Source organism: Pseudopipra pipra, chromosome 1, assembly GCF_036250125.1.
Source record: "Pseudopipra pipra isolate bDixPip1 chromosome 1, bDixPip1.hap1, whole genome shotgun sequence".
Taxonomy (NCBI): Eukaryota; Metazoa; Chordata; class Aves; order Passeriformes; family Pipridae; genus Pseudopipra; species Pseudopipra pipra.
In genome coordinates, this window is record NC_087549.1 from 119,861,925 (window position 1) to 120,326,252 (window position 464,328).

The following is a 464,328-nucleotide window of genomic DNA, read 5'->3' on the forward strand; positions in this document are numbered from 1 at the left end:
GATGAAACTTTTAAGCTAATTCTTAAAAATCCAATATTCAATAAACAATTAGCTAGTGCATCAGAGTGGGAACTGAGCTGCAAAGCAACAAGCATGCTGTAAATGTTCGGCAACTCTGAGAAGCCTGAGGAAGCTGTTCCACAGAAGAGTGGCAGCAACCACAGCACAGCCATGAGCATGCAGGGTCTGCTCTGAGGTGTTTCAGAGCACAGCCTCTCCGTGGGACCTTGGACATGTACTAGGTGTTGCTCTTGGTGTTTGCTTGCAAATACCAGAGGGAAAGGCTAACCTCCAAGAGTGCGTTTTCCTCGCTTGTCCCACTGCTCAGTGTCAGCAGTAGACAGAGAGGAGGTAGTGGGATGACACAGCTATGCAAGACAAGTGGTGTCACTGAAGCAACGTGCTGAAGGGATCACTGAGCCCTCCCAGGAAATCTGAGACTGGTACCTACTCAAGGGTGGCCAATAGACCAATTTACACAGATGTTATGGACATTCATTATCACTACTGCAGTTTTTCTGCCCCAGGCACTAGCTCAGCTCCTGATTGCCACAATTAAGGGTGGCCTACAAAGCTCTCTGTCTCCACAACCACTAGTAATGGCCCACCAATGTTCAATTGGCTAAAATTTATGTGGCAAGGATGGTGGCATGCTGGTAGTCTTTGGTAGCCAAGCACATTGTGTATTTTACAGTTCATTTAGAGTCTCCAAGGTAACTAATGTTAATTTGTGTCCTTCCACTGTGAAATCCTAGTCTTCTGGTGTCAAAATGGCAGGTCTGCTCCCAGAATGCTAATGGAACCAGACATAAGCACAGTCAACTTGCCACAATGCATGTCTCTCCCTTGCCTTTACAATATCCCTACAGGGCAAAAAATAGAGCTTATTAATAGCCTCAGCCTCAAACCTTTTAAATCCTTGTTAACAGAGGCAATGTGGCAAGAAAAGCAGTGAGTGTAGGAACAACATCAACAGGCTGTCGGACTCTGAGTTGTAAAGTCCAGCTTCTCTCATATCCGTGGTCAGCAGAAATCAGAGTATGATGTCAAGTCTGGTGGCCTTTTTAGAAGAGAAGCCTCTTGAGAGCAAGATGGACCCTATTCACTCATGCTGCCCATAAGGATTCTTCTCTCTGTCCTTGGAGCCACTTGGTCAGCAGCCACTCCAGATGACCAAGGCTGGGGAACTTGGATGAGGGGTTTCTGGGACCATTTTTGGTTGCTTTGTATGCTGTATTCCCAATGCAGCACAGCCATGAGTATTTGGGCAGCATCATGCTTGAAGAAATTCTTAATCCAGTCCAGCTCATATAAATCTCTGAGGCTTTCCCCCTTGACAGATAGTATTGCTGTGTGAATAGGTGATTAAGAAAACATAAAAGCATCAAACAAGCCGTAGGAGCTGCCATGGTAGGTCAGAAGCAAGTCCTTTTGTTGCAAGCAAAGCAAAGATACTGAGAGGCATGTGGCAGCATTTCTTGTGGAATGTGCTTCCAGCTTCCTGACCACTGTCTGCTCAGGAACGTTCTGTTCCAGTCACACTCAAGTCTGCACCTCCTGGCACTGCTTTGGTCGCACATAACATTGTCATTACAGTGACTCCTGGGATTGCAAGAATGGATGGACGCTTTTCTGTGTTTATCAGCAGAAAGACAGTTGAAGGCAGTTTTGTTTGTGAGCTTGGCATGCAGGTTTCATTCCCTGTAATAGGGAAAAGATGGGAGGAGTCAGAGTTTACCAAAAAAACAGAAAAGTCATAGTGAAAGAACCAGAAAAAATGTATCTGATTAATTTGCATCTGTTCTTACTTACGGACTATGTTCTTGTGTTGACTGGTTGCCTCAGATTCAACATTCAAATGTAATGCATGAATTATTTTTAACTCAAGCCTGGTAAATATCAACTATCTGCTGCTCAAGCTGCCTTAGCAGGTAAGTTGCCAAGCTTAAGTGAATTCATTAACCAGCAACAGTAAAAACATTTACAGGACAGGAATCATCATCAGAGGAGGGAATTAAGACATCCTGAAGTGCAAGCAAACACACCCTGACATTTCCTCAATAGAAAAATTAGTCAACAGGACTGTGAACTCCTGAACTGATCTGTGTCCCCTCAGCTTGGCCTCCCTGATTGTAAGCTGGAAGAAGCCTCCACTCAAGCAGGCTAAAAACATCTGCTACACAACAGAAGCTTTCCCCTGCACATCCACCCACCTCCATTTTCCCAGTTGCTGGGTTCGTATGAGAGAGCTGTCACTGCAACTCCCTTTCAGGCAGTCTCTGCCCATCAATATGGCTCTATTGACAAAGCTTCTGCGTGTCCTATGTGCCCAGCTATTTTAGTGAAGGTCACATGATCAGTGTGACACTAAGTCACTGAGTCTTTTGTCTGTAATACATCCTTCACACTCAAGAGCATCCTGCAAGTCAAAATAGACAGTCTCAGAGACATGGCCCTTTTCATAGCCTAAATGTTCTGCAGCATGCTTTTTTAATTAGATGGTAAAGAAAAATAAATTGTTTTTTCCTTCTCATTCATATGGTTCTCCTTAGAGCCACCTCCTTTCCACTATCTCTACTCCTCCTCCTCTTCACTCAAAACAAAGAAACATTCCTTATTTTGCTCATGACACCTTTTTCGGGAGTACTGCCAGCTTCTAGAAAGAAGCACTGCCTCTCTATTCCCATATTTCAACTCAAGAGATGGACTAGCTTGGTGAGACCTTTCAAGCAGAAATTTTTTTCAGTACAAAGACCTGTATTTGAGTTATTCCTTGTACTTGCTGCTGCCAGCAGGTTTTGCAAGGCCCCCAAGAGGTGTGACAGCAGGTCAGGGTACCTCAAAGAGCCAGTGGTTTTATTTGCATCTTGCTTCAAGTGTGGTAGTACCCATTCTGAGTTGCTTCCTTTGCCCACCCTGCCATCTCAGCGGTGCTTGATAGGGACATTATCAAGATTTTTTCTGCCCACTACACAAAGTTGACATAATTTGGTTTTTTTATAGGGTAAAAAATTACTGCGGAAGATCCTAGCAGAGAAATATATCTCTTAATTATCTTAGATGGGGCCAGTGGTTCAGAGTTGGTTCCCCAGCTGATGTTTTTCTCAAAATTAGATTTGTTTAAAAATGAAGGGTTTAAGATCAGTTACCTAAAGCCCTTGGGGGACTCCACTCCTGTAATCAATGAGAAAGATGGGCCAGAATTAAAAACAGAAGTGGAACTGTGCATGTAAGAGAAGGAAGGACAGGTGGAAAACAGAACATAAACACCTCTTGCTAAAAGCCAGAATTTCTCCTTCCCCCAGAAAACCCTGAGAGCTGGGATAGATGTGCTTGGGCTCAGCCTCACACAGATGGTTACGTAACCTCTGGCGAAGCTGGGAGTGGGGCAGGATAGCAGCACTGTCCTTGCACTTCTCCAAGGATGCTGCTCTATATAGCTGGGTAGGAGGAAAATCTCACCAAAAGATGGGGGGACCTCTGCCTGGCCAGAGGTGTCCCTCCTGACTTGGCTTACTTGGATCTGGAGCCTACAGTCCAAAAGCAGATTGAAAGATGTTTAGATCTGTGAGTAGATTGGTCCAGGGCTTCCTGTGGGTAAGAAATAAGGTCTTGAATATGCTTTTACATAGAGGGGGTTAGAGGGGGTTACTCTGATGAAGTCTCAGTCCAAGTCCATTTCTCCTTCTGCCTTGAATAGCCAAGATCCTGAATTTCAGCTGGTGGGATCAAAAGGGATAAATCCAGTCACAGTGTTGCAGATGAGGGTTGAGTCATGTGAAGACACATTATTAGAGACTTAGATGATGAAGTAGTCTCCTTCTATAACTTCGAAAACTGCTATAATCTGCTATACATTGGTATTATTTCTACCCTCAGGTCTGGACATCTTGTCAGGAGCTGGTGTTCTTCTTTAAGCAGAAATGTTCCTCTACTACAGGATTTTTTGACAGGTTTTTACTGCTAACAGGTCAGAAGTTAAGGAAACTTGGTTAAGTGCTAGTATTTCACATAGAAGGTCTGTTCCTACAAAAAAAATACTTGATTTGTACATAATAAAATATATTGAAATAAATGGGTATGGTGATGGTGCAGGGAAATTCTTTGAGCCAGAAAAAGCAATTATCCATTACATTTTCAAGTGATCTATATGAAGATACAGTCTTTTCTGGAGACAAAGTGGTACTATGGAGGGTTCATTCAAAATGAAAGCAGCTAACTTGCGAAAAGATTTTGATTAGCCAAAATTTCATGCTTGGAAATTTACATCATTTCTTAATCTTGTTCCATAAAAATATACTGCCATACATAAGTGTTTAGCATTACTTTGGTAGGAATTTGATCCAGTTTAACACATAGTAAATTAGTTATGTGAAGGTTGATCACTTTACGCTACTCTGTCTGTTCCTAATACTCTGCCTGTCTGACATTCCACTCTGCCCACATGTTCCATCCCTGACATATAAAAATATAAATTCAAGATGAGAAGATTAGGACCACCCTGGAATTTCTGCCTTTTTATTTTTTTAACAAGAATACTGTATTTTGGCTTCCAAATAAGTTAAGAAAAAAGAAAGATTATAAGAATTTATTTGCGGATGATATGGAATATGTACCTGTATGGATTTGCAGCAAGAGTCTCTCTGTTTGTGTGGAGTTACAAGGCTCATGTCGTGTTTTCAGGGTCAGGTTGAACAGAAGAGCAATGGGTTTGTTTTTAAGACAGCAATCCTATCAGTAAGAAGTAGAGAAAAGTTTCCCAGGTGATCAAAGTACATTTTTAACCAGCTGATTTAGGGAGCTAATATTAATTTGGGGGAGATTTGGGTCAGATATGAAAAGATTTAATCCCCACATAGTTAATCCTCCCAAGATCTAATTTAAATGGAGATTGATCTATCAATTACAGCATCACTTCACTACACAGCAGAATTTCTGAATTACTGAGATTTAATTTAGCTTGAAAATTTGTTAAAGTACTCTGTTACTAGTTCAAATAAAATGGAAGCAAATTACTGAATTGAGAAAGAAGTCTGATTCTTTTTTTCCACACTCACTGTGGATGGATTCTTTTGACTTAAATTGTATTTGGGGAGCTTGCTCAAGGTTGGTGATGAGTTTGTATTTTCTGGTCAAAAATGCAGATTCAAGGCAAAGGAAATTAGCTTTGAATTTGCCAATTTATAGAACCTGCTTTTTAAGCTGACAGAAAAAGAAATCTAGATGTCTAGTGTCAGTATTTTTCTCCTAAAATCAATATGTTCCTTTGAAACAAAATTTAGCTTTTATACCTGAAGAAAATTTTGAAGAGCCTACGACTTCCTGCACTCCCAAATTAAACATATCGTATCACACTGACCAAAACAGTTGGTTTGACCACCAACAAAACATTTTCCTATTCATTTCTGTGTCAAAACTTCATGTGTTTCATTTCAGGTTACTCTAAAACAACACCTTTGACTTGAGGGTTCACATATCAGCTCCAAGTGTCTGTTATTTGTGTTACTGTCCTCTGGGAGTCTGGCCTCTGAGAAGAGACCTTGGTCAAAGCTGACTTGTGGAACCGGCCCCACCGATCACAGAAAACATTAAATTATGAAAAATGCCCTCCTTATGTCCAAATTTAGTTAAAATTCATGTCTTTTGAATCTCGTTCCACACAACAAATGTTTGCCAGACTCCATAGTGATAATGTAGCAGTGTTTTAATAGCATTAGAGAAGACAATGACATAGGCAGCTGCCTTAAAATGCCAGAAGTTTTGCATTCTCTAATAAATACAGCTCAGTCTTGGCTGATTAAATGTGGAAGTAATTTATCCAGTCGAAATGCTGGGTCTTTTGCCAAGATTTTCATGTCTATGTGTGCTGGATTGATCAAGATTATAAGGCATGCTAAGATGGGAATCTTTGCTAGATTTGGGATGTTTCTCATTTGTGACCCCTACTTGTTCCTAGATTGCTGCCACTCAGTGTAAGGACATTTCCAAAAGAGAAGAGTAGGGTGCAGTTGTCTTGTAAGCTACTGGTGTATTCAGCCTTCTGAGGCTTTATTGTCTTCTGCTTCTGCATAACACTTTGCAGCATTCATTTCCTCTGAAAAAAAAACCTGGCTGCCACACTTCATTTCTCCTTGGTCAGCTTCCCATTGGGCATTTATCAAATTCCCCTTCAAAGCAGTGTTAAGGTTCCTGTTAATTTCAGTAAGCACTGGAGCAGATTTTTGTGCTCTACTACCCCATTTGTTTTATGGTGGCAGGTTGGTCTGGATCCCTGCACTTTTCAGTCTCTGAAGGCTTTTCAAAGATGCCTACCTCTCTCTCGGTGCCTGTTCTCCCCTTCCCTCCCCATGCTCCTTTGACACTGAAAGGGCTCAAAAATGTACCCAAACCATTGCTCAGTGACAGGGGGCATTTGCTCCCCCGCCTGTCTGGCTGTGTAGCAGAGAAAGGACTGGGGGGCACAAGGGACACTGAGCTCTTTGGTGAGAAATTGCTGGAGGCACCAGGAAATTTTTGCTTGCTTATATGAAGCAGCAGCTTGGCCACAAACAGGCCAGAAGAGAGATCAGCTATGAGAGACCAGCTGCCTTAGGATCCCAGTGAACAAGATTACCAGGGAAAGTGAATGAAATTTTCTCTACAACCTGTGCTAGCTGAACACCATGCTCTCCACTAAGCAGATCAGAGCTTGACTATGGGATGAGGGCACAGCATCCCTTCTTTGACAAATTGGGGCACTCGGTCATTGCTCATAGCCTTGCAGGGCAGTGCTCACCTTGGGGCACAATGTGACTCTCCTTAGGGCCATCAGGAATTTGACGGATAGAGCAGGCGTTACTCAAATTTGTTCTGTATGTCCTCATCTGAATACACCTTTCCAGCCCAGTTCTTGCTATTCGTGTGCAAGAATGTGAAATTTGCTATGTAAGTCCTTTTTTTCCCCCTTTTCCTCCTCCACATTTATTTGTCTTTTCTGAAGTTTAATGCATTGTAGTCAGTTTAATAAAATATGACAGTAAAGATCCAGGCTTGTCTATATTATAATTCATTGCTTTTACTTTGTACTAGAAACTTCCTGTGGCTGCTAGACAGATAAAGGACAGAGCAGCTCCAGAGCCAAAGGCGTAACTCTGTATTATCCAGTTATTTTTTAAACCTTTTTGCTAGGAATAATTGCCGAAAACAGCACTGCTGGAAAAAGCAACATTAATGTTTATACCAATGTAAAACACTGCTAATAAGGCACTTTGTTATATAGAAACAAGCAAAGTTGGTTCTCTTTATTTTGTTCCACTTCCTTCAAGAGCCTTTAGATAATTTGGAGATGGAGAATAAGAAAAGCTTGGAACATTGCTTTCCCTTTAATCCTTAGATCTCTCAGCTGACTCTACATTTTGTTTTCATGTTGAAAGGGAAAAAAATATTTTCCTGGCAGGTTGAGAATGATTTTTCCATTAATCTTTTCTTTTGGACCCAAGATACATTTTTTCACAGAGATCTGATGTGACATAATACTGTACCTGGAATTTCACACTAAAGAGAGTGGAAAAACATTCTCAGTTCTCACCACAGCAAGCACTCGCAACTGGGCTACAAACCCTCCAGCAAATCTGAGAAGCCAAAAGAGCAATTTAAAAAGGGTACAGGAAGGGAATATGAAATGTCATGTTATTTATTAAGGTCTTTCAAAGATAAACTGATAGAACATGGTATGTAGTGGCACAGGCCAACAATTATCTTACTTGAAAATTATTTCAGCAATTTGAAATCCTATTAATTAAAAAAAAAAAGCACATCAGGGCAGAATCTCAAAGTGTAAATGTGAAGAGCAATAGAAATGTTTCAGATTAATGCAATTCAAAGCAGAACAGAAACTGTTTCTGCAATTAAATACATATGTACATGATCTTGGCTTTATGAAAGTTGATAGAACCCACCCATCTCCCTATTTTTGGCTTATCAATGTTTTCTTTCAACATTTAAAATGTTTTCTTCAAAGCCCAGAGCTGGAGCATTTCCAGGCCGTTTAATTGTCCAGATGTGGAGTGGATTTCCTAAGTACTTGCAGCATGGGGAAGACATGATGGTTTTGCTTGGAAGCCAATGAAAAAAAGAGAAATATTTTCAAATTCTGACTTGATTTTTAAAAAGGACTTGCTGGAATGTGTCTTGAAAATTCTCAGGCCTCAACAGACAAATACATCTGTCTTGATATACGTCTCATCATGTTTCTGCACTGAATTTGTCTGTGGCTGCCTGTGCATTCACAGGACACAGCCATTCTGAGTTCGTTTTGCACCCATGGTAAGGCACAAACTCTTCAAAGGACTTTCATCAGAGTACCAGGTGGCTGCACTTCCCCTTGAGGCTGGTGCAGCTCTATGCTGTGTTTCTTGGTACTGGAAATCCCCAAACAATACTGGAGTGGAAGACAGATTCAACAAAAAATGTTATTCTATCAAATACTTTTCCAACACAAGGAGATTTCTTGGTTACAATACACCACAGCTAGTGCTTACCTGAAGTTGCCCAAACCCTCCTGTGTTCTTCGTGTCAGTCAAATTTGCCATCTCCCCAAAGCAACCTGCATTCCATGCTCTCATGCCGCACTGTGATTGCAGTACCCCTGCAGTATCACACCCATGTAGGAAGGCACCAGGAAAGGCTGGTATTTCTTATCTTTTTGACACTGCTCTGGTGGTATCCATCCTACTAGCAAGACTTATTTTGTGGAGAGCAATATTGAGCAAAACGAAATTCCAAAAATCCTCTAATCACAGGATCTGTTTTTTTTAATTGGTTTGAATTTTCAGCTTTACTTGTTCAGCTACCAAGGAAAGACTAGATAGCTCTAAATGTCTTCCTTTTAGCCCCCACACATACACAGTATCTGTTCAATCTGCCGTCACACATTGCTTCATTTAACGTTTCATTTAATACGTTTTCAGGCCACAGGGCAGAACCAGCCTTGGTGTAAGTGAACATCACCCTCTAAAACTCTATTTCTGCCTGCATATAGCATGCCTGAGCTTGGTCTGACATTTCCAGTGATTGTAGCCCATTTCCAGAGGTTCAGTCCACTGAGGAAGCCAGGAGGGTGCTGGTGACTTCTCAGTGGGATGGCACCTTGATTAGACAGGGCTGGCATGAGATTGTTTAGTCATGTCACTGACAGCTGCCAAAGGAGGCACCTGGAAGAGTGGTTACATGGGACACTCTATCATAACAAAATTTTTTTAGCTAGTCAGCCTTGAGTATACTGCAGAAATACAGAAATTATTGGTTTGTGCTCCATTGCCACCTGTACAGGCAGTATTTTATAGTGACAGTGTAGAGAAAAGCTATGAGCCATAATAGCTGCCCTACTTTCAAAATACCCACTGCTGGGTGAGTCATTTCAGGTGTTGAAGGGCTGTGAGCTGTGTAACTGCAAGCAAACATGGCTGTTGTGTGCAGTGCCTTTGCATGAAGCTAGCCTGTAGAGAATATGCATTGAGTTATATTCTGCATCTTGTGCTGAAGTCCTACACGCTACTTCGTTCTCCTGAGAAACTCATGCTCACAGCAGGGAAGCTGCTGTGAATGCTCCATCTGTATCACTCAAGGCAGAGCCCAGCTAAGCTCCCCCACCCACCCCAGCTGAGAGAAGCAGCCACTTCCCGTATATGAGTAATGAAAATGTTTTTCATACATTAAAAATTCTAACAAATGTCAGCCCCTTTGCCGTATGTCCTGGGCTCCATGTAGGCTTACTGTGCTGTATTTATACAACTTTTTGCTGAACTGTTTCTGAGAATTGAAAGTGTGAAAATAAATAGAAAAGTTATATGTAAGAGAAAACCTACTGCCTGTGTCTGAAATCAGTTCCCAAGTCTGTGGCTGGCTAAGTCTCACCCTGATGTTATTGTGTGGTTATGGATTTTGGATGTTCTCTTTGCTGGAATCAGTGACGCCAAAATGTACCCGTTCTGCAGATCTGCTAAGGGAAAAAACAACTGTGTACCACTGCTGAATGCAAAAGTCAAAACAGGGACCCTCTTTCTGGCAAAATCCATCAGGCTCCGTCAGTGTTATAGCCAGTAGGAAAAGGCCAGGGAACTTGTGTAACATTGCAGCCCAAAATAGAGCCATAACACACAAAAATAGTAGAAAGTGAGACAAATATTCCTCAGTAGTCATTTTTCTCTCCCCTTCTGTCTGTCCTCTCTCCTTAAACCTTGCAATTTTCCTTTTTCCTTTTATCTTTATACCTCTTTCATGCTAATTTAATTTTCCATCTGGGAAGAAGGCAAGTGATTTTGCTTTGTTCACTGAAAGAGCTGGCACTCTGCTGGGAGTGATCAGGGAGCAGTCTGAGCAACACGCATGCATTGCTAGGTGTTGTTATAAAGTTAATTATAAGCCCTTTGGTTTCATAAGGATTTTTTAGCTAAGCTATAAACCAGAGGCTGTGTCTATTTATGGTTCTTAAAAATCTTTCACCATGACCCACTACCCTGATCAAATGTCAATACTTATTTTCCAGGATCTCATTTTAAATCATTGCATATGGCTAATATGAGAGTGTTACAAGCTACATTTGGCTTTAGGAAAGGTGAAAAATACCCACTACATCAAATATTTCTGCTAAAAGAATAGTGCTATGCCATCCTTGTCTGCATCAGCAGCCCTCTAGCAAATGTACTTCTGTTGTAGGCAGATGTAGTGGCCAGCAACAGGCACATATGAAGAACTTTTCCTCCCATTTGCATCTACAGCCCAGCTTCATAAAGGGGCTTTGGGACCATGCTTTTGCTAGGTGCCTCCCTTTCAGTATTATGTCTGCTTCCAGATCCGTTTTTTATTCCTTCATGTTGACTGGCACTTCAGTACCTGTGCCCTGCCTTACAATTCTGTAAATTCTCTGTGAGCATAAGTTGGATTTATCCAGCTGTGACAAACTGATTTTGTCCTCAGGAGCTGAGTGATGTCTTCTCACACCCCTGCAAGACCTTCATGCAGGTGTTGGGTGCTGCAGACGCGGACCATCTTCCCTCTCCTTCTGCAGGAAGGCTGAAACACGTCTTGCAGGTCTGTGCCTGACTTTCCCTGGGCTGAGGGACCCCCACTGGAGTCCTGGACAGGGCACAGGAATTTTGTATTTTCTTGCTTTCTCTGGTAGCAGAGACAGATGTCTTAGAACCATTTCCACAACTGAATCCCTCCCTGTAGGGGAGTAGCTGTACAAGAATCACTCCCTGTAGAAGTCGTAACTATTGTAAGTGCTTTTGGACATCTTTTTGCCTGGTGTTCGTGCCCACCACAGTTTGGCCATCAGTGTTTCCTCTTCTTTCTTCCCTCTTCCTAGTTCTGACCATGTCCCCTGGCAGCTTCTATACATTTATCTCTCTGACACAAATTAATACAGATAGTTACTATGGGGAAAATAGGCAGAGAGCAATTAATTTAGTGGATCATTTCTTTGCTCTGTTCAATTTGTTTGGTTGATGCAATCTGCTTTGGCTCTCCCTTTCCACAACAAAAGCAACATCCTTAGTGCTCTGGCAGTTTGCACTGCCCTTATTTCATAGCAACTACTAGCAGGTCTGATGCTTTTAGTATTTGCTGACTTGACACTTCACTGTTTTAAGAAGAATTTGTTTCTTCCAGAGTTCACAAGTGTATTTTGAAATCATGAATATAAAGTTTTTAGTCTACATTATTATTGTTATTGTGCAGGAAGTCAGGTCAGCAGAGGAAATGTGGGAATTCTTGAATGCAAGAAATCAGGCTGGAATTTTGGTGTAGAGATACCGGTTATACAAATTATCTCACAGTTTGGTAAGAAAATGAAGACCAGTGCAATTTGTCTATTACTTGCTTGTTTGTTTTTTGATTTTTATTTTTATCTGCCTTATTTTTTAATAAAATGTTGTGCCATTGTTGCCAGAATAGCATGTTTGAAGAAGTTGAAATATTGAACGGTCATTTTGGGTAAGATGACCCTTCCTGTAATGTCTGCATTTGAATTCACAGACTCACTGCAGAGATGAGACCTTCTACAGTTTCATAACCCAAAGAAACTTTAAGGTCATCATCTCAGCTTCTAGTTGAGCTAGATAAACAAATACCTACACATGTGTGCAGATGTACACACACACATGCACGTGTGCAGATGTTGTCTGGAAATGCCTGTGACTTGCCCCTCACATCTCTTTGCCTATCCCTGACACCAGTTCATCTAGTGGGTTATGTCTTTCTGGGAGACTCAAAACAGCCTTTTCAGCTACTGAAAAGTTCCGTAGACTTCCAAATATGCTCTACTTTCAGGAACACAGTTTAACTTCAGAAGGACAACTATGAGATCCTGGATTTCCCTGTTGTTCCAGGAAAAGCCATTCACCAGCTATACTCAGCTCTGTCTGTTCAAATTTAGGCTTTTGATTTACGGTCTTCTGCAAAGGCATATCTGCTCTTACATCTGCAGGGTCTTTGAATAGTTTCCCACACAAAATTCAGAGCAGGGATGGCTTTCTTTAGGCATGTGTCACCTGTATTCCTGCTCAATACTTGTGTCTGGAGGAGTCCACTTCTTTGAAGCAACGCTCTGTGATAGTGCTGGCACCATGGCTGTGGCCATGACTCCCTGAACTTACAGGCTGTACTGTAAATCTGGGTGTACCATGATGCACAGTGGATGTGATCACATGGCAAACCCTGCATTGGTCATAGTGTACCCCACTTCTGGGGTAGCCTGCAAGGCTGCCAGACTATCTGCTTACAAATCATACATAGCTTGGTATCATGCCAAAGCTGCTTCTCAGGCAGCTAAAAGATCTATGTGCTGGTCCATGTGAAGATCAGGTGGCTTTCAAGGCAACCTCTTTTCTAGGCTTTTCTTATAACCTAGGAGGCAGCTAATATATGCAGTCTTCAACCTTCTTGGCCTCCCCGTCCTTTCTTCCATGAATTTAAGCCCTTGCCATGAGCTTTTTCCAGGCTTAGTGCTTCCTAATGCCCTGCATGCACAGCTCACAACCCCAACATGAGCCAGTTCCAATGGCTTCTGCTCTATTTTAGTGAGTCAGCTCCCACATCTCCTGGCACCAGCTCTATGAAATAGATAGATACTATAGGAACAGCAAAGTGTGAATGCTTAGGTAATGGTACTACATATTTTTCTCAATCTGAACTTATTTCCAGGGTGTCTCATATGCCAGCTTGGATTTGACTTAATATATCTGGCTGTGTCATTTGCACATGCGTTTTATAGGGAAATACCAGCTGGTACACGTTCAAAGGGCTGTGGAGACCACTCCAAACCTGTGGGAGTCAGGCACTAGACATCTCTGCTGATCTGGACCATTAAGGGGTGTAATACAGCGTTAATAGTGAGAAATACCTATAGCCCACTTTTGAAGACGTGTGCTCTGTAGCCAAAGAGGTTCATTCATCTCACAGCCATTTAGGAGTTATATTTAATGCTACATTTCGGAGCATGAGAAGATTTAGGGTCTCCACAATATTGGGAAGCCAGTGGTACTGGGGCCGTCTCCAGTGCTGGTCGTGGCAGCCCTTGTGCAGCCGGACAGACGCCGTTCTGCTGCTCCCCTCTGCTGTTCAGCGCGGAAACAGCACGTTCCTAGCCGGGCATCCTCCCCCAGACTCCAGAATAATTTCCCTTTAGCTGGTTTTCCTCTTTCTTGGACCAGGTGTGGGAGGGGCATGGGAGGGGAAGAGAGCCGAGCTGACACTGGATGTGTTTATTGTGCCTGGCAGCTGGCTGCAAATGCAAAAGGAAATAGTGCTGATTTCCTACACACTGTAATTCTCCTTTCTGACCTTTCTTGTAGATAGGGAAGAAGAAAAATATTTTGCTGGAAAAGCAAAATAAATGAGACACAGAACCAGAATTGTGGCAGGAGAGATACTGGCTAAATGTGCAGTGTATGGCAATGGGCTGAGGCAAAGAAGTTTTAATGTTTAGAGTCAAGGTCAAATGAAGGCTGTGGTTCAAGTTCAGATTTAAAATATTAACACATTAACATGTCTTGCTTTCTCAGGATGTAAGTTCCTTTTAAATGGGAATCTCTGAATGGAGCCTTTGTCATATCGATTGGACTGTAAATAAAAAAAAAAAATCAGATGCAACTCTTCTTCCCTCTCCTCCTAAAGATCCCTTTCAAATTATTTAGCTTTGAGATGCTGGATACCAGTTTAATTCAAATGGCAAGCAGAGTCAAGGGAAAGGCACTGCAACATTAGATAGAAATGACAAAATGACACCCTCAGAATTTTTAAGCCTGGCAGTTTAAGTAATCATTGCTTATAATAGAATTAATCATCTAGATTGTATTGACATGCATTTCTTTCTTCAAATCAAACCCTGCTGCCAAATCATTCTTTATGCGTAAAAAAGAAACAAACAAACAAAATCTCCACCCATTTTGCTCTGTGGTCCTCATGTGAGTAAACAAAACACACAGCTTGGAGAGAAGACAGACATTGCTTGCTATCTTCTGGGTTTTTTCCTCTTTTTGCTGGATCAGCCATAACTTACATTTTTCTAAAGCTGGCATTTGCAAGTTCTTCACAATGGGCCAACATTTCTGCAATTCCAGGCTACTTCCAGTCCTCCTTTCATTTTGTCCTGTTTTGTCAGTGCTGACGCCAATGAACTCGAGGGGACTCAGATGTAAAAAGTTGGTGCATCCTCTGGATTAACACCCTTCAGGAGGGGTGGAAATGGTGTGATGGCATTTGGACTCTGCCCACCTGTAAACACCCAAGACAGAGAGGGTTACAAAAGGCCTGGGCAGTCTGACATTCCTTCATGAAAAGCAGCACATTCCAGTCTTGAACAAATAAATACAGTGAAATGAAAGGTCTCCTTCTTCAGCTGCTGAGTCAGACAGCAATGTGCAGGCAGACGAGATGTTAATTAATTTTTTGTGTTCAAGTGCTATGTTTTTTGTGGCCACTTGGTCCATTTACTATTTTTCCAGGATGGAGGGAAAAAAGGTACACTGAGATTGTGGAAAGAGCTGTGGAAGGACATGGATTTCTGTGTGGATTGTCACACTGAAGGCCATGCTTCACAGAGAGAAAGAGGTTGACTTGAGCCTGCTCTAATCCCTGCATTAGACTACCATTCTAAACAAAAGTGGCTGCACTATGACTTTATTTAACTCCTCCAAAAAGAAAGTGAACTTGGTTAAGTTGAACTAGTTTAACTTCAGACAGGAGCATCCCTATGAGAGTTTAATGTGGTTAAACCTTAACCAAATTTATGTGTAGATGTGGCACATAGAGACATGGTTTTGTGGTGGACTTGGCAGTGTTGAGTTAACAACTGGACTTGATGATCTTTCCCAACCTAAAAGATTCTATGATTCTATAAATGAATTGTCTGCAGCTTCACCTCTTTGATAAATTTGGGTGGATTTTCCCATATAGTCTGACGTCCAAAAACCCTATTGCAGATCTAGGGTACATTTTGCTTCTTGAGGGCCCAGAAAGACTTTCCAATACATTTAGTAGAAGAGAAGTTTAATGTGAACAATCAGCAAAGCAGAGAATTAATAACAATATGGCCACAGGCTGTAAGAAACGGAGTAATGTATTTTATACTCCCAGGTTTCAGGTATTCCATGATTCGTTACTCAGAGCAAAGATCAGACTCAGATCTGTTGTTTGAAAATATAGATCGCTGGAAGCTGTGTGAATAGAGATTGCCAGACCTCTGTTAATTAACGTAGGCTGCATCTTGTCTTTGTGACAAGTTGCAGTCAGCATAATGTCAAAACCCGTGCCTGCTGACTGCATGTAGTGAAAATGGGGGGTGCAGCCTCCCCTTCCTTCTCAAATCATAGCACTGCCTTAAAGTGAATGTAACAGGGGTTGCTTTCATTTGTTTTCGAGCTTCTGAGTTTCCTATGTTCAAGCTTTTCTGAATTGCAGATAAAAAGAGAGATATTCCCATGATTTCAAAAGCAGAAGCTTTAAGTAAATCCCAAAATTTGTGAAAATGTGAAAATGGTAATTCTGTAGCTGCCTGCATTCCAAACAAGCCTGCCCAAAGGATTTAATTTAGATAGGTTATCATTCCTTATTATCTACCACTGACAGCAGCTGTAAAGCCCCTAGAAATGGTGGCATTTCCATTTATTTCCATGTTCAGCTCACAGAACATACTCATGACATGAAAATACTATAGAAATGCAAGGTAATTACCATCATTATGTAACTCCTTAGCATCCAGAAGCAGAATTAACAGTTTGAGTGGTGCCTATAAGAAAACCAGAATACATTTCAGTAAGCCTGTCATTTTTTATCTCTTAAGTAACCTTAAATAAAATTGAACTGGCTTAGTCAGTGTGGGTGGAAAAAAAAAATTGCAAGTTCTTATAATCTTCACTGTGATGATAATACATGTATTAGTTCATTTAAATAAAATCTCTGAACAGCACCTGGAGTTTTACAGAGAAATCCTGCACTGGGGATTTGTATGCAGCACACTTGCATATGAAATGTCAGAATTGCATGGACAAGGACAGCAGTGAAATTTAAAAGGTGATGGATAAGACAGATGGCTGAGCAGAAGTGGTCTGCATTGCCATGGAGAAAAGCCTGGTGCCATTCTCAGCAATCAGTGCTTGAGCTTGCAAGAGTCTGGCTGCTATGGAAGCATCTCAGCCAACTCCGGGTGTTGCAATATGCCAGTTTTCCAAGAAACAGATTGATGTACAGTGTGTACTATTTTTTATTTTCCTAAGGGAGGAGGGGAGAACTATCTATGGATTAGGGGTTGTCATTTGGCTTTAAATTTCATCTTATCAATGCATTTATTGACACCTAGGAAGATTTCTTTGAAATAGAGATGATACTGTGAATACTGACATAACCTCCTTGAAATTACTTCTTCCTCCCCTCTCGGGAGAGCAGAAAATCACTATTTGTACAGAATGTACTTGTTTCTACTCACTGATACGTATTTAATCTGTGTGAAAGGTCCCATGTTCCTTCCTTGAGACTGATAACAGTGTTGATCTCTGATTTTCAAGGATTTTTTTTTGTAGACTTACCTTTTTGAGGGGACTGCACTCCCGAGAGGTCCATGCAAGAGTCAGTTAGAGCCGATGCCCACACTGTGAAGAGATTCCCCTGGGATCAGGCTTGAGGCTGCATCTGATTATAACCAGGACTGGGAGGGAAGCAGTCTGGGAGCCCAGACTTCATTGTTTGGAGTAATTGCTGAGCAATACAGGGAAAAAGAATTGAAAGAAAGTGAGAATAGTCCCTGAAAGGAAGCATGAAAGCTTTCTGCCTTCCAGGGATGAAATCCTCTGGAAATATGGAGATCTACCAGAGAGAATTTAAAGAATGACTCAGTCTGTATCTGCAAGCAATGGGTGCCAAAATAAAGATAGTTAAGTCAAACTAGTGTAATTTCTGACCATTGTTTTTTCTAAAGCATTTGAAGATTGTGAAAGTTTCCACTTAATTTAAGAAAATGCAGCTAGATGTGAAACTGTATTGTGGGCATTTGAGTGGCAATGGCAGCACGTGAAACAATGTGGTTTTAGGTGGCAAACCAAATGGATGATGAAAGCACAGACAACTAAGTGATTGGCCCAATAAGCCAACATTGTAATTTTGGGAAAATGCTGAACTCCTGGTAGAAGACTAGGCTGATTTTGTAGAGCAAAACACTCAGTAAAGGCTAAATCCTTGACAAGGCAATCAAAACACAGCCTGAGTGGAACGTACCCAGCTGTGGTAAAGCCCACAGCTAATGGCCAGTTCTCTGAGACCTCACGCCTGGTAGCAGACCCAAGGCAGAAAGTGGTGTGAATCTCTGACAGACTATATAAAAAACATGAGCTGCTCAGACTGTGCAAACTCCCACCCCAGCCAATACCATGCATCTGGGGACCAGTACTTCCATGGCTTGTGGTCCCTAGGAAGAGATGGCAAGTTCAAGGGGGTGATAGCAGTGCCATGGGTGACAAAGGGGTCCCAGCACAGCAGTGTGTGGAGCAAATGCCAGCAGATGGGATGTGGATTCATTTTCAGTTGGGTGGGAGCATGCAAGCTATTGTGGTTGCAGAAGCAGGGATCTTATAGTACTGGATGAGCAACTATATGGGGGAAAACTCAAATGGTATAGTGGTAGGGAAAGCCCCTCTGAGAGTCAAATATAGCCTGTATCAGTTCTGATGGCAGAAAGGAGAGAAAAAGACCATATGCTAGAGAGATGGGGGTGGAAATGACATAAACAGCAGCTCAGCAGTACTCCCTTATGTTGCTTGGGTCTAGACCATTATAGCTGAGGTCACTCCTGTTCAATTTCTGGACTGCAGGATGTTAAATCTCTCCCTAACCCTGAATCTTAGCATTTTTCCAGGGAGCAGATTCTGCAAAGGGAAGACACTGGGTTAAAGGATGTCCCTCTTTCCTTTTTTTTGACAGAGGAGATAAGACTTTGCCTAAGAGCAGCCCTTGGTTGTGGATCTTGTCTTCAGGAGACCCTTATATCAAAAAGAGATGAGGAGAAGGGTGTCCTCTTTCCTTTTCAGTCTCCTCTCTCTGGACAAATCCAGTTCAGGGTCTGGGAGAAAGACAGAAGAAACAGGAGAAAGTGATACGTCCTTTGGAGAAAAGGGGAATCCTGGCTCAGAGAGGCTGTCAAGGCCCAAATCTGGCCATTGTCTGCATTTCTCCCATTGGGACCTTTAGAAAACATGCAGTTCAACAGGGCAGTTAATGCTTCAGATGAAAGTGTGGAAAAGAGAGTTGAGAGAAAAATTAATTACAAATGGGATGCAATCATGCAATAGTAAAACTTCAGTGTCATTTAACTTCTGTGTAAACAGAACATGGTTTTGTTCTCATGGTTAGCAGGGGATGGACTCAGGAAGCCGAATTAAGTTCTTGGCACTGTTTCTGATTCACTTAGTGGCCTTCAGGAAATTACTTAATTGTGGGGTCTTGCGAATGCTGAGCACATGCTGAAAAGCATTTGTTTCCTCTAAAGCAAAGGGGAGTTTTTGGAGCAGAACATGAGCTCAGCACCTCAGAGGATCAGGATGTGCTCATTGAAAAAATACTTACCCCTTATCTTTGTAGCTTGCATAAGGATAGAGTTCAAGAATCCAGGGCGCTAGTATCTTTATCATCCACAAAGTAAAGAGGATGGTTTTCTGGGGATCTGTGAGGAAGCCAGCTATAAAGGGCTGTAATTGAATTAAAGGATGGACTGGCTTTGTTGAAAGAAAGGGGAACAGAACCACTCAGGCATATGGGCTTACATCGTGAAACAAATTACAGGCTGACACATCCGCTAATAATCTGTGCTCCGGGGCAATAGACAGGAATAACTCAAAACCTCTGTGGCTGGCAAAGGGGAACCAAGAGTAATGGGGGAAGCTTGTTTCCGCTGAATCCCATCCCACACCCGCTGACAAGGTCATCTGATCTCAGCTAAGGCTGGGTGGAGGGGGATATGCCAGTGAAAGTGCTGTGCTTGTGAGGCAGGTCCCAAAGGGGACATCTGAGTGCAGGGAACTGAGGGTTTTCTGGCTGGAGGTGAGGCAGATGCTGACTGTTGGCAGGACAGAATTAAGATACCTGCCTGTGGCTAGTAAATTGTGTGTGAAATCCAGCACACATTGAATATTTCCTGGGCAGAAGTGTATTCTCCCCAGAAGCATTTTCTCCCAGTAGTTCCATTCCACTGAAAATGGAGAACGCTTTTTCTGTTCGGGATGGTTAGTTCTTCCCACCATGCTGCAGGGACACACAATTCCCACCAGCACTGCCTTGGCATGATCCTGTGAGCCTTCATGCTGAAGCTCCCAGTATGAGGTGCCCAGGACACAGTGTTGGCCATCCTACAAAATGTGAGAGCTTTCCATAGTGGAAGGTTGAAGACTGATCCTATGGACATCATGGAACGTTTCCAGTATTTTCACTGCAACTGGTTGCTTTTTTTTCGTGGTTTTGTTTTGCACCCTAGGAAGCCACCTACCCTATGTGCCCACATAAATCCCTCTGGGCAGTATCCATCTGTGTTACACACACACTGGAAGTCCTGTCTGGCACAGCTGGGCTGCACTGAAGCCTCGTGATGTACATGTAGGCTTGGTAATGTGTGTTTTTTCAGGCCAGAACAGTAGATATCCTCAGTCAAGCAGATTTTCCTGGTTTCTCTCTGCCAAGCCTCTAAAATCCTTTATGTTCCTCCTCTGACCCCATGCTTTCGCTTTCCCCCAGGCACCCCGTCCTCAGATACCGACAAGCCTTAAACAGCCTACAGTGAACATGAACATCAAGAAAATAAGTCTGTCCAGCTGTGTGCAGGTCATGTGTTCAGAAGACCAGCCACATAAACATTGATAGAACAAATGCATTTGTTTCAAGACATTTAGTCATGAAGCGAAATTTATGTTAAAACCTCAGTTACATTTTTAAGATGTGATGCTAATTTCGCACATATGTAGATACACTACATACACACACACACATTGGTAGAAATTCTGTGTTCATATGAAAAAGGTAAAAGAACCTGCTCGCTAATTAAAACTAGAACATACATTCAAGTTGAACAAGAAGTGTTCCTTGTCTGCACTCTGTGATATTTCTGCTTCTTTTTGGTGGGTCTCTGTGGCTGCTTTCTTTTTTGCTGGTGCTTTTCTGTGCACTACCATTACCCTCTGATTTATTTACTGCATTTCCCTGGTTTTTTTTACATTATCCCATCTTCACAGTGTGCTGGTGCTAACATGTTTTGAATGACACCACCATATACTTCCTGAATAGTTCCATTTTACTTATTGTTTAACCAAAGACATTTGAAAATGTTTGTTTGCCTTTTTTTGCTATTGAGTTGTGATGTTCCAGGAGCTTCAGAAGGAGATGTCTCTTATAACTGTGCTAGGAACTGCTATCATTGAAATAAATTGACTTAGGCTGATGCAAATGTGAGCAAAATTTGGCCCCATCTGTTCTACATAATCTAGTTCCTAAATCAGGAAAAACAGTCAGTAAGAAATGACAGCCAGTATTTTATTTTTGTGGGAATTTGTTGAAGCTTATAATGGAGACTAACATGCTAAAGATATTGGTTTCATCTAGGATGATGTTGGAGACTTTTCTTAGTTAATTTTTTGGGTAAGAATGTATCTAAAGTATTAAAATGGATGTTAGTTTTATTTATTGGCAAAAAAGAGACTGAGAAGAAGTGGTCTTCAACACTGTGGGTTTTAGGCAGGATAATTAAATGTGAGCAAAAAAAGAGACAACAGATGTAGTGCTTAAGCACTGAAGAACGTCACACTGTCTTAAAAAAAGGAAAAGAAACATATTATACCTGAGAAAACTACTTGAATAGCCCCAGCTCTACTGGCCTTAAGAAGGCCACCTCCTATTTGTGGGTGGCTGTTCCTCCCCAGTTCCAGAATTGGCTCCTTGTCAAGGTCTACTCTGTCCTGCTGTGCCAGACCTCTCTACTTTGCAGTGAACAGGCTTCACCTGGTGGTGACATGGAGCTCACATAATTCTCTCACTTTTGGAGGGGTGCTAGAGTTGCCAGGGATAAGTTTGCTAAAAGACTCTGGGGCAGAAATGTCCATACATGTGAAATTGCTCTAGGAACCAAGGGACATGTTAGTGTATTGAACTACAGCAGTGGACAAGCAGGTGCTGTTATGGACAGCGTTTCAAACACTGTTGTCTGAGAGGAAGGAACCCTCTTAAATATGACAGATCATTGGTAGTTTAAAAAACCCCACAGATGGTATTAAGATGGCTCTCTGAGAGTGGTGGAATGCAGGTGTTTCCTCCTGTGGTTGCAGGTGTTTCCTCCTTCCTCACGGCACAGTCTTACCGGTTGCATGCGATCAGGTGCAGGTGAATAAAATAAAGTCAATCACTCTGACCAAAATTTCCAAATCTATATATATGCTTTGGATATGAGCAGCCTGATTTTGCAGAAGATCCTCCATATTTCCAGCTCCCCTTGAAGTAAATGGAACTGCTGCAGTTTTCTTTGGCAGCAGGAGAATGAGCTCAGCTTTTGTGTGGACAAGGCACCTCATAGTGACTGAGGTGCCTGGTTACCAAAGACCAAGCATGGGCCTCTCCAGTCTTACTGTTTACCAAATGCCATGGTAAAGATAACAACCAGTACATCAAAGTTAGGAGGGGGTTAGGAGGTTTTTTGGAATGAAGATCTGAAGAGTTATGTTGTCACTCATCACCAAATGTCCTTAGGTTGGGGAAGAGCTCTATTAACTATAAAAAGGGGCTTAGAAATTAGACTTTGAATTATTTGCTGTGCAAGGGATAGATTCCTTATCCTTTTGAATAACAGAGCAAATTGAGGACCACTGCATTTGGATTCCAGATAATTCTACTATAATGAAAGGCTCAGTTTTGTAGTATCAGCATATGGCTATTTACACTACTCCTCAAAGAGAAGATCTTCTCAAAAGTGCTTGTTTTTCTGGAAATTATACTTTATGAAATGTCAAACATGTAAGTGGAATTATTTAAAAATAATTTATGTTTATAATACAAGAATGTGTTAAACTTCACAGATTACGAAGCATATTTTTATATAAGAAGTACATGGATTATCCATCACATCCCAGCACCTCTGCAGTTTACCTTTAATAATATTATTGGAATACATTTATTTCAATGCAAAATTAAAATGGAAGGACTGGCTCATTTCCTAACATTATGCTATGATATCCACTGGTCCATTTAAATTATGAAAATCTGAATTTGGTTAAATCCCTCCACATTTAGGGACTGAATTGTTGAAAATTTGTAAAATCCAGCAGCTTCTAAAATGTGAAAAGGGCCCCAGAAAAGTTCTGGGTTATATGTCATTAGGGGATAATTCTATTATTTTAAATATTATATTTTAAAACAGTCTTTGACAAATGCCCATCTGGAGCAGGAAGACCATTCTGACCTTGATCTTCCACACTCCTACCTAATTTACCAGCATGAATGAGAGAACACTATACAAGGAGACTGAAACGGACCTTTGTATATCACAGAAAGAGAATGAAGGATATTTAAAAAAAAAAAAAGCCTTATTTTGTTCCTCCACTTTTGTAATCATTAAAAACCTTTCTGATATAATTAGTACTCTATCAATTTTTCCAGGAGCTCTCATTGCTCTTAAGCACCCCAAGTAATTACTGTGCTGGGGACCTGCCATGTCCATGAGCTCACCTTGAAATCACATTACTAATAGTGGGACTGATGCTCACTTGAGGCAGTCTTTAGAAATCTGTGACTGATTGCTCCGAAAGCTACTAATAAAAGAAAACCTACACGCATCATCCTGCCTTCTTGCAGTAACCAGAGTATCAGTTACACAAAGATGTGTTACTGCTGACCAGGTGTGAGAAGAAAACATATAGGAACTGCAGTACCCGCGTAGAACCCAGGAGAGCCTGCAGACACAAAGACTACAGATATAACAGGAAAATAGTTTACATTACAGCTGTGTGCCTTCCTCTGACTAAGCCCTCTCAGCCGTGCTGTGTAATATGTGCAATCTTAATTTGCCACCACCTCTTACCTACCTGAATTATCTTAAGGGCAAGCTTCAGCTCCTCAGCCAGGCAGAAAGGAAATATAACCCTTTCCCTGTGAAGAGCATTGCATCTGAATACCAGCATGTAAACTTCCTGGACTTCGTTGTGATGAGCAGTGTTGCAAGTGCTGGGCAATGTTGCAAGTGGAGAAGAGGGTGGTCACTAATTCCACAAACTAAAGGCCCCAGTATTTGGACACTTTAGAGCAGAGAGAAGAATGTTTGGCCAAACGCAATGGAAAAAGCCTCTACATCTGTAAACAATTCTGTAGGGTCTTCAGTGAGCTCAGAGGCATCAGGTACTTGGTTCCCTGGACCGTCTCCTGACCACCTCTAAATGGGGTGACTCAAAGAAGCCACTTTGCTTGTCCTGGAAAGATGGTAGGCAGAAACACTCCTGCAGAAAACTTCAAATACCTCTAGATTCAAATGCACCTGGAGTCAGAAGGTTGATAGAAACCTGCAACAGCGTGATACAGATGCCTCCAGCTGACAAAAGCATGGGTCTGTTTCAGTGCTCAACTTAACAGTTTATGTCTTGACTGAACCTGTAGAAACTTAAGACACTTTACTTTCTGTTTCACAGATGCACGATGCCTACTTTATCAAGCAAAATATTAGCCACAAACCAATGGGCGTGATTTGTCTCATTTGGGAATCAGACATACTTGGGGATATATGATGTGTTACATACACATCCCTGAAGGCCTATTAAATTGATTTCACAGTTTAGGTACTGAATAGATCCAAGCAAATGATCAGGGCATATTTTCCACAGAATTAATAAAACAAACAGCCTTTGGCAACTGGATCACTGAATAAGATGCATTAACTGGAAACCTACCATTAAACATGATTGTTAGTATGCTGTCGGCACAGCGTCAGAGAATCAAAGATAACTTCTGGGAAACCCTCTAAATTCTGGATGTAAAATGAGTGTGAAAAGAGCAGGCCAAAACTGTGGACAATACTATACAGGCCACCTGCCAACAAAGTTTGCAGATCACCCAGCAAACCAAAGCTGGACATGTTCTGGCAGACAGAAAGAAAAGTAGAGCTGATGCCAATTTTCCTCAGTATTTATCAACACTATTATAGCACTGCAGCAAGAAAAAAATCCAGTCAGATGAGTGACAGGGTTTTTTTACAGCTTTCTTCCCCTAAAATATATGCCAGGGAAGTGTCAACTGAGACATCTGGGAACTTCTGAGGGACAAACTGTGCAAAAAGTTTAGCCACAATCCATGAAAGCTAGATAATCCTGGTTTGATTGATATCAGAACCCCAGCAAATAAAGCTGTATCTGGACCAACAGGCTCCAGTGAGCTGGACTTTTTATTTCAGGCTTGAGTGACCTAAAAAGACCAAACCACTGAGAGGGGGAGTGAGGAGAGCACTTTCATAAAATCATACAGTCATTTGGGTTGATGCTGTTCCCTTGGCATAAAAATGCCCTTGGAGGAGCTGGGAGACCCTGCACAGCCAGACAACAGCAGGCGCTGTTGGTAAGAGTGAAAACAGCCTTCTGTGACCTGACGCGTGTTTTGTTTCTGGTGAGGGGATGAAAGCATTTGTGATGCGCTATGACATTTCTGTCAGTCCTCAAAATGCACTTGACATTCTCACAGAGAACATCATGTTTGTGCCTTGCAGGGGGATGGGAGGGTCCATCCCCTTCTCTCTGCGATGCCGCTGCAGCAGAGCTGCAGCAGATTCACATCCTTCAAGGGTCCCTGGCAGGTGCCAGTGGCTGAGGTGGCACAGGGGGCAAATTCTGCTGCTGCTATTCCTCAGTGTCAGAGTCCCTTCACTTGAAGAGAGAAGGGTTGGGATGCAGCCTTCCATGTAATAGAAATTCAGTATTCTTGAGAACCTTTTACAGCTTTTTCTAATCTTAGTGAGAAACGTTCATTACAGGGGTGATTTTGCAACCCCACAAGAGCCAAAAATGCATTCACAGAGGCCAGACCTGCCCAGCATCAGCATCCAGCAGACAGCATGGGAAACAGCACAACTGGTGAAAAGGGAGCAAAAAGCTTACGCTTCTTTTGATTCCAGTAATCCCTTCTCCAGCATTGTTCAAACCCCAGATACACACTGTTTTTCCTAGACAGACGGGGTCAGATCCTCAGCTCCTATCAGCTGGCACTGCTCCACCAACTGCAGTGCAGCTGACACAGCTGGGCTAATTTGCTCTCACCAAGGATTTGACCTGCCGTTTTCTTCTTGACAGCATCCCTTAAAAGATACATGATGTTCTGCAGGGCCAGGCTAATCTACTTGTGGAGGAGCATCCATTGTTCAGTCTGCTGCCCTTATCACCCGCTCTCTCCAGAAAAGAAGCCCAGGCTGGATGCTGGTGACAGCCCTCTTCAGGCGTGGGTCTTGCTGAGACTGTGAGAAGCCTCATGCTGCAGAAAGCCCCCAGGAAGACGGGAAGCAGCCGTGGCTATGAATCACCCTAGAAACAAATGATTCGCTATGGGTAAATTTGTGGAAATGGCATGGTACTGTAAAGTGTGACTAAGGCTATTATCCCAGAGCAATGGAAAGTTTCACAGCACCCCCACCTCCTCTTTCCATGCCATCTTGGAAGTATGTTAATTATTGCTCTGGGTGTGAATGCTCCATGTCTGTAATAAGTCACTCTAAACAAGCAAGTCCACTGCTCTTTCCATGCAAAACAATGCTGGATCTTTTAGAAAAGACAGTTGAAAACATCTGACAAAACATCATTTTAGTGGTAAAAAAGCTGTGATTCAGCAATAACTGATGGATTTGAGAGTGGTTGATTATTTAATTAAAGGTGTTTCCCTGTTGTGCTCACTGCAGCAGGGATTAATACGATGAAGATGGGTAGTCCTGCAGAGCTCTTAGACTCCTCTAGCAATGTGTTAGGACAGGAGACATTTGAATTCTGCTGCTCCAAAATTCCTCACTCCATCAACTGTGAAAAACGATTCCTTGGCTCACTGTCAAAAGGCAACAAGATTGGTACACACTTTATCCCTACCATCATCCACGAGCTATGTGGACACTTTGGCGCTGGGAGTTAGCATAGAACTTAAAGCAAACCATTTAGGGCCAACTGATAGGCAATGTTATTGGTGGAAATTCCTTGTGATGATCCAGTGGTGCTCGGTAGCATTCCCAGTTCCTTCTATATCCCCTCATATTTCACAGAGGAAAAAATTCTCTCTGCAAAGTTGAACTGGATAGTTAGGAACATGGTGGGAGTTTCACTCTCCTCTGAACTGTGTGTTTCTGAGTGATGCCATGGGTTTCCCAGACTTTACTTAACATTGGATCACAATGCTCTTCCAAAGGATGGAAAAGTCTGACATAAGCAAATGAGTCCAGAACTGGACTGCTTCTGATCATGCTGTTTTTTCTGTTCCCATTTCATGGCCCTGAATATTCAAGGGCACCTTTGAATGAATCTTTTCATTTGTTTTAAGGCCTGCCTGAATTTTCCTAATGGGCTGAAAATTTATATAGAGAAGGCAGGGTGATAACTTCAGAGGGAAAAGTAACACATGATATTATTGTGCAGGAAGCACAGAGGTATGCAGAGTTTTTCTTTACAAAGATTAGACAGCTTTTTATATAACCAACCTTGAAGCAAGAGCATTACTATAGTAAGAGCTTCACCAACAACTCCTTAAATGCCTTTTAGCAGACTGTATATGTGATATGAACTACAACAACCTTACTACAATTCTACTTACCTATTCCCAAAGAGAATTCAGGCTAGGACTAACAATTATACTAATGCACTATGTTGGTTAATTGAATGAATTTATGACATAAGATAAATGTCAGAGTTCAAAGCCAAGTATATGTGTGTGTGAGAGAGAGAGAGAGAGAATGTATGCAGATAGGGTTGTTGTCAGCTGGAGCACTAAGTATAAGCCTTTGTTACTTTTCATCTGGGAAAGTATCCAAAAATCCTTTCTAAGCAATAAATTATATGTTTGTGGGACAGCAATGATATACAAGCAAAGCAGCACCTGTAATGAGCCTGCAACCATCACTGAGACGTGGGAACATTAATGCCCATTAATCTGGGAAGGAAGAGTAAGAATGTGCCAATGACGGTAGAAAGTCTCATAACATACCCAAGCTTGCCTTCTACCTGAATAAGAGCACAGAGTATTAATGAGAACATTTTTTTTTCCCTACCAGCTTCCTGGAAAGTATTTGTTTGTCAAAAGTATTTCACAATAATTTTCACTGGTCGTTACTGCTTCTGTCAGCTCAGTGACAACAACTGTATTGTGAACTTGGAACTGCATTTAAAAAAATAATTATGAAAGTATGTCTTGATCAATGTTGACTCATCAGTTGCTTAGTATATGCAAAAAATATTATCATCCTTAATTGTCTCTGTGATACTGTGCTCTGAGAGGAATATCCCTCAAAGGAAGCCCTTGGGAGAAAATGCTCCTCTCAGCTTTTATGAGACTAATGTGGCTTGGACTGAATTGATCAAACTCACATTCCAGGGAGTAGCTTAAAGTACCCATTTAGCATTATTCCCAGCTGGCAACCTTCTCTGTCTAGTTTATAGATTAGTAAATTTTTTCCTTGTTTTGGTTTATCCTGCATTTTAGCTTATATTAATATTTAAATTGACTTGGAACAAACAACTTCCCTTTGATGACAACAAAGAAGTTTTGATGAAATAAAAGCAAGGTAAAGACCAACTTTGGGGTTTATTCTTCTATCTTCTACTTGATACATATGACTTTCTCATTACATTTCCTAATGAGAAACTGACTGTACAGGTTGGTGTAAAGTTCCACATGAGACAATGGCACTGTACTATTTGGTGAAGAAGTCTCTCATCCAAGGGCTTTGATCCAGCTAAGCACTTCAGTAAGTACCTAACTTTCAGCACCAAGAATAGTCTCCAGGTCCTTTAGTGCTCTGTGCCTGTGCTGCATTTACATCTCCCAGGGTGGCTGGGTGGATCAGAAGAGCACATAACCTCACTCATGGTCAACAAGGCAAGTCTTTATGGCAGAGAGTGCCTGGCAAACCCCTCTCTCTCAGGTCACCTAGAAGGTGCCCTTTGTCAAGGCCCTTCAAAGAGGGCTCTGTATTCACAGTGCATGCAGAGCTCAGTTTAAAAGCCTCTGGCATGTGAACTCCATGACTTGGATTGTTTGGACAAACGTGGCAATCGATGCAGGTTTATGTGATGGATATGTGTCCATGAGGTCAATCAGCCAGTTCATTCCTGTATGTGCTTCTTGAATGCTCTGAGAGTGGCACAAGGAATACATCTGGTAGTGGAGCTCTGTTGGTATAGAGCGGAGGGCTGGTCTTGGTGACAATACCTGACTGAAAGGCTTCTCCAACAGTGAAACAGCTCAGATAGCTCAGAGAGAAGCAAAAGCCCCAGTCCTGCACTCCAAAAGTGAGAGGTCCTAGCACCTTCATGGAGTCTGGGGTGCAAGCAGACAGGAACTCTGCTTGAAAGATTCCATGGGTAAGGAGAGCAGGAACTCTGATGTCAAAACATGGAAAAGAAGCTATGCTAGCCATTACTAGGGTCAGTGCATAAACAGCATGTATTGCTTTCACTCCTACACTAGATGTGTCCATTAGATGCTGCACCAACTAGCAGAGGGTATATAACTTAATGGCTCCAATGCACATTCCATACATAGGATGCTATTTTATACAGACTATAGCTATGGAAATAGCTTTCAATATAAAAGGGTTTTGCTAGAACCTGAGACATTTCTAGTTAGCTTTCAGTTCACAAATTTCTTCTTATTGAGGGCAGGAGAGTTTGCTTTAGAGTAATCAACAACTTAGGCCGGAAGGGACTAGTCTGGTCTTGCACATAACACAGACCAAAGAATGCCCTTCTCTTAATTCCTATGCAAAACTCATTAGCTGTGTTTAGTGCTGGAAAAACAACTACTTATAATGTTAAGCTTTCCAATTGTGGAAAATCCACTACAGCCCTCGTTAATGTTTACTTACCTTCACCAATAAGAAAAAATGCCTTAGCTAATTCACAGTCTGAACTCGTTGGTTTCAACCTGCATCCACTGAGTCTTATTATACCTTTCTGTTCCAGAGGTGCCCTTATATATGAAACTGCAACATTAGCTAGAAAGAAAAAAGCACAGGGGTGATATTCCTTGGGAAATTAAGGTTCAGGCAGATAATGATGATGCTCCTTCGGTGAATACACGTAGCAATGCATGTCACCTTGCAGAACAGAGCCTGGAGCTGCATTTTTGGGCTAATATATGTCAATCTCCTGGGACAAGAATTACATTTTCTAACCAATGTCTAACGTCAATTACAGTCACTGTCTTTTAAGATATTGAAACTACAAAAAGGGTCAACATATGAAATATTCATGCTGACATTTCCTTATAGCACATCCTTTCCTGGCTCAGCCAATTCCTTAGCAATAGCTCTGTATCATACCGTGCTCCCCTGCTGGCCCTCTTCCCCTAAGCCCTGTCAATTCAGCCACCCTTGAGACTCCTTTGGTCCCTTTCCAGGAGAAAATCTATGATGTTTCTTACTCTCCTGCTCTGCCTGGATTGCTCTCAGCCCACGCAGTCTGTAACCTGCCTGTGTTTCTAAACCCGTGTGACTTTTTCGGTCAGCCTCTGCCGCCCAGCACTATCCTGACCCTCGTTCTTGATACAGTTCCATACTTCATTGCATCACGTGATCAAAAAAAATCTAGCAATAATCAGTTTATAGAATATGCTGTGCACCAAAGCAGAGTGAAAAACAAAGACCCTTACAGTTTACAGTAAGAGAAATTATCACAAAGCTTAGACTAATTTTGCATTCAGATGTTTTCATTTTGAGATGTCTAAAGCATTTCCTTGTACAAATGTTTTCTTTCAACAAAGTTGTACAGGGAATTCATTTATGTAAATCTTTCTCTGCAAATCTTTCCCTTTTAATAAATTGGCCTTCTGCAAAAAATATAACACAGCACAACAAAAATAGTTGACAAAGTATCTTCCAATCTGATTATGTCTAATTATGATCAGCAAAATCATGCTGTAGGGTTTTTATTTTTTCCTTTGTCTGCTAACCATCATGTGTGCTTCTGGTGATAAATAGCATCATGCTGATTAAGATGTCATTGGTAGTTCACATGGTGGTTCCTCATTTTAAAGCAGTTAATTTTCTAATATAACCTTGAGTATCTTATAATGCTGTATGTCACCCTGGTATTTTGAGCACTTCCTTTAAAAATAACAATGTAAGGAGTATTTTCTGAGCATCTGTCACTTCTCCCTTTTGAGGTTGAAACTTTGCGGAAGAGAGTGGCAGGGTATTGCTAGTGATAGTTGTCTGCACCACACATTTCCTCTTCTCTCCCACTGGTTTTGCTGTAGAAGGAAATTTTCACTGCAGAGTTATCCCAAATTCTTCTGAACGTATAGCAGTCTTCTTTTTAGTTTTGTTCAGTCAAGTCTGGGATTTGTAGGGGTTGTAAATCAAGGTTTTTTTATCTGGGGAGGGTTATGGAGCCAAACCCGGCTTAAAGTTGCTCCATCTCTTTGATGGTTGTTCTGGACTAGCTCTTATATGAATGTTTGTGAGGTGATATCCTGACAGCAAGAAGGGCTGATGTGATGTGTTTAGAAAAGCAGTACTTGGGCAGCCTGCCTAGACACACAGGTTTGCTGTGGGCAAGAGGACAAATTCCACATTAATCCAAATGTGTGGATGTGATGTTTGGGGTGCCTAGAAAAGTGGGTGCATGCCACAGTGGCAAAAAACCCGGCCTCCAGTCTCCACTTGACCATTAAAGTGATGGATGCCTGTGAGCAAGAGCCTTGCTGCATCAAACCTTTGCTCTATTGCATCCTCCCTTTAGCCTCCAAGACATACTGAGATCACCACCTGTTTGGAGAAGGCACTGTTTTATATTCTGTGTTGCTATGCCCTGGTTCTGGTAGTGTCTTTGAGGTGATGCTGAAATAAGAATAATTAAAAACAAAACAACAGCCTCAAGCACACTGAAGTGATAAAGCAAGTTTGTTCAGAACAAGTTGTCTCACAGAGGGATACAGGTATTTTTTGTATTACCCCCAGGTAAAGCACTGAGCACTTGCATCCTCTGGACAGAAAAACAAACTGACCCAAATTCTTTAAAATTCCTTTCATTCAAGCAATCCCGATTGAAAGCAAAACCTTGTGCCAGTACTGAAGAAAGCAGCATTAGCAGTCCCTTCTCCAGTTTGTAGATCAGTCCCAGACCTGTTGCTTGCTCCCTTCCAAGCACCATAGGGCTCTTGGCAGGAGAGCTGACGTGGACCAGGGAGGCAGAGAGCACTGGCCAGGCTCTCTGCTCAGAGCTCTGCTATAGCTCAGGCACTTGCCAGTGCTCTGATCAAGGTTCTGTGAGTGTCAAGTTTCAGTTTTCCTCCTGAACTGCTCTCCCTCAGTAAAACTTAGGCATGAACTTGATACCTGAAGACATCATTGCCCAGCTTACTTCTTTTAGTTAGCTCTAGCAACACCCGATGAGTCACCTGAGCCTGCTGTTTGCTCTTGCACACATCTGTGCAGAGCAAAGGCACATCACATATGTATATCAGGTATTTTGTATACAAAAGGTACACTGGAAAACACAGCCAAATGCCCTATCACCAACATAGCAAGGGGAAGCCAAGCAGCCTGCATGAGTCATTCTCTCTCAGGAAACAGATTTACTTTCCCCTCCTAGGTACTCACTGGAGTAAAAAAGGAAAGCTGCTGCCTGCTAGCTAGCCCTCTGGGAAAGCCTCTGAACTGGTGGCACTTGGGTGGCTTTAGAAACAGTGTGGGGCTCTTTCCATAGGTGTGGAGGCTCCCTCCTCCCCAGAGGAAGAAATGTGTTAATTAAGCTGGCAAAGATGTGCAAACTGGGCTGTCAGGCTCTTACAAACTGTGTCTTCTGATCCTCCCAACAAAGGGATCATCTCAACACTGTCAGACTTTAGTCAGTTAACAATGAACAAAGTGCTCCTTTCCACTCAGGATGGGCTCATCTCCACAGTTTTGCTTGTTCAGTAAACAGGTTTCTAGTATTCCTGCCTGAATTTGTCTCAGTAATACAAACAAGTCTGTATGTCTGGGTTTATTTATGTATCAGCTCAGGTTTTTAACTAGAAGCAACTCTCAAAATTTTCAGATCTCAAGATCAGAAAACAGAAACTGAAAACCAGAGAAACTACTTCTAGTGAATGACCCTGAATGACCTTCCAGCTTACCAAAAATTAACAGGTGTTTCTTTTAAAATCTTCTCTGGTCCTTTCTCTTTTGTCGCCATTGATGTGTAATCAACAGCTCTGTTGTACAGGCTTTTAAGTTAGAGACACCTTTGAAATTTCATCTTTGCTTTCTTGGCACATCTGAGAACTTCCTGGAAGTATTTAATGCTTGTAAATACAGCCTTATAACACAGAAAATTAAAATACCATAAGGTGATCAGGCGGAGATCCAGCTGACTCAGTGTCTTGTTTCTGACTGCAAACCATAGAGCAATGCTTCCCTGAAACACTTGCATAGGCACCAGCAATGTGCTGCACAGGGATTTCTTGACTGATGGACAGTGTCTTTGCAAAGACTAGCTCTTTGTGGCTATTTTCTGCATTCATTCAATTCCTTGTGTATTTACTGAACAAATGTTAGTGTTTCATTGTCATGTGACAGAGAATTTAGTCTTGTTTGTGGCATATATCTGTGAAAGCCATTTTTTTATTCAGTTATATCTTTAAAGGGGACTCTTCCAGTTTATTAACACTGGCAGCAGGACCAAAAAGGATTGTATAGGAGACCTGAATCCTTGAAAGGTAGCCATCTGATTGTGGTGCCGCCTCCAAGCAGCATGTGATGAGGAGTTAGATACAAGTAAAAAGGTATGTGAGTATGGGACTTGGGGTTCAGGAAGGCACTAGTGTATCGACACCTGACAGCAACCACATGTCAAAAGTTGTATGGCAACAGTTGAAAGCCAGTCAAGAAGGAGAACTTGAGAGACTTCTGGAGTGATTTTTAATGAATATTGGGTCTTTGGTACACAAAGGTGGGAAAAACAGGTAGGCACAAGGTGAAATCTTGGGACTCATTCACCTGACACGGTGAGAAATTTGGCAATCTGCAGAAAAGGGATGATGCATAAAATGAATTTGTGGTGGTGGAACTGGATTTGCTTTCTTGGAACTGTTGAACTGTTGATTTACTGAAACATTGAATTATCAGAGGCCACTGTACTTGAATAATACACTGCTGCTTGCAATGTAGAGCTGCAGATACTGGTATTGCAGGTGGCCTTGCGGAAGGAAAATGTATGAAGACGTAAGTGGCATTACAGAAATGGCAGGAGGAAATAGAGCAGAGAAGCTGTGGTGGTGTCTGTCTAGCCTGCAGATAGAGTAACAGAGGTAACGGTATGGTTTTCCAGGGGTGGAGAAACCAAGGAATAAAGTCTCAGCAAAGTAAAGTGGCCTGGAGGCACTTACTGATGTGTTTGAAAAGACTGCCTTGCATCAAGAACAAGAAAGGTTTTGGTTATGATGACACAGGTGACACCCAGGACCCTGGATATCTGTATGTGTTTGGGCTACTCTGGAGGAAACAATCCCAAAAATATTTGGAGGTGGCAGGAGGACAGGCTGGATGGAAAACCAGCAGTACTGGCTAAAAAGTTGTGAAACTGTGAAACAGCTAATGTTAGATAAAGCCTTTGAGATGAGAAGGTACTTGAACAGCATGGATCAGGAGTGACTGAGAAAGAAAGAAGGGGATAAGGCAGCTGTGGTATGAAAGTGTACTAGAGAATCAGAGACACAGTGTCAAAATGGGCACCAACTTTGGGAAAGAGGTTTCATCTTAGAGGAACCAAATTCATTATGAGGTGCTTCCTTGGATGTTTGGCAGAAGATCCTCAAACAAGGGTAAAGGCAGAAGCAAAGTGGCAGGTGTGAAGGGTCAGAATAAGTGCCCTGTTGTGGTTGCTATCATCCAGCTTCCTCCGCAAGAGGAAGGAACAACCTTGAAGTACATTTCCCCCCAAATACATTTCTCTTAGATAATAGGATTTAGAGAATGGGGAAATGGGAAGAACCATGGTCCAGGCAGGAGGGGGAGAGCTGAGGGAGTATGGGGCAGGGAGAGCTGGGGGAGAGTGCCTACCACAACTCAAGCAGGAGGTAGGTTCCAGCTTCTGGCAACTGCCCTGTATAGATGAATTAAAATAAGACATAAGCTGAGATCAGAGGTTGGCAGGGGAACATCTATGTGTGGTAAACAGTCATATGGTCAAGCACATACGAGTCTAGCAAATTCCTGATAGAAGAACTTGCTGTATACCTTACAGAGATCTGTTTAGACAGGGGACAAAAAAATCAGGCTGAAACTGGCCTCCTCTAGGATACAGATAAAATCAAGACTTCTTGTTTCTTTGGGAAGCAGCTTTGCTAGTGGCTCTCCCAAAATGACTTATCTCACACCTTCATTGCTGTCATAATCAGGTTCTGAAGCTGTTTGCTCTACCTCCATTAATTTTCTCTGAGTTAGTCTATCAAATGTTTTATATGCAAGTTCAAAGATTCAACAACGCTAGCAGCACGCAATTCACATCAAGTATAGTCTTGCTTGTTTTTATTGCAACTGATAACAATCTCATTCCAGAGAGTGGAAACACCATTTCTGACTAATCAGGTCACACGAGATAACTTGCATGCTTCGTGCAATATACAATGATTACTATTAAGCATTACCCCATATGGAGAATATACTCAGCAAACTCATTCAATCCTTTTAATTGTGCCTATAAAAGTATGTAATGTTCTCATATAGTTGATGCATTGTCATGACCATGGTGGTCTGAAGGAGAGAGATTCTATTCTTGCACACTGCTAATTGCCACAATATACCATGGATGTTGCCATAAGTAATAAATTCCTGAAATTGGCTCATTGGGATTTGGTCTTCTGTATGTTGCACTGTAAAAAATCAGCTGAATGGCACTATATATATTTGGGGAAAGAGGCATGCTAAATGAATCACTTATACAAAAAAAATTGCAGAAAATAGTGCATAACTCTGCAATACTGTCTCGATACTGTCACCATCACTTATGTAATATATTTTTTCAGATAAACAGGAGTCTTTTTAGCAGAGTTTCAGCATTTCTGGACATGCACTGGAAGGATGAATCAAAAAGGCTGAGTCTTTCTAAAGTTGCTAGGTCACTTCCACTATACTCTGCTTCTGTGATTACTTTACTTCTTTGGTGCCAAATAAAAGTCACAATTCTTTTAAAACTTTCTGCCAGTTTTGTTTTTTGTTCTTGCAACTCCAAATTGATATAATAAATATTTTCCTTCATTTCTGCATAGAAAGAAAAAAAATGTTTAATACCTTCCTTATACTCAAAAAGGCAATTAGTTATACTCTGCCAGACATGCACACCAATTGGGTGGAAAGAGAAAAGTACAGTCAGAAATAACTGACATACAATGTAACAGCTTTCTCTTTGTGGAGATGGGTACAACAACCCCTCACAGTTTCAAAACTCCCCACTAAATACTTGACTCTTCCAAGCAGCTTGCACTGAATATCTTTGTTTTGCTTATTCAGTGAGTGAACTTGTGATTCTGGCATGTTGAAAACCCTTTATTGACCCACTGGGAATGCAATTTATTCCTGATAAGACACCATAAACCTGGACGGAGTTTAGTGACTGGGAAGGTCTTCTAACACTTGGTAGGAACGTGATTTCTTACCTGGCTGTGGTAGAAAAAAGCTGCATATCAACATTAAATTCTCGATCTATTTTTTTTTTAAGGGAGATTTTGTTAGAGGGCATACAGTCAGTTTTAATAGATAATTTTTTTTATATTCCCTTTTCGTCACCTGATTTTCCTGCAGGTAGACACACACATAAACCAAAACAGGAGAACACATGACAAATTCATTGCATGACGACAGATTTATCTCTCATTGGTTGCTTGTAATGATGCGAATGTCATCTTAATGAGAAAGAAAACACATCCAGCCACACCTTGCATTTTGCATAATCACACGTTGGAGTTTTCATAAATAGGTGTGCTCACACTTTTTGCCCCTCTTCATATTGCTTTCCTCAGCATTTGCACGCTGGTGAAGACACACATGGCACTGGCTGCTGGACTCTTTCAGACTCCAGAGGCCCCCTCAGTCAGGGGGTCCAAGCCTTCCTGCAGCATCCCCACGCACTGGCAGCACTGCCGCTCACCTGCCTTGTAGCTGTTACCTCCACCTGCCAGGTCTACACACGTGTTTGTATCTTTGCTGCCAAAATCCTTCCAAGCATGGATCACTTCCATTCCTTAATCATGGTTGTGGTTTGCTGAGCAGGAGTTATTAATGGGGCAGTGTGTTAGCCCTGAAGATTGCTGAATACACACCCAGGGTGAAACCCCACTAGGTTGCCAAGCAGTAACTGACATGCAGAGGAGGATATTGTGAGGATATTGTAAGGGGATAATTGTACTCTGCTTTGCCTCCCAGTAGAAGCCCTCCAGTTCTCTTATATTGCAGAGAAGTGGCATAAAGTAGAACAAACAGGTTTGGTAAAAAGCCTGAGACAATGCTTTAAAATGCCAGTGGAGATGTGGGAGAAAAGGCAGAGATATCTTCTCCAAGCAGAAACTGCCTGCAAGATTTTTGTGACCATTCCTATTCAAGGAGACAGGAAAGATGCAAATTTTACAAGAATACATGAGTGTGCATTCCCAGTTGCTGAATTTTATTGCTTCTGCTGTGCTAAGCATCCAATTCTCCACCAAGAAAGGGTATGAGGGTCATAAGCTTTAAACTACACTTGAGCATGGAAGCAAACACTAGACAGTAAGATGCAGCCCCTGAAGATTTTATTTTCCCCAGTGCCTGAAACTAAGGATCTAATAAAGTAAAACCGTTTTTAGAATAAAAGTGCTTTTTCTTTACGATGTCATGAAATCCAAGAGTGCTGGTTCTGCTCAGTTTGTATCAGTGTTAAGCATTAACAAGTTATTCCAGTGCTGGCAAGGAACCAAGTGTGAATGAGGCATCCTTGTACAAAAAAAAGGTCATAGGCAGTAACTGTACTGTGTACACAGCTTGAAGTAGAGGTAGATCAGACATAAATGGGGTAGGGAAAGAGGTATAAAGCATAAGCAATGAGATTCACTGGAATTATGTCAAAAAATTAATATGTTTGCTTCACAGGTGTTCTTCCCCTCTTTTGTGAATTAGAAGGAAATCAGATAAAGAAAAAGAAAATTGTGAAATGAGGATGACTGAATAGAAAAGGTGAAAGAAGAGAAAAGAATAGATCAATGAATGAGTGATACAGAGGTAAAGCAATCACAACAGAGGCAGCACACAGAAGTGAAAGAGTCATACAAAAGTAAAATATTTTCCAAGAATCCATAAAGCCTTGCTTTGGCTCTTCTCATCAGCTGGAGTCTCAGGCTGGCTTCTTCTGGCAGTTTTCTTTTGAGACTCAATGGTAAAGAGGGAAGAGACACAACCCAGGCTTTTCTGGCCTAAAAATTGTGTCTATACATGGTGAGGAAAGGCAGATAGTAGACTGAAGCGCCTCAGTTTTGGGTGAGGGTTTATAGACCTATAAATCATATAAAAGTTTCAATCAATTTGCTCTATGAAGTTGTGCATAAAAGACAGTAAAGTTAAAAATAAATAAAACTTTAGTTTGTACTACACAAAGGATGGTGGTAACATTATGGCTTTTAAATAAGAAAGAGCATTGGATATTAATCAATTGACTAAAATTTCTTTGTTGGAAAGTAGGTAATAGACCTTTGGGGAGGTTAATAGCCTGACACAGAGGCTGGGAGAACAAGCAGCCTGGGAAGCTTTCGAGCTCTATTAGCTCCTCAGCCTCAGAATACCCATGACTTTGAGCCCAGGGTACCCAGTTAAGCCAAACAAATAACTTGACCAGTTATTAGAGATGGGAACCAAGAAGGAACCCAGCTGGCAAAATCACATTTCTGCCTCTTCATCCATTTTTACTTTTGCTTCCTGCTCCTTTTCTGTTCTCCTCATTTTGTATGTGCTTCTTAATAGAAGTGTTTAGCCTTGCTATCCAAGATTACATCTTTTTCCAACAGAGCTGTGAACCCATGAGAAGAAATGACCTAAAAAATATATAAATCTTTGCTTCATCTGGATTAGTATATATTATGCAACGGTTCATCTGATGGTGCTATGTCTTTGCTTTTCTTGAGCATTTCACTGCAGGTAAATGCTAAATCTTTGAAAACTTGAAATACTGTCTTTGGAAATATTTGAAATCTCTGGTAGCAGACCAGTCAGGCTGTACAGGTTACAGCCTTCTTTAGACAGGTTACACTGTGCAATGTCAGAATCAAGGAATGGGTCAGGTTGGAAGAAATAACAGTGAGTCATAATGTGGTTCAGAATTCATCAGCTCAAAGAAAAGATCCTTTTGCTACTTGCACTTCCCTTTTCTTTGCCTCTTTTCTAAGTGTTTTATCTCCTCTCCTTGTCAAAATCAAACACTAAAAACCTGAGTATGAAGAGACACTTGCCATTCCCAAAACAAATCTTTTACCACCTTCATCATTATCTATGAACTACTGCACATCCATTACTATACAGAAAAAAATCCCTTAAGGTGGTAAGAAAAAGAGAGGTGTTGTTTAAGTGAAAGCTCATCTCATAGTTCTTTCTTCAGTGACTTTGGCTCCTGTATCTTCATTAAAAGATTCAGGGAATTTGTAGTGGTGGTTGCTGACAATATGACTAAGCAGCTCCCTCCAGCCTGACTGGAGAGCATTGTGCCCAACACATACACAAGTCATGCTGTCAAGCAGCCATCTGGACTGCACTACCATCCTGACACCTGAGAAACGCCCCAAAATCCAGTCTCTTTGCATCATATCTCGATGTCTGGCATGTCTGCCCACAAGAGAGGGGAGCCTGTAATGTTTCAGGCATTCACAATCGTGCTGTTGTTGGACTGGGGCCCAGTGCTAGGATTTGTGCTGTCTTCTGTTGGCATGGATCAACATTTGAATCCAACCCTTAATATTTAAATAAGAACGGTATTTGGAGCATCTGTTTGCAAAAGCAGTCAGAGTATATTCGGATACCAAATAATAAGTACTTTGTAGCATGTTGTGAGGCCATGCATTTTATTATTTAGAGTTTTCTTGGAACTAAATTCCTTGCAAATATACACAGGATTAATTGGAAAGAGTCTAAATGTTCTTCCTTCTTCTGACTCCAACACAGCAATGCTGTACAGAAACTGGCACTGCTGAATCACACAAAGAAGATGTCTTGTAGGCCACAGGATAAACCTAATATTAGAGTACTAGTTTATCTAAAGAATTGGCTTAGGAAGTCAAATCACTTAAGCTGAACAGAAAAAAGTAGAAGAAGGGATACCAGGGTAGTAAGAAACAAAAAGCATAGCTTGAATTATCCTTTCTTATTCATTATCATAGCTTTGATTTGGTGTTTTTGTTTTTTTTTCTGGGAAGTGGATGATTCCTCTTTAAGCTGTAAGAACATAATTACTAATCTATTGAGTGAATATAATGTTTTACCCTATTAAAGTCCTATAGAAAGGAAATGAGAGTTATTTCAAAGTGCAGGACATTAAACTCACACACTATAGAATAATACAAATTGCTTCATCCAGATTTTGTTTCTGGTTATAGCTTTTGCTGAGCAACAGGACCTGATGGACTTGTCATTAACCCAAGAATCAGAAAATGCTGGTTAGTAGCTGAATAAACCCTACTTACTCCCTTAAATAGTTATTAGTGAATGGACTTTGACATGTAACTTTGATTTTTACCCTCATTCTTTGGGAGATTTTGACTGGGACCTTTTTGTTGTGCTACAATGCATAACAGAAATGAATAGCTGGTGAAAAAAGGTAAAAAAAGTCTCAGAGATGAGGTGCTTTCAGACCTTTAAATGCTTTCAGACAGGTCTTTCAAGAGGAGGGCTTGATGACAAACAACGGATGCAGTAACATTTCTATTAATGATAGAGGACAACCCATAATGGAAGTTTAATGGACTTCATAATGCATTTTATCAGGTGTTCTTATGTTCCGAGCTGGTCTCTTCCACCAGCCTATCAGCTCTTTCAACATGCTGAGGGAAAAGCAATCTGCAAATACCAGCCATTTACAGAAAAGAGCGTTGATAAGGCACAGAATCAAAAAAATGCAGAAAGACAGGCTATAAGGATTCCAGCTCCTGGGTAGATAGGAGAAGAGAGGGGCAACCAGTATCCAAATATAGTTCATGCCAAGAGACAGAATGAAGGTAGAGGGTCAGACCTCTTGGGAAGGACAACCCAGGAAGGTATCACCAGGCATGGGAGTACGGGGCTGGGAAGTTTTTGGGAACATTGAGAAGGGCTCTTTGTGCACTGATGTCTGAGCATTGCCAGTGCCTGTTCTCTATTGGGATGGTATGCAGTAACAGCAAGGGACTGCTCAGTTGGCTGTGTTACATCTTCAGCCTTTCCCTGGAGCAGCAGGGAGGCTGATAAACTATGTTAGCAGCCTTTCTTTCTGTCAGTAAATTACGGGCTGGGATGTGGCATTTAAAGTGCTCTGTAGGAAGAAAGATGAGAGATATTTATTTTCAGTTACATGGAAATGCACACAGTAGTATTCTTATTTAAACTGGCATCTATTCACGGAGGTGAGGCAGAGAAACTGAACTCCCATTGAGAGTGGCGGAGTACTTCTCTTCAAGGAAAACACATGAAGATGACAATTCAAGTAAAGTAGCTTATTCTTGGAGTTCAGGGGAATATCAGCAACATGGAGAGCAGCTCTTCCTAGGACAAGGTTTCATCTCAGGTTCTTGTCTTCCTGTAGCTGAGAGACCAAAGAGAGCCCCAGATCAATACGTGCATGTGTAGACATTCCCGTTTGGATGCCACTGGTTTATATCTGTGCTTTGATGCTGAGGAAAAGCTCCTTTGCACAGAAGGCACCATTTTCCAAAATAACATAGATATCTGGAAATAAAACTTCATGCGCCTATCTCCTCTGGATGACTTGAAAGCTGTATTCACTGTCAAGGTTGAACTGCTTTTCTTTAAGCAAATCATCATTTGTGCTTCTAAAAATTAGCTTTATTATGATGCAATGTCAGTATTAGACCTATTTACTGCTATTAAAGTTATTTGATTATCATTTGTATTTTACTTACATGGACAATTAAACCATATCAGGTACATAATTTGTTTCTACTTGGTTTAATTTTATGATGTGACTAGCATAATGGCATGTTATTTAAGAGTACACATTGTGAAATTATGGAGAAAAGTTCATACATTATTTAAAGATTTATAAAAAACCAGCTCTCTTAATGTAATAAACCCCTTTTTTTTTTTGCATAATCAAACCTCTCTGTGACCCTTTGGGTTACAGAAATGAAACTACTGCTGAGTATCTAGCCTCTAAACTTTGAAACATTGAAATAAAACAGATGCTTCCTACTAACAGGGCTCTTGATAACTCCTAAATTTCTTGTTAGACCACAGCACTGTGTTATAATTCAGAAACAAATTATAATAAAATGGTGGATGCAGTGCTCCACTCCTCAGAAAACTTCTATCCCCATGTGTTCATGTCTCCCATGAATAAAATGGCTTTGAGAGGGGAACTCATGTTGCTGGACAAAATCATCACAGAAAGGCTTTCCAGCATGATATATCTCAGAATCACAGCAATGAGGGCCAGAAGGGAGTCCAAGAGCTCATCTAGTTCATCCTCTTGCCTTGTGGCAGAGCCAGCCAGACCTTTCCCACATCTGGCAGATACAATGCTCTGGTGGTAAGTGCACAGCTCCTCCAGGCCTCCTAGTCCTGTCTCCAACTAGCCCTCACAGTTAAACATTTTATCTCCTAATATATAACCTAAGTCTTCCTTGCTGCACTTGTAGCCCTCCAGGTCTAATCCTCCTCGCAGGGGATATTCCAATAAGTAGTATTTCATACCACTTTTCTAACCACTTACACATATCAATCAAGAGGTATCACATTCCCCCTTTAGTTCTTCTCCTTGCTTGAAAAGATAATTCCAGTTCTTTTAACCCTGTGCATGTAAAACACAGTATCTGATAACGTAGCATTATATGTTCCTCTCATCCCAGCTTTCCCCACCAGATCTGTACTCTCCTTGGCCTGGCCTTGCACTATTCAAGAGTAAGTTTGACTTTCCACACCTTTATGAAATTGTCGATTTTTATTCAATTAATGAGATATTTAAATTAGAAATGGTGCATGTTAATTAGTGGATTGCAATGTTTAGAATGAAATTATGATATGCAAACAATGGAATAGGATTGTACACAATAGACTTCCGTTTTTGGTTGAATTTCTAGTAGGACTTACCCCTTGCTGTCCAGTTTTTACTATTTAAACAATAAGAATTTGTTGTTACTTCAATACCTGACTTCCTGGAGCTTCTAATGCTTGTAAGTTTTTGTTTTCTGTCCTCTTATCAGGGTGCCATCATCTTCTGAGTGTAATATCACAGTGAAGGTCTGCTGTAAAAGATCTGAAGATTCAAAACCTATTCAAATTTATAATTCTTCTAATGTCAAAAAACATTCTGTCTCATTCATAAAAACCGAGATGAGAAAAAAAATACTCAAAGTAAACTAGCCTGTAATATACTTGCTTCAAAGAATTCCCCCTGTGTATTCTCACAGAATCAATCATTTATGTTGGTTTTGCTGTATTGTATCTTATTGCTATCATTTAGGGTAAGAGAAAAGCAGACAATTTTTTTCAGTAGATGTCTAAAAATAAAATGTGTTTGGGTTCTTATGTTAAAAGAATCTGAGTCTTTTTACAATTGCTTAGATATGTTAAGGAATCTGGACCCCAGTGGGATTTTTCCAAGCGCTGAGCTGCCTAATTTCATGAGAATCAAGGGGAGTTTGGTAGCTAAATACTTAGGCGCTTTGGAAAGCCTTTTTAGCACCTGTCAGTGGTCAGGGCAGATGTCCAATGCCATTCTTTGAGCAATTACACTGTTTTGGTTCTGCTCAGTGAGATGAAAGGGCAAAGCACTGAAAGATTTTTCTTATTCATTTCCTATGCCTTGAAGGAGCATTTGGCCCAGTACTGCCTTTTTTCCAGAACTCAGCAATACACTGTACCTTACTTGGCAGATTACAGAGAATTACTAAAAAATTCATCATCCAGAAACATAAAAATGTAAACAGTAATGCCAGATGCTGTAGTATGTATGAAAATAATTTATGCCAATTCTAAATGTATAATGCTAATCAACATAACTAGATTTGTAGACACTAAAATGACATCTTTGTCTTTCATCAAGGGAAAATGAAACAACGAGAGGCAAAAACATCTCACAGCAGAAAACAAATTCAGTGTTGAAATCGGTCAGTAGTGCTTTCAACAGTTGCTTGCTTAATTATTTCTTGCTTTCCTTGTGCTGCTGCCAAGAACAAAGGTCATATTTAATGACTGCCTAAATCATTTGCAATATTTTTTAGAGTTGCCCTAGAGGTGCCTGATGCGGATCCTTTTGTACTTGGTAGGAAAGTCTCATATGGATCACCCTGTTAAAGAAACATTATCCTTCTAAACTGATTCGAATCCCTTCATGTCCTTCAAAATACCCACTTTTCTTTTTCTTTTCTGTTTTATGTCAAATACTGTGGTGACAGGTCCAACAAGGCAACACTGTTTGTTTCAAGATTATAGAGCACTCAGGACAGCCACATCATCTTTGAAGTAAATTAGTGGAGCCACAGTTCTCTGCCAAACACAAAAGAATATATGTCATCATAGCATCATTGTAATGATGTGACCTTAACCAGGAGTCAGAGACAATAGTAAAAACTGAGGACCTAAGTCTTCTCTTTCTCAAGTAGAATATGTCATGGCTCCATCAGTTGGAAGGAGTGGTTTACTGTCACTGTTCTAGAAAATGAAATCAGATACAATCCCATTTTTAATGATGGGACACTCTTGGTGTTTGCATTCACTTCTTTTCTTGCTTCACTAAGGGCTTCACTAAACAATAGGAAAGTATATTGTAACAAAGCAATTCATGACTAGGTGGAAACAGAACAAAATAGAAGAAAATGGAATATTCATTTCAGAATATCATGGACAGCTTGAAATAGACTGTTATGTGTCTGCCATCAGGCCCAAAACTGGGGCATTTATGCTAAGTCAAAGAGGGTTGGTAGTAAAAAGCACTGGGGCTCAAAATAATTAGCTTCAGTCCATACGAGGGACCTAGGTTACAGAAGTGACCCTGTACTTTCTGTATTTTTGAAAACATCTCAGTAAGACACAGGGTGATCACAGAGGTGCTGTCTATACCAGCATTATGCTGACACCAAATCAGTTCAGTTCCCTTCTTTTCTCTCCCATCAATAAAGGTGTTCCTACCCCATAGAATAAATTGGATTCCCTAATTTTTTAATGTTTCTTTGAAAACTGATCCTTGAAAACACAGATTAACAGCTTCAATCTCTCTTGTTCATTAAAATACAGGCTTTAATGTTTAGTGCATGGTGGTTACTTTTCAACACTGCTGAAGTCTGCTCTTGCTGTCACTTAAGTCCATAGCATCAGAGCACCATGGGATAACCCAAGTGAAAAGGGACCTCTGGAAGGCTCCTGTCCAATCTCCTCACAAGGCAGGGTCAACTATGAGACCAGAGTCCTCAGAGCTTTAAACAGTCAGGTCTTGAAAAAATTCAAGGATACACACTGTACAACCTCTCTGGGCAACGCCTTCCCATGCTCAATTTTTCCTATGATGTTTCTGTATATACAGTCAGAGCATCTCCTCTTCCAAGCTACATCTGTTTTCTCATGTGCCCTTGCCATGCATTTCTGTGAAAACCCTGGTTCTGTTTCCTCAAAAACCTCCTTATAGGCACTGGAATTAAATGATGTGCAAAAGCAGAAGTAATTCCTAAGTAGCCTACAATTCATCCAAAGCAAGATCAGACCTTCATATATGTCTCTTTTCTATTTCTTCTCCTTCTCATCAAGATCCTTCGCATCATTCTTGGTTTGGAGCTAGGATTATCCATCCATTATCTCTCAGTCACAAAAGTTGGAAACTAAATTTGGATTTATGTTTTAAATGCAAACTGATATTCTGAAATCATTCCTTGGCCCGGGAGCATGTGCTGGTAGCACATTAACCACAGTGAGAACTGGTAACACTGCATCTATACCTAGACATGTGCTGTCAGACCTTGCCAGACAGAGGGAAGAGAGAACAGCTAAGCCGTGCATATGCTCCCTGTTTCCCTCAACAAGACCATAAACCAGCAAATTGTTACAGTAACCTTAACTTGCGTATCAAGACATTCCATTGAAATAATATGCTGTAGGCTTGTGATTAGCTATCAACAGATTGTCACTTAAATGTCATCCTTAGCGAGTTATTTAAGATGAAATAAATTTAGCAGAGAACCAAGACGCACTGGGGGAAGTTCAGCTCGTAGGAATTTGCTGTCCTACTAGCTCTGAGGCATGCCAGTTTTTGATATAATGTGTAATGACATGGGTAAAACTTAGCTACATTTTGTATCATGGAGACACAGCAAATGTTAATAATGATTTAATTAGACATTTGTACTGACAGTAAAAATATCCACAATTACTCTTATTAAGCCCAAACTGTAAGACTGCCTTTCATTTCTGAGGGAACAGGCATGCTACCAGATCATGGGAATTAGGAAGAAATTTCTGCTTTCCTGAGTGCATTCACCTTTTGTTCATTATTAATGCATTTGTCATCCCCAAAAAGCATGACAAAAGATTCAAGTGCAAGAGGAAGGCGTGGGAGGGAGAGAGACTGCCAGTGTATGTACTTGCACTTTCTTGGACTAGCCTGGCACTTGCTAACACAAACTCTTATTACCATAAACTCTAGTGGTAATAAATACCATGAATCCTCAGTTCAGAATTTGAAGATTTTGCTTATATGGGGCTTTTCTGAAGTTTGAGCAACACCTAGTCTTGCAAGGAATGGCTTGCCAATTTCTCATTTTTTCTTTTGGGTCCTCCTCACCCACAGGAGAACACACATTTCTATTTCAAGGGGCATTACTATTTCAGAAAAAAACCAAAATTGTGGTAACACATGGTGGCAGCAGTGAGTAGTAAGGAAAGAATGATGAAATCGATACTCAAGCTTCAAATAGCATAAGGTATGGGCAAATTCTATACGACTTTTGAGTTCTTCATGTGCCCATCTGTATATTTCTGCATTCTTTTCATGTGTCTTTGCAACTCCAGGTCTGAATATGAGGTTTTCCTGAGGGCATTTATCCACTGTGTGTATCTCAATGTTTCTAACAAGCAGTTCAGGCCAAAGATCAGAACAATATGATCCCCAGAAACACAGGAGAATGTAACACTTCTCAGCTGCTTGGTGCTCGGCATGCTCCTCAAGCCCAGGCTGCAGCAACCTCTCATGTAAGGTCTAACGCCAGTTCTGGGCTGAGGATGTGACACTGAAGCCAAGAGTGAAATGCAGAGGGAAGCATCTGCCTTGCTATGCTGGGATATCATGTCCTTGCTCTTCTTCTTCAAATGGAGACATTTCCTTCTAAGCACTCCCTTGGGTACTCACAGCTCTTTGTCTGGTTGCTCTGGGGACAAAGGCAATGCTACCTGTGATAGAGAAGGTAGCTCTTTTTGTTAAGCAAATCCTTTATAAAGTAAAAATAGAGCTGTACATCAGAAATAAATAATAATATAGAACCAGTTAAGAAAATAATCAATACGTTTAATATTTTCATAAAATTTTAAAAAAATTAAATATTAGTTTTCTGAACATTGTCAGCACATTGTGGCAATGTCAGTGACAGGAAATTTAATTTTGGAAATTACATTGTGTTTGGGACATCTGAGCAGTCTAATGATCAAATATGATAGCACATCTCTGAGCTAAGACTCAAGAAAAGGCACAGTAAACATCAGGAAACTGACAAGATTAGTATTTCTATTTCATTTTGGAACTTGTGAAGATACATTTTCAAATGACGGGCTGTAAATGGCAAGGGTTTAGGAACTGCTTCATGAACTGCTCTGCATTCTGTGGAAAGTGGGCAGAACAGGTGACGTGGGGACTCCCAAGCATAGGCTGCCTTTGGTCTTCAACCAGTGCCCTGTGAAGTAAGGGAGGAACATTAGCAGAGATTTGCAGGCATGACAAAGAATGAAGTCAATCCCCAGAAAAGCTGCCAGCCATTAACTACAGCAGTATTTCCAAGCATCCATCGTTTCCTATCATGGAATTAGCATCATTAGTGAGATGTCCCTTCAAGAGCAGCTGAGAGGATGGGAAAACATGATAGCACATTATTGTTGTATAAACTAAGAAGAAGGTCAACATTTGTAGGTTTTCACTGATTTTACAAAACAAATTGCGGACTGCAATTGTCACAGTCTACAAAGTGATGACAGAATTCAAGGCAGATGCACTTGCAGCAACAGTGATTTCAAAGCTGTTTCCCTGAGACTGTAGAATTTGTAATAAGTGTGCATGAAGAAGGGATGAAGCACTGTCGAAATATAGTAGTCCTGGAACTGTAAGGGTGCTGATAGGATTTAATGTGGAAAAAAACTAGTAAGGCAGGACTTTCCACTGATGCTAGAAGTAATAGCCCTATAACGTAGACCGGTCAACCTTGCATTGCCATTGTCTTTTCTCCTGACTAATCATGCAGGAAAGCTATTATTCCTGATGAATCCATATTCCTGTCTGTGTCTTCTCATGATCTATATTAACTACTCCCACCACACCCTATCAGTGTCCTCCGTAGTATTTTATATTAGCCTTACTGCTGTGTTTCACATAGGCTGATTGGTGCCTTGGCCTGCACTGTATTGCAGAGGTAATTATAACATTGCCAGGCTGTAAAGACACTTCTGTAGGGTTGATGGAGAAACTCTGAACTCTGAGCATGCACAGGTGTGCACGTTGTTTATGCAAAAACATATACTGTCCATTTAATATGCAAATCTGTATTGAAATTACAGCCAGAGGTGATGCGCTGAGACTACGCGATACTACCCTCAGTTGAAATTTAAGTGTTCAGATTAAGTGTCTTGGCTGTCTTGGCCTCCTGATTGAGGCATTTATTTTGAAGTATGTGCAGCTTCTAGTCAAAAGGCATTTTAAGGGTGGGGGAGGGGATGTACACATTTTGACATGTAGACTCTGAAAGTCCCACTTTTTGTCTGGAAAGAAGAGTTCTCTGTGCCACAGCAGGGCTGTGTGAGAGAAGGCAAGTGAGGAAAAGAGAAACAACACGTGACTGGTCCTGCCTGAGCCCAAAGAAATGCCTAGCCAAGGCATGAATGAGTGTTTCTGGATGAGATCTTATCAGCCCGAAAGAGGAAATGGAGACAAGATGTTAAGGATGAGTCTTGGTTTTTCTCAGGGACATCTTGAACTTTTGCCTACTGTGGTTTCCCAGTGCCTTCTCCTCAGGATGGAGCATTGCCTTGGAGGGAAACAAGGAGCAAGAAAGAAGGACAATACAAATACTTTTTTCATTAGCCTTATATCTTCTGGAAATGTGAATATAGGACAAGTAGTAAACTGAACACAGAAAAAAGAAATCCCAGATTTTTCTAGAGTTACCTGTTGCTTGCTTCATGTTTTTAGCAGGATTACTTTAGGGGAACAATGTGGCATCACCTCCACTACGCAGCAAATTTCAGTACTCTGTGTGGTCATATGCTACAAAAATTCAGTTGCCAAGCATGACAATAGTTTCACAGCACTGTTAGAGGATGGTAAGAACCATGAGCCCATTGCAGTTTCATTAGCATAATTGGCATCCGCACTTATATGGTTTCAGCATTACTGAAGCAGTTTCAAGGGGACTGATTATGTGCTGTATTCCTTGGAGCAGTATTTCAGGCGGAAATCCCACTGGGATGGAGCAGACATTTAAAAAAGCCCTAAATTATATAGTGCTGTGTCAGTATTACTACAAGAAAATTGTAGTAACTAAAATAAGTTTATCACACACAGGCAATTACCAGCTTAAAGGATTTACACTATTCTTTTAGATCTATCTTGATCAGTTCTCTGTTATAGCTTCCCTTGATCATCTAATAGGTTTGTTCTTTCCCTAGAAACTGAACTTCAGTGTTTTCTGTTACTTGCATGCAAAATGTACTCACTCAGTTTGAGATCTTGGAAATAAGGCATAGCAGCACTCTGATCTACATGGTTCTGCTAACAGTAGAGTGCTTGGAGATTTTTTCTCTTCCTTTTTGAAGCAAATGCCCAAATGTAACTGTACAGCCAGCACGGCAAAACCACCAAGCAGTCTACAAACTCATGCACTTATTTGTCCCCATATCTGAGGATATAGACTAGAACAGTTAAATAGTTTCTGACAATGGCAACAGCTACTGAGAGCTCCAACCTGTACTTGGATATTGATGAAGTTTCAAAGATGTCCAAGCTTTCTTGCAGCTCTTATTCCAGCAGGCTTGCACTTCAACATAAAGCCATCAGGACTCCATACTTTCTTTTTCTTTCCCATATATACATCAAAAAGTTGGTGTACTCCTTCAGGATAATTTTGCACTGGAAGGCTAGTGCAAGGATGCTGTAGAGGGTTGCAAAACTGACTTGTACTTCCATTTTTTTAGAAGCAATTTCAGTTGTTAGAAAAATATAACTTTTTTAAATCTATATAAATTTATCTATATTCATTATATATATTTATATATGTGCTATGCAGATTTAACATCATATAAATGTGTGTGTATTATGCAATAAGGAATAGTGAAATTATGAAACATTATGGTTTTGCTAGTGTTACAATATGTGTACATGCAGTTGTGCACAACCCGTGAGACCTGATGGCTGCTCAGGTTCCCTGCCCACATAGGGACACTGATGACCTGCTGGCAGTTTACAAGGATGGAAGCTAATCCAGTGCTGGCATTTGCTGCCATAGGTAGAAACCTAGGTGCACATTCTGGAGGGCAGCCATGACATTCTCCTGGAGAAAGGTGTCCAAGAGCAGGTCCCTGCCAAGCATTGCAGGGATCTCTCCCCAAGTCACAGAGCTTAGTGGCTACAGTATCCCATCCAGATTTGTCATGTGCTACAAATTAAGAAAGAGATATGATAGTAATGGAGAGCTAGTAGTTTTTTAGCTAGTCCTTTGTCCCTTGCCATCCCAAGATAATTTACCCCTTCCCATACCATGACCATGCAATTAAATGATTTGAATATAATCCATGTTTTCAAATTAATGGTTTTGTGTTTTTTCTTAACCCAAAAGGGACTAGAACATTGAGTGTATTCAATATAATCACAGAAAAGATCACAGGGTCCCTTAAACTGTCTTTGGGACACATATTAGAGGAGAAAATTGGTTTCTCCATTTTCTTGATTAGACCACTGTGGGAGACAGCAAAGAAAGCATCAAATATGTCTTCTGATATATCATAGAGAGTAAGCTGTGGGGTATGGTTAAGTTAAAACACCATTAAATGCAAATCTATTTTGGGAAGGATGATTAGACTTAATAAAGGTTTTTAAAGACAGCACTAAATATGTCAGTGTGAATAAAAATAGAATATATCTGTTATTTTTAAAATAAACTGATAGAAGAAAAAGTATTTACTTTTTAATTTTTTTTTTCTTTTTGGAAGAAAGGAAAGAAAATCTAGGTTTACATTACAAAAGGGATAGTGAGGATTTCCTTGTTTGTTCTCCAGAGTTTTCTTAAGCCTGATGTTTTGAATCAGTGAGTCAAACAGAAGCAGGATAGCTGCAGATCACAGATGAGGAACCATATACACATAGAATTGATGAGGTAATTAATATCACTTTCCTCTACATTTCAAGGGAATGTGTTGTGTCTTGCACAAAAGTGTCTGTTTTGAAGCTAACAGTCACCACCTATCTCACAGCTTCTTTAGAGGGTTTCAGTAGGGAAAAAAATTAGCGTCTGTCTACAGTAGTCATTAAAAAGCATATTTAACAAGGACTGAAGGGCTCTAGGTCAAGCTGTGAGTGTCCAGAGACATCCCAGCCTTGCTAACAGGAGGTACTTTCACATGCACATGTGGCAGCAGCCAGTGGCAGCAGTTCCCATGGCTCCCACCCCTCCCTCCCAGCCCCATGCTGTCCTTGACCATGCCTGGTAGGATTATTTCTGTGGCTGTGCAATGAGGTGGCTCAGTGGACAAGTCTTAGTTAAAGATCACTCGTAAAAATAATAGAAAAAAAAAAGGTATTTTTCATCCTGGTTGTCCAGGTAGCAGAAGTGGGTGCTTGGCAGTGCATCTGGGGATGCTCACATCCCCAGCAGGGAGGGGCGGCAGCAGTGGGGGCTGCTTGCTCCAGCTCCTGTGAAACGCCTCACTGCAAGACTCCTCTGCTGAGGAATGGGAAAGTGAGGGGAGAGCTGATAGCTCACTTTATCCACCCTGGTGTATCTTTACATGGAAGAGCACAATGCTGGCTCAGGGGAGCTGGAAAAAGGGGCTGTGTGATAATGGAATTGAGGGTAGGGCCAGCCCTAAGCGTTCAGAAATCCTGAGTCAGGCCAGCAGAAGCCATGAAGTCTTTAAAAATAAGAGAGGTGGTATTCCTTTTAATTCTTGCTGCAGTCTTAAACTTTAGGGTACATAAAATACTGAATGTACACCTTCCTACACTTTTCAAATGCAGGGACTATATTCTTTCTTTGACACAACCATAAACTGAGATTTTCATACTGTTCAGAAAATATACCCAGCCTTATTTTGGTGGCTATTTATCTACCTAGCACACCTGACACTTGTGTATCAGAAAACTGAATCTGGGCATCATAACTCGATGAGACCTTTCCAGGCTGCAGTTGTGGGCACCTGCTGCCTGGGGCTGGCCATGATTCCTTGCTGCCAGCCCCAGGCAAGCAGCGAGGTCCCTGAGTTGCAGGCCCCTGCAGGCACCCAGCGCTGGCAGGTTTGCTCCCAGGCCACTGATCTGCTGATGTGCCCCACACAGGATTTTGGATCATGTCACGCTCTGGAGCCTGCCAAGTCAGCCATCCTCAGGAAATACTTTTTCCCCCCACTTCGCTGATTTAATTTGGCAAATCCTCTGAAGATCAAAACCTTCCATAAAAGTTTCAGATTATGTATATCTCCTCTTGGGTTTATGGTTGATCAGAGAATGCCCATATGCATTATTTATTATGCAGTTGAAGTGTTTTGACAGAGCTGGAAAATTCACTGCCAGGAGACAGCACTGCTGAGGGTCCAAGAGAAATCGCAGGAATTATTGCATTGGGCGAGAATCTGTAGCTCAGCACATGCAGACCTGCCAATATATACATGCAGATCTATATCCTGCATTAAGATATGTAGTTTTTTACTACCATAACTTAAGTGCCAACTTTTTTCTTCCACCCGCTCCTCCCCAGTGTGTCCTCACAGCACTCAGCCTCATGCAGGTCTGTCAAAAAGCCTGCTAAAAGAAAACAAACACTGATTTCAGGTGGATGAATATGTGGTTCCCAGCCAAAATCACTGTGCCTTGCACAAATACTTTTCTTTTGCCTCATGAGTAATTATATGTACCTATGAACAATGGGCTAAGCAACCACAGCCCCTTTTATGCAGGATCCAGACACGCCAGTGCAGGGGGCATTGCTGGGTTTCCACGCTGAGAGAGCAGTGTCCTCAGCCCCGAAGATGTAAATGTCTACCAGATGTGAGGTGAAGGGGTTTGTGTTGGACTTCTCCATGGGGAAGAAGCAAGGGTATCAGCCACCAAAATGACTTTTGAGCTACATTTTATTTCAATTTGTTTGGCAGAAGGAGAAGCCCAACTCTAGCTGGTCTCCACAAGTGAAACTATTAAGTCTCTCACACCAGATAAGATCAAGCAGTAGGGCTGATCCATTGCTCTGACCAGATGAAGTGCAAGACTGGCACTCGCTGTTCTGGGCGGCCGGGGAAGTTGCACCACAGGCTGAGGCACCATGCAGTGAACCGGCTTCTTTTCCTCACCAAAAAACTGCCAGGGAACTGTGGATTTTTTTTTTTTTGTCCTATGATGGACATATTATTTTTCTGTCAATGTTAAAAGCATGGCCAGATTCATGCACCTCGACCTCACTGGTTTGTCCCCAACACAAATGTCTCAGATCCCTGTGGTCAGCAGCTCTGACCTTTGGCTGGGCAGTGCCATTGCTGCAACCTCTCCCATACAACCCCCCAGCAGGAGGGTCCCTCACAAGCTTCCTCTGCCACCATTCAGGCACTCCTGCCCTGTGCCGCAGGTGTTGGCAGTTGTGCAGCCTTGCCTGTGGCACAAGTCCACTGAAAGCTAATCCAACACCGATCCTGCCTGCAAATGCTGGATGCTGCTCAGGTTACCTGTTAGCTGACACCAGCAACCACTGCTGCCTTGTCTCCACATCCTGCAGTGCTGCCGCCTGCCTTAGGCTTGCAGGGCATGATCTCCAGGAGAGAAACAGCCTTTTTCTTCCGTGCTGGTACAGTGGCTTCTACTGAAATGGACTCTTTTCAGCTGACAGGGCGTTGCTTTGATGCTTACTGGAATTTGCAAAAGAAACGAATGGCAGGAAATCTTAGCTGGAATGCTAATGCAAATAATACTACCAATAAAATGAAAACTTCCACATACAGCCAAATGTCTGCTGTAAATGACAGCAGTAAGGAAATATATATATTTATATGTGTATAACATATAGTTATGCGTGGGTGGGTGTGTCTGAGTCATAATTCAAATGCAAGAAGTGTGCAACTTAGCATTGGATCGATGGCAGGTCTAAAGGTGATTCTCTTCCAAGATTTGTATTTTGGAGGGTGTTCAACTTAAAACTAACTGTGATAACACAAGGTGTTTTAAATCCCACACTATGACTGCAGGACATAATTCTTGGAAACATAATAAATAAATTTTGATTATTTTATGTAATTGGAAAACGTGCAGCTTAGAAACAAAAATCTACGGTGTGTACAGCATTTTCAATACAGGTTCACATTCTGGTTCACTTACTAATGGGCATGTGTGCAAATGCAAAGTCTTTCCCTAATTCAACACTATGTTGCACAGACCAGTTGCCTGTACTGAACCATTGCCAAATATGTTATATGGAACTTTTCCAGCATTTCTGCTAAATTATGCTATTCCAGTGTATGTAAATTTAAATTTAGCAAATTCACCTCATGGCAATGTAGAACTCTACAGTCAGTACTTTAGGGAATATTTGGTGTTAATGTCTTCAGCAAAAGAGCTTTAATTACCTTCATCCCAGTGCTGGCTGATCTGGAGGTTATTCTCTCCACTTATCCACAGAAAGTATAATACCTTGCTATTTAGAAAATGAAAATACAGATGACGCAGCATGTCCTACAAGTTAAGAAACTCAGGCTGTGGTGAGTGAGAAGGGAGAGCATGTTCATCAGTACAGATCCTGAGCAGAAAACACACTGTCTGCAGCTTGCTGGAGTTCAGGGGCTCAATCTTTGCACCTACTAAAGGAAAGCAAACACTGATTTCAGTGCTGTAGTGGCAGGCCCAGCTACTAAAGAACTGAAACGCCTTTTTGATTTCGTTTGTTGCAGCATGTGTTCTAGGGGAGGCAGGGGGAGCAAGTTATCAAATCCTAATTAAGAATAAAGTTGTAGGTATTTTAATGCATTTTCTCTGTGCATGTCAACTGTCAGGTCCAAAGCAGCTCTAGAATCAGTACTAATGAAAAACCTCAGACTAAAATATCCATGTATTAGTTTCTCTAACTGCTGTGACTGACAACAGTACTAACCTGTACCTGCACGACTCCATTTCTTCTAAATATTTTATACAAATGTAAATCCTTTAGCATGAGAATGAAGACAACATCATGAAAACAGGAATAAAGTTGTCTATTAAGATGCAAAGATAAATGCAAACTGTTTGCTTCATTTTCTCTTCTTTGAGTTACAAATTTCTTGCTGTCGTGAAAAACCTTTTCATCTTCCCTGAAATTCATCACTGTGGCACTCGGTTGACAAATGTATTCATCACAGTAGTGTATTTCCCAGAGATTCCTGTCTTCTGCCTCAAGCACTTTATTCCTTTAGATGATAAAAGTATTTATCTGAGAAGAGTTTACATACATATCTGTGGGCTGTAGGCTCACGTATGCCATCAAAGTATTAAAAAAAACGTACTTCCCAGGAAAAAAAAAAAGTTTAAAGATAGATATTCTTTATGGTGGAATCTTTATTCCACAATGGCTGGCACAGTGATCTCCTCCAACTCTGTTTGGACAGTGAAATGCTCCCTGTTGTAGCAATTAAGGAGTCTGCAAGTGTACTTTACAAATTTAAAAGTTTAATCGGAGGTTTTTAATGTGTGGCAGTGCAGCTGCATTACTACATCTGGATGTGTATATTTATATAAAATGGCATCAGGTGACACATTATTACTAGGTGAGAATACATGTGTATAGCTACTGCATTTTGGTTTATATTGCAGTCTTGAGGGGAACAAGACCTGAGAAAGTTGGCCATTACTGCAGCAACTGTGGTATTGGTAAAATAATCTTTCCTTGATCTTCACTTTTCCTTATATTATACACTGTCCCCATTTTAATGGCACCTACTCCTGCAGTATTGAGTGTGAAAAGGGAACTTGTGAAAGCAGAATCCCAATTTGTCCTCCTTTCTGAGTTCACATTGTGTCACACGTAGCTAATTTTCAGAGGTCTCATTTCAGCTGAAATTTGGCCAGTTGAAAAAATACCTTTTCCCTCATTTCCCCACCCTAGTGACCACTTCAGTGCTTTATAACCAAATATGTAAAATTTACACTGGAATCACTTTCCCTCAATAGAAACGAAGCCATTGGGAAAGAAAAAAACAGAGGACACAGTCAATAAGGGATCTCTAGCTCATCAGAAAAGGACATTTATGTATGCAGAAACCCTCTTCTCTAGAGCACCTGGCTGGGATATTACAATTATATCATACATCATCAGAAAGTAGGTTTCAGATGCTCAGAAACTTCTGATTTAGAAGTCAGAATCTCTATTTTGCTTCTCACATGAAGATCAGCATTTCCACTTTAATACTTTTACTACTTCCACTTAATACATTGCTAGAGCACTGATGAAATGCATTTTAACAAAATATCCCTGTGTAGCAGGTTGAGTAAAACCTCCCAGTAAGATTTTTACGGTGCATTAAGCTTTCGGCTCAACAAGGTGACTGACCAAAACTCATTCCCTCTTGTGCTTCACTTTAGGTGTTACTCTTTGAAGAACTGGTCAAGCCTGAAAAAATAATTTGCAAGATCACATCCCACTGGAGTTTCCAGTTAGTCAATACTCTCCATTCTGAGGTACAATGAGCTTGGAAAAAAAAGACATTTTGAGGCATTTGGTTATTTATATAAACAAAACAGAGTATTTTGTTAAATAAATAAAAGTAAAATACTCTGGTTTGTTTATATAAAGAAATATGTAACAAAACAGTCTAATCTATAAACACTAATTCAAGGTAAGTTCATGTGAGAATGTTAAGGGTGCGAATACTCACAGTGTTTTAAGAAGGAGTCATGTTGGGATGTGCTAATACCAGGAAATATGCTAACTGAGTCTTTTGTTTCTCTTTCCTCATTTCAGGTAAGTTTAAATCTACAATTTATTTCCTTAATTTTTAATAGATTGGAGTTTACAGCTACTCAGAATTAATAGTCTTTTATGATCGTATTTCCAAAGGCATACAAATTTGTTTCACCAATGCTTGGACAGTTTTGAAAGATTAAAAAAAGAAATCAAGAAGATTTTGGATAAAATTCTCCTCTGTGTCAGCCCAGATCCCAGGGTCCTTTATACTTTTCTTAGGCCTCTTTGAGAGTCTAACCTGCTGAAGAAGATAGACTTAATTTAGGGGGAAAAAAAGTTGCATGTTATTCAAACTAGAAGAAATGTGAACAAGATTTTTAATATGCAATTCAAGACAAAATTGCTACCTTTACAGAAGCCCATTGTTTAATATATATTTTTACCAGTAATACTGGCAAATAGGTAGCATAAGGACACACCAAACATCTTGTAAACTCCCCACAACATTTTTCTCATCAAAATGCAAGAGATGTAATTTCTTACCACTGTTGCCTTACTTTATATATTCTTAATTTTCTTTTTTTTCTTGCACTTTTACTTCAATTTTCCTTAGAATATATGACTGACAGGAACTTAGAGCTGCTTGGCTGGCCCCTGTCTCTTGCTGATTGTACGAAGGACATTTATATTTGCCCTACCTTCCTCCAGATATTGAACTTGTTCTTTGAATAAGGAGGGCACACTAGTTCTCTCTCCTCCTGTCTGCACCAGACAGGGACAAAATTGGTCAGATGAGCATCCATAAGCATAATGGCGCTTTAGAAATGCCAATCGATGATATTTGATTGATGATGCCATTATGATATTTAATATGTTTCCACTACAATCAGTAACTGTGAACAGCCAACAATTGAAAATGTAATCTCTGGGACAGAATTAAAAACCCTTGACTGTTTTAGATTTTGATGGATAAAATGTGTCACAGCACGTGTAAAAATCTTTATGATGATGCTCCCAGCATACCATTATAAAATGAGTGTGATTTCTATTGGAAAAGTAGGTCCCCAGTAATGCTGATTCAGGGTCATAAAGAGAAATGCATCCCTCTGTAGGAAACTATAACATTATATTGATTTCAGACACCTTGTATTCTGTGCAAAAATAAAATTAGCCCTGCTTTACTTTAGGAGTACAGGACAGCATTTGGAGGAGGGCAGTGGCAATGAGGACTCCTGGATTCTATTCCTAGCCACAGCAGTGACTCATGCCATGACCTTGTGTAAGCCTGTTGACCTCTGTGCCTGTTTACCCATGCTGAAGAATGAAAAAGGAATAAATACCTACTTGGCCAGGGTTGAAACCCTTGGTTAGAAAGAGCTAAGTATACAGGCATTCTTGGCAAAATAAATAAATCATGAGGACATTTCAGATGAGATCAAAAAACATCTCCAGTATGAGGTTTCTACAGTTTCTTCAATTTGATCCCATTATGTATTTCAGTGCAGCACATATGGTCCTATCTTTAAAACACTGGGTAGTGTTACGCACTGTGGGATAAGTTACACAGTGAAGATTTTAAATTAACATTAATGGGAGCCGTGCATTTAAAGCCTGTTGCTCTCTGCTGAAAGTGTGCCCTCAGGAGAGCTGTGCTGCTAATAATTTACAAACTGTCCAACTAAAAAGTGTTGTGGAAATTTCTAACTTCTGCAGATGTATATTCTGAACATTATCAGAAATGCTGTGGCTTTAGGTATGTTTGTATGTCAACACTCAGACTTCTGTGAAACATTCTGTGAATGTTCCTAAGGGATGCTTGGGCACTTACTTACCCTTTAACACAACATTTAATTGTTTAACACATCTATATTTGATTTAAAATCAACATATGTGAAGTTACCCTCAAATATATTTTAATAAACAAAAAAGAAGTGCTCATTTCTTTGCAGCAGTTACATTTAACTTTTGAGGTTTCATTTCTGTTCTACTTCTATCGCTCTGCAGTCAAATACTGTATTTGTGGAACACTAGCAGATCAGACAATATTATTGGCAATATTCTCATATTTTTGTTCCAGTTGTAATATTCATTTGGACTGTCTGTTGCAGCATAAGAATAGGACAGTAATTTATACTGTCACTTGAGAAAAAATATCCACATGCAACTGACCGGTTTCAGAGAAACAACGCTCAGAAAATTCCCTACTTCCATGTTATCCACCTTCAGGTATATAAGCCACTTGTGCCTAAATTGAAACAGACAGGTGTCTCCAGGATCTGTATTGTTACTTCCATACTTTGCCTCTTAAACTTTTTCACACTATATTGTCTTATAATCCACAAAAAAAAAAGAATATCTGTGGTCAGAGTTCAGTTGGTTGATGCCATATTTAAATGCATATAGTAAAACCTACAGGCCTGTCCCTAGCCATAGCCTGAGTATTGGAGCAAGGAAAAATTGAGAAATGAATGAAATAAAGATGTGCCTTCCCCCACTGAACCAGTACCTGGCCCCAAGCTGCAAGAGATACTAATGCTTCCAGGTGCTAAATTTTCATGTGGGATGACTTTTCTACATACAGAAATTACTCTAAATAGTGGGTGAACTGAAAGTAGATGTTTTTCTGAGTAACTCCTTAAACTGATAAGCTTCACAGGAGGAAGCAGAACTTTATCAGCTCCCAGACATTCTTTTCACTTTGAAAAGGAGCAGTCTAATTTGGAGACAGACAAAGGCAATGTTTCCTGATGTCATTTTCTCCTTCGCTGACTGCATTGATAAAATTATCTTTAATTTCCACAACCATTGGTCTCTTTACCACGTTGTTATCACAGTTCTGAACCAGTTTGCATAGTGTCAAAATCTACCTGTTTTGTATTTTCACACAATACACTTCTATTCACAATCAAACAAAAAGAACAGGTACGATACACAAATAATAATTTAGGGGGCTATTTGAAATAAATTAAAATGTTTACTCATCATAATCAGCATTTCTGGACATATCTAGATGTCAACAAAATTGATTTAGAAAGTGTGACAATGTTGAGGTTTTTTTCCTTTGCCTAGTAAAATAGGACTGCAATCTTAACTAGTTGAAATAAAATAACACAGACAAGCATACCCCATTGGACCACTGGTATTCCAAGCTAATGAAAGATCTGCCTCAGCTAGCACCTATAGAAAACCCTTCTGTTCTCATGTTGCCAAGTCACCAAATGAATGTGTTCACATCCCAGCCTCCTACTGGAATAAACAGTAAGCAATAGCAAAGGGCAACAACACACAAACAAGTCTTCACACAAAATATACTTAGTTCCTTTATTAAACTTTCATTTTTCTTAAGTTATTAAAGTCTAAGTAGATGTAACTGTACATGGAGTGTTAAGAAGTCACAGTCTATTCCAAAGTACAAGAAAATCCAGAAACTTGTGACCTTCATATCAGCATTGTCTGTAGCAGTATGCAACTCCAAAAAGCCTCAGTCCCTTCAGCCTGTTATTTTTTCTGAGGGGAAATCAAAATTCAGGAGAAAATAACCCTTCCAAATCATAGTTACCATGCTGGGCTGGCTGGGCGCAGCATTATTTTGTGGAAGAGCAACACAATCCAATGCCAGTGTTAAGTATGCCACTTGTTGTTCCTTTCACAAGATTTTGAAATCCTACCTATGAAGATGTAATTTGTGTTTGATGCACACCGTCCTACAAATAAGCCTGTAAATTACGTGTCAAAATACAGCAAGAGAGTTATGCAGGTAACATCTCCACTGATCCTCTGCCAAAAAATGATGAACATTTAACACATAGCAAAACAATCTTTCTCTTTTTCTCTTTTTTGAATTAACTATTTATCTGTACATGTCTGCTCCATCTGGTAATTCGTCAGAGCATTTCTTAGTGTCTTGATTTGGCCTGTTGCCACTACCCAGTGTGATGACTGTTCAGCTGCTGTTCCTCCTTCCTCCCATGGCAATGGGCTCTTGAGGGTCTGAGATGGGTACCCAAGACACGAGGGAGGTTCGGTGCAACCCCACACCTGCACCAGCACCCAAGCCGGGCATGGGTGGCCCCAGGGCTTGAGGCATCCCCCCACTAGTGGAGCTCCAAGCAGAGGAGACCGTGATTGGAACACATGGTAGAGTCCCCGAGGAGTGTTTGTAATAACAGGCTGTGGGAAAGAACAAGATGTGGCTGGAGGTGGGAGCCATGAGGACACAGGGCAGCACTTCGGCTGGACCAGTGCTGGAACCAGGACTGGTGATCAATCTTGCTTCCTGCCTCCCTCTCTACACAAAACCCACTGTTGTGCTCAAATACAGTAGGTCAAGGACTAATACCAATTTTGATGCCAAGCACATATTTTACTAATAAACCTTAGTGATTTTTTGGAGGACTTTTGCCTTCCCTTTTGACCACGAGCATGTACAAATTCCCGGTGTTCCCTTCCCCTTCAGGGTGGGATGTCGTGCACATTCCTGACAAAAGCAAGCGGGAAAGGGGCGACGCCTTCTCTCCCGGACAGGACAGGGGCTCGCACCAGCGCTTGGATGGCGGGTGACGGGACCCTTCCCAGGCGACCAGGGGCTGGGAATCACCTTTGCCGGAGGAATCTCGCCTCGGGCCAAGCCGCCTGTGCCGGTAATCCCCGGCTCGGGGCTTATCGCGCCAGGTGGCCGAAACCACGCCTGGGAAACCACGGCGATTCCTAAGGGAAGAGCGGCGGCCCCCCAGCCGTGCCGATTCCCGATGTCTCCCGGTGTCTCTCGCCGCCACTGCCCCCACGTGCCCGTCCCGCGCTATCCGCCCGCGCCGGACCCGCGCCGCCAATCAGCGTTACCCTTACTCTGCCCCGCCTCCCGCGGGCCAATCAGCGCTACCCTTGGTGGCGCGGGCGGTCGGGCTCGTTCAGGAAACCTCTCGGGAGGGCGAGCGCGGGGCGGGGCGGGGCGTGAGCAGGCCCCGCCTCCGAGGGCGCCGAGCGCGGTCCGTGTGCGGGGCGGTGGCGGGCGAGGGGGCGTGGCCAGGGGCGTGGCCGGCGCGCGGGCCGTGGTGGCGGGGGGGCGTGGCCGCGCGGCGCGCGGAGCCGGGAGTCGTTGGCGGCGGGCGGAGGCGGTGGCGCGCGCTCGCCATGGTGTTCCTGAAACTCCGCGAGCAGGTGGGCATTCCCGACCTTCCCTTCTCCTTCTCCTCCCCTCCCAGGGCCGCCGGGCGCGCCCTCCCCCGCCGCGGTGTGCTGGCGCGCGCGCGGGTGACAGGCGGCGGGCAGCGGGCGGCAGCGGGAGGCAGCAGGAGGCAGCATGGCTGCGGTGCCGCCGCCGGGGACCGGGCTGGGCGGGAGGCGCCATGTGCTCCCGCTGCGGGCGGGCCCGCCCTCCCGGGCAGGTACCGCGCCGAACAGGTGGCCGCGGGAGCCCTTGCCCGCCGGCCGGTCGCCTCCGAGCCCACGCCCCGGGAGCGCAAGGGAAGCCCGGGAAGGGTGATGGGGGTGGGTCTGCGGGCTGCCCTTGGGCCAGCCCTGTCCCGTGCCTGTTTTGGGGAGGGAAGGGTTTCTGGACCGGGGTACCTGGGCCTCAGGGACTGCGCGGTGTAAACGGATTGACCTGGAGACACCCGTCGGGGGGCGACGTGCCCGGGAGCGGGAGCAGGAGCTGGCGCCGCTCCCCCGGAGCCGGCCCTGCGCAATTTCACGTGCCCGGGAGCCGCCTGCCCGTCCCTCCACCTTTCCCTTCCAGGCCTTTACAATCTTTTGTTCGGCCGCCGTGCCTTTCTCCTCCCGCGGTCTTGACAAACCTTCCCCGAGCCCGCGCTCCCCTCCCGAAGGCAAAGGAGGTTCTTCATGCCTTTAGTGGTTTGTTGCTCTCGTCGTATCACACCCTTCTTTGTCTGCCAGGCTCTTCTGTTTCCATTCTAGCTGGTGAAAAATACTTGTCTTGGCTGCTCTGTCCTTTCCTTGTGTCTCCCCTGTCCTACCTATTGTCTCCTGTGTGGTATCAGGATACAAAGGTGGGAGGGTCTGCGCTGCCAATTTGCCGCCCGTGAAAAGATGCTTCCTAGGAATGGTTTTTTCTCTTGTTTTCATGTGTGTGAGGCCAAATTCCGTGTAAAAACTCATACAGCCTGCTGTGGGTCTCCTTACTACTCTTCCTTGAAGATAACCGACTGTAACACCACCCTCTCCCAAAAAGAAAAGCCCCACAGGAAAAAAACACCTAGAAACTTGGTAGTGGTTAGGTAGCTGGTATGCTATGTGTGTTATGCTGATCAGTATCAGCCCATCCTTACCTTCGAGTCCTTTCATCAGGTACGTATACATCTGTGTTTGCACACTTAGGTTGCCATGGTCCCTTGGGATTTTGTTCTAAAAAAATGTTTGGTGATATGAGGCTGTGTCCTGCTGTATTGTATGTAAACTTTGTGAAGTCTCATGGTTTTTTAAAAGCTCATCTATGAATGAGCAACAGTTGTGGACCCAAAATGCATTTAGTGTCCCATGAGTAAGGTTGCCTTTTAGGCTTCATTACTGTTCTTCCATGGGAGGCTCTCCACAGAAATCAGCGCTTGTTCATCTTTTCTGTTAAATAAGCCCTTCTGTTAAAACCAAGAAATACAACCCTTCTGCAAGTAACCATTATGAAATAATTTTCAAAAGCCCCGTTATCAATATGTTAACATGGAAGTAGTGTACTTCAGAACTTTTCTTCTGGGAAGGATCCTGTTATTGACAGATGCTGAGGTGAAATATTGGACTGTGTGGGACCATTGGTTTGACAGAGTAATGCATGTGAGGTTTTCGTCTTCTATTGTGATGCAAGTTTTAATCCAGAAGGAGTACAAGGTGGATTTTTTTAGAGGTTTCACGGATCTGTAAAGGTGAATTGATATACTGGGAACTGAAGTATTCTTTCACTTCAAAGGAGCAGGCAAAGGAAGGAGGGAAGAGAGTGCTGGTTTTGAAAAGTCTCTTGTAGAGAGAGTGATTTTTAGCAGCAGCTGCATTTCTGCTGCTTAAGTGTCAGTTGCTTGACAAATCAGTTATTTCAAACTAAATTCTGTTAAAAACTGTTTTCTTTAAGAATGCCAAAAAGTCACGAGGAATCATATTAACATGAAATCTCTCAGCTTTGCTAGCTACAGAGAATTCCTCCAGGCCAGTGTTCTTCTGCAGTATGCTGCAAGAAGTCTTGACTTGAGGACAGGATGCTGTGCTGATATTGTAACACCACCTGCTCTTTAAAAAAAACAGCCCGTGGTACTATGTGCAAGTGGAGGTGTTTCTCTTCAGTGTTACGTGAAACATGCTTCTTGTTTGCTTGAACCATATACTTTGCTTCATAGTGGTGTGTTCATTTAGAATACAGTAAATTGTCACATATGTTTGTGGTCCCTGTAGTGAGTCTGTCTTTCTTTAGTGGTGGCTGTGCTTCACAGGGGAGCCCAAAGGCTGCTCTGTTTTGTACTGTTGAGCAAATATGAAGGGGGGGAAGTGATTTGCTGGTTTCCTTCTGCAACAGTCAGATAAATAACTTTCTGAAACAAAAATTCTACTAAATAAAGTATTACTTTAATTCTTAAGATTATTTTTCCAAATTCTAAATAAACCTATTGATTTTGCTCTTTGATAATGTAGAAGGGCTTTGTGTTACTTATATGTCAGAATTATGCTGGAAAGAAGAGGCAGACTTGCTGCATACAAGAAGCTTGGTATTTTCTTACACTTGTTTTGGTTGAGTTTGTCAAGTTACTGCAAGCTAGTGTAAATGCCGTGCTCGGAAACTACAGTGAGGTGAGAAATTCTGCTCCGAGGCTCTTAGTTGAGTTCAGAGGGTGAAATCCCAGTTCCGCTTGCTTGATTTAATTTACTTAGTACCTGATAAACAAAACTTTGATCCTACAGATGCTTAATATGTTTGTGAAGCTCAAATATTTGTTTTTGTCTGTGGAACCTGATTTGACACGTTTAACCTTCAGAATAAAGGTTTTTCATGCACTGAGAAGACTAGGCCTTTTCTTGGGTTCAACAACCAGCCAGCAGGTGCATTATCTATAAATTTGTGTTACTACTTGAGCTTTATTGCTTTGCCAACCTATGAGGTAGGAATATATTTCAAAGTTTTGACATAATTGAGGGTGTACAATACACTTTCAGAAGTGACTTATGTGTTTGCTTTCAAAGTATATTAGGTATCTAAAAAACTCATAAGCATGTTAACAAAAATTACATTTGAAGCTAAATCGAACTATATTAAGCAAGGTTGATACCTGTAATGCTCAATAGCAAACTTTAACTCAGGTATACAAAAGCAGTCATTCAAGTGTCAAGTCAGAAGTTGTAGATTGTTCTCGTTGCTCTTGGTTTGTTGTGCAGTGTTGGACAGACGTATTTAATAATAGAGGAAGCAAATCTGCAGTTTCTGAGGCTTGAACCATTCAAGGTAGAAATGAAAAATATGGTAAGCGTACCTTATGATTAAGGTATTTGTTCTTAAGTTTGCCTTCCTACTGTCTTCATATATTGGTGCTTGTATACTAGGTTCTTCTAGATGAGAAGCTGCTTTAACTACTAAAATGCCAAGTGAGAGGAAGCCTATAAAAGTTTGTTTCTTCCTGAAACTGCTCCAAGAAATGGCACTGAAAACCAAGTTTAGGTCAAGAGTTACTTATGTCTTATCAGAATTTATTGGGAGGGGAGGGCAGGGAACTGAGGGGTGTGGGGTAGGGAAAGAAAAAAGGTGTGACTTGCTGGTGGGCATCCACAGTGGTATGCCTTGGTCTCATGTATCAAAGCCCTCAACTCTCCATAGTTAACTGTGAAAGGCTAAGTGTCATCTTCGGTTTTTTTGCTATTCAGTCGTAGTTTCTAGGTACATTAACTGTTTCCTAGAACAGGCAAATCCTTGCTTTAAAGGGTTGCAAGGTAGTCTCTTGTACACCTAAGGAGTAACTGACGGCCTAGTTTTTCTTAATGTGCAGGTGAAATTTGGATTGTTTAACAGCCCAGGGATTCGTTGCTTTTTGGTTACAAGCCTTACCTGTGTATGTGCTTACGGGTCATCTTTTAGGCTCGCATAAGCCTGCATCTCAGCGTAGTTTTGTTGAAATGTATGAAACTGGTCTAAACTGGAGGATTTTTTTTTTTTCTTCAGTTTTGCAGCTATATAAGTACTTGTGGCAAAACTTGTTGGATGCAGCATCGTTACAGTTGGTAAAGCTTTATTTTTTTCTTTCAGTGCATTATAGTTTTAGTTATACGTTTTCTGTTTTTTCTGAATCTTAAATGTGTAATAGGAGGATATCTTGGGGCTAATAATGGTGGGCATTTGAAAGGATTTTGTGTGGATTTTTCTGTATGACTACTAGACTGTTCTTGAGGCAATACATTTATTTCCAGAAGTCAGATGTGAGTGGTAAGGATCTGAGTAGGAACAACTGCATGAAGATATTAGAGTGACCACTTATCTTTAAAGTCCTTGAACAGTGAGAGCACTGACTTCTTTATTGCCCATTTATATCTTTCTCTTAGCTAAGATGGATCTTGTTCAATTGGCAGTTAAACAAATGTTTGCAGTGTCATAGTGAACACTCTGAATGCCTCTATGGTTGCTATTTTCATTACTGCCAGCGTTAGACTTCATTCTTTTAGAATTCATGCCAAGAATAAATGTCCCAACTAGTTCCTTGTTACTCTAAGAGGAGGAATGGTCTCCTGTGGTGATGAAAAGGAACTGCTGCTGTTCAGTGAAGGAGGGATATGGTGGGAATGGAGTTATGTGTTACAAATGAGTGAGTTATGTGTTACAAATGGGTGAGTTATGTGTTACAAATGAGTGAGTTACAAATTCTGTTCAGCTGTAGCCTAATGAGATGTGTGTTTTCGTTTTTTTTTTTTTTTTTTTAGTAGAAGTTACTTTAAAGTTACCGTTCTTTTACAAAACCCAAACATTTCTTTTGGGAATCGTGTAGAAGTTTAGAACCCTTCTTTGTGCTCTGTTCTCCATCATATGTTCTTCCTAAAATTTGCACCTAATCTTTTTAAACTGTATACAAGATAATTAAATTAAGAAGCTGTAATACTTACCAAGACACCTGAAGTCTTACTGTTAGTTCTCCTGCTCCCAGGCTAAGAACTTACATGTATTGAAAAGATAAGTTTCTTTAATTGATGGACAACTTGGAGTAACTTGAACTCCATTTATCTTGTTATAGGCAGTAATTACCAGCCTTTCCATTAGAATGTGCTGAGAGAACCTGGTTCTACCACGTGTTCGTTTGGGGGGATCAGATTGCCCGATGATAACTCGGGAACTTTTGACTTGCGAACAAGCAGTTCTTCTCAGTCAAGAAAATACACTTTTTAAAAGAAGAAGGAAAAAAAAAAGGTGGGGGAGAAACAAAGCAAGCCTTGATTCTGCAGTCAGATCCTTATGGCAGATCCTGTTAACTCAGCAGCCTTCTGTGAGGGTATAAAGGTCTATTCATGTAGATAGCATCGAAGTTTCTGACCATTACTTGGAGCAAATATCAGGGGAAAAATGAGGCCAATGTACACTTGTCTATGAAGAGGTGACTTCCTTAGCACTCACAAAGATGATTCCTTCAGGAAACTAGTAGCTGTTGACTCTGAACTAGCAATGTGCTATCTGATGTGGATTATTACTTTCCCAGATTTCTGTGGTTGTTTCCATTCACTTAAATGGGTTGTGGAATAAGATCATTGAAATTAGGTGTATTTGGTATTATGTACTTCATGTCCTCCACTTCTTCTTTTGTCAGCTGGTTTGTTTCTCAGGTGCTGCATTTTTCTGTACTCACCTGGGCCTTCCGGAGGTTAAACTAATATCTGATCATTTGTTTTTTTTGCTCCTGCCAACTTTTTTTATTTTGTTCTTACCTCTATTCCTCTACTCCTATTTCTGGAAATTGAGTGGGAGACTCGTTGCCTTAGTTACAGTGACTAACTGTTTCAAAGTTATTTATAATGTTTGTGTTTAAGTAACCTGTATCATAATACCAATCACAGAACATTTCACATCAATAAAAAAATAAAGCCATTCATCACTCAATGCTGGGAGCATGCTTACAGTACTGATTCTTGGGGGTTTTGTTTTCCTTCATTGTTGGGGGTGGAGGACAAATTCTAGTCTGGTATTTGAAGATTAATCTGAAATGAGGTGTCTTGGTGTTATCCTTTGTGCAAATGAGGAGAGAATCTTAATATTTATGCTCTGAAATATCAGGGAATGTTATTCTTCCTCTGCTTAGGAGAGTGACACTGGCACTCTCCCCAAGGGGTGGCAATATACCAGTTCAACTATGTTAATTCAGTTGTGATTCGGGTGTTGATGAATTATACAGCACTGACCCATTTCAGCACAAAAAACAGAGCTAATGCAAGAGTGGTGGGACTCAGTAGCTGGAAGAGAAGGGAAGATGAGACTTGTAGGCAGCTGTGTGGGTGCATAGAGTTAAAGAGGAAGCACCAGCAGTAATATGCAAATAAAAGAGCGACAAAATAGTTGATGTGTAGCATCCTTGAAGACTGAGGAACTACTTGTTAGCTGAAGCACCTGATGACTTCTGTCCTAAAATAATGAGATGCTCTTTACTGTGAATGGAATATAATCTTAGAATTTTTGTTTATTTCTACAGTAATGTTATGTATGTGAACTGAGTGAACAGTACTCTGTAAGTAGAGTTTTTACATGACTAAAATCTACCTATTTAGGGCAGCCTGAGCACAAGTATTTTTCCCACTGTAAGTACTGAAACTGTATGTAAATTTGAGATGTTTAAAGCAAAGGTCTGCCTATTCTAACACTGAGGGCTTGGGGAAAAATAAAAGGAAAAAAGCAAAACCATTTTGCTTAAGCTTATCTTAAACTTCAGAACTACATTTTCAGCAATGGAGGTGAAAAAGTTTTCCTGCCCCCGAGTAATTGTAACTGACTCATATTAGAACTTAGTGAATGTCCAGGTTTTATACGTAACTTCGCCTGTTTACATGGGTTAGGCTAATTCTGACTGTGTCCTGAACTGTTGTAGTCATCCTAAGTATTTAATGTTTCCATACTCTCAAACAATGAACTTCACTTAATGGCCTTCCTAATTCCAGATGATGAACATTGACTTGTAAGTTCTTCTTGGTCATTTTGCAGTCATGCAATCATACTTAAGGCTCACTCTCACTTTGTGCTGAAATCCTGTACTCGTTTCCATCTGGTGTGGAGAAGAAAGCATGGATACATCTGGATTTTTTGCTATTTTTTTTACTTTGACAAAGTGAAGATAGTACAGTGCCTTAATGAAGAAGGAAGAGAAGGGAGCACAAGCAAAGACTTTCAGCATGGCAAAATAAGAACAAAATTACAGTAGTTAAAGCACTGAGACCAAAATGAGCCTATTTAGAGCTTACAGAATTTCTAGAAGCCATGAAGAATTCATGTTTTCTTTCAAGATTTTGCTGTTTGTCCTCCTTTTTGATTTTATTTTGATAGCTCCATCTATGCTGGTCCCCCTGACATGGAAGAAGTTGAGCCTTCCATCAGGAACCTGGTCATCGAGCAGCAGGCAGCATAAGAGACCAAGGATCTACCTAGCTCATAGCTGGAGGACCTACTTGAGTCATAGACACCCGAACTGGAGGGAGAAAAAAACACATTCAGGAAGTTCTATAGTCCTTTATGTACTAACAATCTATAACTAATGCATAATCTAGTCATTTAAATCTGTTCCTGCAGACTGCGTTTCCTACAGTGTTGGGGTAATTGATATTCTCTTCTTCCCTGTCCTATCTTCAAGTCATCTGCTTCTTCTGTCAGTTGCTCATGGGACTGGGCAGGTAATCCATGCAAAGTCCTTTCCATCCTGAGCACTTGATGTCTCTCTCCTGCCTCAGATCTCTATGTAGTGTCTGCTAACACTTCATTCACTCACCAGTGTCTCCCCACAAACTATTGTTGGTAGATTAAAATGAAGGACATGAAATCAGAAAATGAAGAAAACCAAAATGCTAACATTATTTTTCTGGTTATGTTATTAGTTATTGTTTTGAATTAGTGAAATGTCCCAAGTTATAGTACAAGGATGCTTCAAAAATAACATATTAATGGAATTCCTTACCCCTCTCCTCCATCACTTTGTAACTGCAGTTTTGTTCAGTTCTTGCTACATTTGTAAAACAGGAGCATCGATAGAAAGAGGTTTTATGCTTAATACTCTGTTGTTGTGCTGTCTCTGCTAAATTAGAGCCCTATATTGGTACTGCCTGCTAACCTTTATTTCCTTTGCTTCTGTCTCAGTTCCAGGAGCAGTATTTTGCTTTATAGCTCTGCTCTATCCATTGCTTTTTTCTTTTTTAACAGTACTTTCATTCTAGGGGATAACTTTCAGTATTAGGGAGGACTTGTAGAAGAACACTTTCTCTTCTTGTTTCTGTCACCTGCAAGATTGCAAATGCCATTACTAACCTGCATCATTACCAATGCTGTAGTAATCATTCAGCTCATCATTTATTTCTTCCACTCCTACCTCATGATGTTTGCTGTTTCCTTCCATCCACCAGCACACAGCCGTTTGTTTATTATCTAACACTACTCAGATAACAGAATGAGAAATCTATTAAAATAGAACGTTTGAAGTAAAGAATAAGTAACATTTTATGACTTGTCCATAAACATTTCTCCATTCTTTTTACCATAAGTTTAGCAAATTATGCTTACTGCAATCAGGGATGTAAATAGTCAAGTTAATCTACTCCATAAGAAACAGAGCTCAAGAGAGGAGTTCTTTGAAAGTCTTCATAATGAGAGTAAAAAAAGAAAAGTGAGGAGAGGATTTGTAAAACACTAGAGTGAAAACCGAAAGGACAGAAATGGTTAGGATATCACAGATTGTCAGTGTCAGTGAACAGCAATGCTGTTCAGGGTTTTGTAGTCAAGGATCATCCAAAAACCAACAGGTATCCAGCTACCCTGTGGATCTTTGTTTACAATGACTTCAAGACATTGATTTCTTTTTCTGCCTACTGCACCTTTCTACAGCACAGGAAAGGGACTCTCCCAGCATCTCTAATCTAAAACTAACATTGTGAATAATATACAGAAGAGGATGTCTCCTGCTGTTTTTCTACACCCAAAGATGTAAAAAATGTTTTTTTGATCAAGTATATCAAATTTATCATCTTGGAAGGGCAAATATAGCTGCATGCAGCCACATTTTTTTATTTTTGAAAGGGCTTTGCACATTGTGAATTGGTTTCCTGGTGTTTTTTTTAACTCTCAACATTTAACAGGCCATAATTGTTTAAAAAATGTGATGTTTTTCATAGTTTGCATTTGAACAAGTTAGTTGTGAGGTTTTCACATCTGAAGGTTGATAAAATTTCTGTAATGCTCTGCATATATGTTGAAACTGCTTTAGTAATCATTAAAGTATTAAACTTACTGCATGCATAAGTCTAGAACAACTGCTAGAAATACTGTGGTTCATGACTCTAGGCCCAAAAGTAGTAGAAGAATTTCACAGAAAAATTAGTACGACTGTTAAAAAGCTGCTGATTACATCTTTGTCTTTCAACCTAATTGTCACCCGGAAGGTTCTCTCTTGCTCTTGCAGTGACTATAGAAAACACCCTATGCATTTAGGGTATCACACTGATTTCCTGTCTCGACTTCCAATCCCTTACATGGGGAAGCACGATGTGTTTCCTTCTATAAAGCTCCCTACTGGAACTTACATAAGCCAAAGAAATAGTATCTGTTTGAATGGCAGGAGGAATAGCAATGCCAGGGGTGTCTGTGGAGACTATCAGAGGAGAAGTCCAGCTCCCGTTCCCTGGAAGCTTGTCATACCGGTATTAGCAGGGCTCTCTTCCATGTTGATTGGAGATGTTGCAAAGTTGTTTTGGAACTGTCATTCTGGAGTGAGTTCTTTAGAAAATTGGCTCTGAATGACCACAAGCAGAAATAAACCTTGTAGACCTGAAGCTCAGTCTGGTGGCAGCAGTCAGGCACAGTTAACTGAATCCAAAGACAGAATGAATGTGCCTGCAGAAAAGAATGAATGCGTCTGCTGGAGCTCAGCCTTCCACGTTACGGGAGCTCTTATTACCTCTACTAGCATACATTACATGTGTCCTCAAAAGCTTTTTTTTTACTTATTTATTATTTCATGACTGTAGTGCCCATTAGTGCTTCCTTAATGTTGCCTGACACCCCTTGTTTTCAGAAAAAGTAACCTGTAAAAAGTAGGAAGGATAATTGAAGAAAAGAGGAGGAAGTGTTGGAATGATGCCATTTGACCTGATGGTTTCATGACCTGCTCTTATGTGGAGTTTGGAGACATGTAGCCTGGCTGTGATGTGTTGTCACAGGATGCCTGGTCAGAATGCCAAGTTCTTACTTTTCATGCTGTATGGCATGGCTGCAGAAGTGAGGTGGCAGCAGCTTTGGTGTATTTGCACTGTCTTGATTTTTTTTCACTAGATAAGAAACAATGAAAATGACCTGTAACAAGCAAGGTTAAATACAGGCAGGAACAGTAGGATATGTTTTTCTAGTTACTCTGTTTTTCCTTTAAGAGATTAATTAACAGCCAAAGCTATGCTAATTATATGACTTGGAAATTATCTACCACAGTGAAGGCTAGCATTTTCAGCTGACAGATAGGAGAAGGAAATACAGATACATGAACTACTGAATGCAAATATATTTCTGGTGTAGGGTAGGACTGTGCATGTAAGAAATGGAGTACATTGCTTGAATAAACCCTGGTCTTTAAAGTCAGAAGAGTAAGTAAATTGTCATGAAAGGGTAGGAGTTCAATAATTTTAGGATGGAGTTTGATGATGTGCTTCTCCTTGAGTTGTTTTTTTTCATTTGCAAGGTTTCTAACAGTAATGATTGAAACTCAGTGGCTTCTGATCTCCTGCAAAGGCCATGGTTTGATATTAGTTTGTAGCTGAGCTTAAGCAGTCTTTCATTTTGTTTTTCTGCAAAGTGGTGAAACGGGAGGGGGAGAGGCAAATTATTTAGGTTAGCATATGACTGTGAAGTTGTTCCTTGAAAGTTTTCCTTAGTAGGAATTAGAAAGGAGTGTTTTGGCTCAGATAAACCTACTCTAATCTCTTGCCTTGTGTCAGAAATCCTGTAATCAAAGATGATGTGTCTTGTGTGAGTGTCCTTTGGTGTGGGGGCTGGTGAATGGAGAAACTTGAGTGTGGTCTGCCTTGGACCTCTCTCTCTGGGAAAGTAACTTTATTGCTGTTGGACCTGCAAGTTCTTACAATGTGTTTTGAAACTCAGCAACAGGCCTAATTTTCTTGTCTGATTCCTGATTGTTTTGGGGCTTGAGTGTGGTTGTGAATTGCTCTTTAATTGTGAGAGAACTAGGGTCTTAAGGAGTCTGCTTCTATTTATAACACACCCTGTTGACTTATATTGACTACAAAAACACTGAAAGAAGAAAAGTTCCTCTGTGACATACTTATTTACCACATGTGCTGCCTTTCAGGACTCTCAGCTTTTTCCCTGTCTCCTATACAACATGTCAGTAACATGTCAGTTTTCTTGCAGCATTTTAAAGTTGTTTTTTTCCCCTCTTAGGCTGATCACATGCTCTACTACTCAGTTTTACAACTGGAGCTCTGCAAATGACATCCAAAAGACTTTGTCTCGCCTTCCATCTCTTCTCAAGAGGTTACAGTGAAGGTATAAGACCATGTTGAGGTAGTCCAGTTACCTGAAAACTATGTGCCAAAAGTAGTTTGAATTTGCTGCAGCCTTTTTCCTCATAGAATTATGTATGGACAGAAGGCCCTTCAACTTCTTATGCTTCTTGTGTGTGCAGTTTTAATTCTTGGACACCATCCAGTAACGGCTTGGAGTCATGCCTGTTGTGACTAGTGATCCCTCTATCTCCCTGCACAGATATATGCTTGGGGTAGGGAAATATCTAGTAAGAAAATATGGTCGTAGAAAAATGCCTAAGTGAAATAAACTCTACAAATAGTAATTAACGAAGCATGTCAGTCTAAGAATAAACTGCGGTCTTCTGTAATAGAATTTTTTTCATCTCAGCTCTATAGGAAATGGAAATAAAAAATAGTACTTAAACTTCCTGTTATATATTGCACATATCACGTAGTATGGTTGTATGGATACCACAATATAAGCACACTGGTTGTGCAAATATTTTTATCATCAGCTAAAGAAGGTAGTGTTTTGAATCGCCATCAGTGAAAGCCTTATCAAGGTGGACTGTTCCTTACTTTGTTCTGTTTCTCAGTTTGATCGTGCTGCAAAGCTGTTTAATTCAGTGGGTTATGGATGAGGTTATGCATGCATCTGCTGGTTTTGTTTTCTGGAATAAGCAATGATAAAACTACAAAGCTTGGTTTAAAAAAAGAAATCAAACAGAACTGGGCATGTCTTTTGACTGTAAGAAAGCACTGGGAATAATTACCTTGGCAAATAAGGGTATAATAAAATTGCACTTAACAGTCTCCACACAAATACATATCACCTACATATCACCTGTATGTTTGTGAGGACCCAGTGAAGGTCAGGTTACAGCCTCTATTTCATGGTTTTTCTTGAAAATGCTCATCACCATTTAATTTATTTTTTTTTTCATTTTAGCCTAAAAACCTGGGGCAGTCATTCAGGGGCTGCTTTATGAGTAGGTCAGCTGTCTGCTGTGGCTAGAGGATGATATTAGTGCTGCTTCTAGTAGGTGTCAAAACGCACGTGGGTGACATAAAAATGTAAAACATAAACAAACGAACACTGGAATGTGGGAAGGGGGGGTTGGAACAAGAATGACAAACATTAAATAAAGTGCACAGTGTTAATAAGAAAGTAGTTGATATTTAAGAAAGCTTACCTCAATATGAGATTTTAGATTTGCTTTGTAACATGAAAGAATATGAGAGGAGAGCAGAATCTTCTTTGTTATGCTGAAATAAATGAAGTTATTAAAAGTATGCAAAGTTTTGAGAATACCTGTATTATGTAGCTGTTAGTGTTTAAAAATGAGGGTCAGTGTTGCGAATTAAATTACATTTATGGTGATATTCTCGCTATTCTGTACTTAATGTTCCTTGTCTTATAGCAGATACGGAGTACTTTTTGTTGTGCTTTGTGTATTATGTTGTACAAAGGTTCTCAGTGATAAGACTAGACAAAAGGTTAATCTATTTTCAGTGTGGTTTATTGGCATGGATTGTGGGAACTTTGAGGGAATGTTCAAGCTTGAGTACATAGAGAACAGGGCAGGGAAATTTTTAATTTAAAAATTACATTAGGGAAAGATATGAATATTAACTTTTTAAGACTTAAGTATACCATCTACTTACATTCTTTCATTCCAAGAATTATAAAAAAGTAACACTTAAGTAGTGTATATCTGTTGCCAGAGGATTGAATTCAAGCTGCTTCATGGACGGAAGTCATGAGCTAAGCACTTGGAACGAGTTTGTGAAAGTTCACTGTTTGAAAGCGGCATTAGACAACAGTAGCCTCTTCTGGAACAAATGGTATTTTTCTTTAAAATTACTCCTCTTAGTTGGTCTGTTCAGTGGGGAAAAGAAAAGCTTCTCTTATGAAGTGACTAATCCTCCAAGTCATTGATTCAGCTTATTAAGTGTTGTATGAAGGAAATACTATGGACTGCTTAACTTGAGACATTTTGGGAAGATTTTAATTAGTGGCACGTAATTAAAACACCTTAATATTTTTTTATTTTCTGGTTTTATTAAATGCTCGGATAAAATCATAAATTAAAAATACAGCAAACGTAATAAAAGCAAAGTAATTAACACATTAAAGTAACAAAAGTGAAGTAATTAACGCACTGTAAAAGTTGTCATGTGCTATTTAAATGCATCCAAAAAGCAAAAACAGAAACCAAGATAGTTCACTTTGATTTACTGGGTGTGCCCTTCTTCTAAACACAGGTAGAAATTAGTTTAAAAAGTGTTAGTAAAGCAATCAGCTGTCTCTTCTGTGAGGCTTATTTAGTGGTAGCTTGCTTGTCGTCTCCCTGTGGAGAGACTGAAGCAGTCTAGGACTGAGGAGGAGAAATTGCTGCAACACTGCTTTACTGCTGTGGAGAGATGATGGAATATTCGTTTTTTAGAGCAGTTCTTTCGTCTCTGGATTTGGTTGTGCTGGATCACACCCTGTTTAGTACATGTCCCTTTGCTGCTCTGTGTTTGAAAGGTTGTCTTCACATCGTTAGGATTGGAAGGGACCTCTGGAGATCTTCTAGTCCAACCCCCCTGCCAAGGCAGAGTCACCTAGGGTGGGTTACACGGGAACATGTCCAGGTGGGTTTTGAGTGCCTCCAGAGAGGGAGACTCCGTGACCTCCCTGGGCAGCCTGTTCCAGTGCTCTGCCACTCTCAATGTAAAGTTCTTCCTCATGTTGAGATGGAGCTTCTTTTGGTTCAATTTATGGCCACCGCTCCTCGTCCTGTCACAGGGCACCACTGAAAAGAGTTTGACAACATCCTCTTGACTCCTGCCTTTGAGATATTTGTATGCATTAATGAGATCCCCTCTTAGTCTTCTCTTCTCTAGACTAAACAGGCCCAGCTCCCACAGTCTTTCCTCATAAGAGGAGATGTCTTCTCCCAGTCTTTTCCCATCTGGCCCCCCCTATCTTACCCCTGAAGAAGTGAAAAACTTTAAATTTTCCTGTGGCACAACTCTTCTTGGGTCCCTGTCTGTCAAGAAAAAAATCTGACTTGTTTTATTTGTTTTTAAGAGCATTGCACCTAGATACTTGGAGGTAGCCAAATGTACTTTGGAAGTGAATTCTGTGTAGTCAGTGTAGTGGTACTTTAACTGTAAATGAGTAAGGCCTCAGTTTGGTTTAAGTGATCTACTTCAGATTGATAGCATTAATTTCTTGGGATTAATTTTCCTGGGTATGTCTGTGTCCATAATGCAAGTGGACTTAGCTGTAGCTGTTAATCTGTCTTTTTCTCATCCCTTTAAATGTTCCACTGTCTGTGAAATGTAATAATAGTTTTTTAAAAAATTTTTTACTCCTTTTTTCCCATTAATGACCACATCCTGCTGAACTTAAAGATTGTGCTTTTATGCACAGCAGTCCTCAGATGAGATAGAGAAGGTGACTGACTTCTGGCAGTCAGAGGAATCCTATTTTTTTCCCTTTGCAGGCTGTATTGATGTAATGGAGTCTGCTATGGCACTTGTGCATGGCAGGTAGGAATGCCAGTTTTCCTCTTATGTTTCTGTGAAAGTGGCAGTCATGATTTAAGCTTTAAGCAATTGGCAGAGTGCAGATAAAGGAGGTGTCCTGTCCAAGCAACTGAGTTCTTCCCTGGAGAAAGTAAGTCCTGAAGTGTGTGGTAGTATCCTCTGTGTTTCCCATGGAACTGGAAAAAAATGAAAAATCATGTTTTGACTCAAATATTTGACCTGTCATTGTTTGATTTGGGCCTCTTGTAAGGTGAAGTGCTGCTACATCCATATGCTGAAAATGTGTCTCTAAGTCTGCTGGCCAGTTCTCTTTTAGAGTTTGCATTTTGGGGAAATAAAAGCTCTATGTCACTGAGCTTATATGGACACACCTATGTGGAACACCTCTGTTCCAAGTGAATTCTGACCCTTCTCATGTCCCATCTTAAAGCTATGTTTTTGTCCTCTACCAATAGCTTCAAGGCTGGTAAGACAACAGAAACCCATGTGCATTAGCAGTGCTGGAAATGTTTATGTGAAATTGCAGGCTCTTGAATCCATTCAAAGAGCTGCTTATTCCATATCTTTTGCTGGGTATTCCGTTTTTTTTTTTTTTTTGAAACACATAGTCAGTAGGAATAAGAAGACAACTGCTGATTGCATTGCTGGCCCTGGGAATAGAGAAATGACTGCATGCATTGTTGGTACCTATGAATTATGGCACTTCCTCTTTAAAGATCCAGTCAGGTCATTTTGATGTACTTCTATTTTTGCTTTTGAAAATTACTCTAAAGACATTCTTCTAAAAGGTATTGCTTTCCTTTCGGGGAGGGAGAAACAACTCCAAGGAAGTTCTTACCTCTGATGATTTGTTCCTGTTGGTGCATGAGCTGAATGTTTCCAGTAGACATTCTTTTTTATGCCTATCACTTAATTTCACAAATGCACACTTTTTTGTTTGAAACAGTATTTGTTTTACCATTCTCTTTGATGGATGTGTAGTTTTTCACTATTTTCTAAAATGCTCCTAAACCCTTCTTCCTATTTTTTCTACCCTCATATTAGGTAGACTGGAAATGTTAAAATTCAGACACATGAAAATTAAATTTGATGATTAAAACTCATGAATTAAGAAACAATTTCTTAAAAGTGATGTGCTGGTAAAAGATTACCTCACAAACAGCCACCCTGCTATCCTACAAATTCTATTGATCAAGTCTAATCTCTGTGCCTTGGCAGATACATAAAGCATGCAATGCTTTCCTCCATCTACCCAATATCCATTTTTAACAGTTGTCTTCCTGTAGATGTTCTGAAATATGTCACAGCTGTGTACCAGAAAGCCTCTGTTCCACAGTAATAATCTGAGGGGTTTTAACTCTTCAGTCCTCTTGTGTTTTTCAAGCACTAAAGTTTCTGTGAAGCCAAACTGTAGCCTTTGAGAGGTAACCTGCTATGGACAAAATAGACTCAAATAGCTCTGAACTTGTGTTTTCTTCTTTGATTTTAATGTGTATGAACACCACTTCTTGTAGTCTGTTCTTTGAATGTGACAAGCATCTGTTCAGATTGAAAGCATTACTCTTTTCTGGCTTTGTTAAAGTACAGTGTTTTCGAAAAGTAGCTGTAAGTTCTAAAAAACTATCCTGGTTGTGAACTTTCTTGATGGGTTGATTTAGATATGAATGTCTATGACTCATAGCACAGCACGCTACTGTATTTTTATCCAGATAATTACCTTGCTAAAAGATGTGTGAAATAGCATTTAAAGATTTGTTCCCTCAGCTTAAGGTGCAATGCTATTGTGTAGCATTTTGTCTGTTCTTTTGATGTTATGTCCCATCAGTATTCATCTTTTGCTTGCTTTGCTTTCTTCCCAAATTTTTAAATGGAAATTACCTCTGAGGTAGCTAATGAAAAGGATTGTAAAAACTGAAGACTGTGGAAGTGGAATCTGAACTGCAGTAGTTTGTGGGGGTTTTTTTAAGTGTGTCATTCTCAGGTATACCTTAAGAATTTTCAGTGTTGATATGGCTTTTTGTATATGTAGTTATTATTTGAAGTTACATGTGTGGACACACTGAAATAACATGTAGGTAGAGGTTTCTGGAATCACTATAGGATCTTTCTCCTCTTCTGCCTTGGTCGTTTTTCATTTTTAATAGTGGTATGAACATCAGAGGATCAACACATGTTTTCACTTATATCATTTAGGATGCTTCATAGGTTCTCTATTCTCCAGGCTTGTCAGTTCATTATTTTACCTCTTGTTTTAGCCGGGGAACTGTTCAAGCTCAAAGACTTTTTCTGAATAGCAAATCAATAAGTAGGATTCAACAGCAGGACTGCTCTTCAATCTATTTTTGAATTTACTTTTATTTAGAAATGGTCTAATACTTTTGACATGATCTCTGACAGTTCTGCTGATTCATAATGAAACAGCTTGAGTTACTGCTTCATTTGCCTGTGAAGCTTCTCTGAGTGGTTGCCCTGGTAAATAGTAGTCACTGAGGAAATAGCATGGCATAGCATCTTCCTACCCCTTTATGTCCTCTCCTCCCCTCAAATCAGCTCGGCTCACAGCTGGACATACATGTTAATGATATTGATTTTATGTTAGTGTACCTACTTGTGAACTGTGATTATTGGGTGCAGACATCCTTGTGAATATCTGCTGCTGCTAAACTTACTGGGAATTGTAAATGCTGTTACTATAACCTTTAGAATGCTCTGAAATAATATACTTGATCTTAACCAACCAAAAAGTTTAAGGATCAAGTAAACGAACACAAGTACCTCAAGTTTCTTTTTATTTTAAGATCATAAACAGTTTTCTCACTTAACTAAAAGATGAAGGCATGAAAACTAGGAGAAAGTGAGATACCATTTTAAATTAACTGTACATTTGATGCTCCTTGAAGCTTGGTATAAAATATAAACAAATCATCACAAGGATTTTGGAACAGCAGATGGATGTCTATTCTCCCCCTTCCAGCCCTCGAGATACCCAGGAATATCTTTGGAAGAACTTCTTGTCCTTCCTGATAGTACTCTAGTTTAAATGTAACTATCATAAATAAGCTGTGTGTTTGTGTTACATTGAAACGGTCTGTAGCATGATGTGCTACTACCACCTCTCATCTGATGTAAAAGATGAAGCGTTAGGTGTTGCATATGTTAACTTACATATCCTAGGATCCAAAGTAAGCTTAGTTTTGTATTTTAAAATATATTGCTTTTATTACAACTAAAATAATGTTGGTAAGCCCAGCCTTCCACATAGTTTGACTGTCTAGGACCTTTTAAAAGAGAACTGAAGAAAACTGAAGTGGCACATTTTTCAATTACAATTAGTAATTTGTTTCATGATAAGCCTTTACACCTTGGTTCTGACTTCCCTGAATTTGGGTACCCCACCCACACAGCTATGTTGAGAATAGCAGCTTTCTGTGGCATGTTCCTTCAGATGCTGGTGATGGCTTTGCCCTTGCTCAGATACTGCCAGGAGTCGTCTTTTTGGATGGAACTTCTCCCACTTTTGCTGAGATTAGTCTCACACTGTGTCTTTGTGAGATACTTGTTGTTTCTTCCAATGTGGTTATTGCTTTTACTCTTCTCAACACAACTTGGTTCAGAAGGCTGCTTGCCTGTGTTGATTCTGTTGTGTTGGGTTTTTTTTCTTAGTCAGTGCATTTTGTCTTGTCTCTGTAACAAATGGTTATCTTAAATAGCTTCTCTCTGAATTATTGATGTTCCACAATGACTTCATTCTCCAATCTATTTACTTTCTACTCTGAGCATCTGTGCATTATTCTGTGAGAGAGAAATATTCATGTGAAATACAGCATTAATAACAGTACTCTGCAGTACTGTTGTATGTGTCTCTAAGTACTACAGCTTTCTGTGTAGAATTCTACAAATAATTATAAATTCAGAGAATAAGGTGTTCAGTGTCTTTGCTGTAGGTAGTTCTTATTTTAACTGCTAAATCTTCCTCTATTCCCAGCTTAACTGCTTCTATAACAATAAGAGCAGAACATCATATTTGCTTTGTGTTCTCCTGCTATCTTGCCAGACTATCCTCTGAATGTGAGTACAGATGGTATGACTCATTTACACTTGTCCTAAGCAGGCGAGGTACTTAACACCAAGTATGTGTCTCCAGCTTTTGATTCCTGTGAAAAAGAGTGTTTTCCTCTCCCCACCCCAACTAGAATTCTTTTGCTATGATTCAATCAGATTTTAGTTCACCTTCCTTTTAAAATTGGGCAAGCAATCTCCTTTTTTTTTTTGTAACCCCTGACAGAAATGCAATTGACTTTATTTTTAAAAGATGCCAGACTTCTGCTGATTTTGCTGAAGCCACCTTTAAATAGGAAAAATGAAGATAACCTAAGGAAATGGCTCCATCATTTGAGTGTAGAAAATACCCTGAGGTACTATAGACCACTCTAGTACTTTTTCAGTACCTTTAGAATAGAGGTAACTGTTTTTTCTAAGTGTAGTAGGAAGTTAGTGTGTTCTGCAACACGAGTAAATGGGCAAACATTTTTCTTCCTGAAACAGCCTGCGTCTAATAGACCTCATCTGGTAGGTCTTGGATGTGCTGAAAAATGGTTTCTCCTCCCTCTTTAGGAGAAGGGATAGAAAAGAAGACTTAGGAATTTGTGTGTTTGGTGGGCGTATAACGTTATTTTCTTTTCTAATAGGATAATTCTCCCCTATTTTATCCATGCCTCAGCTGAGGATCTGCTGTTACAGGTAATTTTGAGGAGCATGCAGTGTGCTGAAGGCACACTTGGCACTGAACAGCACCAGTGAAACTGAGAGAAGGCTGATGTATAGTCAAGTGTCTTATTTGTTAAGCTTGTCCCTTTTCACTTGTCAGACCCCAAATGAAGCTCCATATTGCAATCCTTTTTTCTTTTTTGAGGCAGTAAGTTTACTGAGAAAAATGATCAGGAGCACCTTTTTCCGAACTTTTATTTAATATTGGTAATTTAAATGGGCAAAACTTGAAAGCTGTTTTTCATTGTACCATGGCTATGCCTGTCTACATATAAAAATAGTGTAGTAGCTCTGTTTTTCAACAGAAACTTACTTTGTTTTCTTGCAGCTGTTTCCCATATATGCTGTTTCTCAACAAAAATTTGGAGGACCAGCCTTCCCTTAAACCTGTGTAGTTGTTTATAATCTGCTCCGGAGCTGCAAGTCTGTTCCCACCTGGAAGCTGAGCACTCTTGTTTAAGGCTCGTACTCCCTCTGATGGCAAACTGCTGCGCTCCTCTTGCTTTCTATGTTTGCTTTCATCTCTCTCCCTTGGTCTCCATTTTATCTTTTTGCTGCCATGCTGGATTAGGCTAAGTCATTTCATGTGTGTGTGTGTGTCCCACTGAAAGCGTAGTTTTAATAAAGCTGATAAAAATTGAAGGGCCCTACCAGACTGCATATATAGTAGATAATAATAAGCTTTTTTGTTAGATAGGGGAAAGGGAGAGTTTATCTTCTCTACTTGAATTTATTTAACATTTTTAACTATCACAGTCATTCCTGTGTGATACAAGTGATACATATTTCCTAATGCTTGGCTTAAACTGATGACTCAATCTCCCTAAAGCTTGAATAAAAGTACTTTTCTCTTTTAAACTCAAATTCTTTGTCCCAGAATTCAAGTATTTGGATAATATCAGCTTGTGTTTGGTACAAAAAAAAAAAAGTACTATGAAGACTTTATAAGTTGCTTTTGTGTGGGATCATTATTAAGAAATTATACTAGTAAAGATCTAATACACAGAAAACAGATATAAAAGAACTGTCATGGCAACTTGTGTGTTAATAATGTGATAGCATATAGTAATCTTTTATTAGTCATTGATAAGTTTGACATGTAGATTACAAATAGTGCAAAATCAAGCTGTTTATCATGTGGTTACAGAAATAAGACATTATATAGTTTGTATGTCTGTGTGTAAAATATCAGCTTGAGAGAAAAGACAGTGATCCTGTTACCCCATGTGATAAATGAGCCTTTGCTACAGCATTGCTCAGAGGAGGAGACCAGCAGATCTTTTTGTTCTTATTGCATCTCCTTTCTGCTTCAGTAGTAGTAGTTTCAAACATTTCCTGCATGCGTTTGTTAAATTATTTAATTATTATTAAATATTACTAATTTAATTAAATCTAGTCTTTACTTAACATCAATTATTTAAATGGGTGAAGACTATCGGTTCTGGTTCGTTGCCACTGACTACAATAGCACTGTCAAGTACTTACTGCCTGCGGTGCTGCCTGTCATATGTAATGCTGGCAAGAGTTTCAGGTGGCAGAAGAGATGCTGGTAGAAGTTTAAAATATTTTAATGAGTTTTCTGGTGTGTTGGCAGGCGTTTTCTGACGACACCAAATTCATGCTTTATCTGAATCAGTCCCCTATTTAGTTCCGTTTGTAGGAACAGTTAGTGCTGTTGGGATGTCAGGCTTTCAAATATTGTTTCTGTTTGCTTGCTCACCCTTGCACCTGTTTGAGAATCCTATTTAGGATGCATTTGGCAGTTTTAGTGGAAGTAGGTGAACCTGTAAACATGTTGGAAAGGCTGAAGGCTCTTTTAGTTTTCAGCCTTTAATGTCTCCTTGAATGTGAAGTCAATAGTCTTAAAAATTTGGGTGCCTATCTTAAATTTGTGAAGTAACTACAGCCTTCCAGGAATTTTGGCACTTTTAGGAGAGATGTAGAGGAATATGAGCTAGGAAGAAATTTTGTGGTCTTGCTCGAGTGTTTTGGTTTTCTTTGGTGTGCTGCCACCAAGTGACAGAACTTGATATTGCTGCTCCTTTTTTATTTTTTTTTAGAGTGATTTCCAATAATCATTCTTTCTTTTCCTTCTTTCAAACTGAATTAGACTATAACTTTGCACTGCTGGTACATTCACATATAATATTGCAAATTATTATTTGGAGTAACATGACTTCTTGGAAAGTCTGACTGAAAATTTCTAGGATAGAAAAATCATCAAAATTAAGGTTTTTTTCATCATTCTGCTGTTCAGTTTAGATATTCTGGATTTCTCTAAGTTATTGTGGAGTCTGCCTCACTGGAGACATTCAAGAACTGTCTGGATGCAATGCTGTGCACTGTGCACTAGGATGACCCTGCTTGAGCAGTTTGGACCAGATGACCCACTGTGGTCCCTTCCAACCTCACCCATTCTGTGACTGGAAATAATCTTCAATCCAAAACAATAATAATGTAGGCACAAATCTGAACATTAAGATCAAGTATAAAAATGCTGAGGTCAAAAACCAATATTTGGCAGATAAGAATGTATTTAGCAGCAGTGTTTGAATCCTACACTTAGACATTTCAGGGTATCTTTTGATGAACGCTCTTATAAAAATTATATATGAAACCAATGAACAATATTCCAAGTGTTCAAAATGCCTTGTTGTGCTAATCTGTGCAAAAATTGTATGGTGAGATGAAGGATATTGATTGTCCAAGGGGAGGGTGTTCCAGGTGGAGTGGGGTAGTCATGGGATGCTGAGGGTGACCTCACATCTGTGCAGCTCACACATCTGAGGGGTGCTGTCTACCTGACCTTCTGCTGCACACTGTGTGTGTGTGGACAGGAATGATGGGGGTTGTGTGCAGAAGTTAGAGAAAAGATGATACATTGCCACTGATTATGTTTACACTATTTATCATCTGGTTCTTATACGCTTCAGATCTATAAAAGTGGCTGAGCTGTGATTATGCTTTCTTTTAAGAAGATTAAGGAAGTTAAGACTTTAGTTACTGCATTGTTTGGAAATATGATTAAAGGTCTGATTTGTAGATGACACCAGTAGCCAAGGTGCATCTGCACAGATTATCAAAACTACTTTAAGTGCTGTTTAAAAAGAGAGTAGCTTCAAGCCCTTGTTAGAAAAGGTAGTCTCCCTTCATATCCCTCCCTTGGGAGTTTCCTCGCTGTTCTCTTGCACTGGTTCAGCTGATCTTATTGTAGGCCAATTTAGGGGCTAAATTAGCAAAAAACAGTTTTAGCTTTCTGACAGTTGGTCTCTGTAGGTCAGCATATGGGACAGTAAGGTAACTGCAGTGGCAGCACAAAGAAAACACAGGGGACATGTAACTACAACAGTAGTCCCTCTTTGTCCTTGGCTGTGCTGGGGCTGAATACACCATGTGCTACTCTGCTCAGCTTGAAAAGGTGACTGAGAATTGTTTTTTGACCTGAGTGATTGATTTATAGTTAAGACTCATCTAAACAATGTTGTAATCATGCAGTTATTTTTGATGATTCTGTACCTGCTCACCACAGCTGTTTTTGGTCCACAAAGAAGAAATCTGTCAGTAAAACCCACTAGCAGTAAAGACTGCAACTGTTTATATAAATACATTGAAACTTCCAGAGATCTCCTTTCTGGCACGGGATGTCTCACATGTTACTCAGTACACTGCCAGTTCTGTCCCAGGAGGTACTGGCCTATTAATATGCCAGTTGAGATTCTTATTTTGCAAATGAAAAAATTAATAATTACTCACAGTATGGTTTTGTTTGCCTCAGTAAACAATTGCAACTTCCTTTCTTCCTCCTAGCATGGGAAAATAGATTGAGACTGTTTGCACTTGAAAGTAGTTCTAAGATTACAAAAAGAGCATTAGTGTAAAGCCCTCCCCTAGGGAAGATTACCCCATGCTACTATTGCTAGTGTGGTATCTATGGATTCTCTGAACAAAGTAGTCCCTCTTGACAAAAGTCTCCTTTATTTGCTTACATAACTAATGATATAAAGCCACTGTCCTTCCCAACTTGCACAGTTTTTCTGGAAACTTTTTAGTATAGGTCTCAGTCAAAGAGCTAGTTGCTTTGCTGTTGAGGAGAGCAAAATACTCTTAAGCTGTTATGCTCTTTTTTGTTTTTTTCCTCTCAGTAAGCTGAAACCCTTGTAAAGGGAAAGATATGTAAACCTGGCAGAGTGAAAAAAATCATAAGAGCTTAGAAGAAAAATTTCATCTTGTCCATGTCTACTTTTTGAGGAAGAACTGGTTATATGTATACTATTCTTGATTTTTAGAAAAGTGTTGAAGTTTCTGATGCTTGACTTCAAGAGTAAGTTTGCCTGAGAAGCTAGTGTGCATCACTTCAGGCTCTTAACTATTACTGTTGAATAAAAGCTGAAAAGGCCTGTTTTAATCAACAGGCTGCATGTCCATGAGTTGTAATTACTTATTTTTATACTTAATTGTGCGGTTTCCATACTGAAGTAGACTTCTACTTTAAAAGAAGTAGCACCTGCATGGGGTTTTTTTGTATGTTGCTACCACCAGGTTAGAAAATTGGAGTCTGTTCTCACTCAGCATGGTCTCACCCTGTTCCTCATACCTTCATAATGCAGTCTGTGACATAGAAACAAAGAGCAGTAATACTTCTTGCCAATAATAAAAAGATACATTGCTTATATTATTTCTGTTTGAAATAATATAACCAGAATTATATATATATATATATATATATATATAACCACCAGGTTTTGGGAGCAGTAACAATGATATAGGACAATTTTGGTAGAACTTTTGCATTCTAAAATTTCATGATAGTCTCTTTCCAGTCAAAAACTTCCTCTTCCTGGATGAGGAAGATTGTCATGAACTGGTAGTTTCAGTTGCTAGAAATCTTTGCTTCAGTGGTGTGGGATGTGAACCTTGGTTCATTAAGACCTTTCATGCTTGTACTGTAATCCATCTTTCTCCATGCATTTCCACCCCCTAAGCACATGACTTTCAAAATCAAAAACAAAAGCTTGGAGCTCCATATGAGTAAGTCTATTTATAAAATTGAAGCAAGCTGTAGTCATTTGTTTTTCACAGCCCATCCAGAGTTGATCTCACCCTGTTGGGACTTTGGACAGCCCGGCTGCCCATGCCTCTAGCATCTGTGATACTTGTAGTGCAGGACCATGGACAGGGCCTGGGTTTGGCTGCTGGGGGGTCCCCAGCTGGGGTGCATTGGAAGCCATCTTCATGGTGAGTGGTGTTCAGCAAGACCCTCAGTGACAGAGCTTAACAGTGTCTTTGTGTGGTAAGTGTTGCTTGTGGCCATTCCTGACTATATACTTGCAGCATTTGCAGCAAAATTGTTAAATCTGGTAGTATTTGATTAGACACTTCTTTTCAAGACAGGTATTCCTATTGAGATTAGTAGGGATTTTAGATAGTTCCACTATACTCCTTTTGTTTTGTCTGAGTGTTTCTGTAGTTGCTATGATTTACACAGAGGTGTTCCGTTTCTGATAGTTACCTTATGGTTAGGGTAATTATGTCTTTCCAGGGTTTCAAGGTAAATTTGTTCAGAATTTCATCTGAATAGATAGCCAAACTCATGGTCAGCAACAGGAGAGAAATAGCAGACAGAACTCTTTCAGATCTTGATTTGAAAAACCTCCCCAAACTGTGCAGTTTGTGTACCTATTTGTTATGGGCTGTGGCTTATATTTTCAAAAGCCTTCTCTGCAAGGAATTTTTTGTTATAACTTTCTCTGCTACCACAAGAAGGTGTATCTTTTTGCATCTTCTTGCTCCAGAAAGTTGCTAACTTTTGATATAAAATTGTGTTGAGTAGCCTAATAATTAGGAAGCATAAGGATTTGCATTGGTGCTGGGTTTGGTTGTTTTGGGTTTTTTTGTTTTTTGTTGTTGTCTGCCCTCCCCCCAGCCTTGCCCCCATATCCCTTAATTTTCACTGAGCAGCTCTGCAACTGCTACAACTGATATATACTTGAATACAGGTGAAGTTTCTGCAGTTAGCTTGATTAATTTGGGTTTTTTTTCTTTTCAAATCTGAACCATTTTGTTGATACTTAATAAAAACCCACAACTGGTACTTACCTTAAAAAAAAAACAACCAACCAATAAAAAAACCACACAAAAACCCCCCAGAACCAACAAAAACTCCAAAACCCAAAGATGCTCCAGTTTATTGATATGGGAGTGTAATTAGATTAAAAATAGGTGTCCCTTAGTAGGGAACTTGCTGAGGTTTGCAGAACCTCTGCCTGCTCCCATCAGTCTGTGCAGTCAACCTTTGCATCCTGATTCGGTACTGTGTGGTGAAGCCCAGTAGGGGCCTGTGACATTCTGTACCTTTCTGAGGGGTGTGCTTTAAGTTAGTCCTTGCAGGGAGAAAGGTGGATATATTTTCACTGTTTTCCAGTAGTAAAACTGTTCATAGCATTGTTGCAGTGCTTCAGAGAGCCTGACTTTGTCTCATTTTCCCCAAGGAGTTCCACTCGTCTCTTTCCATGTATAGAATGGTTTAGGTTGGAAGGGACCTTCAAGATCATCTAGTTCCAACCCCACTGCCATGGGCAGGGAACCTCCCACTAGACCAGGTTGCTCAGAGCCCCAGCCAGCCAGATTTTGAACCTCCAAGGATGGGGAGTCCACAACCTCTCTGGGAAACATGTTCCAGTGCCTCACCACCCTTATCGTAATGGATTTTTTCCTAATATCTAATCTAAACCTACCCTCCTTTAGTTTAAGGCCATTCCTCTTTGTTCTATCACTCCATGCCTTTGTAAAAAATTCCTCTCCAGCTTTCTTGCAGAGCCCCTTTAGGTACTGGAAGGTGCTCTAAAGTCTTCCTGAAGCCTTCTCCAGGCCGAACAACCTCAACTCTCTCAGCCTGTCTTCATAGGAGAGGTGCTTCTGCACTGTGATCAACTTAACGGCTCTCCTCAGGCCCCAAAGCTGGATGCAGCACTCCAGGTGGGATCTCACTAGAGCTGAGTAGAGGGGGAGAATCACCTTCCTTGACCTCTGGTCGCGCCTCTTTTAATGCAGCCCAGGATGCAGTTGACCTTCTGGGCTGCAAAGCACATTGCTGGGTCACGTTGAGCTTACTGTCCACCTATACCCCCAAGTCCTTCTCACCAGGGCCACTCTCAATCCATTCTCAGACCAGTCTGTACTTGTGTTTGGGATTGCCCTAACCCTCATGCAGGACTTTGCACTTGGCCTTGTTCAACTTCATGAGGTTCACATGGGCCCACCTCTCAAGCCTGTGAAGATCCCTCTGGATGGCATTTCTTTCTTCCAGTGTGTCAACCACACCACACGTGGTGTTGTTGGCAAACTTGCTGAGGGTGCACTCCATCCCACTGTCCATGTCACTGACAAAGATGGTAAAAAGGGCCAGTCCCAATACCAACTGCCGAGGGATGCCACTTGTCACTGGTCTCCACTTGGACATTGAGCCACCAACCACAACTCTTTACGGGCAACCATCAGCTAATTTTTTACCCACTGAGTGGTCCATTCATCAAATCCATGTCTCTCCAGGTTGGAGATGTCATGCGGGACAGTGTCAAATGCTTTGCACGAGTCCAGGTAGATGATGTCTGTTGCCCTTCCCCCATCCACTACTCTATCCTCAGAGAAGGCCAGCAGATTTGTCAGGCATGATTTGCCTTTAGTGAAGCCATGTTGGCTGTCACTAATCACCTCCTTATTTTCCATGTGCTTTAGTGTAATTTTCAAAAGGGTCTGCTCCATTGTCTTGGCGGGCACTGAGGTGAGACTGACTGGCTTGCAGTTACTTGGATCTTCCTTATTTCCCTTTTTGAAAATGGGGGTTATGTTTCCCCTTTTCCAATCAGTAAGAACTTTACTAGACAGCCATGATTTCTCAAATATGATGGATTAGCTTAGCCACTTCCTTGTGCAGTTGCCCCAGGACCCATGGATGTATCTCAACAGGTTCCATGGACTTGTGCCCCTTCAGGTTCCTTAGATGGTCTCAAACCCAGTCTTCTCCTACAATAGGAGGTTCTTTGTTCTCCCGGTTCATGCTTTCACCTTCTGCAACTTGGGCAGTGTGGCTGCAGCACTTGCTGGTGAAGACCAAGAGAAAAAAGTCATTGAGTACCTCCATCTTCTCTATGTCTTGAGTAACCAGCTCTCCTGTATCCTTCCTGAGAGGACTGACATTTTCCCTAGTCTTTCTTACATTGCCGATGCCCCTGAAGAAGCTTTTATTTTTTACCTTGTTGTCCTTGGCCAGATTTACCTCTACCAGTGCATTAGCTTTCCTAGCTAGATCCCTGGCTGTTTGGACAATTTGTCTATATTCCTCCCAGGCTATGTGTCCTTGCTTCCACCCTCTGTAATGTACCTGTTCATATTTGTTTGTTCAGGAGCTCCTTGTTCATCCATGCAGGCCTCTTGGCATTTTTCCCTTATTTCCTGGGATGCATTGCACTTGAGCCTGGAGGAGACAATTCTTGAATATCATGCAGCTCTCTTGAGACTCTGCTCCCTCCAGGGCTCTATCCCATGGTACTCTGCCAACAAGATCCTTGAAGAGACCAGTCTGCTCTCCTGATGTCCAGGGTTGTGAACTTGCTGCACACCCTACTGCTTTGTGTAATGGGTACCAGAATGGTGTATGTGGCTTTCTTTGACCTTTTAAAATTTCAGGTAGCAGCTACAAAATGTTCCGGTGTTTTAATTTAAATTGCTATAAATGTGGATTAAACTAAGAAAGCTAAAAATTGTTTTTCTCCTGATCTTAGTAGTACTGGGTGGGTGGAATTTTGGTTTGGTTTTTGGTTTGCTTTTTTTTTCCACTTATTTATTTTATTTTTTCACTGTATTTTTTAACTGATTCTGGCACCTGATACAGAAAAGATGAGTTTGAAGTTTGGCTGAGTTAAAAAGCTGTGGCAGTTAGTATGTATGGTCTACCATTTGTGCAAATGGTGCTAGTAGCTTTTTAGTACAAATATGTGGAGCAGAATAAGTTTTATTTTTAAGTGTGTTACCTCAGATTCTTTCTCCAGTGTGTACTTCAAGATGACCTGATTTTAATCTTCTATAAATGTGAATAGGTATGATATTTCCCTTGCTGTTGACCAGAAAGTGATAGGTGATAGTAATGACTGAAAAATAAGCTCTTTTCTGTGATGAATGGAATTTATCAGCTGCTGCTTTTTGGCACAGGTGGAAAGGAATGTGTTGTAAAAATATGCTGATTGGCAGTTTGCTTGTTCCATCTCTGTTAAAGCCAGGAGTTCTGTGGGACAAAAAGTTGATTGGATGTTTCTCTGGGATGGAAAGTAAATCTTTTTGTGCTTCTCGATTAGGTTTTAATGTTACAGGAATGCCACTTCAAAAGTTATAAAACAAAACTTGTATGGACTAAATGCTTGAGAATCTTCTTCTCTTCCCTTAGGCATGGGAAAGAGATAAAGGTTTATTTTTACATTTGTTTTTAATAATTTTATTTTTTAAAATGGAAAGCTTCACAGACTTTGCCATAATGTTTAAATATTGGATTCATGAATGTTATAAATACTTTAGAGAACAAAATTCAAGTGTTATTTTTTAGAAGATCAAGAAATTTTTCTAAAGAAATGATATAATGGAGCTGCTTTTCATTTTTAAGAACTAACAATAACCTCTAAATGACTTTGTCTTGGATATGTAGGTAAAGACAAATATTTCAAAAAAATGAGTATTTTTTCTCTAGGTATTAATATTTCTTGGATAATGATAATCAAATTAGCTCTATGGTATTTTAGAAGAGCCTGGTAATACCCCTAGCAAATAACATTACAGGCCTATTACATGTATATTACTCTTATATTTTTCACTGTTGAGGACTTTATAATTTTATTTAGCAAGGAGTAGTTTGTCAGCTTATCAATGCAGAGATGTGTAGTGTGTGACTTCACTATTAATATAGATACGCTACAGAGTTTTTCCTTGGTCTGTGGTGTTGTTTTTTTTTGTTTTCTGCCTCAAGCAAGAAAGAAGAAATGGCAGAGGTTTGAGTTTTTTCATACATGTTAGACAGCCTGTTGGGAAAACTGAAATGTAACACACTTCTACTCTAGAATGAGAATCTGGAAGGAACCTTGCCTTTTGCATTTGTTTTCTGTGGTACAACATTACTAGATAAAGCTTGTTGCTACTCTGCCGTAAATTGAACTGAAAGTGGTGAATTTTGTTAATGTTCTCAGGTAATCTTGTGTATCTAAGAAGGTTTTCATGGACTTCAAGAGTAATGGGCTTTTGTGTAGCACCAGAAAATTATCCAGAACTAGTTTCTGATGTTTGGGGAAGAACATTTCCTGTTTCATTCTTCATATAACAGTAGTCCTATTTATCTTCCTGCTTTCTGCTCTATGAGGAGTTATAGTGTCTGTGGTTGCTTTTCTACATTTTGGAGGTACTGAAGCTGGAGAGGAGAGGTACTTTCTGTGTTCCATGAGTCAGTGTTTGTAGGAGGCAGAGACCCCCACTGCTCATAAAAAATTAATGCTAAGTAGTTTCTTATTAATGGAAAATGAGCAATAGACAAAATAATGTCCTGTACATTTCTAAAGAGGACAACAATTCATTAAAAGAAAAAAATAAGTACTTGGAGGTTTTGAAGAAGAGAAGAAACACAGAACTAAGAGAGAGTAGACCTTAATTTTTTTTTAAATCGCCATGAGGTGTCAGTGTACATCCAAGAAGAAACTTGGGAGATCAACACTTCCTTCTGAAAAAATAGTTGGTTACCTTTATTTTCTAGAGCCTGAAATAATTTCCTGTAGAAAAGGTTACAACAGCTGAGTCAAGACTCCAAAAATTTATATCTGCATGACTTAAAAGTTCCATTTTCATAGTTTTGTGGTTCTTTTTAAACAGGATTGGTAAGTTTATTGATGTATTTCTAGATTCTGGTTTAGTTTGCAAACCAGTTCATGAGTTGTTTGTTTGTTCTCTTCATTGCCATACATTATGAGTAGGCTGGTTGCATGAGGTGTTTTCTGGGGAAGACACTCCACAGCTTGGTATGTAAGGCATAAACAAATAGGACTATTCTAAACCATATTAGTGACTTTTTGTTACCAAATGTTAAAGTGCTCCTAACATATTCTTCATTATTGATAGTATTATTATTAGTAGTAATAATAAAAATAAAAATTATCTATTAATAAATGATTATATTTTTTAGAAACCTGTTTTTTGTTTTTCATAATGATTTTATAAATTAAAAGTTGCCTTGCCAAGAAGTGGTAGAAGACAACTGGATACAAGATGTCCCATGGGCTTATTTCTGCAAAAACTTGACCAAATACTTTCCCTTTTCATAACCACTTGTTTCCTGAATGGGATTTGGTTAATTTGTAAATTCTTAGATACCTAATTCTATGGATTTTTAGAGGTGAGGGTGTATGGAACTTAATATTATTAATGTTTTAAGTAAGTAATATGCAGCTTATGTATTGTGCTTTATGTATTCTGTTTTGATACCATTTTTCTGATTCTATATTATAAGTATTCCTTTATAAAGCATTTTGTTGGCTTTTAGGAATACCAAAATTTACTTTTCAAGTTCTCCTCTAGGTGTCGTCTTAATTGAATAAATCACTGATTGAAGTCAGTGTTAGAAACATTTTTGAAAAAATAAAGACCAAAATAAACCTAATAGAAAAAAAACCCCACAGAAACCCCAAACCCACACATTTTAACTTTTAACTCTTGTGTGGATAATTGTGTAAAGTTGTAACTTCCTTATTGTGGTTGTAGTTAGTACATAAATTGCTCATGTGTGGATTCTGGATACATAATTGGTTTTGTCTGGTTTTTTTTTTTTTTGTTTTGTTTTTTTTTTTTTTTTTTTTGTTTTTTTTTTTTTTGTTTGTTTTTTGTTTTTTTTTTTTTTTGTTTGGTTTGGTTTGGGTTTTTTTGTTTTGTTTTTTTTTTTGTGTGTGTGGGGGTTGTGGTTTTTTTTGTTGTTTTGTTTTTGTTTTTGTTTTTTTTGGTTTTTTTTGTGGTTTTTTTGTTTTTTTTAGTGTCCAGACCCTATAATTCTCTAGTGTTTTCTTATTGTCATATGCTTTATAAATACTGTTAGTACTGTAGGGACAGTTTGGTTAACATAAGCTGTGAAATTTCTATGTTGCAAAATATTTTCTTTTTTTTTGAGGAAACTTACTGGGAGCTATTTATATATTGAATTATGGGAGGAGAAACTTGAATTCTTTGCATAAGTAAGGTTTTGTGTAATTGGGAAGAGTTTAAGGAGTTATATACTTGTTTGTAATAGTGTCCAAGTTTGGAATAGTTCAGGTGTCATGAAAGCTGTTTTGAGATATTTTAAGGAAAATACCAAGAATGGAGTAGTAGATACATGGTTGATGAAGGGAGCTCAGATGATGGGTGTGGATTTGCAAAGCCATTGCATTACTGTCTGTTGCAGTGAGCAGTTCGAATGCTCCCACTGCTTCTGTGTCAGCTGCTGGCACACAGTGAGCTGGCTCAAACAATTCACCAGCAAAAAAAAAAAGAATAGAGGCAAGTGGATCACACAAGTTGGCTATGCTGGCTCAGGAAAGGGATGTGAATGTGCAAGGATCATGTGGGGAAGGGAGGAAGAGTCTGTCTGGTGACTAATAATTAAAATCAGACTCATCCACTTTCTCAGCTGTCACTTTAAAAAAAAGAAGCAACCCACAAACAAACAAATTTCTAGGCTGGTAAAAATTTAATTAGCATTCTAAAGTAATACTCTGTTATATTTTATGAAATTTCATTTGGTAATGGACTGCTCAGCTTTTTAAGCAAAGTGCTTTTTAATCTTCTAAATACAGAATTGAAAAAATTGATAGGAAAAGTAACTTACGAGTGAATGTTGTGTACTTGCTCCTAACCTGTAGCAATGTGTAAGAGCTCCCGAGAGCTGCTTCCCTGGTAGCCATTGAGGGGAGGATTCCTTAGAAGGTTTGAGGCAGGCAGGTAAGATTCTTATCTGCAGCTGTGTTTCTCCTTTCTCAGTTTTGGGAAAAGGCACATCCATTTTGGCAGCTGTGGAAGTTTCAGATGAGCTCTCTCGTCCAGTAGTTGTGTGTCTGCGTGTGTGTGTGTATATGACTGTGAGGATTTTATTCAGCTGTGTTTTCTACACTGGTTCCAGTTACCAGAAAGGAGCTTTTCTTGGACAAGAGGGAGATGCAAGGGGTTCCTAAAAACTTCCAGGAAATTTAGTTTTCCCCAAGCAGCAAATCCTGACATATAAGGCAGCTATTGACCCACACTATTTTAAAGAGAATTAGAATAATTCATATACAGTGACACTGACTGTTTACATACTGAAGAAAGAAAAGAAAAATGTGGTGGTATCCATAGCAACTAGATTAATTTTGTTTACTTGCATATAGTATTTTGAATCCCTGGTATGTATGGAAACAAAAGTCCCTCCTGTGAGCAAGCCAGCTGAACTGTGGCTTCTGTGGTCGCAGTCTATTCATATCTGCCCAAAACTGAATTAAAAGTATTGCACTAGTAGGAATGTTACATGCATTTTTAGTATTATAGTTGTTAAATATTTATCATTTTGTTTCAACTCTTCTCAGAGAGAAACTGATTTCAAAATTGTTTAAAAGAAAACGTCTACATCTTTTAAGGAAAATCAATGTGCTCAGGACCCTTACCTCCCAAACCCCATTCTGGAACAAAAGCCCTCACCACAGAACTCCCCTGCTTTTCCCTCCTCTTTCCCTGCAGCAACACTCATTCCTGGGTGGGACAGGGAGGGGGAGACTGGGTTGTAGACAGATTGTACTGTCACATGACTAATGGGAAGGAAAATCTGAACAAAAACTTTTAAAGGCCACATTTTTTTGTTGTTTTCTTTCTTCTGGTTGAGAATTTTGGAGCTATGAAATATTTCAGCCACTTCCTCACCCCAGTATTACTGACTTCCAAAACTTTCTACTATGAGAATTTCACCAATGACAAAAATGTAGAATAGGTGTTTTTAAGGAGTAGATTTTGTTGTTCTGTTCTTTTTGACAAAATCAGAGCTTTGTTTTGAATAGTAGAAATTGTGTGGTCCTCTGAGAGAATACATGCTACAATCTCTGTCATTCTGAGTAGAGTTTCCTCTTGATAATGCATTTTAGTTCTTTTATTTATTAGACTGCTACGGTTCTGAGCGAATAGCAGACAGACATTCAAAGCTAAATTAACTTTCCTTTCCTAAGGTGGACAGATTTGGGATGTGTTCTCTTTCCAGTGCCCTTCTAGTAGAGGAAAAGCAGTCTGCACTATATAGTTGCTCCTACTTCGCTTTATTTTCCTTCCTCAGTCCAACCTGTGTTACTTCCCTACATAGTTATTTTATCACTGGAGGCCAATGAGTGCTGCATAACACTTCTTTGAATGCATTGCCCTGCTCTATTCTCAGCTTTTCACAGGCTGTTCATTATTCCTCACTCTTATTTGGTTATATGTTCTTGCTCCTGTGACTGGATTAACGTTTTGTTAGTATTTGCTGCTGAAATAACACAGCTGCGAGTCCAAGCAAAACATGGGCTAAGATGAAACGCTGCTAATGTGACTGAAATAAGACAGGTAACAGACTGTTTGCTGTAGCAAGATTTCCAAGCTCATTTTTGCAACTAGAGCTAAAATCAAATTGAAATAGGCATAATTATCGGTTGGGAGTCAGTGGTTTCTGACCTTGGCTAACAGAGCTTCTTGGGTTTCGTGCTTTGTTTGGGGAAGGTGGGGGGGAGAGGGGAGGCAAAAAAAAATATTCCTTTTTTTATTTGTTCTTTAATAGCTGAATGGTTCTGTTGAAAGCGAGTCGATCTTGTTGATTTTTTTATATAGGCAACTGTAATTTGTTACTTGAGAAAAGCAGCTGATTCTGGAAATGTCCTAAACTGATGTGAGTCATCACTGAAAGTTTTAAATAGTTGAATGTGATGTTTGTTTCCTCCCTTCCATGGCTCAAAATGGTATGAATCATTTTTTTAGTGTTTCCCAGATAACAGTCTGAGCAGAAGCGGTATATGTTTCTGACTCAAGTTGCTAAATGTTGGTGGAGCACTCCCAACCACTGCTGGTTTTGATCATGTGGGAATTCCATAGCAGTTTCAGACAAATGTATAAAAGCAAACATTTTGTAACCATGGCAACTTACCCATGAGGATTGATGTGGTTGGTGACATAAAACTGGGAAAGCCCTCTACTGACTGGCATAAGGGACTTGACTTTTCTGCCTAAATTGTGTGAAGTGGTACAGGATAAAAATTCAGTCATCAGAATCTTTTTAAGTGTGTAGAATGTCTTGTAGAACACTAGAATTTGTGTTACATTTTTACGTGGCTGCCTGCTACTGTCCTTATCTGCTAAAATGAAGATGTCTTTTATGAACCCACATCTCCTCCGTAGTTTCATATCCTCTTAGTCAAATTCAGGTCTCCTTGTTCTTTCTATGTAACTTGGACTGTAACTCAAAAGTGATGCATACTCCATTGTAACTGAAATGGTGCTGAAAAAGAAATGAGTTAGCTAATGAATTTTACTGGGGAAAGAGAAGGGGAAAAGGAAAAGAATGGGCTCATCTGGGTTATAGAACAATATTGGGAAGAATAACTTTTATGTGACCTGGAGAGGACTAACTGATTTGTCTGTCAGCCCAAGCTCATCCAATGTGCTGCAATGATAGCTTTTGTATGTCATCAGTTAGAGTGGAGGTTGGGATTGAATCAGTGGTCATTCACCATAGGCAGCAGAGCAATTCTCATTTCTAGAAATCTGCCTAACATTTTCTTCTTCAGAAGCTCAGCAGTATGGCAATCCAGCAGAGTTTTAACGAGGAAATGATAAACTTTATTCCAGGTTTCTTGACTCCAGCTAGAACTTCCTCATTTTCAGTTTCAACACCAGCACTGTCCAGTGCTGAATCTGGGTGTGTTGCATTGTGCTGCCTTTACTTTAAAGGGGTTTCCAGCCTTCAGCTAAAGAACCAAAGTGAGGATAAAGGTTATTTAGCCCATACAGCTAAATAAGCCTCAGTGGGGAAGCTGACTGGCCCTACAAACCGAATGTAATATGTTCCTAATCATCTGCTGGATAAACAGCAATTTGTTAAAAACCAAACCAGAAAAGTATCTGAATCCAGGGAAGTTGGGACTTGTTCTTTTCCCCTGTAACAGTGAAAGATCACACTCAGGGTTTTATTTGAGTAAGCAGCTGGCAGGTGAGAATTGCTTCTCTTCCTTGGGATGCAGACATAGGGAATTGATTTCAGTGCATCAGAGCAAGATGTTAAGCCTGCTATGCCATACATTAGAAAACCCCAAGGAGTTTCTGGCATTCCAGAATGCAGTTTCTGAGAGGCCTGTGCTGATCTCGTGCATTATAGTGTCTGTCCTTGAAGCCTAGACCATGCACCATTTGCAAGCCCCTTAATTCCTACTGAAGAGGGAAAAGCAAGCCTATTGTATAGTGAAAAATAAGACAATGTTATGTTGACCTTTTGTGATATGGGCTAGGTTTTTTTGTAATAAATTATGAGTTTGATTCTTTTTTTTCTCTGCAGAAGCAGTATTGCAGGAAGAAATTTTCAAAGAGGAAATATGTAAAATCAGCACTTCCTCTGTTCATCTTCAGAGCGTGACTATAGATCAGTAGAAAAGTAGATCAAAGGAGATGTACTAATTCTTCTCAGTATATGCGTGTGCCCACATGCCCAAAGGGAATTCTCTGAGTTGTTTTACCAGCTGCCCTAATATAATTTAGTAGGATCATGTTTTGGTTAATTTATAAGAATGCATACACTATTGGTATAAACGCTTTAAAGGCAATGTGATAGATGATATAAAACTATGATTAGGAATTCTGCAGTCATTCATTTACTCCAACTGAGCTACCTGTTTCTTCTCCTTGGGAAAATGTAATAGCATTGCTTCCTGAAACATCAGGCTGTCAGTGCCAGCTGTGACAGTGGGTTAATGTCTTCCAGTGTGTCTGGGTTGTTATTTTTGCTCTGCTATTGTTGCGTTCCTGTCGGTCTCACCTCCCAGCAACTGGCTGGGTGTGCTGGGAGAGGACGCTTGACATGCGAAAGAGCAAACGGAGTGCTGAGACTGACCCTTTGATTTTTGTTTTGTTTGTTTTCATCAACTCTGCTTTTAGAGCTGGTGTGCACAGCTGAAATTGCTGCCCTCAGTAATTATTCCTGGAAGGATATTGTGATTATTGTTGTAACTGATGCCATTTTCAGTGCCAGAAAACAAAACTGGCTGGTGACATGGTCTCAGCTGGAAGGTGCTAAGGAGGACAGAAGTAATGCTCCTAATCTGTGCCTTTCCTGCGTTTGCTCTGCCAACAGGTGGAAATACTTGTAACCAATCTGTGGGCCTTGCTTTTTGTATTATGAACACATTTTCTAAAAGCTGTCATACTTGCAAAAAGCCTTAAGTGTACAGCTAATAATTGTGTGTTTGTGTGGGTTTAACAAATGCTGAAGTGTTTTGCCTGCTTCTCTCTTTGACTGAACTGATATTTTAAGATATCTTCTCCATTTTCCAACAGAAGTAATCTTCTGTCACTTACCTTCTCCCAAAAAGAGAAATTGCTTTAAAAAACAACCTGTCTCCTGTCCAAAATCCACACCATACTACCTTGTTTGTCAACATTTATTTGTCTGTCTTCATGGATGCAAACTTACCTTAACTATTTATAATCAATATATTTGGATTGGCACATCTTTTTGTGGTCTCTCTTCCCTGAAACAGGAATTGTTTTGACTTCTAGTCAGTTTTATAAGACTGACAATACCAATGTCAGACTTCTATGGTTGTTATTTAGAAAAGCTATTGGGTGTAATAGCTGCCTTCTGTTTCCGTCAGAAGACAGGGAGGTGGCTCCTGTTGTATGCAGCTGATAATCTGATTAATAGGAGCCCCCAGACAGAGCACATGTGCTTTTTCTACAAAATGCCTTGAGTGTCTGAAGTCAGACAGACTGGAGGACATCTTTTATGTGCTGTTTGTTAATGTAAGAACGCACTGATGATTTTGATTACAGGATTGTACACTAAAAGTGCACAAAATCCCCTCCTGCCAGTAAATTTAAATCTGGCCTTAAAGGGAGGTGTTGTGGATGACATCCTAGCTAGAAAATAGTGACGAAGATTCAGTACCCCTCATATTTTCACCTTCTTTAAAGAGAAATAGGACTTGTATTTGCTTTTCTGGTTTTTGGTTTGTGCACAGCTCTCAGTTTTTTTTCAGATTGATAGACTTCATATTTTGGATATCAGAGATAAATTGTTTTAAAGGTATTAATTTATCTTGTACTATGGTGGCTGTAAGGTTCTTCAGCCAAGAGTTTCTCTGCAGGTATATTGTTCAGATATATAAAATGCACAAGAAGCCTTAAACAGAAAATTACTTACAGACTTCTATCACTTTTAAGATATTTTATTGCTTTTTGATCAGATAATATTTCTGAAGTATTTTTCAAAAGTTACAGTTTGCTTAAGTATACAAATTAAGTTTGTCTGAATCACAGACATTTTACATTATTAATTTTTCTTATGCTGCTCCAATTGAGAAAAGTTAGAATGAATGCTGGATTATTTTTCTTCTTTGTTGTATTTGTGCCTCAGTTTTTGCTGAGACGGCTGTTCAGATACTGGATTTTATTAATTGCAAAGTCTTAATTCAAAGATAATATATGACTACATAAAATAGTTCTCTAGATTAACAGAGGCTATATACTTGCATGAGAAAAAGAAATAGGAACTGCCTATGGTATCTGGAGGCGCAAGCAGAGCTATTTTGCTTGTCCTTGGAAGCAGAAATGTGGAGTCCAAAGGTTAAAACCATTCTCCTTTTCCTGCATCCCAGCTGTGCATAAGCTCTGGAATAAACATAGCAAAATTGGGAAGAAAGGTAGTAATTTCTTGCTTTAGACTGTTCTCTTTCCTGACTCCACCTCATTCCCTCAGGAGTGGGGAGGAAACAGCAGAGAAGTTCAGGGGAGTGACTCATGAGAAGTATTCTAGAAGTATTGTAACTTAGATTCATGGTGATGCTAAACACTCATCTCTGTCTATGTGTGATAAAAATCTGCTAATACTGGGACATGGCTATTTACTTAGAGCTGTAGCTATCTTTGTCATCTGAAGAAATCCACAGATTAGGTATTTGCCTTGCAGAGCTGATACTTAAGACTCACTTGGTTCTGAATTTTTTCATTTTTACTAGAACCTGACAGAACAATTTCCTTCCTTTCCTAGATCCTTAATTATACAAAATATTAAATGAAACCAGTTGGATTAATCTCAGCCCAGAAAAAACTTGATAAATGCTGATTGGCAAGGGAGAAATCTTTATTTGGGTAGGTTTTTTAATATTGAATATGCTTCAGCGAGGTTTTCAGTGTCATCAGCAGTGCTGCTACAGTTTCTGCTCATCCATTTCTAGAGAAGAGGACAGATCTATAGAAAAGGTTGCTATTTTTAGCTGATTCAGAATTCATGTTTTTTCTGTCTGATGTAGACATGGCTGACATCTGTGTTTTAACCTGTAGGTTGCATTCTCATATGTTTTCTTTATATGCACCCATGAAAGACTGTTGGAACTTGATTTACTTAAGGGCAAGTGTAGTTTGAAAATTGCAACACTTTTATTTTTTATTTGCATACAGCTATCATGTCAACATAAAAGCTTTCTTTTCTTTTTTCTTTTTTTTTTTCAAAAATGCATATCCTTATTGCACTCTTTGAAATTTGAGAGTTAAGTATGGAGATCTTACTTTGCAAACAGATATTGTGGAGGCTATCAGGTAGATCACCACTCAAGCCCCAGTAGACATGGCATTCTTTTTTTAAGTTAGGCCATTTTTGGGTCTTCTTTCCTACTACTACTAATTTAATAAATTTTCTTATTGGAAATATATGACATTTGGAGAAGATGGATGGTGATGACCTGCTGTCTTCAGTTTAAGTTTTATTAATATAAACTGAAGAGGGTTTTTTTCAGATGCGATATTCTTCATAACTTGGAGAGATCTGTTATGATTCCTAAATTAGTTTGAGGAGAGGAGACTTAAATTAATCCTCTTTAATCTACTCTGCTTTTGTTCTGTGTTACTATTACTTTTTCCCCCACACTAAAAGTTGTTAGTCTATATAATCTGCTGAAAAATTGAAACCTTGGTTTAGTTTCTTTCAGTAGAATTGTGAACAGCTTTCAGTTTTCAGAATACCTGTTAGGTAGCATTAGAAACTGTACTTTGCACACCAGAGGATACCTTGGATGGTTTTTTGAAGTTGAAAGAAGAGATGATTAGGGAAGGTGTTTGCATTGAGGTGAAGGCACAACTTTTGGTTGAAGGGAATGGGAGGGAGAAATGCAAGTTCATTGTGAGCAAAAACTAAATGTTTCTAGAACTGGGTTTTCCTTTGGTTATGGAAGTAACTGCACACATACAGCCCTAGCGTGAGAAGGTTTTTTTTTGTCTGCTTATTTACATGGTTTAAATTACTGTAGACATCAATATAGTATTGACTCAGTTGTGTTGGTTCTCTTTCTAATGCAAACTGTGACATATTGGCTTTTAACTCTTTGACTGTAGTAATGTCACCATTCAAAAATGTATTATGTTAGGCAAGATACAATATGTTAACTTGCTTTTGGAAATAGTTTATATTAATTTTATTTTAATAATATTTAAGATCTCTAGAATACTTATCAGAGTGGATTAAAATATTCTGGTTTTTTGCAATTAACTGAGTGTGAAGACTTTCAGTCTTTCTCAGAATTTCTAGGTGACTTTGGACCATTAATTGCAAAGCTCAAAAATGGACAATGTTCAGTTAATTTGAACTAAATTGGGCATTATCTCTACCTAGAAATATGTCCAGTTGGTAATTCCAACAAAAAGGATATGGAACGCTTGGCCTTTGCTTACTGTATAAATGTACTGACTCTTCATTTACACTAAACATACGGGCTTAGCTGGAAAACCATTATCTAGCCAGTATGTGTGTATTGTATGAAACTCAAGTATGGGTTTTGTCAGTATTTTGCTTGTAGCCTTAAAATCTGATTTTTAATTTTTTTTAAAAAATGAAGCTTTAGTTATGGAAATAAGCTACCATGTCTGTTCCATAGGATATTTGTCACAAAGAGAAAGCAAACTGTCTTCTATGTTGGGGTTGCTGTGTTGTGTAGCAGACATTAGGGTGTTGCAGTAGCTGAGCCTTGAGGATGTCCATGTTTTTATTAAAACTGGTTCTGCTGTGGCCAAGAAGAACATGTCATATGTATTCATGTGAATCTGTGTTATTTCTTTTTAATAAATGGTTGGAATGCTAGAACAAAGCAGTGTAGAGTACAAATAATTGTTTTTTTGTAATGAAGACCAGAAGTATGAAATTTCAAAACAACTGGACTCTATGTAATGAACAGAATATCTTTATGAAGATGTTTGTGAGACTTGGGAAATTTTAATATGAAATTTCATGGTGAATCAGAAACTGATGCTATATTCTGCCAGGCCAGGAGTCTTGAGCTCAGGGAGCCCTTAGCCAAAGTGCTCTTTTGCACTTAAAAAACCTTCACCTGCATGAAGTATTGGGGGGACCAGGGGGGCATTTAAGCAATATATTATGTTGCAGTGAAGCTGTTGAAAACATTATTGCAGAAGACAGCTAATGTAAGCTTTTCCTGCCTGTGACCCCCAAAGGTGGGAATTCAATATGTCTATTTATATCCAAACCATTTAACACACCATTTAAACCTGTCTTTCTCTCTGCCTGGCTTCATATGTGAAACCTGAGTGCAAATACTTTATTGAAGAGCTATAAACTTGCTCTCCATTGACAAATTCTGATCCTAGCAGCCACTGAAGGACATCAGAATTGCCTTTATGCTGCACAGCAGGAGCAAAAACCCTCCCTCTGTTCCTGTAACACTGAAGCTTATCCAGCAACTTTTGACAGAAGCCATTTACATAATACACCCACAAGCCAGCACCATTTAAGCAGATACAAGCTGAAGTATTTATTCAGCAAGTTGTAGGGCTTTATATTTTACTTTATTTTTATGGTATATTTTAATAATATTATTATATTCAAATGATAATTGATGTAATTTTTTTCAAGGATATCTTTGTCCTAGTTGCAAAAAAACATGGGTTTGGTCATTAATATCTGTCTTTTTAATAGTCAACCTATTGCTTTAAGATTTTACTTTTCATTTATTTTCAGAGGATTTATATGGGGAGATTTTTGTCTTCAATGAGTTAAGTGAGGACTGTTTTGCTGCTCTGACCGGTTCCATATGAAAGCAGTTAAAGTGCTGGAATTGTTTACTGCCTAAACGGTAGTTAGTCAGCAGAGCCAGTACACCACATTTCTTTGCGGCTTTCAGTGGAAAATATTAAAACAGTCGCTCTTTCTTCAGTTATAGGATTTTTACGTTTTCAGCTGCATTAGTCACCAAACTGGCACAGCCATAACTGCAAAGACTGCCCCCAAAAAAAGAAAAAGGCGCTTTTTTTTTTTTTTTTCGTGCCAGAGGAAGTTGCACTGGGAGCGGTGACTGGGTTCTCTGGTAAGTGTGACATGTGAGCATTACTAGGCATTTCACCCTGCCAGGCTGCAGTCGCTGCTCTCCAGGCTGCTGCTCAGGGGGAACGCTGCCGTGCCAGTGGCTTCTGCTCTGCTCCTACGGACTCGGACAACCAGGTTATTTTTTGAGCTTTGCAAGGCTATCTGCTGATTGTGTAATTCAGTTTGTCAAGGAAAAAAACCTGATAAGCAGAAGCTCTTGCTGAAGAGGAGAATCAGGTTGGCGCAGTGACAGATGTTCGAATAAAGAAGTTGGCTCAGAGAAGACGTACGGGGTCTGATTTTTTTTTCTTTTTTTTTTTCCTCCCCCTCAATCTGAATGAAGACTATCATGGGAACTGCATTCACATGGTGATCAAAAGAAACACTTGAGTGATGAACTGCTTTTGCAGAAGTCGTCTAAGGCAGTAATTTGAGCTTTTGTGTGCGGTAGCTAGCTTGTTTTGTTGAAGCATTCCTCCTCAACAGTGTTTCTGCCTTGCGAATTCCCCGATGGAGAAGCCACAGCTACTGCCCGGTAAAGGAAAAATGAACGCTCCGCATCGCTTGTGTCCCTGATGGAGTAACACCGGCTGCGTCGCTATCGTTTGGGGAGGCTGGATTCCACCGGCAACATTATTCAAGGAGTTCATTGTCCCTGTGCTCTGACTCATCGCATGTAAATGTGCTGCAGCCGTGCTGCACGTTGCAGCTATTTTTCTTGCATGGGAAAGAATTATTTTCCTCTGAGCAGGTCCTGAATAGCTGCTGGAACCGAGATGCGTTTTTGGGGCCGGGCTGTTTGTGGCATTGAGAGAGGAAGCTGTAGAACGGCAGGATGATCAGGGGGCGCGTTTATTTTCAGTCACCAGAAGGGCTGCGACGGTTGGTTTAAAACTGACCTTGCAGGAGCGGGGAATAGCTGCGGCCGCCTCTTTCGGGGCAATTGTTCCTTGTTCTGTCCTCGGTACGACCGAGTCGTGTCTTCTGCAACAATGATTTCACTGTGGGGGTAGAAGGACGCTGTGGAAGTTGTGACATTAACAAAGACAAATTTACTCGTGAAAGGACAGCTGTGTGCGACAGTGAGTGCTGTTCGAATGGAATTGGATCTTGGGATATTTTTATCAGCTGTTCCACAGTTTCGTTATTGTGGTTTCGATACCTAGGGAATTTTTATTTTTAAAAGAACAACTTTTTTTCAGCAGTGTCTTGAACGTCTCAGGGTGCTTAAATCTGAAAAATGAAGTTTGAGGGGGGATTGGAATGTCCCTTTTTAAATGCAAATACAACAGCGGTAGCACTCGCAAGTTTGTGAGGGCATGTGAAACAGGTGAAGGTATTTCCTCTATGGTCCCTACTGCTATACCTGCCGTCTGGTTCCAAAAATACCACTTCTAGCATTTTTTTGTTTGTTTTTTCTTACTCAAACGGTTCGAATGAGTCGAGTCTGTATTGTTGTTTTGGAGGAGGAGGAAGATGATTCTCCCACATTTATTTCCAATTTGCCTCAGGAAAATTTATCTTTACGTCCATCGCCCTCTGGAAATGTGCTGGTAAGGCATGTTGTTTGTTGGCATATTTCCTGCTTATGATGCTGTCGCAAATACCAATAGTTATTTTCCTAAGATTAGGATGAATACATACAATGTTGAAACGAGACAAGGTGGTAAAATCTGCCTTACTAAGAATGGAAAAAGCTGAAACTTAGTGGTAGACTTTATATTTGCAAGGGGTCTGTTCTTTTTCATACACTTTATCTGTGGTGCAGCAATAACAGGTCTCAACTCTTGTGTAATAGCAAAGGGTTTTTAGAAGGGTTGGCGAAATGTATTTGAAAGAAATGGGTTTTCCCTGCTCCACTCCTCAATTCAATGGTACATTTATGCAGTACCACTTTAGGAACAGATGTGATCACTGTATTATAATAATATACTGTGTTTATTTTGAGAACTGATAGAGTATATAGTTAAGCAAGAGAAATTCTAAGCTAAAATAAAAATTAACATAAGTCACAATCTTGATATAACTGTTAGATTCAAGGTACCACTTTCTAGAAATTATCAACACTGGGGGTTATGCTTTTATTGCTTCAAATCATTTTATTTTTTCAACTGACTGGCTTAAATCTTGCTAGTATACCTCAGCAGCTTTTCTTACTTACTAAGAAATCCTGCTATATTTAGTAATAGATATGCCTGTGTGAATTTGTTACCATGCTTAGCTGATGCACTTTGCTTTCCCACTCTGTCTAAACAGGTGAAAGACTTGCAGTAACTTCAGTCACTTGCTAATGCAAAAGGACATTGTTTGTTTATGCTATATAGAATTTGCAGCAGTAAGAACAACCCTCATGTTATTATGAGGTGTTCCCTTTTCAGCTTTTTTCAGCTGTTATAAGCTTGTCCTCTGGACTCTTTTTTTTTTTTTCCTATCTTTTATATATTGTCAGTGGCTTAGATTATGTCTGTGTGTTTGAAGTTTTTAGAACTTGGAATTTCTTTGATTTTGAATACTCTTGCTGGTTTCTTTATTTCACTGCCTGGGATGTTGTTTTATCATTGATACAGTTGTATCAAAAAACTGTATGTGTATCACTAAAACCTAAAATGGGGGTTTATTCTGTGTTTTTGCTTTGTTTCAGCCACCATTGGTTCAAGCTATATTTAATGGAGATCCTGATGAAGTTCGAGCACTAATATTCAAGAAAGAAGATGTTAATTTTCAGGTAAAACCAAAAATCATTATCTTTGAATATGTTTTAATTTTGTTTTGGTATAGCTTTTAGCTGTACTAATCACTTTTAAACTGCTAATTCTTGAGCTGTAAATTTATGTACTGAGTAAAGCCTATACATACACTTAATACTGGAAGCAGGAGTATAGCTTTGTGGGTTTGTGTTGATAGTAAAGACCTAATTCTGTATTCTTTTCAAATATTAGTAAATGTTAGTTCTGCAGTGCTTAGGTAACTGAAAAGTTTGTTTATACAGTTGCATCAGCCTAACTTACAGAAAGTTAGACTGGTTAAGTGTGATGCTGTGTAGACTTCTCTTTAAATTGAATACAGCATATAGTATACATTAGACAATTATAAGAAAATAGTAAACTTGTGGTTTCAGTAGTTTGGTTTGATAATGGATTTTAAAAAGGGAAGCCTAATGATTATATTAGTATAAATGAGAAATTGGATTTATATGTCCTATTAGTGGTGCTGCAAACTCAAGCACTGCAGGTGTCAAAATTGTACTGAAATGAAACTGAGTTTGTTCCATTGGGTGAAATTCAAGATTTGAACAGCTGTATTGCTATTAAAATTCTAGTTCTAATGTTTGACACCATGCCAGATAATATAGCATAAACTCTTTACATGCATTAGAAATTGCTTTGATTATTATAGCAGACTGACACAAACCATTTAGGGCTTAACGCTACAGGAATATATGTACTCTGTATGACCCCTATGTTTCTCTTCCAAATGCATCAGAACAAGAGTGATGTTTAAAGACAAAGGCTAACATCTAGATGCTACCTAGTGGCCCATTTAAGACTGTGATAATTGTTTACACTTTCTTCTGGAGAGATGTAAACCAAAATCCAATATTTGGTTTGGTATCTCTATTTTGACATGTAAAAGCATTCTGCAGAATTTGTAGCTGAGAAATGCCAGCTGAAAAATCCCAGTATAAGGGAGTCTTGAAGAGCTTCAGTAGGACCCTATGCAAGCAAACTTACTGTCCAATCTAAAGTTTTGTTTGATAAGGTTAGACTTTTTTTTCCTCTTTCAATATTTTTGTATGTCCTTAAGCAAGATTGTATGATGAATTATATAATACAAAAATACTTAATGTTCTCTTTAGTTATGAGAGCATTAGCTATGTATCCTTCTACATGTGTATGCTCTGCTCACACTGCCACTTTTATTTTTAAAAGGTGGTTAGTCAGTATTGTTTCTTTATATTATCCATGTGTTGAAGTCAGTTTTAGCATTCATAGCTATGGAGCTTGTAAACAAAGTTAAGTTTAGTATCTTTCTGTGTTTTTTTTAGTTATCTATTACAAAAACCTCTGCTGGATTTCAGTATGTATGTGGTAGTGGTTTTGGGTTTTGTTCTTTCTCAAATTTTGTCGAACAGTTGCAAATAAATTGAAAGTCAGCAGATGTGCTTAAATAGGAAAGCTTGTAATTGGTTACTGCCTTTCAAGAGAGATACTTCATGCTGCCAGGTAGTTATATTGTAGGTGGAATAGTCCAAATCTGGAGGGTTTTATGTTATACTTATTTTTCATTAATTCCATTCTGTTTATACACCTTCCTTTAACAAAATACATGCACTGTAGCGTAGGAACACCCAAGGTGTAGTTAGAATCCATGCATGACAAATATGTAATTTTTTCACAGCCACCTTCTTCAGCATTGGCAGATGCTTATCATGCATGAGCACTGGTTCACACCATGGCAATCCTAGTCTACTACAGTATTTAATATTATATTTACATTTATCCCTTAAATGCTGTTTGTTGGAACTAAGCAAGCATATGAATTTTCCCATTATCTGACAGAAATGAAGTAGACTGCCTGGTGGATTTTTCTTTGTGTCTGTCTGTGTGTGTATTTTGTTCTTTTCCTGGGTTTTTCATTGGCTATATGTACTTGGCTGGAGATAATATATCTCTGCATAGTCTAGATCCAAAGTTTTTCCCATAGTTATGTGTTACAAATTGTTGTAGACAGAAGGAGGGGAAAAGTGAAGAAAATGAAGTTATTCCTAGTTATTTATATTTACTAAAAAAGAGAAGGATTATGATATGCTGTTTTGACCATTGTGGATTGTATTAGACCAGTGTATATGTTGGATTTTTTTCCACTTTGCTATCCAAGTGCTTCAGTACAGTTGTTTGAATTCCAGACTCATTTCCTCCAATGCCTCTGAAGAGTCATTTCCCCCTCTCAGGAGCAACTAATTATTTTGCAGTTTGTATTCTAATAGTTGAGATTCCTTCCATCCTCCCTTCCCCTGTGCATGGGCTGGACTCTGTAACTGGAGACCTAGCAGTATTCTGTGAATTAATTTTGCCCAGAAGTGAACTGAAGATAGAGCTGTTGTACATTTTTGTTGTGACAGTGACATGCATCTAGGAAAGTTGTTAGTGATGAAATATGGGTAATTTTTTCCTTTTTATTATCATCCAACTTAATTTACCTCCTTGCTTTTATGATATTTTCTCTTTAACATTAATCACAATTGGCTTAATTCACTTTTAAAGCTAAGTGAATTGAATCTGTGTATTTGGCTTCCCAAAGCTAGGCTGTGGTAACTACTTGATGTTATGGTAGTATCTAAATATTGCATCCAGTTTGGACTGTATTAGAGCATTACTCTTAAAACAGATGATGTCTTCTACCATAGTGTTATATTTAGAGACATTCTGAAATGGGTGGTCTCTCATAGCATGAGTTGCTGTGTGTAACTGTAAGTTGTACAGATGGCAAATGGACTATTTCAGGAAGAAGATTGTTGATGCCACACCAGCCTCTTGAGTCACAGGCTCAGTTTAGTTTTAGAAAGTATGTATTGTATTCTGTCTGGTGTTGTAATCTTTCGTGAAGAAAGAGCAAATTGAGTGTATCCCTGTCTGCTTAAACTGTGGTTCAAAAAGCCTTACCCTCTCTGCAAAATGGAAATGTGCAGCTTTTTATAGATAAAACTGATTTGTAGGAACTTTGTTCAAATGGATTGTTTGGAAGGTGAACTCTCCTGAGGCTCTAATTAATGGAAAAAACAGAAGGGAAGGGATTGCTTCTCCCTCCTCTTTCCCCAAGAAAGCTTGAGTAACTGTAGCTGCTTGTTTCATGAATGAGGCTTAAATCACACACATCCCATATGTCAGACTGGTTATGCATGGCTTTTATATGCATGGCTTTTGCTATGCTCTGTATGTATATGTGTGTGTATATATGTATGTTTAAAAAAAGTTATTATTTCTTGGTACCATCCTGAGCTTTTGAGACTTGACAGAAAGGAAAATCTTGCATTATAATGGACACATTTAATATTTCTATTAGTTAATGGGGATCCTCAACGTTTCCTGCTCTTGCTGATTAGATTAGTGGGGCTGGTTTGAATTTTATGTACTTCTCAGCAGTTAGTTTTAGCTAACTAAATTATTTCAGCATTGCATTTTATAAATCAGTGTTCGTTTGAGCTTTTTTTTTTAAAGATTTGGAGGCCTGTTACTGTTGTAAACTGTGCCATTTCTGTTTGTAGTCAAAGCTCCTACGATGTATGTTCAGTTTAAAAGATCGTGAAAATGGAATATTTCTTCTCAGCTATTATTTAAGAATATAATTCTGTGGAGGGAAGACCAGTGCATTGTCAAAAACTGATTTAAAGGTTGCAAATCTGACTATTGAAGTGATTGTTCAAAATCAGAACAATTTTTCCTTATCTTAGACCTGAGACCTATTAGGATACTATTTTTTGCTAGGAAAATTGATAGTTTGGGTAATCCAATATGCAGTTTTTAAAACCCCATTGCACTTGATCTTAGCTGAGGGGATAAACATCTGATCCTCTCTGGGACTGCTGTCAGTGTGTCCCTTGCTCTTCTCATCCTAAAGCCAAACAAGCACTTTTTTTGAAGGAATCCCAAAATCATGCCAATCTCTCTCTGTTCAAAAGTGCTCACTGTTCCTATTTAAAATAGTAATACTGACATATGTGACAAGTGATTTAAACATTAAACACCTGTATCTTACTTTATATTGTGCTTTGTGAGACTAAAATAGATTTAAACTATGACACATTCTAAAGCTGCTTTATATGTGAGTTGGTGTGTTTTTTCCAACATAAAATGTAATAATGGAAAGTGAAATTCCTCATATTGTACCGTTACAGCCATTGGTACTCTGGAGCCATCAGGGTTATCTGTATGATTTCTATTCTGAATTATTGGCCATCCAGCACAGCTCTTAATTTAATGTCTGTTTCCTGTAGTAAGTAACCACAAAGTAAATAAAAATTCACCTGTGTTACTATTTTGTGAAGAAGAGGAAAAAAACCCCAATTGAATGAAATGATCTTCTGTGTGCCCTCCATAACCCCCACCTGTATTAGACAGCAATGAAGTGTTGCCCATAAAGCCCGTGTTTTGTTGGTGGGATTGACAAGGTGGATGATCCTGTAGCACCAAAGTGCTAGGTACAAACAGGAGAGCTAAGTTTATGTGTCTGACTGGTATTTTGAGCAGTAGGGTTGCTGCGTGGATGACTGTTGTGGTTGAGATGTGGGCTCCATTCCCAGTCCTGCCAAATGTGGGTTTGTGGAACTTCTTTGTGTTATTTGCATAGTAGGACAATGCTGCTGGATGTTGTTCTAGGGTAAAATATTAATCTTATTTGATTTCCTCTTTTTTTTTTTTTGTTTGTTTGTTTGTTTGTTTGTTTGTTTCTCTTACTCTACAGGTCATTGCATATACTGAAAGAGTAAGAAAATTGGTTTGTTAAGTCTAGTGAAAAGTCTAGGACTCCTCATACAGCATCAGATCTGGGTACCAGGAGAATTAGATTATTGAGGGTGTCAAATATACTAGTAATTTAAAAATGAATAATGAAAATTAAAGTTTAAAAAGCAGTAAAGATTCTTTGCGACGATAGTATTGGTCACCAAAGTCCTAAAAGAGGTTAAACTGAAAAAATAGGTAATAAATGTATGGTCACCTGGCTTTCATCTTTATACTTAACAGTATAAAGTTGAAGTACTGGAGTAACAGGTGTTTTTGTGCATACTTGAGAGAGTAGTGTAGAACAGGAAAGCCTGAATTACCTGGCTACAATATGGAACATTCTACAGAATTTAATACGGTTCAACGTTCTGGTCATACAAACGAATCCTATACCTATTTGATACATTAAAAGAATTTTCTTATATGTCTTTCTGTGGAAAACTGTAATTGCTCTCTAATTCAGCAGTTATGTTGAAATATCTCTCAGTGTAAGAACCTTATGTAAATAAGTATCATGAACTTGCTTGAAAACAGATAAAATGAAAACCATAATGCATAGCGAGGTAAAAATAATCATTAGGTATTTTCTTACCTTTGTGTTCATTATCTTTCTGTAAGTTATTTTACCAATTAATAATGTGAATTTTTTGTTTGTTTGTTTTTATAAAAAGTGTATATGCTTACAACTACAAGTATAAATTCACTTCCGTTTGACTTAACTATGCTTCTAAAAACCTCTTTCTGCATTAATTGCCATGTGTAAAGTGTTTAAGCTATGCCTTTTGTTTTCAGTGCCTTGTTGTTAAGTGAAAGAATTTGCTGGTTGGGGCAACTGGAAGAAGTCCCTCAAAGGAGGTCAATACAGGATGCTTTTCAAATAGTGGTAGTTGATCTGCAGTACCTTGTTTCTGTGCTTTTGATGAGGGAGAGGTTCAGAGAGGGTGTTTTAAACAAGGAGTGAAAATAGTTTGGAGAACAGGGGAGCAAAATGACAGTTTTGCTCAGAGATCTGCATGGACCAGGTAAAGGCAATGGGAAGACAGGCATGTCTGAATGGTACTCCTTTCCACTTCAGGAATGCTGTGACCATTGATCAGAGAAGAGTTTATTCATAATGGTTTGAGATTTGGTCCTCTCAGAGTGTGTTTGCAGGGAAATAATTTTCCAGGCCAATTCATACCTCTTGTTACTCGATAAAGCTTCTGGCAGTCAGAGCAAAGCCACCCTCTGGTTTTTGTACCTAAACTGTTGAGAATAAGTAGTAGTTAAAAACTAGTGTAATGTAGCAGAGGCTAAGCAGGAACTGTGCACAGTTTTTAGCTCTTCAGGCTGTGTTTCTGAAGAGGTGAGATTATGGGTTTGCTAATCAGTCTGTTTGTCCCAGACATGCCTCACATCCAGTGTTGGTAACTATTTTGTCGGGTTCCTGCAGGCAACGTAGACTATTTACATGAAGGACTTTGTCATTGGCAACTGAAGTTGGCAACAAGAGCTCACACTAACATATTTGTTACTGTGGAGCAGCATCTTATTGTATTCCCTGGCAGGACAGACATACTGTTTGGTTTGCTGATTTGAATGTGAGGGAAGAATTAAAAAGACACACAGAAAATAGTAAAATATTCTGACAAGCCCAGGGTTTTTTTATTTTTTTTAGTTCCTATTTTAATAGATCAGGTTATGAACTTTTCTTAACTGTGACCATTGCTAGAGTTTCGATCTAGCGTGTTTGTTTTTTTTTCTAAAACTATTGGTTACTTTTTTTAATTGAGTCTTTTGCTGATTTAATTAATTGCAGACAATCATTTAATAAAGAGACGCTATAGTTATTGTAACTTGAACTATCTAGACTGACACTGTGAAAATGTAGCTGCAGTAAAATTTTGGAGGAGTGCACAATTTAGACCTATTAAAATGAATTTTAAATTTAAGGTCTTCTTTCCAAAAGTGTTGTAATAGCCTGAGTCTCTAATCATAGCAAAGAAGTATTTAGGGAAAAATGGTGAGTTTTGAAGTGTTAATAAAGTGCATAGAAATATTTGTAAGTTTTCTTCTATATTGAGAATGCTTTTTTTCCTCAGAGATAATTAGAATAACGGCAAATTTAGTTTCCCATCTTTTATAGAGTGTTTGTTATAGCTCATGTGATTCTTAATATTTATCTCTTCACGTTTCAGCAATCAAATCTAGAAGAAAAATTATTTTTAGACAGCTTGCAAATTTTCTATATTATTTATCTATTTGAAATTCTGTTCAACTTTGAAACTGTTTCTTTTTCCACTAGAAAGGTTTCTGCTTGGATGAATATAGTTTGTAATCTGTTTTTATTTTTAATTTGGAGTGTAGCAGAATTTAGGGGATAAAATTACAGGTACTTGTGAGTTGGAAAGACTTTAACATGATGAGAGCATAGGATGTGTTATAACTTAGAGTTTGATACTAGTTATTTTAATTCAGTTTCATCCTTTGGATTATTAAACACAGGGATTCCCTGTAAGTTTTCCTACAAATAAGAACTCTGTATTGAAAGAAGACATATATACTTGCAAATAAGAACTGTATATTGAAAGAACACATATATACGTGTGTATGCCTATATATAAGTGCATACCAGTTAAATAAAAAATGTGAGCTTATATTTTTTTTTTTTATAAGTATGGTTGCTTATCTGGTGTCAACAACAGAAGGCATATAAAGAAAGGACAGAGAGAACAAGTCCTTTGAAGTAACTGCAGGAGGTCAGAGAGGAAATAAAACATTCCTGTATAAACAAACACTAATAAAGAGAATTCCTCCAGTAAAATAGACTGCTGAGAAACACAGACCTTTACTCAGGGCAGCAGCTGCTGCCTGGCAGCCTCTGCCTGGAACCCAGCTTCAGATGCTGGAGCAGAGGCCAAGAATTCTCATATTGGGCAAAGGGAGGCCTGTGAGACCTCAGAAAGAGGAGGTGAACTCACGATGGGCATAAATCACAAACTAAGCTCTGTGTACCTTCGTACCCTTCTGCTAACTTCTTACTGAAGGATTTTTATTATTATCTAAATAACAATAATTATACCTATCTCTTGCTCAGAACAGATCTCTATTAAGAACTGAGAGAGCATCTGTAATTAGATAGAGGCATTTAAAATAGTTGATGGCTTTATTTAATTTGATATGTTTTCATTTTGGGTGAGGTAAATGTAAATATATTTTGCAAATGTTTGGGAGAGAAGAAAACAGTATATAATCTCAGAGACTAATGGTGGTGCTCATCTTCTCTATCCTGCTTGCCCACAGACTTCTAGTAAAATAAAGCTCTAGAGCAAAAGCAAGATATTTCTTTCTCCTTAAACTTTTGCTTGGACTTTTTTCCAACGTGTATGTCAATGCTTCCTGCTTCTAGACAGTCTCTGTACTAAACTTTCTAAATGTTTCCACCACAATCAGGAACCCCCATTTCCTATGTGATCAGCCTGAAGAAATGATGAGTCATATGAGACTCTCCTGCTTTATAACATGTCCACTTAATTGAAATTTCTTTGTATCTGAAAAATCGAAGGAAGATTCTGTGAAGAATTCTGGTTTTAGAGTGAGTGTTTGTGGCCTTGTGCAGACAGGAGCAGGTTGTGGCTGCTCAGAACTTGCAGCCATGCATCAGGTTTTAATGTGGAGCTGAACTCCACATTGAGTCTAGGAAGTCTAAGGGAATTGGTTTTAAACTTTAAAAAGTCTAGGAATTGGTTTTAGAAGGGCATTTTGTGAATAGCACAGGCCAGTGTGTGTGGTGTTCTATTAAGAAGACGCAAAGCTTGTAAAACACCTTGCCACTAAACATACTCAAGTTTTAATGAGGTATTTTTGAAGTAGGAGGTGGAGTTCTGGACTACCATATGGGAGTGTCCAGGGTTTATTTTGTTAAAGAATTAAGTGAGTTCTTAATAACATGAATATTCGTGTTATGTATCTGAAGAGATAAGAAGAAATTTTGCTGCAGGGAATGTAGGGAAGCTTTTTCTACAGGAAAGCTGCTTCTGCTTCTGAAGGATTGGATATTAGGCTGTTTGATCCATTGACCTGAAACCTGACTGATTTCAGAAATGGAGAACTTAGGAGGCTAATTCTTCCAAGTGTAGTGGGAACTTGCTGCCACTTGTATATTGTAAACAGTATCCACCAGCTACTCAAAGCAGATTTAAATTCATAATATAGAAGTTATTTACTGTAACTTAACTTTAAAGTTGTGGATTTCCTGTTCATTAGTGTGGAATGTTTTTCAAGCCTGTCATCTGTAATGATTAATCAGATATCTTACTTTCTTTATAGTGGTTTATACTGAATCATCTTTTTCAGCCTCAATATTAAGTGCATCCAAATGGTGTTGAGTTCCTCTTCTGGTGTAGAAATAGATTCAAGATGTTTTAAATACAAATGTATAATTAGGCATTTTTCTTCAGAATTGAAATGCTTAATGAGAGAAACCTTCCAGTTCCAAGAGGAATAATTCCTTGCTTCATGTCAATAACACTCTAATTAGCCTCTGCAAATGAGATTTTCAGATGTATTGAGTTATCACTCCTATTAGAGTGATACAAACAAACCTTCAACAGAGCTATGGGATAATCTGACTGACATCAGCAAATTGCTACTCAGTACAGCGGGTTTTGTGGACAGTAGCTCTCAAAAAGTTACCATTGCAAAGGATGGGACTCTCTGAAAAGTATATTGTGCTTACACATGTCATGGTGCTGCCTTGTGCAGGTAATGAGAATTATTTTTTAGAGACTTCAGTATGAATTAATATTAGGGTGGTGTGCTACTCAGGCTAACATATCCTCCTTCTCATCAGGTCTAGTAAGCTTGCCTAGTTCTATGCTAATGTGGTTTTACTGTTTGCTAAACTGGGCAAAAGAGCTTGGATGTCTGCATGGCAATGTTTTACTGTATTGGCTGAAGACTGAATTTCTTTTACAGTAATTGGGGATTTGAGAGACAGGTTTTGTTTCAGTCGCTGTTATTTCTTCAACATTGAAAAATTGTCATTGATGTAGAGCACCATGAATAATTAGTTAAAATTTAAAAGTGTTTCAAGAATTTTGTGTTTGAGTCTCCAGTATGATTATTAGTGATAATGATTTTGTAGATCATGTCTAATTTGCCATTTTACTTTTAGTGATTACTGCTTAAGATTGTAACCTTCAAAGCATAATAAAAGTTCTACATTTCCTGCTGCTTTTACAAAACAAGCTAGAGGCAAGGTCTTGAATAGTTAGAGCTTACTGGAGTTACTCCTGCCAGTTGCTGTGCCTGACATGCAAAGGATTGGTATTTGAGAACAGAACATCCCCACAGAAAGAGCAGAGAAAAGAAAAAAAGTTCAATAGACTTAATGTGCATTAGCTTCCAACATGGACACAGTCATTAAAGAATGCCTTACTGGTAAAAGCAAGATAGGATTTGAATTTCCTGATTATTTGTAGTAATTTTCTGGGAAAAAACTCTTTGTGTGTATGCAACATACCTTTGAAGAAGACAATTTTCTCCACTTTGCAAACAGTTGAATCTATCTTACATATCTGCTGTGGAATATCTAATATGCTCTCAGTAAACATAATTTCCTTTGTCCAGTTTGGCCCTTCATGACTCTACATGAGGTAGATAGGCATTTTAAGTTCCTTACATCTACTTCAATAAAGGATGGATGTATATCAAAAATGGTGAAAAGAAAGTGTTTCTCATTTGTTTCTATGTGATGTAGGGAGGGCTATCCCATAAATGCCTGAGGAGGAGGACTCTTGTTCGCTGTTGGTAGGACCTGAAAAGGCTCGTACTGGTGTCAGGTGAAATGAACTGGAAGGTCACTGCAATGAGATCTTGCTGAAGAGTATGCCCCAAAAGTTCAGATACAATACCTGTCTGGATTATGAAGTTTGAGGGGGCATTTTCTCAGGCCTATGATATCAGCCTGTGCCTTTCTGTCTCTAAAACCTGTGATATTCTGTTCTCTTTTCAATCTTTTAAAATCCTACTTTATTATTATCCTTCCTGATCATTAACTTAATTTCAGTTTTTATTTGCATGAAATACGAGTTATATACATGTGTGTATATGTAATTATGGTAACTTATAAATTATATGATGCTGACTTCTTATCTCAAAGGAGTGCAAATGTCCTGCCTTAGTCGCTGCAAGCTCTTCTTATATGACAGTGATCTTCTAAGCTTATCCTGTGTCCACTTAGCTTAAGAAATAGTCCAGGTAAGATACTATGATCCTGAGGTAGCCAGCAGTTTTAGAGGAGTTTTGATCCTCACTAGCAGAGGCTTTCTGTTGGGTTTCTTTTGTGATCAGTGTGGGGACTTTTCGTTTTCTGTTGTAGACCCTTACTGGGTGGAAGTTTTTCTTACTCTCATTTTACTCTCCTTCTTCAGAATAGATGTATTCTGCAATATTTTTCTTGCCTCTGTATTAGCACAGGTTGTGTTATATGCTATTTTGAGTTCCTTCCTTAACAGAAGGACTTTGCGTATGGCAACTAGATGACCTTACTTTATGAAGCTGTTTAACGTAACACACACCAAGAAAATGTTTTTGCTTGCTCCAAGAAGAGGTGCCAAGACTATAGACCTGAAAACCACATCTTTTCCTGTCAGCAAGACAATGCAGTTAGTGAGACAATTATCTGTTTTACATGGGACGATGTCATTCAAGCACTTGCCTTTGCAATGAAAAGGGCAGAACCCCCAGCTTTTCTGAACAAAAGTGTCAGTGGCCTGAACGTAATGTGCTGGATTTAAACTGTGTTGGAGATGTGCATACCTTACCTAGTGTGGTGTGTGATCTTTCACTGGAGCATAAACAGAGCCTGTATTGTACTGTTTTCTCTCTTGGCATATTTTCTTATTTGTGTCCTCACACATTACTGATAGATGACACTGTAAGACGAGGCAGTCAGTGTCCCTCATGCAGCCCACTCTGCAAGCACAGGCTGGGTTATGTAATGTGCTCCACATCACTGTGCTCTCATGGAAAATCCGTTGTTTTTTCAGAAATAGTTTCACAGTTAATCGTTCTTCTTCCCAGCAGCTACATTCTGATTTAAAGCTGGGGTTTTCTTCTGCTATATATACCAGGTAAATGTTTACAAATCATATACTTGGCATTTGGGAAGGGTAAAGCCAAGGTAAATAAAGTATTTTTAATGATATATTATTGGTTTGGTTTTTTGGGGGTGTTTTTATGGTTTTGGGTTTGTTTTTTGTGGGTTTGTTTTTGTTGAGGGTTTTTATATATAGCTGAGTTCTGAACATTGTAGAGGTTTATGGGTGGGTATTTTTTTATTTCAATTAATTTTTTTTGTTCTCTTCCTCACAGTGATCTAATATATCAGTGAATAGTCTTGGTCCTAAAGATTGCTCTATTTTTATTCCTGAGTTAAAGTAAGGAAAATACATCCAAAATGTTTCAGCTGCACTGTGAGATCAAGTTGCTCTTACCAAAGAGTACAGAATAGCTCTTTATTCATTCCGTGTATTGGGCAAGAATTCAGTAACCTTTAGTAGTAATAAATGGGACCAAATTCTTGATGTTGGAACTTTCAGTGAAAAGGAGCAGCTCACAAAACCTGCTCAGTTATTCAGATCCTTATCCAATACCCAAATGAATGCTTGAATTCACCCACAGGAATCCTAGCCTTTATAATTTAGCCAAAAACATTTATATGTTATGTAAAAACATCTACATAGCATGTAAAACTGTTATGTAGCTATCTTTATAGAACAAGCACCTAGGTCCAGCTTTTCTTACAAGCTGTGCTTGTTCAGTGTATGGGTTCAAAAACCTGACCAGCAGTATTTTAATGGCAACATTACAAAACCTGCAGGGAACATAAAGTTAAAGGGTATGTGAAGACATCTATTTCCAAAAAGCACCCCCCCTTAGTATTTTCAAAAAAAGAAAAATTGAAGATAGGTGTTTTTGAGGTGAATTACTTGGAAGTGGAAAAATACAGAGATGTTTAGTTGTTTCAAAATCTGCTTCTTGAAATACTTGACTACAAGTCAAAAAATCTTCTTGCTGTGTATCTTTCTAGTTGTGAGAAACAAGGATAAAATGTCTACCAAAACATCTCAAAATAACTTGTATTTTTTTTAAGTGTACATGTTTAAATGAGAAATTTTTACTCTCATTTTCTGATTAAGAGTTTAGCTGGCTGTGAGGCCTAGCAGTCATAATCTTAGATGGAGTTTGAAGCTCAATAGCTGTTCCTTGCTCTAGATGTGACTCACTTTTCTTCATTTTTGTGTGTTTTTTCTTTGGGGCCACTGTTTGAAGAGGACAGAGCTTCAAACAGTTACACCTGAATGATGTTTTGTGCCTAATTCTTGTGATGTAAGACAGCTAGCATTTGAAGTTAACTCTTCTATTAAAAGATGTCTGGAATAGTGTTATTTAACAACATGAATGGTTCTTAACTTCTGGTTCCTTTTTTACCAATCTTTTTTGGAGTGTAGTGTCAAATTATATTTAAAATTGCACTTCCCTGAGTTGCTATGGACATGAAAGTTTGGGATTCAATAACAGTTAGAACAGCAAACTTTCTCCTGTCCTCTTCCTCTCAAGTTGTTCTGCTGAATGCCAGTATTAAAGACTAGATTGTCTTTTGGACAAGGGCAGTTTGAGGTCTGATGTTTGCTCGTGTAACTTGGACTTTTGATATTCTTTATGCAATTTTTATAAAAGGTGTTTTCAAGTGTCACTGTTGTTATAGACTCTAAAACTCCAGTCTGTGATAGTTATTTTTTTTCCCCCGAAGACTTTCACCATGGCAGATACCCTATTGTCCCCGGGAAAGAGGTTTACTGACCAAGGTCCATTTTGTTGTTCTTATTTGTTCACTTTTCATGGTGGAAATGTGAGTATGGCTTGATAGTTTTTATAGCCAAATTTCTTAGCCTTTTATCACCACCATAAGTAATTAAATCAGAATAGATCAGATTTTTTAATTTCTGTATTTTTTAATGCCACTCAACATGAGCTTCCCTCTTCTGCCCATTCACCCAGACAAGTTAAACTTCTATCCAGTTTCTGAAATATGCCCATATGCAAAATCTGTCCATTTGCAGTTGCTGAGTGTTTGATTTTTGATATTTGGAAAATCAGATTTTGGAGAGGAGAGTTAGTGTCTCCTTTGCAATTATACAGCTAATAGTCTTTTCTTCTAACATGCTAGAAGTACAGTGCTTTCTGGTTGCTTTATGTGTCACTGTAGATCCACTAAAAATGATCTTGTTATGAGATTTTATTTTTTTATTTTTGTTCCTTGTGGCAATTTAGAAAGTTGTGAGTTTGTGCTCTTCAGAAACATGCGTGCTTAGAATGGGTTACGTTCAGGTAAACTTTTGGTCTTTCCCAAAGCAGTGCTTTTATGACCTTTTTCTAGGTGCTTTGTAGTTCTCTTCTGACTTACATTTTATTTTCTATTGTATACCTACCTCTGCCATCCGCTTTTTTTAAGGTCTCCACAAGCTCACAGTGCCACAAATGGCACTCATGAAATTTAGTGGTTTAGTCCACGGTGTGATGGTTTTTTATTATTGTTGTTGTTATTATTATGTAGAATCAAGTCAAAGAGCATGCACTATTAAATTGGTACTGAAGATCTTAACTAGAAACAACACTAGGGTTTGGCAGATTACAGCTGATGTGACCCCTGTTGCTGAAGCCACTGTGTTTTCTTGTTCTTTACAAGAAAGGCCTATTGAGTCACTGGTCACTGCTGTCTTAATGAGCAAGAGGGCAGAGGTTCCTCCCCAGTTTTTTTGGAGGTCTAGATTTGCTCTGCCCCAAGAGATGGCCTGTAGAAGATATGCCTTGAAATGTAATGTGTAATGATAAAGTCTTACTAGTGAAAGTTTAATACTGGGCTTTCAAAAAAAGTTTCTTTCAAATGCAGTACAAGTGTTCATACAAATAGTCACATGAGCATTAGTTCAAGAAATTAATGAAGTCAGCATGACAAATCTAATCCTTTCAACTATGATGTATCTTACTTGCCTTCGAAGGATACACTGTGGTTAGCTATGTAGTACCTGTTTTTACTGGCATGCTTTCTTCCCCTTTTTAAGCATGCAGAAGACCGTTTGTGTAATTTGTTAGCTTGCTCTCTATATTGAGTATACATCTTAAATTTGAAATATGGTGGGAAAATAGAGGTCTGCTTCCAAAAAATATGTTAAATAAAATTAGTTAGAAATGTGTTAAATTTTGACAATGCAAAGTTCTGTGAATTGACTTAAGAAATATTGGGGGAAAATCCAAAGAAATAGCAGATGAATTACACTCAAGGTAGCGTAGGGATACAAAATTAATTTGTCATAGAATTACAAGCCTAGTACTTAATCTTTTTCTTCTTATTTAAGTTCATTAATTTTCAGATTCTGGTTATGTGTTTTTAAGACACTACTGTGATTGAACATACTTCCAAAGAGTTAGTGACCTGGTTTAGAGAATTAAGTACCTAAAGTAAACTTTTGAGAAGTTTAAAGTTGAAATGTAAAAGCCAAATATTTAAATGTGTTCTTTTTTGTGTGAAGGAACAAAGAAATTCAGTTAGAGTATACAGTTATTCTACCAGATGATAATTCTAAAAACTGTAGCAAAATCTGCAACTATGGTTTGTGTTCTGGTGACTCCCAAGTGTAGCACTGGGGCTTCACACAGGGAGAGACCTCTGTGGTACTGGACCCTATGAGAGAATTAGAAATACTTTGTAATCATATTCTTAAACATTATCTGTGAACCCGGGAGTTACCCATCCTGCTGCTTGAAAAGTCATGTTTTTTAACTTAACTGAAAAATGCACTAAGTGTTATATTTAAAAATCGTTTCACTGAAAAGGAGTGTTTATTAGAGCTACTACAGGGTATGTTGGAATTGAAACTCGTTCAAGATTTATGATTGTGTATTTAGGGTTGATTTCTGCCAGGAGCAGATGGCACTGGAAGCAGACAGCTGACAAGTCATACAGCACAAAACACCTACTAAATAGTATTTTGTAAGTGCAGTCATGAAATAATGAGAGTATTTTGAAGTGTTATTGCAGAATTTAGTTTTGAAGAGCAGGTAGGCTAAAGAGGAGTTTTTATGAAGGGGATTTCCAAAAAGTATTTTAATTGAAAGATTTTGGATCGATAGATGTTGAACTATTTGAAGGGGAAAATGAACTTTGCTCTTGGGGAAGCCATATGGACTGGTTACTGCAATCTTGCTGGATATGCGTGGGATAAGAAATCAGCCTTTAAAGCATCTAGCTGCTTAAAAATCTCTCTGTACTTTTAAGTAGTTACTCTAAGTCAATTGCTGAGATAGCAAACCAGGAATAAAAAAACAAACAAACAAAAAAAACCCAAAACAAATCAGGAATAAATTGTTGTGTCTCAGAGGACACTTACTTCTTTGAAAAGAGGTAGGTTTGAAACCTGTGTCTTTAAATTAGCACAGATTTGTTCACTGTACAAGTTTTGATCCATAAAATAACCAGTGAAGCAATTAAAGCTTCCAGTTTAGGTAAAATGAAACAAAGGTGACCTTACTGTGGTTCTAGGTTAGGAGAGTTTATTAAGTACCACTATCCATGTCACCTTATTCCAGATTTGGGTTTAATGGGGTCATAAGGCCTTCTTCTATGAATTTCTCATGTTGTAATCCTTATACAAACTCCTGTTTGGAGGAAATGTTTGGAAAACTTAATAAATGAGCGTACTGCAAATGGAAGGATTATATATTTTTCATGTAATGCAATCCAAAGGCAAATATAAATCTGATGTTGGGCTTTTTGTGACACAGAACTATCATTCTGAAAACTGATTCCTTAAGGACTGAGCCATTTTATTGCCTTTTGGTTTGTTGACAGCATTGACCAATATCTGGAATTAAACTTGGGAGTTTCTTATTGGGAATATGAAGTTCTTTGTTGTTTCTACTGGAAACAACAAGTTTGAAAAAGCTGAAAGTTCTCTTTCAACTATGTAAAACCTGCCTAATGCAACTTGATCTGTTTCCTTACTTACCATTACAGCTGATTTAGGGTTGTAATAGTCCTATTTGCCTTGCAGTTTTTTGAATTGGAAAATGAAGATGACACAACATTTGCTTTTCTGAGTTGTCAAATACTGCCACAACACTGTGATATTTGGGATTAAATAGTACCAAGAGTGTTAGATTTTACATGTTGTGTAACAGTGACTTTTATGTGCAAACCCCCTTCTCTATTGAAATTTTTCTTTTAATGTCGTTTAAATTTATGAAACTAAGGGAAGAATACTAGGGTCAGAATTTATATTAGTATGATATCTCAGTGCTTTATATTAGTATGATGTGTCAGTGCTGCAAGATGTCTGCTTCTAAGGTTTGTTGTTGAAGCTGAAAGCTTTCTCAGTGTTATTTAGTGTAATCCTTCATATGCATTAGTTTGTATTTGTCGATGAAATTTGGTCATCAAATGATTACTGTTTCTTAATAAAAAGTAGTTTGTCTATATAGTACTTTAGTAGCATTTAAAATACATAATTCTCTTTCAGTTTAGTCAGATTTCATTTATTAAAATTCACTAACAAAGTGTAAGACTTCAGATGGAACAAAATGAGAATGAGAGGTTGCTGAATTCAGCATTTCTGGTTCTGTAACAAGTTCTGAAAACCAGGTTTTTAAATGCTACACCTAAAACTTTCACACAGAGAAGTTAAATTAAAAAAAAATGTTTAGAAGCATCAAAAAAATGTGAGCTGTGAAACTAGAGGGAAAAGAAAGGTCAGGGCTTCTGTCAAAGCACCCTCAGCATGTGGAATATTTGTGGTCCTTGGATACCCTGGGGCTTGAGATTGTTGAAATACCAAACTCTGGAGGTGACCCAGAAGATGACAAGCCCTGAGCATCCCAGCACTGCAGAGAGTAGGGGCAGCTCCACCAACTTCCTGCGTACGTGAGCTTCCAGTTTGTACTCCCTGCTGCAGAACTGGGAGTTGGGCTTTGAGTCTTTTCAAGTTGTCAGCTTAAGAGCAGCAGAACTGAAATATTTGCATGACTAGAAACTCACAGCTTGGAAACAGAAGTGTTGGAGTGGAAATGTTGCTTGTGTTTAAGCTGCTTTCTTGTTTGCATCTTGGTGGTTTCAGGATGCTCAATGGTTTTTGTTAATAGAGGTTGGATTTTTTGGAGAAGCATGTCTGAAATTTATCTGAAATTTGGACCCTGAATGTTTCAGGAGAATATATTTCGGGCTTAGTGATTAATGTATTTCTAGACAAACAACTCCTTTCTGTCCAGTGTTTTATTGGAAGATTTCCAATTCATTCTATCTCATTAGTTACTTGTATTACTTCTGTCACTGAGATGTTGAAAACTGAAAAAACCCAAAATAAAGAAACCAACAACACAAGTGTGATGAAAATTTTAATCATAATGTTTTGCCCTTTAGAGGGAGAGTGTAGTTTTTGTTCATGTTCTTGTGTAAATGCTGTGTCTACAGAATAATGTGCTCATGGCTCATCTTTCTCTAATGCTGTGATGAAATTGCAGGCAGTATACTGTCATACTCATTTTTCTGTGTTCCTTAATCTGTAGTTTATAGGATGTTTAACATTATCTAAAAGGCTTCAATATTAGCTACCTATAGTATCTCTGCTTCTGCATACTGGAGGAATGAAGACTGATTTTCATTACTGGCTCGTCTTGGAGCTGAGAAAGCAAGTTTAATATATGTATTGGTTTTCTTTTTTCCCTTGTGCTTCCAGGGTTTTTTTCTTTTCCTTTTTTTTCTTTTTCTTTTTTTTTTTGCATAGATAGCAAGTCCTTGGTGCCAGGAGGCTGCCTCTTTTTATCCTACATGTGTAATCTGCAGTTGAGACATAGTGGCAAAAAATTGGTGAGGCATTATGTGGTGCTAGTGGTAAGCAGGTAGTATTGATTCCTTAGGGTGCATCAGTGTCAGGTTTGCACTGCTCAGTTTGGAATGACTTGTGTGTAATTCAAAAAATTCTGTTAGGAAACATGGATGAGATGGTGAACTGTGTAGCTTTGACTTTTTCTGAGCAGGGACTAACAGGAGCACTAGGTTGTTTTGGGGCAAGGGCTTGTGTGTATGATGATGTTTTCTTGGAGGGGTGTGGGTTGAATGTTCTAAGTTTTGAAGTTGTCTTTTATGTGTTAGAAGAACTTCTTGGGTCTCTCCTGCCATGTACTTTAATTTTATTCTTGTGTGATGCTAGCTGTCAAGTAAGGATTCACTGAATAAGGTTATTTTAGTAAGGGAGAGGAATGCTTTTCAAAATAAGATGTCAATAAAAAATGTATATTAATTTTGTGATAGTCTGGACACAGTAGTTGAATTAATATCAATGTCGTGTGACTTAAAGTTTCTTGCTGCATATAATCTTGATCCTTTGCCCCTTGAAACTACAGAAAAGATCTAGACATCTAAGTAGAGCTTAGACTAGAACCCAAATGCTGACTGATTATCTGTCTCTTTTCTGATTTCTCAGCAGCCTTCCCTCAGAGAGCAAACTGGTTGGTTCTTGTTCATTTTTATCACTCACTGTGATGTGATCTTATTTTTCTGATTAAGCTATAAACTGATGCAGGGGAAATGGCACTGATCCTGAAAGAGTTGAGGAATATTTTGTACTAATCTTTCAAAAGAGAATCATCAGTATTTATTGTGTATGTCTAAGTAAGATCCTTGTACCTTCCTAAGGATATTAGATCAGCCTGAACTAATTAAGAGTGCTGGGTGTTACTTGCATCCTCCAGGGTGTTTTTTGCAAAATAAATTGCATCTCTACCTTCTCTTTGCTTGTTTGCAGTAAACAAAACAGTTGAAATCGGGTTTCAATGTTTTTGCCCCTATGCACTACAGCCTTTTTTCTATTTTCTATTAAAATAATAACTTTCAACACTATCTTTAAACTTTGCAAAGAAAATGTTTCTCACTAATTGTTGCATATGACATGACACACCATTTTACCAATGTAGGAGAGACTCAAGTTCCTGTCTCTGGAGACAAGTGAATGGTGATTTATAACTGATGGGTTGATCTGAAGATGTGATGAGCATCTGCCAATCTGTGTGTATCAGAAAAACAGCAGTTGACTATGAAAGTATTAAGAGCTCCCCTGGGAGAAGCATGCTTGTCTTAGTAAATGTGACTAGTCTCTTTAGAGTAATTATGTTTTTTAAAATATGAAATGTACAATATTTGGAAGATGCACTTTTATGCAGTGTTTTTTCATAACATACAAAATGCTGAAACATATTTTTTTATTTTAAATAAAACCTTTTTTCCCCCCTCTTACCACAGGATAATGAGAAAAGGACCCCTTTACATGCTGCTGCCTATCTGGGAGATGCAGAAATTATTGAACTACTTATTTTATCTGGTATGTTCTGTTCCTGTTAATGGAAAAAAAAATAACTCTATGCACATCCAAAGGAGTATTTATGTACATCTTAGTCTGTGTAGCTTTTATTGAGATATATTTAATGTACTAGAAATTAAAGATATATGTACTGAAATTTTGGATTCCAGACTTATGAGTGTTTATAATACTGTGTAGTTCTGCTTTAAAATATTTCTTTGTAGAAAGCTTTCTCAGTTATAGCTATTTTTATTTGTAGCTTGATCAGCTTTCAATAGTTTAACTCTAGTTTAAAGAATTTATAGTGTATATGTTATAGGTAGGTGTTAGCATCATTGCTTTTGGTTCTGAAATGGCCTTCACGAAGACAATTAAATTTGAACATAGAAGATGGCATCCAGAGTTGGTTGTATCATTTTAAGTATCTTTGCCTGTTGGCTTAAATGCACAGAATATAATTAGAATCAGCTGCAAATGTTAAAAATCTCATCTTTTTTTCCCTATTTACTTGTACTAAGACAAACTGCAAGTCCTGTAAAACAGTATACAATTAAACTAAAAACCTGAAGCGGAACTTCGTGACTGAAGTACTGAATTGATTCTTTGATCTTGGACAAACCTACCTGTTAGGTAGCTTGAGGCAGAATCCTTGATATGGAGCTTCAAGCTTACATAGAAAGATTAAAACTTGTAGCAGTCCCATAGAACTACTTTAATCTTCAGTCTGCCTAATTGTGTGCCTTACCTGTGCAAAGCTGGCTATTTCCACACCCCCCCATCAACCTTTAATAAAAAATTTGGGTTTAAGGAAATGTCACTTAAAATTGCAGGAGTTCTCTTCCAGACTTTCAGTTGAAATTGCCAGGCATAATTTAATTTGTTATAATTTAGGCAAGTTTTAATATTTTTGTCATATATATTACTTGTACTCTCTTAATATAATTATCTATACATATAATTAATTAATATCACATTATTTGTATTTATATATCTATGTTATGGAAATACTTTATAGTAACAATTTGTCCAGAAAAGATCACTTTTGAAAAGGTGAAGGGTTTTAAAATCTGAAAAGGTGCTGGTTTTCCCTATCAAGAAGAAAAATAAGTTCTGGTGACCATTGAAAACATACAGTGACCCCTTTCAACAACTAACAATGTTATAAACTTTGTAAAGTTGCAGTCAGTACTTCTGAGGGTGAATTTTCTTTCTAGTTTGGGTGAACAGAGTCCATTTACCAGAACTGTGATTGAAGAAAGTAGACCTCTCTCAGGCAAAGAGCTTATGGAAAGGAGCGAGATTCTAGTTCAGATGGGAATGAAATAAGATCCTGATGGGGGGATGAAAGGTTAGTCATGCTATTTGGGCACATAGCCTGGGGTTAAGTGTAAGGAGAAATGGAGAACAAAGAAGGGAAGTGAAGCACTAAGAATTAGGGCTGTACGAATAGTCCGAAGTTGAGCAGTTGCATGGAGCCAAGCTTGTGGGGTGCTGCAGTGTCTGCAGATTGGTCAGGAAGACTGGAAGGCATTGATACATCTCAGATAGCACTTTAATGAAAATCAAGATTTGCTTACAGCAAAACAATGCATTAGAAAGTTGCAAATCAAAAGCTTCGAAAGCTGTGGATTGTATAGGCAGTGTCAGTGTAACCTTGCTGCACTCATGCGCTGTGCTATGGACTTCAGTAACACGTTGTGCCCTGCTGTAGAGGCACAGCCTCCTGAAAGGCACAGGGAGAGACTGCGCTGGGAGTGAACCAGGGTGGTATGGTGAGGGATGCACAAGTAGGTATGAGTTGTTGACACATTTGCAAGTGAATGAAGAGGGGCATTAATTGCAGGATGAAAGTGGTGTCTGGTGTTCAGGCTGTTCAGTTTCAAAGGCTGTGTTATACTCGAGTATGAATCTATGTATTACCTGTTTGCAGGCAGTGGTTTTAGGCAAACCTCTTAAAGTAGGCTCTAAAAAGTAGTCACTAATTTAGTTTTCTTCATTTCTGAATGCTGGATTTGAAATCTTTGTGGTTGGTGAAGTGTGAGCACTCAGCTGTATCAGAAGTGCTAACTAGCTTCTTCTCTGAGAAATCAGGTCTAGGTGTCTCAAAATGCACAAGCTAGGATTTGTCTTTTAACTCTCTTAATTGGAAGACAGGGAACAGAGGTTAAGTGTATTTATCCTCTCCATTTCATAAAGATAGGGAAAATTCATCTGTTGTGTTTCAGCTGGAAATCAAATCTCTCCTTCGAGACAGATGTGTAATGTTACATTTTGTCATAATAGATTAGCATTACAGAGCAAATAAAGAACATGTGTTACCACAGCAAGGTTTGAAGAACACTTGCTGTGTTGCAAGATCTCTTCTTGAACAATGAGGAAAGTAGTTTGTTGAATACATAGCATTTCTGAACAACCATCTCCTCTGTGCAGTAAATTTGCATGTAAAAATTGTCTGTGACTTAAATTGACCCATTGCAACATACGTGCACCAGGGATTGAATTAAATGTAGGCTACTTTCATCCTAGCATTTCTCACCTTGTGAGAGCTTTTCTTTACAACTTGTAATGTCCTCTAACATAGCTTTGCTGGAATGTTACTAGGAACCACTTTACAGTTTTCCTGCTGTGCATGCAAGCTATCCTACAAAGACCGTTTGCTTTGTTTTTATTCTTTCTTCAAACTGAACCTCAAAATTACTGAAGTCAGTCTTAATCTTTCCACTACTCTGTGGCTCTTAGCTAATTCTTTCTCATTATTCTCTATTCTTAAAGTGTTACCATCTTACCTACATATAGTTTTTTTAATTTGATTGGAATGTCTTTTGCATCCTGCTCCAGGGAATTCACGTTGCTTTCGAGTGTGTATTCTGGATCACATGTTACTGTCACAATGTGTATATATTACTTTGCTACAGACGTAAGCAACCCATATTGCACATACTGAAGATATAACTGATGAAGCCTTTTTGCAGACTTTTGTGGAGTAAGATTTCAGTCTTAGGAGCATTCTTAGTTAGTCTTTGAATTCTTGAGATATTTTCCTACCAAACCTTAAGGTTTCTGACCTCTCCTGTTGTAGTCTTTCACCTGGGCAAGGGATCTGAAGGTGATGATTTGGCTACAGGCTCCAAACATCAAAGAGATTGCTTCAGTGACTCCAGTTTGGGGCTGGACATTTAGATTGCCTTTTGTTTTTTATTTTGGGATAGTGTTTCACTGAACACTAATAACTTGTCCCCTGAGGATGTGAATGTCTTACCAACAGATTGTCATACCACTGTGGTCTGTGGAAGTCTAAATGTTCAAATAATCTCTCACTGTTAGATTGTAGCTTGATAAGCAATTAACATTCCTAAGTTTGTTAGGTAGGGAGGTGACCAGTAAATAAAGAAGAGGCATGAAAATCGTTGTTTATAGCGCCCAGAAGGATGGAACAGAAGTTTGTATTTTAGTCACTTGAGAATTATAATTTGAGAAGCATTTTCTTTTTTGTATTACTCTGGAAAGAGTTGTAATACTCATCACAATTGTATTTTTATGACCTATGTCCAGCTCTGCATCCTAGCACACAAGTACATCTGTCTGCTTTGCATAATTGTGCTGACTTTAATTGTTTAAGTGATGGCAAACTACTGACAATTAGAAAAATTTAATAATTAAGTTTTAATGAACTGAATGTCCAACTTTTTGTTCTTTCCAAGAAGTGGGGACTAAAAAGATCAAACCCTTTTTAAGTCCTGCATGTGAACTTCTATTCTCTCTGTTTGTCCTATAATGTTTGATACCATCAGAGTCTACTCTGCTGGGAAGTGACATGTGAGAAGCAGAACAGATTAATGTGATCACATAATGTGTTCTTGTGATTACTAACTTTTTCCATTTGTTTTCTTTAAAATACCACGCAAACTATTATTGCTTTCACTGAAATCAACGTAATTCATAAAAATTAACATTTGAATTGTTGGTTGTTTTCTTTTGAATAGATTTAGTTACTATATTGCATTGATGCTTTAATACTAACTCAACACATTTCTGTTTGTTTAACCCAAAATTTTCTCTGCATGAAGCTCAGTGTTACACGACTGTGGCCAAACTCAATCCCATTAAGGTTTGGCAGCCCATGAGTTTTTGTTTCCTCTGGGCCAGCTGGAAAATGTAAGAATCTTCCTGATACTGGAAAACTATCATTATAGTAATAACAGATTTTGGAAGATAGTAAAGGCCCTCCATTGTTACGGAACTCTACCTGTGTTTTTTTTAATTCTGAAGCTATGCGAGTATTAAAAATCCATGCAATGACAGTCACACAGCTCAGCTGTTGGAAGGCTAGTGCTGCAGAATCCCAGCTGCATGAAGCTCCCTTTGTTTGGATTGCAGATGTACCCCCACACAGAAGGCGTTTCACGGGGGCTGCTTTTACGCTGGCTGCATCTTTCAGCCACTTCCTCTTCTTTTGACGGCGATATTGTCTGACATTTTCTTTTTCGAGCTGTCCTAACTTCCCCCTGGCAGCAGTAACAGTCAGTTGCTGTGAAGAAAGTAGCTCTGATGCTCTTTAAGAGAGAAAATTAAGCTGAGTTAGGAAAAGGTAGAAGCATTCAGTAGCTCGGGGAGTCAGAGGACCTCCTGTTGCTCTCTGAAGCTCAAGGAGGTGGTGGCTGAGAAGATGTGACAGAAACTGTTCTGAAAGGAAATTAACTTCCAGTATTGAAAATCAGTAAAGTCCCGGAAGGATGGCTTTGACTTGACTGTGGTTCTCCTCTCTTTTGTGTATCTTTATGTGTTTTTTGTTTTTGTGGGGTTGTTTTGGGGCAGTTTTGTTTTTTTGTTTCTTAAACAATAAAAAGAAAAACTGTTGTTGAAGAAGCATCATTGTGACTGGTCAAAAGATTCCAGTCCTGTTCCTCACAGATTTTTTGTTACTTTTCTAGGCATTTAGCCTATAAATAGCAAACAGCTTTCTCTCAATAAGGTCTTATTCATTATTTTTGCAGCAATTATTTTACAAGTATCAAAGTTTTCAATAGGAAATTACCCTCAATTTCTGATTGTTCCAATTCATATCTCAAATCTTCTTTTACTTTAAAAACTTCTTCTGTATCTCCTTCTGACTGTTCACATATTTTTCTATCTAAGGAATAGTATTCTTCTCTATCTGTTTATTCCTCAGTGTAGTCTGAGAATTTCTGCTGGCCATCTTAAGTGCTTCCAAGGTCATTGTCTCTAGATAAAATAGTGGATAATTTAAAAGGAAAAACTTCTGAAGCTATTACTGGCTGTCAGGAATAAAATAGCATCTAATTACAGTTGGACTGCTAGTTACTCTCAGTGATTTATACCTGAAATTTTCCTAATTTCTGCCAAGATAATTCCTAGGGTTATTTCAGTATACTAGTTGTTAAGACAAAGCTTGTTACTTCCTTAAATGCACTCTGAAGATCTTATTTACATGTTTTACTCCTAAATAAACATTTCAGAGCTTCAAATACTGGGTGTCTGTATTGCATAATTGAATGAAAGCACTTTTGCTTTCTTTGCTTATATTATGATATTGTTCAGTCCTAGCACATCTTGTACAATAACAAAGGAAAATACCATCCTTGGAAGTCTAAAAATACAGACTGCAAACAGAACAGTGGAAGGCGATTCAGTACTTAAGTCAGTACTGTGAGCAAAGATGAAAATGTCATGTCAGTTCTGTTGTATTTCTTTTCTGGATCTATTTCCAACTAGTGGCATGCAGCTAATGCAGCCACTGCATTCATTAGTCTTCTGAGGACATTTACAAATAGGAGGAGTTCTGGTGCGGAGGAGCTCGGGAGGAGAGTCACAGAAAAAGTTCTTAGGAGAGAAACACAGAGGTGAAGTGAGAGACATGGCTATGTAGTTGTATGGCACTTGATGAGTGAAGGAGGAGGTGTGGAGTTGCTCCTTGCAGCATTTTCTGCCCAGTCATTCCTTGCCTGTCTCTCCAGGGGGTGGTTGCGGTGCTAGCTCTTACTTGAACGTAAGGACATGGACACCAAGGAGTAGCAATCGGAGTGCAGAAACATACGTCCAGGAATTGGTGGCTAATAGCACATTTAAATATGCAACTGTCAGATACAGATTGATAGAATTAAAACCTGTAAATCAGTCTGTAAATCAGCGTATGTATTCAGTTGGAAAATGGGCCTCTTGAAACATAAACTTGCTAAAAGTAAGCATCACTGAGGTTTTCAATAGCTTCTGTGCTATATTTATTAAATAAACATGTCTTTCTAATTGTCAGTCTTGTGAATGCAACTTGGCAAGATGAAATGTATTACATAATTTTCTTCCCTCATCCCTGAATTTTACTTCTCTATAATTCCTCCCCACCTTTTACAGAGCAAAAGTCCTGCTTTTATATTTGCCTAAATGTGTGAACTTACTAGGCTGTACAAGCCAAATTGGTGGTGAAAGGAATGATCTTGAATGTTTTGGTTTAGTGCTCCAATGTGGAAGAATAATTTGGTTTGTTTGGAGGGTTCAGTTTTAAGTGAGGGTCATTTACGTGATTGGCTCTTAAGTTCAAGTTGAGTATCTGTGTTGCAGTATTGTGCTTGATCTCACTGGCAAGCCCCCTAATCCTTTTCCTGCAAACTCTATGGCATTAAAAGAAGTGAAATATAAAAAAACTTTACAGTGAACAAATAAATATTTGAGAAGTTTTAATAAACTTTTTAAGACAGGCCTGTGAAGTCTGGAAGTGTGGTAAGTGGGGGGTTTTTTGGGGATGTATTTTTTTTCCGTTTTGCACACTAGGGATCGAGATACACTGTACTGTGCTTTGAAAGAGCAAAGTACAGCATAACTGGCATTTGAAATGTGAGAAATGCCCTGGTTAACACGTCAGCGGGTTGGGCTTCATGGAGATAATGTTGCATCGGCAGTGTTGTGCAGTGAGTTACACACATACATGTGTTCGAACTGTCTTTAAGCAAACCATGAAACAAATAACCTTAAAGCAAAAGTTATTTGGTAGAGGTGTAATATATTTTTATGACATTTGTTTGCAATGGTCTGGATTAGAGGATTACCCCAGATAATCAAGGCTGTAAACTCCCTCACTGTTGTGTGGTAGGACTGAGAGGTTTGAGGGAGCTTTATGACCCTTCAAGAGCGTCTGAAGGGGGAGGGAGGAAACGGTAACATTTTCCCTAAATCATGTGCTAGGGAGTAAAGAACAGCCTAGAGGGGGATTATGTCCTCAGATGCAAGGCTGTTTGGAGAAGCTCTTTTATGAAATTCAAATTATTTTTGGCTTCTTAGAGAAATTTGAGGGCAAAGAAATCTTGATGTTAATTGAAAAATATTTTATTTAATGTATCTAGAGATGTAATCTCCCAATTCCCACGTTAATAGTGCACATGTGTTTTTTCCTAGTACATTTGTCCTGATTATTGCTTAAAAGCTTTGTCTTTCAATGTAACAATTTTGCAACTTCTTTAAGATGTTTTCTTGTGGAGGAAAAAACAAGCTTGGTGGTCTTTCTTAAGTCCATCAGAGATTTAGATTTGTTGTCAAAAATCAACTTTGTTTTTTTCATTTGTCAGAGAATCTACAATTTTTTTTGTATTTGAAAAGTTAGCTTATTTTAATGTCTATAACATATTACACTGTTTTAATTATGGGATGTGGTAGACCTAGGCTTTCTTGTTTCTTTGAGTGAAAGACCACATATGGGATGGGAAGCAGATACTGCTGTGTTTTGTTCTTTTGAGAGGACTGTGGTACTTTTAGATATATCACTTAAAATTTACTTAGACATTTCTTTTGCTAATTCTGATTTCCTTTCATATATTAATTTCTTTTCGTCTTAGCAAATGTGATTAACTTACCACTGGGAAAACCTTTTGTACAGTATCTTTTTGCATTTATTCCTTCTCTCTTCTGGTGCAGTTTTTAAGCTGTGTGTTAAAAGTAGCAGAAATGTCAATAAACACCTTATCTGAACACGTAAATGCTGCTTGGACTCTAAGCACGTTTCACTCAGAGCTAGAGCTTAGGTAACTGTCACTTTGGAGTGGAAACGTGCATTTCTCCCTTCTGATGGGCACAGTGCTTCTCCTGTCTTGGGCTTCATTACCTGGATGCATCTGGCCTGACCTCAAGTCTTGCAAATTCATTTTCCTGAGGAAAATCAGGATGGTAATTAATGGCTTAGTAACTCCCTTAAGTTCTTTAAAATGCTTTAAAGACATTTGTATCCTAAAATTAGAGATAGAAATCAGACTGAAAGTCTTCATTCCTTGGTTGTTGGCTAGATGTAAAGTCAGGTGTCTCTTCTGCTAAAAACAAGGTGAGGCCAACAATTACCTGGAAGACGATCAAGAATTACAGATACTTTCAAGATATATTAATTACATTCTCACTGACCATTACTTCATTGTATTTGTGATTTCATTCATCACTTACTGCCAAAAGTCATTAAGACATTCCTGGTGACTTTTAGAGTCCTTGAATTCTTTTTTTGCTTGAGTTCCGTGCAGAACTTGATGCAGTACATTGTTATGGCACATGATGTGATGAAGTACACCACTAGATCCTTAGGACGTTTGATAAAAGCAGATATTTATGGTGTGATGAAGTCTCTTAAACTTTTGTTAGAATTGTGGCAGTTTTCTTCAAATGGACTTGGACTTTCTTCCCTCTTCATCAATCTTATTTTTCAAAAACTTTTCCACTTGGAAAAATAGAATGACATCCAAAGCTTCTGAAATTGAGATAAGGAAAGATAGAAATCCCTGAAATTGTAGCCAGCATTTAGAACCTCAGGCTTTGTCTAGTGTTTGGAAGACCTAAGTAAGATCTAACTGGGAGTTTGGATCCTACGTCAGCTTCTGTGTTCTGTTCTTAAGACCGAAAGGGATGGACTGACTAGAAACTCAAGAGAATTTACTTCAGGTATTTGGTTTGTTTATTATATGCAACCATGATTCTGTACAGACTGCTAGGGTTGTTTGTCAGGTCGTTCAGCTTCTTTGCTGGTGCAGATCTTGGAGCAAAATACCCTGTCTCTCAGCTGAGTGTCTTGACCAGCAGCTTGTTTGGCATTTGGTGTCTGACTGGCCTTCCATCCTCTTCTGTTCCCACATAGGAAATACTACAGTTGGTTCTGACATAAGTGGTGTATTTAGGCTGAGAAGTCAATCAGCTCTGATCATGTAGCATTAATGTTACTGGGTGATTCTTTCCAACAGTATTTCCAAACTGTTTTTTCAAAAATGTAACATTGTGTCTAAGCTATCCCTGTAAAATCTCAGAAGTTTTGAAATAAGGATGGATAAATTTCCACTCAAGGTATAAAAAACCTACAAGGTTATTTATATATGTGTGTGTGTATCAGTAAGAAATCAAATTATTAACTTTAATCATTAAGTTTTCTTGTTTGGTGGAGTTAAAATGGAAGTTAAAATGTAATTCAGCTGCTTTCCTTCAGGGAAAAATGTTCCCAAGCTCTTCTTTCCTTTTATTATTAAGAAAAAAATTAAAACCCAAACCCAAACCCAGGTTTGTGTCCCTTACAGATGTTTGTGCAGCCTTGTTTCCTGGGGACAAGAATGGCTCTTTCTCTAGAATGCTTTTAGAAGTAGAGAGGTGTGGCCATATCTCTCTCATGAAGGGAGGACTGGGACATCCTGGGGTGGGCTAGGTGACATGGTGAAGTGGTGAAGCCTTGTTCCCAAATTCCCAGTCGAAGAATCATCCTCATTCTTTATACCTTTGCATCAGACACGCCAACCACAGGGAAACTGGAGGCATGGGGTGTAAATACAGCTTCTTTCTCTGTTTTAGTGGAGAGTTTCAACTGTGGAAGTATGACATTTTTGTTGCTGAATGAAGGCAAGGAGTTAATTTTTCTTGCGCAACAGCCTTTTATGTGGCTTTGGAAGTGCAAAAGAATATAGAGGATGACCAAATGTAAAAATATGAGTATCCTTTGATGTGGAAGAGTATTATGGTTACAGTGTTAAAAGAACTTTCCTCAAAGTGTTGGACGTCAGCTGGGGAAAAGATCCCTTTCCATTTTTTGCGTCGTACTGTATTAGTGAGCCTAGAATAAATAACTTCCAATAAGTCTATCTCTGTTCTTGAAAATGTTTCAGTCATCCTATAAATACGTTTTAAATTTCTATTACTTTATTTTTTGTTACAGGAGCTAGAGTTAATGCCAAAGACAGCAAATGGTTGACTCCTTTACACAGAGCTGTAGCATCTTGTAGTGAGGTATGTTGCTTTTTGTGACTGCTTTGTTTTAAAATGAGGCATCTCAAATTACCTTCTGTCTGATGTTCGTTTTTTAAAAAGTGAAACTACTCCAAATGTTTGGAATTGCAGAACGTTTTTGTAAGTTTATTTAACGTATTGAGGGTGTGTATATATGTATAGCACTTGCCTGAGCAGGAAGAAAGAGGAAAAACTATAAACTTACAGTTCTGAGCTTTGCTCTCTGCAATTTCCTTAGCAGAGGATTCTGCACACAGTGTTCTCAAGTTCACTTAGCTTCTAAGGTAACCAGAATTGTTTGGCATGAGGGAATTAGAGATAAATTCAGATTTAATAGTTTTTACAGCATCGTCTTTGCATTTCTTTGGGTTTTTTACGTGCTTGGCTTTTCAGGCATTGAAGAAATAAATGATTCTATAAAGGCCTGCAAATCTCTGTTGTTTTTTTTTTTTAAAGTGATTAATTAATAATAATGGTATTGAACATCACTTTAAAAATTATAAGTGAAATGTAGCATGTTTCTTGAAGTCTACCAGTTACATAGTTGTGAGAATATAATAATGTAAGAAATTACTTTGTTATTGTTTCTCTATTGTGGTTGTCTTAATAAAAAATTTAAATGCCTGTAGAAGATCAAAACAAACAGAGAAATGCTGAGCTTGTTATGTGGAAGAGTTTATGCAAAACTCTCTCCTTTGAGATCCTGAGTCAAAATGATGTTCATTTCAGTACGCCTCAAGTAAAGATTTTTTATTAGTAAATTTTTGTTTGAGAAGATGGAATTGAATATTTTGGTTTTGACAAGCATTGAACTTGAAGTATTTGATCCAACAAACTATCTAAACAAGCCTTGTTTCATTTTTTCCTTTTGAATTCCCTGGATAAATGGCAGTATTTTGTCACTAGCATTAATAGCTAAGTTATATGGAGATCATGATATTAAAAACAGCGTTTGAAAATGAGTCTTCAAGGGTGCCTTATTCCCAAATGCTGTTTGTTCTTGAGATATTTTTAGGCTGCTCCTTTGGGAGCTGACCGAAGCACTAAATGCTGCATTCTTCAGAGCTGAGGAACAATAAAAGCTCTTTACAACAGTAATGCTTGCAGAGAGGAGTACTGCAGGCAAACTGGGCCTAAATGATAACTTCAAGAAATGCAGCAGTGGTCATATTTTTTTAAATGTGGAAGATTGTGAACAAAATGTTAACCAAAGGCAACCAACACACATAAACCAATCAGACTATTTACCCAAAAGCCAATGACAGGCGCTTGTCAGAATTCTCTATTTCTAAACACAGTGAGTCATAGGGGCCCATATACATGGTTGATACATATAGGCACCGTTTTCCAGCTGACAGACATATATCGGTTTGGGGCTTTAGATGAAAAGCTGCAATGAAAAAGCTTGATAATGATTTCCGTAAAACATATGGTTTTACTTGTTAAATAAGGACAGCTGCAATTAAACAAGGACATTGAAACCTACAAAATTTCTGGAATTATGGACTTGGCTGTCAACTGTGCAAGTTAAGGCAACTTCATGTCAAGACAGTCACATTCTAGGCCTTTATATTTTTGTGCACCTGGTGTACATTGCAAATTAAAAAAAAAAAGAAGCCCTAAGTAGATTCACTAATTCTCTTAAATTCATTAATTGCATATGTGCTTAAAAATGAGATACATTATTTTTATACTAATATTATTGTGCTTTCTTCTGCAAAAGGGGTAATAGCTGTTCTAAAATTTCCTTGTTCTGATTATGGTATTTCTTAATATTTGGTTTTAAAAAGACAAGACTTAAAATATAATTAGTTTTTTAAAGTATGAAATCTGCTTCAGTTTCTCACAGAAGTTATTCCATTTCTCAAATTATAAGCCTGTGATGCAGTATGTACACTGTTATGTTTGTTCCTATTTTCTTTTTTTATTGACAGTACAAGAAATTTGAACACTTTAAATATAATTTATTATAATATAAATAGAATCAAGAGTTACTTAGTATTCTGCTCATAGCTGAGAATAACACCTAGCTGTTGTACCACTCTGTAATTCAAAATTTCTAGTAACAACTTGTGGTAACATGTTTTAAGTTCAAAGTGGTAATCAATAATTTGTGTGCTCATGACTAAGTTGGCAGTCACCAAAAGCAATTAGTGAATTGTGGGAAGGTCACACAGTTGGTGTAAAATGCAATACTCATCATCATGTTGATATTGCCAACAGATTTAATTTTTTATGCATTCCAATTGGGTGCACATATTTTAATAGGTTTTTATTATCTTCCTGTAAGAATTACAGTGTAATTTGTCAATTTTTCACAGCTTGTAATTTTAACAAAAGGAAATGAATAATCTTTTTGAGAGATGGAATTCAGTGCAATATTTTAAAACGTTTTTCAGGAGTTTTGCAACAATGTATGATGAAACTTTTCGTGACCATGCTCTGTTTTATCTGCGGTTTCTAAATGTACGTTTAATAATCTGTTCTTTTTGCCATTTCTAGACTTTGACAGTTCAAAACTTTTGCTTGGCAGATTGATGAAAATTCATTATAAGTTCATAGTACTTCATTTAACCTTGGCAATGGAAGAAGTCCTAAGTTGGTTAATTGAGCTTTGGAAATCAGTTGTGATGACAAAACAATTTGCCAGGTGGTGTAAGGAATTGGATAAAAGACCTGGAAATGGTTGATTTGGTTGAATCCTGTAGGGGGTATATTACTCACGTTCATGAGAACATCCCAAAATTTGGATTTATAATAAAGTACAAATCTCAAAGCGTACGATTATGTTTATAAATGAACAAATTGTAAAGAGTTATTTCTATACTGTCCTTAAATCTAAGGCTGGCATTTCAGATCTTTACTAAGGGGCTTATTTTTTTTTTTTTGTAAATACTTTCAGGATGCTGTTCAGGTGTTGTTAAAGCATTCAGCAGATGTCAATGCTCGTGATAAAAACTGGCAGACACCGCTACACATAGCAGCTGCAAACAAAGCTGTGAAGTGTGCTGAAGCTCTGGTGCCTCTCCTAAGCAATGTAAATGTGTCTGATCGAGCAGGCCGAACTGCATTGCATCATGCAGCCTTCAGTGGACACGTTGAGGTAAAAGTTAATATTCTTAATTTGTTTTCCACTCATCATTCTGTCCCTCACATTTCTGATGTTTAGTTTCTCAGTTTAAAATCATGTCTCTCTCATCCCCTCAAAAAAACCCAAGTCCTGTTTTGTATTTGAATTTGTCTTTTGTTTGCATCTCTGTACAGAACAGTTGTGGAAAATAAATGTTACATCATCAAGTTGAAAGGTTATTACATATTTCACTTTTCTTACGACAGAAGCAAATTTACTGAGATAAGTAGAGTTAAACTAGTAATGGGTAAATTAAAAATGGAAAAACCAGGATATTTTTCTATTCAGTAAATAGTGAACATATGGAAAGTGATGTCACTGAAATGTGGAGAAAATACATGTAATAAGCTCTAACTCGCCTAATACTGAAGCTTTGAAAAATGATTGCTGAGAAATTCCCATTAATTGCATGTAGGTAATTGGAGACACATTGGAAATTGGCTTGCTTTTGGGGATTAGCTTTAGTGAATCCCTTAGTAATAACCTGAAGATTTGAAAGATTTCACAGCTTTGCTATATTAAACTAAGAAATGTTTTTGTTGACATGAAGTTTTGTGTTCCTTACAGTCGCTTCATTATTGCTGCCAGGGTGTGGCAGCCAGTTTTTTCAAGCTTATGGAATATTCAAAACCCCGCATATCTAAATCCTTTAGAAACACGTGTATTTGGAAACACATTTCTTCTATGATTTTCTTTTTCTAAGCAGAGTTTCCCATTATGAATAAAAGATTTCTCTTCTTTATTTTAGATGGTCAGCTTACTGTTGTCTAGAGGGGCCAATATTAATGCATTTGACAAGAAAGACAGACGAGCTATACATTGGGCAGCATATATGGGTATGTACATATTTCAGTTGATTACTATTTTGGTAGTAAAAAAAAAAGTCACCTTATGTTTAGTGGTTTTATGTATTTCTAGGAAAAATTCGCATTGTAAGCATTGAGGTTATTGTGTGTCTGCCAGAAAACCATTAACAGTATAGATCAAATTGCCTTGTAAATGTGTTTTTTGTGCTGAGAAAAATCAATTTGTTCGAGTAAGAAAAGTGAGGTAGGTAATTTTGTTCTTTAAAAAGGAGGAACTGTGTTCTTCAATCAGAGAGTCTAATCACAGGTGAAAAATTTTGCAGTAATACTAAACAAAAAGTAAACAGTTAATACAAGGGGCACCTGAATCCAACCCTGGGGGCTGGATTTCAAAAGAATATTTCATCCCTGAAACTGCAAATTCTTGCCTTGGCATTCTTATTCTAGAAATGGATAATTATTATTCTCATGGCCTTGATCAATGCACTAGCAGTACTGTCAAGGTAATGTACTTCATTGTCTTTTATCAGACTTGAAAAGACTTGAATGTGCCAGTGAATTATGAAGTGATCATCACAATATTAATGCTCCTAACTTATAATTTGAAGCTGGATGGTATTGCACTTCAGATACCAGTTCTTGAAACCCCAGAAGTTAAAGAGCATTTTTCGTTATTGATCCAACATACTTTGCAATATTTTGCATTAGAATTTTTCATGTACTTATATCTGCAAAGCAACATCTGTGACAGGCTGTCCAACCACCTTACTCAAGGTTGTTATTTGCAGAATTTTGTTGAATAAAATCTGTGCATGAAATGGCAGAAATCTGACAAGTGTCAGTGAGAGGACAGAGACATTTTCTTGTTTGTGCTTGCCTAGATGAGGGAAAAGTCTTCTGTTTTTCAGATAAGCTACATTTATACCAGTTTTAGTCAGTGCTATTTCATAGGCTACCAACAGGAGTGTTTGGTCAGGAAAAATGTAATTTAACTGATGTTGATCAACCTAAATATCCTTGTAGACAACAGAGTAGAAAAAACTTTAAAAGTCTTCAATAAAAGAAAAAAACCTGTGACATTCTCTTTTACAATTTAGAGCCACTGTGCCTTGCTCCAGTTGTTTGAAGAAAACCTTTAAAGCTTTTCAACCGTGTAAAACTGACCACAGAATAAAAAAGTTATGCTTTTCGTCATTCTACTATAAATAACTTCCTAGGGTTATATCCATTGTTTCCCTTCCTTCCTGCTTTTCACCCGGCTCCGTTGCTGTCCAGCTGCAATGCTGTGACTGAAATGGACTAACATTCTTGTTGCCCTCATTAACAAATTGGGATGTCTCTGCAGCACTTCTCACCTCAAGTACGTTGTTCTTCTGTTTGAGAGTCTTCCACTGATTGCTGCTTGTGTTTTCATTGCAGGTCAGGGGTTTTTTTTTTGCTTTTGTCTTCTCTTTAAAGTTCTTTCTGCCACTGTTCCACTCAGTCTCTCTATTCCTTTCACTCCTTTCAGTATCTTCTGTATTTCTGTCTCTCATATAGGGCTTGTTTTCATTCCTGTCCCCATTTTATTTGGGTCAGAAGATGAGTATCATGTTTGCATTTCTCTTTCCCTTCTTTCCTACAATACTGAAGTAGTTAAGTGAACTATTGCATCACTTCACATTGCACTGGTAAACTCTTATGGTTGTGATCGGTATAACTGGGTAAAATGGTGTTTTGTGTGCTGTCGGACATGCAGCATAAATAAGTATGGTGGCTGAATGTTTATAAAAATAGCTTTGTCTGTATTCTATTGGGTAGATACTTCCTATTCAGACTTTTGCAAATTCTCTTAAAAAGACCCTCACTTTCTATGAAGTGCTTAAGCTGAAAGCTGGACTTGATACTTTCTACTTAGTATTAGTCAGACAGATGTCTGACTGAATAAGTATAAGAATTCAGTGTACCCCCCCTCACTTCTTTAACTAAGGTAAGGGTGTAACTTGAAAGGGAAAACAAAGAATCCCACATCTGTCTGTATGGGTCAGTTACAAAGGCAAAGCACGAAGTGTATCGTGGTCTGTTAAAGTCATGTACTTTATTCAGCAGACTTTGTCATGATTATCCATGTGTTTTCAGTGATGACTTTTTTGGCAGTTAAATTAACAACGGAGCAAGAATGACATTTTTTTGGTTACCCCATTTTCATGGCTTCTTAGCAGGCACTGTCACAACTGCCTACAAGCCAGTGGAAAGCTCACTGCCCTTTGCAGCAGTGGTGTGGTGTTGGGGCCCCTGGCCCAAAGCTGGCAGTGAGAGCTACTGCCCACCACTTCAGGGTGGGCTCCCTGCCTTCCCTCCCCTTTTCCAGCTGGAACTTCCCCCTGGTCATCCTTTTCTCATGGTCCGAACTCGACTCTTACCCTCCTCTCATTGTCTTAGGAGAGCAGTTAATGCTTTCAAAAGGCTACGGTTCCTTCTTGGATTGTCTGAGTCAGTCTTGAAAACAGGGCTTTGCTAAGTCCTGTATAATTTGGTTCAAGGTTTTAAACGCTTTGCAAGTAAAGGAAGTTGGATTGGGGGGGATATGTTTTTATGTCAAAGTAGAATAATTTTTTTCTTTTCGTGTTTGCATAATTTTTTCAAAGTTTCTGCTTAAGATTTAGAAACCTTAAAGGGCATGTTTGCAACTGAGGTGAGAGTGGAAATCTGACAGTCACACTGTCTCTCAAGTTGGTAACATAAATTTGCAGTAAATGTTTAATAATTGCAAAGTGACTTTGCCTCTCTAGTTCTCAAGTTTTCAGAAAAATCCTGCTGTGTAAGCAGAAGACAAGATTGTGTTTTGAACATACAAATTTATTTTTGCAGTATAAATGCTATGATTGTTGGATGTGGTATGTGGAGGTGATTAAGGTTGCTTTTATAGGTCATGATAGAATTAGAAAACAAGAACAATTCTTTGTTTTCCACATTAGGTCAAAATGAATAATGTCTTGATCATGTTATAACAATCGTAGAATTATTAAGTTTACAACCCTCTACTGTTTAATAAAAAATGATGCTTTATTTTATTTGTCTTTGTTATTTTAGGTCATATTGAAGTTGTGAAATTACTCGTGACCCATACAGCTGAAGTGACATGCAAAGACAAGAAATCATATACACCCTTACATGCTGCAGCATCTAGTGGGATGATCAGTGTAGTCAAATATCTTCTGGATCTTGGCGTTGATGTAAGGAAAAATAAAACTGACACTTTTTTTATTGTTTGAAATGCTTTTGTTAGTACTATAGGACACTGTTTATTTAGGTACAGGTTATGGTGTAGTGAAAGCATGTGAATAAAGATCTCTGGAAATACTTTTTCTGTTATAAAACCACATTCTTCCAGGTAACTTAAGAACCTTGTAGATTTTGCACAATAATGTGAAAATAAATGTGCATTTAGTAGAGTTTTTTTGTTTGATATTTCTTGGTCTTAATTTGTTGGACTTGAAGTCAGGAAATAGGAATTCCGATCCTAGCTCTGCCACACAATCCTTTTTGAAGTGCAGGAAATTAAATGTTTTTGCTTCAGTTTGTAAAATATAGATGTTACTGACTTTCTTACGTCACTTAAATTTTGGAAAATATTAAAAATGGTGAGAAACTTCCCAAACCAGAGTAAGGCCATATTAATATTCAAATGCAAAATAAATTAAAAGGCTCTACAGTACCTGCGCATAGAAGGCATCTTAACAATAAACTCTGAAACTGTGTAAGAAATCTGCGTTGTGAATCACATTTTAGTCTTGCAAGGCTGGAGATTGCAGCTCAAGTTCTTTATTGAGAAGTAAATCAGAATTCAGTATCATGTTGTGTACAACAACAAATTCAATTTCTATACACTCCCGTACACCCCCCCTCGGGAAAAGTCTCTATGACCTATGTTTTTAATGAAAACTTGCAAATGCTGTTTTATAGAGGTCTGTGCTATGCTTTATAGTATGCCACTGTTGACATTTTTGGCGTGTGCGTCTTCTCTTAAATTGCACACAGGAAACTGGTGTGGAGACAATTGCAGGAGGTTGGCTCACTTGTAAGGCAATCATGCTCTTCCCCAGGACACACATCTTGATCAAAGTGCTACACCCAGAACTTGCTTTTAATTTCTGGTTTTAAGAGTTTCAAAACATAATCTCACGACATGAGATCTTTCTTTGTTAGAATTAAATGCTGCATTAAATACAGTTTTCTGCCTACTAACTAATCTTGGGTTGTTTTTTTTTCTCTCATAGATGAATGAACCAAATGCCTATGGAAATACTCCTCTCCATGTAGCTTGTTACAATGGGCAAGATGTTGTAGTGAATGAACTCATAGACTGTGGTGCTAATGTAAATCAAGTAAATGAGAAGGGGTTTACACCTTTGCACTTTGCCGCTGCATCAACACATGGAGCATTGTGTTTAGAGCTTTTGGTCTGCAACGGTGCAGATGTAAATATAAAGGTAGGTATGCCCAAAGGCACCCATTCACACCTAAAGATGCAGTACATCATTATCAGAGATAGTTTTTTCAAAAATATTTGTTATGGTAGTATTTTAGAGGTTCCCACTGGTAGATGGAGTACTTTTATGAAAAGTACTGTTGTAAAAATGAGCCGGTATGTTGGTTCAAGGAACTTGATCAGAATATCAAAACCTCAATGGGATGTATTAAATGGCCCAAAAGGATAAAGAAGAAGGATGATGATACTGTTTGCTCAATCTTGATTACGTTTAAATGTCAGAATTCTGTATAATTTGTTTTCCCTAGTCTAGCCATGTAAGTAAAAGCAAATAATTTGAAAAAATGCAAAAGAATACGTTTTCCTTATAAATAAGTAACATGAACGAAACCAAGGGTATTTCAGAGAAATGTGTATGAACAGGCTAATTACTGGAGCAGTTGAAGGGCTGATAATGTAAAATCCTAGAATAATTAGTCAGGCAGATTTGGGAAGGGTGTATAAAAATACAAATATAAGTAGATCAGGCCAATGGTAAGGTTTAACAGCTGGTGTTTTAATTACTCCAGCAAAACTTGGTAAGTAGAATCAGTATACCTTTTACATCTGTACTTGGTTGCAGAATATTGCTTATAATCTAGTATTGTAGACAGAATTTCTAATACACACAAGCATAAAAACAAACTATAACCTATATCTTTTATTGGCTTCTCTACTGTGTAGTGTGAAGTCTTGAGATGTGGGGGAGAGATGTGAGACCTCCTATTTTGTATTACATTGATTTTTATTCTGGTAAAGAAAATTTAAACTCCATTCAGAAATATTTAGTGGCAGTATCTGATGTCTTGACAGGTTTTGGGCTAGGGAGATGGAATGAGGAGTCCAAGTGTTCCTTATGCAGAATGTCTAATTGCCTGAACTATCACCCACATGTGGTAGGAAGAGAATTATCTGTCCTCTTGTTTCTTAAAAGTTTCATAGATTTATACTTGAATTTCAACACAATCTGGTCAGGAGGTGAATGTTAGAATAGCTGACATTTCTGTTAAAAATCTTGATGTTTGTTGTTCACTTCAGGGCGAATCACTGTGAAAATCACTGCTTCCATGATTTTCAACTAACTATTGCTAAAGTATATTTTTATATCTATTGTTAGCACAAAACCCATAGTCAACTGAAAATTTGGGAGTAGTTTGAAAATAAGCTCTTTGATGTGGAAAAATCTTAGATGTATGTTCCTGCTCACTGTTACATATATTTAGATGTGTGGCTCATTTAATGCGAATGTACATAACACAGTTGTGGAAAAATTAATCACCAAAGTGCCCCACAGAAGTAAGGAGCTGTGTCACAGGGTTTATTTCTCACTTGCCCTAAAATATCCAGGTCACAGTCTGTTTATTTTTGCTGCCAGCTTTATGCTCTGCATAATGTCCCAGACTGGATAAGACCGAGTGTTCAGTGTTGCAGCATTGGCTGACTTCTGTCCTACATTCTTGAAACATCATTTCTCAGAAAGATGTGGTCTGCCATGAAAATAATCCCACAATGTTAAATATACTAGTGATTATATATGTATGTTACTTAGACAAATAAGAACAAAGGAGACCTTACAGCACCTTCTAGGGCCTACAAGAAAACTGGAGATGGACTTTGTACAAGGGCATTTCATGACAGGACAAGGGGGAATATCTTCAAACTTAAAGAGAGTAGGGTTAGATTAGATATTAGGAAGAAATCGTTTACTGCAAGGGTGGTGAGTCACTGGAACAGGTTGCCCAGGGAAGGTGTGAATGCCCCATTCCTGGAAGTGTTCAGTGCCAGGTTGGATGGGGAGTTGAGCTACTTAGTCTAATGGAAGGTGTCCCTGCCCATGGCGGGGTAGTTGTAACTAGGTGATATTTAAGGTCTCTTCCAACCCAAACCATCCTATGGCAAATATTACCAAGCCAAGAACTACTCTCTTTCTGTATACAGGGTTGCAAGGGTTCATAACTTTGTGTATATTTCTGACTTAAAAGAAAGAAGTAAGGAGGGCTCCATTTCAGAAAGAGCATTAGTAGCTTTAGCTGTAGGTTGTTGTAATTAAAATGCGTTGGTTTAGTACATATCAAAACAATTAAGTGCATAATTAAGCAAGTAGGACTGTGTAAGGATTTTAAGCTTGAAAACAGCATTTATCCTGTTTCATAATCAAGATGTTTCCATTGTAATTCTTTTAATAGCATTTCTGTGTATTTATACCAGTATGACAGAATTTGGCCTGTAAATTTGCATCTGAAGGTGTAAACAGCCTTACTCGGTATATGAAAATTTATCACTTGCACTGTTGAAAAGTGCAAGAACTGAGGCAAAAGAAAATAATTTCTAAGTCAACTTCTACTTCCCTGGAAAGGCCTATAAAGATAAATGTTGGATTAACCAGTCCTTAAAAAAAAACTGGCATGTTGTGTAGATAAGAATAAGTTGTGGAATTAAAATGAGATGGAATTAGGGCCTTCTTAGTAAGTATTTAGTGAAACCAGTGTTCTGTTCTGTTTCCAAATACTGAGGTTTAAGTTCAAAGTAGTTCTTAAAATGGTTATAAGGTCTATTTTTCATCATAATTATATTGCTTGTGTAAGCTGGTTCAATAGTTTCGTCCCATGTGCAACTGTTTCTGTGTTGTTAGAGGTAACAGGGGTTATGGGTGGCAATCTAGGTGCAGACTAGACAGTACTATTAGAGCACTTTCTGCTGTGAGTGGCAGTGGGGAGAGCAAAAGGGAAACACTCTTATTCTTGATGGCAGATGGAGGGTAAGTTCTTGTGCGTGTCTGTGAGTGCTGGCCTCATATGGAGAACAGATTATGTGGCAGAAGATAATAGAACAGTAGAAATATGTTATATGCTTTTTGTCACCTCTGTTGGCAGAGGACATAATTTCCTGCTTGTTTTCGTAGCCTTGGCAGTGTCCACTGTGGAACAGTGAATCTTGTTAAGTATTGCTCATTACTGCAGCCCTCTCTCCTCACTATTCAGGATTTCCATGCATGGAAGAACACATTGAAATGAGTATGTAATGGGACAGTATTAATTGTTTTATGGGCCCCTTTGCTGCTTGAAAGTTTGGTGACCTAAATAGAAAAAGTTTTTTACTTGCATTGGTGGTACTAGAACAGAACTGTTGCTAGGGTGAGATTTCACTTGGAAGAATGCTGCGACATGATAGATCCACATTTCCCTTGACCCTCAGCAGAGCTCAGAAGGCTTGAGTACGTTTAATATCCCAGTAATCACTCGATAGGACACATTATGCTGTGTGTTATTTCTGACAACAAGTACTGTTCTTGGCAAATTGTTCTTAGCAAAAGAAAATTGTCTAAAGTATTTTGTGTAAATGTTTTCTGTAGTGATAGAGGAGACTTGGGTGATATTTCCTATTATCATGTTTAATTGAGGTTCACTGAAGACAACAAAAGTTAGCATTAGCCCATAGCTGTTCTTCTTGTGCTGTGATCCTGGCTGACCTCATAAAATCACAGCTGTAGTTAGATTGATATTTAGATAGAAGGCCTTAAAGGCATAAAGAAAGGGAAATTGGAGCAAAAGTTCTGAAGATACCTGTCTTCTTATGCAGTCCAACCTCCTGGCATCTCAGGAAATCGTGCTTTGCTCAATAAATAGCGCTTTCCTGTTTCATTGCTTGAAGAAATAGTTGGCTACTGGTTCTGACTCTGTATATCCTTCCCTAGTGACAATGTCTTAGAGGGGAATTCTGAATGCAATCCTATACCTAGCAGTTTGGCTTCAACATGGGAATTATCATCTTCATTTAATTTTATACCAGTTCTGTGTTTATATGTTGATAGACAATTGTATGTTATATTATTCCTGGGCTGGAAAGGAATATGAGACTTATACATGAGAGAGGCACTGTGTACAATCAAATCTATTGTCTTAGAAATCTATATTAAGTGGATTTTTAAGTAAATTTGAACAGAGTAAATCTATAAATCTGTTATTGATGGTACTGTGGATTTTCATTTACAACTGGAAAACGATTTTGTAGCTTATTTTGCTGTTCTTTGCAAGATCTCCCTGAAGTTGTCTTGTGAGGGTTCTCACTTGACGACTGTGCTCTTTAGTTTCTGATACTGTCACCTTAAGTTATTCTTATGACCTTGTAAGGTACTTTATTAATGTACTCACTGAGACTTGAATCTACTTTTTTTTCAGCTCCAGCTCGATCTTCTTTCTTTTCATTAGCCTTCCTTTGAGATACAGATTTATTCCATCTGAGCCAGTGAGACTGCAGGCTACTTTATCTGAGCCCTAAAGTTATTCTGTCTGTTGCTTCACTAAGCTTATTTTATGTGATAATTTTTCTTTAAATTAATAGATTCTCCAGGTTAAAGAAGGAGAAAAGTAAGGGAAAGAGACATCAGATGTGTAACAGTTGTTTTAAAGGAGGGAAGTAATTGGACACAGAGAATGTTAATGGTTGGATAAAGAGAGGAGAACTAAACCATAGGGAGAAAGATGAAAGAAAATCAGAGCATAGAGATTGCTTGGGGAAGATGTCACTTATGATGTATTTGGCCTTTTCTTAAGGCCTCCGATGACAGAATTAAAATTGATTGTACAATTGACCCCATTTTCTGTGTTTATTTGCATCTGCTATGATATGTGGATGTTGTCTTTTGGATTATTTATGGTCAAAGAAATCTACTAGCTGAAAGATGTGGAGATAACTTGACTTTCATTATCAAGTTTTATTTCTTTCAGTCTAGGTCTGAGAAGACAATGTTTTCCATAATAGCATTGTTGTAGGTGGTGTATGCTGCTCTGTGCAGTGACAAAACTGAAAATTCCACGTCCATCTTTCCCTAAAAGGGTCTCCAGCAGACTTTCAGTAACACATCCGTAGAAGCTTTGTCATTTGATTTCAATGGGAGAGTAAAGGTGGGAAGTCACTTCTGCACATGACAGCAATTTGTGATATTTCAATGCATATGTTCATATTTTATCTTCCCCCTACCATCTTTGTCCTTTTTAACTTTGTGTTTTATGAGCATTTCACACTCTTCAAAGCCAACATTTAAAATTTAAAGGTGCGGTACACATGTACATTTTAAGAGTCCTTTTATTTTCTTGCCATGTTTGCAATTTTTTGTGTGCATTTGTAGGAACCTTTTTCTGCAGTAAAGCTTTCCCATTACCTGTGAAAAAGTACAAGGGGAAAATCATCCTAAAGTAATAATAACAGAAAAAATGAATTTGTAACTGCATTAAAATTGAGCTGTTAAAATTTGAAGTTTCCTTATGCATTACTGTTGGCCTACTTAAAGGACATCTTTACTGGGTGAATGAGTAAGTGCACATTTAAGATGTGCATTTCAAATGTATAGTACCAATTAGGGTTGAATAGTTTTACCCTGGGATAACTTGTGGTTTATGATAAATTGCTTACAAACATCCCTTTACAGAAATTGCCAAGAAACACATGAGCTTTTTATCTTCTAATATAATGTGTAATTTACTCTGTGTAATTCACTCTTTAGGAAATACAGCTACTTTCTTTCAAGAAACAAACTTAAAGCATTGTTTTATTTTAGACTTGGGCAGGGGAAGAGTTGGACATAGGCTTTTTGCTAAAGTTGTGTGCTGTCATCATCCTCTTGAGAGTTATCTTAAAGACATAAGTGTGAGTGAGTGGGCATCACTGAGTTGTCACTCACAGCTGGAAGAGTGACTAAGTGCAGCTCTTGTGAAAAGCTTGCTATGTCTGTCATGCTGACTTGTCATTGCCAGCATCTGTCTGACAGAAGTGCATAGAAACAATTTAAAAATTTAAAGGATGGAATAGAGGGGAAACAAGAATGAAAACAACATTTATTTTTTTTTTGTCAGTTCTGATGGATTACTCTTATTGGCAATAAGTAAACACAGGGGTTGTTTTTTTCTTTTCCAGAGTAAAGATGGGAAAACACCTTTGCACATGACAGCCATCCATGGTAGATTTTCAAGATCCCAAACCATCATTCAAAATGGTAAAAAGGGGGAGGGAGTAGTTCTGTCATCAGCTTTCCAGTATTACAGATATTTTTGTCCTCTTGTATGGGTAGCAATGTACAAAATTTTTTTTCAGATGCAGTGTCCAGTAACAGACACTGGTGGGTCTGGCATACCTGCTTATAAATTTTGATAAGTTACACTGAAGAACTGTTTTTCTTTCAGAATGCAGGAAAATATATAGATTTCTCTTCCTGGGTTGTAGAAAGTTTGTCCCATATGGTTTCATAATACAGTGCTTTTCTCTATTTTTCTTGTTATAACTACCTAATACAACTGAGAACTGTGTAGGGTTTAAATCCAAAGTAGTTATTCATTGACTATTATTAATGTCCCTCAAATTGTCATCAGTGCTGTTTTTCTAACAAAGGTGTCTGTATGCCTTCATATATTCTTACTTAGTAATTACTTTTTATTATAGGAGCTGAAATAGACTGTGAAGATAAGAATGGAAATACCCCTTTGCACATAGCAGCTAGATATGGCCATGAGCTATTAATCAACACACTGATTACGAGTGGTGCTGACACTGCAAAGTAGGTAACTTTGCTGACATGAATGCAAACTGAGAGAATTTAGAAATGTATTTATTATAGTAACAAGACTAGTATGATTTTTAATATCATCTTCAACTTGAAATAGGATTATCCTGTACTGTACTTTAAAGTAGCTACTCAGTACATCACAGTTTGTACCAAGAAAAAGAGAAATAGATTTTCCTTTTATGTATTTGAAGTAAAAGCTTTGAAAGTTTTAATAGGCTATTGTACTGATTTAGTGCATTCTGATAGCTTGTAAGAAAGCCTTTAATATGTGAATTTAGCTCAGTATTCTACTTAGGTGGTTTGCTGAATCCATGATGCATGTGCACTTTGCACACAATCATGTTTGTTTTATTTTACTTGTAATGAAACTGTGATACCTGATTATGGTGTATCTTAGGCGGGGTATACATGGGATGTTTCCTCTCCATTTGGCAGCATTAAGTGGATTTTCAGACTGCTGCAGAAAGCTCCTCTCATCAGGTAAGACACTCTTTTAAATTCTTATATGTGTTTTGCACTTCATTCTTTATTTCATAGAGTAGCTTTTAAATAAATCTTAGTTTAGTAATACATAAAAATCTTTATAGTTTACTAGAAACCTGGTGCTTGTTTTTTAATGGACAGTCCAGAGTTAAAGTTAATGCAAACGTTTGCAGAAGTAATGAAAAAAAAATCATCCAAATTGTAATAATGTGTTTGTAAGTTTTTTAATGTTGTGTTTGTGCATTTTGAGTTGGCTACAGAGGTGGGATGACTGGCTCAGACTACAATGAAACTTCAAGGAGAATGATGTTCTGACTTCATAGAGCATCCTCCTATTTCTCTTCCATGATGTTTTTAGCTTTGTACAGATCAGTCTATTCCTACCTATTCCCGAAGTGGGCCCCTGATAGCTCTGAAGACTCTCTGGACTGCTGCATTAAGAAGCTATTGCATTGGTGGTGTGTTGTTAATCACAGGCAATGCAAACTGCTCCTTTCCTTCATTGCTTGACTCCTCCCTGAAGTTGTGGAGGTTGTAAGGTCATTACTTCCCTTGTTGGCCAGAGTCTGATGTGAATTCTAAGCTCTTTGAACCATTACAATTCTGAGAAAGTAGATTTGTCCAAAGGGAACTTCAGGAACAAAAGAAAAGTAAGAATAAACTAAATGGTTCTTTATTAATCAGAAGACACTTAAAGTTTTTTGAAAAAAGAAAAGTGGGGAGGAGAGAGTTGGGGAAAAGGAAAAGTAGCAAGTTGCTTCCCCAGCTTTATATTGTTTGTTAGGGAAGCCTGGGAGAAGAACTAAAGGAATATAACTAAAATTACCTACTGGTAAGGCTTTTTATTTACTGTCCTGTCCTGGGCAAGCTTGCAAGGATTCACCCCAGGAAAGGACTGTCCAATAATTGACAATATTTCTATTGGATGTGTTCAAAATGAGGGATATTCTGGCTCTTTCAAACACGATGTTGTGCTGGTTGTGCCCTTACTAGAAATTCAGTATGGCAAAGGAAACACTGCAGAAGACTTGCAAGTGATTTCTGTGAGTTTTACATGAGTTGAGCAAACTTGGATGTAAATCTAGCCTGGAGCAGATATGAATATGTTCAGCCTTCAGGCTGGAAAGACCGGATACTACTAACAGCATGTTAGCATGTGCTGTTGATGTGGAGATTGATATCTGCAGACGATGTGCCCCTCTTGGTTTTGGGAGGAAAAGTCTCCTTTCTGTAAATTAAGGATCTCTGATTTTAAAATTAATTAATATTCATGTGCAGACCTTAACAAAACACCATTCTTCCTTGTTCCAGTACTGAATGACATTTAAGTGGTGCGGACAAGCAACCTGTGAAAAAACATCAAAGGCTACTTTTCAAATCAAATTAGTAAACTTTTAAATTGTTTGCCATATAGCATTGCCTATTGAAATGAGAGGAGAACATAGTGGTGCCTACAAAACCTGTTTTATGGGACATGGAGTGGGAAAACAATCTTGAAATAATAGCACTCTTGGATAAGATATCCTGTGTTGTTCATTATTTATTGTTGTTGAACAGTTCTTAAAAAGCTAAAAAAATTACCAGCTATCCCAGATATGAAAACTGGAGATTGAATGAATAAGTTACATTACACAAGAGCAAGACTCTTAGGAGAGTATAGCAGTTCTTTCAAACCAAAAATGTAGCTTTGAAATCTGATTTAAATATTAATCTTTGTGTTAAAATATATGGTTAGATATGAAATTGCAGTTACATTTTTTTGATCCCTTTGTTTTATTTAAATACCTGTTTTTCAAAACCTTGCAAATAGCAAGGACATGTTTCAAATGAAGTAATTTTTAATGCTTAAGTGCTTTTTTGCAAATAGGTGTTAAGTTTGCTTAGCAAGCATTTCTCTTAGCAGTAGATGACAGCAGTTTTGTGAAAGGTGATGTTACATAATGATTTTACAAAATATTTGTTTTGTAGGTTTTGACATTGACACACCAGATGACTTTGGCAGGACTTGTCTTCATGCAGCTGCAGCTGGAGGGTATGCAACAAAGCATTCATGCTTTCATATTTATTGTTATTTTTTCAATTGATCGTTCCTGCTCTTTTTTTAGTAGTTCCTCTCTGTGCTCCCCTTGGAATTTATGTAAAGATTAAAATAATTTCAAGATGGATTCTATCTGCAATCAATAAAATAAATTAACTATTCAGCTCAATAAGTAATTGGTGGAATACAGTGTCCAGGTATCATCAGCCTTACCTTAGGTTTATGTTTGGGGATGAAATTCCTTTTTTTTTAATTTCCATGGATGATTATATCATTTTTAGAATTTACAGCATTGAAAAATGGCATGCCCACCTCAAATCACTGTAGAACATGAGGTGGAAAACAGCAACTTTGGGAAATTTGTTTTTACCAAATCCATAAACAAAAGATAATCTAACTAAATTAAAAGCAATAATTAAATTCCAGAGTTTGGGTGGATGAAGTAGTCAGAACTACTTGCTCATCACTTGTGATCCGTATTGATTACTGTTATTGTATTGTAGATTTTCTATAGCACCTACTCAAAATTGCCTGGAAGAATTGGGTAATAAATTTCCTTCCCACTCTGTGGGACACAGGAACTCCATGATATTGATATTTTCAGTTTGCTGTTGGAATGTTGTTTAAGTAATAATGTTAAGTAATCATTCCAAGTCAAAAGATACTTGATAGACACATCCTTGTTGCAAGTGATTAAGGTTAAAATGCTGTCTTTTCATATGAAAACACGTAATTTGTGACACATTCTCTCATTCATCTCCAGTTTAGGAAAGTTACCAAGGTAGTGTTTAAACAATAAACAGTGTTGTACATCTATTATGATGATCATATTTTATTGAAAATTGATTACGCGAAAAAGTAAAATATTTATGTTGTAACTTGTACTTGGCCTTAAAAAACATGCAGTAAAAACTTGCCTCTGTGCTGGAATCCTGGTAGCAAAAAGCGTGTGACATGCAGGTGTTATTGTTTGTTTGTTTACAAGAATTGAAATTTTTTATTAAATTACATTCATGCTTTATGCATACTATTTGATATCAATAAAGTTTATATATGTGGTCTTGAAGTAATTTATATTCTTTACTGATTTGGTCCAGCAATTATGGAATCTGTTTTACATGCAGAAATGTATTTGTCAAAAATTTTGTATTATAGTTCAGTTCCATTAAAAATAACATATGAGATGTACATGTGTAGCAGTTCTGATATTCATAGAGGCCAATACTAAGAAGTAAAATTTGCAATCATGAGTAATAGTGCATTAATTTAATAGGAATTTGGAGTGCCTAAATCTTCTGCTAAATACTGGTGCAGACTTCAACAAAAAGGACAGATTTGGAAGGTAAGACATTCTAGATTTGTCTACTGTAAAGGGCTGTTAAAAGTATTGCAGAAGTAGCATATTGCTGTGTGGGCAAGTCTGTGTGTTCCAGGTTAAATGTTTTTTTAAGATACAATGTCTCTAATAAACCGTGCTTCAACATCAGAAATCACAAATATAGTTTGTTTGTTGTGTTTTGTTAAGTAGATGTTTTGTCTTGTTTTTAAAGACTGAGTTTTGTATTCAACTGTAACTTTTATGTGCCTTTTTTTGCTTTAATGTGGATCTTTTGTGTTTAAGTTGCTCTCATCCGAGGACATTAGTAATGTTTTCCAAATAACATATTAGTCAAATCTATAAATCTGTTGCTATTTCTAAGCTTTTTTATTAAAATATTCATTATTTTATTATAAGTGCTTCCCCTTTTTCCTTTCATTATATCCATCCCTTTCTGTTTCCCTGTTAAAGCTCTAAACCCTTTTGGAATGACATTAATTTCTATTCTTAGTACAGGATTATTTAAGTTCAGATGGCATGATCAGTACTTGTGTAAAATACCGTGTCACGTCATGGAAAATATGATTTTCCAGGATGTGAACAGCAGAAGTAGGAATTGAGGACAATGTTAGGGATCCAAAGTTGTATTTTGCTTTAAATTCCACTTCCGTTATTTCCTGAGAAAGGAACAACTGGCTGTCACAACTTATGTAATTGAAAGTTGTTTTTCTTTCCTGGTTTGGATTTTGGTTTAACGTGCATGTTATATAGAGCAATTATTTCATGAGATGGAAAATATTCAAGTAGTTTAAAATGGAGAGAAATGGGAAAAAGTAATATTAAGAGTGATGGAAGAGGTGGGACACTTTAAAGTGCCTGACTGTCTTCTCGAAATTGAGATATTTATAGCAGCAGTCTCTTTTTAAAAATAAAAGTGGAGTTCTGAGTCATCTTGATCCTTTTGAAATTTTAGCCAAACTAGTTTATTTAGAGAATTGTTTATGTATGTAAAGCTGTGAAAAGTTTTCTCTGAGATTATACATCAGTATTAATATTTCATGGTTTTGTTGTAAGAAGACAAGGTATATTTTAAATTTTTTCTTTCAATGACTCTGCTATGTTAGTATAGTTAAAAATAAATAAATAATGCTTTCGTCTCTTAGGCAAAATTCCAGTCTGTTTATCAAAAACATCTGTTTGTTAATTGTTGTATTTTACTTTTAATTCACTTAGTTGCTGTGCAGTTCTTTGATTTGTCCATATTTTTTCATGTGGCTTGAAATTACTTAACAGAAAATAATATTTCTAATATAAACTTGATTTCCCTCTACAAGTTTACAAAAGAAAAATCATATAAAGCTTCCTTGAATACAAAGTTAATGCATATTTTGGCTGGCAAATAAATCCCCTAGATACTGTTCTGCATTATTAAATGGTCCCTAGAAAATGGCTCCATATTTTAATATTGCATTCTTCACCACAAATACTTGTTTAAAAATGTAAGGAGGATTTAAGTTTCACTTTATTTTGCTTTTTCTGTCTCTATAATATTATTTTGCTGTTATTTACCATTGTACTTTTTATTTAAATGTGTACTAAAGAACTCCACTCCATTATGCTGCTGCCAATTGTAATTATCAGTGCCTGTTTGCCCTTGTGGGATCTGGAGCTAGTGTGAATGACCTTGATGAGAGGGGTTGTACACCTCTGCACTATGCAGCTGCATCAGACACAGATGGGAAGTAAGTGGCATACTTTGTACTAAAGCCTTTCTCATTAGGAACATTTGAGCTGTGAATGTCATGTATGCTCTGCCTTCAGATTTGCCAGATGCATTTTTTGTATTTTTAGAGATGGAACTTGACAATGTATTGTTCATTGTATATAAAGTACATTATGTAACAAATATTTCAGAGGGGGGGAAAACGAACAATAGTAAAATGTATTGTAATAATTTTGTTATGTGCTATAATGGAGATGTCTTAATTCAGGAATTCATTGGGAATAGAGGTTTTAATCCCATCTGCTGTATAGTGGTTGGGTAAATATCTTTTGTGGGGGTTATTAAGACAGCTCTGAGCAGTAGAGTCATTTTGCTTTACAAACAAATTCTGATGAAGAATGGTGTCTTATGGAGTGTTCTTAATATTGCCCCAAAAATCTGCATAATTAGTCAGGAATGCACTGTGAAGCTAGACTGTGAATCACAGTAGGCCTACAGCAGGATATATATGAACTCATCATTTCAATATAAGATGCTTCTTCCATTTGTTACCTGATTAAAATAGTCCCATTTGGCATTACAACTCTGTCTCTTGAGAGCGTAAATTTTTGTGATATAGTTACACTTTTACTAATGAAATGCATCCAGAATCTTTCATAAATCCAGAAATCTCTTACATATGTTTATTTTGTACCTAATGGTTATATTGTACATGCTTATTAATGCCCTAAAAGCTGTCATGCAAAGTGTATATAGATAGCATAAAATTGATGAGGTTACTTAAGCTGCAGATATTGCATATCTTGAGGAGACTCGAGAAGAGCAGCACTTGCTTGTGCACACACTCATGTGTACTGGTCATGGTGTGCTTTTCACATGCATACAGTGACTCCTTCACTGGAGAAGTGCTGCTTTGTGCCATATTGTCTTGTTTTAATACAGCACCTTTGAAAAGGTGAGGTAGCAATAGGAATGAGGTGGCATATAACTTACACATTGGGTTTTGAAGGCTAAATAAAGAATATTATCGTGGCCATTGAACTTACATTTGAAGAACATCCCTTTTTTATGTAAAGCCAGATTTCAAAATAAAACTGTTGCTTTTTAGAGATACTTTCAATTCCTGCTGCAGTTTCCTGAGATAATTTTTCACTCTTACAAGTTGAGCTAGGATTAATTTTAGCTTCCCCGTTGCTCTGAAAACCTCCAAACTATAATGGTTCTTCAGATGACATCGTTTTGCCATCTGTCTTACAAAAGGCACAAGCGAAAATGGTGATGACAATACTGCAGAGCTTTGTGAGGCAACTCAAAGAATTGTCTGTGGGACCCACGTGGTATTGCCCTTCTGATTAACATTTGGGTCTCTGGAAGACAGACTGCAAAGCAGAATGGCCTGAGGAGAAGCTTTTTATATTGATGCAGCAAGATGATTAGTAACAGCTGGAAAACCAGTGCTGCTCAACTCATATTCAGAACAGGAATTAAGTTAAAATGATTATTCAGTTGGAATATAAAGCCTGGGAAAAAACATGTCAGAAAGCCATCTATATAGAAATTCCAAATGTATTTGTGTGTGATTTTACGTTCTTTGTTCAGACATCTTTAAAGACGGAGTTTAGAGATGAGGATGTTTTTGTTGAAAATTACATTCTGGTTTGTTCCAGTTTAGAAGTATTTCTTCTGTATCTTTAACAAATGCTTCTGATCTGGAACAAACACCAGTAAGCCTCATTTTGACAAGATTAGAGAGAAAAATGTGATTTCAGAATGAGGTAAAATAAGCAGACTCTTAGGGGAGAAAAAAACCATGCTGTTTCTATGTTAGAATTTTCTAATGGACAGTTCACCAATAAGCATATGGGAAATAAATTTAACTTACCTGGGCTTTCAGAAAGTTCGATTAATCTCTTTTTTTAAGAGACCTGTTGAGGACAGTTAAGTATATGGAAGATGCAAAGTTAATCTCTTTCTTGGATGCAAAGAAACATCAAAAGTAATTATCTGGTTTGCACTGAAAGAATGGGTACTTGAGCATTTTTAGTAGACTTAGCTTCCTGCATCATATTTACTGTATTGTGGGTTTTTTGAGCACATACATAGAGAAGATACACAAGTGTAGAAATTTAGGTAGCCAAGGCCAGTGATGTGTAAAGTTTACTAATGAGCCATGAATTTTAACACAGAATCGCTGATTAAAATTAACGAAGAAAGTTAGATGAGTGGACAAATAAAATGTAAGAACTGTGATTTTTACTTAATGAGACAAATTGACATGTCTTTGAGTTCTCAGAAATCTCATCCCATTTTAATTCAAATAAAAACATGCTAGCATGGTTGCCATTAAGAAAATCCAGGCATTTGTTTACTGGGCAAATAAAATCTGAGTTAATTGGTTTAAAAACGTAGATGTGCTTTACAGGTAGCTTTTTATTAGATATGCTGAACTTATTGTAAAGTTACTTACATCTTACGTTACATATGTTACTCTCTAAAACTCAGCATTTTTACCTTTTTCACTCCCTGCTTAAGTCCTATTCTCCTTTATGCTGGGCACAAAATGATGAAAGTCAGACTGCACCTTGGCATTGCTTCTGCTTGTCTCAACTTTTTAATGAGGCAGAGTCCTCTGTAACGAGACACTTCCTTGTTCATAGATTTTCCTGCAGCTTTTTGCCCCTTTAATCTTCACTCACCTGGTTTGTTACTTTCAACCTTTGTTTGCAAAGCAAATGTCAGGTCTTACTTCAGCAAATAGCTGTTGTTGTGCATGAGGTTATCAGGCCCTTGACCTGGTACAGCTGTTTTACTTGTGCTGAAATGTGTTTCCATTTCATCGCGGCTGGTACTGGTTCTCGTTCAGCTGATGAATTTGCACTGTTCCATCTGCTGACTCCAGGCTGTTCCTTGAAGGAACTCAGAATTCCGATGTTGAAGCATCATGCTGTCTTCCCTCAGGAGATGGCTGGTTTTGTAGGATTTCTGCCTGTATTTCTCCAAGGACTGAATGGGGTTTTTTGGGGTTTTGAATGATCAAGTTTGCACTCCTAATGGCATTGATCAGGGGGCAGGTTAGGATTCCTGCCACCTCCTCCTGAAAGTTTTCCACATGACATCACAGCATATCCATGTCATACAACTAAAAATGTTGAAATTCCCTTGAACTTTCTACCAAACAATTTTCAATGAGATAAATGGGAACTAGAACCCTCATGTATATCCATTTGTCACTACTGATAATGGTAATCTGTGAGACCTTTAGGTAAACTGTGTCAAGAAAGAAATATTCCAAGCTGGATTTGACAGGATAATATATTTTTATCTTCGTATGCATTTTGTTTAATTGATAAAGAAGTATTTAGTGATCCCAGAGAGAAGGGATGTTGACCTGTTGTACACTTCAGGAAAACAAATGGCTTCACCAACAAGTTCAGGGTCGTGATAGTGACTTTGTAAAATGTTGCTGAAATTATAGACAACATAAAATTATGAATTATTAGAGTTATTGATTGGAATAATTTAGTGTGCACACATGGAGTCTCTTAAAAAAAGAAAACCAGGGAGAAAGTGAGCTAACTTGAATCCCCTATTTTTCATCCTTCTGACTGAGTGTCTGTGGTTGAAACTGTGCTGATCATGCTCTGCCTTATAACTTTGTGTAATGAAAGTAAGGAATGGTAGGATGGATATAAGTATGTAAACAACTAAGTCTGTTTACTGTATAAACAAGTCAAAAAACTAGTGTCTGGTTGTGGAAGTGTATGTGTGTGTGACTCCAGGATACCACCATGGTTGTCTTCCTTTTGTAATAAGTATGAAAGAATGTACTGATGCAGGAAAACATACAAAATGGTAATCATTGATATTAGGAAAGGTAACTGCAGTTGTGTCATCTAGGAGAAAAATAGCCATGAAACACAAGTTTTAACCAAGTCAGATAATTCAGAAGATGCGGAGGATGTCTGCAGAGTAGGAGTCTTTCAAATTTTGGAAGTTTTGTGATTGACCTTAACTTTTAATGTAATGAGTTAGCTGTTTTCTAGTCCTAGCCTATGTTGTACATTAAATCAGTGTCCCTGTGTGCTGTATTCTATTTTCCAGTTGAATTGGAACAATTTATCACTTAACATTAAGTTGAAATTCAACATTTAGATACATGGTTGCATATGTCAATTTGAATAGGTGCCTGGAATACTTGCTAAGAAATGATGCCAATCCGGGGATCCGAGACAAACAAGGATACAATGCAGTTCATTATTCAGCAGCCTATGGTCATCGCTTGTGTCTTGAATTGGTAAGAAAACGTATCATAGATGAAAGCTGTAACAGCTGCTCTCACACAGTGTGATGGAGAGGCCAGGGGATTCTTCCACCTTGGTTCTAAACCTGTAAGCTGGGTCAATATTGTTTTTCAGCCTCTGTAAGCATAAATATTTAAGCATTTGGTATTCCTAAAACAGAAGAAGGTGAGGAGCTAAGATGCTGGATACTGACTTTAAAGATAATACATTCTCAGATGAGTAGAGGACATCCTTTGGTTGAGAATGTGGAATATTAGTTTTGTTTTGTTTCTTAACTTAGACTATACTTCTAATTTTTTTTGCTGATGGCTGAAATAAAATAACCATCAAGAACTTCTAAGAAATTTCATGAAGGTCATTAGAAGGAGCAAATGACAATATAGGGAAAACCTGTAAAGAAAGAGTGCCTTATAAAATTAATTCATGTAGTTACAGTAACTACTGGCCAGATATTTTAGATAATAAAGCCTTAGTTAGTTTTTTATTACTCCTTTTGCACAAATGTATATGTTATCTGATATGCTGTGTTATACAGTTTCAGTATTTTTATTCCAATTGCAGTTTTATATTCAAATGTGTTCAAACATGAATTCTTACTGTTTTTAATTGCAGATTGCAAGCGAAACACCTCTAGATGTTGTAAGTGTATTATTTCTCACTGTTAAAGTACTGCTATACAGCAAAAGAGAACATGTAATTTCAAAAATAATGCTTATTTTTAGACTTATTCAACCATTTCTTCAATGCATAAATATATTATTTAATTTCAACTACAGTTTAGATTTAATTGCACTTTGGAATTTTAAAATAGGAAATTATTTTTTAAGCCATGTACTTTTTTACTTAAACAATTGTATGACCATGTTATAAAACTGTGATAATGAAAACATGATTTGAATGTATGTTGTGTTCTTCAGCCAATTTGAATGTTTTAATTCTACTTGTGTACTCAATTAAATGGTCTTGAAAAAGACCCAGAATGAAAACTTTTGGATACATCCGAAAGTAACAGATAGAAATGTATATACACATAGGTATTTTAATGCCATACTGCCTCTGCCTTTTTTGAGACCATTTTTTCTCTCTCAGAAATGTTTTTCTGTTCTGAGAAGTCAATCCTGCCTTCTGGCCTTTCATATTGTTTTCTTGCTGATGTTTCACCTAATCTAAAAGCTTACTTGGTTGGTTGGTTGGTTTTTCATTTTTTCCTGCTGCTATCACCTGTCCTTGTCTTCTCTTTGTATACATTTCATCTATATTATTTCATATGGCTGCTTCAGAAAAAATGATTTTAACTTAGTTTCTGATTTAATTATTGCTTTGTTATGCAAAATTTACCAACTGGGCTTAGGGGCTGGATATGGGGGAAGGGTTGCAGTTACTGTGATTCAAACTCTGTAAAAGGTTGAAGGAGATCAGGAGATAGTAATTTTATATTATTCTTCCTGGTTTTTTTCCTTTTCAAGCTGTGTATACTGGAAACTATAGCAATTATTGCTAAGTGTTTTTAAAGATGAGGGGTTTTGCACTTACTCTGACTTTCTCTCTCTAAGCTAATGGAAACATCAGGTACTGACATGCTGAATGATTCAGACAACAGAGCACCTATAAGTCCACTGCATTTAGCTGTAAGTGTTTTGTTCTTTAGTGATGACAGCTCTTCTAGTGGCACACAGTGGTTGCACAGGTTTATCCATTCTGAATTTTTTCAAAATAGCTTAATAACAATAAAAATGCAAACATATGCACTAATATTCCTGAATGAGGTATACAGGGTGATTTTTGCATTTCACTTGAAACTTGCTTCATGGAACAACTTTCATGTGGAATCTTCTAATTAAGATTTATGTTATAGTTTATACTAATGAAACTTTTATAAGACTTGTTCTGTAAGTAATTATGACTTTTTTTTAATGACCACATTGTTTTACTCTCCTTGTTGTTTAGTAAGAGAAATATTTTTCTTTAATACTTGAAGAAAGATTTTCACAGAGTAGTGTAGGACAGTGATGAAACTGTCTATACAAATATACTCAAAATACAGAGTAAGCAGCTGAATACGTAGCTTTCATCTTTTCACTGAACTTCAGGCAAATGAAAAACCACACTGTACTATCTGAAAATAGAGTAAGTCTCATGCAGTACCTATATATATATCGCCAAAGGAAAAAATAATCCTTAATGCTGGTAAATGACAGCTATTTGTACTGTATTCTTTTTATTGGATTTTTTAAATACTTCATGTAAAAAGCTAACTGGAATTACTTAAATTTGCTTATGCTCCTCACTTCAAATAATCTCAGTATGATGTAACTATGACGTAAAGCAATGAAACATGCAGTATTCAAAGTACTGTTAGTTTTACAAATTGAAGACAGATGATTTTGTGAAAGTAGTTGCAGCTGCTGAAAGGATAAAACAAAAAAATAGATAGATAGATAGATAGATAGATAGATAGATAGATAGATAGATAGATAGATAGATAGATAGATAGATAAAATAGAGAAAAAAACCACCAACCTTTTTGCTGAAATAGTGGGATTTTTTAAATTAGTCATAACTGTTGTAACTACTTATGTGCTATATCAGTACCTCTTCTAAATATTAAAACAAAAATGCTATCTTAATGGTTTCATTCATATAGTCCTGGTAAGAAAGAAAAAAAATGTGAAGAATGGGAAAACTGAAGAATTTTCTTATTCTTGTAGGCCTATCATGGCCACCATCAAGCTCTGGAAGTGCTGGTACAGTCACTGCTGGACCTTGATGTGAGGAATAACAATGGAAGGACACCACTGGATCTTGCTGCCTTTAAGGGACATGTGGAATGTGTAGATGTGCTCATTAATCAGGGAGCATCCATCTTGGTGAAAGATTATGTTGTAAAGAGAACTCCAATACATGCTGCAGGTATGTTCTAAAATTTTGTCTTTTGAGGTGGATCATCTTTGTATTTCAAAGTCTAATTAATGTTCTAAGAAACAATGTTTAGGAATAGATGATAAAGTATAATGAAACAGTTTTGAGTAGAAAGCACTATTAATCTAGTAATCATTTTGGCTCAAGGAGTGCTGTTCCACACTTCCCTCTGGAAGGGTACCTTGTCCTTGTCCATTCAACTGGCTGAGCTAGCTGTGCTGATGGGTGTCAGCACACAGCCCAAACTTAGATAGGTGAATTGTGTTGCCTGTCTTGGCAGTAAAATACTTCTAGAAATGACTGGAGTCTTGGAGAATTTTGACACTTTTTGAGAAGAGACATGAAAATTTACTTGGATTTTTTCCAAGGATTTAAATGACTCCTGAACATTTTCAAGGTAATAGCAGTCCTTTTCTCGCTGAATTTCCTAGAAAATATGTCTAAGCCTACCTTTCTCAGAGTCTAGCATTCATACTCTATTCTTATTTTTTTCTCTCTCTGAAAATAGGCTTATTAAAGTTGACATTTATAGTAATGCTGTTACAGAAATGTTGCTGTTAAAAGAGCATTATATACAAAATATCATTTTATTTGTTGTCCATGAGCACAAGCTGTATTCTTCTATTTGATTTAGCTTTCTTAACTTGTGTTAGCATTTCTGTCAGCTACAGAAGCATGAATTGTTGCTGTTCTTATGTGGACTGAATACTGCAGCTGTAGGTCAGAAACAATTTCCGTTCCAAGAAGCAATCATTTATCTTTCATGAGCTGCATTTAAATGTGATTTCTCAATTTTTTGTTTCTTTTTTTTTCCCCATGTCTTTTAACTGCTTGGTTTATTACATCTATACATTACATTTCCTTCCCCTTTCTAAGTGTGATTTCAGTTATTATTTTATAACTATGCTCATGCTACACTTGTTAACAAAATCTGTATATCATTTGCTAAGTATGTGGTTATCTGTGCCTTTAAACAAGCAAAACTTATGCTAATTACTATATTTAATTATTTCTTCTTGTGGATGTCATATAAGCATATATTCTAATTATGGTTAATGTGTGCAATCTCATTTATATGTAAAAAAGAATTGTTGGCAATTGACAGCTTGACTCAATTATTTTTAATACTGTACAGTTGAGAATACCTGATTTCTGAAATTATTTTCTAGTGTTCATATTTTAAGCTATAACAATGGTAAAGCTGTACAATGAGTTTTCAAGCTAATGGGCTTTAGTCTGAGCAGGCTAGTGCTCTGTTTGAGCTATATACTCAAAGGCAATTAATGTAAACCCCTTATTTTTATAATGTTTTACAGCTACAAATGGTCATTCAGAATGTTTGCGGCTATTGATAGGAAATGCAGAACCACAGAATGCAGTGGACATTCAAGATGGAAATGGACAGTGAGTTTAAATGATAGACATTCCATTCTTCACAAGTTATTGTATTTCATAAAAGGACAAACTAAATATTTTACAGTGGTGATTTTTAACTTATTATTTTAAAGAGAGATTGTATTTGAATTTGGACAAATACAACTGTGTGTATTGCAATAAACATAATGTTGGTAGTGAAAAATGTTCAGTTGGGAGGGAACTAAAATGTGTCTTATTGTCTAGATGCTGAGAAAATGGATTCTAGTAACTGAATCAGGACTTTGCAATTAGGGGATGTGAATTTATTTTCTTGAATCTATAAACCAAATGACTGGCATTCTCAGAGTGAAGGTAGTGCCAGAGGAGATCATTCATGACGTGAATTTTAACAATTTTAACCAGAAGGATAGTAGTTGCTGTAGTTCAGCTGAGTGCTAGTCTATTACATTTCCAGGTAGATTATACTGTATTTTGCTCTCTGCTTAGGACTCCTCTGATGATGTCAGTTCTCAACGGGCACACGGACTGCGTTTATTCACTCCTTAACAAAGGAGCAAATGTAGATGCCAAAGATAAGTGGGGAAGGACAGCATTGCATAGAGGGGTAAGATAATATTCCTTCTCTTTTCTTGAGCGTTTTATACGTCCTTATTTCAAGAACAGACTTAGTATGTGGTGGTATTCAATTTCTCATTATTCTCATCTTGCCATTCTTAGTTTTAATCGTCTTTTTAGTTGCATTCAAAAGGCTGGTTTTTGCCTGTTTGCAACCTACCCTCAGAATTCTTTTGTAATTCTAGAGTGTCTTAATCTTGCTGTAAAGTGTTGATTGGAGAGGTCCTGGAGTACAGCTTTTTGTTGAGGGTGGGGAGTTAGTGTTTATGGGAGGAAGAAGTGTGATGCATGCCATATTCCAAATATTTTGTTTGTAGTTTCTGCCAGATAAGACAATTGAATGAGCCCTAGAGATTAGCAGTTCATTCCATGTTATTCCAAGAAAATATTCTGTCATCAAGATTACAAGACACTGCCATTTTTCCAAAAGAATCACAGCTTTCAAGTTTAAGAATAATAACTTATTTTGCTTATTTTGTTATTAATTAAAAATGCAAGGGATTTGCCTGAGGTTTGCTTGCTTTAGTTATACACCTTGGCTTATATACATGAATATTTTCCAACTCGCTCTTTCCTCTCCCTCTTACAGGCAGTTACCGGGCATGAGGAATGTGTGGAAGCATTGCTCCAACATGGTGCTAAGTCCTTACTACGAGACTGTAGGGGACGAACCCCTATACACTTGTCAGCTGCCTGTGGCCATATAGGTGTTCTGGGAGCTCTCCTGCAGTCAGCTACATCAGTGGATGCAGTACCTGCAATAGCAGACAATCATGGCTACACATCACTGCATTGGGCCTGCTATAATGGTAACATACAGCCAAGTTAAAATACGGCTCTAAATGTGTTTGTTTATACTGAGGTAGAAGTTATTATTCCGTAGAAAAGCAACATATAAAGTCTGTCCTCCTTCTGTTTGTATTAGTCAATGGGAGAATATGACAGATGTGGTATCTTGAAGAGGAATATATTAACATCTAATACATAATAAGAGATGTTTATTTTTGTCCTATATTTTTGTCCTATATTTTTGTTATATATGATCTTCTTAGTTTTATGCCTCAAGGAGTTTTTCAAGAAATTCAGCATAGTATCCTTGAATAGAAATGGGCCACATATCCCAAAAACATAACCTTCACGGGGAGTCTTGGGAGGAATGTTTTCAGATTAAATCTGTTTTTAAACTTGCTTCATATCAACCATGATAGGCATAAGAAGCTAAAATATATAAAAGTGATTGCATAAGAATTTATTTTTTTCTTCACTGATACTTTTCATGGATTTGAGAGTGAGGGAGGCCTTAAAAGATAGGAAATTCATTCAGCTCCTTTGCTAAAGATTTTGTTCTGTATGTTCATCTCTGACGTAGTAGAGGTTGTCATTTATTTCACCTCTGAGTGACATGATAGAGAAAAATGAAGAAGTAAGTGTTTATTCCAATTATTATTAAGTTAATAACTACTGAGCTGATGCAGCTGGGTGATAATTTGAACTAAAATAATGTCTCTATCACATTCATAAAATTAAACTCTTGCAGCTTGGTCCATTTTCACAGCGGCGACAATCTGAATAAAACAGAACTGAGAGAAATGCTTGATTTGTAGGATGAAAATTTGACAGGACTTACGAAAATTCAAATCTTTAGACATCAGTGAATGTTGAGCTAAGGTATTCTATGTATAGGCATTGAAGATCAAACAAATAGGTACCATTGTTAGCTGCCTGTCCAGCAGCAGGGTATAGAATTTTTAAAATATTAGTATGATGGGTTGAACGTGTTCTTTTTAAGATTTTGTTACGACTGTCGCCTTCATTTTTCTTTGGGTTTAGCAATTCAGTGGAACAAAAATAAAGCTCAAATGGTGGAGATGTTTTCATGTAGACAAAGTGATGAATGTACAGAAGAGTTTGAAATTCAAAGGTGTAAAGAATTAAACTAATTGTTCTGGATATTTTTCAGACATCATGAGATACGTTCTAAATTTAATAAAATTTACAGTTTGATTTTCAGGATTCTAAAAATACCTTAGTTCCTTAACGTAATCCTGTTGAATATAACCAGTCTTTCTTAGAAACTTTGAAATAAAATATTGCTTAATCTAATTTAGATATGTATTTTTTGTCGTAATCCATCATTATACCTTTTCCCTTTTTTGTAATACCTAACTCTTACATTTGCTTTAGGTCATGACAGTTGTGTAGAGCTGCTTCTGGAACAGGAAATTTTTCAGAAAATGGAAGGAAATTCTTTCAGTCCCTTGCATTGTGCTGTGTAAGGAAGTGTAAAATTATTCTTCATATATTTCATTGCTGTATATAACAAAAGATTTATCATTCTGTAAATAACAGCCTGTTTAATTCATTATAGGATAAATGACAATGAAGGTGCTGCAGAAATGTTAATTGATACGCTAGGTGCTGGTATTGTAAATTCAACAGATTCGAAAGGAAGGTAAGAGTATAAATGCACAAAAGAATGTTTGTAATGTCATACTCCAGCTGTGCTTAATTCTTCAATCATTTGGGGGTTTTGTATTTGCTAGTTATGTTAATTCCTCATTCCCCAGTTTTATTCTCTGAAGGTTTATTTTTTTTTTCTGTGCTAGAAATAAATTTTGGATTTTTAAAAATCCTGTTCTGATTTAATAAACTTGGATTAGCTTTTCATTATACAGGCAAGTTAGAGCATGTTTTAAATTGTATCACTTTGTGGATATCATTTTATACATCTTTTAATTTTTCTGAATCAAATTGTATCTCTGTTATAAACTACATGGGGGGGAATTATTTGAAACTAGAAGGTGACTTTCTAAAGGCAGCAATCACAACTCCAGCAATACTGATTGCAGAGGATCAGTGGGAGGGACTGCCCAGACCTTTGTATTTGTAGGATCTGTCAGGATGTTCCTTTGAATAAAGTAGAAAGCATGGCTGAACATGGCCATACTCTCTTTTGATCTCTTGTAGAACTCCTCTGCATGCAGCAGCTTTTACAGATCACGTCGAGTGTCTACAGCTTCTGCTTGGTCACAGTGCTCAAGTAAATGCTGTAGATTCTTCTGGGAAAACACCTTTAATGATGGCTGCAGAAAATGGACAGACGAATACAGTTGGTAAAGAGAAAACTTTTTATATCTCTGCTCTTAGCTTTGTTAATCTTACTATGGGTGAAGTAGCCTTATAGTTAACATTCTTGTGAACATATCTGGTCAAAATTCTGTTTTCATTTTGCACAAATGTGAGCCATTTAGATTTTAAGGAATATGCTTTTAGTTAATACAAATCTTTATTTCCCCAGAGGTGCTGGTTAGCAGTGCTAAGGCTGATCTGACTTTGCAAGACAGTTCTAAGAACACAGCACTCCATTTGGCTTGCAGCAAGGTGTGTGTGGTCTGACTTACCAGTGCTGCGCTTTGTGTTATCAAGCACTGTTTGAAAATACTGTGACTTTGAAAAAGCATTCAAAGCAATTTGTGAAGAGTATTTGCTGTATGACAGATGTTTGTTCTGTGTTTAAGGGTCATGAAACTAGTGCCTTGTTAATACTGGAGAAGATTACGGATAGAAACCTCATCAATGCCACCAATGCAGCCTTGCAAACGTACGTATCAGCAGTGAGGGTATTTTAAAGATGAGTTCTTGGTGTATATCTTGCTCATAAAGAGGCATCTTTTTCAGATTTTTTTTTTCCCCAGACTGGTTGAATTTTAATTGTTTATCAGGTACCAAAAGTTAAATTGACTTGGAATTGAAACGGTGTTTGGCTCATACCTGAAGTTCCAATTTTAGATGGGTGAAAGGGATGATAAATAAAACATTGTTGTGATTCCTGTGTGGAATTACTGCAATCCACTGAGATTACCTGTGAACCAATATTTTTCTATTTTAAAAATTATCCAAATTTTCAATTAAAATTCGCTTCAGTTAACAACTCATTCAAGGCAAGCTAAGATTTGGTCTTCAAAGATAGCTACTTAAAACAAAAAACACCAACTACCTGAACTGTGCTTTTATTCTTCAGCATGCTTTCTATTTCATGTTTTGAGGATGAAACACTGCTATTAAATATCATGGAGAATATGCTATTCCTAAATGTTCCTAAAGATCTTCTCTCAAGTAGAATTAAGCCTATTTTGTTAGCCCAAATCATAAGGAAAGCTTAGAAATGTATAGTATGTCATACCAATCAGGATGGGCTATTAAAATGACTCTTCTGTGTTTTTTCCTTTTAGAGAATATGTTTGTGTTACAGACAATACTTGATATCTCATGTGTAGCCAAGTTGGGCACATGAATTGTTACACTGCTTTAATAATGCTAGCACAGATCATTTAGAAAAAAAAAAAAGAAAACACTGGAACTTGTAAGCAACTTGAATATTGTTCTGGCATTACATCCCTTCTGGAATCTTGTCTTATTTAAACTCCTGCAGTTCTTCCAGCTATTCCCTGAGATCTGCTTGAGATCTGCTTGAACTAAGGAGTTAAAATAGTAAGACTCCTTCCTTTGCTTTTGCTGCTCACCATGGTGCACTTCAGGCAGCTTGAAATAACCAGAAAGCAGGAAAGGGATTGATTGCCTCTTTCTGGCTTGAAGCAAGGATGTCTTGAGAGAAGGAAAACAAAAATGAGATGGGAACAGAAGTGGGAAAGTACGCTACCACTGGCTCTTGTAATTCCACCCACGTGCCTTGGCTCTGATCGAGAGATGTCATGGGGGAAAATAGGTACACATTTGCACCTCCATAAAATGTTTATATAAATTGCAAGGTTTTAACAGATGTTTAAAATATCACTGCTTTAACAAATGTTTAATAACTGAATTGACTTTCTGAACAGCTTAAACAAAGTCCTTCTTTGTGGCATGATACGAATTAAAATTGTTTGTCTCTATATTAAAATTATTTTAATTACAGTACATTTTTCAGTATGTCCATGGTGTGCGATAATTCTTGAATTTTTAATATTTTAATATAAGCACCGTAGGTACAGCTGCTCCTATTTGTATCTTTTACATTTCTGGTCTCTAGGTAAGGCACTTGTTTCCAACTCAAAATATAGTTCACAGTTAACTTGAACAACTTTAAGAATCTTAGAATGAATGAAGAGTAATATAGAGCAGAGGGGAAGTAAGCTGTTTATCCTGTTTCCTGCTGAGTGGTGGTAGGGTTTTATTTAAGCCAGTGGGAACCAATTCTGAAAAACTTGCATTTGAAAAAGATAGAATATTTGAGATAAAGCTACACTTTCCTTCATAGATCAAGGCAACACAAAATTGATTTGTGGTTAATAGTTTGAAGTTTTGAAAAGTAATCTGCTTTTCTCGCTTCATGCATTATACTGTGAAATATTTTTTTAATCTCTAATCTCAGTGGAATATAGTGGTTTCTAAAAGACAGATTGATTAAATGCTTTTGTATCTCTTGTAAGCATTTACATGCAATAAAATATGACTACCGTCCGGCTGTTAGGGTTCTAGTGATTGATGCAGTGATATGCAGTAACTCTCAGATGTGAAAATATCTGTTACAACAGTTGAGTGAAGGATTTATCAACAGTAGGGCGCGAGGCGTTTCTGACATTTTAACATAATAAAGTCCATAAGCAGGCAGGTCTTTGCTAGCAGCTGCTTCCTCACTGTGTGCTGCCATAAAAAGAAGAAAGTTCACAATTGGTATTGTAGTTTCTTTGCAATCAGAAAAGAGATCGTCTGTTTTTCCCATCTTAATTATTATATCTATGATATTTATATAATGTGTGAATAACACAGGAGTATAAGTACTGCATCTAACTAGATGCAAGCTACCTATCTTACTTAATAACTTGTTCTAAGGTTTATATATGAGTTTGCTTGTCTTCACAGACCTCTGCATGTTGCTGCTCGAAATGGACTAACGGTTGTAGTTCAAGAGCTTTTAGGGAAGGGAGCAAGTGTACTTGCTGTAGATGAAAATGGTAAGAAAAATTTAACTTTGTTTCCCTGTAAGGAACTGTGGTTCTAAACTCAACTCCCTGAAAAGCAATAACTCTGTGGAAACTTCATATGAGCCTTGCAGTAGGTCCTCCAAAGAAGAAAATGCATTGGTGATGGATCATTTTAGCAAAGCAGCAGAAGTATAAGGATAGTGAAAACTTTTCAGAACTATGCGGGTCATGGCCTAAAAGTGTTTGGTTTGCATTTGTAGTTTTATGATGCACTATAAATGTAGTTTTATGATGCACCTAGAAATGCACTGGCTGTGGCATACCAAAAATGGTCCAAAAAAAATAGTGTTCGATGTAAAATACAACTCTCAGCTGTTAAGAAGCTGGATTGAATTGCTATTCATTTTGTCACACTAGGTATATCAGGGTTAGCTTTTAAAAACAAATATCAAGTATTTCAGTTACTGGTCTCAAGCTTCTGGCTTTTTGGAGTTTTTTTGCACATAGAAGTAAGAAAAATTAACTGTTTTATCAAGAGAATAAATCATGCACCTTGTAAGAACAAAAGAAAACTAGATCTACTGACTAATTTGCGTGTTTTCATGTAAGACATCTGTGGTCCTCAGAAACTGTACTTTTAAAAGTGTAGGAGCTCCATCTCTTATACCCCAATGTGTCTTAAATGAAAGCTGTAGCTGGGACTGGGGAGTGGATTGCTTTTTGTTGGATTTTTTGTTTGTTTCCTTTGGTTTCTTTTTCCAGAAGGCACATGCCTAATTAATAGTTATAATTATTTTTCCACTTTGAAAAGTTTTTCCTCTCTTAATGTTCATAGTGACTTTCTCTGTGTGTTTCTCAGATTACACTGCGTAAATTCACATGAGTGACTCAAAGATCATTCCTTGCCTAAATTAGGGGACAGGGGGATCTGCTAAACGAAACTCCCTAAAATTAAAAGATTGGAAAATATATAGTTTTTATTTCTATTTCTTATCACATGTATGCTGACTGGAGAACTTTGCATCTTTGTGGGCTTCTGATGTGCAACCAGCCAGTCCCTTGTAAGACAAAGATCCCTTGGATCTCTGACATAACAGAAGAAAAACATTTGTGTCAAAGTTCTCTGGCAGCCTGGGAATCTAAAAATCTTCTTTTTAATTCTGTTCATATTTCAAATTTTAAAGTAACTGAGTGTTATCTTTTTTTCACTGTGGTTCTTTTCTTTCTATTAGCAATTGCTTTTTTTATAAAATTTTAAGCAGCCTTGAGAATATTCACCAGGAATTCTTTTTCTGACTGAAGAAATACGCACTGGAATATTTTGGATCACAACACTGACATTCTCTTACTTTAGCATAGTCCAGATAAGTTCAGAGATCTTATTCAGAAATGCCACACAAGTTTGGCATTTCAGATAGAATTAGATTAAATGGTAATTTAGTTTTAATTTTAGAAAGTTTCACTGTTTTGCATGGAAGAATGTCTTAATATATGGAACATGTAACCAGCAGGACCTTTGTTGTTATGGAGTGATGATCCACTTTTTGTCTTTGAAATTGTCCCTTTCTGTAAAAGCTGCATTGACTTTTTGCAAGCAGTCTCTATTTGTATCTACAGCTGTATAAATTGAGTCCTCTGCTGCTGGATCTGAGCTATAATCATTGTTGAAAAATATGAGCCTTGAAAAAAATTCAATGTCTCTCCAATAACCTGCATTTCAGTTTATAAATAATTTATAAGATATTTAAAACTCTAGATTTGAAGTCACACTGCTTTTGTTAGTGTGGTGAGATCACTTTGGTTTAAGAATTAATGTCAGGAAAAAATTAATCCTCTTGGTTCTTAAAAGAGTAAATGCAACTGAAAAAGCAAATTAACTGTCCAGTATACTTTCCAAAAGCAGTCATGTTGAGGGTTCATTCTCAGTTCTGTATCAGTTCTTATTCACATCTTTCAGTTCTTTTCCCATGTTTCCACACCAATCATGATGAAATTTAGATCACTTGCATTTGCAAAATACTGTTGAATTTGACATTATTTATGTAAGTTTGCCTGTCTTAAAAGAAATTACTAGGTTTTTCTTTCATTTGACTCCATATGAAGTTTTACTTTTGGTCACTCAACCAACTTCTCAATTTTTTTTTTTTGTTCTGTAGTCTATTTAACTTTCTAGGCTAGCTATATTTCCTGGTATAGTCTGTCTTCTGTTTGTCAAATGCACGTGCACCACAGCAGTGAGAGGAGGCATTCTCTGGAGACTCCATAGTATGAAGGTTTCTCTTTCTAGATTCATCATTACAGTTATCGTTGGCCTTTCAAGCTTTCTAAAAAAAAAGGGGGAGGGGGGTTTGCTTTGGGATTTTCTGGATGTTGGGGGTTTTGTTGTCTTTTTTTGTCTAGTTCTTTTTTCCAAGCATTGTATTCTAGTTTATATTGGAGTTCCAGTTTTCTGGAAGGAATTTTTCTGCGAGTGCTTACAAGATGACTCGTTCCTCAGACTCTCATCTCTTTTCCAGTAACACTTCCTTGAGTTTATCTTGGGAACTCTTGTTGCACTGGCTGCATTAATAACCCTCTGATTTTGCTTTAGGTGTCTTCATGGAAACTTTCAACTCCCAGGGTTAGGGGGCAGCTCTGTGTTTGGGCAGGGGAAGCCCTAGTCTTAATTCAGTGTCCATCACACAGGCTCCATTTTCTGTTCTGCAAGGAGGCTGCCTCAGCTCACTCTGCTTCTGTTGTCCCATCTACAAATGATGATAGTAATTTTGTTGTTTTGTGAAGGCTTATGCAGGTACAACCAGTATGGAATATGGGGAACATTGTACCAGAATTGAGTAGGAGTATTTCAGTGGAGTCGGTATGTTTAGCAACATACTCTTAAAATTTAAAGTATTTATAGCTATTGTTGCCCTGACATATGAATGATCATTTTACAGTTAAGTGACATAAAAATATAATTTGTTCTTTTAAATTTAAATTAATATAGGCCAAAATAAAGTGGTAGAGGACACAGATGTCAGACTTTCATGGTGCAAGCTATGTCTAAGGCAAGAATAAAACTGTGATATTTCATTCCTGCTTATGAAAGCCAGGAGCTTAAGACTTATAATTGAATATTAATATAAACACAGTTTTTAGTGAACAAAGAACTTTTAACAAAAGCAAGTATTCTGTTTGATCTTTACACTGGCCTGTTTTATGATGAACTGGGATGCTCTGTTCCAGAAGGAATGTAAGTATGAATACTCAAGATCTTAGCAGTCTTTAAAAGGGGGGGAGGGAGCCAAAAAAAAAAAACTAAAAAGGTAGCAGGTGACTGCTTGTTTTTCTTCTTTAAACTATTATCAAATTACATAAGGGAAAGAAATGGTGTTTAATATGACCAACTGGAATAAACTTACTTTTTGTGTCATCTTACCTTCATACAACCTCCAGCAATTGTAGATATTAAATGGTGTGCATCTGGGTATCAGTTCTGAGCCTTCTGTTCTGCCTTACATGCCTGAAATGCAGTCATCATCCAAGTGTGGCAAGCACTGGCCCTTGCTTCTGAATCCTCTCAAAATGTATCTCTTCTGCAGACTGTCACTGTTAACTCTGAGCTGTTTAAGTGCTGTGGTACCTTACTAACAATGAAAACATCTGCTGCGCTGCACTTCTGTACGGCCCTATCGCATGGTCAGCTGGTGCGTTTTGTGCTTGAATTATCTGTGTTTCCTTGGATTGTATGCTCCTTTGGGCAGGGACTGTTGTCTTGCTCCGTTCCAAGCATCAAGCACAAGGTCTGTCCCGAGCAAATAATAGTTCAACTGCAAGACTGTCCCCTGCTTGCTGTTTTCTGAATTTCTAGCTACAATTATTTTCCATAATGTGCCTATTTCTTTAAAACTTACATGCAATTGTATAATACAATAACTGCTCCCGAGCTCTATCCTAAAACCTGACCTGGATCTACTTCTACAATAAAGATGATTCCTTGGTAGTTGAAACATTCATTGGTAAAACAGGCATTGCCTTGTTTTCCATGCCTTCCTAAGGTCTGGATAGAAGTCCATCATACTCTTTGCTTTTAAAGCCATCTGTTAATTAAAATTACTTGTGTGCTTTTTACTTGGATGTTGTACACCTTTAAGTTGTGGACTGGGGGTAATGCACAGGACTGCAGACTCCCACACGTACCTGAACATGCGTTTTCCTATTGAGCTCATTGTGGGAATGTCTGTCGCACACAGTGGAAGGTGCTGCAGGGTGATCTGGGCACACGCTGCTGGGTGGAGCCAGGGAGAGGGAACCTGTCCCACTCTGATCAGGAGAATAAGCTGTGATCTGTGGTTGTACATACATGACTGCCCTGCTTCTAGAGCTGCCAGTGTCACCACCAAGTGTGGTGCCTCGTGCTGTAGATACACTTGAGACCTGTGCCAGAACTTACCCTCAGGTGCCATGCTGAATGGTTAAGCTTGAAACAGAAGCAATGCACACATCTCCACTGAGAATTTGAAGTGTTTTTCTTGACATTGAATGAATAGAGGCAAGTACAGGGAATGGGGGAAGCTGCAGAAGGAGCAGTATTGAGGATTATTAGAGCCATGGTTACCCAGAAGAGATGTCACAGCTATATATGACTTGACTGCAGGTCATTCCATGTCCCAAGACCTCTTGCATTTAGGGGTTGTCACAGTAGTTTGTCTGGACCAGTTGGGCAACCAAGAGGTGTCTCTGCATGTCCTAGTCTGCTAACCCAGCTGGCATTTCCTCAAACTTCTGTGGATTTCTTAATTGATATCTTGCAAAATAAAGTTAGGCTTTGGCTTTATAGTTTACATTACTGTATATTGTAATAAAGTATAGGTTAATTGACAGTGTATACTCTGCCTTTTCAATTAACTGTCCCTGCTGCTTTAGCCAGCTTGTTACTGAGATAAGGCAGCATTATTAAATTAACTGTCTGTGACTAGCAGCTGTGATGGAAGCTTCTGGATGAAGAAACATTTAACACGATGAGCTCTGGTTTCTGCAGTGGCTCTTTAGTAAATGCCTTCACCCACTGTTGGCTGCCATTACTTGTCTCTCCTCAGCCAGGTGACTCCCTCACCGTTTTCAGATCCAGGCTTTTCTCGCTGGCCTAAAGTATCTAACTGTGCTTAACAAAACAATTATATCTTTGTTGCAAAGCCCATTAACTTCAAGCTTGTTTTTGTAACCAGAAGTTTAAAAATCCTAATTGATAATGCATTAAATGTTTTTTACTTTTTAAACAGTGTGGAACTAAGCAATATAAAATACTTTTGCAGCTGAAAGATGATATGATCTTGGAGAAATTTTTGCATTGTCTTTATTTTAAGTGAAGGTTTTGCTTTTTCTTGAATTCCTAGGTTACACACCGGCTTTGGCCTGCGCACCCAATAAGGATGTGGCCGATTGCCTGGCTCTCATTTTGGCCACCATGATGCCTGTTTCATCAAGCAGCACATTACCTGCACTTACCTTCAATGCCATTAATCATTACACCAACGCCTCAAAAACTGTCACCTTTGATTCCTTGCCAATCATGAGGAGTGACCACAGCTCTTACTGTACTTTCAACAACATTGGCAGGGAAGGTGGCTATCCATATACAGAAGACGACGAGCTCAATGACTCAGATTCTGAGACATACTAGAAGCTACATTTTGTAGGTCTGAGGAGTGAACCCTCACGCTGGAAGGTCAGACTTGTGCTGTTGGAAAGCTGGTGATGTTTGAAAATAGAACGAGGACAGACCTTTGAGAAGATGTTTTTATTGTGGTTGCATAAAAAAAAAAATCTGTGAGACTCTAGGAAGATTCTTAAGAGCATATTTTGCAGAAGAAGCATGAATTCTTGAATAAGTACTTGGAATCCATGGCAAAAAAAAAAAAAAAAAGAATGTCAAAACTGTTTTATTTAACGGTATTAATACCATTCTGTTTCTGGTGCCAGGAGTAATTCCTGCAGACTGGGCACCCGACTTGATGTAAATGAACAACACTATTGTTCAACACAAAGGATGCTAGATTTAAATATTCTCAATAAAACTAAAACCATTTTGAAGGCAATAAATGAGTTTGGTACAGTAGGCATTGTTTGTGCTGCAAATTGCCAAAGGACCAAATAACTTAAAGATTTTTTTAATTAAATAAATTTTTGTGAAAACTGGAATAGGTTATTTGAGAAGTTGTTTCAACCAAACGTTAATTACTTCTGGAAAAGAAGCTTAGATTTGGGTTTAAATGTTGAATTTTATTTTTTTTAATTCTCTGAAAGCCTTCCGACACTATTAAATGTACCATGAAAGAAAGCAGATGTACTTTTAAGTTTTATTTTCTTTTTCGTTTAGATGAAATGAAAATGATCTTGTCATACTTTTATAATACTGAAGTTAAACCAGCTAACAAGGTGAAGTCAGGGTGAAAAATGTACAGTGTAATAAACAAGGGAAGGGGTGGGAGATGTGGGAGGGAAGCAGTAATTGTTGCACAGTTTTAGGGATTTTTTAACTTGGGTTTTGGATTGAGATTTTTCTTAATTTAAAAATACACGAGTAACTTGGAAACTATGAAAATGCATAAAATGAATTGAAATGTCTTGATAACCCTGTTGTGACTGAGAGTTCTTTTCAATAATTTATCCACTTCCTTACATCATAAATTTGTATGTAAGATTAAAATTGTATATCCCTATCACCTTTTTTTTTTTTAATCCCAGAGTTACAAAGTTGGGGGGAGGTGAATTTAAAAGTATATTTCCCTATTAGAGAAAAAAGTACAGTGTCTGGTCTGTGGGAAGAGCTGTGTATCTTTGTTGTGCTCCATTTAGAAAATAAACAGCAGAAACAGGTCCCTGTAACGTAGTTCAGACTTGCCCAAATATTTTTTTTAATTTATAACAGACTACTCTGGTTTTTTTTAATTGCCTGAAGAATGAAAAACTGACATAAGTAAGCTGAAGTTTTGTCTGTTAAATATGAGTATTTACTTTATTTGGCTCTGCTTTAACTATAACTGTTACTTTTCAAGTGAATTTGTTTATGTACATGCAAGGAATCCTTGCGTGTCCTGGCAAAGTACAAATAAATTACTACAAACCGATTCCAATTTCATTTTTATCCTTTTTTTTTGTATTGTGAAACTGGAAACGTTTGTAAATTACAGCTGCTTTTCTGAACATAGTGTGGAAACACGGGACAATATTTTGATCTATTTGATAATTTTGTGGGGTTTTTGAAGAATTAATGAGCATGTACATAGAAATAGTGGCTGCTTGAATACTGTATTTACCTGCACTCTTTCAGTACTTCAAGAATCCTGTATATTTTACGGAGTATAATAAAATGCAAATTTGAGTTCTACTAATGAATAACTTATTTGTATGTACTAAGCATTAATGACAAAGTCTCTTGTCAAAATGGTAGAATTTATAAAATCTACTTCACAAAGACTTTGCCAGCATTTTAGTTCTGAAGCAAGGTGAGCTATTTAAAGCAATTTTAAATGTTAAATTACTTCATTATTCCTTTAGGCTTCCTTTTAATTATTACTTTCTTAACCATTTGTGCCTGTGTTCATTGTTTATATATGCAATATGTTTATCTGTGAGCAGAATTAGATGACTTCAGGGAGGTCGTGATTTCTGTGCTTTCTTCCCTCTGAATCTCACGTGTGTGGCTGTGTGGGAGTGATGTACATGCCTCAGCTGGGCATGCAGGCAGCACTCTCTGAAGATCCATATTGGCCTGTCTTGAGATTCACTGTAACTATTTAAATTCAAAGGCTGAAGCAGCATGAACCCACTTTTTTCCTCATATGCTTGTGGGAAATCTGAATGAGAACACCAAGTAGTGTGTCTGTTATTTAAAGGTAACAGCTGCATATTTCTGTTCTTGAAACTGTCTGAATTTTGTTGATTCAAAGGCACTGTGAGAAGATGATATTATTAGGCCTGTATTATCTATGCTGACCTCTGACTCCAAGATGACCTGTTACCTCAGTGTATGGTGTCTGTAGTCGTAGGGCACTTTATAGGAGGGGACCCTCTAGTCTTACTGGATAATCAGCAGTGCAGTAGAGGCTGAGCTGTCCATTTCCACTGTGTGTCTGGAGGAGAAAAAGCTCAGATGGCACTGGTTTTTTATTAAAGATTTGGATATGGAATACAGGGAAAGATTTGGATATGGAATACAGGGAAATGCAGGAAAACAGTGCTGTTGAACGTGTTTGTTTCCTTATGTCGATCAGAAATTGTGCCTTTCTTTCATTTCATTGCTACTCACTTTCTGAGGAAGAAAACCATTTCTGTGTGGTAAATTGCATTATTTTTAAGTTAGGTTTTGTGAACTTTTAGAGCTAAATATTTGGGGTTTGTTGCAAATTGTTAAGACCATTTAGGAATTCAGAATTACATGGTTTTGTATCTTATCTATCTCATCATTACAATTTACTAAGTGAGCCTGTAGATTGCAATTTGCATGTATTTGTTAAAACAAACAACTTCATTACTACCTGGCTGTATGGGTAGGACAATAATTGTGCCTTGTAAGTGATAAGTGAGACTATTATCATAAAATGGTCTAATTCCAAAAATGGAATGTGATTTGTTTAAAGACTGTGGTCAGAGACCACTTTCTTAATGAGAGGTCAAGGAACAGCAGGTTCCTTGTTTCTGAAAAGTAAATAATGCTGTTGGTGGTTGGTGGGAGGTTTAAAAAAAAAAAAGTGTTCATACCTCAGTTGGAGGCCTGTTCATTTCCAGAAAATTATATTGGAGCCTCCAATTTTCTAAAATCTTGCTCATTTTGTACAGACGAATATGGGACAGTTATTCTTATAGCCTTTATCCAAACAATCTCTTGGATTTTCACCAAGGGAGAACAGTGAGCCTTGGCTGGACCAGTAAAGCAATATATCAGAATAAAATAAACTTTTTTTTCCTGGAGGAAAAAAGAAAATCAAATGGACTCCAGGAATGAGGACAGCTGGCTCCACTCAGCTCTCTGTATATTCTGACTTCTGGGATGTTTTACGGGTTTTTCAGTTCTCAGGATAAATGTTCTGCAGAAGAAAATGCCAAGTCAGTTAGTATTAACCTCATAGGCTGAGCTGTTACTTTTAGAGTGCTGTCTTGCAGCATAAATGCTGGATGCTGATAAAAGGAATCAGTGTGTCTTGCCCCCCCACACACATGCCCAAGAGTAACCCTACAGTCTTGTCATTCCTTATAAAATCTTGACTTCTGTGTCTCCTGCTTTGTATTTCCTTGTTTTACTTTTTATCACCTTCACATGCTTAGATGTCTCCCAAATAATTGTATAAATATATGTGGAACAATCAGAGCTAGAAATAAGCACTTTTTAAACTTTGGTTGCAGTTGTTTCATGTTTTTTTCTGGTTGTATATTTTTTTAAAAATTCTGAATTGTCTATGTCCTGGTTTCAGCTACCAGACTAAAGAATTAACAAATGTTTGGTTGAAGAAAAATTACTATTTAAATCCAAAGTTTTGCTCCTTTTGACATCTACAAAAAGGTCATTGAAGATACCAAAGCTGTTACCAAAGCTGTAGGGAAGATGACTAAAAAGAAGCATGAGATAATGTTTATAGATTGTCCAACCAAATTAATTCTGGTTTTGAGAGGAATTAGCCTTCCTCTGCCGAGATATTATGTCCATTTAAAGACAGCTACCACAGTGATCCAGAATAACATGCTCTGTTTACATTTTGGTTTAAAAAAAAATTAAGAGAATGTTCATTAAATGTAATTGGTTGGAGATAACACAACTGTTTTGGTAGCTCAGCTTCTCTTATGAAAAAAAAAATGTTATGACCTTTCTGTTGATCATGCAATAGCTGGGTAAGAGGATCATCCTATAGAAAGATGGTAAGCAACAGTGAATACTGCACAAAGAACTGGTTAGCATTTACTTGTGAGAAGTTTGTCATAATCATGGGACATTTTAAACACTTCTAGATGTCTCCAGGGAGCCCATACGACTCAATTCCATGTTTGGATCAGTGAAGTTCACATCTTAAAAAACTGAAACCTAAATAAAAATGGTAAGTGTTTATGGAAACAGCAGTTCTGGAGAACTGGAGGCTGTGCTCTTTGGCTCAGTGTACCACAGGGTGGGCAAGGTTCCAGCTGCAGGAGCAGCAGGAGGACCTGGCAGGAGGACTCTCCTCATCTCCCACCACTTTGTTCTGGGCCTCTGCTGATGGTACATATCCACTTCCAAAAGGAAATGCCATGGCACTGTTGTTTAAAAAGCATTGATTCCTGATGACAGTGATTCCTGATAATCCTGTCCTGGTTGGAATTAGACTAATAACTTTGGAGAGAAGGGCCTTTATTAATCTCTTAATAAGTAGTTTAAACTTTTAACACTACCTCCACAGATCTGGATTTAATCTCAGCAAAATGCCTTTTAATATCAGGAAAAAGTAAGTATTTAAATTCTTAAAGTCGGTCTAGGAAATTCATATAAATCCTTAAATCCAAGATAGGTGGTTATTGCCTGTTGTAGTAATCTCAATGATTTGTGATGACTTCCTTATAATCCTTTAATACACTGCAGAGGTTGACAGGACAGTTGGAGAAGAATTCTGATTAGGTTGAAAAACCTTTTTTGAATGTAAGTGTGTAGCTGTGACTCTAAACTGGACAAGATAAGAATTTATAAAACATGGGTCTTCAAACTTTACAGACTGAAACCTGAGGTGTTAGGAGCTCTCGGGAATGTGGTCTGATTCTTGGGGTGATCATGTGCAGGGCCAGGAGTTGGACTTCAGTGATCTTTGTGGGTCCCTTCCAACTCAGGATATTCAATAATTCTGTGAAATGTGAAGAGATGCAGTGCAGGCCTCTTTGTTAGCTGATAGCATTGGCTTTTTGCTTTTTCTGGAGTCCTTTTCTCACTATAATATTTGTATGTTTTGAAGAATGTTAAGTGCAAAGATATCACTGTGCATTAATCTGAAATAATGAAATAACTGGCTATTCTTAAGAAAAGTACTACTGTTGTGTTTATGATGATCTGTAAGCCTTATTACAAAAGTCTCTTCATTTTACTGCTTAACAGGAGATGCAAACACCTGGCTGGACATTGTGAGTGTCACCCAGGCCCCCAGTCTGTGTGTCTTCTCAGACCTACTGAGAGAAAAATGGTCTGAAATGGCAGGCTCAGAAAGAGCAATTCATTAAGTTGTTCAGCTGCCTGGAGCCCAGGAAGATCAAGAGTGTTTCAGTTTCCTTTTCCAGGGGGAAAATTAGTTGCAAGTGTGACTAAAATTTTCAATTTCTACAACTCATCTCACAACTGAACATTCCTGACAGGGGAAGAAGATGAACATCCCTCCTTGCAGTACTTGAAGATTTCTTGCAGCTATTTCCAACCTGTTATCCCAATTTTTTTAGCACTGTATTTATCTTCAAATAAAGCAGTATCTAAATTATCCATGCTTCCCTGGTGTGATGTGTGTTATTTTATGTTAGGTTAAACTAAGCTCCCTCCATTTCATGCTACGTTTTGGCAGTTTTCAAGCTGAGGTTGGGAAAGGAATCTTGCAGTTTTTCACCATGTAACTGTAAACATAGTTGAATAATAGAGAACCTAAAGAGCCTTTCAAACTGTCTTCATATTGATAGTGTCACTAAATATTTAAAGAGGAAAAAAACACCTTACATTCTCTTTTTTTTTTTCATTAAAATTTCAACAGAAGCAGCTTGAACTATCACTGTTCAGATTTACAACAGAACAAAACCTGCTTTCAAGTCTTGTCAAATGACAGACATGCAGGTTTTCTTCTCATTGTACCTGGGAGCTGACTTAGTTCTGAAAGCTTAAGGCTGGAGGTCTCAGGGGTTCTTTTTATGTCAAAAGAATAGATTAGATACCTTAATGATTCATGTCCTATTTTGTCATGTATTTCTTGTCCCTTGCCAAGGTTTGTTACTGAAGCTGCCTGCATAGTTTTCTTAAAAGTCTTAGAATCTATTAACATCTTACTGAGTTGAACCTTTCTAATGTTTTCTACCAAGGGTTGGTTTGATCTGCTGTGGGTACCATTATTGTCCCTGAGTTTTAACCTGTGTTGCCTACACCTACTCTCCCAGGGCAGGGAGGAAGGAGAGCACTGTGACTCTGAAGTATTTCCATTGCTGTTGACTTATCAAAAACTTGGAGTGATAGCACTCACTTCAACTTGTGCATATTTGGGGTTTTCACTTGTCGAGATGTGCCTAAAGGAGCTTGTGCCGACTTGGGCACTGTGAACAGATTGTACCAGTGTGTCACCAGTTCCTCAGCCTGTTCACATCCCTCTTGATAACTTAACTCCGAGGTCCTGTTTGCCAGCTGTTCCTCTGGTGTGCTTTCCGGTGTTTTCTCTCATTGTAAGCAGAGTATCCCCACATCCACCTGGAAAACTCACTGTGAATCCCGAAGCAGCAGATCCCTTATGAGGAATCTTCCAACATGTCTGACTTGCATGCTGTTACCCTGCCTGGACAGACAGTTTCTGTGGTTGTCTTTCCCTTCCCAGGAGCAGTGTCAAGGCCCCTTAAGGACACCATCCCCTGCTGTCTATCTCAGAAAGGATGTTCCTTTAGTGTCAGTACAAATTTCCAAATCCTGATTTCACTTCAGTTGACAAAGTGATTTAAAGCTGTTCTAGACTTCAGCTGTACTTCCCATGTGTCAAAAGATCCTCGTGTTCTGGTTCAGTTTTGTTCCACTGTCTGGCAGAAATGGTTCAGAAAGCATTAATAAAACCGTTTATGTCCATTAAAAAGATATTAGAAGATGGGTTGCATTACAGTATGTTACAAATGTGAATGTCAGCCTTGCTGAAGACTTCTCACACCTCCTCAGTAAGTGAGGATACAGGATTGTTTGGGAACAGGGCAGTGCTGGGATTGCTGCTCCAGCACAGACTTCCAAAAGCCACCAATGTGTGGTAGTGAGCATCATAGGTTACTGCCTGGTCACCCCGTTTCAGAATGGATACATCTGTTGTTACTCAAAGATCAGGATGGGTGGGGAGTAGATAATCACTGTTGATCCATTGTGTCTGGTACTGTCTGTTCAACCTTTTCCTTTGCTAAAGGCTGCTTTTTTTGGGCAAAGGGAACAAGGTATTAGAACACACTCTAATACTTAATGCCTGCTCTTCTCAGGGAGGGGACAGAGAAACATGCCCCACGCAAACAGTAAGGCCAGAAAGTCTTGTTTTCTAACAGTTTTAATATACACAAAGTTAGAACGGCTCTGTGGGACACAGTGTGCAAGTATTTCACAGATAAATACTTTTTCTTTCCTTAACCATAGGAAATATGTGTAATGCTATTTACTTGTTTAGCCTTACTGTGACAATGGTGCGCTTTGGAACTAAATCCCAAAGAGTATTTTAGTGCACAAAGCTGCATGTTTTTCAGCCTCCAAAGCAGAGGGTCCTGAAATCTCCAGTTGTTCATTGTTCCGTTCTTTCAGACTTGGTTGTGTGGTACTAGAACCTGAAGAATGAATAAGCACTGCAAATGCTTTTCTTTTCTACTCTGTACATCCTGGAATTCGTGCAGCCTTCAGCAAGAACACCACTACAGGTGCCAAACGAGGATTTTTACTAATCCTGTGGTGGAATGGCCTACTTTTATATCAGCAAGTTTATGCCTGATGAGATATAGACACTCCCCTCTCCATGTATCTGTCCAACATATGCTGCAGGATAAACAAACCTATTGTGCCCCTCTATCAAAGCTGTGTTCGACAAGGACCTGACTCACAGCGATACAGGTTGGAGAAGGAAGGTTTGATAGACCACCCCTATCATTAACATTTATATAATAATTCTTTGTAAATATTTAAGAAAACTTGAGGTAGAAATTCAGCAATTTTTCCGTTGTTTTGCTTTCTGAAACCAGAAAGTGAGTTCATTCAAAGCAGAAGCTGATGGAGCACCTCTCAGCACACATACCTGTACCTGCCATAGTGATTTGAGTTTGAACCTACTCAGACCACCAAAATGGAGACTCACAGGTCTCCTGTTAGTGCTCTGCTCCTCTCGGCCTGACTAACAGTCAGAGCAACTGGAACACAAGGACTGGACCAAAGGAACAGTTGTGTTTATTCCATTACTCAACAGCTATTAGCAGATGAAGTCATAACAGTCAGTAAGACCACATACAATTACAATGCTTGAGAATGCATTAACCTGTCTGAATTTAACCCCAAATTAATATCCTTTGAATATTTTCTTCCCAGCTTCTTCACTGCAGTAGAACAGTTATAGCACTTAATCTAGTTATTGCCCTGGAAAGAATGGTGTGTTTTCCTCACTCAGCAGCACGAGCCTGCCATCTGGTACATGAAGCACTGATGTAAAAGCCTTGCTGTCCCTCAGTTCGTTATGTGCTTTTCCTAACTCCTCTTGAATAAATTCATGAACAATGGCTAAGACGTCTTAAAGTCAAAAGAGTCTTGAAATGGCCTACCTCTCTTTTAAACAGGGGAAGTTAAAGTACTCAAACAGTACATAACATATGTTGTTGATATTCATTGCCAATGTTTTGTGTAAACATAATTTCTTGGGAATTGTGTCTTACTGCAATCTTGTTTTTCACACGCATTTGATATCGTCTTCCCCAGATTAGATATTCTGTAGATGTTTACAACTGTAACATTCAGATACTGCTAAAAGCATATGAAAAAACTGGGAGTTTAGCAGGGAAAGAAAAGAAAAGAAGAAAAAGAAGAAAGGAAAAAAAAAAAGAATCATGGCACCCTAACCAAAAATCAGAACCTCAGCACATACAAGCTCTATGTATGTATACCTACATATTTTTGTGCATGTCACACACAGTATTTGTGTCTTCCTTCCCTTTTTTTTTCTCTTGCAACAGTTTTCCATTCCATTCATTTCCATACTCCAAGCCAGAACACCAGAAAATGAAAGGATTAAATTAAAAGGAACAAATTCAGTTGAAATGAGTTGTTTTCCCCATATAAAACATCTCACCGAATTACAGCAAGCCTTTATCTTTGCAAGGCAGTTCTTTCCCTTCTGGTAAGACATAAGCTACCACAGTACAGACTGTACTTACAGATTCTTAGGGTGCTTTGCTTATCATTTCAAATGTGGAACCTAATCAGTGAGTCATTTAACAAACACACCTGGACCTCTAGGAAGCGTGGATGTTCAACAACTTCTGTTAAGATAAATACTCTGCACATACGGGCAGTTGTTTTCTGACTCAAATATCTGTGCTAGTCCTTTTCATACCATCGTCCATACAGAGCAGCTGTCAGAAGGCCAGAAGATGTTCTATTTTTGCTCATGAAATAGTGGTTGTTTTTCCAGCCCATGTGATCAGCAAAGTCCAAGGTAATACCAGATGTCAGCAGCAAAGGAAAGATGTAAGGGGTACTCATATTTCCCCATAGCTGGAAATCTATCAGAGCAGTGGCATCTGTAACCTCCTGTCCACAAGTGCTAAAGCTGAGACCACCACACTTCACTAAGGCACAGGCCTGGACATAGTATGTGCCATGCACTGTATGGAGCCCATCGAAAACTCCCAAAGCATATAATTCATCAGTTAAAACAGCTCTCTGATAATTTAAGTAACAACAAAGGGTATTGGCACAAACCTGGAGCTGTCCTTTTTCCCCCCATACAGGAACGAAAGTAAAGTTGTCATACATCATTTCTGCATAAAATGGGGGAGGTAACTGTTCATTTCCTTTTTCAGATACTCTGTCAGGAGTCTCTTCTTGCTCCTTAAAGCAAACTTGATCATCCAGCAAGGTGCTCGTAAAAGTCCTGCATGAGTCATGTAAGTTCACTCTGAATCTTTCATTACTCTCCAAATTGGTTTCATGATCCGTGGTAATCACAGGAATTTCTGCTACTATGAGCTTGCCACCATAACTTTCCATGTTGTGGTAGATGAAGGATTTGACTGGAGTGTATATCCCACTCCCTGTCATGCCCAAGGTAGGGTGGTGGATATTAGCTGCTAAAATATTGACATTGAAAGCTGTTGCAAAAGCTTGTTGAAATTCTACAGCAGACAAGAGCGGGAGCTGGTTCATCCAGGCAGTTGGATATACAATTTGTTTCAAATTGTATTGTCTGATGAGGTTCACTGCGGGCTCAAAAAAGAGTATATCAAAGCAAGTGAACATGCCAAACTTGCCAGCAAAAGGGGTATCAAAGTGTTTATAATCAGGCTCTGGAGGGGTATCAAAAGCGTATTCGAAATACAGGTTGTGTTTGCGGTAAGTGGCTACCAATGTACCATCATCATCGAACGCCACGTTGGTGTTGAACTGGTACCTTCCATCGGGTGGACAGTGAGGATCAGTGTGTTCACAGGGCTGCTTAGTTCCTAAGTTTGCCACAAGGAATATTTTGTTCTTCAGTGCCATGCAGCTCAGACGCTGAATAACCTGGAAAGCAGTATGGAGAAATGTAAGCACTTCAGAAAATGGAGGAATACGTTCTACTTAAGCACCTATGAGTTATTTAATACTTTTCAAATTACTGCTTTCAACTGTGTTCAAAATTGAGCATGTTTGACCATATCTGTAAAATTTAAAATTACTAATGATTTTTTGACAAAAGTTACTGGAACCAATAGCTTTGTAGACAGAACAGTATTTTGGATATTAATTTTAAAATAGAACAGAAAAAAAATATATGGGTTTCATTTCCTGAGAAGTAAGTAAATAAATCTCTCTATTTCAAGGTTGTTAATTTTCAGAAACTTCTGACTTGTAGGAGCACCAATGGCTTTCAAACACCATAGGTCAACTGAAAGCTTTGCCAAGGTAGCACAGCTGATCTGTGGGTGCTTTTAGAACTTCTAATAGTGATCATTTGCAACTGTGATGTCTTGTTCCTGCAACTGGATGTTTTTACTATAAAATTTTAAGAAGTAATTACTAGCTGCACTTACAGAAGCAGAGATGTAAATGAATAGATTTTGCGTAGTTACAGAAAAGAAATACAAGATGTTACAGACTACAGTTTTACTGGGATATTTCTTCCATATCACAGAGCACTGTACCCAAGACTGCCAGTACTGCAACCTCCAAACAGGGGCTGACTGGCCAACCAACTTCTTGCTTGCTTGGCCATGATCGTGGGTAGTAAAGATTCATAGGCCAAAATAGGTCATCACTTACAACTTACAAGATTCACGTTAGCACAGAAATTCTGCTTAGTAGGTACATGCATGACTTCTTTCATTATGTTGGCTACTGTAAGGTTAATAAGAATTAACAGTCTGTATTACTAAGCGTGGTTATTTTCAGTTCGGGTCCAGAACAGCCAATGAAAACACTATTTTTGTAACATGGAGGTCACATCTTTTGTAATCACGCTTGGTCTGTGTCAAGCTGTGACTTCTATTACATTGTAGCAGATCAAGTCCTGTTACTAGTGCTGATCCTTTCACACACAAACACACACATCCCCCCACCCCCGAGTCAGAATGTTACGGTGTCATCAAGTCATTAAACCCCAGTAACAAGAATGCACCAAAAGCAAAGATACTACTATGTTGTTTTATATAAAACAGTGTTGTTCAAAATAAAATCACACACAGCGCCTCTTACTAGAAGAGTAATTACCATTTCAGAGGTTGGGAGGAGGAGATGACAAATCCAGATGGCTCACACAAAAGCTGTATGAGCCTTTGTGTACATATCTAAACAGAATGAAACCAGCATAACCTGAGCATCCATGAAAACAGAATCTGGTACTACGAGTTGTTAAACCTCCTGCTTACTTCCCTAAGCAAAACAACTAGAGCTATTTCCCACCTGGAGCACAAACCTAGCATTTAGTTATTCCACCCCTGCAGACATCAATCACTCCTATGTTTACCTCTGTGTCATTGAACAAATAGGGCTCTCTGCACGGATTCCACTTCCCAGAGTGCGAATGCGGAACGAAATCTAAGTAAGGATAAATGGAGCTTCTGGTGAAGTTGAAGCCATGGATTCCATCTTCAGGAAAAACAATGATCTGTGCCCCCTGTATGTAAAACAAATACATGTTTTGTAGGCAAAGCAAAGGAAAAGAGGGGATCTCATGGGTAGGAAGAGCTAAAGAAAGTTAAGTATAATCCAGTTATGTTTTGCCAATAATGCAGCTTCAAAGTATTTTTTCTTCGACTTCATAGTAGGTGTAACTATGTAGCAGGTGTAATTGGGTATTAAAAAAAAAATCTTATTTAACCTGACACATACCTTTATCTTGAAAAATAATGTGTTTGACATTATTTTAAGGGCATGCAAATAAGAGCAGGACTTCATCTCAGTTCTCGCCAAAAGTGTTCTCCTTTCACACGAGTCATGAGAATGACGTGATTCAGGTTAAAGACTAATGATGTTAAAAACTTGTCTTAATTTTTTTATCAGAATTATGCTGTTTGCAGACGAACTTTGTCAAAGGTCCTGCACCTGTATCAAAAATGAGTGCAGCATCACTTAATAGATTAGGTACATAGGGTTGGATGGGGTACTGGGACTATTAATTTCAGAAACAGCTTGACAGTGTTTCTGTACAGTCATCTGAATGTCTAAAAAAATTATACAAAAATGGTAACTATTCTCTCCCAAATCAACAGATCTGTGAAAATTGCAGGTCATTTCTTGTCTGTGTAGGGACAGTAACAGTTGCTTCCTTTGACCAGAACCAGCTTCAGGTTTTCCGGTGAGGGAAAGAAAGGGTGCTCTGCAAAAGAATAGCCAGAAATACTAGTCTCTCTCCTCTAAATATATTTAGACTGAGAACCATTCCACGGTAGGGTAGGAGAAAGGAATGGAAAACTTTAGTTCCACTAAACTGTTAATGGTGGAACACTAATTTACAAAGCATTTAACTTCCTTAGCTTTTAGAAACATTCAAGAATTTCCAGTGAGAGCACTAGAATAAAATCAAACTCAAAGACAGCTGCTCGTAAGACAATCTTTCAGTGAAAACATTCCATTTAAGAAAACAGAAAGGAGCTAGGTATTCAGACCAAAATAGAAAATTAATTTCCCTATACTAAATAACTATAGGCGTGTTTTTCCAAGCTTGGAATAACCCAAGCCAGGCGGGATGCTAACTGGCCTGATTTTCTTTTCAGAGCTGCTGGCAGGTCAGAGTGTCTGAAAACCCAGACCATAGTTATGTACATAAATATAGCTTTAGTTGCTTGGGAACGCAAATGTAAAAGATTATCTTCAAACAGCAGCTACTCCATATATCCTGAACTGTTCCTAAAAATGAGGTGGATTCCATTTAGATCAGTCACAGTATCAGTCATTCAAATTCCACAACTGCTCCAAGTTGTGGCAATACCTGTCTGGCAGCAGCCACTGCTTGCTGCTCATAGATGTCGAGGTTCTTGCCCATGAGATCCAGCGCGGAGCGCCGATCCACCAGGGCTGTCGGGTTGGGACTCAGTATGGACTCGTGCTCATACACAGCGGCAACATAGTGCCCCTCCCTCCTGACTCTTCCTGAGACAACTTGATAGAAGAAAAAGCAGATGGACAGCTTCCAGCACAGATGCACCATGGTGTATGCCATAAATCTAGAGGGGAAAAAAGAAAACAGGTGGGGTGGGGGAAGCTTGAGCAAAGTATCATGCCAGGATTTTAAATTTACGATTAAATACGGACAGTAACAGAGACTCTTAGCAGTGTTTGAAGTGAGTGTGGTGTTCTTAAATTCCTGAATGATCACATGCATATTGTTTCTAAACCTTAAATCTATCTATACTAGTTCTTTAAATAACTGTTTCCTGTTTAAAAGCGTTTTAGCTTCGTATATAGTTCTACTGATCTCTTTGCTTGGCCTCCCTTTACAATTAACTTTAACATTCATTTAGAGATTATTTCACCATATATCAAAGCATCTTTCAGAAAAGTTAAAAGCAGCTCACAAATTTGCATCTCCTCTCCTATTTGGTGATGGGGGATGTATTTAAAAGTAGCATTTCCTAAAATTACTTGAACACTGTATTTAGTAGTCAAGTAGAAATAGAACTTATTTTATCAATACTGAAACAGATGATTGCCAGAAAAATTATATCAGACACTAGTTCTGCATTTATCTATCTTTCTATCATGAAAATGCCTCTCCTAATGGATTATGGATTAGGGTTAACTATGGAGTTAGGCTTTCCAACTCCACATATGTAAAAAGCAAATATTTTTCCTACAGTGCAGCTTTTTTGAACATCTATAAAAATGCTGAGTGCCATTCAGATCCGCATTTCTCCTATACAATGCAGATGAGTAAGGTTAAAAATGCTTTCATAGTAATAACAATAAATCAAAAATTCATACCAAATGGAGAAAATTTGCATTACTGAGCTTTTCTTATAAAGAAACTAAGAATTATTGACTGTGAAAGGCTGGGGCACTCTGCAATATGGGCCATGTAGCCTTTTGACTTCCCAAATTAGTAAACTACTTATACAGAACAAGGACTGACACAATGAATGCAACACTTCAGAAATACTATAGAAATGCTCTTCAGAATTATTCTCACGGTATGAGAATTCTTCATCTATCACCACATTGTTACTAGTATCACTAAGGAATTAAACCTCAAATATCAGTGAAGTTGAAAGAGCATGCAGGAGAGATGCACTAATGCTACATATTGACAGCCCGTAAGTTCAGTCACTGACTTGTTGATTGTATTTGCTCTTTGGGAACTCTTATCCAAGAAAAAAAAATGTTCCAAAATGCTCTTAATGCCCTGCAGTCTTTGTAATCCACAACTCCTGAATTTTTCCAAAGCAAATACAGACTGATAGACACACGCATGAAGAGCCTTCTCTCGTTCCTATTAGGAGTTCAACAGGAAATAAAGATAAATTCTCAACTAATCCCAGTCTTATTTTTATTCATATTACATTGTAGTTTTGTACCTAAAGAAAGAAAGTCTGTGGTAAGTTAACTGAAAACATCTCTTTGCTTAAATTCCAGGACAAAAACCAGCTTATTGAGCAATCCTCAATATTGCTGTGGGCTTTATTTTTACCTAAACACTAATGATGAGCAAATTGAAAAAAAAAATATAGTAAGTACTTAGTTTAAGTCACTTGTTTACTTCCACGAGTTCTACATGCCATTAGCAACACTAGTTTGATAGCAACACAATCTCATGTAGGACAGCAAAATCATAACCTTAGTGCCCATGGCAGGCAGGAGATATGTTTGCTAAACCTAAAAGTTTTAACATGTAATAAAAGCACTTATAAGTGTCCAGGAGTAACGTAGGTATTCAATGCTGCTAAACTCAACTACATATTCATATTTCCTTGAGCTTTAATTAGCTGAAGTGTCCATACATACATGCCTTCAAGGGTAAATTTATTTAAAGAACAATAAAAACAGAATAAATCCATGGCATCTCTGTAATCAGATGGATTAAAGATACTGCATTTATATAGACAGTTTTGAAGTGATGTACAATAAGCTACCCCTGCTACTCTGCATCTTGAGGAAAACACCCAGTAGCTACGAGGGGTGATTTGGCAACGCAAATCAAGAACAGAGGGGTCTGCCCTGTGGATCTCAGCTTTGCAAATGAAATACCAAAGCACATGTGAAAATATAAAGCAGTATCAGAAGGAGGGAGAAGATGGGTGGGAAACCTCTCACAGTTAAGGAACCTACTGAAAATAAACAAACTGTGTGGCACTTCACTGACAAAACACTCTTTTCTATTTCCGTCACCGCTTCAGAGCCAAAATGCCTATTTAGGACTGGAATGGGTTCTAGTCAGCTGCTCTTCACTAAAGCTGTCAACTAAGATGTAATTAGAATTCATCATTAGAATGGATGGAAAGAGTTGGAGAGTTTCAGACCACGGGATGGAATTGCTATGCATTAGAAAAATCGCCTTTTTGCCTTCTAAGCCAAACACACCAACAGAAAAAATTAACAGGCTTCTACGAAACGTTGTATTTTACAAACATGCTTGGAGAATTCTTATTTTTCTGCCTCAGTTCATTTTCTGGTGGTCAGAAACACTCAAAAGTACTAATCTGAATCCCTTCCTCATTTAGATGCACAAGAGGTTTAGCACCAAACATGCAACATGCACACAATCCCATCTTGCTAAACCTAGGCCAACTAAAATAATAACTACAATAATTCCTCCAAGTCCTTTCCCTTGGCTGTGATTACTGCTAGTCCTACAGAGGGTGGGTGAGCACTTGTGTGAGTGCTCCCCAAAGCCTTTTCCCCTGTTTGACAGTTTAAACAATTGCTATCTAATGGATTGCTCCTAACAAGGAGAGCTGTGACAAGCCCCAAGGCTGGGCTCGGGTATGTTAACCTTTCCAGCAAAATAAGGATACCAGTGGGGTTTACTCAGCCTGTAGGCTGTTGAGATTTCAAATATGTTCCTGCCACATTCTGGATTTTTTTCTCACTGGAAACTGCTACACCATCTAATAAATCTTTTCCTTAAGGAGAAGTTAATTTGCTTAGGGTCTATAGAGCTGTCACCTCACCTGAGCTACAACTTTAAATTTTCATGAACTTAAATGCTTTATTAATTTTATCTCTTTTTCTGTCCCTTTCCTGTGATTTATGTAGTCTGTTGCCTGGCAGAGAGGCTCCAGCAGGATCATCTCACCCAAATACAAGTATTTCATAGCACTATTACTGTCATCCAGTCACAATATTCACTTATATTCCTTCCACACAAAGGATAAAAAGACTGGTGTTTGAGTTTGGATACCAAGTTTACCCTGCAGTCCCGGTGCAGACTCTTCCTATTCAGCTTTTCAGAACTATCTAATCAACAAATTCTGTTGTTTATGTCATGAAGTAAAGCATCCATTCACTCACTTTTCAACAGCTTTGGAAACTTAGAATGTCACCTCTCACCACATCTGGATGTATGTACAGAAAAGCAACACATACCTGCTTCTTAGTACTTCTGTACTCACAATAATCCAACAGACTACAAAAATAACACAGGTAGCACAGCACTCGTCTGGGTCCTCAAGTGATTAACAGCATGTTAGGCCATGCCAAACGTAGTACAGTCACATAAACAATACCAATAAGTAACATAACAGTAACATAAGCAGTAATGACAGTAACATAAAAAGTAATAATTACTAGGCAAATATTAAATTGCTATAAAAAAATAAAGACTTTTTCATATTGTATGATATCCGTGGATTGTGACTTTTGCTGGCATTCTATTATAACTTATACAACATATAATAAGAATATACATAGTGAAATTCAAGGGGTTTTTTCCACTGATACCTCCTGTCTACTGCCTTTATTTGCTGCATTTGATTACACTATTTTACTATGTACGTTTTGCAAAGGTTTTATGTTAGTTATGTTTCGTTATCTACTTTTTTGTTGTTGTTTGATGAGCGAGGGCGAACGGAACGCTGCTATCCTTAGGGGTTTGGCTGGACAAGGGGAGGGTGGGGCAGGGACGTGTTGTCAACCGTGTCACTTCTGCCACGAGTGCCCGAACGGGCCGAGCCAGGAAACGGGTGGGCTCCATCCCTCATCTGGGATTTTGGTGAGATGTCCCACACTCCTCCCCACGAGCGTCGGCGCCGGGCACCCAACGCCGAACCCTCCCCCACTTTGCCCCGCTCCCCGTTCGGCATCTCTGACCGGCCCCACAGCGCCGGAGAGCTCATGGCGGCAACCCCGGGCACCCGCGAGGCCCTGCGCCTCACGCAGACCTTCGGGGCCGCGACCGGGCCGGGCCGGCAACAAAGGTGCCTCCCCCGCTCCAAGGCCGCTCCCTCCGCATCCCGCCCCTCCGCCCCCGCTCCCGGCGGGAGCCGGGAAGGCCCGTCCCGCTCCCACCTCACGCTGGGGGCCGGCGCCTCCCGGCCTCCTGATTGGTTGCCCGCTCCGGCCAATCGGGAGCTCCCCTAGGCTTCGCCCCCAGGCCAGGGGTGGTACCCGCGGCCCTCGGTCCCGCCCCCCGCCGCCTGATTGGCCGGGCGGGCTGTCAGTCAGCTGCCCCGACCTTCGGCCGGGCCCGGGCCGGCGGTGCCGGCGCGATGGAGGGCGAGGCGCTCAGCGGGGCGCAGCTCATCGCCCAGGCCCTCCGGGATCAGGTGAGGGTGCGGGGCGGGGGGCCGGCAACCAGCGGGCAGGGACAGCGCCCGCCGGGCCGCGGGTGCCCGCGGAGAACGAGTGTGCGCGGCCGGACTCACCAGGAGTGGGCGCGAAAGGCTCGCCCCGCCGCTCTGTGGGAGGGAGGGAGGGAGGTCCCGCCGCACGGCCCCGGGAGCGGCCTGGCCCCGCCTGGTCTCGGTGCTGCCGGGCACCCCTGACCCGGGGGCGGCGTTCCACAGGCCCGCACTGATTCCTTTCTTCGCCCCTTCCCGAGCCTGCCCCTTCCCGAGCTCAGCCCCTTCCCCGTTACCTCCAGGCAATGCCGACAGCCCTCCACGCCTCTTCCCCTGGCAGCTGGATGTGCCTCCTGCGCCTCTTTTACAGTGATCAAAGCTTTGTGTTATCTCTGAACTCGAACTGGTGCTAACCTGACACCGGCCTTGGCAGAAGACTTTGCCTTTAGCCCGCGACACACAGAGAAAGGGCGCTCGGCTGTAATAAAAATAAGCACAGTCTTCTTTATCTCAGCGTTTCTTTGTGCACGGTACTACCCCAGTTATCGCCTGGGGCCTTTTTGGTGTCTGTTTTCTGTGAAAGTGCAAGAACATGAGATGCCACGAGAGTAGGTGAAGCTGACTTACCCGAAAACAGGAGAGTGACGGAGAAGTCCCAAGTGAGAACTGATCAGCAGAAAGCACTGAACATATGTTGACTGAGGCACTGAACCATTGTCCCACTCCCTGTGGGCCTCCAAAATCCAAGGCTTTCACAACCACAGAGAGCTGAGCTGGAAATACCGTCTGACATTGTGTATGTTTCCACAGTGACCTCTAAACTTCTATGTGACCATATATGTTGTTACATTTTAGTTTTAGACTGCCTGTGTTGTTAGCATGTCTGTCTTTGGCATGTGCTTATTAAAGTTGTGTTTTGTGGAGAAAAAAATCTGATTTCTTCTAACATTTTTCTTTATAGAATATTGAATACATGTTTGGCATTGTTGGTATTCCAGTCACTGAAATTGCAATTGCAGCCCAGGCAGCTGGAATAAAATATGTGGGAATGAGAAATGAACAAGCTGTAAGTATATATCTATAGTGGGACCAATCCTTACCTTAAATGTTTTACAGTGGAATGAAACCCGGTTTATGTTTTCTTACTAGAAAGCATGTGGTCTCTGAATGTTCCTTTAAAGAACCTGTAGAGAAGCAGTCACTCGTTCTGGGAATATGGAGAGCACTGGGGCACTGAGTTGAGTGTTTCTTTGTGCCCTTCTTTTCCTGCTTCCATTTTAAAGTGGCCCCTCATTTCCTATTAAGGGAATTGCAGCTTCTTTCATTTTTAAATGCCTTTTTCCAAAAAGGGAGCGAATGTAGGATGAAAATAGGGGGGAAAAGAATTTGAACAGAGCATTTTGAAACAGAAGGAAAAAATTATCAAATTTATCTCCCTCAAGTCATATATCGTCAATTTTTATCTACCACTTTTTGAGATGCTCATCCAGGTGTTTTGTTTTTCTGTGGCTTTCTATAGACTTTCCAATATTCTTATTTCTTAAATTTTTTTCCTGTCATTTTCTTTTAGTGATGTCTTCCCTTCCAAATTAGGACAATATTATCATTCTCTCTCTAATTGGTAGTATTTTAATTTCTTTCTGACCTGCCTCTTTACTTTTTTTCCTTGTCTGTGTTCTGTTCTTAAGTGCCCAAAGAGGAAAATTTTCCTGCTAATCGATAAACTTGTCTTGAGAGTTTAAATAATTATGATTTTTTTTCCCTTAACAATTTTTTAAATGCTCACCAAGCAGTAAACCATAGAAAGTTATAATGCTTCTGAATGCTCAAAATCAAGCAGGAACATATACTTAGACTCTCTTAGTTATATATATTTCAGCTTCGTTGTGTAGGTGTCAGAAATTAGACTCAAGCTCCTCAGCATTTTCACAGAATCACTGAATCAATTAGGTTGGAAAATATCTCTGAGATCGTTGTGTCCAGCCTTCGACCGAACACCACCATGTCAACTAGACCATGGCACTAAGTGCCACATCCAGCCTTTCCTTTAACACCTCCAGGGACGGTGACTCCACCACCTCCCTGGGCAGCCCATTCCAGTGTCTGATCACTCTTTCTGTAAAGAACTTCTTCTAATGTCCAAACTGAACCTTCCTTGGTGCAGCTTAAGACTGTGCCCTCTCATCCTGTCACTTGTTGCCTGGGAGAAGAGACAGATTTCCCCCCACCTGGCTACAACCTCCTTTCAGGTAGTTCTAGAGAGTGATGAGGTCTCCCCTGAGCTTCCTCTTCTCCAGGCTGAATACCCCCAGCTCACTCAGCTGCTCCTCATAGGACTTGTGCTCCAGACCCTTCAGAGGCAGCTTCGTTGCCTTTCTCTGGACCTGCTCCAGCACCTCAATGTCTTTCCTGAATTGAGGGGCCCAGAGCTGGACACAGTGCTCGAGGTGCAACATAACCCGTATACAATACAGGGACAAAATTACTTCCTTGGTCCTGCTGGCCACACTATTCTTGATACAGGCCAGGATGCCATTGGCCACCTTGGCCACCTCAGCACACTGCTGGCTCATGTTCAGCCTGCTGTTAATCAGTACCCCCAGATCCCTTTCTGCCTGGCCACTGTCCAGCCACTCTGTCCCCAACCTGTAGTGCTCCATGGAGTCGTGGCAACCATTTTGATGTTTTGCCACTAGTTCTGGATTTGTTTGTTTTTCCCCAGTAGTAAAAACTTCCTTAGTCATTCAGTAGTTCCTTAGGTGGTCTGAGGTTGAAGATAATAAACTCAGGTTTATCCCTCATTTTTAAGGGTTGCTGCGCAAGCTGTAGCCGCTGGTTGTTGGACTGCTGGCAAATGAACCATCAGTTTTCCTTACTCAGAGTTGCTCTGCAACATTTGTCAGTTTTCCGTAATTGATGCCAACCAGTAAATAAATTTCTTGATTATTATCTTACCGTATTTTTCTTGTGTTTTAACTTACTTATGGGTCCTATCTCCTATGAATACTATTAATTAGAATTTTACCACTTTAACACAAGAAAATCCTTCAGATATTCTGGACCTGTATTTTGCAGCAGTGTTCTTTTTTCTGTTTTCTACCATGTAGTTCGTAGCCTTTGTGGATTGTCCCAGTCCTCAATGAAGTATTATAACAGTAGTTCAGTTAACAGTGGTCATGAGCTGTATGTTTTTGCTGTCTAATCCATACATTCTTGTATTGGAATGTGGGAATTTAGAGGAATGCATGTCTCTATGGAAAATCTGCAACATATGAGAAAGGCAAGTATATACAAACATGTTTAAAAGGTGATTGATTCCTTGAAGGACTGGGAATTCAACACAGCCTTTATATTCCTGTAGGCCATTTAGCAAATATTCTAGTTTTAGCTGTGGTTATTAAAACAATTAAAATTAATGTCCTCATATGTCTGTAATTAACAGGGAAGACTGCTTTGCACTGCCAAATGAGATGCTGTCCTACTTATCACCCTTTTTGTCACTGTGCAAGAATCTAGCAGACAAGAAACATTCTGCTGTGTAAAAGATGAAATACTTTTGCTTAGTGGAATGAAAATTACATGAAGACTTGTTTAAGTATCAAAATGTCATGGTTTGTCTTCTTTGGGGACTGGAAAAGAATGAAAAAAGATACATCTTGTAGTGAGTTTTGGTTTGTTTTTTATCCTCATTGAAGACATAGAGTAACTGCTTTGCAGAGGAGAGGGTGAAAGGTTATATACAGTATATTCAAGATACACTCAATATTTACACATCATAGTTTTAAATGTCTAAGTTTATTAGTTGTGTGGTCTGGCTCTGGAGAATGTGTATACAGCTGCTTCCTTTATTGGTGAAGGCGGCTGTGTATTATCTGAGATATATGGAAAATGAAGGGTTTTTTCCAAGGATCGAGTTTCTGCCTCATTGCTGGGCCAGATGTAGCAAAACCATTTCCTTGTAAAAGTGCTAAAATTCTAATTAGTAGTGCTCATAGGACACAGGACCCATAAATAAGTTAAAACATGGGAAAAAAATCTCAAGACAATAATCAAGCACTGTATTTATTGGTTGACATCAGTTGTGGAAAACTGACAAATGTTGTTGACAAAATTATCCTTATGTCCTTATGCTGCCCGGGGAGGTGGTGGAGTCACCATCGCTAGAGGTGTTCAAGAAACAATTGGACCTGGCACTCAGTGCTGTGGTCTAGTTGACAAAGTGGTGACTGGTCATTGGACTCGATGATCTTGGAGGTCTTTTTCAACCTAAATGATTCTGTGATCCTGTGAAAAGCCCATAAAACTGCAGAACAGAAGACCAGATTAAAGCATGGAGTTAAAAGATAAGTAGTGCTACCAATAGCTGTAAGCCAGTCTCCTGTGGCCTGTAATATGGCATAAGTTTGCCAGGAGCCGTTTGACCTGCATCCAAATGCCCTTTGAACACTGGAAAGTTGTGTTGCAACTCCACAGCTGCATGTATTTTGTGTGTCTGTCCTGGGTAATTAGAGATTGCTGTGATTGTTTAGAAGACTGGTAACCCAGATGAATTTTAAACTTAAAAAAATCCCCTTTACTAGATTGTTACTTGTTAATAATACACGTTGCTTATGTTTAGTTCCTAATCTTTAATAATAATAATCACTACGTATTCAAAGCAATCTCTTCTTGATATTCATAACCTGAGTTAGTTGTGAGTTTACGAATATGCTGGAGCTGGTGCAGCTGTCAGGGGAATTGAGAACCCTTCAGGAAGGGCATCTGGAACAAAAGTGGGCATCGTTTAGTCCACCTTACACATTCAAGATCTTTTTTTATAAGATGTGTTGGTCTCTGAACAGATCTAACCCCTTGTCCTCCATGCCTAGACTATGGACTGTATAATGCAGGATGGTACTTTCCCAGGCCCAGACAGGTGCCTGATCCTGTTGCACATTTGTTGGAGTTTTTTTGTTCTCTTTTGGTTTTTCCTGTTGCTTAGCCATTGCTGCTCTACCCAAAAGAGTGTCTTCCCAGAGCTCAAAGTCACACTTTTTCAATGACAAGTTATTGGCCATTAGCAAATCATTTATTATTCTGGGACTGCTGCTTTCAACCTGTGTCCTTATTTGCAAGGCCTGGACTTAAGTTGTATGTGGTAACAGAAGACGCCACGTACCAAGCTCAGGTTCATACAGCAGGTTCTCTCTCATAATAAGTTGATCACAAGCCGTACAGACCAGTCCTGGAACACTGAACATTAGATACAATTAACATGAGGGCCTCAGACCTGCTCCTAGGAATGGCAGTACTATTTTACCTGGGCTGCTGGGTACAGAAATGCTTAACCATTGTTTACTCACTATGTTGTTTATGTTTGATTTGAAAACAGACTAATTAAACTTTGCTTAGTGTCCTTCTACTTTAATGGGAGGAACAGGCCTCTGCTTTGGCTGCAGTTCAAGCCCAGCGCTCATGGGTGGTTGCAAGCTTTGAGTTGAGTGCTTACATCTACACTTCCTACATTTCTTCCTAATGTTGATTGTGGTTTTGTGGGCAATGGTGTTTTATCTGCCTACATCCTTCTTGCTTGTCTGAGGGACACAAGGATCTGGTTTCAGCTGATCAACTGTCTTGTGACCATAACAGATAATGAGTGTCATTACTCACATTTTAGTGGTGAAGGTGCAAGATTCATCAGTAAAATGGCTCTTCTTTCTACTATTCACACAAAAAATCTTTTAAGTATGCCTTCAACATTATTTACAATCTCCTCTAAACACAGATATCTTTAGTCATGTTGCTTCCTTGCAGAATGAAGCAGCAAAAGTTTTAATGGCAATTGACTGTGAATCCAAATTCTATGTGCTGCTTTATTTTGCCACTTAGTTCTAAAACATGATTGCCATAGAAACTCAACTCCATGCTTAGAGCTCCATTAACAAAATTTTTTGTAAGACATACTCCAAATATTTCCAAACTTTTGCGCACAGATATGTCATCACTTGAACATAAGTGACATTTTTCCTCTCTATGTCAGACGTGTATGAAAAGTACAAAGAGATTTTTCTTATCAGTGTATGTTTTTGCTCAACAATTCCCTATCCTAATGCTGCAAAGAAAGTGAGGGTTTCTTATTGTGTACTAAGCTCCATGCTTTTGATCAGACAGTTGATCTTTATCTGTAGGATAATGAGGATATTCAAGGCAGTTTCTCCTTCTCTGTAAAATCTTAGAAACTGTGTTTTGACTCATTGAAGCTGAGATGACTAACTGTTATCTAGAATAATTCATATTTTTGAGGAAAATATTTAGTAGCTTTGTAAACTTTTAGAAGGAGCTTTTGTGTTACTTATTCTTCTTATCACAAGAATGCTTGAATATAACTAAAAAAACCAAATCTCAACTCTATTTAAAAATGAAAGAGGCAGGCTCTAAGGCCAGGAGCTTACTTCAAAAAAAAGTTTACAAAAAATTGCAAAATTAGATTTTTTTCCAGTAAGTGTTTAAACTTGCTCAATTCAAGACAAAGCATGAGAATAGGAAAGAGTTGGCAATGTCATATGTCCCTCTGCTGATAAGCTGTGCTAACACATGTTGTAGATGTTACTTCTGAGAAAATTATTCAAAACACAATTTCTCTTTAAAATGTCAAACTAGCTAAAGCAAAGTGTTGTACTGAAGGTGGAATGAGAAGTACTTCAGCAGGTCAGCTCAAAAAGACAATCCCTAATCATCTAATTAATTTCTCCAGTGTGTTAGTTCAACCTTTTGCTTAATTTCTGACATACAGTGAGTCATTCCAGCGATTGGATTTCTGCTTGTTGTCTTTCTCTTGCAAATCCCTCTTCCATGTTAGTCCAGAATGCAGTGGAAGGCAGAAGTTTCATACATTGTTTTAGTGTTCTGTGGTTTTTTTGTTTGATTGGTTTATTCTATCTTGTTGATTTTTTTCCTTTTCAAATCCCAGATATTCCTAATGTAATACTCCGTAACAACAGGAGCCTGAAATGTGGAGAGAAGTGTTAAGATTTTTCATATAAATCTTCATGAACACACATTACAATGGGGAGGGAAAAGGGGTACTTTTGCTTACATTTAAGCTCTGCTAATCAGGGAAGAATCTGTACCTCCATATTTCCAGTATTTTTGTTGAAAGTTATGTACAAGATGTTATGAAATGTATGCATAATAATAATTGTGTAATTAACTCCAATATTTTCAACAGGCCTGTTATGCTGCATCTGCTGTTGGATATTTGACTGGCAGGTACATTCCATATTTATCAATCTTTATAATATGATTTAGTAAATATTAATATTGTAATATTAACTGTGTTAGACTTAACAGAAACTAGAGAGGTTTGTCTGTTTTGGAGCTGGAACTTTTTAGTGTGTGCAGATGTAGGGCAGTTAAAACGGAGCATGAATGCTAAAATATCAGTAACAGTTACCAATATTTCTGTTGCAATGACTCAGAGCAAGAGCAAGGAGGTGCTTAAACTCATATAATGTTGACCATCTTATAACTTTCTTTATTTTTTTCCCTTTTGATATCTGAATAGTAGCTTAACACCGTTGGTATGAGGGGCAGAAATCACACCACCATTGTTTGCTGCAACTTGGTGGGCCTGCTATACTTCAGTCTCATCATCTGGGTGTATTGTTCAACAAAGATCTTATCAATACAGAGACTGATTGTATGCCTTCCAGTCTCCTGTGTGCTTCTGCTGACACAAAGTACTGCATTCTGCTCTTAATGTTGTTGGGAAGCATTCAGTGGCCTGTGACTTGTGCTTCTTGGGTATGGATCCTTTTCTAAACTAAACATCTGGTGTCTGCTCACTCAGAAGTGCAGACCCGATGATGCAGGTGGTCACTCCTTATTCTGTCTGTGGTGACACCTCTGTTACACAGTTTTGTATATTTTCTTCCTTTGAATAATGCTCTGGAAGTAAGCTGATTTTTTTTCCCCCTGATACGTAAGTAGTCTGTAAATCTGCTAAGGAATGCTCACTAGTTAAAAATTATCATTTTTTCTGTCATCACCTGGAATAACAAGTGCCTCTGCCTGAACTAAACTGTAATAAATTCGTGTTGAATCAGATGCACTTCTTCGTGTGTGAGCTTTGTCGCTGATATCTGCTGCTAAAGTGCAGTTGAGAAAACTGCAAACGTAAATGGTTTACCAAATTCCATATAAATGTTAGATGATGGAGTAAATGTGATAGAAGAAGTAAGGAGCTGTGTTAGGATAAGCCTGTGTACCTTGCAGACCTCTGTGTGGATGGCACGTAACAACTGTTCAGCTGCTGTTCCAATTGGGTTGATACAGCTAAATGGTTTCTGATTTCTCTGTCTGTCTTTAGTCCTTCATACAAATTCCTTGCCATTCGTGACTTGTGATGACATGAGTAAAACTTTAGTATTCCATATTTCAGCATTTTACTAATTTTTGTTGATGATTTATTTGGTGTTCCATGTGCTTACTTTCCTTTCTCTCTCCCTCTTTTTCTTTTCATCTAGACCAGGGGTATGTCTTGTAGTGTCCGGTCCAGGATTTTTACATGCCCTTGGTGGGATGGCAAATGCAACCATTAACTGCTGGTAATTTAACTGCATTTTCACTTTAAAATTCCAATAATAGTGTATTGTTATTTGTTGCAGATGTTGAGCTCCACAGTGTTTAGTATTGTACTTCCCCCCTCCTGCCCCTTTGTTGTGGGTAGTGAGAAGGGAATTCTTCACATGTCAAACTTAAAAGTAATTTTGTTTCATTTTTTGTGATCTTATGGATAAAATTCTCATTTTTTTTTGTCCTACCCCATTGTGCATATATTAGAAAATCTATCAGCATAGCTGGTTGTATGGATACGTTTGAAAATGAAGTTGATGTTCAGCCTGTAAAGCTTTATTGGTTGTGGAGATTGTCTTAAAGGTTCTTTCTAAATTTAAATCCTTATTGCCTTTGAATTACTGTATTTCACATGTAAACAAATTGACAACTGCATTGTTAATATTCCTATTTGCTTCCCACGCAGACATTTAGAACAATAATTAAGGATTGAATTAAAGGACGTACAGCGTGATAGTATTTACTCCTATAAGCCTTCACTGAGACGTGACAAGAGCTGGTCTGTCACAGAAGAGTGTTCAAAAAGCTGTACTGAGGTATTTGGAGTAGAAGCTGTAGTAATACCTAGCCCGTGTGCTCGCAGAACAGAGTGTGATCCAGAACAATGTGATCTGGAACAATGGGATCCGGAACATTAAATTAGCAAGGGGTGATGGACAAGGTAACGGGAACACTAACAGATTGAGTCTCTGACATTTTGGAAAAAAAAACAACACTATTATTCAAATTCTTTTTTAAAAAAACGAGTTTTTGAACAAAGATTTGCTGTCACTATGTGTCCTTGGATTAAAAGAAGAAAGATCGTGCGCAAATCTTGCTTTTGAACAGTTGTGAATTTGGTTATACAAAGGAATTGTTCATCACATTTACTTCTGGATTTGCAGCAGATGTTTCTATTTTCTTACAAACTTTTTTTTGTCTGAGACAAGGTCTGTTTACATGACTTGGTCTTTCATAAACCTGTACTCCTGGCAAAAGGTGAAGGGAATGACTTACCTAGTTGGAGAGAAAATTGGCAATATAGTAAGAAAATCAGTTTTCCCTGACCAAACCACAGTGTTTGCTGAATGATTTTTTCATTGGTCACATCAGGCTTGCCTTTTGCCTACCACATGCCAAAAGGAGAGAAGTAAACATTCACAAACGCTGAATTTAACCTAATGGAACTAATTTTCCTTGGCCCCTTTGTTAGTAGGCAATTCTATTGCATTCCCAGAAATGCTTCCCATTTACGGTTGGCTGGCATTGCCATTGTAAGAAAGGGTGCTGTGCGTTGGAGAAAAGGACTAGGGATATAATAATATATAATAATATAATCTCCACACCTTTCTCCTGGGCATGTACTCCTGCTGCTTGCACTCTTGATGGCTCTGGTACTTGTCTGCTCCAACAGTCAGTTTCAGTTCATTATTCTGCCAAAAAGCTAACCCAGCAAAAATAAGTAAATAATGTCATGTTAGAGAAGTGGTCTAAATAGCTCCCTCTGCAGCCAGGCAAGCATCAAGCCCCTAAGTGAGGGAAAGAGTGGATTATGCAGCTGGGAGCAGAAGTTAGAGAGATCTTCTGCTCTTTGTGGCAACAAGGTGTTAAGTCTCCTGCTCTGTACCATCCCCTATGAGGAAGTGGCATGATGAGACCAATTTGTAGGGCAAGGTTAGCCCTCATAGGTATCTCCTATGGGTAATGTGATTCCAACACCTGGCATTGTTAATGCACTACAGTGGCTCAGCTTTTTTTACTTCATGTTGCACAGAAGTGATCTGAATGTTGAACCTGACTCTGCTGGTAGTGACTTTAAATAACTCAGACTAAGGGATAGTGGTTAAAGCCCTGTCTGAGTTGTCCTCCTTGAGCCTGGAGATCCATTCTTCTGATTCCTCTCTGTTTCAGTCTCTTCCCGGTTTTACTTTGGTAAGCTCTTTACCTGAAGTTGCAGTTGAAATTTTTTTTAGTTTAGTGAAATTCTCCTGCAAGTCTGTAAGATTTACTATTCTTATTAGTTTCATTAAAATCAATGCTCTTCCTGCCTCACTGTTGTTTTTAAGCTTCACTGTTGCTTTATAAGCACTGCTCTTCAGAATGTCTATAGTGTTGTGACAGTAGTACGATGATTTCTGTGGGGGGGAAAACTTCTTTCTAGTTACAATTATGTAAAACTTAAAGAGCAGAACTAAATCTTTTCAAGGTATAGCTGTTGGAGTTCACTTTCTAAAAAGTTGAGTAGTTTCATAATTATATTTCATTATAGGGAAGTAGTAGTTACTTTGACAGTGACAACCTCCATGTTCTCCTCACTTATAATTTCAAAATTTATTTAAATGTTTTAATGAACAAACAAATTCGTTACAGATGGATAGCTGTAATCACTTTGCTGATGGCAGGGAATAGGCAGAATAAAATGTGTAAAGCATACATCAAGTGTATTTTTCCATAAGAATTTTTCACAAAGGTAAGATACAGCCTGAAGTTCTCATTTCACCACCTCAGGGGGTTAGAGCTGAGATTTTTGATTTATGGTGGAGAAATGGGCTGGTTATGAAGCTTGGGTCTAGATACACATATACCCAAATCTTAAAGGGGATTAAATTTAAGATTATACATGGAGCACACTGTAAATGTTTCAGCTTGATACATTATATAGATAAATGCAGTCAAAGGAAAGGCTGTATCTGAAGAGATACTGTTCAGCAGAAAAAGCCTAGAAAGCTATTGACCCAATATTTCAATTTAGTGTGAAGGAATAAGCAGATTAATAAGACATGGGTTTTTTCCATTGACTCAGCTTTTAGCATTTTAAGAAGTTTGACCTACAAATGGAATAAAAGACCAGTTTTTATTCCCTGTGGGGAAATAATTTATTGTATTTTGTGGAAATTATAATAAAAATTACTCATGTGTAATTCGTAACCCATATTGTAAGCTAATACTGTCTTCCACATATAGCCATGATCTAATTTAAGAGCAGGACTGCTTTTAAGTGTGTTAAATTTTTGTTAATTTCTTTGGGCTTTGGGGTTTTTTTACTAAAGACAAAATGCAGGGAGAAGTGCTCTCAGACAGTCAGCTAACTTCTGCTGTGTTCCAAATTGTATACAAAGAAAACCTAATCCTTATGAAAAATTGGATCCTAGCGTGCTTCTTAGTTCTAGTGCTTGTGCATGTTGAAGTACCTCTTATATACAAAATGTTTTGGACCAATCAATACGTTTTAGCTTTTTAGATTAGATGTCATTCCACTCAAACCACCTTGTCACCCGTGTTATCAAACTTAAATGAAAATTGCCTGCAATATTAGTTAGTTTTAGAAATTTTATGATAGGTGCAAGTCACTAAATATAGCCAGATTGTCCTAAAACTAGTGACCCAAAAGCTGCTAGGAAGTCTACTGTCTGACACGCCAGTATTTAGAATCCACTCCTGTACTGTGCTGGTCACTGTCTATTCTTTTAGAGATCTGTGGATGCTGAAGGTGGGCGCAACATCCTGAGAGCAGTAGGATTTGACTGTAAGGAGAACTTATAGATGTGATTTTAGCTATAAAAAATGTATGCATGCTTAAGGTTCTTTGTTTTGTTTTGGTTTTAAATTTACTTTTCTAGGCCTTTGATTGTTATCGGAGGTTCTTCTGACAGAAACCAGGAAACCATGGGAGCTTTCCAAGAATTCCCACAGGTACACAGACATACAACAGAAAGGTTTCAGTTAAATAATTGATGTTGTTTCTTCATTATTGTAGGAATAACAATCTCAAACACTAACATTTCCTAACAGATCCTAAAATGCTGTTGATTTGCTCCATCTACTGGTTTAAAGTTGACAGTGCGTAAATGCAGCGGATTGCCTGGAATGTCTTTGTACATACTCATGTAATTTGCCTTTGTCTGTTCTGAAATGGACAAAAGCAAAATAAACTTTCCAAAAAAAGAAACACCACTTTCTAGAGGAAAAAAAAATACAACAAACAAACAACTTAATCACTCAGAGGAATGAGTATGGTTTTGACAGTTTCCACCAGCGAGCTCCTGCGTTTTTCTCTGGGGAAGTTTTCACCTTGTTGCTTTTCATTTGGCATTTCTTTCATTTCATTCATGTTGAAATCTGATGGAAATGAGCAAATCACTTTGATAAATCGATATAATAGTTGTTTGCATTTATTCAGGTTGAAGCTGGTAGGCTGTACAACAAACTGTCTGTCCGCCCAAGCAGCCTGGAAGTTATTCCTGCTGTCATTGAAAAGGTATGAAAAAATACAAACTTGGCAACTGAACATCAGGTAACTATCTCCTTCTGTTTAAGTTTTGAGAGTTTATTTTTGTGTAGTTGTTACTCTAAGCAGTTTTATCCTGCAGATATGAGGTGATGGTTGATTGAGTAAATTAACAACCAGGGAGATTTTTCCTAGGAACAATGCTATGGAATAGGTTAGAAATAGATTCTGATCCAACCTGATGCTTACTGATCCCTGCAGTGTTTTTTCTTAGCTTCAGGCAGGAAAATTTTTATGAAATAAATGCTTTTAGGGAGAGGTACAGTAACTAGAAATGTAATACTATAAACTTCAGCTGTTATACCACTCTCATGTGAAGGAGATTTGGAAGGGGAGGCAGTGGAGATGGTTGTGTTTGGATTTTGAGTTTGGTTATTGCTTTGTTGGGTTTTTTTTGAGACTGAAAGAAAACACATCCTTATCTCAGTGCTTCAGAGAGGATTAGCAAAGTCTCTTGGTACTGCTGCAGCAGCAACGCTTCAGCCATGTCAGCCTAAATTCTGCATACAATGATACTGTTTCCAGAAGTGCAAACTCAGCAGAGCATCTACCTGCAATAGGAGAACTGGAATCAAAAGTAATAGAAAACTGAGGCATTGGTTATCTTGGTTTTACTCTGTTTGTGCTGCTTTAAATAGAATTCAACATGAATGTTTAATTTTGTATCTCCAAACATAACAGCTAATAATGCAGTTGTCTCATTTTAAATTAAACAAAGAATTTAGACTCTAATACTGTACATCTGCTGAAAGGCTCCAGCAGGTATATAAGGGAAAATGTAAATAGCTATCAAAACTTTAATTTTTTGGTATAAATCACTCCATGGAAGCCTTATTCATCAGCAATATGAGACTGTGTACCTTCTCTACCTACAAAAGGGTTTTCTGGCCTTCCTAAACTATTTTTAAAATCCTGTCAAACAGTGATTAAAACTGGGATTATCTGTTTCCTAGGCTGTAAGAACCAGCATATATGGTCGTCCAGGTTCCTGCTATATTGACATACCTGGGGACTTTGTGAATCTTCAGGTGAATAAGAGCTCTGTCAAGTGCGTAAAGATTACATTCATTTTTCAAGTCACTGAATAAAAGAAGAGTTATAAATTACTTTCGTATTTTGTTTTCCTAAAGAAAGAAAATGCAGCCTCTAAATGTAATGCTCCATTGTAAATGTGATGCAGATTACAGTTTGTAAAGAAATGTGCAAAACCAGAACGAATTAATGTGGTAATATAATCATGTCACTCTGTAAATCTCTGGAACAACACTACCTATAAGATTAAAGAAACAAGGAAGAAAAACTTCAAAGCCTATTTAAAAAAAAAATTCTATTCTAATAAATACTGTAACATGGTGTGTAGCAACTGCAATTTTATGCTAAGCAATAGGTTTTATCTTTCAACATTTCTTGTTTTGAATTTTTAAAGAGCCTCTTTTGTTTTGCTTTTCTTCAGGTATGTGGAATGCTGCTTGCCACCTCCCATCAGCATGGCTGAACACTCTGCTGTATCCAAAGCAGCCTCTATTCTTGCTCTTTCCAAGCAGCCTCTGATAATCATTGGCAAAGGTAGCATGCTTTGATGTAACTTTGAGCTGTACAAATCTGAGACAAGTACAGTGACCAAGTGATTGCTTTTCCTCAGAAATGTTACTCACCGTCTTTTCACCTCTAGTGAAACAAACAAAAAAACAAAGCAACCAGTAGAAAAAACACAAACTTCTTTGGAATTTGATGTTAAAACCTGCTCTGGTTTTAGAATATTTTTGTTCTGTTTTATAGCTGTTGTCTCTTTCATCTAGTTTAAGCGAAAAGTCAATTGATAAAATAGAAGTTTATGTAGAAAAAAATTGGATAACAGTTGTCTTTAAATCTAAATACCAAGGGATTGCTTCCAAAATTCAAAACAAATTCTCTTAGAATACAGGAATTATATTCTCTGCCTGATGCTCTGGTATATATAGCAAAAATAAGAATAACCAAAGGTCATTTTTCCATTTGGTCTTACTGAAAGTGCCACCCTACCTGTGTGAGGATATAAAGCAACACAGCAGGTGTTACAGTTATTGCTGTTTTACAGACTTTCCATTCTACCTTGCCAGTGTAATTAATTCCTAAAGTAGAGGTGCCCCTGGCAATAGAGGATAATTATTCTCTGTGCTGGTTCCCTTGTTTTGTCCCTCCTTGTGGAATGTTAGCCAGTGCAGTGGTGCTGAAGATACAGGTCAGCTTGGAACAGAAGTGAAATAACCAGCTTGTTTAACCCAGGGTATTTTACTGCAGATGTGGGAATGCTCTGTGTCTGTGTTTAATTAGGGAGTGTAATGATTGAAATGAGATGGATCTTATAATTGATTAGGTAATGAAATTGAAAACAGAATCAGGAGATCAGGAGAGGTTATGGGGTTTTTTTTCTGTGTCTGCCTTGGTAGACATGAAGAAGAGGGTGTTCTTTGAAAGTGAAAGGTGGAAATCAGTCCCTCAGAAATACATAGATCTGTGTTTTGTTGCCGTCAGCAACTGAGAATCTACTCAACAAATGTATCTGGATTTTGTGCTATATATTGTTGTTAGCAGAATTTTTGAAATACATACAAAAGTTTATTCTTCAGGATTTAAGACTCACAGACTTAAGTCACTGCGCAAGGACCAGTCAGTTATTCTAGGGCCTGGGCAAGCTTGATACAGCAGCCATGTACTGAAGGTAGCATCACATTGAATGTGTGCACGAACACAAACCTTTTTCAAGGCCTTCTTTTGGCTTCTCTCTTTTCATTAGAGGCTTGTAGTAGGCCTCTTTGGGCAGATTTCTGTGGAGCATAGTACAATCCACACAATGGAGCATGCAGGGGGCAAGCAAGAAATGACATGACAACACAAAGGCCATTGCTTGTTGCTGCTGCAGAAGCCTCTGCCCCGTAATACCAAACTTTACCTACTAAAAATTGTCATTCTAGATAAACAAAATCTCCTAACAGAGAAATAAGTAAATAGTTCAGCTGAAGTCTTAAAAAAAAAAAAAACAAATAAAAAACCCTTTTGACAAAAATATGTGACATTTTAAACCCCAATATCTATGGGTTTGAATGTTAGGTTTTGAGTTCTTCAGAATGAAAAATGACAGGCAGCTTTCATAATGGAAAACAGTACTCTTTCTGCCAATAATGTAATCAGGTTAATTGAAGTTCAAGAGAATGCAGTTGGTTTCTGTAGTATTAAGCAGTCTCTTTCATTTCATTCAGGTGCTGCTTATTCACATGCTGAAAACAACATCAGAAAGTTGGTGGACCTTTGTGGACTGCCTTTTTTGCCTACGCCAATGGCAAAAGGAGTAGTTCCTGATAACCATCCAAATTGTGTAGCTGCAGCAAGATCCATGTAAATATAAAGCAAGGCTTCTCATCCTAACATCTGAGAAACAGCTAGGAATTTTGGTGGTCTACAGATGCCAGGGAAGACAAAATGCATACAGCAAAAAATTTTTCAACCACGTTTTGCACCTCATTGTAGAGCACTGAAGATCTTACTTGGAAAGGGACAACATGTTTAGGTGGATCACTTTAGAATGCTGACCAGGAAGATACTTTATATTAAAGCTAATGTTCTGTAACTCTGAAAACTATGGCAAGTAGATAGATGAATGTAGCTAGTATGTGTTTTGTAACATAAAATGGAACTGGCAAACAGTTTATTTTAAACAGGCACTATACAAACTACTGGCTCTTTATTTTAACGCTGTAAACAGAAGCTTGAGATGCACACGTTGCTGTTGAAGTTTGGCCATCTGCTGTCTCTCTGTGGTATTTGCAATACACTATCAGTAAATTGCACTTTATTTGTACAGAAAAGTAAGGTATTTCAAACTACACTGAACGACTATGTTTAAAGTCATTTGTAAGAGCTTTTTTTGGCTTTTGGCAAAATTAATGTGAATGGACTGTAAGAACCCCACTATGTATGAATATGCACAGAATCAGCTTGCAGATGGAGCATTTATATACTCTGAGACTAAAATATTGTCCATTGCTGAGCATCTTAGCTTTATCACTGTTAAGTGTGCTGTTAAAAAAAATGGAGAATAAAAAAGTATAGGAAATGCTGTCTACCCATCTGAAAGGTAAATTAACAGGTGACTAAACTGAGAGGTCCCCAAATCTTAATTTTGGTACCCGCTGTTGGCAGTGTCACAATAGCGAGTGTTTTGCTTTAACCTCAGCATCATTATAACATCTTGTTAGTCTCCTAATGCAGTGATTCCTTTCCTAAACACAGCATATTAGGAAAATAGTAATCAATTTTCTTCTTAATAAACTCAAGAATGGCTTGGTGTTGGCTGGGTAAAAGGATACAGGGTTTTGGAGCTAAGCAAGCATCCTAGAGGTTGGAAGGATTTTATGTGTATCCTGGGTTTGCTGTGGTGATTAGGATTGCTTCTAACTGTGTAAAGACTATTGAATGTAATAATAATTCCTTGTTTTCTAATCCTTTCATTTCCCTTTATTAGGGCATTACAGCATGCTGATGTAATCATCTTGTTTGGTGCAAGATTGAATTGGATTTTGCATTTTGGTCTTCCACCAAGGTTTCGACAGGATGTAAAGGTTATTCAGGTAAGCAGGAAAATTATTTTCACTTAAAGCAAGTCTGAACATTGCCTAGCATTGCCTAGAACAATTATTGTAAATTATTTTGGTAGTGTATTTCATGTGGCAAATACTGCCCTACGGACAGTGCATATAGTTAATGATAACTCTCCAGAAATACTTATGATTTCTTTAATAATTTTTGTTACTTCCTTACTTTTTTCTAAGAATGGTTACAGCATTGTTCCTGCTGTCAAGAGCTTGGTGCTGCTGTAATGAGGAGGGGAGACACTTCTATGTAGTTGACTAATGCAGGATTAGAGTCGTGATACTTTCATGGTCTTTGGAGCATTGGAATTTCCATGATTGAAAGCGAACTGTCTTTGAAATTGTGAAATCTCTCATACTGTTTGATGCTCTCTTATCTGAATTTTTTTGAAATAGAATTGCTTTCAGATCCCAAGTCAGTCATAGTATAAGAGGTCAGTAACTCTGAAATGTTAATAAGAAAAGAGGCAGAAAGGCTATTTAACTAATTAATATATTTGACAATCTGCCAGCTCTTAGAAAAACAAGTCTTTAAATTGTTTATGTCCTTAAAATCTCCCTAAGAGTCTGTGATGAAATAGGAGTGGTTGATTTGGTGTGCTGGCTGGCCTGCTTACACTGATCTGGAACATGATCTCAAGTTCCAAACTTTGCATCTTTTCTAGAGCAATAGCATAAATTTTTAAGCTAAATTTTTACAAATATACATCTTATTTTTACAAATATTAGTTTTACAAATTTTTCTAAAGACTGTAAAGAAAATCTTTTTTTCACTGTCGAAGATTAGTATTAAAGTACTGTCAGTTCATAGTCTGTGTGACCTGGTCATAAGTTAACTGTCCATGTAACCTCAGAGGTTTCATGCATCACCAATAAGGCAAGTGGAGAAGTTGCTTCGGTAGTTGCGACTTACTTTTCAGTTTCTTCATGCTAGCTAAATTTTTACTGTCAAGTAACATTCACACAATTTTCTCAGAAAGAAAATTACTGCTTTATTTAGACTTTAAGGGTATACCTAAGCCTAGATTTTTAGTTCTCAAATAATTATCATTAAAATCACCACCTTCTTCTTCTTAATGTTCTAATAAAGTTCTGTAGTGTCTGCAAGAGCTTGAAAGATGCAAGCAGTCAATTTTAAGGATATATATGAACTTTTATTAAAATGGGTATGTACCATAGGGTTTTACTTTGAATAAAGGATTTCCTGATGTAATTTAAGGGAAAGGCAGCCAAAACAAGGTATAAGGACGTTAGACATGTATGTGTGTTAGACAGTGTTCCTTACTTGAACTGAAAAAAACCAAATCTCTTTAATGTCCTCGAGTTAATGGTGGTCTTTCTTTTTGAAATATAGATTGATATTTGTGCAGAAGAGCTGGGGAATAATGTAAAGCCAGCTGCAATTTTATTAGGTGACATAAACGCCGTGACTAAGCAGGTAACGTAATGTCCTGTGTCCTCCTGTTTTGACTTTAATTTCCTCTGATCCATATAAAGTAGGTTGCCAGTTAAAAGAAAAAAAACCCCAGCTGATTAAGGAAAACCATTTTTTAGGCAATATACTCATGCTGTGCCTCCAGTCTATTCTCAAATAATACGCTAAAGATTCTGATTAGTGCTCCAGTGATTGTGCTGGGATCTTTCTTGGTAACGTTATTCTTGATGCTTGTGTTGTTTTTTTAAATATGTTGAAAGACATCTTTGCAATATTTTAATATTGTTCCAGCTCTTAGAAGAATTCAGCAAAAGATCATTCAAATATCCTTCTAATTCAGAGTGGTGGAAGAGGCTAAGAGTGAAAATAAAGAACAATGAGGAAAGATCAAAGGTAGTATTAAAGAGAAGATTTCCCACTTTAACAGGTACCGATACATTGTCAGTTTTGTCCCTGGTCTATATCCAACCTCCTCAATTACTTCTCAGTCATGTCATGCAGACTTTGAAAATTTATATCATTCTGGTACAGGCTTACTCTTCTCAGGCTTATGAACTGTAAGTTAAATATTATGGGTTAAATATTCTATTATTTTGTATAAATTCAAACTGTGTGGAAGTCATGGAACTTTGGGATTGGGCTCTTAAAGCCAGTAGTAGAAGACCACAGCGAGAGCTGCTGCATTACGGGCAGTGACTTCTAAGCAGTAGACAGATACTACAGGTACATCCAAGTACTCCAAGTGGGAGCTAGTTTATGTGAAGGTGCATCTTAGACATGCTGGTCTAAGTCTAATCTGTGCTAAAAACAAGTAGCTATTAAGACCAAGAGACCACAGGTGTTTGGTATATGCCTAGTTTTATGCAGCTCGTATTCTGCAACTTCAGATGCATGTTTCCAAGACTGGGATCTAAAATTCGTTCTAGCAGATCACTCTTTTAAACCGCCTCCCAGCACACAGATGACAGCTCGCTTAGGGTTGTCAGTAGTCAAACCTGCGTGCAGAAAAATGTCACATGCCTCTCAGGTTAAACTGAGCTGTAATAGCTTCTGTTAATGATAAGCCACGGAAGGGTTGCTAAGCTGGTTGAGCCTCTGATAAATATGTTGCGTCACTAGGATAGATACAGAAGGAGCAACCTTGATGTAGTGCATGGAAAACCAAATATTTCATCCTTAACTAGCAGAGTGCATTCTTATTTCCGTTGTTATTATTTGCATGTCTCAGTTCTGCACCTTATTATAAATTCTATCCATGAGAGTTACTAATATCTCTTTATTTTTAAGGGATTAGCATTACAGAAATCCCTGCCTATGAATTATTATACAGTCTTTCATCACATCAGAGAAATGATACCCAAGGACTGCATTTTAGTAAGTGAGGGAGCAAATACCATGGACATTGGACGGACTATGCTTCCAAATTACTATCCCCGTCAAAGGTGTGGTATCTTTTGTGTTGTGCTGACTCAACAGGCTAGATCTGTGTATAAATATTTTCATTTAGCTGAGAAGTATGATGGTTCAGAATTTTTGTAATTCTTTTTAAAGGTTCTAAATAAAAAAAATCGAAGTTTAGCGTGTTGGGAAAGGGGTTAAGGAAAGTTTTCCACCTATATACTGATGTTCTGTCATAGATTTTAACATTTCTCTGCATGCTCTGCAGCAGAATGGTGTTGGTTGCTCACTCTTTTGTGGAAAGTGAGTGAGTAGCATCATGTTGTATTCCCTGACCTAGATGTTTTTTTTCTGTGCTCAGAGTCTGTGGTAAATTTTGATTAAAAATAAAAACAATCGTTGGAATTCTCATGTTGGAAAGAATTCATATGAAGAGTTTTTCTTTGAAACACTTCAAAATAGGGAAAACTTGAAAATTGGATTATATGTTGGACATACTTTCATGTAAACCTCCATGCCTAAAATGTAGGTACTCATATTTGGACGTGTCACTTTAATCATTGTGTGTAGCCTCTTTTAACATAAGTAGGAACTAAGTGCTGTTTTTTGAACAGGGGGAAAAAGTGAATTTTATCTAGTGATGTGAAATTTCTCATCTGTGAAGCTTATGCCTGCTTGCAAAAGTAGCGCTGAAGTCCTAAATAAACCTAAATACTTCGTAAACCAAAATGCCTTGTTAACAAAAGACAACCAACAGCCAAAGAAAAGCCACCCAGTAGAGTTGGGGGAATAGTTTGCATCTTTTTCCCCCTCATTTAAAGTAAGGACACAGTAATGTTAATGGTTGTCTCTTCAGATTACATTGCACATATCTGAAAGCAAATTTGAAAAGTTAACCCTAGAATAATCTAGTTCTTTATGTACTTTCGTATCCATTATGTGCTTCTGACTGAAATGATCTAACTTAATTATAGCTTTCAATTTGATTTCAAATTGGTTGAACAGAAGACTAAAATTTGAACAGCAGTATTTATTCAATGGCTTTCAGATGGCTTGTAGGTATATTTTCAAGGAATTAAATATAGAAATATGTTGTCTGTCTGTCTCTACAGTAATTGAATGTTTTTGAAATATTGTTACTATGCAAGCTAAAAGCATATGAGGATAGGTCTTTATTGTAGTACAACTAGTGTACAAGAGTTCTGAATTTTAATTAGAGTTCCATTGTATTTATATCACTTTAAACATTTGCTGTCTTATCAAATGATTGGTTGAATATAATAATCTGTACATCTGGTATCTCCATATACCAATTATTTATGAAACAATATTTGAATAGTGTATGGCAAAGTATTAAAAGTAAAGGTAATTCACCATGGATTAATTGAAGAGACTGAGTAGAAATAAATGGATAGTAATTCTGTATTCTCCCCTTTAGGCTTGATGCAGGTACTTTTGGAACTATGGGAGTGGGGCTGGGTTTTGCTATAGCAGCTGCAATGGTAGCCAAAGACCGAGCGCCTGGAAAACAAGTCGTCTGCATAGAAGGAGATAGTGCTTTCGGATTTTCTGGGATGGAGGTGGAGACTATTTGCAGGTAACTGGTTTTTTTGCTCAAGAAGAAACTCTTCATGTATTGCCAGGATCACTTCAAAACTCAAAGCCAAGGATGAGGCTTTTAGATGGGGTGCCCATAAAGCACATGAAAACAGGCCAAAAAATACAAATGGTCGTTTTTTATGTTGTTATGACATAGTGCTCTACCAGTGATGATTAGATCATTTTTCAGGTGAAAGTGATTTTTTTTTTTAATTTAAAGAAAATTAACACTCCCAACATCTTACAGAAAGGGGCAAGTATTTCAGAATTCTTCCAAATATGTCTTTTTGTAGGTACAATTTGCCAATCCTGATTATCATAGTAAACAACAATGGGATTTACACTGGTTTGGATGCAAATTCCTGGAAGGAGATGTTAAAGTTGGGCAATCCTGCTACATGGTAAGCATCTTCAAAGTATGTCCTGTTAATTACGAAAGAAGTGACCAAAATGGTCATTCTCTTCATTGCTAATGCTTTGTAATCCAGATTGAAATTACTTTTACAAAGTGAATTTAGTCCTGGGCTAAGTTCATATAAGTAAGAACCAGTTACCAAAAGCAAGCAGCCAACCGAATTCCAGACTGTTATTTGCACAACAGTGCAGCAGAGAGATGATTCTCTATTAGTTGTCTCAGGTTCCTGCAGCAGTTCAGGTCACACAATAGAGAGTTCGTAGTGGGCTAACATTCAAAATCACAATAATCTCCAAAATGACCTGAGTTCTAAGTGTACACTGAACTTCTGCTTCTGGAGCTGAGATCTCTGTACAAAGAGAACTTGGTTAAAGCTTTGGAATGTCTCCAGAAGGTGAAAATGAGCATGGTACCCTATGAACATACCCTTAAGTGATATAGGAACCATAGTTCTTCCAGCCCAGAAGAATTCAACAGGCCAGCACAAACATCTTGCACTTTAAAATTGGTGCTGAAGTAATTAAATTGGTCTGTTGGCAGTCCCTGCCATTAATCAGGTTTTCCATTTTGTTACAGTGTACCTCCTGTTTCCCTCCTGCCAAATTCACACTATGAAGAAATTATGTCTGCCTTTGGAGGTAAAGGATACTTTGTTAAAACACCAGAAGAACTGCGGAATGCTCTGAAAGCAAGCGTGACTGACAAGCAAACACCTTCTCTTATAAATGTAATGATTGATCCGCAATCTGAGAGAAAGAAACAGGTATCTGTATGTTTTCCTTTGGTTTTTTGCAAACTTCATGTTGATGAGTTTCTGAAAACTTTGGGAAGTATCACTTAAACCACAGAGAAGGCAGAGATAGTTGCAAGGCAGAAATATTGTGTTTAGATTTGGGAGAAGGGAGAATGGGTCCTTTTACACTGTGCCATCTGCTTTCCTTGTTACTTGCTTGTTTGGGTTTTTTTCCCCCACTGGCTGTTTTTAGTGCATGGTGTTCTTCATGACTGTTTCCAGAATTTAAGGTTATTTCTTTTCATTCTTGACAAAATGAGAGGAAACATTTTTGAGCAATCTTTATATCCTGTGCTTTCCATCCGGTAGTTAACTGTTCCTCTTACTCCTTGTCCACTATGGTTTTTATTCTGTGTTGGTTTGTTTTTTTCTTCCAGGAATTTCCCTGGCTGACTCGTTCTAACCTGTAGTAGAAGAGAAAGATGATGATGGTGCAAGACAATATGTTAAACTAAACTGAATTGGTTTCTGGAAGTGGAACTGATACAACTGTATTTTACATAGGCATTGGAACGAAGTGGGATTTAGAACTGCTATTAGAGGAATCTTTAAATGCTAAAATGAGCTAATTGTATAATGAGAAAGACACATATGAATGTATAACAGGCCTTCTGGCAGATTGTACAGGAACACTGATAATAAAATTACGTAGTTTTTCTTTTACTCAGTAATACCCATCATTTTTGAATTAAAATGTTGGATGTTCTGGATGAACAGAATAAGCTGAGGGTTTTATGCTGACTGAAACATGGAAGTCTTTGACAGTTTGCAGCTATAGTAGCTTCATTTTTAACCAACCACCAACATGATACTTGTTAGAGACTTTGTCCTCTAAGGACCAAAACAAAGCATCTTCTTATGCAAAAGTCTTGCTTGCTCTCATTATGTGTCAAAACTCATTGCACTGATATTAGCTTCCTAATTTTACAGATGCTTTTTCAGCTTCTATTAAATGTAGAAGTAGTGTATTAAAAAATCCAGACTTACTCAAGGGCTAAACTTCTGTCTACTGAATTTGGTTTTGTTAACTGAGACTTACGGTGCTTGTTGGAAAATAACATCTTAGATTTTTGTTTGAAGCTTTGCTCTTCACACAGACACCATCATCCCTGTAGGTTGAAAAGCTGGCTGTATTTATTAGTGAGATTTCCAGGATTAATAGATTATAAGTCTTTATAACTAGAAGTATTTAAACAAAAAACATTACCACCACCATCAAAACAACAACAAAAAACCACCAAAAAAGTCTCAAACCAAAACAAAATTTAAAAAAATCCCTCACCAGAGCAACAACGCCAGAAAAGTGTTAGACTGAATCATAATGTTTGTTTTTGCTGGCATCACAAAGCAACCACCAGTGTTCATGCTACAGCTGGCTAATTATGCAATGAAGGTTCTTCATATAATTTTCTCACTGTATAAAAATCCAGTGTCCGTCTTACACTGACTGTGATGCAGAGGCATCACAGTGTAATTTACTGAGACATTAATTTAAAGCAGATAATTGGCCTACCTGTGGTTCTGTCTACTGTGTTTTCATCTGGTTTTGCATCTGACAATCAGACTCAGAGCTCAGACTTTAAAAGTGAAGTAATTCTTTCTCTATGCCTCTGTCATGGTCTACAGCAACTGCTATTCAGGAGTACTAAGCACTTATATATACACCGTTCTTAAATGCACTGGGAGACTCTTCGTTGTTACATTTGCAAAAGGGAAAATTCTGTCTCTGATTTGGGTTTTGATTGCCTTGTTTTCTGTTATTCCATTGACAATAAGTGTTAGTTAACTAGTGGAAGGCACTTGGATGACCAAGGAAGAAGAGGACTGTGCTGGCAGGGGATCATGGCCTCCATATAAGTTTGTTGCAAAGCTTGACTTGTTGGTTTTTGCACTTCAGTCTGGGACTGCCACGAGGCCATGGGTTACTGTTAGGCAGGAACATCTCTGCACACTAATCCAGGAAGCTAATATCTGACATGAGCAAGAGTACCATGGTCTGACCAGAGGCACCACTGCCTGTTACGTGTGTGGGAATTGGGAACAGCCACGTGGCACTATGAATGCTTGAGTCAAGAAAGGTAATATCCTTAGGAAGGGCAAAAAAGTGCAAAAGGATAAAATCCTAGAGTGGATATAACTCACAAATGTAAGGCTGCTGAGATGCAGAGTTGCTGCGTTCTCTAGAGTACTCTGCAAGGAATGTGGAACGATGTTGGATCTTGTCACTGATTTGTTTTAATTCTTTGTTTTGTCTCTCAAATGGATTTTGATATGTTGCAGTGATTAAACACAATCTATTATGATGATGTAAAGAGTCTGTAAGAATTAAGGCTGGAACTGATCACAGGGGAGATAATTTGCGTTGGATAAGCAAATGGATAAATTCTTGTTTTATACTTGAAAATGAATAAAAAGCGTCGACATACACTCAGGCAGTCATCCAAGCTAGAGCTTCACAATGTCTGAATACAAGTCCCTCTTTAATGAAATCAGCATATTAAAAATATATATTAAAAAAAAAAATTACACTTGCTCAAGTGTTTGAAAAACTTGTTTTCTGTCTCCTTTGCATGATCATTAAGATCATATGCATGTATGGCATTTTATAAGCCTTGGTGGTGGGAGGTGCTGATACCAGTACTGGTGGACTTGCAGGCACACCTCAGGTTCCAGCCAAAGCAATGCATTCTTCTTAGAGTAAGGAGACATGGCAGCTGGGATTTAGGTATGAAAGCCTCCTTAGCCAGGCCATGAACTTTGTGCCTGCTCTGCAAAAACAGGGATATCATTCAGGTGCTCAGAAAATAAGTAAAAATTATGTTAGGTAAAATTAATATTTCAGCCCTACCAGAGATTTAAAGTTACCATACCTAAGCAGCTAATGCTGGACCTCGTTCTACTTAGTTGAAATCAGTGAGATCTTATTACTGGTTTTAGTGTAAAATCTGTTTTTTCTCAAAGTTTTCATCCCTGTGTGCCAAATCATGCCAAATTGCCATTTGATAAGGATGTCTTAAATACAAATGATTGAAACTTCAAAAGTAGGACTTTATAATGGAAATGCTAATGCAGCCTTAATTACAGTTCCCTGATTCTGCAAAGGGTGCTGGGAAAATGCACTTGTCTGGTTTGATTAGGTTCAATTATCCTGTGTTTGGAAGATGACAACCCTGGCATCCCAGAATTACCGGGCAATGTGCAGTGCCCAGCCATTTTCTACAGCTGCCACAGTAACAGTGTGCCCTGGCCTTCCAAACTTGAAGCACTGTAAAAAGACAAAGCCTCTCCACCTCTAGCCTGAAACAGCATGTCTTGAAATCAGCAGGAAATTTGTCATCAGCTTACAAAAACAGGGCAGTTTTAAAAGGTGGATGTGGATTGTCCAACAGCTACAGTGCCAGAGAAGTCCCACTGAGTTCTGCTTGCTGTAGTGTCATGGTCAGCACTTGTGGCTGTCCACTTGCTTAAAAAAAAGAAATAAAACCAGCAAGCAAATTTGGCAACATATTGCTACTTTCTTCTGTTCTTCTGTGATCTATTTCTTTGCCTATCTCCAGCTTTTTAATGTTGATTCTTTTGTCAGGCCTTTGGATAAGCCCATGAGTGTTTATCTACTACTGCTCCCCAAGTGGATTCAGCAGCTCTGCTCCTGGCTTTGCATTCTGCAAGGCAGAGGATCCCGAAATATTTAGTGCCTAGAGGTATCCAGGAGAAGAGAGGTAAACAGGGATGGGAAAATGAGGCATCATACTATTTTGAAGACAAGGTATATGAAGCTTTTTCAGGCCCTGATTTGGCAAGGCAACTATGCACATACTTCATTTCAGGAGCTGCTTCATTAATTTCACTTGCACACCTGAGGTTACACTAATCAGTCTTTTCCTGAATTAGTGGTGCTCTGACCACTCATCTGATAGAGATCCTCTACAGGAGAGTGCTGTGCCTTTTATAAGGGACATTCTCCTATGTGCTTGTGCACTGATGTTTGGGTCCATGCTTGTTTGCATCTTACTGGTGTAATGGGCTGCAGTGCAGTATGAAAGTATGCAGCTTTCTGGAATGAGGAGTCCTGAGAACAGTGTCAGCGTTAAAACAGTAATGTCAATTTTTTTTCCTTCAAAAATATTGACAGATAAAAAAGAAGATTGTGGTGTCTAGTTGATTTGACTCTTTGGCAAGCTAGATGATAAATCACTTAAATTAGTGAAAGCCAATTACTGCCAGATACTCCTCTGTTCTGCAACTCCAGCAGCACTGCAGTGATACCAGTGCAAGCAGGGAATTCTGCAGACCTTTGCTAATAGAAGTAAATAACAGCCATAGACAATCCAAGTAAAAATAAGATTAAAAAAATAACACTCCTTCTACCTAGCCTAGATGTAAATACCAAGAACAGACTGGGTTATAGCTGTAACTTGTTTGTGATTCACCACTGTAGGATGTTGAAGACTATTTATCTACGCCCACACTAATAACTGCAGATTTCAGTTGGCCAGGACTCCAGTTGTCAAGGCCATTGTCCACAGGATTTCTATGATCATCTTTTTCCTATGGGACATTTTTCTGTGAATAATTTTGATATTTTGCATGTTCGTCCAGGATTTCCCAAACCTGGCAATCCTGGACATATCTCTTGTCTGTGCAAATGCATGAGCATGTATGATGAGTGCATCTCATTCAAGAAGCATCATCTGATCTGCATGGAGGTCCAGCACAATGAGAGCGTGTTTGGTGTACTCTATATGCACCAAATAACCATGGAGTACCTGAGCATCTTGAGGAGCCATCAAACTTTCTGCACATTTGATCAACGCATTTAGCAAGGCCATGGGATTCTTGTGTGTATAGATTTTTACAGCACGTGCGTGCATTGAAAGGAAGCACAGGCTTTCTGCATGTCTCCCACGTTACATATCTGGACATATTTCAGCTGTGGATGGAGCCCTGCCATTGTACAAAGCTTCATACAACCCCTCAGCAAATGCTAAATAACCTGCGGTTTGAAAGGCGAGGTCTAATAGAGAGATGAAATGGGAAAGGCTAAGAAGAGTACTGGTATAAAGTTCAGCTGCTGAATTATTGGTTTTAAATTGTTCTACTTCGTTGTGGCCTCCTACGTTATAAGGCCACAGTGGGGTTCTGATAGCTTTGGTGGAAGTCATTTTGAATTATCCCATAACATTTATTCGTGTCCTTCACTCTTTTGTCCTGTACTCATCAATAGAAAAAGAAATCTATGCATGCAGATTACTCATGGGAGTAAAATCACTGGCTTCCCCAGCCAGTTTTGTGTTTCTGCAGACGCAGAGTATAGAGAAAAGAGGAGGCCAGAAGGCCACTACTTGTTGTGCAATGCATAAAATCCATTAAGGGGCTAATTTGTGAAAAGGTGTTGCAAGGCATCAGTGTCCTGCCTTCAATGTCCTCCTTCACCCTGGTCATCCAGTGGGTGGCTTTCTGAAGGCTGACTAGTCCTGGCTTGCCTTTGACTGGCCACCTGCCTGTGTCCTGGTAGCCAGCTGGGTGACTGGCATGAGTGGAGCTGTGGAGTAACACAGAACTTCATTATGTGGTTGAATTTACTTCATTGCACAGTTACTGCATCTGTTCCTATGTGGGCTTTTGAATTAAATTTAAATACACCATCAAGGAAATTATGAAGCCATTCATTCTTTTTCTGCACTTATTATCTTTTTTACTTCAGCAGCTACCCTTGTACTTCACATAATACCATCTTCCAAGGTAACTTTAGCTGTATTGTCATAGTATTAAATCCAAATTCTGGGTGTAACTGATTCAGGTGTGCAAAATTGAACAGGTATTTTTATTGTGAAAAGCAATTATTGCTAAATAACTATCTAACAAGGAAACCATAATTACAAATAATCTCTTTTCCATCTTCCATAGTAATTTAATGAACAGAATTCTTCTGTACTACTTTGCAGACATGAGCTGTTATTGTAATATTGCATTAACGTTGCCCCACTCAGCAAAAGAGCTTTCAGACTTTTGGACTAGAAAGTCTCAATTATATATTGACCATTTTGATAGAACAAGGGGCAATGGTTTTAAACTAAAAGAGGATTGATTTAGACTAGATACAAGGAAAAAAAATTTTACAATGAGGATGGTGAGACACTGGAACAGTTTGCCCAGAGAAGTGGTGGATACTCGATCCCTGGAAACATTCAAGATCAGGTTGAACGGGACTCTGAGCAACCCGGTCTCATTGAAATGTCCCAGCTTATTGCAGGGGGTTGGACTAGATGACCCAAACTATTCTATTATTATTATTTTTGTCCTTCTAACTAGAACTTGTTCATACAAGAATTCGATGATATTTTAACTATATTCATTTTACCTTCGCTTGTTGGTATAGTACCTGCCAACCGAAAGGGGATAGGGCTGGCAAGAAGCCCTCTTTTTAACAAGTATTCATTAATTCCTGTGTAAAGAAAGGTTGATATATTCTATTTACATGTTAGGGTCATCAGCAGATTCTTTCACCCACTTCAAAGTGCTCAAGTCTGGACTGAAAAGGTCAAGCACCTGCTACTTGAGCAGGTAAACTGTGCCTTCGTGTGTTTTTGTTGGCTTTTGACATTTTTAATTGCTATGGCATCTACCCAAATTGGGATTTCTTTATAAACTGCAGTTGATACCCCATGATAAAACTGTGGGGTCTTTATCTTTGAACACTAACCTGCAGGTGAGATTTGGCGTTCTGGGGTTTTCACCATGGAAAATATTTTTTTAAGTGAAGTTCTCAAAACCTCGTGTTCTCACTTAGGCCATGGGGGTATCTTATAAGACTCAGAAACTGCATTGTGAAAACTTTGCTGTGTTTCTTTCTTCAGCTAATGTGATCTAAAATAGAATTACTACCAAAGCCATTGTATTTCCATTCTATGGTTTATATATATGTATCGTATATTTATATTTCCATTCACTCCTGAATTCTGAGAAGCAATTCTAGGTGAGACAAGAGTAAGAGCTATGCAGTATATATTACTTCACTTTCTAGCAAATGCATAATTTCATCTAAAATTTTAAGATTTTTTAAGATTATTTCCCAAAATATTTTAAGTATTTTTATTCCCAAATGTTTATGGGATCTTTCCCAGTGGTTGCATCATGAAGTTGTATTAGTGTAGGTTTTCACTACACCAGTAGCAGCAGAGAACACACAAGAAAGAAAAAAATCCTTTGTTATTGATTGCTGTTTGGAGGCTAGAGACAAGGACATATCTCTCATCTCACAGAACTGGCCTTAACTACCTGGTGCAGAGCTCTCTGAAGGGACCAGAAGCCTTGCATCAGCTTTGTGAGCCCATGGGAGTAGCTGGAGGAATGCACTGCCTGACTGAGCAAGTTCACAGATGGCAGATAGTTCAGGGCCTGGAAAGCACACGTTTGTCAAGTCTCTCATGCCAGACTCACTCTGCTACATGACACTTCCTCTCCTCAGGATTCTCTCTTATCACATGCACCAATGCCACGGAGGTCAGAAACAAGCTGTGTAACCAGGTGTATGTCCTTGCCATCCAGCATGGATGCCAGTTAGCACGGCAAGTGCCAGTTTGATGTGCTGTCACCTGACTAAGTCAAAAGCAATAATCCCACAGCTGTTGTCCTTTTTATTCCCAACGGACTTTGCTCTTCTCCTGATGAAACCATTAGCAGCCTTGCCAGCAGTCTCAGCCAGTAAGGCCAATACCTTAAAATTAGAGGAAACAAAACACTTTGACATGGCCTGGGTTGCTGCCCTGAGAACTCTCCAAAAAAATCCGAACTGATGAACTACTGCTACATCATGAAGAAGAGGTCTCTTATGTGATTAGAGCTTGTCATGATGAACTTTCCAAGAGCTATTCCTTTCCCTCTGAGATGCAGAATGCCAAGAGAAATAAAGGCACATCCTTAATCCATGGTCATCTTGGTCAAAGAAGAAAGAGGCCAAACAACTATCTTCACCAAAAAAAGCCAACTACTAAAAAGTAACAAGCAGTGGAATAAAGTTGATTAAGTTCAAAAAGAAATTCTATTATCCAAAGTGCTGCAGGATGTTGCAGTACTGGAGATTTTAAAAAGGGTTATGGTTATATTAAGCATGTCCTTTAAGGATAAAAATATATCAGGCAGATGTGATTGTTCCTATCTAGACATTACATTTACAAAGATTTTGTCAATATTTGCAGTGTCTTGGAAGTAACAGCCAAGACCGTTTATCCGGAATTGTGGAAATACATTACTTTGCTCTTCAGTGGTGTCAGTGCCCAGGGACACATGTCATCATCTCTCTTAATGAGTACTTTTCTCTAAAGAAAAAAAAAATAAATTCTGTAATTAATCCACAATATTTTTGTGTTTGTCTTGGGGGGGAACAAAAAACAGTGGGCAAAGAAAACCATCTCCATCTGGGAGAGGGTAATGATGTTCTTCACAGTAAAGGATGTACCTCTGATTTTCCTGGAAACCACTGTCAGATTCCAGGAAGAGCAGAGGATCTCTCTGCTAGTTATTCAGAGAGTGCAAATTAATTGGCAAAGCCCTGTCAGTTGCAAAAAGGCACAGAAACACCAAACTTTTGTACAGGTAGCAAGGGCACCTGCTGCTTTTCAGAGAGTGGGAGGTTTGTTTTCCTCGCACCGTGCGGTGTAGTGTGTTCACCGCAGAGCCGATAGTGTTTCACTCACCCCATTATGCACATGTATTGTTTCCTCCACCTGTTGCACCCCATCAATAAACTCTGTGCAGTCCTACAATTTCTGGCACTACCGGTGATACTGTCATTTTCACTTAAATCTTAAATAATAATGTGTTTATCAGTTTGTGAAGCCTTTGTGACATCCCTCACCCCGAGCTGCACTCTGTACATGAATGCAGTACTCATAGCTATCAGGGATAAGCAGATGTTAGGTCGCTGCTCATCTTTCTCATTAAGGCAATTAGTGACCTGTAGAAGATGATCAATCAGGGATTTTATCCATCTTGATGCCGGTGTCTGGTTGCCTGCACTGAAGGATGCTGTTTTTAGTCCAGTTCTTAATTTCTCCCATTCCTGCTCATCATTATTATTATCCAAAATGCCTTTTTGCTTCTGTTAGCAAAACCAGAATCCCCCATGCCCCAGTTTTAGCAGCTAATGTCCACAATAGGGGCAACTGATCCAGCACAGGAGTTAAATATAACTGTGTCTAGTGTAAGGAGAAGATTTAATGGGAAATGGTTGGCATTCCTTCTTCCTAAAGGCACGGGGAGGGAGGGGGGAGAGAAGGAGAGAGACGTACACACACTGACAGACACACGCATCCCATAGCGAGGGAAGAGGCAGAGAGCAGGCAAGGCAGAGAGGCAGTGAGGGTAGCAAGAGAGCCAGCCCCAAAGCAGCCCTGCGCCTCTGAGCTGGAATCTGCCAGAGCACAGCCAGCATGTTGGTTCTCAGCCTGCTTGTCTGGGGATCTTACCTGCCGCTTCTCTTCTGCTTTGCTTTATCTCAGACTGCGTACGCTGACAATGTCTTCTCAATTTCAGCAGGTAAATTGCTTTAAGTCTCATTACTTTTCCTTGCTTGGAGCACTCTGCACTCTGATTCTTGCACTTTCCACTGATTGGGAACACAGGAAAAAAAATAAATACTTCAAATTGCAGATCTTGCTGGAGGGATTTTGCACTGCAGACCTGTTCTGCCACATTTTGTTGCTTGCCTGGTTTTGCTTTTTGCTTTATAATTTCTAGTTTTAAACCCCTCCCTTCCCCATGAGAAATAATAGACAAGATCCTGAGCCGCTCTAAAATGCTTTTTTTCCATTGGCTTCTGTGGTGCTGTGCTAATTCATATATCTGGCCCAATTAGTGTATTACTTGCACGTCTACATGTTTCTTTCTATTTTGGATTGGTTCAGGTAGATTACAGCAAGGGAAAGAAAATAAATCTCAATGTATATCTGCTTCTATAAATAAAGCCCTGACCTCAATGAGTGGTGCTGGAGTCCAGCTGGGTGTTATCAGAATAAACATCATCTGGCTCTGGCTATGACACTAACAAATACTCAGATGACTTACATAGCAAACAAGAGTCCACTGCATGGAAAATCCCTGCTAGGCAAAGACAAAACAAATTAGTTGTCAGCTGAGGCAGGGCACTGGAAATCCCTCTTAATAGATTTTACAGTTTCAGCAGCAAGACTTTCCTTCAGTCATGTTCTGTGTGAAGGAAGGGGAAAGCTGGTGAGAGCTCTGACTCCATCTCTTTGAGGAACTTCCGCCAATTTATGGCAAATCACTGTCTCCCACTTTCTGTCTGCTGTTCTGTATCTGTCGATAGAGATGCTTCTAACTAATGTCCTGGATTCCTGTGGTGTCAGATTTGAGATGTTTCAACCAAGATTTGTAGGTCAGGGCCAGCTGTACCGACAGATCCTTCTTTCACAGTGACCAAAGGTGTGCATATTTTGTCTGTACGTAAAATCAACCTTAGACATGAATCTAGAGGCACACAGCCTTTCTTGTTATCTAACCTCTCTGCTGTGCTCACAGAGTCAGATGGTTTACATTTGAGGCATTTATGAGGAAAGGGCGATCCGGAGGGAAGCTTCTGTGAGAGGCTGGGTGTCTGCACTAGGTAGCACTAACACTATGCATGATCTCTTCTAGGGGTTTTTAACAAATATTTTAAAATGTGCAGAATTACTACACTGTTCACTCCCAATGGTTTGAACAGTCCATTCATTTGAAGATATTCAAATATTAAGATTCTGAGGGCCACAAGAATAATCCCTTGGTAAAAGCCCTGTAGCATTAAATAATGTAGCCATTACAGTTCTGTAATTATTTCAGATGTCTTGTAAGATATCATCTAGAAAAGCCTAAAGTCCAAAGAAGTACATACTTTGATAACAATTTGATCCATTTGTTTTAATCTTTAGGAATTAACAGTTTTTTCCACTAAGCTCTGTAGGATGCTAAAAAGCATTTCCATTTGTTATCATTTCTTTTCAATGGGATATGCTTTTTCCATTGTGTTGAGATTTGTAAATGCTGAGGTACAGAAATCATCAACATTTATGTTCTCTGATATACTCCAAGTTGCTTTGCAAAAACATGTAAGTCATTAGACCTCAAAACTTGTTTTGAAGAACTTTATATTTATCTGACACTTGTAGATGTCACCCAGAATAACAAGAATTGGATGTTTTCATTGCCTTCTCCTGTGGCATACACATTTGAACTGTCCTCTTAAAAAATAAGCATTCAATGAATAACCTGAAGAGGAAAAGCTTATCATTTCTGCTGAAACCATAGTAGAAGAGACAAACGCAAAGGAAAATGCCAGACTCTGCTCTTTGCAAAAGAGTATTTTCCATAGCACAGCCCTGGAGACTTGTTTGTGAGAGACCCCAGGGCTCCCCAGGCAGAGACTGCAGCCATGAATGCCCCTTTCCTCCTCCATCCCCACAGGCCAACAACAACTTCTGGTTTCAGGCTCAGGGAAGGTGTGAACCTGACCAGGAGATCTGGTTCCCGATGTAGTTGTTTGGGCAAATTACCACCCCAAGCTCTGCTCCATGGCAAAGCTCCATGCTGTGCTCTTCTGGTCAAGACACCAAAAATCACCTTTATACCCAACAAGCTCTTAGAGAGGTTTCTGCCACAAATGTATTTTCAATGTTTATTTGATAATATGTGGAAAAAATAACAGATGGCAGATGATTCAGTCATAATCCTGCAACCACAGGACTGGATTAAGAGATGTACTCTGGGGAGCTGTTACATACCTGTATGCCACTAGTGTTTGTTAATCAGGGCTATTTGGTATGAAAAATGACATAATAGTTCATTTAGTGCTTTGGTTACATCTGCATTTTAAAAAACTTCTAAGAGAATAACAATAAGTTCTGTATTTTCTGGTAGAAATCTCACAGTGGGTACAGAAGGTGAATTAATTCCATTTACATTCTCAGTTATTTCAGTGTTTTCTCAAATGTTCCCTTACTGTCAGCTGAGTCAATTATTTGTATCTGGCACCAGGATGTAATTTCACATTTAAAGAATGGATTTCAGCACTGCACTTGCAAATTCTGAAACTAATCACATTTAACAGTGAGGATGTTTTTAAGCAATGACTTGTCTTTCCTATAGTCGGGAAAACGCATTTGGGAATTTTCCAGGTATGTCTGAAAACTTCTGGGCTAAAAATACTTTTATTTCTTTTTCTCACACATCTTTGCATAGCAACAGGTCACAAATAAAGAGTTTTATGGGTCACAGGGCAGTAATTAGAAAGCAGAGGTAAACAACCAGTAGAACTGGAAAGTGTTTATAGAATAATAGGGTAAAGAAGAATAATCTGGACCTCTGTTTTGCTGCCATCTCCACCTTATAGTCCCATCAGCCTCAAGCAACAGTGCATCCTTGTTTCTGGAAGTATTTTGAATGTCGTGTCAGCTCCAAAGAGTTGAGTCTGCTGCTGCTGAAGCATCGTTTTTGGAGAAAATGCTTCAGGGAATAATATTACAACATGCTTAAGCATGTGGCTGTGGTTCCATGTGGCAGCAAAAACGTTTCAGAGTTTTTCCGGGTTTCTTTTCAGGGTAACCTGAAAATACCTATTGTATTCCACTCTTAAACTACTGTGTTTGTATTGTCATTTACAACTTTTTTTCATAGCTCTGCTCTACTGAGGTTCCTGCACTGTTGCACTCACATGATGAAATCTAGGCACGAGTTCTATCGTCATTTTTAGTAGGGCTACATGAATCAGTCTGCACCTCGTAAGAACCAGCCTGAAGGAAGTCACCTTTCAAATTCAGGTAGTAGAAAGACTCTCTTCTCTCTACCTCATTCCTGCTCTGCTATTCTGCTCATCCAGACCCAAAGTTTCTGAGGTTTTGCAGAGAGATGGGACAGTATTTAAATTACCAGCAGCAGCCAAAGTAAAAGAACTGCATCTCAGTGCTTCTGATCCAAACTGCCTTTTCTGCATGCAACATATGCATCCCTTGATTCAATCTTCTCCCACAATCAATTTTGATACATAGTCCCATGGACAGAATATGGCTGAAAAATTTAAAAGAACTCAATGGGATGGTAATACGAGAGCAATATTCCTCACACTTTCTTTGCCTTTTTTCCTATTATTTTCCTGAAGAAAAGGAACATCATGTGTCACTAGGCATGAGACTTAGCTTCTTTGAGTCAGGAAGGTGTCATATTCATAACCACACCTCATGTGGCAGAGCTGCAGAAAACAGTTTAGTTTTGTTGTGGACCAAAACTGTTGGAGCCATGGTGATGGGCAGGGTGGGTTGGGAAGAGGAGCTGTGAGGGATGACAGCCTTGGCTGGGCCATATGGGGAAGGGACGCTGGTAGCCACTGTGGTGCTGTGGTGTTGAGAGAGTATTGTACATTTGTGAGAGAAATAGTGGTGAGAAAGAACACAAAAGCAAGTGTTCCTGATATGGAGGGAGTTGGGATCCCAGCTGTCATTCTCTAAAAGGGATATCTGACCCCATCATCAGGGTTTGGGGTTTTTTTCCTCTAATGGAACAACCTGCAGAAACCCTAAATAATGTCAAAATGGACAGCAGAGTTGTCAGGTGGGTGGGTTTTTTTGTTTCTAAGGAGAGTAATCGTAAATATTTATTTATGTAAAATCACAACAGAAAAAATTATCAAAGTGTCTGTGGGAGAAAGAAAGATGCAGAAGGAATTTCAAATAAGACCAAAAGTAAATGTTGAAGACTTTCCAAAGGCAGCAGCCAGAGCCTACTGGAAAAGCAGCCCAAAGGGTGACTAGCAATCAGAGGTGAATCTGTGAGGGGCAAAAATATCAGCGCAGGGAAGGAAGCCTGGCTCTGCTCTGAAAGTCAACATGGGCCCAGGAGGTGCCCAGCATCCTGATACCATTGGTCAGTGGGTTTCTCACTGAACATAAGTAAGCAGGAAAGCTGTGGTTAGATTAAAATTCCTGAGGGAAATCAGCCACTGGCAGAGGCTACAACTTCATTAGGAGAAGGAATGCAAAGTATCACTGGCCATAAGAGAGGGCAGCCACCTGGCTGTGAACCTGGCTAGCCAAAGGTCTTGGGGCAGGGCATTTAACAGATTTATGGCTCATTTGTGACTCACAGAAACCTGAAAGGGAGGCAAAAGATTCTTTCAGTAGAATCTCTGTTCAGCTTGAGAGAAAAAAATTACCTTGGGATTGGCAATTTGAGCTTGATAGCCCAAATGGGTGGCTGGAAAGATAAGCCATAAGAAGGGTTGTTTAATGGGTACCCATCTAAGCTGATAAAGAAGGCAGTTGCTGAGCAGCCTCTGCGGAAAGGCTTGGACTGGTAGCAAAATAACAGTCTAGTATGTTGCTCTAAGTAAATGGATCTTTAAAATAAATACAGTTAAAAGAAACACTGATTTGACTTTGTCTGTATATTCTCCCCTGGTAGATATGACCTGTGAAAATCCCAAATTGAGTTTTCTGCTCCGACCAATTCATATGATACTCAGGGAAGAAATTACCTTAGGATTCACAGACTCTTCTCTGGTCTCATACACTGCAACACCTGTCCTGAGTAAGGTGAGAGCAGAGCTGCCACACTCATGCACAGCCTGTTTGTGACTCATGACTACATCCACCTTCATATCGGGAAGGGCAAAGGGAAGACTGATGTAATCCACAGTAGCAAGGGAGTCCCAGGAGATCCTGTGAAATTAGCAGTAGACCACTGAGTGGAAGCCCATTTGGTCCTGTGGGTGAGGGACAAGGAAAGGACATCAGAGGGAGCTCAGGAGGTTGCGGCATTTGTCTTGCAGCAGTAAATAAAAACCAGAAGAGGAGACAGCCACTAGTAAGGAAACTGAAAGCTGGTTGAAACAAGCTCTGGTCTTCTATGCAGGAGGGGAAAGAAGCTTCTGTCCTGCTTATGTCATTACTGGATGACAGGGTGCTTGGCTTGTCAAAAAAGGTTCAGTGATAATGCATATGAAGGGAAAGAGTTCAGTGAAACACTGCTTAAGGTGAGTATCACAAACATTCATTTGTTCAAGAAAATGCATGAAAAAGAACCATGCAGGCCCCTGTGTTCCACTGCTACCCTTGGTTTCATAATAAAGGTTGAGTTTGTTGGCTTCATGTGGTGAGCTGATGAGGACAGAGGCATCCAGAAACAGATAAACCAGATTTGATACCCGGACTCCTGAAGTACTGGAAGATGAGACTACACTAGTGATCAGTTAATTATTTTTTTTCTGGGGCAACATTTGTGTTACAAGTAAGGCAGCTGCCCGGCTTGAGACTGTGGAAGCTCTTCTAGAGACACGACCAAACAAACCCAGTATTTTTTGGGTGGTAGCTTGTGGTGAAGAAGTTCGGCTGCCAGGGACAGAGGTCAGTTCAGGAGCTGAGGCAGTGCTTGTTTGTCTTTCCAGCAAAGGAAGCAGTAACTGATCTGAAGGTTTTCTGTAACCTATGAAGTTTCTGACAGGCAGCAACCAGTCCAAAAGGGAACCTCAGCTGAAAGCAATGCTGCAGCTGGCATGGAGATCCCCCCTGGCCTGAGTAAGCTTGCCCATTGAGTATCACTGCCATGAATGAACATAGCACTATTTGTAGCCCACAGGTACTGGACATCCTGGTGAACATCAGATTTTTGTTGTGACCAGACCTGAAGGTGGAGGTTTGAATTCCAGCATAGCAAAGGAAACCAATTCAAAATCAGGTGTTTTCAGTGAAAGAATGGAAGCTCCACTGACAAGCAATCCAAAGTCCTGTAAAATCAGCTTAGTCCCTATGTACTTGTAGTCAGACAGTGCTTGTAGACCTTTGCCTCTAGGATAAGCAGTCATTTGTCATTTTGTCAATACTACTAAACCCCTGCACAGGAGGGGAACATTCTTTGGCTTCATATTTTAGCATCCTTGTTTTTTACAGTCTTTTTCCTATCAGACACTGGGACTTCCCATGGGTGAGCTGCATTGGTAAAGGAGAAACAGCAGCATGATTGCAGCAAAAGAAACTGCTAATCTAGTTAGAACTATAGAAAATATCATTTGTGTTTAGATAGAAGGAAGTTTGTTGTCATGATAGATCCTTTATCCCTGCACTCTTTAACTCTTGCTGCTAGGATGGTGTACGATTGCAGAAACAGGGAGCACATTCGGCTATAAGGCAGCATAGGACTCAAGCCAGGACACGGCCAGGAGATGAGTCTCATGCTGCAGATTAGTAGGTAGAAGAGAACAGGGAAAGCCCTTCAAATCTAGGGGGAATTGTTTGAGGAAGTTCAGATATAAATGAGAGAGAAAAAAACTTACAGGAATTAACAGACCCAACCTAGATGTTCTATTTCTTCCTTTGTCTCCAAGGAATCACCCTTTTAATGGAAAGGAAACTGGGGGCATGCTTTCTGTAGTCACACCACTGTAAGGGTTCAAGGACACTTGGGAAGAGAAGGTGGAAGAGAAGAATGCTGAAGAGGGCTGAAACATTGAGAGGAAAAGAAGCTGTTAACCATTTTTCTCAGAAACTAGCAAGTGTGTATGGATAAATGCAGGCACCTGGGGAATGCACACAAGTTAAGGGAGATGCTTCATCTAAAGCAGGCAGTGCTACAATTTCAGATTTCTTCTACCTAGGGAAGTGTCAATTTATTTTTTTTTTAGCTTCTTGAAACTACAAAGTTAATGATTTTTTACAATATCAAGTCAATACAGGGTTGTTTTTTTCTCTGAAAGGCAAAAGATTAAAGTCAGCTAGGCGGGGAATCTGTTGGAGAAAGGGAGTCATGAGGAATTAATCTAGATCATGGCAATAAACTTTCAAAGAGGACTTTGGAGGCTTTTCTCTGAAGTCTTACTGAGCACACAGCAACACCTACAGTCTCATAGGGATTGTCTGGGACTGTCTGAGCATGTGGTGGAGCAACATCAAAGTCAAGTACATGTTTGATCTATGTCAGCACTAACAGATTATGATCTTTCAGTTGCAGAAGAGTGGCACTGGTGTCTCTCAGCTTTGTTGCTACTGATCTCACAGATAAAGTGGGAGAGGACTGTGTGGTAGTGAATGACATATAGAAGTCTTTCGGGGCTGATGCAGCAACCATCTTGCATTAATCTTTAGGGTTTCAGGCTCTTCTACAGATCATATAGTAGGTTCTTAGGTTTTAATACTCAGAGTATTTTTAATATTGCTTGTGTGACAAGCAGTTGAGTTTTATGATCTGGTTCATAAAATGATTGAGATGAGATATTGTTATTCACCAGATTGGAATTTTGTTTCTGGTATTGTAATTGAGTTATCCACAGATTTGGGGGACTTGCTTAACTTCCCTGTGCCTCAGTTTCTCATGCACTGAAGGGGAACACGTAGAGTTGTTGACATTGTTTAGCAGTGTCTAAATGCTCTGGACCTCTGTAAATGGAAGGCAATAGAAAGCAAATTGCACAGAACAGCCCTGTTGTGGTTATCAGAATTTATATAACACATGGGTTTATTTTATAAACTCGTATTATAACCCACTGAAGTGTCCAGCCGTCAGATTTTACTGGGATTTTTTCACTGTTCTGTGAAACTGGAATGCAGAGCCAACACAAGCAAATCTTTCTCTCCATATATATATCTGCTCTCAGAATTTTCCTTCTGCAGTCAGTCTGAGAGAATAGTATATAATTTTCTGGCACACACATTGTCCTTATATATGCACACATACATGTCTGAAATGTTTGCATACAGGGAGTAAAAGGCCTTTCCTTCACTTAAAAATCTCAGACTCCTTTGTTTTCCTATCTTGCTGTGTCTGTAGTGTTTTCTAAGGCTGACCTGCAAAGATGCAGCCGCCTGTCACTCACCAGCTGGGCTGCTCAGAGATGCTGAGGGACGTGGGTTAAATATTAGGTAGGGATGGAGGATAGAGTGTCCTTGCTCCTCTGGCCAGGTTAATATCCAGATCCACTGTCCAGGCAGTGTGCCAGGATTCAGGCTGTTGTCCAGCTTTTTGAATGTCGACTGATTTTTAAATACTTTATCTATTTATTTATTTATTTATTTATTTATTATGACAGCTTCTGAGTCTGTTGTGAGTCACCAGCTGGTAAAATACACATTACTGCTGCCACAGTCTGTAGTCACTGTGGGGATTAAAAGTAGAGCATTTTCAAATTTTTATGAGATTTTCTTGTCTGTGGTAGGTTAGCAGTTGAACTTGATGACCTTAGAGGTCTTTTCCAACCTAAAGAATTCTACGATTCTATGAAAAGAAACTTGCAAGGTTTTGTCTGGATTTCTTAATTTTCTGAAGTTAATTGACTTAATTTCTGATCCATTTTACTCTGTTCCTTAAAGACTCTGAAGCTCCATTTTAAGCAAGATGAAACTAAAAGCAGAGGAGAGCTGCAGTTCCATATCTTATCCTGTAACTCCCATGGGGACTTCACGGGTAACCACCTCCTCCAAGCAGACACCTTTACCTAAGCTTGATATATTTCTCTGGTATACTTAATCTGGTTTATAGGGAAAGATATATTTAGACCATCAACTGTAAGGTCTAAATTCAAAAAGGTACTGAGACTTGCAGACTATTCACTAACCTGACTGTTCAACCCAGCTCCTGACATAAGCTGCATTGCCATATCTGCTTATATGCCTTTAAGGCACTCTTTGTGTCACAAAGCTTCATAAAACACACTTTAAAGAAACATGTATTGTTAATGCTGACACATATCTTCAGGGTTTTGAAGGAGAGTTTAATACCTGCATCTGCTCTATAAATAAAGGGGTTTGACCTTTATGGCTTTCAAAGGACACTTTTAACAAGCTCTTAAACTTTCCTAACTTAAAAAGGAAAAGTGCCTTAGTCACCTTGCAGTAGATGTACAGAATGGTACTGAGTGGCTGCAGCCCATGGCACGCTGCTGTCCTTGCAAGGAGGTTCAGAGGTGCCTGAATGAATGACAACAAAGCAGATGAAAGTCTCAGTTTCAGCTGGACAAGCCCACATTCATTAATTGACTAGTCTGCCCAGCTTGTTTATTATTAATTCTAAGAGCCATCCAAGTAGGAGAAGCACCTGTGATGGGGTGTCAGCTATCAGAGGTCTCCATCTAGCAGAGTCTTGCCTGTCACAAGCTGGGCAAGCCACCAGCATTGCTGTCAGGGTGAGAAAACTTTGGATAACAGCTCGGCTTCCCGTCAGGGCTTGCTGGATCAGTGTGGTCATAAATAGGAAGGGAAACACATATTAAGTATCCTTTTCTTTTCTTGTCCTTTCCTCCTGGCATTTGGCCTACAGCTTTGTGATTTTAGGATAAAAGTAATTTTTGTGATTTATTGATGATTCTTTTCAATGAAATCCTGTAAATCTGACTCGAACCCAGGGCAGGACTTCTCTGGTACCTGCGGTGCAGCTGTGGGGGTTCATAGGGCCAAAGGTCAGCTTCAGAATCAGCTCTGGGAGGCCTGATAGACCTCATATGAGCCCCACTCCAGGGGACTCAGTTGGGTGAAGGCTTCTCTCTGGCTCTGCTTTGGACCATCTCAAATAAGAGTTGTTCCAGCTGTGGTCATAAGCAGTCTACAGAAACAAAATGAAACATTGCAAAAGCTTGTCTAAAATATGTTGTTCTCTGAAGCAACCATTGGCAGTATACCCATAGATGTATATAGTCACTTTCTTAAATTGGATTAATTTATAGTCTGGACCATAAAAATAATTTGAAAATGGTAAATACTTTCTATTTTAAAGCTATTATAATTTTTATGTTCTCTGAAAACAACTGTCTCTTAGTCATGTCCTAGAAGTGTTTCATTTTATCTTGTTTCTCTTATTGAATATGTTGACATATTCTTGACATTGAAGTTGTTGAAAGAGCAGTTTCCATATGAGATATGTAAACGCATGCTCTGTGTAGGCAGGGTCTTCATATTTCACAGAAAACTATGATGGTCCTATTCTTGGGATGAGATTTTTTCCACTGGTGGGGATTGGAGTATTTTGAAGCTGTTGTTTAGCAAACAAAGCTAACCTGGAGCCTAAAAATATGCATGGCATTTGCAGAGAGTCTGTAAGCCTGCCAAGGTAACCCTTTTGTGATATAAATCAAGGCAATACTATAATGGTTGTACATCTTGGGGCTATTGCAGTTACTTACAAAATCCATACCAATGAAATGTGGTCCTTATTGGAAGATCAAATTATAACAGTCGTACCTGTAGTCACTTTGTGAATCGCTCATTGTTTTCTCTCTCTGCTGCCATATTACCTGTAATACATGAGTGTGGGAGGTCCTTGGGTCCAGGCCACCCTTTTCTTAAATACTGGCTTGACAAATACACCTTCCAGGATGTAGCCATGGTTACTGACGGAGCCCCTGAAATATTAACTACCCACATCATTATATAGATTATATCTGTCCCCTATAGTTCTATCTATACTGTTAATGGAATCTAATTACTTAGTATATAATAATAGCATCTATTAAAATCATAGAATCAGCTGGGTTGGAAAAGACCTCCGAGGTCATCAAGTCCAACCCTTGATCCAACACCGCCGTGGTTACTAGACCATGGCACTAAGTGCCACATCCAGTCTCATCTTAAAAACCTCCAGGGACAGTGAATCCACCACCTCTGTGGGCAGCCCATTGCAATGTCTGATTACTGTCTCTGTAAATAATTTTTTCCTAATATTCAACCTAAACCTCCCCTGGCACAGCTTAAGATTGTGCCCTCTTGTCCTACTGCTGGTTGCCTGGGTTGTAGCCCACCTTGCTACAACCTCCTTTCTGGTAGTTGTATAGTAGTATATAATAATAGTATCTATTAATATTTAGTATCTACCTAGTATCTATAGTAATTGTATCTGTTACTATTACTATTAACTAGATTTTGCTTGCTTCCACACTGACATCAGTACATATTATCACTTTTTATACCTGCAACCCTAAACTGGGTTTCAACCTAACTTGTGTTACAGTAGTATTGGTATAAGGCTATAAGGACTGAAATCAGTGGCTGTTTTTTTACCAGCTTCATTAGCTATATCGTTTTTCTCAATATAGACTATTCCACAGATTTGCAGACTTTTCTGCTAAAAAAGGAAAATCCAAATATTTTATAACCCAGGCCTGGACTTCACTCATGAGGACATGATAAATATCATATGAGTACTATAGATATACATCTATATTTAATCTTATCTTTGAAAAATATTTAAAAAGCAGCACTTAATTTTTTTTTTTAGGTAGCAGTACAACTGCAGTAATGAACCCTTTTTTTACAGTGCCTGGTAGTGATCTCTTAGCAACTAAGCCACATCAGGCTAGTTTTGATAATCTTATTCTTGTTGAATGTCAGTAATCCTATTGAAATATAGTTAGATCATCAATAAGGTAGTACTAAGAAAGATTATATTGGAATGTGGCCTAAAATAAAATAATAATCACACTTTATACCCTGTTAAATTACAAGCTGTCCATTGCTTTAATAAGATGCTATTTAGTCCCAATACAATATGTTCGAATACAATCCTGAAATTCAGACAACCACAGAAGTACATGTGCCAAAAATTGAAGAACTTGATTATGGCTGCATAAGAGTGACTGAATTCAGGTTAAGCCAGTATAAAACTTAACTCTTCATATCTTCGTATTTTATTCCTTGTGAGAGCTGGAGACAGGCAACTCAAACTTTTGCTGCTTTTTAAAGGTCACTGGCATTTTCAGTGTGTATTTAAAGCTTTAAATGAAACAATATATATGATTTTTTTTCAACTAATCTTCTGCCTTTCTCTTAAATTGAAGTTTTTGGCTGAGTTTCAAACTTGTGAGGAAAAGCTGAGAAAGAGTCTTCATTACAAACCCCTTCAGACTTTAATTGACTCATTCTCAAAGAGATTATCACAAATAGTGTTTTGATAGAGAAAAAAAATCTGGATGACATGAACTACCCCTGAATGTTGCTCAATCACACTCCTCTGGGCAATTCTTTTTTGCGCATCAGGACTGAGAAAATGTCATCCCCATTAATGTGGGATGGTGAAACTGATATAATACATTTTCTGAGACATTTGAAAAACTAGAAGTATCTCTGTCCTTTAGAAAATTTCCCTTGCCTTGGGACGTGACTAATATCCAGCCTGCAATTGATTTGCAAACAATCTAGCAATTTTGTCAGGTTTGTGTTCCCAGAAACTTAATTTAGAGATTTTCTATTAATACCAGATACTTCACCATAGGCTTTTCTTCCTACTGTATTTGGCTTCCTGCCACCCTGCAGCTCACAGACACCCATTCCAGCTGCCACTAGCAAGAGGAAAAAGCCAACAGGCATAAATAAATATTTGCTGCCCTTGACAAAACCTTTGAAGAAGGCCTCTGCTCTGATCAGAAATGTATTTCCCTAGGAGTAAATAGATTCAGGAAAAAACCTACACTGTATAAATGCACCATATTAATACCCTTCCTCTGTGAATCTTTGGTCACAGCTTCTTACACTGTTGATGTAAGTTCACTTCTTAGAAAAAGTTAAAGACATTGTCAAACAGAACTGAGATCCTGTCTTGCCAATCAGTCAGTGACAAAACCATCAGCTAAGTCTGAGGTTCAGGGTGTTTATTCTTAGGAATGATGCACAAATCAGAAATAAAGCAACCTGGTTGCAGTCCCAGGGGAAATGCAAGCAAATATGCTGTGAAACAGTTTCCCACTTCCCACTTATCACAGCAATGCCTAGAGCAGTTTGGTTCATGGGGAAAGTTGTGGGCAACAGCATAAGTGCTTCTCTGTTACAGCACACAGGCTGTAGCAGGGACCAGAAGAAGCAATTTGTAATACACTTTTGGAACAGAGGGGGGAGAAAATCATAAATATTTGATTTGTTTTCTAATGTTGCCTATCTGAAATTTTCCAAAATCAGCCTGTGTCAGAGCCACATTAAGAGCTTAAAACTCTGCATAGCCTTCAGCACAAGAAAGAACTTACAGCCTTAAGGGCCAACCCAGTTTCTTAAACCCCTGCATGGATTATGGTGTTGCGATCAATGCACACAGGATGGAGGAAAATCCTGAGAATGGAAACTTCTCTTAGTCTGTGAGAAATGTTTGTGCTGTTCAAGACAACAGATGAGTGTTTATATTGAACAGATCTCCCTTGTTTGGAACAGAAGAAACAGCTCAACTGCAGAGCGTGCTGCCTCCTTGGCCCTCCTCCACCACCCCTGTTCCCACCACCGTACTTCAGACACAGCTGGAGCACTGTAAGTCTGGCCTGAAAGCCTCTCTCTGCTTTTACATGACTTTTAATGTGTGACAAAGATGAAGCATCCTCTCAAGCATTGCTTTGTGGTGTCACTCAGCAAACGCTCCTGGCTGTGTTGATATGGCTCTGTTAGGACAATCTCTCAACATCCCAGACTGGGACTTGAAGTAAATCCCAAATAGATCAAGGAATTAAATAAGGCTGAGTTTGTTCAGCCAGTTAATTAAATTAACTTAACATATTCTCCTTACTCTATTTGGGGACTTTTGGAGTAAGGCAATCCTGAACTAAAGGAAATGTCACTGCAATAAATCCAGTAAAGACAGAAAGGCGCTGTTCCATTCTGCCCAATGATTTCAGGGTGCAGATTATGTATATTTCCTGTTTTACATCACATTTGCCTTACCCAGTGGGTGAAATAAAGGTCCTGAAATCCTCCTATGGAATCTATTCCCAGCATTTCATTTTGCAGGAAGACAGACAAGTTTGAGTTGCTGGTATGCAGTTTTCACTTACCCACCTATGCACAAACCTGCTGTACACGACATGTATCCATACACATAAGTCAACAAATGCAACATACAGAACACAATGGGTACATGATATAGCACTTTGCTCAATTACTCTTACTGATAGGGTCTGTTAACTCCAATATATCTTTCATCCAAATTTTTAAGAATTTTTATACCCACTCAGTAATTACTATTCTTAATTCTACTATCCATTTACCATATACAAATACTGCAATTATTACTAGTGTTATGTAAATAATGATTAGTAAGATGTCAAACAAGAACTAACCCAAGAAAAAGTACAGTGTAAAATCCTCCACTGCCTTGAGAGAGATCAAGATTGAACTCAGGGTGCTATTCTCTCCAGATCAAAAATTTAGTTGCCTCTACTTTCCTCATCACTTCCACTGTCTGTGCCTTGATTTCCACAGAAAGTACACTCAGAGACAAAACCTCTCAAGGAATGTGGTGTACTCCTTCAGTGAGGATGAAGTTGGGACTAGGGTTCCTGAGATTCCTGTAAGCAACCCAGAGAGTAACCCGAGCATAAAATCATCCTTCACACCACCTCCCCAATAAAAACATGAAATAAAATAAGTAGTTATGAATAGGGTGGAAGCCACGTGAATTCACTACGAGCAGCTTTTGCTTTGGAGTCTGTAGTCAGAGCTTTTCTGGAAAGCGGCCTTTCATGTGGGAGCTGAAGATCAGTTGTGTTAATCCAGTGTTTCTGGCTCAGTGTTCATCTGTGTTTCCAGGGGAGATCACCTTTGTCACAGGACATAATAAGGCATTTTACTCATGAAAGCTTAATTTTGAAGTCAAAAGATCAGACATCCATTGATCATTTGCGGCATCGTCTCTGATCTGCAGTGAATGAATGTCTGCGGGTTAGTATCTTCTGGAGCGAAGTTCATGCTGCCTATGCCCTCCCTGAGTGTAGTATCTATTATTAGAACAAAGACACTATTCTAGGAGAGGAGCTGCTACTTGCAAAGTGGGACAGGGAGAGCAGGGTCAGGTCTAAGAATAGGCCAGGATCCCACTCTGGCTTGGAGACACACACACAGCAGCCTGGCTGTGATGTGCCTCTGTGAGAGGAGAAGAAGGAGGAGGAAGAGGAGGAGAAGGAGGAGGAGGAAGCTTGAGGCAGGATGCTATGCCGAAGAGCTAATGTTCAAACATCCATGAAGAGAACCTTCTGACAAACCCTAGGCTTCTTCCTAAGAGTGTGAATAAACTCTCTTGAGACTGTAGCGTGTGGTGGCTGGATTTTTATGCATTTCTCTAGCAGGTTAGATGTTCACTCATATGTCTTATGTTTGGTAGAAGCTGCTTGATGTGGATATGGAAGAGTTGTGTCATGAGCTCCAGATAATACAAGCTTCTTCTCTGCTTGAATCACACTGTCCTTCCGGGCCTCCTGGCCCCCAGGTGAGTGACGCATTCGTGATAAACCACATTATTCTCTCACTTGCTCCAAGGCCCTTATAAAGCTGTGAAACATCTGAAAATGCTTTTTACAACTTAATAAACATACCAAGCCCCACTTAATTTCATTTTGATATGACTTTGCATAAATCATGTAGGCTTTTTACCCTATGTTCTCATCCCTGCCTTGAATACTCCAGTCTACTTCAAGCTCACCCTCCATTTTTGTGGAGTTCTACGGGGGGTAGCACACATCAAAAATCCCAGAGGCATCATCACTTCTCTCAGAGGTTCTTTATCAGGTTTTTCTTTGCTTTAGACTCTGTTGTCCTTTTATTTGAGGACAAAAACCTGTGGAGTGGATGCACAAGAGATGCAATGGACTGGAAGGTTAGCAGAGTACATCCCTGGGAAGGCGAACACCTACAGCAAACACCAGAGAAAAGGAGGGGCTTCATCAGGGTAATGGGGTGGGATTCAGGACGTGGGTGATCTCCTAGATTGATCTGCAACATCTCTGCCTCTGACTTGCTGGATAGCCTTGGATGAGTCTTTTTGACCTCACACCTCATTTTTGGCAATTTACACTTCCAGAAATCTTCAGAAGGTCAGAAATCTTAGAATCACAGAACAGTTTGAGTTGGAAGGAACCTCTTAAGGTCAACTAGTACAACCTCCCCCTACAACAAACAGGGACATCTTCAGCTAGGTGAGATTGCTCAGACTCCCATCCAACCTGACCACCTTCTTCTGAGGAAACAGACCACCTCTAGAGGGAAGTTTGTTATGGACATCTCTGTAACGTGGAGAAGATCATCAATTTGCCTTTCCATTCCCGTTTGTTCCCTCCAAAGAAAAGTGAGACTGGTGAGGTACTTCCAGTTTCTCCTGGAGCACAGGAAGTCCTAATCAATGTGTTGTGCCTGGTTCTTTGGAACAGTGATGTTCCTCAAGGCCCCTGGATGCCAGTTTATTACAATATAGCTAATAGCAGAGATGGCTCTGGGTCTTTGCTGCAGCAAAGCTGTGACTGAGGCTTTGGCAGCCTGAGAAGTTAACAAGCACCCAAACACTATTTAAAAAGTATGGACAGTACATCAAAATAAAGGTTCAGTTATGTGGCAAAAAGCTTAACTTTAATTATTTAGAAGTCAGTATTTCAGAAGGTATTTGTAAGTAGTCTAGAAGCTGCAATGTGAAAGCCACAAAGTTTTCTTTTTATAGAATCACAGAATGGTTTGTGTTGGAAGAGACCTTAAAGGTCACCTAGTTCCAACCCCCTCATGAAACCTTGTGTTTATCGTCCTGCTGTTTTGTCTTTGCTGAGTTGCGGGATGAGGCAGTTTCATTTTGCATGAGAATGATGAGTAGTGGTGAGAAGAGATGGGAGTTGTTTCTCCAGTCCTGTATTGAGAAAAGCCTCTGCATTATGAAACAGCCCTGCAGTATGGTTGGCCATGATCCAGAGATGCCACACTTGTGAAAGAGGCAGTTGTTATTTCACTAGACTGTTTTTCTTTTAAGAAAAAAAATCTCTTAATACTGTCCCTGGCTTACATTGGAAGAACAGTAATGTTAATTCTATTGTTCTACAAAGTCCATTGCTATAAATAATATTCATCTTTCAACTAAATGACCTGATATCTCCAAGAACATTTTTAAATAGAGCAGGCTGGCAGATTTTATCACAACAGCAGACAGTAGAGTGAGTAAACATGGCTTTGGAATTTTTAATTATAAATTACAGGACTGTGTCTTGTAAAGGGACAATGTCAGAACCAGCAGTCCCCTGGGCAATACTTTTGTGACAATGGCAGCCTGAAAAGAATACTACCATTACAAAAAGAGATCTACTAACTACTTCTGAATTCTTTTCTGCTGTAGCCTGCATGGCTTTCAAAGGAGTTGCAAAAGCTCATACTGTTGAATCATAGCTGAATTTTTAACACTTTTTCATAAGAAGGAGAATTAGATTTGTAGTGGCATAACTTGGACTATAATTCCTCCCATGTGTAACCTTCTAATGAAAGAAATAAGGTAAATTTTGTCTCTGACTCTAATAAGGTGCATTCTGATTTACACTACTGAAAACCTAGAATAACTATTGACTAAAATAGTTGGAGTACATTTTACTCCTATTCATTTACAATTTACATAACATTGTGGACAGTATAAGGCAGCCAGGATTCAAACCTGGAATGAATGATTGTGAATCTAATGCTGCTCTGACGCAGGATCATAGGATTTTTTTCCTTAGTCACTCAAAAATAAAAGATGGGCTGTGAATTGAAGCATTCTACAAACAAAACTTTTTTTCTGATTTTTTTTTTTTTCCGAGATGGAGTTCAAGGTCTCCCTGGATTAAGAAGTCTCCTGAAAGGAGAATCAATCTGATTTGAGAGAGAGAAATATATTCAGGATTCAGAAGCGGTGGCAATCCTCTGTGTCCATCCCACCCTGCAGAGCCCATCCCACATGTTTTGTGCTACTTCCCTTATGATTCCTTTGGCTGACCTCCTTTCCCAGCCAATGTGGTGTCTCCATGTCCTTGTTGTTGCTAATTCTTCAGGACTCTGATAACGTCTCATCTTTCATTTGCCCCAGGCTTGTTTTTCTTTTTTGGTCCTCTTCATCTATGAGATGCTCCTGCACTTCCCATGTCGGTCCAACTGTCCAGCCTCCTGTTTAGCGGTGGCACAGACTTGGTATTTAGAGGCCACATTCAAACATGTCAATCAGCACTTCAGACTTACAGGTTCACACTGTTCCCAGGAAACACCTATAGGGTCAAGGGTTGAGGGAAGACAACCATCAGTGCCTCCTCACTAATGCAATTTAATAATAGCATTCACTTTTTTTCCTAGGGTCCACAAGGAATTCCTGGTATAATGGGACCAAAAGGGGAGAAAGTAAGTGTCTTTTGTTTTGGAGCTTGATAAGTTTTTGAGGAGCAAAGAAGGAGGGGAGGATGTTAAATTTTTTCCTTGTCTGTTAAGTGAACAATGAGTCTTATGAATGGGGGGATTTGCTTTAAATGGAATACAAAACTATAAATTGTTTTGAAGATATAATTTAAAACTTAATCTTTCAGTGTTTATTTTTGATCTTGAAATATTTTTACGGCTTCTCATGATAGGTACCTCTGTTTAGGGTATGCAGTAAGAAAGCAGCTCAGGTGCACAGGTCAGCAATGTTACTGATCCAAAAGCCTTTGAGCTCCCTGTCCCTCTGGGAGGGTGTGAGAAGCGGAGCTCTCCCGTGTAGTGTGAATTGTATGGGGCAGCTCAAGTATTAAAACTGGCCTATATGTTAAGTTATGTTTTCAGATATGCAAAACATTTGTTCCATAATGATACCTAAAGAACTTTGTACCTGAAGCTGGGCATGTAGTTACATGGTTTGTTATACAAGGTGATGTAAATCTTCGTTCACGAAGCCTAGCTGTGACATGACATATACCAGGTGATGACTATAGATTTAGGGCTGAGAACAGAAGAAAGACCGAGGAGCTCTGACAAAGTAATTCTTCTCATTTTACCTCTGAGTCTTGAGCACAAAGATATTCCCAGTGTTTTGTTTGTTTTTAATATAGATACCCCAATGCATTGACTTATGGACCACTGTGCTTCATGTGGTGGCTACAAGACTAACATATTCCTTTCTCTGGCAGGGGGAGATTGGCAGGCCAGGAAGAAAGGTATGAACAAAGGTGCTGTCTCAGAAATCCATTGAATACTTGACACATAGCAACTGCCAAAGAAGGATGCAGACAACAGCTGAAAATAATTAGCTTATGTTGAAGTTTAACCTGTTTGTGCTGCTCTGACTGGTACCCAGAGTGGATGGCAGGGAACTCCAGGTGCAGGGCTGGAGAGCTGCCCCAGCTGGTTTGAATTCAACAAATTCCCTCAGTAAAAGCATGGAGACTAGTCAAACAGAGAGGGAAATTACCTGAATTATGTCTCTTGAGACAGAGGAAGCAGGGTATGGGAGCTATCATAAAAGGTGCATCAAAAGAAAGCCCAAAGCAAAATCAAAGTTTTTACTCTTCCAAAGTCTAAACAAGCCTCAGCCAGATAGCCCTGAAGGAGAAATAACTATTAATGATTATAATTCCAGAGATTTGGCAACAATGCAATATGCTGAGTACAATCCCAGGCTTACTTGGTGACATATGAGCCGTGATATATCATCAAAAATATGTGCCCCTACATGTGATGAAACAGAATACGTTATCTCAGTCACTAAGTACATCCATTTAATGTAATTAACTTTAAAAGAAGACAGAAATGCAGAATGAAATCAGAGATATGCTGAGGGTAGTCATTAACCAGGAAAAGAAGTACTCTTCTAATAATATACCAAGGATTTTAACACCTTTCTAATAATATACACCACCTACCAATCAGTAATTCAAATACGTATAAAACACATAAACAGAAGAGGCCATTTTCTTTCATCTATTTGCAAATAGATTACAGAAAACAAAAAATTACAGTAAATGAAAATATTATTTATATAAATTCAAGGGTTCAGAACAGTAATGTCTTGGGGAAAGTAACCCACCAATGTACAAGAAGGTGCAAACCTTAACCACAGTACATTGGTACTTTCTCTTCTGACGAAACCTAGTAGGTTCCAAAAGAGAAGTCGCTCAGGATGGAAATAAAACAGTATAACTCTCGCTAAAAGCTGTCTGGCCCTTGGGAGTTTGCTCTTGGCCCCAAAAGTCATGATGATGTTTCAAATATCATATTGTCAAGTGGTGTAATGCAGTGGAATAGCATTAAACTGCAGCATTTTAGGAGATATTCAAAGAGTGATTTACGGGAAGTAATCAAAACAGATAAATAACTGTATGTATGCAGTTATTGCTAGTCATGTAGTAGCTAATAAAGAGCAGTTATAGCTAGTAATATAGGAATGTTTAGAACAAGAACAATTGTAATAAGAATAGTTAGTTGAAGATTTGGTTCTGCTCTTATCATAAATTGGATTCACATGGATATAATTACATGCAGGTCTTTTTATCTCCTGTCTGCAGTAGAGCGTGTAGGAATGATGTTTTATGAATCATTGTAATCAATGTTTTTCGTTCAAGGGTAGACTGGGTCCCCCGGGTGTCCCTGGGATGCCAGGACCAATAGGATGGCCTGGACCTGTGGGACCGAAGGTAAGACTAAAATTCACATGGAACAACCCGTTCGGCATCATGAAGACAGAATAGTTGTCTTAGGAAGTCTCTAAACAACTACGTGCCAGAGGCTGGGAAGATGTAACAGTGCAAGAACACTCTGTGCTTGTCCCATTTCTTACACTGGTATGCCCAGTCTAGGATTAGGTTACTCCACCTTCAACCCAACCCCTGTAGCACTCCTTATGTTGATTAAACATGTCAAAGGGAAATCGAAAATCAACCTAATAAAGACTTATTGGTAGGCACTGATGTCTCACAATCACATGAATCAGTGTTTCTAAACTGATCATCATTTTATGACTATTCTTTATGATGATCCTTTTGCCTGAAGGTATACTGTGAGCCTGTGTGATCAGAGGGAAAACACCAGACTGGTATGAGGTGAAAGAGACTACGAACCATGAGGATTGCTTATCACACCTTTGAAGTTCATTCCCACAAATGAAAATTCACAAATGAATAATCACAAATAAAAATTCACAAATAAAAATTCATTCCTGTTATTTTTATTAACCAACAGCAGAAGAAACGACAGGACACACTTTGCTACTGCAGAGTAGCTGTTTCATCTGCATTTATTATAAAAAATGCTTTAAGACAGTCCTTTAGTGAGTACTATCTTATGCCCAAGGTATACAGTTCTTTGCAGGAGTCTCAGTTTATGGAGTTTCTAGTGGGACTTTAGAGATAACTTGCTTTTCTTCAATCCAGTATGCATTAGGGAAAAGGACTGCACACAGTCCTTAGTTTGAAGCTGCATTTTCCATTAAATCTTTGATTCTTCATTTGCTCTATGAAGGTTGATGCCCTCACCTCAGAGAACGTGATGCAGTAGCTCTTGATACTACAAGAATAATAGTAGATGACTTCTAATTCAAGCTGCATCTGGAAGCAGACCGTCAAAACCTTTACAGCTATTTTAGATGAATAACATCACATTGTAGTACGTGGGAATGTAGACAAGCAACAAGAGAGTATGTACTTAAAAGAAATCAATGAACTGTGAGATGGGAAATGGTGTTCCCCCCCAAACAAATTTAGTGTTATGATTTCCCACAGTGGGAACAGTGAGGGCAGAGGGAAGGTTCAACTAACTTCATAGTCTTAGTGAAAGAAGAGAGCAAAGCAGACAGAAAACTTGTTCACTTAGTCTTTTCCTTATATAGGCTTTAGCTTTATTTATGCAGTCTTTCTAATTTTGATTTAATCTCCTCTGTCTACTACTATGCTTTTTCATCATATTCCTAAAAGCATCCCTCACGTTCAGTAGAAATACTTTTTTCTATACTTTAGCTGCAGTTCTTACTTGCTGTTTGATTTCACTTCTGCTTTTATTGTCTTGTCTGATACCGGTCTCCTCTGTTCTTTAGAAAAGTTCACAGCTTCACTTCTTCTGGTCTTTATAAATTTTAGTTTCCTGCCTGTCAATGAAGGTTCCAGCTGAATACAGTCCAACAGATCTCTGGGCTCATATCAATTGCTTGTGTAATTGGTTGTGTCTCTCCTTCCTTTTTCCCCATCTCTGATCTTCTCAAAGTTCTGACACTCATCTTCACCATAAACATTTGCTGCATCCTCTTCTTGCTGTAAATCTCCAGTGTGCTGCTGTTTGGCTTTATTTCCACATATCCACCTCTGTGGATATTTGCTATTTCTTCAGCTGGGTCTCCTTCCTTGTCTTTTCTTTCTTTGACACAGCCTTAGTTCAGTCCTTATTTCTCCTACTTTGTTTCTTCAAGTCTTTTCTGTAGTTTGTTTTCTTTCAAGTCTCCAGGGGCAGCAGCCAATGTGAAAATCCCCTCCATTTCTAGGACAGTGAAAGCTGAAGGAGAATGAGAGGCAAATGTATTCTGCTGGTAGTGCTGCTGCATGTCTGGCCATCTACTCCATTATTTCATGCTAGATATAATTAGCTGACAGTAGCCAGAGAAGTTGTCGTAAATTTTTTTCATGATTTACTGGCTCCAAATGACTGTACAGCACGTGATGTCTCAGAACTTCATTAAAAGTAGTCACTATGCTTCCCCAAGCCATAAGGCATGCAACAAAACACCTTTCTTATCTTCAACCTAGTGGAAGTGGAAATGGTGCCGGGTAGAGACAATGCACCTTCATGTAGAAAAGCTGATGGTGATTTGCTTGCATGTCCTTTAATAACATCTGGCAAAACTGGAGCACAAGTTGTGTACACAAGAAAGTGTAAATAGAAGAGTAAGATAACATGTGGGGACTCAGGCAGAATACAATTGCAATATAGACCTCTGTCTACCAGAGATCTACACTAAGGTCAGGCTTATCTCAACTATTTGACATAAAACCTGAACCACTAAACTGTCAGACATTCAAACATGGTGTCATCAGAGAGCCGCAATCAATAACTCTCTTTATTGACCCCTTTAGGGTGAAAAGGGAGAATTGGGTGTGACGGGATTGCCAGGTACAAGAGGACCAATGGGCTCCAAGGTTTGTTAACCAAGTGCTGTGTTTTCAGACATTGGTTTCTAACACTCTGCTGACAGCTGCTTCCCTCATGAATTTGCTGGAAACATTTATCGATATATATCTTTTCTAATACAGCTAAAAAGATATGTTCTGCATCAAGCAAGGTTATGTTCTGTTGTTGGGCTTGGCTGTGTTTTTAGCTTTTCCTAAAAATGTTTTGGTATAAATTATTGTAACTTATTTTTAAAGCATATTCACACATAATTGTATCACACTTGAAAAATGAAGTTCTTAAATATATCTGCAGCATTAAATCATGTCTGCAATGTTTTCTACCCACCTCATAGACTGTGGAGATCATTTTGGCCCTCTACTGAAACTATGCATATGTATTGACAGTAGGATAGAACCACAACTTGGTCTGGATGTTCCAGTATCTGCACATCATTGTCTGTATCATAGACCCTACCTTTAAAAATTTAAACCACAGCATTTTATGGTACTTCAAAAAAATTAGGCAATCAGTTTATTCAAATAAAGGACTAGAAAAAAGAACTGAACACCATTATTTGCTGCATGTTTCTTTAAGAGAAAGATCAGTTTTATATTAATGATCATATTAGATTACTTAAGTATTACTAAAAGATATTCCATGGAGGAAAGAAACCAATAAAACACAAACAAACAAAGCAGAAGAGGAATATTATTGCTAAAATGATTTTAGATTATTAATTGTGGCATCCAATGCTTTATTCATTCTCAGTTACATTTTATTTCACTTGTTTCAATTTTAAAGCAATATCAAATCTGCTGGCTTTACCTGGCTTTTTCACGTTGGCTTTTGGGCTGAGTTGTTGTGCCTCTAACTCATATTTCACAGTTCTGTTTCAGTGCCAATTTTAGGAGCTATAAATATTCATTTGCATTTACAAGTTGATGCAATTAATTATTTGTGCTTCGTTCTTTTTCTTCACTTCAAAGTTTGAAAGTCCGGCTTCTTGGGTGATCTCGAAAGCAAGAAGCATTAAAATATCTATCATTCCCTTTAGGGTTTTCCTGGAACTAGAGGAGAAAAGGTCAGTGTGACAATAAAATAATGTATCATTTAATATTGGGAAACAGTTATGTTAAAAAAAGTAACTGTAGAAATGAGATTGAATTTTGATGAAGTCTAAAGGTCCCACTGAGAAGTGAAAAACAAGTGTAGACAAGAAGCACAGTCTTGTGGCTTGGGCTGGGATGTTGAAGAAGTGAGTTTTACACCCTGTCTTCTTGTGGATGAGTTGTACAGTGAACCTCACTGCAGATTCCTTGTTTGTAGAATGGGTATAATAATCCTTAATTTTTGATCTGGTTTAGTTAGGGATACATGTTTTGGCATGGAGACAGTTTTTACTGTAAGGCATTACTGTGGGACCTGAACTGGGGAATGAAGCCAACTGGAGGAAAAAAATCAAGTTTGGAAGTATTATGTCCAGGAAAGCATGTATTCAAAGAATTATCTTGGGAGAATGAATCCCTTTTTCTACAGGCCTTGCTCTTAATTCTGTTATAATATCAATAATTAACTATATACCTTGCTCTGAAGACCTTACTATATTCTGCTGACTTCAAATAAGACATTGTTACTTGAGAGATATTTTTTACTTCTTAATGGAATAGTAGTAATGAAGCTGTTATCCCCCTGTTATGTCTTTCCAGGGATCCAGAGGTGACAGGGGTGACAAAGGAGTCAAAGGAGACCAGGTAATTTTCTTTTCCAGGTCGCTGTCATCTTCAACTGAATGTGAGTGTGAAGAGCCATGTACTTCTGACAGCAAAAAACCAGAAGTGGCATGGAGGAATGGAGCACAGAAGCATCCTCCTGGGAGGGCAGGAGTGGTGAGGGAAGGCAGTGGTCCCATCTGATGTGAAGGTGGTGGGACAGACTCCATGTCTATGTGTCCCCCAGCCCCAATGGCAGGGGGGGAAGTTAGTGAGTCAGAGGGGGATTTCCCTGGAGGTAACCTCAGTTTCTCCTGGCCTGTGCAGTTCAGAACTGGCAGCATGCCAGAATGCTTTTAGCTGATGATATGCTAATACCAGGAGAGGAAGAAAGGGGAGAGATTCACGTCTTGGTGGTTCTTGCAACTAAGAAAGGAAAAGTAAGCTGCTTTTGATGCAAATGGAGAAATGTCATTCCCAAAGGCAGGCTCTGAGAGTTGTCCAGGTAACAGGGCTGCCTGCAGACAAAAGCATGTTGGGATATCTTTGCCATAGAAGAGGAAGCAGAAAAGCGGAGAATCAGACAGAGGAGTAGCATTACCATACAAAGGGCTTTATTGTAAAATTTTGCTTATAATTCTCCACCTACTGAATCACCTGCAGTGCTAAGTCAATGCGGGGTTTTTTAACTGATATCCATACATGACACTCGTTTTTCTTCCTTCCAAGGAAGGTGCTGCTTTGTGAAAGACCATTACACATTTTCTCATTATTTTTCTCCTTTGACTTCGTAGGGAGAAATAGGCTTCCCTGGAATGCTGGGACAAAAAGTAAGTGTGATGTGTTGGGGAGTTGTGTTAAATGCTAACACGAGGTCAATTAGTGACTTCAGGGACTTCCTGGAAAGGTCTTGCTTGACTCAATGACCAACACTGCTTGGACTTGATCAAATTCTTTAGGTTTTTTAGCTTAGAAAAAAACTCTCAGATTTAGCTGTTTGTCAGTTTTTCTCTTTTTTTCTCCCAGATAATTTGTTCAGTTATAATCTTCCTCTTGTTTAACATATCCAAATACTTGATTATAGATTCATAACTGCTCTAATTGTTTGGGTTTTATTCACTTGAAGCTAGTAAATATTTCCTTCTTGATACTCTGAATTGAAGTGGCTCTACTATAAATAGCAGCGATGGCCCTGATAAGTTCTTATGTCATTGTTTTTCTGTTCTTGAAAAACAAACAAAATTAAGATGTTGGCTTACGGAAAATCTAAAGGAGGATATTTTTTTACATAATCACATGATATATCTGAAATTAAGATAAGAAGATAGCAGATGCTCCTAAGGAGGTTATGAGTGAATTCACCTCCCTTTCCCTGAGTGTCTTTATAACACATGCATCTTAACACCAAAGCAAGATTTTACCAAGGGATCTGACAGTTTTGCTAGCCTTGATTTTCCCAAGTATCTGAACATGTTTCTGATCTCTCCATTTGGCCTCCTCTTTATGAAAGGATTTTTCAGGGATATGTGGGTAAATTGTAAGACATATTTTTTACTTTATGTTTGGTTTAAAATACTGTATTATCATTTTTGATTTTTAAGAAAGAAGGCATCTGATTATCTAGAGGAATTGCGTGAATGAGAGCAATGTCCACCTGTTGTCTTGTATAAGGCAGGTATAATCATGTACTTACATCTTGCTTCCTTCCCTCCATACCCATCAAGGGAGAGATGGGCCCAAAGGGACAATCTGGAGTACCGGGACACAGAGGACCTATAGGAAGACCTGGAAAACGAGGCAAACAAGTAGGACCATGGTGTTTCCTCTTCCTGTGACTCATGGCATCTGTGTGATCGTGACTATGACTGTGTGGTTTATGTTCTTTTACCGTGCACTGTATCACACGGAGAGCGGACAGAAGCTCTAAAACACCTCACACGCAAACACAGGCTACACAAGAGCCTTAGGGCTAGAACCTTACCTATTCCCTGGCCACGCAGCATGGGAAATGTTTTATTTATCCTGGCTTGGTAACACACTCATATAACACAATTTGAGCAGACCTTGAACCCTTCCTTTGAATACTAAGCAACATGCAGCTGTGGTCCCAGACCCATCTGATGGCTAAAGAGCTCAAAATTATGCTGATAGAGCTACATTTTCAGACCTTCAGACGAACTGTAAAGAGTAGGAATCGTGTGTATATTGGATATTGACTCCTCCATTATAGCATTTTCCAAGAAGCAGGTAACAATATTGGTGTAGTTACCTGTTCAAGTCACCAAATGGGCCTCCCTGAGCGCACCTCGCCTTTTGTATTTATTTTAAGCAGTGATATTGGGGGCACAAAAAGGACCAGTTCCTGGTGCTCTGAATTGTCACCTGCAGAGCCTGTTTCTTTCTGCCAACAGGGAAGGGAACCTGTCCTTGCTACACTGATGTGGGTGTCAGCGTACAACTGCTCAGATACAGGAGGCTGTAGATGTGGTTGCCAATGAGCTTACCTGAAAGTATTTTATTTGCAGTCTGATTATGGCCAACACTGCAGTCTGGTTAGGCCCAACACTGCAAAGAGAGGTACATACCTCCTTCACTGTTGCTCTGATTCCATGAGGTAGTATCTGAAGTCGTAGAATAGCCAGTTGGGGGAAAAAATAAAAGTTGGGTGTTAAAGAGGGAATAACAGGTTCCCAAGTAAGGAAGGCATGTATCGTGTAAGTCTGCTAGATGACCCACAAGAAATATTTTTTTGTCCTAGATTTGTCATGCTTTAAAAGTTGATGTGTGACCTTTGCTGGAATTTTTTGGTTTTGCCTTTTTTTTTTTTGGTTAGCTCTGTTCATCTGTTCTGCTAAAGTACTATGCACATAATATCTTTCCACAGCATGAGGCTAAGGGAAGATGCAGTGCCTCCAGATCAACTTGAACACAGCGCACTCCTTACTTGACCTTAGATATTTTGTCACATTACACAGTGCCTTAATCAAAAAGTGGTGACGTAAGGTGTGTCATAATTTAAGGAAACTATCAGTGTGACTAAAAGAAGTCTAGTCTGTCCCCAAACTGGCATTTCCTGTCCCAGGGCTCAGTACACAAATCCCTTTCTGGTGCCCCAAAAGCAATTTCAGCATTGATCTTCTGCATGAAAAGCAGCTTTCCCTCTGGATAAATCAGTGAGCTAGCGATTTCCTTTCTTCTTTTCTAATCCTTTGAAAAAAAATAGAGAGTGGCACTTTAAGGCTCTATGAGTCTGGCTGCCACGTTTAAGTGCCGTAGTTGTTTGTTCAGCTGAGAGGAGAGTTTCCATCAACATGGGGCCATTTCCTGTCTCTTGATCCCGCTGACATGGCTAGATGAAAGCAGCTAAATTAGGAAGGTGTCACTTCCACTTCCATTTTGAGATACTTCTTGATTAGCTCACTGACTTCTTCAACTCTTCCCTGCCTCTGGGCCAGGCTCTTCCAGGAAGTGGGAGTCATAAGTCACAGCCTCACTGCTACTAACTGAGACATAACACCCAAAGCTTTGTAGCTTGGGAATTCACCTTAAGGACCAAGTTTAGGGTTTCAGTCTTGATAAGGAGGAATGACTTAGGGCTTTAGATAATGTTACTTTGAAAGAAAAGAGAGGAATATAAATATTGTCAATGGGAAAAGCTTGTCTGAAAGCCATGGGCACATTTGAAAAAAAACCAAGGCAAAAGCATTTAATATGAACCTCTGCCATTATTATTTAATCTATCTGTGCTAAGCAGGAAAGCATTAAGCAATCATTCCTCCAAAGCAGGAGACCTAGAAAACAGCTCATTTTCAGGCAGCACACATCCGACTGGCGCTGGCTGGCCTCTGCCAAATTGCTGTTGTGTGGGGGAAAGAGATTTCCCACAGTCTTCTTTGGGGCTACAAAACCCTGGTCTGCTAGTTCTGTGTTGTGTAATGTAAGAAGTAATTAGAGATCAGCATCGCTGACATTCACATAAATCCTGGAATATTTTGATGGCACAGAGCTTACCTAATAGGATTAAACAAAGCAAATATTCAATTAGTTCTTTATGGGCCATGGCAAAATTAGCCTTCCCCTGCTGAAATGGTGCAAGTGACATTCAAACGTATACATGGGATATATATACACATATTATATATTACCATATATGCTTTGTTACTCTTAAATTAAACATACAACTGCTCATCATATGCCTCTGAATGCACATTAACCTGGAATGGCACCATCTTCAAGGAAATAATATCCTTTGTCACTAAAAGAAAGCTTACACATTACACATTATTTTTATTATGCTAAATAATGTATGCTGTTACATAAAAATCAACTCAGATATTTTAACTTCAAGCAATGTAATACATTTCTGGAATGAGAAATCCAAGCCTTTGGGAGTATATAGGCAGGAAGATAAATGTAGTTATTTTTAATAAATGTCACCGTATTAAATTCAGGAGCAAAAAATAGGAAGGTGCTGAACAGTTCTATGGTGAAACTTCCAAATGCCTAAGGGTATGATTGCACAAATAAACTCCCATGAGGCAGATCAGGGCTGATTTCACAGAATATTAGCTATTGCACGGTAACTGTGTATAAACTCTTCTACCATAGGTAATTTTACAGTATTTTGACTGCTTGAAAGGGTACCAGGGGGACACCATTTGTCAGTATGGTGTTGCTACACACTATCTTGCACATTATAAAGTCAATCCCTTGCTTGCCTTCTGATGATTCGTTAACACAACTATACCCAGAGTGAAAGTCAAGGAAATATAGGAATCCAGGCATCTAAAGTACTTCTGAAAATAGTGTGGGCTTCAAAGTCATTACTGTGCTTCTGAAAGACTGCATCCTGAGACTGGGAAATGGCACTGTGGCAACCTGACAACTCCTTAGCGATTTTCCTCTTTCTTTCTCAGCTGCACTGATTCCTAGAGAGCTACCAGGGGTAAAAAGGCATCCTTAAAGAAGTGCTATCAAAGGGTTGAATTCAGATCAGGGAGATTCCTGACTCGTCACAGAATGGATCCCTGTGACCATTCATATTTAGGAGCAGGAATCCTGCCTGGGTGTGCCTTTCTGCCTCCATGTAGGAGGGTAGAGCACATCTTCCCAGGTGCTCATGCTGCATGCTTCTGTTGGCAAATGTCTTGGCTTTCTTGAAAGGGAAGACAATGCTGGAAGAGGTTGTGTGTTACTAATACTTTAGCAAATAAATGGATGTCTCCTCTCTTCTAGGGATTAAAGGGAGACATTGGACCTGCAGGTGCCATGGGTCCACCTGGAAGGCCGGGTCCTATTGGCCAGCCAGGCCCTCCTGGACCTTCAGGATTAGGTAAGCAGAAGATGAGGTGATCTGAAGGGTGTCCCTGGCACATCAGCCCCTCCTGACACATCACATACACATAGGCCCCTCTGCAAAAAGTGCTGCAGGGCTTGATTGGCTTCTCCATCAATGGCAAGGAGAGGATTTCTCCTGAAGGTCTTGTCCATTATAATGAGTCTATACCTTATTTTAAAGCTTACTTTATGGCTTCTGATGTTTCAAATAAAACAAAAATTAAAGACTATGTGGTTCTTGTGGGACTTTGGTAGATGAGGAGGCAGCCTTGGAGAGGCTAGGTAATCTCCATCATAAAAGGTCTGCTCCTTCTCCAGATATCCTAGCTTACAGTGAAAGATCGTGATTTCTGATGAGCCAGGACATACTCACCCTGTGCAGCTCTGTAAAAGGAAAACAGATAAGACCCAAGTCACAATGGCATTAAGGAAAGAAGGAAAGAGAAGAGAAAGGGATAGGAGTCAAAGAGGAAAAAAGGACAATGGGAAAAAACTCTGTCTTTAATTAAATGCTGGAGGCCTATGTTCACTGCAATTGTGCATGTTGTAGAAATCATGAGAAAAACTGTGTAACTGATAATAGTACAGACTAAAGCTGTGCATGCACAGGAACTCTGGGCATGTTGTGAGACCACGCACAGGCATGAAGGACAATCCATGACCCACAGTGTATAGTGACAGTGAACCCTCAGGTGTATTTTCACCCCAGATATACACTAAAATATCTGAAAAGAAAAGCAAACCCAGTTGGAAACTACTGTTGCTTCAAATGTACAACAGCTGTTTGTAGTGCAGCTGATCTGTTCAATGTTCCCTTCCATTTTGCTTTTTTCCTTTTTCATTCCCTTGCTTTCATCAGTGGACAGGATGTTTCTTGTGGTGGTGTGGAAATGGTAATCCCACAAAGCTGGGAGCAGCTTCAGAGTCTTCATATATCTCGTGTCTCCCACTATGAAACATCTTTGCTTGAGTAAATTAGCTGGGAGTTTTCACCATGCTGATGGGAAGGCAGCCAGGACCTTGAGATTACTTTTAAAGACTTTATTCAATCTACAGAAAGTTTATGTGTCAGGCTTGTTAATCTTTTTCCTCTAGAATATAAATTCTGATACTAAAAGACATTTATGTAATGATGTCACTGTCTGCAGTATGAATATATTGGCTCTTAGTCTAATTTTGCAGAACAGTGCATCCTTGCCAAAGTTTGAAAGTCAAAAAACAATTTTTAATGTTTAATTGTAGAACTTCTGTATTTCTAGATGGGTTTTCCTGTACAGAAACCTCTGTAACAGCACTGCTTAAGTGGTTGTACAAATACACAAGTCCAAAGGGTTGTAGATGTATACAGAGACTGACTCTACAAAACTTGGTGCACAGACACTGTAATCTGTGTCTTCATCCGGTCCTGAATTTCTGTAGTTTCAAACAGGTTGACATTTATTCTTGACTAATGTTCTCTCTCTTCTTCTCTAAAACTGGTAGAAAAATTTAAAAGGCTGAGATAATCTGAAATAAAATGACTGTGGTACAAACTGGGATCTTTTTCCTGAAGTACTGGAATTAGTGGTTCTGGTAATCCCCCCCCTCAGTTCCCACTGGATTTGGTGGGGCATGTGCATGTATGAAAACCTGGTAATTTTATATATCCACCTGACCTGTACTTTTCCCATTAAGGCTGTGTTTGTGTTTTGTGTATTAACTTCATAACAGGACAACCTGGTACTTTGCTTCCTAGGGCAATTTGCAATAGGACCAAAGGGGGAAAGGGGACTTCCAGGGCCCCCAGGGAGATGTCTCTGCAGAAACCCACAACATATGAGTAACCCGTCATATGAGGAATCTGTGTTTGGACACAGCTATCCAAAAGTTCCTGCGGTAAGCAGATTTTCTGGGAGGGGATATGAGTGGTCCTTAAGTGCTTTTATTGTAAGAGGTCATGTACTCACTAACATCTTGGGTTTAACATGGAAGATGTCTGTATGTGGGAAATGTGTGATTTCTAGTATACAAAACCTCTGAGATCCAGGTGGTGCGAAAGACTTTGGTCTCATAACTGGTCTGAGGGTTCTATGATTCATGTGCTGAAATGCAGCTGTTTCAAACCATCAGTAAGGTAGCACATGTTTAGAAATCCCTTTCAAGCCTGAGGATTCTCTCTTTCATCTAGTACTGTACATATATAATCGGCTATTTTTACTTCATTAATTTTTTTATTTTATTTTTATTTCATTAAATCGAAATTTCAAGATTGGTCAGTTTCTTGTTTATTAGTTTGTTTGTTTTAATATCTTCTTCTACAAAGAAGGTGATTTCAGAATTGAATATTGGGGTCAAGTAGTGAGCATATACAATAGAACTTTCTACCAAAGTATAGACCGTCTACCTTGAAACAAAAGGAATTTCCACAAACCATGGGAATCAGATTTCTGAACTCCTGTCTGTAGACATACGCTTTATGTAGCTAATTTCCATCTCTAGCCGTGAAAACATTTTTATGAGCAAGTTGGACAAAATACTTTAAAGAACAAGGCATTGGTGAAAAGTGAAATCTCTGATTTCTCTGGGCTTTGTAAATACTATTTATGTAATTTTCCTTCATCTAGGCCCTGCCTTATTATTCTGTGCATTGTAGCATTTAGACAGCAACGAAGATGTTACCTTGCTGCTGTGTATCAGCATAGCCCAGCCACTCCACTCCTGCAAGTGGAAATTGTGCAGTGTCTGGTTGTCTATGAATGTCAATAAGCAGCAGTTAGCTTAGTTAACATCTCCATTCACGTTATCAGAAAGCTGTTACAGTGTGTGAAAGGGACATACTAACAACACTGTCCATTAAACTGGGTCACTGAAGTCAGTCTTTGCATGACTGCATTGCAAGTCTTGCAAGCTGCTCCCACCCTCGGCAGTGTTGCATTACAAAACTGTGAGGAAAGTGCTGAAATAAAGGTGCATATGACATCACACCGCATGCTATTGCAGAAAAACTGTTGTACTTCGCAGCCTGTAGAACTCCTAGGAAAAGGTATAAGGCTCACAATATTATTTGTAGGTCTTACTACCCTCCTTCTCGCACGGTTTCATACTAGATCTTAAAAGATAGTAAAGAGAGTGTAACTACCTAAAATAAAAGTACCATAAGCTACTGCTATGAGCCCTCATATGATGATGATTGAATACTATTTTGTTCTCAGGAATGTGGGATGGCAAAGAGGCAAGGCCTAGCTCTGGAAGTGGACCACTTGCAGAGCAGTGTTCCCTCTTCTCCTGCCCACCCTATTTGTTTTACCTCCTCCAGTGTAAAGAGTAGGAACTTTTATTTATTTTGTTTATTGTTTATTCTGTTCAGATCCCCATGTAGCAGCTTTGAAGCCTGTCTTGTACCACTTGAAAACTATTGTCAAGTGGTATTGTCAGGATTTCCATAGCTGAACATGAAAAAGACACAGAGATGGTGCTCTGTGCCCCAATCCCTGTGTCCCAGAGTTTGCCAAAGCAGCAACCAGCTGCAGCACATCCTCGGTGCCATCACCCATGCACCCGCCAGCTCCTCCAATGCCAGCACTGCCAGAGGAGCACAGAGACTGAGAAACACAGTGCTGTTTTTCTGTCACTGGCTACGGTTCATTCTGTTTTTTAAATCTTTTGCAATTTCAAAGGCCAGTAACTGTAACAGAGAGTTTCAGAGAGCACAGATCTGCTATTGATTTCAAGAGAAATGGAAGCTCTGGGGCTGGGCCGTGAGCTCCTGAACGCAATTACAGAATCATTTCTTTGCTGACTTCCTATTTCTTTGCTTTCTTTCATTCAAGCTGAAGGCATTTTTATTCAATGCTTATTTAATGAAATTGGCCTTTGTCCAGAGCTATGGAATTATTCTGTTATGTAAAAATTTCAGAGTAATTTGTTTTTAAAAGAGCCAGTTCTGTTTATGCTGGTGGGAGTCAGACTCAACCCTAAATCCATTTTGCTCAGAAGCATTCTTGCTTTTTCTTAATTTAAAAATGGTTTGAATCTTGCAAAAATTAAATTGATTAAGCTGCTTTGGAAGAGAAGCAGCTTCCTTCTCTAAGAAGAGACTGTGTTCTAATGCCTTTTACATCCAATTTCACATGAGACATTAAAAAATGGGTAGAGAGCAGCTTGTCCTGATTTTTCCATTTTGAACTGATTTTTTTGGTTTAATTGAAGACTTCGCTCTAGAAAAAATATATGCTATAAAGAAACATGCATTTTAATGCAAATTAAATCTAAACAAAGTAGCAAAATATAAGTGAAGGTTGTCTTGAGCCATGTATCATTTAATTTGTAGTGAGCATGTCTTAAATAGTTGTAGATAAACCCACAAAAAGCACTTGTGCCCCTATGGATTTTGCAATTGTTCCAGCATCAAACCATTTGAGCACCTGACAGTTCTTCTCAGCAATGACTGTGCACAGGTATTTGAATGATCCTTATCTGTGGATATTCATTTTGAAATTGGGGCCATCGGAGTCATAGCTGGGTGCTCAGAGAAGACCATTCGCCTTTGGAAACTTGGATCTCTTCTTACCAGGAGCCTCTTGTGGTCTGGCAGTCCATGGGTGTAAGTTCTCACACCATCCTGTTTCAGAAGACAATCAAACCATTTTTCTGTGTAATTATTTACCTATTTGCAGATTCATATGCCAGTTGACAAAACTCAGTTCTGTGACAATCAAAAACACTTCTTGAGAGGGTTACCAATCACCTCTTTTTCTGTGCCCCAGATTTTTGTGGTGAATAATCAAGAAGAATTGGACCGGTTAAACACTGAAAATGCCTTAGCTTTTAGAAGAGATCAGAGATCTTTGTATTTCAAGGATACCTTTGGATGGCTCCCAGTCCAGGTGAAAATATGGTCTCAGAAAACTCGTGAGTGTATATTTCATTTTGAAATACAGAACATACTTCTGTACTTAAGGTGTCATACAAAATCAATTAAAGAAATTGAGAAAAAGCTCATTTTTCAGTAGTGCCACAAATGTACATAATTCTGGGAATTTTGTTCACAGGAGTCTTAAATACTGAGGCATTAACTCAGCACTCTTGCAGGTTTTGCTGACCTCTCTTTGAACCAGGTTCCACTGGTGAACAAACTGGGGCAGAGTTTGGGGAATTAAGGTAGTAAAGACCCTTTTTTATTTAGTACAAAATAAGGCAAAGTTCACTAGGGTACAAAGAACATAAACCCTGCAAACCAAACCTACATATTTCCTTGTTGCTTCAAGGAGCTAAGTCAAGTCCCACTGAAATCAGCAGCAGGATCCTTCCTGTATCCACCAGACTTTGAATCAGATTCTGTATAAACTCTGTGAACCACCAACTAGCAGGATATGAAAACCCAGTTGTGGGATGTGCCTCCCATAGCCCTTCAACTCTGCTTGCTAGCCAGGTTGCTCCTGGTCTGATTCAGTAACCACTGTGTGTTTGTTTGGTCAGCTCACCCCTTTCTATCCTGTGGATTACCGCTTTGAGGAGAGTGGTACCTGTGGAGATGGGATCGTACAGGACGGGGAAGAGTGTGACGATGGCAATGCAGTTGTGACCGATGACTGTATAAGTAAGTTACAGTGCATCAAGAGAGGCTTCTTTCTACCAGGGAAGGTGCATTAGTTGTTCCTACAGGGTTCTGTGTAGATTACACAAGCATTTCACTCAGGAGAGCTTGTGGTTTGTGAATCAGGCACAGGGAAAGGGGGGCACAATGGCCACAGTGTGAAAACTGAGGTCTTTCATGTATGTGGATGGGACACACCAGCACAAGACAGAGATGGCAACAGGTACTTCTCACACATCCTCACAGAGGACTGTGTACCTTACTGAGCAGAGGTATCTGCAGTCAGAGCGAAACCACTGCATTTCAGGGGCCAAATTCAGCAGCTGGTTTACATATACACTTTCCCCAGGGACTGCCAGCTCTCTGTCTAAAAGATGTAGCATACCTTTGCAGCGCACCACAACCCTTGGGATAGACACTGAAGCTGGCTGTGTCTTACAGTAAACTAGATCCTGGGTCTAGAAGCACTGCTTTGGATCTTGTTATTCACTTGCATGGGGAACATGTTAGCCCGCTACCTTCACCATTAGGCTTATACAACATTTAATTCTTGTCTACTCAATCTTCCTTCTATTTTGCTGGGTTTGGATAGCAAAGAGCATATAAGCATTCAAGCAGCTTCTCCCCCTCAGTTACTTTTATGGCTTGAATCCTTCCCCAGAGCACAGCACTACACCTTCCCCACATAGCAGGTTTGGTACTCTTCTGATTCTAGCAAAGGGATGCTTTTTCACATGTCAGAACAGTGTCAGCCAACATTGAAAGATGCTATTTTTTATTTATATATCCCTCCATTTTTTAGCCTGACTTTGAAAATCGAGTGTATGCAGCCATGCTCTGTGTGAGTTTCTCCATCCACCTGTCCATCACCACCCTCCCCCTTATAACTCAAGAATCCCAGCCAACTTCTCAGTGACAACGGGAGTGAGATTTCAAATGCAGTTCAGTCACAACAGGCATAGGGAGACATATAAATAAAAGCTCCTCTAAGTTTGCTTGACTGCAGAGTAATACAGAGAGAGGGAGAGCAGGATCTGTCCAGTCTCCAGATATGAGAAAATGATTCAATTAGAATTTGCAGTCAACTGTGGGGAACAACCATGTGGGAAAATAGTGCTCATTAGTTCTAGTGCCTGCAAAATTGTATATTGTGTGTCTGAGAGCACATCATGTTCTCTGTGCTACGTGCTGGGCAATTGAGGCCTTGCAATACATAGGTTTCTGACATTGATGTGACCCAAAGAGTAATCATTAAGTCACTTGGAAATGAGCACATTGTCATCATTCTTCTCTTGGGACTGAACCAAAAGAAAAAGGCTAACCAAATGTTAAGTGCATTTAATTGTAAAATAGGCTCGTCGGTCTTAGAAGCATTAATTTCTAACAAACACATCCTTGGTGCAAATAATTAATCATTTCTATTTGTAAATAACCCACTTTAACTCTCATAAATTCCCTATTCCTGAGTGTCCTTTCAATCCTTTGCTTAATAGCGATGGATTTTCCCAGAAGATGTCAAAGGCATTTTAACTAAATGAGTTTGTTCAAGTTGTGAAGTCATTCTCAATATGCCAAAGACATCAAAAGCAAAGCCCTATTGCTAAAATGGCAAAATTTCCCCAAAATTAGTGCAGCCTACATGTCAGTCACCATGAAAAAATGTCACAAGTCTGACTCACGTTCAGTAGGAGTCAACAGAGGGAAAACCACATTTTTACTGATCAATACATACCATTTTTTTTTTTATAGACAGGCACTAGGTCTGCATAATTCTGTTCACAGTGGGAACTCACAGTAGACATATATAGATATTGTGCAATATTGGGGAAAGGTCTGGGATGGGATTTTCAAACCACTTAATGACCTCAGAGTATTTTTTTTTTTGAGACTGGGACCCCCTCCAGGTCATTTATGTTAACTGTATTTGATGTTTCCCTTAACTTGTTTTGATAGTAATTATCTAAGGCAATAATAAGTTTTAAAATAAATGCTGTTGTAATTGGTGATTCTGTAGTAATTATTTTTAGTATTTATTCATTCTTTCTCTTGGTCATTGAAATTAGGCTAAAAAAAGCTCATTCTTTGTAGTGAAGAATATTGCTTCTCCTAAGACAGTCCTTACAGGACTTGTTTAATACTTAACTCTTAAAAATCTAGTTCCACTTACTTTACCTGTTCCTTTTACATATGAAGAGCCTTGAAGGTGTTTCTTTCTTTGCTTTTCACTAGGATGCCGCCGTGCTTACTGTGGAGATGGCTACAGGCATGAGGGGGTTGAAGACTGTGATGGGAAGGATTTTGGATATTTGACATGTAGAACATACCTCCCTGGGTATGTATGAGAGGGTTTTAGCTTTGATTTTGGGTTTTTCTTCGTTAGTTGGTTGGTTAGTTGGGGGTTTTTTTTGTGTTTGGTTTTTTGGTTTTTGCGTGTGTGTTTTCTTTCTTTTTTCTCTTTGCTAGCTTTAAAACAGAGTAGTATCATCCACTTAAACCTTGTTCTACTGGGACCACTACAGGCAGGGGGAGAAGAAAGGGTCTATCAAATTATTTCTGCATATCATTGACTTTAAGGGCTAAATCTCATTTCTTAGTAATAAGCATATGCTTCTTACTGTACAAAATGAATGAAGATCACATAGACATATATATGCCCATTTCTTGCCAAGATTTCCTGATTTGGTCACATCATCATTGCATTAACGACCACCGATGACATAGCAAGAACAGGAAAAACCATGAGCAGGAGATGATCACAGTGAAAGAAAAAAAAAGACCCAAACCCACATGCTCCAACGGACCTCCCGCTGCCTTTTTTGTTAATTAGTGCTCTAGGGGTATCTTTGCTTCTGAATCCACTGGGCATCTGTCAGCTTTTCCAAAGAGCAGGAAATTCACTGCCAACAGATGCAAAGCCATGCATCTGCTTAGCAATGTCCTTCATTTAAAACATCTGCTTATTGTTGACTTGCCTTCTCTGCCTTTGTTTAAGCAGCTTCCTCTGGTCAGGTTTTTTCCTCCAACAGCAGCACCTCTATTTAACTGTCAGGTATTGTTACTGGCTAACAGGAAACAATTAATTTGCAAATTAAATTATGAACAGAGCCCTCATCACTCAGGGAACAATGATGTGCTAATTGACAGGAATAAGAAACCACAGGATGTCTTTGTAAATCAAGTGCTGTGCTAATCCTTCCATTGTAATTGTTGGAGCACTCCCGGCGTAAAAGATTACTAAAATCCAGACGAATAGACCGGCAAACCTGAAACATTTTACAGAGATATCATCTTCAGACGGTGTGGAGCTGTTTTCTACTGCAAAAACCTTCCCTTCTAAAAGTCTGAAGTTTGGTGCAAAAGATAGCACCACAAAAGCTTGAGAAAATTTTATAAATTTCACTTTGCATATATCCAAGTTGTGAAGAGCAACTGAGGTTCTTTATTTTTTGTGTGTGTAGTCTGAAAATTATCTGCCAAACTAAAGAAAAAGCTGTGAATCATGAGTAAAGTGGGCTGAGTATATGAGCATGGCACTCACATGGGAGTTTCATCCCAAAGCAACCTTTCCTCCAAGAACTCTGCCGCAACAGATTTTTCCATTTTCTACTCTTTCCAGCCCACAAACTCCTCCTCCTATTTCACACATCTTCACTTTATATTTTACGTTGGTCTGAGAATATGGGTTATCCAAGGACATAGTTTTAAGGCTGCTTAGTCCATGTCTTGGTGCCGTGGATGGGTTATTCACTTAGTTATATGTCAGCAATAAAACCTCATTAAAATGCTTATTAACGTCTCTGGTCAGGTCTTCAGTGGGTAGTCTGAACTGCAGTTCAGTTTAAGTCAGTAGAGAAACAAAAATCTCTGGTTTTCCTTATTTTGCAAGGACCCCTCCATTTACTTTTTTATTTTATTTTATTTCAAAGGTGGGAATGTGTCACTCTCATTATCTCAAGCACATGAAAAATAAGTGAAAGGACAGGCACAGTAACACCTGCTGAAGCTATTGGGAGTAACAGGAAAAACACTTATCTCTGAGCCTCAGATATTTCATTACATAGTTCCCGTGGGCACCAAGGCCTTCTGCATCCACTCCCATGTAATGTTCAAGTCCTGCTGTCAATGGGGATTTTATTTTTTTAATTGACATTACTGGAAGTTAAGCCTTCACTCGCGGTTTCTCCTGGACTCTTCTTTTGCTGACAAAGGAGAACACAGTGGAGCATGATAGAAATTACCCTCCTTTTTTGATTCCCATATGTTGCTGCATATGACATGTTCTGATGTTCTTCACTCCTACAGATAGTTACATCCAGAAACCATATAATGTGAACTGTAGCATATTTTGAAACTGAGATATTCTCTTTTATTTTAGGTCTTATGGAAAATTGCGATGCACTTCTTATTGCTACATTGACTCCACACAGTGCCGATACTTCACATGAAGGAGCGGAGGTGGGTAGCATCCCACTTGTAGCAGGGTGGTAGGTGCTACACTATCATCTAACCGAGAAGGACTGGGACTAAAAAACACCCCACCCACCTCTGTGTGAAAACAAATAGACGTCATGCTGCTGATGGCCATTTGGAGATATTTTTCTTTTTTAAAAATCGTCAGATTGGGAAAAAATAGGACCACTGCATCCTGTCTTAATAGAAAAATGTCAAACAGTGTGTGCCAGTAAGACTTTTATGCAGCTGTGGATGGTAACTTGCTCTCCATCACAAAGCAACATTAAGCTACTGGAAACTGAGTTTCACCAACCAGGAATATTGTGTAACAATTACCTCTAGTCAGCACTGTTAAACCCAGATATAGGCTCTTCAGAGGTTTTGTCTTTAACCCTTCCCAGCATAAACACGAAGCATATCTCGAATGTGGTGTTTATAGGGACTTTCTCTTTTATTACAATGTGAACTTTGCAAATGTATCACCAATGACTTCAGCGACATTAAGCTTAACAATACTCCTTTCAAGGGTGAAAGGAGTAGAGGCCCTTCAGTAAGTGATTTCAGAATCAACAAATCAGCCAAAAAAGCTGGTTAACTTCACCTTCAGGCGAAGACATTTGTCCCTGTGTGTCTCATGTGCATGCATGGAAATGTAAGCAGTCACAGGAGGCCTGCAGACCACAACAAAGGACAAACTGCACAAATAAACTGTGAAATAGCCAAGAAGTTCTCTCCCAGGATAAAATCAGACAAGGAGGGAAGATAAAGAAGGAACCTATTCCTGTATGTTTTACCTCTGTGCAGAGCTGGCTGGGCACTGCCTGACCTCAAGGGGCTGCGACAGCATTGGTGACCTGCCTGAAATCACAGCACGACCATATGCATATTACTTTCACTCTGGTGTCTACACTGGAGGGTCTCTTCATTTTTATCCCCTTGTCCACCTGACCATCATCATTCAACTACCAGTTATACACTGTCCTCTCCCCTTCTCCACTCGCTGTTTCCACTATTGTGTCTGGGATACTCCCAGTGTACGTGCTCACTTTTGTATTGCCGTAAATCAAATCTTGGAGTAGCATGTTTATGGATGCTCGTTCATGTTGTGCAATGTACATGTTTTTTGTTTTTTGGTTTTTTTTCCAGAAAGTTCACTCAACTATATTAGCTCTGATAGAAATCAGGGTAATTATATACTTATTTACTAGCAAGTATTAAAGAGCATATTTCACATGGGGAAGCCTATTAAATGTTACGTGAAAAAGTGTCTATAACAGCAAATGAAACAAAGGATGTGCAGAATTCAGGACTAAAAGCCTTAAATCTAGGCATTATTTTCATACAAGCCACTCTTTTCTGCTTTGTGGTAAATCTTGCTCAGGACTGTGAAATGTGTGACTTATCTGTACCAGTGAAAGCACTGCAACAGCTGCATTTACACTGGCACTTCCATAAAGGTTAAGTAAATGTGGATGTTGCTTTATAATGATAATGCATTAATGTAATCAAGAGATGCATGCAACTTTTACCACCTACCTAAAAGACTTTAGCTATGGATTTCCAAAATTATACTGAAAACCACCAATCATTGGTAAAAAAAAAGAAAGAAAATTAGTATACTCTTCATAACTATCACTTACCTGGGCTATTTGTGTCACTATGAAGCCAAGCCACCAGCATTTGTAGCCCAGTTCAATAGCTCAAATTTTTTTTTTTTTTTTTTTTTTTTTTAACTGAGGTCTTAATAAAAGGTCAAGGAACCACTGGGGCAAGAAACTTGCCACAAACTCTGAAAATCTGGGCACTAGCACAGCTGCCTTTTAATTTCTTGTGCTTGTGGAAGCAGCGGGTTCCAGCAACATCCTGCCACACAGGAGCATACGCTGAGAGGTTCCCTTGATTGCTGGCCAGCCCCCAGGGATCTGCTAGGTGTTACCATCCTGGGCTTGGAGACACTTCATCTGAACTCCTCACCTTCTCCAAGGAGTTCATCTCTCCTCCCCAGAAGGCTGGAGTCTCTGAGAAATTTGGTAATCCCACTGGCCTTTCAGTTTCAAGTTCAATCATTTTTAATTAAAAGCTCCCTACCTCCAAAGGGCATTAAAGTAACAGAGCTAGGATCGTAGAATATGTAAACAGGAGATGTGATTGCCTAGGTAAAACTGTACTGTGATGCACATGCTCAGGAAAGGGTCTATTAGTCTGGTCAGTCTGAGAAGATTTGTAAGGCATGGATTTTAAATGGCCTTTATTAATACAACACAAACAATTTGGTATCTTAACAGAAAGAAAGCAATGTAAAATGTAAGGAAACAAAAAAAAAAATGCTTCATACTATGTTACTGCCTTATTCCCCTCAGATGATAAAGCATGAAAAATACACCTGGGAAGGTGTTAAGTATATATGATTTAAAAGGCTGCAAAAGAAATCCTTCATCCTTATTTCTGACATACCTGATTTATCATTAATTGGGGATTCTTCAGCTGGGTGGTGCCCTGGTCTGCTGCGAGTTGTCTTCCCTCCTTCTCTGAGTTTCTTTACACATTGTGCCAAGACAGGTTCAAAAGTTAATTGGGATATTTCAGTTCCAAGGCCTTGTGTAGCAGCAAATTGCTTGTGGGAGAGTTTTCTAATGATTAGTATGCAACTCTAGGCAAGTACAAAACCATTAGGATCTTATGTCATGCACTGTATTAATGTATACCAAAAATCCAGCTTGCACTTAATATATGATTAAACATATGTAATTACCTACTGCATATATTAGCAGCTCATGTCAATAAATCATGCTACCTTAGTTCCCCTATCTCCTTACTTTCACTTATTTAATTTTGGGTTTAAAACCAGTTTTTAAATATAATTATCTAGTTTAAGATGCTGGGGAGGGAAAAAACCCAATACCTCCTTTTCCATGCCAGCTGCCTCTCCCTGCCTGCTGTTGGATCCAGCTCTGTGCAGGCACACTGATGTGCATCACAGTCTGGGAGTGTGTGCATTCCTGCTCCTGGGCTTGCTGCTGCCTCAGCCCCAAACTGACCCATGCAACACGCCATGAGCAGAACAGCTCCCCTTTCACTGATTTCTGATTGGAATCCGTAATGTACTGGTTTTTAATAAGGCTTTGGGCTGTAGTCTGGGGAATTATCTCCTCCTGCTACCTGATAATGTACTGGCTGCTTTGTAACTCCTACCAGAGGCTGAGTTGATAGTTGCAAATCAGAAAGCAACAGCACATTATGCTGATGGACAATGGGAATGCTGATGTTGGCACTTAGGGTTCAGACACTTGCAGCAGCTGGCACCCAGGCTTTGGGAAGAGGGTACTGCCTTGCTGTAGCAGCTTGCAAATCTGTTGGACCAAGGCTTTTTTGTATAACAGGGCATCCTAGAAAAGGGCAGTGCTGCCTGTCCCCAGGGGAAATGGAAGTGTATTGACAGAGAATGAACGAGTCTTTGGAGTGGTATATTTTCTGCCTGTCCTTTCTAAAAGCTTGGCTTCCATGACACTCACCTCTCTGGCTTCCCAAATGCCCACATCATTTCTTTCTTCACTTCAAATAATTCAAAATTGTAGCTGTCAATGCTATCCCTGCCCTTAAATCTGACCATGCACCTCATCTCCTCCTTTCTTTCTTCTTATGGTTTCCTTTAATGGCACCAAAGTTCATATCCTTTGTAGCTTCTCCAAAACTCTGCAATGCCCTTGCTGCTCTGCAGGCTCTGGGTTTCGTCAGCTTCTCTTTCAGTCTCTCACTTCATCCCTTTTCTAACATCTTCTGCTTGTTACAGCCCTGTAAATGTCACAGCAAAGCCCCTTGTTCACAGTTCTTACCTTCTAAAAATTGCATGGTGCAAATACTTCAGTCCCACTGATTTGGACAAAGGGAGAGGGGATTGGTGGTTATCCTTAAAGTGGGAGTCCCCCAGAATAGTCACTGTCCTTGAGCACCAGCTGTTTATGAGGAATAATAGTAATAAGTCCCCAGCTAACTGCTTTTGGGGACAGTTCAACAGCTTTGACACTTGGCTGCCACATACAATCAGGAGATGTATTAAATAAAGATGACCAATATTAACCCAAGAGAAGTAAACCAGTGCTGTTCTGTGATTCTTTGGTGATATTCGAGTGTATCATGCACAATGCTGCAAGGAGATCTTCGAAGAGCTGTTGAAAAAATCATGTTTTAATTCACAAAGGGTGAGGCAACAGAGACCACTTTCTGACATACTTTCAATTTCTTCCTCTGATAGTTTTTGCCTAAGGAGATGGATATGGCAGGGCAAGTGTCTCTTCCCTGGAAACTATTCCCTTTCAAGGAAACCATAACAAACGGGCTAACAAACTCTGCTACCAGCAGCATAAGGTGCTGGCAAAAAGACAACTAAAGCAGGCAACTGGTGAAATTAAAATTTGGACCAGAGTAACTGATGCTTATTAATCTGGTAAGGGACCATGCAACTTGCAGACCATCAGAGCACGGCCAAACCTTAACAAAAGACAAAAAAGGAACAAAGCCTGAGCAAAGGACCATTTGTGTCTTTATTGAACATAGTCAGTGAACACCCCCCAGCCCCCCCCCCCGCTATTTATGTGTCCAGTTACATGCCCAGCAATGTGCTCTATGCTGAAAGCTGGTGTCACTCCAGGGCTGAAAAGGCCAGAGCAAAGCCTGGGCACATGTTTTCATTGCATCAGTAATTACTGGGGCATTTAAGAGGATGGCCCTGAACCAGGCCAGCTGAGGAAAGGCTGCATTTGAAAGGGTGGCCAGGCCAAATTTTATTAGAGGAGTGTATTCTTGCTGGAAATTACATTAGTGGCTACTTCCCTCCCTCCACTCCCAACAAAATCTTGGCACTTAAAAGGCACTGAGTTACAGCCCTGGCCTTTTAGGGCTCTTAATTCACTTTGACAGTTTCCTGAGCATCTGATGGAGGGTCCAGTTTGGATGCATAATCTTCTTGAGAGAGAATAGTGTTTAAACAGCTGTATTTTGCTACTGCCTTTCCATGCACTGCTGAACAAGCAGCCCTCTCTGCATGGACTACTGCTCAGGATTTTCTTTGGAAAGGAGGGAAAAGGAGCTGAAACCATTAAAGCCTCTGATAGCAAAGCCAAGAGGTGCAGCAGGGCACTGCACAGAGCAGGAGCCACTCTGGCCATTGTGGTCAGAGTGGGAAGGGGCCTCATGCCGCCACCCGTGCATCAGAGCATCTCATCTTCTTCAGGAAAAGCTGTCTGCTGGGCAGTTCCCAGGGCTAATAGTACTGGTGGCATCTCCTGCAGGACAAAGGACAGGAAAGGACAAAGCACTCCCTGAGCTGTTTTGCAGGTGCAGCTGGGAGCCTGCCTGGCTGGTGTGCAGCAACACAAACACAGAGGCTTGACAGAGCAGGAATCTGAGCTAATGGCACAATAAATCAGCCAGGAGGAAGAGAAGGTAACATTAACCTACACACACAGCAGCATGTTTAGTATATTTAGAAACTCAGCAACTGATGATCCTCTCTTAGCCAGTCTAAAGTGTCACCATTTAATAAGTGAACAAACTGACATCAGCATTAAATTCAAGCCCATAGCAAGATGTCTTTGACCTTTGTGCCAGGTATGGAGGAAGCTTTCAAGATTCATCTTGGAAAGTAGTCAGAGTCCTGTCAGGGTCTGCAGCATCCTCTGTGTAGGGTAAAGGTGAGGGGTTGGAGAAGGAGGGGTTGACAGTTATTCACTGTCACCCTTCCAGGAGGAAGCAGCACCCAGTGGTATTTTCCACCGAACCACTACTGAATGCTGGTTTAAGACTTGGAAATGCAGGCATGTAACATTTATTTTCCTTTGCTCTCTTAAGTGGAGCATCTCCAAGTTGGTGGAACAAGCAGAGAATACCTTGGGGACCCCAGGTGTTCCCCAATCCCATCATGGGGGTCCAGAAACTTTTTAGTGATTAATTCTGTTTGGAAGAAAAGAGCTCCCATTGTTTGCTGCCCTTCTCATTTCAATTAGCCATGTTCCCCAACGAAACTTACCATGCATAAGTTGGGAGAGGCTGCCCTGAGCCAGCCAGACATTTGGGGCACGTTATGTTTGGTCCTTCCAATGCCTTCCTCTTGAAGGTTATTTGATTGGCAAATGGAATGCAGAGGAAACTGGCAATGCTGACAGTTTACAGCAATACAATTTCTTCCATAAATTTCTTATGGGTTTGACATCTTACCCACCTGGCACTACTGCTCTGAAGACAGGGTGTGCAAATAAAGAGAATATTGAGGATTGCTTAGGTTTTGAGTTGTTAGCAGATTTAAAGGGGAGAATGACTGATTAGAGGCAAGAAACAAGGAATAGTTCAGGCAACTGAATTGTCCAGAAGTGGTCTGTTGAAATGTGTATATTATGGGCCAAGACCCACAGGGAGGCTGGTTGTAAAGTACAATAAAAAGATGGATTTAAGCTTTCATGCTCCACTACATTCAGATAAACCATCATAAACCATCTGGTGACCGTAGGGACACATCACTGTTTTGCCGTCATTTGACCAGAGATTAGTTGTCAAACCCAGCAGCAACCCCAAAGCAGAGGCGTGGGACCAGGGGGGCAATGCTGGCCATCTCACTGGTCTTGGTGGGTGCAGTGAGGGGCAAAGAGGCTTGCTATGTGCCAGGACTTTTTTAGCAAGACATTATCTAGTGCGAAATGCTGCAGGATTACAGCTTCTAAATAAAGCCTGGAGAGTTGTACCTGTTGCTGCCTTGAGTAAGCAAGCTCTGTGTTAAACTGAGACCAAGCTGTTATGCTAATTTAAACATGTCAGATATTTGTTCTCTGCTCCACACTACCACATTATTTGATAAGCAATGTCCTGTAGGTTTGTCAGGGAGTAACCACATGGCAGGGAGGAGGACTGAATTGCTGTGACCGGCCCATGGGGCAAATAGCTTGACATTATGGAGTTTGTACTGGGTACAGGCAAGGAAGAACCAAGCCCTAAGGACATGCAAATAATGGGATTATTCCTTCTGCACTCAGCAGTCTCTTAGGCCATTTGGAAGAGGAAACCCATCCTCTCTTTACCAGTACTGCCCCTGTATTTTGCAGCCCTGAGGATGGTGGGATTCTAGCTGCAGGGTAAAGAGAGGTAAAGTTTCCCTTGACATGCAAAACCCCCAAAAAGGCCTGTGGGCATCTGCAGCACTGTAGGGTGATGCCAGGTGGCTCAGGTTTCTCTCCTTCCTTGCAACATTCATGTCCAAGTTTCACTGCTGTATCCATGGCAGATGCATTGCACCGGGATTTGGGAGTGGAAGGAGTTCTCCTCCACACCCTCACCGTTTGTGGCTCAACTGAAGGTTGTCACTGAGGCTGAGAGACACATGCTTGACAGCTGTGATTTACCAAGATGGTCATACATGTCTATTCATTTAGGGATATAAAGCAAGGCAACTTTCCAGACCCTCCCTTGGTTTCTCCAAACTTTGAAGCCTGTAAGAAAAGTTCTTTAAGGCAGGACTCTCTCAGCAGATTATTTTGTTGTTTCTTTCTGTTTTAATAAAAAGGGTGATAACAAATAGCTGGTTTTAAAAGTTCTATTTGTGCAGGAATATCCTGCTTTTATGTGTTTTTAGGCATCTCTATCGATAGAGCAGAAAGCAGAGCTCCATTTGAGATGGTCAGTGGACGAAAAAAAATACAAATGTGGACAGATAAATCCATTCCTTGTATGGATAACAGGTACATACAGGCTGTGAACATTGCCTAATAATATAGGGTTAAGAAAATGTAAATTAATATTTAATTACTTTATCCAAAGCGGAAGAGCTTGGACAAGAGAGAGTTCTATTTCAGAAGAAGCATAGCCTGGATGTATGAACTCTCCACACAAGTAAAAGACTGATATAAGAAAACAAAGTGCTATATGAAGAAACTTTTGGGCTGGCTGATAAGAAGCAAATGCTTTGAAATAGTCTGGGGTTTTCCCAGGATTCTGTCCAGGGGCTGGTTTGAGCCCCAGGGGAGAGAAGCCTGCTCAAGGTGACTGATGAAGTGTGAGGCAGTATAAGTAACAATGACTATTTATATACTGAGAGTGCACTGTAATTTAAAGGTGAGAGAATATAGATCCTTAACAGACTAGTGGGGAAAAGGAATTCAGTAAGCTGGATTGAAAAAAATAAATGTCCTGGCAGGATCCAATGAGTGACTGGAACATTCAGTGTGTTCCTGACAAGGGGAAAAGCATGTACAAGAAGAAGGTTCCTGTGCCTGTCTGGCACATCTGCTGAGGCAGGGCTGTCAGTGCCTCATACCACAGCCAGGGGGACAGAATGAAGCTCTGTGCAGGAGAGTGGGCCTCTTTCTCTTGACAAGGGTCTCCCACTGTGTTTTTGGCAAGAAAGCTCTCCCAGTCACACCAGCGCTCAGAGGGGCACAGGTTTCACAGAGACACCCATAGCACCCCACTGCAAACACCCCAAAAAGCTGCCCATTGAAAGCTGGTTGTTGCTCAGTGTGTGGGACGTGGAGTGTCGGGCTCAGTGGGTGTCGAATACCTGAGACCACGGCTCAAATGTCATGTTGGGGAGCAAGCAGGGTGGGCGAGGGGAGGCAGCACAGCAGAGGCTGCGCAGGCTGAACGGTACCAGCTTCCTCCCGCCTGCAGGAAGGAGGTTGGGTACCAGCTGCTAAGCAAGAAAGCAAGTGGAAAACTATGACCTATAGGAAAGGAAACTATGTGAGGCACGTCTGGTCTCTGAAGACTACAGATGAGCTGGTGATACCAACACTGGAAACAGATGCTAAACTGATTGGAAATTATTTTGGCAGAATGCCATAGCTGGAGCAGGAGCCCTGGTAAAAACAAATTGATGCAAAATGCATTCTGAAGTCTCAGATCTGTTTGATTTTGAGAAAATAGTGAGCTGTTTTCTCTTTGGCATCACTGCAGGACTTTGCACAGGCCACACACCAGTGTATCTTGCTGAAAGCAGTTAGATACACACTTGGAAAGTGGCCAAATGCTGCTGGTTGGCACCAGGACCCATTCAGGGAAGCAGCATCTTAGTGACTCCCTGGCTGACAGCTCTGGAAGGAAACGAGTATCACTAATTTCAGCTTTTCCTGCTGCCTGCAGAACTCCTGCACTAACGGTGACATCTCGCTAAAGCAGTGGACAAACAGTGGAAGACCCTGGAGAGATTTTACCAGAACACCAGCAAAGTAATATAGGCTGGTATAAGGTGAAGGTTAGGGGAATGCAAGAACACAACAGAACTTGGAAAAGCCTATTACCCTAATCCCCAAAGCTGGGGATTGAGCCTGCACTACCATCAGTGCAGCTTCTGGTAGGGCAGGGAAGCTTTTTAAGACTGATTTTTTTTTTTTTTAAGGATAACACACAAGAAACAAATCTAAAACTTGTGTTAGACACAAAAGGAGAGGAATAAATATCTGTTAACACATATATTTGGGTCAATATATTGAAAAACACATGGTAATATTTTGGAAGAAATATTCCAGATGGACAGACACCTAGTTTGGTTGCACCAATGTCTAGAAGTGTCTGACATACTGCAGTATCTCCTACAACTCCTTTTCTTAGTCCTTGTACTTGTGCTTGACACATATTCCACCAGTCCTCAAATGATAAAGAAAACTTTTCTCGTCATGGCTACAATTCAGGGAACAACTTTGTATAAACACATAAAACTGGAGTTTAAAACCTATACTCTATGTTTTGCTGTAGCACTGAACTATGGGCCCATATTCTGCATTTCAATAGCACTGTATTTCCCATAGGGCAGCAAAACTGCATGCCAGCCCCACACTGCCCCCAGCATAGCAGGGTTTTCAGATGGGCTAAAGAGAAACCAACCCAGTAAAGGTTTCACTCAGCCTCATTGCATTGATCATAGCTTTAGTGCTGTGAGCTTGCATTACCTTTTCCTCTTAAATTTAGAAAACATAGGTTTTATCCATATAGGAGAACCCTAAGAAACCAATATTAATGAATATTTTGATCATTATTGAATCTAATGTGTCCTCTTTGACCTTTCTATTTTAACAGCAGCACCTATATGCTCCTATGAACCCTACACACTCAGCACAGCATTTTTAATTTTGAACCATGGATCTAGATTTCTGGAGGGATGACAATTTAGCAGCTACTCTCACAGTTCCTGACCTTTACTAACTAACACGGCAAACTGTCAAAGCTGGGGTTTTTCCCTGGGAAGATATTCATTTGGGATCCTGTAATGGCAACAGATTTGCTTTTCTTAATCAGTGGAAGTTGTAGTGAGGTGACACTTCCCTGGGAGGTATCTTTTTGTGTATGGGATTTCTATTAGAACACGTCTGTGAAGTGCTACTGGTCTGTGTTAGGCTGTTTAGAACAGGCATTTTGCAGAGGAGACCAACAACTGTGCTCACAGTCCCTCTGCACAGCTGCAGACCTCCTTGCCACAGCCAACATATCCTGCTCCCTCTGCTCATGGACACGCTTCAGCTGTAAAATAGAGCACTACAGTGCTGGTTGGCAAATCAGTATTGCAGCTCACAGGTAGAAGCTGGGCTTTGAGGCATTAGCTTGTGGGTTTTCTCAAAGTACTGACAGTCAAGGGGCAGGTCTCTGGACACTGTGATACATGATGGCCCCCAAACATATCCCTCCTCCTCTTCCAGTCCAGAAATGTCAATGGAAAGAAGTTGTCTGCAGGGCTGCAGCAAGTTGCAAATCACTGATTCTCTGGTGAAAAGAGACATTTGTTCAATTTGTCTCTTGCATGTCTGTATGGAAAGCAGACATCTTTCTGCTAGAACATCATCCTGTGATCTCAAGTGAGAAAAGGAAACAGTTCATTTTAACACTGCATGTGAGGGAAGTTTTGATGGACTCTACCTCTTTCAGTGGCTCTATGTACACCCTCTTTGTTTTGGTGTGAAAAGCTACAGTTGTCTACTGCAGTGTAAGACAGCGTGGATACCAACACCAGAAGTGCTGACTTCGTGTAGGACAGAGCTCTACCATCTAACTGTGACATGTAAAAGCGTGGCTTCAGAGGAGCTGCCAGGTCAGAAAGTGAAATGGACTCTGATTGTGGCACAGCTGATGCTTCAGGAGAGCCACCAAAGCGATCTGTGCCATAGCTGCAATGAACGTGACAAGTCATTTCCACATGCCCATGGAATAGGGCCAAGACAGGTCTCAGAGAAACCTCTAAATGCATCAGTAACACAACTGTCGTTATTTAGCTGGAACTGACAGGGTCTCATGACTGATAACCTGCTCATTTCCTTAGGAAGGAGAAGATGAATGAAACCCTGCAGTGGTAAAAGAGGAATGTGACCTCTGCCCTGGAAGGCTTTCTGAACTATTAGTTCCTCGCTGAGGTGCCCAGCTACCCGCCAGCTCAGCCCCAGCAGTTGAGATACAGTGATGATGCGTTTGAGGCTCCTGCCAGAGCTCAGTCCTTGCTGAGCAACTCTCGGCCTTTGCAGGATGATGCTCTGGGGCCTACTGCAATTAGAAGGGATAAGTTTCTTGTATCCCATGGGAGACAGCCAGCTGTAGCTGAGCAGTGCTGTTGCAACAGGATACATGCATCCTTCCCCTGCCACAGGGCTGGTCAGACACAGGCAGGGACTTGTCTCATCTGCTTTTCTGCAGCTGAGAAAATGCCTCTGCTGGGTCCCAGACCTCCAACTCGTTGTTGCCATTTAAAAGAGGTACTTGCCCTTGCTAGAGAGACATGATTGGGTATCACAGATCTGCTGTAAGGTCAGGAAGAAAGGGAGATGTTACACTCGCATTAAAGAACACTAGTCTTCATCTGCATCTAAAGACAACCACACAGGAGTTTCTGAAGTCTTTGAAATCTCTATGGAAGAGATTCAAGACCATGCAAAAGAAGGACAAATAATACATGAAAACAGAAATTCCAGTCACACTGCCAGGCTAGGTTTTGTAACTACAATCTTCACATATTTACACTGGCCAGGGAACCACCATCATATGCCAGACACAGCTTTTATTCTCATAATCTGAACAGCCCCCATGTGTGTCAACATTCTTCATACAAAGATACCTATAGGTAGTTTCTGTGAACCAGAAACATACTTTTTTTGACTGTCCACACAGTAACCAGAACAGATGCAGTCCTCTTTAAGAGCACCATAGGCCTTATATTGTAATAAAAGAAACAAAATCCATGCAAGGAGAAACCAAGATTTTAAAACATGCTTATTTAAAATAAGTTTATTATAATGAAATAATATAAAAGTCTGACAAAAGTTTTAACAATGCTCCAAAAGAAGAGACAGATGCTGTATGATTTGGGAGATGATGCAGACTGGAAACTTCAGAGTATTTCAGACTGAACTGCTTATGACAGCACAGTTTGTGTCATGCTTATACAGAGAGGTGATTTTGGGGGCATAAACAAGCCCTTAGAATTCAGTAAATTTATAGTGTTAGGCAATATACCTTCTCTTCATCTTTCAATGTATTTCAGTATGTATATAATGCATTTTAGTAAGTAAAGTAAGACTTGCAGTAAGCTCAGCTTGACATTGATAAAACGTATGCCCAAAAATAGCTTGAAAAAAGAAAATAGGAAACCATAAAAGCAAGCTGCCTCGGTTTTCAGTTTGATTCCTGTATTCTGGAATGCAATTTACTTGTTTAGTTTCAAGTAGAAGTAAATCTCAAACTTTCAAAATTGCTTTAAATAAAGGAATCAAATTTTGGACCCCTCGAATGCTGCAAAGCAAAAGAAAGTTAACACACTTAGTGTTAAACAGAAATCAGGAAATGAAAACAAGGATGTTTCATATGCAAAAATATGAAACCTTTAACACATCTGGAGTGTGTGGGGGGAGAAATCCTATATCAAGGAAGGGATATTAACAATGACAATCAAAGACTACATCTTGAAAAACTGCATGCCAGTGGGATGGTGCACGTGTGTTTAAGTGAACGTGTGTTTAAGTGAAGCATACTATGGACATGTTGTAACTTCAAAGCAAGTGCTTAAATCCTCATGTAAGCTGTGAGCAGCATCAGCTACAGCCTGGGTTTACTCAGAGCCAAAATATGCTATGATACCTCTTATGCACAAGGGTGATTTTATATTGCCTAGAGCATTCAGTAGTTTGCAGGTTTCATTCACCAAGGGGCTACAGAAGGTGCAAGCAAGGCTTGAATTCTGTTATCCCCACCCCCACCCTGTTTATTTTTTGTTATGTTATCTGCACTATGCAGGCCAGAGAAAAAAAAATAATTAAATAATAAAAAAAATAAAACAGTAAAACCAAAACCCCTGTGCTTTCACTTCTATGAGGCAGAACTTCCAAATCTGAAGTGCCCCAATTTAAATTTCATTAATGAAATCAAATTTAAAGTAGTGTGGTTTTCCCGGTAAAATACGTCAACTCAGGGTGAAACTTCAGAGAAAAGTAGCACATTCTCCATCTGTATGTCCCATTGCCTGCCAAAGAATTCAGCTCTGAGTTTCCAGGTTTATATTTGTATCCCTTACAAAACTTCCTGCTTTGCATTCTTATAGAGAGATGCTTTGACAGCAACAGCTCTGATAGTAAGGCAGAGGACAGTGCATGGAAAGAAAATACTAGGCTGAGGAAGAGGGAAAGACAGCTGGGTAGGAACATGCTAATGATCTTTCCAGGTGTCTGAAAGGCAGTTTAAGGTTCTTTAAAGCTTTTCACAAAAGCTGAAGTGATAACAAAAAGAAAGGGTTAGAAGGTTCAGCATAGAGACATATGCAACACTGTTTTGTATAATGGTTCACACCCCTTTGCCAAAGCACACTGCAAACAACTGGAGCATATTTTGGGCATACTTTTTATACATCCAGTCAACCAAGTGACACTTTTCAAACCATGAAACATTTAAAAAGCAAACAGTTGTAGCCTATATCCTGATGATGCTTTACAAAAAGCTTGTAAGTGAAGGTATATGGCCCTTAACTTTCAGTGCATCTGTTAAAGGGAGACCCACGGTATAACAGTGTCAAGATGTGCTTAAGTTTACACCAAAGCACTTGAGTATGCAGTTCATATTCTAGAATTATAACATCACAGAACTTCAATATGGAACTGAGTATGGTGTCTTAAAATAGCAGAGGGGGCTCCAAAACACAGTTTGTTTTAAAAAATTATCAATAAAATAAATAAATAAATAAAAGCATCCCATTGCTAACAGAACTTGGAACTACTTGAGAGCTCTGCTCTAATGCCAATGATGCTATGTAACAAAGATGGGTTCATAACCTCTATTCAAATATGCTGTCATTATTCAGTACTAGATAGCACTTTTATCAGATTGCTTTGGGATTTACCATGTCTCAGCAAGGATGTGCACTGGACAGACACTGCCCATGTCATATGCTGTATCAGAGTTCTACACTCAGCTACACTAACTTCACAAAAAGCAGCCTTACTCCCCCTATGGTAAGGCTGTGATTACTCTTATTTCACCACAGATAAGTAAAATCCCTGAGAATATGCAACTGTTAGACATTGCAGGAAACAGCCAAAAGCATTTCTAAAGGAAAGGGATGCAAAACTTTAGCGCAATTTAAGAAACCAAAGCAGTTCATGTAAAGTATACAGAGCAAGGGTGCTGTTATCTAAGTCATATGGATCTTTACCAGTATGCAAGTCAGTTGTTCATAAATGTCAGCCTTTAAAAAGAACCAAAACAAATACAACAAAGAAAACAACCCTAACTAATGAACAAATCAAACAAATCAAACAGGAAACACCGACCTTCTCTCCAATTCTAAATTTGAAGGCCAAAACCTAGTTGCTTGTTCTCTACAATTATTAAAATCCAAAGCCATCCACTCTGCTTGCCAAACTGACACCACAGGAAAAGAAGGTGCATTGTCTAGCAGTGCATTTGCTTCCACTTGGCCATCTGATCTATTGCATCCTTAGAAGGTACAACCTGGAGTTCAGCTCTGCAACACACTGCATGGGTTTCTTTCTCAGTGGTTGTCTGACTGCAAAGATAGCATTCGTAAGTCTTGAAGTGCTTAACGCCCTGCAAGAGCAGTGCATGGTGAAGTGCAAGTTTTGAAGGCAAGGAGACCTTGCTCAATTCCTTCTCTGAAAGTCCCCCATTTAACAACAAGTACACAGGCGTTTCCCGAAGCCACGGTCTCCTAAGAATTTTCTTAAGCACCAACTCCAGAGTTCAGAAAGACCAATTTTACACAGAAGGGCAAGATGGGAAAGCCTGCTCTGAGGCAGGATGCCACGCTGATTAGAAGATACGCAGTGTAGAAAGCTCTCTCTTAGAAGATGGAAGAGAGTAAGAAATTAGTAATTGCTGAAGTGAGCGGTTAAGTTCCTTACCTATGAAATACAGCCTCCTGATTTTTTGCAACAAACAACAGGTCTGAAGCACACTTAAAAAACTAGTGGTTCTCCTGACAGTTAAGAACCAAACCAAACCAAACCAACAAAAAACTCAAAAATACCTCCAAATATTTTAAGTGCTGAATACACTTTCCTGCTACTGGAAAAATTGAAGAGCAAAAAGGGAAGTCAATTTTCATCATGATCTGACAGTTAATTTCTAGAGAAGAGGGATCTCTTCCTGGTCTCCCCTTAACCCAGCTGATATTTTGTGGAAATGTGGTCTCCATTACCTTTCCAGAGCTTAAGTTAAAAACTGTTAGGGCAAAGTTTCTCACAGACAGCTGAAAACCTTGAGGAAACCACAGAGGGTAGAGAGTTGGTTGTTTTACTGCAGCGGTGGTTTCTTTGTATTCATTCTTAGAAGAAGCAGACAGCTGAATACCAAAAGCCCTCTGCTTCATTTTTAGCACTGGGCGTAGTGAAATAACTGAATAGAGCTTTGGTCAAAAGTTTTGACTTTGTACTCAAAACATGTACTACCTAATTTAAAAGAATTCAAAAAACTAAAACCTGAGTCCTGCTGATCCCTCTTGGATTATGTAGGGACTACACATAGGTACAACTCAGAGAAAATGACAGAACAAGGAAGCCACACTCTTTAAATAGTCTTGATGATTTTTGAGCTGTCTTGGGAATCCAGAAAGGTCCCAGCTGACTGGAAGCTGGCAAACATTTTCCTGATTTTCAAGAAGGGGAAGAAGGAAGACCCCGGAAACTACAGGTTTGTCAGCATCACTTCAGTGCCTGGTAAAATTATGGAAAAGATTATTCTGGGAGGTATTGAAAAACATTTGGAGGACAACGCAGTCATTGGTCACAGCCAGCATGATTTCATGAGGGAAAAATCCCGCTTGTTGAACCTGACTTCCTTCTATGACAGGGTAACCCACCTAGCTGATCTAGGAAAGTCAGGAGATGTAATCTTTTTGGACTCTAGCAAAGCTTTTGATACTCACTCACAGTATCCTTCTGGACAAAATGCCCAGCACATAACTAGATAACCATGTAATGTAATGGGTGAGTAACTCGCTTATGTGTCCAGCACAGAGGGTAATAGTGAATGGGGTAACATCAGACTGGCATCTGGTCACTAGTGGGGTTCCACAGGGCTCCATCCTCAGCCCACTTCTTTTCAATATCTTCATTAATGACGTGGACACAGGACTCGAAGGTATACTAGGTTTGCCAACAACACTAAATCAGGAGGAGCTGTCAATTCCCTCGAGGACAGAGAGACCCTGCAGAGAGACCTCGACAAATTAGAAAGATGGGCAATGACAACTCTATGAAGTTTAGCAAGGGCAAGTGCCGGATTATGCACCTGGGATGGGGCAACCCTGGTGTGTGTACAGACTAGGCAGTGAGAGGCTGAATGGAAGCACTGAGGAAAGGGAACTCGGGGTCCTGGTCTATGGCAAGTTGACTATCAGTCAGCAGTGCCCTGGCAGCCAGGAGGGTCAGCTGTGTCCTGGGAGGCATCAGGCACAGCATCACCAGCCGGTCCAGGGAGGGGACTGTCCCACTCTGCTCTGCACTGGGGCAGCCTCACCTTGAACATTGTGTGCAGTTTTGGGCACCACAATATAAGAAAGATATTGAGCTATTAGAGTGTGTCGTAAGGAGGGCAATGAGGATGGTGAAGGGTCTGAAGGGGAAGCTGTATGAGGAGTGGCTGAGGTCACATGGTGTGTTCAGCCTGGAGGAGACTCGGGGGGGACCTCTTCACGAACTTCAACATCCTCATGAGGGTAAGTGGAGGGGCAGGCACCAATCTCTTTACTTTTGTGACCAGTGACAGGACCCGAAGAAATGGCATGAAGCTGAGTTGGGGGAGGTTTAGGTTAGATATCACAAAAAAGTTTTTCACCCAAAGGGTGGTTGAGCACTGGAACAGGCTCCCCAGGGAAGTGGTCACAGCACCAAGCCTGTCTGAGTTCAAGAAGCATTTGGACAACCCTCTCAGGCACACGGTGTGATTCTTGGGGTGTCCTGTGCAGGGCCAGGAGTTGGACCTGATGATCCTGATGGGTCCCTTCCAACTCAGCATATTGTATGATTCTATAAGATGCCTAATTAGAGTCCTGGTATCTTTCTTTATACAAGTGTGATGTTGGCCTTTTCTTCAAGTATCATATGCTTTTCTTAAAGCTCACAATGCTAGGTTCTTTAGAAAAGATCAAGTATTCAGTGTGGAGAGAGGCTCCTGTCACAGAGCAATGCAGGACAGCAGGTCTGCGATACATTCATTTTACTGACAACATGGTTTTTAGCATAGCAAAAGCCAGTATTACTTCTGTGAGTATGGCAACACTGACTTCTGTATTTACGAAGACTTACTAATTCTAAGTACCTCATTAGCACAGTCCTTAACCATATCACTAGCTAAAAGGACTTCTTTATTATTCTTAATAGCAGCAATGCTAAGGAGCACATTTTTATCAATATCGGCAAAATGGGAAAAAGGGGAAACCTTACTTTCTTAATTTTCAGTCACTTCTAAATAATTTCAAAAGTCAAGATTTGTAATTGGTCCAATGTGTAATAGTAGCTCCATCACAAATTCTAGCTTCCCTACACTTTCTTCATTTCACATCCACTTTCATGAAGTTTCTGCCCATACTGGCAGCCTAGGTAGGATTCTAATGATATCTGCTTTTTGAACTGCTAGCTGTATTCAATTTAAAAGCAAATATTCTGGTTTTGTGTGATTTTGATTTAAGAAACCCCTAAAACCAAAAACAGAAAATCCCACCAAAACCCTAATAAGCCAGGATGATGGACATGATCTTCAAATGCTTATGTAAAGCACTGTTGAAATTAGCTGGGCTCTGTCAGTCTGTGGCAGCAAATTTCTTGTGGTCCACTGGCAGGAGCTGACAGGAAAACCATGGCACACACTGGGAGCTGGTCAAGGAACACAACACCTTGTTTCAAAGGCTGGTTTCTGGGGGCTGCTCAGACAACCAGTCACACACATCTGTGGTGAAGATGTCTGTAACATTTGGATTAAAATATTTATTTATTTTAATAAATATTTATTTAATGCAAATATTTAAGTATTTGCATTAAAAAGCCTCAACCCAAATTAAGGGACAAACTCACTGCATTGGAAGCTGGTGTTCAGCTGTTCTTCTCTTCTGCTACCACGGTAACAATAACACTCACTACCCCTGCCCTCCTACACCATGGCAGGGAGCGGGCACAGGGAGTGGGAGAGGAAGAACCAGCAGCGCCTGCCTGGGTGCTGTGCTGACAACACACAACAGCTCTGCTGCACATGGAGGTCTCTCCTAAGGTACAGGAGCAAAGGCCAAATTCTGCTCTGTTACTTTTATGAGGTGAAGAGAAGAGGAAGTGCACAGGTAGAAGAGAAACAGTCAGAAACATTCATCTCAGACAGAGTTATGACCCAAAGAGAAACAGTACCTCTGCATCTAAATGCAAAACAAGCACAACAAAAAAAATAAAAATCACACAATCTTCCCCCAAAACAATCACAACACCCTTCCCACCTGAAAAGATACAATGAACAGAAATGATGTCCAAAAAGAACCAAAATGGAAGAAATCTTTGTTAACAGACACAGTCCCTGAATTTTTAAGATGTGGTCTTGCTGTAGTCATACCACCTCATCTGATTCCAAACCATGTACTTCATAGAGAGTGTCCAAGATATTTAGCTGCTTTTCCATGGCTGGTAAGTAAATGTTGAGGTCCCTCTGCATTCCTTTGTAAAATGTTTCTTCCTGAGGATCACACTCCTCTACAGACAGAGCTGCCACAAAATCTTCATACGTTGGAGCTGCCCTTAAAGCCAACTGGGAGAGGAACCAAAGCTTTTATATTTGCAAAATAGAACAGGAAAAGAAACACAACTAAAGCCACAAAAAACTTCTAAGACCTCCCTCCTTGCACTCAGACTGCATAGCTTTAATTTAATTATGTGTACGTGCATATGTTAAGAATTTTAACTACGAGGGAAGCTATTTTATTTTTATTTGTTATTATTTTTGTGTAGATCCCCAGTTTAAGACATCTTCAGAGAGGCCTGATTTTTATGAAGTGTCTGTGTATCATATTTTGTACAAATAAATAGCATACATTAGAAATTTATTAAGTGCAAACCCCAAATAAAGTACAGTTTGTTAAGGGAGGTCCCAATCCAGCGTCACACACTTCAGCATGGAGTTCCCAAAATGGTTTTTAGAAAGCTTTCCCGAGCATTTCTGTTTCTCCCAGTCAAAGTCACTATTGCCTGGACGAGGCTTTCCTTTTTTCTTTTGTAATTTCAGTGATAATTTTCCAGGGACAAACACAAGGGGGAGCTGCCAGACTGGATGAAAAATTTTCTCTAGCCAATATATTCTACTTCAACTCTCCACACATTCTGCACTAACCCTTCTTGAATGTTCATATTCAAAGACAGATCAATCTTAAAAAAAGAAACTTCAAATCTTCATTTCTTTCTTTAATAGCCCTGCAAGACTGTGCTTAAAAACACATAATAAAAAAGTGTGCATGCAAGTGCGATCTGCCTGTTTCATCTCCAGAAAGCAGGTTCCACCCTTAAAGCCTAAGACCAAACAGTGATAACTACAATCCTCACCTTGAAAATAAGGTTCTGGCAAAGGAATCTAATAATTTTAATACAGTTTATTAATTACACAACATATGATCACATGAATAAGACCCCCAGCTCTATCAGCGACCAGGGTAAATACTTACCGCAAAGACCCCTCGGACAACCCAACCATGGTGCTGCCGTAATGTCTTTCCATAAGCATTGTCTTAAAGAAAAAAAATTATAAATCAAGACATAGATGTATGGCAGTTTTAAGTCTTCATCACAGAGAGATCTCAGAGATTAGAAATGAATATTTAAGGGAATGAAAAAGTGGGAAAAAAACCAGCAGCATGGCTCTGCTGCAGGCACTGAGCCATTCAAGGAGTAATTCAGTGCTGAAGCCTTCAGACTCAGAAGGTCAAATAAAGGCCTTGACTTTCCATAGTGTTTAACACCCACATATGGTAGCAATCCCACTTCCTAGAGCTGCTACATACTTCAGTGTAGTAGTTCATTTTATTAATCCTATAGGGTGACTGCTTAGCTGTTTAAAAGAAGGTAAAATAAAAAGCTCTTAAAAAAGCTGTTTCAAAGCTGTTTTAAAGGATTATTATAACATTAGGCTTCATGCATACAGAGAGGGCCTTACTCAGGAATAACCAAATCAAGTCTAAGAGGGGTTTATATTTTGTTTTGTACTTGCTGTGCCTTTGTACTAGCAGGCCTTGGTAAGTGTCAGAAGTTCTGCACTTGAAAAAAATCCTTCTTCTCTGTTACAAACTCCCTTCTAATGGATGCAGGTAATTCACAGCCATACTGGCAAAGAAGTGATTTCAAAGAGTGATGGCCAATCTCACATGGAACTAACAAACTAACAAAACAGCAATTACAAATTTGGGAGCACTCTTGCTGCAAACTAGTAGAGAAAGTGGAATGAGACAAAGCTCTTGGTTCCCTAAGACATGACTGTCTCCTCTGTCAAAAGTATGCCAGTTACAGGAACCTTTATCTGCTAATAAATCAACATTGACCACTTATCTAGTAACCCATCCCAAGGCAACCATTTAAAAAAACTGTGCTTTCAAAAATGTTAGGTCTTAGAGACTACTTGCATCACTTGTCACTGACAAAAAGAAAATACAGGTTCTAAATGAGGAGGAAAGTAGCCAAGTATGTAAATTCAGAAGTACATGAAGAATAAAGCAACTGGCACTTACTCAGAGCTGTTTGGATATTCTTTTCCCCATTCTTCACTTCTGTCAAAAACCCTTTCAAGAACTTTAAGCCTCTGTCAGGATGAACCCATGAAATAAAAAGAAACCACGTTTATAACAAAGTAACCCAAAGTCTAACAAAGCCCCCAAAGTTGCAATACAACTCAGAAGAGCAATAAAACTCAGAATTAAGGAGTCATTTTATTCTGAACAAAAAAATGCAGCCACCTCCTCCAGCTTCTTTCCCAGTCCAAGGGAAAAAAACTTTGCTAAACATTTCTGCTGCATCTTGAAATCATCTGCCTGATGCTCAGGCCCAGAAGGATTAGTCATTCACTGTAACTTCACTTGCATGGGGAAAAAAAAACAGTGTTCTGGAATTGCTTTTTCAGGCCTTTTGGCAAAGTTGCAGTGATACAACCACAGACAACACATTAATCTTGAACCTGGCCAGTTTGGATTGATGAAGCCTGTGGAAAGTAATCAGTTTGCTCCATGTACACAAGCTTGCAGTGGTGAAAGACCTCTCATTGCACCCTAGCAGTTCATAATGTATGCAGATATGAGGTCATTACCTTTTCAGCCACAGGAGAGCCTCTGTAGCAGAGTTTCTAACTTGTGCTACACCTGCGTTCACTTCATGGAGCACAATCTTCTGAAGGGTATCAAACTCTTCTTTGTTGGTAATAAATTTCTGGTTTATTTTCTGGAGAAAATACAACGGATAAAGCTTCAGGCTTTTAAGACCAAACAGGGACCTGTCCTATAAATACCACCCATTAACCAGGACTCCTTCCTGCTAAGAGATACTACAGATTCACAAGCATGTCACATACTCCCCATGGCATGGCTGCGCTGCCAAGGTGGGCACGCCGGTCCAGGGCACCACTCCAGATACATCTGGTCAGCCATCTGGCTAACACAAGCAAAATAAAGCACCTTGGTCCAAAATTTACATGGCACCTACCATTTCTGTCCAACAAAATCCTTCAGGTTCACATGACATCCCCCACACTGGTGGAAAGGAGTTAACTCAATATGCTCTCCAAGCAAAGTCCCATTTGTCCTGAACTTCAACTACCAGCAAGATTACCTTCTGACAACTGCTAAGCTGCAAATTTTCAATTACACTTAGCAGTCAATGGCATGCTTATGTTTTCAATTTATTTCTAAGTTTTTATACACAATTCTTCACAAAAACAAAAGAAACATTATATAAGGGGCAGATAAACAGACTTGTCTTCTACATTAAAGGAGCAGCTGTCTATCACTTCACAATAAATATTCAATGTTTAGTTTTTAAATATGATTCTTCTCTCTTCTATTTTCAGTCTTTCAGTGGCTACCTTCTCGAAGATAACCAAATACCTTTCTTACTTGGTGCTAGACAAATCTGATTATATATAATGTTCCTGATCATATACTCAGAAGATATGTTTTTCTTTTTCTTTTTTTTTTTTTTACTTGAAAGAAAAGCTATGAAAAGTCTCACTATGAATGCATTTTGTCTCATAACCAGTATTTCAAATCTTTGCAGAAGGTTCTTGAAGCTGGAAGAACTTCCAGAACAAGAATCAAGACTGCAGGGTCTGCCCCAACCTGCTGAGAAACTGCTTCTTAATGCATTAACTTCCTCCTGCTTGGCTTAGCAAAGGGGTTTTTTTCCCCCTCCATTTGTTTTACAGCTTAAAGTCAATATTGCTAACATCACAAACCTGTTCAGCTCAGAATCAAAGTCATATTCATTAGGTGTAACAGATGTTTTACTTGGCAGTCAATCAAGTATTTTTATAAGTTTGGACACAACTGGATTTATTAAATACAGCATGTACTGTAAGAACAGAATTAGGGGCATTTCAGTGCTCCGATCTGACAGATGGTAACATTATCAAATATTAAATAGCCTACCACTATTGACTCCTACCACATATTTTTGAGCTTTAGTGCCTAAAATAGATATTTTGCTTAAAAACCAAAAACCAGTGCTAGAAACAAGCTGTTACCTTGATGTTGCCTACAAAATCCATTTTAACAGGAGCAAAAACAGTTGGTCCCAGCTTGTCTAGGAAAAAAAAAAAAAGGCCATATTTTAAAATTGTGTCTTTTTCCAGTCCTCATGTTTTAGTAACAACTAATTTAATTTACTCTCTTAACAATGCTTTAAATGGCGGGAGAATACTAAATGAATGATGCAAACGCAATTTTTCTTTGGTGTACAACCAGTCCACCTCAGTCGGTACCAGCATTAAAACACTCTGACCTACAATCTGGAAGTCTTCAAAAGGGTGCATGCTCACAGGGACCTCACATCCACTGTTAGAGGCAGGCAGGGGGCTGCCCTAGCTGGTGACAGAAGCTGTTGGAAAAATCAAACAGATTACAGCTGATGGTGTGCTGGCAGCTGTACTGGATGTGTAAGGTATCTATGCTGCTCTTTGGAGGGGAAGAAATTGCTGTTCCAGACAGACCACGGGTTTCCAAGCTGTTTATACATGGGTCCCATCTGAATGAGAGTGGATTCTCTTTAAAGCCAAGGAGTAAGAAACATGTTCTGGTACCAATCAAATTGACTTTGCTGATACTGTTTCTACTATATCACTTTAGTGAAGAAACAAATTTTCTAAACTAACAGCTCCACCTTTTCTCACAGCTGGCAGCAGTCAAAAGGAGAAGAGAAGCTGCTTACCCAGAACAGGCACAATTGCATAACATGATTCCAGAAACTCCTCTGTGGGTATGCCCTCCTCCTCCCGAAGTTCAATATCACTGAATCTGGTGCCAAGGACAAGCAGAAAAGATTGTCACCTTAACAATTCCTTTTGTATAACTTCTAATGCCAAAATTACATTTCCTGTCCATGTCATTTGCATAGAGGTAAAATTTACAGACATGAAACCACCAACACAGCTTTTGTTTCACTATGTTAAAGTAACTGACCACAGAAAATACACATTTGGTGGTGTGCATGCAAGACCTGCAATTAGAAACAAGGAAAAACCTCCCACTTCATCCTGAACAGTTAATTTTACAAAAGGTATCATCTTCTAATTACTGTGCTGTAAGCAGTCTTGTTAAATAATCTCAGTAAATACATCTTTACAGACAGAAAAGTCTTAAAAAAAAGTAAATTAAAGACTTAACAAAGTTTCAATAATCCTTTTAATCGAAATCTGTACTACCTATTGCTCATGACACTGAAGAAGGTTGGAGAATCATTTTCATTTCTGTCCTCCTCACACGGAGTCAATCTACTTAAAGAATTTGTTTCCGACTGCAACAACTTGTGGGCAGCATAGCTTTCTACAGCTTGCAGCTTGTCCTCTCCATCTTCTTTAATGCCTAACATTTACAGGAAACAGAAGAAAAACAGACAAAAAACCCAGTTACATACCCATATTGTTATTCCTGTTCTTCAAGATGCCCTCCTATTTGAAGGAAGGCACTTGAATATCTGCATCATTCAGTTTAAAAGCTTCCCTGCCAGCACCATGACTCTCACTACAGGTCTATTGGGTGCTAGTCAACATTTCAAACATTTCCCTCCTCATTTCTTTTAATCAGACAAACCAAGCACCAGGCACCAATGCAGGTGAGCCCACATATCCTCAGCAAGGACAGCCTTATGAGAGAAGAGCTTTGAAGAAGCGATTGGGTGCAGCAGGGAGCAGACTCATCTCCTTGAAAGGAAGATTACTTCTCATGTGGCTGTAACTTTCCCAGTACTGTTAAAGTGGCACAGTGCATTTTCAAAAGCAAAAAAATAACAGTGACTTGCTTGCTCCTTCTGATAAGCTAGCAAACTGGCTGCTTAGATGGACACCGGTATGATATCAAAGACTGCTATGTTCTCCCCCATTTCCACGAATATCTTTAAAGTTTCCCAGAAGAAGATCCATGTGCCTCTTCCCTGCTGTGATCTATTTTACTTCTTCTTTGGGGTCAAGTACATCTGTTTCAAATACATACAGCACTACACAACCACTTCTGAAGGAAGACAAAATCTTCCTTATGCATCCCATAGGTGGTAAGACCTTCTGACCTCATGGAGAACTTCTAGAACAATTCAAGAAGCAAAAACAATACATTCACAGCATCTGCAGCATACAAGCTATGGCTACAGCACATCTTGCTGGAAGACTGTCAACTAGGATCCAAGATTTCACAGGGAATGTGTCTCTCCAGGAAAGAAATATTTTCAAGTGTCAGTGAGGTTTAGAGAGAAACCTGAAGCAGAACTGAGCTTCTGGCTGAAGGGATCAAGCTGCAAGGAACTCTCTTCCTTCAAGTGACATCTGAAAGCACACTTGCAGAACCACTGAATAAGCCTGGTGCTGCATGAAAAAAGAACCACTCACACCAGTAGCAGCAATGAAACTTGAGCCATTCTCCTCAGGGCAGAATAAAAGTGGTCTCAGACGTCACTGACATTAACAATCCAAGTGTCTCTCCTAAGGAACTGGAATTTGAGTGATGACACTGATGTGTCCTTCACCAAGACACACAGGCTGGTGAGTAGAGAAACAGCCCAAGTCCGCAGTGACTCCACAGGAGTGCTATGCAAAAAGCCTGGCATCCTCCAAAATTTTAAACTCAAACACTGTAAGCCCTAAATGACATACAGAAATTTATTACAGGACTTAAGTGCTTGAGTATTTTTAAAGACTGACTGCTCTTAGTAAAAGGGAGAGAGAGGGAAAAGCATCTGAGACAGGGCAGAGCTGGTGAGCCCAGGAGCACCAAGATACAGCCACTATGGAGAAAAAGCCCTTGGGCTGGTTGGGTAAGCCCACCCCATATGGATGGCACTGCACACCCTAACTCCACCCTGTATTGCCAGCAAACCCCTGCAACTCACAGGGGTGTATGCTCACCCTGTGTATGCAAGAGGAGGTAGTTTTTTCTCTTTTCTGCACAGGAATCACAGTAGCTAAAATGACACCAACAATCTGACTTGAATTAGTTTGATCTCCTTGCTTTAGTGCTGTTTTCTTGAGGTACTATGCTAAATGGTAACACACCTATGTTATTCTGCAAGGACCTGCCACACTACATGATACCAGCCATGGAAATGGGAAAAGCTCCGAAGAGAACTCATGTAAGAGCAAAATCAGTATGACCATTAACTTGGGCTTAAAAACTTCAGCTGCTTCACTGACTGCATATGTCTGTTTTGGAATAACAGCCAGGCAGAGAAAGCTACTGCTCAAGAATGGTACAGTCCATTCAACAATCTGAGCAGAAATCATGTTACTTAAATAGACTTATCCAGATTACTGAATTAGTTCAACAGTATTTTACTGAAGTCATGCACAAATTCAAGTTTCATGCTATTGCTAAGGTAATGGAAAAAATAAGATGCTTCCTAGTACATTCTCAGTTGCAGAAAAAGGGTTAATTTCCTGTAAAGATTTGTCAGAGCAATCGAGAGTGACTACAAGTTCAAGCCCTCCCAGACAGGCACACAAAGCTTCAATGTCCTCCTTCTGACACTACAGCTCTACATACTAGCAGAGGTGCCAGGATTCCCAGAGGAGAGCCTCTGGGCATAATGTGTCTGTCCACAATGCAAGAAGAGCCCAAGCTCTGCCAGGCTGTATTGTTTCATAGGTCAATCAGCATCTGGAGGGCCTCAGCCTGTCCAAAAAAGAATTTTTAATTTCCTTCCCCATTCAGTCTCAAGTAAACCATCAAACAGGGCAGCAGGAGCTATGCTCAGAAGACTCACAGAGGGCAGATACCAGATTGAAACAGACTGATATTCCCTCTCTGGGGAAGCAAGGGATTGGTATTCTCACAGGCAGCCTACACATCCCTTCATTCACACTTACAGAGTAATGATCCTGGATGAGAGACAGTGCATATAATTACCTGCCAAATCCTCTGCTATGTGATCTTCAACAGAAACATCACTGCTCCCCTCACTTGTTTCCAAGTTTAAACATTCCAGACTTTTAATAAGCGTTTGCTCTTGATGGTTAATTTCTGCTTTCACACAGCCATTTTCACAGGGGTTCAATTCCATCTGCCTGAAGAAAGGGAAAGAATAACATTTAGTGTATAAAGCATTGCTTGGTAAGCTTCTTCCTGTAAATACAAGCAAATAACAATAAGAGAAAAATAGCTGACAGAAATTATAGGCTGTCACAGGCTGCTGTGAGCAAAAGGACTTGTCTAAAATAATAAAAAGAACCACGCAGCTCTTTGCAGCAACTCAGTCTCAGCTTGCAGAGTTCAAATATATTTACAGTGATCTTTATTAAAAAGATACATAATCAAAAAAATACAATTACAAAAATGAAAATCACAGGCAGGTACTGTAACTAATAGACTATCTCCTCATTAGTAATTAAAGCTATATATCCTTGCCATCTACTCCACAAATCATAGTCTGCTCACCATCAAGGATTTTATGAACTTATGGAGTGGAACCTAAAATGTAGGAATGAGCGCTGAAGCGGGAGAGAGTTGGACAGTGATTGACCTGTGAGTCAACCAAGTGGATTGCCGAGAAAAATAAAAGGGTGATATGGAAGAGACATGAAGTGGGTGAGCCAAATCCCTTTTGTTGCATCTGCTTCCAAGTATGCATTTCAGAGTGATACAGTTCTGCCTGCGTCCAGTACTAGTAAGAGCAGAGCAAAAAAAGGAAAGGACACTACCAAAAACAGATTAGAAAGAGATTGACAGTAAAGACTTTTATTATACCTTTCTGTTGAGGTGTGACTGGACAAGACAGAGTGCTTTACCTGAAAGATATGGAGGGGGAAGAATATTCTTTACAGAAAGAAGACTGTATCATGCATCTCAAACTTCATATTTTATCAAACACAAGCTGGAGTCAGAAAAAAAACCCTCACTAATTCTCTGACCTGGAGACTGTATACAGACAAAAGTGAAAAAGGTGCTATATTATTATACCATTGCAATGTTGCAAAGAAAAAAAGAAAAAGGAAAAGAAAGAAAATCAAAAGATTTCTTTCAGAACCTAGCTAGGAAGTGTCAAGTGAGACACCATACAGCACATGTAAAGGAAACAAAGCAGTGAGTTTCCTTTGCAATGTTTTCCTTACTTAAAAAAAAAATTATGAGAAACCAGAAAAACATGAGGCCAAGACACCAGACTGCATTTCTCAGATGCAGTCATGCATCTACCTTCCTACATACATTTTAACCTCCGGTTTGCCAGAGATGCTCCAGTTTTGTGCCTGTACTTATGGATCCAGGATTCAAGAAAGTGCCCTTGTCATTAAAGAGATAAGCTCATCAGCTCCCACTGGCGTATTACCACAGATCTGATGCTGCCGTAGCTTAGCAGAGTTATAATTGCTGTGAGCTTCCACAATGCATGAACTTGCCATAGAGCCAAGGTACTTCGAAACATCACTGCCTGCACCTGGAACTGCGGGCCCTGAAAGTTAATGTTTAATAACTTTCACCTATCGTTAAAGGTTAAGAGATCAGTCACTGCTTATTAAAAATGGCCCTACGTTGCTTGAAAACCATAAGAAATGGCAGAGTATGTCCAGTGTAGGACTACTAGCTATCACATTCCCTAACACAGTCCCTACTTCTACAAATGCTACTTTAGAAAAGGATGCCTTAGCATCCCTGTCAAGGCTGAGGGAAGATACTGGCCATTACCTTGCTTGTTCTGAGAACTGCTAAATTTGGGGATCCAGGTGGGGTCTGATGCAGTAACTCAGAAGTGAAGGCAGTATTTGCAATCTGCATACATTCTTCAAGAGTCTTCAGGAAGGTGTCACAGGTTGATTTTAACAGAGCTCCCATATCAATCTCATTCTGTGGGAAGAAATCAATTGGAAAAAATGGACTTACCACATAAGATCAGTTTGGAGCAACTAATGTCTACAAAGCCCACAGCTGCAACAGTCACGATTTCTAGTTAACATGAATTAAAATTCAATATGTCAGCTGCTTAGAGAACTGGCATCACATATTACTGGGGCTATGTCCCCTCGCAGCACTACCACTTGTCAGCCTCTCGTACAACAAGCTCAGTATGTTTGTGTTTTAAAAGCAATGCCTATTAGTTACTTATCTTGTTGGTGTTAGAAGTGTATGAAATACTAAGCCTGTATGCATTCAACAACGGCATTCCAAGAAACACCACTGACAGGATAAATGAAAACTAAACAAATTAAATAGATACAGGATGATCTACAGATAATAATTTCAAAAATCCCAAGAACAAAAATTTATGGCAATTGAAAAAAGGGCAGAATGAAATACCACATCACCACAATACTCTTCATCTCTGTGAAGTGCAGTTATTGATGCTGAAATGCTTTTAGCAATAAATCTTTCCAGTTAAATGCCAGTAGGAAAGATGGTTTTCCCCCAGATGCATGAAATACAAGCTGGATAAACACTACATTACAGGTCAACACCTGTGAGCTGCAAGTTCTAACAGTGCCTCTTAGTCATTTGTAAACTACATCATGCTTCTGTACTGTCTCTTAATTCACCAGAAACAGTTTATCAAGTATCTTTGCAGAGATTGTTTGGACATACAAATGATTAACTTTCAGGTGTTTTTCTTGCCTGTTCTGCACCCGAGGACCCATCTGTCCAGTGAGAGGCATCCTGGAACTCCACACCAACTTCTCTAGCAAGTGAAGTGCATCCCTCTTCACACATTTCTCTCTCAAAGCAAGGGGCAGATTGCTGTCACTAGAAGATCCTTCTTAAATGAGACTTCTTTGGTCAGGAAGATTTAAAAGGTTTGAAACTTTAACTTAAGTGAGGGTAACTAGGCAGTTCTTTACACCAATTTTGTTTCTTTTGAGGTCTGCATCATCTCTTGACCTTCTAATGGTTTTGGTTGTGTTTTGCTGAGCAGGATATTAGATTCGGGGGCAGAAAAATGTGCACTTCTTGCAAGTTATTTTTTTATAAAAGATCTTTTCTTTTGATCCATTATACACATGATCACCTACAGAGATGTTATTGTCTAGATCATGGATACCAGATCTCATCTCACTACTCGCTAGCCCAACTCTGGGCAAGTTATTTGCAACAATGGAGTATTACTCCATTTAAACAAGAACTGTTGTGTGAGCACATTATTTCCCACAGGATCTCTGCAGAAAGAGGTTGCAACATTAAGTAACTGTGAGTGAATACTACACTGGCTAACCAGAAAAGTTCACAATGCTCAAGACTTTACAGATGTGGTCTGCACCAAAAAAAGAGCTGTACCTCTGGTTCTGATACACCAGAAATGCTAGTTTCCTTCGTTTTATGCACTTGCTGAACAAGGAGGTTACAGTACAGTCTAAGTTCAGACATTTTAGTCTTCAAGGCTTCTGTGTTTTCAGTGAACTCTAAAAGTGAAACAAAAGAAGAGTTAAATTTATTGTATTTGATGCCAAGCAAGTACTCAACATTTGAATGTAGTGGGTCTTTTAAACAGCACAAACTCCCTACATATAACTTTTGTTTTCACAAAGTAGTTTAAGGTCCAAGCAATAGCACTGTTTAGATAGGGTTGTAGGTAGAAAACACTGGATGTAAAAGATGCATCCTGTCCAACACAAAAGGATTACTTTAATATACATATATATACGCACACTTGAATCATAGAATGGATGAAGCTGGAAGAGACCTCTGGAGACCAGCTATTCCTTCTCCCCTGTTCAAAGCAGTCAGCCAGAGCAAGTTACTCAGGGCCATGCCTAGTCAGGTTTAGAACATTGCCAAGGATGGAGATTCCACGACCTCTCTGTGCAACCTTTCAGTGCTCCCTCATCCTCATAATATAAGCATTTTTGCTTATGTCTCAATGGAGTTGCTTGTATTAAAATCTATCCTCTTGTTCATTCACTGAGAAGAGACTGGCTCCATCTTTTTTATCCTCTCCCATCCAGATATGCCTTTAATCATCTTAGTGGCCCTTTGCTGGACTCACTCCAGTATACCCATATGTTTCCTGCACTGGAGAACACAGAACTGAGCCGACTAATCCAGATAAGACTAATGGTCAATCTGAGATTTTTCAGAAGGTTTTTTTTTTGACATCAGAGTCCCAGAACTACAAAATAAATTCTCTGTTAATAAGATTAACGTGGTTTAGCTATGCAAATACATCAGTAGCTTTATACCATGTGCTACTGTATGTCAGCTTATGGATACAACTTTTTAATGCTTCTAGGCACCGTGCATCAGATCCCCACTTTGTGCAGGACCCTACAGTAGCATCTTTTACTCAGTTCTGATTCAGTTTGAACCAGCAGATGCAAAGCCTGGTGAAGACGCACATAAGGCTAAGAGGAGAAGCAGTTCCTCACCTCAAGGGACTGAAGTGCTCACCACCCCCTGCATTTGCTCAGGACATTAACAATAATTTGCTGTTTTCCCATCTTCTGCATAGTCATTGTGCTGAGGTTACACAAGGTTAAGGTATGAGGTCTCACACCCACCATAACTCCATGCTTGTTAGCAACAGGGGTTTTCACTGGGGTGAAAGTGAGATTGTTGGTGAAAGCAAAGAGATAAGTGAATTAATTTTCACAGTCTCACCATGGTCAGATTTAAGTTTCTGAATACAAGTACGCACATTTTGAACCAAGTGCAAACTTTTTCCTAATTGCCAAGGGGTTCTTGGCAGCCCAGTTAGAACGTGGAAGGAAAGGGTCTGAGGAACTTCAAAGCTCAAGAGACACTGTTATGAGAGGCTGGGTCATTATATTCAGACAGCTGAAGAAGGTGGGGGTTTTACATTCTTGTACACTTTGCATCCAGTGATCCATAGTCAGAAGCTACTTACTCATTGTACTTACAGAATCCACCAGCACACAGTTTTCACATGATTTATACATAGTACATTTTAAGAAAAAGCCAAAGTTTGCAAATTCCTGTCCTGGGAGTTATCACCTGAGATTTCTAGCTAATGTTCCCATTAATACATTTCTGTGTACATATACTAGGGCAAGGATGAGGAAATATAAAGCAAACAGCATGTGGCAGCAAAAGGGTGTTCTTGCCTTTTTCCTTCTGTGTCCTGCTGTCAGTCAGACAGGCTTTGGCAGTTCCTAGTGCAACCAGCCACTTTTGCCTTTCGACTGCATTTCTTGCCTTCAGATAGAAGTATTGTTCCCCTGGGATAATCAGGTCCATTCGTGTGTTATCTGCAGGATGAACTGAAAGCAACATAGATTTCAGACCCTCGGCCCTTCCCAGCCCAACGAAATATCTCAACAGATATGTTAGGTGGCAGGTCAAACAGTAGTGAAAGAGGAGGAACCTACAGCTCCAACTTCTCCTGCTACCATTGTATGACCTCTCTTCAGAGTAAGGGAATGGACAGGACACACGTGTACAGCTGTGTGACAGAAGGCTATGAAAGGCAGTTTTGTGATCAGTATCATCTGGAAGGTTTTATGAAAAGGGCATCCTCTTCTGTCAAGCCTCTCTTTCAGGCTTCCAGCCTGTAACTGAACCTCAAAGATGTGGCAAATAATCCAATATGAATGAGTAGACCTAGTACTGAAGTTTATTATTCACGTTTCTAGCTTCAGCCTTGTGCTTATGGGGAGTCATTTGAAGCTGTGCGATGTTCCACCGCAGCTCAAGAAAAACAGTGACCCACCTGCATGATAGAATACCCATGATATTTGAGGCTTGCAGCTCTCTCAACACTTTCAAAATACTATGGAATAAAAACTGGCATAAAGATCAAGTTACTGAGTTCTCACAAATATATACCGAAGAAATCAAGCTGCCCAATAGCTCTTGTCACCTGAAATCTCATCCTGAATGCAACATTATTAGACAAATTTCATGCAGCTGAGTGTTACTGTATATTAGTTACCTTGAATTTCACAAACGGCCATTTGGATGCTTCCCTTACAACCCTTCCAGGCATCTTCCTGAGAGTCATAATAGGACAGGATTCCACCACAGAGGAGAAACCATCGAGGCTGCCAGCCTGAAAAACAAAACTACATTTCTCAGTTCTCTCCCTGCAACTCCACCACCTCTCTCACTCAGGACACACTGCAAATCAGGCCCCAAAGATTCTCAGTCCCCCTGGAAAATTAACTCCTTCGTAGTAGCAAGACTTGTGGACAGGCCTGGATCTTGTACCCCATAACCCCTGCTTCCTGGCACCTGCACATCCTTTCTGCAGGCAGCTGGACCATGGCTGTATGTGTCTGAGATGCCATATGTCATTTTCAGTAGTTTTGGTAACATGGCATTACTGACTCATTCTCTCTTCCAAGTTCACCCCTCAATTCCTTCCATCACTCCTCAACCCACCTCTTCACAAAAGCCACCCCAGCTGTCTTGCCTCCCAAGTCATCTTCCCTTGCAGAAAGGGCTAGCCAAGTTATCTTGAAAAAACAACGGGTAAGAAACTCCTAAAAATCAACAGAAGGAGGGAACAGAGGCGGATGTGTTGATTTCTGAACACCATCTTTCAATGAAGCAGTTTTCAACAGCTCTTGAAACTCTCATGCTCCCCACATAAAAAGTAGTCTTGAATTACTGACTTGGACTTCTGGATACCTTTCCAGAGAATAACCAAAACACAAGGATAGACCCACATCAGTAGTTCTGGGTACACTTTTGCCCACCCCGCTGCCCAGCTTCAGAAGTAAATTACCCTTTTGGTTCTCTATTTTTGGAAGTACTACAGCAGTACAAAAAGTTAAAAAACAAACCAGATATGACAGATGCCATTTATGTCTAATTAAAACTACGAGCTCATTAACTTTAGAAGAAATGAGGCAGCAATGTCACTGGAGGAAAGCAGCTTTCATTACTGGGTTGCAACAAGCTTCCCTGGCCTGAACCAACGGAGCGAGATTCTGAAGCTCCCACACTGTGCCAGCAAACCATCTCTGGGAAAAACACTTGGACAAGACCATGTGGGCCATGTGGCTCCTAGGTGTTTTTGCAGAGGGGCATCATTTCTGCTGTCCCCTGCACCAGGGCTCTGCCAACCAGCACAGCACCGAAGGAGCCCAAGCTGGGCTTGGACTGATACCACACTGGAGGAATGACAGCTCCCTACCAGCTAGAGACTGATTCCTTTGGGCTGTTGCTGAAACCAAGCACAACTCAGTTTGAGGTCAGAAAGCCCTAAAGCCTCAGGGTCAGAAAACCCTAAAGCCCTCAGCTCAGTAGGAGTAGGGTTTGGGTTTGTTTTTTTTTTTTTTAAGCAAGCAATACCACTGCATCCAGGCCGACCTGGTCTGTAGATTGCTGAACCTTATGGAGTGGTTGGAAAATACGTTAAAGTATTTTTTTCACACCCTTCCAGAGCTCTTCCATTATTTCCTAGAAAAATATAAAGACATTAAAAAGTCAATGTATTCTCAATGCTCTTTTACTTTATATGAAGAGGAAAAAAAAATCACAAGAATGAGAATTAAAAAAAAAGGACTGATTTTTATTTGTCTTGCCTCCAAAATAAAGAAACTATCCTAAAAGTCACCATTGATATGTAGGAACTCACAAAAAAAGGAAGTGATTGTTCAGCAGAGAGAAGCAGTTAATTGCTTCAGACACTCAATGGCACAGAACCAATCCTTTAAATAATGCACAGCGCCACAGTCAATACAAGCCTCTAATTCAGTCTGAAGATCCTGCTGCTGCGCATGAATCATTTCAGCCATGGTCCTACAGCTTACAATTGCAGCTGATGCTCAAACAAATTGCATCCCATCAATCAAAGGCTGTGCAATCAATTAGCCAACATACGAAGCACTCTGCCTCCATCGCTTTGGAGCCCGGTTAAAAATATGTTATGAGTCAATATATTTTATTGAGGTTTTCATTTGGTTGGGTTTTTTCTTTCTGGGTCTTGTTTTGTTGAGGGGGACACAGCAACTGCCTGTCTTCTTTTGCAGAATCCAACTATTCTTTAATTATTAGATATGTATTAAAAAAAGACTATGACAGATAATTGTTACCTAGGACAGCATATATCTTCATAATTGTTACACTAACAAAAATACATTTTCATAAAAGGAAGTGAATTTAAAAAAAAAGAATCACAGCAAGGTTCTGTCAGAAGATGCACTAACCACCTGGTACTCACTGACACTAAGTCAGCAGCCATGGGAAGGTTATCCTAAACAACTAGCTAAAAATAGCACGTGGCTGACAAATCATGGGCACTGCAACAAGGATACAATCTCTAATTACAAGAGCTTCACCTTTGCAGACAAGCAAGGAGCAGAGGAAAAAACACTCATAACAAAAAACAAAGCAGAAAAAAGACACCTTCAACAAACACAAGTCTTGGGTTTATTCACTGTTATTTTGTCCCCATAAACTGTCATAGGAATATTGCAATTTTTGGAACTGTGCATTCAGACTTCACCTCATACAGAAAGGTAAAGCTGAACCTTTAAAGGTCTTACAGGTGCCAGCACTAATACAACTTTGAAGAAGAGTCTACTAAGTCCGTTTATACTGGTGGTGCACAGGCAGGAAAAAATACAGTTCATACTTCCCACAGCTCGTTTTAGAGGATCAGTGCCATTAACAGTAAAAGTTGACTTTGCTGAGGAAAGGTATGTGTAAAAAAAAGACAATAAAATGCAATGCACAATAAAAGTGATTAGTAGCTTAAGATCTCAGCCATAGAAGAGAGTGAAGAGATCCCAGACAACTTTACAGACACTGATTAAGGCACATCTCCCACTCCCATGTGAAATTTACAGTTACTGCCTGTAGTACCTGGAAGATCTGATACTGTTCACTACAAAAACAGATACTTAAACAGTCTGTGCCTGCTAAAGATTCACTATTTCTCCAGAAGTTTCCACAGACTAAAAGATCTGCCTACTTCCACCATTACACTTCAGGAAGTCTGGATATAGCTATCACTGAGCAAACTTGACATTTCTTGATAACACAGTTGAAATTTGGACATAATTCAAACTTTAATGTTACACAACTCAGACTCCAGACAGCATTCCTTCCAAAGTGAAGAAAAAAACCCAACATTTGAAGACACGTAGATCATGTCAGACATCCACAAAGCCAAACCATCTGGGATAATTACATACTCAAGAAGTCAAACTGATGACCTGGAAAACAAGCTGCAATTAAGACACGCCAGTTCAAGTTGCATTTCTAAAGGCATAAAGGCCAGACACTCAGGTTTTTATTATTGCTTTCTTTCCACTAGAATTATGTAACACTTTATGCTTATTAATTTCTTGAGCGTCAGCATAGGTTTATATAAAAACTCAGCATTAGATAGTCCTTGGATTTCTTTGATCCTAATTGAGACTTTAAGTTGGATAGGAGATAATTATGAACTTTGCACGTTACAACATCATCCGTCTAATAGGAGGAGCTAAAGCCCTCGTCACATTCCTACTGCTAATATCACGGGCAAGATCCAAGACTTAGCTGCCAATGGCAGAGCGGGGTGGATCCCTGTTTTTCTCTGCAGGGTCACAAGAGTACTAGAGCAGGTGCCCTGATGGTCAGAGACATCACACAGCAAGAGCAGGCAACACCTGTCGTTTCACCCCACCCTGAGAAAACGTAAACTGTGCCATGTGTTCATCGTACCACCACCTACTGCTGTATCTCCCAGTGCCCAAGGACAGAAGGATCGCAGCTTCTGCACAGCACTGTGTCAGCCAATGACAGCTGGGTGGGAGCTGCTGAAAACTCAGCTCTAACAGGACCAAGACAGTGCCGGTGTCTCACAAGAAGCCCGAAAGGACCACTTCTGGTCTTAATGTGCAAATGTCCAACAGACGGGGATTTCCCAGGGGAATTAAGGCTATGGAAATCTCCATATCACAAATGGATGAAACGCTTGTTTTCAAGATCTCAGCATGCTTGCAATCTTGACTACTGGGCACCCACACCAAATCTTACAATCCAGTTTGTGACAGCTGATTGCCTAAGTTTAGTTCATGTGGCCACACGTTTCATGCTGGCAGTCACCACAAGGTTTTTAGTCAGGAAAGGCGTTTAGCAAAAAAGTATATCACAGAGTTCTAACTTGAAACTTTTCACCTTTATTTGGATTCAAGAAACAGAAGTAATACAGTTGGTTATCTTGACACAAGCAATCTGCACCCAGAACTGCTGCCTACTTTTTCTATACAGCCTCCTAAGGCTACACAGTATTTTCCTGGGTGCTGGAACACATTTTTGCAGCCTTAATTCAACAACAAAACAATATAACGCCATAAAAATCCCATCTGTATCCATAAGGGACACCAGAAAGGCAGATAGGAGCGTGTGACAATCCATGCCTATTCTCTATTATCCTCTCACCTAGAAAGCAGCTAAATAAAATATTCATTTATTGCAAATAAAATATAGCAATTTTACTCTGATTACGTGCATATTAACAGCAGGAATCAATACCAAAAGCCCATAAAGGTAATGAAGTTAACAGACTTAGCACTTTAACAATAGTATCACTTTTAAAAGCACTTGTTTGAGGAACATTAGAGGTTCAAGTGAATGAAGCAACAGCTGGAACCAGCTGTAACACAATGACCTTCTCCCAAATGATTTTTCTCATAGGAGTTCCATAAAGTCCACCTTTGCTTCCATCACAAGTGTTAGGGCAATGCTAGCAGCATTCAAAAATCATCCTGCCACCACAGGGCAACTGGGTTTCTTTGCAAACGATTTTATGCCAGTGACTGGCCAAGGCACAGAGGGCACAATGTACCAGTCATGAGGCATTTTTGAAGGGGACTCAGTGAAAGGATGAAGGGCAGAGAGAAGATTGTGGTGAGCGATGGAGGCAAAAGTTCAATAATGCAGGTCACTGCTCAGATGCACTAATTTAAGTCATACAAAGCTCCCAGGACTTTTTCTCCTCTCTCTATACTTCCCAGCCCCAGCAAACAACTGCTCCTGTTTCTGACCCCTGGCGTTCTTATCAGGCCAGACTGAGCCAACACAGTGAATTTATGTAAGCACATACAGATACCACATGGCAATATCTCTTCAACATCAGTCTACCACACCTTTTGCTTCTGTCCTACCCAGCCATTCCCTGTGATCACTTACTCACTTCAGTGCAGAAGGACTGAATGCAGAGGCACTGGTACTGCAGCATACCTGCACCAGGGAACGCTGCACCATGTAGGCTCTGCAGCACTGCTCTAACACTTACAGAGGAGAGAGGGGACACCGATTTCTATTCCTGCAGCCTCATCAAACTTTTCTACTGCAAGCACATTACTCGATTCCAAATAGGCTGGACAACAGCAAGATTGCTGCATGAGGAAAAACAGGGGGAAGGGAAGAAAGCCATGAGAAAGAAGGTCAAACCACAAAAACACAATCAAGAAAACTCCAAAGAGAATTAACTAACCAGGCCCTGATGCATTCTGTATGAAAAGCGTAGCCAGAACTGGGTGAGACTCAGGCATCCACCTAAACCAACACTTGGTCTCTGAAAGCAGCTAGAGCCAGTAATAGAAGGCAGACTATTGCCCTAAAGGCAACAGAAACGTCAGCTGTCTAGGTCCCCCTCCATAAAAGCCAGACTTCTAATTTTATACAATCAGGACTTGGACTACAACCAGAGGCTAAAATGAAGGGGAAATAATAAAAAACTTTTTAGAACTAAATGTTTATCTAAGTGTGAAGTTTTTGATTACTTCCTCCATCTCTGGAAACAGAGGACCTTATTTCCAGAGCTTGCTACCAACTGAAGTGTATGTGTCCCCCATCCTAAAAGGCCAGATTTGTTAAACTCCCAAAACAAAGACTCACTTTAAGCAATATCATGGGCATCCAGATTCAAGATAGAAGAACTAACGCTTTTTCACATTTTCTTGAACCCTCCCCCCAAGTTTATTAAGGAATTCTGAATCATTAGAGACAAGAGTAGTTCAAAGTTTCATGTGAAAGCTGAAATTTACTGCTTGGTGCTGGCTCTTGGCATCTTGGGATAAACTGAAAAGAATTCAAACCACAACAATAAACTGAGAGGGGATGACTACATACAGGAAGATGGGGAGAGCTAACTACAGTATGTGGTGTGATGCAGCATCACTGGTGACGGTATGAATGCGAGTGTATCATGCCTTGAGGAAGACAAATTAGGGTTAGAGTTACTCAGCACAAATAAGGAAGTGAATATTTAAATATTGGGAAAAGCTTTGTAAGGAAAAGCAATCAAAGGCATTTTGTGGAGCATGTAACAAATACCAGGCAAGCCAGTGGAAGTAGTCATCATTTTTTTTCTAATGACGAAGCTGTCTTTGATATCCAAGCCAAGAGCTGATACATATCACCTTCTCCAGAGTTAGTAGCAATCCTGCCTGTGGCCAGCAATCCCAGGTAAGGTGTGTGCCTACACTGAATATGTAAACTAAACTGAATTTCAGCAGAAAGAAAAAAAATCAACTTGAAAGTGCCAAGCTCTCAAATACCACTGAAGGGACGTATTCCCCAACTCCATGCTCTGCTTCCCAGCAATAGCTTACTCATTCTATAAACCTGTTGAGAAATGAAAATCATAGATGACTTTTACAAGGCAGTCTCCAAAGACTAAATCAATTTATTTTATGAATAAGAAGGTATGCTTAACAAAGAGCATGAATTGCAGATTTGAGTTCAGTTGGAGAGTTCAAACAGCAAAGAACAGCCTACACGTGCAATTCAGCTCCGCTCTCTCCTTTCTCTATCCTGCAAGCAGTTTGAGACCAGTCACGCTACAACACTGCAGCGAGGATCTGGCTTTGATGCTGTCCGCACCAGAATGCTTTATGCTCAGCCAAGACTACAGGCAGCAGCAGCAAAACAGACCGAGGAGCAACAGGGAAGGCAGAGGGTGACACGTTTATCACCCCAGCTGCTTACTGAAACAACAGTTATACACCCAAGTGATAAGTCCATCCCCAGCCTCCACAAACTTCACCGAACAATGCTAACAGATAGAGACAATAGGCAAAGGATGAAATCCAGGAATTTTTAAAAATCATGTTACACACTTTGACTGTAGGCTCAGCTGAGACCAAATTACACACCTGCGTGATTTAAGTCACCCAGCTCGGGATTTTAAGGATTAATAATCTGAAGTCTGCAGATGTATTATATATTTGCCCAAGAGAAAAAGTGCTGTCACCCTTTGTATGACAATGGTAATTCTGCTTCCAAAGTTCCCTAGTCCCTTCAGGTTTTAAACCAATTTAGTGGGTGAAGCATAGACAAGAGCAATCACAGGACACATTTATTACAATCTCCCAAATCATTTTCATAGGCTAGACCTGTGTGCATGTATATCTGATACAAAGCTGGCATGCTTCACTTGAACTTAAACAAAAGTAACGCATTAAGAAATCACTATCTGGTGGCCATTGTATTAGCGCAGAGAAAAACTCAAATCTCAGTTCTCTAAACTCAGAGATTTCAGAGGCAGCATTGGAAACCCCGCATATAGAAAGTACAGTGTGAGTGCAGAATCAACACCGGAAGAAAAACCTTATCTCCAAGTGGCTGCCAGGTAATACTGATTTAATTTATCCTAATCTATATAAAACAAACAAGTGCATTTATTACAAACAAGATAACTTCTTTAAGCAGTAAGGCAAACTAATCTGTCTTTCAGTTGCTGGCAATCATGCTGTGCTTTCTTTGCCCTTTGCCCACGGAAAACCAAACTTGTTTCCCACTTCTGAAATGTTCTTGCTGTCAAAACCCATGTAATTTGCAAAACAGATCTAGCTCCTGGCCCAAGAGTTGGGGGGAAACAGGTTGATGTGGACTTGACCTCTCATGATGGTGATGACATAAGACATTACAAAACCAAAATTCCCAGAAAAGACTCAATTACCAACAGACTATCAGCTCCTCTCTCACAGCAACAAGGAAAAGCAGTTCTCCTTTTCTACAGTTTTAAGCTTGTTCTTTGGTGAATGTCCTATCTCTTCTCTGACTCTGAAGTGTGTTCCTCATTCTGAGAAGAAAAGTACCTGCTGTTCATGTTTACATCAGCATTGTGTTAGTAGCACAGGCACACAGTGATATACAGAGATGGCACACACTTTCCTTGCTTTTTGTGCGCATCATTCACACTATGCAGCACCAGATTAGTCAACCTTGAGCAACAGGAAAAGCATATTGGGGGCAGAATACTAGCAGAAATACTGTTCTGGATGACCTGTTGAACCTTCTTACTTCCCTTAATCCCTGAAAGGAGGCTTTCCTGTCTCTCACTCTACAGCTCTTTGCTATTGCTACAATAAACAACCACATTCCAGAATGACGGTTATTTTTTTTTAATCTCTGCATAAGTTTATAATACAATGGCTTCAGGGCAGGAAGTCTTCATTTTATGCCAAAAGAAAGCATATGTAGGCACAGTTCACTTGCAGAACAGCAAATTTATTGTTCTCAAACATACCATAGACCTTCTACAACCTAAGAAAAGGCACAGAGAGAACATGACCACCACACTTGCTAGCAGAGTCAAGTTTTGACGAGAAGTCAGAAAGATGCCTCAATCCTCCACCACAGATTTTTCTCTCTGTTGAGAATAAAACCTCTTCTAGTTTTAGGACAATGCAAATCTCACATATCCAATGAAAAGAGCTTCCCTCTGTCTGCATTCCCATATGACTGAGGTTTGCAAAGTGTTACCCTTCTTCATGAAGGGTCATTCGGTTGGAAGCTCTTATCACTGTGGCTAACAAAAACAAATTTAATTTTGATGGAAACTTAATATTTCTTAAGTCTTCATTTTACCATCAAAACAGAAGACAAATCCAGCTGAGCCAACCACATGAACACTCGGGCACTAATACTGAAACGTCAAATGCCAGTCAGTTACTGCAACATGCACTGCTTCCCACAGACACACATTCTCCAACTCTCATGGCAAGAAAGCAATTGCAAGGCTTACAAATACACCCCAGCATCTCAGCAATGCAAAGAAAAACACATAAAACTTGAGATCAACTGAACCATAGACATTTTTACTATGTCTAGTATAGTATAGACTAGTGTCACTGCCAGCGTTTTGCAATTGAAATGAAAAAGCCAAGCATGGCTGCTCCTACTGCCACAGACTTCATAAATCAAGAGCATTCACAAATAATTAACAACAACAACAAAAATCCATGTCTATCCACTGAGACCCGACAAATTTTGATTCCCCATCCAGAACATCTACTGCCTAAAGGGGAAAAGTCACAGCAATCTTCCAGCACACAAATAAATCCAGGCTCTCACACTACTCCTTCCCATCCCCCTGCCACATTAATTCAACACTCGCTTGTGCTTCAGCTTTCTCTTTGTTTAATTTTGATTTCCTACACTTTCCCAGCAAACCGGAGAGGTGCAGCTGTTCCAGCCTCTCTGGAGAAAAACCGAAGCAAGGCGGCAACCCACGTACACACACTACGGAGCAACACTCGCACCTGGCAGTACAGGGTGGTCGTGGTTGCTTTTCTCTGACCACCAAGTTTCCAAACTGTTCCAATAGAGGTTTCCACTGGACAAGACTCTCATCCACGACCCCAAGTCACATGACTCTGCCTCTCCCGATTCCATGTGAACATCCTGGCGGTGGACATTCCACAGAACACGGGTGGCACCAGATCCTCTCCGCCTCTGCGGTGCTCCTGACCCCACCACCTTTCACCTCCGCCGAGCACAGCCTGCCCACACACGGCTGCTGCCGCTCTACCATGGAAGTCAAGCCTTCCTTGGCACGGGAACACCCAAAAAATTAAAATCTGGGCCTAGAGTTAGCAGAATAGCCCCCTTTTTTATTTTCTTTTTTTTTTTTTTCCCCAAGCATTTTCATCCGAATCCCAGCTCCGGGATTCCCCCGAAACCCCGGCTCGCCTCAACAGAAGTTCCACGGGGGTGTGTGTAGGACGGGGAAGTTCGCTGCTCGAGCGTGACCCGGCGCACCCGAAACAACCCCAAACCCCAACCCACGATCCGGGAGGGCGCGGGGCGCCCCGGGCGGGCGCTGGCACCGGGATAAAAACCGGGCGGGGACCATGTGGCGGCGCGGCTGGAAAACCGGGGTGCGCCGGGGCTGCTCCCGTGCACGGCGAGGTCAGGAGGCAGCGCTGACCCACACCCAGCCAACACAGACGAACAGAGACATATGTAGTTGTATAAATATATATACAAGAGAAGATGGCCCCCGTCCCGCCGTGGTTGAGCACCGGCAGCAACTCACCGCTTAGGTAGTTCGTCCACTTGTACAGCACCCCCTCCATGCCGGCCGGCCCCCGGCCCCATGCAGCGCGGCCGCCCCCCGGCGGGGTCACGCCGCCCGCCGCCGCCGCCCGCGCCCCGCCGCGCCTTCCCCGCCACCGCCCAGCGCCATCGCGGGGGGGCGCCCGCCCCGCCCGGCCCGCGGCGCGCCCGCCCCCTGCCGACGCCACGCTCCCGGCGCAGCGCGCGCCACAGCCGCGCAGCCCCCGAGCGGCCCCGCGGCGCTACGTCGGCGCAAACCGCTCTGTGAATCGCGGCCCGCGTGACCGGCGGGAACGGGGAGCGCGGGGGGACGGAACAGGCGCGGAACGCCCAGAGCAGGTGGCCGCCCGCAGCCAATCGGAACGCGCCCTCCGCGCGGGCGCCGCCCAATGAGCGGCCGGCAGCGGCCGGCTCTATTGTGCGCGCGCTCCGCAGGGCTCCCCCGCTCGCCGGCGCTGGGGCTGCCCGGACCGCACGGGCCCGCCCACCCCTCCGCTCAGCCGAGCCTGCCGATTGGGGGAGCTGGGGGACGGACAGAGGCGCGCCCCAATGGGCGGTGGCTTCTCCCGGGCTCGCCCTGATGCGAGCCAATCAGAGGGCGCGCTGGGGGACCTGGACCGCCGGGAGTCAGGAGTGCTGAACGCCGCTGCCACGTCGGACCGACCGATCGACCGACTTGGGCTGCGACTACGGCTGCGGTTGCGGGATGGCGGCCCGGTGAGCCGAGGGGAGGTGGCGGCGATGGCGGCGGCGCTGCTGCGGTCTGCCCTGCTGTGCGCCGCGCTGGGCTGCGCGGGCGCGGCGCTGATCCCCCCCGCCGACGTGAAGGTGGAGGTGCTGCACAAGCCGTTCATCTGCCACAGGAAGACAAAGTGGGGGGACATGATGCTGGTTCACTACGAGGGCTACCTGGAGAGGGACGGCTCCATGTTTCACTCCACGTAAGTAAGCGGCGCGTCTCCGGGCGAGCTGGTGGGCGAGCTTGCCCATATATATATATATATATATATATATACATATATATATACATACATATATATGCATATATATTCATATATATGTATATATATATAAAAATATATATATGTGTGTGTGTGTGTGTAAAATGGAATCATAGAATGGCTTGGGTTTGAAGAGACTTTTAAGTTCCCTTGAGACTTCCACTCGACCAGGTTGCTTAGAGCCCCTTCCAACCTGGCCTTGAACACTTCCAGGGATGGGCCATCCCATATCCCATCCCAAATCATTGAATCATAGAATGGCTTGGGTTGGAAAGGACCGTAAAGATGATCTAATTTCAATCCCTGCCATGGGTAGGGACACCTTTCAGTAGACCAGGTTGCTCAGAGCCCCATCCAAGCTGGCCTTGAACAGTTTCAGGGATGGAAAAGAGAAGGCTTTGGGGTGACCAAATTGCAGCCTTCCAGTACCTGAAGGGAGCCTACAGGAAAGATGGAGAGAGACTATTTAAAATACAAGGGCATGTAGTCACAGGAGAAGGGGGGATGGCTTCAAGCTGAAAGAGAGTAGGTTTAGGTTACATATTAGAAAGAAATTCTTTGAGGGTGGCGAGGCACTGGGACAGGTTGCCAAGAGAAGTTGTGAATGTCTCATCATTGGAACTGTTCAAGGCCAGGTTGTATGAGGCTCTGAGCAGCCTGGTCTAGTGGAAGGTGTCCCTGCTGCCCGTGGCAAGGGAATTGGAACTAAATGATCTTTAGGGCCCCTTCTGGCCCAAGCCTTTCTATGATTCTGTGATTTAAGTGCAAGTTTTGCTATGTGATCTCAGCGGTTTAATAGGTCTTGTTCTATGCACAAATTTTCTGGTTTCTAAAGCAAACTTCTAGGTAAAAAAAAAAGAAAGTTATACGTGTCCTTCCACTACGGGCAGCACAATAACAGCTTTTCATTACCGAAAGGGTATTTTTCACCTACTCCCGACCAGACGAGTCAACATAAGAGAGCCACAGTAATGCAAATAGGAGGAAGAGCCACAAATTCGAGGGAGTCTGCTAAAGAGTCTCCGACGACTTGCTAATGCTGGATGTCCTGTAAAACATCAACGAAGTGTTAATCGTGGGAGACAGCAAAATGCTCACGGCTCTGCAGGCTGTGCCTGAAGGCTATGTTTATGGAACATATAAAAAAAAAAGACAGTTTTGCATGTTTATGCTCTTGTAGACAACTCAACTAAAATCTCACTAATTTTCTCTTGTAGTTAACCTGCCTTTCTAAAAGAACTTCCAGTGACACTCTTAAGTTTTTGCTGCTGACTAATCTCTGTAAGTGCTCTGTTTTCTTGTTAAGCACCTTTCCTGCATGACTAGTAAGTAGAGCTTTTAAATTCTGTGCCTGTCAGTAGAGTGAAAGTAGTCCGGGTTGTACCATCTGGTTAAATTGCGTCTCCCTAATTTAAACTTGACTATTTTGCATGCATTTGTTTCTGTTTTTTCTAGACTATCTGTTGTGTAGTTATTTTACCGTTTGAGTTTTTTCTAACAGCTTTTTTCGAAGAGGCGAGGCTGGTATTTCTAAGCATGTTAAAAGGTATATTGTAATCATGGCCAGGCTGGGTCTTGGTTTGCATTGTACCGAAGAGTATACATGACCTTGATTGTAGATTTTTAAGTAGAAATGTCCTTCTAGTCTGATCAGTTTCCAAGTGGAAATAGGTGAGCAGGGAAGTGAAGATGGGGATCCTGATTGCTCAGTGTTGTCATAAACACACCGTGTAGATGTTATTTTATTTCTTTCTGCTTCTCAAGGAACCTTGCAATTATGCAAAGTATAATTTTAAAGACTTTGAAAGTTTAGGTGTTTGAGAAATGTCAGGGTGCCGAGCAGTGGTGTGGTTTTGATTATATATCTATGTTATAAGCATATTCCATTTGCTCATTGTGCCTTTTATAGGACTAGATGTTTAAATAATAAGTGTTTTATTCCTTTCTTTTCTAGTCACAAGCATAACAATGGTCAACCTATGTGGTTTACACTTGGCATAAGGGAAGCTATCAAAGGCTGGGACAGAGGTTTGAAGGACATGTGTGTGGGAGAGAAGCGGAAGCTAACTATTCCACCAGCCCTTGCCTATGGAAAAGAAGGGAAAGGTAAAACACCTGAAGCCTTTCCCGTACTTCAGTTGCTTTTAATCTCTGTAGTTTACTGTTGTTCTTGGCCTAAAAGGGTAGCAAGCTTTCTAGCTTTCCAGGCAGATTCCGTTAAGTAAGAAAAATTGATGGAGTCAGGTGCTCTTTCTCTCAAATTTATTTTCTGCAGAAATAAGCAGTAAGTCGTTATGTGGTGAATGCAGGGAAACCCCCCCCCCCCCAAGAAATATATGGTAGCTGCTGTGCTGTATGTTCCAAGTGTCTTTTCTGTTAGTGCTGTCCTCAGTAGTGCTCTGCTTTTTCTTTTTTTTCCTTTGCTTTTTTTTCCCTTTTTTTTTTTTCAATCAAGTGGAGGTGGTTTACTAGGTAACAATTGGCTTTTTGGCTGTTGCATCTGTTTTTGTGGTAATATTTCTTGAATGTGCATGTGCAAGCCTCATTCTTGCTTGCAGGTTTCTTTTAAAACCCTAAGAAACTCCCTGTACTGCTGCCCAACCAGTTTTTAGCTGATACAGTGCAAAGTCACTATTTATTTATCCATATAGGGACATTAATTCTTTACCTCTTATAGCTGTTTTCAATGTGGACAGTGGTCCCTGTTAACCATAGTAAGATGTGCAGATGCATGAGCAATCACGTTGTCACCTACTGAAAATGTGCTGAATGGTGTGCAGACAGGGAAAAGCGTTTCTTGTAGGGTTTTCTCAACCTGGCTACTACTGATGATGTTTGGGAGTTTTCCTTTCAGTGTTTCCAGATTTCTGTTTTAATGGGAGGGCAGATTTGGAAGGTACAGTTAAGCAAGTGGCATCTTGAATGATGCGGGACAGCTCTGCTTCTGCCTTACAGGGTCTGTTTTAGTTAACTTTTTTCGAGCAAATATTATGACTGTTTTTGTCACGACAAGAGTTGCCACAAAGGACCTGTGGTAATGCAGGGTTTCAACGCAGGAAGGATAAATGTCTAGGATCATATAGTCCATCCTGCTAATGTTGTCTCTGATTAATATGAGACTGTTATAGGTGTGAGGAGTGTTTGCATGTCTGTATCTTCTGACAAGTAGGGCTGAACACAGGCTAAGTAGTCCTCCATATTACATCATGCTAAGTAGTATTCCATACATACCCTGCTCCATACCCTGCTTTCTTGAAATACCCTTTAAAAAATATTTTTCTAGAAGCCCTGGTTTGGGATTCAGGACGTAGTATTAGAAGTAATAATCATGTTTCTAGTAGAGAACAGGACACTTGTGGTGGTCAGCTCGTTGCCTGTATGCAGGGCACAGCTGTAAATTTTTCTACAAAAAGAAATGAAATGCTGCAGTGCTCACATGGTCATCACAGGCCTAATTGCTCTGATTCATATGTAAAGCACTACAATTCTTCTTCAAAGACTTGCGAGCCTCACCTCTGTGTGTAATGCAAGAAGGTTAAACAAGTAAACGGTGCTAACTGCTGTAAGAAACGACTTACTTTAGGAAGACTTTGAAATATTTGAGCGTAATTATGTTGCTATTTTCAGTTATGCCCTTGAAGACAATTATTTCATTTTCTTCATGCTTTACTCCAAATGCAAATAATTTCACTAGCCTCCCACCTTGCTTGCTTTCTGACTCATCATTCAAGTCAGATGCCTTTTTCTGTAACACTCAGAAAAATGACCTGTGTCTCAAAATCTGATCAGGGCACTGGACCCTGTATTTCCAGAAGTTTCTGCACGTTTATTCATCTCAGAAATCTACAAGCTTGTTTGTTGCTGCAGCTCAGAGTATATTTAACAGCATAGCTCCAAAGTAGATGCTGTGGATTAGTTTTTTTCCTATATTCTCAAGGGATAGGAATATTTTTTGGGGTGCTGCCATCCAATATAGAAATATACTTGGTCCTATTCAATCCCTCTATATAAAATGGCAAAGTGATGTGCTAAAAGGTCTTTGACAATACTTTCAGCCATCAGCATGAGGGCATATCACATCCCTGTAAAAGCCAATGCCTAATGAACTGAAATCCTTAAAGGGTGGTGGCAGTTGGGGGGGGGGTGTCTGTGGCACTATTAGGAAGTTACTGGTCTTCTCACCTGCATCAAAAATGACATTGTGACAACACATGCCTTTTGGTCAGGTTTATATACTTAGTTTCTGCTGTGTGTTTGGAAATAGCTCAGTGCCTTGTGCAGCAGTCCAGAGATAGCTGTGGGATACTGGCATCATTGCTGCCCTTCTGTCTTTCTCTGCAAATGAGTTTTTTTGCAGTGGCAGAATAGCAGATACAGGGTGTCAGTTGGCAGTGGAGAGGAATTTGGAGCCTGGCAGGGTAATGGTGTATTAGGAGGACTAAATTCTCTGTTCTTGCTGCCCTGTCCATTAGTCTTAGCTGTAGCCTCCCGGACTGTACAGTCTCCTTTACTGTTTTCCTCTTCAACTGGCTCTGGCCATGAAAAAAATTATTCAAGAATGTTATTTAAGAAACTTGTGATGATGATTGCTGAATAAGAGCTCACATCAACACCTGGTGGTCTCCAGCAAAAGTAGTTGCATTTAAAGTTGTGTATATGCTGTAAGGGCTGCTCAGAGTCCAGGCCACCGTCTGAAATGGTTACTGTTATCACTGATACAGATGCTTATCCATGTTAATTCAAATTGCAGGATGCTTTGAAATAAGTAGGATTACTGGAACATTGCTCTGATGCATGTGGCTTTTGTATGGCACTGAATATGTAGTTTGTTTTTAACTTTTCTCCATTTTGGGCAGGAAAAATTCCACCTGAGAGCACATTGATTTTCAACATTGACCTTCTAGAAATTAGAAATGGGCCACGGTCTCATGAGTCATTCCAAGAGATGGATCTTAATGATGACTGGAAACTGTCCAAGCAAGAGGTGAGTGGGTTACTCTTCTCTTGTGAGCAAATCTAACAGAATGGGACAGTGAAAAAGAAAAGATAGGCTTAACTTGATCCTGCTAGAGGAGTATCTATACACAAGTTAGATTTTAGCTACTGCTGTGCACAGAGCAACTTAACAAGCAGAATACATACTACTTAGTACTTAAGGGAATTATTTATTGGGTGATGGACAGTTGAGGTAACTAATGAGTTGTTAGCTGATACCATTAATGCTGAACTGATACCATTAATGGTAAGACACTCAAAAGGCCCTTGGTGGCCAGGTGGTGATTAGTCATGTGGGGAAGGGTGAGCCTCTGTTCTTCTTTGGAGATGACTTTCTTTGTTGCTTGCCCTACAATTCTCAGCTTTGTTTTTTTGCCTTTCATGGTTTTGGCATTTTCATGTTGGTGCCTTTCTTACTAAATGCCATTCTTTGCTCAACAATTAGCTAGCTCCTGTCTGTGGTTTGCCTTTCTTGATTGGCTTCAGCTCACATACTTATTTGCACCTTAAGAATAGACTTTTTCAGTAAAACTATGCCAAGGGTGCACATCTGTGCTGCACTACTCTGAGCCTTGCATCCTGCTGAAAATTCTGGACTCCAAAGGGCTTCAAAAGGAGCCTTGGTAAGCTGGAGCATAGGCACGTGACCCATGGGTGCTTATGGGAGACTTGGGTGAAAGAAAGCATCTTCAGAATAAAGCCAGACTTCAGGGCTTTTTGGAGTTAATTGCTGATTTATTAATAAACTGGAATTAGAAGTTCTGCTGCTGTAGGGCAGTCCTGTTTCACTGCATTCACTCTGTGAAGGACATGTAGTCAGCATTATTCACCTTCTGTTTGCCTCTTATTTTTAGTCTTCTGCTTTCCCAATGTGCAAAATTGATCCATGAGAACCTAGTATAAACAACTGAGTTCTTTTTGATTTGAGCCTGGTACAGTTTACTAGACCCAGAAGGCTAATCATTTGTACTATGCATCAGACGGTGTCAGGGTGCCTAATAGCTGTGTATTGGAAATGTAAGCAATAAACCTAACAAATACCACAGTGTGAAATTTATAAAACAGCCCTGAAACATGGCCCATTTGTCTGGCTGCTAACAGTCCACTGTTACAATTCTTATACAAGTGGTATCTGTTTCACAGGTGGGTATGTTGGTATTGTTATTCTTGTAGAAGGCTCTGCAATTCAGAACAGTTGGAAACTCAACAGTTAAACTGTAGAAACTGAGTAAAAATAATCTGATTTTGTTCAAAACACTGCTTACCATTAGTAATTAGCTTAGTGTAAGTAACTGTTCCAGAAGTCTGTTTAAAAGCTACCTTGACTCTTTGTCATTCAAAATTTTGAGATGTCTACAAATCATTTACCGTAGTTCCCATTAGAGCAGCAAACACTGAGGTTGTGACAGATTTCTTTATATATTTGGGGCAGCTGTTTACATCTTCTGATTTGTCAAAGTACTAGGATGTGGAAAAGTTGTTTGGGTCTCTGACCAATTGGCAGCTAATAACTTCTGCCTAGCTATTTATAATTTACTGTATAGACATCAGATGACAAGCTGTCCTGGCTCATTTTTCAGTCAGGTACCATAAAGCTATGGCAGCAGATTTGCTAGTTTTACTGTCACTTCTATTACTAAAGACTCTCATCACTGATAGGAGCTGCAGAATCAGTCAGACAAGTATTATTCTGGCAGTGGCACAGGAGAGAAGGTATCTATTATCTAATACCACCATCCTGAACATGGTGACCCTCTCTTACACTACAGTCATCAATTCTTGCATAAGCCTAAAAGTGTTATCTCTCACCTTTTGTCTGATAGGTGAAAATTTACTTGAAGAAAGAATTTGAAAAGCATGGAGCAGTGGTAAATGACACACAGCATGATGCTTTGGTTGAAGACATCTTTGATAAAGAAGATGAAGACAGTGATGGGTTTATATCTGCAAGGGAATTTACATACAAGCATGATGAGCTGTAGAAAAGGGTGGCATAATTTTTTTGGACACAAATAGCAGTGACTTAGACTGTCTGGTTCTCCTGTCATCTTAATTCTGTGTTTTGGAGTTGATGATTGCTGTTGGCAAAGAAACACTTTGTTTATATAAAAGAGAATTTCTGTTCATTATGTATGAATGTTTTAAACTATTTTAAAGTATGAAAATGTACCTCCTTTTATACAGCAAAGACTTGCACATCAGTATTTTTCAAATTTTGTATTAACTTATTTTTCAGAACTGAAACAAACTTTCTAGTTATCAAACATTGTGAAAATCAAAATCCAGTTCAATGACTTTCTGTGATTTGTTTGTGTGCCAAGATCACTTTCAGCAACTACTTTATGTATAACTTCTAGTCTGTGTCTTAAATACTTGACCTTCCTTCTTGTGTGTCACTGCTTAAAAAGCAGTGCTGACCTCGGGGGTTTTTCCTGCAGATTTTAAAAGGATGTACTGGAAGGCATCAGCATCTCCTTATACAGCTGAGGAAATGGTACAAAGCTGAATGAGAAGAATGATTATCCTGTGCTGATTTTGCCCTTCTGAAGGGAGAGTGTTACCACCCATGCCAATAATTGTCTGCATTTTTTGTTAAATTATGTGAACAAGGCAAGAGTTAAATGTCAGACTTTTACTTCTACTGCCAGCAACATTCTAAGAAATGTCTGTAATTTGGAAAACAGCAAATTATGCTGCAGTGCAGAGGTAGGTGGTGTCCTTTAAATGTACACACATATTTGTTTTGAAACTCAGAGTTTGCATTCATTGAAAAAGATCACACCTTTCTCCTCACAGTTGGAGGGAGATCTTACAAGAGGAAAAGTGTATTGACAGGAGGATCAGTATGGCCTGAAGAACAATTTCCATGGGCTTGCCTGCTTTGCAGCTGCATGAGTTGCAGAACTTGTTTCATTGCCCCTTTGCAGTATTTTTCACAAGTAGCACACAAGCGATGTGAATTTTAAATAATAAAGTGAATTTTTAGAAAAACAGGGGCATGAAGTAAATGTTGTGGTGCTGTGTCTTTACAGAGATGGTGATCATGAGGATTTCAAACACAAAATGGAATTGTTTGAACTGGTTTTTGAGAGGAAGAAATGTTTTGCAATCATCCATGATTTCTTAAATGAGAGGGCAAGGCATCTCAGGGAAAGAATAGCCTGCATTCTGACATCACTAACCTGTGGGTCTACGAACACAGCGTTGTACTTGGAAAATGTTGCCCAGAGCTATGTAAGGACATGAAGCAAATCCAGCTATATGATCCTGAGATTGCTGCATTGCACTAATCCTTGACTACTGCCAAGTGAGACTCTGCATTCAAGGTTCTCAATGCTGTAGGTGAGTTAGATGTTTCCCTGCCACCTAGTGTTGCAACTAAGGATTAGAAGACTGCTTCATTAAACAGAGTTCAATTTATGGACATTACAGATTGCTGTCAATAGTGGCTTGTTTTCTGGGGGAAAAAAGTGTCACTGAAGGTATGCAGTGGTGGGCTGTTTTGTTTTGTTTTTCTTCCAGCATCTGACATTTTGTGGCTGTTGTTCTAAATGACAAGGAATTGTAGCAATGTATTTTGTTTTCAGTAATCTTTAGGTATTTTTCCTCAATGATAACGTCTAGTTTTCTCACACCCTTTTATACTTTTGCCTCTGTGGCAGTGAATTCAACAGTAGAATAGTGTAGGAAAATATTTTCCTTCAGTTTTAGGCTCATTGCCTACCCTGATTCTTTTATTGTGAGGAAATAATGAATAATCATTACCTATTTAGCTCTTCTTACCATGCATGGTTTTGCATAATGATATTTTTTTTCTCATCTCTTAGGAAAATCAAGCTTGCCTAACTTCAGCTTGCCCAAGGTTGCTTATGTGTTCTGTGCTGAGTGTCTTGATTTCCCCTGCAGTCAGGAGAGTATTAGGCACCTGGGGGCAGCTCATGTCATGTGTGTTATATTGGGATAGATGCCTTAGCAAATAGAGTTTCCAGTCTTTCTCTGCTGACTACGTGGGAACCTAGGCCAAGGAGGGCTAATAGGATATGAAGTTGATCCTTAAGGCAGTTTTGCCTGGAATGTGGGAACTGGCAGGTACCCAAACAACCAAAGGGGAAATACTCTGTGTGTGTGCTTCCAGGAATAGCAAAACTGATACTTACTTTGGGTCTGTCAGTGTTTTACATTGTCATTTGCAGTGTTTAGCATGTTCTTAGAACATACAGCTGGGGAGTGAAAGCATAAGAGCATGAAATAAAACTTGGCACATGTTACTGACCAAATATATAAAAAGTTAAGCTTAACTAACGGGATGCCAGTATGTGACTTCAGTAAGGGCCAATTGTTTCTTCTGTATTAAATAGGAGTATGGAGTAAGCAAACATTGTGAAATGTACATTCTCCTTGGATTTTTAGAGCATTTCATAAAAATAACTGTCATTGAAGATACAGTTATTTGTTAATGCCAGCTGCATATTGAAGCTGCAAGACCAAGATGCTTTATTTGGTTTTTTGTGTAGGTTTATGCCAAATGAGAGGATGGGTTTTGTTCTTAGTCATTTTCTGAGAGCTGTGTTAAACTTCCAAAATTAAACTGAAAATGTTTTTTCAAGACTGCAGAATCAGCAGCAGATTTGAGAAGTCATTTCAACTTTATTACCATTTGCTATCGTTCAAGTCCTCCTGTGAAGATGAAGGGATTTCCTAGGTAGAAATAGTGCTCCCTGTCTTTACCTCAGTTGCATCTGCTTGTTAATCCGCAGGGCAAACTGCTCTAGTGCCAGCAGGAGTCAGACAACAACCTGTAGGAGACCAGAGGCAGACAGCTGCCTGTCCCCCGAGGAGGGGAGGAATATTGGAACTTCAGAGGCACTCAGCGACATATTGCCTGGCTTGTGTGTGAAGTGCAAGTGTTTCCCCCGAAGAAACAAACCCTCACTGTATGTCTGTAAAACATATCATTGAAAAAGTGGAGTTCAAAGCAGAGCACTTTCCTCCTGTATCTTTTAGCCTTCACACATTTATTGTTTTGTGGTTATTTAGGAAAGCATATAGCGATGGTTTTTAGAACTGCAGTCTGTCATTCACAGCCACTACCTAGCAATTACAGTGGGAGTTTCTGCCTTCTCTAGGTACAGAAGCAGCCTTCAGAGCACATTTTATTTGAGAATTCTTGATATGCAATGCAATTACACAAGAAGGCTTTTGGCAAAGCTTCAGGAATGGTGCTTATAGTGTGAAATGTTTTTTAAAGCTTTCTCTTTTGAGACCCACTGGCAAGGCAAACAGTGTTGAAAATGAAGGAATCACTTTGTTTGGTCTTAAATCTTTTCAGTACCTTATGTCATAGAACCATAGAATCATTTATGTTGGAAAATATTTTAAAGATCATTGAGTCCAACCACTAATCCAGTACCGCCAACTCCACCACTAAACCATGTCCCCAGGTGCCACATCTACACGTCTTTTAAATACCTCCAGGTATTTAAGTGATGACTCCACCACTTCCCTGGGCAGCCTGTTCCAGTGCTTGACAACCCTTTTCGTGAAGAAATTTTTTTTAACATCCAATCTGAACCTCCCTTGGCACAACTTGTGGATGTTTCCTCCTTGTTACTTGGGAGAAAAGGCTGACTTGTACCTCACTACAACCTCTTGTCAGGTAGTTGTAGAGAATGATAAGGTTTTCCCTCTCAGCCTCCTTTTTTCCAGGGTAAACACCACTAGCTCCCTCAGCCACTCCTCATCAGACTTATGCTATAGATTCTTTACCAGCTTCGTTCCCTTCTCTGGACACACTCCAGCACATCAATCTCTTCTAGTGAGAGGCCCAAAACTGAATACAGGATTCAAGGTGCAGCCTCACCAGTGCTGAGTACACGGGGACAATCACTGCCTTGGGCCTGCTGGCCACACTATTGCTGATACAAGGTCAGGTGCTGTGGGCCTTCTTGGCCACCTGGGCACACTGCTGGCTCGTGTGCAGCCACTGTCGACCAGCACCCCAAGGTCCTTTGCAGCTGGACAGCTTTCCAGTCACTGCCCCAAGCCTGTAGTGCTGCTTGGGGTTGTTGTGACCCAAGTACAGGACCTGGAACTTGGTATTGTTGAACCTCATACATTTGGACTCAGCCTCTCGATCCAGCCTGTCCAGATCCCTCTGTAGAGCATGTCCTTGTGCTGCAACGAACATCCCCAGTACAGAGGTGTTTTGGTGACCCTGTGTGTTACAGGGTCATAAAATTGCAGTGTTAAGTACATATTGAACAAACCGCTGCCATGGTTTCATCTTCATGACATTTAAAAGGAAAATGATACTTAGTTTGTTTCCTGAATACTTCAGTGTAAAAATAGGTTGTACAGGTCAGCCCTTAGATTACAATTATCTTTCTCATACATGCTCCCCACATCCCATTGTTTCTACTGTTAGATACAAGGTGGTCTCTCCCTTGATCCAGAAATCCTAGTTTCAGATGGCAGGTGAGTACCAGCAGGATTGGGAAAGCTAAATGTTTTGGGGAGTTCTGGGAAAAGATGCAAGGCTTGGGAAAACGTGACCAGAGAGAGTGGAATTATGCAGATTAATCTGAGAAATGCAAAAGATTTTTGCTTCCTAGATCCACTGGCATCTGCTTACTTGGAAGAAAGAACACTGCAGTCAGTGATGTAGGGACTGCAAATAACAAGGCTAGTTCCTGATCTGACTCATTGGAAACCGCTGTTTCAGACAGTTTCTATATGGAGTTTTGTGTCAAAATTTAAATTCACACTTCCAAGATCTATTAAAGAATATTTAGAATAGGTATGTTGAGCTTACTTCTTGAAAATACATTGGCCTCATCATAGAGTTTTTGCAAAAATCCCCAAAACACAGCACAAAACCCATCACCCCCAACCCCTTTAATTTATCTTCAATGCTGAATTGGTTTTGGTAAAAGGAAGTAAACTAAACGCGCTTCTATTTGTATAATCCTGGATAATTTTAGCTTCTCCTGAAAGTTAATCATAATGCTTACATTGTGTCCTAGTTTTCTCCCGGTTCATAGGAAAAACAACTCTCTGACAAAATCAGGATCTTTCTTTAGCTGTACTGCTTCTGTTTCGGTGCCTGTGCTTGATTATGTCAACAGTTCCACACAAGAAGTGTAATTGAGAAGCTCAGTAGGAGGCTATATAGGGACAAGGACCTTTGTTATCATTTCTTCCAGCCTGGAGGGAATTCAGATGGAGCCCCCTCCTGCATCACATTTCTTCATCCTAGCCGTTTCTGTTCAAAAAGAAGGCTGGTTTAGCAAGGGGTTGCACTTTGTAGTAGTGTGGTAGTGTGGTAGTTCTGTTCTCTTGAATGATGTAAAAAATGTAGGAGCTTGGTTTAGTGAGAAGGTTGCTGTGAAGAGAGGATAGTTTGAAACATGGCAGGTAAGTAATTTTGTGCAAATTTTCTGAAGGTTGTGTTCCTGGTGGAGGGCTGGAGTTTATCCAAAGGGTTAGTATTTTTTCTTTTTTTTTTCCCTTTTCTTTTCTTATAACTGCTCTGCATCTCTGTTAGGTAAACAAGGACAAACCCACTTTTAAAATATTTGGGTCTGACTGTAGAAATCCAGTGGACCTGACTCTTCAGAGTGCTCCAAATCCGTTATATTTTCTTCTAAAAAATCTGAGACTGATGCTAACTACCATTAAGAGCTGCTCTTCATTTTAGACACGATGCTTCTAATTTCTAGTTTGTGTCATGACCTGCATAAGGAGATTAAATGATGCAGGATAATTGATTCCTCATCTGGGAGTCAGACTGAAAGTATTAAATCAATCCTGTCCCCTTTTATGTTATTGCCATTGAAATTTCTTTGAAATAGCTATCTTTCCTCTTCTGCCTCTTTCCCTGAATAGTGAACTAGGTAATACTATTTCTTTTGTGTGCTTGGCCTGCTTTTTTTCTGGGAGTAAATAGCAGAGCTTAGCTCTAGTCTCTCTAATCTGCTGGGATATGTCTTTAGAGAATAGGTTTTCATTCTACAAATACAATGCAAAATGTTTCTGGTGACCCTGTGTCCATCTCTGGGTATGGATTCTTTACGTCTATAGCTAATGGACTAATTGTAGCTTGTAGAAAATTATGACTTGCTGGATTTTACTCTTAGGAACACTGACCACAATACTTAAGAGAGGTAAGACTGGTGATGTTCCTTCCTTTCAACAGAAGGTAAGGATTTACATTTGCATCCAGTATTTCAGCCCATATGTGCCATCATGTCTTCACTGCTATTGTCACTACCAGTAGTTGGGTTAAAAGCTGGACTTAACATGGTCACATGGATATCACATGGATATCATGATGTGCACATGCATTCTGACATAATTCAATGCTCCACCTCTGCAAAACTCAGACTGAAGCAAAGCTCACGTGGTGCTCATCTCACAGCTGGCAACGAGCACAAACTGCAGTGGGAGCTCGTATGGAGCAGAAATGGCCGATGTTCCTCTGCATTGGGTACCAGATTCTGTCACTGCTAACCTGAGCCAAGCCCAGCTCACCACAGCACCCTTGGGAAGAGCCACAACCTGCCATTCACACAGTGGTGGGGTTATGTGGAGACGGCTGGTGGGGTGGGCTCTAGGACATCAGTTAATATGCTCTGCCAGACCCCTGCTGGCTTTGGACCTTCGCACGTTGTTTCCTGAGCAGGCAGCTGTGGGATGTGTCAGTGCCTCAGGATAGACTGGAGTGGCACCAGCCAGGCTCACGCTGTCACACCACTGCTTGGGTGTAAAGTTAAAGGCAGGCTTGAAGAAAACATCAGGGCCTGCCCTTGCAGGGGAGAGGGGAGAGAATAGCAGAGAAAATAAGCAGAGGAATATCTCTCAGTACCATCCAGTTTTGAGTGATATCCATAGCAAATACAAGGAAGTTTAAAACCTGCTGGGTAATTTATTCTTCACATTTCTCTGTTAAAATATGTACATAAGAATAACACACAGCCAGCATGAAACGTGCAATACAGTGTCAGCTTTGTAATTTTTCCCATCTCTTATTAACTACTGTTTTCCAGTTGTACATTTTGGATAAGGCCATATATGTAAACATAGCCTCTTTTGTCACAGATACTCAGTTGTGGACACTTTTAAAAATACATTTTTCCAATCCTTTTGGAAGTACAGGAGACAAAAGGACTTCTTTTATTTTAGTTTGTAGTATTTCTGTTATCAGTGATCCCTTCCCATCTGCAGATATCTACCACTTCCATGAATAATGAAAATGACTTCTTCATCTAGAGGGCTTTCTAGAGACAGGACTCTTTAAAGCCATATTTACAATTAAAAATTTAAAACCCCCAAACAAAAAATTAAGCAAAAAAAGGCTGTCCAAGTTTTAAATCTCCTTAAAAGCAGAATACTGGAAAATGCTGCTGCAGAAATATCTGTAGCCCAGGAAGGACATGTCACTGCTCACAGCCCCCAGTGTATGATGTGGATGGGAGGAGAGGAAAGGTTGCTGACACATGCATAACTTTTTATGCGTACTCAGCAGACCTGTTGCTGTGGTTACTAATCAGAACCTCTCTTGAATGAGTGCTATTTGCACCACACCAGATGGCTGATAAATCACATAGTAGAATTTTCTGTCCCTTGTATTACTGTCCAATCTTTTTTCTAAGTGCTGTGACTTAATTTGCAGCAATTTACACATACATTAATTGGACAGGACACATTAATATAAAACATAATGCTGAAGCAGGTATGCAGTCACTTTCACAAACTCCGGTATCACTTGCATAACACCAGAAATGATTTTTTGTCTTATTTATTGATGTTCAAGTTGTTGCAATTTGATGAATAATGCTGAGGAAAATTATGCTTGATTTTTAATATAATACTAATAACGTAGTTACTGTAGCACATTTATTGCAGAGGGAAGTGAGATGCCTTTTGCAGCTCATCCGTCTGCTGCAAGCATTTCTGTACAGGCAGCATCACAACAATGAAGCATACATGAAGATTAAATAGGATCATTGCATAAGGATTTAATGCTGTTGTCTCTATTTTCTGCTGCTTTGTTGACAGATTTCCTGTCAACAGGTTGACAGATTTCCTTCTTCCACCTGCCTTGACTCTATATTATTATGAGTCTTAAGCTATTGTCAAGTGTTTTAGCCTCATTGTTACAGGTGCTGTTCTAACACTTCAAAAAAGCCAATAATAATAATAAATGTGTCTTGATATACCTTTTAGAATTCTGAAAATAAATATGCTGTCACAGATTTCTGTAAATTAAAACCAGGAAAATGCCAAAAGTTATGAAAAAAAAAGCAAAAGACTGATGTTATATTGGTAAATCATCACTCCAGAAGAAGGCAACCTTTTTGACTGGGCAATGTAGCAGCTTGGTTGTGTGGTTCAGTGCTGTGCCTAATAGCTTTCTAGACACTGAGGGTAACTGCAGCATGCTGTCTTCTGTCTCTGTCACATTGAGGAGTTGTGTTCTGTTATGTCACTTATGTAATGGAAATATGAATTACCTTCTGTGGTGCATGAGTAAGAGCTCAGCATCTAAGCCTGACATTGTGCCTACAATAACATCTTAACTACAGCTGCAGCCATTTCCATAGATTAATCTTCAATGGTATAATTGGATAAAGAGGCTGCAGCCAGGATTTCTCCTATCTTTTTCATTTTGAACATCCACAGAGCTCAGCAGGTGACATGTTTATCTCACATCATGGTACTGCACCTGCCACCCTCTTTCTTTTTTATGGATGAAGCCACCTTTAGTGGCTTCAGTGTGGGAGAAATACTCTCAGTTCTCTGGTCCAGTCTCCTGACTATATAGAAAAAAAACCCCAAAACACACAAGTGCCATTGATGCTTCCCACTCTTTAGATTCATTCTATGACTGACATCTGTTGCCTTTACTGCCTTATTAACAAGGATCTCACAGGTGTTTTCAATGTTACTAACTCTTCTATATATAAAAAGCTTTTGTTCCTATAACTCACTGCAAGAGGAATAATTTTAGTGGGGTGCCTTTATGGGTATAGGCTTAGAATTCTGACTTAGAAGCAACCAGGCACATTTGTTCTGAACAACCCCAGTTTATCTGTTTTTTTAGTACCCCAAATCAGTGCTCCACTAGAGAGAACAGGACTAAGACGGTGGCTTGAAATAGCAAAAATAAATACCAACAAAAGGGTTTTCTTGGCTGCACTACCCTTTCACCAAAATCTATCATATTACTTTTTTTAATATAATTTCAACACTTAGATGGTCTTTTCTACCAACCTGCATTAAGCCAGCTTCTCTTCTTTTAAACACAGTTTACTGAGAAAACTAGTTCCATCAGTTGCACGGCTGCTGTCTTGAACTTGCAGAGGAAAGTATTTTGGAAATAATGAATCAAAGACTAGTGCTGCAGCGTCTTGAGGATTTTGGGGTACTAGTTCTCCTGAATAAGCTTTGATCTCCAACTAAGGAGGTGTATAAAGAAGAACGAAAAACCACTGTAACTTAAGCTACATGTTGCAGTGTTTGCCTTTTGTTCTCTTCCTTTCACAGATAAAACATGGAACAAAGGCTCTTTGAAATTCTCTTCTCTAAAGATGTGTCCTTCCTGCTTTCCTTCCTTGATTTTGGAACCCATTGGAAACCAATCTTTTACAGGAGAAAAAAAAATCATTTAAAATCCATAAATTCTGCTGTTATGTTATTGAAGACAAAGAGGAAATAATCAATAGATAAGCATTGTGGCTTTGTCCTAATTATTATAATTTTGTGTTTTCTGTTTACACAGCAATCTCCATTCAAAGATTTTAAAGATGCAGCTCTGAGTAAATGCTCTCCCTGTTTCTTGTGTGAGGTAATTTAATTACTGTGGGGCTACAAGATTTATCCAAAGCCAAGCAGCAAGCTTATGGCAGAACAACATACACCCCAGGCTCTCTTGATTCCCAGGACTGTGCTCTAACCACTCATCCTTGCTGCTTACACAGTTCACGACAGCTTATACAGAAAGGAAGCATCAAAGATTTCTGTGTCGCCAGTGTGTAATCATTCTGTAGACAGTCTAATAATTCTTAGGTAGATTATACTTAGCCATAATCATCTCCAGTGTAATTAGAAAATAGACTTAGTCATCTAAGTGAGCATAATATGGGCAATATAAGTGGTGTGTTACAAGATATAATTTAAACCCTTTTTAAAATTGCACCTGCTCTTTTCATCGGCTATCTTTCTGATTCTAAGAAGCAAGCTGCCTGTGACGCAGCTCATCCTTGATGTAACTCTAGAGCAAAGAATTTGGGTTGTTATGTTCAACTGAAGTTGTTACAATTAAATTGGTATAAAGTCCTCAGCTTTTCAGTGATTCACATCACCTTTCAGTTATATATTTTAAGCAGGAGGTATACACTCTTTTCTTTTTCTGTTGCAGAACACATTGAAATGTAATTCTGGTGACAGCGAAACTGATAGCAGAGAAAACCAAAGGTCTTGATTAAAATATATAATGGTAGTAGTATGAAGGGCTCAATGTTGCTAATTATCAGCCCTGCTTTTTAATCAAAAGCATTAAGCCTAAGTACTGACTTCTTAGTCCCTATTCAGGTTACCGACATACCCCCAAAAGGTGCAGATGCCACAGTATTTCACATTCACTGAAACTGGGAGCAGAAAATTATTTTTTTATTTAGTTATATAATGAAGCTGCAACTTCTGGTTGCTGTCAAACTTAAATGCGGACTTCTTTAAGCTCCTTTCCAAACCAAACCATTCTATGATACCAGGAAAAGCAAATATCCTGAGGAACTCAACTCTGGCCATCAAGTTGTGCAGCACTACAGAGGACATGCTGATGGAGTACTTTCAGGTAATTGGTTCTACTGGCAAAAAAGAAAATCTGTGAAATGAGGCAATAGCTGAGAATAAACTTCTTGAACCCAGGTACAAAGCTCTTTTATAGATTTCTATATTTTCTGAGTCATCCCCAAGTTCCACGTTGCTGTACCAACCTAACATACTTCCTTCTTGTTGCTCTTATGCAGAAATACTCTGTTTTTTAATGCTCTTTATTCTGTCTGCTGGCTCATCCTTGCGTCTCTGACCTCTTCCCCAGCTTCCTATCTTCTCATCAAACATACTTGGCAGTCTCTTTTCCACACTAAGTGTCTGGTCTGAGGCAGGAATTGGTGAAGTGTGCAGCAAGGTTCCTCTCCCTGAAGACAGAGATAGAAATCTAAAGGTGCTGCCTTATCACCAGCAGATCATGTTTAGCAGTTTAACCATTTATCCAGGGACCTGCATGATGATGCCTAGCAGTGAAACTATTTTCACTTCTATATGGAGGCACAGGTTGTATGCTGAGGATGGAGCACACAGGACAGCCCCTGTTGCGTGGGTTTGGCAAGCAGAGCAGGCCACTGGCTCCATGTGACAGGACCAAGGCTTGCTATGCTCTGAATGGGACCTCAGAGGGACAGTCAGTTCCATCATGCTTTTGGCGTGGTGGTGGAGCTGCTGCACCCAAACCATTGAGAGGTCCACAGGGTTCAGCTGCTGGGGCAGAAGCCCACTGTGACACTTCACATGCAGTCAGCAGAGAAGTCCCCAGTCATGAATCACAGAATCACAGAATCATTTAGGTTGGAAAAGATCTCTGAGATCATCGAGTCCGACCTTTGACTGAACATCACCTTGTCAACTAGACCATGACACTAAATGCCAATCCAGTTATTTCTCAAACACCTACAGGGATGGTGCCATTGTGCTGTCTACTCTCTTATATGGGTCCGAATCATGGGTCATTTACCGCCACCACCTGTGACTCCTAGAACACTTCCATCAACGTTGTCTCCGTACAATCGTATACTAACATGTCTGTTCTAGAACAAGCAGCAGTCACAAGTATTGAGGCCATGTTGCTGAGAACACAGCTGCGCTGGGCAGGGCATGTTTCCAGGATGAAGAACCACTGCCTCCCCAAGATCGTGCTCTATGGTGAACTTGCCACTGGCTGCCGCAAGAGAGGAGCCCCGAAGAAAAGATACAAGGACTCCCCGAAGCAACATCTCAGCCTTGGCCACATTGATCTTCATCGCTGGTCTACCCTGGCCTCCAATTGGGAGGTCTGGAGACACACCATCTATAGCGCTGCTGCTTCCTTTGAGAACGCACGTAGGATCACCATCGAAGAGAAAAGGCAACGCAGAAAGAATCGTATCCCGCCAATACCATCCAAGGAGTCTTTCTGCTGTGCCTTTTGCAACCAATCTTGTCTGTCTCACATTGGCCTCTTTAGCCACCAGCGCGCTTGTAGCAAATGTGGGTACAGTCCTTCCTAAATCTTCGTTTGCGAAGCCTAGCCATGATGACAGGGATGGTGACTCCACTACCTCCCTGGGCAACCTGTTCCAGTGCTTAACAACCCTTTCTGTGAAGAAATTACTCCTGATGAGGTCATCCCTTCAGCTTTGCTAAGTTTGGTGTAGTTTCTATGCAGCTGTTTGACTGGTTAATGAGGTAGCAGCCGTATTTTAAATCACCTGCTTTACTTTCTAGACTTATCCTCTGTGTGAGACAGAGGAGTAGAAGTTAACCATTCAATTATATGAATAAAAAAGTCCCTTCTTTTCCACGGGAAGGGTGCATTTGTGCTTGCTCTTGGTCCCCGAGACGGGCTGAGGGACGACACGCGAAACGTGGACGCCTCCTCACAGAATCACAGGATGGGTGAGGGTGGAAGGGACCACAGTGGGTCATCCGGTCCAACCTCCCTGCTCAAGCAGGGTCATCCTAGAGCATATTGCACAGGATTGCATCCGGACGGTTCTTGAATATCTCCACCGAGGGAGAATCCCCACCCTATTTGGGCGTTCTCCGGGGGTTCGGGTTCGCAGCACGGACACGGCCGCTCCCTCCGCCGCCGCCCGGCCGGGACTCTGCGCGGAGCGGTTCGGCTGCGCGCGCAGGGGGCGGGGGCCGGCGCCGCCGGGGGAGCGGAGCGGCAGGAGCGGGAGGCGCTCAGGTACGGGAGCGGTGCGGGAACGCCGCGGGGCAGGGCGGCATCTGCGCGGCATCTGCGCGGCATCTGCGCGGCATCTGCGCGGCACCTCCGCGGCACCTCCGCGGCATCTCCGCGGCATCAGCCCGGGCACCTCCGCGGCATCAGCCCAGGCATCTCCGCGGCATCAGCCCGGGCATCTCCGCGGCATCAGCCCGGGCATCTCCGCGGCATCTCCTCGGCATCTCCCCGTCACTTTCCTCCTCGGAGCGGCGCCCCCGGGCTGGTGTGTTACTGCTCGGCGCGGCGGAAAGTGGCGGGGTCTGCGAGCAGCGACCTTCTCTGCGGGGCTCGCCCCGCCAGCGCCGGGCGGCGGCGGTGGGCAGGGAGGAAGGCAGGGAGGGAAAGAGCGAGAGGGCCGGCGGGGATGGCGTGAGAGGATGGCGCAGAGCCGGTTTCCCGTGGTTGGTGCGGGCGATGTCCGCCGGCGGCGATATCCGCCAGCGGCGATGTCCCCAAGGCGGTGTCCCCCAGCGGCGATGTCCCCAAGGCGGTGTCCCCCAGCGGCGATGTCCCCAAGGCGGTGTCCCCCAGCGGCGATGTCCCCTGGCGCCTCCCCGCACCTGCACCCCTGGGCGGGGGCCGCGGGCACCGCGTAACGGGGCTGCGCCGCCGCCTCCCCCCACCTGGCCGTGCGGGTGGGGGTCCGCGGCAGGGGGAGGACTCGGTGACTGGAGCTGGTGTTGGCAAACACCGTCCCCGGCTGTCCTTCGCATTCCCGTCTGAAGCAAGGCTCTCCGATCTCTCGTCTTTCCCTGGCTGCCCGCTCTACTCGCTGCTGCCTTCCCTTCAGCAATTTAAGGGCCAGGCGTGGGTTGTTCCCCCGTTCTTTTTCTTGAAGGTGCCTTTTCATATGGTCACCTTGAAACCTAGATGCCTTTATGTGCCTTTCTAAGCATAATGTTACGCTCAGGTAGGTATGTGATGGTTTCAGTCAGTAAAGTGGGCTGATGGACAGACATATCTTCCTGCAAGAGCCTGCAAAACTGGCATTTCTGTTTATGCTGCTATAATAATTCTAGAGGCCGCAAGTAACCTACCTTAAAAAGCAAAAACCCCAAAAAATAAACCCCTATTTTCCCCAGTATTGATAAGCAAAGAGGAAATAAATCATATTGAAACCAAAATCTCGAACAGAAGACAGCTTTGTTAGGGCCTTGATCCTATGAGTGCACTTATGCATAAATCTAACCCTCTGAAAGCCATCCATGCCTGTAAGATATGAAACTTTAATAATCCCAGAGATGCCGTTGTGCTGCAATACACTTGGTAAATTCTGTGATGTGAACTGTCTAATGCTAAATATACTCAGTAGTTTAGAAGATAATAAATACATGAACTTGTGAGAAGTGACTGACTCATTTGGTTATAGGCTTTTACTGTGTCAGCTATTGCTCTCAAAGCTGCTTTAGAATTAGGGATTTAAGGCATCTCCAAGCACACTGGTTTGTTCATAGCATGCACTCCAAATTTTCCAACCAAACAAAAAGAAATCTTGAAACAAATCGTCAATCATATATATTTAGGAAGTTGATCTCTGTGAACACAGGACTTCCAGTGATTTGAGATAAACCAAGACTGGAGTTAACTTAAACCATTCTTAGTGCTGTGGACTTTTCCAAGCAGCTTATGTCCCGGAGCTTACACAGACTGCCTAAAAAGACAGGTGTTATATTGAGGTAAATGTGGTGGATGGAAATCCTTTATTAGTATCAGTCAGTTTTTTGCTCCCCAGGAAAGTATTTCTGATGCTTAGAGTTTGAGATTTTATGGCAACTTCCCATCTTGGAAGACATTTGTAACTTCTTTTCCTGGCAAAGTGAGGCATAAGCTCAGTTTATTTACGCTTGCTGAGTTCAGTTATGTATGGTAAAGGGTGCTGAATTTGGATCTTCATCCTCTCCTTCAGAAGTCACCAACTATGGGTGCTTTGCAGAGCTTGAGTGTGGAAAAGTGTGCTAGTTTATGCCAGGATCTTCCAGTAAGAATTTCTTGCTTTATTATGGACATTATCTCTGTAATGTATTGGCTTTCTCTTTCTGTATATTCAGCAGATTGAGAAACAGAATTGTTACCTAGACCTGCTTCTCTGTGTTGTACCCAAATGGCTGGTTTCTGACACAATGTGCTGTGTTACATCCTCCCATTTGCAAAGTCTCATTGCTGTTGTTTTAGGGTGTATTTAAAACTAAAGGGAACCTTCCAACAAGCTACTTTGATGCTTTTTATTTTGCCCCTTTTTGACATAACAATGTTGCTAATTTGAAATGACTGTCAGTCAGTGTGCATTAGCCAGCTGTGTGTGGAGGTGGACAGCCTCTCTTGTGCAGTGATCAAGACCTGACTGAACCACAAAACGGGATTGTGCTGCCTCTTTACAAAAGGCGAAAGCTACATGCCCAAGTATTATGCAGCAGTTAGCAACTTCTCGTTATGAAGTTGTGCGCTGCACAAAGATGCTTTAGATGCCAGCAGCTCCTAACAGGGGTCTCTGCCCCAGCGGCAGAAGCAGGAAAACAAGTTGCCGCTTTACAAAATGGAGAGTGTTACAAATATGACCTTAGACTGCGGGCTGGAATATCAGCTACAAAAGGGATAGAGTTCTGTGACTGCTTGGAGACTTAATTAAAAGCATTGACAGCCACTCAGTGAAAAGTCTGTATAAATAATGAATTTTCCCTGTATGCACAGCCTGTGATGGAAATGAATCTGAAACCTGTTGTCTTCTGGATGACTGACCCTGATTTGTTTTTAAATAGAACTATGTTTTCATTAGCATAATTCAGATTATTTGGGGCAAAAAATAAGATCCTGTCTTACTTTGAAAGATGCATACTTTGAAAGCTTGGACAAGGGTGTATTGTAGAATTAAAATGGTTGGTCAAGGGACTGTAAACTTTTGTAACTGCTGAAGTCTTACCATTTGTTAGGACTTTAAATGCTGAAGAGTTTTAGCATGCTCATTTGGTGGCTACTATCTGTTTTTAGACTGTTTTAAGCAATCTGGCTGTTCTTGCCAGGAATATTCCTTATTTTCCCACATACAGCAAGAGAAATTTTTTCTATTCCTTCCAGGCCTATTATGCATTTATTAAGGTAAATTACTAAAAGGAGCATACGACTTAGGAAACCTTTGAAGTGCAACTTGGTTTTATGCCCATGTAGGGAATTGCTACTTCCTGTAATTGAAAAATAAAAGAAATCTATTGGAGAAAACGGCCATCCCAAATCTCTGACTGAAGATTTGAGATGCTGCCCATTTTGAGGAAATCATTGATAAAATTTCAATGTAGTTAATGTAAAAAAAAAAAAAAAAAAAGAAAAAAGTTGAGCATGGCTCGCTGAATTTCAGCTGCTTATAAACTCTTCTTGGATATCTTGTAAGGCACAGCTTAGAGGGAAAAAGACAATCAAAGTTGAATGTGGCACCTTTAAGTGGTAAGTTGGTGTCATCATCCATTGACAGTAAGGAAAGAGTCAAACAATTTGACTAAGGTCTGATAACGAAATGTCCAGACCATAAGGACACAGGGATCTGGCATGGTTTTGTGCTTTATATTCAGAAACAATCTCTTAATATGTGCAACCTTTCTCTCTCCTGATAAGTCATGCATTAGAACTGTCCAAATTGTCAATAAAAAAAATAACCTTTCAGTGTTTCCTAAGATGGGAACAGTATTATTATTGTGTCTTTCAGTTTGCTGTCTTTGTTCTGTGCTTGCAGCTGAATGAATTTTGCTTTTCATTTCTGTTTCTGGAAGCATTTCTTTTCTGCAGGGTGCAGAGATCACATGTCTCTTATGTGCCTAAGACACTAGGCTTGATTTGTAAAGGAAAATACAAGCTTGTCTCAGGCACAAGAAACATCTTAATTTGAAAGTTATAAGAGAGGTTCAAAACAGATAACTTAGCCCTGAACAAAGTTTTCACAATTGTCACTGACCTTTCTTTTGCCACCCCATTAAAAATATGGGAGAGTTGAGAATAAATCATGCATGGCCCATAGAATATATTCTTCCTTTCATGATGAGACAGCCTTGATCCAAATCTGAGGACCCTGGTTAAGATGCTGCCTTTCAGTTTTTTGTTGTAAATGTTTCTTGCAGGTTATGTCACCCTTTCTGGTCACTATGAAAACAGCTTTATTGAAATCTTTAAATATTACTGAAATAGCTCAGCAACGTTAGCACAGCTGGGGTTCTGTTTTATAAAAACTCAAAATATAGTGAGGAAAAGTCATCCTTTAATACACAGAAACACATTATATGTCTTCGTAAAAGGCTTAATGTGTTCTCTGGACTTTAAAAGCAGCTCAAATCTCGTTTGTAAGATTTTGTTAGAGAAAATGTGGTCATCAACCAAAATGCACTCAGAACTTAGCGGAAAGGAGTTTAGCAGCTTCTGTATTTCTGGTACCTAAAACATCTGTTAAAGATCATCTTTAATTTGAAGAAACTATAGAAGTGAGGGTGGAAAGGTTAGGGTATATGATCAATAAAACTGGTGTTCTGACCAAACAACTGTAGAAGTCTGAGATGAAACCTCAGTCTTAACCCTCCCACCCTTGTTTTTGTGGACACCTGTGTTGCAAATTTTACAGTTGAATGCTACTCATCCCAACACGAATGCTTCTTTGTTGTCAGTGCTGACTGCTTGGTCTCACTGAAGCTTTCATCCTTGCTATCTACTTGAGCATTGCTTTGATTTCTTGTGAAGAGGAGCTGTAATGGTGGTAGCTGACTTCTCATGTAATACCTTTTACAGGTATTGTAACATTACATTGTTCTACATGACAGTGACTGGATATTATTAAATTTTTGTGCCAGAGACTATATTGGTGTAGAAAACAAAACTTCTGCATAGTGTGTTAAGGGCAGAACTGTTTGTACATGTCCATCACTGAAAATGTCTTAAATGGTGTGTTGCTAGGAAAAGACTAGCTCTGCACAGGAATAGCTGCTTCAGAATTTTTCATTTGGTGTAAATCTTAATTAAGATTAACAATAAATACTAATTAACATTCCAAAAACTTACATTAAAGCCAAAGGGTTTTTATATGTGGTGCTAGGGGCATCTTTAGCTTTTCTTGAGAAAAAGTTGCAGGGCATTAAGTGAGCAGCAATTAAAAGAAGTGTTAAAAGCAAATAATGGTTCAGTTCAATAAACATGAGTGAAATTTCAAGACAGACCCTTTGACCTTTTTGTCTCACACTAATCCTTTTCCCACTGCTTTCTAGTGAGTGCTGCGCTTCCATTATAAACCTATTGTTTTGTTTTTCAGTCAAAAGAAAAGAGAAAAGAGCAGGAGGAGTTTTACTGTTATAGAAATAAGTTTTGGAATTGAACAGTAAGTTTGAACAATAAGTTATTAGAAGAACTTTGAGATCGTAATAGTTCATAATACTGTATCTTTATTTTTGGTAATTTTTTTCCTCAATAGATAAGACAGCAACTGTGAAAGCTACTGTCAGCAAGCCAGTTTTCATATAATTTGTAACTTTGTAAAACTAGTAATTACTTCGTGCTTAGTGTCTTCAGGGTGTTTTGGCAAACAAGGAAAATTAATTGGCTTGAAAAGAGTTGATATCTATTTGATATGGGAGCATAAAGTTATTTTATTGTAGCAGTCAGATTCTTGAGCTTTATAAAAGATTATTTCAGTACCAAATTACAGCTTTCAGAGAAGAAGTACACAGTGTTATTCTGGAAAGAATACCCAAACCACAAGAAGTCTAGAGTAAGTTAATAAGAAAATCTTCCTTTCTTTAGTTTGGACTCTCATGCTAAGCTCAGAGTGCTTTGTTGTGGATACATAGCTATTTCAGTTTTCCTGGATTGGGGGGGAAGGCTCTAAAACACACTGAATTATTTTGTGCCTGTCTATATTCTCCTAAGAGCATGGCTTCAGCCTCTGACACTCATGTTCATGAGGGGAGGATAGAGTACTGCAGTCTGTCCTTCTCCATGTGTTGCTATAACAGCATTATTTGTTCCTTTTTTTAAATAAGTAAAAAATGACATCTAAGTGAAACTTTCATTAGACTATGTCACAACCTGTACGTACAGACTTAAACAATAACAATTTTATTCCTTGTTGACCACTCTAAAAGTCTGAGTGTGGGTAAATTTTGACTCTAACAGAAAAAATTGTTCTAATTAGAAGTTATGAGCCTTCTTAATACATGTCAGCAATTTTAAGGTCCTCATACTATGACAGAGTATTTTTCATGTCTTAATATTTTCAACCTGAAGATTAGTATTGTATTTTTATCAAGAATGTATGGGTTAGTTTTCCTGAGGTGGTGCTAGGCAACAACACGTCCATGTTCACCCTATTTTAGGAGTATAGTGTTGTTCAGACATATTTATAATGCCCTGATAATTGTCATCCCCATTGTTTCACATTGTGATGTTTGGAGCCAGACATTTGTCCAGAGAAGGGCAATGAAGCTCGTGGAGGGTCTAGAGAGTAAGTCATATGAGAAGCAGCTGAGGGAACTGGGGGTGTTCAGCCTGGAGAAAAGGAGGCTCAGGGGAGACCTGATTACTCTCTACAACTACCTGAAAGGAGGTTATAGCAAGGTGGGAGTTGGCCTCTTTTTCCAGGCAACCAGTGATAGGACAAGAGGTGTCAGGCTGCACCGGGGGAGGTTCAATTTGGATATCAGAAAGAATTTCACTGAAAGGGTGGTTAAGCATTGAAACAGACTGCCCAGGGAGGTGGTGGAGTCACCATTCCTGGAAGTGTTCAAGAAATGACTGGACACAGAACTTAGTGCAATAGTTTAGTTGACGTGGTGGTGTTCACGCAAGGGTTGGACTCTGATCATAGAGGTATTTTCCAAGCTTTTTGATTCTATGATTGCCCAGTGAATGTCACTTCTTTCTTTCTGCATCAAAGTACCTATGAACTCAGCTGTTTTACCATTGACAACAGTGGTGATACGTTCATAAAATTAATTTGGCTTGTCAGTTGTTAAATGTGATTTCTCACAGTGAGAGAAGATCTTAATAAAGGAACTTGTTAAATAAAACCTCTTCATAGTGTCAGAACACAGGACACTCTGGAAAAAAATATGACCACATGCTGTAGTATATTTTGTCAAATAAAAGGATAGCAAGTGGAGTGTATTACCTTGTGGCTGTTGCTCACACCTCTTTTTTCAGCCTCTGTGCCTGCAGTGATTCTAGGTCAACCAAGCGGGATGCCTGTTAACACCCTGAAACTGCAGCAGTTATGTAGTGGAATAGCATAATGTACAGCTCTTTGTCTATTTCCAGGGCTTCCATATGTGGAATGATTTTGGATATAGCCTATAGTGGTCTGTATGGTGCCTGTTTCTCTTAAATTTCAAGTGGCCCATCTCTGAGTACAATGGTTTGCAATCAAGACGTGGTGTATGTTTCCCTCTGTCTACACCAGAATGCAGGTTACAGGTATGGTTTGTTGTGAGAATCAGGCCTGTATGCAAAGATGCTCTGTGGTAAAGAACTTTGTGAATGGTCAACAAGGTGTCCTTTGAGATCTGTTTACAATCATTCCCTGTGTTTTCTAAGGTTTTCAGGAATGCCTTTCATTGGAGGAGCAAATACTCTGTGAAAAAAGTGTAGGAATTATAACAGTAGGTGGATTTGTAAGTCAGGCTGATTTATCAGAGGTACTGTGAAGGAGGAGTGTTCTGCTCCTTCTGCAGATGAAAAATGTTTGTTTGATATTGAGTCAGTATGGTGCCTTGTAAGAGGGCAAATGTCTGAAAATGAGAACGAGGACAACCTCAGGTTGAACAAAGGAAAAACATAAAATGAAGTATCAAGTAGAAATGTCCTGCTTAGATAGGTGGCTGCTAACAGACTGTTTTAGTTACTTGATGGAGGAAGATGAAGTACAGAAGTGTTCTGAACAAATACAGGTTGTGGTTGTATCTGAGAAATGACCATCTTTATCATATTTAAAATGAACCAAATGAGGTCCTAGGAAAAAGTGCTACACAGCAAACTGCGTAGATTTAACTGTAATAGGCTGCTAGGTGGCTTCCTTCTTTAGAAATGTAATGTAAGATCCCAGTGCCAACTTCTCTTATGACAATCACATTTTCAGTATAAGGTTGTAACATTCAAGTTGGTGTTCAACTGTTCTATACTCCCCTGTATGAAATATACTGTGTGTTGAAGGGACTCTACATATAGAGGAGCTTACTCATACTTACAAAATACACTGTGTATTGAAGTGAACTCTAGTTATAGAGGAGCTTACTCATACTTTCATACTTATAAAGCATTACCAAAATGGCAATTTGTTTTTGATTCAGTAACTGTTGGTATATTTAAGGGGAAGAAAAAGTACAATCTCACAAATACGTACTAGTGAGTCTCTTTATTTCAGGGAAGGTTTCAGAACTCTGTAGAGCATTAGATTCCTACAAGCTTTTAATTCTTTTCCCTACCTACTCAGACTGTAGGTATGTAAATATCTGCCTTTCATACCTTCATATTCATTCAGTCACACAGTGTTGAAACATTTCTTCACATCTTTTTAAGGCTATCTGCCAATATGTTTGGGTATTCATTAATTAAAATGAGTACTGTATATAATTTTAACCTTTTTTTCTAGGCTCTTGGGTGTCTAATGTCTTTCAGCTGTCTCATATATTTCAAATAAATCCATTTAGCTTGTGTTTAGAATAAAGGAAATATTTCTTTTGAATAGTGAGATCCACAGTAAGTCTGAATAGTGAGATCCACAGTAAGTCTGCAAGTTATTCAAGATTTCAACTGGTCTGGCAATGCATCAGAAGACAAATTTGGAGCACTAAATGATTACTTACCTGAAGGTAGATGTGGACTCTTAGAGTGCAGGAAAGCAGTTACATTGACATCACCAACACAGCAAAATAAATGTACATACTTGGAATAACTCATAGCAAAATACTAAATGGTTTCATTAGTGACAAAGGTTGGGCAACACTCTACATATTGCATTTCAGTTTAATCAGAAATGCTCTGATGACTCGCAGGTGATGCGTGGCAGCTGAACTGGGGCTTTCCATAATGTCTGTGTGCAAGACCTCTTGAACCAATAATGCGCCTAGTGGCACAATGCATGTCTGCAGGTTGATGTCCTCTGACAGGTCTATTTTATCAGCTGAAGTCATTGCAGCTCCCAGTAGCTTGTCCTGTCCTACCAGTCAAAACTCTGCTTTGTAAAAAGGGATTTGTTTGTTTCCTAATGCATTTTCAGCTCAGCTGGATGATTATTCTTGTATATAATCTTACCTAAATTGAAAGGTGATGTGAGTTCCCTAGACAATTCATTACCTCACCTTGTGTTGGTAGAGGACACTGTTAACATTTATCTTCTTGACCGTTTTTCCCAAGATTGAGCATCTGTGTGACCTGTTCATAGTCTACAGGCAAGCAACTACCACTTTATGAATTATAGGTTTTATCCAAAAGGCATTCTTTCTCTGGTTTAATATCAGCAACCTGCTATTCTGTGAGAAGTATGTGCTCAAATGGCACTGCTTTGGAAAAAAACCCCAAAACCTCGATTTGAATGCTTTGGAGCATGTGCAAGTTAATGGTAAAAAAGCAGCTTTGGGGGGGAAGTTTCTAAGGAGTCTGAATGTGTGCAAGTATTTTTACTTATTCATGTTATTGTGGAGGAATAAAATTATTTGTTTTGGAGCTGAGTTTTTATTGCAGTGATAAGAACTATGAAGAAATTTCAGACGTCTGTGTTGAGTGCTATTTTAACAAATGATAAACACCTCACCTTTTCCTTTTGTAGGCATATGTGCCAGAAGTTTCCCTGAATGGTGGAAAAAATGTCAGATATGCCAATGTACACAAGACCAGCTACAGTATTGTCATAGTCCTGAAAGAGTTTACATTTTTTATTAATATGTTGTCATTGCAAACACTTAAAATTATCATATAAACATTTCACATTAGCCTGCATAAACAAATAAACTGCAATCAATTAGCTTTGAGTAAGAGCAGCAATGCAGACAAACCACAGAGAAAATAAAGTGCAATTACTGCTTCAGTCTCTCTGATCTGAGCAGACTAATTTTCAGACAGTTTTCGAATTGTGCTATATCTTTTTTCTGTTTCCAGTTACGTTACTGTCCTCTCTCAGGAATCCCTCAAACATATTTTCTCCTTCCTTTTTTAAAACATTGAAGTGCATGGGAGCAGAGAAAGTAAATTATTTAAAATTATTCTGTGTCTCTGCACTTGTCTGAGTCAGCAGAATACATCTAGGTCATATGTTCCTGAACAGCTCTGATGCAGAGTATCTTCTTTCTGTGGGGACTAAGTAGACGCATTAAGGTACAGTTATCTTGCCTTTCTTCCTATTCTTTATGCCTTCAAAAGACTTGGGTGAAAAATGATGAAAATTATTATATTTTTTTAAATTAAATTCAGAAAAGCTTCCTCTGAGCTGACCTGTTCTTCCATTATCATTGGACAATCAACTGATAGAGGGAATGCATTCCTTCTTAGTTACAATTAGTAGCAGTAGACTGAGTGATTCTTCAATGTATACAATTATGAATTAAAAAAACACTAGTTTTGTTTGTTTATGCTTTCTTTCCTTTACAGGATGGCTGCAGCTCCTCCAAGTTACTGTTTTGTAGCCTTCCCCCCATGTTCTAAAGATGGGCTGGTGGTATTTGGGAAGAATTCTGCACGGCCTAGGGATGAAGTACAGGAGGTGGTCTATTTTGCTGCTGCAGATCATGAGCCAGGAAGCAAAGTTGAGGTAAGGGTGAATTGTTACATTCAAACTGTGAGAAAGGACTTCTTTTGGAAGAAATGAATGTTGTCTTGTTTTCTTGTCAGACTGTGGAGTCCTTGCTCACTTCACTCAAACCTCTAGAATAGAAAAGAGACAAGATTTTTTAAAAACTCAGAATGTAACTTTTTTGTTTAATTGCAGAAAAATCTATGATCTGTACTTTCTCCGGCAGACAGGAGAAATTGTTCAAATCTCAGATTCCTGCCCCAAGTAGTCTACTGATTACTTTTTCCTTTTAAAGGAAAAATATCCTGGCTAAGTGGATCTAGAAGCCAATTTTCAAAGTTTGTCACTTACCATAAGAATTATTCTCATTCATGGTTGTTGTTTGACAGTTGTAATGGGGTTTGGCTACCCTAGACATGCTGCTAAACGGGTAGCCAAAAATCTCTGCCTCAAAGAGCTTGCACTCTAATAAGGGAGTGTGAGAGGAGAAAACAAAAGCATAATGTCTGTAAGCCAAACATAACTCTTGTGCAGTTGGCTTTGATGACATGTTCTGCAGCTGAGGCACCTGCATCATGGTCAGTTTTCAATGGTGTGGCTTCTCTCTGAATCCAGGCTGGATGTGGAGTCCTGAAGCTGGATGCTGATGCTGGGTGCAGGTTGAAAGGGACCCTGCTGGAAGTAATTTTAATTATAGTCTGTTACTGCAGCCTCACTTTAATGACAGGAGAAATGAAGGGATAAGCAGATGTGGAAGAGTGAAGCAAGGGAACAAATGAAACAAGAGGACAGGAAGAGGAAAAAGTGTGAAGGTGGAATGAAGAGACTGAGGCACCAGAAGGAAAGACAAGGATCTGTGTGGGTAGTCATTTTAGCAGAGGACACAGAGCCTTATCTGCACTGTCAGGAGCTTCTAGAGTCCACAAGTTCTTGCTTTGGCAGGCAACTGGGAAAGCAGGAGCTGTGATGTTTGCTGCATTAAGCTTCCTTCTATCTCTGTGGCTGTGCAGAAGGCTGAGGACATGGGGTGTTCTGCACCAGGCTAGTGTCTCTCATCCGAACAGGTCCTTTATGGATCTAGTTGCTGCTTCCCCAGAAGATATCCTAAGGCCAGTGCCAGTTTTAATTCTGTTTTTCAAGTGGGATGACTTTCGAACTTCAGAGGGTATGGTGCTCCTCATTCTAACAGTTAATGTTCTCTTGATTCTTGTTGCTACCAACATCTAGTACAACTCATGGATTATTAAATGGCTTAATTTTGGATATAAAGAAATCCGCTTCCCATGTCCAAGAGAGAATTCAGGCAGAAACTCAACTTTTTTGCCAACTTTTTAGAAGCGCAGAGTGTAATTCCTTTTCCTAGCACACCACAGTTTGTAGAACCAGTATCTGCAAGCATTTTCCTTAAATGGTGAAATATTGGGGTTTTTTAAATGAAGGTAAAGTTTGTTGCAGTGTGGTGTAGATACACTTTTAGATGAGGAACTGGAGTGGGCCAATTTTTATTTATTTTTTTTTTTTTTAAAGTAGTGGCTCAAGTCCTAATTAATGGATACTTTGGCCTCAGCTAGTCTCTATGCTAATGCATAATTCTTCATTAGCTAGCCTGAGGTTTTGCAAGTACAATCGTGTACAGAAACATACAGGCTCCAGATGTTTACCAAAATGCTTCCTGTTTCCTCCCAACACAGAATAAAAACATCATCATTTGCTCTGAGAGTAGTGCAAGCAATTGCTTATCACTACATATTCATCACACTCAGCACTAAGTATTGTTAATGTATTTTTTTTACTCATGCATACTTTGAGTAGAATAAGCTGGTTAAAACTCAGTTCTGATTTTAATTGTTTTACTGGGTTTAAAGGCTGTCTGGTAGCTTTGCACAGTCCTTGTCTACTGGTAGTGAGTGGTACCTCTAAAAGTTAAGAAAAGCATTAAGGAATGGCTTGAATTCAGCTGCTTCATGTTTTTTAAGTAGCAGACATGTAACACTATCCACCTTTGAAGCAAATTGTCAGAGGTAATTAGCTGTTACGGAGCGTGGAGAGGAGTGTCAGAGCTTCTACATGACATATTCAGGATTATTACTTTGTTCATTAAAACACTGAAAACTGCCAACAGTTCAGTTATCGTTGGGTGGAGGGTTTTTTTGCTGCAGGTTTTCTTCCCTTGCATTTTATAAAACTAATTAAACAGGTCTGAGAAACCAAATGTATGATATGCTGCAAATGAAAAAACATGGTTGATCCATTTCAATGCTGTGGTTTTTCAAAGTCAGTAATCCCTTGGACCTCTCGCTAAATTTTTTCTCTCATCCATCCTAGCATATTTTTTCCTAATGAACAGCTTTTCTCTCCATTCCATATTGTAGATTTGCATTGGTTTCTTAACCTTCACTGGACAGTGATGGTGGACTTACTTTTCATTATATTCTATTCTTTGCAGTGTGTATCAAATTTTGATTACTTGTCTGTGACTGTCACTTCAGAGGTGGTTGACAATATGGGTTGTTCTATAAGACTCTCTCAGGAAGTCTGTATCCTATTTATCTCTGTGCTGCTCACGTTTGCAAATGTGATAATGCACAATGTAACCAAAAATGGCACAGTAATTCAGTGAGATTGTTACCATAAAGGAACCAGGCGGGCTATGCTATACAGCTATCAACTAGTTTGTGGCAGGGCCACAAGGGAATTCAGTGAATACTGCAAGTTATTTTCAGCTTGATCTTTGTGGCTCAATCTACCAGACAAGTAACCCTGCAGCTACCTCATCAGCATAATTCCTTCCCTCCATGTCAGCAGGTTCCCAAGACCCCGAACAATGAGGCTTTTCATGAAGGTCTGTTCTGTGCATGTGTGTGTCAACTTTCTCAAAAGTTTGTTCTTGTCTTGCATCGTAATTTTGCAGTGGCAGATGCTGATCAGCCCTCTTCCTTGCTGTAGTGATCAGTCTAGTGAATTTGTATGTGCAGGTGAAATATTGTTCTCTTAAACATAAATAAGGTCCTTTTTTGAAAAAATGCGCTCTTTTTTTTTTTTTCCCCAGGTGTGGATTTTAAGAATTTATCATGCATTAGTAAGAATTTGTGTTGTATTAGTTTTAAGATGCAAGTCCCTCTGTCTTATTTTTGGGGTAGACTTTACTGACTAGATTTCTCTTGTTCTCTAGTAACCTTCTCCTTGCTGAGGTTTTCTTTCTTGGAAGAAGTTTTGGCTGGATGACCTTTTAATAGATGAATTTTCCACGTGGATTTTTTTTTTCTTTTAGGTCCACCTGTTTTTCTTCTAACTTGACCTTATATTCATGATTTGAAAATAGTCATACTTTCTTGCTTCACTACAGAGCTGTAAAAGCTCTTTTATCTTAACAGTATGCAACTTCTTATGGAGGAGTGAAAGGGGGAAAATAGGGTAGTCTACAAAAAGTCTGTAAAACCATGGAATGTGCAAAATTTTTGTAGTATGTTGGTATTAAACACTCTTCTGGGCTTAAAGCCAACCCTTTGTGAGGTGTGAGGAATTTTGTGTTCTCTAAAAGTTCATGGCATATTTAGTTGTTCTTTTGTTTTCTCTTGTTGTTTTTGTTTGTTTGGTTGTTTTTTGTTTGGTTGGGTTTTTTTACAAATACCATCCCAGCTCCCCTTGCTCTGAGTTTTCAGAGGAGCAGTAAGATTTTTTGCTGTACATTGGTCTGAGGACTGCACACATAGAAACTCACCTGAAGGTAACTGAGGAATCTCTGGTGTTGTAAGATAGGTATAAAGCTTGGAAAGCAGACTTTGACTGTATTAAAGTTGGCTTTGTGTTACCTGGAGGTATCTTAATTCTGGTGTTTGTAACATAATCATCAGGCATCATGCCAGTGCTGCAGTCTAGTTCTGGGTGTATCTGCATTATATCATGGGGTAAGGTGTTCAGAATCTGGTAACAGAAGCCAAACAGCAGCTGAATTTACTGAGAATTTGCTCTTTAGGGAGCCTCCAAGTTATACTAGCAGTGCCAAACTTACAGTCATGTTGCTGCACATGTGAACTGGAACCCAAGCACCTCCACCCCCAGTGATACTTCCACGGGTAAGTGCTGACTGGCAGGAAACCTTGATGAAGCACAGCAGTGTTTGTGCCTATGATGAAAATTTTGGTTTACTGTATTTAGATTAAAAAAAGGATTGTATTCTAAAGGCTACATTTCAGAGGTGGTTTAGGAAGCTGCATTTCTTGCCTCTCAGCTGAGACCTGATGACTAGCTGGTAGGCAGCCTAGCTCATGCACATGCAGACAGATGGCTTACCTCAAGCCACCTTGTTTAAGCTAACCCTTAGACTTTGTACAGAGATAGAAGAGATGCACTATGCTGGCAGACAGCAACTAATAAAAGAAACTGGTCGCTGCCTTCAGCAGTCTATTGCTTGGCTAATGTGAGCTTTTTCTCTCTTCTGCTCCATTGCAGGCCACTGGCCTTTAAACTAATGTGTTTGACTTTGCTTTGTAACGCAAGCACAAGCTGGCGGCATTTCAAAGATAGAAGTAATAATCTTTTGGATGTTCCTGCCCTCTCAAAGCCTGTTTTTACTGTTGGAGTGCTGCTTATTTGCTCTCTTCTGCTACCAGAGGAAAACTGGTTAGCTTGAACTATGTTTTTTTTTGTTCTTAATCTCTTTAATATTTTTTCTATTGTAACAGAGAGGAAAAGGGGTGAGAGTGCTAGAATTGTGTGGGGCAAAAAACTACCAACTCTCCCCTTTTGACCCAAACCATTTACTTGGGTCAAAACAGATGTGTGAGCAGGTAGTTCAAATGCCTAGGATATCTGAGAGTTCCAAGGATATCTCTGTGATAGGCTTTTTGTGGCTTGTTTGAAATCTGTTTCTAACTGTTTTAAAACATTAAATTAATAAGCTTCATCCCTATTTCAGTTTTACTTTTGCTCATCACCCAGGAGACTGCTAGATTTGTATCTTAAAAAACAAGAGGTAAATTCTTGACTGCTAAATCAACTCTGACATATAGTGTCACCAGAGTGTTCTCAGCCTTGGGTGCCTTGCTGCATTTTGTGGTGTTTGATTTGTTTGGAGATTTTTATATTTCATTTTGCTGAGTGTGTTTCCATACTGTGGCTCATATGCCTGAGGCTCCCTGATAGCTTTATAGAGTAGATCAGAGTAGGTCAGAGGGTGCAGATAGTTCTGCTTTTTGACAGGGGAACTGTTTGGCTTTTTCCAACTTCTCTAATTATTTTTCTTTTCCAGAATAAAATCTATCTACCGTACACATTGCTATGGATCAGAGGCACACAGATTCAAATTTTACAGTTATTGGTTACAGTGAATACAAACATCTAGGAACAATATGCAAGTACAAAGTGTATGTAAAGTGCACTAGGGAAAAACTCTTCTTAATATGAAGAAGAAAGAGGCATTGTGTCAGAAATTGGCTTTTTTCTGTATTTTTACAGTTAGTTAATACTGTTTATATCTGGCTACAACATGAGGATATGAGTACTAGTGTTTGTTTCGGAAAGATGAATACCTGAGGATTCATCCTGACGCTGGAGAGACTTATATTCATCATTCTGGTTTGACTTACATGAGTGCTAGAACTAGGGCTGGCTGCTTGAGATGTACCCAGGCTGGATTTATCCTGGTGTATGGCTGTCCCCTCCATGGTGGCACAAGTTTCACTGCTAGCAGATGTCATGGCCATGTTTAATTGGTGTTGTAGAGTGGAAGACATATGGATGACTTTATACTTAGTTCTGCTTTGAGCCTAAGCAAGCAGTGGTAACAGCATTGGCTAACCACATCTTTTGCTGTGTGTTCTACTGCTTGCATATTTCCCTTTCCAGAGAACAGTTATTACCATTCCTTTGAGTTCTACTAAATTTGTTCCTGTAAATAAGCAGCAAAAGAATTGTCAGTAAAGTGCATTGTCAGGCACATCCACACAAGATGGTCCAAAGTGCTTTTATGAACAACCATGTTTTACCTTTCCAGGTTTCCATTTCACTGTGATGGGAGAGCCCAGGTAGCCCATGTTACCTGTGGAATCACCTCTCCAGACAGTTCCAACCAGTCTGTCAGTCTCAATGTCTTGATAGCCAGGGAGGCAGCAGGCTATGAGACTGCCTCATCACGTTTTTTCCATCCCTCTTTTGGAAGGGGTTAAAAGCAACCATGATGCAGTTTACTGAGTTGCTACAATGGTACAGATATTTTGCCTATTTTCAAATATGTGCTATGGTGCAGCAGTGCTGGAAGTAGTTAAGCAAAGAGTTAATGCCAATTTAGAGCCTGGATTTGATGGCGGGGGAGGGGTGGGGTGGGATCTCTTCTGTAATCTGGAATCTTAAGACCCTTTTTCAGGAAAAGATCATTTCTTTCTAAAGCATTCCCTGACTATTGCCTTTGTTATCCAGGGCTGAAGCCTATGTGATTTCATTGATATTTCATAATGACCTGACTGACAGTGCTAGGAATTGGGCTTCTGCAGCCTGAGTACAGTAGAAACTGCACAATAGCTTCTTTTCATTAATGAAAGAAGAAATCTCTTGTGCTTATGACTGTCGTGTCTGTTTTTGGAATACCTCCAACCATCTACATGCCCAAGCAAGGATGCAAGATACATTTGTGCCTTGTGCTATTCTTAGAACTGCCTTGATAAGATTCTCTTCTTGATACTGTAAATGAAATAAATATCATTAGTTTCCAGCCTGCTCAATTTTCTTTAAAGTTGTTGGCTTCATCTCTTGTATGTGAAGTCTCTGTTCTTTACTTTTATATTTCCTAATGGGAAGTTACTGTCACAGGGCATGATGCCAGTTATGCTGCTTTCAGGACTGGAGTTCTAGAAAATCAATGGAGCCTGGCACCATTCACTCACAGCCTTTGCCACCAAATTTGTCAGTATTCTTCTGTTTTTAGCATTCATACTCAAAGAAAAATGTTAGTGTTAGGAAATGCTGAGGCTGGACACTTCAGGAATTTTAAAGCCAGGGTTAGTGGCAAGCAGGATCACAGCAGTACCTTATGTCTGTTTCATTTGTCATTGCCTACTTTGGCACAGATCTCGATAGAACAGGATGCTTTTTCTCTTGTGCTGTGGAGGGATTTGCCAAATCTGTGGGGTGCAGGAGAGGAGACAGGGAGGTTGGAGTTTGTGCTCACTTTTGAAATCCTGTCATCCTCTGAGCTCCTGTTTCTAGAGATCCAGTGGTCAGTGAGGTTTTTTTTGGTGGTTAGTGTTGTCTTTCCTCCCTGTTTCCTTTTGTGCCTGAGCTGGTTTAAGGGTTTGTTCTGATTTCTGTGGAACAAGTAGCAGTGGTTTGCTGTGCTGCAAACCCGGTGTCTGGCTCTGGTTGACCTACCTTTATTACTGATGTGTCTTGGCTATAAGTGGATAGCCCTGTTCCTCTTGGGTCCTGGAAGAGAGTTTTCTTTCCCCTTTTTAAAGAGTTTTCTTTCCCCTTTTTTAAGAGGGGATGGTGAAATTACAAAGTGAGAGGTTTATGCTTAAAATTAATAATCTATTTTCTGGACGCTGTTTAGAATCTGGACCCTGGTTTTTTTTTAGAAGTTCATACCTATTATTAACAAATATGAACCAAATGCCTGCCTTAATACATCAATCCTATTGAGTGCCTACTTTTATACCTAGTGGAGTAAATAATTCTAATGGGAAGGTGACATCTCATCAAGGCTTATTCAGCAATGTCAATAACCATGGCAAACAAATAAGAATCAGTAGTTTCATAAGACTTATCAGCTGCTGGCAGGTTGGAATACATTTTTTCTGTTATTTAGATCTTCTGAGACAATTTATATAAATAAGGCTTGAACACTATGTACCTGAGTTATTGTGTGGAAACTGAATATAGTGTGAAAATATGGTCCATGCTTGCTTTTTTTTTGGGTTAAGGGATGTAATGAAGCAATATAGAAGGTGACAGCTATATTCTGAGTTGTGTAGAGGTGCCTCTGGATGTTTCCTGGGCTCTGATTACATAGTTACATAGCAAAACCACATTTTTTTCAGAATGCTCTAGATTCATCAAGTAGGAACAAACAATTTCTTCTTTCCCTTTTCTCAACTGCTACCACTGACAATAAAATCTTTGCAATGAATAGCAGCTTTGGAAATGCTGCTTTGAATGAGGTGCCAAGTAATAAGTGTTTGGTTGCAAGGATAGCCAGAATATGTTTTGCAGAGGAAAGGCATTCAGCATTTAGCTTAACTATCACTTTTCAGAGTGCTATCATAATTTTTTCTTCTAGAAAATCAAAGAGTTGGTGTAAGCAAGCTTGTATAATGGAGTTATTCAGCCAGAGAATGCTATGCAAGTGTGGGTTTATGGAGTACTGAAGTCTCCTCCACACTGTCACAGTTTTTGATTTCTGCTGTGGAGTTGAGAAGGTTGATGTCCTGGATGGCTCTGCAGGATGGCTCCAGCTGGCTGACCACCCTTGAGATGTGGGGGCCAAGGCTTGCACTGTACAGGGGTTGGTGTCTGCTTTGGCTGCAGACCTGTCACCTGACAGCTGCTCTGGTCATGTTTTCACATGTAATCTTTTGTGGCTGCTGCAGCTCCTCCTTTGCACATCCAGCAAATACAGTTATTCTCTGTTCACTCACATGCATTAAGTGCTTATCCAAACAGCACTGACCTGAAGCACTGAAATAAAATTGCACAGAATGTCAAAAATGAGATTTGTTTGCTGACAGCTCAAATGGAGAAGGGGGAGTTTGGTAAGGAATATCTGTTCTGGCATGTCTTGGTTACACAATAAAGCAAAGGGTGAACTGTAAAAAGTGTTTTCATTAGTCAAATTTTAGCTCCTGGCCTCTGTATTAAGGATTTTCTCTAACAAATACAGTAAGTTAGTTCCTGACAGGATCTTATTGCCTAAGCCATAAATTAAAATTAAGCACACAGCAGAAAAGGGAAACATGTCACTATACTCTTTTTATTCCTTATAATGAAAGAAGAAAGAGTTTTCTGCTCCCTTTTTTTTTTTTTTTTTTTTTTAAACCATTACGTATATCCTCTATGAGAAATCATTCTCTTATTTCACATATAATTTGCCTGGTTTTATAACAAGGTGACAGTTTGACTATTTGCATGCATTTCCTAATGAAGGTGGCAAGCTCATTTCTTGCACAGTCATAGTGAAGGACTCTGAAAATGCCATTTCTGATCAAAGATGGTCTGCTGTGCATTTTAATTGCATACTAGACTAACTATTACTGTAAAAATCATTGCTCAGACTGGGGGATGAAGATGCTCATGCTGTGTAATCCTTAAAGGGGGAAAGACAGGCTAGGAGAGAAACTATAGCTTCTCACTGCTAATCATTTTGAATTGATTTCTTTGGCTTTAGGTATTAATATAGACCCAGCAAGGGAAACAAGACTAACAAATTTTAGTCCACAAGTCCATTCTGATGATCCTGCTTACTTTAATATTTCTGATCATATATTCTTCTGGAAAAATGTTGCAGATTACTTCCTGCATGGAAGATGTTACAACAGGAGTGCTGGACACTAAGAGCTGTCTCATAAATACCTCAGACAACTTCACTTTCCTCACAAGAAAATTCTGTGGAGTTTGATCTTTGAAAAACTTGATGTGAACTCAGTAGTAAAATGTAAAGCCCATTCCTTTGGTTTGCACATGCCAATGATGTAATGATGGCTCAAGCTCTAATCCATGCTGTTTGGTAAAACAGTGCTTGATTTGAAGTCCTAGGGCAAGGGAAAAGTAAATGTATTTGAAAGATAACATATAATTCCTTCCTTGCAGTTTCATTGACTTCTCTGCAGCTTTCCTTTTTAGTTTTGACTTGTCAGAGTACATCCACAAACATCCGATGACAGTGGACCATTTAAAATAGCACAAACATGATCTTAAGCAACAAAAATGCCTGTGTTTTATTTCTATGACTGTTTATCAAAGCATACCACTGAATCTTTTCAAGACTTTTCTTCTCCTCTCTTTCTGCAGTTATCTCTGTCTTGGGGGCAGCTGCGGGGGAGGCAGCAAGGGAGAAGGGGAAGCCTCCTAATGTATTTTGTCCAGTTACCGTTGTTAAACTATGTATTTAATTAAATACTGGAGATTGCGCTCAGGTGAAATGGTAGAATGGTTTGTTGTTGTTACTATGTACAAACATGATCTGTGTTTCATTAATGTAGCAGTACAGTCTCCTCCTGCCTTCCAATGATTCTAGCACTTGGGTTCTGCTTGATTCTTTGCAACCTGCAAGCATCGAGACAGATGTATTTTTCCAGGCTTATGCAACATAAGGATGTAAAGGCTCAAACGTGACACTTAAATGTTGTTTAAAAAAGTTCCTTGTTCATTCACAAAACGTGAACTTTTTAAATAACGTGTGTCCTGTCTGTACATTGAAGTCTTGTGTTATTTCAGTCACAGCACTAGATAAAGTACTTGCAATTGTTTGACCTCTTCTTTTCCTGCTGTCCCTGCAGTGCACATATATTGAGATTGAGCAGGTGCCGAAGACTCATGCTGTTGTGCTGAGCAGGCCCTCCTGGCTTTGGGGGGCAGAAATGGGAGCTAACGAGCACGGAGTCTGTGTAGCTAATGAAGCCGTTGTGACCAGAGAACCAGCTTCTGAATCCGAAGCCTTGCTTGGCATGGATCTTGTAAGGTGGGTGGCCTGTCAAGCTGTGACCAGCCTTTCAAACACCAAAGGTTTTAGACAATGATGGTACCAGGTAACAGCTTTGTGGTGTTGGCATGAGGAGATTTTAAAACAGTATAAGAGGAGACCTGCCTAGGCAGAGCTCCAGACACAGTTGAATTAACACTTAAAACACCTGCAATCTGAATTTAGCTACCAAGGATGTACCAGTCTATTGTGGGTTCACTCACTCTACCTTGTCTATGTACCCTACAGTCTAGCAGGGGCTATTCTGACAGGATAAGAGATTTGATTACATTGTTAGTAAGGAACTACTAACCAATTTGTAATATCAGATTGCTGGTGTGCCCTTCATTTTCCCCCACATTACAACAGCCTACTCTGACCTAAAAAGCTTATTCTGGGCTTATAGCCAACTGTAGGCATAAACAAACTACTATGCCTTACTTCAGCCCATGCATTCCAATGCAAACCATTGCCCTTATTTAAATGCTGGCAAACAAACTCCTGTGAGTTTGTTCATTGAAGGCTGTCTGCCCTAAAGGCTTGTTCTGCACTGTAAGGCTCAGCCTGCATGCTGATCTTGTAGTGAAGAGAATTTAAAGGAGACTTGGGTGGGGGAACAAAGCTGAAAATGAAAGGAGAGAGAGTATGGTGTGAACTTATTACAAAGAGAAAAGAAACAAATGGACTCAGTTAAAGACGTGACAACAGCTGCATATTTAAGTGAATCAATGTTAGACCCACTGGTCCTGCTGGAATTTGCCCTAGGGTACTTAATGAGCAGAGTGAAACAATTTCAGGTGACTTCTTGTTTTTCTTGACAACTAGTGAAAAATGGGAGAGGTTCTGGATGACTGGAAAAAGTTAAATGCTGTGGCTATACTTCACATAGTTTAAAAGAGTTGTTATAGCCCAGCTTAACCTTAGTTCCTGAAGGGGAAAAAATTCACTTAAATATCAAGGAGTTGATAAATGCACAGTAATAACTGGTAGTCAAGAAAAACCTTGTCATACCATTCTACTTTATTCCTGCAGTGAGTTAACAGATTTTATTGATAAAGGACAGGAAATACCTTGACTTTTAAGAGGACATTAAAAACTTAGAAGTTATTCTCATAAGCAAGCTGGGAATCATGAGTTAGAAGGTTGTTGTTAGGTGTATAGCTGCCTGAAACTTCGACTGTAAATGTTCTGTAATGATGTCTCTGCAGAAATACGTGTGGTTCCAGCTACCATAAATCAAGAGGAATATGAGCCAGTTGTAGAGAATGCAGTGGAAATGGAAAATATTATCAGACATTTATAGAATCTGACCAATGAGAAAATAATGAGGGAATTTGTTATGTTTTACTTTGGTATTTTCTCTCAGGTCTATTACTGAAGGAATCTGTGGAGAAGCTGTACCTGGGCAGATCAGTGAATTTGATTGCATCAAGGGAGACTGAATAGACTTGAGTACTCTTTAAGAAAATATAGGACAAGCTTTTGTCAAGGAAAGGGATATATTAGGTGGCTTTCCAAGCTCCACCTTTATTTTTTTCTCTTCTACTACCATGCTTTTGAAACTTTTGACAAACCGTTGGTTTAAATGTAGAGTTCTGCTTATTTTTGTCGGTTATTTCAGTCTCAGATTACTGTTTAACATTCACATATATGTTATCCAGCAGCTCTAGATTTACCCACACTAGCAAATCAGGAGATATCAAAATAAGGAGGCACTGGTAATAAACAATAAGTAATCATCACCTGTAGATATTACACTCCTGTAGATATTACCCTCCCTCTCTTTCTTCTTACCTGCTGAAGAAATTCTCTGTAGCTCAAATGCAGAGGGAGTGTGCTTCAGGCAAGGAGAAGTAGAGATGTGTTGCAGGCTACTGTCTGGTGCTTGTTTCAGCTAAAGTGATTCTTTTTCTTACTGTGAAGACTTGGCCAGTTGCATTAAGCTTATCTATTTCATGTCACCTCATCAAATAGAGAGCCATCAAGTACAAAATCAGTCTCAAGTAGGCTGCAGTGAAACAGCTGGCACCAGTTCTGCTTCTTTTTACCCACCTGCAGAACAGACTAATTCTATTGCACTGGGTTTCTTGGAATAAAAATATACAGGCATTTGAAGCCTTATTAAGAAATGCACATATCTGCTGGACAGTTTTTTTCTCACACCTATGTATATGTTGGACTTGTGCATCTCTGTCAGATCTTAGCTGAAGCATGAAGATTGACATTCTATGTCTGCATAGGACTGGCTGCTTGCAAAAGAAACTAAAAGCTTCATACTCTGAAAGATGCTATTTAGAGCACACATAAGAGTTGTCAACACAGGAATGTCATTCAGGTAGTAGAATCAAAGTTTGCTTGAATGCTCAGGCTCCCCTAAGAATTTGCTTCTACATTCTCTTGGAGGGATTATTCTTTTTCCATAGGAGAGAATTCCTGTCTCTCTGAACTCATCTGAAATTGCCACTTTTCAGTTGGATTTAAAATCCAGCCAACATGGGCAAAGGCTGTAGGTGAGTGTGGTGACAGAACATGATGTTAAACAGGCCAGAGGTACTACAGGGCAGTACAATTCTGAAGTCAGCACATTTTGTTGTTGAAATAGGAAATTGAAAATTAATCCTGTAACCTTATAGACAAAGGATTTTTTTCAATAAGGATCACAATGGACATGAGTAAAGATGTGCTTCACAAGGGTTTTAGCTTGTTTACCAACTGGCTGCTGGCTTACTGACTGAAAACTCTGTGTTACCTAGTATACTGCTGTATCTGAAGATTAAGACTGATTTTTACATAGTGTAGCTTGATAGAGTATCACAGAGTGTCAGAACACTTGAATGATTCTTAAGAAATTAATAAAGTTTGTATGATTGACTTCAGGGTTAGAAATTGGTCCTATTCCATGCAGGCTGATCCCCATCCCAGTTAATCTAAATGGAGAAAGTGAACCTAGTCACAACTGACAGAAAAAAATGAGAGAAAACATGTTTCAGCATAAATTCCTAAGGAACCTTTATTTTCTAGGGATTTAATCAAAAGCTGGTCTTTGACAGCTGTACCACTATTTCTGCATTGGTTAGCTTATGAGGGTATTCTTCAGATATTCTTCCTAGTGTGGCTGTAGTTTTGGGCTTTTTTTAAGGCACAGTTGCCTCTATAAAGCATCTGTTTACTTAGGGAAGTACATTCATATGAAGAATTTGTATTTTGCTTGTGCTTATACAGTGAGAATAGGACAGGATTATCATACAAAAGGTATATATGAAGAAACCTGTAAAATACATCCTTATTTTTGCATTTTTGTCTTAATTTTAATCCCTATGTGTTTGTATTATTTATTTGTTCTTTTCATCACAGGTGCAATAACTTTTTCAGAGCCACACAGAGATGCCAATCTTGGCAGGGAGTCAAGAATGCTCTTTAAAATGGTATTAATTTGTTTACCAATTTCTTTCCTTAGAGACATCAAAACTGAATTTAGTAGAATGTCATCAAGTATGTTAGCTACTTAATTTGGAAAGCCTGCATATATAATTAATAGGTGAAGCTGAAAAGCTTAAGATAATGTTGTTTTGACATTGTGATAGCATATTGTAGGTACTGAGGCAGTGGCTTGTACTAAGTCACTGAAATTTTATTCATGACTAATTCAAGCTCTCATCTGGGGGTGAAATTACTTCAAACTTTGCTTCCAGCTCACCTTAAAAGGCACTCTGAAATGTGTTAGTGGGAGGGTTATGCTGCAGTTGCCCAGGACACTGATGCTGTGATAACTGGCAAGACTTACAGTTTTGTGAAGATGAGTTGTGTGGTTGTTGTGTAGGATGTGGTTTTTTGTTTTCTTGGTTTTTTTGCTATCTTTTGTGACTGACAGATAGGAGCAGCCAAACAAAAGCAGAGCCTAGACCTTTGTTAAATAGAAATAAATGTAGCATTGGAGCCATTTATAAAAAAAAAAATATCTAAGAGAAACTTCTTTATCCTGAATCTCTGCTGTGGTTTTGACAGAGAAAGCTAGACTATAACCATCTCAAATGGAAAATTTCAGGGAGACATTATTAAAAGTTAAAGTGTGATGTTATGTCTCTTGGCAGGTTTTGATCTGGTTATAACCTATTGGTTTTGGTCATTAACTGGAGAGAGCAGGTTATCACTGAATCTAGTGACTATATGATCACCAAGGTAGTTTTCAGTCCATTCATGTAACTGTGGCTGTGACAGCTCCTGGAATTGTTCTTAGGAAATAAGACATGCTTTTGGACTGGCTCTTAAATTATATCTGTGGTATGTGTGAAGATTGGCATATCAGCATTGGTCTGGAAAAGCAATTGCACCAGTGATAAAGGAATAACATAAATGCATGGGGACTAAAAATGGAGTCAACAACACAAACCAAGTTTCAGCTAACAAGAGAAACAAGGCGACAGAAGTTGTCACTGTAAGTTAGGCCTTAAAATTCTAATTGACTCTTGGTTCTTCTTTGTCACTAAGTGATAAATACATGCTGCTGAGAGAGATGAAAACACTGCTTTTAGTAATTCAACCTAAAACAAGGCTAATGGTAGCCACTATTTAACAAAGCAGACCTAGTGCAGAGATCAGGTTGAAAAGTGCTGAGATCAACAAATCTGTATTCAAGTTATTGGGACCTCATTTGTATACTATAGTTTTTAGAAAAGAAACAGAGTAGTGTTTTCCTCTCGTCATTTCCAGGGAAATGGAAAGAGCTAGCACAGTACTTACATTTAAAAAGGTGAATTTTTTGGAATTATCCATCAGTCAAGATTACTTTGTCCATAGAGTTATTAGCGAAAGACAAACTCGGAGGAAAATATTAAGGTAACATAACCAACAGAGAAATTTTGGGCTGATCTAGGTAACTCTCCCAAAGGATGGAGGCATGGATATGCTGTTCTTTGAAATACTACATTTCCTCATTACCATTACCATTACTGCATTTTGGAAGTAGTGGAATTGTTTGCAGGTCTGATTTGGCCTTTTTTGTGGTTACTGCTTTTATTGTTGACTCAGTTAGGGCTGTAAATTATCTCAAGGGATTATATAATCCCATTTATTCAAGGCAGGATACAGTCATTCCCTATGGCTTTGTAAAACCTATTATCATGCCTCAATTTCCTTTTCCTTAAAGTACCCTTGCTTTGCTCAAACTCCCTTTTAAAATTGTTCTTTTAGACATATGATAACTTTTACTTCAGACAAAAGGCGTATCTGGTATTTAAATGGTGTTTTGAGGAAGCCTCTGCAGGAACACTGGAGTATGACTGTGCACAAATACTTCTGTCTACAGTATGCAGTATGCATAAAAGGATAACATCTAGTTTCCATGGGCAATTTAATGCTGGAGTGTTGGGAAAAAAGGTTGTAAAGGGGTTGTAATACTCCTTCCCTTTTTTGGTCTCTGGTAATATTAATTTACTGGTAATAGTAATTTACAATTTCCTACTTTTCTACAGAAAAGTAAACTTGATATAGTTGTTACTTTAAAAAGACATTTGGAAATTGTCCTTCAAATTTTTCTGCCTGAGGTGGGGATAAATAGAGCATTGCATGTTTACAGTGCAGATAAGACCACTGGTTAGTAAACACTAAAAGCCAGCTATGATAGACTTGGGAATAAAGAACCACTGTAGAAAATATAAACTAGAAATAAATATAATAAATATTTTATCCTTTAATTCTAGTAACTCGTTAAAGCAAGAATTCTTACACCAGGCATACTTGACGCTTTGGTATTTTAAAACATGATCAGTGCTGATGTTTAGAAGTAATAACAAGACCTTGCTGTTACATTTCTCTCAGAATATCTGTTTTACCCTTTTCTTATAGACTTGGCCTAGAAAGAGGTGCAACAGCTAAAGAAGCATTGGATGTAATAGTTGCTCTGTTGGAAGAGCATGGACAAGGTGGAAATTATTATGAAGATGGGAGTTCATGCCATACTTTCCAAAGTGCATTTTTGATTGTGGACAGAAATGAAGCCTGGATACTGGAGACTTCTGGGAAGTACTGGGCAGCAGAAAAAATCACAGGTCAGTTTATCACTCCCATCAAGCCTCTCTTCCTATAAATAGGTGTAAAGAGTTGTCTTGGAAGGATTCATCTTAAATTCACTGAGTTTAAATCAGTGAATAATGAATGCAAGTGTTTGATTAAATTGCCAATTTGAATCTTCTTTATTTGTACTACTCTTGATTTTTTAGTGTGTTGATTTGCATTAGCTTATGTAACTTAGCATTTTCTGTGAAGCTGGAGATTGTTGTCTTTATACATAAACTATGTAATAATCATCATGCTTAAATTTTTATATTTGATAGGTATATTTTCCCAGATTTATTTACTGTTTGAAACCTGTTAAGTATCTTTTTGAGGAGTTTATGCCCAAATCATTACTTACAAATCTAAAATATTATGAGGGAAGGATAAACATCGATTGTTTTCAGAAAAGGGCTTGTGTTAGGTGGCAAATTGAATGCACTGATACAGGTTGCTTTACTGCAATAGATATAGTCCCCTCATATCCCCATTTCTTAACTGATAATGCAAAACAATACTTTGCTGCTCTTTAAGCTTGTAAATGGTTTCTTTTTTTGTATGTGTGAAGCCAGAACTGCCAAACTAACTTCTAGATTTCACTGGCTTAGTGGTTGAACTTATTTGAAACTTTTCCACCAAATATGGGCTGCCTGAAGGTAATGTGATTGTCTAAGGCCTATATTTAATTTATTCTCGGTTACTGGTTTTAATTTTGATGGGATTTTTATTTTCATAAGAGTAGAGCTTTTTAAAATTTACTCACTTTTGAATGAGTTAAGAATTCAGATAATTTAAGAGGACTCTTGTCATCCATGATTTGAGCTGTGACAGATCCATTCAATTCTCTCTTCATTTCCCCTTCACTGGAAGGTAGACGGTAGCAGATATTGAGAGGAGCAAAGAAGTAACACCAGACTGTACAATGTTGTGTGGGGGCCTGTTGTCAGTTCATGTCATCAAATATGAATCAGCTTACCTTAGCAGAGAATGTTTTCCCAAGCAAAGCTTGTATTTTAAGAATATCTACAAGACAGAGGAAGTCTTCTGGCCTGAACAGATACCAAACATAGAGGAGGGAAGACAGCTGGCTCCTGAGGTTCCTGTGATTATGCAGGACAGCCTGCTGCCTTCTCTTGACCTACCTGACCAATATTTGAAGAACAGTGGGTTTTACTTAGCAGTTTTAGCTGCATCAGCAATACATAACCTTCACGTCCTTCTTCCCAGCTTATAAACTGTTGCCTTCATCTGCTGCTTGCAGCTTTTTGAAATGATACTGCAGCCTCTGTTCTGCTTTTTACGAGCACATTTCTCTTCAGGAGGTCCCTGTGAGCCACAGATAAGTATTTTCCATCTCCTGCAGCCTGCCGAGGTTGCCAGGAGGAAAAGCTGCTGGCTATGTAAGAACTCTATATTTTGTACTTTGTTCAGGGAGTTCTTTTTTGCAACCATAAATGTGCCTCTTAAGCTTTCCAATGAATGCACAAATGCTATTAAAATGGGGAAAATGTGTCATTCCCCAGTGTGAAGGCATTTTTTTCCCTGATTGTCCTCAGAGCTGTTCTGTTTCTAATGGTACTGCTGCAGTACTGTAAAGCTTATAGTAAGTATTTATCGAGCAACTCTTTGACATTAATTTAAGAATAAACACTTCAAAATCCTCTCTATTACTGTTCTTTAGTCTGAGTGAAAAAATTTATTTGATTGATAAATTTTCTTTTTTTTGAGGGGATCAAACCCATGAAATACTATTTTACATGAGTTATTAAATATTTTAAAGAGCTCTTAAATAGCGGCTTGTCAAGCTGGATACAAACACAAATATTCTTATCAGTCAAGCCAAGAAAATTCCTTGAAAAGTATGCTGTTTGAAAGTGTGCATCAGAACAAGCTGCCAGTGACCCTAGTATAAGTCAGAACTGAATGACAGGGACTTTTCTGCAGACTGATGCACATAACTTCCTGAAGTTATTACCCATTATTTAAATTGCATGAGTGAGGCATTACAAAAGCAAGCTTACTTTTATGGAAGGCATTTTATTAGAAACTTTCACAACTACTGGTTTTGTTTCTGTTTAGGAAAAGGTTTGTGCCAAATTCCAGAATCTGTTTTTACTTTACTTTACAGATTTACTTTATCAGCTCTTTCTCTGGCTTCCAATGCATTTCCTTTATTCTCTCTGAGTAGTATCTGCAGCAACCACTGTTACTCATGCTGTGGATGTATGGATATTAGCACTGCAGTGTTTTTGAGAAAAGGAAGTTAAAAAAACCTTTAATGTTCTTTAAAGGCTACTTCTACTTCCTTTTTACTTCATGCCATTTTAAAATTCAATATAAAAAAAATTTAATTTACAATAAAACTGTTTTTCTACTGGGAAGCTTGAAGCAAGTTGGTAAGCATTTTCCAAATTCTCAGTTTTGAAGGGCAAGGCAGGTTCAGTAAATGCAGCTCTGCTGAAATATATTTTGAAATCAAGTCAGACCTTAAGCCTTGTTGTGGCTGTGGAATACACCCTTGGAAAAAAGGTTAGGCAGGTGCCTTTGGCATTTAGATATACCATTATTAGTTCATGGTCAGAACATGAGGTACGGATTGTGAAACTGGCATTCTAACTAAATCCTACTATTAGTAACAAGGCACTGTCAGTGTCTCAGTAGGGCACAGAGAATTGAGCTCTGCAACCTGCAGTGACTGGTAAATCTGTGTATGTGTAGTTGTGTAGTTATGCACTCATGCCAAACGTACATCCTGACCAGTGGTTTAATTTGTTTCATAATTGAAAAGACATTTTCCCTCCAGCTTCTCACAGAAAAACTGTATTAATTCTCCTTTTTAATATGTGGCCTTTCTACAGAGGGGGTGAAATGCATTTGCAATCAGCTTTCATTAACTACAAAAATTGATGCTGAGCATCCTGAACTAAGGAATTATGTGAAAAGTCAAGGCTGGTGGAATGAAGACTCAGACTTCAATTTTTCTGAAGTGTTCTCTCTTGATGATGACCATATAGCTTGTTGTTCTGGCAGGGAGAGCCTAGAAAAGCAAGGTGGTAAGTGTTGAACCATCTTTCTGTGTGGGCAGTGGGATTTTTAGTCACTATTGCCTCCTTTTCAGGAATTCTGTCCAGAACTGCATGTGACTGAGAGTACCTCTACATGTAAACCATGTAGAAGAGAAATTCAGAACTGAAGGTTGTCCCTAAACTTGCCACGATTTAGGATGAAGTCCCCCTCAAGGTTTCAAAACAGCATTGCAATTATAAAATATCTTTCTTCACTGTTGTTCTGGTGTGCATGGTGTGCTGCTGCATTTGTGCTTTGCTCTAATTATAGTGGCCTACCTAATACTAAAATTACGGTATTAAAAAAATGGTTTTACATATGAAAGACTGAGCTCAGTGGAACCTACATTTTGGGAGGTTAGCTTAGCCTTTTGGGAAAGGATTAAGATCATAGTTTAAGGAAGAGCAATGCTAGTCAGTTGCAAACTGAAGTCCCTTTTTCATTCTTGAGCCGAACAAAGTTACTAGGACTGACAGTGTGCCAATTCCCTGCAATCAAAGGAAGGGTTTATTTCCAGACCCAGATTTATTACTGACCTCAGTTCACTGCAGCTGGCCAGAATACCTCTGAAATAACCAGCCTGCCGCAGTGCATGGCTGACATATATCTGTTCTTTCATGTGTGAAAAATAGCACAAATTATCATTTTCTAAAAAGCCCTTTACTGCAGATGTGAATTTACTAGATTGTTGGCATCTTTGCATGTTGGCAAACATCAAGAAAAGTGCAGAGGTGAGATATTTATTGTAATGCAGAATTCCTGCTAAGGCTGTAGAATTACAGGTAGCATGTTTTGTGTCTAAGGCAGACACAGTAACTCTGAAGGACTATAGGTAGAAGATATTACTAAACCTGAATTATAGCATTAAAAACCCTTAGGGCTCCTACAGGCAGATGGCTACGGCTGCAGATCTTGCAGGCTGCTGATTCATTCCATGTCTTCTAGTGCATTGAGGCACCTGTGCATCTGAGTCAGTGCAGGGTTTGAGGAGTTACTGGGGAGGAAGCCCTACCTGCCAAAGGGGTAATGCAAGAAAATGTGGCGTTGCCATGGGGGGGAAACTGTGATAAGACATGGGCAGGAAATAGAATGAGAACAGGGGATTCTTGTAGATAGTGGTTTGGAAAAAAATCTCAGTTGTCTAGGTCTGCTGCTGTAACATTCTGTGAATGCAGGATGATATTTCAAAATTTTGAGTGAGAAATAGTGTAAATAGATGAGAAGTGGGAGTTCAGGGTGCTCCCATTCTGCCTGGGCTTGGGTAGAGGAAAATGGGTGTTTTATGTAAGTAGTCTGTTCATAGTTACTGCTAAAGCAGTATTTTGGACATGATGACCTGCTTCCTGAAAAAATACCTTTTTAATGACATTTCTCCCTACCTAGCAATTGTAACGCCTAGTGTTCTCTTCTTACTGTTCTCCTTTACTAGCTAGGCAAGTTCATTCTGCATGTACACTGTTTAAGTAGAAACTGTTGACTGGGATTTGTGACAAGCCCATGTCAAGCGTCAGTGGCCATAGTAGGCCAAAGCCCATTCAGGCTGAAATCCTTACCTGGGGTCCAAGCCATTGAACACTCAGGAATTTTTTCCCCCCCTCATATAGGTGACGTTTCTGCACAAGCTATGATTGATGTCCTGCGTGACAAGGACAGTGGTGTCTGTGTGGACTCTGAATCTTTCCTTACTACAGCTAGCATAGTGTCTGTTCTGCCTCAGGACCCTAGTTTTCCCTGTATTCATTACTTCACTGGCACGCCAGACCCTTCAAGGTAAGCCACAGCATTTGGGTCCCTGGGGTGCAGAGCAGATGATGGGTTGAAAGATAATAAACAAACGCTGCTACCTAAATGGGAACATGTTTCAAGAGCATGTTCTAACCAGAAATGCAGTCAGGAGTTATTGGTGTGCAATCTGACGGTCCTGTGTTACTGAACTGCATCTTGCTGCAATTCTAGATGGATACCACTGGCTTGAATGACTGGATCTAGAACTTTGCCTGAATTCAGAATTTCTAGGGTAAATGCAGTTTAGGGAGGACCCAGGAATTACATACTATTTCAGTGTAGTTGCTTTCCAGTAGGAATGTTGTTAAAATGATGAGATTGTGGACCATTTCAGTCACTTCTCTTGAGAGGTGGGTGCAAGACTGAAACAAAGTGTCTTAACCAGGAAAGAGGGGTTGTGTATTCTAGGTAGCCTCTTATGACATCAAAATGTTAACATAGCAAAACATCTGTAAGTTCCTGGTATCCCAAGCATGTTTTTTATTGGAGGGACAATTTCCAGATGGTTTACATAGTGTCCTCTCTAGCTGAAAGCAGCAGAGGAGACAAGGGAACTCATGGGTCAGATCATCAAAGAAATAATTATTTATCTTGTGCTTTAAACAGTATTCACCTGGGATTCACAGAAATTAAACTAAAGTCATCCATGCCAAAGGGACTTTTCACTCACTTTGCATTGTGCAACTCAAACACTGAGGATTAAGTGTGAAGTTTGAGCTTGCTTACTGAAACTTTTCTTTGACTTGATGTAAATCCTTTGTGATAAAAAGGAACAAGGCTTCAAATTGTTTTGGTGGGATTTCTGTCTCTTTAAATGTGGAGATCCTAGCTTAAAAGTCTTGTTTAGACTCCTTTCTTGCTCTTTCTTACACTCTAAATGAATTAAAAAAGCATTATGTTAAATGCAGCTAGTGAGTCACATAAACTCTTAGTCAGCAAGGCTTTGTGACAGTGATGGAAGGGTAAGCAGCAGTGAACCTGCTGACTGTATGCAGGCAGTGGTTATTAATCTTGTGTTGCAGAAGTCTTGCACTTCTGGCAGGTTCTTCACTGCAGAATGCAGGGTATTTTTTGTTCTATATCTAAAGGGAAGGAAAGCAGTTTCCCCAGGCACTTGCCAACATCTACTCTTCTCAGGAATTAAGATCCTATATGGGTGGGGCTTTGTTGTCTGTCCCTCTCTATATATGGAGTTTAGGTCCAAACTCAGTGTTGAAGTTGTTTGAGAAGCATCATAATATTGGTCTCCATGTCTCTCCCCACCTCTTGAAATAAAATTCCAAAGTGCTGCCAAATCCTCTGAGCAAGATATGTAATCTTCCCTGCTCCACACAAGTGTGTATTTGTGATTTTAATAAAAATTAAATCTGGAATGAGAAGGAGAGATAGCAATATGAACAGATAACTGATGTGAGGCTGAACGTTGAGAATTTTTTTTAAAAAGTTGGAGAGGAAAAGCAGTGCTACTCTTCTAAAGAAGTGGCAGAACTGGCATGGAGGACACTTGGGAAGCCCATAGGTAAAAAAGAGTGGTGAGGTTTTACAATAATTGGCAAACCTAGTTCTTTTAAAGCACATAGATATATTTTGTTTGTCACCAGTACCAACTCTCTAACCTCATCCATGCCTAGTGTAGATGAATTATCTATGCTGTTCTGTATGTGTTGTTTTAAAATAGCCTGGTAAGTATTTCAATAACATATGTGAAATCTCTCTTATTACTGCAAGCAGTAATTCTCATTTCTTTCAGGTCCATATTTAAACCCTTTATTTTTGTTGATGATGTAAAATTAGTACCAAAAGTACAGTCTCCTTCTTTTGGCAATGATGATCCTGCTAAAAAGATACCTCGATTCCAGGAGAAACCTGATCGTAGGCATGAATTGTACAAGGCACATGAATGGGCCCGATCTCTCCTGGAGAATGATCAGGTGAGAGCTGTGGGACCTGGACTTAAAGAATTGAAGTAAATGTAGATTCTTAACTCCATAATTTAAATCTAAGTCACTCACTAAAAAACATTCTCTGAATATTCTTATAATCCTTGCAAGTTTAACTTGAATAATGACACCCTGTGAAGGACAAACTATTCTGCATAGTTTTTTTTTGTTATCCAGTGAGTATTGTTCTGCTCCATTATTTTTACAAAATGAAAAGTCAAACAGACAAGCTGATTAGCTTGTTCAATCCCCACTGTGTGTATAGTCTTTTTAGTGATTAGGACACTGGATGCTAGTGCAACATGGTATCAAAATTAGGATGGTGGCAGAAGTGTTGTAATATAAATTATATGCTGGATTAAGAACTACATAGTTTGGAAAGATGTTTTTCTTGAAGGAATAATTTGTACATGACAGTTTTGCAAGTCTTGCAGTTTTGCACGTTTTGCAATTTAATGCATTTCTGTTAATTTTTAAGAATTAACTGAAAATGCCATGTGAGAAGAAACAACACATTCCAATGTCATGCAATAGGTACCTGAGGGTACCTATTACAGAAATAGATTTTAGAATAAATAAAGGCAGGAAGGGAATTGTTCTGTACAGCTTTTCCAGTTGGTTGAGATACCACTTTTGATGTCATTGGGCAGGTAGTTCAATAACTTCTTTGACACTTGGAATTACAACTACAGCAGTAAACTGGATAAGTGGTTATGAGAAAGTGAAACAGAGGGAGATATCAGCAGGACATGCCAGTCATGCTTTTGTTGGTATCTCAGGCAATTTGTGGAAGACCCTCACATAGCTGTGTTATACTTCCACAGAGGACTTGCTTTCTGCAATTTTCCTCTGGATGTGTTTGCATGGCTCAGTCTTGCTAAGATAATGACAGCATTCATACTTATCCATGATCGATTAAGGAAACTATGATTACCTTTGCTAGTACAAACTTTATTTAAATGCGGTTTTGGCAAGATGCCATTTTTAATCCCTTGGAATGGTGTAATTTAAAATCTGTGGCCTCTGTGGTAACACTGACTCAATGTGCAGCTGACTCTCGTAAGAATGCAGGATACTTTTTTGTTCTATATCTAAAGGGAAGGAAGGCAGTTTCCCCAGGCACTTGCCAGCATCTACTCTCAGCTTCTCAGGAGTTAAGATCCTGTTGTCTGGGGCAAGATGCTGATTTAGGGAAGACCTAGAAGAGGCATCTTAGCATCTTGTGAACTTATTAAAGTCCCCATAGCATGACACCAGTAGTTGTGGTAGAGAAGGAAATGTAGTTTTAGTCAGGCTTCATGCTAAAAAAGCTGCCTACCTGAGAGTCTAAACCTTAGCTGAGGTGCTCTACTCTTTCTGGACAAAATGCTGGTGTAAATCCTGGAAAGCTCAGAACTATCACTCATTTAGAATTACTTTTTTTTCCTGGAATTCAATTTTGACAGCTGCAAGCAAAACAAACAGCACTTCTCCATTAAAAAAAGAGGAAAAGGTAGAGTTTAAATAATATCTGGATAAAACAAAATGATACCTTTTCCAGGAGTGAATTTTCTTGAAACATGAATTTTCTAGAAACATGGAGAGCAGTACATCAGAATGGTACACAAGGATGTGGAGTCTTGATACTGTTACATGACACATCATTTCAGATCTATTCATCATCGTGCAGGTGTTGATTTCAGGGATACACATATAAATATCACCATCTGTACAATTCCTAAGGCTTCTAGACTTCTCATATAGTTCTGTTTGTGGGCTTACAGGCTTAAGAATTTGCTTTACCTCTTTGTCATATGTACAACAAGCATTGTACCATTTTCCTCTATCCATCTTTCGCCATCTTCCTCCTTTGCTTTCAACTTAGCAACTCCTTCTTTGTTATTTTTCTTAATGCACAAAGTGTTCAGCACTGTTCCTTTCAGTCTTTGGGCATCCAAAAAACCAATAATAGAAATAGTTTGTACTTAAAAAGGCTTTCTAATATTTAAAAATATTTGAAACTATCTCTATAACAGAAGAGAGCAATAAAATGCTTTAATGAGCCTGTTTGCTGGTTAATTGAGTTTGGTTGTTTCATGCCTTTAGGATAAAGGTCAGAAACTGATGAGGATTATGTTAGACCTTGAAAAACAAGGTTTAGAAGCAATGGAAGATATCCTTTCTCGTACAGAGATTCTGGATCCTGCTGAAGTAGTGGATCTTTTCTATGACTGTGTTGACACAGAACTAAAGTTCTTCAAATAAAGTAAGCAAACACTTTAATTCTTTAGATACTGAGTTTTTGGTACCAGTGAAATATTGGATCTGATTCTTGAAATATTGGATCCCCTCTTCTTTTACGTTAAGCTAAGGGTGTTCAGAATCGGGTCCAAAGCCACCTTTCTACCTGCTCAAATGATCTCCAATGTCCCTTTTCCCTATGCTGCATTGCAGACAACTGTTTTTGCAATTTCACTCTTGCTTGGAATGGATTTTCAACGAATTTTATCTCATTTCAGCTATGGTGGCTATTGTTAGCCTTTTCACTGGAAGACTGCAATGTTCTTCAAGCCTTGAAAGAAAGTCTTCACACTTGTGAATTTGCAGGAAAAAACATTTCTAGAGGAAAAAATGTTACTTGCTAGCTGTATCCGGTTAACAAATTGCTTTCCTTTGTCCAATCTTGTGGTGTTTCTGTTTGTGTATGTATATAGTGAAAGGAGAAAGTCACTGACTGGTCCAATTACTGTGTGCATGCTGGCTAATTTAGTACAGAATGTTTAAACGTGTATGTTGGGCAACCAATTAAAGCAAAGATTAACTTCATCAGGCTAACTTCCATATTGTTTTTGAAAGCAATCTGGTTTTCCCTCCTTTGCTCAGGACTTGCAGCAAAGCTGACTTGCATTTTTCTCTTCTTGCTAATTCATACAGAGAATGGTGGAGTTCAAATCCCGGTTTTGCAGGCAGGCAGGAGGGTAAGTCCTGGTTCTCGACCTTGTGCTGGCCTCAAATGGGCATATCTGATTACAGCAATTCAGCACCTGACATAATGCCTGCACAAATTATCAGAACCAAGTCCCCCAGGTTAAGTTTTGCCTTCGCTTAGCTTAGGGCACCTGGCTGCTGTGCTAGTACCAAGTACTGAAATGCAGAGCCAGCCTGGATGCCAAGACGTCTATACATCATCTATTGGCTCCTAAGATGCAATTAATAAGGTGTTGAATTTATATGCAAGCTACAAATTTGGAATTTTTTGAAGGAATGCTGGATGGACATTGATCAATACCTGGCTGTTCTTCATCTTTCTGCCTTTGTACTGCTGAACAGTTCCTAGTCATCTCTGTGGTGAGATACATGGCTGATGAATCCACTCAGTACCAGTGAGTTACTGGTGGGTGTGGCAATCCAACTGGTTAGGCTTAGAAATGGCTGTCTTATGCTTCCTTACATTAAGTGCAGTTCTGCAGCATGCTTCCCTTCCCCAACAGTCCTACAGGCAGACCTGCTTTTCATGTATTTTCTTCTTGTGGAAGTGAAATAGGGCAAACACTTTGAGAATTAAACCAGTAAACACTGCTTCCTGTGTCTGATGAAGATGTTTGGGTTTTTGTTTAAACAGGAGGTTCAGACAAGTCCATGTCTTTAATAAGTGGAAGTTAGCACGTGGAGTTAAAATCCTTCACTGTTCAGGAAAGTGGATGCTGAAGAACCATGGACTTCTGTATTGAGGAAGCAAAAGCTCCTTAGAAGGCAGCAACACCTCAACTTGAAACTGTAAGAGTTGTGCATCAGGGAAATAGTCATTGCCATATTGGTGCACTGCATTCTCAGGATTTTCTAAATGAAATTGTTCTATTCAGACTCATTACTTTGATATTGCCTTATATGACAACTGGCAATTGGACAAGAAAACATTGGGCCTTTTTGCTTACAGAAAACAAGCATGAAGATATTTTTTCTTAAGTCCTACCTACTAATCTCCCTTTCACAATACACTCCTCCCATGCTCTCTTTTACAGGACCAACTCCTGTGCCTAGGTATTCTGAAAGTGGAGACAAGGGAAGGAGAAAATTCACAAGTAAACCCTGAAACTTAGCTGCTCTCTACCGTAGCCAGGATAGGGACTGACTACAAGGAGCACACTTCATTTCAGAGGGTATTGTGCTGGATGAAACCCTCTGAAAGAGAAGTGTGCTTTTGCCAGCTGCCTGTAAGTAAAATAAATGGATTTCCCATGGAATCACTTCTGGAATGAGAGGGTACTTTGAATAAAAAAACTCCTAGTCAGAGTACACTTAACACACACCATGGTGAATTTTAAAGCTGCTTCTGCAAGTTGTTGCATCCAGCTGTTGGTGGATATTGTGAACAAGGAGAGAACAGGGATAAAATGACTGCCCCAGTCAGAGGGTCACTTCACACAGCTATTTTGCACAACTTGGATTTCTGACGTTTGAGAGTTGAGAGGGAGGCAAGATGAAAGGTGTTCCTGCTAAAAACATAATATATCTTATTTGCCTGTTTTTTTAAGATGGAAGAAACTGACATTTGCACTTACGTTGTTGTGGTAGTTTATGTCCTTGGAAGTGCTTATATGACAGAACTAATAAATTGTTTTGAGCACAGAGATCCAGGTAGTAATTTTCTAATACTGTATTGCTTTTGCTTCAGTAGTGTAGAGCTTTTTAAAAAACATATACTGTGTTACAGCAACATAGTTGGGTGCAATAATTAGAAACCAGAGCAACCCCATGGTCTTAACAATTTCAGTGGTCTTGAGCACAGCTGTGGCTCAATAGGACTTGTGGGACAATTGCTGTCAGTTGTGATTCTTTGTATCTCCAGGTAACAGCAACTCCAGAAGCTTCAATGGATCTTGAATGATACAAATATGGAAATACCATTTCACCAATGCTTGCAAATATGCACAGGATTTCTAATTTAATCCCTGAAAGATGTTGCTTGCTTCTAAAATACCTGAAGCATAACAAAAATGAATTTTTTTCTTCTTCAAATATCTTCTGGCAGATAGTCTAGCATTAAATAGTTTTAAAATCCCTATGAAGTTACTTATTACAGAGCAGTACACAAGTTTCAGAACAAGTGAGAACCAACAAAACGTCACCTTTAATAGTACTATAACAAAATAGTCTTTAAAGCACTATTAAACTTTTCCAGTTGTCTGAGAAGCAATGTATATGCAGACCCCTGCTTATTACTGTATTCATGCATATTTATCAAGTAACTACAATAATGACAGTGACGGTATTGGTCAAAGCATCACCAATTTTTTTTCTTTTCCCATGATGTACAGCAAGGTGTCATAATAGGCTAGAAAAAGACTAATGCTGCTTTCTTATAGTCCTACAGGTGAAGTGCTTTTTACTCTTACACCATCTCACACCATGAACCTATGTGTGTGGAAATAAAGTTACAGCACAGCTGAGCTGCTGTAAGTTACAGCACAGCTGAGAAAAGCAGAGATATATAAAGCTGCAGTTACTTGTCTTTTCCAAATAGTTTTGTTCAAAGGCAACACCATGGGGAAAGATCACCTGTGATCTATAACATTATTACAGCTGTAACTGAGGGGAATTGGTGGCAATTATATAAATTATTGCCATAACTGTAAATAGCCTTGCTGTTGGCACCAGACCCACCCTGGAACAGCAGTGTCTTTTCTCAAGTTGGTGAGTCATGGAATCATTTAGGTTGGAAAAAAAATTTGAGATCATCGAGTTCAACTGTTCACTCAGCACTACCAAGTCCACCACTAAACCATGTCCCCAAGTGCCACATCTACACATCTTTTAAATACCTCCACATATTTAAGTGGTGACTCCACCACTTCCCTGGGAAGCCTGTTCCAATGCCTGACCACCCTTTGAAGTTTTTCCTAATATCTAATCTAAACCTTCCCTGGCACAGCTTGAGGCCATTTCCTCTTGTCCTGTGGCTTGTTACTTGAGAGATGTGACTGACCCCCAACATCACTACAGCCTCCTTTCAGGTTATAGCAATAAGGTCTTCCCTGAGCCTCAAGTCAGGATGCTATTGGCCTTCTTGGGCACCTGGACACACTGCTGGCTCATGTTCAGCCAGTTCTCAATGAGCACCCCCTGGTCCTTTTGTGCCAGGCAGCTTTCCAGCCACTCTGCTCCAAGCCTGTAGCACTGCATAGGGTTATTGTGACCCAGGTGTAGGAACTCAGAAAAGCTGTAAAAGGGGGAATCAGAGTGTTTGAGGTTGAAAGGGATGGCTGGAGTTCATCTAGTCCAGCCTCCTTGCTCTACCAGGTCAGGTAGCTCCAGTTGCCCAGGACCAAGTACAGATAGTTTTTGAGTATCTTTAGGAGTGAGGCTCTACAATGTCACTGGGCAACCTGTGCCAGTGCTCAGTCACCTTCACAATTAAAAAATGTTTCCTGATGTTCAGCCAGAGCTGCCTCTGTTGCAGCTGGTGCTCATTGCCTCTGGTCCTGTCACTGGGCATCACTGAAAAGAGACTGGCTCCATCTTTATACCATCCCTTCAGGTATTAATACACATTGAAGAGGTCCCCCCTGAGCCTTCTCTTTTCTAGGCTGAACGGCCCCAGTTTTCTGAGCCTTTCCTCATAGGAGAGATGCTCCAGTCCTTTCATCACCTTTGTAGGACTCTCACTAGTATGGCCATGTCTCCCTTGCACTGGGGAGCCCAGAAGCTGGACACAACACTCCAGGTGCGGCCTCACCAGTGCTGAGTAGAGGGGAAGGATCACCTCCCTCAATCTGGCACCACTCCTCCTAATGCAGGGAAATGCACAGGAGTAAGTGTAATTCTTGTGAGAAATAGACGTCTTAGGACCAGATCTGAACATCTGTGATCCAAGGACCTTATCCCTAGCTGAATATTAAAAGCAGAAGTTCAGTTTTGTCTGCTGCTAGGTTGCTACTTTTCCCAACCAACTTTCTTAAAGACAACCACTTTGGGGACTGCTTCTTCCATGTGGTGTGTTTTGGACAATGAATCCTCACTGCGGGTGAACAACAGTAGTTCTAGTTGCCAGTTTAAAATGTGGGGTTTGGACCTCTCATCCAATGGCCTTGTAATTGCTGAGTAAAGGCAAACTCTCACAGAAATGTGACAGTAAATATCCACTTTGCCAGCAGGAAAAGACAGGACATGTGCCCTTACATACATACATCGTGGTATATGTATTCACACACACTTTTTTCTTTTTTTCTTTTTTCTTTTTTTTTTTTTTTTTTTTTTGCTTACAATATAGCAACTTTCTTTTCCTCTACTTTGGAGAAGTTCTGTCATCTTTGTCAAATCCATGACCACCCTACCCAGGCTGGTCTTCTTCAGACACTATCCTATAAGGATCTGTAATCAGTAGGAGACAGGCTCAACAGCAGCCACAGCTCCTTGTCATCTCCTCTTCATACTTGATGAGAGAAGGATTGTGGACCTGTCCCTTCATGAAAGTGACATCCTGCTGCAATCTGAGGATAGGCAGAATAGAAGCGAAGGAACATAAAAACAGACTAAAGGTAGTACAGCAGTTTGACAGTTCATTGAAAAAATGTCTGAATAATAACTGGAGAATTTCCAAAATACTTAAAAATTATGATGAAAGGGAAAAAAGGAATACAGGCATGTAATGCAAAACATTCTGAGATAACATTGTCAGCATTATAAGAATGAGAATTGTTTCAACACTACAAATAACTTAAATTTTATGCTTCTTTGCTTAAAAAATATCCACCTATTTACAATAATTTAAAAGCCTGTACTAACATTCCTGTAGTATGTAGGCCAGCTAAAAAGGTATCATTTACACCATTTTTCCAGTTCATAGAAATGTTTACATTGCAGTACTTGTGACTCAAATACAATCACTATCACTGCAATGGGGACCCCTTCTGTTTTATATATTATTTTGATGTTCTTTTTTAATACTCTTCCAGAGAGCATCAGCAGACTCTTCTCATCTCACATGTGTTCTTAATGGAGGATTTTTAGAAGGATCTGTAAATAGACAGGACAGATTTAATCAGAGGAGATAAGATATATTTTTTTTTGATAGGTATTTTGGATGCAGTTATACATCAGGGATGCTGCATTTATCTGCTACCTCTGATGTGATATATATATATAGATATATATATATACAGACAGACAGACACAAACATATTGCTCATGTTCTGTAGCCCTTCAGTAACAAGTCTTTGATCAGATCAGATCAGATCATACATCAGACAATTCAGACTGACTGAGGCTGTCAAGTCATGCAAAATACTTTAGCAAGGAAACAAACAAACAGGTTAATTAAAAGTTGGAGATAAGTAGTTGATCTAATAATACAGAATACTGGGTTTTATAAAAAGCAGAATATGGGCATGAGATCTTTTGGCATCTTCAACTACCCACTGTCAAAGCTGGATAGGTGAACTTCTGCTCTTACAACAGTGACCTGGTGCCATGTTTCTAAGTTACAGGGGGAGAAGTAAAAAGCAAGGTTCAGCCATTTATCACTTTCCTGACAAGGTTCAGGTACTAAGTCCCTTTGTTACTACCATGCATAGGATTTAAATCAAAACACACGATGGAAGAAATGGACCGAGTCACTTTCTTTTTGTGATTTCACAAGTTAATGAACAAAAAACCCAGCTCAGTAGATGGCCAAGTCTGTTTTACGGCATCACTGTTTTTAACATCAAAGGCTTTGCAAATTCAGCAGTCTAAAAAATAGAGGCTGTCTGTCCAGCCACATTTTATTTTTAGCCACTAAGTCTTTAAAGTAATTAATTAAGTGCTTTTCATTATATCTTTGGTCTCTGTTGCCACTGTGACAAATCCCATTTCTCTCTGTGCCTACGCTAGCAGCCCAGTTACTTTAATGCTAGTTCTGTTCTTTATTTTCCCTCCCCATTTTTAATCCTCTTGATAAGTATCAGATCTTTTCATGTTTACACACTTACCTCTAGCTATCTTGCTGGGATATATTTTCTGAAATGGCTTGAATTCATCAGGTGGGGGAAAATCTTCCACAGAATGGAAAGTAAATTTAGATTCAAAGTCATCTGGGAAGTTTCAGGGAAGTAAACATTAGTTGCTGTTAGAGAGAAACTTTAAAAAAAAACCCACCAAAACCCAACAATGTTGCTGCAAGTAATTTCAATTAAAAATGCTGACTTGTTTTCTCCTGGAACTGATAGTGTTCATTCCATATAAACCATCTTGATGAGTACTTCTGTGAGCCGTCCAAATTTTCTGCCTTTATTGAAATTACTGCCTGCTACTAAGACTGAAGTGAAGCTTCTTCTTCTTCCAGTTTTGTGCATTGATGGTATTGTGGCAATAGAGGTATTCCTTGGGGGGTTTTAAGCCACTTAGCTATAAACAAGAATGAATGGCCAATTCATCAGACCACAAAAATAATTCTTACTGGTCTTTGCTCTGTAGGCCCATGACCCAGTTTTAAGAATGGTAATATAAGGACATTGCGGGAACTTTTCATATTTTTAAATAATTTTGCAGGTGATATGTGCTTTTTTTTTCTACTGACTGATTCAAACCCTTTGTGAAAAAAAACCTTAATTTTTTATCATTGTATAAGGTTGTACAAAAATGTTTCTATCACACAACCCTGCTATTGCTAGGAGAAAGTCTCAAGTGAGCTTTTGAGGTGTGAGACACACACAGGCCTTTGTACTAAAATTATTAACTAAGGCTAAGAGATCTAATTTAGATGATATTACCAATGATGTGCATATTTCCATTTTTGAGTGGTGGGTAGGGGTCATGAGCTGTAGCCCAGGCTGAGACTCCAGACTTGCTTGTAAGTTCAGTTGTTGGGGATCTTGCTGGTGGTTGTGGAGGTGTGACCAGCTTCCCAGCACCGGTTCCTTAAAAAGAAGCAGGAAACCAGCACATAAACATCATCATGACCTACACCTGACAGTAAACTTTGCAAAAAATGGAGGGATTATAGAAGGAATGCAACATTTGGGGCAAACACACCCAGCTTCATGGCTGCTGTTTGTAAAGCCTGCAAATGGATTTATAGCATGAAGTATTAAATTTAAGTCAATATTGGAGTTGGCTCGGGCTTTCCATTTCTAGTTCTAGGGAAAGTGTGACATTCTGAAGTGTGGTTTTGTCCCAGTCTGGAAGGGACACAAGAACAAGCAGTTTCTTTAAGAAAAGAAAATCAACAAAACAACCAAACTAGATGGTATGTCTAAAAGAAAATAATTTCCTGACACTTTGGCACTTATGTAGTGGAATTACCATTAGGCTTGTGCATTTCACTGAGGAGTTGCACGTGCTGTCCAAGTTTACATCGAGTCAACCTACAACCAGAATTGTGTAAGAGGGAGGGAGCCCAAGGCCTCCAAATTACTAGCCTCTCAAAACTGCTTCTCCTTCTAGATAAGCAAGGGAAAGGCAGGACAATTTTATGGAAACTGCAAAAGTTGAACCACCATGAGAAATGGGTGTCTTGATGAAGTAACAGTTCATCAGGCAGTTCTGAGCATCATTAATCACCATCACGGAGCACCTCATCTGCTCTACTTACACGGCCTTTCCCATGGCTCTCAATGGAACCAGTAATCTTTCTTCTGACACATGGCTGCTAAAATAGAGGGTACAGAACATTCTCTTCAAATGTTCCTTATTAAGTAGCTGTCTCCATTTCTCAAACCCACACAGATCTAGGCTCATCTTTTTTATCATTTTCATGATCAGAGAAATACGATAAAAGTTCCTTCTACCATCCGCTCAAGGAAACACTGGCTAATACCCCAGTTCCCAAGTAGTCAGACAAACCTTTGGCCCTTTTCTGGCTGTTCCTGTTTGCTGAACAGCAGAACTGCATCCTGATTTGCTTTTGCTCATCTATGGCTGTAGCTGCCCCATCTTTGTTTAATTATCTCTTACGAATCTTCCCAGCTGTTGCCAATATTGTTCCTGCATGGGTACAGCTGTAGAGGAATGTCCTGGGTTAGGTGACACACAAGCAGCTGCCATCCTGGCACACACCATGGTGTGTACTCTGCTGCCCTACCTGAACTTGTCAAGATACCACTCATGCAGCTGGACACACACCAAAAGCAAGAAGCAACTCAGTGGTCCTAAAACTCTGGATCAGTATGTCGCTTCCAAGAATTGCAGACTGAATTATAAGACGTGTGTGCCCAGTGCTAAGAACAACCTGACAGCTCAAAAAGCCTGATGTTTTGGGTGTTCATGACATGCCCTGTAACCTACAGGTATTCCTCCCATGAGTGCTCTTCACTCCCACCCCACCGAGCCATCCAGTCACCAGTGCAATAGCAATGGTTTGGGTTGGAAGGGGACCTTGAAGAACTAGATCATCCTCAAGGTCCCCTTCCAACACGAACCATTCTATGATTTCTCCCAGTTTTGCCAAAGGGAGCAAAAAGCCTCCCTCCTCCCGACGTGCTGCTCTCACCTGCGCCTCGGCCGGGTCTCTTCTTCCTGGTCTCTGTCCCGGCTGCGGGCTGAGGGTGGCCGGGGGTGGGTGGGAGCGGCAGCGACTGGATGCTGCTTGGCTTATGGAACTGTGACAGCAAGTGGGGAGACTTGGGGGGCAGCGGAGGGGGCACGTCAGCACCGCTAAAGGCTGGGGAGGGGGGAAAGGAGAGCCTGTTCGCTGGGACCGGGTGGGCGTGGGGCGGCGGCGGAGGGGGGGGAGGCGGCGTGGGAGGGGGACAGTCCCTCCCTTCGGCTGGAGGGGCAGTAGCCGCAGGGACATCGGCAGTCCTGGCCGGCAGCCCGCAGGGGGGGACGAGGGGCAGGGGAGGGGGAGGAGGAGGAGGGGGCGGTTGGGGCGGGTGTGAAGCGCCTGCTGGAGACTTGGCGAGTTTGTCAGCCTGGGGAGGAGGGAGCGGGGGCGGAGGAGCCGCGCCGGGCGTCACCCCCTTGGGAGGGCGATCGGCCGGAGGAGGGAGAGGGGGAGGAGGAGGGAAAGTGAGGGAAGGTTTGCTGGAAGCGGGAGGCGGTGGAGGGGGGGCGGGCAGGCTGGGCCGCCCGGGGCCGGCTCCGGCTCCCGCTCCGGCTCGGGAGCTGCTGGGAGGCTCTGGTGGCACAGCTGCCCTTGGACCTTCGGCTGGGTGCGAGGGGTTACTGCTCGGCTTGGCAGCGCCGCTGTTCGCTGGGGCGGAGTGTTTGGGGGCCGCTGCTCGGACTCCGGAAACCTGCCCTGGCCTCCCTGCTGAAAACAGAATGTCACACGTTATCCTGCAGGACCGCGTTCCCACTCGTCAGACAAAATAGCGCAAAGAGCAAGGTCTTCGTCTTCCCCTCCCCGGTGGATACCCTAAGGGGTTAAACTAAGTCTTCCAAAACATCTCGTATCCAACAGGTTGCCCATGGTGTAATGGGGCTTAGGATGTGATGTACTCCAATGGGCACAGGGGATTCTGCTTAGTTATATGACGAACTGCTGAGACACCCTAGCCCCCTCCCTCTTCTTCAGTTCCTGCAAAATAAAACAGTTTAAGGAAAAGGGGCTTCTCTGCAGAGATCTGGGGTCCTTCACACCAGCCTCATCTGTCTAGTACAGCCAGCTGAGCATCGCTGAGTCCTGGTGAAAAGGTAGTTTGACACACATCATATTGCATCCTTGAAATTAAGCGATTGCTTAGGATTAAAAAATTCACATAAACTTTACATAAATCTCAACCCCATGAACAAAAGCCAAGCTCTTAAAAGCAATGCCTCAAGGGCTTTCCAGGAGGCACGGGTTCAAATATTTTCAACAGCAAATGCCCAAAGACTGTCGACTCTACAAAATGTATTTTCCTGAGTAAATGTCAAGGATTTATCACAAAGCAAGATGTCAAAAAAGGCATCTCATTCTATACTCACATAGTTTGATAGGCATGGCCACAATTTTAAAAACAACTCAAAGTAGCTGCTGCAGCTGAAGCTTTGTGAGGAAGCCCTATCACATGCAGTGCTTGTCTTCCAGGAGAAAAAACCCTGCAGGCAGAACCAAAGTCTTTCCCTGCAAAAGTCTGCTTTGCTCTGTGCTGCCTGATCAGGCACCAGCTGCCCAACAGCACCAGAGGTCATCACTGTGACTCTAACAGTCACCCCTCATTGATGCTGGCACTTCTTGAGGGGAAAGGAACAGTAGGGCTCCCACATTTGCCTTCCTCCTGTCATTGTGAAGCAACAAAACACTTTTTCAGGTCAATAAATAACCTTACTGGATCAAAACTATACTTTGTAAAGTCCAGAGGGCAAAAATCTTTAACACGAATCTTTAAAGTAACAACCAAGACTGTAATACCACAGAAATACGTGCCAATAGAGGGAAGGAAATATGACTTTGCCATTTGTGCTGAAATGATAAGCTCAAATTTCAACACTCTGAGGCACAATTAGAAGTTTTCATTAAAATAATGTAAAAAGCTCGGTTAAAGACATCTATTCAATCTCTTTCCTGCCCAGTGTGGAAAAAGCCTTTTATTTACCCTTTAACAAATAAGGCACCTGAGATCTAGAAAGATGGCTTCAAGCATGTTACTAATTGAGCCCTCCGTGGTCACATGATGAACTAAAGATTCAGAAAAAAAACCCAATAAAAATCAATTACTAAAGCTAACCCCAAAGTGTTTTTATCCCAAATCACTGTTCCCCTCAGCTATGCTTTCATACAAATGAAGTCCTTACCTGTCATGTCCCTCTGGCCTGCTGGTCTGAGAACAGGAAAGCCACCAGCAAATAAACCTCCCAGAGGCTGCTGAGAGCCACCTTTATTGACAGCTGGATTAACTCCATCCCTGTTAGCTCCTTTGGGTTCTGTTAAAAAGAACCAAAACACAGGGTATATCAGAAAATCATTTCATCCTTGCCCTGAGACTGCTAAGGCTTGGCATCGACAAACAGCCAAGGCCAGACTTTTCCCTCTACTGTTACTACAGTAACTGCCATCACTCTTGGACTGTAATTTGGAGCACAGCACCCTCTGGTGCTCTTTAATCTCACATTAATCATAACACCAAGAAGAAGAAGAAGTTGTGTTAGGCCTAACATTAAATTTATGTTTCCAAGATTTTTTGGCATTTTTTGTTCTTTTAATCTAGTAAAGAACAATTTTTCTGCAAGAGCCAACAATTCTTGCTTAATTTTTTTATTGAGAAACTCTCAAGGATTTAATTATTCATGATTTTTTATTTTTTTTTGACAAGGAATGCCTGTTAAGGAGATATCCAGCTACAGACTTATCATGAAATGTTAATAGTTACTGATCTCAGAGCAGGATGCAAGCTTAGACAGTGTCCCCTCTCTGCATCCTAAAGCCATATGAAGATACAGACCTTTGCTGAACTTCAAACCTTCAGTGTGAAACTGTCCAGCTGATCTTCACCCACACCTGAGGCTTCAGTGAAGCTCACTCAGGCCTTGCTGAGGAGCACATACTCACTTTCAATCTGTGGTGCACTGCGGTCATTGATTTGAGTCACTTTTCTTAAGCGAGTTCCCTGCTGGATGTCAGCCAAGAGTGCGTTTCGTGCTTTCTGATCTTCCTTCCGCAATTTGGGTACTTCTGAACTAGCCTGTTGACAGTAAGAGCATTAAATGGGAGGTGCAGACAAAAATTCACGCTTAGAAAGGATACACAGGCAAACATGGGATAGAAGATTCGAAATAAACCGCTCTTGGCGGCGGGCACTTCAAAGCCTTTGAGTTCAATTAACAAGAACAGCATTCACTTGTGCAGGAGGCAGAAAAGCTGAAGGTTTAAATATAACACAAATCTAATACTAGCTGGGCTAATACTGTTGATATTAGGGGCCTCGCTTAAATGAAATGTGACCTTCTACTTGGCCATTTATGGCCTCTGTCCTACAGCTCCAGCTCTCAGCTCTTTTCATGCTATTTACAATGGTTTAAACAGAGATTTTATATGCCACATCAGAATAAATGTATTTTATCCACTTAGGATAGCCTTAGGAAAAAAGACAGATAAATGCATACTGCTTTTATATTTGAATGTGATCATTAATTAATTTAGACTGTCTCTCTGTATTGGAGATTCACACCATCTTAGACTGCCTTTAGAAAAATATAATTATATTTTCTGCCCTAACCAAGCTCCACAGATGTAAATTCAAGTTGCAGTTTAAAGTTTTATAATAAAACCACAAATTATGTTTATTCTTTATTCTTATTTCATCAAGTTTCTTGTTACTAAAAAGGAAATAAATCAGATATTTAAAGAATTTGGACGTTTCACTTTCTTGAAGCAGATATTAACCAGCAAAGCTGTTACTTCTAAACCTATTGTGGTTGACAGAGTGGTCTAGCAGAGGGGAATCTTCACCTCAGATGAGTGATACGCTGCTTGGTTCCAAAATTCCCAGAGGTTAGCTAACTTCCTAAAGAGAGCGAATACCAGAAATGTTTCCATAGCCCTTAATTTTAGCATCACAGTCCTAATAAAGCAGAACAATACTAACACACTTTAAAACAAACAAATAAAAAACCCCCCAGCTTGGTAATGGCATTCTGAAAGCAAAACAGAAACTCGAAAACACTTAACCAGCTGCTGAATTAATGAAGTGTCTAACTGGCTAATCCCAAATGAAGTATTCTATTGGTACGATATTGTTCGTGGTTATTTTTTGTACTTGCTAAAAACAAAATAAAACAAACAAAACCAAAAAAAAAAAACCCAATCGAATCCAAACCCGAGCAAGCGGGATTTGCCGCGCCCCGCTAGATGGAGCTGCAGACCGCCGCTGACGCCGCCGCATTCCCGAGCCGTGATGTAAAAACTCGGAATTATAACCTGACTGACATGTAACTATGTGTTATTTTAAAATATTAGGAAATCCCCACTCTGTTACATAGTTTCCTCGTTTGAAACAGCGCTGGCTGCCCTTGTACTTTCAGGACAGCGAGTCCCACTGCCCATTAAGACGCCCCAGAAAAGCTGCCCGTGTCAGCAGCATTAGACCATGTACCAGCCAGAAACCATTTCCACTCCCATTCTCTGGAAGCTAACAATACTTACTGTGAAAAATGGAAATACCATAACTGGAACAAGGGTGATTCCCTTCCTCACAGAAGTTCTTTATCAGTATCTTCAACTTCACGCCTCTCTACTACCATTAACGACTTCGCTGCAGCAGGACAAGCAGGATCTAGAGCGATCTGACCAAGACCTATGTTTAAAATTAGATCCAGCAGCTGTCTTTTCGTTTCCAGGTTCAAGTGTCCATATATTATGCCAGCTGCCAACTTCACCTCCCTGATCCACTTCTCTGAGCAAACAGACTATTGGAATATAAAGCCTTGATATCCAAACAGTTACTAGGCTAAAATAGCCCACTTGTGGCAACTTACATTTGCAAGTGACCCATGACTTGGTATCAATTTGACATGGTTAAGACATTCATTGTTTCACAATTTGTAGCATAAAAAAGCAGGAATACTATTCTGCTGGTGCATAATGCAGCATAACAAGCTGCCTTTCTCTTACAATAGATCCCCTTACTCCAAGCATAACTCCATCCTATGCCTCAGCTGTTTCTTCTTGCTCTTCATGAAGGTAAGAGATAGAATCTTGCAAGGCCAGCCTGGTGGACTCAGGTGATTGATCAGCTGCTGAGTAGCTCAATACGAATTCTCTTTTTCCATTATGAAGTCAAGGTGGCCTGGGGTGCAGCATTGCCTGGCTGCACACTGGTCAGAGCCCCTTCAGATTTCTTGTTTGCTGCCTGCACTCCCAAGGCAGTGACAATCCTTGTCAAAAATCATTTCACCAAGTAAGCATCTCAGTCATTCACCTACTGGTGTCCTGTGTTTGCAAATTTCTGTTTTTACCATATTGCTTTTGATACACAATCAGAAAGGAACCTTCCTTCCTTTGATGAAGAAATAAATCTAGGATTCATGCTCATGCTGTGCTTTCAATCCACAGCACCAGAACAGACAATAAACATGTAAGTTCTTCATCAAGAGAAAAACAGAAAGAAGAACTCTTATGGCAGTCAAATCTTCAGTCCCTATCACAAGCAATAGAAGTGTTTCAGCAGGAAGACAAATATACTTTGAGAGTAAAAACAGCTGTAAGACAAAAGATGTAATTCTTAGTCTACTTTCTACCTCACCATCTGCAGGGCAGCCTCATTTATTTACAAAAAGAGAAACATCTCAGTATTTCAATGAAATTCAGAAAGGAAGAGGATAAGAATGTGAAGATCATTTTTTTTATCAGATGCCAGAGCTGCCTCAGGTAACACAGAGCGAAATTAAATTCCATACTTTACTTACATGAATTGGTAAGGGAACGGTGGGTTCTCATTACCTTAGCAACTACTAGGTTATTCTGCTACTATTTCAGACATAAAGAACGTCATGTTTGATACGTACTTAGAAACAGAACTGAACAAACCACGCATGTAAATTGCCTGAACATAAGAGAACTACTTCCTTTTCATCTCACCCAACTCCACTACGTTTTGTCTTCAGTGGCCTAACTTACACACTCAGCTATGCCATTCACTAAAGTATAGGATCAATGCTTAGGCTATCTGTCAGGTCTCCAAAGTACCTGCAAACAGGAAAATAGCATCAAATCACAATATTTAGAGTGATGTTTCAGAGTGTAAATCCCAATGGTTTTTCCATCATTCCAATGATGGAAATACACATTTCAAAATTTGGAGCAGATAACTTAGGCTGGCAGAGATATGAATCAGGACAGCACGATTATACAGAGAAATCCAGATCACTCCAGCTTGGGGCCATTTGAAAGGAACAACAAACCAAAACATGCTCCTCCACTGCTGGGATGGTGTGAGTGGGGCAGGTGGGGAAGAAAAGAAATAAAAAAGAAAGTTTCACAATAACACAATATAAAAATGTCAAATGTAAAACTGAAAAAACCCTGGATGACAGGTTCTAGCCACATCTCTGAAATGACAGCCTGCATCCAGAGTGCCACAAGCCTGAACCTGGCAGGAGGCTCCAGCAGTGAGCCTGCTTGAGCAAGTGTGGCAAGGAGGGGTAATGCACTCCTCCAATATATCTCGTCCTTTCAGAAAAAGCAGCGTGAGCAAAAATGGAATTAAAAGTTCAGTTCTGGTCTACAGATCTTTAAAATTACATTGTGAAATCCTGGAGATGCACAAGAAAGAGCTAAAGCAGTATTCAAAACCCTGGAGGCAGCAGCTCCGATTTTATCAGCCCTGAAGTCTATCTGAGGAGTGGTCCGCCTGCACAACACAACTTGCACAGGGAGATGGTGGTGGGGACTCAGTCAGCAGAGGCAGGTATTTGGTGAATTAATGCAAGATGCAACCAGACAAGCTGCAAATGGCAGCAGAATATAGATCTCCCGATTTTCAGATCAAGGCTGGATCCTCTCTGGCAGAAATGCTTTTTGTGAAGCACAAGCTGCTGGGCCCTGTACAGGTGTTGCTGACATGCAGTGCCCTGCACTGGGGGTTGAGGGGTGGGAATCACCCCAGCCAGTGGTTTGTAACAGCTTCTTACAGTTAGGAGTTCTGTGAAAATGGATCATTTTGTTTAAGAAAACAACTCTGTATTTTTACACTGTATGGACCACTCAAGGTTTGCCCCTGAATAATCAGTCTTAACACCCTAAATTGGGTTGTATCAGACAAATTAAGAACTGAGAGACTTTTTTAGGGAAAATTGACTGAAATCCATGGCAATGAGCTCCATTTCTAGGTACACTCTGCTGTGATATTTGTGTCACATTCAGAATGTCACTTTGCATCTTGCAAGACAGATGGGAGCACTGACCTACCCTTTGGGCTCCTACGATACTTAAAATATTCAAAAGGTATATGTGCTCAGATACTAAAATGCTGTAAATGCAGGAGACACCAACCTTTGAAAAAATTTATACTAGCACTAAGTATTGTCTTCAGATTTTAAAGAGTACCTCTGGACACAGTAAAGGGGAAATGCTCTGGACTCTGGGCAGGTAGTTCAGATTGCAATGGATACCTACGCTGTCCCATAAATGAGTTTTATTTACTCTGATTTTTAAATATGATCTTTAATGAATTTGTAGAACACTTTAAGGCAGTGTAGATCTTCATAAACATGATAACTGCAGCAAAAATGTACCTCTAGCCTTCTGGACAATCCAATAGCCAAGGAAATATGGGTCTTTGTTTCAGAATAATCCTATAAGCTGATAGGAGAAGAGGATCCAGCTCTAACATAGGAGGAGCCATAAATAAGAAAATAAAGCATGATTCCATCCAAAGGCATTACATACTCTTTTACTCAGAGAACTGAACAATACTGAATATTTATACTGCTAATAATTTATTTTTTTATCTGAACTAGATAAGAAAAACTAAAACAAAATAAGTCAAAATATAATTAGCTTATCCCTAACTCTCTATTTGATGAGACATATAATGAAAAAATTAAAAACCTATCAATTTGACATCAGTATTTTATTATGGGCAGAAAGAGAGCTCTCTCTTTTGCTGATGATTTTAATTATTTCTATGAATCTCACGGCAATCACCCTTCCTTTCTCCAGTCACCAATTTTTCTCCCCTACATGACAACAACAATAAAAAAATTCAATGCAGAGATCAAGCACAGATACTGGTAGAAGGCATAAGCAGCATATATTTTAGTAATAGAAGAGTTTGAGGACACCCCTTAACAAACCTTTGCTTTCTTATTTTTCTCTCCCATCCTCAGCCAAACCTGCACAGGCATGGGCTGAGGCAAGTGATCTTCATCAACTCAGCATGCAGCACCTCAGGTTTGGCTTTTAAGGAAGGCAAAGATAGTGTAGCAAGATAAAGGATGAGCAGAAAGCTCTAGGATGAGGAATATTTGGTAACAGAGAGCACGTATTCACGAAAACAGGAGTTCTTGGGCCAGTTCTAGCCTTCTTTGGCATCCAATCTGACACAATTCAGAGACCCAACTTAAACTAAGAAATGCAAAAGAAAAAGTCTACAAATATGGCAATGGACAATTAAAACGAGCATGTAAAACAGCAGACAGGGCAAAACCAGCAATAGCTGCAAAGGCAATGTAGTCAGTAATGTGATAGTGCCAAGTCTGGCCAAAGAAACTGTGCATCAATAGTAAGAGACAACTAAAACATTTAAACCTTAAATCAGGGACCTACAAAGCATCAAGGAAGAGCATGGGCCACTGGAAATATAATAAAATCCCCCAAATATTATTCCAATATTAACAATAACTGAAATTCTGGTGTAGACAAATACAGATTTTCAGGAAAGAGGACAAATAAGGTGAAGCAAGCTGTGTAAGGCTATGTGCGTCATGTCAGAGATGGCTGAGAATATTGAGAGGAAAACACAACTTGTTTGGAGTTGGTAAATCATCTGAGGAAAGATGATGAGTGTTCTCACTGCCCATATGGCACCACAAGATTCTCCAAGTAGGAGAACATAGAGGGAGAGATTATGACTGGGTCCCCCCATCCAGCCACAAAGCTCCTATTCCTTTGAAGGAAAGCCAGGGATGGGGTTGGTGCTCACAACAGTCTTGAAGGGCACAGACCTTGAGTAAGGGGCCTCGAGGGACAACGATCTGCTAAAATACTCTTCAGGGAACACTGATGATGAAAAAGAATGGACTTAGAACAGGAAAGACCTGCTTGTGATCAACTTACTCCATAACTTCCTTCCACTTAACCAGAAGCTGCTGACCACAAGTGTTCCATAAGGAGATCTCTGTAACCATCAGGACTAATGTATTTAAATAAATTTAGCCCTTAAAAGACTTCACCCTTCTCAAAACCAGAACTAACAGAAACAAAATAATATTGAGAGTAAGGTTCCAGAACATTCTAACAAACTACAATGTCATAACTTTATATTGAAAGAATGATGTTGTTTTGGAACAAAGTAAAACATGGAAGCTGACCAGCATGTCTTCCTTGACAAAGCACAGGATCATAAAAGTCATCTATGCATTTTTAGCTCAACATGAAATCTGAAACCCCGGAAGAACTTGTCTTCCCAAGATCAATCCACTATTACTAGTTTAGAATTATGCCAAGAATTCATGATTTTATATTTGCAGCAGAAGCAGTTTGCCCAGCAGGCAAGAGTGGTACTTCTACAAAGAATTCTCAAACCAGCAGCTAAAGTCTCCACGAGGAATGTGCCAAGAAAAGCAATAGCAGCAAAAACAAGTAGCTTATAAAATAATAAAACAGTTTCCAGCATTATCATCCTTCTTGCATTTATGTTACATATGCATCAGGTGTAGTTTCATTCATGCACTGTCAAATGCAAAATAAAATAATCAAAACAATCCCCCCCTTCCACCTTAAGGAAAATCCAACAAGACTCAACAACAAAGCAGATGACTTCTTTTATTTTAAATGTTTTAAACTGTTTGTTTCTAAAGAAGCTTCTGAGATTGGTACGTGCGAGTTTTGGTTCTATTCACAAGGGAGCCCTGACCTGTGACTTAAAGGTCTTTAATTATGGAAAACTTTGCCATAGTGCAAGATTCCACCTGCATAGTCAATCTCAAGATCAGAGCCTCTTCTTGTGTTTCTGCTGCATAGCATAGAATGAAACTAATTAATTCTTGGCACTTGGTCTACCTGGTTAAACACGGCAATCTCTCAGTCTCCTAGCAAGCTGAGCCTCAAATGCTTCCCAGGTGAGGGGTCACTCTCCAGCCAACTTTTCTGAGAGAATCCACAAGAGGGGACCTGCCAAATAGCTTCCTGGCAGCTAATGAAATCATTGTTTCAAGAGAATGACAGGCGTAGCATTTGACAATTCCATCTACAGCCAGCTCAATACTGATTAACCATGATCTTGGCCACCATCGCCCAAAGTTCTGCAGTCTGAACCTGCTGGGTTGAAAAGGTCATCGAGCAATGTGTGTACTTAGATAGGCTGTGTCTACACAGACCTTGTTGCTCAACTTCTAGCAAGGGAAGTACTGTGCAAAAGTTGTTACAGTTCTCTTCCCAGTGTTACAGCCACCGCCTAGTCCTGGCATTAGTCCCAAATAAAGAGGCGTTTCAGTACTAGCAGAGCCTGGTGCCTGCTCTGCATTTGCATCTACCTGCTTGAAGTTACCAGCACACACAATGGCAGGGAACAGAACATAAAAAAATAGCATAGCAGGACTTACTTTCTTTCACATCTGTATTCCTAGTGCCCGTTTCAAAGACTACCAGTAATCAATGACACTGCACCCAATAAAACCCTCCGCATTCTATGTTAGCACTGTTCTATCAGAAATATAAAATTTTGTATACCGAAAGGTTCTCTTGCTCCTGCCTCAAATGGAGCAGCAGACTTATTAACAAGGGCATACTTAACAGTTTTCCAGTGTGGGTTGCTGAATTTCTGTACCTGAATACAAAAATGCAACAGAATCAGTATGATGATTTATACCTGCTGAGCCATTGAGCTTTTCTTTTGGTGTTTAACTTTCTGACACCCACATTTGAAATGTAAATTCTGGCTATTTTTTCATTTAAAAAAATACACAGTAACAGAAGCTGCTAGAATGGAGGCAGTATAAAATTTAAACTACTCTAAAAGTGTTTTACAGCAGTCCAGAAAGATTGCAAGTCAAATACCAGAAATACCTCAAGGCTGGCTTCAAAAATAAGTTTGAACTTCATCTTTTGATTTCTAAATTTTTGGGATTCACATTCCTTTGATTTTCTCTGCATCAGTGAAAAGAGAAGTGAAAACTCTTAGGTGAACAAGAAATCCTGAGACTCTGGCATTGCAATGAAAATGTCAAACAGCACAAGGCTGAAAACACCACCATGGGAGCTGGTGACACTACCACTGTTTATTCTCTCTGTCTGTCATAAAAGGGTCCCCAGATTGATAAGGAATACCATGAGTAGTAACAACAAAAAATTCAACATGTGACTGCTAACACACATCACAGTTTAATCTCTCTCTGTTCTAAGAACAGTAGGCCATTTCTCCTACCCAGTTACATGTGCAGAAGCTACTGACCATTCTGAAATGCCTTTTAGCATCCAGACAAAATTATGGTCAGCCTCAGAGAGGAGAACAACAAGAAACTAGCATTTCTTGCACTGTCACCTTTCGGCCACGCAGAGAAGTCTTACTCAAGTATTGTTATACTTCTGAGTTCTCTTTTAATTAAAAGGCTACAAGCATAATATTAATTGACAGATGGAATTTAATATGTAGCCATTGCATACACTACAGATGGGGCACTGATTTTTCAGGGCATTATTACCTTGTGATTAGAATGGTAAATTAACCTATTAGCTCTCTGCAGCTAGGCTGCTTCTAGTACCTGGGCCTGGTTACAGGTACCAGTTACAGCTGGTAACTCTACAACATGCTGCAATTTCCATACTTGAGTGTGTGAAATTACACAGATTAAAAATAAATAGAAAGAATGCTCTTTAAATGCTTTCCATTCCATTCGGACAAGTAGAACACATGACATTATGAAGAAACCTGCAAAACAGAACTCACCACCTAAATACATTAAAAGTGGTGACCTAACAGATCTCAGTAAAGCATTCAAGATTAGCACCTATGTGCTCCTATGACATTTAGCAGTACATGCCCCTGTACCTGTCTCCAGATGAAACAGAGCAATGCCAACCTAGTATTTATGTTTTCTTTACATCTTCACAGTTCCTGCTTGCCCTTTCTGTGTTTGTTGACTACAAGAGTAGAAGGTTACAGCAGCAACACTTTGAGATGACATAGCTATGCAGTTCCCCATTTTCCAATTGCTGAAAATTAAGTCAAATAAACTACACAAAGACAAAGCATTTTTTTTCTACATAATTGCCTCTTGCTTTTTATGAAAGCAGACTGGTGTGAGATATGACATATTAAAATACTATAAATCAGTTTCCTTTATTTTGGCTGGAACAAAACACTCAAAAATTTCAGCCATGCTTTGCCCAGCACTTAGTACAGTCTGTATGACCGTCAGTTATCAACAAGATTACCAAGCTGCACTCCCTCTCACTTCAGTCTGTTTTACCTATCAGCAATAAACATTATGATTTAGTACCTCCTGGCCTAGGAACTCCATGACAAAGTAATAAATATCATCTTACTCACGGCTCGCATAAAATTTTAGTAAACACATTTCTGCATATTTTGTAATTGGCACCATGCATGATTCTGTTCTTTCAGTGTTACACTTGCATGTCTAGGGTTCTGAATGAAAACTTGAGAAATTACCTTAATTTTTACAATAAATAATTAGCAAGTATGCCCAAACATTTATGCGTAGGCACACATTCTCTCATACTATATTTGGTAAGACCAAATCAAAATACCATAAATCATCATTATCTTCAGCCAGGATGTTTTACATATGTTGTTTGTTCTCTTTCCACAGAACAGTAGTGCTAAATGTCATAGGAGCAAAACCAACTCCCACACAACTTCAGAAAAACACTGTAGCTCTCTGAATTTCTTGGGAAGATTGAAGGAAACAGCTCAGCAAGGTTTGCACTCTAACAGCTGCATGAAGGAGAGAAAAAACCAACCCTCACCCCCCTGCAAAAGGAACACTATCTGGTGATGTTTTTCTGAGCCTTGGAAATCCTTCCTCTGTGTAAATAAGGCATTTATCACAGTGTTATATCATGATGAATTGCTTTTCTGAATTTCTTATTACAAGAGTAGAAAATAAGATCAGAATAACAAACTTCGCAAACACTGACAACAGTAATTCAATTTTTTTTTTTTAGTTTTAACTAAATAAGAATGAGGTAATCATTAAGAATAATCTACATGCCAGTCTAGCATTCATCATTATTTCGAGTTTCACATTTCTATCACCAAAGTAAGCATATTCCTTTCTTCTCCTGCTCTACTAGTTTTCAATATGCCATAAGGCAGCAAATAAACACCTGGTGCCACTTTATTGGCTTTAACCATCTGATCCATTGTGATTTTGGGGGTTAATTTCTATGCTAAGACTTTAATAATAACAATTCCAAAGAGAACAGAAGTATTTTCCTAAACTCCACAAACATATGAATCATTAAACAAACATCTTCTCTGAATAAGGCACAACCCAGCAGGGCTGCTACACATCCACGCTTCCTTCAACATTAACATTTTAATAGGTGATGACTGGTCTTAGCATTAGGAATTCATATATATGCAGGCTACACGGCAGTGAGCAGCCTTCACTGCACAGGAAAAGTGAACATGGTTTATCAAAGCAAAATTCTCTCTTGATGCTTTTCTTGGGAAATTAGGCAAAGAAAATTTTTAATCAGTCTCAGTGGTGGCGCCTCCTCCACAAAGTATGACAAACCAAAACTAACCAGGATGCCATATGCCAAACTAAAAGACAAGAGTGTTAAAAGAAACAGAGCAGGAATAAAAAGAAGTTTTTCATTAGCAGAAAGCTTTAAAAAACTCTAAACACACCACCCTCTTCCCCCAGAACAACTAAAAAACTCTGTTAAAAAACTCACCTTACATGACACACACATGCCCATAAATTGAAACAGCTTTTGAACAAACACAAAATGCCTCATTTCCAAGTTTCCTTTATTAAGGGAGAGGGGAAAAGTGAACAAGAACAGATTTGAATTCTGTAAGCCACTGCCAGAAAACACACTGGGGCACAGTTTTATTCTGCCTACTGATCTCTCTCATCTTTATCTATGACCCCCTGAAGGCAGGCATTTGAAGACATGCTCAATTAATCCAATTAGCTATATTTACATTTTGACTCAGCCACCTACATCTGCTATGGCAGATACCCTAGTATTCCCTCCTGTGAAATCCACTTTATTTTCTTCTAAGTTTGCTCTAACAGCCTGTAGCTTTTCAGCTGTTGGGCACAGGTGGCTCCTAGCATGTCTTAAATACCATCTCCAATTCACTTTAGTATTGCCTTGCAACAACTTTTGTGAGCAGAATTCAGTACAAGTACTTACAGAACATCAGCAAGTCCAAAAACTCTTAGAAAACAGTAGGAAAGAACCTAACTTTATTCTGCCTTAAGAAGGAGTTAACAGAAAAAAAAAGTTAAGTGCCAACAGTGCTTAGAATTTCCACAAAGCAAAGACTGCAAAATTATTTGGGATCGTGGCTCACAATATTCACAAAGAAAATGTGCAGAGAAAAACATAATGTGGGAACTACATCTTCTAAAAATCTCTTGATAATGAAAGCAAGAGGAAAGTATGGTTATTATCCATAACTAGAAAAGCAAGACAAATCTATGGTACCCCTGCAAGGGCACCATGCAAAACGACAGGATTCTAAAACTCCACCCTACACACAGACATTTTTCTTTTAACATAAATCAAGTAAGTTAAACTAGTGGCTCACCTGCATATCAGAAGTGAAATTAAAACCTAACTTTTAATTGCTAACATGTAAATGTTACTCTGGTTTAATTATACCAGTATAATAAAAATCACAGTGCTGTTTACTTTGGAACTTTTCCAGCTGCTGGCTAAACAATACTTCCTTGGTTTGAAGGTTTTCCTTAAAGCTACATGCCTGTTAAAATTTTTCGTTCTTTCATCCCCCAACGGTAAATTTAACAGCTGTAACAACAGCTGGGCAGCTTAGCAACTGTAAAATACAGATGCCAATTTCTAGAAAAGAGCTTTCTAGTAAAAGAAAATAGGGTCTGTAGCAAGTGTTCGTGGACTCCCCAACTGTAAGATTTTACTCTGTAACTTGGCCCCAGCTGGAGAGCTGACACACTGTGCTTTTGCTGAACTCACCAGGCAGATTTCAGATCCTGTCCCTCATTCAGTTTTGATAGAGAAAGGTCATTTTGCTGTTACAGAAAAAACAGTGTTCTGCCATATTACTTTACTAATTATTTATGTTGGCTCATGTGCTCTTTTTAGTATTAACACTTACTAAAATATCAGACATTATTTAGATTTATTTAGATTATTTTAATATCAGACATTATTTAGAAATACGTTTAGTTTGTATTGTATCACCAAGATAAAACTGACTCTCTAAATTCTCTATATTTTATAAATTTATAAATTTATAATTTATAATTCTATAAATTTATAAATTTATAATTTAGAATTTTATAAATTCTCTGTATTTTATGCACAGATCACCCCACTTGAAACAGAATGATCTAACTAACATATGAAAGTAAGCCTTCTTGTACCAAAATCCTATCATGGTAGTGGTTTTAGTCATCAGAAAAGGAGGAGAAACAAACAACCCCAAACTTGTTCACAGTGGTCCTTAGGGGTCCTCTTAGCTTTCCCAAGTCATTCACAATTGGCATATGTTAGAGGAGTCTAAAAATGTCTCTAGATACTTTAAGAAGTTCAGGTTTTTTTAGGATAAGAACATTTGCAGCTTCTGTTGACTTTAATTGCAGCTGTGAACATTAAGCTGTTCACAATATGCAGCCCACTTATTTCAGCATTTAACTATAGGTTGTGTACCAGCCCAGAAGAATTGCTAATTGAAAACAGTGCTCATGGTGCCAAAGTTAAAACTGAATGCTAGAAAGAATCAAACACTGCTTATTTCATTTGCTGTCTTTATATTCCTCTTCTTCATCTCCACAACTCATGGAGAGTTTTTCAGAATGGTTCAGCCTGTAAAGTAACAGAGAGCAACATGCAAGGAAACCTCCTTCTGGAAAGAAAGATGACATGACAGCATTATGAACATTATCAAACAAAATCAACAGACCTTCCTGGGAACAAAACAGGCAGAGATGCCAGGAAATGCAACAGAGAAATGAAGTTCTTAAAAAAAAAAAAGTTAGAATTACAGCTGAAGTACCATGTACTGTTTTACTACAGGAACTAACATACCCTGCAAATAAGTACAGCAGTGACAGAAAAATATATGAAAAATGTTGGAAAAGATTTTATGACTTGAACACAACTATGCCAGGTTTTACTGTTTCAAAAACAGTCTTAAGAGTTTCAAAGCAGAAACAGGCTATGCCCAATTGATTGCAGAATAAAATAAAGTACATAAACGTGTTTTACCATAGGTACAATAATTGATTGTGAAGGTATGAAAATGTACTCTGAAAGTCCACTCAGAGAATCCTCGTCTTATTGCAAACATGCTGGCAAGGCACATGTTCTACTTCATGACACACACAGTAATGATCTGTTACAAGCGGTAATTGTTCCTGCACATGTACAAAAGCATATTGTGCTCTGTCCCCAGGAAGACAGCGTGTGCTAGAAAGAGCAAAACCTACAGCTGAACACTCTGAGTCTTAATAGGAACTGTAAGAAAGAGGATGAAGAAATTAATACTTACCACCCTGCACATTACCAGTACAAAAATGAATTCCCTGTGGCAGGAGAAGTATTTATAAATGTTAAATTCTCACCATATTTTCACATAATGCAATAGTTTCCAAACGTTTTGATCCTGCACCCCAACAGTAAGAGAAATTTTGAGCATGCATCCCAGTATACATGTGTTTATTTATTTATAAATCATACACAAGCATGACAGAAGTTCTAGTGTTTTCTTCCTGCACATTAATGAGTCATCTCACACACATCACTTTGGAGACCACTGCTGTAATGAACTGAAGAACAAATGCCAGCAAAACAAGCATCTGCCCCAGGTATTTGATGTTAATATCCATGCCAAAATCCTGTGGGCTCCAAGCTGGCTACTATAGCTAAGCTTTTCCTAATAGAAATAAAGAGTCAATCTTACCAGTGGTGGTGGTGGAGGGGGCCCTCCAGAAGGTGGTGGTGGAGGAGGCCCTCCAGAGGGTGGTAGAGGTGGTGGAGGAGGAGGTGGTGGTGGCGGCACAGGCATCCGTTCAGATTTCTAGCTTCACACAACTATGAAAATTATAGCCAAAGTCTATGTCCTTGAGGAGAAGGAAGGGAGGAGAAAGAAAAGTGGGAAGAATAAAAAGAAAAAAACAAAGAGGAATGTGTTTATACACTGCAAGCTGAAGATTGGCCAAATATCTAGCTCTCGGCAGACTGAAGACTTTTATACTGCACTGCTTCCAAAAATACAGTATGAACAGCCTCATTACAGTTATCTGATGACAACATTCATCTAAAGAGCAAGCTCATAGATCTGGACAAGTGCCATGAGTACCAAACACATAGATGCCAGCCTGTCCAACTTTAACTATTATGTCTTGGCTTAATCTAGCCCATGGCCCTGAAACGCAATTCCGCAGAGAACAAATCACAGCCGACCACATGTAGACACTCCTGCAGAGACAAAAACTCTGTTGACTTTTATGCCAGAGGTTTGCGGCTCTAACAACAGAGTAAGGAAATTTATAAGGTTCAGAGGACTTGCTCAGTGTTTAAAGAAAAAAAAAGAAAAAAAAGAGGGACTCCCCCCAATGATTGAATAATAAATGAAGAAATTATTCTACAAATGAAAGCTTCCATTACCAAATCATAGCATGTAAGGACCAGACATTTTGAATCTTAAAATCACCCATGCTTTTCTTGCCATTTTAGATGTTAACTTTTCACATTTCTTTAGTACACTGACAAAACAGACACATATATTCATAAAAAAGCTATATGCTTTTTTTTGTTTTAAATCTCCTGCAGAATGACAGCGCATCACTCACTGATGTTCATCTCTAACCCAGCCCTCGGCATGACTGCATCCCCTCTTAGTCATCTGTAAAGTTAACAAGCAACTCCTGTATTTCATCAGTAAAGTTGCAAGTGAAAGTCCTAGGCAGTGCCAAAGAGAGCTTTCTACAAGCCATACTTGGTAAATTCTTTTGCTAGTGACTCTTGGACTCTTTGAATATGGTTTTACTTATAGTTTTACATCCGTTGTGTCATGACTATCTTCTGAGACTCTTCATAATGTCATGTGAAACAGTGTCAAAAGCCCTACAATAATGCAAAATGTGACATCTGCTATATCTTTCCTTTCTGCAGGGCTTTATTTTAGCAAGAAATTACATTGGTTTGACAGATCTGCTCTTTACGCATCTCCGTAGATGAGAATTCATTTTCCTGTCTTCTCCAAGGATTTCAAAACATTTTTCTCATTTTGATGTTTTACTAGAAATTGATGTTAAGTTGAAAGGACCACAATTCCCAGGCCCTATTCCCCTCGTTTCTCCTTTCATTTTTTAAAGCATGCGCTTCATGCTTATCCAGAATCACCAGTATAAGGAGGAGGTACAAAAGTTAAATCAAGAAAAGTTCAGCAGAGAAGACAACATAGAAATGAGGCAAGTTGCAGTCTTTAGGAGAACACCTGGCTGTTTTGTTAGAGGGATAGTTTGGAAGAGGCGATGAAGCTAAAATGTTCACTTCCTCCTTAGTGTATGTGAACAATATCCGGATAATACCTGAGTATTTTTCTTCTGCTGTATCTTGTAAAATACTTTGTGGGAGATGAAACGTGGAGTCTATGAAACACTCGCTTCCACCCTTGAGAGATTGCTATGCAAGGGACTAACATATCAAAGCACCCTGATCTTTAACAGAATTGGTTACAATCACTTTAATAACTGCTTAAGGAAACATTCCAAGAAAGCTGGCATCACAGTGTCTCCACCGTTCTACCATCATTGTTGCCCTATTCAAAAATCCATTAACAGAAGATATCTCTTTTCCTCAGTTAAGCCATTCAAAAACAGACATAAGGAGAATGAGTCTTCCCAGCTAATAATATGTTTGGGGTTAGTATCTTCCTACCCTGCAATACAGGCCTTTTGTCTTCATTAAGGATTTAGAATGGGAAATATGCTCCTAGTCAAATTAGAAAAAAAAATACAACCCACATTTCTGTGGCAGACCACATGCATGGCAGCAGGAGGTAAAGCACACTGGAGGCAAGCAGCAGTGAGAGAAAGGAAATGGGAATCAGATCTTGGTATTTAGAAGTCACAATCTGAAATGCCATCAGGTGACTTTTCTAGCTGCCTCTCCACCAGTCCTTGCCCCAGCACCCATTCCTCCAAACCATGCAGCCTAAATTCCAGGACTAGAAACTGTGTGACCATCTATTCAGTGCAGAGGAAGTGTTCACCGTGTATTCCACTCCCATATCCTGAATCCTGAATCCTCCTGTCCAGTGACAGCAAGAAAAAATGCATTTCAGGAAGCAGTAAAAAGCAGGCCTCGAATGAAATGCTCTAGACACCACAGAGATTTCCTCCCATGCTGTTTCAAATCCTCTACAAATGAACCATCTTTCAGAAAATTCTGCATATGTGCCTTCTTTTGTCTCTTACCACAAATTCAGAGGCTTGATGTCCTGACCTTGGCATGCTTTTGTACACACAGGCAAAGTCATGCTTTTTATACCACAACTGTTACAGGGTATTGCCTACACAATGAAGAACCATTTTCCACATAAGGGCTCTCTTTGTTCAAGTGGGCTTTGAAAGGAGTGTTGCCACTCTCAGAAGTAGACACTGTATGTCAATAAAGGCAGGCATCTTCAAGCTAACTTACAAGAAAAAACAACTGGCTCTTAGGATTTAGTCATAACTGCATGATCTGCAATTTTTAATACATAGGATTTGTTGTGAGAACCTCTTTTGTATTACTGCAGCTATCTCAAGTGGTTTGTATTGAAAGAAAATTATGGAGAAGACTGCAACACTTTCAGTATATCAACACACATTACTTGGAGGCCTTTGTTCCTTGGTTAAAGGCCGTATTTCATTTGCCTCTCCCCTCATTCTGTTGGCAATTTCACACAATAACTTTAGAACATGTTGAGGTTATGGATTTGCACATTATAAGCTAAATAAATTCTGAATTAAAAAAAAGAAAGGAATATCATATTGATCAGTTCTAATGTCTGATAAGAGCCAGACAAGAGGGAAATGTCAAAAAAGATCCTTAAGGCAATGTGCTCTTTCTCCACTGCTCTAAATATACATATTTATGATTGGAAGAGCAGGATCTGAACTATCCCTGAGGGACAGAAATAAAAGATACAGTTTCAAAAGTTGGCAATAGGTGGAAGAGAGAAACCTATGTGTTTAGCCTCAGTTTGCTAAGACAAGAAGCAATGTAAATCTTAGCTTGACTTAAACACCATAGAACAGAATCAGGCCCAACAATTGCAGAATTTATTGCAAAAAAAAAAGAAGAAAATCCCAAACCCTGCCTTTTCTAGTCCACCTCCCTACAAAAGCAAGGTTGTACACTTTTTTTTAGTGCTTTCTGAAGTCTAATTTTAGGTGTCCCAAATAATGTGGCTTGTATTATTTCCCTTGGGAAGCTCTTTCACAGTCAAATAACTCTTAGTTCATAATGCCTGACACACAGCCTAATTTCTTCTTCTCTCAGTTTGATCCCATTTGCACTCCACTGCAGATGATTCTACATTGTTCTAAGCAAAATGGTTTCTCCTACTCCTCAGCATCAGCTTTGTGGAATATAAGAACTGTAATTCAGAAATACATTTACAAGGACTTGTTATAGTTTTTGAGATGTTTTAGTTCTCACAAGTCAGTGAACTTCTCATCAGTCAGCAAATATTCCTACTATTCTCTCATCTCAAAACAGCTGGTCTTCTTTTGGTAAGGATAATTCTAAAACTGGTAATTTCAGGCATCACAGATCATTTCTTGCATGTTCACACAGTCCTTGCTTGAATAACAGCTGGGTTTAAGAAACACAGCGCAGTCCTCAGTGTAGAACCCAAGGGCCTGATTTCTATAGGCCCAAATAAAGTCTCCACCCAGACTATAATTTTGAAGGGTCAGACAAGACATAGGAGGTGTAGATCTTTCTTCACGGACTGCTCTCAAGTCTTGTGCTGGATTTACCTGTGGGAAACACAAAACCTCTTTCTAAGCTTTTCTGTAGATTTGGTCTCGTTTTACCCAGCTACCAGATGTACATAAGCTCTGATCCAAGCACTTCCCAAAGGTCTCCTCCTGAAGTATCACTGCCACAACCCCAGTCCTGGGCTCACACTAAGACAAAGTCCTGCTGGGAGCACAGAGCCGCACTAAGAAACACTGTTTTTTGGACAGCAGCTCACATGTCTCCTGCCACAGTGACACTCAGCAGAACCACCATAGGTCTGCCTGCAAAAACTATTCTAAAATACCTTTACCCGTCGTGGAAAGTGAAGGCATGAAACAGCTGTATCTTCAATTTATTACAATGTATAGATGGGGAAAAGACAGAGGAAAAAAACTAAAACCCAATTATACACAAAAATTAAACACAAAAATGCATTTATACACAAAATTAACTAGTAGCATTTTTTAAATTAGTAAAGTCGTTAGGTCTCTAGGTGGTATAGTCAGTAGCACAAAACAACACCAGTTGGAACTGAAAATGGGACCCTTTTAATCAATTTAGAGAAAGGACTGTAAAATAATTGATTCATTATTACTGGATTTGCAATCACTGCAGCTGCACACCCTGAGGTAGGTACTACAGCTTTGGGGAAATGTACAGACTTTCTCTCTTCAAAGTGAAGGCTGGTGTAGATATTTCAAAGGTGTGCAGGAAAGCTTATCTATTGGTCTTATTTTCTTGATTAAAAACTGAAGGTAAAAAGTAGACCACAAACTCTGTTTTTATCTTTTAACCAGCTTTTATATAAACAAATACGATTTCCTCATTAACAGTACTGTTCAGGGATATAGCTTTTAAGTCCTTGCATTTTAACAGAAAGCTAAAATAATTTCAAAATTACATGTGAAAAAACAGCATCAATAAGCATCTGCTTCACTTTCATGACTTGAAAAGTAGACAGCTAGCCTGACTGTGTCCCTGTTTGCTCCTGTGAAATGTCACTGAGTAAAAGTTGAAATCACTGGTATGAGCACTCCACAGATCTTTTAAAGACAGTACAACACCTGATACAGAGAAAAGAAAAAGCCCAGAACAATAGATGTGTGTTACACAGATCAATTATCCTGCTGTCATATCACACAACTGGAAATGACTTGGATAAAGCTTCTGTTTGGAATGAGCTGGTTTAGACTGTAATTATAACAGAATCAAACCATTTAATTTTTAAATATTGGATGCTGCATTTATTTCTTCTTTTTAGTGTGAATGACTTTTTGTGTGTAGAGAACTTAACAAGGAAGAATCAATACCTCTGAATATCCTGTCTCTTTTCTGCCCTGCAAAGATAACCCCATTCACAAAAACCTCGATAGTCTCTGCTGTATTTGAGACATTCAAGAGCAGTGCAGAAGTGTCAAACTGTTAGAACCTTCTTTTAGAGAAGAAAGGCAAATACTCATATACACACCTATCTTACTATATATATATTTAAACTTTCACATGTTTATTCCTATGGCTGACTAAGAAAACTCCTGCCTTTCACCATCTCTTAGTAGACAGTACCTGAATTGTATACAACTTGAGAGAAATTTCTGCTCTCAGTCACCATTTACGCCACTGCAACTAAAGGCAGGATCTGGCTTTTTCAGAAATGTACAAACCTTGAGGGCTCTTCCTCCATTAAATACCTGATGAAACTCTCTTAAGCAGCATTTGTCTACACAGAGTCTGTAGGATTGTCTCACAGCACGTAGCAGTATCCTGAATTTAAGCCAAGGACTGTAAGTTCATCTCATCTTGGACTATTTCCACCAGGCTTAATGCAGCTAAGGGCTGCACCTCCTTTCTGCCTAAAAAAAACCCAGCATGACTCTTATTCTCTCAGGAGCCTGATAACACTGCAACAAACTGTCTGGGGTTGCCGCAGCAGAGATTACAGGAATTTGGGGACACTTTGCTTCCATGTGTGCTGTGGGCAGATCTCTGCTGGGTTCCCTATGGTGCTGAGACCAGAAATTAAAGTGCTGTGCCTTGACAAACCTCCCTTCAGAGGCAAAGCTGCGCAGATGACTTCACATCCCTATAATGACTATTTCAGGGTGTAGCTTCCTCTGCTCCATGGGGATCTGTCATAGAAGATTGATTGTTGTAAGGGAGCAGAATAAGAGAATTCGTCATCCTCCTTTAAATAAGGAGTAAGAGAAAAGAACAACACACACAAAGAAGAAATATATTGTGCCTATTGTAGCATTAACCTGAAATTGGAGAGTCCAAAGACAAATGAGGTAAATTAGAAGCAATTAGGACTTGCACAAAGACATAACTTTGCAAAGGAAACAATTTATACAAAGGGTTTCCTTGAAATTAATACCGTATCATCCATGCAAAAGCAGACATGGCCTGTTTCACTGCCAGTTATACAAACAATGGTGAATTTGATATACAGTCATTAGCAAAGTTAATCATTAGACTAAGCTAAAGAAAGTGAAGCTCAGTGGAAGTTCAAGGTCACTGCCACATTCTGAAGGCAACTGTTTATTATTATACTCCTCAAGAGTTTCAGTGTCCACAGCACTTGAGCTCTCTCAGTAAGGGCAATGTGATGTTCCAGGTTAACACTTGCAAGTTTTTCAGCCTCTGCCAAGTAAATAGTGTTTTCACATAATTATTAACGATACATTTCTTTATAGGTATTCATAAATTAATTCACTATAATTTGTATAATATAGAATTATTTGAAAAGTATACCTGTACGCACAGAATGGTTTTCACCAAAAGATATCCTCATGTTTTTTAACCAATCCCCTCAAAAGAAGAAAGTTCTGCTTTCCAATTAAGTAGCTAGTGTTAAAATGGAAAATGCAAACAAGGCAGTATTAAGCATCTTGCTTTTCTATATTTGCTGTAGACAATTCAACAACTGTTTTCAAATGCCAGTCAAGTGAAAAGAATTTGCAAATGTGGGTATTAGAAGACTACAGGACTTTAAAAATCCATGTCTGAAATAATTCTAAAATTTTCCCTTTCAACCATATGATGTTTTATCAGAGATCCTGTTTTCACATCTTTCCATCTTGAAGAAAATAATTTGTAGAAACCTGTACCTGTGCCGTGTCAGGCTGATACCTATCAGATTAAGGAACAGTCTAATACCAGCAATGCAAGGAAATTCAACATGAGTCATTCTTCCTTTCAGTACAGTATGAATATCAGGCCCCAGCACAGGGTCACTGTATGTGATAAGGAAATTTGTCTTTCACAAGAGATGTAAAACATGATGATCTGGTCACCTGCAGGAATAAGTTGCTGGGGAAATCCTCATCTCAAAGAAAAAATGGGAAGCTTTTATCCTGGTTTTCAGCAGTTGTGATTACTTAATTCCCCTTCAAAATCAATTTCTAGTGTTAAAAATGTTAACCCTAATGGTCTAAGAAATTAAACTATAACTTCTGAACATGCTTATACATTCTCACTTAGATGCCCTTATCTGTCAATCCCCTTGAAACCACTATTCCATTTCAATAACATAGTTGATATCTTCATCTTAGATGTTCTTTACACCAGGGTAAGGCTTCAGTACTTATAAGTAAAATGTACATAAACCCCTATGCTACTGAGGAAGGCTTGCTACACTACCATAATACTGCTTTTTTGTATTTTAACTAATTCATTCTTCTGAAAAAATAAAATGCAAAGTATTCTCACAGTCCCTTAAGTGTCAAAGCTGATGTCAAACTTCCTATGTGCATGAAGGTGTAAATATGCCTTCTTGTACAGAAAATTGTTAGCTGTTTTTAAAGGCAATGCACAAAATATCTACTTCCAGACTTATATCCATTTACTCAGGACGATAATTTCACTTTGTGCAATGAACAACAAATTGCAGTCGCAACTGCAGCAACAACAAAAAAATCCCTGATGAAAGATGTTTTGATTTGTAGGCCTAGTTCTGAATAGCTAATAAAACAAAGTTCTCAGAAAAAAACAATATGAGTTTTACCAAACTGAAGATTCATCCCTTTGACTTATTAAAGGACTTCAGCTGTAACGCTTTGTGAAAGTCATTTTACTCAGAGAGGAAATTGAGATTGATACCTCCCTTTACACACAGCATAAGCAATGAACACCAGAAATCCAAAAATACTCAACTAACTTGGAAGAAGGAAAATAATTCTAGGGATTAACGTCAGTGGAGTATTTTTTGCATTTGCGTCTGTCATAGACACAAAGGACCAAAGTGGTTGTCTACAGTTTTCCTTCTTTGAACAGGTAGATCAGAATCCACTCCCAAGGATTCTTCTAGTGCAGCCAGTATCTGCTACCATCAGACCAAGCAGGGTAAAGACAAGGATTCACTCATTTCCACTAATTCTGGTGTCAAGTTTTATGCTGGTTTTGGACTCCAGGTTTCACTTTGCTCAGTCTGGATCTGGCCCTTCCTCTATATTTCACTGTGAATATTTCTCCTCTTTTCTAGTGGTTTACCAGTCTCTTCATTCCTCCTCTCCACATTCGTCTTTGTCCTTCTCACCATTCACCTCACATATACCCTGCTGCCAATGCAAGGCAAGGCAAAAGAAGCCATTTCATTTAAAATGTAGAGTCATCTGCTCTGGTGAAAGAAACACAGCACATGGTACAAAAGTACCTAATTCTGCATGATACTAGAGGCTCAGCACAGGTTGCTAGTACTGAGAAAAAAGAGAAGAAATGCAGAACTAGGCTGATCCAGCTCTGAAAACAACAGGAAATGTGATTCTAGGAGGTATCAGGAGGTATATCCTGACTAGAGCTGGTAAGTATTAAGGCCAGTATGCAAAGCTCCACCTGATGGATTGGATAAAAGACTGAAGTATTAGAAAAAACAACCAGGTAAAACAGTCTGGGCAGAGGAAAGGAGCAAAGCGACCACAGTACACTCATTCTGCAGCTACACCAGGCCTTTACAGCTCCTGGTACAGCTTGTTCAGAGCAAGCTCAAGTACCCCCACATGGCACTACATCATTTGTCCTACTGTTAAGTCAATGTAAACTCATGATCACTTGATCCAAGAATATTTTGTACAATCTGCTTTTGCATAATTTCCTTGCTACTTAGTAGTTTCAAGGCTAAATAAGGCTTTCATTCTGCATTAAATGCCCTGTTAGGCCCCACATCCATCACTCACATGGTACACTACAGAGATACTCTCCACCCTCTCTGCCAAACTACTAATTTAGGGACTAATTCATCTCTTATTATTTTTTTATGCTAAATTTTCCTTTATCTTCAGTAGAAGTGAGGTCAATTCTTTAGGGTTTAATTCTGAAAATACTCAAGGAAATACAAGCTGCAGCAAGAGAAATAACATTACTAACTTGTGACGAGCTGTTCACACTCACACAACTGACCACTTAAATCAATTTTCTGTCCAAATCCTGGGCAGAATTTGACAGATATTTTTGCAGCAATTCACGCATCCCCAAGAGGAGCAAACATTTCCTCTGAAAATAAGTTGCTAAAAACCCAGTTCATTTTCTTGATAGGTAAGCCTGGCTTGCCTTTTATGCAGCTTCTGATTTTCTTTATGTGTCTACTCAACAAACCCAGCAGATCTATAGATTTTAAACAGATATGGTGTTATTTCTTTTCTTCTTTAGCATACAAAAAAAAGCATAACTGACTTGGACAAAAGCCCAAAACCTATCAGGACTATTTCGTATACAGTCAGTAGCACTCACATATATACATTTTTCCTTGCACAAAACTGTGACAGTTAGGAAAGCAATAACATTATACCTTTCAAACAAGAGGATACGAAAGAGAAACAAAAGACCCCAAGACTTCCCTTGTGATCCAGTACCATATTCTGCTCTCCTCTTTTTTCCTTTTTTGTTACATATAATGAAGAAAGGAAAACATGATATAGCAAGTGGAAAAAGTTCAAGACCTGTGTATAGCTTGTGAAAGAGACCAACACAAAGGGGTTATTATCTCTCAACCTGTTCATTCACTTTGTTCATTTTACCCCTCTCTTATGAATCAAGCAGAAGCAATGCAATTTCTAGCCAACACTTCCATTTATCAAGGCAGATATTCTAGTTGCCAACAGTGTAAATGAAGTATATAGCATATCCATTACATAGAAGCTGCAGAGCAGACACACAGCTTTAGTTTTCTTAGACACTTGTAAGAGCAGGGTCAAGACTGAGCAAGTGCTTTCATGCTGAATTTTCTGTTCTTATGTTTAGTGAACTTAATCTTTCAGGGACCTTTGGTCCAGTTTTCCTCTGCTTTTCACTTTATCAATTATACTATATCTATAGCATAGCTGTTATGTTGCTCTCCTCTGCCTTGACTGGCTACAAAATGACACCATTCAATCACAGAGGGTTGTAACAGCAGTGAAAGATGACACGGAGTCAATGAAAAGAAAAATCAGGCTCTCCATGTGTGATCTTATTTGAGAGAGAGGTATTTCTGGTAGTGAAATCCATTTCAGCTGTTATCTCAATTACCATGGCATGAAAACATGCTTTTCACACCTTATGAAAATCCTTTAGCTGTTTCACATAGTTTTGAAGCAATCCAAAGGCAGCTGTCATGTATGTAATACTGAATAAACCCACTTGATGATCTCAGAAATCAAATTAAGGTGGGCGTATTAAAAAAAATACGATTTTGTCTAAAAATACAGCCTCTTTCTCTCCAATCTGGAAGCCCCAAGGACATTTTTTCTGTTTGCACTGTTTATACCTCTGTTCACCCTGACTACAAAGCCACTGGACAAACTTGATGCAGAATGACCACAGATGAAAATGCAACTGTGAAGTACCATTAAGGTTTGCTTTTGCTACTATAAGTCATTTTTCAGAAAGCTTCAGCCTTTCAAAGACAGTAACTACTTTGTGTAAGAACACAAACTAATTGAGGAAGATCTATAAGAACAGTGGTAAAGGCATTACAGAAAGCTGCATCTCAAAACAGTACTGCAACCACTAGTAACTCGGTGTAATGTGAGTACCAAAGACTTCTAGATAAAAGACTTCACTAGATATTATACTTCATTATTGTGTTTATTAAGACACTAATTTTACATATCGTCTGAAGAAGACTGGAATCTTTATTCTGGCACAGCAGAACCTAGTATCATTTTTCCCAGAGCTTCAACTTTTCATCTGTGATCTCATTTATTAGACCTTACATGAACTGCATGAAATACCCACATAATAACGCAGCAAATGCTCACACATATCCAGGATCAGTAACTTATGGAAATCAAGGGTAAGAGAGCTAACTGAGCCTGTCCAGTCTCACCTACTTTTGAAGACTGAACTGAACTTGTCCCAGTCACTGAGCACAGAGAAGAAAAGCTTCCACAAAAGCAGATGTTTCTGAAAAATATTGTCATTCTTATAGATGAGTGATGACTAACAAACATACAAAGAGATTTCACACCAATATTTTTATTGATTTGTTTCTCTTTGGAGGTAAAATATTTTAAAATATTAATATTAAACTATTTAATACTTGGCATCAGCTAATATATATTTTCAATATAACAGAAAATAGTAAATTATGTTATTTTACTTTGAAGCTCTTAATATCTATCTCTTAAAATATGCAAATATTTTTCTATTTGTTATGTCTAAGACATTGTTTTCCATTCAACGTCTTCTTTTTAGAGGACAACGAGTTTCCCAAAATACTGATCTCATAAAGCAACAAAATTACTAAGTATAAAGAGCATCTATGAGGATCTGGCTATGTTCTGTTAAGACATTCAGCAAACACTGCTGACTCTTATGATGTGATTACTGAGATGTTACACTGCTATGTTTTGATTTGTTGTTAAAAAAAAACTTTCTGCAAATTCAGACTTAGTAGTCATTATTTACAGAGTCCGAGCATTGATTGTACATCCCTTACTGGAGTAACTGAAATTGAGATGTTACAGTATCTTTGTTATATTTCCTCTTGGAAGTGCCGATGGAGAGAGAGAAAAAAAGAGCAAGTTGCTTTGTATTATACTACATGACTTGATAAATACAGTAATATGTTGCCTTTTTCAGTGCAGTACAATCACAGAATCTGAATTTCAAGTGCTTCTCAATCATTTTCAGGAATAGATCCAAACCAGCAGTAACTTGAGAACTGCAGCTAATGAAATAAGCATTTCTTCTGCCCCTAAGCAACCAAAGCCTGTATGCAAAGCTGATCAAACTATTTATACACTCCAGTCTTTAGAGAAAAATCTATCCTTGATTAATAAAGAAAAATAAGTTTCATCCTTTATCACAAGCTGGTACGGGTATCTACATTTCTGTGCAATTTTCTATGCCACTTTGCCAACTGGAGCCTCACTATTAATAAGATGTTGTAAATAACACTTAAGAATGTTTAATAATGATGTCACTATAACATCAAGAGTGGTTGCATGTTGGCTGCTAAGCCCCATTCCCTAACCTATATCTTCGACAGGAAAAGCATCAACTCCTACAGAATTCTTTCTGGTTATGAATCTAACCCGGATTTTGTCCCCGTCATCTACAGCAAAACAGCCAAAGTATCCCATCAGTTTAGCAAAACAAACTTACACAATCTGCTTTGTAAGTCCCACACTGAGCCTCTCATATGTTATCTTGCACATGGAAGCCGGTACCTGATGGCAAAGCAGACTCAATCTTCCCACTGCACTCCGGGCAATGTCCCGTACGAGCCGTGGGTGGCAGCAGCGTCTGCACCGCCTGCACATTCCAGCCGGGACACTGTTTTGGGTCACAGGTTCGCGCACTGAACGGGAACCATCCCCACGCACACATACCTAACAAGTGTCCCAGCTCTGACTGCCATCACAGAAAAAAGTCATATTCATTTCCGTGATCATCTGCCCTGTGGCTTGTCTTTCAGTACAAAGTACTCGAACTGAAGACGTTAAAAGTGATGAAACAAACGCACGTTGTTAAATAAACAGGAACTTGTGCTGGATATACAGATGGAGAAACTGAAAACACTGATAGTATCGGGAAGGAGTTCAACGATTTGATTCATGCAGCATGCGCAAAAACAGGTATCGCTGTTATCACAAAGTCTGAATCAGGAGGAGCACTTGCAGACTTTAGCCCATAAATTCAGACTGTCAAAAACCCGTTCTGTGTTGAAATCATCAACCTTTATCTCATACCAATGTCTTATCTCCTAAATCAGACTTATTTTGCTATCTTTCAGAAACCTTACTTAATAATATTCCACTTTCAGAACAAAAGAAACCACAAAGGCATGCTGGTCTAATGTGTCCTTCCTATTCTGAAATTCATTAACTTCTTGAGCGATACAAACTCACCCTCCCTCCATACCGCAGAGATGGAAGCTGTCACATAACCCACTTCTGCTATGCCTTTGCAAACTCCAAGCATATCTAAAGAGTAATAACAAACCCCCCCTCTTCACATCTTTTCCAACACGCTCCCTGCTGCTCTGCATTAGTGCCAACAGGCTTATGCAAAAGTGACGAGATTTTAGTCTCAATTTTATCCATGTTAATTATTATTACACCTTTAAGAGCTTCTTTCCAACACTTCCCCAGCATTCCCCTTCCAATATGTACTTAAGTATTTAATATACAGTAGCTTTTACAATCGCTCAGCCCCGTTTTCTCAGGTGACCTATTCCAGCACATCTACTGCAAGGACGAGAACTACGAAAAAAAAGTTCTTCCCATCCACTGCCGCCTGAAAACAACCCATTTTTCCTCTGCTTGACAGAACAGAAGAGCAGCACCACGCACAGGCTATGCCTGACCTGCAGCCTCGCTTCCTCCGCCGCCGCCGTGAGTAACCACATCTCAGGGACGCGGGTGTCCCCGGCACCCTGTGCCCTCCCTGCCCCCTCGGCCGGGCGCTGCCCGGGGCCGGGGACGAGCCGCGGCACCAAGTTTGTCCGCTGAATCCTCCCGGCCCCCGCAGCGCGGGGGGAGCTCCAGCCCCGGCCCCCGCTATCGGAGGGTAGAGGAGGCGGCCGCCGCGCCCCTACCCTGGCGCTCTCGGCTCGCTCGGACAGCGAGGCAAGTCGGGGGCACCGGGGACTCCCACCCTCGGCGGCAGCAGCGCTGCCCACCCGTGCCCACCTGCTCGGCGGCCGCGGCCGTCGGGGCTCCTCCCCAGGCAGAGGGCGCCAGGTACGGCGGCCTCCCGCCTCCCCTGGCCGGGGGGCGGGGGGAAGGGGCGGGGGGAAGGGGGGGGAATCTTAAGGTCTTGAGGGGAAAAAGTCTGCCGCGGACTTCCGGAGGGAATAACAATAAATATCTTCTTTTAAAAATAGTAATTTAACACACACACTGCCCACCCGCGGGCCCCACCTTCTATCCCCACCCTTGGGAGCGCGGCGGCTCTTGCGCGAGGGTGAAGTTCCAGCTGCAGCCTGGCACACCCTCCCACGTGTTTGTACCTTGGCAGAGCCGAGGCTGTTTTTAAAAGTCTGCGTGGACACCAAAATGCTCCCCCGTGGCACGGAGAAAAGATGCCACTACCCTGTCCCCTTGCCAAAGCCCGTCCACCTGCAGAACAGCTTCTGGCCAGCAGCTTCGCGAGGGCCTGCGCTCGGAGCTGGCTGCGTCCCCTTGTTTTTTGTGCCCCAGATTGTGCACTAGAAACAACTGGGGGGAAAAAAAAATCTTGTTTTCTTCTGGCTTTATTTCAATGCTGTTTGCAGATGGGAATGTTATGGCCTCGCCCTAGTGAGCCTTCCATGTTTCTGTCAGGGTGAGGGACTTGCTGTGAAGGGAGCTCCTGGACAGCTGGAGGAATGGAGCAGCCCCAGTTTGTCATGCACAAGTGCCTCAGGAATGAGGATGATGCTGAATAACTTAAAAATCCTAGAGTGGGTTCTGGTCTGCCCGTCAACCTTTGGATGGTCTATTCCAGTGGCTGAGAGGCAGGCCCATCTTCACTGGATTTCTCTGGAAAACCTTTTTTGTTGTAGAAATGTAAAATTGGGTTTTTCAATACCCTGCTCGATTATAAAGCAGTCCAGACAAATCAATGTCACTTGGATTCAAACGATGGCAGTCAGCCTGAGGTTGGGGGAAAGTCAGCAATGGGCTGTGGCACCTCTGCTCATCAGGGCAGGGGCACAAAAATCAGTGCTCTAGATCTCCGTGTCCTGTCTGTCCAGGGGTGTGAGTTTGATTTATTATTCTGAAAATATCCTCCTGATTGCTTGTCAAACTAAATAATTCTCAGCCCTATGTATCTGCCTCAGTTGCTTCTACAGCAGTCAGGGAGCTCTAAAACCATTTCCATCTGGTCACTAGTTTGAACCTTAAAGCACAAAACAAAGCCAAGAGGGTCAGAGGTAGTGCCCTAGAAAAATAAAAATGTAAGCATTTACTTTAAAAATATATATAAATAATACCACACTTGAAAACAGGTTTCATTATTCATGCAAATTAATCTCAGCTGAGATTTGATTTTGGATTGCTAATGCTGAAATGAACTTTGTCCACCTTTTGGATTAGCTGGAAAAGTAACTTCAGGGGAACAAGCTGCAAAAGTGCAGAAAATAATTGGTTATGTGCTGTCCCTATGACTTTTCTTTCACTTACTTTCTTTCACTTCCCTGCAAGGTCTACATAATGACTGGAGAATTTGTACAGTGCAGCAGTGACCATTTCCACCTATGGAGCTGAACTGACCTAGTACAAAAATTACACACTGGTCTAGTCTGAAATAATCAGCTTTACCTGTGGTCCATAGTTCACATACATTTTAATACACTGCAGTAGGTATTACTTGCCTCTTGGCTAGTTACAGAAACCTGTTGTGCATTAGATCTCATTAAGAGAATCCTACTGGATTGCATGCCTAGGAATGATAAAAGTCTCCTCTTTCTGTTTTGTTTGTGGGAGACATAGATGAGAAGGGAAAAGGAAAGAAGTGCTCCCTTTCCAATGCTGAATCGGAATGAAGGTACTTCTGGAGATGGTGGTGGAAGAGGCCAAAGACTCCTGTACAAACTGCAAGGGGCTCTGTGAAGGCCAGTGCACTGAAACCCCCATTTCTTCTGGTTCCTCACATGAAATCCTCCTCCTCCTCCTCCCAGCTGCATCCAAGATCGCAGAAAGGGCAATGCAGCAGGGACAAAACTGACTCCAAATCATTATATAGAATGTGCTTTTCTGGTGTTTCATTATACACCAATTTAAGATTATTTGAAATGCTTTAAATACAGAAAACTTGACTCAAACATATTTGTAGCTAAAGCTATGTTTCACAATGCATAGCCATAAATGTAATTTTATTTCCCGTACATTCCATCAGCATAACTGTTAAAACTTACGTTGTGTACCACAATTATATTTTTACTCTTGGCCAATACATTTTAACACGGATCAAACAATACATAATTTTCTTCAGAACAGGAGAACCTCTGTATGAGTCTTAGACTCAGACTTCTGGTTCCCTGTGGTTCCTTGGTACCAAGTTGCAAGCAACTGCAAGGCTTTTTTTGGGTTTTGTCACAGATTGGGAACATATCTCTCAGGTCAATCTGGAGAGTACTTTCCGAGTGACTGTGCTGAGAAACATAACAACCCTGGTCTGACATCTTTTTATTCCAGAACAGACAGCTGCTACATCTGTCATTTTCTCCTACCTTTCCTTCCTTTGCCGTGTCTTCCACAGCTGAACCCCAGCTGAAGGCATCTTAAGCCTTGACAGTCTTAATGAGAAATTTTGCACCCTTCCGTTTCTGGTCCTGGGCCTTTTGTGGAAAGCCAAATTCCTTATGAGCCTATAATTTATGAAACATTACAAATGTGTAGTCTAACAAGAGTATGAACAAAAGGCATGATAAATCTAACCTAAAACAGGAGGAAGCAGAATCTCTGTCCTCTATACCAAGAAGCCATGGCTGTTAAAGACAGGAGAGATGTGAATGGCCTGCGGTGACCTGTCACAGTATCTGGTGTGCTCTGACAGAAATGTGATTTTGATTCATCAGTTTTTACTACAAATAAATGAAAATTCAAACAAAAGCCCACTTCATAGGAGTTTCCTCCTATTCATAACTTGTTCAATACTAGATGATGCTTATTCTTAGCAACTATACCATTGACCACTTCTTATTTAAAAATATCCCTCTACACAAAAAGTGTATTTATGTCACTGTCATCCCTAAACTCCTCTAGATCCTACAAAAGAAAGTGAAAAATATATGAAATAAATGAAACCATTTAAGAGGAAATAAAAAGTGTCCCAATCAGAGGAAGAACAAGAACAATTTGGCATAGTTACTAATTTTGAGTAGAACAATCTGGGAGACTTCACTGGCATGTGTCAACATAAATACTTGCCAAAGAAGGTGCTTATACTTATGTAAGTACTTATGCTTTTTTTCCCCTCCACACAATATAAGATAATGCTGAGAATCTTCTTACAGCGTTTGTACCTTTGTATTTTGAATAAGAAGCACATGTAAAGCTTTCTAGTCACCACTGTACACAAACAAAAATTACATAACTTTAATAGAAAAAAGAATACTTTAAATTTTGATCAGGGCTAAATATATCTTCATAAACTGTGAATTGTTTTGTATTTGTCATTATTTATGCATGCATTTGTAAGAAATAAAAAAATACCTATAGGTCAACGCGTTTGTGAATAATGTAAAAAATAGTTTTTGCATAAAAGTGCGTGAGACTTAAAAGCCTAAGAGCAAAAATAACAAAAAAAAAGTTTATTCTTTTCAGGGTGCCATTTGATTATACTTGTGAATAGCTTTCAACATTTGAAAATTCTGTTACAATAATAGGCTCAGCCATTGTGTTTGATGACTTTGTTAACTTTTGAGCTAATACAGTTAACAGAGACATTCCCATATATTTGTCTCCAAATATTGGTAATTCCCTTATTATCAGTACAAATTCTGTTCTTTCTGTAGAGAGTTAATAATAACTCAAAACTTTAATTTGCTCTAATACATTTTAGCAAGGAATTCCTAAAAGTGCCTGAGTTGTTTGTTACAGAACAATGGACCCATGTTTACAAATGCAGTTTAGACTGCAATACTGAGGAAAGCTGTAGACAAATAATTAGTAGAGATGATTTCCCTAGAGGGGGATATTAGTGTTTACTTTTTTTAATGTTTTTAATCCAAATCCTAAACCCTTACTCCTGATCTTGTTGAGCAAGCTGTTTGCTGAGTCCATTGGAAATGGTGTCTAAGTACATTCAGGCTCATAGTAAATAATTAGCGCCCAATGTCAATTCCTCCGCTAATTGTATTTCTTCTGCTTATTTCTGTTTGTGCTGTGGGATGTCTGAAAAAGTATCTCTTAGTAAGAAAGCTTTGGATTTTCCTCGGTGCTTGGTTCTGCCATTCATTTTCTGCATGACCTCTGTGAAACTACTTAATCGCTTTTAATAGCGTGAGTGGAACAAGAATGCATTCATTAATATTTGTGAGGCTGCCAGATACTATGCTGTTGCAAGCATTTACAGTACCTTAAAAAAAATTATAATTGCACTATCCAGCTGGTTAATGTTTATCCAGTTACTGAACAGCTAAACAAAAAGCAGACAGGCAAGACCTACTGCTTCTTCTCCATCAGTATTGAATTTGAAAGAAATTTTTCCATGTTAAAGCTGCAGAATTAGGCAGTAGATGAAATACCATTAGCAGGCCTCTGTAGAGAATAATGAACTGAAAGCATGCCTAGTGCTAGTCTGCAATTAGGGTGAAAAGTGAAATAGGGCAAGAATCAGAATACCATTTTGGGCTCTTGCTTTTCAGGGCGTACCTTTTTCATCCCCACCAGGGGGAGCGTACTTGAAGATAGTAATTAATAGGCACAAAAGTGTGTTTAAAGAGGGTGGTTTCCTTTGCCATTTTCTTGAAATAGAAAGGTACTTTGTGATCTTTGCAAGCCATTCCCCCCTCCACCCCCAACCTTAAATTCCTTTTGCTTCAGCTGTCACATTGTAGCAGAGACGCAGCATGAGTGTTTTTCTACATCCTAGCTTATTATTCTGAACACTTCTATTTTTAAGCATTGATGTCAAGTACAAGATTTAGCTCGGAGTTTACCTAGAACAGGATGTTAAACAGCAAATGAAACTCTCCTACAACATGGCACAGGATGTAGGAGCTTAGGTATTAATGCAGTCAAAGTGAGGTGAGAGTCCGTATCTGTCCAGCTTGAGTACAAGCGCCCAGGCAGTCCCTACTGCTCCTGATGGTAACTCAGGCATAACTGACTGTTCTCAGCAAATTATTGTACTTTCTTGTACTCTACCTCTAGACTGCTCCTCTTCTCTGTCTAGTTCACCGCCAGTCAAACCTGAAATACTGTTAAACTCTGCAGTCCTTAAAATCATGCTCATATAGAGGGGCCAGTTTATATTGTTGAGTAGTAGGAGACAGACAGGCAGCAGGTCTCATTTGTTTGCATAAGTAAATTTTCAGTTTTAGCATGTGGATATATTATTGAAAATCCTTCAGATTTTATTTGAAATAATAATTTGGCCCTTTGTGTCTAAAGAAAAGTATAGCCTCATCTGAAACTAAGATTTCTCTTTTGAAACCAAGAAATTCTTTGCTATGAGGTTGGTAAAGCACTGGAACAGGTTGCCCAGAGAAGTTGTGGATGCCTCATCACTGGCAGTGTTCAAGGCCATGTTGGATGGGGCTCTGAGCAACCTGGTCTAGTGAAAGGTGTTCCTGCTCATGATGGGGTTAGAAAGGGATGATCTTTGGGGTCCTTCCAACCCAAGCCATTCTATGATTCTATGATTTAAATATACTGTTAGTAAATGCCTGTTTAGCTTTTCAGAACTTAACAACAAAATCTGAAATTTTACGGTCTGCTGCAGATGAAAAATACTCATATAATACATGTAGGAACAAGTAGGCTCACACATATTCTTTACAAGTGCTGGTATCAACCTTTTAATGTATGTTTAAAAGCATTTTCTCTTTGAAATATAGTTACTACTGCTCCCAGTCTATGAGAGGATTTATAGTACTTTAAACTCATCGTAGGGATCTGAAGAAGGGAGTGCCCTGTTATGCTGTACACAGACAGGAGTTTTAATCAAGTTGTTAATAGGGAAAGAATGCACTTGAAGGACTATCATCAAATCCACTGTCAATATTCTCAGCAGCAGTTACAGATACTATCACTGTCTCTTTTTGCCCAAAGTGACATTATTATTTTCAGTCATTCAATGAGATAAAATTCAACAATAATTTATTATCATGGACTACTTCAAAGTGGAGAATTTCTTCTCGTATGAAGCAAATGATACAGGTTACGGTGTGCTATTCAGGAACTATTACTAACCACAATAGGGCAGGGCTCAAAAGGATTATAATGGATAATTTCGGGAGGAATGGCTGGAGAGGGAGAAATAAATGAGAATCATTGAGAATATAACACACATCTTGTAAGTGGAAAAAAATAGTAGTCACAAACCATGAGCAAGAGAATTTCACAGCTGGAAATACAGTGCCAAGAATCTATTCCAGCTGGCCTGGGTAGGTCATCAGAAAGGCACTGCCACTGCAGAAGGGAGTCTGTTGCAGAGAGCTGGAGAAACAAGCCTGTTGAGCCTCAGAGTGCAGAAATGCTGCTGGACTGGAGTCTCAAAGGGATAGGACATCTCCAGATATTCCTGGGAGGAACTTGAGTGGTTTCCCTTTGTTTATGTGGTTAATGAAGGCATCAGGATGGAGGTAGCTATTGGGAAGAAGATTGCTGGGAAAGGGAGACAATCAGATAAGAAGATGGAGGGAAATAATAACTTCTGTTTGTGATGTTCATTGCTTACTTTTCTTTCTCTGTAGTTGTATCCCTTTCAGACTAGACTTTCAAATTACAGAGCTAGCAGAAAAATGGAAATGAGGTTATATAGCAAATATCTATGATCAAATATGATCAAAGGTATTTGTCTCTCCCACATCAACCTTGAGCTCACTCATGCTGTAGAAAATGCAGGAAGTAGGGAGATCAGTATAGAGCACTCCATTGCATGTGTTTTCTTTGCATGAAACACTTCGGAAAGTCTTCAGAAAAAATGTTCAAGACCTCAAATGTGTGGCAGGAGCAGAGCAACTGACATTTTTATCTCACTACTTTTATTTAAAATAAAACTTGACAACATATTGGCACTAAGCATCAAAAGGAGAGCACTGGATTCTCCTCTTCATTCTCTTTGTTCTGTATTATTTTTTTCCTTTTCTTTCTCTTTTTTTTTTTTCTATTTATGGCAAACTGACACGATAATTTCTGGGAGTTGGTGGTGTTCCCATAGAAACAGCCTTGATTTGACGATATCACTGCAAGTCGCTGCTGTTATTCTGTTATGTTCTAATTAAAATAAAATCTTTGTAGATGCATTGTATTTAAATCTTGAGACATTTTTTCTATGTAATTGGATTGGTAGAATCTCCATTTTCTTGTGACCATGTCGGTGCAGGGGCCAACAGACTTATGATGATGAAGACACTGTTCTGTTTGAAGCAATCTTTTTGTCTCAGTTCTCCAGCATTCATAAAACCCAAATGGGCTTTTATAGCTAATAATAGTAGTTATAAGTGGCTTTAAGTGATTTGTGGAATAAGAGCTGTAACTGTTACGTGCCACTGAGGAGCTGCTTCTTTTACTCAATGTTTATACTTCGTAATAACAACTGGTATTGTTTCAGGATTTCAATGCACTTTCCATTATTATGGAAAGTTATAACTATTAATGTGCTAATGAATGCTGCATTAAAAGGCAGATGTGTAAGTATCTGGAATAAAACTCTCCAGCAAAATAGTTCAATTGCCCTGCAGTAAATGTCCTGCAAGTGTTGCAAAAGGCGTGGTGTGTCAAAAACACTCTTTTTCATCTTCTTGTTTGCATCTACTTCCTCTGTAGGGCATAGAAAAGGCTTAATTGCCAACTCATCTGTTCAAGATAGTGAGTTGAAAATAAAATTGTGGGGTTTGTCCACTCGTGAAGTAAATTATGTTAAAGGATTAAAGGGCAAATGGAATGTGTTTACTGAGGCAGTAGGATTGCTTTGAGTTTGTGTGACTTTGTGGGAGACCCACTACAGTTCTTATTCATGTACACTTTGGCAAGCGCAAACTGCTGTTGCAAGATTTGCTACCATCTGGTTTGAGGTGAAAAAACACAAAGTAACCAAGCCGGCTCTCATTCTCTGATTTCTCCACCTGTGGTGACCTAGCCCACATAACCACAAGCATTGGTGCTTCCCAGTAGAAGGCAACAAGATTAACACCACAAACTTCATCACTCCTTAGGAAAAATAAGATTAATAATATTTTGTAGAGGAGATGGCAATTTATAAAAGTGCAGAAGTCCCACAAGTGAAAAACATATGAACAGAATTTGGGGCAAGATCTTTTTTCCACTTTCTCTATTAGAAACTTGCAATCAAATTCCCTTTAATTTAATGCTATTATTGTGCTTTGTCATTTGGTTTTGATCATATATTTATCAAGTCACTATGTTCATCCTCAGATAAACTGTCATAAATGAAGAAAATTTACCTGAACATGAGGTAAAGCTGAACAAATTATTAGAAAATACTGGGAGATAAAATTATGAGATCATATTTTTATTCTGAGGCTGGAGTGTGCTGTTTATGGTAGGATCAGAGGAGGCTGTTTGAGGATCCAAGATATTGCAACAGTAAAAAAATATAAGAATATTTGTTCACTTAGAAAGCATTGCAGCATCCAGAACTGCCCAATCGTCTCATCTCATAAACATGGCAGCACTTCAGCTCAAAAAGCTAAATGCATAAACAGAACAAGCCCAGATGAAATAATTTCTGAGTCTCCAAGATTAGCAAGTGTACAGAGGAGCAGCAGCTCAGCACTAATCAGGCTGATTATTCTGGTGTTCAAGCATGAGAGGGCTGTGGCATGGGAAAGCCTTCCCCTAAAGCTGCCCAGGTAACCCACAGTTCCCTTTCCCTCTAGAAAACTCTGCAGCAGGCCAGATGCCAAACTCTGCAGGTGCTCTGGAGCAGCAAACCTCTTGCAGAACATTTCACCAGCTGAATTAGTCTTGATACAAAGGGCAGAATGACTCCACAGAAAACAAACCGCTGGCACATTGGTAGCAACCAGCCAACACCTCTGGGTTGTACTGGGCTATCCCAGCCAACAGGAAAGTCACTAACAAAGAACACTTCAAATGTCTCCAGGCAACAAGGTCACAATGTCTTCATGGGTTATGCCATTTTCTTTTTACCCAGCAGGCAGCCACTTTGTCTTAAGAGCAAATTTCTGCCTTTTCTTTGCTTTCTAGTACTCTCCATTGCATTGAATACCACTCTCTTATCCAGTTGGGGGGGTTGGCAGTTTTGGAGGGTGCATTGAAAAAGGAGGGATTTTGATGTAGAATTTGCTGAAATCAGAGGTTTCACACCAAGTGGCTTCTACCACAGCTACTGCTTTTAATGTACTTAGTGATCTGTCTTTCACAGATCTTTTTTTCTCTACTCATCTTTGAGGTCATCTACATCTCTTTCATTCTGATTTAAAACAGATTGCTCATTTATTTCACATCTTTCTAAAATTTTCAAGTTTTTAGTTTGTTTTTTTGAGGAAAAGACAGTAAAAAAATCCTTTTGATTGGACTGGAAAACTTTACTTTTTAAATTTATAGTTCCTAAATATTCTGTGAATTAAACAAAATGCTTCTTTTTGCAAGATGATACATCTCTTTGTGAGTTTTTAAACAAGTATATACAGTTTGGAATAAAAGGAGATTTATTAGGCAAAAATGTTATTCTTACACCAGATTCAGCATAAGGCATCTTAGCAGCATCAGCAAAAATGAATTTTGCTGCCTGGAGAAGAGGCCTGTTTTCTTTCTAGTACAGGAAGGGAGGAGGAGAGGGAGGGGAAGACAGAGCTATGATGAAAGTGGGGAGGACAGTTTAGAAGAGCCAGATTTGTTGCTTCCAGAGGAAGGGGTGAGGATGGCAACTGCTTATTCTGAAATGGCTCATTCCCTGCTCTAACCAACAGCCCTGACTAGGTTTTCAGGCTCTGGCTTTGACAAAGTGGGAAGCAGGATGATGGATGTCTGCTGCCTTCATAACTCTTGTCATCCTCCCTGCTCTTATAGTTGACCTAAGCTTTCACTTATGGTACATAAGACAATGTTCAGGTCCCTTCCTTGCCTGATTGAAACAAGAAATTGTATTTAGGTCTGATATTGTAGGAGAGTACCTTGGTCATTGACTCAGAGAGTGTTTGAACTTCTGCTCTTCAAACTGTCCACTTTCTTTAACTCTGGTCATCTGAGCTGGCCCTGGAAGCCGCACACAAGTGCCTTGATTTGCACCATTCCTTGCTCTGTGACCCAAAGAACATTTGAAGGAACAACTCCCAACTGTAAATAAGACTCTGAGAAAAAGTCTTGTTTCCATGGCTCTGGCACTAAACCTGGATGTTGTTTCTGGTTTCCAAAGCACGGAATTATTCTCAATTCTCACCAAAACACCCATTTCCTCATTCTGCTTTTCACTCAGTTCAGCACACAACTGAAATTTATGTTTAGTTTAACATTATTTTAACAACAACGTTTTTACATCATTGACTCTTCTTGTAGCAGTTCCCTTCTTATATGTCACACTACTGCAAGTTGTGTGTTATGTGTTGCAAGTTGTTGCATAAATTTGAACTGAATCTACAAAAAAACAAAAATCCAGAAGGAAGTGGTTTTCTCTCTGTTCCTGAATCAAATTCTGTTTTCTTTTTGTAGTTTTTTAAGTTCCATGTGTTTTTATGGAACTCTGCCAATCTGATGAAGTGTGTATTTCTGAAACCTTAGGGCTCACACACGTGACTGAGGTACGAGAGCTTAAGAAGTTACTGCAATCAGCTAAGCCACGGCAACTCTCCTGTGTTCAGGCTTAGCCCACAGCAAATGCAATATATAATGAGAGTTATCTTAAGCCTCTTTCATGACAGACTTATCTTTCCTCTGTACTTTCCTGGGAGGCTGTTGGGTGTCATTATTCCAGGTGCACTGATTTGTCTGTTTGGGCTCTTTATCCTCCTGTCCTGCAAATAATTAAATCACCTCCTGCCATACATTTAACCTTGAAAATGTTTCCTTTTTTACTTCACTTTGGCTTTTGCTACAGATACCTTATCATACTTTGCTTTTACATGAAAGCTGCACTAAACATTACAGGCTGGTTAGAGGAAAGTTTTCAGTATGGAGGAGAGAAAGAACAAGAGTGAATGCAAGCAAGTCTGCACACGAAGGCAGAGAATCCCTTTCTCTAGGGATTCTGCTGTAACAGATCTCTCATCTTACCTGACAGCTGATGCACAAGAATCCAAAGGTCTGATCAAAAATGATGGATGAAGAGGGAAAAAGTGCACCCAAGAGCATGAGGCAGCTGGGCAGATGTGGGACTGGGGTCTGCATCTGCTGCTTGGGGGTGACCTTGTTGCAGTCCTTCTTTGGCTATGGGGCAACTCTGGCAGGCACTGCCAGGACTGCAGGCCACTCGTCAGGTGCATTAGTATTGCAAATGCTAGAGATGCAGACTGCAGCGAGGCAGAGGTTAATGCAATGCAACAAGGGCCTGGAAAACTGCAGGTCTAATTATTACATTTGTGCAACTGAAGTAAAGAGGAGAGTGTGACTGCTAAGGGCTCAGATACCAGACAAATGACCAGAATGCCTGTAGTCTATCCAGGGACTAAGAATGGTCTACGAATGATACCTGTGGTATTGTGTCTGCAGACTGGGAAAAGCCCAGCTACAGCATTAAAAGAAACAGTCTGACGTGAGCATCCATCATTGCTAAGGCTTGGAGGGTGTGTGCCTCCCTAGGGGTTGAGGTAAAAATGTAACCATTTAGGAAGGGAATGATAAAAGATAATACCCAACAATATGCTACAAGATATAAGAAACTAAATAAATGTATACAAAAGACACTTGTAGCTTGAGGGTTATGGGATTCGGGGAGCTGGAAAACTGACCACTGCTTGATTTGCTGTTTGTTTTCCTGTCTTAATAGAGTAAGGCTAGTCATAAGTCTGGTGTCAGCTTGAACTCTGTGGCTGAGCAAGGCTGTGAGTGAATTACGTTCCTGGGAAAAATAGGATTAGAAATCAATTTAGGAGCAGGCAATTGTGGCTTAGCAGCTGCACTCTTGGAAGCCAGGAGCTGGAGTGAGGTGTACCTTGGGGGAGCAGCCAGTCCAGGCTGGATCTGTGGGAAGAATTCAGCTGAAAGTGCTCTGTTCTCATGTCATGAAACATAACAGGTCTGAAACCAAGTAACAGAACTGGTTTTGAACAAATGTTGTCTTATGCACATTTTCAGCCTTTGGGGCCTTGGCTTACTCTCCTAACACACAGAAGTGGAACTAAAAGAGGAGAGGCTGAGGGAGCTGGGGTTGTTTAGCCTGGAGAAGAGGAGGCTCAGAGGAGACCTCTCCCTACAACTACCTGAAAGGAGGTTGTAGCCAGGTGGGGATTGATCTCTTCTCCCAGGCAGTTATCAGTAAGACAAAAGGGCATGGTCTTAAGCTCTGCCAGAGGAGGTTTAGGTTAGATATTAGGAAGAAAGTCTTTACAAAGAGGGTAATCAGGCATTGGAATGGGCTGCCCAGGGAAGTGGTGGATTCTCTGTCCCTGGAGGTTTTTAAGATGAGACTGGATGTGGCACTTAGTGCCATGGTCTAGTAACCACAGCGATAGTGGATCAAGGGTTGGACTTGATGATCTCAGAGGTCTTTTCCAACCTGGCTGATTCTATGATTCTATGACAAAGCAATCCCAACATTCGAACCTCACTAGTGTCGAAGCTCAACCTTCTTTCTGAAAATGAGCTAAATATGGACTAAATGTGGATTGAATTTTTTCATCTCAGGGTCTTTTCTGCAGCTAATAACTCCAGGAATATTCTTGCCTTATCAATTATGTAATGAAATGCAACAGTTATTTAGTAGCCTCCTCCAAAATGAAGAACAAGACCACCTGTCATTGGCTGGTGGAACTGGGCGCAGCAAAATCATCCTGCCAAGTCACCAGGAGGCTGCCACATATTCAGAAGAGATTAGGGCAATCATAGGATACCTACAAAATCTGCCCTGAATGTCTGCAGTGAGATGATTACTTCTAATAACAGTTTTTATGTCTTCGACAGATCGTTCATTGCAGTGTTGTGTCTGCGAAGAGAAGACAGTTGGCCTACTTCACTACTTCGTTACTTTAACGTTCATGAAATTGTGTAGACACCATAATCAAGGGAGTTTCACAGATTAAATGGAAACAACCAAACATTGCCTTAGACCTGTGAGCAGATCCCTACAGTCTGAGACAGTTGCCAAAATTTTGACTATTTTCATCAAACTTTCCTACACAGAGAAATAAAATCTATTCTAAACATGAATATGAATATGTGAAAAGAAAAAGAGTTTGGCTTGACATAAATAGAATTGTCATTGCTGTAGCAAAGTATACACACACACAAACACAGGAGGATGCTGGTAAAGAAAGCTGATCCTCATTTTCTGCTTTGGTCTCTCAATGTGGCTTAAGCTGACAAAAGGATTAATAACCTTGTCACGTCACTGAGGTTACAAGTCACAAACTGACACTGCTTCTATTGCAATAACTATAGGACTGAATAAAGGCAAAGAGCCTAAGAGACCATTTTGATAGTGGTGTTCATAGCTATTTATTCATTAATCCAGTAGAAGTTTAAACACATCAGTTCATTGTTCAGCCCCCTGGCCAAATTTCATCTGCTTGAGGTAGCCAGACTGAGCTGAACTGAAGTGCAAACCCCTCGTGGTATGTGATACACAGAGACATGTTACAGCTCATAGCCATGATGCCAGTGACTCTTCAGCTCAAACTGTAGCAGCACATAGATCCTCAAGGTTTGTTTTCCCTAAGGTCCGTGGCTCATTCCTCAGTCTATCAGTCGAGGCAGCAGCCTGCACATAAGCTTCCATTGCAACAAAGAAATTGCATGTGAGACCTTTGAGAAGATGGCCTAGCAAATGTGATTAGACAACACCACATCCCAGGCAGCTGGCATCAGCACCTTTTCATGTGTAAGTCGTCCATGTAGTAGACTTGGGTATCAACTTTGAATGGTACCTTCACCAAGTAAAGCTTTATACTAATCAAGGAATTGCAATTGTGTGATCAATCTGTAGACATAATTATTGCATGGCGCATAAATGAGGCAGTTTAATCCAACAACAGCTATGTGAATAGAGGACAGATAATACATGATATTGAAGTGTTTTTCATCTTTATTCCCGACTGCTGCCCAGTTAAACTCTGTTTTTTGTACTGTTTAAGCTCTATCAGCTTAAAACCAAATACAATTAGCATGCTAAACATCATCCTTCTAAAAGAAGGCTGATCTAGTCCCTTGAATTTAGAATTTATTCCCAACTAGTGTTCATTTTCACCAAGGCCACTGTCATAATCCAATATAATCCTCACAGGTTTGTATGCACTCATGAGTGATGGAGCCTTCATTTCCCACACTCTTTAGGACTGCATGTTGCCCACTACACAGCAAATTTCAACTGCGCCTTGTTCCTTTAAGCAACAGGAAGCAGGAAAATATAGGTCTGGCATTCCTCCCAGGTTTTAAACAAACACATACCTAGCTACATGGTTTCATGAACATATTTCAACTATGAGTAATGTTTGCATAACTACATGCATGATAAAGCATTGGGTATTTTAGTTTTGTCACAGTATTTCCAGGACATGAACTGTACATGTTATAACAGTGTGATTGTGACACTGGTAGTGGCCACATCCTGAGTACAGTCTCCTCTGATACCCATGGAGTGACTGGAGCTGTAGCTTGCTTTCAGGTTTGACTTTCAATGCCAGAAGTTGGACTTCAGTGTGTAATTGGTCTTGAAAGATAAAGTTATTTGATTAAGCAGCAATCTTTATGTAAAATTGCCTTTGGGTCTGCTGCTGAGAGGCACTTGGTTCTTGCTGCTCAACAGGGAACCTGTTGGTGTTAGTGGTTTGGAGAATGGTCTTTGATGAAACACAAGCCAAGGTTCCCAGGCCAAGGTTGTCTCTGTTGAATCACTGCCTCAAAACAGAGTATAATACAGTTGCAGAAGGCTCTTTATTCCAGAGAATAAGTGAAAAGTTGTCTTGTGTATGCGTATGTTTTTTTGTCTTCGGAGCTGGTTGCATTAGGTGATGAATGGGGTTGGTCACAATGCAATAAATTACCAGCAGGAACATTTCATGATGATAAGGTTCATGGATCACTGGAGACATAGAAGACTTTCTTTGTTTAAGTGCCCAGAAAGAAGTTACTCTTTGGCATTTTTTTTAATTTAATAAATCACGTGAAACTAAAGACTTGTCCCCTACCTTGTAAGTGCCATTTTAAAAAACCGGGATATACAGGAGAGGATCAGTTATTATGTTAGCACTGAACTTCCCAAAAGGCAGGATGCCAAATGCTCTTGCTTTTGTTAGTGGTAGAACAGAAATTCTGGATGAAATAACTTCTCATAAAGTCCAGGAACACCACGGGGCAGGAGCTGGCCACCTCTAACGGTAGATTCTGTAGCTGTAGCTAAACACAAATTTCCTGAAGACCATGTTTTCCTTCTGCACAGATGGATTTTATAAATGGTAAATAGTGTGGGACTAGAGAAGGCCTTATGATTACAGAGCTCTCCAACGGTACCGTGGAACGCAGAATGAAAGTGGTCTGAAAATACAATTTAAAGATGACTTTGCTTTAATGAAAATGCTAGTTGTGGTCCCTAGAATTTAGGAAATCTAAAAGTGATGTAAAAATGTCTTGGTTCTGCAGAAGAATCAATGATGGTAATTTTGTGTGTTTTTCTGACTTCTGTCATAGAATACAGAAAATACATTTGAAATGGAAAGCAAATAAGAATAGATAGAGTAATTGCAAAGTCATATTCAGTGGACTAAACACATCGACCACCACATAGATGGAGCACATGAAGTTCCTGTTCTCCCTTCTTTTAGCACTTTCAAGTCGACAGTTTCCTTTTGTGAATCAAGAACTTCACTTCTAAGCAATACTTTTTGGTAAAGTTGATATGGTGAATGGAAACAGAACTAATGCCTAGATGACTTTTCATTGCCTCCAAAAATGGCAACTCCAAAGCCTCTCTGGGTAACCTGTGCCAGTGCAGGTCATTCTCACAGTGATGAACTTTAAAAGTCCCTTCCAATCCAAACCATTCTATGATACTATGAGAAGTGTTTCCTGATGTTCAGACAGAGCCTCCTGTGTTTCGGTTTATGCCCATTGACACGTCACTGAACGCTACTGAAAAAAGATCCATCTTCTGTATACCCTTCGTTCAGATATTTTTACACATTGACGAGAATCACCCACTAAGCCTTCTCTTCTCCTGGCTGAACAGTCACAGCTCTCTCTTCGTTTTCTCATATGCTCCAGCCTAGGATACTGTTGGACTCCTGCTACAAGGGCACACTGCTGACTCATGTCCAGCTTGTTGTCCCGGACCCCCGAAGAGTAACCCCGTTTCCACTGCGATTATACAGTTTACAACTAACAATTATTAATCCAGAAAAATTCTGACTTAATAATAACATGCTAATTTTTAAGAGACTTAGCTACTTGAAACCCAGCCAGCTCAAAAAGTAGATGTGTTAATACAATCATTTCTAGTGAATTTTCTGAATGGTGATATGTCAGAGTTGTGCAGTTCAGGCGGTTCTTGTCTTTGTAATAACCAATGTCAGTGGTTCAAATAAAAAGTAACCTACTTAGGCCTCTTTCTTTCACAGTAGGGCATGGTAGTGAAAGCTATGTGATCTACATTTCAAATGGCTTACTTCCTTGATTAATCCACCCTAAAATAAGAACTTCTTTTGATTGCATGATCTTTAATATTTGCTTTGCATGTGTTATTATGGCGATATTTTGATCTGCACCGTCGTTTCTAAATGGTGCATATACCTGCTGCCTACGGGAGCTGAAAAATGGTATTAATTCCCTTTTACCACTTGGTGGCGATCTCTTAAAAATTATGGAAGTTAAAAGTATCTTGCCCGTTCTTTTCATTTCGGTATAAGTAAAGGAAAACTCAGAGATAAGACTTTAATATATCAGAAGAGCAGTCATAAAGTCTATCTAAAGGAAAACAACACCCTAAAGTCTGCTTTCTAGCTATGAAATGTCCAAGCAGATCTGGCTACGCTGAAAACAATACCATCATTTTAAAATGTCACCTTGTGCCAAAGTATTCAAGTGCTGCAGAGTTTATTATGACTTTTCAGAAGAAACAAAGGGCTTTCTACAGGTGTAGAAAGCGATGTCTTTGAAAAAATATCTTAGGTGTAAATCCTCTCTGACTGACCTGTATTTCAAAGTGAATTGTAGTTGCTTTTCAATCATTGTTTGGGATTTGGTTGTTCCTGGCACATTTACACATAAGTAAATCTTTTGTGCTTGCACCCTGAAGGGACTTTGTCATGTCAGCAAGTCCCAAATGTATACCTATTTAATATAAGAATTAATAAACGTTTATTCACACATAGCTCTTTAGGAATGCAATGTTAAATTAGCTAATCTACCTTTGAATTTGTATTTTCTTTTAAGGAGTTTTGCAAATGTTATAATAATGAGAGTGAATGTTTTCTCTTGCAAAACAGTACTGCTTCCTAAATTCAAAGCCCTCCTGGTTTTCACTATACTTTCAGTACATGTTATGCTGCTGTACTTGTTCTTTATTATTCTTCTCTACATTCAACAGTCAGAGTGGAGTAGCTCCTTAAAATACATTCCTTCTCAGTCTTTGATTATTGTCCAGATTAGGAAGCCACCAGGAAGGCTTTACTTTCAATGAAGACCTACCTACCAACTGCAGTTCTGGAGATACACTAATTCCCTTATCCTGCACTCAGATGTGAAAGTGGACGAGGCAATGTGAGCAACAGGACAAAGAAAAGTAGAGAAATATTTTTGAGGCTAAAAATTAGCTTTTTCAATATCCTGAGGGTATGAATTGTCCACAGACAGTATTTCTAAATGAATTTATCACATAGCCTTAAAATGCCACGGTCTCCATAGAACCCCTGCTGCATGCTCCAATTTCTTTTTACTAGTTAAGCTAGCAAGTTTTCCAAATGAGAATTAGGTATAGGTTAGATACAAAACTAGCAGCTGATCTTGCATTCCCAGCCAAGAAATCTCTCAGGTTTGGGAAGGTTTACAAAAGTGATACGTCTTGGATGAACGCATTATTTTACTGCATCTGTTTGAAAAGGATAATTCTGATTAATGTTGAGATATGACCGAAGAAGTCTTTTATATATAGCTATACTTCTGTTAAAATTTTTAACAACTGTTTAAAAACTGAATGATAATAAGCTAGATAGCACTGCAGTCCTGCAGCAAAGAATTTAGATTTAATATAAATTGACCACTACCTTTTCCCAACTCAATCAGGAGCCACAAGACATGCCCATTTCCTTTTGACAATGATTAAATATAGAGATATGGTTTTCAGGGAATAAAATAAATAAATTGAGCCTGGACTCTGCCAACTGCAAACAAAAGCATGAGCAAAGGTTGGCACCACACCCGGCTACCCTTAGCTCTCGTTTTTCATTTAGTCAGCTTAGTTACAGCTGAATAGCTTGAGATATGCCTTCTTGCAGTCACAGGGTATGCTGGAGAGATCAACAGGACCAAATGGACAAGGGTCTTTGGATCTCCACAATCTTTCATCTGTTGCTTATCCTAATGAGCTGAGAAAATTAGCGTCATAATTTTTGGAGTTCATAAGACAGTGTTCAAAGTACGAAAAAATAAAAAAGCGGCATCATAGAAGGGAAGAAAAAGCCCTTTGGATAGCTACAAGACGGGAGGAGTCTGGCTCCTCTGCTGAAGAACTGATTCCAAAATGTTTAAACATATGTGATGTTATTACAATATTACTCCTGCCATGTGTCTCACAGACTTACTTCTTTATTGATGTTTTTTTTATTTCCTCAGAAAATTTAACTCTCTGGGTGCCACAGAAATGCATAATCACCCTTCTGAGCAATCACTTGGCTTGGAGCCAAGACATTCTGGCTGTCATTGAGCAAAATAGAAAGGAATTATGACCACAATAAAGCATTCAGCTTACTAATTGCTATTTAATTGCTGCTCAGCATTTCCAATGCATTAACTACTGATGACAGTGTTACATAAACACCTGAAAGAACCAGCCGACTCTTCTGGATGCAGGGAAAGGCAAAGAGTGTCTGATTGCATGTGTATTTGTGTTCATGTGCATCTTGGAGGCACTAGAACAGGCAAAGGTTTCTCTGTCCCACTCTGCATGACACACAGCCAGGTACCATATGGATATCTCCACCAAAGGAATAGCCACTGAGCCTAGGTGATTCTTACTGACCTAATGTCCCCAAAGATGTACTTATGTTCCAATACTAGAACTCTCTGACAATGGACCTCCATTTTTCAAATGAAAATCTTGTGTTTTTTTTTTTTCACCCCTATTCAGAAACACTTCTCTCAAAATGTTGAGCTTCAGAAATGCAGTTTGAAAATGCAGGATGAAAAAAGAAAATTAAAACAGAAACAGAGAAGAGTAATTACCTCTTCTTCTCTAAATGAGCAGAAGGAAGACAGGGAATTAATTCAAACCTAAAAATATTCAATATTTTTAGGCATAGCTGTCAACAAAAAGCAATTCCTTTAGCTCTTGAAGAATGCTTAATTTTCCACAAAAATTTCTTCCTGTCGCTGTATTGCTGCCTGCCTTGTTCGGGCAGGTGAACAAGTGCCAGGCCTCCTACACACACAGGACAGACCTAGAGCAGTTATAATCTCAGGATGGGTTAAAGACACTTTCAAATACTGTAACTTGGGAATGTATTGGATGTTCAGGGCTGGGGGCAAGCTGGTGCAAGTCTTCCCTCTGTACCAAGCCCCTCTGCCCCAAATGCCCTTGTGTTGCTGTCAGTGCACAGGACACAACACACACAGAGAAAACTGGGGGACACAATGGGACTAGGACCGCAGACACCCTGCAATGTACACCCAAAGCCTAGATACAGTCTGTCAGAGGCAATGGATTCCCAAGAGCAAAGTGCGGTTTTCGTTATAGGGAGCTGAGATGTAGCTGCTGGGCTGCATTTCAAACGCTTTCAGAGCAGTACAAATCCGAAAGTGTTTTCAGCTTTGTGCACATCAGGAGCATGGGCCTACATTCCCCATGCACTGCACTCTATGTCTCTGTGTCTGGCATTGACAGGCTAATAGCTAATTCACATTATGTGAGCCTTACTTTATTGTCCTCTGCAGGTTCCAATAAAAAGAAGGAACACTGATCCAAAAATCCCATCAGTATTGCCCCATCAGCGATAGTCGAGTTGCCTTCCCTATGAAATATGCAAAAATACCCTTTCCTTCTGCACTTGTCCCTCACCATTTTGTGGCACAGTGCCCACCAGCACTGAAGAGACCTTAAGAAGGGCACTCACTCTCTAAGTATGTAACATTGGCAGATGTCCCAGTGAGGTGTGGATGACATTTTGGTTAAGGTAGCACTAAGAACTATGTAGATTGAAATCTATTTTCTGCCACAACCTTCCAGTCTGATTTTGATCAAATTAGTTAATCTGCAAAATAGGGTATAAAATAATTTCTTTTAGAACCCGTTTGGGGAAGAGAGTTTCTCTCTGAGACATAGCTGTGCAGTATTGTCTACAAAGAAATGTGAGTTTTATTGGGAGTCTCTTGACATGCTTGTAACATGTAATGAAATAATAATGTGGTAGTCATGGGAAATTTTCTTAGTAACCCATAGATTATCTGGCTTGAGGGATTACTTTGGTTATTGAATCCGACTTCACATAGACCATGAATTAGGAGGTTTTCATGAACATTTTCTTGCTTGAACTAAAGCCTCTTTTCTATAAATAATTCTATTACTCACTTAAAATTGCTGTGATTTTATAAAAATTACATCTTATTTATAATCTGGGTTTGCTGCCATCCTGTCCCAGATCTTGTTATATCTTTGTCTGCTACATGAAGGAGTCTGAGATCAAAGTTTTGTCATGCTGTGGCTCCTTTGTTAAGCTAAATAGATTGAACTCTTCTTGTCTCACACTGAAGGATATTTTCCAGTGCTTTAATCATTCTTGTATGATCTTATATGATCAGTCTTCTCTCTAATCATTCCTAGATAAATGAACTAGATGTTCATTTACACCAGTAGGAGGCAATATGCCTTCCCCACTCATTCTCACCATTCTCCTGCTCACACATCAAGGTTTATAGTACATACTTTGGCCACTGGAAGTTTGCAAAAAGGGCTCGCCCTTCATGGTCTGATTGCCCTATGGCCTCTGTAGGAATTGATTTTTGTTTGTACATACTGTTTGATGTGACCAGAAGACTTAGACTGGCCTCTGTCCATGACACCTCTTCTTAATTTTAAACCCCCTATCTCCAATCTTTGCGTCAGATCAAGCTTTAGTAATCGTTAAGACTGGGAATTATTCTTTTCTTCCATGTCACTGATGAAAAATGTTAAATGACATGAAAATAAGAGCCAATTCATGTGAGATTTTACTGGCAACACAATCATGATAATTTCCCACAAACAGTGAGATTTTAGACCTGTTGAGTAGCAACTATTAAAACTATGTATTTTTTGTTGTTGTTGTTCTTTTGACTCTTAATAAAATAACTAATGTCTTTCCATTAATATTTCTGCACATAACAGTTTCTGTACCTTACAGGCCATACTTTATAGTCAAGGTATTTAAAAATCAATATTTTTTTTGCTTGCAGTTTCTCCATCCATGTTTAAAACTGAAATCTAAATGACTTTGAAAGGGAGAGGCTACTTCCATCTCCATTGTCCTGTCAAGGGGCAGGGAGAAGCGAGGCAGGAGTATAGCTCAGAATCACAGAATCAGTCAGGTTGGAAAAGACCTCTGAGATCATCGAGTCCAACCTTTGACTGAACACCTCCATGTCAACTACACCATGGCACTAAGTGCCACAACCAGTTTTTCCTTAAACACTCCAGGGATGGTGATTCCACCACCTCCCTGGGTAGCCCATTCCAATGTCTAATCACCCTTTCTGTGAAGAATTTTTCCTAATGTCCAACCTAAATCTCCCCTGGTACAGTTTCAGACTATGTCCTCTCCTTCTGCCTGGAAGAAGAGGCTGACACCCCCATGGCTACAACCTCGTTTCAGGTAGTTGTAAAATAGTAGAGGGTGATAAGGTCAGTGAGCACCAGGACAGTGTCCAAGTCCTTCTGCCTAGAAGGAACATAGATCAGCTCCCAGTCAGCAACAGTGAGGGCAGCTGGGTTTAGGTTCTTCTTGCAAAGGTTGTGCTCCCAAAGGAGCACCCATCTGTACCCAGATCTCCCTGCTTCAGGGACATGCTCTTCTGCAGTCTCCCTCCCACTTGACAGTTTTGGCATAGGTTTACCCAGACAACTTTTAACCTGCTCTCCTTCTCCCACAAAAAACCTGAGAAGTCTGTGAAATCTATTTACAAAGAAGCAGTGAGAGCCTGTGCTCTTCTTGCTGTCAGGAAACCCAGCCACATTAGGTGAACAGATAAACCTCCTGCTGAACCGAATGGGTGGCCAGCAAATGCCAGTTCTTGCTCCATTGTCTAAAACTTCTCAGCCAAAGACTTTTGCTGCTATTTAATAGTTGGATTTTTATTGCCAATCACTAATCTAAGTTGGCAGATTTACTGCTCCAAGGCTGTGCTTGCTTTTGACAGATGGGATTGTGAATATTTGCTCTCTCCTTGGATTTGTGCAGCTCCAGGGTGGGCACTTTGTCACCCACTGTGTTAAAGAAATATCCAGGGACTGCTGCAAGGAGTTGAGATGAAACATTCCCTTGTGTTGATTCATGCCTGTTTTAGGGTTCTTTAGATGCAGACCAAACTACCTAAACAACATTTTGCTTGGTTAGGAAATGATTGGCTCCAGTTCATGCCAGAAAAGGTAAACGTTTGTGGGCACAGTGTGAGAAGTGCTGGGAAAGTAAAGCACACACGTTGACACAAAACTTGGAATCCTCCCACACTGGTGTGCTCTGGACCCTGGAAACACCTGTGCTCACTGGTTCTTGCAGGGATTTTATCTCCTGCTTCTTCATCAGAGCTAGTCGTTCCTTTTAACAAGCATTTTGCAGAAGTCATTTATGGCTTCATCTTCTCCAAGGCCAGATGGCTGCAATCCTGAGTCATTTTGGAAAGGGCCAAGTTTTAGCATTTACAACCCCTTACAAATCTTACTGCTGAGAAAGATCGTACATCATCCCCAGTAAGAGGCTTTTCTTTAAAATCTACCTTCCCATAGTACATGAGAGTTATTGTGAAGGTGGTTATGGTCTTTGCTGGTGTCAAAATTATCCTAGGTCCATACAGGAATTGCAATCATTCAGCATGTTTCTGAGGACCAAACGAATGTTTTACACAAGATCAGGCTTAGTATAAATTTCTCTCCTCAATGAGAATGTTCCTCCTATGTCCATAAAACAAACAACAGAGACAGACAGCCATTATTTCTCCCTTTACAACCAACTGCTTGGAAGGCTGGAAGGAATCTGAAGAGATCTCTGGCTCCAGCCTCATGCCCCAAGGCAATGTCAGCTATATTTCAGAGAGGCCCTTATCTTAAAGCTGTGCATAGCGAAGGCAAGCCCTCCAAGCTTTGCTTTTTCAAATGTCAAATCTAAACTTACTCTTTGTAGTCGAGACCTATTACTCCTTGTGTTAGCTACCAAGGACACAGGAAGCAGATTATTCTTTCTTAGAGCAATTTTATAGGTGTTTTGAAACCATTATGTTTCCTCCTCTTTCTTTTCCTTTCTAGATTAAAACCCTCTAATTTCTCTTGTCTGTCCTCATATAGCATGCTTTCCAGGCTTCTGCTCATGCATATTAAGTACCTCTCATAAACTCTTTTTACTTACCCTCCCTCTTTCTTAATGCCTGAAGGATTCAAACCTGGATGCATGCTCCAATTGCAATCACATCAACACAGAACAGACTTGAAGCATTCCTTCCCAGGCCACGCTACCCTGGTGGGTAAAAAATGAGTCACAATGTTTAAGGGACTTCCAGTATCAGTATGGCATTCCTGGTCACAGGGGTCAGCATGCAACTTCAGGAAGAAAAGGACTCAGAAGCCTGGACACATGACACAATCATTACTTTTCTACAGGGTTTTTTTGTTGTTGATATTCTTGTTTTGCTTTCAAAGAGACTTCCTGCTGTTACTGCAATAAACTGGAGAACAGTACATCAAATGCCTTGTCAGTAAAATTATAGGGATCTTATACTCATTAAGGATGTAGACTCTTTGGTAAATTACTGTCATTCTTCATTGCTTTGAGTTACTTCTGTGATGTAGCTCGTCCAGGCTGCAGCAATTCTTGCTGCCCTAGTTGTTCTTGCTACCACAGCCTGCCTTTGTATGCAGTCTTTGCACTACTTTCCTGGTAAATTCCATACTAAAGCCAAGTTCTTCCCAACAGCCATATTCCCATGGTTCTTGATGGTGATTTCACTCTAAAATGATGGCTAACCTCCTCCCTGTCTTACTTCAGTTCCTTAAAATCAGCAGGCTGCTTTGTCTGAGTACAGCTGGAACCTAAAAGAGACATTTCAAGAACAGCTAGGGGAATTTCATGCTTTTTTTCCCACCAGAAGGCAGCAGAAGTTGGGTGTTTAAAACCTATTGGTATTTAAAAAAAATTAAATAAGAATTCTGTAAAGTTCGGTTGTGAAGCACCCCTTGGCCTCTGGATTATGTGAAAGGTTTTAAGCTAAACAGTCCATTGTTATTAATCAAAGATTTTTAATCCTAAAAGATGCTGTTTGTAACTCCCTGAAAATACTGTGACTCAGTTCTAAACATTTTGCCTGCTTTCATGAGTAATTCCATGTTTCATTTTACAGAGAGTATACAGCAGTCACTCCATGACAGGAAACGGATTTTAAAGAGGGATAGTTTCATGCTCTGAGAGAGCCCTTTTTCTGTTGCTTTTCTTTATTGAAATGTTCTTAATTTAAAATAGAAGACATTGAAACACATCTTGGTACTTTTGTGGAAAACACCATAGCATTTAAGCAGATATATGAACATGAGTTGATCACTAACTAGCGCATGAAGCAGTGACTCATGGTTTGGGTACTCAACTTGAAAAAGTAATTTAAAGGATTTTCAAGGAGGAGCTCATCTTTTCCTGAAAACAAGAACTGCCAACAGAGAGGCAGAATTTAGCATTTTAGCCAATGCTGCCAGCTCTGAGCTTGGCAATGTTAAGTTCCAGGATTGTTTTTACCCGCTTTTCAATTTCTCTTGGAAATACCCCATCCATTTACTAGGAAGCCACATTTCCCATCCACTTTTCAAAACTTGGCAGATCACAAGTGAAGTTACCTGGCTGCCCAGGACCAGCCTTACCTCCACGCTCTCCTCCAGCTTTCCCTTCTTGCCTTTCTTTTGCATTCACTGTTCACACCCACAAGCCGTTTCACAGGGGCACAGACAGCTTCCACTGATAGTTTGGTGATGGGGTTATTTTGTTTGGTTCTGTGGGGTTTTTTTGATTTGTTTAAAGTGAAGTGATTCATTGTCTTCAACCCCAAAGCCTGTTTGCTAAAACATCTCCAGTTACTGATCCTCCAGCTGAACCAAAACATCCATTTCCAGTAGCTCATAGCAAAGGGGATCAGCAGACACCAGCTTTGCTCCACCTGAATTGCCAGCCACCAGCTTCTCCAAAATGCCAGTTCTCTCTCTCCCCTTTCAAAAAGGGAATGTAAGTTGATCAGTGAATAATGGCTTTGCTATTGCAAGTATGTGAACTTAACCTACAGGGAATATGCCAGAGAAAGAAGTGATTTCTAAGCCAGAGCTTAGGATTTCAGAAGGTGCATTGTTGTGAGTCATGAGCTCATGGGAAATTCAGTTGCAGAAGTGGAGTTTGCCAACAGGAACAGGATTATAGAAAGTGAAGTTCAGTTCAACTCAACAACAGAAGGTGGTTTATTCTTAATAACTACTGGGCTGTCACCTGAGCCTTTAGTAAATATTTGGTCTTCCCTTAATTCAAAGTGCAACATATAAAAATAATGTGAAAATACAACACAGCAGAGAGATGGATATAAAAGAAAGTTGTCCTCACAAAATTCTCTTTTTTGGTGCCCTTTGCCAGGTGAATTTTTTTAAACCATGTGAATTTTCTTCAGGGAAGTCTTCTCATTCTAAAAAAGAAGTTATTCTGGTGTCTGTCTACTTCACAGCCCTTAACTAACTCATGTTTGTAAAGCACTTTGAGTTCCTCAGCTAATGAATGTTACTATATAAATGGGAAAATGTGGTTGATCTCCATTAAAGATAAACCACTCTAACATTGAAAAAAAAAAAATCCTTTTCTCAGCCCTCTCTAACACAAGGGTTAGGGTTGTTAATTCAGTCAGGTTTGCAATATTTGGTAAACTCTTAGTTCTTTGAAGTGATGTTTTACTTTCAGAGATTCATCTAACACTATGAACTCTAATGTACCTTAGACCTGCAGTTTAGGCATATCCTAATTCTTAAGATTGTATATAAGAATTTGTTAAACCAGGCCAATTGGTAGCAAGACCTTGATCTCAAAGCAACCATTTGACTTTAACAGAGAAATAACCTTTCAAACTATCATAAGTTCTGGCGCCAAGATTCTGCCATGACCTCTGTTATGAAAATAACATAATCTGTGGCAATATAACAACACTGAGTTAGTACCAATAGTCTGACAGAGCATAGATAACGAGCACATCATGCTGTTTTATAATAGCTCCCTGCCGTATATTTACAAGAGAATGATAGATGGCTTGTATATTTTTTATGGGACTCATAAGATAGTGTGTATCTTCCAGCATGGTTTAATGCATAAACTTAATTTCAGTACTTGCCTCTCAAAGAGTTTTATGGTGTCCAAGCTCAGTCACAATGGATCTGAGCAAAGGTCTGTCTAGCCAGTAGCTGACTTCTGTGGCAGCCAGTAGCAAATATTTAGGCAAAGAGTGCAAGAAAAAAAGCAAGTTCACAATTACACTTCTCCTGGTACACCCTCACAGATCTTAACAGTCTAGATGGGGACCACCTGAGACAGGGATTTAATCCATATCTTTGTATTTAATAGTTTTGATGGCTTTTTTAATATGCAAATTTATTCATAACACTTTCTTCAACCTACTTAGAGTTTTTGTCTCCACAACACCTTATGGCGAGGAGTTGCACAGCTTAATTCATTGGCTGTGAAGAATACTTCCTGATTGCTTTAAACTAGCTTTCTCAAGCTTTTGCATAGAGAGAAAATAATGGTGTTCTGCTCACCTTTCTTTGCTGTTTGTGATTTTGCATAACTGTGTTATGTCTTTCTCTACTACACTATTTTTTCACCAAGCAAATCTGTCCAAGCTCATCTTGAACCTTGTTTCCACCTTTTCTAACCCTACCATATTTTCATTGAAATAAGTACACTGTGGTCACATCATGAACTTGCAATTTTCAAGTCCGCTGTTTGTTCCTTTACTGACAAATCTTAACATTTGATCTACCTTTCTGGACTACCAGAGGGTACTGAGCTGGTGTTCTTGCTGAAATAACTGACACAACAGTTTCAAGCTCTCTGAATAGGAATAACTTCTGGAGAGTTTACCATTGTAAGGATTATTTCCCCTGCACCCATTACTGTACTGACTTTTGTCTGTCATTCTATTTGTCAAACCTTGAGATTGTAGTTTAAACTCTGACTTTTCTGAATAATCAATAGTCTTGTCCCCTTGCCCTCCACTGCCTTTTCACCAAGAGACGCTTCCTGCACTTGAATGTTTATTACCCTTTGAATGTTTTTTTCTTTTTTTTTTAAACTTATATTGATTAATGAGAGGACTATTTCTCTTATCCAATTAAATAATTTATTGCCCAAGGAACAAGGGAATTGTTCCACTCAGTGCTGATTGTTGTGGAAGACAACTTTTCAAATCCATGCCCTTTATATATTTACGGCCTCAGTCTTCACACTCAAGAATTAAAAGAAAATGTCTTTCTTTATACATAACAGCTCTGGATCCTGCAGTCAAATATGTATCATTTTACAATACATATGGTGGTTGCTGCACATTCAAGTTAAAACATTGATTTGGCTGTTTAGTCCTATGGTCCAGTAAAACTCTCCATGTATGCAGCAGTAATTATTTGTTTTCCAAAGCAGCAGGAAATAAAGATGTTTCTAGATATAAAACTTGGACAATAAAAGCAGAAAAAACTCAGAACTGTTCTCTTGTGGCTGAGGCCAGCAGGAATTGTTAGTATACTCCACTGTGAATCAGTATAATAGGAAAGCTTTTCTGTCCTTAGCAGCTTTTCTCAATTGGGAAATTAAATGTCCTTTCATCCAGCAGCCACGGATCAGGATCAGACTTAGTACATTACTACTTAAAATGCCAATATAGGATTTGTTAATAGATATTGAGTCATGCTCATAATGCAAATAACAATAAAAGACAGAATGAATGTCAACCCTGTCCCCAGTTCGTTAGTGGGCTCTTTTTCTGACTGTACCAAAGCAGAGTGCTTGCCCATCAAAGAGCACACAACATACACAAATATTTACATCCAAACCTGTTCTATGATGGATGTCACTTCTGCAGACATACTGTCATGCCTTGCTCCTTTCTGGCAGGTTACCCTGCTGTATCTGTAACCAACATAGAGCACATGATGTCCTACTCCTCAGCTTCTAGTCTTCCTACTCCTTTAACCTTTCAGCCCTTGCACAATTTACAGTTCAAACCCAACAGCATTTATAGCACTCGTGGCAAAAGCATGAAGAATGAACTATGTTCCTCATGCTCTGGGTGGGGGAGAGACTTCCCTGCAGATTTCTGGCTCCCACTTCTAGGTTCCTTCTTGGATATTTTCAGAAGCAGATTGTTGATTGAGTATGGGTCTTGTGCAGCATCTCATGGCTTTCTGTAGAGCTGGCAGTGTGACTGAATGCAGTGTGGGAGACATCCATTGATCAGCTTTTCTAAGTCAGCAGAAAGCAGAGCTACTTAGCACATGCAGATGGGAAGTTAAAAAGCCTTAAACAGAGAATTCAGAGTGAAGAACCTGTCACCTATGCCTTAGCAGCTAAACACAGCTGAGCTGAGGACAGCAGCAACCACACCATGTGAATGGAGTTACTAAGGAAGGAGACAGAGAAGAGACTAAAAACTGTTTTGGTGCCCACTGAGATTGCTCCAGGCTGAAGACAAAAGAGTGTTGATGCAGTGAACTGGAGAGAGGGCTATGTGCTATTTTTTAAAGCTCTCCACCACTTCTGGCAGAGTGAACCATTCATTCCTTGTAATGCCTGAGGCACTCAAACATACTTTTGCATAAGAGTTAAGAACACAGATTAACTCTTCCTCCCCAAGGAATCCAATAAAATTATAGGCCTGTCTTATTGCTGATTTAGTTATACAGAGTAATCTTAAATTTAAGCCAAATTAAGCTATTCCTACAGTTGTGGATAGGAGACAGCTTTAGAAAACCTGTGAAAGGTGTGTTCTTAGCTGGCTCATCAGTGTCTAGAGGAAGGCTTGCAAACACAAAAATTAACATTTATACCCCTGTTCCTAATGAACGAAACTTTAGGATATTTATATTATATTATATATATTTAGGATAATTAAAAGTCTGATTAAAACCTTTTGGAATCTCATGGTTGTGTTTTCTCTTGAAGTACCAATCTGCAATTTCAGCATGCCTCTTGAGACTTCAGAGAACAAAGTGAGTGCTAAGACTGATGCATCAAAGGGCAAAAGGTTTAAGTGTTATGGAAAGCTTAAATCCTCCAAAAAGGATTGCTTCTGACAGAGAATCAGAATCAATAACAGCAGCTATTGTTAGTGCCCAACAAATACAGCTTGTAAACTGCATATTTTCAAACTCACAGGAGGGTGAGAAAACACTTGTGTGAGCAGTAGACTGCGCCTGAGAGTCACAATTCCTATAGGTTAAAATCTCAGTATTTACTAAAAGTTAGATGTCTGATTTCCCTGCCTCAACTTGGTGATACAACTTGCAACAGCCCCTGCTACAGAGGAAATTTTGGAAACTTGGAATTTTTTTCTTTTTTTAAACAGTTCGTGAAGTACCTACGACAAAAGAAACATTTTTAGTGATTTTTTTTTTCCTTTAGCTTATTACAGCAGTGTAAAAAACCAGCCAGTCTCTATAAGACTGAGGCTATTGCTGAAGAATCACACAAAATCACAGAATGTCCTGGCTTGGAAGGGGCCCACTAGCGTCATCAAGTCCAACTCTTAAGTGAATGGCCCATATGATGGGGATCAAACCCACACCTTTGGCATTATTAGCACCATGCTTGAACCAACTGAGCTAATCTAACATAAACTGTAAGAAGCTACTATGTGCCAGCTCAGGAAATGATCAATGTTAAGCAATTTTACGTACAGACAAAAGGGTCAGCCTCACACAGCTGGAGTTGTACAGGTAAAATTCTCACTCTTCTTGCAGATTAAACTTTTACCAGGGCACTCCAGGTCATCTTAAGGTTACAACATAACTAATTTAAAAAATATTTTCCTTGGTAGGTAAGTTTAAAACCTGGAGTCACTAGAATGAGTATGTGAGTGTAAAAGCTGTCATCTACTGCAAAGGGAAAGCTCTTGGAGATGACAGACTTGGGTGTCTCCACTGGGAAAGAGGCGAGTACCTCGCAAAGGATGTGGGTGAAAAGTTTTTCAGATTAGCCTCTCCCTGTAACAGGAAGGACATTGTCTATTACTGTGTAATTGTGAATATTTTATTGTTTGAACATTGGACAGTTTAACTGCTATAAAACCCAGCATGTCGTGTCATCCTGTACATGCCTGGAGCTGCCTTTTGTGTTTGTTGGTTTTTGTTTTTTTTTTTAATGCTGAATATGACAAGGCATTTTAAAGATACATCATGTTTTAGTGCACGCACAGGAACTCCTGCCAAGTACTCATTCACCCCTAGGAGCAGAAAGCCATCCCTTCTGTTCACGAAGCTCCCATGCAGAGGAATTCAAAAGCATTTAGCGAATACTATCTGCCTATAAATGAGTACATGGTGTGCAAAAGTACAGCCACAATTAGATAAAATATAGCGAAGTTATAGCTTGCTGTAGCAATTGCAAAAGGTTCCTGTTAGGTTTGAATCACAGAGAAACCAGCACTGACAAATTTAGTCTTTACTGTACTTTTTTTGTAAAGGGTCACTGCTCAGGTGCAAATTATTTTATGACATGACAGCAAAGCCAGGTTCACTAAGAAGCTTCAGTTTTTTGACTGCACTCTAGGCTGGGACTCCTCAAAGCTCAGATACTGGGTTCAGGTGAAAGTCCTGAGCATTTTGTGTCCTATCTTTCTGCTGGGACATGCTTTCATCAAGGTCACCTCCAGAGCCTAGGATACCTCGTAGAGCTCAAGAGCCAGCACAATTTCTTCCACAAAGCCACGTAGGGCTTGCTTTTATTTTTTTGTTGACAAGAGACAGGTTTTTAGCAGGTCAGACCAAACATCCATCTAGTCCAGCACTCTCTGACAGTAATTAACAGCAAATATGCTTTTTTCTCATCTCCTGAATAGGAAGAACATGGGATTACTCTGCTGCTATGCTCTCCCACTTGTGACAAGAGATCAATGCTGACTGAGAAATATCCATTGGGGGGTTATAATCCCATTTCTGGGTAATAGCTCTCCATGGACTTTTCTCACTGGAATTTGCTTAATCATTTTTGAGGCCCATCAACAGCACTGAGATACCTAATCTGACATTTAAAGCACTTACAAGGAAGGTGGCTCCCACAATTTTGTTTCCCTCATGCCTGAGGGGACTCAGACCTACATCTGTCAGGAGAGAGACTTGGGGCCACAAATCTTCCCAGTCTATTGGATGGGCAGGTTTCTCTAACTACCTGATACCTCAAGGCATCTTCATCTTCAGGCATATATTTAATAGCCTCTGGGTAGGTTCAGAGTGAAGATTAACAGTGCAGGGTAACAGAGCAGCTGTAAGACTGATTAAAATGGCACAGTGATGATACACTGCCATCAGCATAAAAAAAGGACTGTAAGTGTGCCTTTCTTAAACCAATTATATGAGTGAAAAGTCTGCACATTTTCTACATGTTGGGATCTCATCCATAAGAAAGGATGACGAGCCTGAGGCTTAAAATGCTTCAGAGCATGCACCTCTTCCTACTGGAGTGTAAGGACACCTAGACCCATCCCCACAGTCAGCTACATCTTCAGATAAGATCCTGCCACTCACATTTGTAAGAATTCCATGGTTCTGTTCATCAACAGATATGGACCTTAGACAGGGGGATCCCTCCCCCAAAAATTAGCTGTTTTACCACATAAAAATGACTTTTCTGCAGATTCTTTCCTTAGCCAAGCTTTCAGCAAACCACGCTGCTTCTCAAATCTGTCAAATATATCCAAATGATATTACCATGATACTTAAAGGCAGATGAAAGCAGGTGGTAGAGTTGTTACAGCAATAGGCAGCAGCAACACACTTCCCACAAGTAGCTTTGATTTGGCAAAGATGATTAAGATGAGCTTCTCCAGGATCTCTGTATCATTAAGTCTGCCAGTAGTAGCTTTCAGTTTTCATTTTGCTGGTTGAGCAAGCCCCCTTTCCTCTCAAGGGACTACCAAGGTACTCTAAGAGAGGTGTGGAAGACTCAGAGCCTCCTCAGGTTTGGTGCCACTGAAGAGTCACATGGGGTGTGCAGGGGTGCTCCAGCCAATGCTACAATCCCCAAGCAAGACAGGAAGGACAACAATTTCAAAATGCTTCCTGCATGCTGATTTGCACAGGTCCACGTCTAAAAGCAAATCCTTCACATGAACACAGGTGGAATCTTATCTGAAAATACCAAAGGCTAGGTGTGATATACATCCTGAAAATACCAAAGGCTAGGTGTGACATACATCCTGAAAATATCCCACTTGCTATGCACACTGAGGATTTGCACGCAGAAGTTACCAATCTCAAAAAGCCATATTTGTGCTGCCATTTTTGCCTCTCCCCAAATAGCAGACGCTTTTTGGTATCACTTGTAAAAACTGTTACGGAGCATACACATGCCATAAAGGACCAGCAAAGCCTTGGCAACTGACCTTTCTCCAGCCTTGGGAACAAGCTGAGACTCTTTACACTGATGGTTCAGACCCAAAAGCAGGTTAAAATTGTACTGCTGGTTTCTGCTCTGGATTGCAGAGTTTCAAAAGGTGTCGTATGGCTGCTTCTTGGGCATTTATTGATGCAAATATTTAAAAAAAGAGCTTGGATAGCGCTTAATTAAATGGGTTTGTATTGTGCTGTGTGAAGGTGTGCCCCATTCTGGCTGGCAAAACAAAACAGGTAAAGGCCAAAGCTGTAACTAACACTGAAACACAGAGCGGAATGGGGGGGCTCTGCACACCTCAGGACTTAAAACGCTCTTCAACCTTTGGTATTGTTCTCAACACAAACAAAAAGCAAGAGAGAAGGTTTCATCGGGGTTTATAAAGAAGCTGTTTAGCATTAAAAGCTGATCTACAGGCACCACACAAAAGGACAATAGCTCTGCCGAAATGCTACACGGGCCTGAGGAATAATTTCAAGTCAAGACTGAGAAAGATCAAATAGCAGCTGGAAAGCAAGAATATACCAGGGAGAAGGGGAGAAAGGAGCTACACTCCTTTGGCTCAAACAGATGAAAATACAGAATAAAAAATACATGTGTTACCAGGCAGCTCTTTTGCATTGTTAACTCCATTTGCATTGGTAAATAAACCAGAATTTTTCCTTTTTAACTTTCTCACCTTAGTACAGTTTTGATAGTTTTGATATAACTACACTCCCTCTCTTATGAGATTTTACTGAAGCTTAGATCCATGAGGGTACTGAGACACCACTATGGTAAATGGAATCAGACACCTCAATGCTTTTGTCAATGTGACCCTTTGACCACATTGGAAATCTGCAGCTACACAAGGAGAGATACATAGCCACACAATCACACTGGTTAAAATACACATCTTAGGATATAACTAAATTGTTTTTCCTATATGTGCAAGTGGGATGCCAATGCCACAAATGCAATTCCACTTCTGCCTGTTTATGTGGTTCTTGTTGAAGTCCCAGCTGCAGATTACAATGCACAGTATCAGCAACTGTACTGGAAGTCACTGCACAATGATGTATAAAGTTTAAGTCATGCTAAAACTCCCACATATCCAAAAGTTCCTCTCATGGATCTAAAACTTTAGAAAGCCCATTTGAACCTCTTGCCATCACTTATTATACCTTAGTTTTATTAGGTAGTTTCAGCATAGCCTGATTTCTGGTCTCCACCTATATGCATAATTTTGTTCAGGTACTTATGAGCTTTACTTTAGTCCTATATCTTGAATTTCCTTTCTATAAAGTAGGCATGGCACATGTATTTTTTTAAAGAAGATGAAAGGAACACTCTTCAGGTGAACTCACTACTCCAGAGCTCTCCACAATTGCAATGTATTGTTATGAATTTGAGTTTAGGTTTAGGCATAAGACATAGGTGTATCTTCAAATTTTGTGGAAAGGGTTTGCAGCGGACAAGCTCAGCCTAATTTCTGTTCCAGCACGAAAGAGTGAAAACCAATAAATAAAACTAGAGAAGTAATATGTAGTGCATATGAATACTCATTAAAAAGGTAACTTACGGCAAATTATTACAGAGGAAAAATAAAAACATACGGATTAAGGAAAAATAGCTGTGATCAACAAAAACAGGTAATATTTTATGTGCTTCAACCGGTCATTTAAAATGGGGCCTCAGCTTTCAGATCTTATGTGATTTCAATCATGGTCAGCAATGTTTGCTGTTCTAATGTGATTCCTCACTTTCCCACTGTTTTCCATTTCAGATGCAATCCAGTAGATGTTAATTAACACCTGCGACAGCTAATATATTACCTGGAGGCATTTTCATATCTACTGTTAGCCAGTTGAGAACTGAGCCAGGAACAAACCATAGCTTCCTAGCCTTGCAGGAAGAAATAAACTACCTTTAAATACCCAGTGTAATATCTAGTTGTTGGTTTGTCTCTACCTCAAATGTATGGCAGTGCGAAATGTATATTCTGTACATCTGCCTATTTCATAAATTCTACTTCTCTAGCTGTTTCAGGGTCCAGCAAGGAGATCGTTATAGCACTAGTATACCAAGAAAAGAACCCAAGAATAAAGAAGCCATAAAATATGTTTTTTTTCTCCTCCTCCTTGCAGAGAGGTCTGAGCTACAGCATTTTGAGGTAGTACGGTTGGCAGGGTTTCTCTCTGAAGTTTACAGCATGCTTCTAGACCTGAACCCAACGATGTTAAAGAGGACTGGTAAACCAACCCTGATTTTTAGAAACTTCTGTCACTGAAAGCACATGCCAAGATAAACACAGCCCAGAATGCACAGACTATGAATCTCCTTCTCTTTCACAAGTAGTCATAGTTCCAGCATCTAGACTAAGGCTCAGTTCTGCTCCTGTTCATAAAATTGAGTGGGAATGAGTCCAGCAACAGATCTTTCATTTTCCTTTGGCCACTGAAGTGCTGCCCACTCTCCTGTCACTGGGCAGGCTCTTGTGAGATCAGCGGATGGTTTATCTGCTCAAACATTTACAGACCGAGGATAAAACAAAGACCTGGAAAGCAAAATGTACTTAAGTCAGCAGTGAAAAAAACCAAGTGAGTCACCAAAGTTCAAGTACACAGTACCTCTTATTTTCACTTCAACAGGCATACAAAGGTATGGTTCTTATTTCCAGTAACAAGAAGAGTCATGCTTTTTACCTCCTTAGTGTAAAAGGAACTAACATGATGAACAGTAACTTCTGATCAGGGGAAAGACCTGAGGCATTGCAAACAGGCAGCAGAAGATTCACAGTACACACAGGCTTATGTCTGAGAATCAAGCCTATTTTACACATCCCAAATCATCTGATAATCTGGCAACTAATACCCTGAAAAAACATTCTAACTCACTTTACTCACATGAAACATGATGTTTAGATCTGATGAGGATTACTCACCGGAGTAAATTTTTCATTTAAAATCATGCCTTACAGCTATCAAGGAAAGCTATTTGCTATCCTCAAAACATGTATTATCTGATGTTATATTGCTTTATCTAGATAAAGTGGGCAGTAAATTAAATTTGTATGCTGCAGCTGCTAATCAATATGCTTTAGTTGAAGACTACATCCACGTACTGATTCTTAGAGCTATTTGTGAATTTCAGATGTGTCATTAAGGATAAAACTGATAAACTACTTCACTACTTCTGATGTCTATAAAATTGAGCAACTTTATCTCTTGTTTTATTCTGAAATGAAAAATCTCAGTCGGCAGGCCTCCCGTCTTATTTACAATAAATTAGTGATGAAGGGGAAAGGTTTGTTTTTCAAAAGGGTGTAATTATATGGTCTCAAATATCATTCTATAACCAAATGTCTCTCGCCCCAGCTTTTAAAAGACATCTTAAAAAATATCAGGTTTGGGGTTGTTTTGCCATACCAGATAGAATCCCAAAAGGCAGCAAAATGAGCTTCCAGTTTGTACCCGCACTTGAAACAGCTTGTCTTCCAACTAGATATCAGCTGTTTAAATGAGCCAAATTAAACATGGGCTTTAAGTGGAGCATCCAGCTGCACTGGCCAGGCCAAGGCTGGGAGTTCTATCCTTCAGATTTTAGCCTTCATACGAGGTTATCTTGCCTGTGGACAACAGACTTGATATTTCAAATCATCATGGCTAGGCTCAGCGAACAAAGATTTGGGAAAGGCTCTACCCACGTTTGCTACAAGCGCATTGGTGGCTAAAAAGGCGAATATGAGACAGGCACGTCCGGTTGCAAAAGGCACAGCAGAAAGACTCCTTAGGTGGCATATTTTGCAAGACATGAATCTTTCTGCGTTGTCTTTTCTCCTCGAGAGTGACCCTGCGTGCTTTCTCAAAAGCATCAGCAGCGTTACAGATGGTGTGTCTCCAGACCTCCCGATTGGAGGCCAGAGTAGACCAGTTATGTTGATCAATATGGCCAAGGGTGAGGTGTTGTTTCAGGGAGTCCTTGTATCTTCTCTTCGGGGCTCCTCTCATGCGGCAGCCGGTGGCAAGTTCACCATAAAGCAGGATCTTAGGGAGGTGGTGGTCCTTCATCCTTGAGATGTGCCCTGCCCAATGCAGCTGTGTTCTCAGTAACATGGCCTCAATGCTTGTGACTGCTGCTTGTTCTAGAACAGATGTGTTAGTCACACAGTCTGACCCGTGGATGTTATTTCAAATATAAAATTATCATTGGTAACACTACAGTGAAGAGAGAACTAACCTCCCCTCAAATAATAATAAAAAAACCAAACAAAAAACACAGTGCAAAAAACCCAACAGTGAAGATCCGTTTCCTCTCCTAAACAGTAAGGCTCCCTCTCCATTCGTTCAGTTCAGTTAAAGTCATACTCTGACATAACATCTAAGGTTAGAAGTCTTGAGGCTTACAAGGCATTCATTCCAGCGTTTCCAATTCAGGATCATTTTCTGCAGGTGCTCCCTATAATCTTTGTTGAGGTCCAGACTGACCAGCCTACAAAAGCAGGGAATGATTCACCAGGCAAGTACTCCAAGATTTATTTTTAGTTTTGACAAAAGCAGGAATAAACAAGCATATACTTTGCAAGTTTATTTGAAAAGTTCACTCTATTTGCTAAATATTTATGTTTTTGCCTCAAATCTGCATCCTTAGTATCTGGGATAATATTAAGAAAATTTCACTACAACTGACTCAGCTGTCGTTCACCTCATCTGCTTATTTCCATTTATTTTGTCAATATGTCACTGTTTGCTTTTAAAAATAAACAGCAAGTACTTTCTCAGTCACCCTATTTTCTAAACTTAATTTCTGATGCATGATCAGAAAGGAGATGAGAAAAATACATATACTAAGAATGCACAGAATCCACTATCCTTGCACAGAAATACACTATTCTTGTAACAGAGCAAGCATTCTCCAATACATAAGAAAGGCTGAACTTTCTCCACTTCAAGGATTAAAAAAAATATTCAGGCTCCATAAAATGCTGGTTTTTTTCTGTATCAGCTTAATTCATTTACATGCGTATAGATTACTTAAGCTTTATCTGATGCTCAGGCAGAGAAACAAGAGGACCATTTCTGTGCTACAGGTTGGTTAGGGCCACAGGACTTCTCCCTCCTCACCATGGTACACAGGTCAGCACTAACCTGAAGATATTGCTGTGTGGCCCGTGCGCAGAGGGTGGGGAAAGTGAGACGAGGCAGTCACCCTGTTTTCTCATGGATCTAGTTTTTCAGTGGCTGCTATCAAATTCATTGAAGCAAGGATTTGACTGAGCAGGAAGATAGAATTACGTCTCCTTCCCACAGCTCAAGGTCAGGATAAAGATGGAGGAGGGCTGTGAGGCATTTTATGTGCATTTATTGACTTTGTATTCTGACTGAATTTCCATGCTGAAAGTACCGTACACATGGATTAAGACATGGCTAATATTTAGTCACATATTAACCAGCATTGATATTGAATCTTAGCAGCAGCCATCTGAATAGCATACCAGACTTCTCAAATAAAACCCAAATTGGAGATTTCTTGTGTCTAGGTAAAGACTTGCAACTAATAAACCTGAGATGTTTCCAAAGAGCAAATGGAAGTTCACTGCAGAACAAGTCAGCTTCGAGGTAAAGAAGAGAGGAGGGAACTGTATTTTCACAACAGTGTAAGGATTCAAAATGCAGAAAAGCATCCACATGAGATGTATAAAACACTAGTCTGCATTCATTCTCCAGCCTCTGGATAGTTCTGAGGATCTGACCCTCACAGAACTCAGAATAAACCAGACGCAGGAGTTAAGAAACACATCACTGCAGTATCTGCTTACTCGTTCTTCCATTTTGGACATACAAATACAAAAAAGTTTCTTTGGACCCTAGAATACATATACACAGACCAACTATTTTAGCCTGTAATAAACATGAACATGTTGCCTTCTAAAGGTAGTATGACAACTCTGGCAGAAAAGCCACCCCTTTCTGCCTCCTTTCCCCCCACTCCAGGCTAACTGGAGCTGAAATACAGTTCATCTCTCTCTCCACTCCCAGCTTTTAAACTTTCCTCCTTCTCTCTCACACCCTTTTTCCAAGGCTAGGTTTGCTCCAATTGCTTCTTCTCTAGAGAAGGATTTCAGATGCCCCTTGACTGAAGAGGGCTCACTTAAGAAAAGCATCTTTGAGGAGAAAATTTTCAGAGCTTGCCCCACAACTCCCTGGCTCTTCGCTTGGTCAGCATGTAGTCAGCAACATAAAAAGGCAGTCCAAACCCAGAACCTTGTAGTTTTACTAAATGAAATAAAAAAAAGCATATAGCTAAACATTGGGTGGGAAAAAAGCTTTTATGGAAATAGATTTGATGCTACAGTCCCTTCATCCTTGAGTTCCAGAGTTTGAAGGACTAGCTGAGTGAAGCACCAGTGAGCACCTCTGCAGCTATGTTGTCTGAATTTATTGCACAGGAGCTTTCGAAGTATTATTACACACATTGAACCATGGGGCACTTGCCCAGCATCTAGTATACCATTTCAGTGATTGTCAGTGACTGGTTTAATCCATATATTCACTTGGATCTCAGCTCTTGTTTCCTTTCCAGTCTCTTTTTATTTTTAATTGACCTTATATGATTAGTTACAACCAAACAAAATCATAACTGTGTAATATCTGACTGCTAGGAAATAATTTTCAGTCCCTACCACTATGTAATATCTCACATTCAGAAAACGTCTAAAACCATTTTAACAATATAAAGTATATTGTGAATGCATTTAAAATAAATAAATCATCTGTTGCTACATCACCTACTATCAAGAAATGGGAAATTGCTAAGAACTTTTAGCTGCATTTGCTCTGTAAGGCACACCACCAGTACAAATCTGGCTTATATTTACTTTGTCCAAAAATATAGGAGCTGTTAGAGGGAGCTGCTTGAGTTAAAGCACATGATCTTGCTATCAGAAGAAATCCTGGGACACAACAATCCTTCACAAGCCTTGGAGATGGTAATAGCAAAGAACATTTTCAGTGGTGCCCAAGCCTATTCCACACTAGGAGTACAACCCTGCTTGTGCTCTCCAGGGCTGGTCTCATCTCCCAAAACGGTGTTTACATTTTATTACCCAATTTCTTCATTGGAACTTCATTATGCCAGTTATCACCAATTATGCAAAAATCATGTATCCCCTGGGTAAACAGTGCAAATTCCTACACAACACAGGCCTCCCTCTGTACCAGAACTGTGAGAGACGAGCCTGTGAAAAACCTGCTTATCATTACACAGTAAGAAAAGGGAGAAAACCAGCATGGTCCTGCCTTTTGCATATTTAAATGCGATGTGATGTGGGGCATGGGCGAATTCAGGAGCCGGCCCTTCGCAATACCTCTCTTTTGACCCCCACAGGGGAAGGAGGATGGGTTCACGGCGTGCCAGCTAGCACAGGGCAGGAGCACTTACGGCACTGCTGGAGGTCCTTGGCCCTGAAACTAGATAAGAGCACTTTGTTCCCCCCTTCCTTCGATAAGACAGTGTGTGAGATGAAAGCAGCAAAGCACCTCCTCGGCTTGAGAGCCAAAAGGAGCTGGGTCACAGGCCTGAGAAGTCAGGCCTTGTTGGCTCCTGACAAGGGCTGGGGGAAGGTTCAGAAACCCCCAGTGTCGGCCCTGGGATAGCACCTTGAGTCCGCTCACCACAGTAGAGGGAGTGGGGTATTTATTTGTGTTATTTTTTTTTAAGACAATCACATCGTCCCGTCATCTAGGGGTTTGGTCTTGGCGGTGTTCATGTAACACAGCACACGATTCCCTCATCTGGCGGAGACGCCGGATTCCCCGCAGCGTCTCGTCGGGGTTGGGGAGGCCGCGGCCACACGCCCCCACGTCGCTCATGGGACCATGCCCAGCTGTGGGGCAGTCACTGACTCCGGCTACCTGTCCTGCCAGTCCTCCGGCCACCCGTCCAGTGGCAGCTCCTCGGCAAGGTCCTGCTGGGCTACTCGTCCCCTTGGGCGGCATGGCCTGGGGCGCCGCCGCCGTCGAAGACCTCGGGGCCGTCGCCGAGCAGCGAGGTGCGCACCTTCCGCCGCTCCTTGAAGCGGCCCGAGTGGGACACCCGGAGGCTCCGCCGGCTCCCGCCGCCCGTCCCCGAGGCGTCGCCGCTGCCGAAGGGGGGAGGCTGCTCCTCACGGCCGTCGGGGCTGGGGGGGTCGGCGGAGGTCTCGCTGGCGGCGGGGGGTGGCGAGGCTGCCGCCGCTTCCTTGTGCTTCTTCTTGCTGGTCAGCGATTTCCACCAGGGCGCCGCCGAGCCGCCCTTCACGGCGGCGCGGGGAGCGGCGGTGGCCGCGGCGCTGTCCGCCATCTCGGGCTCCTGCGGGGAGGAAGCAGGCGAGGGCGGGTTGGCAGCCGGGCACTGCCACCCAGCTCGGGCGGCGCCGGGACCCCTCTTCTCCAGCAGCGCTGCCCGCCCGGCACCCCGGGAGCGGCCCCACGGGGAGGGACGGACGGGACCTGCGGGGGCAGCGGGGCGGGCGCGGAGAGAGCGCTCCGCGCCCCGGAGAGTGGCTCCGGAGCGCCGCCCGCCCCCGTGCGCAGCCGGCAGAACGACGGGAGCCGAGCGGCCAGACCCGCTGCCTGGACTCGCCAACCTCGTCCCCAGAAGTTGACCCAAAGTCCGGTACCTTGGGGCTGCTGCCGCCCCGCGGGACGGGGCCGGGAGCCCGGCGCGTCCTGAGGCTCCTGTGATGAGGCGCCGCTCCCTCCCTCCCTTCCTCCCTCCCTCCTCCCGCCGCCCCGCCGGCTGCCGGCGCAGCAGGTGCGGGAGGTGACACTGACCTGCGGCGCCCGCCCGCCGCCGCGGGAGCGCTCTCCTGCCCTACGGGGAAGCGCAGCCGCCTCCACCGCCGCCGCAGCAGGGGAGGAGGGCAGGAGCGAAGCGGTACACGGTGCGGTACGGCGGCAGGTGCCGGCCGGACCCGCGGCTCGACCCCGTGGGCGGGGCGGGGGGCGGCTCCCGCTCACCTGCCCGGCTCCCGCCGTGCGGGGCGGGGAGCGGCCGCCGAGGAGGAGCCGGGCTCGGCTCCGTGGGGCGGGGAAAGGTCGGTGTACCCTGCCGGAGTGGAGAGACAGGGGAGAAGAGGAAAAGGAGAAGGAGGTGGACCCCTCAGCGCAGGTGAGGCAGCACCGTGAGCGCGTAATGAAATCCAGGGCTGCCGAGCGTGGACGGCCGCGGTGTTGCCAGTGTGCATGGCTGAAACAAAATATCACTACTTTTTGTTTGTGCACGTGATGGATGTGCGTGGGTGGATAGCCTTGAAGAAAATAGAATTGTGTTTAACTGCCCATCTTTAAAAAATGAACGGAGCTGTAGGTCAGACCGTGCAGTCTGATATTTGTATTTGAACTGGTTTAGTATTGGGACTCTGAATTTCTTTGTGATAATGGATATATGGCCATACAGCTTTACCTGTTTTTATTCATCCAGAAAGGAGAAAAAAGATTTGCTTGTGCCACGCCATGTGTTAAAAGTAGTGATTTGTTCTTTGGAGAACTACGCCATGTAATATGCATTTGATCCATAGTACTCTTCCCATTGGCTACACGGTTACTCAAAGTTGACTGTGATGGTGTGGAGGAGTTCATGAAAGCATCATATTTCAGCCTCATCTTCTCTTGCAGATCAACTTCTACTACTTGAAGCTTCCCTGAAAAGCCCATAAAGATAAGTATGGAAATTGGTCAACGCAGGTTACTGAGGGAGAGGAGCCTAGGGCATGCACTTTACTCTGTAGATTGGGATCTACAAATCCAAAGGCTTTTGGATAGGAAAGCATATGTGCACACACTTGAAGTACTCCAAACTGTCTATCATACTAACTACTATCAGCAGCAAAACCTTTCTCCTATGGAATAAAACAGTAACAAAATATGGCCTTTACATTCCCTCCTAACAAGTAAGCAACTAACATTTTCTGAGATGCATAGCACCAGGGCATCAGGCTTTTTTGGGCCAAGGACAGCAACAGACCATAGAGTCAAGTTTCTCCATGTGAATATGACTTACTGCTTTGCTACTCACTTGTAGAGAAAGAGAACACCAGCATGTCTGCTCATCTTGTGTCCCAGGGAAGTGCCTGGGAAAAAGGGAATTTATGTTGAAATAAAGATAGTTTTTATTTGTAAAAGCCCTTTTCACAAAAGGGCTTACAAAATACGAAACTTACTTCAAATCAGTGTGTTTTTTTCAGTTAAACCCATTTCAAAGAATCATCCAAAGGAAGAGTTTTGCTCTTTTTGACACTGTGCTGAAAGCAGGGTCTACTGAAAAGAGAGAGGCAGGTTGGAATGCTTTGTAAGAGATGTGTGAGTGGGAGGGTGATGCCTGTATGTGTATGTGGTGGTGCAGGAGGACAGCAAAACCTGCTCTGCTTTTGAAAGCCACAACATGCTGTTCCACAAGATTGTCACTAAGGTTCATGTTTATATAAAAACAATTCTGAAAGTGAAAATGTATGTGCTCTCCCTTTCTTGCTGCAACAGTACTTGTTGCATTCCTTCAGTATGCTTATATTTACAACATTGATTTAAAAGGAAAAGTAAAATACCCTATTGCCTCTTTCAGTGCATGTAAGTTAGACAGTATATTTATTTAATAATTCTGTCCTGTCTTTGCAGGAGGCTGGGATAAAAAGTAGTAGGGTTACGTAGTCCCAGATAGGATTGATGTCCAGGATTCTGGAAGATGCCCCAGTACACTGCAAAATAAAACTGTAGGGCCTTTCCTCCATATTGTAACAGGATTCTTTTGTGTACAATTGGACCATTCAGAAATACCCTGGTATTTTCAAGATTTAGATTCTCAAAGACTAACTTTAATGCCAGCTCTCAAACTAATCTTACTTACAACCCTAATTATTACTGCAGTGAAAGAAAAAAAATAGTGCTTGTTGCGGTTCCCACTGTCCTTTTTCCAAACTTTGCAGACCCTACTGTGCTCTAGTTGAAACTGGGCTCTGGAATTAGATTGCCAAACCACACTCTTACCTAACTGTGTTGAGGGGACCCATCTCTACTAGCAGGAGAAGAGAGGCACTGTCCACTTCAGGCATCAGCCTTCCCAACACCGTGGAACCTTTTGGTTTCCAAAACTCTGATACTAAATGCAGTTATAATTATACCAAGGAACCCCAATGGTGCCCTCAGAAGCATCAAGTGTGCTAATGAATATTGCTCTCAGATCACTTATTTACCCTCAAACCCCAGACCACCCAGCTAATACATTGGGTGTTTGAAACTTGGGCTTCTCAAATGTCAAGGACAAGTTCAAGCCAAATATAGAAAAGAGCATATTGCACTGGCACCTATAAGGAACAAACCTCTGCTTAGGTCCATATTCCCAGCAATATTCAACGTTTGGCTCGTCAAGATTCAATTCTTAAACTCTGACATAAAACTAAGCAATTGGCTCATAGAAAATTGCAACACTGCTACCTGCTGCCACAAGTTGGCCCTTTAGCATTCAGGAGGTCTTGGAACTCTTAGAGCTCAGAGCCTAAATGCCATGTCAGTTTAAACCAAGGGACCTCTCTGTACAGGAAAAGACCAAACAAAGAATTGGTTCCCATCTGCATCAGGCTGTCTACTCAGAAGAAGCCAGCAGTAACATCAGTTCTTCTAGATTTAGATTTTCAAGTAGTAGCAGCATCTCAAATCTTAGCTTTTACTTTAATAACCACAGGAAGGACTCCAACCATTTTATAACGGGGAAGAACATTTTTCCTGTTGATACCAGGCTACTGCTCAAGACTGTCGAACTGCAGTATCCATTCCCAGGCTATGTCTGTCCTGCCAAAAAAACCCCAAAACCAACTAAGACAGGACATAAGTTTGAACCCTGCACTTGGTGAATTTAGCCTATTAGTGGTGACTCACTGGCACAATTTTGAATTTTGGCCGCTGTCAGTGCATGTTCACTGGTCAGGCATGGTTTCAAGGCAGCGAGAGCAAAGGATTATTTCCCTTGGGCAGAATGGATGAAACTACACAAGTTTGTTCTTCTCCATAGTTGTCCAGCTTTATTGCAACAGGCTTTGCACTCTCAAACACTTCAGTACACAACCACTCCTCATATAACAGTCATGCATTGCCCCATCTCAGCCTCTGAGTATGAAAACACCAGTTGGATGGGCTGAAACACAGCCCTTGCAGAATTTTTGAATCAGTGCCTCTAGGAAAAAAATAATTACTCCCAAAGGTCACAGGTGGGCCTCTGAGAGGACCTCAGTTAAGTACAATGTAACATGGGCAGGGCAAGGCTGCCTTGACTCCATGTTACTGACTGACAGAGATGTAGTCTTACATTTTCAGATCTTACCTCCATCACTAGTGCAGGCAATATCCTTACTTACATGAGCGCTAACAGTAGATCTATGAAGGAAACTAGTCCTGTAGTGGAATGCAAGACATTGCATTCCTGTAGTGCTAGTGCTCATCCTCGTTCAGTGGGAAGTTCAGCTGCACGAATAAATCTGTCTCAGAACACAACAGATTCTAAAACTTTACCTAAAAACTCCATAACTGTAAGGAAGGCCCAAAACATTATCAAAACAGACTGTAAACACAGCTCCTCAAACTTTCAGTTCCCAGCCAGCTGCCAGCCCTTCCTTTTATCCCATGAATTAGTCCCCACAACAGAAGCAAACAGAAGAGTATAGACCTCTGACACCAGTCCTTTCCTTACGTTAGTATATCCAGCAGCAAACTCAGTCTGATTCTTTGAATCCCAAACTCTAAAACTTGTCTTTGCAGAATCGTGGAATCACACAATATTCTGAGCTGGAAGGGACCACAAGGATCATCAAGTCCAGCTGTTAAATGAATGGCCCATACAGGATCGAACCCACAGCCTTGTCATTATTAACACCATGCTTGAATCAACTGAGTACCTGGAGATAAAACCAAGGTCCTGTTCCTATGTCAGAACATAAAAATACAGATATTTGTGACTCTTGGCACCAGTACCCTTCCTAGCTCTGCAGGCATTGCAAAAAAATCTGTTCATCCAATATCCCTATTCTTAACCAGAAAATCCAAACAGTCAATAGAAAGACAGAGTCGGTTGACACAACATGCTCCAGTTTTTGCAACTTCAGTAACAACTCACTTGTTCAGGCTTTGGATTTCCAAAGTCTGTCCCTAATTCCTACTTCAATTGCAACTCTGAGACTCATGTATATTAAAAAACCCTACCATGAATAAGTCTCTTATTGACATCCTCCCTATTCCTAATACTGAGGGCTGTGCAGCAAGCAGTAACAGTACCAGTTCCTCGACATTTGGATTCCTAACTCAGCCCTAAGTCTTACCTTATTATGAATACCTATGGACTCCAGACTCCTAAAGTTCTTGGGCAGCAGCATGTGGTGAATAATATGGAACCCATATGTGCCCTATAGTAGAACAGAAAATAAAGTATCTTCAAATATGGCTGGCAGCAATTCATGTTCTTCAAGATCTATAGTTCCAAACCATATGGCTAACCCTACTCCTCATTCTAGCCTTCATTTTAGTGGTAACAAATGGCTCACACTTTCAAGAAAAGAATACTCCTCCACTTTGTCAGGCCCTGCAGAGCCCTGCAATGAAGGCAGCTTCCAGTGGCAAGCTTGGTTTGTGCCATCCCTAGGTCCGCTGCAAACTGGACCCTGACAGTTTCTCTACTTATAATAAGCTGTTCACTTCTACTGTAGCTTACAAAACACTTCCTCTGACTGACGCAAGCCGCCTTCCTAACTGCAGTCCTTACAACATCCTGCAATAATCTATGTCCTTCAGGCTTTGAACTCCCAGTCCTGGCTCTAGCTGTAGCATCAGCATAATTATATCCAGAATACCATGCCTTCAGAGAAAGATAATGTAAAGTATGGCCCCCACTGATGTCCTGAATCTGCAAGCCCTAGAGCATTCAGCAATAATCATAGTTCCCTAAGGTTCAGATTTCTGAGTCTGAACCATTATCTTTAATCAAGGAATTAATCGCTACAGCTAAAGAATATGAAGGGTATTTATGCTCTCACTCTTATCTCCATGAGCCCTAGAGTCTCTCCATTCCCTTTAGATAGCTGTAGGGGACACAGCAATATAATTCTGCTTTGAAGATCCAGTTAGATGGCATTCTTGTGTGTTTGTGAATTACCTTCCTACTCTGAGTTTTCCTGGTTTCCGTCCCTGGTATGGGCAGGGGGTCTGTTGGCACTGGAATCTTCTTCCTCCCTTCACTGCCGACTTTGACTCTCCACTAGTCAATTAAGAAATAAGAAGGTGTCCAGACAGGCTCCTGCAGCTTGTGCCTTTGAGCAAGGTTTGGGGAGAGTGCAGCATTGAGCCAAAATGTCATAGTCTCTCCAGCTACTGCCAGTTTGAGGAACTTGAACAGCTAGAGAAGTGCCCACTTGTGGACCCTTCCTCCCAGCCCCATCTCTTTTTCTGCCCTCTCCAGCCTCTTCATAGAATCCTAGAATCAACCGGGTTGGAAAAGACCTCTGAGATCATCAAGTCCAACCCTTGATCCACTACCACTGTGGTTACTAGACCATGGCACTAAGTGCCACATCCAGTCTCATCTTAAAAACCTCCAGGGACGGAGAATCCACCACTTCCCTGGGCAGCCCATTCCAATGCCTTAATACCCTCTCTGTAAAGAATTTCTTCCTAATATCTAACCTAAGCCTCCCCTGGCAGAGCTTAAGACCATGCCCTCTTGTCTTACTGATAGCTGCCTGGGAGAAGAGACCAATCCCCACCTGGCTACAACCTCCTTTCAGGGAGTTGTAGAGAGTGATGAGGTCTCCCCTGAGCCTCCTCTTCTCCAGGCTGAACAATCCCAGCTCCCTCAGCCTCTCCTCATAGCACTTGTGCTTGAGTCCCTTCACCAGCCTCGTTGCTCTTCTCTGGACCTGCTCCAGCACCTCAATGTCCTTCCTGAACTGAGAGGCCCAGAACTGGACACAGTACTCGAGGTGTGGCCTCACCAGTGCTGAGTACAGGGGAAGAATCACTTCCCTGGACCTGTTGGCCAGGCTGTTCCTGATACAGGCCAGGGTGCCATTGGCCTTCTTGGCCACCTGGGCACACTGCTGGCTCATGTTCAGCTTCCTGTCAATCCAAACTCCCAGGTCTCTCTCTGTCTGGCTGCTCTCCAGCCACTCTGTCCCCAGCCTGTAGCGCTGCAGGGGGTTGTTGTGGCCAAAGTGGAGGACCCGGCACTTGGCCTTGTTGAACCTTATCCCGTTGGAATCAGCCCAACTCTCCAGCCTGTCCAGGTCCCTCTGCAGAACCCTCCTGCCTTCCAGGAGATCAACACTCCCCCCAACTTAGTGTCATCTGCAAATTTGTTAATGGTACACTCAATCCCCTTATCTAAATCATCGATAAAGATATTAAACAGAACTAGGCCCAACACTGATCAGGCTGTGATCAGTACTCTGTGTGAGGGAGCATGATACTGGCAGCAGCTGAAGAGGTCGTCACTGTCTACATCTCCATGTGGGAAGAAGGGGGGAGAGAGCAGCAGCCTAGCTGGGTTAGGAAAATGCTCTCCCTTCAGACATGTGAGTCCGGGCAGGGCCCTGTGCAAACAGTTAATCATTTCACAGTGTATCATTTGCACAGATGTGTCCTGTGCAGTGTTTGAGCTTATCATAAATGACACAGTTGCTCCATGTGCTCTGCAAACCACTCTCAGTACCTATGTTCACTTTTGCCTCTTCACAATGGGATTTAAGCCTCCCCATCCCTGGAAATGTTCAAGGTCAGGTTGGACAGGGCTCTGAGCAACCTGACCTAGTTGAAGATGTCCCTCATCATTGCAGGGAGGTTGGAATAGATAATCTTCCAACCCAAACTACTCTATGATTCTGTGATTCTGTGGTTCAAGCCCAGCTATTATTACCCCAGGCATTCCTGGCACCTCTCCAAGATCTCACTAAGGGGAAGGCTGTGGATGTGGTCTATCTAGACTTCAGCAAGGCCTTTGACACTGTCTCCCATAATATACTCCTGGAAAAGCTGGTAGCCCATGGCTTGGACAAGTGTACCCTCTCCTGGATTAGGAGCTGGCTGGAGGGTCGGGCCCAGAGAGTGCTGGTGAACGGGGCTGCATCCAGCTGGCGGCCGGTCACTAGTGGTGTTCCCCAGGGGTCTGTGTTGGGCCCAGTCCTGTTTAACATCTTTATTGAAGATTTAGATGAGGGGATTGAGTGTATCATCAGCAAATTTGCTGATGACACTAAATTGGGAGGGAGTGTCGACCTGCTGGAAGGCAGGAGGGCTCTGCAGAGGGATCTGGATAGACTGGAGAGATGGGCTGATTCCAATGGGATGAAGTTCAATAAAGCCAAGTGCCGGGTCCTGCACTTTGGCCACAACAACCCCCTGCAGCGCTACAGGCTGGGCACAGAGTGGCTGGAGAGCAGCCAGGCAGAAAGGGACCTGGGGGTACTAATTGACAGGAAGCTCAACATGAGCCAACAGTGTGCCCAGGTGGCCAAGAAGGCCAATGGGATCTTGTCCTGTATCAAAAATAGTGTGGCCAGCAGGAGCAGGGAAGTGATCCTTCCCCTGTACTCTGCGTTGGTGAGGCCACACCTTGAGTATTGTGTTCAGTTCTGGGCCCCTCAGTTCAGAAAGGATATTGAGGTGCTGGAGCGGGTCCAGAGAAGAGCAACAAGGCTGGTGAAGGGACTGGAGCATAAGTCCTATGGGGAGAGGCTGAGGGAGCTGGGGTTGTTTAGCCTGGAGAAGAGGAGGCTCAGAGGTGACCTCATCACCGTCTATAACTACCTGAAGGGAAGTTCTGGCCAGGTGGGGGTTGGTCTCTTCTCTCAGGCACTCAGCAATAGGACAAGGGGGCACGGGCTTAAGCTGCGCCAGGGGAAATTTAAGTTGGATATCAGGAGAAAATTCTTTACAGAGAGAGTGATCAGGCATTGGAATGGGCTGCCCAGAGAGGTGGTGGATTCACCATCCCTGGAGATTTTTAAACGCAGATTGGACGTGGCACTGAGTGCCATGATCTAGTAAATGGACTGGATTTGGACCAAGGGTTGGACTCGATGATCTCGGAGGTCTTTTCCAACCCAATCGATTCTATGATTCTATGATTCTGAGATGAGAGTTTAGCCTAATATCACACCCGCCATTGCTCCTCCCTCCTGTGTACTGATTTGACAGTAATACACAGCTTAGGCCTTTCAAAAACCTGGTTTCAAAAGAGATCCCAAACCTGATACCTTCCTTCCCAGAGTCTTAGGCCAAGTGCCGCTGCAGCACTGTCTCCATCAATTAAGCTCAAATGTTGTGTGAGCTTTGAGAATGCTAAGTGTGGAGGAAAGTGTAGTCTTACCTCTTCTTTAGAAATAAAATGGATGTGGTACCAATTCACCCTGCTTTGTGCTCTGTTCAACCCATTCTGTAGCTTAAACTGACACAGACAGGAGAGTTGAGCACAAAGCTCTGTCTCCTCTGTAACTTCATTTTTTTTTAAAAAAAGTTTTCTATATACACTTTGTTTCTCTTTTTTTTTCCTGCAAGTTCTTCTCCTTCCTCAGTAACTGTTCCACAGCACTTTGGAAAGCTATCACCTTACAGTCCATTAACATGACTTGATTTAACGTTTTACTGATTGTGGGTGCTTTATGGAAGGCAAGTTGTCTCACCCCAGCAGCTGTGAGGGGGTACAGAGTGGCATCCATTACACCAGAAGATGGGGCTAGCTGAATGGCATATGGGAATTGGGAGTGGATGGCTGCAGGAGGGGACTGCTGCTTCATCAAAGGCCTTCTCCAACAGCTGGAGCAGAACAAGGTTTCTGCTGAACACCTGGCTGCAGGCAGACACTGGTATCTCACCTGCTTCCAGAGGTGCAGAACTGTGTTCCACTCAAGATGAAATGACCCAGCAGGGAAGTTACATCAGCTCAAACACAGCCTCATGAAGCATCTTCCTACTTACTGTTAGAGAGTCTTACTACTCTCTAATAGTGCCTCATGTGAGATAAGCCATCGTGCTCTTGTTTAATCCTTTGAAGTGAAGGGAAGGATTTGGTGTAATCTGCTGAAACCCATTTTTTTTTCCTGTGTATTAGAGTATTGGTTTCCATTAAAGGTAAATACGAATTTTCCTACTGCCTTAGCAGTCAGTTTTGCAGAGGAAAGTCTGCTGTGTTTTTACTTCCTCGAATGGTGAATCTGGAACAGCAATGATCTGATCTCAGTGGTGCAGCTCAGCCTCAGGTTCAGCAGTGATGGCCACTGTAAGTCTGACATAAGAGATGAAGCAGGCACAGCACCAGGTGGCACTAATGAGGTGTGGAGGGGACAGGGGCCTTTTACCTCCATGCTCAATATGCCCCTGAGGACGCTGGATGTCAGGTGATCAGTTAGCCAAGTGAAACATGGACAATTCACTAGATATTTGTGTTTTAAGATGCAGAATCATACCCATCCCTCTGTCCAACAGATCAGAAACTCCTGCTTTCCAGGCACTAAGCATGGGTCTTTCTAAGCACGCTGCCTTGTACTGTCATCAAATCCTTAAAATGGGACATGTGTTGAAGACTCCAGACAGTGAGACATGCTAAAGCTACCAGTGTGCTGCCTTAAAAAAATAACTCATTACTGATCATAAAAAAAAAAAAGAAAATCGTTGTTAGTCAAATGTCTGTGTTCAAGAGAGTGGAAAAGTGCTTTGATGGTATTGATTCTTGGATATGGATTGGGTTGATATTG

The 464,328-nt window shown here is 39.7% G+C and overlaps 9 protein-coding genes and 1 long non-coding RNA gene across 34 annotated transcripts; 5 read left to right on the forward strand and 5 right to left on the reverse strand.

Annotated features, from left to right (window-relative positions):
* Positions 1-62,302: 62,302 nt before the first annotated feature.
* On the forward strand, positions 62,303-181,068 carry ANKRD28 (ankyrin repeat domain 28). Of its 7 annotated transcripts, XR_010434827.1 has the most exons (29): positions 104,889-106,401; positions 107,490-107,573; positions 127,688-127,766; positions 137,926-137,996; positions 140,899-141,099; positions 141,875-141,962; positions 145,005-145,147; positions 146,192-146,404; positions 152,356-152,434; positions 152,878-152,992; positions 153,399-153,481; positions 155,453-155,516; positions 156,796-156,864; positions 158,442-158,582; positions 162,746-162,857; positions 163,477-163,503; positions 164,418-164,492; positions 165,573-165,774; positions 167,100-167,187; positions 167,647-167,764; positions 168,365-168,584; positions 169,960-170,047; positions 170,144-170,227; positions 170,743-170,888; positions 171,074-171,156; positions 171,294-171,376; positions 173,638-173,729; positions 177,281-177,385; positions 179,075-179,158. XR_010434827.1 is itself a non-coding variant. In XM_064673795.1 (28 exons), the coding sequence occupies exons 1-28, from the start codon at positions 62,371-62,373 to the stop codon at positions 179,359-179,361; spliced, it is 3,162 nt and encodes a 1,053-aa protein (XP_064529865.1). In that variant the 5' UTR covers positions 62,303-62,370; the 3' UTR covers positions 179,362-181,068. The 7 variants fall into 7 exon arrangements, 6 of the variants coding, with proteins under 6 accessions (XP_064529865.1, XP_064529885.1, XP_064529907.1 ...); XM_064673795.1 differs by lacking the exons at positions 104,889-106,401; positions 177,281-177,385 and adding an exon at positions 62,303-62,397 and having other exon boundaries at positions 179,075-181,068; XM_064673787.1 differs by lacking the exon at positions 177,281-177,385 and having other exon boundaries at positions 104,890-106,401; positions 179,075-181,068.
* Positions 181,069-187,808: 6,740 nt separating this feature from the next.
* On the reverse strand, positions 187,809-198,249 carry BTD (biotinidase). Of its 5 annotated transcripts, none has more exons than XM_064673877.1 (4): positions 198,143-198,249; positions 193,064-193,298; positions 191,600-191,749; positions 187,809-190,158 (listed from the first exon to the last, which is right to left on the reverse strand). In XM_064673877.1, the coding sequence occupies exons 2-4, from the start codon at positions 193,292-193,294 to the stop codon at positions 188,974-188,976; spliced, it is 1,566 nt and encodes a 521-aa protein (XP_064529947.1). In that variant the 5' UTR covers positions 193,295-193,298; positions 198,143-198,249; the 3' UTR covers positions 187,809-188,973. The 5 variants fall into 5 exon arrangements, with proteins under 5 accessions (XP_064529947.1, XP_064529937.1, XP_064529955.1 ...); XM_064673867.1 differs by lacking the exon at positions 198,143-198,249 and adding an exon at positions 197,931-198,042; XM_064673885.1 differs by lacking the exon at positions 198,143-198,249 and adding an exon at positions 197,575-197,671.
* Positions 197,706-221,657, forward strand: HACL1 (2-hydroxyacyl-CoA lyase 1). 2 transcript variants are annotated; one of them, XM_064673899.1, is made up of 17 exons: positions 197,706-197,831; positions 198,808-198,912; positions 205,054-205,094; positions 206,351-206,431; positions 210,059-210,131; positions 210,619-210,696; positions 211,680-211,774; positions 212,180-212,292; positions 213,966-214,101; positions 215,228-215,333; positions 216,709-216,792; positions 217,081-217,182; positions 218,077-218,231; positions 219,626-219,784; positions 220,080-220,187; positions 220,778-220,964; positions 221,372-221,657. In XM_064673899.1, exons 1-17 carry the CDS (start codon positions 197,775-197,777, stop codon positions 221,402-221,404), a joined length of 1,713 nt encoding a protein of 570 aa, XP_064529969.1. In that variant the 5' UTR covers positions 197,706-197,774; the 3' UTR covers positions 221,405-221,657. The 2 variants fall into 2 exon arrangements, with proteins under 2 accessions (XP_064529969.1, XP_064529978.1); XM_064673908.1 differs by lacking the exon at positions 197,706-197,831 and adding an exon at positions 198,429-198,642.
* Positions 221,658-221,994: 337 nt separating this feature from the next.
* LOC135423621 (uncharacterized) lies at positions 221,995-230,949 on the reverse strand. The gene is made up of 2 exons (XR_010434861.1): positions 230,462-230,949; positions 221,995-229,312 (listed from the first exon to the last, which is right to left on the reverse strand). It is a non-coding gene; the product is annotated as an uncharacterized LOC135423621 (long non-coding RNA).
* Positions 230,267-273,705, forward strand: COLQ (collagen like tail subunit of asymmetric acetylcholinesterase). 4 transcript variants are annotated; one of them, XM_064674016.1, is made up of 17 exons: positions 230,269-230,531; positions 244,134-244,246; positions 246,093-246,194; positions 249,056-249,100; positions 249,862-249,888; positions 251,293-251,364; positions 253,789-253,851; positions 254,880-254,906; positions 255,532-255,576; positions 256,329-256,364; positions 257,259-257,339; positions 260,770-260,866; positions 262,607-262,746; positions 265,617-265,736; positions 266,329-266,449; positions 268,676-268,778; positions 270,822-273,705. In XM_064674016.1, exons 1-17 carry the CDS (start codon positions 230,426-230,428, stop codon positions 270,889-270,891), a joined length of 1,368 nt encoding a protein of 455 aa, XP_064530086.1. In that variant the 5' UTR covers positions 230,269-230,425; the 3' UTR covers positions 270,892-273,705. The 4 variants fall into 4 exon arrangements, 3 of the variants coding, with proteins under 3 accessions (XP_064530086.1, XP_064530095.1, XP_064530075.1); XM_064674005.1 differs by having other exon boundaries at positions 230,271-230,531; positions 246,090-246,194; XR_010434842.1 differs by lacking the exon at positions 270,822-273,705 and having other exon boundaries at positions 230,267-230,531; positions 246,090-246,194; positions 265,617-265,761; positions 268,676-268,775.
* On the reverse strand, positions 259,802-314,529 carry PLEKHA8 (pleckstrin homology domain containing A8). Of its 3 annotated transcripts, none has more exons than XM_064673922.1 (14): positions 314,272-314,423; positions 303,940-304,056; positions 303,113-303,268; positions 301,329-301,453; positions 299,751-299,909; positions 298,815-298,855; positions 297,978-298,135; positions 295,289-295,448; positions 294,796-294,881; positions 294,113-294,171; positions 292,685-292,815; positions 292,113-292,183; positions 291,057-291,118; positions 259,802-265,471 (listed from the first exon to the last, which is right to left on the reverse strand). In XM_064673922.1, the coding sequence occupies exons 1-14, from the start codon at positions 314,309-314,311 to the stop codon at positions 265,337-265,339; spliced, it is 1,500 nt and encodes a 499-aa protein (XP_064529992.1). In that variant the 5' UTR covers positions 314,312-314,423; the 3' UTR covers positions 259,802-265,336. The 3 variants fall into 3 exon arrangements, with proteins under 3 accessions (XP_064529992.1, XP_064530003.1, XP_064530014.1); XM_064673933.1 differs by lacking the exon at positions 259,802-265,471 and adding an exon at positions 272,016-276,180; XM_064673944.1 differs by lacking the exon at positions 259,802-265,471 and adding an exon at positions 283,130-290,149 and having other exon boundaries at positions 314,272-314,529.
* Positions 314,530-314,825: 296 nt separating this feature from the next.
* On the forward strand, positions 314,826-323,716 carry FKBP14 (FKBP prolyl isomerase 14). Its single transcript, XM_064674062.1, has 4 exons — positions 314,826-315,232; positions 317,247-317,398; positions 320,149-320,276; positions 322,111-323,716. The coding sequence occupies exons 1-4, from the start codon at positions 314,841-314,843 to the stop codon at positions 322,267-322,269; spliced, it is 831 nt and encodes a 276-aa protein (XP_064530132.1). The 5' UTR covers positions 314,826-314,840; the 3' UTR covers positions 322,270-323,716.
* Positions 323,717-335,203: 11,487 nt separating this feature from the next.
* On the forward strand, positions 335,204-374,200 carry SCRN1 (secernin 1). 4 transcript variants are annotated; one of them, XR_010434847.1, is made up of 10 exons: positions 335,282-335,556; positions 345,936-346,095; positions 356,565-356,746; positions 362,591-362,793; positions 365,656-365,850; positions 367,468-367,633; positions 369,399-369,579; positions 371,674-371,833; positions 372,087-372,545; positions 373,190-374,200. XR_010434847.1 is itself a non-coding variant. In XM_064674044.1 (9 exons), exons 2-8 carry the CDS (start codon positions 345,937-345,939, stop codon positions 371,830-371,832), a joined length of 1,245 nt encoding a protein of 414 aa, XP_064530114.1. In that variant the 5' UTR covers positions 335,204-335,294; position 345,936; the 3' UTR covers position 371,833; positions 372,087-374,200. The 4 variants fall into 4 exon arrangements, 3 of the variants coding, with proteins under 3 accessions (XP_064530114.1, XP_064530110.1, XP_064530125.1); XM_064674044.1 differs by having other exon boundaries at positions 335,204-335,294; positions 372,087-374,200; XM_064674040.1 differs by having other exon boundaries at positions 372,087-374,200.
* A 475-nt stretch (positions 374,201-374,675) lies between these two features.
* WIPF3 (WAS/WASL interacting protein family member 3) lies at positions 374,676-412,561 on the reverse strand. Of its 5 annotated transcripts, none has more exons than XM_064673976.1 (8): positions 412,429-412,561; positions 398,268-398,427; positions 384,017-384,149; positions 383,263-383,391; positions 381,035-381,796; positions 379,317-379,463; positions 378,537-378,638; positions 374,676-377,583 (listed from the first exon to the last, which is right to left on the reverse strand). In XM_064673976.1, the coding sequence occupies exons 2-8, from the start codon at positions 398,370-398,372 to the stop codon at positions 377,543-377,545; spliced, it is 1,419 nt and encodes a 472-aa protein (XP_064530046.1). In that variant the 5' UTR covers positions 398,373-398,427; positions 412,429-412,561; the 3' UTR covers positions 374,676-377,542. The 5 variants fall into 5 exon arrangements, with proteins under 5 accessions (XP_064530046.1, XP_064530039.1, XP_064530030.1 ...); XM_064673969.1 differs by lacking the exon at positions 412,429-412,561 and adding an exon at positions 412,104-412,343; XM_064673960.1 differs by lacking the exon at positions 412,429-412,561 and adding an exon at positions 410,900-411,595.
* A 39,421-nt stretch (positions 412,562-451,982) lies between these two features.
* On the reverse strand, positions 451,983-454,513 carry PRR15 (proline rich 15). 2 transcript variants are annotated; one of them, XM_064674084.1, is made up of 2 exons: positions 454,379-454,513; positions 451,983-453,914 (listed from the first exon to the last, which is right to left on the reverse strand). In XM_064674084.1, exon 2 carries the CDS (start codon positions 453,903-453,905, stop codon positions 453,540-453,542), a length of 366 nt encoding a protein of 121 aa, XP_064530154.1. In that variant the 5' UTR covers positions 453,906-453,914; positions 454,379-454,513; the 3' UTR covers positions 451,983-453,539. The 2 variants fall into 2 exon arrangements, with proteins under 2 accessions (XP_064530154.1, XP_064530162.1); XM_064674092.1 differs by lacking the exon at positions 454,379-454,513 and adding an exon at positions 454,225-454,374.
* Positions 454,514-464,328: the final 9,815 nt, after the last annotated feature.

Excerpts from the sequence above, each read along its gene's own strand:
- FKBP14 (XM_064674062.1), top strand. The coding sequence starts at position 314,841 with ATGGGCGGTGGCTTCTCCCGGGCTCGCCCTGATGCGAGCCAATCAGAG. Across the intron at positions 315,233-317,246 it reads GGCTCCATGTTTCACTCCAC|TCACAAGCATAACAATGGTC; the intron begins GTAAGTAAGCGG and ends TTTCTTTTCTAG. Across the intron at positions 320,277-322,110 it reads GGAAACTGTCCAAGCAAGAG|GTGAAAATTTACTTGAAGAA; the intron begins GTGAGTGGGTTA and ends TTTGTCTGATAG.
- BTD (XM_064673850.1), bottom strand. The coding sequence starts at position 193,456 with ATGCATGTGATCATTCAGGAATTTAAGAACACCACACTCACTTCAAAC. Across the intron at positions 191,750-193,063 it reads CAGTGGCTGCTGCCAGACAG|GGGGCACAGATCATTGTTTT; the intron begins GTATTGCCACAA and ends TTTTACATACAG. Across the intron at positions 190,159-191,599 it reads ATTTGTTCAATGACACAGAG|GTTATTCAGCGTCTGAGCTG; the intron begins GTAAACATAGGA and ends ACTGCTTTCCAG.
- PRR15 (XM_064674084.1), bottom strand. The coding sequence starts at position 453,905 with ATGGCGGACAGCGCCGCGGCCACCGCCGCTCCCCGCGCCGCCGTGAAG.
- COLQ (XM_064674005.1), top strand. The coding sequence starts at position 230,426 with ATGTTGGTTCTCAGCCTGCTTGTCTGGGGATCTTACCTGCCGCTTCTC. Across the intron at positions 246,195-249,055 it reads CCGGGCCTCCTGGCCCCCAG|GGTCCACAAGGAATTCCTGG; the intron begins GTGAGTGACGCA and ends TTTTTTTCCTAG. Across the intron at positions 249,101-249,861 it reads TGGGACCAAAAGGGGAGAAA|GGGGAGATTGGCAGGCCAGG; the intron begins GTAAGTGTCTTT and ends TTTCTCTGGCAG.
- SCRN1 (XM_064674044.1), top strand. The coding sequence starts at position 345,937 with ATGGCTGCAGCTCCTCCAAGTTACTGTTTTGTAGCCTTCCCCCCATGT. Across the intron at positions 365,851-367,467 it reads GAGCCTAGAAAAGCAAGGTG|GTGACGTTTCTGCACAAGCT; the intron begins GTAAGTGTTGAA and ends CCCCTCATATAG. Across the intron at positions 369,580-371,673 it reads CTCTCCTGGAGAATGATCAG|GATAAAGGTCAGAAACTGAT; the intron begins GTGAGAGCTGTG and ends TCATGCCTTTAG.
- ANKRD28 (XM_064673787.1), top strand. The coding sequence starts at position 106,285 with ATGAGTCGAGTCTGTATTGTTGTTTTGGAGGAGGAGGAAGATGATTCT. Across the intron at positions 141,100-141,874 it reads CCTTCAGTGGACACGTTGAG|ATGGTCAGCTTACTGTTGTC; the intron begins GTAAAAGTTAAT and ends TCTTTATTTTAG. Across the intron at positions 141,963-145,004 it reads ACATTGGGCAGCATATATGG|GTCATATTGAAGTTGTGAAA; the intron begins GTATGTACATAT and ends TTGTTATTTTAG.
- WIPF3 (XM_064673976.1), bottom strand. The coding sequence starts at position 398,372 with ATGCCTGTGCCGCCACCACCACCTCCTCCTCCACCACCTCTACCACCC. Across the intron at positions 384,150-398,267 it reads CCCCTCCACCACCACCACTG|GCTAGTTCAGAAGTACCCAA; the intron begins GTAAGATTGACT and ends TACTGTCAACAG. Across the intron at positions 381,797-383,262 it reads AGGCCAGAGGGACATGACAG|CAGGGAGGCCAGGGCAGGTT; the intron begins GTAAGGACTTCA and ends TTCTGTTTTCAG.
- HACL1 (XM_064673899.1), top strand. The coding sequence starts at position 197,775 with ATGGAGGGCGAGGCGCTCAGCGGGGCGCAGCTCATCGCCCAGGCCCTC. Across the intron at positions 211,775-212,179 it reads GTGAATAAGAGCTCTGTCAA|GTATGTGGAATGCTGCTTGC; the intron begins GTGCGTAAAGAT and ends GCTTTTCTTCAG. Across the intron at positions 218,232-219,625 it reads AATTACTATCCCCGTCAAAG|GCTTGATGCAGGTACTTTTG; the intron begins GTGTGGTATCTT and ends TCTCCCCTTTAG.
- PLEKHA8 (XM_064673944.1), bottom strand. The coding sequence starts at position 314,311 with ATGGAGGGGGTGCTGTACAAGTGGACGAACTACCTAAGCG. Across the intron at positions 303,269-303,939 it reads GGCCGTTTGTGAAATTCAAG|TTCATCCTGCAGATAACACA; the intron begins GTAACTAATATA and ends TGTTGCTTTCAG. Across the intron at positions 299,910-301,328 it reads CTGGTGTATCAGAACCAGAG|AATGAGATTGATATGGGAGC; the intron begins GTACAGCTCTTT and ends TTCTTCCCACAG.